Genomic DNA, 545,979 nt, shown 5'->3' with positions numbered 1-545,979 from the left:
TCCTTCCACTTATTCGTTGTTTCACTTATTCTCACTATGCTAAGTGTTATGGATACAAAGATAAATCCCAGACAGGTTCCTGTAAACTGGACTGGATCCTGAATTCTAGTTTCCTCAAATATCTGGCCATGACTCTCCAAACCAAAGTTTCAAGTTTTTTTCCCCACCCTTCTGATTTGGAGTGACTAAGCACAAAGACTGCTGATGGATCTCTTCGGAAGGGAACCTTTTATATAGCAAGTTCTCCTCACTACCCAGATGACAGCCGAATGTCAGGAACTTAAACCTTGGGTCCTCATTTCTCAACTTCAAAGGACTCCTCTAGACTCTGGGAACTGCACACCAGCCGGAGACTTCAAAATTGAATGGACTAGGAAAAGTAGCTGATGTTGAAGTAGACTACTTCCTACCAAGACATTGGACTCGGAAAGTTTCTTTCATTTCTCCTTCCCTAATTAACCATCTTTTTCTAATTCCTACACCATGAACGGTTTTTTAACATTTTTTTTAATTTAATTTTTTTTTAACTTGTAAGAGATTTATTTATGTATTTGTGACTGTGCTGGGTCTTTGCTGTTACACACAGGCTTTCTCTTGTTGAGATAAGTGGGGGCTATTCTCGTTGTGGTGCACAGTTGCTCCTCAGCACGTGGGATCTTTCCAGACCAGGGATCGAACCTGTGTCCCTTGCGTTGGCAGGTGGATTCTTAATGGCTGTACCACCAGGGAAGCCCTCTGATCTTTTGTCCACCTTTTGTCTTGTTCTGGCCTGGAAAGAGAACGCTATTGTTCAGATATCTGACATTGCAAATAACGGTAATCCAACTGGCTCAGTCGGTTAAGAGTCAGCCTGCAATGCAGGACACCTGGGTTCAATTCCCAGGACGGGAAGATCCCCTGGAGAAGGAAATGGTAATCCACTCCAGTATTCTTGCTTGGGAAATCTCATGGACAGAAAAGCCTGGTGGGCTACAGTCCTTGATGTCATAAGTGTCAAACAGCTGAGCCACTAAACCTACCTAACCTCCAGATGACTGTTGGATTTGTTACAATGGTGGTGATTCTGTATTTTTTCCTGTCACAAACTTATCCTGATTTCCAATGCCTCAGTTTCCCTGGAATGAACTCAGCCCCCTCTGTATTGTATCAGACATGACCTGGGTTGGGGGGGGTGTCCATTTCCCTGTCTGATTTCCTGCCTCTGATCCCAAACTCTGTACAAAAAGACAGACTGAATAAATATGCCTGTGTGGCCTCCAAACCCTCACATTTTCTTAATCTCCATGGCTGCTGCCTTTCCAGCCCTGAGACACAGACTTGAGTGAGATTTATCAGGAAGCATTCATGATTCAATATTAGCTTCCTGAGGCAGATTACTACTCTTCCAGGTAGTAAGTGCAAATGAGGCTATGATCAGGAACCTCTCCTCAACTGTTAAAAGTGTTGCAGGATCTGAGGATTTCCCTGGTGGTCTAGTGACTAAAACTGTGCTCCCAATGCACAGGGCCTGGGTTCAATCCCTGGTTAGGGAACTAGATCCCATATGCCACAATGAAGAATAAATATATTTTTTTTAAAGGGGGGGATTGCAAGATCTTCTGTTAACACTATGGCTGAAAGTCTGAAAGTGTTAGTCACTCCGTCATGTCCGACTCTTTTTGACCCCATAGACTGTAGCCCACCAGACTCCTCTGCCCATGGGATTCTCCAGGCAAGAATGCTGGAGTGCGTTGCCATGCCCTCCTCCAGGGTATCTTCCTGACCCAGGGATCAAACTTGCATCTTTTATGTCCCCACCATTGGCAGGCAGGTTCTTTTCCACTGGCACCACCTGGGAAGCCGCTACCCAACAAAAATCCTTAGGTTCTCTGGATGGGTTGTTCTTGATAATAAAAGGGCCACTGATTATCTTTTAGTTGAACAAATGGATGTCTGTGCTGTGGTCCAGAACACTTGAGACACCTGGATTAACTCTTCTGGGGAAGTTACCAGAGCACGAGATCTTTGAGCAAGCCACGTGGCTTAAGAAAGCGACTCTGTCAGTGGAGTCTTTCCTTGACTTATTTGATTTTGACTGATTTAGGTCTTGGAGACCACAGCTTTAGGGTACGCTCTAGGGATTGGGAATTATCTGGTTTATGATAATCATAGTAATCTCTCTGGAGTGTTGTAGCCTCTCAGAATCTTTAACCGCATATTCACAGCTACTGACCCTCAAGCAAATGATCTCCCTAAGACTGGAATGTCAGAAAAGGAGCAAAGAGGGTGGGAAGAATTGGGAGACTGGTACTGAAATCCATACACTACTATGTATAAAACAGATAACTAATGAGGACTTACTGGGGACTCCACTTAATACCCTCTGGTGACATGAAGGGGAAGGAAGTCCAAAGGGAAGGGTTGTATGTACACATGTGGCTGATTCATTTTGTTGTATGGTAGAAACTCACACAACATCGTAAAGCAACTAAATGCCAACAAAACTTAATTAAAAAAAAAAAGGAACAAAGAGAATAACCCCCCAAAAAAAGCATGAATCAAAACCCCTGACCCCTGAATACCACAGAGATTCCGTAAAGAACATCACGATTTGTGATTACCATGGCACTTCATGATCTGTGAATATCACACCGAAGATCAGCAAAAACTCCAGAGTGGCAGCTACAAGCGGCCTGAAATGTGTATCACATCTCTTGGTTAAGCCAAGTCTCTGACCCAAAGCGGAAAATTGTTCAAAGAGACAACGATCCCAAAATGGAGTCACTTGCATTAAGTCCATGTCACCAGACAGATTTAATATCTTAACTTGCTTATAGCTTCAACTTCTCCCAGGCATAGAATATTAAACCAGTCAATCCAGGATTACCTGGTCCTCTGCCCTCCCTTAATGGAAGGGGACCACGCCAAGAGAAATCCACTCTTTTTTTTTTTTCTGACAAAAGACTTTTATTCTGTGGTTCCAGCCCTCTGGATGAGCTCATTACATGATTGTATTAAATGTAATTCAGTGACATCTCATCAGTGAGGTCCATACTGTTTGCGACCCCATGGACTGTAGCCCACCAGGCTCCTCTGTCCATGGGATTTCCCAGGCAAGAATACTGGAGTGGGTTGCCATTTCCTTCTCCAGAGAAATCCACTCTAATTTAGTCACTTTCTTGGCCCATCTCCTTCTGCCTGTGAGAGTCTTTCATTTTGTATAGCTCTCTGAGGATCTTTCTTCCTGCTTGATGGGATGCTGCCCAATTCGTGAACCACTGAAGAGAGTCAATAAGATCTTTCAGTTTTACTCAGTTGAATTTTTATTTTTTTTAACACTTTTAATTCATGGCAACTTATAATCTTCCATATATCGCAATGGGTAACATTTTCTTCTTGAACAATTGCATTAAAACAAAAAGAATGAATTCATTTAAGAAAAATGCCTGGGCTTCCATGGTGGCTCAGTAGTAAAGAATCTGCCTGCCAATGCAGAGGATGCGGGTTGGATCCAGGAAGATCCCACAAGCTGTGGGACAACTAAGCCCGTGCACCACAGCTACTGAGCCTGTGCTGTAGATCCCAGGAGCTGCAACTACTGAGTCCATATGCCACAACTACTGAAGCCTGCGTGCCCTAGAACCCATGCTCAGCAACAAGAGAAGCCACCACGATGAGAAGCTCAGGCACCGCAACTAGAGAGTATCCTCAGCTCTCTGCAACTAGAGAAAAGCCCAAACAGCAACAAAGACCTAGCACAGCCAAAAGTAAATAAATAAAATTATTTATAAAAACCACAACAACTGCTCATAATAGTATATGGATGGTGTGCTGCTATGGCTGAAAGTGTGATGTTAGCATGAGAATAACAGGTTCCAGAAACATAGTGTATGTCCAGGCTGCATCGAAAATTTTCATAGGATTCTAGTTCATAGAGTGTTGATCCAAGGTGGATGAAGACCTCACCTCACCCATAGCCACCCCCCACCCCTTTTTCATAAAGGACTTCCAAAGTCACCCTGTGGGTTTCCCGGACCTCTGGTCCCCTAGTGCAGTGCTGTTCACCTTGAAGGTCATGCCCGATTAATCCCATGATTAATTAATACAGCCCAGTGAATGGTCCAAGAGAACATGAGCTCAGACTTGTCCAGTGCTTGTTCTAGTAACTGCTCTCCATGGATCTGTTGGGTGAATTGATGGAGGTGGCAAGAGGTGGGGGTGGCTGATTTGGAGTTTAGAGGGGTCTTCTCTCCTAAGACCTGCTGAACTACTTAAGCATTAAGTCCAGTCTAGGATTTTATTCTTCAGGCTATCTAGTTCTATATGGAGAACTTAAGTTTCCAAAGTTAAAAAACATAGTTCTTTCAATTGCAACTGAATCAGTTTACAGCTGGTATGATCCCGGGAGAGGGCACGGGTTGAGCAAATAGAGATTTGGCTTGAAACCTCATCTATTTCTGCAGGGTCATCCTGAGCCGGGAGTGGGCCAGCTTTAGGCTGCAGCCAGATACATCAAGGTCTTGACACTACTGTCCATGTTTGCAGAACTGTGGGTGTCACAATAAGGCATGTGTTAGAACAGGGGGACTAGGAGAATATTTCATCCTTACCTTTTATATTTGGCTAATGCAGAATCCATCTGGCTAATGCAGCTGGATGAAGCACAAGCTGGATTCAAGATTGCTGGGAGAAATATCAATAACCTCAGATATGCAGATGACACCACACTTATGGAAGAAAGTGAAGAAAAACTAGAGAGCCTCTTGATGAAAGTGAAAGAGGAGAGTGAAAAAGTCGGCTTAAAACTCAACATTCAGAAAACTAAGATCATGGCATCCGGTCCCATCACTTCATGGAAAATAGATGGGTAAACAATGGAAACAGTGGCAGACTTTATTTTGGGGGCTTCAAAATCACTGCAGATGATTACTGCAGTGATGAAATTAAAAGACGCTTTCTCCTTGAAAGAAAAGTTATGACCAACCTAGACAGCATATTAAAAAGTAGAGACATTACTTTGCCGATGAAGGTCCATCCAGTCAAAGGTATGGTTTTTCCAGTAGTCATGTATGGATGTGAGAGTTGAACTCTAAAGAAAACTGAGCACTGAAGAATTGATGCTTTTGAACTGTGGTGTTGGAGAAGACTCTTGAGAGTCCAAGGGACTGCAAGGAGATCCAACCAATCCATCCTTAAAGGAAATCAGTCCTGAATATTCACTGGAAGGACTGAAGCTGAAACTCCAATACTTTGGTCACCTGATACCAAGAACTGACTTATTGGAAAAGACCATGATGCTGGGAAAGACTGAAGGCAGGAGGAGAAGGGGACGACAGAGAATGAGATGGTTGGATGGCATCATCAGCTCCATGGACATGAGTTTGAGTTAACTCCAGGAGTTGGTGATGGACAGGGAAGCCTGGCATGAATGCAGCCCATGGTGTTTCAGAGTTGGACACGACTAAATGACTGAACTGAACTGAAATGAATGCAGCATCCTGGGGTCTTCATAGTCTAAGAGCCAGGATTGAATTACAAGTTTCAAAGGCCAGCTGAACAGGGAAAAGGACAGAATGGCTATGACTTAACCACTGTGTGTGTGTTGGGGAGGGGCAGGCGCACATGTATGTATAAGTAGTAAAGGCACACACATGTGTATGAGAGCTAAGTGATTAGAAACAGGCTTGTTGTCTACTTTGGAAGACAGCCTGGATCGTTCAGTGTGGACAGAGATAGCAGTGTTCTTTATTAGGGTACTCTTTAGGACCTGTGTTTCTTTCCTGGTGAAAGGGAGGAGCCCCAGCCCAGGTTGGTCTTTGTAGAAGCGGTCACGTCTTGGGGCTGACTTCGCTGCGGTCCCAAACTCTCACCCCTCACTGGTCTGCCATTGCCAGAATGAGTGCAGGCGAGCATCACATTTAGAACTTGGGTCTCCAGAAGGTTCATTTCAGCCACAATCCATTATCTTGGCCAAGAACCTGTCAACTTTTCTAAGATTGTCATGTGGTTTATAGTTGCCCAATCCTTCCCTGTGTGAGCATTGCTCTGGCCTGGACCAGGTCAGTTTTGACAAGTGATCGTTGGAAAACAGTGCACGCGTGTAGAAGGCAGAGCTGCCTCTTCAGTCTGCAGCCCTGGAGACAATCCCTTTATTTCTGCTCCATCTCATTCGCAAGGAGGAGCCTCATACCTCAGGACTCCGGTTCCCACGACATTTAGAGTTGGGGCTGTAACATTGTGTTGTTGTAGTTCAGTTCTCAGCTCTTCCTCTTACTTACTGCGTGCCTGTGGGCTATTTCCTTGTCCTCGCTGAGCACTGGGAAATCATGATACCAATTCAAGGATTAATTTTGAGAACTGAGTGAGATCATGCATACACACCCTCCAGGCGCTTCCCACACAGTGAGCTCAGTCAATAGTTGTCATGTGAATGTCTGAATGAATACAAATGGAACATGCAAATAAGTAAAAACACGTTTAGCCAGGACATGGCTGTTGCATACAGAAATTCAGTATCTAACCTTCCAAATTTTTTCCTACAAAAGAAAGATACGTACTTTTTATTATGTGAATGAAAGTCACTCAGTTGTGTCCTATCTTTCGACCCCCACAGGCTGTAGCCCACTAGGCTCCTCTGTCCAGGCAATTTCCCAGGCAAGAATATTGGAGTGGGTAGCCATTTTCTTCTCCAGGGGATCTTCCCAACCCAGGGATTGAACCCAGATCTTCTGCGTTGCAAGCAGATTCTTTACCATCTGAGCCACCAAGGAAGCCCAGTTTTCCTTATTATAATGGGATATGATTCATGACTAAATTTTGAAAATATTTCTTTATTGAAAGATAATCCACACACCATGAAATTCATCTTTTAAAAATATATTTATTTATTTATTTATTTATTTTGGCTACACCATGTGACATGTGAGATCTAAGTTCACCCACCAGGAATTGAACCTGCTGCCACTGCACTGGAAATGTGGAGTCTAAACCACTGGACCACCAGGGAAGTTCAAAATTCACCTCTTAAGGCTTATAGCTCAGTGGTTTTTGACTATATTCACAGAGTTCTGCAACTATCACCACTACGTGATCCCAGAACATTTTCATCATCTCAAAGAGAAGCATCTACCCAGTAGCACTCACACATCACTCCCCGCCCCCCAAGCCCCAGGCCTGCAGCAACCTCTGAACTACTTTCTGCCTCTATGGATTTGCTTAATCCGGACATTTCATATAAACAGAATCATACAATCTCTGTCCTTTCATGTCTGGCTCCTTTCATTAGTGATTCAATATTTTCAAGGTTCATCCCTGTTTAGCATGTACCAGTACTTCATTTTTTTTTATGGCTCAATAATACTGCATTGTACAGACAGGTATTGTTTAATTTGTCCGTTCATCAGTTCCTGGACATTTGGATTCTTTCTACTTTGGGCCATTATGAATAATGGTCCTATTCAATTATTGTAGGTATATACCTAGAAGTGGAATTGCTGGGTAATATGGTGACCTTGTGTTTGATTTTTTTGGTTAGTTTCTTGGCCACACCACATGGCATACAGGATCTTAGTTCCCCAACCAGGGAGCAAATCCGTTCTCCCTGCAGTGGAAGCGTGGAGTCTTAACCAGTGGACAGCAGGGAAGTCCCTGTGTGTGATTTTTGAGGAACTGCCAAACATATCCTAATGCAGTCATAGTTATTTATAATTGTTTTCCCTTCACAATATATCATGCCTGCCTTTCCCTGTTAAGAAACAGAGGTGCACATCACTAGTTTGAGTGAAAGCATAGCCTTAGCCAGCTGTACCAGAGTGTACTTAGAGAATGTCCCATGTGTTGGACATATAATGATTCTACTAGACGGGCTTCGAGCACCTTCCTCTGTCCCTAGAGGGTGAGGGCACTGGCACAGGTGTACTCAGGGCACTCTGCATCCCTCTACCTTGGTGCTGCCACATTGCATTGCAACCCACCTATCACCCCTCCCTGCCTCTGTCTTATCTATTACATGTTGACTCCTGCAGGAGATGGACCATGTTTTATCTTTGTATCCATAGCACTTAGCATAGTGCCAGGCATTTGGCAAATGTTTGGAGAATGAATGAATGAAATAATGAATAAATGGAAGGAAGGATGGATGGAAGGATGAATAATTAGAACCAAAGAAATGGAGAGATGGAGTCCCTTTATCGTAAAGACATTCTCTCCTGAGATCCCTGCCTGGATTGATAATTAGTTCCCTGACCATGGAACTCCGAAATTGAAGCCAAAGGAAATGAAAAGCTTTGCCCTTAATTCTCTAGCTAGGCAGCTGTGGGGCTATGTCAGGGAATGTTTGACGGGAGGATTCCTACGTGCTGTCTCTCGTGAGTCCTTTGTCCCTCTTCAAGCGCAACAGCACGCTGCTCCCAGGGACTGAGGTCATTGTGTGAGGCAAGCATGAGTCTCCTTTAGTAAACATTCTCCTTAGGACAAAACAGCTTAATCTCCTTCCCCTTTCTAGAGATATGGATTGTCTCCTGACCTTGTGGTAACGGTTGCTGTACATTTGGTTTTCTGATCTCTATCATTCCCGAAAGAAGTTTCTTGTACTGCAGCCTATATATACTCATAGAAAAATCATTAAAGCACCTTTGCTCCACCAGAGCTTAGGTCCCCGGGTCTTTTTTGTCTCTCTCTCTCTCTCTTTCTCTCTCTCTCTTTCTCTCTTTCACTTTCTTATCGTCGACTCTGTACCACAAGGTTCCGGTCCATTAAAGGACCCCAACAGGGCTAGGAGTTGCTCTGAAAGCTTTCCAGTTTTTCTGAGGACCCCAGATCAAAAACTCCCCTTGTCTGAAGGCCTCTTGTCTGCTTGCACCTGCCCTGGGAAGATCACAGAGCAGTAAGGTTAGAGTCCAGGAAGCGAGAAGCACTTATGAAACAAGTTGTTTATAGAAGCTGCAGCTACCTGCAATTGGAGAGTTAAGTCTGGGTTCTTGATTTCAGAGAGGGTAAACTGGGTGGGCGTGGCTCACACACTCCAACCACTTACAAGGAAGGGAGGAGAGATTTGCTTGTTATTGAGCAGCTGGGGCGGGAGCTTGTGGAGGGAGTTGCGGGTGGGAGCTGGGGGCGGGACTGAAACAGCCCCTGTGAGCAGCGCAGACACCTGCAGGGACGACGGGAGAGGCTCTCTTTCCAGGATGTGGCTCTTAGCTCTGGTCCTGACTTCCCTCAGCTCCTTCACAGCTTGGGGTGAGTCCTCCTGAAATGCAGATAGCAGGAGCATCTTTGGAAATCCTTGTAGGGGACAAGAATGGGCACAGGGCAAGGCATGACAGGCCGGGTTCTGCAACAGCACGTGCTCTGTGAACTTGGACGGTGTAGCCCAGCCGGTGCCCCATGGCCAGAGACACAGGGGACCATGCCCACCCTAGACTCAGCTCGGCACAGCCACACCAGAGGAGGACAATCAGCTCCCCTCCCACATCCCGCTGACGACTTTGTCGAGCTCCTCCATGTCTTTCCCTCTTGATTATTAATATGGATATGGAGTGGGTCTTTACCAGAATCCTGCAACGGATCTCTGTGATTGTTGTTTAGTAGCTAACTCATGTCCAACTCTTTTGCAACCCCATGGACTGTAGCCTACCAGGCTCTCTGTCCATGAAATTTTCCAGGCAAGAATCCTGGAGTGGGTTGCCATTTCCTACTCCAGGGGATCTTCCCGACCCAGGGATAGAACCTGTGTCTATTGGCAGGTGTATTCTTTACCACTGAGCCACTTGGGAAGCCCTGAAGGGATCTTACCAGGATCTTAATACCGGCTCCGGAGACAGAGGTGTGGGTTCCCGTCCCGGCTCAGCACTCAGGGGCTGTGTGTTCTTACACAGGGGATGTCCCTTTTCTGGGCCTTGGTTTTGCATTTCAAAAATGGGGTTGACAACTCTACCTCCATGGACTGTTGTGAGGTGGAAATGTGCTGTTTATTCTAAAGAGTGCCTGAAGTAGAGAAAGTGAAAAAGGAGATAAAGGAGTTGTTTTCAAAGACATTGTATTACTGCTACATTAAAATGGTTAGCTAACAAGGACCGCCTGTATACCACATGGAACTCTGCTCAATGTTATGTGCCAGGCTGGATGGGAAGGGAGTTTGGGGGAGAATGGATATATGTATATGTATGGCTGAGTGCCTTCGCTGTTCACTGAGACTATCACAACATCGTTAATCAGCTATATCCAAACACAAAATTAAAAGTTTAAAGCTTAAAAAAAAGATATGTATTAATAGACTATTAGGGTATTCTAAGGCCCACAGATCAGGAGCCAACTGCCTTTTGAAAAGATGGTTTATGACTCACATTTTCATTGGAGGAGAGAGTACGGTCCTACCATGGTGTGCCAGGTGGTGAAGACCAGGGTGGGTCACGAGGGAAGAACAGAAATTGGGAGTAAGGGTATTTATCTTGGTCGCTGATAGGGAAAGGAGAGGTGAGGCAGGATAAATAGGTTTGGGAGTGGCAAAGTAGACAATTTCAGCAGGTTGGGGGATGCACACAGTTTTCAGTTACTTTGTCCTAGAGTGGTTGGGGCAGGATGATAGTGGCCAACGTGGAGGACCTGATAAATAAGGAGTTTGGGGTACAGGCTCTGGCATGCTGGAAGGGGAAGTTCGTTCCTGTCTCCAGGGATTGGCTAACTCTGAGAGGGGCAGTCCCCCCAGAATCAGCAAGGCTCCAGCAGTCAAAGCGTCAGAATACGGGACATAGAGGACATGGTTAATACAAGGGTGCAGCAAGGGACCTCAGAATGCACCTGTACCATTTTATAGATGGCAAAACTGAGCCTCAGAGAGGGAATTCTACATGCCCAAAATCAGCTGGAACATCACGCTCTGAATTCTGTCTCCGGAGTCCAGAGCCAGTGCTCTGGCCATCAGTGCTCTGACAGCCCAGGCTGCAGTGGGTTTATCTTCCTCCCGGTGCTGTGACACGGTGACAGGCCTGGACCTGAGGGGAAGAGCAGTTATGTGTTGGTCGCTCAGTCATGTCTGACTCGTTGTGACCCTGTGGACTGTAGCCCACCAGGTTCCTCGGTCTAGGCAAGAATACAGGAATGGGTGGCCATTTCCTTCTCAGGGGATCTTCCCAACCTAGGGGTTAAACTCAGGTTTCCTGCATTGCAGGCAGATTCTTTACCATCTGAGCCACCAGGGAAGCCCTAATTAGAAGCTGATTATCCCCTTACTGCTAGTTACCCCCTGGAAGGGTCGTACCTTTTCCACCTTTAGAGAATCCATACTAGCTGCCTCCATTTCCTCGGTTACCTCATCTATAAGAGGACATATTGATGTCTCCCTAGCCAGGCTTTTCTGATTAGAGTGCCCACGTGGTATATAGTAAGTGCTCAATACACAAACATTACCTATAACACAAACAGTAACCGCTGCAGTCACCATCGTTGCCTATACCTCACAGCCCATCACCCACTTTTTCACTCTTGCCAACTGGGCATCTGTCCATGTCATGTCTCTCGAAGGCTGTCATTGGATGTGTCTATAAGACCAGATCTGGGTTATTCTTTGTTCTGGCCACATACTTTGAGGGAGAGGTTGACCTTTTGTCTGTATCTAAAGGGGAACAACTGGGAGGGTGAGAGGCTGAAAATCATTTCCTGTAAGGATGCTTAAAGAAACTGCAGCTGTTGAGGATGGACAAGAGAGGACTTGGGGGACGAGCATGAACAGGGATTGCTAAGGCCACCTGCCTCATGAAGGATGTCCCTGAGCAGCGAGGACCGGGCCTGATGTGGCAACTGCAGGAGACGCATTTAAGCTCAGTGAGAAAAAAACCGCCTGCCCCATGAGAATGGGACAGACAGAATGTGACCCCGAGTCACCCTCCCTCTGATGACCCTGTGAGTTAGGAAAGACAGCTTCACCCTCTCTTACATAAGAAGCTGAGGCTTAGAGAGTTGAGAGGACATTCAAGATCACCTGGCAAAGTAACAAAAGTGGCAAAAGTAACAAAATCCACCCAGAATCCAGTTCACTGTCACCACTGACGTGTCCTCACTTCCTCCCAATGTCCAGCAGGGCTGGCGCCCTCATCGCCTGTCGTGGACACCGCTCAGGGCAGAGTCCTGGGGAAACATGTCAGCTTGAAAGGATTTGCACAGCCTGTGGCCGTCTTCCTGGGAGTCCCTTTTGCCAAGCCTCCTCTTGGATCCTTGAGGTTTGCTCCACCGCAGCCTGCAGAGCCATGGATCTTCGTGAAGAATACCACCTCTTACCCTCCCATGTAAGTCGGGGGTGTGGTTTTGGCATCTTTCAGTGGGGCTGTTAGTCTCAAAGGGATGCAGGAAGGAGCCAAGGCAATCCTCTGAGTGGCTCATACTTTGCTCTGAAATCCTCAAACTCTTGTAGATCCTCATCAACATTCCAGAACTCTCACAGCATTCTAGAGCCCTTTATTCAACTAGGTGTTTCCATGCTGTGACTAAAAAGACCACACGAGCCAAGAAACATGCAGCCAAATAAATAATTAATTTTTTGAAAAGTGACGATGGTAAGTAAAATTAAGACAATGAAAATCATACACAATTCCAACACCTAGCAAGAGCTCCTGTTCATACTTTAGATTCTATTTTTCTAGTCTTTTATCTGTTCCATAATTTCTCCCTTAAAGTGGAATCACATAATTTTCTGTACCCAATTTTAATGTGTGTGTGTGTTTCCCACACCAAAAAGCAATTCTTGCAGACCATATGTGTGTCCAACAATTCAACTAACTTCTGACACTGTTTTGCCAGAGATAGCATCAGATTCCATCCGTGAAGGGCTCAGTCCCACAAAACCTCCCTCTACTTCAGATGCCAATTCTAAGCTGTCAACTGTGCTTCTGACCAACTGGCTATAATTCAGAGGTTCCCGTGACCCGCTTCCTGGGTTCTATTAATTTACCAGAGCGGCTCACAGAACTCAAGAAACTAATTTCCTCACTAGATTACCAGTTCATTATGAAGGATATTGAAGGATACAAACCACTAGCCAGATGAAGAGATCCATAAGGTGAGGTCCCTGATGGAGGATCCAGCACGGTGGCCTCCCTGGTTGTCCAGTCATTAAGAATCCGCCCTTCCACAGCAAAGGGTTCAATCCCTGGTCCAGGAAGTAAGATCCCACATGCCATGCAGTGTGAAAAATAAAAACAAGTTCTGGTTCACCAACCGGGATGCTTTCTGAACCTGTCCTTTTGAGTTTTTTCGGAGGTTTCGTTACATGGGCATGAGTGTCCATTGCTCAGTTGTGTCTGACTCTTTGCAACCCCTTGGACTGTAGCCCACCAGGTCCTCTCTCCATGGAATTTTCCAGGCAAGAATACTGGAGTGGGTTGCCATTTCCTCTTCCAGGTAATCTTCCAGGTAGTCTCCTGTGTCTCCTGCATTGGCAGAAAGGTTGTTTACCTCTGAGCCACCTGGAAAGCCATTACATGGGCAGGGGATTGAAATCATTAGCCCCTGGTGATTGATTCCCCTCCAGCCCATCTTCTCTTTCCAGAGCTCAGGGGGCGGTGACAGAACGTTCCCTCACTTTTAATCATGAGATTATTCCTCTGGCAACCAGTTCCCCCCCTTAGGTGTGGTCCAAAAGTCACTTCATTAGCCCAACAGTATACACTGCTCAGGAAATTATGAACAGAAGGGTTTCAAGAGCTCTTCAGCAGAGACTGGCCAAAGATCAAATACATACTTCTTACAAATACTTATTTTTCTTATATCACAGTATCATATTACACAGTACAGGTAATTTAGATGAAAGCAGTAGACGAAGTTCATGAAAGTATATCATGAACAGCATTCTGTGTCATTAAATATCACAACCTGACATTTAATCACCATATTATATTGAGTATTGAATCATAATTTCTTTACTCCATCTCTTATTTGGAGTTCTTCGTTGTTGATATTTTTTATACTATAAATAGCACTCTGATGAACATCCTATAGCTAAATTTTCATGCATATTCATTTTTGGATAAATTCTAAGATATAACATTTTGGAGTAAGAGTATTTTAAAAATTTCCCTTCAGAAATATTCCAACTGCATTGTTTTAATTAATATATGAAAACCTCCATTAATTGAATTTTTGTCAATGCTTAGAGTTATTAAAATGGTTTTTATCTACTGAATAGGCAGAATAATGTTAATGATAATTGTTATCATCACCATTATATACAAAATTATTCTTTTTATTCTGTGTTTGTTTGAATACTAGTGACATTGAGTGTTTTTCCTTTTTAACTATTAATCTTCTTCTATGAATATTACGCCCCTTGCCTAGGTGATCCAGGGAAAGTCCCCATGGGTTGGAAATCAAGAGGTTATCTTTGAGGCTGATATTCTGTGACTGGACATCTATGTCATCCAAGCACATCAACGCCTCAGTTGCCTCATTGACATACTGAAGGCAGTCATGCCTTTTTTTGTGGGGGCATTGAGATCCGGAAATGTGGCTTATAATATCCTTGAAAACATAAGCACTACATCGTGTGATTCTTTCTGGCTGTGTGACCTTGGGCAGGTTCTCTAACTTCTCTGTGCTTCGGTTTCTCATCTGTAAAATGAGGATAATAATAGAGCCTACATCATGGGGCCAATGTGAAGATTAAATGAGTTAATATATAAGAAGTATTTAAAACAACAGTTGGCAAGTTGAGAGGATTCGATAAACATTAAAATTATAATATCTGCAGCATCTTTAAAGTCCCCTATTGGGACAACCAATAGCTCTTGCCTGTGATGAGTTGCTGACAAATATTAGCATGTCTGTGTTGCTAGATCCTTATAGAAATCACTCCCCTCACTTACATCAGACAGATTGGGACCCAGAACAGGCAAGGCATTCACCCAAGGAAACCCAGCAAATCAGGCTGAGGCAGGACTAGAATATAGTTCTAATGTTGCCCCACAAATATTTGACCCCTGATCTGTTGTAGGCCCTAAATATCTGCCATTTCATTGGTTTCCCCTCGTTTCTGGATGTCTCCTGTGAACTAGACCATGTTTCCCTGTGGGCAGAATATAGGCACTCTACACCGGGCATCACACAGCACTGGTGTGGACCCAGGGAAGCAGGAATGGTCCTTTCTCATGCCCATCAGCACACTAGGCAGCCTCCTCCCTTGCCCCAGGGCATTCCAGAGGACCCAGATGGGAAGAGGGTCAGGTCTGACCGTACATGGTCCTGGGAGACCTTGGTGAGCCTGAGGATCCCCATCGCATGCCCCAGGTATGGTAAGAACAATGCTATTTACTGGCCTGAAGCTGGCAGTCCAAGGCCTTCGATGACCACAGGAGACATCTCCTTGGTCAGCTCTGATTGAACCTCAAGAATTCTTCTCTCTCCTTGCCCCTCGCAGGTGCTCCCAGGACCCAGTGGGGGCGCAGTTGCTCTCGGATCTCTTTACCAACAGAAAGGAGAACATTAGCCTCACGTTTTCCGAAGACTGCCTTTACCTAAATATTTACACCCCTGCTGACTTGACGAAGAGAAGCAGGCTGCCGGTAAGCGGTGGGAACCCCTGGTCAAGGCTGGTGTAGACTGGAAGGGATGAAGGCGGTGTTAAGTGGGGGCATCTTGGGCCAAGGTTCTTCTGGGGCCCCAGGGCTTTCTTTTCCACCACAGCCAAACCTGACATCAGGGAGCGCAGGTTGCCCACACCTGTTTCCCCTCGGCCAGAGTTGGGCCCCTGGGGGAGATGGCTGCACATCTGTAATTCACAATTGAATTTTTCTAGAGTCCCTCTTGCTAATAGATGGACAAGAAGGATGACTTTTAATTGCTAGATTAGGAATCTGATACCCAGACAAGGTAAAACGTCATTTCCATAAAGTTAGAGCTGGAAGGAATCTTGGAGATAAGCCAACAAGCCAACTCTTTCTTTACAGACAAACTGAGGCCCAGTGAGGGGAAGGTGAGGTCACAGAGGAGGGTTGGCAGGACTGGAGCACGGGGCCCCTGGAACAGCCGGGAGCTCTCTGACACAGGCTAGCAGAGGAGCCTGTGTGTGGCCTTCCCTCAGCACACAGAGACCCTCTCTGACAACTTACTGTGACTTGGTGTCACAGGTTGGGGGGCAGAGCCTGGAGCAACAAAGATGTATTTTCCTTTGCCTTTCAGTTCAGTTGAGTCGCTCAGTCGTGTCCGACTCTTTGCAACCCCATGAATCGCAGCACGCCAGGCCTCCCTGTCCATCACAAACTCCCGGAGTTACTCCTTTGCCTTTGCCAGCTATCAAGATTTTCTTGTAGTTAATTTCACTTCCTAATTGTTTTGGCTAAAGGTGATGATCCAGTGAGTCAGCATTTCCAGAATACATGGAACCCAGAGACAGAGCTGACTTGCAGACTCAGGCTGGAGGTCAGGGCAGGTCTGCTGGAAAAGGAGGGGTCAGTGGGTGTAGAGAGCTGTGTGACCTCAGGGTGGTTAAGTGCCTCAGTTTTCTTGTCTATGAAATGGGACAATAGTAATTCCTTTCTCATGGATGGTTTATTTTAAATGCTTAGAATGATACTTGTCACATAATTTATATATGAGTTCTTTGATTTTTTTTACTAACCAAATGTTTCTATTAATTTAGTCATTCTCATTTTCTAGCTATGTGAACTCCTTAGATTGAGGGCTGTGTATTATGAATTATCAGGTTCTCTCTCATCCTCAGTTCTCACTCAGGTGCCCCTGGCACTTAGTAGGTTTTCAGATCATATTCATCAAATGGTTGAAGACTTCTTGGAGGAGGTGGTTTTAGGCTGGGCTTTGGAGGATAGATGAGGTTTGGGGAGTGGAGGAGGAAGCAGAGCTGGAGTAGCGGAAGTCATATTAAGAAGAGGTACTACCCATGGCATGTGCTTCTTAACACGATCATTCACTCACTTGAGAAGCTGAATTCACCACATGAAAGTTAACTAAGATGAAGCTGAAGCAAGCTTCTAACCAAGGGCTTCTGCATGCTGAGTGTGCTGAGCTGGGTGAGGGGTCCAGGAGTGAGGGAGGTGGGAGTGTTGGGGAGGAGATGGTGCGCGAGCCTCGGCTGTTCCCATGATGATGTTCTCAGCATGAGGATTGCTGAGAGCAGGTGGCCCTGGGGCAGGGGAGACAGACAGGGGCAGCCAGGGTGCCCTGAGTTGGGTGGTGACCTGGGCCGGAGCTGGAGAATGGGTAGGTGACCAAACCTGCCTCTGAGGTCTTCCCCAGCTCTGCTTCCTGTAACCCTGAGGTTGCATCCTCCCCATCCAGGTGATGGTGTGGATCCATGGAGGAGGTCTGATGGTGGGCGGGGCATCAACCTATGATGGGCTGGCCCTCTCTGCCCATGAAAACGTGGTGGTGGTGACCATTCAGTACCGCCTGGGCATCTGGGGATTCTTCAGGTAAGACCCCGGACTCTCCTCGTGGCAAATTGTCCCCAGTGTAGGGGCGCTAAGACCCCACTCTGGTCATGCAAGCCCTCAAGGGGATCCTTGCTAGGCTCCCTACTAAGACATCTGGGTCCCCTCATAATTGGGCTCCTCCTACCTTCTCATTCCCCACCCACCCTGGTCCACTTACTTCTGAGCTCTTACACATAAAACACCTAATCTACCTGACAAACTCCTATTATTCCTACAGAGCCCAACCCATTGTTATCTCATCTGAACTACTTATCTCTTTTTCACTGTGCTGCCTGGCATGTGGCACTTAAAGATGACAGTTACCATGCAGCATAGCCCTTAGAGGCTCACACATCTTTCCTCCTGGGAAGTAAAGAAGGGGCAGACTCATGTGGCAGCTCCACGATCTTGTAGGTGAAGGAACGGGTGCCTGGAACTGGGAGGTTGTAAGGAGCATCTGACTCCAGGGGTACATCTACTGGGAGGAGCGTTGGGCCCACTCACCCCATTTCCTCCCTGGACTTTGGCACATGCGTGAGTGAAGGCTGAGTCTCCCACGTGGATTCTCCGGGGACAGGAACCAGGTCTCCAGAAGGCAGTTACTGAGCTTTTCCTGAATGCACTGGCGCCAGGACCTCTTACCCTGAGATGCTGGGGGTGGGCCGGGAGAGGGGTGGTCACCTCCCTGCAAAGACCTGTGGGCCGGGGGAGTGTTGTCCCAGGGGAGTCGTGTCCCAGGACGTGTCCCCTTCACAGAGACCCCTCAGCTCTTCCCCCCACGGCCCGTGTCTGCTCCCAGTGACAGTGTAACTGCACATACTCGCCCCACTTCCTCTCCCCCGGCCTCTCCTCCACCACCTGAGCCAGGGTGTCACCCCGACCATAGCAAATGCTCATCAATAGATGAAGGATGGCTGTGTAGAGCCCTGCAGCAGAGCAGGACAGCAGGAAAGTGAAGACCCCGTGTCAGGGCTGTGGAAGCCCAGTCCTTTCCAGGAGGCTCACCGGGACCCCCAGCCCCATCTCTGGTCCTCAGGGCCCTGCCGGGACGTCTCTGCTCCCAACCCCTCCCTGTTCTCTCACTCACAGCACAGGGGACGAGCACGGCCGCGGGAACTGGGGCCACTTGGACCAGGTGGCCGCGCTGCGCTGGGTCCAGGAGAACATTGCCAACTTTGGAGGGGATCCAGGCTCTGTGACCATCTTTGGAGAGTCAGCAGGAGGGGAAAGTGTCTCCGTTCTTGTAAGTCTTCCTGGCCCTGCTGTGGCTGTTGATGGGACCCCTTGCAGACCAGCCCATCTAGTCCTGGGATCGTTACTTCCAAGACTTGGAGTCAAGGCTGACCCGACTCTGTGAGGCATCAGATGGTGGAGAGTTAACGGCCAGACTCCCCTCAGCCCCCGGGAAGCTCAGGGCTCAGCTCAGACTCCGGGGCCGTAGCTGCAGCCACAGCTGCGACAGACACACTCTTCCTGACCTGTGTTGCTTGAGCTGATCCTCTCCTTCTTCATCATTTTAACGTTAGGGCTCACCTCACTTCTCTTGAGATTTGGGGTGCCTGTAAACGATTAATCAGAGGAGCCGACCATGAGGTTGGGCTGAGTGTCCTGGTCTGACTACAGTTCAGGGAGACGTGAGCACTGAGAACAGGTGGGGGCCCTCTGAGGGCACCTGGTGGCTTGTCCATGCCCAGCAGGGAGGGCAGCAGGCTCTGGGGCTGAGGGATGGAGCTGGGCTGCGGGGAAGGAGAAGAGGAGGAGGGATGGGGATGGCACAGGGGACAAGGGACACAGACGGGACCTGGGAGTGTGGTGTGGGGAGTGGGAATGAGGGAGACGCCAAGGGAGGCAAAGATGGAAATCAGATTAGAAGGTGCTGGGAGCTGTGAGAAACACTCCAACTACCTCACGTTTGAGCAGAGGCTTCCATTTGAGCAGAGGGTTAACGCTATTACTGTTTTTTCTTTTTTTGGCCGCTAGGCTTGTGGGATTTCAGTTTCCCAACCAGGGATCAGTTGGTTCCCCAACTCGGTTCCCCAGCCGAGCCCCCTGCATTAGGAGCTTGGAGCCTTAACCACTGAACCACCAAGGAAGTCCCTATTACTGCTTTTTAAAAATCTATGTTGGTTTCACAACTGAATACACAGAGGAAAATGTTTTTATTCCTCATAAAGTGGAGAAATAAAAAGTACAGATAACCTCAAAGAAGAAAAAAATTCATTCACAGTCCCATTGTCTGTGGAGACTCACCATGAACATTTTGATCTGTATTTTTCTAATTTTTCCCATGATTCTATCTATGTATTAGTCTAGGTGGAATTTCTTAAATACAAATTTTCCTTAGCATTATAAAACAGCATAAATCTTTATCTAACAATTAAACACCCTTTCATATTTTTGTGTGTATTGTCAAGTAGTTCCACTGTAAGAATGAAAAATAGCTTATTTACCCAATCTCACAATATTGAAACCTTGGGTTATTCCCAGTGTTTACTATTATAAACAGCATGAGCGTTATTAAAAGTTGTTGTGTACCTCCATGCTCATTTTCCTTAGGATAAATTCTGAGTAATGGAAACAGGAAATCAGAACTGTGCCTCCATTTTATTTATTTATTTTATATTTCCCCACAGGTTTAAATTTTTATTTACTTTTATTTTTTTAATTAATTCCTACTGGAGTATAGTTGCTGTAAGAACTGTGCCTCTAAAGTGTTGCTAGGAATTGCTAAGCTGCCTTCAGATACTGTTGATTGTTATAGTCAGTGGGCGCCACACACTGCCTGTTCTGGCCCTCACTCTGCTCCTGCATCCCTCCAGCTGAGGTTTTCTCACAGATGCTGGGCCCATGGTCTCCATGGGAGCAGTCCAGGACAGGGTTGGGTTGGGTATAGCTCTTGAAGACCACCCTCCCCGTGAGCATAAGCTCCCTTTCTCAACACGGTCCTCCCAGGTGTTATCTCCCCTGGCCAAGAATCTCTTCCACCGGGCCATCTCTGAGAGTGGTGTGGCCCTCACTTCTGCCCTGGTCAAGAAGGACATGAAGGCTGCAGCTGAGGTAGGTCTCACACTGGTCTGTCCCCACGCCATTTGTTCTGCTTTCCTGAAGTTGTCAAGGGCTGTTCTTAGAATCGGGTCTGGCTGACATCCTCGAAGAATCACAGAAGTGAGGGTGGCTGAACGTGTAGGGGAAGGACACACCTCGCCCCGCTCCCAGTGATGCCACCTAGCAAACTGGGACGAGAGCTGCAGCATTTGCTAAGGTCAGAGAGTGACGAGGGCAGAGCTGGACTCAGGCTCATGACTCTGGCCTGCCAGCCCCGTGCACTTTGCACTGAACATGTTTCCCAAAGTGTGCCAGGTGGGGTGAGGGGCTGCACAGTGGGCAACGGCCTGTCATCTGTCATCTCAGGGTCTGAGATCTGCTGAACTCCCTGGCTCCATGAGACTCTGGAGGATTCTTCCTGGGGGTTTGCGACTGGGATAATTTCCTAGAGGATTCATTCACTCAATAAGTAGTCATGATATAATCTGACATCTAGCAACCTCATGAAGCTTCTTTGATAATTTAGGAGGCAGATTAAATTCTATAATTGCACAACTTAGAAAATGTCAGCTGTGACTGCAGCAATAGAGGTATGTGATGTCAACAGAATCCAAAAGCAACACGTAGTCCAGTTTGTAGGGGGAGGTTATCATGAAAGGCTTCTTGAAAAATAAAATGATCACGAGTTGAGATGAGAAGGATTATCAGTACTTTATTTGATAAGAAAAGAATATCCAGGAAGAAGGAACAGTCTGTGCAAATGTCCTGTGGCAGGAGCAGGTATCTCAAGAGAGTGAGTGAGGAACGTTGATGTGGCAAGGTTAGAAAGTGCAGACAGGACCCGGAGAGAGTTGAAGATGGGGCCATTGGCAGGGTCATGCTACAGAGGTCCAGGTGAGGGCTTTGTCTTTATTTGGAGACTGTTAGAAAGACAAGAAAGGATGAGCAACAGAGTCCCTGCTGAGGAGTGTGCCTTAGTGTGAGTGACGTGGAATGTTTGGTCCGGCTATGAGAGCTGGTTTGGTGGAGGGGTGGGGGCAGCAGCCAGACTTAAAGGGATGACTGGTAAGTAGGAGAGGAGGAGATAAGAGTCCAAGAATGTTTAGAATTTTTGAGAACTTTTTTCAGAATTGTTTGGCTATTAACAGCAGAAGCCCATTAATCAGGCTAAAGTTAAGAAGGGGGAGTATATTCAAAGGAAATGGATGTGGCAGAGATGAACCTGGATTTTGTTATCAAATAGGACCAGAAATTGCAGAATGAAGAATCTTAAGTCCCTTATTTTGTGCTCTCACTCTTCCTCTCTCCTTTACTTCTTCCTGTGCCTTTTTATTTTTCCACCACATACATACTGAGCACTGATGTCTGTCAGACACTGGACCAGGTTCCAGGCAGCCCGTGCACACTCTCCAGGGTCCCGTCATTGTGACGCCTGACTTCTCTTCTTCTGCATCTTCCCCTCTGGCTGCACTTTGCAACGGACTGGCCTGAGGCCAAATGTCTATTAATCAGATGAGCCAAGGTTTGAAGTTAGAAAGTGGGATTCTGGATTCCAGGCTCTTAAGCACCTTCTGCATGCTGCCTCTCTTTAGATGTTCAGCTTTGAGATTATTCTGTCCACTTTAACAGAGATTAGGCAGCAGAGGCTGAAGAATATAAGTGGCATGCCTGGGACCCAGGATCTACTGGTCTGGATTATTTTCTGCTATCACAGGCTGCCTATAGAAATTGAGGTTGGGAGAGAACACTCAGTATGGATGGAGGGAAGAGACATGGCTCTTGAATTCTGCTGTCACCTGTGATCTCTACAGCAAATTGCTGCCTTTGCTGGCTGTAAAACCACCACCTCGGCTGTCCTTGTTCACTGCCTGCGCCAGAAGACAGAGGACGAGCTCATGGAGATAACACTGAAAATGGTAGGTGCATCTACTCTCTTGGAACCACAAACCCCCCTACCCTGGAAACATGGCCCCAGGCTTCATTATTTCAGCTTCAGTCCTCTTGCCCTGGAAGAACCACCTGGGACAGTTTCTCACCTCCTCTAGATCTGAATGGGAAATTTCTTTCCTTCCTTCCTTATTACAGACTATCTCAGATGTTAGCAAAGACAAAAAATAACGTAATAGACAACTGTGTAATGACTCCTCATATCTATCAACACTTACTTTTTCCAAACTTGTTTTCTAATATTTTAAAATTTTTATTTATTTATGGCTGTGCTGGGTCTCCTATGCTATCTGCGGGCTTTCTCTAGTTTTGGTGAGTGGGGGCTGCTCTCTGGCTGGTGGCTCCTCATTGCCGTGCCTTGTCTTGTTGTAGAGCATGCGCTCGAGGTACGGGGGCTTCAGTTTCTGATACGTTTTTAAGAAATTAAACGTTACGTATTCTCAGGGATAATTACCACCCTGAATTTGGGGGATGGGATTATTTCAAACAAAGATTTTCAGAAATATTGTCACAATTTGTTTTGGTTCATTTAGAAACCACCTCAATTATAACCCAGTGGTGGTCCAGTTTTCTAGATTTTCTGTGTGTCTGCCTCAGTTGTGATTCTAACATAACTGTGTATCTACCCATTCACCCATCCAACCTTCCAGCCATTCATGTATCCATTCAGTCATCATTTTTTTATCGTCCATCCACCAATGAATCCAATTTATCAGTATCTTTTCATCAACCTAAAATAATGTCAATTCATCTATAGCATTCATTCATCTGTTACCAATTATCCATATATATGTATTTCATCACCCGTCTCTCTAACATCAATGATGAATCCATCACCAAGTCTGCTGGCTATCATTCATCTATCCACTTATCCCCCCAATTCACCCATACTCCTTGGATTGACTAATTTCATCCATCCATCCATCCATCTCTGCTAAGTGTATGCAGGGAGATAACAGAGTAGGTGATGCAGACATAATTGGATGTAGTCCCTATCAAAAGGAACTATTCAAGGAGAAATAGACACATTGACTTAAGTGGACTAGGTATGGTGGGAGTACAGAGGTGAAGCATGCATTATAATAGGCAGGGCAGCTTCCCAGAGAAGGTGACATTTCAGGACTGACGGATGGCTATGGTGGGGGGTCGTCACAGGAAGTTGCAGCATGACGGATACCCAGAGAACACCACAGTTAGAGCCAGTGGGAACTGTTGGAGTAGCCTGAGCGCCTGGACTGTCTGTCTGGACCCTGAAATCCTGAGGCTACTCCTAGACTCCCAGGGGCTAGACTCCAGCACTGGATTCTGCTCTATTTCCATGGGTTAAGTCCAATGTAGCCTTGGATCCTGGTTTCTCAGGCTCAAATAAGGTGACCACTGTGCTCAAAGATAAAAGCACAACTGTTTTCTGGTTGTGTAAATTTCAGTCAGAGGTAACTTTCTTCCATCAATTGTTCATGTGGCACAAGAGAGTCAGCTTATAAGGGGAGACTGAGTGACTTTGGGAAAACCCAGAGAACCCTCCATGTTATTCTTCTGAGATCTTCTGAGATCATTTGGAAGTGTTTCTAGGATTATCCTCTCTCCCCAGTACACACACACACACACACACACATGCATGTGCATGCACACACACGCACACCTGGATTGTGGGCCTACAGCACAATGGAGGGATCCTTACTAGGATTTCCTGCATAATGGTCAGGCCTGTTAGCTACAGTGTCACGATAAAACTAGGACAGTCTTGGTAAGCTCATAACAAAGAGAAGTGTGAGGTGGGCCGAATTTCAGTGAGTTTGTCAGGATTTTCTAAAGCAAGATAAGAAAATTCGTCTCAAAGTGCCTTGAGAAGAGAAAGGAATATGTTGTGACAGAATCTTCAGGTAACTCACTGACAAATCCAAGAGTGGATGGCTTCAGGCATGGCTGGATCCAGATGCACATATGCTATTATTAAGAATCTATCTCTATCCCTCAGCTTTTACCTTTCTGTGTTGGTTTCACTCTCAGACTGATTTGTCCCCTGGGGAGGTTAAAGACAGCAACAGTACTCTAGTCTTACATACAACTTGCTTAGAAACCCTATTTCCCAACAATTGCAGCAAAAATTTGGGTAAACTCTATTGAACTGACATGGGCAATTGTCTACCCCTGAAGTAGTCCCTGTATCCAGGGATTTGGTGCACACAGAGGTCACATACTGCTGCTGCTGCTGCTGCTAAGTCCCTTCAGTCGTGTCCGACTCTGTGCGACCCCACAGACAGCAGCCCACCAGGCTCTGCCGCCCCTGGGATTCTCCAGGCAAGAATACTGGGGTGGGCTGCCATTTCCTTCTCCAATGCATGAAAGTGAAAAGTGAAAGTGAAGTCGCTCAGTCATGTCCGACTCCTAGCGACCCCATGGACTGCAGCCCACCGAGACTGCAGGCTCGTCCGTCCATGGGACTTTGCAGGCAAGAGTACTGGAGTGGGGTGCCATTGCCTTCTTCAGGAGGTCACATACAGATGCCTGCAATCATGGAGTGAGAGTGGGGAAGAGGGGGTCCCCGAAAGGAAAATCGGGGTGTTGTTGCCTGGAGGAACAAGAAGGGGAAACAGGTGGAGGGCAGGGCAGGCACCAATAACAGTCCTCTGGGAGCTCCCCTCCCCCATCCCACCCCTGCATCCTGAGCTGGTGCCCAGGGGAGGGAGTCCTGCCCGCTTCCTTTCAGCCCAGCCAGGGAGGCGCCAGGAGGGGGCACTTGGTACCTTTGGGCACAGCTCACAGAGGTCAGCTTTCCTCCCAGGAAGCCTCCTCACCACAACCTCTGTCTTTGTCTTCACAGAAATTTTTTACTCTTGATTTACATGGAGACCCCAGAGAGGTAAGGGCCTTTGGTTTCTTGATCACACATTTTAAGTCTTGACACCTTTGCTCAGTCGCTAAGTCGAGTCCCATCCTTTGTGACCCCATGGACTGTAGCCCGTCAGGCTCCTCGGTTCATGGGATTTCCCAGGTAAGAATAATGGAGTGGGTTGCCATTTCCTTCTCCACTTGACACCTTTAAGCTCCAGTTAATGAAAAGGAAAGAATGAAATAATTCTTCTTTGTGGAATCATGGTATCTCCTTGTGTTTATATTACTGAGGCCCAGAGAGAGGCAGTGACCCTGCCTGGGTCACACAGCCAGGAAGACCAGATCCAGGAGTGGAACCAGTTGCCAGGACTCCTAGTCCAATGCCCCCAGTTTTGAACTCTGTGTCCCTGTCCCCAGCCAGCCTCTGGTCTTGTTTACGTTCCTAAAAATGCCCTGTTGGGAGAAGGTGGAGGAGAAACCTCCAGTGTGGGGAGTGGAGATGACTGGGTAAGGGGATCTTCAGGAGCCTTCACGAGGAGCCCGGATCATCTCCTGGGGGGGCTGCAGGGTTGACTGGCTGTGCAAGTCACACTGTTTGCAGGGATGTGGGGAGAGGAGCCATGAATCTCAGTCCTCAGGACACCACCCCCTCCCAGTCATGCAGGAAACTCAACAGCAGCCTCCCCAGACTGAGAAAACATTGAGGCCTTGTTGGTTGATGTTTTATTATCAATAAATATCACACATAACTAACTGTCTGTAAGAAATGTATATTACATAAGGTCTCTTTAAACAGGAACATACACAACACAAGGTTGAAAACATGTGACCAGAGGCTTAGGAACCTGGCCCCATATTTCCCCTGTTGAAGTGACAGAGCATTCCCTAAATCAGAGTCATGGTGACTTTACAGAACTTAAGTGCTACGAATAATGAGAATTTTACCGAACCGATCAGGGGTCCTGCTGCTTACTGGTTATGACATCAAATACATATTCACAAATCATAAAAAAGAAAGGTGACTTTAATCAGAATACAGCAATCTGGGGAGATGGTGAAGTCAGCATCCCCTCAAAACCACCTCCCAAGTTTCTGTTTGGCCATGAATCTTTCTGTTGTTGTTGTGGCATGCAGGCTTCTCTCTAGCTGTAGTACGTGGGCTCAGTAATTGCAATGCGTGGGCTTAGCTATCTGAAGGCATGTGATATCTTAGTTCCCCAACCAGGGATCAAACCCAAGACCCCTGCATTGCAAGGCTGATTCCTAACCATTGCACCACCAGGCAAGTCCCCGGTCATGAAACTTTTTAAAGAACAACAAAGAAGTAATCTCAGTTTGCACTGAGATAGGAGATCAGAGTGGTTGCCATTCCCCTCTGGCTGCAGGCTCATATGCAGGTTGTTGATTCCTCATGATCTTCTTCTAGATATCTTCTTGTTCACATAGTTTATTTCAGAGATTACTAAAGGGGAAGCTAGGGAGGAGACCTGGTCATCTGTTAATTACTTATTCTTCATTTCTACTTCTTTGATCTATGGGAAGAACCAAAAAGCTAGGCAAGGTATTGTGTGATTAAAAGATCTGAGAAGTGTACTTGGGCTGGAGATGAATAGAGCGTGGAGGAGGGGCCTGGTTTAAAAGTTGGTTATCATATAGCTTTGCTAAAGTGACCAAAAAAAAGGGACTTCCTGCTGAGGCTGGTTTCCTGTAAAGAGATGCTTGCAAGGACTGTAGATGGAGAAGTGCACATAGATATATTACTGTGTACACTTCAAATTAAATGCACATTATATTATATATTTTCATACCAATTTGAGTGAAGATCTGTCCCCATCACCTGACCACTGCTGTCCCCTGGTCAGAGTTCTGTCCTCTCGGACCTGCAGACTTAGCCCGCTCTGTTAGGACCCAGGTGTGTGGCCACCACCCACGGGCACCCAGGTGTGTGATACTGTCCTCGGGTTCCAGCAGGTGGAGAGGGGGATGCAGGTGTGACTTGGGAGGGGAAGCATAGACACTCCCTTGCTCTCTTCCCTAGAGCCATCCTTTCCTGCCCACCATGGTTGACGGAATGCTGCTGCCAAAGACGCCTGAAGAGATGCTGGCTGAAAAGAATTTCAACAATGTTCCCTACATGGTGGGAATCAACAAGCAAGAGTTTGGCTGGATTATTCCACTGGTGAGAAAGAGCAGGCCTTGTAGACGTGTCTCCCATCACATCACCCTCCCATCTCTGGTCACAGACCTCTCTCTAGGACCAGGGCAGCTGTCCCCTTCATACAAGTTGTCATTTCCATGGAAACCATCTCTGATGGTCCACACTGTCATCTGGGTGGTCAGTTCTGGGGACCCACGTCCGCACACACTCTCTAGTTGTCCTCCCATCCATGAACCCTGAAATGTTGGTGCCAGGAGGGCTGGTGGAGATCATCACTGGGAAGATGAAAAACCCAAGGCCTGGAAAGGGGAAGGGGCTCGGGAGTCAAGGAGAGTGGGGCTTGGAACCTGCAGCCTCTCTGCTCAGGCTTGCTGCTTTCATGCTTTCTCCATAAATTACCCCCACCCCACCCATGCTCTCAGTCATCTCACTGGAAAGATTCAGAGGAGCCTGCTTCCTCCTGAGTTAAAATTGACTTCTAAAAGTTAGGAAGGGCTTTCCCTTCTGACAGAGATAAACAAAGCCAGACACTAGTTGAAGGAATAACAGATTTGATTCAGTTACATCCCTGCTACAGGGAAATGATCCATCATGAACTGAACCCAATCCCTGAAATGAAAGCCTGGAGCCTCTTTAAGGCATGGGTGAGGCGGGATGGATTGTCCATGTAACTGGGCTCCCTGGATTTGTTAGCTGGCATTTATGTGGAGAAGAAACAACTCCTGCCTTCATGAAAGGAGGCAGTGGTGTAAGTAGAAGCAAGACCCCCACTGAAGTTAGGCCTTTCTCCTCTCACAGGGACTGGAGGAGAGAGCAAGAATTATCCCTGAATGTATGTTTTTCATAGAGATGGCTCTCAGGTCCTTGAGGAAACAGTTATGGGTGGAAGATTTACATCTAAAGGGGCAAAGAAAAGATTTAGAAGGGGTTCGTGGACCTACCTGCCTATCACCAGGTTTGGGCTGGAACAAACAGTAAAATCTCCTGGCAGCCCAGAGCTCTTTAAGGGGGCCTGCAGTCATCCTAGGGACATGGCCTTAAGCTTCCTGAAGCTGTTCTGGAGTTTGGTCAAACCTCTTAGGACAGAATTTTGATGGAGTTGTTATGTGCAGAGTTCTGTGGTTCTTCAGCACGATTTCAGAGGTTTTACCAAAGGACCAAAGTCATAATGGCAGGATTTGGGGCTTTCTCAGTTATCTGACACAGGCAGGGTATTTGTGGAGGTCTGTGTCCTCTGCCCCAGAGCCTTCCATTTCAACACTAGGCTGGCTGGAACCTTCCCTTTCTGTCTTGATGATTATTGTGGGGACTCTAGCCTAATTATTTGTACACACACACACACACACAAAGACTGGGGCACCTTCCCTTAACAATTACTTTATCCTCCTTGCACTCCTTGATCTCTAGATATAAAAGTCCATTTGATTCATTGGTTTTGCCCAACTCATCAAAGACCTATGCCCATCAAGACATGACAAGGTGACCTTGAGTCTGCATTGGTTTGGTCCCTTGGGTTTTTCCTGCCATTGCTTAATGATTCACAGTTGTTTAACCTTTGTTTTAACAGCTCATGGGCTACCCTCTGTCTGAAGACAAGCTGGACCAGAAGACGGCCACGTCACTCCTGTGGCAGTCCTACCCTTTCCTTGTAAGACTCTAGGAATCACAGGAACTGGTTGAGCCCCAAAGAGGGCCGGAAGCTTGTCCCCAGTTGCAGAGCAATTAATGGCAGAATGAAGACTGGGGCTGGGAGATTCTGACCCACTTTTTCTACTTTGCTTATTGTTACTCAGGTTGAGGGGTGGGGGAAAGTTTCAAGTCGACTTGAAAGGTTCACCATTAACCAAAGAAGACATGCTGTGTCCATTCACCAGGGGTGGTGAGGTCAAAAATTGAGAAGTAGCAAAATTAAAACCACCAAGTGAATGAGTAATATTTAGGAAGAATTTATTGTACATAAACACCACTTTGCTCTCTGGGAGCTTCCAGTTTCAAAGACTGATAGGTTTGAGGACATGAAGTTACAACATGACTTCTAAAGTGAAAATGAGGAAGTTGTTCACCTTTTCAGTGATTGTTTATTACAATAGAGTTTTTTCAGGTGTCAAGGGAATGGTGAAAAGTGCTTATCTCATACCATTTTAGGGAGATGACTTAAGTTTATTTTGTGATTGTCAGAGGGCTTTACAGAAAAATAACCTAAATTAGGTTTTGCTTAGGTGCATGAAATAAGTGAGAGTTAGTTTTGCTCCCATGGCTTAAATGGTTTTGTCTGCACAGATAATTCATAAGTCTGGTCTCTATCTTGTATTTAATTTTAACAGTGGTCACTTTCACTTGATCTGTTTCAGAGCATTCCTGAGGAACTGACTCCAGTGGCCACTGACAAGTATTTAGGAGGGACACACGACCCTGTCAAAAAGAAAGACCTGTTCCTGGACTTGATAGCAGATGTGGTATTTGGCATCCCGTCTGTAAATGTGGCCCGTCACTACAGAGGTGAGTCCCGGACATTGGGCAGGAGAGGGTCACCACCATTCCACCTTCACTGATTCCTGCCCGGCCCTCAGCATAAACACATGCATGGAAACTGTTGAGAGTTGTACATCCGATACTAACTGCATTTGGCCTGAAATGCTCAAAAACAGGCAGAATTGAAAGCATGTGTTGTGCTGCAGGTATTCTCCACAGGAATGAAAAGCAGCCTGCTATCAATGAAATGTAGTGGTATTTCTGTGGACATAAACTGTATGTATCTAGATGTTCTGGTGTGAGAATGCATCAGGGCAAAGAGGTTTATATGAATTGACCCGATGCCTCTATAATGATAGTTATTTTTAATCAGTTTCCCCAGAGTTTCAACATTTGTTTATTCATTCATTTACTCAGTCATTGAATAAATACTGGTTCAAATATAGTTCCACCTCTACCAATGCACCCTTAAGCAAGTCATAGAATGTTTTCCAAGCTCTTTATTCTCTACTGTGCTAATAACCAGGGACTTGCTGCAGGAACACATAAGTTGGCACACAGTTGGTTCTCACAGTGGGCAGCTGTTATTAATGCTCCTGTTGTTCACTCAGGACCGTGTGCCCCCAATTTCCTGATTGCTTATGGCCCCCTGGAGCCCTCAATACTATCCAGGTGTGTGTCTGCTGAAATGAACCATGTGTGAATCCATGTTTTTCAGATGCTGGAGCCCCCATCTACATGTATGAGTTTCAATATCGCCCAAGCTTCTCATCAGAGCTGAAACCCAAGACGGTGATAGGAGACCACGGGGATGAAATCTTCTCTGTCTTCGGGGCTCCATTTCTAAAAGGTGATGGCCTTTTGGTGACTATAAACTTGGAGTTAGGAGATCCTGGTCCGAGTTTTGACCTGGTGACCTTGGGCAAGTTCCTCCTTCTCTGCAGTTCTTAGTTTCCTGAATTCACCATCACAGGGTGGAAGGACAAAGGGCCCTGACCATTTTTTGTTGTTGTTGTTCTAACGTACATGATGTAGAATGCATATCCTGGTGCCCTCACCCATGGCCACTCTAGAATCCAGACCTGGGCATCAGCAAGACGGGAGTGTCTCACTGCAGGGCCCTGCGCAGGGCTAGAAGGCCAGTATTCATGCCACACTCACAAGAGCATACCAGAATGTGAGTGAGAGCATAAGGTTAGAACTGCTGTTAACCTCGAACCAGGACTAATGTGTGTGTGTCTGTATATCCAACCATCCACCTAAAGCTCATATCTCTTTTAATGAAATATCTTTAAGATTATAATATTTTAAAAAATAACTCTCACAAATGTCTTTAAGGTCTTCACCATCAACAGTTAACAGACAGCTTGCGTGTGACACACCCCAGGGCTGTGCCTCTGGACACTTCCTGATGGGTGACTGATGGATGACTATTTGGGGATCTTGCAGCTTGGTTATTTTTCAGATTCTGTGAAAACATATGTGGGTGAAGAAAACTGAAAAAATACCCAAAGGAGAGCATCCTGGGAGGTGGGGTTACTCTAGCAGAAACCCTGGGGTGTGTCCCTGAAACACTGACAGAGGAAGGGCAGTCAGGTGGCCAGGAAGACAAGGCAATCAGCGTATGGGTTGACTGCAGGCCTTCACTGAGCCCAGCCTCAGCTGGTAACTGTCAAGCTTAAAGTGCATTTGAATTACCCAAGATCTCCTTAAAATGCAGGTTTAGACTCAGTAGGTCCAGAGTAAGGGCTCCATTTCTGAATTTATTAACAATTTCTCAAGTGCTTCTGTTGCCCATGAACCATACTTCGAGCAGCAATAGCTTTGTCTCCTTCCCACAGATGGTGCCTCAGAAGAGGAAATCAATCTCAGCAAAATGGTGATGAAATTCTGGGCCAACTTTGCTCGGAATGGGTGAGCTGCTGGCAGAGATGGAGCAGGGTTGGGAAAGGGACAGGGCGTGTCTCTTGGGTGGAGGGAGTTTCCAACATGTGATGGTCAAACAACCCGCCCTGTGACCTCTAACATGAGAGCTCCCTGTAATGGACTGGCTGCCCAGGACACGGTCAGCCTCCTGTTTCTGGCAGCATATGAACCTTTGGCAGAAATGAAGCCGCGGGGTCCCTGACCATCTCAGAATGTTGTTGGGACCAAACCGTTGCTTTGGTGAATTTCTATTTGATTCTGTTTCAGGAACCCTAATGGGGAGGGGCTTCCCCATTGGCCAGCATATGACCACAAAGAAGGGTACCTTCAGATTGGTGTCAACACTCGGGCAGCTGAGAAGCTGAAAGACAAGGAAGTGGCTTTCTGGAACGAGCTTTGGTCCAGGGAGGCGGCAAAGAAGGCACCACAGTCAAAACATGTCGAGCTGTGAATGGGACACTCGACTGGGCCCCAAGACAGGGGTTTCTCTAAAAGTTTTTATGTGCCAAAGAGGCATCTTATTGTGGAGTCTGAGGAATTGTCCGATGGGAGTGGCAGAGGTCAAGGAGGGGGAGTTTCTGTTTCTGTGGCCTCAATTTGGAAATAAATGTTCTTTTGGAGACCAAGTCGATGTCTTTGTCTTGCACTGGAATAAAGCCATCCTCCTTAGTGAGAGAAGGATGAAGACAGTGGGTACCCTTGGCAGGAAGGTGCTGTGGCCGTTCTGGCTCAACCTCTGGGCGGGCAGAGTGGAGCTGGCTGGGCCCTGGGAGGTGCTGAGGGGGATGCTGCATCTGCTCCACGCCTCTGGGCCAACCACAACTCCAATGAGAGGATGTGGGGGACCAGAGTGCCATGTCCCCCTTGTCCATGTGGAGCTGCCTGTAGAGATGGAGGCGACACAGACTGAGGATGTCCCTGGAGTGGGAAAGAGGGGACTGCGCATGGTGAGACTGTGGCATGGCTGCCTGGCCCTTCCTGGCCCTCCTGCAGGTCTGCACTTCTTCCTTCAACTTACAGATTGTCCATCCAGGCCCCTCCCTGCAGCCATCTCTTCCAACAGCTCATCTGAACCCTTTCTGAGGCATGGACCACATCAGGGCCAAGCAGTGACCACCATGGAGTGAGTCCCTGAAGTGTCATGTGAAAACTGTCTCTTTCAGAATGGCTGGGGTGATTTCTGGCTTCTCCTGGGATGTAGAAATCTCTAAGAATGTTACAGCCACCATTTCTGCAAGAAAAATCCAGATTATTCCCAGTTTCACGACTATTTCTGATTCATTCAAAGAGATTGCAGGGCAATTACCCTGAAGTCTGAAGGAAGACGGGCACTGTGGAGGAGAGATGGGACATGAACACTGGCTGACTGCTGACAGGTGGAAGATGGAGTCACCGTGTGTGTGAATACAGTGACTAAAATGTGAATCGAGGCTAGAGGCCAACTGTGGTGAGTATCAGAGTATATAGTCCTCAGGAGCTACTAACCCACAGCGGAGTTTACACTTACGGCAGGCCCTTCTCTGGGCCTCTATCAGGGACGCGTGGGAAATACTGGTGACAGATAGTTCTTTCTGTTCAGTCTGCAAGTCATGTCCGACTCTGTGTGAGTCTGTGGACTGTAGCCCCCCAGGCTCTTCTGTCCGTGAGGCTTTTCAGGCAAGAATACTGGAGTGGGTTGCCATTTCCTTCCCCAGAGGATCTTCCTGACCCAGGGATTAAAGCCTTGTCTTCTGCATTGGCAGGTGGGTTCTTTGCCACTGAGCCACCAGGGACGCCCAGTAGGTAGTAAGGTCAGTGAAAACCTGCCTCAGGAATGCAGGATTGAAGCCCTGCTCAGACATTTCTCCCTTAAAAAATAACATCCCCAAACCACTGAAAGACCAGCATACCCACTTCCCTTGGGTAAGTAAGACCTATTATATCTGAGCGAAAGGAAAATTTAAAAATTTTGTATAGAGATAGAAAATGTTTGGTAAAATCCTAGTACAAGCGATAGCAGGAATGGTAGGTATCCTCCTGCATCTCTTAGGAGAACAGGGACAGCCTTAATCGTGGCTTTACATCACTAGTACCACTTCCTCATTTGTGGAAAGGATGATAACCCTCTCTGGACAATGGCACAATCACACTCGGTTTTCGAGGATGACACAGGACACACAGCCATGAACAGCAGCCCTGGCTTATTGGTTTAGAAGTCGAAAAATATCTCTGTAATATGAATGATAAGTAATATCTGATAGTTTGGTTGCTCAGTGTGTGCTAGACTTCATTCTAAGACTGTCCATCTCTTACATAATTAAATCCTATTGAACTCTTAAATCTTAAGCTTGTTGCCTAAAGTTAAATCCTAAAATAACCAGAAGATGTGGTTGCAACTGTCACAGAGGAGGAAACTGAGCAGAGAGGTGAGGTCGCCCGGCAGTGACACAGGAGGGATGGGTACTCTTGACGGCTGAGTGCAACATCCTCGCTCTCACCCCTACCGGGCACCATGTCATCTCATGACTGGTAATTTGTTCCTGCTGAGGCAGGTGCCAGGAAGTCTGGTCAGTGTCCTGCTCCCGCCTGCTGAGTTCCAGGTCCCTCCTCAGACTCAGCCCAGACCCTGGGTTCCCAGAGGAGGGCCCGCACTCACTCTTCTTGCAGGAGGGGCATCTGCAGGCCTTGCAGGTGCAGGAACCGCCTGCCCCGATGGGAAAGGCCAGCAGTGAGCAGGGGGGTAAGGAGGAGCCACCGCAGATGTCAGCAGGGCCCCCTCCCCCTCCTCCTGGGTCAGCATCAGCACTGGAGCTCCCAGTCCACTCAGGCAGATAGAGAAGCCCCAGCTCCTCGCGTCGGGTCCCAGGAAAGTAAATCCCCTTACCAGGGAAGGCCCCAGGCTCCAGACCCAACCCAGGTTGACTGGGGCTCAGGGCCAAGTCTATGTCCTGAACCCCAAGAGGCACCATGTCCCCTCTTGCCCCAAGGCCCGGCAGCTCCAAGGTCTCCGCCCAGCACTGGGTCCTGGTCTTGCTGTCCCCTGACCCCCTGGGTGAGGACAAGAGGGATAGTCTGGAGCCTCCGTGCCCTCAGATTTAGAATAGAGGCCAAGGGGGCCTGAAATGCTCTCAAGAGCCTGGCTAGGAAGACACTCCTGGAGCACCAAGTGACTCGGGTCTCCTTGTGATCAAACTCCACACACTCCCTTCTGCAACCCTAGGGACCCTCCGTCCTGTGCCTGGGAAGCAGGCATCAGTAGGGCTCAAATCCAGGGGCCCCTCACCAGTGGGGCAGGAGCACCTGGGGTCCATCAGGAGGAAAGGCGAGGTCCAAGGTCCAAAGCAGTGGTGAAGCAGACCCACTGGTCCGGTGCGAGGCCTTGGAGCCCAGAGCCTAGCCCGCGTTCCGAGGGGAGTGGCCCGCGCGCAGAGGCCCCGCCCCCTGCGCCCGCCCCGCCCGCAGCGCCGGGCCGAGCGTCGCTCCACTTGGGTCGGGCTGGAGCCGAGGGGCCTGGCGCCCAGCGGTAAGTGGTGTCCCAGCCTCCCCGGCCGCCCGTCCCCATGTTCGCCACGTGAGCAGCCACCTGTTCCCGAGCGTCTGGGAACACGGCTCCTGTGTCCTCGCGGCTTCCCCGCCACAGACCCCGCGCCGCCGGCCTCTGGGTCGCGCTTGCCTGGAGCCAGTGAACCACCCCCGCCTCCCGCTGGCTCCTGTCCCACCTGGCTGAGGCCGGGGAGGAGGTGACCCTCGCCACCGTTTCCCCTTCCCCGGGGTCCCCAGGCATGGCCTGCCTCGGTCCCCACCATGGTCCTTTCGCAGCGGTTTTCCTGTAACAGCCCCGCGACCCACATTTCCTTAGGCCTCTGGTCCTCACTTCCGTTTTCCTTTCTTGAAGAGACAATGGCGCGTTTCACCAGGGGCCCCTTTGCCTCAGTTTTCCAGCGGCTTCCCTCAACTTTAATGGGGCTTCTGCTCTCCAGGATGGAGGTTCCCTATAGGATGGCCCCCCAGGGAGATAGACAGACCTGTCATTCAGTAAGAAAGACCAGTGGGTATTACCCTGTCAGACTCCAGTACACACCCTGGAGTCTGTACCAAGACTTGTTCATTGCTTTTGCTCTTTGAATTCTCACAGCAACCCTGAGGGAAATACTAGTTCGGATGGCCTTTTCAAAGGCAAAACTGCACACAGTACTAGGAGGCTTCTCAGGCAGGCTCATGGTGCTGGGAGGTGGTGCTCTGCTTATGTTTTTTTTTTTCCACTTCCTCACGGAAAGTGAGAAAGATTCCCTTTAGCCCAGAACTATGTCTTCAGCACTTCTCACTGTATAAGGCTCAATCCTGGGAGTCACATGTGAGAAAAGAAATGTATATATGATGTTCTGGTTACCGACTGATTCTCTTTTTCACTAGTGGTCAAGGGATTTTTTTTCCATATATGTAAGAAAATGTATATTAATTTCATATAATGAATGTAAGAATCATTGAAAAGAAAATGGTAAGGAAACCCTGGAGCAGGTGACAGCAGAAAGGGCAGGATCCTTCTGTATCTGTTAGGAGGACCCAGACTGTCTTGTTCATGGCCCTCTATCTCTAGGGTCAATGCCTCTTTTCCTGAATGGAGGGAAGCCCTCTCAGGGGAACTGGTCACATGCTCACAGAGTTGATGTGGACGACACAGAACCCAGAGCTAAGCCTCCTGCCCCTACTTGATTGTCTGGGAGGAGACAAATGGCTCTTATGCTAATAATAATAGTAAATAAATAGCTGACATTATGCTCACTAAACATATTATGACAGTCTGCGCATATATTACATTCTTTCATCTTGAGAGCCAGACACTATTATTTTGCACTTTAGAGCAGAGAAGACTGAGGCACAGAGAGGTTATGTGTTGGACTGACACACTTGCAGGCTGCCTGCAGCCTCCTACCCTCACCCCCCACAAGATAACCCCCACTATGTCATCCCAGGACAAGTGAGGACACTGAACACCTGGGGGGAAGGACTGAGGTGGCTGTCAGGACCCTCTGCATACTCGGTGATGTCTCTGGCCCTCATCCTCCCACCTCTTCAGCCAGGAGTACAACTGGATGTCTCTGAGCACCCTTACAACTCTGAATAAGGAGAGGCAGGGTCAGCATCCAGGGGCATCGTCATCAACACAGCATGGCCACGTGATGAGACAGTGTAGTGTAGATTCAGCCCTCTGACTATGGGCTGTGTGACCTTAGTGAAGTTGTTTTACCTGTCTGTAACTAGCAGTCCCTCCAGACCATGCAAGTTCACTGAGTTTGCTCAAATGGTGGTATAGTGACTTATTCTGTGGGGCTTATTGGAGGACATGCACAGGCCCTGTGGGCACCAGATAAGCAAGGTTCCTATCTGTCTGTGGCCTCACGCTGAGCATGGTTGCAAACCAATAAGCCTTTCTCCAGGTGCTTATTGGGAGCTCCATTAATGTCAGTGTGGATATGGAGATCATAATGGACACTGTTCAGGAAGCCCATGCTAGGAAATCAAGCCACTATCTCATTTATTCCCCCACATAGCAATATCGTCTTTTTAATTATTTGTTTATTTATATTTGGCCATGCTGGGCCGTCGTTGCTATGTGTGGCAACGTGTGGCTTTCTCTAGTTACAATGCACAGGCTTCTCGTTGCAGTGGTTTCTCTTGTGGGGGAGAACAGGCTCAACAGTTGTGGCACACAGGCTTAGATGCTCTGTGGCATGTGGGATCTTCCCAGATCAAGGATCCCACCCATGTCTCCTGTATTGGCAGGAGGATTCTTTACCACTGAACTGCCAAGTGAAGTCTTATTATCTTCTTTATAGGAAAGAGGAAATGGAATTCCAGAGTGTATCCGTAACTTGCCTCTGCCAGGAAGTGACAAGGTGTCTGTGAACAAGGATGCCTGACACCCAAACCCATGCACTCTGCACAGGCTGGCTCTTCACACAGGGCACGTGAAGGCAATCTGAGAGCTGACTTCAGAGCCACAGTTCAGTTCAGTCACTCAGTCATGTCCACCTCTGTGCAGCCCCAAGGACTGCAGCTTTCCAGGCTGCCAGGTCCATCACCAACTCCTGGAGTTTACTCAAATTCACGTCCATTGAGTCGCTGATGCCATCCAACCATCTCATCGTTGGTCATCCCCTCCTCCCACCTTCAGTCTTTCCCTGCATCAGGGTCTTTTCAAATGAGTCAGTTCTTCACATTAGGTAGCCATAGTATTGGAGTTTCAGCTTCAGCATCAGTCCTTCCAATGAATATTCAGGACTGATTTCCTTTAGAATGGACTGATCAGAACTCCTTGCAGTCCAAGGGACTCTCAAGAGTCCTCTCCAACACCACAGTTCAAAAGCAACAATTCTTCAGTGCTCAGCTTTCTTTAGAGTCCAACTCTCACATCCATACATGACTACTGGAAAAACCATACCTTTGACTAGATGGACCTTTGTTGGCAAAGTAATGTCTCTGCTTTTTAATATGCTGTCCAGGTTGGTCATAACTTTTCTTTCAAGTAGCAAGCATGTTTTAATTTCATATCTGCAGTGATTTTGGAGCCCAAAAAAGTAAAGTCTGTCACTGTTTCCATTGTTTCCCTATCTATTTGACATGAAGTGATGGGACCAGATGCCATGATCTGAGTTTTCTGTGTGTTGAATTGAAGCCAAATTTTTCATTCTCCTCTTTCACTTTCCTCAAGAGGCTCTTTAATTCTTCGCTTTCTTCCATAAGGGTAGTGTCATCTGCATATCTGAGGTTATTGATATTTCTTCTGGCAAACTTGATTCCAGCTTGTGCTTCATCCAGCCCAGCATTTCTCATGATGTACTCTGTATATAAGTTAAATAAGCACGGTGACAATATACAGCCTTGACGTACTCCTTTCCTGATTTGGTATCAGTCTGTTCTTCCATGTCCAGTTCTAACTGCTGCTTCTTGACCTGCATAGAGATTTCTCAGGAGGCAGGTCAGGTGATCTGGTATTCCCATCTCTTTCAGAATTTTCCACAGTTTCTTGTGACCCACAAAGTCAAAGGCTTTGGAATAGTCAATGAAGCAGAGGTAGATGTTTTTCTGGAAGTTGCTTGCTTTTTCGATGATCCAACGGATGTTAGCATTTGATCTCTGATTCCTCTGCCTTTTCTAAAGCCAGCTTGAACATCTGGAAGTTCACGGTTCACATGTTGCTGAAGCCTGGCTTGGAGAATTTTGAGCATTACTTTACTAGCATGTGAGATGAGTGCAATTGTGCGGGAGTTTGAGCATTCTTTGGGATTGCCTTGTTTTAGGGATTGGAATGAAAACGGACCTTTTCCAGTCCTGTGGCCATTGCTGAGTTCTCCAAGTTTGCTGTCATATTGAATGCAGCGCTTTCACAGCATCATCTTTTAGGATTTAAAATTTCAACTGAAATTCCATCACCTTCACTAGCTTTGTTCATAGTGATGCTTCCTAAGGCCCACTTGACTTCCCATTCCAAGAGTGTGGCTGTAGGTGGGTGATCACACCATCATGGTTACCTGGGTCATGAAGATCTTTTTCGTATAGTTCTTCTGTGTATTCTTGCCAGCTCTTCTCGTTATCTTCTGCCTCTCTTAGGTCCATACCATTTCTGTCCTTTATTGTGCCTGTCTTTGCATGATATGTTCTCTTGGTATCTCTAATTTTCTTGAAGAGATCTCTAGTCTTTTCCATTCTATTGTTTTCCTCTCTTTCTTTGCACTGATCATGAGGAAGGCTTTCTTGTCTCTCCTTGCTATTCTTTGGAACTCTGCATTCAGATGGTTATATCTTTCCTTTTCTCCTTTGCCTTTCGCTTCTCTTCTTTTCTCAGCTATTTGTAAGGCCTCCTCAGACAACCATTTTGCCTTTTTGCATTTCTTTTTCTTCTGAGCCACATAACTCCCCGTTCTCTTGAACATCAAATAGCGATTCCCTCCAGCGACTGCCAGGCGGGGGAACACCTTGAATCTATTGCCATTCACTTAGCACACAGGAGCCTGACAGGCTATGGTCCATAGGGTTGCAAAGAGTCTGACAGGACTGAAGCCACTTAGCACACACGCACCACGCCCTTCAAACTGCAGAGAAGCCATCACCCTGCAGAGGAAGGTATGAAGTTCTCTGTCTGGAACCAAGTCTCAGGTACGCTTGCTAGAAAAGAGACTGGAAATTCCCTCCAAATCTAAATCAGTTTGTGACTTTCAAGTAGCAAAGGGCTGAATTTTCAAGGAAGGGTGGACTTCAGCCTGACTTAGGGAGGAACTTTCAAAGATTCAGAGCCAAGTCAGCACAGGGAGCTCTCAGGAAAATCGGGTGACTTGTCACTGGAACTGGCCAAGCCAAGACTGATGTTCCCTCTGGGGATGCCAAGCACAGCATCTGAGGCATGTTTGGTCTCACAGTGGGGCATTTGTAAAGTGTTTCCCGCCAGGCTTCTCTGTCCACAGATTTCTCAGGCAAGAATACTGGAGTGGGTTGCCATTTCCTCCTCCAGGGAAATCTTCCCAACCCAGGGATCAAATCCGTATCTCCTGTGTCTCTTGTATTGCAGGAGGATTCCTTACCCACTGAGCCTTCAGGAAGACTAGATTATTAAAATATCTCATTAATGAAAGATAATCCACACACCATAAATTCATGTTTTTAAAAGTTTATTTATTTTTGGCCACACCATGTGACATGTGAGATCTTAATTCCCCCACCAGCAATTGAACCCCTACCCGCTGCATGGCAAGCGTGGAACCTTAACTATTGGACCACCAGGGAAGTTCAAAATTCACCTTTTAAGGCTTACAGTTCAGTGGTTTTTCAGTATACTCACAGAGTTCCGCGACCATCACCGCTATGTAATCCCAGAACATTCATCATCTCAAAGAGAAGCCTCTACCCAGAAGCACTCACACCTCATTCCTCCCTACAGCCCGGGCCTGCAGCAACCTCTGAGCTACTTTCTATGGTTTGCTTAATCTGGACATTTCATATAAATAGAATCATACAATCGCTGTCCTTTCACATCTGGCTTCTTTCATTAGCGTGATATTCAATATTTTCAAGGTTCATCCATGTAAGCTTGAACCGGTATTTCATTTCTATAATATGGCATGGTACAGATAGATATTTGTCCATTCATCTGTTCCTGGACATTTTTTTAATTAATTTCCTTACTTTCATGTTTTATTTATTTATTTTAGTTTTATTGATTTCTCCTTTTTTCTGCTTTGGGCCATCATGAATCACTGTTACTTGTGTACAAGTGTTTGTAGGTATGTATTTTCAACTATTGTTGGTATATACCTAAGAGTGGAATTGCTGGGTAATATGATGACTCTGTGTTCAATATTTTAGAAAACATTTTTGAACAATCCACATGGCATACAGGATCTTAGTTCTCTGACCAACGATCAAACCCATTCCACCTGCAGTGGAAGTGTGGAGTCTTCACCATTGGACAGCAGGGAAGTCCCTGTGTGTGATTTTTGAGTGACTGCCAAACAGGATCCTAATGCGGTCATAACTATATTATAGTTGTTTTTCCCACTGGCAATAGATCATGACTGTCTTTCCTTGTTAAGCAACAGAGGTGTGCATCACTAGATTCACTGAAAGCATTGTGTTGCCTTAGCCGGCTGTACCAGACTGAACTTAGAGAATGTCCCATGTATTGGACATATAATGATTCTACTAGACGGGCTTTGAGCACCTTCCTCTGTCCCTAGAGGGTGAGGGCACTGGCACAGGTGTACTCAGGGCACTCTGCATCCCTCTACTTTGGCGCTGCCACATTGCATTGCAACCCACCTATCACCTCTCCCTGCCTCTGTCTTGTCTATTACATGGTGACTCCTCCAGGAGATGGGCCATGTCTTAGATTTATCTTTGTCTCCATAACACTTGGCTTGCATGGGAAGTCGCTTCAGTCGTGTCCGACTCTTTGTGACCTTATGGACTGTAGCCTCTGCCCAGGCTCCTCTGTCCATAGCGTTCTCATGCCAGAATATGGGAGTCGGTGGCTGTGCCCTCCTCCAGGGGATTTCCCAACCCAGTGATCAAATCTGCATCTCCCTCACTAGCAGGCGGGTTCTGTGCCAGTTCTGTGCCACTAGCGCCATCTGGAAAGACGAATAACACTTAACATAGAGCCAGACATTTGGCAAATATTTGGAGAATGAATGCATAAATGAAATAATGACTAAATAGAAGGAAGGGTGGAGGGAGGGATGGATGAATGAATAATCAGAGCCAAAGACGAGGGAGAGGTGGAGTCCCTTTATGTAATCCCATTCTCTCCAAAGATCCTTACATAGAGAGGTAATGAGTTCCCTGATGCTGAGGTGTGCAGCAGGAGGCTGACTCACTTGGCAGGAACACTGTAAACTTAATCTAGGCATCAGAAGGGCATCAAGATGCTTCCAAAATAAGAACTTGGAACTCTGAAACAAGCCCCACATCTCATTCTCTAACTGGGCAGCTATGGGGCTAAGGGTCACTCTGCAAGTTTTCCAGTTGTTCTGAGGGCCCCAGACCAAAGGCTGCCCTTGTCTGAAGGCCTGTGTCTGCTTGCGCCTGCCCTGGGAATCTCACAGAACACTGAGCATAGAGTCAAGGAAGGGAGAAGCCCTTAGGAAACAAATTGTTTGAAGAGTCTGTGACTACCTGTAATTGGAGAGTTAGGTCCGGGTTCTTGATTTCAAAGAGGGTGAGGTCTCGGCGGGCGTGGCTCACAGGCCCCAAGCACCCACAAGGAAGGGAGGCCAGTTTTTCTGTTCTGGAGCAGCTGGGGCAGGAGCTTGCGGAAGGAGCTGAGGGCCCAGAGTGAAGCAGCGCTCTGGGCAGGGCAGAGACTTGTGGCCACAGGAGCAGCTGCCGTTCCACAATGTGGCTCTGCGCTCTGGTTCTGACCTCGATCTCTACTTGCACAGCTTGGGGTGAGTCCCCCTGAATGCAAATAGCCGGGGCTCCTTTGGAAATCCTCATGGGGAGCATGGGAGAGGAGATGCGCATGGGGCAAAGCAGTGACAGGCCAGGCGCTGCAGCAGTGCGGGCTCTGTGAACGTGGCTGGTGTAGCCCAGCAGGAGGAGACGCAGCAGGAGACACAGGGGGCCATACAGACCCCAGACTCGGCTGCGAGCCACCACTCCAGAGGAGGACAACAAGCTCACCTCCACATCCCTCCGAGGACTTGGGCGAGCTCCTCCATGTCTTTCCCTCTTGATTATTAACACGGCTATGGAGCAGGTCCTTACCAGAATCTTGGAAGGGGTTTTTGGTTTTTTTGGCTAAGTCCTCTCTGACTCTTTCGTAACCCCATGGACCGTAGCCTGCCAGGCTCGTCTGTCTGTGGGATTTCCGAGGGAAGAATATTGGAGTGGGTTGCAGTTTCCTTCTTCAGGGCATCGTCTGCACCCAGGGATCAAACCCACGTTTCCTGCACGGCAGGCGGAATCTTTACCACTGAGCCACCCGGGCAGCCTTACCAGAGTATTAATACCAGCTCTGGAAACAGCGGTGTGGGTGGCCGTCGCGGCTCACCACTTAGTAGCTGTGTGTTCTTAGACACGTTAGGTCCCTTTTCTGGACCTTGGCTTTGTATTTCGAAAATGGGGGTGACAGCTGTATCCACCTCAGTGGGCTCTTGTGAGGTGGAAATGGGCTGTTGCTTCTAAAGTGTGCCTGAAACAGAGAAAGTGAAAAAAGAGATAAAGGAGTTGTTTTCCAAGACAGCGTATTAACAGAAAGTCTGGGGTCTTCTGAGGCCCACAGATCAGGAGTGTGTGTCTAAGTCCCTTCAGTCGTGTCAGACTCTGTACAACCCTTCAGACTCTAGCCCTCCCAGCTCCTCTGTTCATGGGATTCTCCAGGCAAGAATTTGGAGTGGGTTGCCATTTCCTCCTCCGGGGGATCTTCCCAACCCAGGGATCAAACCCACGTCTCTTACATCTACCTATATTGGCAAGCAGGTCCAGGAGCCAACTGCCATTGAAAAGATGATTAAGACACATTTCCCTGAAGAAGAGGGCATGGCCTTTCCATGGTGGGGCAGGTGATGAAGACGGCGAGGGGGTCTCTAGGCAGAGGGAATACAAAGAAATTGGGATGAAGGGCCTTTATCTTGGTTGCTGATGCCAAAGGAAGAGGAGAGACAGGATAAACAGGTTTGGGAGTCCCGAGGTAACCAATGTCAGCAGGTTAGGGGCGCCCACAGTGTTCAGGTATTTTGCAGTGGGGTGATTGGGGCAGGGTGATGGTGATGGAGCAGAGGGCCTGAGAAAGAAGGAGACTGGGGTACCGGCTACGGCAGGAGGAAGGGGAAGCTCATTCCTGTCTCCAGGGATTGGCTAGCTCTGGGAGGGGCCATGCCCGCACAATCAGCAAGGCTCCAGATGTCAAAGCCTCAGAATACAGAACAGAGAGGACATGGTGAACCCAACAATGTAGCAAGCGCCCTCAGAATGCATCTGTACCATTTTAGAGATGGAAAAACTGAGGCTCAGGAGGGAAATGTACGTGCCCAAGGTCAGCTGGAAAATCAGTCTCTGAATTCTCTCTCTGTCTCCTGAGTCCAGAGCCAGTGCTCTGGCCATCAGTGCTCTGACGGCGCAGGCTGCCCTGGGTCTATCTTCCTCCCGGTGCTGTGACACGGTGACAGGCCTGGAACTGAGGGGAAGCACTGAATAAGAACACACTAGAAGCTGATTATCCCCTTACTGCTGGTTTACCTGGCAGGTCCATACCTTACTACCTTTAGAAAGTCCATACTGTCTTCCTCCATTTCCTCGGTTACCTCATCTGTAAAATGGACATATTGATGTCTCCCTAGCCAGGCTTTTCTGATTAGAGTGCCCACGTGGCACATGGTGAGTGCTCAATCCACAAACATGCAACAAAAGTGTCAACATCTGCCGTCAGCATCACTGCCTTTGCCTCTCAACCCATTACCCACATTTTCCCCCTTGCCAGTCGGGCATCTGTCCACTTCATGTCTCTTGAAGGCTGTCATTGCATGTGCCCATAAGAACAGATCTGGGTTATTCTTTTCTGTTCTGGCCACACACTTTTGAGAGAGAGGTTTGCCTTTCATCTGAATCTAAAGGGGAACAATTGGGAGGGTGAGAGCCTAGAAATCATTTCCTGTTAGGATGCTTAAACAAACTGCAGCTGTTGAGAATGGACAAGAGAGGACTTGAGGGACAAGCGTGAACAGGGGTCACACTAAGGCCCCGTGCCTCATGAAGGCGCAGAATCTCCCTGAGCAGCGAGGAACGGGTCTGACATGGCAACTGTAGGAGACGCATTTGAGCTCAGTGAGAAAAAACCGCCTGCTCCACGAGACTGGGCCAGACAAAATGTGACCCCCAGTCTCGCTCCCTCTGGTGACCGTGCTCAGAGTCATCGGATGGAGCTTCTTCAAGCTGATTGTGTCTCTCTCTTACGCCAGGATGGTTCACGGTTGCTCATTTACCCCCTAACTAAAGCCCGAATGGTTGGCCTGGCATCTGGGACTCTCCCAGCCATGAACCTTCCAGGATTATGCTCCACCCCCATGACTCTTCCTGACCCAAAGGGGCCCATCGCGCTTCCTCAGGCAGGCATTATGCTTTGCTGTCTCAGAGCCTCCCCTCTGCACAATCTCGTCTCTCTTTATGCCTTTATACCCTCTCTTTCACTTCCCGGTGTCACTCTTTCCAGCACTGCTAGTCCCAGATGCCAGGTCACTGCTTCCATGAAGCCAGCAGTCAGTGGGCCTCGCTCCCTCTTCTGTCTCCTATGGGGCCTTACTCAGTACCTCTCCCAGGACAGGGGCCACTTCTCCCCACAGGAGGGTCAGGTATGTGTGTGCTCATTCTGCACGTAAGGTCAGATGTCTGAGGAGAGCAGCCGCCTCTTGCTCCTCCTCTTATCCAGCGTGCAGCTCACCACTGGGATCCAGTGGGTGGTTGTTTCCAGAGGATCCTAAGTATGGAACCTGAGTGCCATCTTCATTCCCAGCAGCTCTTCTTCATGCATTTATGTCCTATGTTGTTACATAGGATGTTCTTACACCCCCAATTGCAATTTGTTCCTTCAGATAGCCCTGTGAGTTAGCAAGGAAAGTTAGCTTCTCCCTCTCTTATATGAGAAGAAACTGAGGCTTAAAGAGTTGAGAGGACATTAAAGATCACTTGGCAAAGGTAACAAAATCCACGCAGGCTCCAGTTCACCATCACCACTGACGAGTCCTCACTTCCTCCCAATGTCCAGCAGGGCTGGCGCCCTCACCGCCTATTGTGGACACTGCTCAGGGCAGAGTCCTGGGGACACATGTCAGCTTGAAAGGATTTGCACAGCCTGTGGCCGTCTTCCTGGGAGTCCCTTTTGCCAAGCCTCCTCTTGGATCCTTGAGGTTTGCTCCACCGCAGCCTGCAGAGCCGTGGACCTTGGTGAAGAATACCACCTCTTACCCTCCCATGTAAGTCGGGGGTGTGGCTTTGGCATCTTTCAGTGGGGCTGTTAGTCTCAAAGGGATGCAGGAAGGAGCCAAGACAGTCCTGTGAGTGGCTCATACTTCATCCTGGAATCCTCAAGATATTGTAGATCCCTATCAACCTTCCAGAACTCTTATAGTTTTCTAGAGCCCTTTATTCAACTAATATTTCTTGAGCAACTTTCCCAAGTATCTTCTAGTTTCCTGGAATCCATTAGTGACCAGAACAAAGATCCCACGTTCATGGAGCTTGCATCATAGCTGGGGTAGACAGAGAGGAAGAAGTATGCAAATTAACACATAGATGATGTAATGTCTCAGAATATGATAAGTGCTGTGGGAAAAAGTAGAAAGTGGAGCAGGTGAGGGGTTTCAAAAGTAATGATTCTGTTAACCTAAAACGAGAAAGCCACCAGATATTTTCCAGCAGAACCAGGGTTGATCTGGGAGCCGCAAAGAACTGCCATCGTGGATATGCAACTATGGCAAACCACATGCAAATCAGGCCAAACAAAGGAAATTCTTTGATAGAGGCCACGGGGAAGTTAGGAGGCACTGTTACAAACAAAAAGTCCACTGAAGGAAACTGGGGGTTTGTTATGTAGTGGCTTTTCATTGGCTGAGGAATGACAGTCTCTCATTGGCTGAGCTGTTGCCAAGGGAAGAGTTCATCTTTCTCATAGTAAAGTCCTGTCACTTCCAGCCAGAGGTGCAAAGTCTGTCTCTACCTAATGGAATCTGTATTGAGGTGAAGTGGTATGTTCCTGAGAATTCCCCCTCCTGACCTCTGCATTTTATTTTAGTGAGGTTTCCCTTTATTAATTTTCACAGTTCTGTTTATTTTCCTTCTTGAACTTTACCATAGCGGGGAGTAAGGTGGGCCAGGAGATGTGTGGGTGGTAGTGCTTTGGGGTGTTGATTGCCCGAGTTCTCAACTCCCAACGTGTCTTGCTACCTTGGCACAAGCAGAACCATGGTTGATGTTTTGTAGTTAGCTGGCCAAGTTGGGCAAAGAAGATGCTCAGCTGCTTCCCAAGGCACCTCGGATGTCTGCAACCTTTAAGTCACATATTATTTATCTCAGTAAGAGACTTCTAATTATTTCCAGGGTCCTGCATCTGCTACATTCTTTTCCTTCTTCTCTTCTCAGCCGTCCTCACTCCCATCCGTCTTCGCTTTCTTTTAAAAAAACATTCATTCTTTTCCATTCCTGATTACAAGTAATAAGTAGTACACACTTATTACCTAAAAGTGAGGGAACTTGCCTGGTAGTCCAGTGACTAAGACTCCATGCTCCCAATGTAGGGGGCATGGCCTCAATCCACATCAGGGAACTCGATCCCAAGTGCCACAACTACGAGTTCCTGTGCTGCAACTGAAAAATCCCACATGCCATGACAAAGATCTGGTGCAGCCAAATATTAATAAATAAAATTAAGTAATTAATTTTTTAAAGTGTGGAAGTACAGGTGAGTGAAGTTAAAATGAAAATCACACAGTTCCACCACCAAGCCAGAACTACTATTCATATTTTGCATTCTCTTTTCCCAGTCTTTTATCTGTTGCGTACTTTCTCCCTTAAAATGGAATCACAGAGTTTTCTCTACCCATTTCTAATGTGTGTGTGTGTGTTTGCCACGTCAAAAATCAATTCTTAAAAAAATAAATCAATTCCTGCACACCATATGGGTGCCCAACAGTTTAACTAATTCTGACACTGTTTTGCCAAGGATAGCATCAGATTCCATCTGTGATGGAATTTTAAGGCTCAGTCCTAAAAAACCTCCCTCTGCTTCAGATGCCAATTCCAAGTTGTAACCTGTGTGTCTCACCAACTGGTTATAAATCAGAGGTTCCCGTAACCCCCTTGCTGGGTTCTATTAATTTACCAGAGCAGCCCACAGAACTCAAGAAACTAGTTTCCTCACTAGATTGCCAGTTCATTATGAAGGATATTGAAGGATACAAACCGCTAGCCAAATGAAGAGATCCATACAGTGAGGTCCCCGACAGACGACCCAGCACGGTGGCCACCTCCCTGGTTGTCCAGTGGTTAAGAATCTGCCCTTCCACTGCAACAGATTCAACTTCCTGGTCAGGGAAGTAAGATCCACATGCCACGCAGTACAGAAAAAAAGCGTTCTGTTCTGCTGGACAATCTCTGAACCTGTCCTTCTGCGTGTTCAGAGTCTTCATCATACAGGCAGGATGATTGAAATGATTGGTGATTCATTCAGGCTAAGGCAGGGCTAGGATGCAGTTCTAATGCTGCCCCACAAACATTTGACCCTGATCTATTGTAGGCCCTAAATATATGCCATTTGATTGACTTCTCCTGGTTTCTGGAAGTCTCCTGTGAACTAGACCATGTTTCCCTGTGGGCAGAATATAGGCACTCTACACCGGGCGTCACACAGCACTGGTGTGGACCCAGGGAAGCAGGAATGGTCCTTTCTCATGCCCATCAGCACACTAGGCAGCCTCCTCCCTTGCCCCAGGGCATTCCAGAGGACCCAGATGGGAAGAGGGTCAGGTCTGACCGTACATGGTCCTGGGAGACCTTGGTGAGCCTGAGGATCCCCATCGCATGCCCCAGGTATGGTAAGAACAACACTATTTACTGGCCTGAAGCTGGCAGTCCAAGGCCTTCGATGACCACAGGAGACATCTCCATGGTCAGCTCTGATTGAACCTCAAGAATTCTTCTCTCTCCTTGCCCCTCGCAGGTGCTCCCAGGACCCAGTGGGGGCGCAGTTGCTCTCGGATCTCTTTACCAACAGAAAGGAGAACATTAGCCTCACGTTTTCCGAAGACTGCCTTTACCTAAATATTTACACCCCTGCTGACTTGACGAAGAGAAGCAGGCTGCCGGTAAGCGGTGGGAACCCCTGGTCAAGGCTGGTGTAGACTGGAAGGGATGAAGGCGGTGTTAAGTGGGGGCATCTTGGGCCAAGGTTCTTCTGGGGCCCCAGGGCTTTCTTTTCCACCACAGCCAAACCTGACATCAGGGAGCGCAGGTTGCCCACACCTGTTTCCCCTCGGCCAGAGTTGGGCCCCTGGGGGAGATGGCTGCACATCTGTAATTCACAATTGAATTTTTCTAGGGTCTCTCATGCTAGTAGATGGACAAGAAGGATGACTTTTAATTGCTAGATTAGGAATCTGATACCCAGACAGGGTAAAACGTCATTTCCATAAAGTTAGAGCTGGAAGGAATCTTGGAGATAAGCCAACAAGCCAACCCTTCCTTTATAGACAGAGAAACTGAGGCCCAGTGAGGGGAAGGTGAGGTCACAGAGGAGGGTTGGCAGGACTGGAGCACGGGGCCCCTGGAACAGCCGGGAGCTCTCTGACACAGGCTAGCAGAGGAGCCTGTGTGTGGCCTTCCCTCAGCACACAGAGACCCTCTCTGACAGCTTTCTGTGTCACAGGTTGGGGGGCAGAGCCTGGAGCAACAAACTTCTCCTGTCCTTTCCTTTGCCAACTATCAAGATCTTCTTGTGGCTAAATTCACTTCCTGATTGTCTTTGGCCCACGCTGATGACCCAGTGGGTCAGCATTTCCAAAAACATGGAGCCCAGAGAGATGACCGGCTTTTTGACTCAGGCTGGAGGTTGGGGCAGGTCTGCTGGAAAAGGAGCGGTCAATGAGGGTAGAGACAGGGCTGGGCGCACCCAGCCATCACCCAGGAACACCCCTGGCATGGTGCCCAGATGTGGAGAAAGGTGTCTGTGAACGTGTGACTAGAAGCTCAAAGAGGTGGGCACAGTTGTTCTTTCATTCATTTTCCCTATTACATACTCAGTGTACACATACACATAGCTAGAAGTGGGGGTGAGGAGATAGAGGGAAGGGAAAACCATGACCACATGGCCCCTGGCTTGGAGGATCTGCACAGAGCTAGACTGGCCTCTTCAGCAAATCACTGCTGACCAGCCCTTGGCTCAGCCTGGACTCAGAGATGACTGCAAACTCAGTCCCTCCACCCGGAGGCAGTCAAGGATCGGAGGTGTCGGAGGAGCAGGGGCCCCGGGAACCTGGGGCTGGAGAACCTCTAGTGTGGACACAGGCTCTGGACCAGTAGGGTCTAGGTGTAAGTCTTTGTTCTGCCTTTTACCAGCTGTTGCCTCAAATCGGGGATCATCACACATGAGTTTTCAGTAACGAATATCAAGATTTATGGCAGTGTCTGGGTCAGAACATGAGGCAAGTCCTCCTGATGCATTAGTTGGAGTTGTAGGGAAGGCATTCCTTCTGCCCCAACAGCAAACCTGCTGTGGCATGGCCATCGGCTTCTGTGTGCTGGGTGGCTCAACATGCGGACTCCGGAAGCGGACTGCTTGGGTTCCAGTCCTGTGTCTACCACCCATTAGCTTCGTGACCTTAGGGCAGGGAAAAGCCTCAGCTTTCCTGTCTGTGTAATGGAACAATAAGAGTCCCTTTCAAATGGATGATTTATTTTTATTGCTTAGAACAATTCTTGGCACATAGCTTGTAAATGATTTCTTTTTTTTTATTAACCAAATTTTTGTAATATAATTTTAGTCATTCTCACTTTCTTGCTTTGTAAACTCCTTAAATTCAGGGCAGTGTTTTACGAATTTTCATGTTCTCTGTCAGGCTCAGTTCTTCCCAAAGTCCCTGGCACCTAGTAGGTTTTCAGATCATAGTCACCTCATAATTGAACACTTCTTAGAGGAGTTGGTTTTATACTGGACTTGGAGGATGGGTGAGATTTGGGGAGCTAAGGAGCCAACAGGATGTCATATTAAGAACAAATACCATCCAGGGCATATGCTTCTTGACACAATCATTCATTCACTTGAGAAGCTGAATTCACCAACGAAAAGGTAACTAAGATGAAGCAGATCCAAGCTTCTAACCAAGGGCTTCATGCAGAGTGGACTGAGCTGGGTGAGGGGTCCAGGAGTGAGGGTGGTGGGAGTGTTGGGGAGGAGGCGATGCCCGAGTCTTGGCTGTTCCCATGATGATGTTCTCAGCATGAAGAGTGCTGTGAGCAGGTGGCCCTGGGGCAGGGGAGACAAGCAGGTGCAGCCAGGGTGCCCTGAGTGGGGTGGTGACCTGGGCCACTGCTGGGAGAATGGATAGGTGATGAAACCTGCCTCTGAGGTCTTCCCCAGCTCTGCTTCCTGTAACCCTGAGGTTGCATCCTCCCCATCCAGGTGATGGTGTGGATCCATGGAGGAGGTCTGATGGTGGGCGGGGCATCAACCTATGATGGGCTGGCCCTCTCTGCCCATGAAAACGTGGTGGTGGTGACCATTCAGTACCGCCTGGGCATCTGGGGATTCTTCAGGTAAGACCCTGGACTCTCCTCGTGGCACATTGCCCCCAGTGTGCGGGTGCTAGGACCCCACTCTGGTCAGGCAAGCCCTCAAGGGGATCCTTGCTAGGTTCCCTACTGAGACATCTGGGTCCCCTCATAATTGGGCTCCACCTACCTTCTCATTCCCAGCCACCCTGGTCCACTTATTCCTGAGTTCTTACACGTAAAACACCTAATCTACCTGACAAACTCCTATGATTCCTACAAACCCCAACCAAGTTGATATCTTATCTGAACTCAGTTCAGATCAGTGGCTCAGTCATGTCCAACTCTTTGCTACCTCATGAACCGCAGCACACCAGGCCTCCCTGTCCTTCACCAACTCCCAGAGGCTATCCAAACCCCTGTCCACTGAGTCAGTGATGCCATCCAACCACCTCATCCTCTGTCATGCCCTTCTCCTCCTGCCCTCAATCTTTCCCAGCATCAGGGTCTTTTCAAATGAGTCTGCTCTTCCCATCAGGTAGCCCAAGTATTGGAGTTTCAGCTTCAACATCAGTCCTTCCAATGAACACCCAGGACTAATCTCCTTTAGGATGGACTGGTTGGATCTCCTTGCAGTCCAAGGGACTCTCAAGAGTCTTCTCCAACACCACAGTTCAAAAGCATCAATTCTTCAGTGCTTAGCTTTCTTTAGAGTCCAACTCTCACATCCATACATGAACACTGGAAAAACCATAGCCTTGATTAGATGGACCTCTGTTGACAAAGTAATGTCTCTGCTGTTTAATGTGCCGTCTAGGTTGGTCGTAACTTTCCTTCCAAGGAGCAAGCGTCTTTCATGGCTTTCATGGCTTTCATGGCTGCAGCCACCATCTGCAGTGATTTTTGGATCCCCCGAAGTTAATGTCAGCCACAGTTTCCACTGTTTCCCCATCTATTTGCCATGAAGTGATGGGGCCAGATGCCATGATCTTAGTTTTCTGAATGTTGAGCTTTATGCCAGCTTTTTCACTCTCCTCTTTCACTTTCATCAAGAGGCTCTTTAGTTCTTCTTCACTTTCTGCCATAAAGAAGGTGTCATCTGCATGTGAGAGGTTATTGATATTTCTCCCAGCAATCTTGATTCAGGCATTTGCTTCCTCCAGCCCAGCATTTCTCATGATGTACTCTGCATACAAGTTAAATAAGCAGGGTGACAATACACAGCCTGTCAATACAAAGCCTTGATGTACTCCTTTTCCTGTTTGGAACAAGTCTGTTGTTCCCTGTCCAGTTCTAACTGTTGCTTCCTGACCTGCATACAGGTTTCTCAAGAGGCAGGTCAGGTGGTCTGGTATTCCTATCTCCTTCAGAAGTTTCCACAATTTATGTGATCCACACAGTCAAAGGCTTTGGCATAGTCAATAAAGTAGAAATAGATGTTTTCCTGGAACTCTCTTGCTTTTTCGATAATCCGACGGATGTTGGCAAGTTGATCTCTGGTTCTTCTGCCTTTTCTAAAACCAGATTGAACATCTGGAAGTTTACGGTTCACGTATTGCTGAAGCCTGGCTTGGAGAATTTTGAGCATTACTTTACTATCTGAGCAACTTATCTCTTTTTCACTGTGCTGCTTTGCATGTGGCACTTTCTTTAAGACGACCATTACCAGGCAGCACAGCTCTTAGAGGCTCACACATCTTTCCTCCTGGGAAGTAAAGAAGGGGCAGACTCATGTGGGAGCTCCATGAAGTCTTGTAGATGAAGGAATGTGTGCTTGGAACTGGGAGGTTGTAAGGAGCATCTGACTCCAGGGGTACATCTACTGGGAGGAGCGTTGGGCCCACTCACCCCATTTCCTCCCTGGACTTTGGCACATGCGTGAGTGAAGGCTGAGTCTCCCACGTGGATTCTCCGGGGACAGGAACCAGGTCTCCAGAAGGCAGTTACTGAGCTTTTCCTGAATGCACTGGCGCCAGGACCTCTTACCCTGAGATGCTGGGGGTGGGCCGGGAGAGGGGTGGTCACCTCCCTGCAAAGACCTGTGGGCCGGGGGAGTGTTGTCCCAGGGGAGTCGTGTCCCAGGACGTGTCCCCTTCACAGAGACCCCTCAGCTCTTCCCCCCACGGCCCGTGTCTGCTCCCAGTGACAGTGTAACTGCACATACTCGCCCCACTTCCTCTCCCCCGGCCTCTCCTCCACCACCTGAGCCAGGGTGTCACCCCGACCATAGCAAATGCTCATCAATAGATGAAGGATGGCTGTGTAGAGCCCTGCAGCAGAGCAGGACAGCAGGAAAGTGAAGACCCCGTGTCAGGGCTGTGGGAGCCCAGCGCTTTCCAGAAGGCTCACCTGGACCCCCAGCCCCATCTCTGGTCCTCAGGGCCCTGCCGGGACGTCTCTGCTCCCAACCCCTCCCTGTTCTCTCACTCACAGCACAGGGGACGAGCACAGCCGTGGGAACTGGGGCCACTTGGACCAGGTGGCCGCGCTGCGCTGGGTCCAGGAGAACATTGCCAACTTTGGAGGGGATCCAGGCTCTGTGACCATCTTTGGAGAGTCATCAGGAGCGGAAAGTGTCTCCGTTCTTGTAAGTCTTCCTGGCCCTGATGTGGCTGCTGATGGGACCCCTTGCAGACTAGCCCATCTCGTCCTGGGACCATTACTTTCAAGACCTGGATTCAAAGCTGGCCCGACTCTGTAGCCACAGCTGCGACAGACACACTCTTCCTGACCTGTGTTGCTTGAGCTGATCCTCTCCTTCTTCATCATTTTAACGTTAGGGCTCACCTCACTTCTCTTGAGATTTGGGGTGCCTGTAAATGATTAATCAGAGGAGCCGACCATGAGGTTGGTCTGAGTGTCCTGGTCTGACTACAGTTCAGGGAGACGTGAGCACTGAGAACAGGTGGGGGCCCTCTGAGGGCACCTGGTGGCTTGTCCATGCCCAGCAGGGAGGGCAGCAGGCTCTGGGGCTGAGGGATGGAGCTGGGCTGGGGGGAAGGAGAAGAGGAGGAGGGATGAGGGTGGGACAGGGGACAAGGGACACAGACGGGACCTGGGAGTGTGGTGTGGGGAGTGGGAATGAGGGAGACGCCAAGGGAGGCAAAGATGGAAATCAGATTAGAAGGTGCTGGGAGCTGTGAGAAACACTCCAGCTACCTCACATTTGAGCAGAGGCTCACATTTGAGCAGAGGGTTAACGTTATTACTGCCTTTTTTTTTTTTTTTTGTCCGCTTTGCATGTGGGATCTTCATTCCCCAACCAGGGATCCAACTTGAGCCCCCTGCATTGGGAGCTTGGAGTCTTACCCACTGGATCACCAGGGAAGTCCCCGTCACTACATTTTATGAACCTATGTTGGTTTCACAGTTCAACATTCAGAGGGAAATGTTTTTATATTTCATGAAGTGGAATACAGGAAAGGTACAGAATATCTCATAGAAGAAAAAATCATTCAGAGTTCCATTATGCATGGATACTCATGTTGAGCTGTATTTTGCTAATTCTTTTCCATAATTCACCCTGTTTATCTGACTATCCATCTATCAATCTGGCTAGAACTGTTATAATCCCTTTTTAAAATCCTTGGCTGTGCTGGGCCTTCATCGCTGCACACTTTCTGAGTGTGGGGGCATCTCAGGGCCCTGCCTTGCTGCGGAGCTCAGTTCTAGTTGCAAGGGCTTCAGAAGCTGTGGCCTACGGGCTTAGATGCTTCATGGCATGTGGAATCCTCCCAGCTTAGCGAATGAACCTGTGTCCCCTGCATTGGAAGGTGGATTCTTAACCACTGGACCACAAGGGAAGCCCTAGCTAGAAATTTTTAAACACAAACTTTCCCTAGCATTATAAAACAACATAAATATTTCTCTGAGCATTAAACACTCTTTCACATTTTTTTTTGTATAGTCAAGTAATTTCATCGTAAGAATGAAAAATAAGTTATTTATCCAATCTCATAATATTGAAACCTTGGGTTATTTCCAATTTTTACTATTATAAACAACCTGAACATTATTAAAAATTGTTATATACCTCCATGCTCATTTTCCTTAGGATAAATTCTGAGTAATGGAAACAGAAAGTCAGACTGCGCCTTTATTTTATTTATTTATTTTATATTTCCCCAGCCATTTAAAACTTTTGATTCACCTTTATTTTATTAACTAATTCTTACTTGACTGTACTTGCCGTAAGAACTGTGCCTCTGCAGTGTTGCTAGGAATTGCTAAGCTGCCTACAGATACTGTTGATTGTTATAGTCAGTGGGCGCCACACACTGCCTGTTCTGGCCCTCACTCTGCTCCTGCCCCCGTCCAGCTGAGGTTTTCTACAGAAGCCCGGCCCATGGCCTCCACGGGAGCAATCCAGGACACGGTTGTGGATGGGTGTGGCTCTTCAAGAACAGCCTCCCTGCCTCCTGTGAGCATAAACTCCCTTTCTCAACACGGTCCTCCCAGGTGTTATCTCCCCTGGCCAAGAATCTCTTCCACCGAGCCATCTCTGAGAGTGGCGTGGCCCTCACTTCCGCCCTGCTCAAGAAGGACATGAAGGCTGCAGCTGAGGTAGGTCTCACACTGGTCTGCCCCCACACCTTTTGCTCTGCTCTCCTGGAGTTGTCAAGGGCCCTTTCTTAGGGTTGAGTCTGGCTGACATCCTCAGAAAATCATAGAAGTGAGAACTGGCTGAACAGGAAGGGCGAGGACACAGCTCACCCCACCTCCCAGTTCTACCACTGAGCAAACTGGGGCAGGGAGCTGAAGTACAAGAGCCTCGCCAAGGTCAGTGAGTGATGAGGGCAGAGCTGGACTCAGGCTCATGACTCTGGTTCCAGCCCCGTGCACTTTCCACTGAACATGTTTCCCAAAGTGTGCCAGGTGGGGCGCTGGGCTTAATGTCTGTCATTGTGAGTTGTCTCGCTCGAGGTCTGAGATCAACTAGACTCATTTGCACTTTGTGGGCCTGGAGTGGCTTTTCCCTGGAGACCTTTGACCAGGCTGGGTACCTGAGAATTCTTCATGGCTTCATTGATTCATGCAACAGATCATTTGGGGATAACCTGATACCTAAATTCTATTCTCAAGGAATAGAGAGATTAATGATTACATAATTTTGCCACTTATAAAATATCAATTGTACCTAGAGCAATAAAGGAATGTATCCGAGGTCATAACAGAATCCAAAAGGAGCACTTCGTCCAGGGCATAGGGAGAGGTTATTAAGAGAGGCTTCCTGAGAAAGAAGAAAGAAATGATCAACGAGTTGAGATGAGAAGGCTAAGCAGTAAATTTCTTGGCAAGCAAGGAATATCCAGGAAACAGGAACAGGCTGTGCAAATGTCCTGTGGCTGGGGCCAATGTCTCGAGAGAGTGAGGAAGGCTGATTGGGCAGAGCAGAAATTTCAGAGGAAATCTGGAGAGAGCTGAGGATGGGACCATGGCAGGGCCATACTACACAGGATGTGGTGAGGATTGTGTCTTTATTTGGTGAGTGTTAGGAAGACGAGGAAGGGTAAGCACCACAGGGGCTCTGCTGAGGAGTGTGGCTTGGAGTCAGTGATACAGAGCGTTTGGATCAGGCTGCGAGAGCTGATTTGCAGAGCGTGGGGGCAGCACAGACTGAAGGGATTGGTAAGTAGAAAGAGAATAATAGGGGCTCCGTGAATTTTTAGAATTTTTGAGAATGTTTTCAGAATTTTCGGATATTAACAGCAGATGCCCATTAATCAGGCTTATGTCCACAAGGGGGAGCTTACTTAAAGGAAAGAAAGGTCTCAGAGATGGGACTGAATTTCACTATCAAACCGGACAAGAAATCAAAGAACGGAGAATCTGAGACTCTCATTTTACATTCTCGCTCTTCCTCTCTCCTTTACTTCTTCCTGTGCCTTTTTATTTTTCCACCACATACATACTGAGCACTGATGTCTGTCAGACACTGGAGCAGGCTCCAGGCAGCCCGTGCACACTCTCCAGGGTCCCGTCATTGTGGTGCCTGACTTCTCTTCTTCTGCATCTTCCCCTCTGGCTGCACTTTGCAACAGACTGGCCTGAGGCCAAATGGCTATTAATTGGATGAGTCCAGATTTGAAATTAGAAAGTGGGATTCTGGATTCCAGGCTCTTAAGCACCTCCTGCATGCTGCCTCTCTTTAGATGTTCAGCTTTGAGAGCATTCTGTCCACTTGAACAGAGATAAAGCAGCAGAGGCTGAGGAGTCTAACTGGCATGCCTGGGACCCAGGACCTACTGGTCTGGGGTGTTTACTGCTACCACGGACTGCCTATAGAAATGGAGGTTGGAATAGAACACTTCGGTATTGATGGAGGGAAGAGGCATGGCTCTTGAATTCTGCTGTCACCTGTGATCTCTACAGCAAATTGCTGCCTTTGCTGGGTGCAAAACCATCACCTCGGCTGTCCTTGTTCACTGCCTGAGCCAGAAGACAGAGGATGAGCTCTTGGAGATAACGCAAAAGATGGTAAGTGCACCCACTCTCTTGGAAAAACAAGCCCCCCTCCCTGGAAACATGGCCCCGGGCTTCCTCATTTTAGCTCTCCCTTTGCCCTGGACAAACTGCCTGAAACCGTTTCTCACCTCCCAGGACCAGTGTCAGCCTCTGGATCTGAATGGGGAATTTCCTTCTGTCTTTTTTTATTATGAGTATCTCAGATGTTAGCAATGACAATAAATAACAAGATGAACAACTGAACAATGACCCCTCATATTTATCAAAACTTACCTTTTCCAATCTTGTTTTCTGATATATTTTTAAGAAATTACACATTACATATGCTCAGAGATAGTTATCACCTTGAATTTTAGGAATGGGGTTATGTAGAACAAATGCTTTCAGAAACCTTACCACACCTTGTCTACAAACCACCTCAGTTATGACCCAGTGGTAGCCCAGTTTTCTAGATTTTCTGCATGTCTGCCTCAATCATGATTCTGTCATAACTGTTTATCTACCCATTCATCCATCCACCTGTTCATCCATCCATCATCGATCGTCATCTTATTATACATCCGTCCATCTATCGATGAATTCAATTCATCAGTATCTTTTCATCAGTCTAATATCAATTCATCTATAACATTCATTCATCTGTTACCAATCACCTCTTTATCTAGATTTTATCACCCATCTCTGTAAAATCAGTGAACCATCCATCAGCTAATCTGCTGGGTATAATCCATCTACCCAGCTATCACCCCAGTTCATCCATACTCCACATAGTGATCAGTTTCACCAATCCATGCATTCATTTATCCATCCAACCAGCCACCAATCCATCCGTCCACCTCTGCTAGGTGTATTGGGGGAGGTAACAGAGTAGTTGACGCGGACATCATTGGATATAGTCCCTGTTTGCAAGGAACTCTTCACGGGGAGAGACACACATAGATTTATGTGGATGAAAGGTGCTGGGAGTAGAGAGAGGAAGCATGCGTTATAATAAACTGGGCTGCTCCACAGCGAAGTTGACACTTCAGGATTGGCGGCCGTGATGGTGAGCCTTCACAGGAAGTTACAGCAGGACAGATACCCAGAAAACATCACAGTTAGAGCCAGTGGGAACTGTTGGAGTAGGCTGAGCACCTGGACTCTCTGTCCGGACCCTGGAATCCTGAGGCTAATGCTGGACTCCCCGGGGCCAACCTCCAGCACTGGACTCTGCTCTATTTCCATGGGTTCAGTCCAAAGTAGCCTTGAGTCTTGGTTTCTCAGGCTCAAATAAGGTGACCACTGTGCTCAAAGATAAACACACAACTGTTTTCTGGTTGTGTACATTTCTTTCTGAAACTCTATGAGGCACAAGAGATCCACCTTATAAGGGGGAGATTGGGTGACTTTGGGAAAACCCAGAGAACCTAAGAGTCCATATTATTCTTCTGAGATCGTCTGAGATCATGTGGAAGTGTTTCCAGGATCATCTTCTCTCCCCATTGCACACAAACACACACACACACACTCCTGAATTGTGGGCCTACAACACATAATGGAGGGATCCTTACTGGAATTTCCCCTTACAGGGTCAGGCTTTTTAGCGTCAGCATCACAAGAGAACTAGTACAGTCTTGGTAAGCTCACAACAAAGAGAATTGTGGGGTGGGCTGAATTTCAGTCAGTTTGTATGAGTCAGGATTTTCTAATGCAAGATAAGAAAACTCATCTCAAAGTGCCTTGAGAAGAGAAAGGAAGATGTTGTAACAGAATCTGCAGGTAATTCACTGACAGTCTAGGAGTCGACAGCTTCAGGCCTGGCTGGATCCAGATGCACATATGATATTACTGAGAATCTGTCTCTATATCTCAGCTTTTACCTTTCTCTGTTGGTTTCCCTCTCAGACTGATTTGTCCCCTGGGGAGGTTAAAGACAGCAACAGTACTCTAGTCTTACATACTATCTGCTTAGAAACCCTATTTCCCAACGACTGCAGCAAAAATTTGGGTAAACTCTAGTGAACTGACATGGGCACATGTCCACTGCTGAAGTAGTCCCTGTATCCAGGGATTTGGTGCACCTGAGGTCACATACAGATGCCAGAAATGGAGTGAGAGTGGGGAAGCGGGGGTCCCCCAAAGGAAAATCGGGGTGTTGTTTCCTGGAGGAACAAGAAGGGGAAACGGGTCGAGGGCAGGGCAGGCACCAACAGCAGTCCTCTGGGAGCTCCCCTCCCCCATCCCACCCCTGCATCCTGAGCTGGTGCCCAGGGGAGGGAGTCCTGCCCGCTTCCTTTCAGCCCAGCCAGGGAGGCGCCAGGAGGGAGCACTTGGTACCTTTGGGCACAGCTCACAGAGGTCAGCTTTCCTCCCAGGAAGCCTCCTCACCACAACCTCTGTCTTTGTCTTCACAGAACTTTTTCACTCTTCATTTATATGGAGACCCCAGAGAGGTAAGGACTTTTGGCTTCTTAATTACACATTTTAAGTCTTGACGCCTTAAGCTTCAGTTAATGATTAGGAAAGAATGAACTAATTCTTTCTGGGGAATCCTAGTAAATCCTACTGTTTATAGTGCTGACACCCAGAGAGGGGCTGTGACCTCCTGGGTCTCACAGCTAGGACGACCATATAATGGGACCAGAACCTGTTCCCCGACCCCCAGGCCAGCGTTCTCCATCATCAACTCTGTGTCCTTGTCCCCAGCCAGCCCCTAGTCTTGTATACATCCCTAAAAACGCCCTGTTGGGAGAAGGTGGAGGAGAAACCTCCACTGCAGGGAGTGGAGATGACTGGGTAAGGCGCTCTTCAGGAGACTTCATGAGGAGCCCGGATCGTCTCCTGGGGGGCTGCAGGGCTGACTGGCTGTGCAAGTCGCACTCTTTACAGAACTGTGGGGAGAAGAGCCATGAATCTCAGTCCTCAGGCACCACTCCCCTCCCAGCCTTGCAGGAAACTCCAGCAGAAGCCTCCCCGGGCTGAAAAACATTGAGCCCTTGTTGACTGGTGTTTTATTATCAATAAATATTACATATAACTAACTATCTGTAAGAAATGGTTATTATGTAAGGTATCTTTAAACAGAAACATTTACAGAACAAGGTTGAAATAATGTGACCAGAGGCTCTCAGGAACCTGATCCCTTATTTCGCCAAGGCAGCAACTCAGCATTCATTAAATCAGAGTCATGGTGACTTTATAGAACCTAAGTATCACGAATAATGAGAACATTACCAAGTCAAGTGGGGGTCCCGCTGCTGGCCAACGACGACCTTTATTCAGAATGCTCACAATCTGGGGTGATGGTGGACTCAGTTTCCTCCCCAAAACCACCAAGTTTCTGTTTGGCCATGAAAGTTTTTAAGAAGCAGCAGAGAAGTCATCTCAGTTCACCTCTGAGATGAGGGGTTCAGAGTGGTCACCATCCCTCTTTGCCTGCAGGCTCGTGTGCAGGTTGTAGACTCCTCCTGATCTTCCTCTATGTGTTATCTTCTTCTTACATTTGGGAGAGTCCAGATGGGTCAGCTAGGGAAGAGATCCGATCATCTGTGAATTTCTTATTCTTCATTTCTGCTTCTTTGGTCTATGGGGAAAACCAACAAGCTGGGCAGGGCATTGGGTGATTAAAAATCTGAAAGGTGTGCTTGGGCTGAAGATGAGTAGCGCATTGGGGGGCCTGGCTCAAAGGTTAATCTTACAGCTTTGCTAAAGTGACAAAAAAAGGGTAGGCTCTTTGTGAGGCTGGTTTCCTGTAAGGGGTGCTTACAAGAACTGACTGTAGATGGAGAGATGCTTAGAGATACCTTAATGTATGCTTTTCAAATTAAATACACTTTGTATTATATATTTTTATACAAATTTGAGTGAAGATTTGCCCCAGCACCTGACTACTGCCTTCTCCTGGTCAGAGTTCTGCCCTCTGGGGTCCACAGACTTAGGCCTGAGTGTGTGACCACCAGCCATGAGCACATGCTGGCTGTCAGCCCCGGCAAGTGGAGACGGGGATGCGGGTGTGACCTGGCAGGGGAAGCACAGACAATGCCCTGCCCTGTTCCCCAGAACTATCCTTTCCTGCCCACCGTGGTTGACGGAGTGCTGCTGCCAAAGATGCCAGAAGAGATGCTGGCTGAAAAGAACTTCAACACCGTTCCCTACATCATTGGAATCAACAAGCAAGAGTTTGGCTGGATTCTGCCATTGGTGAGAAAGTGCAGGCCTCATAGACTTGCCTCCGCTGCCCATCATATCACCCCTCCCATCTGTGGTCACATCACCCCTCATATCTCTGGTCATAGGACCCTTCCTTCTGCAGACCCTTCTCTGGGACCGGGCAGCTGCCCCCTTCATACAAAAGTTGACATTTCCATGGAAACCATCTCTGATGGTCCACACTGTCATCTGGGAGATGTAGCCCTGGGGACCCACATCCCCACACAGTCTCTGATTGTCCTCCCTTCCATGAATCCTGAAATGTTGGTTCCAGGAGGGCTGGTAGAGATCATCATTGGGCAGATGAAAAACCCCAGGCTTGGAACGGGCAAGGGGCTTCGGGGTTCTGGAGAGTGAGGTCTGGGACCTGAAGCCTCTCCCCTCGGGCTTGGTGCTTTCATGCCTTCTCCACAAGTCTGCCCCACTCCTGCACCCATGCTCTCAGGCATCTCACCGGGAAGAGTCAAAGGAGCCCGCGTCGTCCTGGGTTAGAATTGACTTCAAGAGTTAGGAAGTACTTTCCCTTCTGCCAAAGATAAACAAAGCCAGACACTAGGTGACATGCTAACAGATTTGATTCAGTTACACCCCTGCTCTCGGCAAAAGATCCATCATGAACTGAGCCCAGACCCTGAAATGAATGCCTGGGTTTGTTAGCTGGCATTTATCTGGAGAAGAAACAAACTTCTGTCTTTATGACAGGAGGCAGTGGTGTCAGTAAAATCAAAGCCCCCACTGAAGTTAGGCTTTTTCATCTCACAGAGACTAGAGGAGAGACCAAGAATTATCCCCTGAATGTTTGTTGTTCATAGAGATGACTCTCAGATCCTTGAGGAAACAGTTTGGGGTAGAAGAGTTACATCTAAAGCGGTAAAGAAAAGATAATTGCAAGGTTTCTAAAGTAACTGCTCTAAGAAGGGTTTCATGGACCTACCTGCCCATTACCAGGTTTGGCTGAAACAAGCAGTAAAGTTTCCTGGCAGCCCAGAGCTCTTTAAGGGGGCCTGCGATCATCCTGGGGACATGGCCTTGAGCATTCTGCAGCTGTCCTGGAGTCTGGTCAAGTCTCTTAGGACAGAGTTTTGATGAAGTTGTTATGTGCAGAGTTCTGTGGTTCTCCAGCCTGTTTTCAGAGGTTTTACCGAAGGACCAAAGTCATAATGGCAGGATTTGGGGCTTTCTTCGTTATCTGACACGGCAGGGTATTTATGGGGCTGTGTCCTCTGCCCCAGAGCCTTCGACTTCAACACTAGGCTGGCTGAAACCTTCCCTTTCTGTCTTGATGACGACTGTGGGAACTCTAAGCCTAAATGTGTGTGTGTGTCTGTGTGTGTGTATTTGTATATATGTACGTATATATATGTATGTATATATATATGCTTCCCTGGTGTCTCAGTGGTAAAGAATCTGTCTGCTAAGCATGAGATGTGCGTTCGATCCCTGGGTCAGAAAGATGCCCCTGGAGTAGGAAATGGCTACCCACTTCAGTATTCTGGAAAATCACATGGACAGAGGAGCCTGGAAGGTCCATGGGGTCACGAAGAGTCAGACACGATTTAGAGACTGAGCATGCACACGTGTGTGTGTGTGTCCACACACACAAAGACTGGGACAGCTTCTGTTAACAATTCCGTTATTCTCGTTGCACTCCTTGATCTCTGGATGTGAAAGTCCATTTGATTCATTGATTTTACCCAATTCATGAAAGACCCAAGCCCATCAAGACATGACAAAGTGACCTCAGCCCGCATTAGTTTGCTCTCTTGGTCACTTTGGAGTTTCCTGCCATTACCTGATGCTTTCACGATTGCTTAACCTTTGTTTTAACAGTTCATGAGATATCCACTCTCTGAAGACAAGCTGGACCAGAAGACGGCCACATCACTCGTGTGGCAGTCCTACCCCATCCTGGTAAGAGGCCAGGAATCACAGGAACTCAGGGGTGTGAAGATGCAGCATGGCTTCTAGAGTGAAAGTGAGGAAGCTGCTCACCTTTTCAGTGATTGTTTATTGCAATAGAGTTTTTCAGGTGGCAAAGGACTGATTAAAAGTGGTTATCTCATGCCATTTTAGTGAGATGACTTAAGTTTATTTTGTGATTGTCAGAGGGCTTTACAAAAAATAACCTACATTAGATTTTGCTTATGTGCATGAAAAGCTACCGTTTTGTTTCCATGACTTAAATGGTTTTGTCTGCACAGATAATTCGTAAGTCTGGTCTCCATTTTGTATTTAATTTTAACAGTGGTCACTTTCACTTGATCTATTTCAGAGCATTCCTGAGGAACTGGCTCCAGTGGCCACTGACAAGTATTTAGGAGGGACAGATGACCCTGTCAAAAAGAAAGGCCTGTTCCTGGACTTGATAGCAGATGGAATGTTTGGTGTCCCATCTGTGAACGTGGCCCGTCGCCACAGAGGTGAGTCCGCACATTGAACAGGCGGGGGTCACCGCCACGCCACCATCACTGACTCCTGCCCAGACCTTGGCACAAACAGATAGGTGGGAACTGCGGACGGTCATCCATCCAAAACTGATCGCATCTGGGGCCCTGTCCTGCTTTGGTTTCCACCAGAAGCAGGCTCTGAGAAAAGGATCCAAATGCAGGTAGTGTATTTGGGGGTGATCCCAGATAACACTGGTAGAGGAGTGGGGAAGGGACATGAATGGAGAAGGAAGTCAGTCTGCACGGTGCTGTCAGGGGAGTGTCCGCCACGGACACCTGGCGCTGGGGAGCTCGGGGAAACCAGCAGAAGACGGAGCTCTGGCTACCAAAGACCTCCGGCAAAGAGCTGCAGCTATGGGAGGTAGAACTCAGGCCAGTGTTCTGGGAAGCAGAGAACGTGGGGAAGCACCGACAGCCTCTGCCCAGGGGCCCCTCACCTGAATTACAGTAGTCTGTGCGGCCACAGGGTGCATATTGGAGGATTTGTCTTAGAAGTCTCCAGGGTCAGAGCTAGCTGCAATCTAGTTTGTTAGCCAGGGGAGCTGGGAATACCATGAGGCCAAGCGTAGGATCAGTAGTGTTGTCCGGGGGACTTCACTGATGGCCTGTGCTTCAGACTCTGTGCCTCCAAGGCAGAGGGCAGAGGTTCGAGCCTTGATCAGGGAACTAACAGCCTGCATGCTGTGCCATGCAGCCAAAAAAAAAAGGAGTGTTTTCTGGGACCAAGAAAGTGCAAAGGACTGAGCACTGGAAGAGTAGGAGCAGGTGGTCTGGTAAATGTCAATGTCTGTGGCCAACTTACGTTTATCCCAGTGGTGCTGTGTCTACCACAGGACCGTCCAACGTTGATCCGAGGCCGTGTGTGGGGTGTGAGGTCAGGGATGGATGAGCCCACCTGGAGAAGAGGTGTTCCTTTTGGGTACCTTCTGAGTTCCTCTCAGGGCCCTTCCTTTCCTGGAGCCCTCCCTCATTCACCTAGTCTGCAAGCCAGGAGATGGTGCTTTGATCCAGACCTCTCTGCCTAACCGTGCTAGGAGGGTTTTAAATTGGAGACTTTATAAGCAACTAAAGTGTAGCTACAGCTGACATATTCTGTCCCCAAGCATTCAGTAATTTGGAGGTGCTAGCTACCACTTCCTCCTTTCGGGCTGCCTGGAGTCAAATTGTCCATGTACTTGGTCTTGCCTCTTGCTGTGTGTCTGATTTGTAGGATCGCCCTCTGCATCCGTGCCACCCCCAGCCATGCTAGGCTTGCGTTTTCTTTTATCTGACTTCTCACAACTTTGTGTTTTTTCCTGTTTTTTACACTTTTTATTTTATATTGGAGTGTACCCCGTTACCCATCCTGTGATCATTTCAGATGGACAGCAGAGAGACTCAGTCATATATGTACATGACACATCACAACTTTGAATTCAGGGTCTTATTGCCAGCACTTCTTGGAGTTTATCAATGTTATGTTTTCATTGTTGTAGTTCTCTCAATCTCTTTTTGATTAAAAAACATGTTACTCTAAAAAAAAAACATTTTCTGAATCTGAAGTTAATCTTACCATTGAAACAGTTTTGAAAATAGGGGAACATATACAGGAGCAACTATATATCACTCATAATTCCTTCACCTAAAGTATGAGCTATAAAGTTTTGACATATTTTCTTTTATTAATCTTTCCGTGTCTTAGGTATAATGTTAAAATTAATTATTATATTGTCCACAGAACACTGTATTGCAGTCATTTCCTCATTGTCAGTGCTGTTTCATGAAAAATCTCAATTATTTCATGGCACGATGGATTAAATTTCCTTTAGTGTCCCTGTCCCAGTGGATATTTAGCCAGGTTGCTCATTTTAATGCTAGACACAGCATCATACTCAGCCTCATGTGCATATATCTTTAGCCAAGTCTCAAATCATTTTCCTGGGGTTGAATTAAGAAGTGAAACTATTAAGCTGGGCTGTTGGAGCGTTTTAATGTTCTTGATACATTTTGTGAAATTGCTTTCCAGTGTGTGAGAGTGCAAATTTCTTAATGATCTCACTTGGGATAGTCAGGTGAAAAGAATGAAAATAATGCTGCCAATTTTATTTTTTATTTTTTTGCTTGCTCTAATTTGTTTTTTTTTTTCATTTATTTTTATTCATTGGAGGCTAATTATTTTACAATATTGTAGTGGTTTTTGCCATACATTGACATGAACCAGGCATGGATTTACATGTGTTCCCCATCCCGATCCCCCCTCCTGCCTCCCTCTCCATCCCATCCCTCTGGGTCTTCCCAGTGCACCAGCTCTGAGCACCCGTCTCATGCATCCAACCTTGGCTGGTGATCTGTTTCACCCTTGATAGCACACTTCTTTCAATGCTGTTCTCTCTGAACATCCCACCCTCACCTTCTCCCACAGAGTCTAAAAGTCTGTTCTGTACATCTGTGTCTCTTTTTCTGTTTTGCATATAGGGTTATCGTTACCATCTTTTAAAATTCCATATATATGCATTAGTATACTGTTTTGGTCTTTATCTTTCTGGCTTACTTCACTCTGTATAATGGGCTCCAGTTTCATCCATCTCATTAGAACTGATTCAAATGAATTCTTTTCAATGGCTGAGTAATATTCCATAATGTATATGTACCACAACTTTCTTATCCATTCGTCTGCTGATGGGCATCTAGGTTGCTTCCATGTCCTGGCTATTATAAACAGTGCTGCGATGAACATTGGGGTACACTTGTCTCTTCCAGATCTGGTTTCCTTGGTGTGTATGCCCAGGAGTGGGATTGCTGGGTCATATGGCAGTTCTATTTCCAGTTTATTAAGGAATCTCCACACTGTTCTCCATAGCAGCTGTACTAGTTTGCATTCCCACCAACAGTGTAAGAGGGTTCCCTTTTCTCCACACCCTCTCCAGCATGTATTGCTTGTAGACTTTTGGATAGCAGCCATTCTGTCTGGCATGTAATGGTACCTCATTGAGGTTTTGATTTGCATTTCTCTGATAATGATTGATGTTGAGCATCTTTTCATGTGTTTGTTAGCCATCTGTATGTTTTCTTTGGAGAAATGTCTGTTTAGATCTTTGGCCCATTTTTTGATTGGGTCATTTATTTTTCTGTAATTGAGCTGCAGGAGTTGCTTGTGTATTTTTGAGATTAATCCTTTGTCTGTTTCTTCATTTGCTATTATTTTCTCCCATTCTGAAGGCTGTCTTTTCACCTTGCTTATAGTTTCCTTTGTTGTGCAAAAGCTTTTAAGTTTCATTAGGTTCCATTTGTTTATTTTTGCTTTGATTTCCAACATTCTGGGAGGTGGGTCATAGAGGATCCTGCTGTGATTTATGTCGGAGAGTGTTTTGCCTGTGTTCTCCTCTAGGAGTTTTATAGTTTCTGGTCTTAGATTTAGATCTTTAATCCATTTTGAGTTTATTTTTGTGTATGGTGTTAGAAAGTGTTCTAGTTTCATTCTTTTACAAGTGGTTGACCAGTTTTCCCAGCACCACTTGTTAAAGAGGTTGTCTTTTTTCCATTGTATATCCTTGCCTCCTTTGTCAAAGATAAGGTGTCCATAAGTTCGTGGATTTATCTCTGGGCTTTCTATTCTGTTCCATTGATCTATATTTCTGTCTTTGTGCCAGTACCATACTGTCTTGGTGACTGTGGCTTTGTAGTAGAGCCTGAAGTCAGGCAGGTTGATTCCTCCAGTTCCATTCTTCTTTCTCAAGATTGCTTTGGCTATTTGAGGTTTTTTGTATTTCCATACAAATTGTGAGATTATTTGTTCTAGTTCTGTGAAGAATACCGTTGGTAGCTTGATAGGGATTGCATGGAATCTATAGATTGCTTTGGGTAGTATAGTCATTTTCACAATATTGATTCTTCCAATCCATGAACACGGTATATTTCTCCATCTATTTGTGTCCTCTTTGATTTCTTTCATCAGTGTTTTATAGTTTTCTATATAGGTCTTTTGTTTCTTTAGGTAGATATACTCCTAAGTATTTTATTCTTTTTGGTGCAATGGTGGATGTATTCTTTCCTTAATTTCTCTTTCTGTTTTCTCATTGTTAGTGTATAGGAATGCAAGGGATTTCTGTGTGTTCATTTTATATCCTGCAGCTTTACTATATTCATTGATTAGCTCTAGTAATTTTCTGATAGAGTCTTTAGGGTTTTCTATGTAGAGGATCATGTCATCTGCAAACAGTGAGAGTCTCACTTCTTCTTTTCCTATCTGGATTCCTTTTATTTCTTTTTCTGCTCTGATTGCTGTGGCCAAAACTTCCAAAACTATGTTGAATAGTAGGGGTGAGAGTGGGCACCCTTGTCTTGTTCCTGATTTTAGGGGAAATGCTTTCAATTTTTCACCATTGAGTTTAAAGTTTGCTGTGGGTTTGTCATATATAGCTTTTATTATGTTGAGGTATGCTCCTTCTATTCCTGCTTTCTGGAGAGTTTTTATCATAAATGGATGTTGAATTTTGTCAAAGGCTTTTTCTGCATCTATTGAGATAATCATATGGTTTTTATCTTTCAGTTTGTTAATGTGGTATATTACAATGATTGATTTGCAGGTATTAAAGCATCCTTGCATTCCTGGGATAAAGCCCACTTGGTCATGATGTGTGATCTTTTTAATATGTTGTTGGATTCTGTTTGCCAGAATTTTGTTAAGGATTTTTGCATGTATGTTCATCAGTGTTATTGGCCTGTAGTTTTCTTTTTTTGTGTCATCTTTGTCTGGTTTTGGAATTAGGGTGATGGTGGCCTCATAGAATGAGTTTGGAAGTTTACCTTCTTCTGCAATTTTCTGGAAGAGTTTGAGTAAGATAGGTGTTAGCTCGTCTCTAAGTTTTTGGTAGAATTCAGCTGTGAAGCCATCTGGTCCTGGGCTTTTGTTTGCTAGAAGATTTCTGATTACAGTTTCGATTTCCGTGCTTGTGATGGGTCTGTTAAGATCTTCTATTTCTTTCTGGTTCAGTTTTGGAAAGTTATACTTTTCTAGGAATTTGTCCATTTCTTCCAAGTTGTCCATTTTATTGGCATAGAGCTGCTGGTAGTAATCTCTTATGATCTTTGTATTTCAGTGTTGTCTGTTGTGATTTCTCCATTTTCATTTCTAATTTTGTTGATTTGGTTCTTCTCCCTTTGTTTCTTGATGAGTCTGGCTAATGGTTTGTCAATTTTGTTTATCTTTTCAAAAAACAGCTTTTAGCTTTGTTGATTTTTGCTATGGTCTCTTTAGTTTCTTTTGCATTTATTTCTGCCCTAATTTTTAAGATTTCTTTCCTTCTACTAACCCTGGGGTTCTTCATTTCTTCCTTCACTAGTTGCTTTAGGTGTAGAGCTAGGTTATTTATTTGACTTTTTTCTTGTTTCTTGAGGTAAACCTGTAATGCTATGAACCTTCCCCTTAGCACTGCTTTTACAGTGTCCCATAGGTTTTGGGTTGTTGTGTTTTCATTTTCATTTGTTTCTATGCATATTTTGATTTCTTTTTTTATTTCTTCTATGATTTATTGGTTATTTGCTGTCAACTTTATATAAGTCCTTCCTCACCAAAAAAAGGAGAACCTCACTTTGTTTTAGTTTACGTATATTTTATTACTAGCTTTCTCCCACCTTCTACTTCTCTTGTAGCTCCTAAGTGTTATTATTGAAATCTCTGTCCTACGTTTCTGTGAAGATTATGTTGTGATTGTGGGAATTTTTTGTAAAATAAATCTCAATAGTTTAAGGTGAAACAGTTAAAAAAAACAAAACAATAAGAGGAAGGGAAAGAAGATGATCATAACTGAGTTCTGTCACGCACACTAGGTCTTTCTTGTATGGTTGGGTCCTGAGTTTCTTTCTCTTTTTTGCCCACAATATGCGGCATACTGGATCCTGATTCCCTGAGCAGGGATTGAACCTGCACCCCCTGCAGTTGAAGTGCAGAGTCTTAACCACTTGGCCTCCAGGGAAGCCCCCTGAGTTCTAACACTTGTGAGTGGCAGAGGCAAGAGTAGACACCCTCGTCACAAAAATCTCTGCTCGACCCTGCAGCACCTGGTTAGCACGTGGACTATGGAGCCGTGGAAGGATTGTTTCTTCCAAACAGCACCTCTTGCTAAACCAAGAATGACATGATGGGGTAGAAAAGGGAGGCAACTAAATTATTCTCCATCCTCCTGTCAGGGTGGTGAATATTCTTACACCATGGAGTGGACAAATGTTTAATAATATAAAGAAATTATTATAGTCATTACAAAACTACATATCCAATAATACCCTTATTTTTTATACATAAGTACTAAAGTATTAGCAGAGGTTTCTCTGAGTGGTGTGATTATAAGTGAGCATTGTGTTCATTTTCCTTTATCTGTATTTTCAAAACGTGATAGTGTCACAAACTGGGGAGAAGTTGTGATATCTCCCCACCAGTCTGCCTTGGGGCCTGACCCTTCCCCTTCAGAGTCACTGGCTGCGGCATAACGATCAATGCAAAGCACAGAGGTCCCCAGGTGGGTGGCCCACGAGAAAGCCCTGAAGGAGAAAGATGGGCATCTCTGCTGAGCATCAGCAGGAAAAGTAACATCTTCTTGGGGCTTCAAGGGAGGGTGGAGAGAGGGGAGTGAGGAGGGGAAGAGAGAGGCCAGGAGAGAGGGCCTGTCCATTTCCTCAGCCCCTTCTCCCTTCTGCCACTGCTGAACACTCCCCAGGCGATGCAGGAAGCAAGACACGTGAGAGGACAGACAAAAAGGAAATGCTGGATTGCGGTTTCCTGAGACACGGGGAGTAAATTGTCCTCTTTCTGCATGGGTTTGTGTTTCAATATCTGCACTTTCAGGCCAGCAACTTGAATTTCCTTGAATCTGCTTCACTTTTAGTAGGTGAGAAAAACACTGGGAATGCTCAAAAATAGGCAGACTCGAAGGCACCTGTTGTGCTGCAGGGATTCTCCACAGGAATGAAAAGCATCCTGCTCTCAATGAAATGTGGGTTTCCCAGCTGGCACTAATGCTAAAGAATCAAGAGACATGAGAGATGCTGGTTCGATCCCTGGGTTGGGAACATCCCCTGGAGAAGGGCATGGCAACCCACTCCAGTATTATTGCCTAGAGAATCCCATGGACAGAGAAGCCTGCCGGGCTATAGTCCGTCCAGTGGCAAAGAGTCAGACAAGACTGAAAAGTCTTAGCACACACATATCAATGAAATGCATTAGTATGTCTGTGTACATAAGCAGTATGTATCTAGACGTTCTGGTATGTGAATGTATTGGTAGGCAAAGACATTTCTATGTATTGACCCAGTGCCTCTATAATGATAGTTATATTGAATTAATTTCCTCAGAGTTTCAACATTTATTCATTCATTCAATAAACACCTGGCTCAATCCAGTTCTACCTCCACCACTAACACACCCTTAAGTCATAGAATTTTCCCAAATTCTTTCTCTACTGTGCTAATAACCAGGGGCTTCCTGCAGGGACACACAGCGTCTGGCATACAGTTGGTTCTCACGGTGGGCAGCTGCTAATAATATTGTTGTTGTCACTCAGGACCAGGTGTGCCACCAATTTCCTGATTCCTAACGCCCTCTCGAGACCCTGATACCATGCAGGTGTGTGTCTGCTGAAACGAACTGTGTATGAATCCATGTCTTACAGATGCCGGAGCCCCAACCTACATGTATGAGTTTCGTTATCGCCCAAGCTTCTCATCAGAGCTGAAACCAGAGACGGTGATAGGAGACCACGGGGATGAGCTCTTCTCTGTCTTTGGGGCTCCATTTCTGAGAGGTGATGGCCCTTTGATGACTATAAGCTTGGAGTTAGAAGATCGGGGTTCAAGTTTTGATTTGGTGACCTTGGGCAAGTTCCTCCTTCTCTCCAGGTCTTACTTTCACCAAAACAACGTTGAAGGATAAAGGGTCCCAACCTTTTTTTTTGCCCTAATGTACATGGTGAAGAATGCATATCCTTGTGCCCTCACCCATGGTCACTCTAAGAATCGAGACCTGGGCATCAGCAAGAAGGGAGGTGGGTCACCGGCAGGGCCCTGCTCAGGGCTAGAAGGCCACCGCTCACTCCGCACTCGTAAGAGCATAGGAGACTGGGAGTGAGAGTAAGGTTAGAACCACTGTTAACCTTGAACCAGGACTAATGTGGCTGTATATCTAACCATGCATCTAAAGCTCATATCTTTTAAAATTAAGTATATTTAAATTATAGTATTTTAAAGAATACCTCTCACGAATGTCCTGAAGGTCTTTAATGTCTTCACCATCAGCAGTTATAAACAACGTGGGTGTTACACACCCCAGGGCCGTGCCTCTGGACACTTCCTGATGGATGACTATTTGGGAATCTTGCAGCTTGGTTCTTTTTCAGATTCTGTGAAAATGTGTGTGGGTGAAGGAAACTGAGAAAAGACCTAAAGGAGAGCATCCTGGGAGGTGGGGTTAGTCTAGCAACAGCCCTGTGTCGCTGAAACGCTGCAGGGGAAGGGCAGTCGGGTGGGCACAGAAGACAAGGCGACAGCTTATGGATGGATTCCGACCCTCACTGAGCCCTGGCGGCTCAGATGGTAGAGAATCCACCTGCAATGTGGAAGACCGGGCTTCGATCCCAGGGTTGAGAAGATCTCCTGGAGAAGGGAACGGCAACCCCCACCAGTATTCTTGCCTGGAAAATGCCATGGACAGAGGAGCCTGGCGGGGTACAGTCCATGGGGGTCACAAAGAATCCGAACGACTGAGTGACTTGCGATGAGTCCACTGTCAGTGGTGACAGTCAAGCTTAAAGTGTGCTTGAATAACCCAAGATCTTTTTACAATGCAGGATTTGACTTGGTAGGCCCGGAGTAAGGGCCCCATTTCTGAATTTCTAACAAGTTCTCAAGGGCTGCTGTTGCTCACAAACCACACTTGGAGTAGCAATGGCTTTGTCTCCTCCTCACAGATGGTGCATCAGAAGAGGAGATCAATCTCAGCAAGATGGTGATGAAATTCTGGGCCAACTTTGCTCGGAATGGGTGAGCGGCTCGCAGAGACAGAGTGGGGTTTGGAAGGGACAGGGGACAGGGTTGGGGGAGCTTCCGACATGTGATGGTCAAACACCCCACCATGTGACCTCTGACATGAGAGCTCCCTGTGATGGACTGGCTGCCCAAGACATGGTCAGTCTCCTGGCTCTGGAGGCATATGAGCCTTTGGCAGAAATGAAGCCACGGGATCGCTGACCATCTCAGAGGGTGGTTGGGACCACCCTGTCACTTAGGCGAATTTCTATTTGATTCTGTTTCAGGAACCCCAATGGGGAGGGGCTTCCCCATTGGCCAGTATATGATCATAATGAAGGGTACCTTCAGATTGGCGTCAACACTCAGGTATCCAAGAAGCTGAAAGACGAGGAGGTGGCTTTCTGGAACGAGCTTCTGTCTGAAAGGCCATAAAGAAGGCACCACAGTTAAAACATGCTGAGCTGCGAACAGGACGCTCAACTGGACCCCAAACAAGGCTTTCTCTAGAAATGTCTATGTGTCAAAGAGGCATCTTATTATGTAGTCTGAAGGGGGGAGGGGGAGTTTCTGTTTCTGTGGCCTCAGTTTGGAAATAAATGTTCCTTTGCAGACCAAGTCAATATCTTTGTCTTGCGCTGGAATAAAGCCATCCTCCTTAGTGAGAGCAGGATGAAGACAGTGGGTACCCTTGGCAGGAAGGTGCTCTGGCCGTTCTGGCTCGATCTCTGGGCGGGCAGAGTGGAGCAGGCTGGGCCCTGGGAGGTGCTGAGGGGGATGCTGCATCAGATCCATGCCTCTGGGCCATGCACAGCTCCAATGAGAGGATGTGGGGGACCAGAGTGCCATGTCCCCCTTGTCCATGTGGAGCTGCCTGTAGAGATGGAGGCGACACAGACTGAGGATGTCCCTGGAGTGGGAAAGGGGACTGCACATGGTGAGACTGAGGCATGGCTGCCTGGCCCTTCCTGGCCCTCCCGCAATCTGCACTTCTCCCTTCAACTTACGGATTGTCCCTCCAGGCCCCTCCCTGGGGCCATCTCTTCCATCTCATCTGAACCCTTTCTGTGGCCTGGACCACATCAGGGCCAAGCAGTAACCACCTTGGAGTGAGTCCCTGAAGTGTTACCTGAAAACTGTCTCTTTCAGAATGGCTGGGTGATTTTATGGCTTCTCCTGGGTTGTAGAAATCTCAAAGTAATGCCATTTCCACCTTAACACAAAAAAATTATATTATCCTTAAAGTCATGACATTTTCTGACTGTTTCAGAGTGGCTGCTAGGCAAACAATTACCCTGAAGTCTCAAGGAACACAGGCACTGTGGAGGAGAGATGGAATGCAAACGCTGGCTGACGGCCAGCAGGTGGAAGATGGAGTCACTGCATGTGTGAGTAGAATGAGTCTAAAATGTGAATCAACTGCAAAAGGCCGACGGTGGGCGAGTACGGAAGTATACAGTCCTCAGGAGCATGGACCCCTAGGGGAGTCTACACTCATCGCAGGCCCTTCTCCCTGGATCCCTATCAGGGACCCATGAGAAATGCTAGTAACAGGTAGTAGTTGTTATTCTTATGTCTGTAAGTCATGCCTGACTCTTTTCGACTCCACGGACTGTAACCAGCCAGGCTTCTCTGTCCATGGGATTCTCCAGGCAAGAATACTGGAGTGGGTTACCATTTCATTCTCCAGGGGAGCTTCCCAACCCAGGGATGGAATACATGTCTCCTGCATTGGCAGGCAAGTTCTTGACCACTCAATCGCTACAGAATCCCTTTCTCTTGGATTGAACATCAAGTAGCAATTCCCTCCAGCAAACACCAGGGGGCGGAACACCTGGAATCAATTGCGTTCACTTAGCACACACTTCAGTTCAGTTCAGTTCAGTTCAGTTGCTCAGTCGTGTGCGACTCTTTGCCACCCCATGAATCGCAGCACGCCAGGCCTCCCTGTCCATCACCAACTCCCGAAGTTGACTCAAACTCATGCCCATCGAATCGGTGATGCCATCCAGCCATCTCACACTGCTCCCTAGTAAACACCAGGCTCTCCACCGCTGAATAAACATCAGCACGCAGAGGAAAACGTGAAATCCTTCCATTGGAACCAAGTCTCAGGCACACTCACCCTTCCTTGACAATGACTAGGAAATTCCCTACAAATCCAAGTGAGTATGGGGATTTCCACTAGCTAAGGGCTAGCTTTGAGGGAAGGGCAGCTTTCAGCCTGACCTAGGGAGGAACTTGCAAATATTCAGAGTCAGACCACTGCAAGGACCTGTCAGAGGTCCTGTCAGCAGCACTGGGAAAGCCAAAACTGATGTTCCCTGAGACGTGGAGGGGAGCAGGGCCACACCAGGCATGTGAGGTCCACACAATGGGGCATTGGTGAAGTGTATCCAGAACAGGTGCACACCTTCAGTGAATATATGTGCAGCTTATAAAAGTCTCTAATGCTAGTAATTTGTTCTTCACATATTTAGGTGAATGTATGTGTTGAAGGGAAAAATGGGTTTGATATATGTTGTTGTTTCAAAAATTTTTTTAGAAATCCGTTTACTGACCAAAGTTTTAAACCATGGTGTTAAAAAAAAAAAAAAAAGATTTTTCCATGGTGTTTTAGAAGCCAGCCCTGTGTAGATGTCAAGCAAGAGGTGTGTTGGATTTCATCCCCTCCGAGTACTCTTCCAGGCTCTCACCAAGACTGAGTTTGGCAGGGTTTCCCAGAGAAGGAAAATGAGAAATGGAGAACTTTCTCCGCAAACCATACTCTTAACATGAATACAGTGAAACCCTACGTTTCTCAGATGCCGTAATCATCTGGACGATGCTTTCCTTTGAGCTGAGAAACTGAAGATATGAGAGGTGACCTGCTAAGACAGAGTCGGGGGTGGTGGGGAGGCTCCTCTCTGGTCCAGAACCCAGGTCTCTGGGCTTCTGGTCCAGTTCATCACCCCAGTCCTCATGGACGTGAACTTTTTGTGTCCAAGACAAAAAGGAAAACAGGGCCAGAATAAAGTCAACAGCGTTTATTACCACTCAGGTGTTTCATAGAAACAGGAACGTGGCGCCGAGTCAGGTTGTATGAAAAGGAAGAAACTGAAGGTTGGCTGGTTGCTCTATGGACACCGGGCAGGCTCTCCCCTGCATCATGTGCAGCGGCTGCACTTGTCCGAGGCCCCTTTGCAGACATAGCCCTGGGCACACGAGGCACACCCCGCAGGGCTGCAGGAGCAGCAGGCTGGGGAAGCAACGGCAAGGCAAAGTCAGAGCACACGTTATCCACAACCCCCTTCCCCTAGCAGGCCTCACACAAGCTGCCCTGACGCCCAGACCCGGACTTTCACAGAGTCCGCTGTCCTGATGTCATTGCTGTCGGTTACCAGGTGAAGCTTTCCTGCCGCATGTTTGCCCGGGACAGGGCACAGGGCCTCTGGGGACAAGAGAAAGCCAGCTCCCAGTCCATCACTTAAGAGAGAACGTCCCCCAGGGCAAGGTGGAGGCCGTCACCCTCACAGAGCACCTCCCAGTGGGAATAGGGATGCTCTGGGCTGCTTCCACAGGAAAGAGCAGAACCAGGTCAGAGAAGCCACACATGGTCACTAGCTCATGTCCCTAATGTGCTTCAGTCCATGAGAGGATTCAGAAACCAAAATCAGGAGGCAGGAGAACTAGATCTAGTGATGGGTCTGAGTCTGTTCGGTTGGGATCATCCGGGCCTCCGTTTCCCCATTCCCTAGTGAGAAATAACTTGATGCTCAGTTATCTCTGAGGTGATTGCAGGTGATTCAGAATCAGTTCCCAGTGAGGGGGTGCCAGGAAGTTTGGTCAGTGTCCCGCTCCCGCCTGCTGAGCTCTGGGTGCCTCCTAGGCCTCAGCTCAGCCCCGTTCCCAGAGGAGGCCCTGCACTCTTCTCTTCTTGCAGGAGGGGCATCTGCAGGCCTTGCAGGAGCAGGAGCCAGTGCAGGTGCAGAAGCCTCCAACCAGGAAGGGAAAGGCCAGCAGTGAGCAGGGGGGAGGAGGAGCCACCCCAGACATCAGCAGGGCCCTCCCCCTCCTCCTGGGTCAGGACCAACCCTGGGAGTGCGCCCCTCCACTCAGCCAGATGGAGAAGACCCAGCTCCTCTCTCCCGGTCCCAGGAAAGAAGATCCCCTTCCAAGGGAAGGCCCCAGGCTCCAGATCCAGCCCAGGTTGACCGGGGCAGGGGGCCAGGTCTATGTCCTGAGCCCCCAGAGGCACCATGTCCCCTCCTGCCATCAAAGCCTGGCAGCTCCAAGCCTTTCTCATAGAACTGGGTTCTGTTCTTGCTGTCCCCTGACCCGCTGGGGGAGAAGGACAGTGTAGGGCCTCCGTGCCCTCAGATTTAGAATGGCCTGGAGATAGGCAGACCTGGCATTCAGTAAGAAAGACGAGTGGGTAATTACCGTGTCAGTATTGCTGACAATTTCCTGACAATTACACGCCTTGGAGACCGTGCCAAGCCTTGTTAATTACTTTTACTTTTTGAATTCTCACAGTAACCCCAAAGGGAAATACGCGTTAGGACTGCCTTTCTCAAAGGCAAAACTGCACACAGCACAAAGAGGCTCCTCAGGTAGGCTCACAGTGCTGGGAAGTTATTCCCTTCTGGTTTTTTGTCACTTCCCAATTGAAAGAGAGAGTCAGTGAGAAAGCCTCCCTTTGAGCCAGAACTCTGTGTTCAGCACTTCTCACTGTGTGAGGCTCAATCCTGGGAGTGACACGTGAGAAAGAAAAGGAACGTTTGTATGATCTTCTGGCTACGGTCTTACGCTCCTTTTCAGTGGTGCTCATTTTTCATATAATGAAATTTCACGTAGCATTATTTTTCATATGATATACCCAAGAAAATATGAATTATGGAAAAGAAAATGGTAAGGAAATCCTGAGGCAGGTGACAGCAGAAACGGCAGGATCCTTCTGTATCTGTTAGGAGGACCCAGGCTGTCTTGCTTATGGCTTTCTATGTCTAGAGTCAATGCCTCTTTTCCTGAATGGAGGGTAACCCTCTGAGGGGAACTGGTCACATGCTCACAGGGTTGATGAGGATGACACAGAACCCAGAACTAAGCCTCCCGTCCTTGCTTGATTCTCTGGTAGGAGGAAAATGGCTCTTACACTACTACTACTAATAATAAATAAATAGCTGATATTATAGATACTCACTAAGTGCCAAACATATTTTGACAGTCTGCCAATGTATTACATTCTTTCATCCTGAGAGCCAGGCACTATTATTTTGCCCTTTAGAGCAGAGGAGACTGAGGCACAGAGAGGTTATGTGGTTAATGACACAGGTTGGGCTGACACTTGCAGGCTGCCTGCAGCCTCCTACCCTGACCCCACACCAGGCACCATGTCATCCCAGGACAGGTGAGGACATGATCACCTGGCACAGAGCAGCAGTGGGCAAGCACTGGCGTGGCTGTCAGGACCCTCTGCATACTCGGCAAGCTCTCTGGCTTCATCCTCCCGTCTCTCCAGCCAGGAGCACACCTGGATTGTCTCTGAGCACCCTTACAGCTCTGAATAAGGAGAGGCAGGGTCAGCATCCCGCGGCATCATCATCAACACAGCGTGGCATGGCCAGGAGGTGAGACAGTAGTTTAGGTTCAGCCCTCTGACTGTGGTGTGACCTTAGGCAAGTTGTTTTACCTCTTTGTAACTAGCAGTCACTCCAGACCATGAAGGTTCACTGAGTTTGCTCAAATGGTGGTACAGTGACTTATTCTGTGGGGCTTACTGGAGGACATGCACAGGCCCTGTGGGCACTGGATAAGCAAGGCTTCTATCCGTCTGTGGCCTCACCCTGAGCATGGTTGCAAACCAATGAGCCTTTCTCCAGGTGCTTATTGGGAGCTGCATTAATGTCGGTGTGGATATTAGAGATCACAATGGACACCATTCGGGAAGCCTGTGCTTGGAACCAAGTCACTGTCACATTTATTCCCCCACATTGAAATATCATCTTTTAAATTAATGATTTATTTATATTTGGCTGTGCTGGGTCTTCCTTGCTGTGCTCGGGCTTTCTCTAGTTGTAGTTCGTGGACTTCTCATGGCGGTGGCTCCTTGTTGGGGAGCACAGGCTCTAGCGCACAGGCTCATCAGTTGTGGCACACAGCTGATCAGGAGGCTTAGATGCTCCGTGGCATGTGGGATCTTCCTGGATCAAAGATCCAACCTGTTTCTTCTGGATTGGCAGGTGGATTCTTTACCCCTGAACCACCAGGGAAGTCCTTTTATCTTTTTTATAGGAAGGAGGAAATGGAATCCCAGAGTATCAATAACTTGCCTCCGTCAGGAACTGGCAAGGTGACTGTTAGCAAGGATGCCTGACTCCCTCATATCCATGCACTCAGCACAGGCTGGCTCTTCACACTGGGCACATGTAGGCAGTCTGCATCCTGAGTTCTGAATCACATCTTGAACATCAAATAGTAATTCCCTGCAGCGACCGCCAGGGGGTGGGACACCTGGAATGGATTACCATTCACTCAGCACATGGGAGCCTGGCAGGCTAGTCCGTCGGATGGCAGAGTCAGACAGGACTAAAGCGACTTAGCACGCACACATGGCAGCACACACTGCTCCCTATTAACACCACCAGGCCCTTCAAACTGCAGAATGGCCATCATGTGCCGAGGAAGACATGAAATCCTCTATCTGGTAACAAGTCTCAGGTACACTCACTTTTGCTGGGAAAAAGATGGGAAATTCCCTCTAAATTTACATTAGTTTGTGGGTTTCAAGTAGCAAAGGGCTAAATTTCAAGGCAGGGTGGATTTCAGCCTGACTTAGGGAGGAATTTTCAAAGATTCAGAGCCAGGTCAGCATGGGGAGCTCTCAGGAAAAACAGGTGTCTTGTCACTGGAACTGGCCAAGCCAAGACTGATGTTCCCTCTGGGGATGCCAAGCCCAGCATCTCAGGCATGTTTGCTCACACAGTGGGGTATTTGTAAAGTGTTTCTAGAGCTCATGAATGCCTTCAATGAACATATAAAAATCACAAGCTTTTCAAAGTTATCATCTTCATATATTAATGTTGCTTTTTATGTGTTGAATCCTAAAGTAGGTTTTACATACTGTAGATTTTAACAATTTTTTAATAATTCATTTTTTATTTTTCAAAATAAAAGTGTGGTAGAAAATAAAAACAGGTCATTTTAGTGTTTTAGAAGCAAGCTAAAACATGGAAATTAAACAAGAGGAGCATTAAATAGCAGCCCCTGTGAGTACTTTTGAAGTTCACATCACCAAGGACTGAGGTTGTCACAACTCCCCATGAATTTAAAGAAACTAAAGTTTCTGAGCCATCAATACTCACAATGAGAACAGAGGGGAACCAGTACCTGCCCAATTGCATTGTGTCATGTGGACAACATTTTCCTTTTGAACTGAGAAACCGAAGATCTGAGAGGTAGCCTGACCTGCTAAGACCCTCAGTGTGTTAGGGGCTAATATTTGGTCCAGAGCCCAGATCTCTGCACTTCTGGTCCGTTCCCCACCCCAGTCCTCATAGGCATGAAGTCTCTTTGTCCAAGACAAACAAAGGAAAACAGAGCCAGAATAAAGTCAACAACTTTACTAGAAATCACATGTCTCACAGAAAAAGGGAATGTAGCACCAGGTCAGGTTGTATGAAAAATATGTATCTATATAAATTTGTCATGGTTGCTCTGTTGACCACTAGGGCAGGCTCCCCCGGGTATCAGGCGCAGCAGCTGCACTTGTCCGAGGCCCCTTTGCAGACACAGCCCTGGGCACACTTGGCACAGTCCACAGGGCAGCAGGAGCAGCAGCCTGGGGAAGAAAGGAGAGAGTGAAAGTTGGAGATAATATTACACCAAAACGCCTTTCCCAAGAGCAGACCTGCCCCAGGCTCCTCCTCCAGGCCTAGAGGACTCTGACTTCAGGATAGAGAACCGTCTTAAGAAATTTGCTCTGTGACTAAAGGAAAAGGCTGCCCTGCCCCATGTGAGTACAGAATAGTCAGAGGGCCTTGGAGAGACAGTGACAGGGCCTCGGGACCGAGGGAAGGCCACCCCCAGAAGCATCCCAGGAAGTGAAAGAGTCTTCAGGGTCAGAGAGGAGGCAGACTAGTTACAGAGCTGGTCCCAGGAAGACCAGGTATGCTCTGGGCTGCACTGCAGCAAAGGACATGGTTCAGAGAAGCTACACATGGTCACCAAGTTCAATATGAAGAACTCAGGACACTGGAGGGTTCACAAAGTGGCATCAGAGAAAGGAGACCTGGGTTCTAGTCCCCGATCCATCCTCGACACTATTAGGTGACTTCTATGGGCTCAGTTTACCAGTTTTACCTTTCGAGAATGAGAGGTTGGTACTGAACAATCTTTATGGCTTGTATGGGTCTCAACCTGTTTCAGTGCTGGGGGGCGGGCACAGGACATGTAGGGAAGTGTGGTCAGTGTCCTGCTCCTGCCTGCTGAGCTCTGGGTCCCTCCTCAGCCCAGACCCCAGGTTCCCAGAGAAGGGGCCACACTCACTCTTCTTGCAGGAGAGACATCTGCAGGCCTTGCAGGTGCAGGAGCCAGCACAGCTGCAGGAGCCGCCTGCCAGGAAGGGAAAGGCCAGCGGTGAGCAGGGGGAGGAGGGCTCCATCAGCAGGCCCCCTCCCCATCCTCATGCGTCAGGACCAGCGCTGGAGCTCCCAGTCCACTCAGGCAGATAGAGCAGCCCTAGCTCCTCTCTTCCGGTCCCAGGAAAGTAGGTCCCCTCCTGATTTACTCCCCAGGGACGGCCCCAGGCTCTAGACCCAGCCCAGGGTGACTGTGGGTTGGGGCCAGGTCTCTGTCCTGGAGCTCAAGAGGCACCATGTCCCCACCTCCCATCAAGGCCCGGCAGCTCCAAGGCCTCCTCGCAACTCTGGGTCCCCGTTGAGCTGTCCCCTGACCAGGTGGGTGAGGACAAGGATGGGCTGGAACCTCAGTACATTAAATTCAATAAGAAGCAGGGATTTCCCTGGTGGTTAAGACTCCCCGCTGCCACTTCAGGGAGACACGGGTTCCTTCCCTGGTCGGGGAACTAAGATCCAGCACACCATGCAAGACGACAAACTAAGAACAACAAAAAAAGGGGGTGGGTGGCAAAGGGAGATAAATGCTCTCATAATCCTGACTAGGAAAAACCATTGGTCCAATGACAGGAGTCCCCTTGAGCACAAACTCCACATCCTCCCTTCTCTAGCTGCCGGGACTTTCTGTCCTACGCCTGGAAGCGCGCATCCTAGGGCTCAACGCCAAGGGACACTTACCAGTGGGGCAGGAGCAGTTCGGGTCCATTTTTGAGGAAAGGCGAGGGCCGAGGTCCAGAGCAAGTGGCAAAGCAGATCCACTGATCCAGTGGGAGGCGTGTTGGAGCCCAGGAGCCGAGCGCTATTATACCCACAGGAGACGGGCCGGGCGCAGAGGGTCTGCCCCCGCCTGCACCCACGCCGCCCTCTGCGCCCGGGCCGGGCGGTGAGCACTACGCGCGGCCGAGCGCAAGATTCCCGGAACGCGGCTGGGCTACGTGCGCACCGAAACGCCCCCTTCCCCTACTCGCCCCCAACGCGGAGGGACTTTGCCCCGAGCAACAAGTAGCGCTCCAGGCTTCCTGTCCGCCCCTTCCCAGCTTTCCACGATGTGGGCAGCCATCGGTGTTCCCGGCGTTTACAGGAACCCAGCCCCTGAGTCCTCGCAGCCTTCCCCGCCCCCGCACCTCTTGTCTTTGCTTTCACCCTTTCCCGGAGCCCATGCGCAACCTGAGCCTCGCGCTCACATCTCAGGCTTGGCTGGAGCCCGTGTGTCGTGTGCAGAGACCCGTGATGGACGTGGGCTTCACCATCAATCCCCTGAACCCCGCTTCCCTAATATGTCTTCCCACAGCCCCCACCGTGGACTTTGAACAGAGTTTCTCTAGTTTCTCCTGTAACAGCCCAGCAGCGAACTCAGCCTTTTGTCTCCCAGCCTTCCTTACGTTCTCCACGACTGAATAGATGAATGGGCACGTTTACCCAGCGAATCCACTGCCTAGCCAGTCCTCCCGGCTCCAGGATGGAGGTTCTCTAGTCGTATGATGCCCCCTAGGGAAAGCATCCTTGTGAGTGATAGGCAGACCTGGCATTCAATAACGAAGTAAGACAGTGGGTATTTCCCTTTGAGTAGTCCTGACAATTACATACCAGGGAGTCTATGCCAAGCCTTCTTTCATCACTTTTCCTCTTTGAATTCTAACAGGTAAAGGGAAATACTACTTGGGAGCTTGTTTCCCAAAGGCAAAAAGTACATCCAGTACAAGGATGCTACTAACCCAAGGTCACAGTGCTGGGATATGGTGCCCCAAATGCTATTCCTATCTCTTCTTAAGGAAAAGAGTCAGTGAAGAAGCTTCCCTGTGGCCCAGAGGTATGTGTTCAGCACTTCTCTACTGCATCAGCTCAATCATGGGTGCCGAAGTGGTACGAAAGGAATGCATATATGTCTTAGTGGCTACCATCAATTGATCTTCATAGCATTAAAGAGTTTGCTTTTCATGTAAATAAATTTATATGTATATAAAATGTTAAGTAAAATCTTGGTGCAGGTGACAGCAGAAATAGAAGAATCCTTCAGTATTTTGTTAGGAGAACTCGGACTGTCTTGCTGATGGCTTGATATCCCTAGTGCCAGCCCCTTTTTGTTGGAAGAGTGGCGTAACCCTCTTAGGGAAACTAGTCCTCCACTCCCATATTTGATGAGAACAAGAGAAAACACTCAGCTAGCACACCAGCTCCAGCTTATTGGTCTGGATGTAGAGATATATATCCTATGCTTTGACTGATAATAATAGCTGATATTACTATATTACTGACTGTGTGCCAGGTTTCATTCCAATTTCTTTGCAAATATTCAATTCTTTAATCCTAAGAGCCAGATACTATTATTTTGCCTTTTAAAGCAGATGAGACTGAAGCACAGAGGTTATGTCATGTGGATGTGACACAGGTGGGACCGGCACTCATGCAGGCTGATGGCAGCCCCCTTGCCCCCACCCCCTACTGGGCACCATGACATCTCACAACAGGGGAGGACACGGAACACCTGGCATGAAAGGAGCCGTGTGAAAGCACTGAGCTGGCAGTCAGAACCCTCTGCATAGCTCTGTGACCTCTCTGGCCCTCAGTCTCCCATCTCTCCAGCCAGGAACATAACTGGACCATCTCTGGGCACCCTTGCAGCTCTGAATAGGGAGAAGCAGGATTCAGCCTCCAGGGACATTGTAACCAGCAGTGTGTGGCCAGGAGGTGAGACAGCTGTAGTATAGGTTCAGTCTTCTGACTTCTGACTGTGTGTCCTTGGGCAGGTTGCTTAGCCTCTCTGGAAGATGGTACAATGACCCCAGCCCCTGCGCATTTATTCTGGCTCTGGTTCCTGTGCAGCTCAAATGACATGAAGGGTGGGAAAGTCTTCCGAGTCTGTCCTGACACTGTGTAGGGTCTTATCCTGTGGGTGTCATTGGAGGGCATCCCCACTCCCCCGGCACTCAGTCAGCAAGGTTCCAACCCATTCCCAGCCTCAGTCCTGGGGAATCCTCCCAAATCCATGAGCCATTTTCTAGGAGTTTGTTGGGGCCTCAATGGATTCACCACATATCCACAAAATTTCATGGATAAAGTGATTATAATGGCCACTTCTTAAAGCCATATCTAGGAATCACCACTATCCCATTTATGCCCCTGCCATTGAGATGTAATCTCCCTTATACACACGTGAAAATGGAGGCTCAGGCAGTATCACATACATGCGCAAGTCAGATAGTGGCTAGGTAGCTGTGAACCAGGATGCCTGACACCAAAACCCATCCCCTCTTCACACAGGAAATCTGTGGGCAAGTGTGGTTCTGACTTCTAGGCCAAGTGACTTATTTTATGGTTGTTTTTTTGGTGGGGGAGCGGGTTGTACAACAAATAGCAATACCTTGGAGTAAGAAGGGGAAACCTACTCCAGTATTCTTGCCTGGAAAATTTCATGAACCAAGGAGCCTGGGGGGAAAACAGTTCCTGGGCTCACAAAGAGTCAGACACAACTGAGCCACCTGAGCACACACGCACGCACACAAGTTACTTTAAGTGTCCTTTTACTATTAAAAGATTCCTTAAAAAAAAAAAAAAAAAGATTCCTGCATTAAAAAAAAAAAAACAAACGGCAATACCCTCCACAAAGGGCCAGGGGCAGTGAGCTTTGATATAAATAACAAGTCACTGGGCTCCTCACTCCAGCCTAATGAACACCACCTCGCCCTCCAAACTGGGGAATAGCTATCACCCTGTGGACATGAAGTCCTTCACCTGGACCCAGTTCTCAGGTACACGCCCTCTTCATGGGAAATAGCTGGGTGGTGACTCCTTCCACTTTCACAGTCACTCTGCTGCTTTCATGTAGCCAAGGGCTGGATTTTGAGAGAGGAACAGATTTCAGCCTGCCCTAGGGAAGAACTCCCAAAGATTCTAAGCCAACTCACCACAGGAAGCTGGCTGGGGGTGGTGGCTGTCCTGTCAGTGACCCTTGGCAAGCCAAGGCTGATGTTCCCTGCTGGCATGTGGGGGCAAGAGCTACTTCAGGTGTGTGTGGTCCACACAGTGGGGCATTGGTGAAGTACTTCCAGGAAGGCTTATCCACGGCTTAGATGAACGTATGTGTAGCATTTAAAACTCTTAAATTTTCTTATTGGTTCTTCATAGATTGATGAAATTCTGTGTACTGAATCTAAAAATGGGTTGGTTTTTTTTACACTGTGACCTCTAAAATTTTTTTAGTACATATACCAAAGTTTAAATCTGTGAGCATTAGAAAATAAAAACTGGCCCTTCAGCAGTGTTTCAAGCAAGCCCTATGTAGAAGTAAAACAATTAGGGTTCGGATTTCACCCAGTCTGAGTACTTTTGTGTTTTGTTTTGGTTTTTTTTTTTGCATGGCAGAATTTTATTTTTTTTTATTTATTTTTCTTTCTTTCTTTTATTTTTTTTTTTCATTTATTTTTATTAGTTGGAGGCCGATTACTTCACAACATTGCAGTGGGTTTTGTCATACATTGACATGAATCAGCCATGGAGTTACATGTATTCCCCATCCGATCCCCCCTCCCACCTCCCTCTCTACCCGATTCCTCTGGGTCTTCCCAGTGCAAGCCCGAGCACTTGTCTCATGCATCCATCTGGCTTGGTGCATCTTTTCACTATAGATATATACATGCTGTTCTCTCGAAACATCCCACCCTCGCCTTCTCCACATAATCCAAAAGTTTTCTGTACATCTGTGTCTCTTTTTCTGTTTTGCATATAGGGTTATCTATTACCCATTTTCGTAAAGATTCCAAGTATATATGTATTAGATATGCTTGTAATCGTCTTTATCTTTCTGGCTTTACTTCACTCTGTTATAATGGGCTCCAGTTTCATCCATTCTCATTAGAACTGATTCAAATGAATTCTTTTTACAGGCTGAGTAATATTCCATGGTGTATATGTACCACGGCTTCCTTATCCATTCATCTGCTGATGGGCATCTAGGTTGCTTCCATGTCCTGGCTATTATAAACAGTGCTGCGATGAACATTGGGGTACACGTCTCTCTTTCAGATCTGGTTTCCTCGGTGTGTATGCCCAGAAGTGGGATTGCTGGGTCATATGGCAGTTCTATTTCCAGCTTTTTAAGAAATCTCCACACTGTTCTCCATAGCGGCTGTACTAGTTTGCATTCCCACCAACAGTGTAAGAGGGTTCCCTTTTCTCCACACCCTCTCCAGCATGTATTGCTTGTAGACTTTTGGATAGCATTAGAAAATAAAAACTGGCCCTTTAGCAGTGTTTCAAGCAAGCCCTATGTAGAAGTAAAACAATTAGGGTTCGGATTTCACCCAGTCTGAGTACTTTTGAAACCTACAAACCTAATAATGCTGAGGCCTGAACTTTGGTAGGGGAAGCCCAGAGAGTGAAAATGAGAAATTGAGGAGTTTCCCCGTCATCGACACTTAAAATAATGAGAACAGTGAGGAGCTGTATGTGCCCAATGCCATTATATCACTTGGAGGATGTGTCCCCTTTTACCTGAGAAGCCGAAGCTCAGAGAGGTAACCTGACCTGTTTAAGGTACTCAGTGTCTTAGGGGCAACTGGTTAGGTGCAGAACCCAAGTCTGCATTTCCACGCAAGACACACAAACAAAAACAGAAGCCAGAATAGAGTCAACAAGATTTATTACAATTCATATATATCATAGAAAAAGGAATGTCGTATCGCATCAAGGTAGTGAGAAAAAATTGTGAAATGCAAGTTTGTCATGGTTGCTGTGTGGATACCCGGGAGCAGGCTCTCCCCTGCGTCAGGCGCAGCGGCTGCACTTGTCCGAGGCCCCTTTGCAGACGCAGCCCTGGGCACGCTTGGCACAGCCCACGGGGCAGCAAGGGCAGCAGCCTGGGGGGAGTGAGAGAGAACATTATGTGAAACCACCCTTCCCAACAGCAGGCCTGGCACAAGCTGACCCCAGGCCCTGAGGACCCCGACCTTAGGAAAGTATGCTCTATCCTAAGAAATTCGTCTCTGACACTCTGAAAATTGCTCTGAGTTCAGGACAGGGCAGAGAGCCTAGAGACTGTGGTGGGACCTTTAGGGGCAGTGAAAGGACAGCTGCCAGTCCTCAGAGGGCTTCCTAGGTGGCACTAGTGGTAAAGAACCCTTTGCCAATGCAGGAGACATAAGAGACGTGGGTTTCATCCCTGGGTTTGGAAGATCCCCTGGAGGAGGGCATGGCAACCCACTCCAGTATCCTTGACTGGAGAATCCCATGGACAAAGGAGCCTGGATGGCTACAGTCCATTAGGGTCACAAAGAGACATGACTGAAGCGAACAGACAGTGAAGTAAGCACGCACACACCCCTCAGAAACATACAGTGAAGTAAGGAAAGTGGTCAGGTCCAGAGAGGGGCAAACTCTGCCACAGCTGTTCACCAGGGGTCAGGGAAGGACTGGGCTGCCCATCAGCAAAGGGCCGCACCCCCAGGGCAGAGACACCGCACCTGGTCACCAAGTTCAAGAACCTAAAGTGTCCAGGACACTGGAAGTTTCACAAGGTGACATCAGAGACAAGAGACCTGGGATCTAGGTCTAGTTTCCATCCTTGACCCCATTCGCTGACCTCTCTCAGACTTATTTAGCCATTCTAGAATGAGAAGCTGGAACAGAATCATCTCTCTGGCTCTTTCAGCTCAGATTCTGTTTCAGTGCTGGTGCAGAGGGAAGGGGGTGATGTAGGGAAGTCTGGTCAGTCCTGCTCCCTGCTGAGCTCTGGGTCCCTCCTCGGACTCAGCCCAGACCCCGGGTTCCCAGAGGAGGCCCCACACTTACTCTTCTTGCAGGAGGGGCATCTGCAGGCCCTGCAGGAGCAGGAGCCAGCGCAGCTACAGGAGCCGCCTGCCGGGGAGGGAAAGGCCAGTGGTGAGCAGGGGGGAGGAGGAGCCACCCCAGACATCAGCAGGGCCCTCCCCCTCCTCCTGGGTCAGGACCAGCCCTGGGAGAGCTCCCCTCCACTCAGCCAGATGGAGAAGCCCCAGCTCCTCTCTTCTGGTCCCAGGAAAGTAGATCCGCTTCCCAGGGAAGGCCCCAGGCTCCAGACCCAGCCCAGGTTGACTGGGGCTGGGGGCCAGGTCTATGTCCTGAACCCCAAGAGGCACCATGTCCCCTCCTGCTATCAAAGCCTGGCAGCTCCAAGGTCTCCACCCAGCACTGGGTCTCAGTCTAGCTGTCCCCTGACCCCCTGGGTGAGGACAAGAGGGACAGTCTGGAGCCTCAGTACACTCCATTCAAAAATAGAGTCTGGGAATTCCCTGTGAGTCCAGTCCTTAGGATTCCCCTGCTCTCACTGCCCAGGGCCCGTGTTCAATCCCTGGTGGAGGAACTAAGATCCCACAAACCGCATGACTGGGGGGCGGGGGGGGGGGGGAGGAAGGGGGGAAAAATGTTCTCTCAATCCTGGCTAGGAAGAAAGCACTTGGTGAACCCTGGGCGTCCACTTTAGCTCAAATTCAAAATCCTCCATCGTCTAACCCCACGGAACATCTGTCTAGTGCCTGGGAAGGGGGCACCCTAGGCCCAGAGCCAGGGGTCTATCACTAGTGGGGCAGGAGCAGTTGGGGTCCATTTGGAGCAAAAGCACGCGGCAAAGAAGAGGCACACGATCCAATGAGAGGCGTGTCGAGTCGAGGAGCCCGCTCGCTGTTTGTAACCGGAGGAGACGGCCCGGGCGCAGAGGGCCCGCCCCGCCTGCACCCGCCCGGAGGCTCCGCGCCCGCGCCGCCCACAGCGCACGGGGCGGGGCGGTGAGCCCCGCGCGGGCTGAGCGACGAATCTTCCGGTGCCCTTGGGGCCGCTGCACACGGAGGGCCGCCTTTGGCCCCGGCCCGCGGGGAGGGACAGTTTGCCGGGAGGTACGCGGTGTCCTAGCCTCCCTGCCCGCCCCCTCCCAGTTTTCCCGAGGGTGGTAGCCACCCTGCTCCCGGCTTTTTCCGGGAACCCAGCCTCTGTGTGTTCGCCGTCTTCCCCACCCCCGCCCCCCGCGCTGTTATCTTCGGGTTCGCCACTTCCCAGAGCCAGTGTGCAACCCTAGCCTCGCGCTCACATCCCACTCACGGCTGCAGCTGTGTGTCGTGTGCAGAGCCCCGTGGTGGATGTGACCTTCACCACCAAGCCCTCGACTCTCTCTTGCCCCACCATTCCCTGTCCTGGTCCCCGCAAAGGGCCCTAGGCAGCGTCTCTCTTAACATTTATCTCTAACAGCCCCAGGACCAACTCACTCAGGCCTTTGCCTCCCATCCTTCCTTCTGTTCTCCACGACTGAAATGGATGGATGGGCACGTTTTTCCAGGTGCTCTTGCCCTAAACTTTTCAGGGGTTTTCCTGAACCTAGCCAGTCCACCCCATTCCAGGATGGAGGTTCTGGAAGCATGATGACCCCAAGGAAGGGAAGATCATAGCCATGACCTCTTGGACTTCAGTCTCCCATCTTTTCTGCGGTTAGCACAACTAGCCTGTCTCTAGCAAGCCTGCCAGCTCTGAATAGTGAGAGGCAGGGCTCAGCATAATATGACCTCATAATTATTCACCTTTGGCAAGGAGGCGAGGCCGCTGTAGTATGGATTCAGACCTCTTGACTACCGTCTGTGTGCCCTTGGGCAGGTTGCTTAAACTCTGGGTAATTGGCAGAATCCCTCCATCCCCTGCAAGTTCACTCTGTTATGGGTTCAATGTAGGTCATGTGATATGAAGGGTGGGCATTGAATTTGTGGTTGTCCAAATGGTGTGGCAGCATGATACCCAAGGGGGGCTGTTGCAGGGCATCCACACTCCCCCTGGCAATGGATTAGTACATTTCCAATCAAACTTTAACCTCTCACCTTTCCCCAAGAGCTTTTTGGGATTCAACAAGATTCTGTCCCAATAAAGTCACAGTGAACTGAAGGATCATAGTAGACACTGTTTATTAAGCCCTAGTGAGGAGCTAGGCCACTGTCACTTAATACCAGGCAGAGACACAACCTCCTTTTTATAGGAAATGGAGACTTAGAGGATTTGAGAGACTCATTCAGGATATGTGGCAGAAAGTGCCACTGCCTAAGTGAACCAGGACTGCCTGACACCAGCACCCATGCCCCCAGCATAGGCTGGCTCTAGAAATCCCCTCTTCACACAGGATACCTGGGGGTGAGTGTGGTCCTGACACTTGGGCCATGTGACTTTCTCTTTATCAAATAGCAAATCACTCCAAATGTTGTGGGGGTGGAGGGGGCAGGGACCAGCTATGGCCATTGTTTACAAGTCACTCAGCACCCCTCTCTTTCCAAATACACACAGCCACAACTTTGTAACTGCAGAAAGTGACACTGCCCTGCACAGGCAGACATGAAGTTCTTCATCAGGACCCAGTTTCCAGGTATACTCCCTCTTGTTGGGAAATGACTGAGCATTACCTCTTAATTCCTAGCCACTTTGCTGGTTTCAAGTAGCCGAGGGCTGGATTTTGAAAGCAGAGTTCAGCCTGACCTAAAGAAACTTCCAGAAACTTAGAGCCAACTCACTGCAGGGAGCTCTCAAGGGTAGCCGGTTTCCGGTCCCTGGCACTAGATCAGATGAGATGGATGCTCCCTGTGGGGATGTGGGGAGGAGCTACTCCAGGTGTAGATGGTCCACATAGTGGGACACCTCCAAAGTGTTCTCAGTGTTCAGCATACACCTTTGGTGAACAAATGTGCAGTTTGTTTCTTTTTTAAACTGAACTATAGTTGATTTACAATACTGTGTTAGTATCAGGTGAACAAATGTGGTTTTTACTTGTTAAATTTTTCTTGTATTACTATTCCCCATGTATTTATTCAAATCTGTCAAATCAATAATTGGACTTTGTATTTTGTGTCCTTGTAAATTTTTATTAGTAATTCACTTAATTTTATTTTGCCAACGTTTAGGTTTGTGAAGATAGAAAATAGAAACCACAGCCAGAAGATTCACACTAGCCTTTCAGTGCAGGGAGTTTGAGAGTCCCAGGTAGGGATTTAGGTAACTAGGGGTGTGAGTCCAACTTCTTTAGAGTCTATAAGCCTAAAATCTATGAGGAATTGAAGGAATTGAAGTTACTTAGGGCAATCAGAGGATGGAAAATGAAGCCACCAACCCTTGACATGAGAATGGAGGGGACCCTGAATCTGCTCAGCACACTTAGTTTATTAGGGATTAACGTTTTGTTCTAGTAGCCACGTCTCTATAGTTCTCATCCAGTCTCCTACACCAGCCCTGGATGGCACAAAAGCCCTTATTCCGAATGCATAGAAAAGAAAGCTGAATCAGAAGTGTCAACAACCTTTATTACCATTCACATATTTCCTAGGAAAGGGAATGTAGCAATCAAGTCAGAGATGCATAAAATGCAGGTTGGCCCACGCTCCTCCATTGATACCCGGGAGCAGGCTCTCCCCGCCTTCAGGCGCAGCAGCTGCACTTGTCCGAGGCCCCTTTGCAGACGCAGCCCTGGGCACACTTGGCACAGCCCACGGGGCAGCAGGAGCAGCAGCCTGGGGAGAGATGGGGCAAAGCGGGTGTCAGCGATGTTTCCCAGGCACCTCCCTGCCCAACAGCAATCCTGCGGCAAAGCCCTCAGACCCAGAGGACCCTGAGTGCAGAAAAACATGCCCTACAACAGCTTGGAGGACCTTTGGCATTTGAGTTCTACTAGGAAATGGCTGCCTGGCTCCATCTAAGCCCAGGACAGGGCAGAAAGTTAGAAGCAGCAGTGACAGGTGGGTGCCCAGCGGCAAAAGAGGGCCAGGCCCCCAGAACCATGCACTCAGAACCCATTCTGGGTTCCCTCCCTCCCCCAAGCTGCAGCACTCCCCACCCACCACCTCCCTGGGTTTCCAGAGGAGTCCCCACACTCACTCTTCTTGCAGGAGACACATCTGCAGGCCTTGCAGGTGCAGGAGCCAGCGCAGCTGCAGGAGCCGCCTGCCCGGAAGGGAAAGGCCAGCGGTGAGCAGGGGGCAGGAGGAGCCACTGCAGACATGGCAGGGCCCTCCCCATCCTACTGGGTCGGGACCAGCCCTGGGAGCTCCCGTCCAGCACAGAACAGACGGAAGGCTCATTCCCCCACCCCCCACCCCAGCCCCCTGCTCTGCCCTTCGGTGCAAAGGGCTATGTACTGTCTTGTATTTACCCCCAAGGATGAGCCCAGGCTCCGGTGCCCATTCAGGAAGCCTGGGTCTGATGGCCGGGACCTTCTGTCTGAGCCCGGAAGGGGCAATATACCCTTCCCCACCCAGCCTAGGCAATACGGAGGCCTGGACAGAGCACTGGAGCCGACCCAGAGGCTTCGTGACACCTGGATGATGTGGGACCGGGCAGCCTTGAGCCTCAGATCTCTTGCCTCTGAAACGGAAGACTCTAGGAGGAAGGGAACGCTCTAATGGGAGATGAAGGCGCTAGTTTTGGTAGAAAGCACATGCTGGGTTAACTACAGAAGCTCACCCAAAATACTCCCTCTTCTTAACCCAGGGACACTTCTTGGTATTGGGGAGGGGACATCCGAAGTCCCAGAGCCAGGGATCCCTTACCAGTGGAGCAGGAGCAGTTGGGGTCCATTCGGAGACGAGGTGAGGCCGTTCAAAGCGAGTGGCAAAGAAGAGGTACTCAGGCCGGTTGGAATCCAGGAACGCGCGGTTTAGTTTATACCCAGAGGAGGCGGCCCGGGCGCAGAGGCCCCGCCCCGGCCTTGCACTCCGCCCGCCCGGCTGGGTAGATCCACGCGGTCCGCTCCGCCGCGCTGGGCTGAGCGCACCTGGCGGCGCCCGCCCAGCGCAGGTTCAGTGAGCAAGACTTCGGTCCGTGCGCAGTGCCCGGACCGCCCTCTTTGGCACGAGAACTCGCGGAGGGAAGGTGTGCCGGGTTGCTCTCGGTGTCCCAGCTTCTCTGCCCGCCCCTTCCCAATTTTCCCAAGGTAGGATGCCACCTTTGTTCCAAGAACCCAATCATCCGTCTTCGCCACCCCAACCCCCCACCCCCACCCCCCTCGCCGCCCGTTCCTTTGTACTCAAGTTCTCAAGTTCGTCCTTTCCGGAGCCCGTGTGCAACCCCAGCCTGTGCTCACGTCCCTGCTGAACGGGGGCGGTGGAAAAACCCGGGCGTTTCCTCCCGCAGTGCTCAGAAGGCCTTTGGCCCTGTTTTTCTGTCTCAATTCAAGGCGGACACTGCGCCCGGGGGCGTCTACTTTGAGTATAAACTTTGAGTGAAACGGCCTCTACTTCCATCCTTCCTCCACTCTAGTTTGAAGGGATATATGGGCACATTTGTCTGGGTCCTTTGCGTATCTCTACAGCCTAGCCACCCCACCTCACTCCAGAAAAGATGTTCAGAATGTGGGATGCGTCCAGAGGAGGGATTTTTTTTAGGTGATATTTAGACCTAGCCTTACATAACATATCATTTTGTAATTGTTTCTCTTTCAGTGTTACTATTTGACAGCATTTTGTGTGTGTTACATCTGGTTAATCTTTTTCTTTTTTTTTTTTTTAATCTTTCATCCCTCACAATGAATCTAAAAGAGGGACACTATTATTTATGAGCCCATTTCGCTGATGGGAAGGGAAGTCACACGGATGTTAAGTAACTTGTCCACAGAGCTAGGAATTAGTGCCACTGGATCTGAGTCCAGTCAGCTTCCCAAGGGAAGGAGAAGGTCAAGGATCAAGTTTTCCTTTGATGTGTCTTCAACATCAGTGTACTGCTTGAGATCTTTTAAAGAGAGATAGGCCTCAAGCTTATCAACTCTCCAGGCTTGTGTTGTGATTTTTGTCTTCAGGGACCTAGACTGCCTTTTCCTCCTCCAAGACACCACACTGGTCCAGTACATTGATGGTATGCCGATTGGAGCTAGTTGCAAAACATAGCAAGTACTCTAGGCTTATGGGTAAGACTGCAATGGCGCTAAGAAAGCCTATGTAATAGAGGAGATCCGTTAGGGCATTTCTTAGTACTACCCTGCCCTGAGATTAAAGTCAGTGGGAAACTACTATAACAACCCAATCAAGACCAGACTGATAAAGGCCCAGACCCTTCAAAAATGAAGGTTTAGGGTCAGCCCACCAGATCAAGAACCATGACCAGATGAGGTACAAGCAGGGGACAAAGTGGACACAGAGTAGGCAGAAGAAGGTATTTATCAATGTCAGCTGTGACCATATGACTGATTCCAGAAACAGAAATGACACCTGTAACTATTATGAGTACTTCTTCATTATTTTCTTACAAATATGTAATATATATAAATATGTAAATAATATAATATATTTGTTGTTGTTTAGTCACTAAGTTGTGTCCATGACCCCATGGACTGTAGCCCACCAGGCTCCTCTGGCCATGGGAATTTCCCAGGCAAGAATACTGGAGTGGGTTGGCATTTCCTTCTCCAGGGGATCTTTCCTATCCAGGGATCAAACCTGCATCTTCTGCATTGGCAGGCAGATTCTCTACCCCTGAGCCACCACGGAAATGCATGTAATATATATATAAATAGGTAAATATATATATATATGGTAAATATATTTATTTGCTTTATTTGCTTCCCTCTTTTATTCCCTTCTCATGTAACATAGAATGTATTGATTGTATATTGTAGTATTTATGTATTGTTAATATCACAGTATTTAAGTTACATGATAGCAAGTACAAAAGTGACCATCACCCAAGGACTTTGCATCCTCCTTTGAGGACAGTGTTATACATTTTCAGTTGTAGGTAAGGTAGTTGTGTTATGTTAGACAGAAGTATAATTTTGTTATTGTCTTTGCTGGGAGATTAAGTATGGTTTAAGAAGTTGTATGGGTGACAAGTGATGGTCTGTAATGGTTAGTTTTACATGCCAACATGTCTAGGTTATCATACCCAGTCCTTGATCACACATGCTAGCCTGATGTTGCTGTGAAGGTGTTTTTTTTTTTTTTTTACATGATTAACGTTTAAATCAGTATGCTTTGAGAAAAGCAAAGTATATTACCCTTCATAATGTGGAAGGCCTCATCCAGTCAGTGGAGGCCTTAGAGAAAAAATGAGGTCTCTTGAGAAGGAGAGAATTGGGCCTCCAGATGGCCTTTAAACTCAGGATTGCAACCAACATCAACTCCTACTGGAATTTCCAGGCTGCTGGCTGGTCCTGCAAATTTCAGTCATGCCAGTTTCCACAGTTACATAAGCCAATTTCTTAAATCTGGCTCTCTCTCTCTCTCTATCTACATTCTACTGGTTCTGTTTCTTTGGAGATGCTGATACAAATATATTTTAAAACATATAAATCATTTAAATGTTAAGTAAAATACTGGTGCAAGTGTGGTAGCAGAAATCGCAGCAATTGTCTATATGCACCATAAGGGCACAAACTGTTGTGCTCGGGGTTATAAACCCCCAATGCTGATCACAATTTTGTGAGAATCAATGACTCTTTTTGGACCACAGGTCACATGCTCAAGTGGCTGATGAAGACCACACAGGACATACACCTAGACACACCAGCACTGCTTCTGTGTCTAGAGGGTACTTGAATAGCCGCTATGTTATGAATAATAATGATAATAATAAATAGCTGACATTATAGACCACTCACTATATGCCGAATACCATACTAAGTTTTTTACATGTATTAGTTCTTTAATCTCCTGAGCGATATGCTTTTGTTTAAAAAATATTTATTTATTTGGCTGCGCCAGGCCGTAGTTGTCGCATGTGGGATTCAGTTCCCTCACTAGGGATCGAACCTGGGCCCCCTGCATTGAGAGCGCAGTCTTAGCCACTGGACCACCAGGGAAGTCCGTGAGCTGTGGGCTTTTATTTTGCCCCTCAAACAGTGGTCGAGACTGAGCCAGAGAGGTTACGTCCTATGACTGTAAGGGACGCGGGTAGGATTGGTAGGTACTCTTGCAGGCAGACTGCAGCATTCTGCCCCCACCCAGGCTCCTACACCCCAACTTCACATGACCAACAGGGATGCTGAAAGCTGGCACAGGGGCAGCAGAGGGAAGCGCGCTGAGCAGGCAGCTCTGTGACCTCTCTGGAATTCAGTTTCCCACGTGTCAAGTCAGGAGCACATTCAGACCTTTTCGAAAGGTCCTTCTACCTCTGAACAGTGAGAGGCAGGGTTTAGCATCCAGTGACATCGTGATCTACCAGCTGCGGCCAGGGGGTGAGATCAGCTGTAGTATAGGTTCGGGCCTCTGACCTCTGAGCTGTGTGTCCTTGGGCAGGTTGCTTAACCTCTCTGAAACTGGCACAGTCACTCCAGCCCCTGCACATTCACTCTCTCACTGGTTCCTGTGCAGATCAGACGACGTGGTTGGGAAGGTGTCCAAATGCTGTGGCAGCATCTGGTCCTGTGGGTGCTCACTGGAGGTCATCCATACTCACTTTAGCACCAGATCAGCAAAGTTCCAATCCCACCCTTAACCTCCAGCCCAGAGTATTGCTTCTGAACCAATGAACCTTTCCCTAAGAGCTTGTTGGGAGCTGAAAGGATTCTCTCTCTGCGAGTGTCAGTGTGGATATTCGTGTGATCAGAGTGGCCATTGTTTATTAAGCCAGGACACTATCATTTAATCCCCACGTAGAGATATAATCTTTTCACAAATGGGAAAATGGGGGCTTCCCTGGTGGCTCAGTGGTAAAGAATCCGCCTGCCAGTGCAGGAGCCACAGGTTTGATCCCGGATCCAAGAAGATTCCACAGGCCATGGAGCAGCTAAGCCCATGTGCCACAACTTTCAAGCCTGTGCTCCACAACAAGAGAAGCCACTGCAATGAGAAACCCGTGCACAACTAGAGAGTGGCCCCCGCTCACCACAACTAGAGAAAAACCCATGCAGCATCAAAGACCCAGCACAGCCATATGTATATATATATATATATATTTTTTTTTTTTTTTAATGGGAGAATGGAGACTCAGAGATGTTGAGTAACTTGTTCAGGGCTTACCACTGTGGCAAAATAGGCTGTGAACTGCAACACCCATACCCTCAGCACAGGCTGACTCCTGGGATCCCCTCTTTACCTAGGGCACCTGTGGGCAAGTGTGGTCTTGACTTCAGGGCCACATGACTTGCCTTTCCCTTTTATTTGACATCAAATAGCAATTCTCTCCACAAGCAGCCAGGGGGGACTAACCGTTGGCATTAATTACAAGTCACGGGGCACCTCAGTCCTGCCTAACAAACACCACCACACCCTCCGAACTGCCATCACCTAGCTTTGGCAGACATGAAATACTCTCATCTGGATCCAGTTCTCAGGCATCCGCCCTCTTCATGGGAAATGGCTGGGTAATTCCCTCCAATTCCCTGGTTACTTTGCTGTTTGCAGGTAACCAAGGGCTGGATTTTGGAGGGACCGATTTCAGCCTGAGCAACAGAACAGCTTCCAAAGGCTGAGCACCAAGTCCCAGCAGGGAGCTCTCAGGGCAGTGGGTCTATTGTGAGGGGCACTGGGCAAGTCAATTGCCTGTTCCCTGTGTGGATGCCAGGGGTGGGAGGGCAGTGCTATGTGAGGTGTGTGGGGTCCACACCCTGGGGCTATTTTATGAGCTGTTTCAGGTTGTCCTTGGACACTTGATGAATGTCTGCGCAGCATTCCTTTTTGTTTTGTTTTGTTTTTTTTGACTGCACTTGGTCTGAGTTGCAGCATGCAAGACCTTTAGTTATGGCATGTGGCATCTAGGTACACCACCAGGGATCGAACCCAAGCCCCCTGCATTGGGATTGCAAAGTCTTAGCCACTGGACCAGGGAAGTCCCCCTGAGCAGTATTTTAAAATCTGATTTTGTTTGTTCTTCATATAGTGATTGAAATGATGTGTGTTGAATCTAAAAATATGGGCTTTGTGTTGTTCCTTTATGGCATCTTTATAGTAATTATTATTATTTTTTACCAATGTGTGATGGATGGGAAGTAAAATATGTTCCTTCACCACAGGGATTTATTTTAGAAGCCCCATTCATATTCAAGCAGGAGGGGTTTTAGTCACTTTCAAGCCTAAAACCCAAGAGGAACAGAAATTGAACAGGGAAACCATACAGAATGAAAATTCTAGATTGAGAAGCTTCCATGCCGCCAACCCTTGACTTGAAAACAGAGGGGACCCCACGTGTGCCCGTTGTCCTTGTACACCTGCCCTAAGGCACTTCCATTTTACAGAAGGTGAAGCTCAGTGCCGAGATGTGGCGCGAACAAGGCACCAGGTTTGTCAGGGGTTAACATTTCCATCCAGAAACCAAGTCTCTGTACTTCTAGCCCAATCCCTCCCTGAAGCCCTGGTCAAGTCAAAGAAAACAGTCCGAATAAAGCCAACCACTTTTATTATCATTCTTGTATTTTAGAGGACAAAAAAGAAAAAAAAAGAGGGATGTAACAAACGGGTCAGGTTGTATTTTTTTTTTAAAAAATGCAGGTTTGTACACGTTGTTCTATTTACACCAGGGAGCAGGCTCTCCCCGCCTTCAGGCGCAGCAGCTGCACTTGTCGGAGGCGCCTTTGCAGACGCAGCCCTGGGCACACTTGGCACAGCCCACGGGGCAGCAGGAGCAGCAGCCTGGGGAGGGAGGGGGCGGCAGTGATGAGCGCTCCGGACAAGCGGTTAGGAAGGCTGCCCGCCCTCTCCGGCGGAGGCGCCACCTTCCCTGGGGAAGGGGCACCCACTGCGCTATTTAAATTCCCCTCCAGTGGTGTAGGGGCTTCCCTGGTGGCTCAGACGGTAAAGAATCCTCCTGCGAGGGCGGGGGGTGTGGTGCTGGGCGCGGGGAGTGGGGCCCGTGAGGGGTAGACAGACAGAAAACCCCACTTACTCTTCTTGCAGGAGGCGCACTTGCAATCTTTGCATTTGCAGGAGCCGGCACACGTGCAGGATTCGCCTGCCAGGAGAAAGAGGCAAGAACGGCCCCTGGAGAACCGAACGCGGGCATTCGGGCTCGCAGCCCGAGTTTGACTCCCAATTCCACAACCAGTTCGTGGGAACGTGGGCGAGCCACGAACTCGAATCGCCTTATCGGTCAAACGGGGTCTCCTAGTTGAACTCAGAGGAGAAGAGGGTACACCGAAACCCTTTCGAAAGGGGCAAACAGTGCCCTGAAAGTGAGTGATGAGGAGCCAGGAGATTCTCCTCTAGCTCTGCGATGGACACCCAGCCCCAAACCAGAGGTTCTTACCTGCGGTGCAGGAGCAGTTGGGGTCCATGGCGAGCTGAAGCGGAGGCTGGGGTCCGGAGACGGCTGAGCAAAGGATGGCGAGGATGTCGAAGGGGCGTGCTGGAGCGGAGCGGGCGGTGGGCTGCCTTTATAGCGGAAAGGAGCTGGGGCGAGTGCAAAAACCCTCGGGGCCGGGCGCTGCCTGCACCCGCCCCGCGCTGAGTCACTGGCGGGCCGCGCGGCTCCCCGGGCTGTGCACACGGGCCACCAGGCATCAGTTCCCAGAAGCCGCCCTACGTGCGCCAGGGCGATGGAGAAGCGGGCCGGGCGCAGAGCGGCGAACACCGCGTGCCGGGCGGCCCGGGCCGTGGGCCGAGCCCCCGGCCCCTGCCCTCGGCGTGTGCAGAGTTTCCGCCACCGCCTTCCCCTCCCACAGCTCTCCCGCCCCTCCCCTCCCCCTGCCCCCTGCTCTGTACCCTGTGCTTGCCGGGCCTGAATAGTTTAGAGAGTTGATCCTGAGGATCCTGTTCACTTTAGTTCAGTTCAGTTGCGCAGTCGTGTCCGACCTTTGCGACCCCGTGGACTGCAGCATTCCAGGCCTCCCTGTCCATCACCAACTCCCGGAGTTTACTCAAACTCGTGTCCATTGAGTCGATGATGCCATCCAGCTCGGATGGAAAAAACGGTTGGAACCCAGGACAGATTACAGAAAACTTTTTGTACCTGTCAAGGCTTTAAAATAGTGTAGCTCGTGGCTGGTGCACTGGGAAGACCCAGAGGGATGGGATGGGGAGGGAGGCGGGAGGGGGGGATCAGGATGGGAAACACATGTAAATCCATGGCTGATTCATGTCAATGTATGGCAAAAACCACTACAATATTGTTAAGTAATTAGCCTCCAACTAATAAAAATAAATGGAAAAATAAATAAATAAAAGACAACTCAAAAATAAAATAAAATAGTGTGCCCTCGTACTGAATCCGTGGGGTGATTATTAATGTTGTATTGTAGACGCCACGGGGGAGTCAGTAAGCCTGTTATGCAGGAGCTCTCTTTTAATCCTCCAGTCAACCCTGTGAGGTAAGGACTATTCCTCATTCGCATTTTAGAGTATGGAGGCCCAGAGAGGTTAAGTAACTTTCCCGAGGTCACAGAGCTAGTGAGTGGCAGAGCCTGGTGATTCAAATCAGTGGGCCCAACAGATGCTGAAGTCCCTCTAAGGGTAGACATCACCACCAGGGCAGACCACGGGTCAATAAATCACAAGCTTTGTGCTCAGGGAACTCAGAGTCACGGGGACAGCCTCACCGGGGCACGGGGAAAAGGAATACCAGGATCGCGGCTAGGATGGAGGCAGGGGGAGCTGAGTTGGGAGACCCAGCCCAACCTGGGAGGAGATGGGCAAGCACCTTGGGCTTGAGGGTGAGAAAGTCTTCTCCAGGCAGGGGAGGAGAAAGGAGTTGTGTGCCAGTGCCTGGAAGAAGCAACTGGGTGGAAAGTTGGCGCCGCCTTGGGACATTGGGAAGGGAAAACCCCACAAGAAAGTCCTTCCCCAGTGGATGCGGAGGGGAAGTGGGGAGGTGGCGTCCAAATTCCTCTCTGCGGAGACACATCCTGCTCCCTTGCTGGCACATGTCTGAATACTAAGCAACGGATCTTAGATCATCCTGCCCCAAGCGAGTCATCGGAGGACTGGGTTACTGGAAAGTTCCTAGGGGCTTAGAGGATGCTATTTGCTGCAGTGGGGAGTTCAGTGAGGCAGTGGGCAGAGGACAGGCTGTCCTTGGAGCGTTTACTGTAAAGTCCTGTGGAAATATCTTCACAGCTCAGCTCAAACATCACTTCCTGCTGGGAGCCCATCCTGACCCTAAGCACCTAGGTCAGCTAGGTGCCCGTGGAACATGCTGGTAAACAGCCTGTTCTTTTCCTTCCTGGCGCTTCCCGTGTCTGTAATGTGTTGGAACATGTGTGATTTTGAGATCCGTGTCTGGGTCCCTCCACCCTTGCCTCCGCTGAAAACATCAAGAGAACTCACTGTCCCTGATATGTGTCTATGGCAGTCAGCCCAGGGCCAAGTTTACGGTAGGCCCTTAATAAATATTTGTCAAATCAATTAATGAGGGTAAATCCATCCATGTGTCCTCCCTTCCCAGCCTCTCTTCCCCCCAGCATTAGGGCTGATTACAAAATGATAGTAAAAAACTGTTTTTCACCACTCTGGGACCTGTGTGGTCACTCAGAAACGCCAAGCAGGGCAGGAAAGTTGAACTGTCAGAAGGACTTACTTCTAATGCTCACTGAACCACTCACAGGCTAAGTGACCTTGGGGCTGTTATGGGTCAGGGCTCACCACACCCCACCCCGAGCATCAGTTTACTCATCTGTCAAAGGATTACATTGTACTAGAATTGGAGGCTCACATGCAAACACCCTCTGATTTGAGAGCCAAGGTCTCAGAAATCTCGCTGTGTCTGGCAGCCCCACGGACCGAGAGCATGGAAGGGCCGCTGTTTGGATGGTGGGCAGATTTTGTTGTTATTTACATGTACACGTACATCACATGCAAAATTCCAGATCTCTAATAAGCCAGACGGTCACTTGTCCACTCAGGGGAAACAGTCCGACTCTATGAGGAAGACAATAAAGCTTGTTTTGGCCCTGAAAAGTGTTGAATCAAGCCCTGGGTTTGGGCCATCTGTGTTGGCAGTAAAATTTGTTTTCAGGTCGAAACTGTCTCGCTTGAGCCATTTTGACTCTGTGAGGGAAGGGATGACCAATCAACAAAGGTGAAGGGCAGCCCAGGCCCAGTTTTGCTCATCTCTGTACTCCTGAAAGCCTCATTGTGTTGGGGGGACAGGGGTGGAGAGGAAGAGTGCCTGCCCTCCTCACATGGTAGGAAGTGAGGAAAATGAAGCCAAGCTGTGTAAAATGAGAAGTGTTAAATGCAGATTTGGTGTGAGTCATCAGTGTGAGGCAATGGTGTGGCCTTAGCCTGCATTAATAGAACTATGACATGTAGAATGAAGCGTACTTCTACTGCTGAGTCATCCATTCATCCTTCCCCTATGATAGTATCCTTAGCCTTCCTTTGTAGAATCGCTCTTTCCTACTCTTAGTCCATATGATTTGGATGGAGTAGGCCCCTGTGGGCTCGCAGGACATTTCCTCTTCCTGGCCACAGTGATTGACTCTGTTTGGGTCACATAGTCATGAACCAGAGAGAATCAATGAAACTCCTGCTGGAAATGCTGGGAGAACGATAGATACTCTTTCCTTCTAGACTTGAACCTAGAAGGATGTGAAGCTGAGTTTTTAAAGCCTTTGCTCCATGAGAAGGAGTCAAGAATAAGTTCATCGTAAAGGAGATGGAGCCTGATGATATCATTGGAGCACCTGACTCCAGCCAAGCCTGAAGCCACTGTGAGTCCAAAATTTCCTTTTTTTGTTTAAATCATTCTGGAAATAAGATTCCTAACTGGCATAGTTGGACAGACCACCCTGAGGGCTGTGTTCATGGCTGGACTTCAACAGTCCAGAAGACAGTTAATAACGAAAGTCCTAAGACTCAAAACCCCAGCATGTGAGTAACAGTTGAGAGGGGTGGGTAATTTCAGTCTGCAAGAAAAGTTACCTTCAGATATGTGGACAGTGGTTGCTCCAATTATCTGTAGCTATGCAACAAACTGGGCTTCCTTGGTGGCCTAGATGGTAAAGAATCTGCCTACAATGCAGGAGACCCAGGTTCTATCCCTGGGTCGGGAAGATCCCCTGGAGAAGGTAATGGCAACCCACTCCAGTATTCTTGCCTGAAGAATTCCATGGACTGAGGCACCTGGTGGGCTACAGTCCATGGAGTCCCAAAGAGTTGGACACGACTGAGTAACTTTGATTTGTGCAACTAATCACCCAAAACTTTGCAAGTTAAGACAAGAACCGGTTTATTCTCTTTCTTGGTTTTGTGGGTCAGGAATTTGAGAAGGGCTCATTTGGGTGATTCTTTTGTTTCATGTGAGGTCACTTGGTGGCATTCAGTCGGTGGACGGCTGGTCTGGCGCCCACTCACGTGTCTGGCACCCTCACAGACAGGGCTAGAGGGCTGAACTCAGCAGGAATTAAAGACCAGCACTCCCTCTTGTGGTCTCTTCAGCATGTGGCCACAGGGCAATTAGGTTTCTTACATTTGGCTCTGGGCGCCAAGGGTGAAAGTCCCAAGAGACTGGAGCAGTATCTGTGAGTCTCTCAAGCCCTGAGCCCTGAAACTAGCACAGGTCACTTTCACCACATTTGATTGGTCAAGAAGCCACAGATTTGAGGGGAAAAGATGAAGACCCCAGGACTTGATGGGAGGAATGAACGTTTGCAGTTACCTCTAATCTGCCCCAGTCGTCGTGGGGCATAATACTGAGCACCTACTATGCATCAGAACACTGAGTTGACTTCGCTTGGACCTCAGCACAGTCCTTCAGCACTGATGCTGTTCGTCTCTCCATTGTACAAACGAGGCACTGAAGAGTTGTACTGTGGCCCGCTCTGGGTCACCCAGCTGGAAGTGGCAGCGTGGGGATTTGAACCCAGGACTCTCTGACTCCACAACTACGTGTTTATGCCATTCCGAAAAGAAGAAATTAGACTTGTGCTCTGTGGTCCCAAGGGCAGAACCAGGAATAAAGATTCTGTTCTGGGCAGGAAAAGGCCTCTCTGGCCATTAGAGCTGGTGACGACGAAGGGACGGCCTGGGGAGATGGTTTCCTGTCACCATGGCAGTAGGAACAGAGGCTGGTGGATTCTGACAGATTAGCTGGTGGGATAGAAACAATATATGTCTCATGAGACGATCATCAACATTATGGAGGTGATGAACTGGCCTACCTCTATAAGGTCTGTCTCCAGATCACTGATGCCCTGGGCACCTCTGTCACCACCATCACACACCTGCTCACCAAAGACACCCATATATATATACACACACATATATATTTTATATGCACACACACATACAGTTTATGATTAGCGTTATACTACATGTACATCTTGGGTTTTTCCCCACTAACTGATAAGTTATGGTGTTCTTTCCATAGCAGCACCCAGAGCCTTAGAGCATTCTTTTTATTAGACATTCATATGACCAATTTTATACTTCTCTCTTGAAGGATATTTAGCTTGTTTTCAGGCTTCTGTGGATACCAGTGATGGGCAGTGAACTTCCCGGGTTGAAGGTATGTGCGTTTTAAATTTGAGTAACTACTGTTAAAATACCCTCCGAGATTCTGCTTTTGATTCTTTTGGGTATATATCCAGAAGTAGAATTGCTGGCCATAAGATCATTCTATTTTTATTTTTTTGAGGAACCTTCATCTTACATTTTCTCCAGTGCTGCACAAGGGTTCCAATTTCTCCACATCCTTGTCAGCAGTTGCTATTTTCTGGGTGGTGGTTGTAGTTTCATTTTTGATTTTTGATAGTGGTCATCTGCTGTAGTCTCAATGTTTGTGTCCTCTGGAGCCTTTGAGAGGTGCTTAGGTCATGAGGGTGGAGCTCTCATGAACAGGATTAGTGCTTCTATAAAAGACACCCCACAGAGCCCCTAGTCCTTTCCACCATGTGAGGATGCGAAGAGAAGCCTTTGACCCAGAAAAGGGGCTTCACCCAACCATGCGGGCACCCTAATCTCAGACTTCTAGCCTCTCAAACTGTGAGAAACAGATTTCTGCTGTTTGTCAGCTGCCCAGTCTGTAGTATTTTGTTATACCAGCCCAAAGGGACAGACACTATCATAGTGGGTATGAGGTGATTTAGCTTTGTTTTGATGCTTTTTGTAAGACAAAGCAAGCGAGAAACAGAGGAAACAAGCATGTTAGGTCTTAGTCAGACAGCCTGGATTCAACTCCTGCCTCTGCCACCTTCGAGCTTCATTGCTAAGTTGTGCCTAACTCTTTCGAGACCCCATGGGCTATAGCCCGCCAGGCTCCTCTGTCTATGGGATTTCTTTTTTTTTTTATTTCTTTTTTTTTTTTCAACAATGTACTGGGATAGAATGAGCCACCTCGGTAGCATCCGAGGCTAATACATTTCTATCACCACAATTACTTTAGCAAACCTGGTTCCCCTCACCTCTGCAACATCATGCAGAGCTAGTGATCGAGTTTGCACTGTCTATGGGATTTCTGAGGCAAGAATTCCCTTCAGGGTATCTTCTCGACCCAGGAATCGGACCCATCACCTGCTTTGGCAAGCAGATTCTTTACTACTGAGCCACCAGGAAAGCCCACTATCTTTTAGTTTTCTGGCCTGTTAAACACAGGACAGCAGGCTCAAAATGGAGTTGCTTATGCTAAGCTCCATGTCACCAGAGACTTTGGCTCTCCAGAAATGGAATCTTTAACCATTCAGGAATCACCTGATCAGCACTAGTTAGGTAATCTACCTGAGAAAGCCCTGCCACCCCCTGAAGGAAAGTAACTGCAATAACCAACCAGCTTTTCTACCTGTTATAACGTCCTTGTTTCTTGCTGGCCATAAAAGTCTTCAGTTTTGTGCAGTTCTTCAAGCTCCTTTCTATCTGCTACATTCGATGCTGCCCAGTTTGAATAGGTATTTGCTCAAATCAACTCTTAAAAAATGTTAATATGCCTCAGTTTATCTTTCAACAGATCACATACAAATTTTACCCCAAGCCCTATTGGCCCATCTGTAAAATGGGTAAAATAGTCACACCATTCTTCTAGAGTTGTATGGATCAAGTAAGATAGTGTCCTTAATAGAATTTTGCACAAGATAATCTAACATTTATTAATCTTTTTAGTGTCTTATTTAAGAGAGTCACCCCCAGAATTCCCTGGTGGTCCAGTGGTTAGGACTCTGTGCTTCCACAGATGGACATGGGTTCCATCCTTGCTGGGGACGAGGATCACATGAGCCATGGGGTGAGGCCAGGGGAGAAAAAAGTCATCTCCACCCCATAGTACTCATCATACTCCTGTTTTCCTCTTCCAAATTCTTTTATAGCTTTGATTTTGCTCCTGGGAATTTAAGTCAATTGAAATTTATCTGATAAGCACAAGGGTAGGCAGTTGTTTCAACACTTTTCACTAACTAGTGTATCTGTTCACCACTGATTTAATCACCTCCTACTTGCAGCTGCACTGGGTCTATTGTTGAATCATCCTTTCTGTCCAATTGATCTATTCCTGAGCCAACACCACTTCTGAGAACTTTATAACAAGTCCTACCATGGGGTTAGAGCAGGCCTGTTTTGTTGTTCCAAAACTGGCTTGGCTTTTCTTGTACTGTTTTTCTTTTCAAAACTCAGCCGGTTAGGTTAAAAAAAAAAATCCTGGTGGACTTTTGAATGAACCATCCTGATGAAGTAACTTGGAGGAGAACTGACATGTTGACAGCATTCCATTCTCTTAGCTTGGAAACTTTTCTCTCCCAGGACTTTTTCTTTTCCATTCAACCCAGGTAGATCAGAGTGTTCCCTCTCATCAAGGATTGCGCCACAACCACCGTGGATTAAAGCTCCCAGTACCCTACCTCCCCTTGAGAAAGGAAGGAGTTATACACAAATTGCCAAATGAGAAGGTTTGAAAAGGAGTGGAACAATCTGTTTGAGGGGAGACAGGCTATTCAGGGCGGTGACCTTGGAAACGCAGATGACAGTTGGCCAAGACAGGCCCCGGGGCCTCCTGGCCTTGCCTCTGATGATTCTGAAAACAGGCAGCTCTGCAGGAGTGGCTAGAAAATTGCAGAAACCGCAGGCCTTTGGGGCTGGGGTCTGGTTTTAACTTCCCCCAACCCCATTGGCTTCCCAGGTGGGTCAGTGGTAAAGAATCCGCCTGCCAAGCAGGAGATGCAGGTTCGATCCCTGAGTCAGCAAGTTACCGTGGAAGGGGAAATGGCAACCCAGCGCAGTATTCTTGCCTGGAAAATCCCATGGACAGAGGAGGCTGGCAGGCTACAGTGCACGGGGTTGCAAAGAGTTGGAGACGACTTAACGAAAACAGCAGCAGCAACAAGTCCCATTGTACAGATGCAGACTCTGAGGCTGAGAGGCAGGAAAAGAGACAGACCCACGTGAGTCTGGTCTCCCCTCTTTCCCCAGAGTTCAGCTTGACTTGGCAGGAGGGTCATGTGCCATCTGAAGATGGGGAGGATGTCCTCCCAGTCCCAAACAGACCAGTGGCCAATCTCCAGATTTTATCTTCCAACTGGGAAGTTCTTCTGATGAGGCTCCTTCCACCCTGACCCCTACCCCCACCCTGGCGTCCTTCCCCTTTAAGAAGAGACCAGTCCCTGGCTTATGCCATTCATAGGATTTATTGTCACTTGCCAATGGCTTGCAGGGAAGGGGACACACTGCCGGGCCTCGCCACAGGGCAGGTGGCACTGGGCCACCCCGCACTATTTACACACGTTTCACGCAGGATGGGGGGCGCGTCCTCACTGGCAGCAGCTACACTTCTCCTCCTCAGCTTTGGCCCCCTCTCCACTTTTGCACACACAATCCTTGGCACATTTCTCACACTCTGCGGGGCAGCAGGAGCAGCAGCCTGCAGATAAAATGGGGGATGCCCAGTCTGATGGCCTGTCCTCCCCCATCTGTCCCCATCAAAAAGAAGGGGTGCCAGAGGTCACTGCCCCCCGCTTCCTAGTCTTACACCTGGGTTGACTCAGGATTTCTGGTGTGTCAGCTACACACTGGGCTCCCATGGGAGAAGGGTACCCAGTAACTAGCCCACAGCCCCATCTATGAGCCCAGGAGTCCTGGGGACGGTGGAGTGAGGCCCACGCTAGGGGGAACCAGGCCTTAAGGAGAAAACATCTAGGGGAAATGACCCTGAAGGACAAACCTGCAGGCAGATATGGTACAAGCGTAGGGGGTCCAGGAGACTCACGGAGAGGGGTATGCCTAGTCTAATACACTGCGTATTACACTGCTTTGGGGGAGATTCAGGGGAGGTAAAATTGAGGGGATCCACAAAGGCCTGAGAGGGCCCAAGGGACCCCGACTCCAGAGCTAACCCCCAGCTTCACTAATGTTTCCCCGGGCGCTGGAGGCCTGGAGGGGAGCGGTGGGCCCAGGAGAGCAGTTCTGCATCCTAACTGCCCATTAGAACCTTCCGGGAATGCACAATTGCCTGGGCCCAAGGTAACAATCACTGAAGGAGGGCCCCTGCAATTGAGTCTTCAGGCCTCTGGGTGGTTCTGTTCCCGTTAGAGTCAACGCACTGTCACAGCCGGCCGAGGGGCCGCTCCGTGCCTACGTGGACAGGCGTGGTGCTCACGGGAGGACGGGGGGGGGGGGCGCGCGCAGAGGGGTCCCCCGCACTCACTCTTCTTGCAGGAGGCGCATGTGCAGCCCTCGCACTTGCAGGAGTCAGAGCAGGTGCAGGAGCCGCCTGGGGGGGGGGGCACAGGAAGGGTTAATGGGGTAGAACTCGGGGTGGGGCCAGACCTAAAAGGAGATGGGGTACCCAGCCTCAATGCCCTTTGAATATAGCCATGCCCATCCTTCAGGAGATTCAAAGTGGGAAATAAGTGTCCCTTCCCCCAAATGTCCTTGAGCAAAGGCATAGGGTTCCTTGCAAGTAAAGGGGCGCGCGGTGCCGCGGGGGGGCGGGGGCTCACCAGTAGGGCAGGGGCAGGTCTCAGGGTCCATGCCGGAGAGGAGCGACCGCCGAAGGAGGCGAATCGGCTTCTAGGGCAATTGGATGCACTGGCGGCAGCAGGTGGCGAGGCTTTTATAGCCCCAGGCGGGGGCGCGTTGGCACAGTCCTCTAGGCGCACGCGCCTCCTCTCTCCATCCGCGGGCACAAGCCGGCGCGGAGGCGCGCATTGCGGCAGCGCTCCCCGCACCCCTGCCGTGTGTCCCCCGCCGGGTGCACGGCCGGGGAGCTCCCCCCACCCCACCCGGCTGCCGTCCGCACAGCCGGGCGCGCGCAGTCACGTACTTCCCGCCGTGTGCACAGGGAACATTCTCCTCCCGCCTTTCCGCCCTTGTCCACCGCTGCAGCCGGCTCCCGGCAGAAAGTGCACGCGCCCCGCCTCTGAAAGCGGAGGGCGAGCAAAAGGCTTTGTTTTCGAGTCCTATCCTGCGTCTCATCCTCTCCACCGCCGATATCCCTCATTCTGGGTTTACCAGGGTGCGCTGAGCCATTCCGCTGCTCCAAGACTCCCTGTCTGATGCGGAGAGAACACATCCCGCCCCCACCCAAGGCCTTCACAAACTGTCTTGGGAAGGACCTGCTCTGGGAGCCCTGCAGCACTGGACTGGGGTGACCAGCGGGAGTTTTGGGGGGAGGGGTGGTGATGCTAGGTGGCTGCATCACAGCTTCAGAGGGAAGCCTCTTTCCTTTTATCTGTTCCTCCTGCTGAGTTTCTGAGAGTCCCGTGTACCTGCGGTTGGCTGAAAACTGGCCCCGCAAGAGATATCTATGTCAAATCCTGGAATCTGTGATTATTACTTTATTTGAAAAGGGAGGCTTGGCAGATGTAATTAAATTAAGGATCTTGAGATGAGATCATCCTGGATTATCCACATAGGCCCTAAATCCGGTGATGAGCATCCTTAGAAGGTCCACAGAGACAAGAAGAGGAGGGGGCGATGTGACCGCGGGAGCAGGGACTGGAGTCATGGGGCCAGTAGCCACAGAAGCTGGACACAGAGCAGTTCCTGGCCTTTGTGATAAGACTGTGTCCTCACTCAGCGAGTCAGGACACTCAATCCCTAGGAGATGGAGGAGCAAAGGACAGCATTAGACAACTGGCCGAGGGTTAAGGGAGGAGGAGAAAGGGTTGCTGATGGGGTTTCAGAAAGGGCAGCCACATCGTGACCCCGCCCCCGCCCCCGCACACTGGGAGGCCTCACTTCTTCTGCTTGTAAGCACCTTTCACATGGTTCTATTGCACCTCACAGATGCAAGGCTCATCTAGAGACAGTAAACAAACAAAAATGTTCCCCAGGAACTCTGCATTAAGAGACTTCCACAGTGCCTCAGCAGTTAAAGAATCTGCCTCCAATGCAGGAGTCGTGGGTTCAATCCCTAGGTTGGGAAGATCCCCTGGAGGAGGAAATGGCAACCCACTCCAGTATTCTTGCCTGGGAAATTCCATGGACAGAGGAGTCTGTCCGGCTGCAGTCAGTTCAGTTCGGTTCAGTTGCTCAGTTGTGTCAGACTCTTTGCGACCCCGTGGACTGCAGAACGCCAGGCTTCCCTGTCCATCACCAACTCCCGGAGCTTGCTCAAACTGATGTCCATAGAGTTGGTGATGCCATCCAACCATCTCATCCTCTGTCATCCTCTTTTCCTCCTGCCTTCAATCTTTCCTTGCATCAGGGTCTTTTCCAGTGAGTCTGTTCTTTGCATCAGGTGGCAAAGTATTGGAGTTCCAGCTTCCACATCACTCCTTCCAATGAATATTCAGGACTAATTTCTTTTAGGATTGACTGGTTTGATCTCCTTGCAGTCCAAGGGACTCTCAAGAGTCTTCAACACCACAGTTCAAAAGCATCAATTTTTCTGCCATCAGCTTTCTTTATAGTCCAACTCTCACATCCATACATGACCACTGGAAAAACCATAATTTTGACCAGATGGACCTTTGTTGGCAAAATAATATCTCTGCTTTTTAATACGCTGTCTAGGTTGGTCATAGCTTTTCTTCCAAGGATCAAGCATCTTTTAATTTCATGGCTGCAGTCACCATCTGCAGTAATTTTGGAGCCCAAGAAAATAAAGTCTGTCACTGTTTCCATCGTTTTCCATCTATTTGTCATGAAGTGATGGAACTGGATGCTATAATCTTAGTTTTCTGAATGTTGAGTTTTAAGCCAACTTTTTCCACTCTCCCTTTCACTTTCATGCATCCCAGGCATGCTACAGTCATGGGGTTGCAAAGAGTTGGACTCGACTTAGCGACTACACAACAACAACCTGTTGCCTCCTCAAGAATGAAAGTGCCTCCACAAGTTCTCCCAGAGACCTGATCACCTCTCACACCCAACTTCCACTTTTTAAAAAAGAGATACTAGGATAGGCTAGCACCTGGGACTGTCTACCAGAGTGCTTGCCTTTGAACCTGGACAAATGTCTCTTCATTTACAAAGAAACTGTGTGAGACTAAAAATAACCATGCATGCACAGTTGGGGCAATTAGGAACAATGAAATACAGGAGGGCCACAAACCGACTACCATTTTGGAGGGGCCCAGAGTAGATGCCCTGGAGGAGGGCTTAACCAACTCTAGTATTCTTGCCTGGAGAATCTCTTGGACAGAGCAGCCTGGCGGGCTGAAGTCCATGGGGTCTAAAAGTCAGACACAACTGAAACAACTCCACACACAGCAAAATCAGGGTACTGCACATGATCCCTGCGCACAGCATACCTAAGCCACCCCTCTGGCCCAACCAGAGCCGCCCCTAACCTCATCCCATTTAAGGAACCAGCCCACCCTCCTGGGATAGCGAGCAAGGACACCTGTTTCTTGTCTCACTCCATCATGCTGCAGCCTGAACCCAATAAAGCCTTGCCTAGCCTCTTATCAATTTCTTTTTATTAAAGGGTCAATATCTGTGTAGGATTTGCAGCCTTCCCCCTTTGGAGGTGGTCCTGAGGCTGCTTCCCAGGAAGAAGGAGCCACTGAGACTCGCCAGGACAGACCTGGCCCTACTTCGTTCCCCCTGGGCAAACCTGAACCTCTTCTAAATTGGAGCTGGATAAGCACTTGAAAATGTTGGTTGAAAACTCTGCACCCCCAAAAATATTAGCTTCCAGGGGGCCTCCAAATGGCCTCAGACAAGGAGCAAGCTAAGCTTTCTCCAGGCTTTTCTACGTGTTGGCTCACGAGTCTTCAGTTTCGATGAAGTTGAAGTGAAGTTGCTTAGTTGTGTCCGACTCTTTATGACCCCATGTACTGTAGCCTACCAGGCTCCTCCATCCATGGAATTTTCCAGGCAAGAGTACTGGAGTGGGTTGCCATTTCCTTCTCCAGAGGATCTTCCCAACCCAGGGATCAAACCTGGGTCTCCTACATTGCAGACGGACGTTTTACCATCTGAGCTACCAGGGAAGCCCCTGATAAAGTTGAAGGAAGAGGAAAAAGGAGGACGAAAGAAAAGTCCAAAGAGGAGACACTATCATCTCCTATCAGACATGACTTAGTGACTAAGCAACAACAACCCCAAGGTATTTAACGTGAAGCCCAGGTGACTTTTCAACAGTGGCTTCAGGCAATTTCAATTCAAGAGCTCACCACCTCAAACAACGCTGTTTGTTTCTTTTTGGTTTTGTTTTGCCTAAGGGCATTCAGGCCTTAGACTTGTCTGGCCTGGGCTCTAACTTTGACAGGACTCAAGGTCTTGCTATCTGGAAGTTTTAGTGCCAGGTTAGGTGTGCAACCTAACACACTCAAGCCAAGCTGCCTGCCTGCCATTTCCCCTCGGACTACTCAGATTTCCTCAGAAAGAGGTTTCAGAGCTGGGAGAACCAGCTCTCACCCTGAGGGCTGATCTTGTCAACCTGACTGGGCTCAGGGATGTCTAGAAAGCTGGTTGAATGTTATTCCTGAGCTGTCTGTGAGGATGTTTCCAGCAGAGATTAGCATTTGAAACAGAAGACTGAGTGAAGACTGAGTTACCATTGTGGGTGGACGTCATCCAATCTGTTGAGGGTCTAGGTAGAACAAAGAGGCAGAGGAAGGATGAACTGCTCTCTGCCCAAGCTCAGACATCCATTTTCTCCTGCCCTTGGACTCCTGCTTCTCAGGCCTTTGGACTTGGACTGCGACCATAGGCTTCCCATTCCCAGCCTTCCAGACTCGGATTGAATTTCACCATTGGCTTTACTGGATCTCCAGCCTGCAGATGGCAGATGTTGGGACATTTCAGCCTCCCTAATCCAGTAAGTCAATTCCTAAAATTAGTCACTATCTGTATGTGTAGATTGCATACGGTTCTGTTTCTCTGTAGAGTCTTAATATATCACCCAAGGGTGATATCTTAATATCACACCCAAGGGTGGCCAGGATTTTGAGAGATCTGAAAGCCACAACGTTTTCTGAAACACCCTCCTGTCCACCCACCCACCCCCAATTCTTCACAGAACCAGGCTTCTCATCCTTCTTTCTCAACTTCTGTGACCTCCAAAGAGCATTTCACGTAAGTGCATCACTCCAGAAGGGTCCCCATTACCTCACCTTCATTTCCCTCTGACCCCTTGTTAATTCTCACAGTGTAAATTTATTTTGTTTGTGTTTCCTATGCCTATGATGCTCCTTCCCCAGATACCACATGGCTTGCTCCCTTCTTTCTTTTCTTCTAAGCTCAAATCTTGATCACCTCCGTGTCACCCTGTTTAAAATTGCAACATGTACCTCGGTCCCCCATACTTTGCTCTGTCTTTTCTTTTTTCATAGCATTTAACACCTTTTAGTGAACTAAATAATATATTTGTGAAGTTTATGTGCTATCTCCCCCCTGCTAGAATTTAAGCACTGTAATCTGATGAGGAATCATTTCTTTTGTTCATGAACATATAAATGTTATGCCCGATGTCCAAATCCCCGAGCGGGAATAGAGAAGGCCTCCAAGACAATGCAACTCGCAAGAAGGGAAGTTTATTACTGACTCGAGCCAGGGCTTTCTGCCGCAACCAACGCAGTGGTGCGGGTCAGAGAGCCCCGAGCCCAAGCTGTTACACAAATTTATAGGGTGAGAAGCGGATTGGTTACATGTTTGCAAAGCAATTTCATTGGTCAAAACTTTCGTTCGCGGGGGACTTTCCTGGGGGTTTCCGCCCTGTTCCTAATTTCCTAATTGGCAAACAGCGGTCAGTATTAAGTGAAAGCTAATTGGTCCTAATTGGCAAACAGCGGTCAGTGTTCGTTACTTCTGCTCGCCTCACAATAAAGTGCCTGCAACAGTGTCCTGTACATCAGAGACATTCAGGAGATATTTATTGGATGCATGAATGAGTGGCTCTGAAGTCAAGCTGTTGCCTTTGTTACCAAAACTTTCTTCACCTCCTTAGTCAATAGAAATTGATGAACCCAGACAAAAAACTTAGGCAAGGCTTTTTGGGTTTCCTTCTGCAGCAGTGGGGAGCAAAGACAAATGACAGATTCCCATGCTTACTCGCTGAGAGGGGGCAAGCTGGTTCTTTCTATGAGGTGAGGGTAAGAGGGGGTCCATATGTCAGGCCAAAGGGGTGGCTTAGGTGGTCTGCCTTCGATGGTGCTGGGTGGGTTTTTGGTCTTTTTTTCCTTGTTTTGTTTTCATTTTTATTTAATAATTTTCGGCTGTGCTGGGTCTTCATTGCTGTGCCCCGGTTTTCTCTAATTGTGGTGAGCGGGGGCTACCTTCTAGTTTCGGTGTGTGGGCTTCTCATTGTGTTGGCTTCTCTTGTTGGAGAACACAGGCTGTAGGATGTGTGGTCTTCAGTAGTTATGGCACATGGGCTTAGTCGCCCTTTGGCATGTGGGATCTTCCTAGACCAAGGATAGAACCCATGTCCCTCTCATTGGCTGAGGCACTGAACCGACTCTTAACCACTGGACCACCAGGGAAGTCCCTGGTTTTTTGTCTTTTTGTATCTCGTTCATAATTTGCCCCAATTGCATACACAGGCAATTATTTTTAGTCTCTTATAGTTGATTTGTATTTTGTTGCTTAAAGACGTTTGTCCGTGTACAAGCACTGCAACAAAGGGTCCCAGGTGCCAGCCTGTTTCAGGTCACAATCTGATTCTGACACTAGTAATGTGACAAGTGACTAGCAAGTTGCTAACATTTCTACCTCTTGGGTTGCTTGAGGATAAAATGGGAACAGTTTTTTCAGCAGCTTAAATTGGGTGGCACTTGGAAAGCTTTCAGAGTGGGGCCCTAACCATGTTGGCTCTTTCTGTTTGCAAATAAGTCTGAGACTCATAAGGTCAGGTGAGGACTCTGCAGGAGCCTGGGGTCCCTAGAGCTCCTACCTGACACCCAGCTCCATTGTTAGCCTCAGTTCTGGGCTTCCCGAATGGCAGCTCCCTCTGATTGACATGGGTTTACAGGCGTTGGCTTGGACCAGCTGAGTCACAGACATCAATCCTCACCCTGAGCCCTGCACCTAATCCCAGTGCTTCCTGGGAGAAGGGAGTGCATGGAGATACTTACATTCTAAGTGAGATTGGAGCCAGGAGGCAGGATCAGGTGGGTTGAGGGGTGGAGATCACTTAGGATCTCACTAATGGATGGAAAATCCCCAGGTGATCTCAGAAACAAGCCCAACAAGTCCCACCCCTGGCTGAAATTGGTTCAGTGCAGTATTAAGACTGTTGCATTGCTCTCTTAAAGAGTTTCTGAATTTATTATCCTGGGACTGAAAGTTGGCCAAGAGTTTAGGAGCCTGGGTAAACAGCAGTGTACCCAAAGAGGTTGCAAACATGCTTATTTGCAAAGAAAGTCATTTCTTGGAGAGATCTGGACATTTATTAGTAATTGTTTAAAGAGCAATATTGTTCACAGGGGCAGCTGAAGCAGAGGAATGGGCTCTGGTCTAAGAGCCCCATGGTTCCTAGTTCCAGCTCTTTCAAAACCTAGCTTTCTGAACTCAAGGAAATCTCTCCCCAGTTTTCACATAGTTTGACCAGATAACTGCTAGTGACCAATATGGATAATGTTCACCATTTGCTGGGTCTTTATATGTATTTCGAGTACCACGTGTTTTATAGATATGTTCTTTTGTGTCGTATTTTAGATTCCACATCTAAGTGATATGTTATTTGCATTTCTCTGACTGACTTCACTTACTAAAATAATCTCTAGGTCCATCCATGTTGCTGCAAATAGCATTATTTCATTCTTTTTAATGGATGAGTAGTATTCCATTGTGTGTGTGTTATATATATATCACATATTTTTTACCCATTCATCTGTTAATGGACATTTATGTCTTGGTTATTATAAACAGAGCTTCTATGAACATGGGGGTGAATGTATCTTTTCGAATTATGGTTTTGTCTGGGTATATGTCCAGGTGTGGAATTGCTAGATCATATGGTGACTCTAGTTTTTTGAGGAACCTCCATATTGCTTTCCATGGTGGCTGCCCTAATTTACATCCCCACTGATAGTATAAGAGGGTTCCCTTTTCTCCACATCCTCTCCAGCACAATAAGTGAGATTCTTCATGCAGATCACCTAATACATGATTGCTGCTCACTAAACAGTGCTCAATGAACTCTTCTCTGTTCAGGAATCTTCCAGGATCTGGAACTAGCAAATGATGGATGCAAGTTTCCCTTCACCTACTTCTGCTATCTCTTCATGGTCTGCCCCTTGTCTACCCTGGCAACCAAAGGTAGTCCGTGCTAACTCAAAAATGTGCCCCAAGCTCTCCTGCTTCCATGCTTCTGCTCATACTTTTGCCACTTCCTGGAATTTCCTGCCCATGATTTCTACCTGTTTAAAATCCCATGTAACCTTTGAGGCCACCTCCTTCTGGAAGTCTTCACTCTTGTCTACCACCAAATGTAACTGCCCTCTTTAGAACTTCTCCAGGGGTTTCTGCCCCATAGGAGAAGGGTACAAGGTAGTCTGACCGTCTCCCCAGTGGACTCTGAGGTCCCAGAAGGCTGAAGCTGGAAGAAGCAATTCCTTCCTCTCTCCTTGATTCTGTGCCTAGCAAAGCTCCCTGTATACCTGAAATGTCCTTTGATTGTTGAGTGAATAAATCAACGTGAGAACTGAGAGCACCCAACTTTGGACTCACTGTTTTTGTGGAACACCTTTGAAGGCTGGGTCAGGAAAAGAGATTGATTTAACTATGTATTATTGAAGTTATTCCATGGTTCCCAGCATCTTCCTTTGCCTAATGAGTCATTTACTGGTGAACCCTTTCATATTGCAAATATTTATTGAGCAGACACGAAGGTGAGTGGAACAGTGTCTTTCTTCTCCAAGAACCCACAGTCTGGCATTTAATTAAAAAAAATCAACACACAGTAAGATAAGCACAATTTTATTAACCAGTCCCCAAGTTTGAAACATTTTTGTTGTTTTCAAATCTTCACTGTTATACTTCATACTGTGATAAACATCTTGGCATCTTTTGAGTGTGTCCATTCATAATTTTTTTCTTAGGACACTACATTCCTTGAAGTAGAATTTCTGGCTCAAAGTACACATTTTTTCCTTTTCAAACAGTATTTATTTAAAAAATGCTACTTCAGTAAATTTTGGAAATTTCAGAGTAATAGAAAAGTGGAAAAGTGGGGAATTTTGTCTATGATCTGAACACAACCACTATTATTTTAGTATTTTAGTATTTTTAATATTTTATAATATTATAAATATTAAATATTTTAGTATATTTTATTTCCATATTTGGTATGGTTTTTTTTTAAATCCTGCCTAATGAATTGTAGCCTAATATTTATTTAAGATTGTGACTGTAATCATTTCCTGTGTTTTTGCATTTCCAATGGTTATATCATATCCTCTTGTGTGCACAGACCATGGCTTACTTGAGCAACTTCATGAAATTGAAGTTATTTCCAGCTTTTCATAATTGTAAATAGTGAAAATGAAACTTTTTCTGAGTGAGTGAAGTTGTGTTTTTTTTTCCCCTGAATTTGCGGTGAACTCAGAATAGATTTACAGAGGTGAAACTACTGGGACAAATGAGTAAAATGGTTTTGTGGTTCTTTGACATATCAATATATTGCCAAATTATTTTTTAATTTTTAAAAACCTTTTATTTTAGAAGTACAGTCAATTAACAATGTTGTGATAGCTTCAGGTGGAAAGCAAATACATATGCATGTATCCATTCTCCCCCAAACTCCCCTCCCTTCCAGGCTGCCACATATTGAGCAGAGTCCCCTGTGTACACAGTTGTTGTTGTTTTAAGTCGCTAAGTCATGTCTGACTCTTTGCAACCCCATGGACCGTAACCCACAAAGCTCCTTTGTCCATGGGATTTCCCAGGCAAGAATATTGGAGTGGGTTGCCAATTCTGTCCTTGTTATTGCCAAATGATTTTTAAAAGCCTTACGCCTGTGAATCTAGGTGTTTTGCACCTTGTTAAGCCCTTTGGAGAACTGACTTATCCTCCCCCAGAGGTGACTAAGGATTCTAGCCCCTTTCTGGGATTTCTTGGGCTCCAAACCCAGCCAGACTGAGGTTGAAACAAGTCTGTGCAATTGATTCCCTGAGGCGCAGAGAGGACTCAGTATGCTCCCGCCTCTGGGTCTGGAGCGCCCCCTGCAGTTCACATGAGGAACTTCCCTCCCCACCCGGTGACCTGGGCTCCATTCCTTCCCCACCAAACCCTGCTCTTGTCTCCATCCAAGTCGGAGCTTGACCTGAGCAGGTCCAGCGTCTGTCATAGCCTCTGAGGTCTCTGTTGTACTTTGGGCAACATAGGAGCACAATCCTTGTGTCAGCCTGCTAACTTGGCGTTTTCCTGCTCCTGGCAACTCTGCCATGAGAAAGCTTTCTTCCCCCTGACTTCAAATCACATTCCTTGGTATTTCTTGAACTGCTCAGGTGTTACTCATTCAGGGTCATATGTAACCAGTTTGCTCCTTTTTCACTATGGCCTTTGCCCCAGCTCATCTTCCCTCCTGGTCTTCAAGCTTTCCTCTCAGCTGGTCCTGCCTGAGTAGGGAAAAGGTCTTTAACTTCTCTGAGTCTAGTTTCTTTACCTATAGAGTTAACATAATCGTTGCTATCCTGCAAGGTTTTTGCAGGCATTCAAATAATACCAATAAAAAGCTGAGCACAGGGGCTTCCCTGGTGGTCCAGTGGTTAAGAATCCAGCTTGCAATGCAGGGGATATGGGTTCAATCCTTGTCGGGGAACTAATATCCCACATGCTGCAGAGCAACTAAGCCAGCGTGCCACAACTAGAGTCCTGGTGCTACAACTAAGACCTAATGCAGCCCAAAGAAAAATGTTGAGCCCAGGTATATGGTTCAAGATAGAAGGCTGAGTACATGCATTTACCTTTCCTTCCTCCTAAAGATCCATGGAAAGAAAAACTCAGAAGACAGCAGGGACTTGGTGTTGGGGAGGATGACTTGGATTAATGAATCAAATTTTAACATTTTTCTGGAATATCAAAAGGGGTCAAATCACATTTATTGGTGGATGGAAGGAGAGAGAGCCACAGCTCAGGTCAAGAAGTAGAGATGTCCACGGGGTGGGATGGCTATTTTATACTGTTTTAGTTGGGAAGTCAAACTGGGAGAGGGGAAGAACAGGGAAGCACAGCAACCAGGATGGTGACTGAAGCTGGAGAGCCACGACATGGCCTCCTTCACTTCTACTTGTTTGGACCTGCCATGTTGCCCCAGGCTGAGACTGAGAGAGATTCTCCAAAGGAATGGAGTAACCAGTCTGCTGCTGCTGCGAAGTCGCTTCAGTCGTGCCCAACTCTGTGCGATCCCATAGACGGCAGCCCACCAGGCTCCCCCGTCCCTGGGATTCTCCAGGCAAGAGTACTGGAGTGGGTTGCCATTTCCTTCTCCAGTCTAGGAGGGGCCAAACTCGCCAGCAGCAAATGAGAGTTCCTGTTGCCCCACATCCTCGCCAGCGTTTGGTGTTGTCCATCTTCTGGACTTTGTCCATCCCCATAGGTGTGTAGCGGCATCTCATTGTTGTTTTACATTTCCCTGAAGACATGTGATGTGGAGCATCTTTTCATATGCTTCTGTGGTATCTGTATAGATCTTCTTTGGCGAGGTGTCTGTTAAGGTCTTCGATTCACTTTTTGTCATTTTGAGGACATAGGACAAGAGGTGGAAGAGTATTTTCTTAGGGACCTGTGTTAGACACAAGAGCTGGTGTTTAGGGTTAGTTGATTGGACTGTGCCAAACAAGTACTCGATCAGGAGTGACAGCAGCCCCCATGTATTCTTCAATAAAATTGTGTTTTGAGTGTTTGGATATGTAGGCTCTTTAAAGCACATGGCCCAGGGTGGGGACCTTTTATTCCTGGGTGTGGGGCTGGAGGACCTGCAGCCTTCTCTGCCCCATCCATCTACCATAGGCACAAGCATGAACTCTAAGCCCAGCAGCCCCGAATTCAGGTCCCAGTTCTGCTGCATATGAGCCTTGTGACTCTGAGCAAGCCACTCAGTCTCCTGAACCTTGGCTCCTCATCTGGGCAGAAGGAAAGATGGAGGGTTAGCCTGAAAGTTCATCCCTTTTCTTCTACCCCTGGCTCCATTCCCTTCTGCAGACATCAAAACCCTAGTGCCAGTCTCTATCCACACATCCCCCTTCCTTGAATTCCCCCATTCCTCGGGCCAAGGAACACACAGACTTCTGGCATGGTCCACCCTCAGGCGGGACCGACCTGGGGAAGAGGCCCACACAGGCCCTGAAGTTGGTCCCCAGTACGCAAAGCCTTGTCTCATTGGGGGAAGTGGGAGAGGGACGGATAGGAGAGATCTGGGTGAATGTGTCTTCATCGACTCTAAGTCTCCTTACCTGTAGGGAGGAGAGCCCGAGACAGACCCTCTAAGCAGGGCCCTGAATGTCCAGCTCTGAAGTGGTCCTGATGGTGCAGGCTCCATGAGATGATGTTTATAAACTGCTTAGCCCCGTGTGTGGTACTTGTTAAGTGTTCAGCAGTCTGTGCTCAATAAATATTAATTGTTGGTATTATTATTATTATTAAAATGAGACTCTGAGGGCTGATTCTCCCCTCAAGAATGTGGTAGGAATAAATGAGATTGTTCAAATGAAGCATTTGAATGAGATGAGATGGCATCCCTTGGGAGCACTGAGGCTGAGAGACCTGTCAGCATGCTTGTTGGAGACACAGGGGACCTCTCTGCCCCCTGGAAGCTTTGGTTACCAGGATCGTGTCCTTCCCGAGGGGCCCCAGAGCTCTGCCATCACTGAGAGTGACTTGCCAGGGATCTTCTCAGACTCATAAACAGAAGCCTAAGAAAGGCTGTAGCCCTGTGAATCCCCTTTAGGGAGCACCTACTGTGTGCATTGATCCTATGCTGTGGGTGTGCCCTGTGAGGGAGGGACACTTTGCAGATGTGGAACCTGAGGCTTAGGAGGTAAGTGACTCATTCAAGCTCACCTGGCCGGCGGGGAGTGGGGGGCAGGGGTGGAGTGTCCGTCTCCCAAGTCCTTTCCATTGCACTGCGATGCTGCATCTAAGGCTCAATTCATGGGCAGAGGGGGAGCCTTCCCAGGCAGGCCCCAGATAATTTGCAAACAGAGAGGATGACAGTGTGGCCCATGGAAACAGCCAGCACCAGGAAGCACACAGTAAATCCTGCTCCTTGTTTTGCTGGCTGAGCTCAGCCCCACAGGACACCCTTGGAGAAAGTTTCATTCTTTCCTGCTTCTGGGTCACCTTGACCTAGGCCAGTGGTGGAGATAGATGCTCTGGCCTCTTGGGTCCTGGTCTTAGGCCCTTGGTAGCGTGGACAAACACCCTCCCCAAACGTGAGTTTATCTTCTGCTCTGTTGAGGACGGTGGGATGGGTGAGTATGAACCCATCCCACTTCCTCTCCCAGGGCTGACATCGGGGACTTCAGCCTTCACAGTCTTCTATCCTGGAAGCTGTTTTTGTACCTCCACTTGCTCTCAGGACATGGCTTTGGGGTCTGTCAGACCTGGATTCAAATCTCAATTCTACAAAACTAGCCAGGGAGTCTCAGGCAAGTCATTTAACCTCTGTATTCCTTGGTTTCCTCACCTGTAAAGTGGGGTTGATAACAGTACTGACCTCATGGAGTCATGTTGTGACGATTAAATGAAGTAATGCATAGGTGGTGCTAGACTCAGTATTTAATCTATTATTAGTATTATTAATAGCAAATTAGTAATGTGTTTTAAGTAACAGATCACATGGACCATAGATTCTTTTTTTTAAATTTTTTTAAATTGTAAAGTTGCTTTACAATGAAGCGTTAGTCTCTGCCGTACAACAAAGTGAAGCAGCTATATGCATACATATATCCCCTCCCTCCTGGACCTCCTTCCACCCCACTCCACCCCACCCCTCTAGGTCATCTCAGAGCACTGAGCTGAGCTCCCTGTGCTATAGGCAGCTTCCCACTAGCTAGCTATTTTACACACGGTAATGTATATGTGTCTGTCCCAATCTCCCAATTCATCCCATCCCACTCCTGTCATGGACCATAGATTCTTAATCAGGATCTCCTGGGGGTCCAGAGATGGCTTTGAAGGACTGTGAATTCCCTAATATCATAAGTAAGATTGTCTGAGGTCATAACCAGATATGAGTGTTTTTAGGGAGAATAAGGTTCATTGCTGTCGGTGAATTTTTATGGGTGTTTTTGACCCCTGCTCTAAGGGGTCCCAGGCACGGTGCTAGGCTCAGTGGGTCAGAAAAAGAAGTAGTCACGAGTCTTGGCTGTCTTGGGCAGGGCCACCATGGCGGAGGTGTGTGTGGCATTTTTGCTTTGTCTCCCATATTTTCTATAACCTTTTTGTTTCATCCAGTTTTTTTTGGTCACCTTATTTTTTGGTTGTTTAAACTTTTAAGTTTTTCATCTACCTGTTTTTCTTTCTTGAATGGAAAGAAGCACTTGGGAGAGAGTTTATAAGAGAAAACACTTGTCAAGTTTCCCGGGGTGGGTGTGTGTGTGTTAAAAAAAAAAAAAATCAAAGATTCCTCCACACACCCACCCTGTGGAAGGCCATTGTAGGGATTAAATGAGGAGCACGTGTGTGCACTGCTCAGCACGGGGGCTGGTGCATTTAAGTGTACAAAGTGGCAGGACTCGTTATCATTAAACTTAATTGGATTGTGCTGGTGGAGTGAAAGCTCTGATACATGTGTCAGCAATCTGGGAAGGGGGTGGGGGAGATATAGCCTCAGTGTTTCTTCACATCGACCTCTATGAAATGCAAGAACATTATGCAATGTTAATGTCCATATCTACCCAGTCACCCTGTGCTAAAGGTGGACCCAGACAACTAAACTGCTAATACCCTCAGTGCTTTGGCCATGGGGATCCATCTTCTTTAGCTCTGCACAGATTTCTTACCTGTTCACTGCTGGTTCAATACTGAAGTCCCTTAAATAGCTCCATTCACACAAAGCATTTGGGGCCAACACTATTCCACTATTCCAGAAGGGGCTGGCTAAGATTGGGTTTCCCCCAAAGTGGACCCCGTACAAGTAGTTTCTTTGGGTGGGGATCCCAGGAGGGCCTGGCAGGAGAATGGAGAAATGAGGCAGAGAAGGAAGAAAGCCAATGAGGGGGATGTTAATAAGCAGGTTACCTCTGTGGGCTATTGGAGTTCAGTGCTGCTGAGGACTTCTGTTGGGGGCCAGTATAGAACAGTATAGATTTGTCCCACTGTCACTGTAAAGATGCTGGAGGTATTAATCCACTATCTCCTGTTTGTGATTGGTTGAGGGCTGTTACCAGGGGTGACCTGACCTGTGTATGCATCATGCAAGCTCATGCTGCAGGAGGAAACCCTCAGGTAGCGTGGCAGGATCTCATGGTTAACAGCCATCTGTTGAATGAGTCCAGGCTGGTGACTGCCTTATCTGCATGGGGGCAGCCCTTCGTGGTCCTCCTGGGTTGGGGTAAAACATTGCTCTGAGCCACCAGACAACCACAAGTGAAAACTTTATTGATCCAAACACTTTCTGTGAATGTCACCAACACCCGACGTGGACAAATATATAAAAAGCACAGCCTATTGTACAATCATTCCAACTCCTCCGCTAAGGCACTATACACATGCTTCCCGGGCCTCGTCACCGGATGCATTTCAGGGGCAGCAGCTGCATTTGTCTGACGCCCCTTTGCAGATGCAGCCCCGAGCACACTTGGCGCAGCCCGGGGGGCAGCAAGGACAGCAGCCTGAAAGGGACAGGAGAGGGGCAAGATGAATTTGGGGTCATCACCCTTATCTGACCGCTTCCCCCTGTACCACTTAGCAGGAAGTAGAAAAAGAAAGCATGTCACACACAGGCTCTGATCCACATGAGCAAAAAAAACCGGAACAGGAAGTGGTGGGGTGTTTAGAGCTGGAAGGGACCTCAGGGGTCACCCAGAGTCCATCAGAGGCCGGGGGTGGGGGGGTGGGGAGGGTTGGCCTGAGACCATTGGACAGTGGCCGATCCATAACACCAGGCTGGTACTCTGTCCCCTCCACTACTGGGCTGGCTGGAACCTTCTCTCAGTCCTCTTCCTCTCCAAACCCCTGGAATGGATGCCCCAGGTGGGCTGCAGTCCAGGGTACTCAGCTTTCATTTCAGATCTCTCCCAAATGAGAAAAAGGCACCCAGGAACCCCTCCATCCCACCACGGCTGGAGGGTGGCAGAAACAGACTCTCCTAGCTCCCGGCCAGCAGTGCCCGTGGGCCCCAGACTCACTTTTTCGACACGTTTTACAGCTGCAAGTTGTGCATTTGCAGTTGTCTCCACAGGCACAGGTTCCTCCTGAGAAGAAAGGGCAGAGCCACAAACATGAGTGCCGAGGTGGAGGGGGCCCACAGCCTTGCTGCAGGCCATCCTGGTGCTGGGGGATCTGGGGTGCCCTTGAGCAGAGGCTGGACGAGAGTGTGAAGATGCTGCTGAGAATCACCCCAGGGGTGAAGACCATCCAGTCGTTCCCAGTCACAGTGCATGGTCGGAAACTGGGAGGCTGCATCAATCAGCATCCCCAGGGGTACTCGTTAAGATGCATTCTGATTCATAGGTCTGGGTGGGGAAAGGGAGTCAGTATTTTTCAAAAGCAACCCAGATAATTCTGATGTACCATCAGGTTTGAGAACAACTAGGTTAGGCCAAGGGGCTTCCCTGGTGGCTCAGACGGTAATGAATCTGCCTGCAATGCAGGAGACCTGGGTTTGATTCCTAGGTTTGGAAGATCCCCTGGAGAAGGGAATGGCGACCCACTCCAGTATTCCTGCCTGGAGAATCCCATGGACAGAGGAGCCTGACAGGCTACAGTCCATGGGGTTGCAAAGAGTTGGACACGACTGAGTGACTAACACTGTCCAGGGTCCTCTGGGGACTGTCGAAGCCCTTAGTACCATCCTCACATTTCCAAGATATCAGGCAAGATGAAATCCTAAATGGGTACGAGGAAGAGCAAAGACTATAAACAAGCCCAAAGCAAGAGCCACAGCTACTACTTGTTTCCATATCATAAAACCATCTATATTTTTTAAAAAAATCATCTTACTGCTTTGAGTATCAAGATACTGGTAGCTTCTGTAAACTTTTGGGCAGATTTTGGGGACAGACTAGGGAAGCTTGTGAGATTTCTTGATACCATTTCCCAAAGTCACAAAACCCCAGGTGGCTCTGAACCCCAACCTCACTTCTCCTGGCCAACATGCTTCCGTGGAATTAAGCAGTTTTCAGACTCAGGGGTTCACATATGCTTCTAATAACTCCCCTGACATCTGCAAAAACTTCATGATTTTAGCACTTTCACAGCCACCCTGGAAGGTGTGCAGCTGGGAATGAGTGACCCTAGTTTTCAGATGAAGAAACTGAGGCTTGGAAATAAGTATCAGGAGTGGATGGAAGCAATGAACCAAAAGCAGATTTCTCTGGGCCGGAGCTCTTTCCCTTCTTCCCCGGTGGCTGCCCTCAGAGGCTTGCCCCTAGGTCCCCTCATGGTCATTCCTAAGCCAAGTTATTAATTCTAGTAAATCAAGCTGGTATCCAGCAGAGAGCGGGTGCTTCCCCAGAGGTGGCCAGTCTGAGACAAGCCCCATTGGTGCCTCTAATGGAAGAAGAGAAGCATTGGTCCCAGTCCTGCAGCCTCTCTGTAGGGAACTGGTGAAAGGTCGCAGAATCCCAGGGTAGGCATCCTTACTCACCAGACATGCAGGTGCATTCCCCGGAGTCCATGGTCCAAGCAGCTGAGAGGTTCCGGCGCGGTCACAGCTGGGGAAGGGAGGCTGATGAGCAATCGCCAGAGGCTCCTTATTTATAGCCATGTGGGTGTAGACCTGGGCTCACCCCACCTCTCCCTGGGGCCAGACGCCCTGCACACGGCCCAGCCATGAGCTGGGGGTTGGCAGAGGAGAAGGTGAGCCGTATAGTCATTTAGGCAACTTTTCACAAGGAGTGCGGGTGGCTGTACCTGCCCACCTGCCAAGGTGTCAGGGAACCAGACTCAGGCTCAAATGGCAGTCACATACGGAGCCACCTATGTCTCTTCTCCAAGTCCTCCACGTGCTATTACTTGCTATTTTAAATTTTTATTTATTTTTAGTTTTGGCTGCGCTGGGTCTTCATTGCTGTGTGAACTTTCTCTAACTGCAGAAAGCAGGGGCTCCTCATTGCGGTGGGTTCTCTTGTTGGCAGAACACGGGCTCAATGGCTGTAGAACCCAGGCTTATTAGCCCCACGGCATGTGGAATCTTCCTGGATCTGCGATCAAACCCATGTCCTCTGCATTGGCAGGCAGATTCTATACCATGGGACCACCGGAGAAGTCCATTACCTGCTGTTTCTGCTCCCTCTTTCACAGGGGCTGTTCCTCCCTTGCCCAGGTCTCATTCTCTGCCCCGCTGCTTGACTGTAGAAGCCCGTACCGTGGGAAGGTGGGGGCCTCTATCTGGACCCTGGCTTTAGAAGGTCCCATTCAAGACCTCTTCCCCCTTACTCACCGCCCCCGCCCAAAGTCATGAGCAAGTGCCCACCCAGAGCCTATAACCTCTCTTTCTAGACCGCACCTGGACCACCCTGGATTCTAGAATTTTCTGTCATCCCAAACCTGCTTCCTTCTAAGAATTTGCTCAGTTCTCCTCCCCAGACTTCCACAGGCAGATTTGCAGGCAGTGTGTGTCCCTGGAGCCTGAGGGATGGCCAAGGGTGGCTGTTTGCTGGGGCTACAGGCAGAGTTTGAATGTGTGGGCTGGGTGCCCGCAGGGGTGTGGAGGGAAGGAGCTGGGGTGGAGAGAGAAGGGAGGTGGGCCACAGATTGGGGGTGGGGGCCACAGGGCAGATCTCCTGGCACCCCTGCCTTCTAGGTTGCGATGAAGCTCTTTGTTAAGGTTGGGGAATAGAATGTATTTTATGTATTTGATGTATACCTTTCAAATGTTTTCACCTGGTAGTGTGTGGACCCCCACTTATATTCTTGTGCTGCCCCACTAAACATTAGAAGGGGCGCAGGACTAGCCTCCTCTGGTCTTGCCCCCTCCTCCTCATCCTGAAAGGCCAAAAAGCCGTTCTGGCCACAACCAGGGAAGGTAGCTCCTCCTACTTGTAGGTTAGTGGGGTCTCCATTCCTCATCCACAAGGATTGCTGGGGCCACAGTCTGACCCATGGAGCCGTGATTGAGCTGAGAGCTAGTGAGCAGCCCCATGGTCATCGGGGCACTGGGGAGGGATAGGTAGGGGCCACATTGCCGTGATCCCCAGATGGCCCCTGCCCAAAAGGAGTTCACAGCCTCTAGCAGGGAATCCAGGCCCATTCACTCATTCAACACCTTCCAAGGGCCAGCACTGTTTGGACACTGTGGAGCCAGGGGGTGAGTAAAAACAGAGCTAATGGCGTGGAAGGTCAGGAGGGTATCTCATCCCAGGAAACCCCTGACCGGGCAGGGCTGCTCTTAGAGTCCAGAGGCTGGATCTGTCTTCTCATGCCTGCATTTCCTGCTCAGTCCCCACCCATCTCTTCGCAGGTCCAGCTTCTCCCCCTGCCTCCCACTCTTGGGTGTCCCCTGTAGCAGATACGAATGCCTTAGAGGGTCTGGTCCAAGAAAGAAGGGATTTCCCTTCCCCCTATCTAAGCCACCTCTCCTCTCTGCTCACTCTTTGAGCCAGGAGTTGCTTCTTCCTTGGATGACTGACACTGCAGTGTTGCTTAAGGCCCCAGCTAAATGATAGTATCAAAATCCAGTCACCAAGCATGATGCTGTTTCCCAGTTTCTGGGCTGTGTGGACTGAAACAACTGTGTATCATTGGGCCAGGGAGTCCCTGTTGACTGAGCCTAGGCTGTCGTATTCCTGTATTCCCCTGGGCCCTGGGGACGCACATCCAGGGGCCCCTCTGTCCTTTGGGCCATCTTCTGGGTCTCAGCTCCTGATCTCTGCAGGGCAGCAGGAAAGCAAGAACACACACCACCCCTGGAACATGGCATGACTGGCGTGCATAACTTAAATCTGCGCTTAGAAAATAGATACAACTCGCTCTCCATTCCCACAGTGGTGGAACCTGAGGCTGCTGAAGGTGGAATGTAACTCACCAACTCCCACAGATCCCCAGGACTTCACCATCCATGGATTTGGTACCCACTGCAATACTGAGGGATGCCTGTATTTCTTCAGAGATGTGATCTTTAGCCTTCTCAGGGGATTCCAGAGGCCCTTTGAAAGTCTGATGGAAGTTCTAGTCAGAACATGCACGCGTGCCCGGTCACTTCAGACGTGCCCCAGTCTTTGCGACCCTATGGACCGTAGCCCACCAGGTTCCTCTGTCCATGGGACTCTCCAGGCAAGAATACTGGAGTTGGTAGCCATGCCCTCCTCCAGGGAATCTTACCAACTCAGGGATCGAACCCATATCTCACATCTCCTGCATTGGCAGTTGGGTTCTTTACCACTAGTGCCACCTGGGAAGCCCCCTCATCACAAATTTCACAAATCAGCACAAATTTCGGCCCCCTAAAAATGCACAAATACATTTTCCCTCACAAGTTCAAAGGATTTGTGGATCTTCTGAATCCCATTGCAGGGCTTCCTCCCCCACCCCCCAGGGATCCTGAGGTAAGAACTTCTCTGTAAAGAAGCAGGCCTGCCCGAGTAGCCCTTCTGTGGCCACCACTGAGCCCTAAATACCTCCTCCTCCACTGTTGGCCTCTCCATACGAATGGGCAAGTTGTTTTCTCAGAACAAGGTAATGGATTTTTCCACAGGAGAAGCTAACGCGCCACCTGTTAGCCTAAAATGACTGGGTCATCATCATCTCCCCCTTCCATGAAAGTCAAAGCTGTATGTACTCAGACACGCAGTCGTGTCTGACTCTTTGGGACCCCATGGAATGTAACCCGCCAGACTCTTCTGTCCATGGGATTCTCCAGGCAAGAATAATGGAGTGGGTTGCCACTTCCTCCTCCAGGGGATCTTCCCCACCCAGGGATTGAACTTGCATTTCTTATATCTCCTGCATTGGCAGGTGGGTTCTTTACCAGTAACACCACTTGAGAAGTCCTAGCTAGGCACCTGCTATCCTGCACCCAGCAGTTTCTGCCAGAAGTTCTGGGACTCATGGACTGGGACTGGAGGGTGAGCCTTGGTACTGATGGTCGACGAAGGTGCTATGCACACCCCTCTCGGATCACCATGCTTTCCTATACGGGGCCCCTTTGGACATGTGCATCTCTCTGGGGGCAGTCTGGAGCTGCCTACAGATTTTATTACATTGGTTTATAAACTGACCTCTCTCTAGACCACAGGCTCCTCACGAACAGAGGCTGTGCCTGCATCTCGGCATCCGTGTGGCCAGGCACACAGAGTGCTGCCCATGCAGTGGGTGTTTGATAAATATTTATGAGCTGCTGATGAGTAAATGACTCAATTCATAGAGTTACATGTGGGCTGTCTTCTCTGGCTCTTGTTGGATAGACTTAAAGGGCCTTGTCGCTCACTGAGAGTGGGCAGGAGCTTGAGATCTGGAGTCATGCTCCCTGGGCCCTGATCCTGGTTCTCTTTCTTTGCTGTATGATTTTTTAAAAAACAATTTGTATTTATTTATTTTCTTTTTTGGCTGTGCTGGGTCTTCGTTGCTTTGCACGGGCTTTCGCTAGTTGCAGTGAGTGAGGGCTACCCTTCGTTGGTGTGCCAGCCTCTCATTGTGGTAGCTTCTCTTTTTGTGGAGCACAGGCTCAGAAGTTGTGGTGAACAGGTTTTGTTGCTCCTCGGTATGTGGGATCTTCCCAGACCAGGGATCGAACCGGTGTCCCCTTGCATCGGCCGGCAAATCTTAGCCACTGTGCCACCAGGGAAGTCCTGCTGCATGATCTGGGGCAAGTTGCTTAAGCTCTCTGAGCTCCAGTTCCCTCATCGGCAAAAGTGTAACTCATGAAAATGATAACCCCATGGCACTCTCATTGCGAAACTGAAATGAGGAAATGTACTCAGCCCTTAATTCAGAATCTGACTCAAGTATTATCATTGTTTCACTATTACTATTATTTTTATCTGTGTCTATTACAACTGGTTCAGCCGCTCACCCATTCATTTCAGGCTCTGTGGGGTGCGTTCATCAGCAGACAATATTGTGGAGAGTTTTAGTCTCTGCGTTTCCAACTCTTAAGCTCAGCCTAATTCCTTTTGGATCTCAGGGCATGGGGACCACGGGGCATTAAGTTCTTTTTTTTTTTCTTTTTCTGACTTCCCTGGCAGCAGTTTGTATCTGTTTGGAGTCCGAGTTGACCTTCCACCTACAAGGCTGTCTATAGGACTAGACATAAGACATGGGTGGACAAAAAGCAGGGAGGAACCCCAGAGACCCCCAGCTTGAATCGAGATGGTCAGCACTGGGAGAACCCTGAGAAGTCACGGGCCAGCTTCTTACCCCATTGGGAAAACAGGCCCAGAGTGACAGGGTCAACCTTGGTCACCAGCTTAGGCTGGTGGCGGGGGGGATTTGAACATGGCTCCCTAACTCACTACCAACACCCACTCTCGAGGTCTGAGGAACGCATGACAGAAGTGTTCAGCGGTTTGGAACCTTGTGGTTTTCTATACTTTTTATTAATTAATTTTATTATAAAAGTTCAAGCACACTAAAAACTACAAAGAATAGTACTACAAACATCCATGTGTCTACCACCCAGAATTAACAGATGTCAACATTGTCATATTTGCTTCAGCTCTTTTATTTGTAAGACATTAAAAATTAACAGGATTGTGGCTTTAAATACCACCTCTTGCTGGTGACACCCCACTCATACCCCCAGCCCAGGCCTCTTTTGAACTGCAGGCTCGTATTTCCGGCTGCTCCTCGACATCTGCACATAGCCGTCAAATAGCATCTCTAACTCCCCAGGGAGCTCTTGCTGCCTGCCTCACCTCCAACCAGAGCAGTGTCTTGTCTGCCTCCATCACTTCCTAAGAAGATTCAGCACTCATTTCTTGACTGGCTTTCTTGCATCTGACTTGGGCTCTTTCTACCACATTTTCTTTATTATGAGAATGCTGCTGGGGAATGCCCTGGTTGTCCAGTGGTTAGGGCTCTGTGCTTTCCCTGTTCAAGGCCTGGGCTTAATACCTGGTCAGGAACTAAGATCCCACAAGTCATGTGGTAGAGTCAAAATAAATAAAAATAAAATATTTCTTTTAAAAAAAAGTGCTGTTATGGGACTTCCCTGGTGGTCCAGTTTTTAAAAATCTGCACTCGCAATGCAGGGGGCATAGATTCAATTTCTGGTTAGGGAACTAAGATTCTGCATGCTGCACAGTGTGGGCTAAAAATTTTTTAAAAATTAAAATGCTGCAAGGAACATCTCCACACATATCATGTACATGAGTGTACAAGCCTCACTCATTCCTAGAAGGAGGATGGCCAAGTTATAAGGGGCAACTGCTCTCCAAAGATCTTAATTTGCACTCTTTCTAATAATTTCTGAGACTCACAGTCTGTATACCTCCTCCTTCAGTACTTCCTATATTCAGACTTTGAAATGTTTGCCTATCTGATAAGTGTGATGTGTAATGATACTTCCCTGAGGTATAATTTGCATGTCTCTGCCTCCCGACTTCACCGTTCATTAGCATCCAGAAAGTAAGCCCTGGTCTGGTGGTCCTCACACTGACTGCACGGCTCACTAGTCTGTCATACTCTAGCAAGAGAGAGCATGGTGGGCTCCTGACCTTCACCCATGGCTTCAATTCTGGCTCCTCCACCTGCTTGCCATGCAACCTCAGGCAAGCTCCCTTGTCTCCGGGGACCTCCACTATAAAACAGAGATAACTGGGTCTACTCATGGACCTGTGGTGAGGATTAAGAGAAAATGAAGATTAGGCATTTAATGCACCATGTGCTTGAAGAGGGGTAGGTATTGTTAAGATTTCAGGCTTATGGGACTTCCTTGGTGGCCCAGTGGCTGAGGTTCCACGCTCCCAATACAGAGGGCCTGGGTCTGATTGCTGGTCAGGGAACTAGATCCCACATGCTACAACTGAGACCCAGGGCAGTCAAATAAAAAAAATTTTTTTAAGAAATAATTGTTTAAAAAAGATTTCATGTTTACAGTGGAGTGATATATTGATAGGCAGCTTGAATCAGAGTCAGATATGCCTGGAGTTCAGCCTCAGTGCTTTGGTAAGGCCTGCCACCTTTCTGAACATGAGGCTGGCATCTTTAGGAGGGAGATAGAGCAGGACAGGAGATTCTAGGGTAGACAGATCAAAGGAGAAGTAGGAAGCCATGGAAAATATAAGGGGCCAGCATCTTTGTTACAGAAGATGGAGAAGCATGGAGCAGAGGGGTGAGCCCCTGTTCAGAGCCCCACACCCTGGCAGGTTGGGCTTTGGGGTGGGAGGCTGGTTGAGTACCCCCTACCCCCCGGTACTGATCACCCCTCCCCTGCTGGGGTCACGAGATGCCTTCCTCTGTGTGATCCAAGCTCTGACGACTGTGCTGAGGGCATTTTGAAAGATCTCAGCGGCAGAAGAGGTTCTGTAGATTTTGACAAACTTGAAGGTGCTTCCCATTTCCTTTATGTTTTTTCCAAAGATTTGTTCCATCACCTAAGGTAGCAGTGTGTGTTATGTGTGAGAGAAAGGGAGAGAGACAGAGACCCTGAGCAAGCTGTATATACAAGAAGATAGCTGGGGCTATCTTCTCTCAGGATAGTTCTGAGAAATGCTCTTCCCACAAGCAACACTCACTCACACACACACACACACACACACACATCAGGATAGTTCTGAAAAATGCTCTCCCCACAACCAACACACACACACTCTCACACACTCTTCTGCTTTTCTGGCCCCATTTGCACTCATGGAACCCCAGTACATAACCCCACAGCCCAATGGGGGAGCCAGCCTGGGAGGAGGTGGGTCCCAGCGCTGTGGACTGTGAAAAACCAGGCCACCGCTAATTAGGAGCTAGCTTGCTGGGTGCCCAACCACCTGCGCCCTGGGCAGGCGTCACAGACTCTCCAGGGCCGGCGGCTGCTGGTTAATTACATAGGACTCCAGCCCCACGGCTGTAATTCAGTACCCACTGGGCAAGTGAAACCGTCTGCTTTTGCACACGGCCCCAAGGGAGGATGAGTAAAGCCAAAGCCGACAATTACTCACACTCACGGCCCCCAGCAGCACAGAGGCTGGTCCAGGTTGGCTGACCTTTGGAGAGGGCACAGGAGGCTCTCCTCTGTCCATCCTTCCTTATTTCATCCTCTCCATCCCCCTTGCCTCCCTTCCTTCCCTCAGTCAGTTATTTAGCAAACATATTCAGGGCCTACGATGTGCTCAGCTTGGGGTTCGCCCTCTGGATGGAGTCACTGAGCCAGACACAGGGCCTGATCTTCACGAACTTGCTTTCCAAGAGGGGCAGGGAGCGTGTTGGTAGCTGTCAGCAAGGGAGGAAGCAAGCAGGGTTTCTGTGAGGACGCACCAGTGCAGGGTGGCACTGGGATGACCCCAGGAGTGAGTACTTCCTTAAACGTTGCCCCCGTGGTGCCTCCCTTGCCTCATCCTGGTCTCAGCCCTTCATTTCTCCCCATCTAGCTGACCGCTGGGTCCCTCATGGAATGCTGGGGCTGGATTCGAGGTGTTCGCATGGGAGGCTGAGAACCCTAGGGCTTCATGGATGTGTCTGGCAGTGGCTGCTACAGATGGGATTCTAGGTCCCTTCCCTGTCTCCCCCTCTCCTGTTTAAACAGGGCAGCTCTTCTTTTTAAAATTCATTTTATCTTGTACATCCCACCCCCCATTCCCCCCACCCCCGCCATCCCTCTTATAATGATTTTACCCGGGGGCTGGGGGAGGCAGTTGCTATAGCTAGAACCAGTTGGATCACTGGTGACAACCAGCCGTGCCTTCCAGGTTAATGGTCTTGCCCCAGGGAACAGTGGGACCTTCCAAATATGCCCCTGGAATCCCAATTAGATCTCAGGCCCAATGCGCTTTCTTGTTTTCTTCTTTTTCAAAACATTTATTTATTCTTTAAAATAACAATAATAAATCCACTACATGTGAATCTAAATAGCACTTCAAAATTTTTATATTATAGTTGATTAACAATGTTGTGTTAGTTGCAAGTGTACGGCAAACTGACTCAGTTATTCATATATCCATTCTGTATCAAATTTTTTTCTCATATAGTTTATTACAGAATATTGAGTAGAGTTCCCTGTGCTTACTAGCACGTCCTTATTGATTATTTATTTTATATATAGTAGTGCTTCAGTCATGTCCAACTCTGTGTGATCCTATGGACTATAGCCAGCCAAGGTTCCTCTGTCTGTGGGGATTCTCCAAGGCAAGAATACTGGAGTGGGTTGCCATGCCCTCCTCCAGGGGTCCAGGGGATCTTTTTGACCCAAGGATCGAACTTGCATCTCTTACATCTCCTGCACTGGCAGACGGGTTCTCTACTGCTGAGCCACCAGAGAAGCCCATATATATAGCAGTCTGTATGTGTTAATACCAAGCTCCTAATTTATCCCTCCCCCCACCCAACATTTCCCCTTTGGTAAGCATAAGTTTGTTTTCAAAGCCTGGGAGTCTGTTTCTGTTTTAAAAATAAGTTGATTCGTATCATCTTTTTTTTAGATTCCACATATAGATCATATATTTATTTTTCTCTGACTTATTTCACTCAGTATGATAATCTCTAGGTACATCCATATTACTGCAAATGGCATTATTTCATTCTTTATAACTGAGTAATATCCCATTATGATGTATACCACATCTTTATTCCTCTATTGATGGACATTTAGACTGCTACCATGTCTTGGCTATTATGAAAAGCGCGGTTGTGAACACTGGGCTGTGTATATCTTTTTGAATTATGCTTTTCTCTGGATACATGCCCAGGAGTGGAATTGCTGGATCATATGGTATTTCTATTTTTAGTTTTCTAAGGAATCTCCATACTGTTCTCCATAGTGTTGTTTCCTCTTTTTAAAATTATTCTTAAAATTTGAAATGATTTCAAAAACAGATAACATAAATACAGAACCTTCCAATGTTATCAGATATTAACATTAAGTTCTGTTCACTTTAATTTTCAAAGGAACAAAATAATCAGAGTAGAAACTGCCTGTGTAAACTTTTCATATCTCATTCTTCCTCCACCACCAAACCCGGGAACCAATCTCATGAAGTGTTTATCATGTCCATGCATGTTTTTCTTCTTTTACGACATATGTACATATCTATAAAAATTACATACCCTTGTTTTACAGGTTTATAAACCTTCTATAAAATGGCATCATTCTCTATGTAGCCTTTTACAATTTATTTTTTTTTTTTTACTTTTTTGGCTCAGCGTTTTGAGATTTATGGTTTAACTGCTTTATATTATTCTATTATATGACTACTTCACAATTTGTCCAGTTGATGGGCTTTTATATGTTTCTGTCTACTTTGTCATCGTTATAAACACTGCTGCAGTAAATATCCACACATATGTGTTTCTGCATGTGAAATGTGCCAGGGTTTCTCTAGGGGGTGTACCTCGGAGGGGACTTACAGGATTGAAGGGGACAGCCTTGTTCTGCTTTACTGGATCTTTCCAAATCGCTCACCACAGGGGCCTACAATCCCGTGACCGGTGTACTCAGGCGCCCAGTTCTCCATGGCTTTGTTAACACTCGGCGCTGCCAGACTTCGTTTTTGCCAGTCTGACAGACGTGAAGTGGCATTTCCTTGGCTGCTGCTTTGCAGTTCCCTAATTACTACCGAGGCTGAGCATGCTATCATAAGACTCCCGGGCCTCCTCTACGTGGTCCTCTCTTCTTCCTCAAATGCCGCATTCCACAATCACTCGGTAGGACAGAGTGCTGAGCCATCCTGCTTTGGGATCGGTCTACATATTATTTCCTCAGACATGTGGCAAGTCTGTGTCTTTCCACATTTCTGGTTTTTTTAATAATTTCCCCGTTCAGAAGGCTCATAGTGACTTCAGTTGATGAGGAAGATGAACATCCTGGTGTATCCCCAGGAAGGATAGTCTCAAGGTTGGCGGCGGTGGGGGGAGCTGACACAGCTGTATCTGTAGCCTCCGAGTCCTCTGCAGGCCCACTGGGGACCCCTCGACAAAGCGCATATCAGGCTCCTGCACTTTATCCTCTTACTTTAGAAACCCTTCCTTCTGGCTGAAATTGATTTCTAGCAAGGCATTCTGGATTTGCTCTGTAATGGTTCTCAAGAAAAGGAGGAAGTAGAATTCCTGGAATGAAGGTCATTCTAGAATGCTGGAGCTGTAAGGGCAATCGTGTAAGCCTTGTCTCAATCCCAGCCCCATTTACAGATTGGGAGTCTGAGGTCCCAGAGGGGAAGTGCCCTGGCCACCATTTCATCCACAGTGCAGATCAGCTGGGCCAGATGATGAATTGAGGAGGGAAACTTCCCAGGGCCTTTGACATCTCTTAGGTGTCTGTGGAGTGAGGCCATTTGCAGAATCTCCTGCTCGGGGTAAGCAACTTCTGAGGGCCCCCACAGTGCCACCTGCCTCACCCAAGGGTGCAAAGATTTATTGTGTGATTGGCAAGGTGAGGCACCAGGGAAGAAGCCGCTGGTGAGCGTCACAGGCCAGCGTGGTCAGATGGTGAAATTATCAAGGCTGCCTCTTCTCCCACTCTCCGTCTCTCCTGCTTTCCTTTCTCTCCATCTCTTCTTCTGGTTTCCTTTCTTCTTCCTCTTCCTCGCTTCTCCTCCTCTTCTCTCACTCCCCCTTTGTCCTCTCACATCTCACCCTTCCTCTTGTTTCTTCTGTTTTTCTCTCTTAGTGCAAGAAGCCAGGAAGTCAGGGCAACTGAGTGTCTCTAAACTCACTCACTGGGATTGCTCACTCACAAGGTCACTTCCCAGCCCTGGGCCACAGGTCATCTGAAGCAACGAGGAGGTGGTCATTGCTAGATGACTATAGGGCCTCTCTTAGCTCTGCTCTAGGTGTGTGTAAAGAGATAGCTTTTTTTGTTGGCCGTGCCACGTGGCATCTGGGATCTTAGTTCCTTGACCAGGGATCGAACCTGCATCCCTTGCATTGGAAGCTCAGAGTGGTAACCACAGGACTGCCAGGGAAGTCCTGAGACAGCTTCCTGTCTCAGAAGATCCCTGTTTCTTAGATTTCTAGAGAGGAAGCCCCCTCTGCCAACACCCACCCCCCAACCCCACCCAAAGCAGTTTGTATCTACAGCTTTGGGATCAAAGTCATTTTTTGGAGAAATTTCAGCAATTGTTAATTGTCTACAGGCACTTGTAGCTGTGCTTTTCCTCCAAAGATGTGGGAGGGAATTCAGCAGCCCAGGCCCTGCAGCCCCAGTAGCATGTTCTTCCTACAGAAGCCTCGCCAGATCAACATTTTCTCCAGTTTCAAAAATCCTTCGGGGCTAGGGACTTCTGTTTGAACAGGCCCCTCGGGGAGAGGAACCAAGGCTCAACCCACAGAGCCCTGCCCCACCTAGCAGGGATTTCACTAACTCAGAGCCATGGTATACTAGGCATTAACTTTGTTGATTTCTCCAGGATAAGTACATAGTTCTCTGAAAATAATCAGATCCTCTCCAATTAAAGTTAGGGAGAAAAAACAAAGACCACAGTCTGAAGGTTGTATAGAGGAGAGCAATTATCCACTGCAGTCATTTCCTGCATGGTAAAGGGGTTGATGATAGAGCCTGTCATCTCCCTCCAGACCTGCGGGGCTACTAGTGTCTTTGTGAAATCTGGGTCTGGGAAACCCAGCGTGAGAACCAGGAGCGCTGGCCACGACAACCCAGCTGGGCAGGAACACCTGGGTGTGCTAGAATGCTGGGCCAGATACAGGTGTGAGTGAGCCTCAGATGGACATAGATTTAGGCTGCCGCTGCTTTGACTCCATCTTTTTCTGTCTGGTCTTGGGCAAGCTGTTTGACCTCAGTTTCCCTGCCAATAAAATGGGGATAATCACCCACTCTTCTAAGGGTGCCTCTTAAGAATAATTGGCCAGTTTCTGCAGGGCACTTTGAAGAAAATTGCTGTGAAGATGTTCTGCTCACCTGGAATTTTCCATGCTGCCCATATCCAACAGTCGAGGATGGCCATTGTTCTGATTTTGGCAGTTGCAGCTGTTACCATTTTCCCCAGTTCAGTTGGTTGAGGGGGAGGGGCCGTGATCACAGCCTGGGCCTGCCTGGACTATTAAAGCCACAACTCTGCCTTTGATGCCTGCCTGCAATGCTTGTTAATTTTAATAGGAAGCCAACAGAGACGAGAAGGTTCTGCCTGGCAGAAGAAAAGAGGTTGAGACTGAAGAGGATTAGTGCCAGTTCAGTTTGGATCTTGTTTGGCTTTGAAGTCCTTGGCCCCGGTGCTGGAGTGACAGGACAACTCCTAGATGTCAGCAGGGTGGGAGGCAGGGGGCTGGGGAAGTTTGGACCCGAGGCCCTTCAGGTCCCAGCCTAGCCAAGAGCAGATGGCCCCTGTCCCAACTGGGGAGTCACTGGAGGATCTCCCAAGCTGGTGAATTTCTGGGGAAACCTCAAACAGGGGTCTCCAACTACCTTGACTTCAGGGGCAAGTCAAGGTAAGACTTTGATCTTAATGCATAAGAGCAAAGTAAACTGATTATAGTAATAGACCGCGGTGGTGGTGGTTATTGTTCAATTGCTAAGTCATGTCTGACTCTCTGCAGCCCCATGAACTGCAGCACACCAGGCTTCCCTGTTCTTCACTATCTCCGGGAGTTTGATCAAACTCATAAACACTCAGTCAGCCAACCAACCATCTCATCCTCTGTTGTCCCCTTCTCCTCCTGCCCTCAATCTTTCCCAGCATCAGGGTCTTTACTAATGAGTCAGTCAGTTCTTTGCATCAGGTGTCCACAGTATTGGAGCTTCAGCATCAGTCCTTCCAATGAATATTCAGGGTTGATTTCCTTTAGGATTGACTGGTTTGATCTCCTTGCAGTCCAAGGGACTCTCAAGAGTCTTCCCTGACTGTGGCTTGTTGTCTAAGCTCCAGTCTGGGATTTGGGAATGAGGGTCAGATTTTGCTATCTCTTCTGATTCTGCAGGAGAAATGGGAAACTGGATGTTGTGTATGTGTGTGAATATTCTAATTTTTAAACAGTGATCAAAGTTGTTTCTTTATTATATTAGAATACTCTCCTCATGAACAAACATATCCAGCAGCCTATTGGGTCCTATTTTGTGACCTCTGTCATAGAATTCTAAACCTTTAGGAGTGCATAGTCCCTTAAAATTCACTAAGACCTTTGCTTACCATTTTCTAGAGATTTCAGACTAGTCGCCGCTTGAGGGTATCAGAATTACAGAGAGACAATTGGAACGCTTCACGAATTTGCGTGTCATCCTTGCGCAGGGGCCATGCTAATCTTCTCTGTATCGTTCCAATTTTAGTATATGTGCTGCCGAAGCGAGCACAGAGAGACAATTTTTATTAATAAAAAAACACAAGTATTTAGGGATTCTGATGCAATGGGCTTGAAATGGGATCTGGGGAGGGTCTCCTATAATTTTTTTTTTTTTTTAACTCTTCAGATGTTCAGCTGGGCAGCCAGGTTTGGGAAATGGTGACCTCATCAGTTCTCAGTGATTAAAATTTTTCAGTCATAAACACTTTTGAGAAGTTGAAGAAAGTTATGAACATTTTCCTGGGTGGGGGAAGATGCTTATCCAGAAAAAAACTTGCATACAGTGTCAGGCAGTCTGACTACCTCTCTCTGAAGGCCATTGGAGACCACCCAGTGAAGAACGATGGCAGTACTTACTGCTGGAATCCCATCTACAAGTGCCACGAAAATAGCCTCTGGGGCCTTACTTGTACTCCTCCAGTGATGGGGAGCTCATTACCTTTCGAGAAAGCCTCCCCCCTTTTTGCAAGCATTAGTTTTCAGCAAAGTCCTTCTTGTGGTGAGCAGAACACAGTCACCCTTTCTCACAAGCAGCTTTCTCCAGCACCCCTAGCTTTCACCTGCAAATCCCACGTTTGTGTTCTAGCTCATCTTTCTGGTTTTACTGGGGTCTAAAGGGAAGAACTGTAGCAGGAGACCAGGAGAAGCTGAGGGGGCGGGGGGGTTGGCCAAGCATGAGGATCGCTTCCTCTTGGGATTTGAGAATTCAGGAGCAGACAATTGACCAGATCCTGGTGAATCCTGTTCCTGCCACCTCATCCCTTTGTCCTCTTTTGAGACCTCACTCCATGAATCCAGCATGAGATGCCAAAGCCTTCATGGTCACCGTCTTCTCCCTGTGGCTATCTCTCTAGGAGAGGCTGACCCCCAAGCCTGGAAGATGAACTTTTTCAGTGTGAGTCAGGTATAGCTTGGAGATACTAGAAGCATCAAATAAAGGGTTATTTGAATTCATTTAGCCCAGCTCTCTTGCTTTTTTTATGTGGCCACACCATGTGGCTTGAGGGATCTTAGTTCCCCGACCAGAAACTAAACCTGGGCCCTTGGCAATGAAAGTCCAGAGTCCAAACCACTGGACCACCAGGGAATTCCCCACAGCGTTTTGCTTTGATCAGCATCTGGTGGGCACTTTGCAGGAGAGGAATGCTGCTGTGACATTCATGTCATCACTTTCATCCAGAACTGGCTGAACATTGACCACACATTTGTAAAAGGTCCCTCTGCCCAGCCTCAGCTCTGCCACCATCATAACATCCTTCTGAGCAAAGTAGCTTGGGGAGTGCGTGTGGCTTTTTTTTTGCCTTAAACTCTTTTAAACTTAAAGGGGGAGCCTCTCCTTCTAATAGTTGAGGTTGGGTGGCCATCATCCCTTCCTCTGCATCTACTCTGGGATTTTATAGATTTAATTCAAGTCTCCTTTTCTCCATCTAGAAGAAGCCTCACTTTGAAGCTCTGTCATCTCATCATCCCTTTGATCACTTTAGTCATCATTTACTTGCCTGACAAATGTATCCAGGTTTTGAATGCAAATGCCCCTAAGTGCTCTCACTCACCTCTCATCCCAGAGCTTCTGGAACAAGGGAACATATGGGCCTGCTCAACTTGGGCTTGAGTGAATCCCATGGAGAGGCTGGGAAAATGATATGCTCTTACTAACCCTGCAGGTAAACAGGGAAGATTGGCCCCTGAATGGACACTGAATGGATGCCCCCAAGCCTGGTAGAATCTCACTCATGCATTCCAGCATTCATTCATACCACAAAAATTTACCAGTTTCCTAAGATGGGCCAGGTTCTGGGCTGCATACTGCAAATGCTGCAATCTGTAACACCAAGCAATCTTTTCCCCTCCCTGGACCTCTATTTTAATAGGAGACAGAGACAAATAAATAAGCACACACATGAATAATTGTAAGTTATGATCTGTGATATGAGAGATAAGTACAGGTACATTAAGGGGAACCCAACTCAGACCCTTGTGGAGGGAAATGTGTTCCAGGCAGAGAGAATAGCATGTGCAAAGGCCCTGTGGCTGGAAGAGCTTGACTTTTTTGAAAACCCAGAGGAGTCCAGGGCAACTAGCAGCTAGTGACTAAAGAGAAGGAGATACTTCAAGAATTGTGATTCAGATATATACAGGGTTCAGCAGGTTTCATGGTTGAGAGAAGTGAGCTAAATGGGAGTAGTGGAGACTGTGGCAAATTGGTGAAAAGGAGGCAGTCATGAGACTTCCCTGACAATCCAGTGGTTAAGACTCCAGGCTTCACTGCAGGGGGTTTTGGCTCAGTGCCTGGTTGGTGAACTAAGATCCCATATGCTGAATGGTGTGGCAAAAAAAAATAATATGTTTTTAATTAAAAACAAAAAGGCAGTCACTGCTTAGCTCCAGCCAGCCTTGCACATGTGAAAAAGAAATCTTGGCCAGTATTGCCAGACCTTTGTTTTTTGAAGAGAACTCTCAATTCTAGATTTCTATTTAAAAATCTTTTTTTAAAAACAAAACATGTTTGAAGACTGAATTTGTCCTCCCTGGTGCTGCCTCTCGGAGGCCCCAAAGCTGAGCAAATCCACAGTAGAGATTTAAGGAATTGTAGAGTTTACCTACAACTGTAGAGTTTACCTCACCCTGGGAGGTAAACTGAGGCTCCAAGTCCTATCCGCTTCCAATTCTTGCTCCACCCCGTGGTTTCCTGAAGAATGAGCAGACTTTTAGGCTGATTTCTTTTTTGCCTTCAGGCAGGCTTTTAACTGGAAGACTCAGTTTCTCTAATTTGCAAATGGGAGGGTTGAGGCCAAGCTTGATGGCTCCCTGGGGCTCTAATATGTGGGGTTAGTTAAGGTTTGTAAATGACTTTGAAGCTTCCAAGAGTAAAGTACCCACCAAAGTTCAGAAGGAGACACCAGTTTGATCGCCGGGTTGGAAAGATCCCCTGGAGGAGGGCATGGCAACCCACTCCAGTATTCTTGCCTGGAGAATCCCATGACTAGAGGAGCCTAGCGGGCTACAGTCCATGGGGTCACAAAAGTGCCGTACACGACTTAGCAGCTAAACAACAAAATTCACTAGGAGGTTGCTCCTTAAAGTGCCACCAAGTTATATACCCACCCTCCCCAATCTCCAGGGGGTCTTCCCCAGGTAGAAGTGCTGTGGGATTCCAGGGAGCCCCTGGTACCACCCTGTCTTCCCCACCAGCCTGTCCCTTCCCTCCCTCCCTTCTGTTCCCTTTCTGTCTTTGCTCAGAAACCCAGTGGGTCCCTTCTAGGTGCCAGTCACATGGAATTGCAGTGTTGGCTCTAGAAAGTCACCGTTGTGGAACTTGCAGCTTCGCAAGGAAAACAGGGAGTCAAGCATAAGCAATGCTTGTTACAATATGGAACTTGCAGGGGGTCATAGGAGCCAGTAATCCACCCCTAGTTTCAGGAACCCACACCTAACTTCAAAATAGTGATGTTTCAGTTGAAAGCTGAATATTGGAGTAAGGGTTAGCCAGAGTAGGGGAATATTCCAGGTTGAGGGAGCTTCTAGGATCAGAGGCTGGAGGCGGAGAGGGGTGGGTGTGCTCTAAGTGTTCCTAGACTGAATTCGGGCCCACACTTCTGGGACCTCAGAGCCCAAGTCCTCGTGGTGGTTTGGCGGTTAGGAGTGTATGGCTTCTGTGATCCTAGGAGCCAGGGCAATTTTTTTTTTTTTTTTTACATTGAGAATAATAAGGTAATAGGAAGTTGATGAGTTTCAACCCAAAAAGAAATGTTAGGATTTGCTTGCATTATTCTGGACTCAGAATAGTGGAAAGTCTGGCCAACAAATACATCTTCTGTGATCTCCAAATGCCCTTTCTGCATCCTTTCTTTATCTCAAGATACCAGCATTTCACCTGCAAAGTAGGTGCTATGGTGGATCCATAATGCGATGAAACATTGGCTCAGAGAGGTCATCCACCCAGGAAGGGACAGAGCAAGGATTTTTTTTTTTTTTTTTCAGAGCAAGGATTTGAGCCCTGGTGTATCTGTTTGGAAGCTTGGGCTTTGTCCACCTTGCATGCATGGTCACGATAACGATGGGCACTTGGAAATACCATCCTCAGCCACATTTTCAGGTAGAAAAAGCCCTGGTCTGTGGAGCTCTCCTTCCAAGTGCTGGAGAGAAAAAAAAAAAACCTGCCTCTAAAATTAACACCAGCACAGAGCTGGGTCACCGGGAGCTGAGGGGCAGCAGCTCTGTTCACAGACTGAGGAGGCAGATGCCAGGGGCTAATTAACGAGGACCTGGCCTCCAGGGATCTTCAGATGGCTGCTTTTGCCCAAGTCTTTTCTCTTCCAGAGAATACTGAGCTGGTTCCTGGAATTGATGCAGCACAGAAGGGCCATTCAAGGCTTCCTTTGAATGAAGTGTTCTGTTCTCAGCACACAAGTTTTTACAGACATGAGGAGAAAATAGAAACCCAGAGGACTAAGAAGTTCTGTTCCTCAGGGTGGGCAGGCAGGAGCGCTGCAAAGTTCAAGGACAGGCCTGTGGCAGGACAGGCCCCTGCAGCCTGCTGCTGGGGGAACTGGGGGCTGCCCTGGGCCTGGGTCGTCACCTTCCTGCTTGCTGTTGTTCAGTCGCTGGGTTGTGAGCGACTCTTTGAGACCCCATGAATTGCGGCACACTAGGCTTTCCTGTCCTTCGCTATCTCCCTAAGTTTCTCAAACTCATGTCGGTGATGCCATCCAACCATCTCATCCTCTGTCGCCCCTTCTCCTCCTGCCCTCAACCTTTCCCAGCATCAGGGTCTTTTCCAGTAAGTCGGCTCTTCACATCAGGGGGCCAAAGTATTGGAACTTCAGTTTCAGCATCAGTCCTTCCAGTGATTATTCAGAGTTGAATTCCTTTAGGATTGACTGATTTGATCTCCTTGCAGTCCAAGGGACTCTCAGGAGTCTTCTCCAGCACCACAATTTGAAAGCATCAATTCTTTGGCACTCAGCCTTCTTTATGGTCCAACTATCATAAATTATCGCCCTTAATTTACAGCTAGAAAACCCAAAATGAGACTTGAGTCATTGGGCATGGTTGTGATCTGGAGGCACCAGGAGATATGGACCCTGTTCTTTTCAGTCCTCAGAGGGCTCCAAAGAGGGTTCAACCTGAGATGGACACCATGGGTTTCCCTGTGGAAAGGCTGTGTTTCCCTGTGGTAGAAAATTTAGACCATTCACGTATGTGCAGGGAGAGATAATAGAAATTAATAATAGAAATGGCTCTTAGAGCCGAGTGATAAGATACTCATCTACACTTTACTAATAGAAATGTAAATTCAAGCTACAAATACATATCATTTATAAAATGTATCTGATTGGCAGAGATCTCAAAATGTGAAGTATGCTGTGTGGACGGGCTGTGGGGGAACAGACGAGCTCAGTCATAGATGGCAAGGTCCAAACTGCAGGATAACCACTATAGCTCCCCCAGTTTAAAAGGTGCGTGTGTGTCTAGGTGCTTGGGAATACATCAGTGAACAAAACTGGTGAATATTCCAGCTCTCATGGAATTTATGTTCTTAGAGAAAAGCAGGAGGGAAAAAATAAACATACTCAAGCAATTAGTCATATAGTTTGTTAGGAGGTAATAACTGCCATGGAGTAAAGGACAAGTAGAGAAGAGTAAGAGGGGTCAGAAGTTGCCAGGGGCAGGGGACACGTGGAATGTACAATCGGGCAGTCAAGGTAGGCTCCTTAGAGAAGGGCCTGCAACAGTTCTGTGAATTTGTCCCCATTTCACAGATGGTACAGCTGAGGCAGAGGTGAGTTTCGTGACTGGCCTGCAGTCACACTGCCAAGAAAGGGAATGCAGGAATTCTGACCCAGGCTGAATGACTTGAATCTGTACGTTTCATCACCTCATTATGTAAGAGCTGTAAGGAACCTGGAGATGGGGAAACTGAGGCCCAGAGAAATAAAAGGGACTTGCTCAAAGTCCTGAGCAAGAGGAAGAGTGGTGTTAGTGAATCCTCTGCTCACCAGGGAGACAGGTGCTCCAGCCTGGGGTTCCCAAAGGGAGAGGCTTTAAGATGATATATGGAAAAGCATTGTTATTTTAGTTATTTTAATGTACTTTAATGCATATTAGAAAGAAATGCAACTAACACATGGCATTTATAATTGCACAAGCTTTGTGCTTAGGATGAATCATTTTTAACTGAATCAATGTAATGAGAAGACTGCGTAAATTACAACACAGGCAGAATGCAGTTATGGCAAAATTTAGGGCAACTATTCACAGAAGACTGACTTTTGGGCAACTCTGCTGTCGATTGTGGGCCACGGAAGGAAATTTTTGGAATGGCCTGGAAGCTCAGCCTCCTGGCTCAAGGCTCCTCTGCTCAGGAATCTCGACCTTGTTCTGCATTGTCATCACTGAAGCCTCCCCCTAAACTGTCCCTGCCTTAAAAGCCTGCACCTGTGGGAACCAGCCCTTTTTTATGGGCAATGTCATCTTCAAAGTGCTTTTGGCTTATTAGTTGGTTACTATTCACACCAAGCTGACTCAAGATCCCACAGCCTGACAGAGGAGAGCTGATGTCATTGGCATGGGGAGCACTCTGCCAGGCCGGTGGCCGGGCCCCACCCTGGAGACCGGCCTGGGAGCAGATCCTGGCTTCACCCCTTTAAAGCATCTCTGGGAACATCAGTCTTTTTCATCTATGAAGTACGGGTGATAATATGGTTGTTGGGAGCAGTTCACATGTCAAGTGGCTGGTTTGGGATGGCTGCTCCATAAGCATTGCTTCCCTTCATCTTCAGATGCTACTTTCTGCTCAGGGCATTTTGAGGTTCCTTGTCTTTCCTCCCTAACTTTCAGAATATTCCATGTATTCCTCTCTCTCCTTTTTTTTTTTCCTTCTTTTTGGCTACACTGGGTCTTCATGGCTGCACACGGGCTTTCTCCAGTTGTGGTGAGTGGGGGCTCCTCTCTAGTTACGGTGTGCGGGCTTCTCATTGCAGTGGGATCTCGTGGCCTCCAAGAACTCAGGCTGCAGTAGTTGTGACACATGGGCTTAGTTGCTCCGCGGCATGTGGAATTGTCCCAGACCAGGGATCGAACCCGTGTCCCCTGCATTGGCAGGTGGATCCTCAACCACCAGACCACGAAGGAAGTCCTGTTCTTCTAACATGATCAGTTCTCTGTTTTGCAGGAGGGCGAATTGTGTGCCTGTTGCGGTCGTTAACTCATGAGCTTGGGGCTTTTGTCAAAGGCATCCTTTTCTCTCTCTGGGGAGGAGGCCCAGGTCCTGGTGTGCAATTCCATAAATGTTTGTGTGCTCGACAGGCAGCAGGGCCGTGGTGTAGTGAACATGAACGGGGGTCCTAGAGCCCCGCTCTGGGGGCGCAGTCCCTTTTCTGTCATTTGTTAGCTCTGTAATCTTAGGCAAGTCAGTTCCCACTTCATGCCTGGGAGTCCTGACCTGTAAAATGGAGATAATTGATAATAGCACCTACACCGTAAGGTTGTTGTGAGGATTAAATATGTTAATGTGTGTAAGACAGAAACTGCCGCATGGTAGGAGTTTTATAGGTCTTGGCTATTACTATACCAACATTTTTCAAAGGACCTTTTTCCTGATGTGGCCTCTCTAAATCTTTGTTTTCTGTTTTGGCTGTGCTATGTGGTGTGTGGGATCTTAGATCCCAACCAGGGATTGAACACGGGCCCTTGGCAGTGAAAGCGTGGAGTCCTAACCACTGGACCACCAGGGAATTCCCCATAAATATTTGTTAAACTGAACCAAAAAAACTGCATCCTCACTTCTTATTATACACTTGGCAGATTTCTGAAATTCTCTCATCTCTAATTCACTCTCTAGAGTGAAGACATTGTACCTTTTTAAAATGCGAATGTTATCATCTTCAAATGTTACTTAATGTTTACTGTGTAAAAAGCTTTGTGCAAGAATACCCTCTGTGGCCTTAAAAGGAAAATAAAGGTGCTTTCCAAAGCATATTGTTAAGTGCAAAAGGCAAAATATAAAACCCTGTGTCTAATATGCTACCATTTATGGAGGAAACAAAAGCTAGGGAGAAGGGTATACGTAGGAGGAGAGGGCTTACCTGTGTAGTCACAGACTGTTTCCAAGAGACCTAGGAAATTGGTCTAGGGGGTCTTCAGGGAAGGGATCTTGGTGGCAAGGGTTGCAGTGATAGGGAGACTTCCTTTTCATTGTATTTAGTTAGCCAGAAAGTTTGTTAGGGTTTTCCATAACATCTTATGGAAAAACTGGGAAAAACTTTCTGCTAACCCAAATAACTCTTTTATGTGTGTGTGTGTATGTGTGTGTGCGTGTATACAAACATATATATGGGCTTTATAACTCTTTTTTATGTGTGTGTTTGTGTGTACACATATATATGGGCTTCCCTGGTAGGTCAGGTGGTAAAGAACCTGCTTACAATGCAGGAGACCCTGGTTCAATTCCTGGATCAGGACAATCCCCTGGAGAAGGGATCGGCTACCCACTCCGGTATTCTTGGGCTTCCCTGGTGGCTCAGATGGCAAAGAATCCACCTGCAATGTGGGAGATCTGGGTTCGATCCCTGGGTTGGGAAGATCCCCTGGAAAAGGGCATGGAAGCCCACTCTAGTATTCTTGCCTGGAGAATCCCCATGGACAGAGGAGCCTGGCGGGCTACAGTCCATGGGGTCATAAAGAGTCGGACACAACTGAGTGACTATGCACAGCATATATATATATATATATATATATTTGTTATGGTAAGAATATACATAATATAAATGTTATAATTTTTAGCATATAATTCAGTATCATTAAGCACATTTACAATGTTATGTAATTGTCACCACTATTTAAGAACTTTTTCATCATCCCAAATGCTAACTCCCTATTAACACTAACTTCCTATTCTTTCCTCCTCTCCAGCCCCTGATAACCTTTATTCCATTTTCTCTCTTTATGAATTTGTCTATTCTAGTACCTTATGTAAGTGGAATCATATATACTTGTCCTTTTGTGTCTGGCTTATTTCACTTGGCGTAATGTCTTCAAGGTTCATCCATGCTGTATAATAGCATGTTTTGGTACTTTACTCTTTTATATGGCTGAATAATGTTCAATCATATAAATTTTTAAAAAACAAGTTTTATTTATTTTTAAAAATTTTGGCCATACCCTAGAGCACATGGAATCTTAGTTCCCCAGGCAGAGATTTACCCACAACCCTCTCATTGGAAGGCAGAGTCTTAATCACTGGACTGCCAGAGAATTCCCTGTTCAGTCATGTATTATCAACGATAGCCATATATGTCACATCTTAGTTATTCATCTATGGGCAGATGGTTTGTTGCCACTTTTGGCTATTGTGAATAATGCTGCTTGAACATTTGTATATAAGTATCTGTCTAAGTAGTACCTGTTTTCAAACCTTTAGGATCTATACCTAGAGGTGGGGTGGCTGGGTCATATGATAATCCTATGCTTAACTTTTTGAAGAATCATCTCACTGTTTTCCCCAGTGACTACATCATTCTACATTCCCATCAGCAGTGCACAAGGATTCCAATCTCCCCACCTCCTTCTGCATATGCTGTGATATGCTGTTGGAGAAGACCTGAGAGTCCCTTTGACTGCAAGGAGATCAAACCAGTCAATCCTAAAGGAAATTAGTCCTAAATATTTATTGGAAGGACTGATGCTGAAGCTGAAACTCCAATACTTTGGCCACCTGATGCGAAGAGCTGACTCATTTGAAAAGACCCTGATGCTGGGAAAGATTGAAGGCAGGAGGAGAAGGGGACGACAGAGGATGAGATGGTTGGATGGCATCACCGATGTGATGGACATGAGTTTGAGCAAACTCTGGGAGTTTGTGATGGATAGGGAATCCTGGCATGCTGCAGTCCATGGGGTCATAGAGTCGGACACGACTGAGCAGCTGAACCAAACTGAATGTGATATGCTGTCAAAGTGTTACCTTTTCAAATCTCAAATTAACATTTTAAAGAGACGTTGTGCTAAAGAGGTTAGGATGCATGAGTCAAAGGGCATGACAACAACAGCAAAACAAAAAACAGCCCTGATGTTCAGGAGTGCATGTCATGACTCAGAATCCAGAATCTCTTGCATTTAATTGGCCACATTGCCACACCCCTCTTTGGGATTCGGTTTCCTCAGGGGTCAGATAAGAGAGTTGGATTCGGCGCTCCTGAGTCCCCTTCCTGCTCTTTCAGCTGAGAATCCCACATTGGTTCCCAAGAAAAGTACAGACAATGCTCCCCTCTAGGTATTGGGTTGGCCCAAAAATTTGTTTGGGTTTTTCCATAAGTGTAGTCACTCAGTCATGTCCGACTCTTTGCAACCACATAGACCACAGCCTGCCAGGTTCCTCTGTCCATTGGGATTTCCCAGGCAAGAATACTGGAGTGGGTTGCCATTTCCTCCTCCAGGGGATCTTCCCAACCCAGGGGTCGAACCTGGGTCTCCTGCACTGCAGGCAGATTCTTTATTGTCTGAGCCACCGGGGAGTGACTTTCCATCAGATGCTATGTTAAAACCCAAACGGCTTCTTGGGCCAATCCAGTAGATTTCTCTGTGTGTGTCTCCCATCGCCCTTGCCTGCTAGCTCCTATTGGCTGAGATGTTGCAGGAGGCTGGAGGGTGGGAGGAGAAAGCAAGGGGGTCTTTATCGCTTGGCTCCCTCCTTACATTGCCACCTCAGTGAATACAGCCCCTGTCAGACTCACCCTCACTGGGCATCTGAGACATGGCTTCCTTTCCTTGTGTCTTTAGGCCTAGAGGTGGTTTGTTTGTTCCATAGGGCCGCCATAATGAAGTACCACAACCCGAAGGACTTAAACAACAGAAACGTATTGTCTCATAGTTCTGGAGGCTAAAAGTCTGGGTTTGAGGTGTCAGCAGGATTGATTCCTTCTGAAGTCTGAGAGAGGGAATCTGTTCCATGTCACTCTCCTAGTTTCTGATGGTTTGCTGGCCATTTTTGGTGTACCTTGACTTGTGGAAGCATCACCCTGATCTCTGCCTTCATCTTCGCATGGTGTTCTCTCTCTGCATGTCTGTGTCCAAATATTCCCCGGTTGTAAGGACCCTAGTCATACTGGATTGTGATGTCCTAATGACCTCTTCTCTGCTTCCCTCGTGGCTCAGTAGCAAAGAATCCACCTGCCAATGCAGGAGACGGGTTCAATCCCTGGGTTGGGAAGATCCCCTGGAGAAGGACATGGCGACCCACTCCAATATCTTTTATATATATATACATATATATAATTTTATTTATTTATTTCTTTATGGCTACACTGGGTATTCACTGCTATGTGAGCTTTCTCTAGTTGTGGTGACTGGGGGCTTCTCTCTAGTTGTGGTGTGTGGGCTTCTCATTGCAGTGGTTCCTCTTGTTACGGCGCACAGGCTCAGGAGTTGTGGCACACAGGCTTGGTTGCTCTGAGGCAAGTGGGATCTTCCTAGACCAGGGATCGAACCCATGTCCCCTGCATTGGCAGGCAGAGTCTTAACCACTGGACCACCAGGGAAGTCCCCACTCCAGTATTCTTGCCTAGGAAATCTCATGGACAGAGGGGCCTTGTGGGCTACAGTCATTGGAGTCTCAAAAGCGTCGGACACGACTTAGAGACTAAACAGCAACAACAACCTCTTTTAACTTGATTGTTTATGTAAAGACCCCGATTCCAAATAAGGTCACATTCTGAGACATTGGGGGTTAGAAGTCCATCACACCTTCTTTTTTTTTTTTTGGAAGTGGGGGAGGGGATACAGTTCAGGCCGTAACAGGTGCCTCCTTTGCCCATGTTGGTTTCCCATGTCCTGTCCACACCTTCATTCAGCCCATTGAGCATGTCTTCTCTGTCTTGCAGAAACCCACGAAGCTTTAGCACTCTGGCCATTTGCTTTTGTCTTTCAAAAAATAGCTCTGATCTTTGTCTCCTGGTGTCGCTGTTGGAGAATTTCATGGCGGCCTGACACCTCTGTTCTCTGTGTGGTACTATTATCTTGGCCTCTGCTTTATCCTTGGGAGCTTGAGGCAGGTGGAGGGGAAGGACGTCTCTGTGTGTAGGAGGGGAGGGCTCATAATACATTATATCTGCTTTAAAGCTCTGTTCCTCAAGGGACTTCCCTGGTGGTCCAGCAGTTAAGACTTTACCTTCTGATGCAGAGGGTGTGAGTTTGATCCTGGGCTGGGGAGCTAGGATCCCACATGCCTCCTGGCTAAAAAAACAAAACACGAAATAGAAACAATATTGTAACAAATTCAGTAAAGACTTTAACATGGCCCACATTAAAAAAAAAAAAAACTTAAAAGTGAGACAAAAGTATTTTAAAATAATTTTATTTATTTATGTATTTTTAGCCGTGCTGGGTCTCTGTTGCTGTGTGAGCTACTCTCTTGTTGTGGTATGAGGGCGTCTCATGCAGTGGCTTCTCTTGTTGCAAAGCATGGACTCTGTACCTCAGTTTTCTCAACTGTAAAATGGGGATTATGATAGAACCCATGTTATGGGTCTGACCTGAAGGTTTGTTAGTAATTTATTTCTTGTTGGGTCTTCATTGCTATGCGACTTTCTCTAGTTGCAGACAGTTGGGGCTGCTCTCCAGTTGCAGTGAGTGGGCTTCTCACTGCAGTGGCTTTTCTTGTTTCGGAGCACATGCTCCGGGGCTGAGGGCTTCAGTACTTGCGGCTCTCTGGCTCTAGAGCACAGGCTTAGTAGCTGTGCTGCACGGGCTTAGTTGCTCCAAGGCATATGGGATCTTTCTGGACTAGGGCTCAAACCTGTGTCTCCTGCATTGGCGGGCAGATTCTTCACCAGTGAAGCCTGGAGACAATTTTTTTTTTTTTAAGTTCTATTCATTTCAAAGCAGGCTCTTTAAGGAAGAAGTAACAGTTAAATGTGTCCAAGTGGGTAAGGGAACTAGAGATTTCATCTTCCCAAACCCTTGAAGGACCCACCTGGGCGTATTTAGCATAAAAAAGTCGTGGAGGGAAGATGATACATCTTTAAATCTCCGAGGAGCCCATATGGGGATAGCAATGAAGTTCCTCTGTCTGTTTTTACAGAAAGACTGATACATGGACCAATTTAAGAAGAGATTTCTCAGAATCATGTTCAGATGTAATGGCCTCCATGAGACTCATAAGCCCTTAAATCGAGGGACATATTCAAGCAGGGTCTGGATGGTGATTCTTGCCTTGGTTAGAAGCATGGGTTGGCCATCTCTCTGGCCCCTTCCTACTGGGAAATGACATGACTATGCAAATGGAACTTGGAGTTGCCTTTAGTATGCTATGTCCCCTGAAGATAAGAGTGCTCAGATCTACAAAGCTACACACTGCTTTCAGGAGTTCCTACAAAGATAGAAAACTAAAACTTCCCAGAGCAGGTGCCCAGAGGTTGACTTCCCATCCAAATAGGAGGTTACAAAAGCCGAGGCAAGCCTCAGCCAGCGTCCCATGCTGCCCACACCCATGTATGGCTCCAGGGAGCAATAAAGAGCACACTCCTTGGAAACTGGAACAGACTCCAGCCATCAGCTTTGATCTGAACCCAGGGGGTTGGGCTGGGCCAGGAACCAGTTCCTCTGCTCCTTGGATGTTGGACTACTGCCGTCCTGTGTTGTTCTGTTGCTTAGTTGTGTCCAACTCTTTTTGACTCCATGAACTGTAGCTCACCAGGCTCCTCTGTCCATGGGATTATCCAGGTAAAAATACTGGAGTGGGTTGTCATTTCCTTCTCCAGGGGATCTTCCCAACCCAGGGATCAAACCTGTGTCTCCTGCATTGACAGGCAGATTCTTTACCACTGAACCACCTGGGAAGCCCTCTATCCTATGTGGGCTCCTCTAATTTCAAAATCACTCGAAGACTCTTGGGTCTTCATTGCCCTGGCAGAGCCGACTTATTATTGTCAGCACATCTCTGGTCACGCCTTCCCATCAATCAATACCATTTACCACTGTGGGTTTGGCAGGTGGAGATGACTGTGGAAGGAGTCTTCTTATAGATGACAACAACAAAAAGATTAAAGAGAGTAGATTTTTAGATAAAAAAAAAAAACACAACTCATGTATGTTACATAAGGACTTAGAATCAAAAGCTTATGCTTAAAGCCAGAAAGTATTAGAACATCAACAAAACTTGATCAAAATGTGTATCTTTGAGTGAATTGTTTGGCAAGGCTTTTATAATATTTGAATCCTGCTAGACAAAAATCTTTACTTTCCTAAAGAGTCTTTAAATGTAACTTACTAAGTCATTGAATAACTGAGAATGTGATGCATCAAAGTGGTTGCTTTATTGTTATTTCTATAAAAAGAAAATTAATTCTTGGTCCTCATATGTGGGCTTCCTTGGTAGCTCAGTGGTGAAGAATTCACCTACCAGTGCAGGGGACACAGGTTCCATACTTGGGTGGGGAAGATCCCCTGGAGAAGGAAATGGCAACCCACTTCAGCATCCTTGCCTAGGAAATCCCATGGACAGAGAAGCCTGGAGGGCTACAGTCCATGCAGTTGCAAAAGGGTCAGATACAGCTTAACAGCTAAAACAACAAAACCTCATGTGTACAAAGACGGTAATCACTCCCCCACATTCCCTTCTGTGCTTCAGGAGGCTCTGGCTCACCCCGAATCATGAATCATGCAGATCATGTCCATAATGTCAAGCATGGTCTTGTGGGTGTCATGGTACAAAAACAAGAAAAAGAAAGAGGCATCACTTCTCAATGCTCAGTAATACAAAACCGTAAGATCTATTTTGAATTTTTCAGTGGGGAGAAATTATGAAGGCCTGTCCTACAGGGTGGGATTGAGAGAAGCAGGGTCATGAGAGAGAAAGATGAGGGCTCTGGGCAGGCCTATTTGAGAAGGAAAGTGTTGAGCTGAAATCTGATGGACACATGGGAGTCAGGCTTGAAATGATCTGCGGAGCTGAGCATTCTGGGTGGAGGGAACTGTAAGGTGGTACAGTCAGTCCTGCCAGTGAGTTATTTAAGATGTGAATGTTGACTTGTTTGAATAGACCATCATTCAATCACCAGATATTTAAACTGCAGCCATGGACTTGCCTGCTGGTCCATTAGTTTGGATGCTGTACTTCCACGGCATGGGGCACAGGGTCTGGGGAACTAGAATCCTACATGGAGTATGGTGTGGCCAGAGAAAAGAAATAATAAAATAATAAAGTGCATTTACTTTTTGTCAGAAAGTGTTGAAGATGCTTGGATGACATTCAGTTCATTTCAGTTCAGTCACTCAGTCGTATCCGACTCTTTGCGACCCCGTGAATTGCAGCATGCCAGGCCTCCCTGTCCATCACCAACTCCCAGAGTCTACTCAAACTCATGTCCATCGAGTCAGTGATGCCATCCAGCCATCTCATCCTCTGTCGTCCCCTTCTCCTCCTGCCCCCAATCCCTCCCAGCATCAGGGTCTTTTCCAATGAGTCGACTCTTCGCATGAGGTGGCCAAAGTATTGGAGTTTCAGCTTTAGCATCAGTCCTTCCAATGAACACCCAGGACTGGTCTCCTTTCGGATGGACTGGGATGGACTGGTTGGATCTCCTTGCAGTCCAAGGGACTCTCAAGAGTCTTCTCCAACACCACAGTTCAAAAGCATCAGTTTTTCGGAGCTCAGCTTTCTTCACAGACATTAGGCTGGAGTATTCTTTGCAGAGGGAGTAAGAGCAGTGCACAACAGTCCTGGTGTCCCTAGCCCCCGCCGTTCTGCTCTTGCTCCTGGGGCGCGCAGCTCAGCCGCCTCTGGAGAGCTGGCCTGCCTACCCCGGGATGTGTGGTGAGAGAGGCCTGCCCTTAGGACGTGGTCTGTGGTTTTCCAGGGATGAACACATCTCCCGATGCTGTCATTCAGGATTAGCCAGCTCATTTTCTGGCATATAGAAGTTACATTCTCCATTATCATTTCTTATCAGGGATAAAGTAATACACCGACCTGCATCTGCCTGATTTCTCTTAAGACAGCAGCATAGGGGTGGCTAGGGCCTGGGCTGCCCTACCAAAAGTGGGCAAGAGACTTGAATTCTAGCTCATAGAGACAAAAATAATAATAATAATAAAGAAATAATGGGGGAATTCCCTGGTGGTTTAATGGTTAGGACTCCAAGCTTACATTTTAGGGGCACAGATTTGACCCCTGGTCAGGGAACTAAGATCCTGCAAGCCGAGTGGCAAAGCCAAAGAAAGAAAGAAGGAAATAAAATAGAAATAAATAAATCTTTTTTTTAAAAAGGGGAGGGTCTTCCCTGGTGGTCTAGTGATTAAGAATCCACTCTGCAATGCAAGGGACCCCGGTTTGATCCCTGGTCGGGAAGATTCTACATGTCTCAGAGCAACTAAGCCCGTGTATTACAACCGTGGAGCCTGCACTCTGGAGTCTTCGAGTTGCAACTCCCGAGCGCCCATGCCTGGAGCCTGTGCTCCGCAATAAGAGAAGCCACCTCAGTGAGAAGCCTGAGCTGCCCAGCTGGGGAGCGGCCCCTGCTCGCCGCAACTAGGAAAGCCCAGGTGGAGCAACGAAGACCCACCGCGGCCAAAAAATAAAATAAAAATAAATAGGTGTTTTTTAAAAAAAAGAATTGAGGATCATCTCAGAAAGAGATAAACACTATGAAAAAATAAAGCAGAAATGCTGTGTGTGAGAGCAAGAGAGCGCGCTGGAGCACGGGGCACTTGTAAAAATACAAGTAAATAATTGAGAGTCTGGCACACAGTAAGTGTTCAACAGATATTAGCTCCTATTATGATGATGATGATGTAGCTTTTCCTAGTCTGCTGACCAAAAAGCAGCTGTTTCTGTTTCGCATAAGTGACATGCTGTGACGAGGCTCTGAATACGAGTCTTGTACTTCTCATTTCTTGTGAGTGATGCGGACTGACAGAAGAGCCATGTGGACAGTCTCACCCTCATGGCCCCAGCATCCCACAGTCAGCAGAGAGTCACGTGATGAGAGACGGATGGCTCGGGCATCCCAGAAGGCTGCTTGTGGACCGTCCTCACACAGCCAGGCTCTGGGCCCTGCGCTCTGCCCGTGTCCCCGGCCCTGCCCTCCAGGTGCTGTGGAGGGATGCTAATGGTGACTCTCTCAATGTCAGGGAAACTTGAGCCTGGGGTCCTTTACCGGCAGGTTCTGGGGCAACTGGTGGGGAGAGGCTGTGGATCTCCAAAGGGAACAGAGAGCCCCCACCCTCACACGCCTTTATTTTCAAGTCGTGTACATATGTTTTATCACAAAAGTAAAGCAAGCTTGCTATAACCACAGCAAACATCACAGTGCGTAAAGAAAAAGGCAGAAATCCATCTCCAGCTGACCCATGCCCGAGTCTACATCCTTGATGTCGACTGGACCAGTGGAGGCCTTGGGTCCTGGGGGCCGTCCACCCCGCTTCCCTCGAGGCCTTTAATCCTGAGTCCTAATGTGTGAGAGCCTCCTTTCTTTACACCTGCACACCCTCTAGTGGGGGTGCTTTGCATAGGCGAGGTGAGGACAGTAGCAGGCGTGACCTAAGGCCCCTGTGACTCAGGTTCTAAATTCTCTGTCTCACCTAGTCCAACCAGCCTTTGACTAGTGAGTTTGGTTTTCTGATCCCAAAGCTGAAAGGATATTGGGAATGAAGCCACCTACTCTTAAAAAAAAAAAAAAGAAAGAGGGAGAAAAGACACCAACTATATCACAATATAGTTGGATGGCATCACCAACTCAGGCATGAGTTTGAACAAGCTCTGTGAGTTGGTGATGGACAGGGAAGCCTGGTGTGCTGCAGTCCATGGGGTCACAAAAAGTCTGCCACGACTGAGCGACTGAACTGAATATTACAATAGCAATCTTAATGATGCTGGGAAAGATTGAGGGCAGGAGGAGAAGAGGGCGACAGAGGATGAGATGGTTGGATGGCTTCACCAACTCAATGGACATGAGTTTAAGCAAGCTCCAGGAGATGGTGAAGGACAGAGAAGCCTGGTGTGCTACAGTCCATGGGGTCACAAGGAGTCAGAAACAACCGAGCAACTGAGCAACAGGTCAAAAGCAGCCTTTTCACCTAGAGGTAATAATAATAACCTTATAATAACAATGATAATAACCATTTATGGGATCTCTTATTAAGTGCCAGGCATTGCTTTAAATGCTTTATTTATATTAGTTGGTCTAATTCCCACAACAACATTCTCCAGAAGTAGTACTATTATTCATCTTTCTCTTTTCTAGAAAAGACACAAGTCCTTGGGGTGTTGACTGCAGGAGACTCATGGTTCAGACTCTGGAGCTTGGACCCCCTGGACTAGCCATCCTGGTTCTGCCACACACCAGCTATGTGGCCTTGGGCTTAGGTCCCATCAGTCAGTTTCCTCTCTTATAGAATGGGATGATGGCAGAATCTCTCTCAGAGGGTGGCTGTGAGGATCCAGTGAGTTAGTATGTCCAGTGCCTGGCACAGAGAGAAGGCCCTCAGTAAATGTGAGCGGGAAGATTAAATGATGGGCCTCAGTCTCAGCTAGGGGTTGACCAAGGAGGAATTTGAACCCAAGTCTGCAGGCTGTCAAGGCTTGTGGACTTCCCTGCTATGGATTGCTGCCAACCTAGAGCCAGCCCCTCCCCTCCAAGTCCTGGGTCCCCAGGAGGGAGCCTCAGATCTCAGGAATGTGAGGATATGCCCTCTCTGAAAAGCCAGTGATTCCTAGTGGGTTGTGAGAGGTAGAGAAAGACTGTGGCCCAGTCTTTCCTGGCCCTTGTTGGAAGGCTTCCAAGTCCCCTGCCCTGATCAGGGTTTAGATGAGGATTCTCTGCCCTTCTGTGGATCCATGCTGTTTCTAATTAGGGTCCTGATGTTGTTGCTATTTAGTTGCTAAGTCGTGTCCAACTCTGCAACCCCATGGATACCAGGCTCACCAGGCTCCTCTGTTCATGGGATCTCCCTGACAAGAATACTGGAGTGGGTTCGGATATGATGCAAAGACTCAAATAGCCCCAGTCTGGCGGATGATTTGATCGTTGGGGGACTGATGGAAGCACAGATGAACAGCGGCTACCTCCCAAATGTGATAGCCGCTGTGAGACAGAGGGCCAGACGCGACCCCCTAGAGTGGTGCCGTCCAACCTATGAGGAGAGGGTGAGAATGTTCCAGCAGAGGGCTGGTGTGAGCAAAGGCAGAGAGGTCAAGAAAGCACACCAGGAGGGAGTAAGCTTGTGGCAAGAGGCAGTAGAAGAGGAGGCTGCAGAGGCCAACAGGGGTCAGAATTTGGAGGTCTTTGTGTGATCTGTCAAAGAGTTTGAACTTACTTTGGCTGAAAATGAGGAGCCAGTGAAGAGTTATGAAGGGAGGAAGTGACTCTGGTACATCTGTCAAATGGGATAGCAGTGGTACTTGCCTCACAGGGTTATTGGAGGATTAAGAGAAGATCCATATAAAGTATTTTTTTAATCATTTATTTTTCTTAATTTTTAAAATTAGCTTTATCTGTTTGTTTATTTTTGGCTCCACTTGGTCTTTGTTGCTGCAAGAGGGTTTTCTCCAGTTGTGGGGAGCAGGGGCTACTTTCTAGTTGTGGTGCGGCGGCTTCTCATTGCAGTGGCTTCTCTAGTTGCAGGGCAAGGGCTCAGTAGCTGTGGCCCATGGGCTTAGTTGCCCCGCAGCATGTGGAATGTTCCCAGACCAGGGATCGAACCTGTGTCTTCTGCATTGGCAGGCAGATTCTTAACCATTGGACCACCAGGGAAGGCCCATATAAAGTACTTGGAGTGGCCCCTAGAAAATGCTTATTAAACATTCAGTGATGCTCCTGCTGGTGTTGGTACTGTCCTGCAGTGAAGAGCGAGAACAACTCTTGCAGACCACCCAGGCAGTACAGAGTGAGTGAGGTTCAGCAGGGTGGACAGAGACTAAGACCACCCTTATATAGATATCCAGCAGGCCATGGATATCTGTTCTCTTCCTGCTAAAGACTAAAAGGCAAGCTTCCTGGTGTGGCCCCTCCCGGCCTCTTTCTCACTCACTAGGCTCCAGCCACCTTATGTTTCTGATCTTCAAACATGCCCATCCCTGGGCCTTCGACACAGGTGTTCCCTCTGTCTGGAAGGACCTTCCCCCACATCTTCTCTTGGATGCCACTTTCTTGTCACGGAGCTCTTGGATCAAATGTCATTTCCTCTGAAAAGCCTTTTCTGAGCCTTGGCATATCAGCTTTATCTCCAGAAAAAGAAATCTTACTTGCTTTCAGGTTTAATGTCTGTTGCTCCCTATCCCCTTGTTACAGATTGAATTGTGTCCCCCCCCCCACCCCGCCCTGCAATTCATTTGTTGAAGTCCTGACCCCTGTACCCCAGAATGTGACTGTATCTGGAGATGGAACCTTTAAAGAGGTGATTACGTTAAAATGAGGCCCTTAGGGCAGGGCCGGATCCAATCTGACTGCTGTCCTCAGAAGAAGAGGAAATTTGGACACAGAGAAGGGTGAATGCACAGAGGTACTGTGGGAAGAGGCAGCAAGAGGGTGGCCATTTGCAAGCCAAGGACAGAGGCTCCAGGAGAAATCAACTGTTCCAGCATCTTGGACTTCCAACCTTTAGAACTGCGATCACACAAATTTTTGTTGTTTAAGCTACCCAGTTTGCGGTATTTTGTTAGGGTAGTGTATTAGCAAACAAATATACTTCTAGGTGTAACTTCCATAAGGGCACAGAGTATGTCTTTCTGGTTTGCCACGGTGTCCCTAACGTCCCTCATTTATTGAACACAGACTAGCACATGGAGACCCTCAGTAGGTGAGATGACCTCTATTAGATATTTATTCTTTTCAAGCTGTTCTGGGAGAGATGGCATGTCAGCCTGTATTCAGCTATTAGCAAAGTGGATTCAGTGAGATGATGCCTTCCTGGAGACAGAGTTTAGGGGTTGAGGGGAGGAAAAGAAAGAAAAGAAAGTGAAGTCACTCAGGCGTGTCTGACTCTTTGTGACCCCATGGACTATACCCTACCAGGCTCCTCCGTCCATGGGATTTCCCAGGCAAGAATACTGAAGTGGGTTGCCATTTCCTTCTCCAGGAGATCTTCCTGACCCAGAGATTGAACCCAGGTCTCCTGCATTGTAGGCAGACGCTTTACCGTCTGAGCCACCAGGGAAGTCTGAGGGGAGGGGTACCCCACAAAGTTCTGATTACAAAAGGCAGGAGGACAAACCCAGGACATTTTCCATTATGGGGCTGGCTGAGTAAGTGCTACAGGTCTAGACAGTGACAGCAGAGACAGTGGGGCAGAAAGGATTGGGAGAAGTCAGAGGCAAAGCCTATCAGAGTAGCCTTATTAGGCCATTGGCCCAGGGCTTGAAAGTGAAAGTCACTCAGTCATGTCTGTCTCTTTGTGACCCCTTGGAATTCCCCAGGCCAGAATACTGGAGTGACTAGCTGTTCCCTTCTCCAGCGGATCCTCCCAACCCAGTGATTGAACCCAGGTCTCCCGCATTGCAGGCGGATTCTTTACCAGCTGAGCCACCAGGGAAGCCCAAGGATATTGGAGTGGGTAGCCTATCACTTCTCCAGGGGATTTACCCGACCCAGGAATTGAACTGGGGTCTCCTGCATTGCAAGTGGATTCTTTACCAACTGAGCTATGAGGGAAGCCCTACGTTCCATCAAGGCCCTCAAATTTAGTCTTTGGACATTATCTCCCAAAGAGATTACAACTAGTCATGGACACCTCCCATCGGCTTGAAAAAAGATGCTCATTTGAAGAGCTGTAATTGCAAAATGCAAATATCAAGAATATTCTAGAACCCATCTTTCAAGACCTACCTTCAACATCTGACACAGTGATTTTCCTCCTGCTGGCAACATTCTCTTCACTTAGCTTCCTTCTCAGTCTCCTCTGTTGGTTCCCACTCACCTCATCCCTCAGGCTTAAACGTTTATTTTCAGAAGTCAGCCAGAGCGATCCTTTAGTGTCTTTGCACCTGAATTTCCTCTGCTGAAACACACTTTCTCAAAACTGATTCCCTTTCAGATTCTCACCTGAATGTCACTTTCTCAGTGAGGTCTCTTCCCTACCACCATATTTTTAAAAATTATTTATTTATTTTGGCTGGCTGAGTCTTTGTTGTGGTGCATGGGCTCTCTCTAGTTGCAGTGACTGTGGGTTACTCTCTGCTACTCTCTAGTTCCTTTCCTGGTGGTTCAGATGGTAAAGAACCCACCTGCAATGAGGGAGACCTGGGTTGGGAAGAACCCCTGGAGAAGGGACGGTTACCCACTCCAGTATTCTGGCCTGGAGAATTCCATGGACATGGGAGGCTGGCAGGCTACAGCCCATGTGGTTGCAGAGTGGGATATGACTGAGCAACTTTCAGTTTCTCTAGTTGCAGTTCGCAGGCTTCTCATTCCAATGCCTTCTGTTGTTGCAGAGCATGGCCTCTAGGTGTGCAGGCTCAGTAGCTGTGGCACACAGGCTTAGTGGCCCCATGGCATGTGGAATCTTCCTGGACCAGGAATAGAACCCATGTTCCCTGCATTGGCAGGTGAATTCTTAACCACTAAACCACCAGGGACGTCTCCCTACTACCTTACTTAAAATTGCACTTTCTCCATACTTCCATCCCTCTTTCCTCTTTACCACTTACCACCAAAAGATTTCCCACATGTATTTCTCATTTAGTGTTTGTCTCCTCTGACTTGTATGTCAGCTTCTGGAGACCAGAGGTTTGTCTTATGTTTACTGCCATATCACTACTACTAGAATAGGTCCTGACACATAGTTGAGTTCAGTTCAGCCCCTCAGTCTTGTCCAACTTTTTACAATCCTAAGGACTGTAGCACACCGGCCTCCCTGTACATCACCAACTCCCAGAGTTTACTCAAACTCATGTCCATTGAGTCGGTGATGCCATCCAACCTTCTCATCCTCTGTAAACATAGTAGTCTCAAAAAATAAATGTCTGAATGAATGCTAAGAAATTGATTTAAAGATGAGAGTTTAAAGTATGATTTTTTTCCCCCAGAGGATTGATATATTAAGTAATTACTGTGGGCATCAACATAACAGCTAAACTAAGAAGAGTAGATATTCAAGGCGTTTTTGTCGTTCAGTCAGTTCAGTCACTGTCATGTCCGACTCTTTGTGACCCCGAGGACTGCAGTGAGCCCGGCTTGCCTGTCCTTCACTGTCTCCCGGAGTTTGCTCACAGTCATGTTCATTGAGTCGGTGATGCTAGTCGCCCCCTTGGACTTCCCTAGTGGCTCAGAAGGTAATCTGCCTGCAATGCAAGAGACGCGAGTTCAACCCCTGGCTGGGGAAGATCCCCTGGCGAAGCGAATGGCTACCCACCCCGGTATTTCTTGCCTAGAGAATCCCATGGACAGAGGAGCTTGGCGGGCTCGCAAGGAGTCGGACACGCCTGAGCGACTAACACACACATTCAAGGCATATTTATTGAATAAGCCCTTGGAGTGGGGTAGACAGAAGTATGTGTAAGCTGCAACAGTTGGGCAGCTTGGTTGTGGTGCTAGAATGAGAAGCCCCATTGGCGATGGCTCAAACACCGCCACTGTAGACCCGGAGTTGAGTTGAATCCAACGCCGGTAAGTTACAGCAGGAAAATAGCAAAACCCACCCGCGAGACCCAAGTTCAGCCTTAGCAGCGCTTGAGGCCCGACCGCGCAGCTGCAGAACTCGGTGGGCGGGCCTGCGCAGCCGCAGAAAGAGCTCGCGGCCTCGGGTCCGACTCGAGTCTTCATCAGTTTCCCGCCAGGCCTGATGAAGCCAGACCCGGTCCGTTCTGGTCTCCGCGCCTCTCAACGCCTCGGTGAGGCCGGGTCCGCAGCGCCGGTGTCGGGTCACTAGCCCTCTTCTCCAGAACCGCCGCCAACATGCTGCAGCCCGTGTTCACCCTGAAACTGCGCCACAAAATCAACCCCCGTATGGTGGCCGTAGGGCGCTACGACGGGACTCACCCGTGCCTGGCGGCCGCTACCCAAGCGGGCAAGGTAACCGCTCCCACCCGTTCCCACCCGCACGGGGCCCGGGCCCCTGGGGTCCCCACGACCTCCGCGGGCCGCGTCCCCGCAATCCCGCCGCTCCTTCTCAGACCCCGCCCCCAGCCAGGGTTGCCCGGCAACGGGTCAGTAGCCCTGCCAGCTCTCGGTTCTGCGCAGAAATCCTGAATAACAAAGCGGAACGGCCCTACCGAGCAGTTAACGTGTCTTCAGGCTCTTAGACTCGGACGGTGTTGGAGTCTCTTTACAGATAGGGAGCATAGGGAAGAGAAGTCCCCTGCAGGGAAGGTCTTGGTCAGGGTTAGCAGTAATGGAGGACCCCAGATTCAAGCCCAGAGCCTCTGCCCTTCGCTGGGAACCTCCTAGCATCTCAGATTGCCTCTCAGAGCCAAGCAACTCTACGGCAGGGGAAAAAAAAATTATAGATACCTCTAACTTAAATGGTTCAAGTTGCTCTTTTGATCTTTATCCGTGTACATTCATGTCTCTTCCTGTAATTTATTCACTAAGTACCTATTAGGGGCTTACTGTGTACCCTGCGCTCTGCAAAGTGTGGGCGTCGCGGAGACGAAAAAGATACGGTCATTCAACATCTCACCAGACTTACTGAACACCTTCTTTGTGCCAGATCTTGGGGATTCAGAGATGAAGCTGGAGTCCGTGTTTTCAGAAAGCTCCTGGCCCAGAAGGACAACAGACAGGGCAAATCAGGGCACTGTGTGCTGATGGAGGAATGCCCAAAAAACGTGGAATACAGTGACGGCGAGCTTAATGCCTGCTAACAGTTACAAAGCCTTATTACATTAATTATCTCAGCGTCCTTGCTAAATTGCCAACTGCTGTAGCAGAGCACAGGTGTGGTAGATCCTGGCTTTGGTACCTACTGACTTCATGACCTTGGGCAAGGTGCTTAATAGTATCTGCCACATAGAGTTGTTAAGAGGATTAAGTAAGTTGCTATGTGTCATGCTCTTGGCGTATAGGCAGTGGTCACTAATTGTTAGCTGTTATTTTCTTTTTATTACTCCCACTTTACTGATTAGAAATAATGGTTTAGAGAGGTTCAAAGCAATGTTTGAGGTTGTTCAACTGGAAAGCAGTAGAAATGAGATTAGAGTGCCTGTTCTCTGACCCAGTGTGGATTTAACAAGTTGACATTTATATAATGATTTATAGTTTTCAAGACACTTCCACCTCCAATATGTTTTCTCATTTGCTCCGCCTTGGGATACATCAATTAAAAAGTAGTGATTCATTTCAATAAAGTTGTTTGATGGAGGAAAGCACTCAGCACAGAGCCAGGCACGTAATAATGTTAGGTGTAATAAGGTGAGGAGGCACTGACAAATACCAGAAGGAAATTCTTATTGGTTTTCCTGTAGGTACACAACAGCTACATAACTGGGCTGAAAAGGTCCCATTGATGTTAGCTCAGCCCTGGGTTTATTGAGGGCTTGATGTGTGCTGGGCACTGTTCTTAACTCTGTAGTTACAAGGGTGAATGTGACAGACAAGTCTTACTGGTTTTATTCCCAGGTGGCGCTAGTGGTAAAGAACCCGCCGGCCAGTGCAGGAGACACAGGAGACATGGGTTTGATTCCTGGGTCAGGAAGCTCCACTGGAGAAGGAAGTGGGAAACCACTCCAGTATTCTTGCCTGGGAAATCCCATGGACAGAGGAGCCTGGCTCCTCGGTTATGGTCCATGGGGCTGCGAAGAGTTGGACACGACTGAGCGATTAACACTTCTGTCCACTCCCTTGGAGGTTACATTTGAGAGAAGGAGCTAGACAGTTAACAGATACACACAGTCTGCAGAGGGGTAATGGCTGTTTTAGACAGAGTGATCAGATAGGTTTCTGATAGGATAACTGTGGATCAGAGGTTTGAAGAAAATGAAACAAGCCCTGCAGATAGGTGGAATTAAGTGTATCAGCAAGTACACACGGGCTTTGAGGTAGAGGGTATACTTGATGTGTTCCGGAAACACAGGAAGGCTTCTGGGACTGGAATGGAATGAGGGAAGCAGTGAGGTGGCCACTAGCTGGATCATATAGGGCCTCATAGGCCACAGCAGAGACCTTGGTTTTTGATAAAATGGGTGATTGGGATTTGGTTTATGTTTCAGATGAAGGATTACTGGCTGGTACTGCAATAGAGATGCAGGGAGGGGGAAGCAGGAGTGGAAGCAGGTTTCTCTGGAAACCCTATCATTAGAATGTGACCTAGAGGGGGAGGCAGGGACACCTTATTCTCGGTCTGTTTCTGAAGACAGGGGAAAAAGGGAGAGATGGAAGTTCCTATGTTCTCTCTAATCAGACACTTTATATTCAGAATTTCAAAAACAGACCTGGGAAGTTCTGACCTGATCTTTAGACTTAAAAAAAAAAAAAAAGGCACCATTTTATGATCCAAACGACACACAAAAATATAATTTCCTTTAAAAACAAACATTTCCAGTAAGGCTGAAGCCCTCCTTGACTGTGGGGGCCCATGTCTTAGAAACAGGATTTTGTCATTTTCTGTGGGACTCTGTTGTGAAGGTGGGGCTGACTTATTGGGAACTGGTCTCTGCACCTGAGCAAGGATATTTTGAAAAGGAATTTCTTGCAGGATGAACGTTAGTTCATTTGGGGACATGTTTCCTCTCACCATGGAATATATATTGCAGCAGCAACCTCAGCTAGAACAAATGTGTAAACTACAGCCAACTCTTTGGCTTTAAGGCACCGTGTGTGTGTGTGTGTGTGTGTGTGTGTGTGTGTGTGTGTGTGTGTGTGTGTGTGTGTGTGTGTGTGTGTGTGTGTGTGTGTGTGTGTGTGTGCGCGCGCGCCTGTGTGCTCAGTCGTGTCTGACTCTTTGTGACCCCGTGGACTGTAGCCCATCAGGCTTCTCTGTCCATGGAATTTTCTAGGAAGGAATACTGGAGTGGGTTGGCAGTTCCTCCTCCAGGGAATCTTCCCCACCCAGGGATCGAACTCTAGTCTCCTGGGTCTCCTGTATTGGCAGGCAGATTCTTTACCCCTGAGCCACCAGGGAAGCCCTGGATAAAGGCCCTGGGAGTGACTGAGCCTGTGGGCCAGAGGAGTCTCCTGGGCACTGATTTCTGTATGTAGAAAACAGTGGGAGGAACCAGACTCCTAGGACTCAAACCCCATTCATCCCAATAACAATGAACATGAAGTCCACAGGTTATTTTTCTTCCAGTTCTTTTTCAGCCTATCTAATTACTAGAAGACTTTGTAAGAATTCTTTTGTTCAAGACTGTTATAAAAGGAAGTAAGATAGGGCTGGAGATGAGTGGAGCCTGACACCAGGCTTGTGTCTTGCTCCTGTCACTTACCGGTGGTGAGACCTTGGGGGAGGAAAGGCCTTAACCCCTCTCACCTCTTCTGTATATCCGGAGGACCACATGCAGTACTGTTTATAAAAGCATGCTGTAAAGTATGACACAAATGAGAGCGTGAACACAATATTCAGTAGCTACACACCTTTTCTATCGATTTCTCACCAATCTTTTTTTTTAAATTTATTTTTAACTGGAGGATAATTGCTTTTCAAGGTGGTTTGTTTCTGCTGTACAAAGACGTGGATCAGCCATATGTATACATATATCCCCTCCTTCTCACACCTCCCTTCCATTCCCCTCCTTACCGCCACCCAACCCCTCTAGGTTGTCACAGAGCACTGGGTTCAGCTTGCCGTGTTACGCAGCGTCTTCCCACTAGCTGTCTGTTTTACATATGGCAATGTATATGTTTCCATGCTACTCTCTCAATTCATCCCACCTTCTCCTTCCCCCACTGAGTTCTCTGTGTCTGCGTCTCTCTTCCTGCCCTGCAAATAGGTTCATCAGTTCCATTTTTCTAGTTTCCATATGTACCCGTTAATATATGATATCTGTTTTTCTCTTTCTGACTGACTTCACCCTGTATGACAGACTCTAGGTTCATCCACTCAGTTCAAGTGACTTAAAACTCGTTCCTCTTTTATGGCTGAGTAGTGTTCCATTGTGTATATGCACCACCACTTCTTTATCCAGTCATCTGTCAATGGACATCTAAGTCTGATAAGTCTTATAAAAATTATCTTTTGTTGAATAGGTTACCTTGTTTAGATAATAATTTAAAATTAATCCTGCTTGGGTTTAAAACCGAGTGCCCTAATACTGAGTTCCTCTACCGAGTTAATGATTTAACTTCTCTATCCAAAGCTCTCTATTTCCTTTCTTGTTCCACACCCTCAGGCTTGAGGAGTATCAGAGAAAAAGGGAGACTGTAACCAAGCTGGACCCTCGGGGGCCTCCCTGGGACAGCCCCCCCCCCAACCAGCTGTGTTCTCTACTACTTATTTGTTGAAAAGCTTTAGTCTCCCAGGCCTCCCTTGAGTCTCAGAAGGCTGGCTCAAGTGTTAATGTCTAGGAATGTGAAGGGGTAGAAACAAGCTTTTAAGCTGGGAAACTGGGAACAATTTGGACTATAGAGTTAACCAAACTCCCAACTCCCAGTTCCCTGAAAACTATGAAGGTCTGACACACATTCCTAAGTTGTTTTTATAGGAAGCAGACCCCTACCAGTTGAAAACTGCTGATCATGAGCATATAGACCCCAGACTGGGTTGAAACCAGAAGACAGGTGATGCTTAAAACCTCCTTTGGAAAAAAAAAAAAAACCTCCCTTGATGCCAACCAGTCCAAGAATTGTGCGCGAGCAGCTCACATGCCCTGCGGCCCCCTGCTGCCCACACTGCCTTTAAAATTTTTGTCTCCTATCTGGCAACTTGGAGACGGTCTCAGGGTGTTAGTCGGCCTTCTTCCCAGTATTCTGGCCTCTTGAATAAAGCAAAATTTCCTTTCCCACCAACACTCGTCTCTCGGGTATTGGCCTTTTGAGTGGCGAGCAACCAAACCCGCCTTGCCGGGTTACAGATTTACACCAAAGGGTTGAAATGCTCATTTAAAATTAGAAAATTTTCTCAGAGCAGCTAAGCCCATGAACCACAACTGTTGAGCCTGTGCTCTCGAGCCTGGGAGCTGCAACTGCTGAAGCCCTCAAACCCTAGTGCCTGTGCTCCGCGCTGAGAGAAGCCACCACAAGGAGAAGCCTGTGCACTGCAACTAGAGAGTAGCCCCTGTTCACTGCAACTAGAGAAAAATCCTGCTCGTAGCAACAAAGACTCAGCACAGCCAAAAATAAATAAGTAAAATAAAATTAGCAAATTTTAGAACTAGATGGGGGCTTATGGGATCTCTAGTTTCTCATCCTTTTTTTTTTCCATATTGCCTTTTATATTGCTTTTTTTTTCCAGAAAATGAAAATTTCCTTAATGAAATTTCTGTCCTCTATCTCTATGACCTAATGTCTAAGCTCCTCCCCACCGCAAACCCAATTACCCATCTTGGGAGCAACATCATCCCTCTTGAGAATGCTTTTTACATATGAATCTCCTTTTACATATGAAGTGTAAACCTCCTTTTACATATGAAGCCCAGGGAAATTTAAAGATTTGTAAGGACACTCAGATGATTATATTTGTGATAGTTGAAACTGCTAGATTAATTAACTTGGAGTTAATTAATTCTGTCTACTTGTATAGACTATGAAAGCCTTCAAGAAGCTTGCTTTGTGTGACTCAGTTTAGGATTATAAGACAGATTTACTACCAATCAGTTTTAAGGGTCAGGAAGTGAATTTGTTAGGCATTGGGATGAAAGATAATGAAGTGTTTATTACTGTTTTCTCTGATCTTTGTGTGCTCAATCTCATTGTAACTGATAGCAATTTCCTATAGGTTGACCAGGAAAAGGCTGGTTTGTAAGAGTGCTTGAGTCCTGCCGGTTGGTTGTATGTAAGCTGCCCTGGGAAGTGACAACTAGGTCTTGGCCATTATATCTCGGTCTTTACAAGGCTGAGAGCCACTGGATTCCCACAGTTTGAAGTGATTGAAAGCCAGCCACGCACAGAACTGTGTATGGGTGTTTTTAAGTTTTGTGGATGATTAAATCCCTTCTTGTTAACGTTGGTAATCTGTTAATAACCTGAGCCTTTTAATAAAACTTTGCTAATTTTACATTTTTTTGATGTTAAGGGGATGTAATTAACTTTTTGTTTTAGGTTTTTATTCACAACCCTCATGCACGGAGCCAACATCTCGATGCACCTAGGGTCCTCCAGAGCCCCCTGGAGTCTGATGTTTCACTTCTCAACATTAACCAGACAGTCAGCTGCCTGACCGCAGGAGTACTGAACCCTGAACTTGGCTATGATGCTCTTTTAGTGGGGACACAGACCAATCTGTTAGCTTATGATGTCTACAATAATTCAGATTTGTTCTACAGAGAGGCAAGTATACCCATTTATAACCATAAAACTCCCACTTCCCATTAATGTCCACTGGTTTTTTATTTTTTTTAAATGCTTGAAAGAGATCAGACGTTTATTTGGGTTTATTATGTGGCTGTTGTAGTGTAGTTAAAAAAAATGCATGTTTTGCCATTTACATCTCATTGACACTTACTTATTCGGTCATGGTTGGTAATCATTTGATGACACTCCAGGTTATCTTTCAGGAGGTATTATCTGTTGATAGCTTCCCTGGTGGCTCAGAGGTAAGGAACCCACCTGCCAATGCAGGAGGTGTGGGTTTGATCCCTGGGTCGGGAAGATCCCCTGGAGAAGGACATGGCAACCCACCCCAGTATTCTTGCCTGGAAATCCCATGGACAGAGGAGCCTGGCAGGCTACAGTCCACGGGGTTGGAAACGACTTAGCAACTGAAAAACAACAGTGTATCTGTTGATACTTTGATCTGTCAAGATTTGTCATTAAAAATTCAGCCAGCAGCCAGAAAGCCAGCAAACAGGTCTCCTGGTGGCTTTGCACTGAAGTTTAGTATAGTAGTTTCCAGGAGAAGCACTTACCATAGCCTGCCATCTACAGGCTGCTGCAACTTTAATACTCAGATAATCCATACTTATTATATAAAAATAGAAGCAAATTAAAAATAATCACCCATAATTTCTTCATTTGGAAATAACACTTAACTCTTGATTGATTTATCCTGACTTTTTACTTAGTATTTGTGAGTGAATTCTTTTTTTTGTTTACAAAATGGGGTCATAATATATACATGTAATCTTTTACTTTTTTTCTATAATGGATTTATTAAGATATAATTCACATACCATACAGTTTGCCTATTTAAAGCATACAGTCCAGTGGTTTTTAGTTTATTCAGAGAGTTGTGTAACCATCACCACAATCAGTTTTAGAACATTTTCATCAAACTGTGCTTATGAACTTTATTCAAGAAGTCTGAGACATTTACTAGTTCAGAATGGTGGATCTATAGGTGCTTGAAGTTTTTAGTACTTACAATTAAAAACGAGCAGTAGTAAGAGAACTAATTAGTAGTAGTAATAGATTTCCATCTACAGTGGTTAAAATAGATGACAGAAGTTTGGGTGTCTTAAAGGCATTACGTCTGATGCTCTGAGAATTTGGCCTCTAGAACTGGGTGGTCCAGGAGAGCCTGGGGTTTTAGAGTAGGTTATCATAGCAGGTTAGTGCAGGAGACCAAGGGCCTGAGTTTATCCTGAGTCAGTGCTCATCCTTGCATAAGCCACGTTAGCCACAGACACTGTCCCTGATGGACAGCTCTGGCCTGCCTCTCAGGAGACCAGGTGGCTTCTCAGGAATGATGACAAAGGCCTTTGAGTTTCCAGATAAAAAGAAGGATGTATGTTACCTCCAGTGTGCCTTGCAGCATTGTCCTTGAGGGTTTGTCTTTTTTGTTTTCCTTCTTAGGTAGCAGATGGGGCCAATGCAATCGTGCTGGGGACGTTGGGAGACATTACCTCTCCTCTTGCAATTATTGGTGGAAATTGTGCTCTGCAGGGTTTCAATCATGAAGGAAATGATCTCTTTTGGACGGTATGAAGAACGAAATACTCTCTCTAGTACTCTTAAACATTTTTACTTTTTAATGTTCTTTAGGTCTTGTTTGCTTGTTTGTTTTTTTTAACCACTGACAGTAATGAATAATGGAAACAAAATAAAACAGGATTTGTAATTTTATACATTAAAAAAAGGCAATGAGTAATGTGGATTTTAAATTCGTGGTTTATTTCATCCTGTCTTTCATGTAGCTCCTGTGTTTGGATTAAGTGAATAGAAATGGCATAGTAATGACTTGGGTTTTATTTTCAGGTTACTGGTGATAACGTTCATTCCTTGGCCTTGTGTGACTTCGATGGTGATGGGAAGAAAGAGGTATGTGGGGGAGGAGACCCTTCTCTTGTGTGTACTTCTCAGCTGAGTACATACATTTCCCCAGGACAGTGACCATAGTGTTGAGAGAAGTGTTAGCTTCTCAGGGTTGATTTTGCTGTTCTGTTGCCTGAATGATGAACTAATTGGCGTCATTTGTCTTTCTCCTCTCTTTTGAACAGTAATTCACTTGGGTTTGTCAAATACAGAGATCAAGACCCTATTTCAAAGACACCTGATGGGGGAGAGGGCAAAATAGTTGTTGGGATCACAGTCACATTCACAGTCTTATAACTTGATTCCAATGTTTTAAAATCATATTAGTACCTAGTTCTTAGTTTTGGCCAACTTTTTCAGGAATCTGGAAGTTTTAGAGATTGGCTTTTAGCTTTTTAAATTACTCTAACACTTTTTCTAGAAATTAACCTCTTGAGCAGCCAGTGAGGTACTGTGTTGGACATTGACTTACCCTCCGATTGTCTGCAGATACTGGGCTCTGGCTTTTGAAGCAGGGCTTCCACCTGTGGGCAGACAGATGCTGAGTCAGGGAGCATTTTCAGGTGCCTGGTGAAAGAACTTGTTTTGGTAGGAGGTGCCCACGTGGCAGGATCTGTAGTAACCACTGTTTCTTCACTGACCAACTCATGACCTTCTCACTGGAAGGAACCTTTCTGAGCATCCATCACCGAGAAGTTGGAATTCCTGGGTGGCTCTAGCAGCATACAAAGTATCATGCAGTTTTTTTGTTTTATTTATGGAAATTTTGCTGTCTTCACTTACTGAACTAAATATGCCTGATTTTTTTTTTTTTTTCCTTTCAGCTTCTTGTTGGATCTGAGGATTTTGATATCCGGGTTTTCAAAGAAGATGAGATTGTGGCAGAAATAACAGAAACAGAGGTAAGCACCACCTCAGAATTACGATAACCTTGACAGATCAGCATAGTTAAATATAGCATAAAGAGAGAGTGCTGGGACATCTCCCTACCCAATTTTACGGTAAAGACTGTGGGGATTAAACAGCAGTACGTTACAGAAAAAGAAGCCTTTAAATATCCTTTATGGATATTTAAATACCCTTTAAATATATGGAGATATATTTTGACTCAGTGCTCTCTGATGACCCAGAGGAAGGGGAGATGGGAGGGAGGCCCTAGAATTGTACTCCACTGAAAAAAAGAAAAAAGTTATATTTTGAAAACACTGATTGGACAAAAATTATGGAGCACAAAAAGGTATTTCTTTTAGTGAGCTATTATATAATAATAATAATAATGGCAACCATTTATTGTGCACCTGATACATGCCAGACACTGTTCTAAGTTATTTACATGAGCTACTCATTTAATCCAACAACAGCCCAATTATGAAGGAATTAGTAGTTCTCGTTTTACAGATGAGGGAACATGTTATGTTTCTTTGTTAAGTTACTCTCAAAAGGTCATGGCTATTAAGTGGCATGGTCAGGTCCTCCTCCTGCTTCTCATCATGTGTATTAAATGGGATTGAATATTGAATGAACTGTATCTGTGAGGGTTTTAGACTTTTTCTCTTCATTCAAATTAAGTACTTCTTAGGCACATTTCTGTTGGTAAACTTAAAAACTAGATGTCAGAGAACTTGACTAGTTTCTTTGTGATTAGAATTACTCAAGTAATTCAAACTGAAATGTTTCTGAAAGAGTTGTCTTTTTTTTTAAACAGTGTCTAAAGATTGCCCTTATCCCTTATGGTTTGGTATTCTTAGGATATTTATTTGCTGCTGGTTTTCCAGGATTGGGCAAGATGGAAACCAAAAAGATAATTAGGATATTCTAAATTAAGGAAGAAGATGGAAATAAAGGAGCATTGGCTTGTGAGCCCTGTAAATGGACAGAAAAGAAAAACAACAGAAAGAACTCTTAGAGATCCAAATGGTGGTATTGTGCAGAATTATATCAACTGGTGTTTGGGAGGCTGTATCAGAAAAGATTGAGGGCAGCAGCCTGAGAACTCACCTTGGGATGAGAACTCATCCTTGCTTCTCTTCGCTTACGAAAGCTGTTTAGGAACATCAGGTTTCTGTTCCCCTGCCTGCAAAAGGGAGACCAAAAAGCAAAATGTGCATATTGATATATAAAGTGTTACCAGTGATTTTGAAGGGTTTATATGGACTTCCCTCGTGGCTCAGATGGTAAAGCGTCTGCCTACAATGCGGGAGACCCAGATTCAATCCCTGGGTCGGGAAGATCCTCTGGAGAAGGAAATGGCAACCCACTCCAGTACTCTTGCCTGGAAAATCCCATGGACGGAGGAGTGTTGTAGGCTACAGTCCATGAAGTCACAAAGAGTTGGACATGACTGAGCAACTTCACTTCACTTCTTCACTTTTACTATAGATTTTTACTTAATCTGACTCTACTTTTTTTTTTTTCTGACTCTACTTCTTACGTACTCACACTTTTTATGGTTGTAAGCTGATAGTTGTGGGTAGAGGAAAATGAAGGGGAGAAGTGAGTGCCAAAAGCAGTGCATATCTGAAGATGTGTGTCCATATGGGGATTTTGTGTACCTGTATGTGTTTCACGTCTGCTTTTCTAGAGAGAGCGTCCTTCAGTTCAGTCACTCAGTCGTGTCCCACTCTTTGTGACCCCATGAATCGCAGCATGCCAGGCCTCCCTGTCCATCACCAACTCCCAGAGTTCACTCAAACTCATGTCCATCAAGTCGGTGATGCCATCCAGTCATCTCATCCTCTGTCGTCCCCTTCTCCTCCTGCCCGCAATCCCTCCCAGCATCAGGGTCTTTTCCAATGAGTCAACGCTTCGCATGAGGCGCATGAGGTGGCCAAAGTATTGGAGTTTCAGCTTCAGCATCAGTCCTTCCAATGAACACCCAGGACTGGTCTCCTTTAGGATGGACTGGTTGGATCTCCTTGCAGTCCAAGGGACTCTCAAGAGTCTTCTCCAACACCGCAGTTCAAGAGCATCAATTCTTCGGAGCTCAGCTTTCTTCACAGTCCAACTCTCACATCCATACATGACCACTGGAAAAACCATAGCCTTGACTAGACAGACCTTTTTTGGCATGTCTGCTTTTTAATATGCTATCTAGGTTGATCATAACTTTCCTTCCAAGGAGTAAGCGTCTTTTAATTTCATTAGATTGTTGAAGGGGATTGCCAGCTTAAGAATTACTGACCTGTAAGTGCTGGGTTCTGCGTTACCATTTCCCTTTCATTTAAATTCATAGTAAATCTTTTCCCATTTGGGGAATCATTGAGGTTTTGTTGGATTTCTGTTAATTGTCAATACTAGATGTGAGGGGAGTACATTCTGTGAAACACCTTTTTCCTAAATCCTAGAAAAGGACAGGAGAACATGAAATAACAGCGAGGAATTTGACGTGCCTGTTGATCCTCTAGTCCACAAAAGAAGAAACTAGTGACCTTATAAAGGACTAAGGGATCTAAGGCAAATTTAGGAAAATGTGGACTTTATAAGATTGTTCATTTCAGGGCTGTTTTCTTGTCCTCTGGCTTGATTCTGCTCTTAGTTCAAATGTGTTTTTGCACATCGGCAAAATTATGAACAGTTCTGCCAAAGAATGCCTTGAGCTAAATAATTCTGGAGTCCCACATGGCGCTTTGTATTCAGAGTTAAGTGAAGTGGGTGGTTTTATAGAAAAGCTGTAGGTGTAGAAGAAATTACATAACTATTCTCTACTTTATACAGTTTATTTCTTATTATCTCTTACATTAGTCAGAATTAGAAAGTAGATCTGCAGGGTCATAGATATCTTTAAACTTCAGTTTTAACTTTTAAGGATAATTTTGTTTCAGTATCTAAAATTGTAGATTTTGTAAATTGTAATTGTAAATTCTCTTAAGTGTGTTAAATCCTCTTAACAGTCCTGTTAATACTCCAGTATAACATATGCAGTCTGTATATTGTTGCTGCTGCTGCTAAGTCGCTTCAGTCGTGTCCGACTCTGTGCGACCCCATAGATGGCAGCCCACCAGGCTCCCCCGTCCCTGGGATTCTCCAGGCAAGAACACTGGAGTGGGTTGCTATTTCCTTCTCCAATGCATGAAGGTGAAAAGTGAAAGTGAAGTCGCTCAGTCGTGTCCGACTCTTAGCGACCCCATGGACTGCAGCGTACCAGGCTCCTCCGTCCATGGGATTTTCCAGGCAAGAGCACTGGAGTGGGTTGCCATTGCCTTCTCCCTGTATGTTGTTAGATATGTACAAATCCATGGTATTCTGGGGTTTTGCTCTTTAAAGGATTATGTTTTCTTCTAGCAAACAGTAAATTATACCTTGGAAAGATATTTAATTGTGGATTTTATAAGTCCTTTTAAAATTTAGACTGTAGGATATTATAAGTTAAGGAAATTGAAGTAATCATTAAGATATTTTGAGCTAGTATGTATAACATCAATTTTACGTAGTCCAGATCTTGTGTGCATAGTTTATTTCCTTCTTAATTCCTCGATTTTATTATTTAAAACAATAATTTGTTGAAATTTGCTACATATGCTTGATCTAAAACAGTAAACTTTGTGAGTTTAATTCTTATGATCCAAATCTGAAATAGAGGACATGGATCATAGAGAAGAACACATTCCCCGCTAGTGGACTGGAAGTGCATTTAAACCTAATTTTAACACACTTGTAGCAAGGTATGCAGTTTTATAAAGTCATTTTGCACTAAATTGAGCCTTAATGAACTTTATCTTTTTCATTATTTTTTGCAGATCATCACCTCTCTTTGCCCCATGTATGGCAATCGATTTGGTTATGCCCTTTCCAATGGCACCGTTGGAGTTTATGACAAAACAGCCCGATACTGGAGAATTAAAGTTTGTATGATACAGCCTCTGATATTCAGGGATTTTATACTTATTGAGAGATTTCTATACTAATTATTGAAATTCCTTTTCAGTCCAAAAATCACGCCATGAGTATTCATGCTTTTGACCTTAATTCTGATGGAGTGTGTGAACTGATAACTGGTTGGGCCAATGGGAAGGTAAGTTTAAAGAGTAGTGTTCAAGTATAATTTAAAGTCATAACTATCTGAGATATATGGGCTGCCTGACTCCAAACAGTGACAGGAGAATATGCACTTGTGCTTTCAAATGTAACTCCTTAACCTCCCTGGATTTTTTCTCCCTGCTAGGATTACCAACACTGCAGAGTGAGCAAGTGTCCTTTCAGTTTAATAAGCCCTGTTTGGGGGGAAGAGCTCCAGGAAGGTCTGAGTCCCTTCCTTGAAGGGATGGGGATCAATTTAATCAAGTTGATCACAGGCATAGGCAAGTAAAAAAAAAAAAAAGGATTTTTAGTAAGCTAGTAGTGAACTGTGTATGTAGCTCTTTTCTAGTAAATCTTCAAGTTTAACTAAAATCTTAGGATTAGTGGGAAGAGTTATCATTGTTTTCCAAGCTATAACTTCAAACTAGGATTTTTTTTTTTTTTTTTGCTTCTTTCCTTTTTTAACTTCAAACCAGAAGTTTGTACAGTCTCTTGGCAAGTCAGGATTGTCTTGTTAGAAACTGCCAAAGGAGCTGCCAGATCTCCATGGATACCATTTGCCCTAGCTCTTTCATATGTCAGCACTGATTGCCTGAAGGAGATCAGCTAGTTCTAGCTTTTCTTCTTTGATTTTTTCCCTTCACTTTTGGCCAATGTCTTGTAACCTTCCTTTGGTGTTGTGTGAAAAACAGATTAAAAAAACTGTTATGTTGGTTCCTACTTCTCCACTTGGTTTTGTTTTTGCTATGGGTGTTGAAAATTACAAAGGATGACTGTGTAGTTGCTTATTAAAAAACTTGAAAATCCATAAAAGGGGACCCTATTCTGGGGGAATATGAATTATTATGATTGATCCAAGAATTAGAAAACTACTTGACTTAAGAAGTTATCAAAAGTAACCTTCAGATCTGACTCTGAACCTTGAAGTCTGTCTAGTTAAATGCTTTCAAAATTTTACAAAATTGCTATTACATAATCATAATTTGTGTGTTTTAATTTATATGAAAGGTAAGCAAACTATACAGTTCATTATATAAGTGGAACAATTGGTATCTGCACTCAACAGAAACAACATTAAAAGGAATATAGATCCACCGGATGAACATAGGTGCAAAATTACTTAATTTAAAAGCAACTAGCCAACTAACTTTTTCTTTAGTAGGTCATTTGTTGAGTTGGAGGGTCATCTTTTGCATGGCAAAACTTTCATGTTGGATAAAGCAAAAGAATAGAAAAGCCACAGAAATACAGATTTGTACCCCTGTTTCTTAGTTAGCAAGTTAACCCTCTTATTTGCTAAATATTGCAGAAACGCAGTGCTGAAGGTCATGGAGAAGTTAGAATGAAGCAAGTTCAGTTCAGTCTGAGTTCGAGGCTTCTGTTAATGTGTGAGGAACTCTGGTCAGTACAGGCCATTCATTGCTTTACTAGCTTTAGCATCCATAATTTTCAGGCTGACCTGATGTTGTTATTAAGAGTATGGTATTCTCCAGCCAAGGGGTAGGAGCTGGTAGTAAGCTGTGACCTAAATTAGTGTGTTTTTCACTGCAAAATTTTGCCCAGAAGGCTGTTTATGAAAAGACATAAATAGTGGTCACTGAGATGCTTGCTCTGTTACATTTTCTGTAGCTAGCCTTTTATCAATAGTGCATGTGTTCTTGCTTAGAACAAAAGCTCATTTTAGGTGGTTATCCTTCCCTGTTGTTTTGTGAGGCATTCGTTTCTGAAGGGTCATTGATTTATTTATCTGCCTCCTTTGGGAAGAGGAGATGTGGATGATTGTAGGGCTCTCTGCAGCATCTCAGTAGTTCTTGTGGCAAAGGGACCTTAAACAGGGCTGTTCCAGAAGGGTGGATGGTGGAAGACTGGGCTTGCTTGGCGTTTTTCAAACTTGAGATATAACTGGGGACTTCCCTGGTGGAACAGTGATTAAGACTCCACACTCCCAATGCCGGGGGCCCATGTTTGATCCCTGGTCAGGGAACTAGATCCCATGCTGCAGCTAAGAGTTTGATGTCACAACTAAGACAGTGCAGCCAGATAAATAAAAACTTTAGGTGTAATATATTTTATATATTTACATATAATACAGGTGAAATTTGTTTGTAGAGCTAATATGTCTTGTATACTTCTATGTGCCAGTCCCTGTTCTACCTGCCTAACACATTAACCCTTTTAGACCTTGTTACAACCCTGACGTGTAGATACAGTTATTTTCCTCCTGTTCTTACTGTTGATCTCCAGATGAGGAAGCCAAGTCGAGAATGTTTAAGAGGTTTGCCCAAGATCCCACTGGTAGTGAGTGGCAAAGCTGGAATTCGAACCTGGGCAGTTTGGACTTTCACACTGTGTTATATATTTTCTAAAAGTACTGTCTCTCAGCCAGCCCACTTTTCCAAATGAAATACTAGGCCAGTATGTAAAACAGCTTTTAAGAAAAAGCAGAGCTGAGTGAGGTCCCTTGGCCCCCTGATTATAGGTAAGTATTGAGAAGCCACAGGTGGGGCCCCTTGGAGTACTCATTAAAAAAAATTTTTTTTTTTTTTACATTTGGCTGCATTGGGCCTTAGTTGCAGCTTGAGGAATCCTTCGCTGCTGTGTGCAGGCTCTCTAGTTGTGGCAAGAGGGCTTAGTTGCCCAGTGGCACATAGGATCTTAGTTACCCCACCAGGGATCAAACTCTTATCCCCTGCATTGGAACGTGGATTCCTAACCACTGGACCACCAGGGAAGTCCCCTCCTTGGAGCCCTCTTAAAAACTTCTAGACTAGAGCTGATTGAACTTTAAAAATTCTGTGTCATTTTTAAGAACCTGTAGCAGAAGCTATTTTCAAGTTCTTGTTCTATTTTTAGGTCGATGCTCGAAATGACCGGACCGGGGAGGTCATCTTTAAGGACAGCTTTTCTTCTGCGATTGCTGGTGTGGTGGAGGGAGATTACCGGATGGATGGCTGCCAACAGTTAATCTGCTGCTCGGTGGATGGAGAAAGTAAATCGGGATAGGAGAGATCCTTGATAAGTCAGATTTCTCAGTCTGATTGGGTCAGAATCCCGGGAGATCCACCATTAAGTGTTTGTGCTGATACCCTTTCGTCCTAATAAATTCACCTGAGTTGGGGAAATGAGAACTTAGGTTTTAAGACTAGGTCATTGATGACTTAAAAGTAAGACCTGGCTGTGCCTGGGCCCTCCCTCAGTCCTGTGGGTTTTTTTTTTCCCCTCCTGTCAGTCCGGGGCTACCTGCCGGGCACGGCTGAGATGAGAGGCAACCTCATGGACACCAGCCTAGAGCAGGACCTGATCCGAGAGCTGAGTCAGAAAAAACAGAACCTGTTGCTGGAGCTCCGCAACTATGAGGACAACGCCAAGGTCGGACCGGATGGGATGGGCACGCGGGAGGCTGAGAGGCTGAGAGTGACCAGGAGGATAGGTGGTTGGGAAAGGAGGAGGGTCTCCACATCTGGCGAGGCGGGGGCTCCCCCTCCCCGCTTATGGGCGGGCAGATGGCCTGGCCTTTTTGCCAGTGTCAGAATGAAGAGGGCACGTGTCCTTTAACCCAGAAATCCCACTGCCTGGGAGCTCAGCCAGAGAGATTTGCACGAGTGTTAAAACACAGCAGCACTGTTTGTAGCAGGGAACAGGTGGAAGCAGCAGTAACTTTTGATCAGTCCTGGGAGGGTGGGCTGGGGAATATTAAGCAGCTCAAAAGAATGAAGTATATACACGTGGACTAATGTGGAAGGATGTCAGGTATTATTGAGTGAAGGGAAGCAAGAATAGTGTGTTTAGAGTATCTTGTCTTTTTCAACCACAAATAACATAAACATGGACAACTGCAGAGACTCTGGGTGTGGTATTGTGTGTGTGTGTGTATATTTGTGTACATGTACTTATCCAAGTAGCTGGAGGGTAAGCTGGGGAGTAGGATTTTAATTTGTCCCATCATGTATAATTGTTTGAATTTGCTAAACTAATTGAATTTCTTTAGTCATTTAAAACAAAACAATACAGAAAAGTGTAAAAGGTGGGTGGCTTCCCTGGTGGCTCAGTGGTAAGGACTCCACCTGCCTATGCAGGAGACATGGGTTTGAGCCCTCGTCCGGGAAGATCCCAGGGCCTCGGGGCACTTAAGCCTGTGCGCCACAACTACTGAGTCTGCCGTAGAGCCCGGGAGCTGCAAGGACTGAACCCGGCGCCATAGAGCCTGTGCTCTGCGACAAGAGAAGCCACTGCAGTGAGAAACCTGTGCACTGCAACTAGAGAGTAGCTCCCTCTCGCCGCAACTAGAGAAAAAAGCCCACACAGCAACGAAGACCCAGCATAGCCAGTAAATAAATAATTTTTTTAGAATGTAAAAGGCGTGCTGGGGGACAGTGGTCCCTAACCACAGGAAGAGATGAGAGTATTTTCCTTTGGGAAAAGGCCGGGTTAGAGCGAAAGCACTGAGGTGAGTTCTCTGACGTTTAAAGACTCAGATGAATGTAAGATGACAGGGGACCTGTCTTCTGAAGCCAGATAGCTGTATTATTTAAAACTGACACGAGTTCACTGTTCCGGGACTGAGTTGGAAGTGAGGGGGCTTGTGTTTTGCAGGCAGAGCTGAGCAGTCCACTGAACGAGGCTGATGGGCATCGGGGCGTGATCCCGGCCAACACCAAGCTCCACACCGCCCTCTCCGTCAACCTGGGGGGCGAGACACAGGCCGCCCATGCCGAGTTGTGCATCTCCACCTCTAATGGTAAGGCATTACTGACACACGGCTGCTGGTCGTTGGCACCTGTGTCGTCTGGGGGCGGCTCTTGGGACTGCTGTCTCCTCTCTTCCCTGCAGACACCATCATCCGAGCGGTGTTGATTTTTGCGGAGGGCATTTTTGCAGGTGAAAGCCACGTGGTGCACCCCAGCATTCACCACCTTTCCAGCTCCGTCCGCATCCCCATCACACCTCCCAAAGACGTCCCCATGGACCTGCACTTGAAAACCTTCGTGGGTTACAGGAGCAGGTGACCCTTCGCCATCGCGGTTCATGTCCAGGCAGCACTGAGAGGAGAGGAGAATGTGTAGATTTCCCCTTTTGCCATGGATTTTCTGGGGCCAGAGAAGCCACTTAATGGCTCTTTCCACCCAGGCAAGGTTTCCCATGACTTCTTATTTCTCTAATTTGAAATCTTTCCAAAAAATAAATAAAAAGTATGTAAGTTTGAAATGGTTATTTCTGGTTTTAGTCAGATGATTTCATATTCACAGCAATCCCAAAAGTACACTTAATGGATAATTTAGTTTTGGCCACCAAGACTACAGGGGTTTAGGTTCCATTATATGACAGTCATATGCAACCTCAGCCAGTGAAGAAAAGCACTAGATTTGTGGAAGATAGAAACATTTTCACATTCCTTTTTTGGGTGTTGTAAACCCTGGGTGCGTGCATATGTATACACAGACTCATGTCTCTAAATCCTAAACCCCATTACTGTGGGACTTGAACCCTCAATTTTTTTTTCTTTTTTTTTGAGGTGAGGGTGGGGGGAGGAGAGTAGACAGAGTTTCTTTAGTGAAACCCTTAAGTAACAGCTTGATGACTCAGTAGTGACCTTATGTTTATGGGGGGGGGGCGCTTTCCCTTTGAAATAACATTCAACACAGACAGTTCTCTTCTATTCCGTTGGTTGGCCATAGTACCCAGTTTCACGTGTTTGAGCTGACAAGACGGCTACCCCGATTCTCCATGTACGCGCTCACCAGCCCGGACCCTGCCAGTGAGCCTGTCAGTCACGTCAACTTGATCATCGCAGAACGGGCCCAGAGGGTGAGTGTCTGGCTTTTCTCTTTGCAACCCTTTTGCACTTTAGAATCTTTGACATTATTTCACAGAAAAGGGGAAATTACATAAGTGTGTTATTTGGTAGCAGTAAATATGACATGAAGGAGTTAGCTTGGAGTTGGATAGTTTATAACAAGTACCAAAAATTTTGCTAAAATAACTTCTTCCATTTTTTTTTTAACTTCTTCCGTTTTGAAAAAATTATTCAAAAATTTTTATCTTGGCTAATCAATTCAGAAATATTTATTTTGAATCATTAATTCAAAGTTACTTACCTAAGCAATCCTTAGTCACAGGTGAATTCCTCTCAGTTTGTAATTCCTCTTTTTCTTAGTCTTAGTGGGATTGTCCAGATCTAGTGTTTTAAGAGGAGCCTGCATCAGAATGGAAAGAGAGTGGCCCTTGGAAATGGGAATATTGTGGGGGTTCAAGTGCTACCTTAACTAAGTAAATTCTTAGGGGTCTTGCGGCATTCCCCTTATTGAGGATAGTATTACCTCACAGGGGGCCCCTGAGGATCACATCATTGGCATAATAGCACTTTGTAAAGTTTAAAGGACTAGTAATACCTGTGGGTTTTAACCTTGGCTGGACTTTAGAATTCTCAGTGAGGCTTTTTAATCATGGAAATTCTCAGGCCCCTTTCTGGCCTTTGAAACTTGAAACTCTACAGGTGGCCCCTTCCAAAAGGCCTCACAAGTGGATCTTATGTGGAACTTGTATCATAAACCACTATAAAGTATTACTATTATTTATATTAAGATATATTCTTTACTTACAGTGTGGATGTTATCTCTGTGTCTGTGCATGCAACCTTTATTTAAATGTATTAAAGGATGGAGTAGAATGATTTTAAGCAGGCTAGAGCCACAGAAGAGCTATCTTGTAAACAGAATTAGCATAGTACTTGAATCGTATCTACATTGCATATAAAGTTACGTCTAAGTAGGGGACTCCCCTGGTGATCCAGTGGTTAAGACTATGCTTCACTACAGGGGCTCAGGTTCAATCCATGGTTGAGGAACTAAGATCCCGAATGCCACACAGTGCAGCCAAAAAGCAAAAACAAATAAATAAAAATGTTAAAAAACATATGTCCATATGTCTGAGTAGAAAATGCATGCTATGGAACTAGATATAATTGTGCATGTTACTTAGAACATGTATCAGGTGGGAAAAAGGAGTGTGAATAGTGTTTTCTTGGTGGGGGAAGAGTTGTAATTTTTTTTTTTTTTTAACCAAGTAGAAAAACTAGAAAGAAGGGTAGCTCTTAATGACTGTACTTTAAAAATGGAGATTCATTTCACACTCTTCATCTTTAAGGTTGTTATGTGGCTCAGCCAGAACTTTCTGTTACCAGAGGGCACTAACATTCAGAATGCGCCATTTCAAGTGTGTTTCACATCCCTACGGAACGGCGGCCAGCTGTATATAAAGATAAAACTTAGTGGAGAGGTAATTTTTACTGTCATGGTCACAGATTTCTCACGTAAACATTTAACACTCAGTGTAAAGTGAGGCGGGTGACACCAATCTCAAGGTCGTAAAACCACATCTCAACCTAGACTGTGTTATCACCTCTGACACAGGCGTGTAACGTAGATCAGCAGTTTTTCTACCTCCCTCTCCCACTTCCCTTCACCTGTTTGTCAGCTAGTTAGGGATGGTTTAGGAATACAGAGAACACAATGTTTTCATTGTTTGAATGATTTTGTTGTTCCATTTATAAGGCAAAAGGATTCTTTTTTTTTTTTTTTGGCCTGTTGCTAGAAATAATGTTATTTCCTTGAGGGCTGGACCTTATTTTTATTTATCATTGCATATAAATTTATGTTCAATAAATGTGTTGAATATGGGGAAGTTCAGGTACTGTTCCAGCTATCCGAGGATGCTAACTTGTCTTTTTTCCTGTGGATAGATCACTATAAATACTGATGATATCGATTTGGCTGGTGACATCATCCAGTCGATGGCATCGTTTTTTGCTATTGAAGACCTTCAGGTCGAAGCCGATTTCCCTGTCTACTTTGAAGAATTACGAAAAGTGCTAGTTAAGGTGAGGGCACCTGGTGGATGAATTTGTGAGAACACGGTGTTGTAATAATGTTTGCAATATTTCTGTTAAATTAATGAAACTACAAATGTATGTATATTACATGACAGTCATGTCTTAACTTTGGAAAATTCTTAAACTAAAAATTGAGCTAGTATTAGAGAATTCATGAGTTAAAGGATTGCTTTTGTAAAAGTGAGTGGTTAGCTTGAGCACCTGCTTTCTGTGCTTGGTTTGGAAGGATACTTGAAAAATATATATATTAACATTTTCCTTTGCTAGCCTTTCATCTTACCTGTTATATCTACCTTGCATTCTGGCTTAGTGCTTTCCCAGGCGGCTCAGTGGTAAAGAATCTGCCTGTCAATACAGGAGATACGAATTTGATCCCTGGGTCAGGGAGATCCCCTGGAGAAGGAAATGGCAACCCACTCCAGTATTCTTGCCTGAAAAACCTCATGGACAGAAGAGCCTGGCAGGCTGCAGTCCATTGGGTCACAAAGAGTCAGATGTGACTTATTGACTAAACAACAACAAAGAACCCAAAATCAAAAGTAAGGCTTGTGATGGGTCCCCACTTATAACATCCCCACCCTAAACTTCTAAAATGTTAGTATTTGTGTCTCTTGGGCTCACAATGCTAAGATGTGGAAGAGCTTGACACAGAATGTCATTTTGAGTATTTCACTGAGGAGGAGATGAAATGAGAGAATAGTTAAGATAGAACAAGTGAATGGCAGAAAAAACAGGGCCTCGGTATAGAGAAGATAGCTCCTTCTCAACTTATTTAGTTTCCAGGAAGCTGGTGAGGCCTTTTTAACTCCTGGTGTTCATGGTTTCCAGGTGGACGAATACCACTCTGTGCATCAGAAGCTCAGTGCTGACATGGCAGATAACTCTAATCTGATCCGCAGTTTGCTGGTCCAAGCTGAAGATGCCCGTCTGATGAGGGACATGTGAGTATGTACCATGGCCACGACAGGTGCTTTATCTCTAGGGCTCCCCCTTTTTTTCTCTCTCTGGCTTTTTCTTTTAAAGCAGAGATGTTGCTGGCTTTAGGCATTTGACTGTGCTTCCCTGATGGCTTCCAGTTAGGCTTCCCTGGTGGCTCAGACGGTAAAGAATCTGCCTGCAAGGCAGGAGACCCAGATTCAGTTCCTGGGTCGGGAAGATCCCCTGGAGAAGGGAAAGGCTACCCCCTCCAATATTCTTGCCTGGATAACTCCTGGATATCTTCCTGCCAGAGGAAACTGGCAGGCTGCAGTCCATGGGGTCGCAAAGAGTCAGACATGACTGAGCGACAAAAAAAAAAAAAACTGGACGGAAGTAACCAACAACCTCTAAATTCCTTTTTTCTTGATTTATATTTCATTTAGAAACTGTCAGATGTACACGGTTTTTATTTTTTAAAGCCAAGTTAGTTGATATGTAACTTATACATGTAGAAAATTTACCCTTTTAGGTTTACACTTCAATAAATTTGGGGAAATTTATACAATTGTGTTGCTACTACCTCAATCAAGTACTTCTCCTAACCTCTAGTCCATGGCAGCCAATGATCGAGTTTCTCTTCCAATTGTTTTACCTTTCCCAAACTGTCACATAAATGGAATCAGACAATATAAATGGACTCAATATAAGTGGAATCAGCCTTTTGAGTCTGACTTCTTTCAGGTACCATAATGCCGTTGAGATTCATTCACATCGTTGTAAGTTACCAGTAGTCCATTCCATTTTATTGCTGAATATTCTATTGTATTGATATCCATACTTGGTCAATATCCCACCAATTAATTGAGATTTGGGTTGTTTCCAGACTTTGGTGATTGAGAATAAAGCTGCTATAAATATTTGCATAGAGGTTTTTTGCAGACATGTTTCCAGTCTTCTGGGTGCAATGTGTCATAATGTGATTGCTGGGTTGTACAGTAAGTGTATATTTAGCTTGATAAGAAACTGTCAGTATTAATCTGAAGCTTGGAATATAGCCTGTCACCTTGCTCACTTGTCCCCACCCCTTATATCATGGGCATGATAATTCTTGGTTCCTAAATTCAAACAAACCATGGACTAATAACCAAGGAAGGCCACTTGTCTTCCATTTATTGGGAAGAAACAGAATAGTTCATAGAATATTCTCAGTGTTTTCAAAGCAGACTTTAGAAGTTACCCTGTTTTAATGACAGTACAGCTAAAAATCTCGTTTGATCATTTATTAAATGTGTCTAGGAAGTTTGCAAGTCTTCATGTAAGCCTGCCATACTGAGGTCCAGTGATGTTAACCTTCTGTTGATGTACACAGGAAAACAATGAAGAATCGCTATATGGAACTCTATGACCTTAATAAAGACTTGCTCAATGGATATAAAATTCGCTGTAACAATCACACAGAACTGTTGGGAAGCCTCAAAGCGGTAAATCAAGCCATTCAAAGAGCAGGTCGTCTGCGTGGTAAGTCCCTTTTTGTAGCACTGCATTTTGTCTTTAATTTTGGGGCGAGAAGCATTAAAGATGGTGGTAGCTTCAAGAATTCCTATCAGGGCTTGTATCTATAAAGATACCTTTCACATTCAAGTTGGTACCATTCACTTGAGTTTAGCCAGCCTACTGTTTGGCTTTTAGTTAGTCTGCCAACTTCAGAGGGGAAAGACTTTCAGTTCCTTTTTTTTTGTTTATTTTAAAGACTTGTTTATTTTTGGCTATGTGTAGGGTCTTCGTTGCTGTGCTTGGGCCTTCTTCAGTTGTGGCGAGCAGGAGCCGGCAGTGGTCCTAGGGGCAAGGACTCCAGTAGTCGCAGCTCACGGGCTCTAGAGCACAGGCTCAGGAGTTGTGGTGCGCGGGCTTAGTTGTCCAAGGCATGTGAGATCTTCCCGAGCCTGCTGCATCCTCTAGATAAACTGAGTGACATATTCCCAAGAGGAAAGCCTTAAATACTCAAATACTCATATTGGAATCTGCTGTTTTGGGTCAGTGCTTTGACCTCCTTTTAGAAATAATCTTTGCTAAGTGGATATAAGCTTGGATCCTTTTCTGTAAAACTGACTCTGAAGTTTCTAGGTGTACAATGGTCTCTAAGCTTGGTTTGTGATTAAAGTTGCTCATGAGAATATCTTTTTTAGGGAGTGGTGAGATAAGATAAATTTGTACTATCTAGGACTTCCCTGGTGGTCCAGTGGTTGAGCATCCGCCTGCCGGTGTGGGGTACGTGGGTTCCATCCCTGGTCAGGGAAGACTGAACAGGCCGTGGAGCAACCAAGCCCGTGCACCGCCACTCCTGAGCCCGAGCGCCCCAGAGCCAGGGCCCTGCAGCAGCAGGAGCCACTGCGACGAGAAACCCACGCCCTGCAGCTGGAGAGCCGCCCCACTCCTCACAGCTCGGAAAGCCCGAGTGCAGCAACAAGGCCCAGTGTAGCCAAAAATAAACAATTAAAAAAGATTTTTTTTAAAATTTGTATTATCTCTTAACTCTCCCCTACCCTAGTTTTATGTTGTTTCTAAAGATGGCTTCTGATTTATAATTTCACTTTAGTCATTTTTTGGCTCATGTGGATCTGATGTTTCTTCCCTGACAGTTGGCAAACCAAAGAACCAGGTGATCACTGCTTGTCGGGACGCGATTCGAAGCAACAACATCAACATGCTGTTCCGAATCATGCGGGTGGGGACAGCTTCTTCATAGGAGGGGAGAGACAGGGAACCAGGTTCCTAGAAAAGGTTTCCTTAAACTTCGAGGCTGGTTTGCTTTGGATCACATCCTGGTGAACCCAGGGTGCTGAGAGCTAAAACAACCTTGGTGAGTTGTACCAATGAAAAGACAAAGCACTGCATCTTAGAAGCGTATTCTATTTTTTTTAAATCAGTTGTAGTGTTGCTGAGTAATACTGGTTTGTATGGAGGGAAATGAACACTTTTGAAACATTAGGGCTTCAAAGTTCAGTTTTTCTGTATGTATGTAAAGTCAGTGTATAGATATATCTTTTCTTGAAATTGTAATTGAATTTGTAATTAAAAATTATCATCTCTTTTTCCATTAAAACGTAAAGTGTTGCACTTTGTGTTGACTGTAAAAATCACCACATCAGGACTGCATAGAACCATTATTGTGTGGAGATAAACAAAAATTGGATATTCATTTTGTGCACCTTTTTGTAAAACCTCCCATCAATTTATTGAATATATTTATTTTTCAATTATTTATGTGGCTGCATAGGGTCTTATTTGTGGCACATGGGGTCTTTGCCGCGGCACGTGGGCTCTCTAGCTGTGCCTGGGCTCAGTTGTGGCGCACAGGCTTATGAGTTGCCTCATGGCAAGTGGGATCCTTAATCCCCCAACCAGGGATCAGACCCATGTCCCCTGAACTGGAAGGCGGATTCTTAACCACTGGACCACCAGGGAAGTCCCAAATATGGATTTATTAAGAACTTATTTACAATAGGAATGTTGGGTCCAAAGATGGATCAAATTCTCTGTATAACAAAACAAAAAAGTTTGGAATTTTCAGAGCTGAATGTGGAGAAGTGAGTGAATTCTAAGGCAGTCATGGAGGTTTGGCTCAGAATTATCTATTCCAGTTTTCTTCGAGTATGACTTCCTTTTCCTGTGAAGAGCAGGAAGCTAAAACAGATTTCTCCAGTTCGTTTTCAGCTGATGATCGAGGTTTGATTCAGCTTCCATTTCAGATGCAGTCACATGACACTTGAAATTTGAACTGAGATAAATGGGATGCTGGGCATGCATTTGACCAGTGTGGGTTACAGCAGAGGTTCTCTATCTCTGAGGCTTGCCCATTGAGCAGAAATAGATTCTGGATAGTAGAAGAGCTGGCATGATGTGGGCCTCTGAAGCTAGAGTGGCAGCTTCCTGGTTTTGCACAAGGTTTCTTGAATGGAGCACAGTTAAGCTGTTCAGAACCGGTAGCAGTAGCTGATTTAGCAGCTCAGAGTTAGGTACGTAATACAGGGTGCCTCCTGGTTTCATAAGCACCTACCTTCCTGATTTTAGGAGCAGCTCCTCTGGCAGCCTGGTTCTGCAGTATAGACTTGAGAAGAGATTCTGGAATTGCATCCTACAGGTTTTTTGTTTAACCACCTTAGTAATTCCATAAATCACCTGGCATGCTGTAATCCTTTTATTCAAATTGTCTAGCACATTGTCTAACCCGTTCACTGCATCAGAATATTGACCAATATGCAGCCCCATAGAGGACATACAGAGAGAGGCCAGGCCTTTCCTGTGGTAAGTTAACTTTACTAGTGTCCTCCATTTGGCCATGGAGGATTACCTCTCCCATTTCTGAAATTAGAGGAGTTCTAATTTTTATGAGACTAAGCCCCTATAACACCTTTGTTTTGCATTTTGAAATCTGTAAGCTCAAAAGACATCCTCATATATTATCTTCCACAATCTCCAAAGTAGTAAAGTATCTTTTATTTGCTTCAAAGAAGAGGAGACTGAAGTGCAGGGATTAAGTACTTACTAGAGTACTTGGCAAAACTGAAGTCCCACTGTGGGGTCTTTTTCTGGTTAGTCATGGTCTGACTTACACCTTTTGAGATGATAATCTCTAGTTGGTGCTGGTTTTTCTAAAAGCATTTGCTTTTTTATTTTTAAAATCTCTTTATATATTTAGGCTGTGCTGGGTCCTCGTTGCTACACACGGGCTTTGTCTTCTTTCAGCAAGCGGGGGCTCCTCTCTACAGTTTGGTGCTCAGGCTTCTCTTGTTGTGGAGCCTGGACTCCAGGAACACAGGCTTCAGTAGCTGTGGCACCTCGGCTTTGTGGAATGTGAAATCTTCCCAGACCAGGGATTGAACCCGTGTCCTCTGCATTGGCAGCCAGATTCTTATCCACTGGACCACCAGGGAAGCCTGGTGCTGATTTTAAATTGTATGGCATTATTTATTTTTAGGGACCCTTAAGGAATCATCTCATTAAAGGTTATTCTGTTGTTCTTCAGCCCCCAAACTCCTTACAACCTAAAAATATTGATGGACAAGGCTTGAAGGAGTCAGTCTGCAGCAGGATGTCTTTCATAGTCCTGATCTATAGATTATAAATAGGTTATTTTCACATTAATCTGATCCTCTTATTATTGTCTCTGAGTTCAGAGAGGCAGAATGTTTTCCACAGGGTCCTAGTGCTCGGTAAGTTGCAGTGTGGATTCTGAAACCAAGTAGTCATGGCCCTTTCTGCTATTTCAAACTGTTCCCCAGTGAGTAAATGCTGCTGCTGCTGCTGCTAAGTCGCTTCAGTCGTGTCCAACTCTGTGCGACCCCACAGACGGCAGCCCACCAGGCTCCGCCATCCCTGGGATTCTCCAGGCAAGAACACTGGAGTGGGTTGCCATTTCCTTCTCCAATGCATGAAAGTGAAAAGTGAAAGTGAAGTCACTCAGTCATGTCTGACTCTTTGCGACCCCATGGACTGCAGCGTACCAGGCTCCTCCGTCCATGGGATTTTCCAGGCAAGAGTACTGGAGTGGGTTGCCATTGCCTTCTCCAGAGTAAACACTAGATGAGATGAAAATTGTTCACAAAATATTAATCCAGGATAATGATAAAAAGGATAAAACTTTTTATCCTCTTAGATGTCATTCATGTTCAGCTTAAGGAAAAGAAAAGTGTTTGGTTATCAGCTAGTTCTCTATTTCGTTGCCATATTTTTTTGTGGTAAGAGGATCTGAGTGCCTTCTAGAAGCCACAGCTTAAGTTCTATTTTTTCGTTGCTGAGTTTTGTTGTAGCTTTAAGTTAACGCTCTGCTTTCATTTAGAAGCTTGAGGATTCTGGTATCTGGGAGGATGCTTCTTGCCGTGTCCTTCTCCAGGGGATCTTCCTGACCCAGGGAGCAAACCTGGGTCTCCCACATTGCAGGCAGATTCTTTACTGTCTGAGCCACCAGAGAAACCCTCTGGTACATCAAGGCTCAGTTCAAATGCTCTCTCAGGAGAGCTTTCCTCTCCCATGTCTGTTCTTTAGCTCTGATTATATTCTATGTTTATATAAATGTTAATCCGCTATTAAGTGAGAGCAAGGGCTGCAACTTAAGCAGCTCTGTCCTCCTATGGTGCTGAGCCAATCCCTTGAACAAAGAAAAGCATCTGCTATTCTCCGTGAAGTGTCTGTCCTCAGTAAGCCTGTCAGTAGCTCCAGGAGTGAAAGAACTAGAAACTCGACAACTATTATGCAAACCTAGAAGTACTGTACCAGAATGATTTTCAGCATTATTAACACTTCACATCTTATAATTAGCAGTTACAAGTCTGCAAGTGCAGAGTCCTGAGGTCACAAAACTAAGTCAACTGCAGTCTCACTTTGACACTAGTGTACAGTAAGACACCACGGCGGCCTGGTGTTTTGCATTTTTGCCTCTTCCCCATCTGGCCCCTGCCCACACTATATGCTCTAGCTCATGAGTCATCTTTTCATCTGTGTGGTACAGAAATCTGCTATTCCTGAAATGAAGCCACATTTGCAAGTTCCGAGTAGTTTTCAAAACTATTCTGTGTGGACTGATTTTATACCAGAGAAGGAATCATCTGTTTTTGTAGGAATGTCCAGTTCACACAGGCTGAAGGGCCTGCCTCTGGTGTCACTCACTCTACCGAGAACCTTTGAACAGGGTTTGTATTTCTCATTCAGTTGTAACAGTGGTAAGTACACAAGGATAGTGGAGAGAGATTGCAGCCAAAACTTATTTGTTGAGGAAATGCTGGTCTGGCAGAGGCAGCCCAAGCACTGTTATTTTTCAGTACTCTTTGGGAAAGAAATACCACATTCAGAGGAGTTTGGGAGGCAAGCTATAAGCTGTAGAAAAGCCACATTCAAAATGTTAACAGCCTCTTTCTTGTCTGCATTTCATTTTTCTACATCTTTAAATGAGGGACTGAAATTAGATTATTTATAGGGTTCTTCCTTAAATACTTAATTTTCCTTCTCAACAGAAATACTAATAGGCTCTCAAAATAACTTTATGAAAATGTTCTTAATTTACATAATGGTTGACATGATAAAGGAAATCTGTCAAGGGGACTTGACCTTACACAGCTGTAGGGAGTGGCAAAGTCTGAGGCTGCGAGTTGAAGTGCACAGGACAGGCAGTCGCAAAGGATGCAGAGCTGGGAAGAACAAGCTGGAGCCCACCAGGACACATTAAAATCTGTGTCAGTTCTTGCCTGACCTCGACCCTGCATCAGAGAAGTTGAAAGAAGAGCCAGTGGAAGGTGGAGCAGTTGCAGGCTCGGGTTCACACTGAGAAGGTGAGCCGCTAGGGAAGCTACTCAGTACAATGTGTGTGGGGTGCAGAGTGACTACTGCTTCCTTCTGGCGCTCGTATCTTGCCCAGGAACTTGTGGCTCAGTCTAACTGGAAACCCCCTTCAGTATTCTCTCCTGGAAAAACCCGTGGACAGAGGAGCCTGGTGGGCTATTTATATTTAGTCCATGGCGTTGCAAAGGGTCAGACATGGATTTAGTGACAGAGTTTCTAACTGGAAAGAGGTTTGGGAATCCTGGGAAATGTAGTTCAGTCTAGCCAAACTGATACATCACACAGCACACAGTGGCTGTCACAGGCTGGTGGGGTTCTGGGTGACCTTTATGTTTTTATATGTTGTATTCTTCACAATGAACATGTATTACAGAGATAATCTGATAAAAAGAGCTATTCTCTTTGGGGAAAAAATATCTTCCTTTATTAAAAGGAATTATAAGAATTAAGAGATGACATTTTTACAGGTGAACATCACAGCTTGTACCTGCAAGAAGTATAAAAAAGGTGCCCATGTTGTAATTCCTCTTTTGCTGCTTAACAGTTGCCACAGTGGCTCTAGGCCCTAAAAAAACTAAGAAGAATGAAATACTAAGGAAAAACAACTTCATCACTGGGTACCTTCAGTGCAGAGAAGTGACCTGCAAGTTACACGATCCTTCACAGCCTAAGAGAGGTACCGCTGTAGGTGATGTAACTGACAGCAACATCACAGTCTGGCTCTCAGGGATTCTCTCCCCTTGGACACCAGAATACTCTAGTGTACGGAAAACGTGTTGATAGGCCATAAACACACTGAGATTAAGGAGAATGTAATAAGTACATTTTAATGCTTGTGTAGGATGCTAAGACTTAAGACTCAGTGCTCCAGGGCTCTTAGATGTTACCTAGAACAATGAGTCTCAAACTGTTTTCCATAATTGGCACACACCTGCTCAGCCCTATTCCTGGGTTTATGCCACTAACATAAACATATTTTTATGTTAACAAAAGTAACATTACAGGATGACCTTCAGTCTGCAGAACTTAAAAAGCAAGCTTGGAAATTTAAACCAACAAAAACAAAGCAGTAGTTGTAATCCCACCTGAGTGTCACTATGCTATGGTTAAAATATTGTGGTCCCCAAACCACATGAAAAACAGTTCCCACCATGTCAATGGGAAAGACAATATATAAGAACCAGTTCTAGGTATTATTTTAGTTCATCTTTTAAAAACTACTGTTTTATAACAACCAATACTGAATATTAGTATAGGAAATGTGTAAAACTTATAAATACCCCATATAATAAACATACATGCTAAAACTTTTTTTTTTTACCGATTGAGGTGCAAGATCAAAATTTTGAAACCATCAGCCTAAAGAAAGTGAAACTGTCTTCACTTAAATGCAAATTTTAGTACTCAAAGTTTTAGGAGATAAAAAGGACAAAGCCCAATGCTTTTCCTACTAATTTGTAAAATCCAAAATAAAAGCTACTGCAGTAGCTCATAATAAACGTAAAAAAGAGAAAGTTAGCAAGGAGACCGCACTGGAATGGAATGAGAAGCGCATCTTTCACCTCGTGATGCAGTGACAGTGAGCGCCCACCCACGCACACCCACGCACACAGGCGGCAGGCATCATACCAGCCCCCTGAACAGTGCAGGGGAAGAAGAGTGTAACAGAGGACAGCTGCTTGGCATTCTGATATGGCCTTTAACATCTGGTCTCTTAAAGAAAGGCTAGTTTGACAGCTGACCCTACAGTATTTGGGAAATGAAAGTCACATATGAGATTAGAATCATTTGGTTACACTGGAGGCTCGACTCCAGTGTGGAGCAGTCGTGGGCACCTGGAAACCACTGCACAGGGCACAGGCAGCCACCCTTGTCACTGACCAGAAGTCTCTCAGGGCCACGTGGTTTCAGACCAGGCTTTTTTTCCAAGGGAATATACTAAACATTGTCTTAAGTCTATATAGTCCAGAGTCACAGTGAAACAAAGCCATAGGCAGTGGGAGGAAGCCAGAGGGGCCCAGAATCAAAGGGGGTGTGAGGTTCTATAATCTTCTAAACCAATGAGATTGGGAAGGACAGAAACTAGTCATAAATTTATGACTATATATATATATACTTTTAAAAAATCAACCACTGGAAACATGGATGAAGCTTGAAGATTTTACACTAAGTGAAATTAAGCCAGTCACAAAAAGACAAATATTATTTGTCTTATGAGGAACATGAGTTAGTAGATACCTAGAGACAAAGTAGAATGGTGGCTTCCACAGGCTAGGGAGGGGAAAGCAGGGAGTTACTATTTAATGGGGACAGAGGTGCAGCTGGGGAAGGTGGGAAAGCTCTGCAGATGGATGGTGGTGAAGGCTGCAGGACCACGTGAATGTACTAATGCCAATGAACTGTACATTTCAAAATGGTTAAAATGGTACACTTTATATCGTGTATATTTTACCACACAAAGTTTTTAATCATTGAAGAAGCCAATATGGAAAAGGAAGAACTGAATGTTAAAGACAAAACCCTTAAAAAAAAAAATCAAGAGGTAAGTACCTAGCTCCCAGCTCAAGGTCTAAACTGACGACAATCATCATGAGCCCTACTAAAGGACAGCCACACAGTTTTTAAGACCGCTGTCACACAGGTCACCTTGTGACTCTCCTTCATGCGATGTCTTAACTCTTCCGGCTGTGCCAGTACTCAGGAAAGGTCTTTTTCCAGCTTTGCCCTGCTTTGTCATTCATAATAGACAAATGAAAAGTCCCAGAAACCTGTTCTGTTTGGGAAGCTTTTCTTTTGTTCTAGGCTTCGGTGGTTAATGTGCTTGACAAATTTCAGAGTTTCTCTATCTCTGTAGACCAGTGCCAAAGAGTTGTTTTCTGGATTCACTGTTAGCAGCTGAAACAGGTAAATACAATGATATATCAGAACACAGATGATTCTCATCTCTTTTCTTAAACAGATTTTTCCATATCAAGTACTCAAACTCTGGCGATAGGGATCTTTTAAAAGATCCTTTATTAGGAAGAGCTATTGCTCTGGCTGTCAAGACATATTACAGCAAGCCCCATTCTAGTACATACCCAGAAAGGTTTTACCTCATGCATCTAGGTTTTCCTACCTTGAAAGATTCACGAAAATGTACCACCTGACTCTTCATTTATTTGGAATTTCTCAGCTGGGTAGAATGCCTAGGGATTATCCTTTAGCATCTTTCCTGCATGCTGAGTACTTTCTACTAGAAATCAGAACCACTGCCAGATAGACCAACATGGATTTGTCAGCTAAAGACACTGGCATAAAGTCATCAAAGTTGGGTCTCTGAAGAATGAAAACATTTTTAAGAACTAAAAAGGATGGTTTGCTATCAGAAGCAACTTACCTCTTCGTCTTCTCCTTTGGCAATGTAGGAGGTAAAGCCACCATACTCTGGCTCCCAGCCTTACAAAGGGCAAACAAACAGCATTCAGAAAGCTCTCACCGCAAGAGTTACATCATCTGTTTGAATCATTGATTCCATGCTGCTTAACACTGGGGGATCTGGGAGTTGAGTCATACCCAACTCTGACTTAGGAGCCTGAATTTATCATTCAACCAACACTGAGTAAGAGCTGAAAACTAAAATATAAAATATACCTGCAACGACACTTACATAAAAGCTCTGGGGGGTTTCTTAGGAATTATTATTTGGTCCATCTCCTATACCTCGATCACAGATACAAATAGTACTCTGAGCTGGAAGACTGAAATTCATGACCCCTAAGACCCTTCCAACATAGTCTCCTGTGATCTAAGATCATAGCCAAGGCAGATAACTTCTGAACTGGTTCAGTTAGAGAGGGTCTCTCGGGAGTGACTGTCTCTTACCTTCACAGCCACAGTAGAGCAGTAAGTCCAGGGCAAATTCAGTCTTGCTGTTGTCATGGATTAAAGTGTAGTGACCGGTCTTCCAATGCCTCAGTTCCCCCTGGCATGTGGGAACACCTGATTCTAAGAAAAACATAACAGAAGGTCAGAAAAAAACTACCTTGATACCACTGCTTGATTGCATAAGAATGATAATTAGGAGTAGTACAGCACTAAAGAGAAACCATTTCCATAAACCTTAAGCTGACTTGTGGCTCTATTATAATACTATATATAATACATAAGCCTTATAATGAAAAAAAGTTGACTCTTGACCATGAATTTCAGATGGAGTATATACTCTAGCTGCCCACCCCCCATTTTAATAAATAACGTAATTATTTTTTAAGAAGAATTTTTTTAGAGCAGTTTACAGAAAACTTAAATTTCCCAGAAAGTACAGTTCCCCTATGCCTGTCACGCATAGCCCCTGCCCTTCCCTATCAGTTTCCTCTATTGCTAACATCCTGTCTTAGTGGGGTGGTTCTAACTGACCAGTGTCAGGAGACTAGTGTTAACTGATGTCCACGGTTTACATTAGGGTCACTCTTGGTATTGTACATTTTACTGGTTTAATGACGTGTGTCCATTCCATCTGTCTGCACATGATTAAACCTCCTCTACTTTTAATAATTTCCTTCAACCTATTTGTCCAAGTAAGTTTTTCTTAGGGTGATACTGGTTTCTTAGAAAGAAACCACTCATCCTCCTCTCCTTTATGTTCTTGTGTTTTAGAGTAAGTTTAGGCAAAGCCAGTGACCCCATGAAATCGCAGCACACCAGGCCTCCCTGTCTACCCAAACCCATGTCCATCGAGTTGGTGATGCCATCCAGCCATCTCATCCTCTGTCATCCCCTTCTCCTCCTGCCCCCAATCCTTCCCAGCATTAGGGTCTTTTCCAATGAGTCAACTCTTTGCATGAGGTGGCCAAAGTATTGGAGTTTCAGCTTCAACATCAGTCCTTCCAATGAACACCCAGGACTGATCTCCTTTAGGATGGACTGGTTGGATCTCCTTGCAGTCCAAGGGACTCTCAAGAGTCTTCTCCAACACCACAGTTCAAAAGCATCAATTCTTCGGAGCTCAGCTTTCTTCACAGTCCAACTCTCACATCCATACATGACCACTGGAAAAACCATAGCCTTGACTAGACAGACCTTTTTTGGCAGTGTAATGTCTCTGCTTTTTAATATGCTATCTAGGTTGATCATAACTTTCCTTCCAAGGAGTAAGCATCTTTTAATTTCATGGCTGCAATCACCATCTGCAGTGATTTCGGAGCCCAAAAAAATAAAGTCTGACACTGTTTCCACTGTCTCCCCATCTATTTCCCATTGAAGTGATGGGACCAGATGCCATGATCTTAGTTTTCTGAATGTTGAGTTTTAAGCCAACTTTTTCACTCTCCTCTTTCACTTTCATCAAGAGGCTTTTTAGTTCCTCTTCACTTTCTGCCATAAGGGTGGTGTCATCTGCATATCTGAGGTTATTGATATTTCTCCCAGGCAATCTTGATTCCAGCTTGTGCTTCTTCCAGCCCAGCGTTTCTCATGATGTACTCTGCATATAAGTTAAATAAGCAGGGTGACAATATACAGCCTTGATGTACTCCTTTTCATATTTGGAACCAGTCTGTTGTTCCATGTCCAGTTCTAACTGTTGCTTCCTGACCTGCATACAATTTCTCATGAGGCAGGTTAGGTGGTCTGGTATTCCCATCTCTTTCAGAATTTTCCAATTTATTGTGATCTACACAATCAAAGGCTTTGGCATAGTCAATAAAGAAGTAGATGTTTTTCTGAATTCGCTTTTTATAATCCGCAATATTTGGCACTTTGATCTCTGTTCCTCTGCCTTTTCTAAAACCAGCTTGAACATCTGGAAGTTCACGGTTCACGTATTGCTGAAGCCTGGCTTGGAGAATTTTGAGCATTACTCTACTAGCATGTGAGATGAGTGCAATTGTGTGGTAGTTTGGGATTGCCTTTCTTTGGGATTGGAATGAAAACTGACCTTTTCCAGTCCTGTGGCCATTGCTGAGTTTTCCAAATTTGCTGGCATATTGAGTGCAGCACTTTCACAGCATCATCTTTCAGGATTTGAAATAGCTCAACTGGGATTCCATCACCTCCACTAGCTTTGTTCGTAGTGATGCTTTCTAAGGCCCACTTGACTTCACATTCCAAGATGTCTGGCTCTAGGTGAGTGATCACACCATTGTTATTATCTGGGTCGTGAAGATCTTTTTTGTACAGTTCTTCTGTGTATTCTTGCCACCTCTTCTTAATATCTTCTGCTTCTGTTAGGTCCATACCATTTCTGTCCTTTATTGAGCCTGTCTTTGCATGAAATGTTCCCTTGGTAGCTCTGATTTTCTTGAAGAGATCTCTAGTCTTCCCTTGTACTACTGTTAGCCTAATAAAACGTGCTGGATGTTCTTCCTGCCCAGAATGCTCTTCCTATAGATACGTCTTGTCATTCAGACCTGAGCTTAATGACAGCTCAGCCAGACTGCCCCTGCATCCAAGAGGCCACCCTGGTCATTCCTCCGCACGTAACCCTACTCAGATTTCCTGCACCGCAACTATTATTTGACATCTTGTTGTTTGTGTATCATTTAATCTCTGGCCTCTCTCCTACTAGAATATACGGGCTCAGGGAGAGCTGAGACTGCGTCTGTCTGCTTCTCCAGCTCCAGAAGCAGGGCCTAGCACATAAGTAAGTACTTAAGCACTTAAGTAAGTGCTTAAGAAATACCTGTTAACTGAATAAACCACTGAACTGTGACTACCTAATGGTAAACTAAGGACACAACCTAACAGCAGCTCACCTTTCTTTCCTTCGTCCTCCTCTGGCTCTGGGTCTGTTGGTCCATCGCTCTGTAGACTGCTGTCGCTGGTGGCCGCCCGACTGTTCTCTGGCTCAGAAGAGCTGTGACCAGTCCCTTCTTCGGTGTTCTCAGAAGCAGAGACTGCGTCTTGCTCCTTTTTGTCCTCGGGCTCATCTTCTTCTGAAGGCGCCAGGAAGTGAAGCTTCAGGCCTGTGAAGTTGGAGAGCAGCAGGAACATGGCCTCGGAGCGGAACAGCGCCATGCAGTCCCTCAGGATGTCAGGAAGCTGGCTCTCCTCCGCCTTCTCGTAAAACCTGCTGGGCAGCAAGGCAAGGTGCTCATCACGTGACATGGATGGACCACCACTCACGGGATAAGAGCTGGTCATTAGCTTGGCACCCCTCTCCCTGAACCCTGGCAGAGCTTCCGGAACCCCAATTTGTTACACACTGAGACTCCAGACTTCCCTGGTGGCCCCGTCTGAGAACCCACCTTGTGGTGCAGCGGACACTGGTTCCGTCCCTGGTCTGGGGAGACCCCACATGCTGTGGAGCAGCTACTGCAGCCTGTGCGCTCTAGGGCGCGTGCGCCACAACCAGAGAAACCACCGCAACGAGACCCCATCACGCCACCACTAGAGAAAACCCGAGTGCGGCAACAAAGACCCCGCAAAGCCAATAAACCAATGTTTAAAGAACTGAGGTATAAATGACATATAACATTTAAAAAAACAACAGGTCCTGTTAGGGTCTCCTACTGGATGTGCCTGAGAACAAAACATTAGGGCAAATGTCCTATAATTGGAGGTAAGCCTCACAGACCAGGTAGATGCTAAATGCAGAAGCAAATGTCCTGAACGATGAGTCCTACCTTTTGTTAGGGGGACCTCGGCTGCTCCATTCCACACCTCCTCTCTCCAAAGCCTCACACACCTCTGCAAATTTCTCAGGCTGGAGAATGAGAAAATGAAGCAGCATTTAGCAGAACCCTCTACATCGCACGCTGGTTGCTGCAGCTACCGCAGCTCTGCGGAATCATTCTGGCCCATTCCCGACAGGGCCAGGTGACCTTCTTCACCCTTACACCAGATACCCCAGTCCTGACAGGGTGACGCGAGAGCAAAGGCTGGGTAAATTGTCAGCATGCTTTAGCCAAGAGACCTGAGTTTCAATTTAGGCCACTACCTTATGTACCTGTATGTCTTATGTCAAACTGCTAGACCTCTAGGATTCCTGCATTTATAAAACAAGGATCCTAATGCAGATTCTTTAATTCATGTGAGGAGAAAAACTGCATTAATATAGTTATAACTAATTAAATACACTATACATTACAACTGATACACTGTTATAATGAAAATGTCCATGTAATAATACATTCTTTAGGCCTCTGCTCATTCCCTTCATTTAATCAGCATTCTAAATTTAAAAAGTTCAGTATAGTACAAGAAACTAATTAATCTAAATATTCTCCATAAGAGGCTTTCTTAAGTACTTGTTTAAATGCAGTTTCCCCTCTACAAACAGTAATCCTCTCAGTTGTGAAACAGGAAAGAGGATTCCAAAGCATGGTTTATGTAAGTTGAATTAAATAGGATTAAAAAAGTTTATTTACTATAATGCTTCTCAAATTCCTTAAAATGCTATTATCTTCTATATAATTCCAAGAGGCAGGATGTAGTGTATCTCAACCTTTTTTTAATGTAGGGACAACTCTTGGGACTGTGATTCCATGGGACCCAGGGTCACCTGGGAAGCAGCACACCTGTCTATGTGATCTCATTCAGTCGTGATGACAGCTCTTCAGGATAGGCAAGGCCAGTATTATCCCAGTTTAACTGATGACGAAATAAAAGCTGAGACCTCTAGTGATTTGCTGAGGTCAGTAAAACCAGAGCCAAGACCTGAATATAGTCTTCTGACTTCTAACCTAGGTCTCTTTCCACTGTAAGGTGCCACCTGGTCATTCTCAAACATGTGTTACTAATTTGTTAATTAGTAATCTTTCTATTATTTAAAAGTAATCCAGTCATCAAAATGAATAGGGTGGGAACTACATACCACTGCCCCACAGTATACAAGCGTGTGAGTGAGACAGTGTGTGTGTGATTAAGAGTGTAGAGAACTGGGGAATAATCACCCAAGAGACTCAGCCTACTGACATGCAACTGATACCAATGTTAGCTAGTATCATTTCATCATTTGAAGAGGATGATACAAAATTGTAACCAGGAACAAAACAAAAACTAAAAGCTCTCTAAGTGATGCCTTTCTCCTGTTCACCCACCCAAGAAGGCTATGTGCCAAATATGGTATTATCAGACAGGATTTGCTGGCCTACCTGAAGGAATTCTTTTAGGAGAATTTCAGAGCTTTCCTCAAATTCTTCTTGAATTTGAGCTTGGTATTCCATGTCAAGATAAGTAGGGTTGATCCAATCATACAAAATTTCATGCTGGAAAGGAGCAGCAGATGTGAAGGGTGAGTTAATTATTCCCTCTGCTTTTGTTCTGCCATCATGTCATACCAGTAAAATTATACTTCACACTCCCAATTCAGGGGGCCTGGGTTCAATTCCTAGTCAGGGAACTAGATCCCTACAATCCCTGCAATTAGATCCGTGCTGCAATGAAGACCCAGTGCAGCCAAATAAATAAAAAAGAGAAAAGCAAATGATATGCCACAGCTTCTAAGATGAGAATCCCAGAAACAAGAATTTATCCTTACATCTTGCGGGATGTGAGGGCTCCGAGTTATGAGAGGTTCAAAGTAGGTGGGAGGCCTGGTCAGTGAAGGACCATGAAACCAGCCGCTGATGGACAAACGTGACTTTTCTTCGGACAAGACCTCAGACACCTGAGAGGACAAGACCAGCAGCACATCAACATAAAGATGAGGGGGGAAGATTACTAGCCACGGCTCACTAATTTCAGGACCCTTTACACTAGGTATGAAAACCACCTGGCTGGGTAGTCCAACCGGAAGCTGCCACATTTAGAAAGGGGGAGACTGAAAAGCATGCTCTTTGGCACTCTATGTATTTGTGGCTCACAGTCTTTACCTGGTGAAAGGATACTGGAGACACTTCAAAGAAAACCAGTGTGTTCCACGAAGGGATAAGGGACTTGACAATCTGCTTCGGCTGAAAGTGTTCTGCGCCGGGAGAGAACACATCCATAAACGAGCTTCATCATCATTAACCACTTTCAGGCTGCCTTGTTTCCACCTTGACAATTTGCAAATTTCTAAGGGTAGCTAGATGTCCCCTTCAGATCCCCAAATGCCACCCCCTTCCATCTGTTTCTCTTAACACAGTTCTGCTAGGCAACATCTGTTCTTACTCCACCATGCATTACTGATGAAAGCTGGAAAAAGTTCTGAACAACTTCTGGAGTCAAGTTCTGGTGTCAGTCATTAAAAACAAACAAAAAAGGACCCTGACCTCCTGGCAGATTCATAACCAAGGGCGGCTGTACATGTGCTCTACACTCCCATGGTCAGCATTCAGAACCAGGATCTGACTGTTCCTCATCTTAAATCAACTCCAGTTTATCTCTGGAGGAATCATTATTTCAAGCACAACCCAGAGAGGTGGCTGTCAGGGCTGGCATTCAATGCCCCTGTGGCTGTCAGGGTAATAGATGGCTTCCATCTCCTCTGATGAGCACAGACATTGCATGTAAGAACTTGGAAGTATCTGCTGGTGTTGAAGTGCACGCCTCTGTCTTACCGTCAACGCTGAACAGGTCCAGGGTGCCCCCCAAGCTGGCATCCCAGGGAGGAACCAGGTAAAGAATGAAGGCGATCCGGCGCCCTTCCAGCTCGTCATCGTGACAGAGCAGGGCATCTGTAACAGATGAGCGCACACCATGACGTCCCCGCGTGGGCAATGAACAGCTGCCTGCCTCTGTGCTTACTATCAGTCCATCTGCCAGTCCTCTGTAATGGCAGCTCCTCCAGCTTTATTACAACACTATTTCTCCTCTTATAATTACAGAAATAAAACTGTCAATGCAGAAAACTCTAAAAACACAGAAGAACACACAGAGGTGGTCACTTCCAGTATTTTTCCAACATATATGTATTTGCCTTTTAAAAATAGTATCCTACAGTGGTTCTTTTGTCAACTTTTTTTTTTTTTAAATTACATGGCAAATGTCTTTTCCATATCACTATAAACACTTGTCATCTCTTCCAAGGCAAACCATGCAACATGACATTAATCCAAGTCTACACCCCAACCACTAATGCGTAAGAAGCTGAACGATTCTATAAAGACCTACAAGACCTTCTAGAACACATACATACACACATAAAAGATGTCCTTTTCATCATAGGGGACTGGAATGCAAAAGTGCAAAGTAAAGAGATATCTAGAGCAACAGGAAAGTCTGGCCTTGGAGTACAAAGTGAGGCAGGACAAAAGCTAACAGTTTTGCCAAGAGAACACATGGTCATAGCAAAAACCCTCTTCCAACAACACAAGAGACAACTCTACACATGGACATCACCAGATGGTCAATACCGAAATCAGACTGATTATATTCTTTGCAGAGAAGATGGAGAAGTTCTATACAGTCAGCAAAAACAAGACCGGGAGCTGACTATGGCTCAGATCATCAGCTCCTTACTCCGAAATTCAGGCTCAACTGAACAAAGTAGGGAAAATCACTAGGCCATTCAGATATGACCAAAATCAAATCCCTCATGATTATACAACTCTCACATCCATACATGACTACTGGAAAAACCATAGCCTTGACTAGACGGACCTTTGTTGGCAAAGTAATGTCTCTGCTTTTTAACATGCTGTCTAGGTTAGTCATAACTTTTCTTTCAAGAAGTAAGTGTCTTTTTATTTCATGGCTGCAATCACCATCTGCAGTGATTTTGGAGCCCAAAAAAATAAAGTCTGTCACTGTTTCCCCGTCTATTTGCTATAAAGTGATGGGACCAGATGCCATGATCTTAGTTTTCTGAATGTTGAGTTTTAAGCCAACTTTTTCACTCTCCTCTTTCAGTTTCATCAAGAGGCTTTTTAGTTCCTCTTCACTTTCTGCCATAAGGGTGGTGTCATCTGCGTATCTGAGGTTACTGATACTTCTCCCAGCAATCTTGATTCCAGCTTGTGCTTCATCCAGCCCAACGTTTCTCATGATGTACTCTGTATATAAGTTAAATAAGCAGGGTGACAATATACAACCTTGATGTACTCCTTTTCTTATTTGGAACCAGTCTGTTGTACCATGACCAGTTCTAACTGTTGCTTCTTGACCTGCATACAGATTTCTCATGAGGCAGGTTAGGTGGTCTGGTATTCCCATCTCTTTCAGAATTTTCCATAACTTATTGTGATCCACACAGTCAAAGGCATTGGCTTGTCAATAAAGCAGAGAGATGTTTTTCTGGAACTCTCTTGCTTTTTGATGATCCAGTGATATTGGCAATTCGATCTCTGGTTCCTCTGGACTGCAAGGAGATCCAACCAATCCATCCTAAAGAAAATCAGTCCTGAATGTTCACTGGAAGGACTGATGTTGAAGCTGAAACTCCCAATACTTTGGCCACCTGATGAGGAAAGCTGACTCATTTGAAAAGACCCTGATGCTGGGAAAGATTGAAGGCAGGAGGAGAAGGGAACAACAGAGGAAGAGATGGTTGGATGGCATCACCGACTCAATGGACAAGAGTTCGAGTAAATTCTGGGAGCTGGTGATGGACAAGGAGGCCTGGTGTGCTGCAGTCCACGGGGTCACAGAGAATCAGACATGACTGAGCGACTGAACTGAACTGATGACTATACAGTGCAAGTGACAAATTAGATTCAAGGGATTAGATCTGGTAGACAGAGTGCTTGAAGAATTAAGGACAGAGGTTCTTAATACTGTATAAGAGGTGGTGACCAAAACCATCCCCTCAAAAAGGAAATGCAAGATGGCAAAGTGGCTGCCGAGGAGGCCTTACTGAGAAAAGAAAAGAAGTAAAAGGCAAAGGAGAAAGGGAAAGATATACCAAACTGAATGCAGAGATCTAGAGAATAGCAAGGAGAGACAAGAAAGCCTTCTTAAGTGAACAATACAAAGAAGTAGAGGAAAGCAATAGAATAGGAAAGACTATAGAGATTTCTTCAATAAAATTGAAGATACCAAGGGAACATTTCATGTGAAGGTGGGCACGATAAAGGACAGAATGGTATGGACCTAACAGAAGCAGAAGATATTAAGAAGAGGCAGCAAGAATACACAGAAGAACTGTATAAAAATGGTCTAACTGACCCGGATACCTGTGACGGTGTGGTCACCCACCTAGAGCCAGTCACCCTAGAGTATGAAGTAACGCGGGCCTCAGGAAGCACTACTACGAACAGAGCTGGTGGAGGTGACGGGATTCCAGCTGAGCTGTTTCACATCCTGAAAGGTGATGCTGTCAAAGCGCTGTGCTCAATCTGCCAGTAAATTTGGAAAACTCGGCAGTGGCCACAGGACTAGAAAAGGTCAGTTTTCATTCCAATCCCAAAGAAAGGCAATGCCAAAGTATGTTCAGATAACCATATAACTGCACTCATTAAACATGCCAGCAAGATTATGCTCAAAATCCCAGATGGCTAACAGACACATGAAAAGATGCTCAACATTGCTCATTAGAGAAATTCAAATCAAAACTACAATGACGTTATCACCTCACACCTGTCAGAATGGCCATCATCAAAAAGTCTACAAACAATAAATGCTGGAGAGGGTGTGGAGAAAAGGGAACCCTCTTGCACTGCTAGTGGGAATATAAACTGATACAGCCACAGTGGAAGACAGTATAGAGATTCCTTAAAAAACTAGGAATAAAACCACCATATGACCCAGCAATCCCACTCCTAGGCATATACCCTGAGGAAACCAAAACTGAAAGAGACACATGTACGCCAAGGTTCACTGCAGTACTATTAACAATAGCTAGAACATGGAAGCAACCTAGATGTCCATGAACAGATGAATGGATAAAGAAGTTGTGGTACATATACACAATGGAATATTACTCAGCCATAAAAAGGAACACATCTAAGTCAGTTCTAATGAGGTGGATGAACCTAGAGCCTACTATACAGAGTGAAGTAAGTCAGAACGAGAAAGATAAATATCACATACTAACAGATATATATGGAATCTAGAAAGATGACACTGATGAATTTATTTGCAAGGGAGCAATGAATAAACAGACATAGAGAACAGACTTATGGACATGGCGAGAGGGAAGGAGAGAGGGTGAGACATATGGCGAGAGTAACATGGAAACTTGTACCACATGTAAAACAGAGAGCCAATGGGAATTTGCTGTATGCCTCAGGGAACTTAAACTGAGGCTCTGGATCAACCTAGAGGGGTGGGATGGGGAGGGCAGTGGTAAGGAGGTTCAAGGGGGAGGGGACATATGTACACCTATGGCTGATTCATGTTGATGTTTGACAGAAAACAACATTTTGTAAAGCAATTATCCTTCAATTAAAAAACAAATAAATTTTAAAAATATATGCTCAAAATTCTTCAAGCTAGGCTTCAGCAGTACATGAACCAATCAGATATACAAGCTGGATTTAGAAAAGGCAGAGGAACCAGAGATCAAACTGCCACCATCTACTGGATCATAGAAAAAGCAAGGGAATTCCAAAAAAACATCTACTTCTGCTTCATTGACTATGCTAAAGCCTTTTACCGTGTGGATCACAACAAACTGTAGAAAATTCTGAAAGAGATGGGAATATCAGACCACCTGCCCTGTCTCCTGGAAAACCTGTATGCATGACAACAAGCAACAGTTAGAACCAGACATGGAACAACAGACTGCTTCCAAATAGGGAAAGGAGTATGTCAAGGCTATATATTGTCTCCCTGCTTATTTAACTCATACGCAGAGTATATCATGCGAAATGCCAGGCTGGATGAAGCACAAGCTAGAATCAAGATTGCTAGAAGAAATATCAATAACTTCAGATACGCAGATGACACAACCCTTATGGAAGAAAGCAAAGAGGCACTAAAGAGCCTCTTGATGAAGGTGAAAGAGGAAAGTGAAAAAGCTGGCTTAAAACTCAACATTCAAAAAACTAAGATCACGGCATCTGGTCCCTTCATGGCAAATAGATGGGGAAACAATGGAAACAAGTGACAGGTTTTATTTTCTGGGGGTCCAAAATCACTGCGGTTGGTGACTGCAGCCACAAAATTAAAAGACGCTTGTTCCTTGGAAGAAAAGCTATGATAAACTAAGCATATGAAAAAGCAGGGAGATCACTTTACCACAAAGGTCCGTCTAGTCAGAGCTGTGGTTTTTCCTGTAGTCATGTATGCATGTGAGACTTGGACCATAAAGAAGCTTGAGCACCGAAGAATTGATGCTTTTGAAACGTGGTGCTGGAGAAGACTCGAGAGTCCCTTGGACTGCAAGGAGATCAAACCAGTCCATCCTAAAGGAGATCAACCCTGAACATTCACTGGGAAGACTGATGCTGAAGCTCCCGTACTTTCGCTACCTGATGCAGAGAGCCGACTCACTGGAAAAGACCCTGATGCTGGGAAAGATTGAAGGCAAAAGGAGAGGAGCGCGGCAGAGGATGAGATGGTTGGATGGCATCACCGACTCAACGGACATGAGTTTGACCAAACTCCGAGAGACAGTGAAGGACAGGGAAGCCTGGCATGCTGCAGTCCTTGGGGTCGCAAAGAGCTGGACACTCTGTTCTGACTTAGCGACTGAACAATGACAACAACAATACAGATGTTTTACAATGTTGTGTTCATTTCTGCTGTACAGAAAGGGAATCAGCTATATATATACATGTACCTCCTCTTTTTTAAATTTCCTTTCCATTTAAGACACCACAGAGCACTGTGTAGGGTTCCCTGAGTTATACAGTACCATTTCTTGAGCTAAACTTCTAAAAGCCATTAGGTATGACTGAACAAGGCAGGCATCCGTGCAAGGGGGGTGATGGGAGTGGGTGCTATGGTGAAGTGAGATCCTTCCACACGGAGGGACTATTTTAATAAAGCAGCATACTGAAATTGATGGAAAACAGATTTCTCAAAGTTGAAGAACAGATTTACAAATTCGGAAAAAGAAATACAGAATGAACCTTATGGTGTGGAAATGAAACTGGAGAAATCATTGTGAATTCAATATCATTCATTCACGTATATATATGTATATATACATACACATTATATATATATTTTTATATATATATATATATAAATTATATATATGAAAGAACCCGGTTCTTTGGAAAAACAGCCAGCTCCGGATCTAGAGCACAGGAAAAGTAAGAAAAGCTTGGAAAATCTTGTTTTGCTAGAAAGTAAGATATGATAAGGATGATGTGTGAAACTGAGCAAGCCCACATAGTGGCCTTCCTGGCAACCCACCTCTTGGTATCCCGTGCTTATTGCTGATTGGGGAAAGGGGCTCTGGAAATAAACTGTGACCTCCTACGCTCCCCACGTGGAGTGAACAGGGGGCCCCAGCAGCTAATGACTGAGAAATAAAGAACACAGAAGCAAAGAGGGCAGGCAGACAGGAGAGTAGCCGTAACTTAAATCAGTCACAGGGACTCCCAGCTCTGTTTCAAAGGTAAAAACACATTCCTAAGCTGTTTTATACAGACAACCCCCCAACCCTCAACCAGATGAGAAAAGCTGACCATGAGCATGTAGCCCCCAGACTGGCTGGAACCTGAAGACAGATAATGCCAACCTGTGACCCCATCTTGTTTCTTCACCTCACACCAATCAGAGGACTGTGCACAAGCTGATGAGACACCTGCGACCCTCTCACTCACCTCGCCTTTAAACGCCCTCCACAAAACTCCATCGGGGAGCCTGGATGTTTTGTGGACAAGCCACCTGTGCCCTGGTCTGGTGCCCGGGAATAAATGCCGTACTTTTCCTCACCACGACCCAGAGCCAGCAGACTGGCTTTGCTGTGCACTGCGAGCAACCTGAGTTTGGTTGAGTGACATGAGGACACCTTAAAAGGACACAAAGGTCAGCTTAAAGGGGCTCCCCTTCATCAAATCAAGGACAATATGGGCATCAACATAATGATAGGAATCATTACATAAAGAGTAACTCTTAAATTCACACTGACATAAATAAATGGGTAGGACTTCCCTAGTGGCCCAGTGGTTAAGAATCCATCTTGCAATGCAGGGGATGTTGGTTCAACTCTTGGTCAGGGAATGAGGATCCTGCAAGCTGTGGGCTCCACGCACTGAAACTCCTGCGCCCAAGCGCTGCAACAAAAGATTCCACGTGCTGCAACTAAGACCAGATGCAGTCAAATAAATATTTTTTTAAAAATGAGTAAATAGTTGGGGAGATGGCAATGCTTTCTTTACGAAAGAATAACAACTAATAATAGAGAAGAAATTATTTTATTAGAAAAACCACCATCTGGCAACCTGCATAGTAATAATGTAATAAGAAGAAATACTGGGTTTCCCGTTCAAGATGGCGGAGTAGTCCTCTACTACTCCGGGGATGTGCTCATCCCCTCCCGCGAGAGCACCAAAATTGCAACTAGCTGTTGAACCACCACTGACAGGAGGAAGCTGGACCCATCAAAAAACGATACCCTATGTCAAAAGAAGAAACCACAACAATATGGTAGGAGGGGCGCAGTCACAATAAAATCAAATCCCATACCCAGAGGATGGGTGACCCACAAACTGGAGAACAATAATACTAAAGAAGTTCTCTCACTGTGGTGAAGCTTCGGAAACCCACGTCAGGCTTTCCAGCCTGGAGATCTCACAAAGGGACTGGGAATCCCCAGGGAATCTGACCTTGAAGGTCAGTGGGATTTAATTATAGTACTTCCACAGGACTGGGGGAAACAGACTCCAGGCTTAAACAAAACTGTGCACACACCAAGACCCAGAGGAAAGGAGCAGGGACCCCACAGGACACTAAACCAAAACTACCTGCTAGTGTTGAAGGGTCTCCTGTGGAGATGTGGGTTGCCAGGGGCTCACCACAGGGATGAAGGCACTGGCAATAGCAGTCTGGGAAGGTCCCCCCTGGCATAAGCCCTCTTGGAGGTCACCATTAGCCCTACCACAGAGCCTGTAGACCCCAGGGCAGTGTTGCCTCAGGCCAAACAACAGAGAGGGAGCACAACTCCACCCATCAGCAGAAACTGGATTACAGCTTTACTGGGCAAGGCCCTGCCCATCAGAGCAAGACCCAGTTTTTCCCATGGCCAGTCCCTCCCATCAAGAGGCTTACACAAGCCTCTTAGCCTCCTCCATCAGAGGGCAGACAGAATGAAGCAAGAAGAACCATAATCCCACTGCTAGAACAAAAACCACACTCAGTTCAGTTCAGTTCAGTTGCTCAGTCATGTCCGACTCTTTGCCACCCCATGAATCACAGCAGGCCAGGCCTCCCTGTCCATCACCAACTCCCGGAGTTTACTCAAACTCATGTCCATCGAGTCGGTGATGCCATCCAGCCATCTCATCCTCTGTCGTCCCCTTCTCCTCCTGCCCCCAATCCTTTCCAGCATCAGGGTCTTTTCCAATGAGTCAACTCTTTGCATGAGGTGGCCAAAGTACTGGAGTTTCAGCTTCAACATCAGTCCTTCCAATGAACACCCAGGACTGATCTCCTTTAGGATGGACTGGCTGGATCTCCTTGCAGTCCAAGGGACTCTCAAGGGTCTTCTCCAACACCACAGTTAAAAAGCATCAGTTCTTCGGCACTCACCTTTCTTCACAGTCCAACTCTCACATCCATACATGACCACTAGAAAAACCATAGCCTTGACTAGACGGACCTTTGTTGGCAAAGTAATGTCTCTGCTTTTTAATATGATGAAAAAGCAAAAAGTTATGTCCCAGATGAAGGGAGAAGATAAAACCCAATAAAAACTACTAAGTGGAGATATGCAACCTTCCAGAAAAAGAATTCAGAATGATAGTGAAGATGGTCTAGGATCTCAGGAAAACAATGGAGAAGATGCAAGAAATGTCTGCCAAAGACCTAGAAGAAATAAAGAACAAACAAACAGAGATGAGTAATACACTAGAAGGAATCAATAGCCTAATAACTGAGGCAAAAGAATGGATAAATGACCTGGAGGACAGAATGGTGGAAATCACTGCCACAGAGAATATAGAAAAAAGAATGAAAAGAAATGAAGACAACCTAAGAGACCTCTGGGACAACATTAAATGCACCAACATTCGAATTACGGAGGTCCCAGAAGGAAAAGAGAGAGAGAAAGGACCTGAGGAAATATTTGAAGAGGTAATAGCTGAAAACTTCCCTAACGCCAGAAAGGAAACAGTCAACCAAGTCCAGGAAGCACGGAGTCCCAGGCAGGATAAACTCAAGGAGGAACACACCGAGACACAGTGATCAAACTGACAAAACTTAAAGACAGAGATAAAATATTAAAAGCAACAAGGGAAAAACAACAAATAACATACAAGGGAACTTCCATCAGGCTATCAGCTGATTTCTCAACAGAAACGCTACAAACCAGAAGGGAATCGCATGATATATTTAGTGATGGAAGGGAAGAACCTACAACCAAGAATACTCGGCCCAGCAAGACTCTCCTTCAGATTTGATGGAGAAATCAACAGCCTTCCAGACAGGCAAAAGTTAAGAGAATTCAGCACCACCAAACCAGCTTTACGACAAATGCTAAATGAACTTCTCTAGGCAGGGAACACAAAAGAAGGAAAAGACCTACAGAAAATAAACCCAAAACAATTAAGAAAATGGTAACAGGATCAAAGGCACCAATCAAAAAACAAAGACTGACTGGGAGGATGAAAACACATGCATGTATGCACTTCCACTTACCACATCACTCTGCTTGACCCCCCAAACTGTATGTAATTATTTTATACTGTTAGGTTAATCATGTTCCCATTACGGCTTGCAATTGTAATTATCTTTCATTTTTTTATCTGGCTACTGATTGTGAAAACTGAAAAGCATCTTTCACTATTGTGATTATGTAACTATTACTCACTTAATACCACTGTATCATGATCGATCAACAGAAAAATAATAGAACTCTGTACCACCAAAACTATGATTTAATAGAAAAACCTATAATCACTTATTAAAATCCAGATGTATGTCAGAATTATCTTGGAATTTTTTGAAAAATACAAATGACCAGGTATTGCTTTTTTCTCCAGAGCTCCAGGTATATTTCTAACAAGCAGCCATGTTTAAAAACAACTGGACTATATGACGATCTTTCCCTTTTATCTAGTTTTGTTTCACCTTTTCTACTTCATATTCAGTACTGCTATTTCATTTAGTTTATGTTTCCAGTTTCTCCACCTCTCTTTTTTTCTGATGTTCTTTCTCAAGCTTTTATCAAGCATAGCAGAAAAGCTTTTGTATACATATATATAAATATGTATAATATATATATTTTTAAAAACTTATGAATTTTTGCCTAACTCAATACTCTGTAACGGCCTATATGAGAAAAGAACCTAAAAAACAGAGTGGACATATGTATATGTATAAATAATACACTCTGCTGTATAGCTGAAAATAACACAATATTGTAAATGACCTATACTCCAAGAGAAATTAAAAAAAAAATGAAGAAGAATATATTCACTTAATACCTTCAGAAGAAAAAAAAAGGCATTGAGGGGGACACTTGTTTCCTAAGAAGTGTAAGAGTGAGTTTACAATATCACCTTTGAATTTCCTGATGCCATATGCAAAGCTTATGTGTATATGCATTATTAGCATTTTTCTGAAAATACTGGAACTGAGCAGGACCCTGCAGGGCCTTCCTGGACACAAAAGCCCTTCTGTGTCCTCCATTTCTTGCTTATGGGAAAAAAAAAAGGCTTGTCTCCTAGGCCTCCCCAGGTTCCAAAGAGCAGACTCAAGCAGTTAATGATTAGGACACAGCAGTCACAGGACTCCTAATTCCTCCTGAAGGGACGGAGGTAAGAATCTGATGCACATTTCTGAGCTATTCTTCAGAAAAGACAGCCCCTTCACCACCCAGGTGGAGGATGGCAACGTCAGGCTGACCACAAGCAACACGGAGATCCCAAACTAGTTGGAACCAGAAGGTCAATGACTGAGATTCCTGACCTATCACTGCTACCTCACCACCAACCAATCAGAAGGTCCATGAGCTATCATGCATCTGAAAACCCTCTGCCTTGTCTTTAAAAACCCTTCCCTGAAAGCTACTGGGAAATTCATTTTTTTTTTTTTTTGAGTGTGAGCTGCCCATTCTCCTTGCTTGGCATCCTTATTTTGCTGCAAAGACCACTGTCAAAAGAGTTTGGCTTTATGGGACTTCCCTGGTGATCCAGTGGTTAAGAATCCACCTGCCAATGCAGGGGACATGGGTTCAATCCCTGGTCCGGGAAGATCCCACATGCCACGGAGCAACTAAGCCCTCTTGCTCTAGGGCCCGGGTGCTGCAACAAGAGAAGGCACCAAAATGAGAAGCCCACACATCAAAACTAGACAGTGGCCCACACTTGCAGCAATGACAGAAAGCCCAGGCACAGCAATAAAGACCCAGCACCGCCAAAAAGAAAGAAAGAAAGAAAAAGTCTGGCTTAGTGTGAAGTGGGAACGCTAACCTTGCTTGGTTACAACATGGTCATAGCTTTCATCACACTCCCAAAGAGAACCCTGCCTTATACCTTCCAATAAGATCAACATTTCTCTATCTGAGCTGGGTCAGATCATCCTCACTAAGAAGATCCTAACACTATGCAGGAATACATAGTCTAGGATTTTGCAACACTCACACTGTCTTCCCATATCGTTTAGTTAAAGCCTTTAAATCTCAGTGACAACAAAGTTTTCTCTCTCTTACCTGAGAATTCGTATTTAGCACAGGACATGTCAATGGTTGACTCCAGGTCAATCTTGGAAATGTCTGAAATCCAAGACCGGAAATGTTCAAACAGAATTTTCCTACGAATGTAAACAAAAGATAACTTGTTATACCATGATGGGGGCTCCATTTGGATCTATGCCACAACTATTTTTTCCTGCAGGTTTTAGTTAATTGAAGATCCATTCTTGAGAATGTTCCTTAATTTAAACTTGCCAAGTTTAAGACTAGTAATGCCAGAGAAATAAATGCAAACCTTTCTACTGTAATATATTTTGTTCTACTGTTTCAGCTTTTTTTCTTCATCTTAAATTTATAGTATTGCCCTATCACGATAGCAGTCTGGCCTTTCACAGCAGAATACCAATGTTCTAGTCCAAAGTTACTGACTTCGAGACATGCTTTTCAGCACTAACACTAGCTCTATTATTTAATGAACACTTGGGTAGGTAGCACTGTTCAGGATTAAAAACTTTAAGCTGCAGTAATGGTGACTACTATGCTAATTGTGTAATAATCAATAAACTTTTTTCATAGAAGTTCTGATACTAAGATAATACCAAAGAAAAGATGGTTGAACATTTCCATTTACAGCTAAAGTGGCTCTGAATAGAACTCTAATACAATTTAAGACTCACTCAACTTTGAAATTAGGTTAACTTGGATGGATCACCATTTTGTGTCAATTTTATCTCCATAAAATTGGGGAAAATATTTTTTAAAATATTTTTAAAGGGTTTGTGCTAGTTCAAATTTTGCACATGAAGAGACAATACTGTTTCAATCATCTTAATCCAAAAGTACATAACTGAAATCCCCATAAAATGCAACTGTGCTATTAATAACTAAAGATCAAGTCTCCAGGCTGATCCCCTAAAATTTTATTACCAAATATCTTTTTATACTGTGTACTACCCAATCCAGAACGTTCCAGAATATATTGTATTTGTTAGTTTAACCATAAAAGCCATGTAACTTTTACAGGCAGAGTTGCAAATTAGAAGAGACCAGCAAAGCAAACTGTAAACCAGGCTTCAGGTAAAGTGGGTGGTCAAAGTCTTGAGTCTTAAACGTTTCTGCAACTGATATTATCAAAGCTTTCCATCCCTCTTTTACTGGTAACATCAATTGCCACAAATTTATTCCATAGAAAGCTCTTCCTCTGGTCATCCCACGAAGGTGTCACAAATATAGGGTTATTTTCTGCCATCATTCTCATTTGTTAATAGTATTCATGAGAGAAATAACAGAACCTAATGGGGAAATAAAAAGGTCACCTTTCTGTAAAGACAAGGAATTCCATCTCTCACACCTGTAACAATCTGGCTGTTACCGTTTAGGTATAGAATGTAACTCAATCCCAGAGGAAAGAAATGCTTACCAGAGGGGTGGTGTGAACTAATGAGACAATGCCCTGGAAGCATGGTCATGGGAGAAAAAAGGTCTAAATAACTGTGAACTGTTACCAGTACAGTTAACAAATACTTCAGGTTTTAGAAGAAATAATCTGTGCAGACTGCCACTTACGGAAATATCACGGGGGTGGGGGGAGGGAAATAGAATGAGAAAAAAATAACTTGTATAGATGAAAAATAAACAGCTTTTACGAAGTAACACGTGTCTACTGTAGCAAAACTAGGGGAAAAAATCCTATAATAAGTAAAAAGAAACTTAAAAAAACCTATAGTCCTATTAGCCACATGTAAACATACCATTCCTACAAGTCTTTTTCTTTGTATACACATAGGTATACAAATAAACATTTCTTTTTTTTTAAATGAGATCACACCATGTGTGCTATTTTTAACTTCTTTACTCTTTATATTTTTCTAGCCTATGCCTTTGCCAGCAGTAAGTATCATATTTTATAAATCACTTAGAAAAAACACTGCAAATTAAACTGAGACAAAACATTAATTGTGTGAGATACTGAGTCTCAGAAAGATTAAAATGTTAAAAAAAAAAAAAAGTGTCTTGGAATTGATGAAACAACTACCATACTCACGTGTTGAGTATTTAATGGTATTAGTTCAGTTCAGTCACTTAGTTGTGTCTGACTCTTTGAGACCCCATGGACTGCAGCACACCAGGCTTCCCTGTCCATGAGCAACTCCTGGAGCTTGCTCATTTAATGGTATAGTTTTCCACTTTGCTCTGTACCATCATCTGTATAACTCTTGATGGGTGGCCATTTAATTTGTATGTAATTATTCACTATTATAATAAACAATCTCATATGGAATCTTTGAGCACATCCTTATTTTCACAGGACAAATTCTTGTATATGGAATTATACTACAAAAAGAAAGCATAATTTTAAGGGTTTTGATACATTTTTCAAAACCATCTTCTAAGAAAAATTGCAGCATTGTGTATCTACACTTCTGCCAACACTGGAGCTTTTGTTTTAAATATATGTCAACCTGACAATGTGAAAGATGGTACCGACAGTGTTAATTTGTTTTCCTGGTTACTAACACAGTCATTTTATCACTGAAAACTTTGGCCATGGAATCAGACAGACAAGGATCTGTATCTCAGCTCCATTTTCCCCTAGATAACTTTGAAGAAATTACTACTTTCTGTTTCCTCCTCTACAAAAGGGGACAACAATGCCAACAAAGATGGCATGATGTGACATTTAAAGCACTTACTCCTTTGCCTGGCACATATTAGGCACCCAACAAGTATGAGTACTCCTTTACCTTAAAGCACAGATGTGGGGCTCTCTTCTCTTCTTCAGATCATCAGACTTGACCGTGAAAAAACAAAAACAGGATTTCCTTCATAAATCAGACACACACAGCAGGGCAGTTTGGGGAGGGAGCACGCTGGCAGCCCGGCACTGCCACTGAGAGCCGGACTCTGAAGCCAAGCTGCCTGTGGTTGACGCATGGCCCCCTCCATTTGGCAGCTCTGGGACTTGGGCATGTTGCTTAGCCTCTCTGTGCCTTATTCACTCAATAAATACTTACAAAGGTATTACAGTGGAGCTTATATATTCTTGTGGGGGAAAGACAATAAACATTAAAAGTTGATTATTAGAATAAAAAAGGTGAGAAATGTCAAGGGAAAATAAAGCAGAGTATGAGGGACCAGGAGCGCTGAGAGCAGGGAAGGGCTTGCAGTTATAAATTTGGTGGCCAGGTTAGACTTCATGCACGTGCAGCACAGGCTTGAAGGAAGCTGGGAGGTGTACCCAGGGAAGATTTCAGCAAAGCAGATTCAATGTCCTGAGTGGGAAGAATGCCTGGCTTGTTGAAGAAATCATAGGATGTGGCTTAGCGAGTTGGAGGGAAGCAGCAGGAGGTGGGGCCAAAGATGTAATGGGAGACGTATAACCACTCTGGTTTTTGCTCAGAGAAATGAGAAGCTTAAGGAGAGTTTGAGCAAAACTTTTTAGACCTGAGATGAAATTCACTTAACATAAAATTTACTATTTTAACATCTCCAAGAGTGTAATTCAGGGGACTTTTAGTATTTTCACATGTGCAACTATCACTGAGGCATGCTCAGTTGTATCCGACTCTTTGCGACCCCATGGACTGTAGCCTGCCAGGCTCCTCTGTCCATGGAATTCTCTAGCCAAGAAAACTGGAGTGGGTTGCCATTTCCTACTCCCACTATCTAATTCTAGAATATCTTCATCACACCAAAAAGAAACCCTTTACATATTAGGCAGTCATTCCCCAACGCCACCACCTAGCTCCTGGCAACCACTAATGTTCTCTCTACGTTTTGCTGGTTATTACCTATAAATGGAATCACACTATATGTGGCCTTCTGGGTCTAGCTTCTTTCACTGAGCTTGTTTTCAAAGTTTACCAATGATGCAGCAGTATTTAGTACTTCATTCCTTTTTCTGGCTGAATAATATTCCATTGTATAGACATACCACTTTGATCTATTCATTCATCATCAGTTGATGGACACTGGGTGTTTCTACTTCTTGGCTATTATAAATAATGCTGCTTTGAAATCTGAGCACGAATTTTTATGTGAGCAAATGATTTCAATTTTCTTGGGTCCATTAACATTTTATTTTATTTTTTCAATTAATATTTTAAACAAACACAATGGCTGTAGGTGGGCCAAGGGTAGAAGCTAAGAGTGTAGTTAATCCACCAACAGGATAATCCTGGTGAGAGAAAAGGCTTGGGTCAGGTGACAGCTGTTAGCAGTGGAAGTGAAAAGTGTGTTTTTCTGAATATATTCTGACAGTAGATCCAACAGAATTTTCCAATGGACTGGAGAAGAGGTGTGAGCGAGGAATGAAGGGTGACCTCAAGGTTTCTGGCTTGGGTCACTGGAAAGATTGACTCTCATGAACTGAGATGGGGGGGAAATTGTAGGTGGTGCAGATTAAGGGAGAGAAGACAAGGTGTTTAGTTTTTGAAAGTGTGAAACACTTAACAGATATCCAAAAGTGGAGGCAAAGCCATGAGACTTCCTGAAGTCTCCAAGGCAAAAGTCCTAGAGTATTCTGTCATTAAGAAGCCAAGTACCAAAGGAAGACCTGCTGAAGGGAACTAAGAAGGACTTGCCAGTTAGGTAGAAGGAAAATGAGAGTGAACGTAAAGTATCCTGAATGTAAAGTGAAAAACAACAACAAAAAAAAATCAGGCTACTCCTAATGACTAACTTGGTTAGGAGAACTAGAAGTTGTTATAGACCCAATTATCGAGTCAATTCATAGCACAAGCAAACAAAAAGGGCTATAAGTGAAGTTTGATGGTACAGGAGATGGAAAGCAGGTTTATATTTACTGTCTTCAGATGAAGAAGTCCCACAGTGAGCATAGTGAAAAATTATTCACAGAAGTTCCATTAAGCACTGTGGGGATCTAAAGTAATGGCTTCTTCTTTTTCCCTCATTACCTTAGGGCCATTTTTACTATTTTGCCTCTCACGGACTTCACAGAAGTATTTCCCATCTACTGAATTGCATTAAGTAAAAACCAGTTTGGCTTCTCAGTTTCAGTAACTGGATATGCATATAGCCCCAAATCAACAAAAGAGGCCTAGTGTTATCAAAGCTGATACAATTACAAAGATAGATGACTATGATTTTTATCAACTTATACAACTTCACTATGGATAAAAGCTATTTTTCATTAGATTTCCAGAATTAAGAAGAGAACATCATTTGTATATTTAACCAGATTAAATCGTACATATAAAAGGCCCAAAGATAGACAGCGTGGGGGACACAACCAGCTGGAGTGCAAAAGACTAAACTTAAGACAGAGGAATTTGTTACTTTTACCCTAGATAAGAAGAAATAAAAGGGAAAATGGAAAGAAAACAAGATAGTTCTTCATCCTCACTTTTTTGTGATTTTAAGGGCTGTCTTTAAGGTTTTATAAAGATCTCCAAGAGTGATGTACACCACGCAATGAAAAATACCTCCCCAAACTGGGCAAACCAATGACCTATATATTTTCAAACCTAGCATGGGCCTGGCTTGTAACAGCAGGAAAACAAGCCTTGATTTTGAGAGTCTTCTGTCAAATTCAATTGTCCACCAATTTAAAAAGATTAGATCTAACTCTCTACAAGACATATGGCAATACATAAATCCACCTAAACAAAAGACCCGAAGTCAAAACTTTAATTGGTTAGTGGCTCAGAGAGTAAAGAATCTGCCTGCAATGCAGGAGACCCAGGTTCAATCCCTGAGTCAGGAAGATCTCCTGGAGAAGGGAATGGCAACCCACTCCAGTATTCTTGCCTGGGAAATCCCATGGACAGAGGAGCCTGGCAGGCTACAGTCCATGGGGTCACGAAAGAGTCAGATATGACTGAGCAACTAATGCACTATCTTCCAATGTACTACTCTCTTTATTATATCACTCCCCAAAATGTACTTATCAGCTTACTGTACTTCTTGACTATCTTTCACCATCACTACCACCTCTATAATTTAAAATTTTAAAGGCTTTCAGGGCAGGAACTGGCGAAGACTCCCCCATAATAATTAATACCTAACACATAGTGCTCAGGTTATGTTAAATAAATGAATGTTTTTAACAATGTCAAGACCAGGACCCCCAGTGGCAAACCCAAACTAAAACCTCAAGTCGATAAGGTATTGAATGATTTTTATAGAAAACGACTTTCTGAAGTGGAAAAGCTAATGTGAAAGGGGCAAAAATACCTGCTGGAACTTATATAAATCGTTATACTTTTCATGGAAGTCCAAGTTCAAAAGTTCCTTCTGAAGTCCTTCCAAGAAGTTTTGGCTTTGGATGAAGTTTGGGATCACACAGTGAAGAAAGGGGTCCATCTCCATGACAATCGCTTCTGTTGGGAAGAAAGTGTTATCTGTGACTTTTCCTTCTTGTATTTTTGACTCATGAATAGCACAGCAGAGAGAATACAAAAGGGATGGTGATGAATTTTCAGAAACTTAGTACCTAAAGTCAAAGATTTGGAGGAAGAACTATGAGTTCTTTTTCTTTTCTCTTCCCACTCAATACTACTTTTCAAAGGTATTGTGCTTAACAATGTTAGGCCTTAAGATGAATATAGGTGATGTCACTGAATTAAGACTCCTGCTCTTTTGGAGAGTTTTTTAGTTCACTGATTACTCACTCAGCTGAATGCATTTTAGTCTTAATTCATTTCCCCCTAAACTCCAAGTCAAAGTAGCAAATTAAGAAAAGAATAGCAATACTGGCTGACAATTTTTTTCAATCCTTTTTCTTTCCCTAAGGTACTGCTAGAGGAAGTCACTATATATATATATATATATATATATATTTTTTTTTTTTTTTTCTTTTTAAATAGGGTCAGGTATAACCTCCTCTGGGACTTCCCTGGTGGCTCAGACGGTAAAGCATCTCCCTACAATGTGGGAGACCCAGGTTCAATCCCTGGGTCAGGAAGATTTCCTGGAGAAGGAAATGGCAACCCACTCCAGTATTCTTGCCTGGAAAAATCCCATGGACGGAGGAACTTAGTAGGCTACAGTCCATGGGGTCGCAGAGTCGGACACGACTGAGAGACTTCACTTTCACTTTTCATTTTATAACCTCCTCTAACTCCTTTAGTTTTATCTCAACGTTTTACCCACTAAGGCTGGTGGGAGAGATTATGTACCCCTCTAATAAAACTCACCGCTGCCACCACGCACCAGGCGCCAGGCACAGTAGGGCTTCATAGTGTAAAGCTTACAGGTGTTATCTTGTTTAGTCTTTTCAGCAGTTTTAAGGTAGACCCCATCACTATCTCTATCCCACACAGAAGGAAACTACAAAGTGCCTGGTGCACAGAGCTTAAACATGAAGCCATCACTTTATATGTGCATCCTGAACACCCAAGACTCAGCTCCTTAAAGCACTTAACAATGAAGTGTTAATGAAACAAAAAACCTGACAAACTTTAGAAGCGAAAGTATGATGCATTAAGCAGAGTCCTTATCTTACAAGGTGATATTTGAAGCTGAGGATGAAATAATTTGAGGCAGGTTCCTTCCTTTGTTCAAACCATGTTACTTCCGTGGGTCATGCTGTTGAACTACAGGCTGGCAAAACTGAGCAAGCCCAGGTGCCTACTATCAGGCAGCTCTCAACAAATGCTCTGGCTACGCTATCACAGGACAAACAAGCATCACCTTCAGAGAAAAAACCTGCAAAAGCCACTTGCCTAGGTGTCCAAATGCTTACTAGTCCTTACTCAGAAAAATATGTATTGATATACGCAGGCATTAGCTCATTAATCACTCTCATTTTCCCAAAGAAATATTATTGATTAAAAGGCAAAATGGTTGTCCAAGGAGGCCTTACAAATAGCTGAGAAAAGAAAAGATGGGAAAGACAAAGGAGAAAAGGAAAGACAGACCCATTTGAATGCAGTTCCAAAGAATAGCAAGGAGACATAAGAAAGCCTTATCAGTGATCAATGCAAACAAATAGAGGAAAACATCAGAATGGGAAAGACTAGAGATCTCTTCAAGAAAATTAGAGACACCAAGGGAACATTTCATGCAAAGATGGGCACCATAGGAACAGAAATGGTATGGACCTAACAGAAGCAGAAGATATTAAGAAGAGGAGGCAAGAATACACAGAAGAACTAAACAAAAAAGATCTTCATGACCCAGATAACCACGATGGTGTGATCACTCGCCTAGAGCCAGACATCCTGGAATGTGAAGTCAAGTGAGCCTCAGGAAGCATCATTATGAACAAAGCTAGTGGAGGTGATGGAATTCCAGCTGAGCTATTTCAAGTCCTAAAAGATGATGCTGTGAAAGTGCTGCACTCAATATGCCAGCAAATTTGGAAAACTCAGCAGTGGCCACAGGACTGGAAAAGGTCAGTTTTCATTCCAATCCCAAAGAAAGGCAATCCCAAAGAATGCTCAAACTACTGCACAATTGCACTTATCTCACACAATAGCAAAGTAATGCTCAAAATTTTCCAAGCCAGGCTTCAACAGTATGTAAACTGTGAACTTCCAGATGTTCAAGCTGGTTTTAGAAAAGGCAGAGGAACCAGAGATTAAATTGCCAACATCCATTGGATCATTGAAAAAGCAAGAGTGTTCCAGAAAAACATCTACTTCTGCTTTATTGACTATGCCAAAGCCTTTGACTGTGTGAATCACAACAAACTGTGGAAAATTCTTAAAGAGATGGGAATATCAGGCCACCTTCTCTGTCTCCTGAGAAATCTGTATGCAGGTCAAGAAGCAACAATTAGAACTGGACACGGAACAACAGACCGGTTCCAAATCGGGAAAGGAGTACGTCAAGGCTGTATATTGTCACCCAACTTATTTAACTTATATGTAGACTACATCATGCCAAATGTGGGCTGGAAGAAGCACAAGCTGGAATCAACATTGCCAGGAGAAATATCAATAATCTCAGATACGCAGATGACACCACCCTTATGGGAGAAAGTGAAGAACTAAAGAACCTCTTGATGAAAGTGAAAGAGGAGAGCGAAAAAGTTGGCTTAAAACTCAACATTCAGAAAACAAAGATCATGGCATCTGGTCCCATCACTTCATGGCAAATATATGGAGAAACAATGGAAATAGTGAGAGACTTTATTTTCTGAGGCTCCAAAAGCACTGCAGATGGTGACTGCAGCCATGAAATTAAAAGACGCTAGCTCCTTGGAAGCAAAGTTATGACCAACCTAGATAGCATATTAAAAAGCAGAGACATTACTTTGCCAACAAAGCTCTGGTCTAGCCAAAGCTATGGTTTTTCCAGTAGTCATGTATGGATGTTAGAGTTGGACTATAAAGAAAGCTGAGCGCCAAAGAATTGATGCTTTTGAATTGTGGCGTTGGAGAAGACTCCTGAGAGTCCCTTCGACTGCAAGAAGATCCAACCAGTCCATCCTAAGGGAAATCAGTCCTGAATATTCATTGGACGGACTGATGCTGAAGCTTAAACTCCAATACTTTGCCACCTGATGCAAAGAACTGACTCACTGGAAAAGACCCTGATGCTGGGAAAGATTGAAGGTGGGAGGAGAAGGGCGACCGAGAATGAGATGGTTGGAGGGCATCACCAACTCGAGTGATGGACAGGAGTCTGAGTAAGCTTCGGGAGTTGGTGATGGACAGGGAAGCCTGGCGCGCTGTAATCCATGGGGTCGCAAAGGGTCGGACACGACTGAGAGACTGAACTGATCTTAGTTTACACGGTAAGGAGCTGAACCCATTGCCCAACGACGCACAAACAGCGAAGAAGATGCTAACTCGCTAGTCTCTAATACCAGAATTTCCACCAACTTGCATGCCCTCTACTTTCTGAAACTTCCTGGCCTACATTTCTTCCTCTATTGGTTTCTAAAGCCAAATGAACTTGGATTAAAAAGGGACAGCAGGCCAGGCAGGAGAGTCGGAGGCGGCCAAAGTCACGTTCTCTCCAAGAGCCTCTTGTATTGTAGCCTTGTTGCTCGACTGCCAGGACTTTTTCAGAGGCCCCCAACCCGGCGCTGCGCCTCCCTCATCACAGCGCCCGCTTACCGTGGCGGAATGGCGTCCTGCGACTCCAGGCCTCAGCCACTTGCTTTTTCAAAGCTTCCTCTGTGACAGCATCCGAAAACTTCGCCATCACCTCCTTCTTTCCTTTTTTCCCCGCCCGGTCAGAACCGGGCTCAGCAGGCCGCTTTCCGTTCATCTCTTCTACAAGACCCACGCCAGGCTGAAGTAGCAGCTCTTTTCTTAAAGAGACTATAATCCCCAGAATGCCTCCTTGCCCGTGTTTCCCTACCGCTATCCAATAGAAAGCACCGAGGTAGAGGAAGGCGGAACCAATACCTGATTTACCAATGGAAGCTCCAGATATTGCCGTCATCCCAGCAGTGATTGGGTCGTTGGGGATAGGAAACCGCCTTTCTACTTCCTGCCGCCAGAGGCTCCGGGTGCACTTCCGGCGTCCGTACGCCTTCTTCGGCGTTCTCTTGTTAATGGTCGGCGGCGGCCGCTGAGTGGGACGCAGATAACCGCTGCTGGGGAAGTCTCACTGCCTCCAGTTTTCCGCTCGCTGCTAGTGCCCGAGCTCGCCAGCATGTCCGTGGTGCCGCCCAATCGCTCGCAGACCGGCTGGCCCCGGGGAGTCACCCAGTTCGGCAACAAGTACATCCAGCAGACCAAGCCCCTCACCCTGGAGCGCACCATCAACCTGTAAGTGCGGCCTGGTCCTCGCGCGCGGTTCTGTCTGCATCCCCTTGGCCGTGAGCGCCCCTAAAGACTCCAGTCTTCTGGCGCGCCCTCGGCGGCCTCCTCTTCCTTACCCTCCAGCGCCACAGGTTAGAGCCCTACTTGAGAGGGTTTTCCCTTTCCTGGAATGATGGCTTGTTTCCATGCCCCTGCATTCATTGTAGGAAAACGCTTTGAACTCATTCTTTGCCCACGTCTGTGGAGATAACCAGCCGCAAACCGTGGTGTTTATCCTTTAACGGCGCGTATATGGCATTTTGTGTGTTTTTATTTGCTGTGAGTGGTATAACGTAGTATCGTTTTTTGCCGTTTAGGCTTTGCTTTAACAGTAAGCTTTCGAGATCTAGCTATAACGCGCAGGCTTAGTCTTTTCCTCTGTTGCTTTATTGAGTTTCGGCTCCTGAATACATTTTATTCATCTGCTTAGAGCTGTCTGACTTACCCCATGTTCCGTTCCATGTCCTCGCCGCCTCAGCGACAGCATCCGAGCAGCCAGGAGGCCCCGGCTTTGGGAAGGGGCTGGGGCTTTCAGACCTTGGAGGTAGTAGTTCAGGCTCTAGGCCGTGTCTGACTCTTCGGCGTCCTAGGGACTGCAGACGTCGAGGCTCCTCTGCCCATGGGATTTCCCACGCCATCATACTAGAGTGGATTGACATTCCCTTCTCCAGAGGATCTTCCCGACCCAGGGATCGAACCCGCGTCTCTTGCCTGGCAGGCGGATTCTTGACCACTGAGCCACCTGGGAAGCTCTTTCAGTCCTTGGAGAGGACCAAAATGTAGCTCCAGAGAACCCATTGTGGGCTGTATTTTACTTTTAACATATTATTTTTTAAGCGCTTTAAGCCATTGCATTTCGAAGCCACTCTCAAAAGTAATCTGTGGCAGGAAATTGAAATTTAGTCTATGTCTTGCTCAAGAAATTATCAATATGCTTTTTCTTAAAAAAAAAAAAAAATCATTCTTGAGAGTTTGAGAGGCACCATGGTGCCGAGCTAATGGAGGAAAATGAGCAGTTTATGTTGGTCAGTATTTAAAGGATGCAAGGATTTACTGATTCTGGTGTTTTGGTAGGGCACATTAGGTGTTTCTCTACTTTATTTTCAAATAAATGAAATTTACTCAAAAGGGATTTGAATTGAAAAGATGGTTTTGCTTTATTTGACAGAACAGGTGATGGAAATTTAGGTAATAAAAATGTTGGGTTTATGAAATCTGGAGCTAGTAGATGGTATACCAGTAATAAAATTCCCTAGTGGCTCAGATGGTAAAGTCCGCCCGCAGTGCGGGAGAACAGTTTCAGTCCCTGGGTTGGGAAGATCCCCTGGAGAAGGATATGGCAAACCACTCCATTTTTCTTGTCCAAAGAATCCCATGGACAGAGGACCCTGGCAGGCTATACAGTCCATGGGGTCGCAAAGAGTCAGACACAACAAAGCGAATTCACTTCACTTCATACAAGTAGTAGATACTGTATATGTTAATGGACTTCCCAGGTGGCACTAGCGGTAGAGAATCCACCAGCCAGTGCAGAACAGGAGACACAGGTTTGATCCCTGGGTCATGAAGATCGCCTGGAGGAGGAAATGGCAACTCCAGTGTTCTTGCCTTGAAATTCCCATGGACTGAGGAGCCTGTTGGGCTGTGGTCCATGGGGTGGCAAAGAGTTGGATATGACTGAAGGACTAAGCATACACATACAAGTTAATATTTCTAGCTATTACACTAACAATAGCATTTTAATTTCATATCACACCTTAGAAAAATCCTCATAGTATTCCCATGAAATGGAAAAGGTTAAGTGTTTTTTAAAAAAATGTGAAAGCACAGCTTCTGTATTACTTTCATTGGTTGTTATTGTTAGTGCTCACAGTTCTACCTTGCTTTTAACTTGATTATTCGATTGTTTTGCATCAGGCCATTATGTTGAACTAACTTGGTGAAAATGTTTCCTTTTTTGCTCCATTAAAGTTATGAGTTAATGGATTTGCAGTACTTTCTCTCTCCTGTATGATCACAGTATTCAGAAAGAATTGTGTTGTGAATTCAGTTCACCTGGTTGAGTAATGGCCTAAATTGAAAATAAGTTATCTTTCCTCCAGTGTATTTTATGAAGAAATACTGCATGAATGCTTAGTTTGTAGCAGGCACTGGGATTAATGCTGGGTAGACAGTGGTGAGGAAGTCAGGTGTAGTCCCTGCTTTATAAAGCTCACAGTAGGATGGGAATACTACAGATGTGTCTGGGCTGCCACTGACTTCATAGCTGAACAGTCTTATATTTCATCTTAATGGCATCTCTTGATGTGAGAGCTGGGTTTGCAATAGAGATGTATTAGAGCTGTCTTTAATTCTAATTCAGGTGATGAGAATTGAATGTTAATGTATATAAAGCCTTTTTTTTTTTTTTTTAACCGGAGGGCACAAAGTGCTGTGTGGGGTTGCTGCTACTCATGGTGAAGATGTTAGATTTAGCATTGAGTCTACTGGGGAAGGTCCTAAAATCTTTAGAGCACCTTGGAAATAGTTTGTTTTAGTTGCTTTAGCGCTGCTTCACTTATGCCTGGAATTTGGCTCCTGGGATTAAAGTAATTTTTTTTTTTTTTTTATTTTGGCAACCTTGATTTGTTTCCCCTTCTAAGAATAGCTTAGTGGATTAGTTGTGTAGTTGTTGACTTCTTACTCAAGGTGTTTTGGTAGACAAGATATGTTGGGGACAGGCAAGTGTGGCCAAAGCATTCTTACCCAAAGGCTTATAATCAAAGGCTGCTTTCTGTAAGTCTTATAATCAAAGGGTTACAAGGTGGTACCTGTGATGAAATAAGTTTTTAAACTATTTTTAAGGAAAAAATATTTACTAGGCAAGAAGAAAACTTTTCAATATGTTATATTTTGAATTCTTGATAAGTAGAGAATGTTTATATTACATCTAGTCAGCAAAAGATTGAAATGACGAGAAAGGAAGAATAAAGATACTGAATAGAAGAAATGCTGAAGGCTCAACATCTTAGAAGGGAAAGAAAAGTTCATCTGAAGAAGAAAGGTACCAGAAAACTCTGACGATAGTTGACTGGGACAAATAGAAAATAACTGGGGAGATAATGGAAAGTGGTGGCTCAGTTTGTAGAAAAAGACATCAGCCATTAGCACCCATGATTAATAGAATTTATGATTAGATTGGTAGAGGAGCCCAAGGGCACATTAGCCAGGTTGACAGTGTTAGCATCTAAAACCAGAGAATTGCCAGTTACCCAGATAGCCACTCCTCTATGCATATAAGAGCTTTAAGGATACTGTCACCTATACTTGAGAGTTCAAGTAGGAAGTAGCAGCTTGAGCTAATGAAAGCTCTGGTTTTGGAGTCCAGAGAGCTAGATTCTAATCTCTGCTGTCTTATTAACTAGTTGTTTAATTTTGTTCAAATTCTTTGTCTCTAAGTGCAATATATACACACTTTTTACCAAGGTTTCATGTGATTGGTGTCTGTCCTAGTAATTTATGGTCTACAGTTTTCAGATATCTGTCTTTGGATCACAGGTACCCTCTTACCAATTACACTTTTGGTACAAAAGAGCCCCTCTATGAGAAGGACAGCTCTGTTGCAGCCAGATTTCAGCGCATGAGGGAAGAATTTGATAAAATTGGCATGAGGAGGACTGTAGAAGGGGTTTTGATTGTCCATGAGCACCGGCTACCCCATGTGTTACTGCTACAGCTGGGAACAACGTTCTTCAAATTGTAAGTGTCATTGGAAATGAACAACTTTTAATAAGATGGCTGTTTAATGCAGCTTTAAAATACAGCTTTTGCTTTTAGTCATTTGTCTCAACAAACATGACTGTTACTGGAGTCTTTTGGAAGAGAAGAGAAACTCAAAAGCATTTTTTTCCTCCATTGCAGTGTTCATTTATTGTCTAACTAGAAATCTTCATTTTTCTGTGTATCATTGATGCTAATGATTGAGCTTGAGAGAAGCCCTATGAGACAAAACGAGTCCAAGTTCAATTTCTAGATGTCTTTGTAGCATTACTGAGAACAACTGATACTATTTCTTGCTTAGGATCAATAGTGTTTCCTATTCTTAAAATGCTGTACATTTTTATAGATGATTGTTTAGTTTTCTCAAGTTTATAAATCTCTCAGTATGTTTAGTCCACAACTCTTTGACTAGATTGTACCAAAAAGAGTGTTCTCAAATAGTTGGGAATTTTTTTAAAAAATGCCGCATTCTTCAGATCTAGAGAATGTGGGTCCACTGCTCTCTGGGCATTTCTAGACTCCATTACCACTAGATAACTTCCAGAGAGAAAAAATTGGGATGTACTGGTTTCCAGCAACTATCTGATGTTTATGTTGTGGTACATATTTTGTTTAAGACTAGGGTTTATGTACTGTGAATGTCGTGAATGAACATGAATTCAGTTTTCTGGCACATTCTTCCCCCTGCATTTGACATTTGTTTGCTTTAATTGCCTTATGTGACACCGAAATGTGTTACAAAGCTGCTTGATAGAAATAGTAATTATTGTGTTGTTCCTGTTAACCAAAATTGTTAATACAAGTTGAAAGCTGAAATTTTAACCTTTATACAGACCTGGTGGTGAGCTTAATCCAGGAGAAGATGAAGTTGAAGGACTAAAACGCTTAATGACAGAGGTATTTTTCTGTTTAACCACTTTGATGATTTCATTAATGCTCATCTAAATACCGTCAACTTAATGCATAGTCAGATTTTTTTATGCCTTGAAAAGGATGAGTTTATCTTAAATATTTAGTTTTCTATAAATAACACATAAATCTTAAAGTCTTAGTACAATGTTTATTTTCTCTAAGTTGAACTTATACTTTGTCATAGCATTATTTTCCATTGAAATAGTTGATGTAGCAATATTGGTTAATAAAACAACATTTACTGAGTATTGATTGCTAAGCAGTGTTCTAAGTGCTTTACATGCATAATTCGTTTAAACATCATAACAGCATTAGGAAGTGGGTGCCATTAATCCTGTTTTACTGATAAATTAGGGCACAGAGAGTGCAAGTAGCTTCCTTACTGTTTTACAGCTAGTGTGTGGTGAAGCTGGAGATTTGAATGCAGGTGATTTTATTCCAGAGTAGGTGTCGGAATTTTGACAGGACAGTGATTCCTGTTACATACCTATTTTCATTTTTGCACATATCTGTTAGGCTTTGCCCAGGTTGTACTACTTTTAGAAGCTGTTCTAATGTCTGTCTGTAAAGACGTGGGGCCAGATGCATATAGATGCTGGAGGTTTTTGAGATTGTAGGCTGTTTCATTAATAAATAGTTTTCTTTCTTAGCATCAACCCCCCTTAGCTACAAAACTAATACATATTCTCTGCAAAATCCTTGGCAAATACAGAAAAGAGACAAAACTAATACAAAAAAATAATACAAAACTAATACAAAAAAAATACAAAACCTGTATTTCTTCCACTTTGACTTGTCTTTTTAGTATTTCTAAAATGCATTGTTACTCTTAAATGTTGTGCTGTGTTTGAACTTTCATTTATATACTGTAGATTGGACCTACCTGCTTACCTCAGTTTTTTCTTATAACTCCACCAAAAAACATTAAAGGGGTTTTAGAAAGATAAAAGTCCACTAGGTTGATGGAGTGTAAAATGAGACAGTAACAAGGAAAAACTGTTTGAAGGTAGAAGGCAGATGAGCGAATCATAATTGACTTAGTCAAAACCTCAGCCTCCCAGAAGGGTAGTCAAGGACTCAGCACTCTAGAACATCAGAAAAGCTTAGGAATTGGGGGTGCCTGTGGAAGAGGGGGTGTGCATGGACTGAAAGCTGAATTGACAGGCAGTCTTCATGAGATTATTGATGTACCTAGATCATCTTCCCTACTTTACATTTAGGCAAAGACTGGCTGCTGGTTAATTCTTGGTAGAGGTTGAATTGGAAAACACTTAAGCAATGGACAAGTTAAGGAGGTGGGAGAGTTAAGTGAGGTTACGTCCTACATAGTGAGACTTTTGCTCGGCTGATAGTGTTAACAGCTAGTTTTACACACAGCAGGCTGAAGATGAGAGGGTGGCTTTTTTTTTCCCCCTGGAGAAAATGGAGAGTTCCAAAAAATACTTTTATGATAGATAATATTTGGAAACCTCCCCAAAGAACTAGGGTAGCCTTGTCACTTATGTACACAGAGTTGTCAGTTACGCAGCTTATTTTACCCTTAATTGCGAGCAGGTAACCAGTATCACCGGGCTTTTGGGGAAAACTTCTAAACAGAAAAGAGCAAAAGAAGCAAAGGGAACTTAGCAGAAACAGAAAATTCAGTTATCAGCAGAATTACAGTTAATATTATTGATGTGATAAAAGGAGATATTGTATCTGTAGAACAGTGTGCGTGTTCTACACACTAACAGCAACAGTAGAAAAGGCTACGTAGCCAACAAAAAAGGACGCATGAGTAATTTTTTTACAAGGCAGAATTAAAAATTCAGTAGCGAGTTAAAAAATTGAGTTGAAATCTACCAGAAAGTAGAACAAAAAGAACATAGGTAAGAGAAAAGGATCAGTATAAACTGTGCAAACAACAGGGACCTACTGCATAGCACAGAAAGCTGTATTCAGTATCTTGTAATAGCCTGTAATGGAAAAGAACTGAGAAAGGATATGTATGTATTTATATGTGTAACTGAATCAGGTTGCTGCACACCTGAAACGTTGTTAAGCAACTATAATTCAATTAAAAATTAAAATCTAACCTGGATAAATAAAACAGAGGAAAAGGAATTAGCAAAGCAGTAATTCAAGAAAGTTTCCCAAACCTAGTCATCAGTTTTTGGATTGAAAAGACCTACTGGCCTTCTCTTTAGAAAAAGGGTAAAGAGAAAAATCCTGAAAGTTTCCAAAGTTGGGGAGAAGGAATGGGTAGACCTGGGTTAAATACAAAAACATCAAAGTCAGAAATGGCATCAGCCTCCCAGAAACAATAGCAGAAGCTAAGTCATCATGGAGCATACCTTCATAAATCTGAAAGTACATAGTTTCCATCTGAGACTTTTTATCTAGTCAAACTATAAGTCAAGTGTGCTGATAAAGTTATTTCCAGCCCGGCAGAGTTTCTAAAAAGGTGATGTCTTTTGTACCTTTTTTTAGGAAGCTAGTGGAGGATATTAACCACCAAAATGAAAGAATGAACAAAGAAAGAAGGGGCAGGGTTAAGAATATAGAGAGGATCTAATAACACAGGAGAGAGAACAAGGGAAGCCCTAGAACTCCAGCTGTGAATCAGGGCTGAGAGCAACTACAGATTGAAGCAGGATGATAGAAAAATGTCTCTTAGAAAAATAGAATAATATTTGATAGACTAATGTTTGAATTGAGAAGAAATTTAAGTTCTTGTGGAGAATGTGGGGAATGAATTAGTGATAGTAAATGAAATGAGTTATTATCTCTGAAGGAAAGGATAGTTGTTCAAGTAGGGATGTGTAATTATAGTTTAGTAAATGCTCTGCTGATTCACCAAGTCATATTAAATACTGAATATTGATTTAAATACTGACAATGGGAGCATAGTAGAAGAGAAAGTATGAGTGGGGAATATGGTTTTAAGATCTAAAGTCTTGTTCCACAGTAGAGGGTGTTAAATTTTTTAAAAGATTTTTAAAAATGAAAAGCAATCAAGAAATGATCATAAAAGATAAAAATGTAACTATTAAAAAGTACAGTAGAGAACTTGACAAATACTACCTCAGCCAGGTGATCAAGGTTAATATCAGTGATAAATCATGTTAATGGAATGTACCCTTGCAATGATGTGATGAGAATGAAACTTTACCTCTGTGATTTTCCTTCCCCAATTACCTGAAATCTCAGTCTAATAGAGGGACATTCTATAATACAAAATACCTAACTCCTACTCCTCGAAACTGTGAAGGTTATCAAAAATAAGGAAAGTTTGAGAACCTGTCAGTCTTAGAGAAGCCTAAGGAGAAATGCAAATATAATGTAATATCCTGGGTGGGATTCTGGAACTGAAAAAAAGACATTAGGTAAAAATGAAGGTTATCTGATGAAAATATGGAATTCAGTTAATAATAAGGTTATTGGTGTTGGTTCCTTGGTTGTGACAAATACGCTATCTTAATGTACATGTTAATAGTAGGGAAAACTGGCTGTGGGATATTTGGGAAGTCTCTTCAATCTGTACATGCTCTCAGCTCTGATTCACAGCTGGAATTCTAGGGCTTCCCTAGTTCTAGGCTTCAACTTTTCTGTAAACCTAAAACTGAGATAAACAGTTTATTTAAAAACAAGAAGAATGTTTTTAAAAATGGAGGCAAATATCAGGAGGGCAAACGGCTAAGAGTTGAAAGTTGTAGCCAGTGGGAATGGTAAAGTGGGACAGTTAACTGCTCTTTCTCATCATGAACTTTGTAAAACCATTTTTGGCTAATTAAAATATGTAGAGCATAGCTCTGATTAAGTTAAATTTAATCTATGATATACAGATTTATAGAAATGAAAACTGAGTTTTGCATACTTATTTCTGTAGCTTGGTTAGGTGGGTGATTTACAAAAGCCGTAGTTGATGCTAGAAAACTGATGGATGTCGTTGGCTGATACAGGCAATTAATTCTTTGGTTTTCAGTGCCAAGACCTAGAACAGATGGGTTGGTCCTCCATCATTATGTTGTTGCTAGCTTGCCAGTTTTGAACGAATAGTTTATGTCTTGGGCAGAATGACACAGGTAAATTACAGAAAGGAAATTTATATGGGGGGCATATTAGCTATTTGTCTCTATTAGGAGTGTTGTAAAAAATACCTTCTTCACTGAAGAAGGATATTCATTGGTATGTATATTTAGTTGTTTACCGGCTCTGTCATTTCTTTTTGGCAGATACTGGGTCGTCAAGATGGAGTCCTGCAGGACTGGGTCATTGATGACTGCATTGGCAACTGGTGGAGACCAAATTTTGAACCTCCTCAGGTCAGTGTTCAGTTATATTTGCTGGGCATTTGGGGAAGTAGGAAACTGATTTAATTCTAGCCATTTAGAAAGTTCGTAATAGAATTTGACTTGGAATTTCCTTTTTTCTCTCGTTAATTTAAATTAAAAAATAAAAGCCAAGCATTTTTTCTTTGAAAGGAAAATTTCAAATATATACAGAAATAGCATAGTAAAAGTGAACAAATCCCATTAGCTGTCACTCACCCCCACCAATTAGCTCATGGTCATACTTCAGCAATCCTATTCCTTTTGACTGCTCCGTCCCTGCTGTCCACACTTTGGCTGTTTTGAAGCACGCTCTCCTCACTGGATCTCTGATGGCCAGTGTGCGTGGTTTTCATGGTCATGTAAGGTACCTCCAAAGCCTGGGGTAGCTAGCTGTCTTGATTCATTAATCCCTAGGAATGGCTCTGGTATGGAATTAGTGCAGTCGGAGGACTGTTTAGGTTCCGTTGGGATGGCACAGTGAGAAATAGGCTTTTCCAATTAGGTAAGAGTTAGATAGACTCCTTGGATCCTGGCATCATTGCTTAGCTATATCATTATGGGAAGGATACTTAGTCCCTTTGCACAAGTTTCTTACAGAAATGGGGGTGCTGATACCTCCTTTTGGCAGCCTCTGTTTTTATCTTCCTTTCCCGTTACGCCTGTTTTTAGCACTTTTTTTTTAATTCCCCTGCCCTCAAATACTTCAGAAAGGAAAGTAGGCTTCTCTGAATGTATTATGGGGAGATGTAGGAGAGGTTTCATTATGTGTGCACAGGAGAAGAAAAAGAAATCTTTATCTTAGACTTTTGGAATTCTCTGTGTAAAATTCTTCTTTCTCAGGTAGCAACCTTCCCTCTGTAATTCTCTTCTTCCTTTACATTCTTCAAAATGTTTTCTCCATTTTCACAAACAATTTGACTTTGTTCAGCTGACAGAGACCGCTCATCCAGTGTTCCTGCAGCACTGTCTCATGTTGGGGGTGTGGTGATTGTGGGGAGAAATTTCCTGTCGAGCACCTCATTGTATTTAAACTTTTTATTTAGTAAACATGGTCTGCATCAGGATTCTAGCAAATTTAACTTTGTAATGATATGTTTTTAAAAGAACTTTTATTATAAATATGTCAAATTTCATTGTGTTTAAACTTCTCAACCTGTAGTTTCTGCGACTGAATCATTTACTGCTTGATATTTTATATTTATTAAAGCATGTATTTATTAGTTCATCCATTAGGTACCAGATCTATTAGGTAAAGGGAAAACTAGAAAGGATTCTTCTTCAGGCAGTTTACACTGTATTGGGGGATAAACACGTAAGAAATAGATGAAGTCATGGTGTACATGTTAAAATTCTGTTGGGGTTATAAAGAAGTTGGTCTTCAGGCCTGATACTTGAGCTTAGAGTCTGAAATGGGAAAAGTTGGTCAGTGGAGGCATGGGAGGTGTCAGGGATGTCTTGGCAACTACAAATTATTCTCTTTGTTATTTTAGTACCCATATATTCCTGCACATATTACAAAACCTAAGGAACATAAGAAGTTGTTTCTGGTTCAGCTTCAAGAGAAAGGTAAGTTACTTTGTTTTGAAGGCAGACATCTAAAAACTTCTGTAGTGTAATTTCAAGGGTACCTCTATTTGTGTTTTTCCTCAAGTTACTTGAATTTGGGGATTTATCATAAAACTAAAAACACATACCATTTTTATCCAGAATTACCTAGTTTTTCTTGCATATACCAGTTATGTTACAGGGGAAGAGTAAGTAACTAGAGCCAAAAATATCAGACTATAGTATTTTTAGTAACTGTTCAATTGCTGGTATTGATTTTCACATTGTGGTAAACTGAAAATTTTAGGAGACAGATAAATTGAATTTTTTTTTAATAGAATCTTTAGCTCTGTTGTGCACATTAACAACTAATTACTCTGGTTTTTGATACTTTTAAAATGGAATTCAAAATAAATTAGAAGATCAGGGGTCTCCTCCCCTTTCTCCCAGAGCCAGCACTCGTAAGGTGCTCTTGGTTGTTAACAGCATGGATTTCTTTAGAGTCCATTTCAAAGCTGTGACTAACCTTTGCTTAAAAGACCACCAGAATGTGTTAATGAGAATTTTTTTTTCCTCAGAAATTTCTCAAATGTAAAATTGATGATTATTAGTGAAGTAGAAGCAGTGATTATCTAAGGAAGTATAGAAAACAAATACTGTTTTTATTTTAGCCAATGAACACTGTTTTTGTTTTAGCCTTGTTTGCAGTCCCTAAAAATTACAAGCTGGTAGCTGCACCACTCTTTGAACTGTATGACAATGCCCCTGGATATGGACCCATCATTTCTAGTCTCCCCCAGCTTTTGAGCAGGTATGGAAAGTTGGGCTTTTTGTGTTTGCTTCATCTAAACTGCCGGATTTAAAAAAATTCAAGCCACTTGAGGAGGGATAGTTCATAAATTTTGGTCTTCAAGGAAACTAAGACAGTAGATGGATCCCTAGGTCTTGTGTAGATTAAGCCAAAGATGACTGTGTCCTTAGACCTTAAGTTGCAGCATGACATTCTGGTATTTGTGCATCTGTTCTTCTCCATATCTGCTATTTTCCATAGGTAAGTTTGAAATCTTCATTCAAAGAAGAGATGGTAAAATCGTAGTTGACAATGTATAATAAATATGATGGGAGTTATGTATATAAAACTGTGGAGAATTGAATCTCTTGTTGTAATGAGTATTCTCATTACTCACTGGGAAATCTATTCAGGTCCAAGTTGGGGCATGTAGGATTAAGTCCTGAATTTTTACATGGAGTTTAATTTTTTTTTTTTAAGGCAGATGGAGTGATGAGAAATATGTGTTGTTTTGTTTTTTCAATTGACTTGTACTGGTTGAGGTCCTTGTCAATAACAGATAGGACTCATAGAATAACATAATGGTTAATAATATGGATTCTACAGTCAGTGTGTGGATTTGAATTCCACCTTCTTTGCTTCCTGGCAGTGTGGTCTCTGACAAATTATTATACCTATTTCTTCACCTGTAAAGGGGGATGGTAGACCCAGCTTCATAGATTTATAAGGACTAAGTGAAATAACACATAATAAAGTACTTAGAATAATGCCAGGTAAGTGCTTAACAAATGTTACTTTATTTATTTATTTATTTTTGATCTCTTTATTCCTACCTTTATTTATTTATTTATTTTTATTAGTTGGAGGCTAATCACTTCACAGCATTTCAGTGGGTTTTGTCATACATTGATATGAATCAGCCATAGATTTACACGTATTCCCCATCCCGATCCCCCTTCCCACCTCCCTCTCCACCCGATTCCTCTGGGTCTTCCTAGTGCACCAGGCCCGAGCACCTGTCTCATGCATCCCACCTGGGCTGGTGATCTGTTTCACCATAGATAATATACATGCTGTTCTTTCGAAACATCCCACCCTCACCTTCTCCCACAGAGTTCAAAAGTCTGTTCTGTATTTCTGTGTCTCTTTTTCTGTTTTGCATATAGGGTTATCATTACCATCTTTCTAAATTCCATATATATGTGTTAATATGCTGTAATGTTCTTTATCTTTCTGGCTTACTTCACTCTGTATAAGGGGCTTGTGTCATCCATCTCATTAGAACTGATTCAAATGAATTCTTTTTAACGGCTGAGTAATATTCCACAAATGTTACTTTAAAACCAATTTCAGTTGTGATCTTGGCCTTCTGTGAAAGTGTGTTTACTGTGAAATTGGTCTTTCTGTTCTGGCTCAGAAGTCAGACTTCCTCTGTTCCTCTGCTTTGGTCTGTTGATGGGTTACACACTGAAGTATGGGATGTGAAAAAAGTCACGTTATTCATTTATTTAAACGCAGTCAGGTAACAGTAATTGGGCTGGGTGGTCAGAATACAAGGAGGTATAAATGTCTGCTTCCCTCAAGGAAAGTGGATGATCAAACTTACACTATTAGAATTTTTTAAAATTATAAGTATTGAGCAGCATTGAACGTAAGATGTGACAAGTGGAAGAAAAGGGTGTCTATGTAGAAAATGCCCAAAATATCAAGGGAGAGTTTAAATGTCCAGATAAATTTATCTAAGGTAGGAAAAATGTAAATAATACTGTTTTTAATAAAGATATTATTCTTTTTAAAATTCAGATTCAATTTTATATACAACTGAGTTGCTGCACAGCAGAGAAGTAAGAGAAGCCGTCTCTGTGAGCACAGCTATGCACAGTGGAGAGTAAATGTCCCTGAAGTTTTTTTTGGTGTTCTCTCTTTCCCAGTCCTGAAATTACCACCTACTTTCTATTGTCTGAATAGTAAAGTTAATATGAAAAGCTAGATTGTGCTGTAAACAAATGTGATATTGTTCAGTTTACTTTTGGTTCTACACAAATATTTTTTGTACAACATTAAAGAAAGTGGACTTCTTTCTATTTGTTTTTTTGTTGTTTTGTTTTTTAATTTCACATTAAACTTGTAAAATTCTTACAGCCAAGGATTCCTTTTCCCCAACTAGGCAGGTGAATGTTAAGATATAATGCCAGATTAAGGTCAATCAAGCCTGTGGGACTCTTCACTCTGATACCATTCTTGGGGGTATACTTCCAAGACCATGTTGTAGATTTTTGTGATGAGGATCGTCTGTTACTTTGGGGAACTACATTTGCTTGATTGAATCCAAGGTGCAACTGCTATATCAATTTTACACTCTTTATGAGTTATATCACAGCAGAACTCCAAGTATATTACTGATGAGTACATTTTATACCAGCATAGCTAGACCTTATTTCACAAGCAACAGACATTAGCCATACAGGAAACTGTTAAAATTGACTAGGTCGGGGAAAGTCGTGGGAATTGATATAAAAAGAGATCCAGGGCTCAATTAACCTCCCCCCCCCATAATGGAAGTATTTATTATCTGTGTTCTTGTGAAATTATGTGTCTTAGTTATTTTTATGGCTGTGGTGAAATGGTGATCTGTGAAGGAAGTTTCTAAAAGTGGGTCTGTTAGGTTTTGAACTCTTGGATTATAAAGTTTGTTATTTCAATTAATGTGGAGTTATAGCCAACAAGATGAAAGTTTGGTTTTAAAAAGTGACATAAAGCCTTTTCAAATATATTTTGGAATAATCAGAATTAGATTTTGTCAGCCTAAGAGAAAAATACCAAATTTAAGAATCCTAAAAGCGCAGTTAAATTAGGATCAAATTTGAGGGAATAAAAAAAATTCTTAAGGCAAAAGAATTGGCCTTGTTACTGTTTAATAGTATATTGTGTATGCCTTATTATAAACGGTTGATTGTAGGTTTAGTGTAAAGGAAGTCTTATAAGATGCAGCTATTAAAATAGATTGCTAGTTATGTTTTTCATAGAAATAAACTTTTGGTTAGTTGTACATCTTTATGGTACTGATGACAGAGCTATTCTCCTAAATGTTGGGTGATGTGAAAGATACATCATATATTCTTCCTATTTAGGCTTGAGAAAATCAGACCAAGAGCAACTGAGCAATTTTAAACATTAAACTTTATTTAGGTGAGGTCCTAAGAAACCTTCACACAGTTGTGAATCGAATAGTGCGAATCTAACTCTGCCTACTGATAGGTGAGCACCTGTCTCCAGGACCAAAAATAACCAGGGATCTCCTTTAAAAGAGCCCCTGTCTCTATGGATAGTCCCCCTCCTTCAAGTATAACAGTTCTGCCGTTCTGCTTCACATTCACATGTTCTAACTAACTAATTTTACTATTGAGCTCACTGATGCATCCTACAAGATTGGAGAAGGCAGAGATGGACTTGGCCCGATCTCCAGCCTAACCTTCCATAATTGTTTCTGGCCTCCAATTGAAAAGCTACAGTGACCACTTTTCAGGTGTGTTAGCTCATGCCCTTTGGGGAAGGTGAAGAGAGGCACACTTTTTCGTGGTGTGATGTGAAGTGTTGTCAGTAAGGAGTGTTAGAGTTGAAACGTCATCCAGTTCGAGGCCACTCATGTTCTTTTGTAACTCAAGCTTTGGCCTAGGAATCCTTTCTTGATCATTACTTCCAGTAGTATAAGTGCTTGATTGATCCATACCTTGGAGCTTACGTGACAAAAATAGTAAGCTGGAGTTCCTAACCTTGAAATATAGTAGACCTGATTTTGAGTTAAAATTCATAATACAAACACATTTTAAAACTTGTTTTTGAACTTGTTATAATTGTATCCCAATGCTCTCGCGTTAGGTTTCCTGATGAAAATAGAACTAGGGAAGTTCAAATTTGAGGTAGTCCATTAGAAAGAGGGTACGAGGTACTGTTTAACACTTTGATATGTAAGTTCTTATCATTTCTTCAAGAACTAACAGTCTTAAAATGTTCATTCCAATTATTTACATAATCAATATTGACTAGTTTTAAATGACTTATATGTTTGAATGCCTTGTTTTCCAGGTTTGTAAATGAAAGCCTTTTGCATTGTATAATTAGAATATATGCTGTGTTCTTTTCCCTGAGTAAGTAGTGCATATTCTACATAAAACTACTAAATGGCATTGGAAAGTGTTCAGTAGATTGAGGGGAAAAAAATAAAGTTTTACTCAAATGTTTTAAATCATATTTATGATTGACATCCCTTTGAAGAAAAGTGAAATTTGTGGTTTTTTCTATGTGATGAATACTTGTGATTTTTTTAAGTGGGTGATACGTAAAATAGCATAATGACAGTTCTGTGTCTGAATCCATCTTTTGACAGCAGTTAAAAGGTTTTTTTACTTTTTATCGTTGTCTTCCCATGTAATTATTACAGCATTGTGTGGTGCAGTAATTCCTTTTTTATGTTTAAGGATTTTGTTGAGTTAGTATTTTATTTGGATCAAACATAACCAAACTAGCCAGTCTGTTTTCTTATATGTTTAGTCAGAAGTGAGAGGTGGAGTTCCTCAGATTGTGCAAACCAGCCAGCCATTCACTTAAAATTTCCTTAAATAGTGTGACTCTTATGCTTTCAGTTTTTTAATGCCTGTTTTTTAAAGTACCTGCTCAGTCACTTGAGACGAAATGCTTGGAGTACATTTTCCTCCTTGGAGTTCCTCAAACTTGATGTTTTCACCCATTCATAGTGTTTGGAACAGTTTATGCCCCTCACTAAGACCACTTCCAAGAGCACGAAATTTTGCATATTGCATTTGCCAGAAGAGGCTTAGTGGGCTCTGACTGTGATACAAGTCAGTGTTTGTAAGTGTAAGGTTTGGCTTCCCATAATTATTCCACATGGTTTACATCACTCATTATTTGGGTTAAAATGGACTCATTTGAAGCTATTTGCTTTTGTTAAATACATAATGAGAAGCATAATACTGTAATTTTACTTGAGCCATAAAACACACTTTAATATTAGCTTTTATTACATTTATCTAGCTTGTTTTGGGGAAAAAGAAAACTGACTAAAACCTAAGTAAGTCTAGATTAAACCAGGTAAGATGTAATTTGTATTTTAGTGTTGGATTGTATTGAGATGAGTTAAGTTGGGAAGATGTATCATGTTCTTTTAAGGGAAAGATCAGTGCTTTAAAAACTTTAACTTTGGTTGCTGTGTTCACATCATAGTGTACAGGAATCATTTATAGTTTGACTTTGAGAATTACTCTGGCGTTAAGTTTATAGAAAAATGTATAAAAGAAACAAGTTTTGGTTATATTTTTATAATTGTAAAGTTAAAGTTTGATTAAAATGTTCACTGTTCTTTTTTTATTTTATTTTATTGTCATTTCAATAAAAAAATTAAAACAATGACTGAATTTTGTGTGTGGCTACTAACCACAGTCTGCCATTAGAAATCCTGCGTGATTCTTTTTCAGTGTCGTTGGCCAGGGGCCATTACATTAGGTAAGAGACAACTTGCATAACAGCAAGGACCTGAAGACCTGGGACATCTATGTTGCCCTCCTCTCACATTCCTCCATTGTGTGTTGGCAGTGGTCTTAGGCAGATTCAGTTTCCTGCGAGGTGAAAGGGTCATTTTCTGCAATGTGAAAGGACTTGGAACTTGAAAACTGGGATTTACAAGTAGACATAAATTTTGTTAACTATGTTATATCATTGAGGCCTCAGTTTCCATAGAGTATTGACTTCAGTTTTTTTTTCTTTTAATCAGATTTGCTTGAAGGTCATGATGGTCTGTGATACCATGCTTGCTACTTCTGTAACACTTTGCAATTCCATCATTGTAATAGTAACTCAGAACTTGAGAACATATGTAATAAAACCATAGCATTGAACAAAGGTTGAACAAACCTGATAAAAGTTATTGTGAAGTTTTTCTGAAAGTTTTACTACTTGTATATTTTGCAGCAGGCACCACAGAGCTATGAAAAATTATGAAACAAAAGCTAAATATTGTAATATTCCCATTAGCTTACTTTTTTTCCCTACGAACTTGGTTATTTTTTCCCCTCTGCTAGATTCAGTAGTGGAACACATTAGTCCAGCTAATGAAAACACCAACAAAATTCTATGGGCAAACAGTGAAGGCTGCTGGATTAGATGAGGTTCATTTCCTAGGCTGTTCAGAACCTTAACACAAACACTACTCAGCCCTTCTCATGACCGGGTGAAAATCAAATGGTCATGGATATAGAAGGATTTTGGATATTTTAAAAAAATGAACAATAATGTATCTAAATAATGAATCCTCACAACTCTGGTTTATCTGAAATGCTATGTTTCCTTTATTTTTTTATTTTTATTTTTTTTTTGCTATGTTTCCTTTAAATCAAACCAAATCAGAGCCCCCATCCCATAAAGATGACAGGGAATTCAGTCTCAGTCATTATTGGGAGGAGGGGCCTACCCAAAGTCAAGAATCCAGGAAGGATAAATGGTACTCTGAAATGAAGGTGGAGGTGGGGAGACCTCTAGCTTCTGTCATGGACTCCATGAATATTCGTCCAATTGCCTCCCTGTCACACTTAGGCCTTAGAACCAGATGATGCAAGTGGCCCCTATGCTTATGGTCCAACCTTCCTAGGCACACTAGTATTCATCCCTCTGAGTTTTGTTTCCTTTGCCGCTCCTGTGATGATGCAGGAGGCAGTACAAAGAACCAAGAGCATTGGTTGACTTTAGAAAGTGGGTTCTATCTTTGGGAAAAAAACCTTGAGGGAAGGATGTGCAAAAGCCTGGCTGCCTACTTGGAGTGGGTGAGGACAAAATGTTGGTAGAACAAATACTAATTATTACCCTAGTAAAATGTCCAGACACCAACCTCTAAAATCTTAAAATGCAAATAAAAAATAACCTTATTTAGTTGGGTTAATGTCACATATTCTCATATTGAATCTTCAGAAATTTCAAGCTTCTGAAAGTTTAGATTTTTGTTTAGTCACTAAATCACATCCAATTCTTATGACCCAATAGACTGTAGCCCGCCAGGCTCCTCTGTGCATGGGATTTCCCTGGCAAGAATACTGGAGTGGGTTGCCATTTCCTTCTCCAGGAGATCTTTCTGAGCCAGGGATTGAACCTGCATTGCAGGCAGATTCTTTTACACTGAGCCACCAAGGAAGCCATGCTTATTATATAGTCAGAATCAAATGTTAAAGGCTGCTATTAAATACTAAGTCATTCCAGAAAATAGGTTGCCTAAAGCTTTAACACGTAGAAAGTAATGGTTCTTTCAAAATACAATTCAGAGTATAGCACTTAGAATTCAAGATGGTAGAATGTTGTACCTTAATAGCCCCTTAAGATGATTTGACAAGTTTGGTAATATGATATTTTGTAACTGTATTGTGACTTGGATTGAATGTGGATTGTAGAATAGTGTGGTTTAAAATTTATGGGGGCTCAGATAAAGTAGAACATTTACTTCTGTGGAAAATTACAATCCCTTTTTCAAAATGAAATTTTATTTACCAATACAGTTGAAAGTTTAGCATTTTAATCAAATGGCTGCAGGTAGAGAAAGGAAACTGAAAGTGTAATCATACAGATCTCATAAAGTGTGTGTGTGTGTGTGTGTGTGTGTGTGTGTGTGTGTGTGTGTAGACGCTCATCCTCCCCAGTAAAAGCCAAACTGTTGCATTCATCATAAGGCCTAATAGCATTCATCATAAGGCCTTTAATAGGATGTTTCTAAATATTGCAAATTTTTAGGGTAGTAATAACCTTGAGCTGAACCATCTTTTGTTTTCTAACTAATAAACTTTTAGCATTAGAATATTAGGCATGAAAGAGACCTTGAACGTAATTTAGTCTTTTGCCTTTGAAAGTTTGTAAGAATCGACAAATATTTACTGAACACCTCCTCTACTTCAGGCAATTGTAAAGGCCTTGGAGATACAACAAGGAATAAGACCCCCAAAGGTAGCAGTTTTGTTCCATAGCTCTTTTTTTTCCTGTCTTTTTTGTTGTTATAGCCTTATTGGGCTATAATTTACATAATTCACCATATAACTACACAAATAAAGATTTTTAGTATATTCAGAGTTCTTCTACAGTCACCAGAATTTTAGAACATTTTCATCACCTCAGAAAGAAATCCATGTTTAGCTTTTATACCTGTTTCCTCATCTTCCTATTGCTCATCAATCATTAACCTACTTTATGTTTTTGCCTATGCTGGACATTTCATATAAATGGAATCACACTATGTAACCATTTGTGTGTATGCTTATTATGTATGCTTATACTTAGCACATTTTCATGCTCTGTCCTTGCAGCATATTTCCCTACTTCATTTTCATGGCTGAATACTGTTCCATTTTAGGGGGTTATCCCTTATTTATCTATTCATCCCTTGAGTGACATTAGGGTTGTTTCTAACTTTGACTATTAAGAATAACATTGTTACTGACATTTGTGTGCACATTTTGTGCGGTGGTGTGTTTTTATTTCTCTTGGGTATACATCTAGGAGTGGAAGTGCTAGGTCAAATGGTCACTCTTAGGTTTAAACTTTTTGAGGAGCTGACATGACTTTCCAAAGTACCGGCACTATGTTACATTCCTACCTGGCATATGAGGGAACACATTTTTACTTCCTTGACAAATCAAGTTCACTTTAGGCTTTGCCGGGGGTTATTAGTAAACAGCAGATACTTTATTTGTGAGGAATTGAGACTGTTGATTCATTGTCTTTCCATGGGGCCAGGGCCTCTATTATTCCCTAAGCATTGTCTCCTCTTTCAGCCACTTGGGAAGCTCCCAGGCCCACAGGGAGGCTCTGGGGTAACTTGCTAACGGGGAGGTTAAGGAAACTAAGGACAAGTGGCCCGACGCCCGGATGGGCCCACGCGGCCAGCGCTCGGCCGCCCGTCAGTGCCGTCGGGCCTGAGTGACGCTTGGGCCCGGCCCAGGGCGGGTGCCCTGAGCGTCCGCGGGCCAGGCCGAGCTAGGGTGTCGGCGGAAGATAATGCTGGGTGCTGGGTCGCAGGGCCTGCGGCCGGGGCCTCCGCCAACTAGGCGGCCTCGCGACCGCTGGGGGCGGGGGACCGAGGCCGCGCCCCCGCGCCCGTCCCGCCCGCACCCTGCTGGGGGCGGCGGCCAGCCCCGAGCCAGCCGAGGCTCTTCCGCGCCGGCAGGGGCAGCAGCGGGAGCGTCGCGGGGCGGAGCGGCCAGGAGCGGCCCGGCCCGGCCCGGCGCGGTGGCGGCGGCGGCGGCGGCGGCAGCGACGCCAGAGCTCGTGGGCGCCGTTCGCGAGGCCGCCGGCACCCGGCCGCAGCGCGGGGAGGCCTGGGGGCTGGAAGCCGCCGCTGCCGCCATGCCGCTGCTCTTCCTCGAGCGCTTCCCCTGGCCCAGCCTCCGCACCTACACGGGCCTCAGCGGCCTGGCCTTGCTCGGCACCATCGTCAGCGCCTACCGCGCTCTCAGCCAGCCCGAGGCCGGGCCCGGGCCCGGGCCCACCGAGGCGGAGCCGGTAACGGCCCCAGTGCAGCCAGACCCGGCCGCGCTCGTCCGGCCGAGCGCCGGGGGACCCCGGGCCCGCGACGTGGCCCAGTACCTGCTCTCGGACAGCCTGTTCGTGTGGGTGAGCGAGGCTGCCGGGCCCGCCGAGGAGGAGCGGGGCGAGGGGTGGGGGCCGCCGTGTCACCCATTATCTGTGGGGGGCGTAACGGGCTGGGGTCCCCTCCCCCCGGGACCCCGGAGTGTGAGGCCGGGGGGGGGGGGGCGGGGCCCCGCCCGCGTGCGCGCCTCCGTGAGGCCCGGTGAGGGTTGGGGTGTGGCGGTGGGGTCGTGAGGGGGAGCGGGTCCCCAGGGGCGGGTCGTCTTTGAGGGCCCGAGGAAGGGACTTTGGGACGGGGTTGGAGAGGCGCAGGGGGCGGGGCGCGAGGGAACGCGGCGGCCGGCCAGGGGCGGGCGGGGGAGGGCTGTGGAAGGGAGGTGGGGGAGGGCTGGGAATCGGGGGGTCGGGGGGAGAAGTAAAATATGGGGGGCCGAGTTGGGGTTGCCGAGGGACCACCAGGAAGTGAACTGGAAGACCTCAAAGAGCAGAGTCAGTTACCCCGGAGTTGGGAAGGCTTTTCGGACGCGGTCAGGCAGGGAGATGTTGTTAACGCGTTTCACGTGTAAAGAGAGAAGAGACAATTTCAGATGTTGAGCATAGGAGAATTTGGGGTATCTGGGTGTGTTTGGACGTTGTTTGGAGAGGGACCATCTTCCACAGCTTCCCCCCCGCCCCCCTTCTTCTTTATTATGTGATTGTCCGCTTTGAGTGGACCTAAAACAAATACAGACTGTGCTTCCTTTCCTGCTGCTTTTACCTGGTGATTCATGAAAGTTTCCTTTGATGTCTGAAGGCAGCCAAAACATTTGGAGTCGAGAGATGTCTCTTCATTTTAACTCACGGTTTCTCCTTCTAGTGATCCATGTTAAAATAAGGTTTCCAGTTTGTCTGCCAGTGTAAGATAAGCAGCGTTTAGGAGGCATGAATGCTGGTTTCACTTATTAGAACAGATAATTTCAGGCGGGCAGATCAACAGTATTTTGGCTAAAGAACTTGGTTTCCACCTTGGCCTTTGAATGCCTCATAGAAATACCACAGTGATCAGAAAAAGTTGTTCTGGGATTGAAGTCGGTCCCTAGGGTTTGCTGTCGTGTCTTGAGTCTTGTCTCCTGTAAATTCCCATTTCGGTTGAGAGTCGGCTGTAAATGACTGGGATTAATATTCCAAGTATACGGAATGATATACAGCTCATTTGTTGTAATTAATCCCACTGTGCTTCATCAGGAAGCAGTGGGATTTATGAACTCTGTGGGTGTAGATTAAGTCTCTTCGTCCTTCTGATGAAGAGATTAGTAGAAGGCCGGGAAGGGTGAGGTTCCCTTCTTCCACTGCTGTGTAAAGCTGAACCTTAGAGTAGGGGAGAAGGGAGAAGAGAAAGAACTCAACCCATGTCCCTTGTTTAATGTCTGTTAAACCTAGATTTTTAAAAATCTGTTTTTTGCATTTTAGTTGACAGATAAACAACTTAAAAGTAATGTGAAGAATGCTTTTGCCAAATGTTGAGATTATAATGTAGTCTTTGATATGTATATATATATGTATACATTTAAGTATAAGATACAAGTAAGCCTTTGGGATGGAACTGCTGGAGTGTTTAACAACTACTAGTATTGTTTAATGATTACCCGCCCAGTCTCTTTGTACAAAACTCATTCCAGTTCCAAGGTTAGCACCTCTTCATAAAATATTACATAAACATAAAACATTAAAGCCTGTTGATTTTCTGTGAAAATTATTATTTTTAAGAAAATTTCCTTTTCTTCCCAGCTTTTTCAACAGAGATCTTGCCTCCAGTGAGTTTATGATTTCTCCCTATCTGTGGATGATTTTCTTTTTTTCCTTTCTCAATTGGTCTTGCTGCCTTCTTCCATCTTTCCTCTGTGGTTTTCACATTTTTATCTTGGTCTTTCTTGGTTCCTCAGACCTTCCATGTGTTCATTATCAGTTTTCCTCATCACCCATTAAGTTTCTGCTCTAGTAGGGAAATAGGAGTTGCAATCTCAAAAGCCCGGTCTGAGACCTGTCAGATAGCATAATTAAGTGAATACATGGTGGAGTCTTTGTTAAAATGGATCCTTTTTTTTTTTTTGGCCCTGCCCAGGGACACTCATTCAGTTTTTAAAAACCAATCAAGACAAAAACAATCAGTTGATCTTTCTGCCAGTTTGCAAAATCCTGCTAGCTGTTATTTTGCATATTGATCTCTAAAACTTATTTTCATAGGGCACAGTTTAGATGAATATAGCCAGGAATATGTCTTCATTCTAATTAATGTCCTAGTGATTTTCTGCTCATTAATGGTTGAGAAACTGATCAGGGAGAGGATGGGGTGATCAGGGAGAGGATGGGGTAGGGGGTGAAGGTCAGGTTATGTAAACCTTGCCTGCTCTGTTAAGGAGTGTTCACATTATTTCATGGGCAGAAGGGTTTCAGTGGGAGTGGAGGGGAGAAGGGGCTGTCATGATGAGACGATTTTTTTGGTGGGGGCGGGGACCTATAGCAGCAGTGGGGAAGATGGATTTATGTAGAATGGGAAGAGGCTAGGAGATGTAGTGACCAAAGACTCCAGCTCCGAGGAGAGCTCTCCCGTGGCCCTCTGGCGTGGATATTGAGAACAGGTTTGAGGGGAGGTTCCCAGTGTTGTTACTCTAACAGATACCCAGATTTGTCTTGATTCATTGTTTCTTCATGTCTTTCTAGAACTTCCATTCCAAACTTTCATTCCAGTTTAGGTTTTATTTTGTTATTTATTTCTAGGCTAATTTTACATTGTTCAGATGTCCCTTCCATTCAAGTATCTCATGATCCTTTTCCATCATTGTTTTGAATTGTTCAGGTGTTGCTGGCTTTTCAACTTTGCTGATCTTACTCATTAGTTTCATTACTTTCTCCTGGTTTTTTTTGTATTTTCCTGTTCCGTTCTGTTTTTTTTTTTTCCCCCTCTTTTATATTTGCTTTTAAAATGGTAAGAGCAGGAAGTGGTAAAATAGAGAAATAGAAATATGGAACAAATTTTAAGCTTCTGATGACTTAATTAGATGCAAATAGAATAGTTAAAATAGAAATGTCAAAGGAAAAAGTCACCAAAAATGAAAATGGATAAAAGAGAACTGATCATTGAGAGCAGAGATTAGCGAACTGTCTAATAGCCCATTAGAGAAAAAGTTTCTGACTCTTGCCTTAAAAAGCCTATCTTCACTTAATTATACAACTTGAGAACTGAAAGTAATTTGCTAGGTTTGAGTGTTGATAAGATGAGTATTCCAAAGAAGAGAGAAAAATGTTAGCTCCGGAAATGTTTGGGGCAACTTAAGAAAAAAACTAACCTTGTAAATAATAGGACATAAGCCTAGATAAACAACTCAAAAATACGGGAAAAATCTCTAGAGTGAGGGGGAAGGAGGTAGCTATTTAATTGCTTGCTAGATGTGTGCTATGTGCTTTATATATGTAATCTCATTTATTTCCCTAATGTTGTGAAAAGAGGAACACAGTTATCAGTGTAATAAGGAGGGGAATGCGTTATTGGCATTTTATACTTGTCACTGGGAGCCTGCAGAAAAGTAACAGTCCAGTGTCCTTCAAAGAGGAGACTGATAAAAGATGTGTTTGTGGGGGGTGGGGGGTGGGGGGTGGGGGGTGGCGGGTGGGAGGTAGGTAGTTCTGGTGTTAAGTAGGAGACTAAGTAACATTCATACCCATTGTATCCTTGAAATGGTTCCTGGGAGTTGAATCACATTTTGTCACAAGGTCATAAATAATGCCCCATTGGTGGCCAGCGTTTTATAGAATCAGAAACACCCACGGGGTTACACAGTGATAAACGTGGCCAAGCTGTCTCTTAGCACCCTCTTCTCTTCCTCGCAGACCAGGCTGTCTCATAACTTCGTTTCTGTTTCTTCTAGGTGAACAGTGGAGCCATTCTGGGAGAAAAGTTTCCTTACGGGGCCTTTAGAGCCAAGGGAATGACTCTAAGCTTGATTCAGTAGGGGTTCCTTGGGTCATTACTACCTGGTCTGTTTGGTTAAGACTACTCAAGGACTAGCAAATCTTGGTTTTTATTTTGTGTAGACAAGAAAAAATAAAGGCATTTGGTGAGATTTTAAAAAATATTAAAGTTTTTTTTTTTTTTTTTAAAAACACTGCTATAGATAGGAGAAATTTTTCTGAAGTATTTTAATATAGTAGAAATGCAGTGTGTTTTACCAGGTTAACTTGGGACTTAGGCTACCCAGTTTGGGTTGTTACTCGTCTGTCTCCCATGGTACAATGAGAAAAGTAATGTGAAACTTCACAGCTGGTCAGGTTAGATTCTAAACTTTAATAGCTTCTTTTTTTTTCTTCAATAGATTCTTAAAAAAATTAATAAATGATGTATGCTCATGGTACAGAAGGTAAAAGGTGCACAAGTGATGTATACAATGAAAAGGAACTCTCCCTTACCCTCTTACCTGCCTCCCTCCCCTGAAAGTGGCCCTTACCAGTTTCTTCTAAATTAGTGCTGGTGTTAAGTACAAAATTAAGAAATACCCAGATTGATCAAGTCCCTGACGCAGTTCACATTAACATATTATACAAATAAGTATAGTATATATACAATATGGTATATATGTTTTTGTTCAGTCACTAAGTCATGTCTGAGTGTTTTGTGACCCCATGGACTCTATAGCCCGCCAGGCTCCTCTGTCTATGAAATTCTCCAGGCAAGAATAGTGGAGTGGTTTACCATTTCCTTCTCCAGGGGATCTTCCCGACCCAGGGATTGAACGCACATTTCCTGCATTGGCAGGTGGCTTCTTTATCATTGAGCCACCAGGGAAACCCATAGTATATATACATATTCTTTCTTTTTTACACAGAAAGTAGCATAGTAATCACATTTCTACACTTTGCCTTTTTTCAGTGAGCAGGTTATCTTGAAGGTTCTGTATAATGCTAGCAAATGTGGAACTGCTGAGTTAGTTTTCCTGGCTTCATTGTATTCCATTGAATGGCTGTTTTTACACTTTGTTGAACTATTCTCCCTAATGGCCATGTAATTGTTTTCCTTTTATCTGGTGTTATAAACAGTGTTCCAGTGAGCTCCTTATACTTAGATTTATTTACATGTAAGTTTGAATTCTGCCCACAAGGGAAGATTATAGAAGGAGGTTAGTACTTTTACTGTAGTCTGTAAGGATCAACTTCAGACTAGGCCTGTTGAAAGCGAGTCTCATTTTGCTTATTGGAGGTGAGAAGGTTTGTCCTGGTTTTATTGGTTTAAATATGGACTGAAGTGTTGTTTCTGTAAGAATATCACTGATGGCCTAGTGGGATCTGATTTGCAATTTGCTTTTAATTTTATGTGGGACTATAGTTGACGTGCAGCGTTGCGTTCCCTGTGTACAGCTAAGTGATTGTTGTACATGTACACATATCCCTTCTTCTTCACATTCTGTTCTCATATCAGTTACTACAGAATATTGAGTTCCCTGTGCTATGCAGTAGGTCCTTGTTGCTAATCTATTTCATATATAGTGAAAGTGAAAGTCACTCAGTCATGCCCAACTCTTTGCGACCCCATGGACTATACAGTCCGTGGAGTTCTCCAGGCCAGAATACTGGAGTGGGTAGCTTGTCCCTTCTCCAGTGGATCTTTCTGACCCAGGAATTGAACTGGGGTCTCCTGCATTGCAGGCAGATTCTTTACCAACTGAGCTATCAGGGAAGCACTTTATACATTGTCATGTTTATATGTTAATCCAGGGATTTACTTTCAAATGAAGACAGCTTGAATTATGTTTCTTCCTGTATTTTCAATGTTTCAAGGCTCTGTCAGTTTTAAAATTGAAATTTATATCTGTATTGGAATGACAGTATGTGTGAAATTGACATTTTTTTCTGTAAGCAGAAGAGAATTCTTCAAGAGCTGGGAATACCAGACCACCTGACTTGCCTTCTGAGAAATCTGTATGCAGGTCAAGAAGGAACAGTTAGAAGCGGACATGGAAAAACAGACTGGTTCCAAATTGGGAAAGGAGTATGTCAAGGCTGTATATTGTCACCCTGCTTATTTAACTTATATGCAGAGTACATCATGCCACATGCTGAGCTGGATGAAGCACAAGCTGGAATCAAGATTGCCAGGAGAAACATCAATAACCTCAGATATGCAGAGGACACCACCCTTATGGCAGAAAGCAAAAAACTAAAGAGCCTCTTGATGAAAGTGAAAGAGGAGAGTGCAAAAATTGGCTGAAAACTCAACATTCAGAAAACTGAGATCATGGCATCTAGTCCCATCACTTCATGGCAAATAGATGGGGAAACAGTGGAAACAGGGGCAAACTTTATTTTTTTGGGCTCCAAAATCACTGCAGATAGTGATTGCAGCCATGAAATTAAAAGACGCTTACTCCTTGGAAGGAAAGTTATGACCAACCTAGACAGCATATTAAAAAGCAGAGACATTACTTTGCCAATAAAGGTCTGTCTAGTTAAGGCTATGGTTTTTCGAGTAGTCATGTGTGGATGTGAGAGTTGGACTATAAAGAAAGCTGAATGCTGAAGAATTGATGCCTTTGAACTGTGGTGTTGGAGAAGACTCTTGAGAGTCCCTTGGACAGCAAGGAGATCCAACCAGTCCATCCTAAAGGAGATCAGTCCTGAGTGTTCATTGGAAGGACTGATGTTGAAGCTGAAACTCCAGTACTTTGACCACCTGATGCAAAGAACTGACTCATTGGAAAAGACCCTGATGCTGGGAAAGATTGAAGGCGGGAGGAGAAGGGGATGACAGAGGATGAGATGATTGGATGGCATCACCAACTCAATGGACATGAGTTTGGGTAAACTCTGGGAGTAGGTGCTGGACAGGGAGGCCTGGCTTCTGCAGTCCATGGGGTCGCAGAGTCGGACACCACTGAGCAACTGAACTGAACTGAGGTGTTTTAAAAGCACTTTTTCATGATCTTAAAATCTTTAGTTACTTCCAATCTTGTATAGCTTTCACTTTTGTATAAAGTTCACAAAATATTATCTTTTTTTAATGTAAAATCTCTTTCTAATATCAGTTTATTTATATCAATCTCTTTTCCCCTTCTTAGCCTTGCTAATTTTCAAATCTTCCATTTATATTTAAAATAGAAATGATTGTCTACTGGTGATGGAATTATCAGAGACTTTCACCTTTTTTTTTTTTTTTTGGTAAATCAGAGTTACAAAGTTTTTATATCTTATCTTTGAACTTAGAAAAACTGAGAAAAAGGTTTTAACTGAGAAGTAATACTTTATTGCTTATTTTATACCCCAGGGTGTGTGAGAAAGCTGTTTAGGTTAGAGAAATGATTGAGTGACCCTAAATTTGATTTCTCCTGTTGTTCTCAGGAGAGCAGCTGGCTTGGCCTGTTAGATGTTGACCAAGTTCTATGTCCTGTAGATCCTAACAGCTCTTTGAGTGCAGGGTCCAAATCAACCTCATTTCTCTTAACCTCCCGCATACCTTTAACATGTAGGTGCTAAATATTTGTTTCTGTGTTTCATATGCCTACCTGCAAAAACAGGAAGACTTTAAAAAAAAATGTGTTGTAGTTAGGCTGGGAATGGATGTTTGGCTGACTTTAAAAATCAGGTTCAGCTGGGGCATATGGCATGAGGGACTGTGGTTGTAGTTTTGTCTTATGACATTTTTTCCTTAATTGGCATGATTGGGGTTCCCACTAACTAATTTAGAACACAAGGAAGATGAGCCTTTTAAACACCTATTTCATCTCCTTAAAATTTAGTATTCTGTCCAGTTTGTTGGAATGTTTTGAATAGGGCTGTTCCACAATACTTAAGGAGGTTAGGATGTTTTGGATAACTAATTTCGTTTTTTTTTTTTTTTTTTTTTTTCTGGTTATCTGAGGAAATTACCAGAAGAGTTTTGTTTTTCAGCACTATTTTTGTTTTAGTTCTTTGAAAATACATCCCATACTTGTCCCATTAGGCAGTATGTAACTAAACATAATGTATTCTTTTGTAATGAATCAGGGCTGCTATTCATGATACATAATGCATCAGGGTTACCAAAGGGCTGGGTAATGTCAAGTACAAAGAGGAACCTGAAGAGATCCTAGGGAGTTTCCTTCCTTATGTTACCCTCTCTGTCACCTTCCTTTATTTACTCATTTTTAAAACAACCATTTGCTTCTTTCAGAAGTAGAGGGACGGATGACCTGGAAAGAGGAACCTGGCCACCTCCACCTTCCTATACACTTAGTGAAACAAAGACTGAAGTAGTCCTCTGTCGTTGGTGTTCATTTTCATTTGCTCTAACTAAAAGTCCTCTTTACAGTTCTGCATCAAGGTCCTTTTGGCTTTTTCAGATTCTTTGGTTTTAAAAATCACTGGAGCATCAGTAAGGTGGTGTGCCATACTAACTTCTGAGCTGGGGCAGCCCACAATTTCATTTTGTAAGCATTAGATTTGTTGTTTAGGTGTAAGGTCTTTCTTAATTACTAAGGAAATTTTCTACTTGCTGGTGAAGAAGGCCTTGCACTCTCACTGGTGTCTCATGGTGGCAGTTCTAAGCTCCTCCTGCCAGTTTTCTTCTTTCTTCCCACTTCCTTGATTCTGCTCCTCTCGAATGCCCCAGAACCTTTCCTTTAAGGCCAACACCAACCACAGGTATCTTTTGTCCCATTGCAATACATTTGAAAATGTGTATGTTTTTGATTCTCAATTCTCCATGATCTTGTAGACTCTTTTTGTGACCATTCACCCTCTTCTCCATATTTCCTGTTTTTCAACAGAGCAGTGTAGGAAGTTTGGGTGCTAGACTTTTACTGTTCATGATAACTACATTTTCTGGAAAAGTTTTCTTCTAGACTGTTCAAAATCTTAATGTGAGATTGATATGCCTCAGAGATAGGGTTTTCTAATAGGGTTTTATACATACAGTACAGAGTTTATGCTCAATTCAGTTAAGACTGAAGGGGATGATGGCCTTCTGATGGGTTCACATTGGGACAGGGCTCTGTGAGTTAACCACCAAGCTGGTACCTTCCCTCCCCACTCCTCATCCATACCCCCACCACCCATAAAAATGTGCCCCTTCAGATGTTACTGATCTTGTAGAAAACTGGAAAGGTTCAGTCATTAGAAATGTTGGCTGAATTCCCAATAGAAAATTTTTAGAGCTGCATTTATTTTTCAACAAGAGGAAATAAACTTCCTTTCTTTGGTTTGTGTACAGGTTCTAGTAAATACTGCTTGCTGCATTTTGATGTTGGTGGCTAAGCTAATCCAGTGTATCGTGTTTGGCCCGCTTCGAGTGAGCGAAAGACAGGTAAGTCCGCACAGCAAGGATGCCTTCTTGTGACTAAATTAAAAAAGCAAAAACTTTCTTGGGTATAATTTCAAACTTGCAGAAAAGTTGCACAAACAGTATGAAGAACTCCCATATAGATTTTATCCAGATTCAGAGTTATTAATATTTTGCCCCATTTGCTCTAACATTCACCTTTTATCTATACATAAATATCTATATCTGTATATATTCACCTTTTATCTATATATGTTTTTTTTTCTGATCTGTTTGAGAGTAAACTGGGGACTTCACATATAACCTCAAATAGTGCAGCATGTTTCCTAAGAGCAAGGACATTTTCTTATATAACCATAGGACAATGGTCAACGTCAGGAAATTCAGCATTGGTAAAATACTTCGTGTCGTCCATAGTCTGTATTCAGTGTAACCAGGCTGTCCCAGGATTGTTCTTGGTTGCTATTTCCCCACGACATTGATGAGGTAATTCTGAAAGAAGCTCCGACTTTTTTTGTTTGAATAATCATATATATATCATTCTTTAGAATATGAGTACTTTTCCAGAGGAATTTACTGAGAGATTTTAGCTTTTCCATTTGGAAAGGAATATTAAGATTCCTCGTTTTGCAAGCCAGTGTTCAGGTGAGATAGGCTGACACGTGAACAGTATTCTCAGAATGTATATATGAGCAGGGTGTGCTTTCATTAAAGAATTAATGCCATGAACATACTGTGCAGATTGGCAGTTCCCCAAAGGATTTTAGTGGATAGAGTGTAGAATGGTGTGTTTTAAAGTAAGACTTTAGAACTGGCCTTTACAACAGTAATATATGAGCAGAACTATGTTGTACTTTGTCTTATTCCAGTGGTAAGACACAAAGACCTGCTGTCAATACGTTAACAATACACAGTGGCCTCACCCCTTACCTATGCTTTTCAACCCAAATCTCTTGTTATCAAGTCAGCTGAGGTCCTGGGCAGAGTTAAAATGCAGTTACTGTGTGATTGAGCCCTTGGATGCTGTGAAGAGCAGGGCTGTTTGTTTTCCCCCAAATTTTTCAATAGTGAGTATTGAGCACTTTCTGCAAAATATCAACTCCAGAGGTCTCCCAGATGGGATTAATAGAACATAGTTTTTTTTGGTAGCATAAAAAAATTTTCAAAATTTAATTTGTGTATTTAGCTGCACCAAGTCTTAGTTGTGGCATGTGGGATCTAGTTCCCTGACCAGGGATCAAACTCGGGGCCCCCAGCCATTGGACCACTAAGGAAGTCCCCAAAAGCTTTCTTTGATGCTTCTTCTGTTTTCAAGTTTGACTTGTGGGCCAGAAATCAGTTAGGACAAACAAGCTGTCTAGTTGTTGGTGGGTTGTTCTGGCACTAGTGGGCCTTATGTACCACTTTCTGTTTCCTAAAATGCTAAATACCAGTCCAAAATTTACAAAAAATATAACCTTGAAGTATTACAGAGATTTTTAAAATACCTGGAGGTAATCATAATTGGCACATTGGTCACTCATCTCCACTTTTTTCAGTATAGATCACCTCTTTGATGTTGTTCTGTGATGACCATTTTTGACCAGTGCCATCCTGTAGTATTTACCAAGCAGTGTTTTGAGTTAGAACACTACAGCGTTGACATGGGTTTACTCTCTGGGTGCTTAAAGTTGAAGAAGTAGAGTAAATACTAGGGGCAAAGACATTGAATGCCTAAAATGGGACAAATATTAAACTGTTAAGTGGCGGTGTAGAACAAGAATTTTTTTTTTAAATGCACTTAATGCCTACTGTGGCACTTGTCTAAGCGCAATATATGTATTAACTTACTTAGTTCCCCAGCTATTCTGTGGGTTATATGCTGTTGTTATAAGACCTGTCTTACAGATGGGAAACCAAAGCATGGGGATGGTATCCAAAGCCACACAGGAAATAGATGGTGGAACGAAGGCTCAGAACCGGGGCACAGAATGTTCTAGCTTCACCTCATGCTTTCCTGCCCCAGATCTGGAAACAGACATTCACTAAGGATTCCTAGTTCATTTTGTTCTCTGAACAAAGGGCGTCTAGGCACAGTACAGTGTTTTAAACTTCTCAAAATAACTCTTATCTTTAAATAGTCTTGTTATCAATGTGTTCCACATGTGGGTTCAATTATTTCTGTTTTTTTTTTTTTTTTCAATTTTGCTTTTCTTTCTGTTTAAAATTTTGAATTTGTGAAACATTTACCCAGTTTAAAAACTTTATATAAAAGTAAACCTAGGAGCTGTGTTGTCATCCTTCTCCTCTGCACTCAGTTTCCACCACTGTGCTTGATAGTACTTTTTCATATCTGTTGGATTGATGCTCCTCATTGCCCTTCTTTTTTTTCAGGATGGTAAATGTTGTTAAAACTGGACATCCTCAGTAAGAAAGAGTACAGTGAAGCAGATATACTTATGTGGACGTGTACATTTATATAACTTCATTGGAAATCAGTGGATGTTACTTATTAGAAACCATAACAACATCCATAACCTTTGATTGCTGAAAAAAATAGAATTTTGTACAAAGATATTCATTGCAATACTTTTTGAATGGTGAAAAAACATTTCAGTGACCATCTGTAACCACTAAAGTGGTCCATTCAGACAGTATTCATTGGCATCAATCAGTGTTTTACATTTAGGAAGAAAATTGTATGAAAACCTTAAGGCTTTTTTTTACCTTTTCTTTGTACTTTTTCATACATTATTGATTATGGCTGGAAAATTAGCATATGTTACTTTTGAATCTGAAGGATGTTTAAAAAAAAGAATGTCTAATCTTTTGTTTGTTTTAAGAATTCAGAGAGCAGAAGTAGTAAAAATGATACTTGTAGCTGTCACCATTCTTTTTTATTTTATGTTTTATTCTGTTACATAACATATATTATTAATATTATACTAAACTAATATTATTCCACTCTTAATGTCTAAAATTTCATAACTGAGGAATTCAATCCAGAATCTATAGATTACTTCCTAGATGTCTTACATTTGTTCTTCAGAGGGCTCATTTCTTTCTTTGCCTTTGGTTTTGTCATGGACACGTGTTAGAAAGCAGAGGATAGAATATTCTCTCCTCCTTAAAAGCCAGCTTTTGTTGTGTTTCCTTCTCGAGAACGGGTTAGGTGTAACGGTACTCACCTTTACAAATATTTTTCTTTTTAGCACCTCAAAGACAAGTTTTGGAATTTTATTTTCTACAAGTTCATTTTCATTTTCGGTGTGCTGAATGTCCAAACGGTGGAAGAAGTGGTCATGTGGTGCCTCTGGTTTGCTGGACTAGTATTTCTGCACCTGATGGTTCAGCTCTGCAAGGACCGGTTTGAATATGTAAGTTTTTACCCAAGCTCTTCTTTTCCTGCTTAGGCATACACATGCCAGGTCTGAATGGTGTCATATGAATGATCCGTGACACGCATGTGCAGGACAGCTCTCCCGGGGAAGGCTCCTGGCTCAGGCACCTCCTGCCTGTTTCTTGAGGAACTTTCTGCAGCAGCCAGGGAATGCAGGGGCAGTGTCCCCTCAGGAGGCTTTCTTCCCTCCCCAGCAGTGTTACATGACAGCCCTCGTGGGGTCAGTTCACGTAACACAAACTGTGTTGATCGCAGTGAGTGAAAGGAAAGCTTAAACTGAAAAAATAGCTGATCTCTTCCAGGTATTTTCTGTTCTCATCTCCTTCCGTTTTCTCCCTTCTTACTCTGACCCTTGGGGCTCCTCTTTCTGACTAGTTTATGTTGTTTCCACCCGCAGGCCAGGACTGAAGTAGCTCTCTTCGCTCCTTGGTCCCTGGAGAAGTGAATCCTTTTCTGTCTGGGTATAAGTTCTGCCTTTTGGCTACAGAGTTGTGTGGAAGAATCTTCATTTCTGAGTGCTCCCTAACTAATCTCATAGATCCAGAGCAAATGGGCACCTGTGATCCTACCGCTCTGTGAAACCCACCCTACGGTGCTCTTTGCCCCTTTCTTTACCCAGTCTTCATGGACCGTGGTGGTCCTTGCACCTCGGTGTGAGCTGATCTCAGTTCCACAGCCTTGAGCTGTTTCAGAATTCAGCCCCCACCCCGGGCCATGAACAGGTGCTGTTTATCTCCCCAGCTGGTTTGGTATCTACAGTTTGCTGCTCAGGAGTCACAGTCCAGACCTCCCTTCTCCCAGCTGTTGCCTCTGCTTGTGTACCGTTAACGCAGAATGACGATAGTGGCCCGTCTTCACCTGGAGTACACTTGAGTTGTCCCAGCTGTGAATAGGCTAGGAATGTCGCCCCAGTGACTTTGAGGGGTTAGGATTAGAGCAAGGTTGAGAAAGAGCACGGCAGAACGTGGTGTTGCCCAGAGTCCTGTTGGAGCCAGAGGGAGAATGACAGAACTCTGGCAGGTGGCTTCTAGAGGCTTGTAACCCCACTGGCAGGACGATTCTTGAGAATCTGAGATGAAAATATCATGTATATTGTTATGGTCCCTAAATTAAATGGTGAAGATCTCAAGGTATCAGCGCATGCTCATATTGAGGTTGGCTGGAGAATTCTGACCATCTGGTAATGGGATACTTTGCTGTGCAGACCTCCCAACAAAGACACCAAGATTAACCTTGAGGTTCTCAATCAGGGTGAACCCTGCCATGCAGAAGAATGAGCTTCTGTCTCCTGTTTTGTCCTTCCAGCTTTCTTTTTCTCCCACCACCCCCATGAGTAGCCACGGCCGAGTTCTGTCCCTCCTGATCACCATGCTGCTTTCCTGCTGTGGGTTAGCAGTTGTCTGTTGCGTCACAGGCTACACCCATGGGATGCACACGTTGGCTTTCATGGCTGCAGAGGTAAGATACAGATACAGGCTTTTGTTCTGGTTGTGTTCCCATGTATTTTCAAAGAAGCTAGAGGGTGGTTGACAGATTATTTTTCACCCATGATGGATAGCTGGTCTTTCATTTTAACAAACATTTTTGGAGTTCCTTTGTTTTAGATTGGGTACTGATACTGAATGCTTCTATGTATGTTATTTCATGTAATCCTTACTACAACCTAATAAAAAGTACAGTTGACCCTTGAACAACGTGTGAACTATGTGGGTCCACTTATATGTGGATATTTTTCAGTAGGAAATACTACACGGTCCCTGGGTGGTTGAATCCACAGATGTAGAGGAACTGGATATGGAGGGCCGACTATAAATTATGCACTCCTCTGTTGCCCAAGGGTCAGCTGTAGTTATTTTTGCCAGCAGTTATACACAGTGCTTAATGTACACTGGGGATTGTTGTAAATACCTTACATGCCTGTTTATGAATGGGAAAATGGCATGGAAGCTGAACTGCTAAAAGTTCCAAAGTGGTAAAATTAGCGTAATCCAAGGTCTATGACTTCAAAGTGGGAAAGGTTTCCTCCTTAAGAAGCAGTACTTGGTAACAATAGGGAAATACCCTGTAATTGGTTTGGAGGAGGAAATGTCAATTCACTCCAGTAATCCTGCCTGGGAAATCCCGTGGACAGAGGAGCCTGACCTGCTACAGTCTAGGGGATTGCAAAGAGTTGGACTTGACTTAGTGACTTAATTACCACCTGTAATTGGTTAGTTTAGATAGGCCATAAATTAAGATTTTACAGAATAATACAATAAATATGGAAACTATATTCGTTATTTTCAGAGAATAATCTGAGATATTCATGTATATTTAAAATGTACTTTTAAAAACCTTTCTGAAAATACCAATTTCTATTCAACAGAAATCAGATTTTTTGAATGTTCTTTCTTTTCAGTGGCTATATTTGCTTTTTTCTTCAGGCCAAAGGAAAAACACTTTTATGTTGTCCATAATTGCTATTAATGAAAAATGAAATAATAGATTTCTAGTATCACTGTCAATAGATGGCTAATATCAAAATTGTAAGTTTAAACTGCTAATTGGGAATTTGTTAGAATAGGATTAAAATTTATTTTGCTTAATAGTGTTCATTTTGGAGTATAATGTAGTGTAAATACATTGTTTTCCTTTTTTGTTTCTCGAGCTTTTAATTACTACTAGGCCAAACTTTGAAAAAGGTATACCTAAAAATAAAGGTACTTAAACTAGGTCTATTGGGTCATAGTACATATTTTTATTTTAGCTCATTAAGTTTTTAAGATAAATTATCTTAAAATAGATTTAGTTATAGATTTGATATTTTGAACTAAATCATGTTTTTATAGTGTTTCTCTTCTGTGCAAAATATTTTCTATTTGTAAATGAAAGTTTTCTAATCTCTAAAAATTTTATGTTTAATTCTCCTAGATTAAGAGGAAACTTTTCTTAGCATCAGTTTCTATAATACAAAATACCATGAAGGTCTTATCTTGTTATTGATTTCCTTCATTCGGTTTTCTTGTGTGTCAGTGAACAGGGTGCAGAAAGCATTATGCGGCAAGCAGGGACTCGTAGATTATCCAGGATGGTGGGGTCGAAACCCCACCTTGGGTATGTGGTCACCAGGGACTCAGACAGCCTCTTCGGGCTATCAGTTACGGTGACTCAGTGCTGTACAAAATAGCAGTGATTGTCAAACTCAGTGACCTCAAGATTGTGGAAGGCATCCCCAGGAGCTGGACAGGTATAATTGGTTGTCACCTTTAACAGGAAAAGGCTCAATAAAAGTTGAGTTTCTAGATCATGAGAGTATTCCATGGAAATTTGAAGCACATGAACTAAAATGGTTGGTAACTTGCTTTTTTTTTTTCTTTCAGTTTTAATGAGATATACAGTCTGTATAAGTTTAAGGTGTACAGCATAATGATAATAATAATTTATGTGAAATGATTATTACCACAATAAGCATCCTCTTAATACCCCCAAAATGTTTTTTTCCCTGTGATGAAACTTTTTAGGATGTCCTCTCTTCAGAACTTTGAAGTATATGATACAGGACTACTGCCTATAGTCATGTTATACATTACATCCCCGTACTTATTTACCTTATAACTGGTAGCTTGTGATTACCATCCTCCAAGTCCCCCTCACCCCCCCAGCCACTGAACAACCTGCTTTTTAATTGAACTGAGAAATGTTTGTCTTTTATCATTTTGCAAAAGTTAATTTGGTCTGAGCAATCCTAAACTTTACTAAAAGGAAAAAACAATCTCTTCTTTTTAAAATAGTCTCTTCTTGTGACAGTGAGGACTGCTCATGTGATTTTACGGTGAGTAGAAATTTGGGAGGGAGGTGATGGAGGTCTACTCATACAGTTGATTTTAAAATATAACATGTGAAAAATTTGTAAAAATATGACTCTACTGTATCCTATTTAAAACAAATTCAATTGTGACAGTAAATCATTAACATGATTCTTCTCTGTTCATGGCAGATATGTAATTCACCTCTGGGACCTCAACCATGAAGGGACATGGGAAGGAAAGGGGACGTATGTCTATTACACAGATTTTGTCATGGAGCTCACTCTCTTGTCCTTGGACCTCATGCACCATATTCACATGTTGGTAAGTTTCCCAGAGGGAACTTCAACAGAGAGAGCTAAGTTTTTAGAATCAGGAACTCTGTTTAGTACAGAGTTTAATAAGTGAAACATTTGTGGATGACCCACTTAAAAGACTATAAAAATGATACAACTGTGCCCCTCCCCCTTTTTTTCTTTCTGGCTAATGGATGTAAAACAGTGTGGAACAGCTTTGGTGCCCATCTCAAAAGGGGTTTGCTGTCCTCTCAGGAGGCTTAACTCACTCTGCTGACCAAGTCAGTAGATAATTCTTTCAGCATGGTATTAAGAGAATTCCTCTCCTCATAGATTCTGTGGCTTCTGATATTTAACGGTTACTTTAGGTGGTAAAGGGAACTCCCACAGTGTTAGCTGCTTCATGGATGCACAAATGTTCCATCTTTGTAATTAAAAGCAAAGTCTTTATTCTTAATTTCTCCTACTTTGTTGTTTGCATTTTACTTTGGTGTGCAAGAAATCACCATGCTGAAAACCTGCTTCCCTGGCTAGCACTTCAGTGATCTCAGAATAGTGAGAACCAACATACTTGGTGGGCAGTTTGTTTATATCGTAAGCCGGTCAAAGTAGCATTTAAAAATTTGGGAGTTAAACATAGCACATTTCAAAGTGTACTTTTTAAAATGACTTTGAAAACGTACTTTAAAGCCCCCACCCCCCCCCCCAGACAAATGTCCAAAGTTAAGTGTTGACATTTGTTTGTGGTTACTGCTTCTTTCTTTATTCAAAGCCATGTATTCATCGTGTATTGGGCATATAGCTTAGGTTTTTGTAGCTATTGTATTCTGTGCATCTTCCTATGCTAGCAACATTTCTTCTAAATCATTTTAATACCTTTAAGATAAAAATTCCATGACAGAGGTATGATGATTTAATTGAAATACACAATACAGCACTGTTATAACTATAGTCATCATGTCGTATGTTATATCCCCACTAAGTTTTTATCTTACAACTGGAAATTTGTACCTTTTGACCATTTTCCTTCTTTCAATTCCCCACCCCTAACCCTTGAACACCGTGCTCCCATAATATTTAGATTTTATTCAGTTGTTTGCCTATTCACATCTTTACATAATTTTTGGTCACATATTAGTTTTTTTTTAAATACGTTTTTCCTTTTTTCACTTAAAATGTTATTTACGTATATTGTTAATCTTCAGAATGTTATATATAAAATAGAATATAATTATATATAATGAGTATATAATATTACATTATGTGAGTTCACAGTATAACTGTTCCCCTACTGGGCATTTGGTCTGTTTCCTGATTTTCTGTTTTATAATGTACATCATTTGGCATAAAGCTTTAAAATTTCTGATGAGTTCCTCAGAAAAGATGGCTGTTGATGGCATGACTAGGCTCAGGCGCATGGACAGTGGTCAGGGTTGTGCGAGAAGTATGTGCATTTGCTTCCCAAGTGACTGCTCCTGTTCACCTTTACCCACGATTCAGACCTGTTGCTTGCCTCACCCTTAGTGCCAGCAAGTTCATGTTGACCTTTCTTGTATATTTTATTCTCTCGCCCTCTCATCAAGTTATTTGGCAACATCTGGTTGTCCATGGCCAGCTTGGTCATCTTCATGCAGCTGCGTTACCTGTTTCATGAAGTACAGCGTCGCATCCGCCGGCACAAGAACTATTTGCGAGTGGTCGGAAACATGGAAGCCAGGTGAGTCAGCAGATTGATGCCACCCATGTTGACACAATTGAGATCTTTAATAATAACAGATTCTGGGTTATATCCCTGCTTTTTGCAGCTGTTAATGGAATGATGAAGAGTTCAGGCTCAGGAGTCAGACTGCCTGGATGTGAAGCCCACTTAGTTACCATGTGATTCTGGACAATTTACTTACCTCCCTGTGCCTGGGCAGCTTAAGCCTAGGGATAATAATAATACCTTCTTCCTGGAATGTTGGGTGGATTCAGTGGGATAATGAACATAATATACTTAGAACAGTACTGGGTAAATATTAGGTTCTTTTATTACATCGTTATGTTTATCGTCATTATTATTAAATGGAAGTCTCCTTGGACTTCTGCCCTTTTTATTCCTTACACATGCATGCTTACATACACACACAGACACACACACACACACATTCTGTCTCTCACACTCTTAACCTCACTAAGGTGTTCACTTGGCATCCTGAGGCTAAACCAAGCCTGAAAGGTGTGAGATTAACAGCCATCCTTTTTGTGTCCAGGGGAGCAGTTTGGCTCTCTGAGGTGTCTTAACTCCTCTAATCTGCCCAAAAATGTTCGCTCAAGTCATCATTAACAAGGGCCGCTGTGTTACAACGCAGTCGGTTTCTGTGTATAGGTTTCTTGCTCTTTGATGATCTCTGAAGAGCACATGGTTGCATGGTTTTGGTGGGTGGAGCTTCTGTGTTGAACGTGACTCCGCTGTAACTGTGCTGTTAGAGGTGATGTCTGTGTGTAAGTGATGCTCAGTGTCTGCGCTTGGGGCTGACGCAGCTCCCTGCCAGTTGCGCTCTGTGATGGTTCTGGATTTCTTTTCTCCTAGGTTTGCAGTGGCAACTCCAGAGGAGCTGGCTGTCAATAACGATGACTGTGCCATCTGCTGGGACTCCATGCAGGCTGCGAGGAAACTGCCCTGTGGACATCTTTTCCACAAGTAGGAGCTTTGCAGGGGGCCATGTGGGACTGGTGTTCTGTCCAGGCCACAAGGATGCTTCTTGTGCCAGAGCTTAAGACCAACCTTAGCTGAAGAGTGGGCGCGTTCCCTCAGACTGGCCATGGTGCTGGTACTGAGTGGGGTGGGGGGCCTGGGAGCGTCTGCCTTATTTCTCAGCCTCTTCCCTACATGGCAGGATTGTTCCCCACTCACAGTTTGCCATCTCAATTTCTGGATGTGTTAGCTGTCTTCACATTCCTTCTCTGTAAACTCTGAGGTATAACACATAGGCCACTAAGACTTAAAACAAAGGGGTGGAGGAATCCTTGTTTTCCAACAGCTTATTCCCTTTTTTCACCTTTATTGGGGTGAGAATGTTTATTTGTGCATTTCATGCATGCCCAGAAGCAGCATAGAAACACACACCAGGGCAGTGTGATGGGGTGGGGATCAGACCAGAGACAGTACACAGCCCAGAACTGTGACTGTGTCATCAGGGATTACAGAACCTCCACGGCTGGACTAGATCTGTGTGCAGTGCAGGCTCTTCTGTCCCCTGCGAGTCCTTGTCTCTCGCTGTTGCAGTCCTCACCTCCTAATGTTATTCAGTTTTAGAGCTCTCATACGGACTGTGTCTGTTCAACCTAAATCCTAAACCATTCTGTTTGTAGATTGGATGTTTTTCATGTTGATAGACCTTGAGGTATCTCTTGACCTTTTGTATCTATGGTCAGTCTTCCATATTGAGAAAGTTATAATCTTTACATCTTTAATCTTCCTTTCTTTATTTTGTATTCCCAAATAGTTTTTCTTCTCCTTTTTAATATTAGAAAGACTTTGGAGATGGAGTATCAGTAACTCAACAAATTTATTGTTTTTTTTTTTTTTTTAATGTGCTGGCTGCTGAATTGGCTTCTGGGAAATAATGTTAAAATGACAGAGGTGGTCTTTGTTTCACAAAGTGTTCAGCCTAATGGAGGAGACAGACATGAATTAAGCAGGAGTGTTTATGAGCATGTAAGGATAAATTGAGACAAGTGCTCTAAAGAAAAGGAATATGGTCCTTGAGAGCTTGTAACAAAGGAATCTGACACCTGGAGAAGGTGACTCCTGACAGTGAGTAGGCGTGAAGGCATCACAAGAAGGGATCAGGTGGAAGAGCCTTTGAGACAGAGGGAACGTTACTGAAGCAGAAGGGAGTGTGGTGTATCCAAGGAATGAAAGAGAGCCTGTGTGGCAGGAGTTCAGGATGTCAGAGGGTGGAGTGGTGTTTGCTGAGGCAGAAGACACAGGCCTGAGTCACCTTGCAGGGAACGGAGGGCCGTGGAAGGTTTTAAAGCAGGGGTTCGGGATCAGAAGTGCAGCCGGGAGAGATCAGGGAGGCTGGTTAGTAAGGGCTGCAGGGGTTAGGATGGGCGCCGAGAGGCGTGTGGGCAGAGCAGTGGGAGAGGAGAGGAGAGGGGCAAGGTGTAAGGACAGGCGTAAGAAGAGTAGGAGGCGCATGCTGCTGACCGGCTGTGAGAGAGTGAGGAACGTGAGGTGTCGAGGATTCTCCTAGTTTTGCTGCTGAGCGACTGGATGGATGGTGGTGCTGAGTGATGAGGTTGGAAGACCAGAGACACGCATTTCTCAAAAACTTTCAGATAGTTCCTACGGAGCTTGGAGAAAGTTTGGAAGAATAACTCAAAAGAGTATATTTCACTCCAGCAGAAATGTTTTCAAGCATTTGGTTAGATTCATTTTAGGATTTAATTTTTTTAAATGAGGCAAAATTCATACAGTATACAATCAGCCATCCTAAAGTGTGCAGTTCAGTGGCCTTTGGTGCATTCCCAGTGTGGTACAGCACCACTCCTGTCGTTTCAAAACTTGTTCATCACCCAGAATAGCCCCACATGTCCGTCACAGTAAGTCACTCCCCATTCCTTCTCTCCACGTTACCTGGCAGCCGGCAATCCGCTCCCTGTCTCTGTGGGTCTGCCATATGAAAGGGATCATACAATATGTGACTTCTTGTGACTGCCTTCTTTTACTACGCATAAAATTTTCAAAGTCATCCAAGTTGTAGCATATTTCAGGATGTCATTCCTTGCTATGACTGAGTTAAACATTTTTTATAATAATTGAACAATCTGTTTATCCATTCTTCCGTTGATGGACCCTCCATTCTTCCACTTTTTAGCTATTCCAAATGATGCTGCTATTAATATAAACGTTTGTGAACAGATATCTATATCTGTTGGAGTACATGTTTTTAATTCTTTTCAGTGTATACTTAGGAGTGAAGTTGCTGAGTCATAGGGTAATTCTATGTTTAACTTCTTGAAGAGCCACCAGATTTTCCCACAGCAGCTGCACCATTTTACATCCTATCAGCAACATATGAGGGTTCCAGTTTCTTCAGATCCTCAACAATATTTACTGTTTTCTGTTTTTTATTATTATAGCCACTTTAGTTGGTAGGAAGTGTTATCTCATTATGGTGGATTTTTTTTTTTAATGATAGTTCTCAAACGTGATGTTTTTGTTGTGGTAAAAAAATGTATGAAGTGAAAAGTGTTAGTCACTCAGTTGTGTCCAACTCTTTGTGACCTCATAGACTGTAGCCCACTAGGCTCCTCTGTCCATGGAATTCTCCAGGTGAGAATCCTGGAGTGGGTGGCCATTCCCTTCTCCAGGGGATCTTCCTGACCTAGAGATTGAACCCAGGTCTCTTGCATTGCAGGCAGATACTTTACTGTCTGAGCCACCAGGGGAACCCTCGAAAATGTTTACATAACATAAATTTTACCATTTAACCATTTTTAAGTGTACCAGTTCAGTGACATTGAGTACATTCACATTGTCGGGCAATCTTTACCACCATCCATCTCCAAAACATTTTCATCTTCCCAGACTGACATGCTATACTCATCAAACAATAACTCCATAGTCTCCCCTTCTTCCTCAGTCCTTGGCAACTACCTTTCTATTTCCTCAGCTCTCACACAATAGCACATCGCACAATATTTGTCCTTTTATGTCTGGCTTTTTTCACTTAGCGTAATGTCTTCAAGGTTCATCCATGTTGTAACGTGTCGGAATTTCATTCCTTTCTAAAGCTGAAAAATATTCCATTGTGTGTATGTATCACATTGTGTTTATCCATTCGTCTGTCAACAGACATTTAGGTGGTTTCTGCCTTCTCAGGTTATCATGATTAATGCTGCTGCAAACATGGGGGTACAGATTTCTTTTCAAGACCCTGCTTTCAGTTCTTTAGGGTATATACCCAGAGGTGGAATCGCTGGATCATGTGATAATTCTGTTTTTGAGGAACTATCATACTGTTTTCTGTAGCTAGTATACCTGTTTACATTTCACATTAGATAATAGCCATCTTAAAGGTTGTAAAGTGGTTCCTCACTGTGGTTTGACTTGCATCTCATCTCTTTATTAACCAGTGATGCTGATCATCGCTTCACATGCTTGTTGGTGCACTTGTGCGTTCTTTGGAGAATGTCTATTGAAGTCAGATTATCCTATTTTATTTGGGTTGTTTTTCTTTCTGTTGATGAGTTGTAAGAGTTCTTCATGTATTCTGAATACTAAACCCTTATCAGATATATGATTTGCAAATACCTTCTCCCATTTGATAGCTTGTCTTCTCACTTTCTTGGTAATATTCTCTGATGTATACCTTTCAAGTTTCTAATTAAATCCAATTTACCCATTCTTTCTTTTTGTAGCTCATATTTTGAGTGTCAGATCTAAGAATCCATTGCCAAATCTGAGTTCATGATAGTTTTTTCCTAATAGTTTTATGGTTTTATCCCTTACATTTAGGTCACTGATCCATTTGAGCTGGAAGTATGAAGTAAAATTAGATTTGCTTATGAAAAGTGTGTCACCTGTAGCATTATTGGAAGGCAAGGATTTTACGTACTTTTGGAGCCCCACACAAGGCTGGTGTAACTAGAAGTGTGATTTAAGGGTGTTGGTTAAAGGGATGTGAACTTTTAAAACTATCATTTATTTGGCTAATAGTTGCATGATCACAAACAGGAATTATAGGTACTTTATTATTTCTAAATTTGATAGCATTGAATTTCCACATTCATTATTTTGGAACATTACTGTCATACACTGTTCTGGCAGAGAGATAGTAAGCTGGAGAATAAGAGCTTTGAAGTCATGATTTTGATGAGAAGGCCAAGGTTATGACCATATTAGTGGGTAGCTAAAGTAGAGTGAGAGAACAGATCGTTGGAATAGAGGATTCAAAGACTTGTGAGGCAAGGGTGTTGGATTGGAAGTTAGTCAGATTGAGCTGGAGAGGAAAATGGTGAGCTGTATGAGGAAGTCTTACTGAAAAAGGGTCATGCCTGGGAACTTGTAGATGACCGTGTATATTAACAAATTGATGTTCAGGGCAGGATGCACCAGAAGTACAGGGTGAAGCAGGGCGAGAGGTAGTGTCAGCAAGTGTTTCTCAGCGTTTAAATCTTGCTAATGGTGAATAGAAAGTAAAATTACAACTCACTGATACATTCAGAGTACTTCTGGTGAATTCTCACAAAATATGCTAAGAATATCTTATTTTGGACTTTTGGTAGCTCCTGTCTTCGTTCCTGGCTAGAGCAAGACACCTCCTGCCCCACATGCAGGATGTCTCTTAACATTGCTGACAATAATCGTGTCCGGGAAGACCATCCAGGAGAGAACCTGGATGAGAATTTGGTTCCTGTGGCGGCAGCCGAAGGCAGACCTCGCTTAAACCAACACAATCACTTCTTCCACTTCGACGGTTAGTTGGTTTCAACCTCTAAAACCACCCGCAGGGTGTTCTCCTCTTAGGGGAACTGTTTTCATTATAACTTGTCCTGGATGGGCTAGTTTAATAATTTCAGCTTGAACTGACAATGTTCAGTAAGTGTGGATAACACTGAGGAGTTAGTCTATACCAGGCACTTTGCTAGGTTCTATGTGAATTGGGGGAGGAAGGGGGTACAGGGAGGTGAAAGTAGTTACAGTTGAATCAGCCATGCCTGCAGGAGCGAGCTTAATCACTTTAATAGTTAACTGTTGCTAACAATTTATTACATTGGTATAACACTTAAGCATATAATGAAGGGTCACTGAATAGTCGTTCCAGTGAGTACTAGAAGGAGAATCAGAGCTGGAACCCTCTTGCTTAGTCCATGAGATATGAATGTTCAGCCTTCCAGAATGTTGGAAAGAGTTGTATTCATGATAAAACCACACTTAAAATTCTAAAATCATGGGTACCATGTCAGGAACTGATTTATCATCCCTTAATTCATATTACATTGGGCCATTGCTGATTTTCATCAGTTTCAATACCACTAAATGCTGAGTTCATATTTCCTACTCTAAAGTAGGTATCCCTAGACTATTTGTTTAGGAGGAATGCTCTTCTTGTCTCTGATTTGAGTTTCCAACGGTGGGACACAGCAGGAGTGGCAACACGTTGAAATCCCTGATAGGAAGGACCAGAGGAGCACAGTCCGTCTCTGAGAAGAGGGGATGGTGACCGCCTGGCTGGCTGAGCAGGTGTAGAGGGGCTGCTCTGTGACTGCTAATTAAGGCCTCTTCCTCATCAGACTTCTGAAATAGACAAGCAGATCTTGGACATAGGTTCTTGCTATGTAAGCTATTTCTTATGAATTATTACTGAAAACATAGTCCAAATTGATAAAGGCAACTTTATTTCTCTTTAGTAAGTACATGAAATAGGTATCCAGTTTTTTCTTGGGCACAAACTGTCCAGGCAAGACTTTTGAGTGGCCCTTGAGCTTGTTTTACATTGCTGGCCTCAGTGCTCCTTTGTGAAGGAGAGGAAAATCCTCCTTAAATGTGTGGCTTGACGTGGGGCTGTTTTAGTGCCGATGCCCATGATCACGTAGCCTAGGACCCCCTTCCTTAGGGCCATGGCAGCAGCGGTAGGCTTCTTGGTACCCTTAGTCCGACAGCCTATGTTGTAGTGCTGTTGGAGAAGCATTTTGAATGAGAAAAATAAAGTCTTTAAACCAGATTATTAAGTAGAAACTACTTCATGAAAATGTCTCCGGGTGAGTAGTGTTTATGAGTAGTGTGAAGAGAAGAGTGAAAGGTCAGCTCCTGTAGCAGCTTTGCAGCCCGAACACCTTCCTGACTGTGCGGGCTGTGGAGGGATGGCGTGTGTGTGGGTCCAAGGCCACTGGAGCGCGGGCCAGCCCAGCAGAGAAGTGTCCTGGAACCTGACTGTGTGGCTTCAGGTCCTGGCCACTGTAACTAAACGCTGGATCTTGGACAAGTTACCTAACTTCTGAGTGCCTTGGGGACCAACAGGAGCACTGGAGTCAAATCCCTGAGAAGAGTAAAACAGGAATAATAATAATAAACGCAGGTGGGGTTTTAGTGAGAATTGACACTTGGTCAGAGGCCTGGTGTAAAGGAATCCCTGGCTAGTAGTGACACTCACGTGGTAGCTAACATGAGGAGGGAGGCCTCTCAAACCTGCGCTCGATTCTCGTTTGTTTCAGGGTCCCGGATCGCGAGTTGGCTGCCGAGCTTCTCAGTTGAAGTGATGCACACCACCAACATTCTAGGCATTACGCAGGCAAGCAACTCCCAGCTCAATGCAATGGTAAGGAGTGCTCGCTGCTTTCAGAAGGAGCTTATTAATCAGGAGGGAAGGAGAAGCTGGAGAGCGTGTGCCGTGTGCGTGACCCAGCGGGACTCACTCTGCTCTGGCAAAACGACAGGGTTTTCAGGGACATCTTATTCATCGGGATCACTTCAATTCCTGTGCAGGGAGGGAATGGAAGCACAGATGTAGGGGGGAGAGTGGGACGAACGGGGAAAGTAGCACCAACATGTGTACACTAGGAGGTGTAAGGTGGAGAGCGGGTGAGAAGTTTCTGTGCAGCATGGGGAGCCCCGTGTGGCGCTCTGTGATGACCGGAGAGGTGGGATGGGAGGAGCGGAAGGCAGCTAGGGAAGGAGGGTGTGTGTATAACTATGGCTGATTTGCATGGTTGTATGGCAGAAACCAACATAACATTGTAAAAACTTTAAAACAAAATTTAAATAATTACCAAGAAAAAAAAATGAAACTGGCTTGGACAGGAGCTTTCATTTTACTGATGTGGCAGATAATGTAACCTTTTCTGAGCACTACTAGGGTCACTCTCGTGATCTTCACTAGTCTTGGGGCTTCTCTTGATTTTTACCAAAAGTATTTGGGGAGTTACTGACTTGAATGAATGATGTGATTTTTGTTAAAAATTGTAGTAGGCCTACCAAGTGTGTTATTTTGACTCCCATCTCCTCCCTCCCCAAAATAAATAACTGAGTATACATTCACACGCACCCTTATACATACATATATGGCTGCGGACGTAAGTGTGTGTGTTTATACACATAAACACATACACCGTGAGATGTTGAGGCATACTCTTGGCTCATTCAAGGATATTGTCCAAATACTTCAAGATTCTGTGTATTTTCTAAAGCTTTGTCATCTGATCTTCACTGACTCGCCACTGTTGAAATGTAGTGTTCATTATGATGATAAATGCAAGAGTCTTAAAAATGTAAACTGTGTTATTCCTGCCTGAATAGGGCCTCTGGTTGACATGGGCAGGCCTGGCCAGTACTTTAGAAAGTCATTGGTTCATTTGTTTGTCCATTAATTTATCTTAGTGTATTTATTCAACAAATGTGTAGTGAAAGTCTGTTCTCAAGACGGGCTCTGTGCTGTGTCAACAAATTGCATAGCACCTGGAGTGTCAACAGGGTGGACAGGTGTCCTCTCGAGAAGTGTGAATTCTTTGTGGGGGGAGAGAGGGAGACCGACTGTGAACACAAGCAGACGAGGTCATTCCAGTGGGGACGAGGGCTCTGGAGGCTGTAGGGCAGGTGATGTGGAGTGGTGAGTAGACTGTTCTAGAGGAGACACTCAGAGAAGACTCAAGAGGTGATATTCAAGCTGAGACAGGAAGGGTGAAGAGGAGGTAGTGGAAACAGTAGGTGCAATGGCCATGAGGTGAGAATGTTCTGAAAACTAAGGGAAGTGATTGTGGTTGGAGCGTGTGAGTCAAAACCAAGACTGGGATATAATCAAGGTTGCAGAGCAGGTCACATGGGGATGTGTAGGCCACGGTCCAGTTTGGATTCTGTAATGAAAGTGTTAGTGGGCCATGTGGGGCTTTTTTTTTTTTCCTCCCCAAGGTGACTGTGACTGACAGGACCGTTAGCAGAGAATAATTTACTTGTGAGAGAATGACATTTACAGGGGAGGAAATGGAACCAGCAAGACCAGTTAGGAAGCTGTTGCAATAGTTCAGGCAAAAAAGGATGGCGGCTTGGACCAGGGTGTTGGTAATAAAGGTGAAAGGAAATGGCAGACTGAAGGCTTTTTGAAGATGAACTGATAGGACTTGACGGTGCTTTTGGTTTGGATGTAGGGTAGTGGGGTGAGCGGAGTGTTGGTTTTCAGTTAAGCAGCTGAGCAGACACTGGTACCAGGTATTGAGATGGGCAGGACTGAGGGAGGAACAGATGGAGGACAGGACCTCGGCCCTCTGTTTGGCCGGGGATGTTAGGGTGTCCATGAGGCAGCCAAGTAGAGGTGTCATGCAGACAGTTGCAGACTTCAAGAAAGAGATCCAGCTGGAGAGAGACATTTGGGAGCTTTAAGTCGTAGGGGACTGGATCTCTTCAGGGGAAAGAAGGTGGCTCACGAAGAGAAGAGGGCTCAGGACTGAGGTCTGGCAGAGAGAGAGGAGCCATGATTGAGAGGGAAGGAAACCCCAGGAGAAGAGGCAGGTCAGATGTGTGGTAATTCTTAGCAGATGAAGTCAGAGAAGTGCATCTTGAGTGTGGCAGAGTGGAGGTGGTTATCAGCTGAAGAGGAACAAGCCGTTTCCGTGGCTTGAGAGGTTGAATGCTAGATTGTTGGATTGGAAATTGAGTGGGAGCTGAAGACAGTCAGTAGCTGGCAGTATGTTACAAGATGGCGCAAAGAAGTAAGGTGGTAGCTTAATAGGGGTGTGCCATCAGAGGAGTTTTTGTTGATTTTCTTTTTTTTTTTTAAGATTTTTGAGCAGGCCATTGATCCACAAATTTCAGAACCTGTAGGGAATTTCTCTGGTGGTTCAGCAGTTAAGACTCCATGCTTCCATTTCCTCTGCAAGGGGCATAGGTTCCATCCCTGGTCAGTGAAACAAGATCCCACATGCTTTGAGCCATGACCAAAAACAATCCCAAAATCAAAAAAACAAAACCTATAGAGAGTATCTGGTGAAGTCACACTCCTGTCCTTGCCTCCATCTGCCCAGACTCCCTCCTCTCACGGAATAATAATTTTGATTAGTTTTTTCTGTGTTGTGAACTTCCACAGTGTTGACATACACATAGAAGCGAGTGCTAAGTATATATTCTTTTTCTTTTCTCCATGGGTCATCTTTTTTTTCCCCTATTTTTTGTTGTTTGTTGTGCAGCTGCTCATTCGTGTCCGACTCTTTGCAACCCCATGAACTGCAGCACACTGGGCTTCCCTGTTCTTCACTATCTCTTGGAGTTTGCTCAAACTCATATCCATTGAGTCAGTGATGCCATCCCACCGTCTCATCCTCTGTTGCCCCCTTCTCATGCCCTGAATCTTTCCCAACATCAGAGTCTTTTCCAGTGAGTCACATACTGTACACTTAACCATTTTTAAGTGTACAGTTCAATGATATTAAGTATATTCATGTTTTTATGCAACTCTTACCACCATCCATTTCCAGAACTCATCATCTTGCAAAACTGAAGCCCCAAACCCAATAAGCAGTAACTCCCCGTTCCCTCCTTCCTAGCCTCTGGCAACCACCATTCTCCTTTCTTTCTCTATGAATTTGACTACTTTAGGGACCTCATGTAAGCAGAATCATAAATTTTTTTGTGTGTGTGACTGGCTTATTTTACTAAGCTTAATGTCCTCAAGGTTCAGCTGTGATGTGTCAGAGTTTCCTTCCTTCTTAAGGTTAAGTAAATATCCCCTTGTATGGATAGACCACATTTGGCTCATCCGTTCATCTGTCAGTGGACACTTGAGTTGCTTCCATGTTTTAGCTATCGTGAGTAATGGGACTATGAATATGGGTGTACAAATATCTCTTTGAGACCCTGCTTTTCGTTCTTTTCTGTACCCAAGAGTCTTTTTAAAGAGATTCTGACGCATGCTTGGTATGCAGATAGGAGTGATCACTAGAAGGGGAGAGATTAATGGTACAGAACAAAGTTAACTGAAGGCGCAGTTCTGGAGGTGGAGGGTGGGCTGGGCGCCAGAGCCGGGAGAGACGCAGTCACCTTGGTTGGGGGAGGGATGGACATGGCTGCAGGCGTGTCATTTTGATATACAGTTTTTTAAAAAGGCATGGCTAATAGTAACCATTTAGGTAGAAGCAGCCTACGTGTCCATAAGCAATGAATGGATTATGAACATGGTCTGTTCACACAATGGGAGTATGATTCAGCCAACCAAAAAACTTTGAGGATATTGTGCTAAGTGAAATCAGCTAGTTACTGTGTGATTCCACTCACATGAGGTATCTAAATTAGTCAGACTCTTAGAAACAGGAAGTAGAATGGCTGCCTGGGGAAGAGGGAGTGGGGAGCTGCTGTTCCGTGGGTGTTGTGGTTTTGCCAAGATGAAGGTATTCTGGGGATGTCTTGCACAGCAGTGTGTGTGTAGTTAACACTGCTGTATACTTAAAATGGATAAGATGGGTGATCGTATATGATTTTGACCATTAAAAAAAAAAAGACCAGGCTTCCTGCTGGCTTCTGCTGTCTCAGTGAAGCACTCAGCCAGGTCATCAGCAGAGAGAGAGAGAGAGAGAGATGTCATGAGGGCAGATGGCCTGGGAATGTGGCCGCCCCGATGCTCTGCGTGGGTACTTTAGGCTCAGTCAGCTGTTGAAGCTCTTCAGGCCGATCACCTCACCTGCCCCCTTAAAAAAGTCAGAATCCGTGGGTGCATAAACCTCCCAGGAATGAGAATTACCTTGGAATTGATGCATTTAGAATTCTAAACAGACAGGTCCTGGTGTTCTTCCTCCCCATCCACAGTGGATTGGAATAGCCTATTTTTAGCACAACTAATTTACTGGCACAATATATTTTTTATAAAGATCTACTATATAATTTGCTGGATTTTCTGGGAGAAATGATTTGGACTTGCTTTATTTGGGAAACGAAGGGGGAACTGTTTATGAATAGAGAAGAATGTTATTTGATTATCCAGGTTGTTGTGGACCGTTGCCCAGTTAGCTTTGACTTGACCTGGGTTTTGAAAGATGATCAGCTCATGTTCATAGAAACAACACAGGGATCCCAGGACAGCAGAGCACCAGGTCCTTCTGTGCTACACACTTGTCTTTCCCTCTCTGCCCTAACAACGACCCCAAGCAAAGCTTTAAGCAGGTTTCACCCTGGTCTTTCCTCTCTCGGTCTGATGTTGAGACACATTGCCCCTCTTTCAACAGTTATCACAACATAGTCCTCTTCCAGCAGTAGACTTTCTTGTGCCCCTAAAGCAGTTATATTTTTCCTCCTCATTTTTTCTTTTGATTATTGGGACTTTTTCCACATATAAAACCCTGAATATAAGTATTTGTAAAATAAATATACATGCATGAGAAAAAAATCTGGAGCTGCTCGTATGAAAGTACAGATGGTGGCGTGCGAGCTCTCTGCCTGCTCCCCTCTGTACATTTGACCACCTAGAGCCCTGATGGCCTCCGTGACGTTTCTAGAGTACAGTTTGAGAACTTCAGCTCTGGAGCAGTATTAGCAATTACATTCTTTAGAATCTCCCCCCACCCCGCCCCCCCGGCCAAAGTGTAACTTACCTACAGTAAGTTCAGTGTTTTTAGTAACCATCTCTATGAGTTTTGTCAGACCCATTCAGTAGTGTAACCGGCACCATAATGAAAACACAGGGCAGCTCCGTTCCCCCTCCCCTCAGATTCCGTTGTGCCCTTTGCAATCACTTCTGCTTCCACCCCCTGCCTCTCGGAACCACCTATCAATTTTCTACCCTTATAATTTTGCTTATTCTGGAATGTCACATAAATGGAATCCTTAGACTATAAAGAATCTGCCTGCAATGTGGGAGACCCAGGTTCGATCCCTGGGTTGGGAAGATCCCCTGGAGAAGGGAATGGCAACCCATTCCAGTATTCTTGCCTGGAGAATCCCAGGAAAAGAGGAGCCTGACAGGCTAGACTCTGTGGGGTCGCAAAGAGTCAGACATGACTGAGCAGCTAACATTGTCACCGTTTTATAGTACATAGTCTTTTGAGTGTAATATTCACGTAACACATTTGAATTTCATCTGTTGTTCCTTCTAGGAATATATAACTTTAAGGAGAATATGTTTGTATACCTGCTACTGAGCTTATTTATTTATTTATTTTTTTGGTGCCAAAACCCAGGATTGATGAATAAAATGAATACTTTTTAAAGCTAGAATATTCTAATTCAGTCTGCCTCAGGATCGTATTTCTATGCTTTTTTTATTTGGAGTTGATGCCGTCACCAAGGTTTCCCTTTGGCCTTGTGGAGAACTACTGAGTGTGACGGTGACCTGCAGCATGGCGGTGGCCCCCATCCTTGTGTTTTCACGGCAGGTCACCGAGTTCAGTGCCCAGAGCCACCCCGTGACCTCAGGGAGTAACTGTTGAGAGTGACGACTTCCGTGGCCTCTTTGTCTCCGTGCAGGCTCATCAGATCCAAGAGATGTTTCCCCAGGTGCCATACCACCTGGTACTACAAGACCTGCAGCTGACGCGCTCGGTTGAAATAACAACAGACAACATTCTGGAAGGACGGATGCAAGTGCCTTTTCCCACACAGGTAAACTGAGGGTCCAGGCACGGCAGGGGAGTTCTGTCCTCACCAAGGTTTCGTCTGCTAAGTTAACTTTCTAGTTACTTAACCGCTGAGTGTCATTTATGATTTGACGAAGGGTTTCTGTGAATTCCCTAACCTACCAAATTATGATTGAGAACAGGCTCATCCAGGAGGCTTGGCTGAAGGCAAGGACACAGATATTTGGCTGATTTTTTATGCAGATGTATCCCCCAAACCAGTCTGCCCTCACCAGTCCAGGAGGTCATAGTATCAGTTCACTTTTTGACAAGGATTGGCAGTCTTTTTCTATAAAAGGCAGATTGAAGTATTTTAGGCCTTGCAAGCCATGCATTATCTGTTGTAGCTTCTTAATTCCATGCTGCAGTGCTGAAGTAGCCGTGGACAACATGAAAATGAATGTACATGACTGTGTTCCAGTAAAACTTTATTTACAGAAACCGTTGGAGGAACTTATCCTATAGGCTGCAGTTTGCCAACCCTGGCCATGGGAGACAGCACCTTTTGTCCTCAGCTGTCTTTGCACATTAGTGTGACTTTCCACTGGGTATAGTTTCTCTCTGTGTGAGGCTTGTATTTTTGACTTTTTTAAAACAGGTCCTGTCTCCGGGCCCATCATAAAACCTCCTTGATGGGTACAAGAAGTATTGACATTTTAAAGACAAGCTTTCTGGCAGAACCAAGGAATGAATATGTGATTAGAGTATCATAAGAGCTTCCCAAGTGGCTCAGTGGTAAAGAATCCACCTGCCAATGCAGGAGATGTGGGTTGGATCCCTGGGTAAGGAAGATCCCCTGGAGAAGGAAACAGCAACCCACTCCAGTATTCTTGCCTAGAGAATCCCATGGCCAGAGGAGCCTGGCGGACTACAGTCCATAGGGTCACAAAGAGTCAGACACAACTAAGTGACTGAGCCACATGCAGGCTATCATATACCAAGAAATTACTCGGTTTTGATATGCCAAAACATGGAAAGCTGTTAGTAAAAATCTTGAAATGTGAGAATCTTTGAAGAGGGAATGAGCCTGGAATTGGTACTCAAAGGAGTTGAGGTATCAGAGGTGGCTCTGTGGTCCTTACCTGTAGGAACTGGCTGTGGCTCTGGGAGCAGACTCTGAGAAGGATTTGGATGCCAGTAGTTAATTTGAGAAGTGTTCTGGGAACCATGCGGTACTTCCCCGGTGGCTCAAATGGTAAAGAATCTGCCTGCAGTGCAGGAGACCCGGGTTCCATCCCTGGCTTGGGAAGATCCCCTGGAGAAGGCAATGGCTACCCGCCCCAGTATTCTTGCCTGGAGAATTCCATAGACGTAGGAGCCTGGCGGACTGTAGTCCGTGGGATTGCAAAGTTGGACATGACTGAGTGACTAACATTTTCCGGGAACTATGGGAAGGAGTCTAGGAAACACGGGCAGCAGGTGGGACGGTGAGGTGGGTTAAGGACTTGTCCAACAGGTCACCATCATGGGTGTCTAGAGCTCGAGGCCACTGGAGGCTTCTAGGATCCAGTGTAGAATTCACGTGCCTCCTGAGGGAAGAGGAGCCAGGGTGTTTATACGCCATTTCCCATCAGTTGTTGGCAGAGGGCTTCCTCTGAGGAGCGCAGAGTTCCCTCATACAGCCAGAGTGAGTCCTCGGGCAATGAAATACAGAAACCAGCCAGCCAGCACCTAGGGGAGAGACTTGCAGGGACGAGGACAGGGTCCCGGGGTGTCTGCCGTGTCGGCCAGGGTCTCAGCCTGGCTGAGCGTGAGAACAGCGGCACCTAGTTCATAGGACGCTGAGGAGGTGGATGAGATGGCCGCGTCAGGGCTTTTCCACAGTGTGCTGTCTGTCCTGCTTGCCGTGGTACAGTTATTACTACTGAAAGGGAAATTAACACTGATGACGCTCGGACTTAGGCCTCAGACTCCTTTGTCGGTCATTAAGCTAGCATCCTCGTGTCTTGGATGCCGGGGGTTGGCTGAACTCAGCCTGTCGGGGCGGTAGCTCCTCCCCCCACCCCCGGGCCCCCTGTACCGGTTCCTTGAGTTCGGAGCGGCTCTGCATTGTGCTGTGGTGTCTCTTCCAGCGGTCAGAGAGCATCAGGCCCGCATTGAACAGCCCCGTGGAAAGGCCAAACGGCGAGCAGGAGGACGGAGAAGCTTCTGTTCAGGTAAGGCCTGTGCCCTAGAGCGTGGAGGAGTGGGGTGGGGCGCCTGGCGGCGGTCGTCGTCCACCTCTGATGCTGGCGTGACTGAGCGCTCGAGTCGTGAGCAGCCCGTATGCCAGTCCTGTCTCAGCGTGTGGGGCTAACAAGCCTCACTGTGCCCGGGTGTGGCCGGCAGCCCACTCCCTGGGGACTGTCCTCAGCACCTGGAGGAGAAAGGGGCCATGCTCTCCTGGCCCGGCCTGCCACCGTGAATTTGAGTGTAGCACCAGGAAGGGTGCGGTGGGGCTGGGCCCGGGACTCCGGGTGACCACATGGGCCCCACTCTCCAGGGCCGAGCTCATCAGGTTATTCTCCCCCACACCTCTCTTGTTGAGCTCAGCATTTGCAGGAACTTCCACACATTTCACAAAGAGGAGACCCCCAGGGTGGGGGGAAGCGTGGTTATCTTGGGAACCAAATCTGTCTAGATAACCACTCTGGGTGACCTTGGGTGACTGCCCCCAACCGAAAACAGCTCCCCTGTCCGGGGTCCAGGGCAGAGGTACCTCCACCCCGAGCTCTTCACCCCACAGCCTGGGGTGCCAGTTCACATCCGTTTTCTGTAATTCCCAGTTGCTTTTCGATGATCGTGCTTGCTGGAAACTTTCTTAAGGGACTGAAAACCCCCAAGCAACCCTGTCTTTGCGTTTCCTTGTGTGTGAGAGATGTGTGGGGTTCCCCACACAGGGATGGGGTCCAAGGACGGCAGCGGCTTCCCTTCAGTGGGGGTCAGGGCTGTTTGGAAGCGGCTGCTTTCACCTCACGGGTCTTTCCCTGCAAACAGGAAACACTAAAAACTCCTAAGACTTCTTCAGATCTGTTGCCGAGTTAACATGTTCATATCCGAATCTGCAACTGGGTTGTGCAGTATTGGTAAAATAGTATCTGGATTCTGAAGAAGGGGATCATTGCTTTTCCAGTTTTTGTAGCTGGCTTAGCTCTGATTTAGATGCTGGGCTTACTGGGTGTCCTTGTGGGTACAGCATATTCAATTTCTGTCTTGATTTCCCAGCTTGCTTTTTAGAGTGAGCCTGAAGGTTTCTGGCTTTTTTTTTTTTTTTTTTTTTTAATGTATTGAAAGGAAAGTACTTGTTTCACAAGGAAGCTTGCTATATAACACTTTTGGCTGTTTTCAGGAAATAATAAGTTCTTGGAAAACAGTCACTTAATAAACACCTCAATTTAGCCCAGTCAGTAGATCAGCTCTGCCCATTAATTCGAGGCCTTTCCTCTGCCCAGGCTCAGGCCTGCATGGATGAGGCTTGGAGGCCTGTGAGGGCCTGAGGGTGGGCTTCCATGCCCTTCCCTCCATCTCTGCCTCCACCTCCACTCACTGGCTCTTCTTCCCAACTCCTCTAGGATCAGACTCAGGAGGAGAGAGGGTTAGGATGGGCCATGTGACCCCAGGGGGTGTGTGTGTGTGCACACGCACACATCTGTGTACACATACACACATACACATGTGTGTTACAGCTGTTATTTTAGAGTTCTTTCTGTCCTGTCTAGCACCAGAAACCTTGAGTATTCTTCCTTTGAACTTGGGCTGTCTTTCAACAACCAGCCCTTACTTGATGGGGCTCCCCTCACCCCTCGCAGTGGTCCTCTTGGGCCGTCTTTCAGCAGCCTCGGGCTGGACCCTCCTGTAGGACCCATGTCTCCTCCCCAAAGCACACACAGCAGTGCCTTACAGTTGGTGGAGGTTGAAGTTGCTCCCGTCAAAGCCTTTTTAAATCTGCTACAAGCCAGTTTCTTCCTGTCAGGTTTCTCAGCTGTGTTAGTCATCACTGGCCCCCATGTCCCCCAACGTCTAGGGCATGTAAGTCAGGCCCCAGGATTCTCTTGAAGTTACTCCTTGCTCAGCTGAGAAGCTGAAGAAGTGCTCCCACCAGAAACTTAAAAATAGGCCTCTCAGCCGCTTGCTCCTCAACTCTGCCTTTGCCTTGGGCTGGTGCTGGCCAGCCTGGGTCTGGGAGTGCGAGCAACACCGATGACCCCTAACCGAGCCTGTGGAGGACCTTGGGCATTGTCTTGGCCTTCACGGCTGCTGTAATGGAGAGAGTCCCATTATTACATCCTGTGACTCACGGATAGGATCTCATGTCAGTTTTAAAAAAGATACTAAGAATTTACCCTTCTTAAGGGTAGCTGTTCTCAGAGTCAAGTGAGGGTATAAAATTTGTGCAGTACATGTGATAAGACTTGTTGAAATTTTAGAGCTGTAAGTAGTGGTGAACAGAAAATTCCCAGAATGCAAATTAGTAGTTAACTTGTGTGTCTTCCGAGAGTACAGTTTCGAGGTGCTTCTGTTTTCCATATGGTAATCCTTCACTGACTCCCCAATGTTGAACATGCCGTGGTGAGTCAGGCCCTGCCCATCAGGAACCCTTGTCTGCTGACATGTGTTTGTCGGTCCCTGCCTGGCAGCCTCTCTCCTTTGGGGTCTAGAAGAGCATCACAAGGGGCTCCAGTCAAGTGGGGAACCGGACTGCTCACAGCAACCCCTTGCTTCCTGTGTCCAGACCGAGCGGGTGCCGCTGGACCTCAGTCCTCGGCTGGAGGAGGCACTGGACTTCAGCGAGCTGGAGGCGGAGCCCAGTGAGGGGGAAGACTTCGAGGCCCGGGGCAGCCGCTTCTCCAAGTCTGCGGACGAGAGGCAGCGCATGCTTGTGCAACGCAAGGATGACCTCCTGCAGCAGGCGCGGAGGTGAGCGGGCCTGCAGTGCCATTGGGCGGCACCTCCCAGCCAGTCCCGGGGTCTGAAAGCCCTTGCCATAGATGCCCGCACTGGAGAACTAGCACCTGTCACTTACAATTTCCAATTTCAAATCTCTGCTGAAAAACCAGAGGATCTGGTAATACTGGGCCACCGGATAACCTCTGGCCAGTGCTGCCAGCGTCCCCAGTGGGCACTTTCACCTACACTCCTGTGGTTAGCACTTCCATGCCAGGGTGTTCTAGACCCTTTATGTTAGCTCTTCTCTCATTCTCTTCACTCTAAGAGGGAGCACGGTGATTATACCCATTAAACAGACTTAAAGCTGAAGAAACCAAAGCCTCGAGGGCCTCACGCCAGCCTGCTGCCCAGCTCCCGAGTCCTCCGTCTTGGCCACTCTGTGCACGGCCAGCCTTGGAGCGCGGGCCATGTCCCCGCAAGCCCCAGCCCCGGTGGGGGCAGCCAGAGGGAGAATGTTTCCCTGACTTGGCAGGCACTCACTCGGTGGTTAAACATTTGGCGACAGGGCTGGTGTTCTGTTCCCGTGGGTGGGTTCAGTGCCCAGCACCAGCCTGGTGAGTCGGGACTTCACGCTGTGTGTGTTAGTGGGGGGCGGGGGGGCGGAGGAGAGTGAGGGGCTGAGCAGCCTCCGCTGCAGAGACCTCCTGCCCCCCATTCAGGGAGGGGTGTCTTGTTTATGGGGTGGTGCTGAGTGACAGCTTGATGGCCGTGCCGGGGAAGGGGGGATTGCGGGAGCATGTGGTGTGTTTCTGTGTGCCTGTCTTCCAGGGCTCCCCAGGTCCCTCACTCGCACCTTTGGTTTTTGGTAGGCGTTTCTTGAACAGAAGTTCTGAAGATGACTCGGCCTCGGAGAGCTGCCTCCCCTCAGAAGGGACGACCTCTGACCCTGTGACCCTGCGTCGAAGGATGCTGGCCGCTGCGGCCGAGCGAAGACTTCAGAAGCAGCAGACCTCCTAGCGCTTCCTCGCCTTCCTCGGCTGCCTCCGCCGAGCCGCGTGCCCGGCCCGCTGAAGAGGCCTGTCCCCAGCTGTGCCCGCTGTGTGAAGAAGTGGGCTTGACTGCATCGCCGCTGTATAAAGCATGTGGTCTTAATAGTGTTTGGACAGCTGACAGATTTAATCCTTTTTTGTAATACTTTCTATGTGACATTTCTCTTCCCTTTAGAAACACTGCACATTTTAACTCTAGGCATGATCTCTTCTGCATTGACTGGACTTTGGAGGGGTGGGGAGGATCAAGAGGAAGTGGGCAACCAAAGACCCTGAAGCAGGCAGTGTCCCTGACTGCCTTATGCAGAAGTCATAACAGATGCCGGTGTCTTTAGCTCCAAACGTGGCAGGAAGTGTGTGTGCAGCAGATGGGAGTTGGAGGCAGGGGGATCCATACACAGCAGCGTGGAGTTGGACAGCCAGAGCCTGACTCCACACCACTGGGTAATTTCTGCTGTCCAGCTGCTGTTCTTAGTGAGGAGGCATTCGAAATGTTACAGAGTGAGGCCAGAGCTGCGGGCTTCTGGACCCTGGGCTGGCTGGGCATCATGGAAAAACCATGTTTGGTTCGATACCTGGAGCAGAGCAGGGGAAAGCCCAGGGATGTGGTGTGAGGAGCTGACAGTTGTGTCCCAGGACATCCAGGACTTTCCGAGCCCCCTGTCCAGAGCTGGCTTTACTTCCGTTAATGCTGGTGCTCCTCCATCTACGAGTACACCCTGCGTGTCCATCCTCTCCTCTCTGTATTTCATTGTTCCCTGCCCACCTGCCCCCAGACATGGGGAAGGTCAGCACTGACAGGGTTAAGCAGCAAGCTTTGGTTTGTGGTTTTAATTCCTTGGTAAAGTCAATTAGGCAATGCCAAAGGCTGTGGGTTTGGTCTTTGGGGGATGGGAGAGTATTTCTTGGAGGGCTTCACTGAAGAAATAAATGATACCTTTTGTATCTTTCTTCCCTGGAACCCTTCATTTTCATAGCTGTGTTGGTTAAAAGGTAAGGTGTTGTGTCCACCTGCCTTGGAGCAGACCCAGGTCTGAACTTTTTCAAATCCTTGACAAATTTCACTTGAAGGGTTTGAAACACGCAATCATAGCTTACGTAGTTCAGTTTTATGTCCTACTGGATTAAGGTGTTTTTTTTTTAATGTTTGAAAACATAGTTTTATGGTAGTCCTTTTGGGAAGAATCCAGTATTACCTAAAATTGGCAAAGTTAAATGTATTTTACATAACAAAGTTTTTAGGATATTGAGAAGTAACTGAAAATAGAGCGATAAGTACGTGTTTAGTCTGAGATAATTTATTTCAATAAATCTTTCAAAAGCCTTATCTTGAAATGCTGTTAGTAAATTTCTGTGATTTTTTTTTTTCTTTTTAAAATTGTTTTGCTGAGAGCATAGCTATTTGTTTTTATTGTAAAACAACAACAACAATAATAAAAAGCAAACTGTCCTAGTGTGTTGTGTGTGGCTTGGAGCTAAGGCAGTTTTCTTCAGAAGTGCAGAAATTAGATTGTGTTTTGATTTTGTGTGTCTTGTTTTGGTTGGTGGGTTTTGCCTTACAATTTTGTATGTGTGTATGATGTGCACCTATAAAGATGATACCAATTCCATGTGTTTCAGATGTGTGAAAAGAGAGAATGTTTTGGAGTCAATTTTAGAGGGTCCTGAGATATATGACAGTGATCACAGAGGGGAGACATGCCTTTAAAATCACCCCAAAAGAGAAGTCCTAAATTCACCCTTAGATTTTACACTTGCACAGGAAAGGATTCTGTACACTTACTGTCTCTTGGCTTCTGTCACTTCTTGGCGATATCTGAGACGGACTAAAGGCAAGGACAGGATGCTAGGCCAGCCCCCCAATTCCATGGGGTGGCCCCCAGCCCCCAGCCCCTTGGCTGTGCCAGCTTCTCCAGCATGCGCCGCTGTGGAGGCCAGGCAGCTGGCTCAGGTTTGTAAACCGAGGGTGTTTGGGTGCTCTGTGAGCGGTGGTGGAGGTGCCCTTGCCCTCTCTGGGCTCTTCTGGAAAAATGAATCTCCATTTTCTTTTGACATCTTGGGTTCCCAGTTTGGTTCCTCCCTGTCCCCCACCCCCCAACTTTGAGGCTTTTATGTGCCATAGAGATCCATGATCCTTGTGGATGTTGTAGTTCTTTGATGTGAATTCTGGGTGCACAGGTGGCCTCATGGACCTGGCTTCCCACTTGAGCTGGGTAGAGCGTGTGCCCTTCGATCTTTGACCAGCAGGTGTGGTCCTCTGGTGAGAGCTCCGTGGAGCGGGGCCTCGCACACACAGGTGCGTGCCCTGCTGCCCAGCTAGTCAACGGACAACACAGCCTGCCTGCCTCGGGACGCCTTCATCTCCCGTCTCCTCACCCCTTCTTTTCCTTAGGAGTGGTTCTGAACCTGACTGCACATTAGAGTCGCTTGTGGAGCGTCTGGAAACCATGCCGCATAGGCTCCACGCCCACGTTTCTTGTTCTAATAATTGAATTGGTCTTTCCCTGCACCCTTCCCAAGCAAAATGCTTCTGGATTCCTTTTTAAGTAAGACAGGGCAAAGAAATGTCTGTTGTTCTTAGCTATAGAACTAACAAATTAGGCAAGAACCCTGTTACCCTGTGGCTCCTTTTTTGAGAAATTCAGGTGATGCCACGTGTAGAAACCATGGCATCCTTCAGCTTTTCATCTGTAACACGCCCCCAGACCCGTGTCCTGAAGTCAAGCTTCTCAGTCAAGTCCTGAGAGCGCAGGCTTCCCATCAACTGAGATGGTGCGCCTCCTTCTGCAGATAAGTTGGGGTGAGGGAAGCTGGTGGGAAAAGCCCTGGGGAAGGGCCGGGCCTGGCTGGCTCACCAGCGGGCTTGTCCTGGCTAAGGAGCTCCTGGATCCATTCTTAGTAATATAAAGGGACTAGTGTCTTGTTACTCCATGATCTCTGCAGCAGTGTCAGCCCCTCCCCTCCATCCTCACCAGATTTAAAAGGCCACTGGCAGTGCCAGGGAGAGGCCTTCCCGGGCTGCTGGTGTGTGGAGGAGTCCGCTTAACTGACCTCACCCAGCCCCTGCCATCTCCTGGGTGGAGCACTTGACTGCTTGGCTACTAAGTGATCCAAGGACATGACGCAAGGATTTTGCCGAGCTGTGTTTCCTCCAGGTCCCCAGTCTCAACTGACTTGCAGTTTAATTGCAGCAGAAACGTGGCAACCCAGGGGAATCGAGAGCCAATTCCGTGTACCAGGCTGTGCTGGTGTCAGTTGTCCCGTGTGTGTTCAGCCTGCTGGGGACTGCCAGCATCCAGGTACAACCGGGGAGGCTTTTTAAGACGTCTGAGTGAGTGCACAGGAGCCTTTGGGTGCAGGGGGCTGGGGCAGTTCGGCCTCATCCTTGGGATCACCTGTTATGCTGTGGTGGAGCCCCTGGGCACAGGATCATGTATTAGCAGGAGACGGGATTACCTGCCCTTCCAATGAGGAGGTGCTGGACCAGGAGGAAGGGGGCACTGCCGCCCAGAGTGGCCCATTCGTCTACCCACCCTGCTCCCAGGTGGCTGCGCTCAGCCGGTTCCTCCTGGATGGCAGCACTGACACAGGCGTGGGGAAGGTCCGGGATGAAGGCTCCTTAATCCGGCACTCACAACCCTACGCACCAGCCTCCCAGGGTCTGTGGCCCAGTCAAGCCCCTCCTTCCCTTTCCTGTCAGAATGAAGCCCGAGGGGAAGACTCAGGAATACAGACAAACATTCTCTTTATTGAGCTACACATGAATTTTCCATTAGTCAGAGAAGTAGACTGGCAGTGTGTAAGATATCACAGAAACCTCACCGATTGGGAATAGAAAGGCTTAGAAAGACCCGTGGGCTTTTTTTTTCCTTTTTTTTTTTTCCAAGTTTTTTTTTTTTTTTTTCTGCATTTTAAATTTTTTGTGTTTTGTCTTTTTGTCTCTTTATCTGAAATGGCTGTGACTGGTCTTCTTCAGCAAATATTGTCTTAAAAGTGAACTGTGAAGAGGTTTGGGGTTTGGATACTAGTCAAAGTAGAAATGACATTGGACTGATCATGAGAACTGTGGCTTTCATGTAAACATTACATTCCATCTTTTTTTTTTTTAATTTTTTTTGTTTTTTTTTTCCATCTTGTGGTATTTAAAAATTTTTGTTTTTTATCTGCAGCACAAACATCCCCACATGAGAAAGAGCGAACACAGGTCACTGAAACAAAGGAAAGGGAGGGGTGCGCGCACACACACACACACACACACACGGAGCATCCATCTGAGACGGAGAAGCGGAAATGTCAGCAGGAAAAACCACAACCCGGTTCCCAGAGACTACGAAAGCTGATCTGGTGTGTAATACATAGTGCTTATCAGGACAAAAAGAAAACCAAAACCTAAAACAACTTAAAAAAAAAATGATAAAGGGACTCTAGGAAGGGAATGAGGGGAAAACTGTTTTCTATTGGGCTCTATTTATGTATATGTTCTGTATCCTTTGGGGGCAGCTACTGGCCAGAGAGAGCTGTGCTTTATCTATACAAACCCGGAGTGAGCGTATGGCTCAGGGCGGGGCGGAGGAGGGGTGCTGTGGGTGCTGAGGCTGCATTGGGAAAGCGGGGCCTGAGCACAGGCCCGGGAACCAGCGCCCAGGGTGTGGACAGGTGGCACCTCTGCAGGTGGGGTGGGGTGGGCGAGGCTGCAGGTGTGTATGTTTATTTCACAAAGGAAAAAAAAAAAAGATGGATGAGATGGTGAGTTTTCCTTTATCCTCTTTTTTTTTTTTTAAACGCTACAAAGCACATGAGAAATGTTCTTCCTTTCCTTTCAAATTCTAAATGTAAAGACTCAAACTAAAACCGAATTCTACAGCATTCTAGAGAAATACACAGCCGTCAGTCACTCTGGGTCGTAGGTTAGACAGGGGGCTTGATACAGAAAGGCTGTGTGTCTTACAAAGGCCAAAAGGTCATGCTACCAGGAGATCAACGTCAACAGCAAAGAGTCCGTGAAGCAGTCTGTAGAGAGAGAGACAAGGGGTCCAGTCGGACCATTTTCCTTGATTTAGAACACCAACCAACCAACCGACCGAAAAACCCTTCAGCGTGTTTAATGACATGGGGGTGGGGGCAGGGTGGGGCAGCATTGCAGAGGGATCCGGAACCCAAGGGAAGCCTTGCCCTGGCCCCCCTGGGAGGCCTTACCCCCAAGGACCCTGCCCCGGCCAGGTCTGCAGACCAGTTCCCCCCTTGGCTGCTCCTGCCCCTTCTCTACATTCTCTTTCCCCCACCCTTTTGGAGGGGGAGCCTGAGGAGCGGCTTCAGCTCTGCAGGTGACTCTGTGACGGCCCCTCCCCTCAGCTGCAGGTGGGAAGCAGACCAAGTCTCCCTTTTCTCTGACTCTTGCCTTGTTAACATGAATAAAGAAAACTCAGGAGACAGTGGATTGATCGGAGCAATGATTCTTCTAAATTCTTGAAGTTAACAACCTCCGCCACCCAAAAGAGAAGCATCCTTAAGTTTTCTCTTGTTGGAAAGTATGGGGCAGGGAGACATTTGGGGTGCTGGCCATTTTTTAGAAAACAGTTTTGGAATTCACACAAATGCAGGACAGAACCGAGAGCACGCAGCCTGAGTGGGTGGAAGCCGAGAAAAGGCTGGACTGAGGCCAGGGCTTTCCTCGCCCTCCCCCTGCTCACAGAAATGGGTCTCAAGAGTGTGAAAGCATGTGACTGTTCTTAAAAGGATGGACTCCCAAATCAGGACTTGTATCGCAGTGCGTGTGTGTGTGTGTGTGTGTGTGTGTGTGTGTGTGTGTGTGTACGCGCATAAGTGCACGCTCAGGTGCTGTCCCAGGAAATTGATGAGCAATGGAATGGTGGTTAGTTCTGTCTGAAGCTCTTTCTAGTACAGACTAAAAAAACTTTAATATATATTTGTCTATATATATAAGGTTTGTTATGCCTTTTTGGAGTTTGTTTACCAACTTGCATTTGTTAGTGGGGGCGGGGGCGGGGGTGTGTGTGTATGTGTGCAAGCTTTTCTGTGAGTGCTGGAATCATTACCAAATAGGTTGCTATACAGGACAAGAGGTCAGTACAAGCCGCAGCCCCGGAGGTTGTTGGCAATGATGATGTCGGTGACGGCGTCGAATACCACCTGGATATTATTCGTGTCTGTGGCACAAGTCATGTGACAATAAATTTCTTTGTTGGGTGAGCGGTTTTTGCTTTCAAATTGTGCTTGGATGTAGGCGGCGGCATCTTCATAGGTGTTGGAGCCTGTAAAGAGACAGAGCAGGGGGTGGAGGGAGGCCCTGGTGAGAGCGGGCTTGGGGCTGGGTGGGCTGGAGACTTGGCCGTGACCTTCTCCAGGAGGCTGCCTGGGGCCCTCCTCCAAGGCAGAGTCGCAGCTCACGTTAAAAACCACACACAGCTGAGCGATCGCCTAGCTTTCCCAGGTCTTTCCCTCTGTATTCACAAGCAGTCCCCCCAGGGGCCCTGGGCGGACAGTGGCCACAGGCTAGCCTTTCCGCCTTCTAGAAGAGCACCCTGAGGCCGGCGGGTCCGCCCTTCACAACGCTCAGCCCTGGTCCAAACCAGTCCTGTTGCTCCTGCTGCAGGTATTTCGGGTGGTGTGCTGGCTCTGGGCGTGCGGGGCGCCATGCCCACACTTTCCTGAATGCTTCCTCCACCAGTAGGGCAGGGACTGTCTTTAAACAGTCCCCATGCTTAAAGTGAGTGGCCAGGACAGGGGGCATGGGTACCCTCCATCCCCAGGTGGGAAGTTTGAGGGGCTGGTGGTATTGTAATACCAACTGGGGCCCCACTGCCCCCCCCAATTCCTTGGAGCTCCTTTGATCCTGACTGGGGTCTGGTGGGGATATCTGTGGATGGCATAAGGACAGTTTGCCCACCAGCTGCAACCCAAGCCCCGTATCTCTATTCTGTAGTTTTCAATCAATGTAAAAAAAAAAAACATGGACCAACCCAGAATTGCCTAAAAGCCCATCCAAGTATAGCCGCCCCATTTTCTTCAGTGCCCCTAGGACCTGGCCAGCAGGGAAATGATACAGTCTGACATTAAGGGTGGGCAGCTACACCTCCCCTGCCCCCCTCGGCTGCCCTAGTCTCCAGTGGCTGCATGTGAGTCACAGGGGGGTCTGTGGCTTGGGCACTGGAAAGTGTCTGCAGCCAGATAATTAAATGTGAGGGATCAAGGCTAAGGGGTGGGGACACCTCTGGGTGGGGGTCAGGACAGAGACCAGCTCTGGACAGCCCACAGAGCAGAAAGCCTCCTCAGCTCCACCGCTGGCTGGCCACCAGTGAAGCCATTAAGTTGGGGGCAGCTCAGGGACTAGACACAGCCCCAGGGAGGACCCCACCAAGGGTCCTCCCGTGCAGGGGGGGCCAAGACGGCACCGTCGAGGTGAAAAGTGCCAGAAGGGACTCTGAGGGTGCCCCGTTCCTACCTTCTCAGCGTCCACTGAGTCAGTGCCCTTACACAGCCCGACGGTCCCTCAGAGCTCCCCTGAGACATCCCGACCCCCACCTGCCCACCCAGCCCCTCTAGCTGTCATCCCCACAGGCCTAGGCACCCCCAGGGGCCACCTCATTGACCATTTGTCATCCATCATGTTCTCCAAACTCAAACTGGATCCCTCGGGAGATCCTGAAGAACTCAAGTGTTTCCCAGAGTCAGACCGACTTCACCTGGGCGCATCCAGCACCCTACACAACCTGGCAATGAGCCTGACCACGCCTTGGGCTGTGTCCTGAACTGGGCTCCAGGGGCACCAGGTCCCTGGGGACCAAGGAAGAGCCCTCGGAGGTGGCACTGGCCTGAGAGGGCCTGCCGAGCCCCATCCAGTCACCACAACTCTCTGAAGACCCGAGCAGGTCCTGAAGGTCCTCGCTGGGGCCGGGAGAGGTGGCTGCCAAGAGGGGATAAGGCCTGGCTCCATCCACCCCGGCCCCGTCCTGTGCCCGCCTGGACTCGCCCCGCTCTGCAGAGGGCACCCCAAACACGGCCAGTGCCCCGTCCGTGGTGTCCATCCTCTGGATGGTACTGAGGTGCTGATGGCAGGCGTGGCGCAGGCCTGGCCCCGGGTGCCATCCTCTCCATTCCTCCCCGCGCTCCCCCAAGCAGTGGGGGTTCCTGTCCACAGTGGGGCCCGGATGGCACACACATAGGCGACTAACCTGCCCCAGGGTGTGGTCTGGCTCCAGAGGCTGCCTCAGCCTCCCTACAGCCTAGGGAGGGCGGGGAGCCGGCAGGTTCACATGGGGGAGACAGGCAGTGCTCAGAACAGGCCAGTGCACCCTCCTCCACACCCAAGGGTGAGGGCGGACTCTCCCCAGTAATGGAGGAGGTTGGCGGGGGTTGGGGGGCAGCATCCATTGCTCCTGGAATCGGGCTGGATTTGAGGACCCATGTCGCCCTGGGAGCTGAGCCTACGCCCTGGGGCTGTCAGGGAGAGAGGGTTCCCGACTGAGCCCACCTGGGACACATCCTCTGCTGCCACCCGAGGAGCCTCTAGAAGCTTCCCAGTCCCCAGGGCGACAAAGGCTGGGCTCTGACCTCCCATCAGTGCTGCGCTAGCCTTTAAGCAGCAGCTCAGAGCCGGGCCATCCTACAAGCCAGCCTCCATCAGCCGCCAGAGACAGCCTCATCACAGGGATGTGTGACACACTCCCATGGAGCCAGCTGGGAAGGAAAAGCCCCTGAGAAGGCGTGGAAGAGAGGCAGGCAGGCAGGGTGGGAGGAGGCCTGCAGAGTCAGGGTGGTTTGATTGGGGAAAAGCCCAGGATGGAGGGAAAGCAGGAGAGGACAGGTGGGATGCTGGTGGAGGCAGGGAGCTGGGCTGATGCCTGGAGCAGAGAAACGCAGGGCTGAGGCGGCCCAGGCCCCACTCACCGGGCACATTTGCACCCTCTCTAGTGCAGGCAAAAGGGCCATGTGGCCCAGCAGAGGCCCAGGGCAGGAGTTAAGGAGGGGTACTGGGGAGATGGGAGGCCAGGACGAAAGCAGAGGGGGAAACTGGGGGGCAGTCCGGCCTCCCGATCCTGCCATATCCCTCCAAGTCACCTGGTCACAACATGCGAGCATCCTAAGGGTTCATTTCCCACCACGCCCAGGGCGGCACCCTTGCCTCTTCTATCCCCGCCCCACCTGCCAGATGCCCGGGAGACGCGGGTCCCTGGCAGGTCCACGCGGCACCCACCTGTGTACTCGGGAAAGCAGATGGTCAGAGGTGACTTCTTGATCTTCTCCCCAAAGAGATCTTTCTTGTTGAGGAAGAGAATGATGGAGGTATCGATGAAGAACTTGTTGTTACAGATGGAGTCGAAGAGCATGAGAGACTCGTGCATGCGGTTCTGCAGCCCCAGGCGGGGTAGGGGGCGGAGAGGGCCAGACAGACAGCGAGAGGGACAGACAGGGAGACAGGGAAAGAGAAGACGACAGTTAGGCAGGAAAGGGAGGCTCGGGGCCACCTGGCAGCTCAGGAGGGGCTTCTGGGCCCCCACAGCTCCTTGGAAGGCCGACAGGCAGATCATCCCGCACGGCACGGCGCTGCTTGTGTCCAGTGTTCAGAGCAACCCACACCCCCTGTCTCGGGGCCGGTGGCAGAGACGGGACGGGGAACCAACCAGGGCTCCCTCGGGAGACGCTGAGGACAAGGAGCCCAACCCTCCCGTCTGCAGAGCCTGCAGCCACGAGAGGGTCTCCCTGCGTCTGTGTGTGCGTGTGTGTGGCCCCCAGGTGTCTGTGTATGAGCATGTGTGTATTTGTATGTGCATGTGTGTGTGTGCGCACACGTGCCTGTGTTGGGGGGATTGCTGGACAGGAGCCTGAGAGCTGTGCTCTGGCCTTCCGGGCCACACCTTTCCTGCTGGGCCTATCCTGTGGGCGGGGGTGTCCTCTGGGAGTGGAGAGGGGCTCCAGGCCCCTCCTGTGGCCTGAGGGGAGAAGTCACGCCAGGCTCCTGCCAGCATCCCCCGGGGACTGGGGAGACGCTACAGCCCAGGCTGCTTGCGGGCATGCCTGGAGGATGGCCGCACCCCCTCGCGCTGGCTCAAGCTCAACCAGAGTTCAGGTCATGAGAGCTGAAAGCCGTGCAGCACTGCTTTGCACACAGGAGTTCATTTAGCAAACGAACGAAAAGGATGTGCACTCCCAATCAAGCAGGACCCTGGGGACAGCCTTCTGCCCTGGGCAAGGACGGCCTTATTCTAACCTGTTTCTCGGCAGCCCCTTCTCGGTGAACTAACCCGTTTATGCATGGGAAGGTGGCTCCCTCGTGAACTACCTCTTCGGGGGAAGGGGGACCCCCTGTCTGATCCCCAAGCCCAGACTGTGGGGTCTGCAGCTCAAGCCCAGGAGTAATTCCTGGCTGCATGCTCCTTCTGAAGTAAGAAGACTGAAGCAAATGACAGGAGAGAGCAAAGCAGTGGTGTGGGTGTCCCTGGGCGTTATCCCCGGAGACAGACGAGCAGTCAGTGGAGCTGAGTGGGCTGCTTGAATGTGAAGTGACCACCACCTGTCACCGAGTCCCACTCCGCCAGCTCTTCCCTGCCTCGTGTCATTTAACCCATTAATCCTTAGGGGACACTGAGGTGACAGGGCTGGGACCGGGAAGGACAGAGACATGCCCCCGACTCTGGGCCAGACCACAGCTTCTGCCACACAGTGGGTCTCTCCGGCCAGTGTGAGTAGCCTGTGGGCGCCAGAATAAATGGTCAGAGGGCCGCGTGTCTTTGGTCATCTCTTGCATGGCTGGGTTGTCAGACTGGTGACCTGGAAGGGGTATTGGCACTAAACCCTTGCTCTTACAGCCAAAGCCAGTTGGTGGAGGGGGTGGTCTCGGGTCTCAGCTGCCCCTAGACAACGGTTTTACTGCAGCCTCTGGGACCTGTAGTAAATAGCATGGTCCTTCCACTTTGCCGCACAAATCCAGCAGACTCCTATGGTCTTACTACCCTCCTGGCCTCAACCAGTCCGTTTCATTCTCAATCCCCACCCCAGTTTCTGCTGGTCGGTCACTGCATAGTCACACTCCAGTGGAAAAAACACGTGATGCTTCCACCCGGTGCCATTTCAGTGGAGCCTGTTCAGAAGGCGGCAGGCGGAGGTTTCCTGGGAGGTCAAGCAGATGCTGCTCAGGGCCAGGGCTGGGAACACCCAGGGTCCCCGGACCGCCAGGGAAGCAGAGCAGAGCTGCTCCGAGCCAAGGATTCAACAGGAAACACCTCCCCACCACACAGCAGCACCTCGGCCTACAGCTGCTCAACCACAAGATGGAAGCCCACGGCCAGCGGCAAGGTCCCACCTCGCTGCCCAACTAGCTCAACTTGATCTACAGACGTGGGGGCGGGGGGCGCGTGTTGGGGACACAGGCCCAGGGCACTCCCGGGACCAGAAGAGGCCACCAGGGAGACCTGAGCTGAGAGTGGGGACTCTGACCATATGGCACATGGGCTGGGCTGAAAGGTCTGGAGGCCGCCAAGCGTTGGTCTGAAGGAGCGATTCAGGCCAGCTGCCCCGTTTCAAGTCCCACTCGGCTAAGGCTCGGCCCCTCCCCGCCCCGGGGCTGCTGAGCGGGCTCTGTATGCAGCCCTCTGTGGGGCTGCAGGAATGACCAACACAGGCTTCTGCTCGTGGAGAGCTCACAGTCTAGTCACGGAGAGAAAATGCACACACGTGGAGAGGTCCTGGTTCCGAGCGAGCGAGCGGCACAGACCAGGAGAGGGGCCCGGAGGCAGTGAGGGTCCCTGGTCGGACCTGGGGAGTGAGCCTGGATGGAGGAAGATGCAGGGACGGTGGTGGGGAGGGGAGGCGCCGGCGCTGAGACCCCCTCCTCACCCCGCAGGCCTCACTGCTCATCACTCTGAACCCACTGGAACCCACTGCCAAGGAGCCGAGAGCCCAGCCTGTCCGTACATGCTTGCCCAGAGAACACAGACGCCAGAGCACGTTCAGAAGAGATGTCAACATCTGAGAGAAGAGAAGGAAGCCAGGGGTCACAGTCAGGCGATGGCACCCACCCCTGCTCAGCGTCACCTTCCTGTCTCTCCCACTCGCCAGCAGAGTGTGGCCAGTGGCCGGCGCCAAGCCCTCTGGACGGACAGGGCAGCCTCTGCCCTCACCACACCCCTGGCGCCTGGAATCCTCCTGCCCTGGGGCACTGTGCCCTCTGCTGGGCGACCCGCAGTCCAGCCCCAGGACACGGGGCAGGCGGGGGGTTACCCGGTGGAAGCAACCTAGGCACTGATACAACACACCACACTCACGCTAGAAAAAGCTGGCACTTTTTATTAATGGTGGTGACTAATAAATACATTACGGCAGCCAATAAATTATTACAGTGACTAGAGATTTATTAAACCAACGGGTCACTCTTCTTACAAAATTACAGTTAATATGGGGTGGGGGGGTGGGGGGTGGGACCACTGTACCTAAGAGAGGAGGTTTGCTAGGAAGGAAGGGGCGTGCCCAGGTCCACCTCTGCGGGGCATGGGGAGAGGAGGACGCAGGGGGACCGAGGCAGAGGAGACAGGGAGGTGAAGGGCCTGGCTGCTCGGGGAGGCGGCAGGAACGGGGGTGCAGGGGTGTGGGGGGCAAAGAGGAGAGGACAGACCACAGGACAGCAGTGCCTGTGAGCCGCTGGCTCTGCAGGGAACGGGCTGTGCGTTCAGGCTGGGGGTCTGGGTGCATGCGGCCTGGGTGGGCCTTCTCTGCTTCTTCCCCGGGCCAGGCCCTCCCCCAGCAGGGGCCTTCACTTGTTGGGTTAGGGTCTGCCTGGAGCCCCAAGGGAAGGCCTTACTTTGCTCCTGGGCCAGAGGGCTGAGACTCGCCTTTCTGGGGGTGGGGGTGGAGTCGGGGGCAGCAGCTCACAGACCCTGTTCCTGACCTGGCTGTCCTGTCAGGCCTCGTTGCTGTGGGCGGCTGGACCCTTCTCTCTGTAGGCCTGTGGGCTGACATCGGGGAGACTGTCTGGGGGTGCTGGCCTCTGGCACCCCAGGTTGAATCTCCGGTGGCCCTGGAGCCAGAGCCTCGGGCCTCAGTTTCTGAGAACTGCCAGGCTGCGCCTGAAGGCATCCAGAAGGCTCAGGGAAGGGCAGAGGCCACCAGAGGCGGCTCCATGTGCCCCACCTCTCAGAGAGGGGGCAGGACACTGTCTGGTCTGGAGGAAAGGCCGGGGCCCGACTGCGGTGGGTTTCCTCACCAAAGGCATGTGCTTGGCCTGCCCTGGGTCAGGCCAGAGGAAGAGGGAGGGGCCAGGAGAGAGGCGGGCCAGAGTGGAGAACCGGCAGGATCACCCACCAGGCAGAAACTGTCACAGGGCAGGGCGGGGTGAAGCCAGGGGATGACCTCTCACCTTGTAGGACTCACCCCGGCAGAAGGGAAGGGCCTGGGCGAGCTGAGGCCTGGGTCCTCCCCACTGAGGGTTTACGGACAGCCTGGTTGTGGGTGCTCTGGGTAGGGAGGGCACTTGCGGAGTCACAGAGGACTGTTGTGGGGGCAGCGGTGTCTCCAGTTTGTCACTGGGGCGTGGAGCTGGATATGGGGTGGGGGCAGCTGGGAGGTCCAGATACCGGGGTATCCTGGCGCCAGATACCGGGGTGGTTGTCTGCCTGAGCAGTGCCTCCTGCCCCCACAGTCGGAGCATGTGGCCACGAGCACCCAAGCTCTGCTACTGCCAGAGCGGACGGGGCCAGGGCCGTAGGCCCCTAGTGCTCCGTGGAAGGAGGCCCCAGAACCATAATGTCCGAGCTGTTGGCGAGAGGCCCCGAGCCGTGCTGTCTGCTCAGGGCTGGGGCAGACCCTGCCCCCTCCTCAGGGCAGAGCCCACAGGCTCCACCGAGCCCATCTGCGGGCCTCGGGCACTGCCCCCTCCAGTCAGGCCAGAGCGCCTTGGGGCCTCTCCCTGTTCTTGGCAGGAAGGCCAAGCGCTGGCTCTTTCCAGGGCAATCGGCGCAGGACACAGACGCAGCCCACGGGCATCCAGACGGCAGGCGCAGCCTTCACGGGCTCGGCGCGGGCACCCCTCCCAGATTCAGGTTCCCTTTGGCCTGATGACAAGAGGCGCTCAGAGGGCTGAAGCATGGCCTCTGGGGCGTGCACACGGGGCCACCCTGTCTGGTCACTCAAAACACCGCCCCCAGCACCCCCACCCCCACGACGGAGCCGAAACTCATCTGTCACTTCAGGTGCTCCTCCTCAGTCAGGGTGGAGCCGCCTGGGATGATGCGGATGGGAGACGCAGTGGACAGGAAGGAATTTCAGCCCAGACACCTGCTTCATGGGGGCCGTGACTAGACAGCCAGGGACCCCTGGGCAGGCCGGGGTCGGAGGGCAGGAACAGCACAAGAAGCTGAGCAGGGCAGAGACAGGGCAGGCCACCCAGGGGACGGAGGGGCAGGAAGGCCCCAGGCACCCCGCTCCCAGCCTCCCAATGCTGCAGGAGGGTGGGCTGGGGTCTGGGGCCCTCCCACCTGCCTGCTGCCCAGGAGAGCTGGTGACCCCCACCTCCAGGACGATGGCCTTAGAGATGGGGCTGGTCAGCTGCTTTTGAGCCTGAGGTCACAGGGCGGACGGAGGGGCACAGTTGGTCATACCCAGGGTGGTGGTGCCCGGAAATAATGGTGACGTTTTCAGCACTGGGCCAGATGGCCTGACAGGCCCAGGCTGCCTACACAGGACATGGAGGCAGTTGGCTCCAGGGCCCTGACCTCTGCCACGACCCAGCACCTGGTACAAGGTACAGCACACAGCAAGGCAGACAAGACCGAAACGGACCTGGGCTGGCAGGGTGGTTCCTGTGGCCTGGATGCCTGGCGAGTTCCCACGAGACCAGGGGCAGCAGCGGAGAGCCAGCTGGGGGACCGGGCTCAGCCACCCCTGCGGGCACTGGGCACTAGGGCAGGTGCCCTGGCTCTCCCGTGCACCACCCAGAATTCTGCCTGTGGGAAACAAGAAGCCCAGGGCTCCTGGCTGCAGGGCAGTCGGGGCTGCGCTGGGAGTTCGGGGGTCCTGCCTGACCCAGGACCGAGCAGAGCCCAGTGTCGGGACTGGAGGAGCGGGGGGCCTGAGGAGGGAGGAGCTGAGTCGCCTCGAGGGGCAGCCCCTCTCTTCCCATGGGCACGTATGTCTCCCCAGGCAGAGCCGTCATTCAAGGGGCAGAGCCGCCACCCAGGCACATGGGGTGTCTGCCAGGCTGTGGGTTGGCTGCATTAGCCAGCTAGGGGCACCCAGGAGAGAGAGGGAGGTGTGTTCACCATCCCAGGCCAGCCAGGGCCTGACTCACCAGGAGTCACCCCACCCTTTTCTGCGCAGGTATCTCAGGAGCAAAGCTCCTCCAAGCGGTCTGAGGACTCTCGGTGCAGAGGAGGGGACTGACTGGGTGTGTGTGGGCCAGGCTGCGACCCTCACAGGGCACGCTAGTGTGGTGGGCCCGTCCACGTGCCCTCCTTTGCCCCCTGAGCTGGCAGGACCCCAAAAGGTGTGAACAGATTCTCCTATTTCTTCACCAAGACAGGAGGAGGCTGGAACACGGGCTACAGGGCCTGTGTCCACACCTCCCCTGGGCCTCCTCCACACCAGGATCTCCAGTCCCCAGGCCCCCTGTGGCCTCGGCAGGTTTGCACTGGATTCACCCTGAATTCAAGACAAAAAAGCACATCCGCTCACACTCCAGAGTGGCTGCCTGAGACCTGGCTGAGGGGAGAGGCAGAGGAACCACCCCGGCGCCTGCAAAGGCGGGGTGTGAGGCCCCCACGGCAGTCAACACAAGTGCCACTTCCCCTGGGCCTCCCCCCACCATGGCCTTCCCCCCAGACTTCTGTCCAGGCACCGCGGGACTTGACCCTTCCCACTACCCCCCATACACCTCTGCAAGAAGTCAGTCTCAGAAGCATTTGCAGACCTATGAGAGTCGGGGGTGAGGGTTCCCCAGGAGGGTATTGGGGAGCCCAGAGAAAGAAGGGCTGGTGTCTGGGAGCGGAGATCCAAGGGGAGGAGGAGCACTGGCCGAGGCCTGAGCACCCCCAGACCCCACACGGCTGGTGGGTGGCCTGGTCCCACCCTGGCTTTTTGGTGACGGCGCTGCCCTCGACCAGAGAGACCCCAAGAAAAGCTAAGCAGTGGCTCCCACCGCCCCCACCCCGGCACAGCCTCAGACGACAGGAGGAGACCCCAAGACTTCGAGCGTGAATCACCACATGTAGAACACACACCCACTCGGGGCTGGACGGCGGCCTTGACCCCACAGCCCCCTCCCCCAGGGAAAACACCCAGCAACGACGAAGCAGAGGCTGGCGAGCTGCCCATCGCGGCAGGTGTGGGCGCTCGGCATCCCGACCAGCCCCGTTACCACGTGTTCTGGTGTCTGGGGCCAGGGTGGCCATGGAGGGCGCTTCCTGTCCACCCCCCTGGTGCCAGCCACGGGTACTTCCTTGTCGAGGGCAGAGAATGGGCTGGGAGGTGGCGGAGTGAGGGCTCCAGGGTGGGCTGGGGCAGCAGGGCGGTGGGCGGCTGGGCAGCAAGGCCAGGGCTCAGTAGAGGCCACAGCCCCGGAGGTTTTTGGCGATGATGACGTCCGTCACAGCATCAAAGACAAACTGGATGTTGTTGGTGTCGGTGGCACAGGTGACATGGGTGTAGATCTCCTTGTGGGCGGACTTGTTCTTGCTCTCATACTGGGCCTGGATATAAGCCACGGCTTCTGTGAAGGAGTTGGGGCCTGCGGGAGAGACCAGGTCGGGAGCTGGTGAGGCGAGGCCCCCACCTGGGTGCCAGTCAGGCCACAGGCCAGGGAGAGGACACCGGGAGCCCCTTAGTGACTCCCCTGCAGGAGGAACCTAACGACAGCTCAGCGCAATCAACAGTAGGTTATCAAATCAAGTCTGTGGCTCATGTCCAGTTTAAAAACAATGAAGGAAGTGAGAGCGCAGACCTCACTGAGCCTCACTGGCACTAAGGGTGGGGTGCTGTTTCACAGAACTCCTGTTTCAACTTTTACAGATGCACCTACAGGTTCCTGATGCAAACATGCTTCCTTCCTGGGGGTCCTGCCCAAAGAAGCCTGAACCAGCGCTCATAGGGGATCAGAAGTCTGCCAGCCCCTGCAGGCTGTCCTCTGCCAGCGGTCACTCCTTGGAGCAGACAGGTATGCCCCCGCCTTGGCCGCTGCTGGGCAAGCTGGGTGGACACTCAGCAGCACCTGTGAGCTTCCCTGGCCTCCTTCCTCTCATCCCCTCCTACCTCCTTCTCACGTCCACCTTCCGGGATGAAGAACTGTCTGGCTCCCTGACTGGCGGCCACACTGCTCTGTGGGGTTTCAGGAGAACAGCTGCTGTTCAGGGAGGGACAGAAGGGACTCCTGGCTTTGCCTGAAGCCTCCACAGGCCCAGGCAGGGTGGCCAGACATGCCGAGGGAGGGAGGGCGGGAGGGAGGGAAGGGGCTGGGTTTGGAGCTGCAGTGCAGACCAGAAACCCAGGAGGGGCACGCCTGCGGGGATGCGGGTACCTAGCCCCTCGGCACAGGGGCACAGTCCACCAGGCCTGGCCTGAAAGGCCTACTAGACCACAGCTCTTTCCTAAATCTGGGCTGGAGGTGAGGGAGAGGGTCCCTGGGACCTTGTCAGCACCAAACCAGCCTTGGTGACTTACCCCTTTGCTTCCACTGCCCCGTGGGCCAGTCTTGGCCACCTAGGGCAGGATGCATGGACCCTCCACAATTCATGTGTGACTAAACAGAGGCCGACTGGTGTGTGTGCAGGGTGCTGAGCCCAGCCCACCTCTGGCTGTGTGCTGCTGGGGTCTGGCCTGGGGGGCCGTCAGCCTGATCTCAAGGAAGGGAATAAACAGTGGGCAGTACCACTTGCCCAGCTCCGGGCCATGGCCCCCATGTCTCCATGGGGAATTGGGGTTCAGCCTGGAGGCTCCCCTACCAAGCTGGGACTCTGACTCCCCTTGTGCTCTCCAGGTTGGGGGGCTGGGCAGGCTGGAGATGCCCACTTCTGCTTCCACTTGTCTCTCTGACCAGGCCCTGGGCATCCTGAAGAGCCAGTGGGCTATTCCAGCCACGCTGCTGCTCCACGGGGGCCTGGCCAGGCTGCCCACCCACCCACAGCCAGGTGACCCCGCTGCACAGTGACAAGGTGGCCTCCGTCAGCCACAGCATCCTGTGCAGGGAGGTGTGAGCAGGACCGCTCATGAGGCTCTCGCATCCAACAGACTTTCTGACTCATAACTACCCATCTGGGGGTGCCCTCAGGGTACTTCTCAGTTGTAATCACAGTCACAAAAGGGTGTTCAGTGAGCACTTACTATGCGTCCACTGCCATGCTAATAAGCTCCTTCCTGCTCACTTTGTCCTCCTGGCAACTCTGGGAGGAAGGAATCGATAATCACGGTGATTACCCATCTCAAAGATGTGGAAATCGAGGTTCTGAGAGGTTGTGTAACCTGCTGTGAGTGGCAGAGTGGGGGCAGGAACCCTGGGCTGTCTGATTCAAAGCCCCATCTTCACCCCAGCATCATCTTGGTGTTGCCGCTGTACTGACAGCCTCTACTTACAGACAACCAAGCTGAGGTGCAGAGGCTGCCAGGGTCAAGGGCTTGTAAATGGCTGAGCCAAGATTCCAGCCCTGCTTCCCCGGACTAGGAAGCCCAGCTGGCTGCCCCGGGCCTCTCGCTGCAGCATGTTGCAGGGAGGCAGGGGACCTGCCTTTGGTTCTGTGCTGGATCCTCTGGGGCAGAGCCTGGTGCGTCTGCGGCACACGATGAAGGGGGACTGAGAGTCCCTGAGGTCCCCGTGGGGAGCGGCCGTCTCTACCTGTGTACTCCGGAAAGCAGATGGTGAGCGGAGACTTCTTGATCTTCTCTTCGAATATGTCCTTCTTGTTAAGAAACAGGATGATGGACGTGTCCGTGAACCATTTGTTGTTGCAGATGCTGTCGAAGAGCTTCAGTGACTCGTGCATGCGGTTCTGCAACAGAGCGGAGGAGAGGCGAGTGAGGCCCGTGCGGCGCCCGGGGCCCGGACCCACCGCGGCCAGTGACACAGCGGGACAAGCAAAGGGACGGTCCGCCAACACGGCTGAACACACCACCAGGGACAGAGACGCGAGGACCCATAAGGACGAGGACCTGGTCCCTGCTGCATTCCACACACGGGTGGGGTGGGGGTGGAGCAGGGGGCTGGGCAGGGTGGGGGAGCACTGCCCCTTCCCTGAAGAGGGCTGACCCGGGCGGGGGCAGCGAGGTCACCGGAGGGACTCCAGCCCACCACAGAGAGGACATGCACCATGCACGCGGGGGCAGGCCCCGCCACCCTCCACATGTCCACGCAGGACCGCGGGGCATGCAGATGGCTCTATAGGGGGTCTCGTTCGGCTTCACCAGCGGGGGTGGGAGGATGCACGCATTCAGTTGGGAAACATTAACCGAGGACAGAGGGATCCTCGCATTAATCCAGAGTTGGAAGCAGACACCAGGGGGACAGCGTCGGGGGAGTGCTCTTGCTGTGGCCTTGGTCTAGTTGGGGACCAGGTGGGTTGCCTGGGCCATGGCTGGGCTGGGAGTGGCTCTGTGTGAGCTGCTTATCGAGACTGTTTTCCCAGTAGAGGGGCCGGAAGAACCCCAAGATGAAAGCCAGCAAAACAGATTAAAACAGAGAGGAGGATAAAAAACCCAGAAAACATGAGAGAAGGAAAGAGAGGGAAAAAAAAAACAAATCCCCAATTAGTTCAACCAGTCTCAGGCCAGGAAGTCAAAGCCGGTCCATCTGGAGGGCCCCCCGGGGGCTGTGGACCGTGTGGCTGGAGATGGAAGGCGAGGTGGGGCGCACCAGCCTAGGCCGGCCGGTGAGGAGAGTGGGACGCGGGAATGGGGGCAGGCTTCACAGCAAAGTCACCCGGCGGTGCCCTGGGAACCCGCTGCTTTCAACTCTTAGCTGACGGTCTCAGCTGGAAGGAGGCGCTTCATACCTGCCCGAATTGCAGCGTGTCTCAGAATCTGCTCATGGGTTTGGCCTTGGTTTGGCAAGTTAAGGCCCTGCAGGCGGCGGTGACGGTGCTGCTGCTGAGAAGTTGTGGCAGGTGAGGCCCAGGGCCGCGGGGGTCCGGGCTGTGGCGGGCAGGGTGGCCGGCCGGTGGGCAGGCAGCCACCAGCCCCACAGCTCCTGGCCAAGCTCCAGGAGCCCCCAGGCACCTTTTTCTCAGGCAGCCCCAATTCTCGCCCCCCACCTCCAGCCTGGGAGGGCGGGGCAGGGCCGATCAGAGAGGAAGGTGGACGACCAAGGATGGGTCAGCGGCTGGAGCTCTTGCTCCCGGGGGCAGCACAGGCGAGTCCCACCACCTGGCCTCGAGTGGTGATCCTGGGCAGAGTCGTGTCGCAGCTGCCGTCTGCTGCGTGAAGGGTCCCGAGCGAGTGCAGGCACTCTGAAAGCCCCCAGCCCCGGGGTCCTCAGAGCCGCCCAGAGGCCGCTCGCCGTGGGCTCCGCTTTATAGAGGAGCAGGTGGAACGGCCGCCACGCCCCACGGTGCCAGTGGTGGCGCTAGACGCCGGGCTGCGTCCACCTGGCCCTGGACACACTGGCGTTTGCTCAGCTCCAGGGCTCTGTTCTCACGGGCACCATGGCAAGGAGCCGCCTCCGCGGGATCTTGTTGAGTGGTGAAGCCGACGCCGGAGCCTTGGAGAGGGTGCTGGTCTCTCCCAGGTGGAAAGGAACCCGGAAAGAGCCCATCTGCGACCCCACATGCTGCAGCTTCCCCAAGGTCCTCGGACCCAGCCTTTGTGAAGAAGGGCAAGGAAATGGGGGAGAAGGAGCTGAGGGAGAGCAGGGGAGAGAGACAGTGAAAGTAGGAAGGCGAGGAGGAAGGCGCTGCAGAACGGGCCCTGCTCCAGAGCGAGAGCTGGTGAGGAGCTGACAGAGGCTGGGGGGCTGGCAGACCAGGAAGGCCGTCTGAGCGTGAGGCCCGGCACCTGCTGGCTTCACTTGAGACCCGCGGGCCACAGAGCTTGGGGCCCTGTGGCTGCCAGACCCGCTCCGACGTCCTCTGCTCTGCCCATGCTCGGGAGGCCAGTGCGCACCCCTTCCTGAGAGGGACTTGGGACTTGGGACTGAGCAGGGCGGGTCTCCAGGAAGAGGCCTGGGGCCCTCAACACTCTAGTGCTTGGTTTTCTTTCAAACTCACAGCAGGATCGGCTTCCTGCACCAACCCTGTTTCCCACTCCCAGGCATAGCAAGGAGAAAAGATGAACCAAGTGGAGCTCAGATCACAGGGTGGGCAGGCGGACTGTGAACAGTGGGTCCAGAAACAGGGTCAACAGTGATCAGTGAGAGATGTGCCGGGCTGGCACCTGAACGCGGTGCCTTGTTGGGGGCGGCAGGAGCCGACCTGGGCTTCGGGATGGTCAGTGGGTCCAGGCCTCGGGGCCTTAGACACCACAGCTCCTGAGGCCGCTGAGAACAGTGCCGGCGTTAGAAAGAGCTGCACAGCTGGGGTCCCAGAGCCTCGCCCCGGAACAAGGCAGGGTTTGTGGGGCTCCGCTAACGCCCTGCTCAGAAGTGTTCTGGGGACCAAAGGAGAAAGGGCGAGGGGGACAGGCCAGCACGCAGCACGAGTCCTGATGGCCCACCCGGCCAGTGGCTCTGGCCCCATCTGCCCACAGCACCGTCACTGCATAACCCCGACCCCTCAGAACGGCGGCGCCTCCTCCCATAGCACCACACCCCAAAGCCCAGCAGACCTCGGTAGCAGCCCCGTGGGACCAGCGGACAGGACCGACGATGAGACAGACCCGGAGAGAAGACAGCCTTGCTCAAGGCCCACCGTGACGAGCCCAGTCCCAAAACCTCAGTGCCAGGGGTCTGTCCCTGCCTGCATCACACACAGGAGCTAACGATCGCCAAGGATGTGACCCCACGGCCCAGAAGCCCCACCTCGGCGGATGCTTGTCTCCTGAGACCGCACCAGGCCCACCTCTCTGTGGGCAGCTCAGTGGGCCCCCGGCTCAGGACAACCCCCAGGGACGACACGACCACCAGCCCAGTGCTAAGCCAGAGACGGTGCCAAGTCCTTGAAGATTCTCACCCCACTGCCCACGCCCCACCAGGCAGGTATGATGGTTACACCCCTAAGACAGAGAGGGTGCTCCCTGAATCTAGCAGCAAACCAGGGCCAGGCCCAGAGAAAGGCAGCCCCCGCTGCAGGTGAGGGCCCCGCTCTGAAGCCAGCCTGGCAGTTCTCCGAGGCCCCAGACTGAAGACGCAGTGACGGAAGGTGGGAACCCAGGCTGTGCCCCGCACCCCGTCACTTACCATGAGCCCCAGCCCACTGCTCAACCCTCTGCCAGCCCTGTCCACTGCTCAGGGAGGGCTGCTGGGGCTAAGAACCGCTATTTCTGTCTTACATACATTCTTGCTTGACTGCACCCTGATTTCATTTAGGATTTGCTTAATTTGGTTCTGGCCTGATGGCCTCTGCATCTCTGCTGTGTTTACTGAAGAGACCCTTGCTGCCCGAGCCCTGGCGTCTGCACACAGGCTCTGAGCAGGGCACCCACGGCTGCCTTCACTGCACTGGCATCATGAGGCATCTGGCCGAAGTCAGGATAGAGGTGAGAACAATCTAGCCGACAACGGAACCCCCCACCATCGCGGCCGGCTCCACCCGAGAGCCGCTGTGGGCCGCTGAGGCCGGGCGGTCCGGGGCCACTCACCGTGGTCTCGTCTTCGTGGAGCACCTGGTCATAGCCGCTGAGCGCGACGCAGAAGATGATGGCCGTGACGTCCTCGAAGCAGTGAATCCACTTCTTGCGTTCAGACCGCTGGCCCCCGACGTCAAACAGCCTGTCGGGCAGACAGAGAAGCTGGGGATGGGGGGTAGGGACAGCCCAGCAGGTGTGGGGACACTGGTCGAGCTGAGGGGTGGGGGAAGAAGGCTGCTGTGCACACAAGCCTCCCGAGGAGCCTCACTCCAGGCTGAGGGCTGAGCACGGCATCCTCGGGGCGGGGTGGCCATCACTGCTCTGTCCCAGGACCGGGCAGTGTCCCCCACAGCAACGCCAAGACCCGCCCCTGCCTCTCAGGGCTGTCATTGAGGGGTGACCTCAGCTGGACACGCCTTTGTGAGGTCCCCCTCTCGGGGGGACATGCACATCCTGCCCCTGGCTTTCTGAACATGTCTGTTTGCATCTGTGGTCTGTGGAAACCGCAGAGCAGCCTGGGAGGGACAGAGAGAGGCGGGCAGGGACCTGCAGCTCCCACATGGAGGGACAGTAAGGCAGCAAGGGGTTAAATGACAGGGTGCCAGCAGGAGCCGGGGTGAGACCAGGGTCTGTCTGCAGACAAAGCCTCTGCTCTGTCAGACACCATCCCCCGGGGGCATGAGAGCTGTCAGGGGAGATGGTGGCAGAGGGGCTTTGGTCCTGGAAGTGCGAGGTCAACCTCACATCTAACGCCCTGAGTGAAGATCCCAGGCCTGATGCACAGCTGCTGAGGTGGACTGGGCCCCGACCTGCCAACAGAGGAGAGCATCTGCAGGCCGGAGCCCATAGCGGGCCTGGAGCAAGGACACAGGTCCGGTCCTCGTCCTGTCACTGCCTCCCTTGGACCCCGCTTCTCCATCTGAAATGCTGGGCCCAGGTGACGGCCTCTGAGGCCCCCACAGCACGTACTCTCAGCTGCTGTGGGCCGGGCGCCCCCAGCCCAGCTCCTCACCCTCTGCCCCGAGGAGTGGGTGGGAGGGACCGAGGGACTAGGGTTCAGGGGCATCTTGTGGGGCTGCCTGGCCCATCCCTGCCTTCCTCGGGTCCAGGGAGGCCTCAGGTAGCCTCACAGGGATGGAGACAGAACCCCAGCCCTCTGTCTGTGTGGGAGCAGGCCGGGGCTGGGCCTCAGGCTGGGCAGGGCCAGGCAGCGGCCTCACACGGGTCTACTGGTCTACTGTCCCGGCCATCCTGGCCTCTCCTCTTGCTCCACCCGACACCCAGAAACCACACCCGGGAGGCAGGTGGAGGCAGGTGGAGGCAGCTAGGGGCACCCAGACCTCAGGGCATGCAAGATGCCCCAGGTGGTGCTATGACCCCCTGGCAGGGCCTATGGTGCTCAGACCCTGGGCCTGAGCTGTGTTCTCTGCTCAGGAACAGACTTGCTCCTCCAGGCCTCAGTTTCCCCTATGCATCCGGAGAGAGCAGGCCAGCTGATCTCTAAGCCCTTTCCAGCTCTGAGACGACATGGGTCCTTGGGTTACTTGGGTTCACCCACTCTTATTCCCCACGCCTCCACATCTTCAAAGACCACCTGGGTGATCCACCGTCCTCCCCCTCAGAAGTCACGCAGCGATAGGACTCCCTCCTTTGTTCACTTGAATCCTCCCTATTCCTCAGAGCCCCACTCCAGGAAGCCTCTCTGCTCACCGCAGCCCCCGACCTTGGCGGCAAAGAGGTGCACACACAGGTCCCTCCTCGCATCCAACTGCCTGTCCCAACTGGAGAGCTCCCTGAGACAGGAATGCTCCAGACGAGCTGAGGTTGAGAGGCAGGTGTCACCCGTGTCTTAGCACCTTCTCCGGGGTTGGGGAGTCTCCCTGGGCCTCACCTGAAGTGGAGGTTCTTGAACGTGAAGTGGGTTTCTACGATGCCGGTGGTTTTGACCCTGGTTCGGAGGATGTCCTGCTCAGTGGGCTGGTAGTCGGCGGCCCCGATCCGGTCCAGGCTGTCCAGGTAGCTGGGGATGGCAGCACACGGGGACCATCGACCAGGTGTGGGCACTGCCCTCCCTGAGCGCCAGCCTCGACGCGGGCCAGGGAGGGATGGCACCACCCGTCCAGGGCCAGGCGTGGGGCGGAGCTGAGGAAGAGAAGCTCACGTCCCGGCCTCAGGTGCTCAGAGCCTCTAACTCAGACCAAGGGCTTCGCGCACGGTTCCAGGCTCGCTCACACAAGGTCAGACTTTTCAATGAGACTAACATGTTTATGAGCTTCCCAGGTGGTGTTAGTGCTAAAGAACCTGCCTGCCAATGCAGGAGACATAAAAGATTCGGGTTCGATTCCTGGGTTGGAAAGATCCCTTAGAGGAGGCATGGCAACCCATCCTAGTATTCTTGCCTGGAGAATCCCATGGAAACCTGGTGGCCTACAGTCCATAGGCTCCCAAAGAGTCAGACATGAATGAAGCAACCTAGTATGCACACGCATGTTTATAACACTGTTTGTCCTTTCTTCATCTTAAAATAATAATGGGCAATAGTTAGATTCTAGTCTTTTTGTGCATTATCATGTTTCTCCCTTAATTTCTTGAGGTAAATGTATTATTTCCTAGATTAGAAAACATTAGGTTTTCTAATGAAGGTGAGTGCCTGGCCCAGCCGTGAGTCAGGGGTTGGGATCCCACCTCCTAACAGTACCCTGAAGTGCTTCCCAGAGGCCCTCTGCACCTCCGCCCGCCTCTTGCACACCTCAGGTTTACCAGAGGGCTGTTGCATCTTCCCATCTGGTGCTCCTGGGAGGGAGGCCCAGAAGCCACACAGCCAGGCAGGGTCAGGGCCTTGCTGGGACCTAGGCCTTCGGCATCAGGGCCCCTGCCATGCCATCACCTGCCCTGGAGATAGACCAGGCCTCTGCATTTGGCCCTCCAAGGCCACACACTGGGAAGGCTTTAGGAGTTGGTACGGGTTAAGGTTTCAACCCTAAGCCAGGCTGGGATCCAGGAAACCAGGAAGGAAGGAGATTGGTCAGACTGGCAGGAAGATTCAGTGACCCACAGGGCCAATGAATGGACTACCCACCCCTGTTCGGGGAGAGTCACACACAGCCCATGGGGAGCAACCTCAAGAGTCTGAGTCATGGCGTGATGTGGGAGTCTCAGGCTGTGCACAGAGGGGCCAAGCTTCATCATCACCCACCCTAGATCCCCTGGCGGGGCTGACTCCCCAGCTTGTGGATGTTCGCGGGGCTGGGAAGGGCAGATGCCTCCACCAAGGAGGGTGTCCACTGGTAAACCAACAATCCAGGCTGCCTCAAATCCTTGTGAGAATGCTCCCTAAGTAAACATAGCCAATGGTGGGTCCTGGGTTCAGGGAAGGTGAGCTTGAAGCCACACTCTTAGAAAGAGGATGACACTTGCTGGGGGGTTAAGGCTGGGTCTGCCCGACTCCAGAGCCTATGCTCTTAGGCAGGCCTCCAGGCCTCCTCTCCGCCGTGGAAGGAGGGAGGCTGATATGGCAGAGCAGACCTGAAAGCTCTGGCTGCCATGGAGCCTCCTCGCCAGGCCCATGGGCATCTGGGCGGTCTCTGACCTCAGCCTGAAGCAGATCCTCCCAACCTCTCTGTACGTGCCCCTCCCCTGCCCCCACTGTCTCTGCCCAGAAGCGGTGCTGGTTTCAGGAGCCTCCTCTTGTCATCCCCAGCTGGAGACCTGGGCTGGGAGCCTCTGGTCTTGGCCCCAGCCCAGCTGGGGAACTCTCTTGTAGGCAGACAGCCTGGCCCTGTCTCTCTGCTGGCTGAGCCTCACACAGGGAGGCGGCCACGGGAGGGCAGCGGGGGGCTCAGGGGACTGTGCACCTACTGTCTCCTGCCTGCCGACTGTCCCGGGTGCTGTGGGGGCACAGGCCCCACCTCCCGAGCCTCTGTTCCTGGGTGTGTGTGCAGGAGGTAATTAACAGAGAAGTAAGCTACAACATGCCAGGAGGTGCTAAGAGTCAGGAGGGAAGACTCAGGCTATCAGGAGAGGGAGGCCAGCTGGGGCCGCTGTTTGATATCAGGTGGCTGGTGAAGGTGCGTGGAGCAGGGCAACATTCGAAGGAGGTGGAGGGCAGCGAGGGGATGAGCCTCTGTGGTCCAGCCAAAGGACCGGTGGGCGCAGAGGCCACGCCCACCGTGGAGGAGGAGCCGGGCCTGCAGGCGCTGGACAGGCTCCGGGGAGAGGCTGTGTACGGGGCAGGGCGGGGCAGGCAGCAAGCAGTGAGGTTGCAGCGGGTGACGGAGGTGCGGGCACAGCGCGCAGGCCCGAGGTCAGTGTGAGCGCCTGTGCTTTCACCCTGGAAGGCTCTGACCAGAAGGGCGCTTTGCCAGTCACACCTTTAGTGGGGACCCGGGTCTGGGGAAAAATGATCCTCCCAAACCATGGAACTAATTACCTCTTACAGCCCTGGCTGGCATGTGCTTGGGTTTCTGGGCTTCCGGAACCTGTCTCAGAGCCATCGTTCAGAGGGGAGAGGGAGTGCCGGCTATGTTCAAAGACCCACAACAGAGGGAGACCTTGGCTGGATGGTGTCCCCTCACCCTGAGCCCTGGAGCCTCCCAGTAACGTGAGAGGCAGGCTGGCCTGCCCCCCATGGCTGGGCGGGGACATGTGGTGACTGGGCTCTGGGCCTTGGGGAGCCGCTCACACTGTCTAGGGTGTGAGAGTGTGTGTGTGTGTGTGTGTGTGTGTGTGTGTGTGTAAGAAGGGTGTGTGAGGTGTGTGTGTGTGTGTGTGTAAGAAGGGTGTGTGAGGTGTGTGTGGTGTGTGTGTATGTGTGGTGTGTATGTCTAGGGTGTGAGAGTATGTGTGAGTGAGGTGTGTATGTGGTGTGTATGTCTAGGGTGTGAGAGTGTGTGTGTGTGTGTGAGTGAGGTGTGTGTGTGGTGTGTATGACTAGGGTGTGAGTGTGTATGTGTGAGGTCTATGTGTGTGTGAGGTGTGTGTGTGTGTGTGGGGTGTGTGTGTGAGGTGTGTGTGTGTGGGAGTGTGTCTGTGTGTGAGGTGTGTGTGTGGTGTGTATGTCTAGGGTGTGAGTGTGTGTGTGTGAGGTGTATGTGCATGTGTGTGTGTGGGGTGTGTGTGTGCGGGGTATGTGTGTGAGGTGTATGTGACTGTGTGTGTGCGGTGTATATGTCGGGTGTGAGAGTGTGTGTGTGTGAGGTGAGTGTGAGGGTGTGTGGTGTGTATGTCTAGGGTGTGAGAATGTGTGTGTGAGGTGTATGTGAGAATGTGTGTGTGTGAGGTGTATGTGAGAATGTGTGTGTGTGAGAGGTGTGTGTGTGTGTGAGGTGTATGTGAGAATGTGTGTGTGTGAGAGGTGTGTGTGTGACATGTGTGTGAGAATGTGTGTGTGTGTGAGGTGTGTGTGAGAATGTGTGTGTGTGAGAGGTGTGTGTGTGTGAGGTGTGTGTGAGAGGTGTGTGTGTGTGTGTGAGAGAGGTGTGTATGTCACCAAGAGTTGTGCCAGGCGACAGCTCTGTTAGGCCTCTCTCTCCCTTCGTCACAACAAATCTACTTTGAGCTGTTTTACCTTTCAGGCCCTTCTCCTCAGCTCACCTGGGGGAGTTGACAAGTACTCACTCAAGTCTCTCATTTCAATTTATCAAGGTAACCACCAGAGGAACTAAAAATAACCCTGTAACTAGCCAAACACTGGGGGTGGAAGTGGAGAAGGGTTAAGGAAGGAAGGAAGGTTGGAAGGGGGGAGGGGAGCTAAATTCCTCAGCTTTCACAGCTGCAGCCATTAAACACCATTGAGAGCTGGCGGGTCAGGTTTTCTGGACATCGCTGGGACAAATAAACAGAGATAGTTAACAGTGAGAGGGGGCAGGCCTGGGAGGAGGAGACCACTATGAATTTTATACCTTTCCATACTGTTAAAAAAAATTTTTTTTTTTGCAATGGACTGATATTATGACTAGTTAAGTGGCAATCATTTAAGTGGGGGGCATGATTTGATGTCCTGAGGTGCCCCTGAGGGTAGTGGGGGGATGGGAAGGGTCTGGACTGAGGCTGAGCAGGGGGCAGGGAGTGGGAGAGGAAGGGGGCCCCTCTCCAGGCCTGACTGGCTGGGGGTTGGGGGGACACCTGGGTCGAGATCTATGATTTGAGTGCACAGAGAGAGGCGTGGACTTGAGCCTCTGGGCTCACATCCCTGCCACCAAGGTGTCCTGGGGGCTCATCAGGGACTGGGGCCTGGGTCACTACCACCTGGGACTCACAGGACACACGCGCCTGCCCCCGGGACAATCGAGGTGTGTACAGCAGGGAAGACAAGTCCCTGGTTTACCAGTTGTCCTCATGGTCAGTGGCCACGTCCCAGTGTCTGTTAGTGAAGGTTGCCTTCTCGGCACCAGCCTCCTCATCAGCACCATGGAGACCAGCATTTCTTACTCTCGGTGCTACTGACACTGTGGGTGTGGTATTTCTTTGCTGTGGAGGCTGCACGATGTATCTCTAGGAAGTCAGCAGCATCCTTGGCCTCTACCCATCAGATGCCGGTACCACTACCCTCGTCAAGACAACTGAAAACCTCTCCAGACATTGCCGGTGTGTCCTGGGGGGCGAAGGGGCCCTGGCTAAGAGGAGGCTGAGCAGATCAGTGTCGGAGCACGTGTGTCCTAATGCAGTGGGGTTTAAGCCCAGAGGTGCCCACTGAAAACCTGGGCACGAGTCTGTAAATGTGGGTGTGTTTCCTGAAAGCTGGAACGCAATCCCAGTGTCTTCGAACAGAGCACGCATCTCTGACCACTGAGGATCATTCCCTGGAGCCCCTGATCCAGGGGCCACGGACATGTAAACCTCCAGACGCCTGGAGTGACTAGGCTGCAGCGGGCAGTCATGTGACTGACCCCGCGGTCACAGGAAGGGTCACCCCTCTGCCCTCCCCTGTCTTACCCACCCACTGTCTCTGGCTTTCAGTGCTTCACCCCCCCTTCTTCCCTGCCCTGGGGGTCGCTCCCTCCCCTCTGTCCTCTACTTCTCCTTATTAGTTGTAATGCAGTATTAAAGCGTATGCCTGACTATTTATTTCACTTTTCTGATGGGTTACATTTTCCTTATTTTTAAAGATAGAGGAATGGAAAGCTTATTATTTTCTCAAAATGAAAACCATGTAAGTTATTTTCTGCCTATGTTACCTTTGATTTGTACTTAAATGGGGTCAAGGATTCTCCAGGAGGAAAAAAAAGGTTGCTTCACTAAAACCTTCCTTCTGGTGGGGCCCGGCCCACTCCAGGGCAGGCAGGTGATGGCCCTGGCCCTCTGGGAGCCCTGCTGGTGGCTATCTCTCATGCCCCCCACTCCCCTGGCCTCCTTCTCATCCTGGGGGGGCAGGGGATGGGCAGGAGGCGATGCCCCTTCCTTCCTGACACACAACGCAAAGTATCTCACAGCGGTTTCAACCTCAGCCCAGGACGCCTCCTTGCCCCACAGCCCCCGCCCCCAGACCCTTCCACACCACATCGCTGCCCCACTGGTGGCCTCCCGCCTGCCCAGGACACTCACTATTTGGCAGAGTCGTTGAGCTGATACTCCCGGGACCTGTTGAAGCACTCCTGGATCCCCGAGTCGCCCCAGAGTCGCATCATGGCAGAGAGCAGCTCTGGAGAGAAGGGCTCTGTGTCTTCCATCCGACTCACCACGTCACACACCATCTTGGCATCGGCCTATGAGGAGACGAGGACACGGACAGAGTCTTTTATTTGTGGGCACAACAATGATCACTGGTCGGTGACCCCACTCTTGAGTCCTTTGAACCCCGCCACCCTCCAAGAGAGCAAAGAGAGACAGACATCCCCCTCCCCCGCAGGCCACGGCTCATGGCGCAGGAAGTGAGCAGGAGGCGGAAATCTGCAGGTGGCCTTTGGGGTGGGAAAGACATGAAGGAAGGGGGCAAGGTCAACACCTGGGAGGCGCACAGCTGACAAATACTCTCTGCCAAGGTTCCTGTGAGCATGCTAAGTTGCTTCAGTCGTGTCTGACTCTGTGTGACCACATGGACTGCAGCCTGCCAGGCTTCTGTGTCCATGGGTCTCTACCAAGGTATGTGGGGGCAAAGCCTTCCGTGGAAACTTTCAGAATCGAGCTGTCCAGCTCAGTATCTATCCACGCGTCAGGGCCTGTCCAATGCAGCAGGTCAACGTGAAGGTGCAGGCACTGTGTCCCCTCCTGCCTGCCTGCCCTGGGAAGGAAGCTGTAACTGGCCTGGAGGCCAGCAGGCCATGCCCCTGACGCCAGCCCAGACCCAGCTCCCTAGGGTCAGCGTCCCACAGACCCCAGCCCTCGGATTCCCAGGTCTCCCACCAGGAGAGCCTGAGTCCTGGCCCCTCTCCAGCACCCGAGCCTCTCCTGCGGGCAGCCACCGGAAAGCTGGCCCTGGGACCCCGGTGCTGAGTGCCTTAGGCAGGCCGTGACTCAGGGAGGCAGGGGTGGGTGAGCAGGGGTGGAGCCTCCACCTGGGGCTAAAAACAGGCCTGTGAGTCAGGGCCCACACGCGATGCTGCTCCCTGTGCCGGCGTGACCTCGGGAAGGCTCACCCGTGTGAGGAATGACAGGGAGAAACCTGGCCAGGTTCCCAAACTTCTTCCTTTGGACCCCACTGTCAAGGTTTCTGCCTGGCCTGATCGCAGAGAAGGGAGTCGGGACCAGAGGGTGGTGGGCAGGGCCAGACTTCCTGCTGGGGGAGACACCCTCCCACCTAGAGCCGTGTTATGCCTCAGCCAGGCCATTAGAGGGCGTGGTTTAGAACCCTGGGCCTTAGAGCCACTTGGTTGGTGCTCCTCTGTCTGATGTGGAATCCTGGGAACCGCACTCCAGTGGGATGCGGTGCACGGTTTGGGGAAGGCCGGCCTGGAGCTGTCCTCCTGGCTCCTTCCCATCACCGAGGTGTGGCGGTGGTGGGGGTCTTGTGCTGGCGACACCTCTCAATCGGCCCTTGCTCTGTCTCTCTCCGGTCTCCCCAGCTCAGCGCATGGCACCACCATCGGCCCAACCACTAAGATTCAAGTCACCCACTTCCATCGCTATATCCACTTCTCCCCATCTCCTCCGGGACACCCCTGAGTCCAAGCCACTCCCTGTCTTTTCCTGGCTGTCCCTGGCCGCCCTCCCAAGGGTTCCTTGCCTGTCTCTTGCTTCTCTTCAGTCTGTCTTCCACACCACAGTCAGCAGGGAGGCTGTAGAAAAAGAACTCCCCATTTTTCAACTGGGGACACTGATAACCAACTTAAAGATTGCATCTCCTCGTTTTGCTTGTGGCAAAGATGTGACCATGTGACCAATTCTACCTATGGAGAAGTCAACCCAAGTATAGTGAGGTCTTTGGAAAAGGCTTTGTAAAGGGAAGGTGCACCCCCTCCTCTCACTTCCTCCTTCCTGAAACCTGTGATGGCTGGAGCTCTAGCAGCCATCATGGATCACGAAGATATGGTCTATACTATACCTGAGGGACAGTGGGCTGGCGATCTAAAATCAGTCAGGTCCTTGACAACTTTGTGGACACCATAACTTCTGGATTTTTTTTTTTAAACATTTAAATTAAATTTCTATCTCATTTAAATCACTGTTTTCTAGGTCTCAGATATTCACAGTCAAACCTAATTCTAATGGATACAGTAACTCTCTCTGTTTAAACTCTCATTAGCTTCCCATTATCCCTAAATTCCAAACTCCTTACCGTGGCCTCCAAGGCCCCGGCCTGGCTGCTCTCTGTTCTGCCCTCCTCCCACCTTTCCCCTCTCCTGGTCCTCTAAGCACCCAGCCCTTCCTCTGTTCCCAGGTAGTCAGGGTCATCTTACCTCAGGGGGCTCCACCCAGCCAGACCATCCTTCCCCTGGCTCTGCCCTTCTCCATCTTAAGTCACTTCCTCAGGGAAGCCCTCCTCTATGCCCCCAGGTAGAGTCTGCCCCCACGGTGCATCAACCACACCACACGTCACAGCTGGTGTTGCGTGTGCCTGTCCCTCGGCTTTCTGATTATTCGGGGCACCCCCATCTCACAATGCTCTGTACACAGTCGGTGCTCTGCGGTATTTGTGAGATGAACGGATCCTCGGCATTTTACTATCAGGCATGACCCCAGTTTCTCACTCCACCCTCTCTCTCCCAAGTCTTCTCATCTCGTCCGTCTCAACAACAGTGTTGCCTAGTTCAACCACAGCAGCAGCTCTGCCAGGGAGCCATCCTGTTTAACAGATGAGGAGACTGAGGCTCAAGGTCACATGCTACTAAGTGGGAGAGCCTGGACCCAGGGTTAACCCCTACTGTGCTCCAGGAGACAGCCCTGGACTTGCATCTCAGACACTGGTGTCCAGCCCAGCCCCTCACCCCCACCACCGTGAGGAAAGGTGTGGGCAATGGGTAAGAAAGAAGGAAGCGTGAGGGTGGCAGGAAGGAGGGGTCATGCCAATGCACCTGGAGGATTGCGGTGGCTGCCAGGCCTGGCCAGCCCTGTGGGGGTCAAGCTAACAAGCAATTAATAGAGCCAGAGGGGGCCCCTTGTCCCTCTGTCTTCCTGCCTTTAGGGCCCTGGGGGGTGGGGCTCACACTGGGCCTGACCTGCCTGTCCCCGGGTCCCCTCCTGGGCCGGGGGGGGGGGGCGCATTTTCCCACACCTTGCTCTCAGCTACAGCCCCCACGCATTGCCCCTCTCACTGGTCAGAGCATGCCCAGCTGTCCTGGCAGCAGGGGGTGTGACACAGCAGACGCATGGACCAGGGCAGCCCCACCTGTGCAGATTTGCTCACTGGAGGATGCTGGGGCGAGCTTCTGTAGAAAACACACCCCGTGGTCCCGCTGGTGGCGGCCACCAGCTTCCAGGTGGCTGCGGAGGGCCCAGTCCCTCTGATCTGCATCCTTTTCTGCCGGACGGCTGCCTCCTCCACCGGTGGGGCTTCCAGTCCCTCCTTTTCTGGCAACAGAGCCTCTGCTCCCCTGAAGGGGAGCACTCCTCCCCAGCCTGAGCAGTCTGGGTCGGGTGGCCCCTGTCCCATGGTCTTGGTGTGGACACACAGTCTGGGCCTGGCCAATCCATCCCTCTGCCCTTAGTGAACAGTTCCGGGTGGACAAAGAATCCAAATTTGTCAAGTGAGACTAACTTGACCAGCTCCAGGACACCTGCATAACTTACCAGGAGAGACCCTCCAAGGAAGGGCCCACCTGAATGTGGAGCCATCCCTGAGGAAAGCAGGGCTGGAAGAAGGAGGTACCCCAAGTCCCAGTGACACATCAACACCTGGATCCAGCTGTACCTGCAGCCACACACATCTCTGACTTTCCAGTCACCTCCATCAATCAATCCTCTGACTCTTTCTTAACCTGGTTGAGGATGTGTTTTTGTTTGGTTGGTTTACTTCTGCACAACAGCCTCAAAGAGTGCTACACTTCCTGGTGTGTTGAGGCCAGTACCAGGCTCACGTACTCCAGGCAGACCCCTCCCATTACTGCAGTCCACACAGTTCCTCTGGCATCTGACTCGCTTCCCCTCTTCCTGTATGGACCACGCCCTGGGCACATGCACAGGCCCACGTGCTGTGCTGTTTCCTATGGGGGGAGCACCAAGACGTGTTGGGGGCACTGGCCACGTCCCAGGGGCTATCTGCTGGGCTCCTGGAGACACTGCTACACGGGAGCTGAGGGAGGCTGTCCACTGACGCCGTGCCCAGCGGTCCCTGCGTGGTGGGCTGAGTGCAGGACATTCGTCACGGTGGGCGCTATCACACGCCGCAGGCCCAGGCCAATTATTGCCACTGCCACAGGCAGCTCTCAAGTGTCTAACATGCCCCTGTGGGGCACCACTTCCACTGAGGGTCACAGTCGGGGAGCTGTCTGCCGGCCCAGGGCCAGGGACGCAGCGGTGAGGGAGCGGACCCTTCTCTCCTCCTTCTCTCCTCCACGGCCCCCAGGGGCGGAGGGGCGGAGGGCGCTCCCAGTGCGTGTGCGAGACGCCACGTTTCCTCAGACGCACAAGCCCGTGGCGTGGGTCCAGCAGGTACAAAATGCCCAGTGTGCCCGGCCCTCCACGGCCGCCGCTGTCCGCCTGCTGGGGCTGCCCATGCTGTGACGTCCAATTCCCATGCCCCCCCGACCCCCAACAAGTCTTCCTCCTTTTCCCACAGCACCCAGGTCACTCCTGCCCTGGGCTTCTAGTTTATTCCGTGTGGACTTTGGGGGGCTCAGGCCACAGGCTCAAGGCTCCATCCACAACTGGGCTCCTGGCTTGAGTAGGGTCTTAACCTCTCTGAGGCTCAGCGTCCTCCCCTGAAAACCAGGCTGGCAGTCTCATCACTTTCTTCACAGGGCTCCCTCTTGTCGTGGGAGCAGACAGAGGATGCCAGCACAGGACGGCCTGAGGGGCGGGCCGGGCTGTGCCCCACCTCCCCAGCCACCCAGGAGACTAGGAGGCCAACCTGCCCGCCCTCGGGATGCCTGGAGGGTGGGGTCATGGGAAGGGGTGAGACATTGAGAAAGGCGTGTCTGGGACCCTGTGTTTCTGACTGTGAACTGCAGGCAAGATGCCGTTCGGATGGGTTTTGGATCGGGAGGCTCGGGGCACAGGAGTGGCTGTAACTAACTCTCAGGGCCACCTGCAGGATTCTCACCAGGTCAGCGATTTAAAATCAGCATCAACACTTCTTTTTATCAGAGCCGGTATAAGCTTTCTGGCTAAATGATATCTTAATGTTCACACATGAATGTTGACATATACATGCCCTGAAGCTGCCCTAGGTGGAGGTGAGATATTTTTGGAAAGCCCCACAACGGTAGAGATGTCCCTGTGGACACCCCATCCATAAGCAGGTAGAGCAAGGGGTGGGGAGGGAGAGGAAGCAGAGCAAGGGGTGGGGAGGGAGAGGAAGCAGCGCCTGGAGACAGGGGGCACCTCCAGCATTTGAGGGGGCTGGGGAGCTCTGCCAGGGTGCCTCCCAGAAGTAGGCTTGCCCTGGGTCAGTGCTGGGGAGCAGGTTTTCTGGGGAGGTGATGAGGGCAGCTGCCCCCCTGAACTGGCAGCACACAGGGGACCCCCCCTGCAGCAGACAGGCCAGGCCCCCTGCACCAAGAGGACATGGGCTCCTGGGGACTGGCCGTAAGTGTACTTGGGAAGCAGCGCCCACAATGCGGGGGCCAGGCGGTGGGGCTGCCCATTGGTGTCCATGGCTGAGGGGCTCTCTTTCCTGAAAGCCATCTCCATACTACAAGGAAGGCTGGGGGCTCCCATGGCCCTGCCCGTCTCCCACTTCCTGGACCACAAGAGAGCCCCCTGCACCCACTTCTCTTGCCTAGTGTCTCCTGTCCACCCTTCTCAGAGATGTGGCTGGTCACATCAGGGGTGAATATAGGGTGAGTGGTGACCAAGGGAAGCGGGAATCAGCCTGGCTGAGCCACTAGCAACCAATACCACACACACCTGCTCACACGGCAGGCACTGCAGGGCCTTGCAAGTCCTCGCCACTGCCGCCCACCCTCCGCCCACCGTGGACGCATCCTCTGAAACTGGGTCGGCCGAGTGCATGATTAACACTTGGGTCTGCAAAACTCCTCCCCTCTCTTCTGAGCAAAGGGGCTTAGAGCTAAAGTATGTAAAAGAGCCTTTCCCTCTCAAGAGACAAAGGGGAAAGCGAATAGGGATTTTCAGTCAGGTGACCCAGGTTCAGTCCTGGCTCTGCCGCTTTTTAGACGTGTGACCTTGGACAGACCACCTAACCTCCCTGAGCCTCTGCTCTTTTTAGTTCCCACCTCATCGGGATGTTTGCGCAGATGAAAGGCTAAATCGATGCCACACAGCTCTGCAACATAAAGAGCCCTGCAAATGTTAGTTATTATAAGCAAAGATGAGGTCTCTGAGACACAAACAACAAGCTGACATAAAATTAGCCCGCTTTGTACAAGACTTCTCAGGCAAGCAGGATAATCTTGATAACAATAATCATAGTAATTATAATAATAACCCCTTCCGTTTGAGGAGCTTCTTTGGATCTTTCAGAGTTTTCCTCCTCTAATCTTTCAGGCCAAGTGAAGTGTGAGAGCGTGCATGGCACGCACACATACACACACACAGTCCTCGGGTTGCAAAGGAAGTCGCCATCCTGCCGTCCTGCCACGTGCATTGCAGTAGCTTCAGCTCCCGCCAGGGGGCAGGAGTGCACAGGCCAACAGGAGACGCAGGGCTGCTGCACAAGCCCAGCCCAAGAGACCAGGCAGGGCAGGGCCAGGCGGGCGGCGTGGTTGCCGACTCTGTTCCTCAAGTGAAAGGGGCTGAGACTCCTGCTGCTGGAGGCCCAGCCTGTGCGCTGCAAGGTCAGCAGGTGGAGAATGGCAGGGGGCACCTTGCCAGGCACTTTGCACACGTCATCCAGATCTGAGCATCTCAGGAGACGCTGTGGTCCTGGTCTCTCCCTTCCTCGCTGCTGCCGCTGGGGTAAGGGAGAGAGGGGCACACTCCCTCACCCCTGCTTCCCTGGCCCTGGGCTGGCAGACGGCTCCCGAGCTGTGACTCTCAGGGGACATGGTCCCCCCACAGGTACTTTAGACATTCGTGAAGGGTGTTTTTTGTTGGTGGCAAAACCTGGGGCACTATAGGCAATTAGCAGTTGGGGGCTGGGCATGCATGGGGCTCTTTCTTTGGTTGGATTTAGCAAAGGCCTGTACCTGGAGCACACTGTCAGGCACAGACAGGGTCTTTAGGGGAGTTGGAGGACCCCACAGGTCTACCATTTGTCTCAGTGAAGGGAACCTTCCTGTCTCCCTGGAAAGATCCAAGAGCAGAACCAGGGATTTGCTGCTGTTTCTAATCTCGCCTCCTTTCGGCTGTCCCCATCCCTTCTCCAGCCATCCATCCACACATCCCACGGCCCCATCCAGGGTACCTACCTCCCCAACGTCATGCATCCACCCACCCATGACATCATCGCCCATCAGCCACCCTGTTCATCTATCAACTCACTTCCATACCCACCCAGTCACCCCCTCGCCTCCTGTCTATCCTTCCACAGCGTCTGTCCATCCCTTCATTCTTCACGTGTGCAACCTCTTCATTCCTTTCACTCCTCTTTGATCTGTGTAGCCACCCACCCACGTTCATCCACCCAGTCACCCCCTTATCCACTGTATACCCACTAACCCAGTGGGGTCCCCGCCTTAGGAAGTTTCATGTTCACCAGAAAGAGAAATCTTTAGGCATAGGGAGAGACGGCCTGCCTCTCCCCAGCCCCGAACACATCGGGGGAGAACTTCCCCCGTGACAGCCCCTCGCTCTGTCCCAAGGCCTGGTCTTTGTCAGGGGCCCAGGGCCTTGTAAAGGAAGACTCTCCCAAGTCCTCCAGCTGGGTCCACCGGGATGTATTTGTCCTAAGCCCCTCTTAGAGCTTTCTCTGTTTGGGGCCCAGGCTGCCTCTGAAGAGGTGGAGAGAAGACTGGGTTTTCTAAAGAACCTCACTTGTTATTTTTTTTTTAATCAATCTTTTAAAAATTTTTACTTATTTATTTTTGGCTGTGCTGGGTCTTCACTGCTGTGTGTGGGCTTCTCATTGTTGCTGAGCGTGGGTTCTACAGCATGCGGGCTCATTAGTTGTGGGGTGCATAAGCTTAGCTGCCCTGAAGCATGTGGACTAGGGATCAAACCCACGTCCCCTGCATTGGCAGGTGGATTCTTAACCACTGGGCCACTAGGTAAGTCCCAAGAATCTCACTTTCTGAAGGATCACACCCTTTTCAGTCTCAAAACCCTTAGATCTTCCAATTGTTTATAGAAGCAGCTTTTCCCGCTGGTTTACTATGTATCTTCAAGAACCAGGGGGTGTGGGGGTGGAGAGGGGGTGGGGGTGACTTTGACCTGAATTCCAGCTCTCACACACCTAAAAGTTTCCACTCAGAAGCCCTGTGGCAGCCCTTGTAACTGGTGTGGTTTCCCACCCCTGGCCCTGGCCCAAGCTCAGCAGGACCAGTGCCGCAGCAGTGCATGTCTGCTCAGCAGGCTGGCTGAGCCCAGGACTGGGTGCTGGCGACACGGCGGACAGCAGGGGCTGGAAACTGCCTCCCCGCTCCCCGCCCCGAGCCTGCTGTCGGTGGGGGCACAGACACATCAACCAAGCTCTGGAGTCAGGGAGGCTCCTCCAAGGAGGCAGCCGCTTAGGGAGGGCCACACAAGGGCACACTGCTGCTGGCAGGGGAGCCGAGAGGGGTCCGTCTGGAAGACAGGCCGTCTGGGTCAGCTGTGCCCACAAGGCAGGCACGGCTCAGAGACTGGCCTTCTCTGAGGGGGGAATTAAAGGGGGACCTGAGGGCCTTGCCGGGGGCATCAGACACCCCTTGGACCATCAACAGGGCCTGTGGACAACGGTGGGCTCAGAGTCCACGCAGCCCTTAGACATGAAATGAAGAACGGCACCCAAGCCCACACACAGACGGAGCCCAGCGTGAACTGTGGACCTCCCACCCCCAGGGGAGAGGCTAGGGGCAGCCGATGCTAACACTCCCCGAGGGTGGGGCCAGGGACATTTTCGGGCCCCCAGTCCTCTTGCCAGCTTTGCGGTTCTTAGGTGAAGCTGCTGTGTGTGTCTCCTAAAGCCACCCTGGCAGAGGTTTGGGGTGAGACTGGCAGGTATGGGGCAGGGTGACTCTGAGGCCAGTGTAGATGGGGGAGGGGGCAGCAGGGACTGCAGAGGTGATGGCCAGCCAGAGCACAGGGGGGTGTCCTGGGTGGGTGGCTGGCACAGCCAGGGGGTGTAGGATGGCGGCTGTCCTAGGTGCTCAGGGGTGGTGGTGTGGTTATGTCACCAAGGCTTCTGATCACCTCAGATCCCGAGGATGGAGTGTGGATGCACGCTTGTCCAAGACCCTAATTACCACATCACCTGGTGCCACTTTCTCCTGGTGCCCTTCTCCCCTGGGTGGGTCCAGACCTTCAGTCTATGTTCCTGTGTGGCTCTTCTAAACGGGGGCCGGGGGTTGGGGGCGCGTGGAGGACAGCTGAAGCACCAAGCAGGCTCTATTCAGGCCAAAGTAAATCCTAAGGTGAGTGGGGCAGACATTTCCACATCCTCGCCCTCTGCCTCCTTTCTCCTAAGCTCAATGTTCTAAGACAGGAGAAAAGAACTAAAATTGGATAGGCTAAGTTTCTAAGAAATGAACAAGGGCAGAATGAAATTACCCACACAGAGAGCTCAGTCAAAGGGAAAGACAAGTGATAATGGCCGAGCTTAGCTCTTCAGAACACACAGTGACGATGCTGAGCAGTTTAATTAGAGCCGCCTCGGCTGTGAGATATTAACACACAATTATGGAAGAGAAAAGACGGAAGCTGGAGCAGTGTGCACATGGCAGGGTGATGGGAGGCCGGGGGGTCGTGGGGACAGTGAGTGTGGTGGATGGTTCCTCTCCTCAGGCTTATTTGCTGACATCCCCTTCTCTTTCCTTGTCTCCTCAGTGGCGACCTCAGTTCCGGCACCATCCATTAAAGTGATGAGATGATGTTTTTGCTTGACAAGGAGCACGTCACCTGCCTTCAGGACCTGAGGGACACAGCCCAGGGCAGTGGACCAGGGGTCCATGCTCTGACCCTGGGCAGGTCTCATCTGTTTTCAGAGCCTCTGTCTTCAAAGGAACAAGGACAGGGTTGGCTGGATCAGTGCTTCTCACACCCCTGGGGGTCTCTGAGAGGTCCCTAAGATCAAAACTGTTTTCCTAACTCTTTGACGATGTTACTTGCCTCTCCAATGGTATTAATGCCGGAACTGATGAGAGACAAAACGGCACCCTTCAGCAGGAAGCAGGGGCACCAAACTATACGAACTGCCGTTCTCCTCTTTGCCACCGTGCAGTCACAGTAAAACCAATGCTTGTTTTCCAAGACATTTAAGAATGTCCACGGGAGCTCCCTGGTGGGCCAGCGGGTTAAGACTCTGTGCTTCCAATGCAGGGTACGTGGGTTTGACCCCTCGTCAGAGAACAAAGATCCCACATGCCCCCAGGGCAACTGAGCTTGTGTTCTGCAATTAGTTCCTGTGCTCTGGGGCCTTCTCATCACAACTGGAGAGGTGCCCACATGCCGCAACTAAGACCTGATACCGCCCAAAATAGACAAGTATTAAGGAACAAAGACTGTCCCTGAGGAAGCGGTCAAAATTGTGAATCACAAGCTCTACTGTGGCACACACGTCTTTTTCATATTCTCTGATGAAATGGGGAGGGTCTTGCAAATTGCAGGTGACGCTTGTCTGGAGGGAAGGCACGTGCAAGGCTGCCCTGCCAGCCAAAATGGTTCCTTTCTTTCACAAGACACCACTTTAACTTGAAAGAATGGCCGGCAGACAAATATAGGTAATTCAGACTTGGTCTCTGGAAGACAGTTTCTAAAATATCAAGCTAGCCTATCGCTTCAAGGAAAACACCTAACAAATTTGCTACCAAATTGAAAAAAATTCCAGCTTCCAAGGGAAGAACCAGAATTTTGGAAAGCTTACATTTAACACCATAAGTTTGACAGCTTTCCAACACCTGAAGACTTTTCTGGTAAGACAGACACTGATGTTAACAAATGCGAGTTTTTTATGTTCTCTGTTGAAAAGCTTCACCATTTGGAAGATGTGCATAATTCTGAACCACTGTTTTCCAAATGATCAAAATGATGTCAAAAATCTGGCATGGTGACCCATTCAAAGAGCAAAGTAAACCAATGGATTTTTTAAAAAGACTTAATTGAGAGGAGGGTACAGCGATTTCCCATATAACCCTAGAGCCTCCCCCATTACCGACATCACTCACCAGAATGGTATACTTAAAAAAAAAAAAAGATGAACCTATACCAACATATTATAATCACCCAGAGCCTGTTGTTAACCTTTGGTTTCACTCTTGTTGCTACTGAGTCACTAAGTCGTGCCTGACTTTTTGCAACCCCATGGACTGCAGCATGCCAGGCTTCCCTGTCCTTCACTATCTCCCAAAGTTTGCTCCAACTCACATTCCATGGGTGTAGACAAATGCATAATGACGTGTATCTGTAAGTACCATGATCTGTGGTATCATACAGTGTATTTTCACTGCCCTAAAAATCCTCTGTGCTCTACTTATTCATCTGTCCCTCCCCAGCCCCTGCCAGCCACTGATCTTTTTACTGTCTGATGGATCCATTTCAGATTAAGTTCTTCCCCTTAGTGACATGCTTTTCAGGTTCTTCCACGTCTTTTCAAGACTCGGTCGTTCATTTCTTTTTAGTGCTGAATAATATTTCATTGTCTGTACCCCAGTTTACTTATCCATTCACCTACTGAAGGACCTTTTGGTTGCTTCCAAGTTTTGGCAATTTATCAATAAAGCTGCTGTAAACATCTGTGTGCAGACTTTCTGCACAGACATAAGCTTTCAAATCTTTTGGGTAAATATAAAGAGACATGATGGCTGGATTGTATGGTAGGAGTACATTTAGTTTTGTCAGAAACCACCAAGCTCTTCCAGCATGGCTGGACCACCAGCAAGGCCTGAGAGTTGCTGCTGCGTTGCGTCCTCACCAGCATCGGGTATGGTCAGTGTTCCAGGTTTCAGTCATTCATGTGTGTGGTGGTGTCTCCCTCTTGCTTTAGTTTGCATTTCTCTGATAGCAGATGATGTGGAGTACCTTTCCATATGCTTATTGCCTATCCATAGACCTTCTTTGGTGAGGTGTCTGTTAAGGTTTTGGGCTTATCTTAAAATCAGATTGTTTGCTTTCTTGTTGAATTTTTAGAGTTCTTTGTATACTTTGGATAAAAGCTCTTTATTGAACATACATATATATTTTTTTGAGGGGGGGGCAAATATTTTGTCCCAGTCCAAGGCTTGTCTTCTTATACTCTTGACTTTCGCGGAATAGTTTTTAATTTTTATGAAGTCATGGACTGTGCCTTTGGTGCTGTATGTAGTCATCATCACACCCGAGGCCATCGAGGTTGCCTCCTATATTATCTTCTAGGACTTTCATACTTCCACACCTGCTGCCATCACCTGCTCTGCCCTGCCCTGCTGCTAAGGGGCTGGAGCTCCCTGGGGGCCCGGCTGGTGCCCACCCTGGGGACTGGCATCAGCCTGCTGATGCTGCAGTGTTTACATGAGGCAGGAGGGATGGCGACAGGTGTAAAAAACATGGGTGACAAATAGGCGGGTCAACCAAAACACAGCGAGGCAGGGCGGTGCCCGCGGCTGTGCCCCAGCAGAGGTTCCAGGGGCCACCCTGGGCGGGCAGGAGGGGGAGGGCACGGCGAGGCCAGGCTGGCTGCCAGCTCCCTCATGCCCAGCACTAACCACGAGAGGAGTGCAGGGTCGGGGGAGGCTGGGGGCTGAGTGAAGCACCCACCAAGGGGAGGGGGTATCTGTCTCTCATGTGAAGTTGGCCCCCAGCGAGTTGCTCAGCCCAGGGTCTCCACCTCGGCAGCCTCCTCTGAGGCGGGGATCAGGGTGGGAGGCCTCCCCTCTCCACGTAGCCCCGGCCAGTCTCACCACCTGATGTGGACAGCGGGGCGTCATGGGCACCACAATGCAGGGTGGGACAAGGCTGCACAGACCTGGGCGCGGCGGGGTAGTCAGGTGCCCACCGGGCACTGTCCGGGCCCCAGCTCGACCCGATGCTGAGGAGCAGCAGCACGGGGCTCCCTGAGTGAGAGGGGCAGCCACGGAGCCCATACCCCCAGGGCCTGGCCTCACGCTCTGAACCGTCAGGGTGCCAAAGCGGGCGCCAAAAGCGCCACCCAGGCTCAGGTTTCTCTCTCTCTCCCCTCTCACCCGTTTCCATGCCCTGCTCCCCCAGCCCTGGCCAGGGTAGAGGCCCATCCACACGGCACCTTCCTTGGGATCAGAAAAAGGAAGTTTTCCTCAGGCCTCACGGCTCAGTGATGGAGAAGGAAATGGCAATCCACTCCAGTACTCTTGCCTGGAGAATCCCATGGACAGAGGAGACTGGCAGGCTACAGTCCCTGGGGTCACGGAAAGTTGGACACGACCAAGTGACTAACACACATGGCTCAGTGAGAAGGTTGGCTGCGTTCTGGCCCTCCTGTGGCCCCTGGGTTTGGGATTCTCCTGTGGCCACAGCCTGCCTCCTATCTGAGCAGGAGTCCATGGAGGGTGAAGGTGCAGTGTGCCGCTCCTGGACCTGGCCCTTCAGGTGCATGTGCGCCTCCTGCCCTGAATGCAGAGGATGACAAAGTCTTGGGGGGAACAGAGCCCTAAGACGGAAGATTCAGTGTCATGAATACCATGCGGAGAGCCATGCACCCACTGAGAGCAGCTGCCTAGACTATTAGATGAGCAAGACATAGCCTGTTGCATTTGAAGCACGAAGCCCTTGGGGCATACTTGTTGCAGCAGCTAGTGGTACCCTGACCAATACGCCCTCCAGTGTTCTTCCTCTCCTGGTTGTTGCTCCCTCTGTGACTTCTGACCTCTGTTCAGCCCTCGGTTATGAATTACCTGGTACTGTCCCTGTTTTATTGCTTCAGTGAGCAAGACACTGCCCTCTCCACGAGACTGAAGTGACAAAAAGTCAAGGTGTGAGTTGCTCAGTGTTAGTCGTGTCCAACTGAGATAAAAATCAATGTTTGTCCATCATGTGAGCTCAAATGTGTCCACTCACTGGGAAGGGCCGTCCCACAGTGCCCAGCATAAAATGGGCACGCAGCCAGTGTGACCTCAGGACACAGGGCAAAAGAAGCAGGCCTGGGTGGGGAGGCCGGCTCCAGGCCCTGGGCGGGGAGGCTGGGTGCAGCTCACTTCACTTGCAGTTCTGCCGGCCGGGACCCTCCTCCCACCGTCAGGGCCTCGCCAGCAGGTCCCATAAAGCCTGGAGAGCCACCCTAAGATTTGCCAGGTGTGTACGCTGCTTGCTGGCGGGCAGCACAGGACTCGGGGTGGGCCACAGGCTCCAGCTTCCACCAGCTGCAGGCCTCCTGTTTCCTTCTCTGTCCCTGCCTCTCTCCTTGGTTCCCTGGTTTTGGCTTCCAACGGGAATGAGCTCCCTGGCGGTCCCAGCTTCTAAGAAGCATGTGGCATATTCTCGGGGGACAGGAGGGGCATCTTTGCCTTCCTGGCCTTGGGTGGGGAGGTGGCAGTAGCGAGTCTGCCCCCTCTGCCCTGTCTTACCACCGTTAGCAGCCCACTTGAGGCTTCACCTTTGTTAAGAGATGATCACCTCAAACAGCCTGGATACAGAGGCAGAAGAACCAGGGGCTCTGGCCCAGTAAGGAGCTCTGTTGTCATGGTGACTTCTGGTCTCCTAGCTGCCAACGTTCTCTTGGAAGGGAGCAGGGAGCGGAAGGTACATGCCCAACCCCCAGGCTGGCAGAGAGGACAGAAGGAAGGAGGGAGGGCATCCACCTTGCTCACCTGTCTCCAGTAGCCCCGTGGCTGAGTGGGCACTTGCCCTCTAGTGAGGTGGGCTGTCCTCTCTGCCTGCCTGTGGGGAGGCTAGAAGGACCCAGTCCCCGGGACCACTGAATCCACACCCAGGACCGCCCCCTCTCAGGTCTCTGGGACCCCACCCAGCCTCCACATGAACTTCAGACAAACCCAGAAAGGGAAGTCACAGTGCCGTCCATCCCACATCAGACCTGACCTGCAGAAAAGGTGGGGACGGACATCTGGTCTTCTCAGGCCATTTCTGTGGACTCTTCATCCTCATCCCGCCCGCACCCCCATCCACGCCCTCTCTGGGGCCTTCTCCCTTCACCTTCCCTCCCGCACTCACACGCTGGCCTTGCTCTGACTCTGCTCCCCCTCAGGCCACTGTCCTCGCCTTCCTGCTTCCTCCGTCTGCCCCACCGCCTCTGTCTCCTCTCCCGCCAGTGCGCTCAGAGTCTCCCCATCGCCTGCCCTCTGCTCACTTCCCTTCTCCCGGGGCTCTGGGCCCTGTGGATGCTGCTTCCTGGGCAGTGAGCTCCCCTGCCTCCCTTGTGGGCTCCTGTCCCTCCGCCGGACACTTAAGTTCTTCAGTCCTCAAAACCCGTCTTGCTCTCACAAGTCACCTTCTCGGTGGGCCAGATAGCACCAGACCCTCCTCTGTGCAGGCTCTCTGGGTGTGACCCGGGGTTCACCAGCTCCTCGACTTCATTCAGCACGTTCCTGGCCAGTCCAGCCCTCCCCCCGACTCCTGGTTTCCCATCTCACTGTCTCCATCATGGCCTTCCTTCCCATCTTGGGCTCAAGATGCCTGCTGTACCGGCAAATGATCACTGTCGTTTACTTAATTTTTAAAAGTGACATTAAATAAACTCATTTAAAAAAACCAGCTTATCCTATGAAAGAGATGTCGTACATATATATGATATAATATTATTCAGCCATTAAAAAGAATGAAATAATGCCATTTGTAGCAACCTGGATGAACCTAGAGAGATGATCGTACTTAGTGAAGTAAATCAGAGAAAGATAAATATCACATGATATCACTTATATGTAGAATCTAAAGTATGAAACAAATGAAATTATTTACAAAACAGAAATAGAGTGATAGACATAGAAAACAAATATATGGTTATCAAAGGGGGTGTGGGGGTGGGATAAGTTGGGATTAAAACATACACAATTCTATATATAAAATAGTATCCAACAAGGACCTACTGTACAGAACAGAGAACTACACTCAACATCTTGTAATAATCTATAATGGAAAAGAATATTAAAAAAAATATATATATATATAGGACTTCTCTGGTGGTCCAGTGGTTAAGAATCCACCTGCCAAAGCAGGGGACAGGGTTTGATCCCTGGTCCAGGAAGATTCCGCATGCCTTCAGGCAGCTAAGCCTGGGTGCCACAGCTACGGAGGCCTGTGCTCTAGAGCCCATCTTGTGCAACAAGAGAAACCACTGCAATTCAAAGCTCACACACCACAACTAGAGTAGACCTTGCTTACTGCAACTCGAGAAAACATGTGCATAGCAACGAAGACCCAGCAAAGCCATAAATAACAAAATATATATATATGTACATATGTATCACTGAGTCATATTGCTGTACCCATGAAACTAACACAACATTGTAAATCAACTAATATCGATAAATTTTTTAAAAAAATTTTATCCTCAACAATAATCCACGAAATCAGAGGTTGGTGTGCGAATTTTTCTAATATATGTTAAAACACACAAAACTACTCAAACATTACAGATGTAGAAAACAAACGTGTGGTTACCAGGGGATGGGGTGGGGAGGGATACACTGGGAGACTGGGACTGACACACACACTATCGCATACAAACCGCTAACTAGTAAGAATCTACTGTGTAGCACAGGGAACGCTATTCAATACCCTGTAATGGTCTACACTGGAAAAAATCTAACAGCGTGTAACCGAATCACTTTGCTATACACCTGAAACTAACACAAATTGTAAATCAGCTATGCTCCAACAAAAATTAAAAACAAAAAGGAAAATAATTGCGAAGGCAAAAAACAAACCTATTCAAACAGAAGATACTGGCCTGCAGGAACCCCTAGGTGAACGTGTGTGATCCCCCCACCCCACCGCCCCGCAGGAGCGCTTGTTCCACTCTGGGGACACACTGCCTTTCAAAGGCAGCCCTGTGTGTCCATCACACAAGCTGGAGGCCCCAAGGCCAGCTCCATCCTCTTCACTTCTGTTCCTGCCGCCAACTGATCCCCAAGAACTGTCATGTTTCCACAGAAAGGTCTGACTCCCCTCCTAGGCCACACCTCCTCTCCAGTATGGAGGACCGCAGGGGTCCCACGAGTCTCTGGGTCTCTGGGTTCCCTCCCTTTAATTAGTCTACTACCGAGAGCATTTAATCACCATCACGAAACCCTCCACAGCTCCAGACTATGGTGTGACCAAGGCCACGTCACCCACCCACCTACTAGAACTCCTTCTATCTGTTACCCAACTCTGGCTCATCAGCCACCTCGCCACCCTGTCTCCCTGCAGAGGAACTGGATAAAGACCTTGGCTGAGAGAGCGAGATGGAGATCAGAGGGAGGGTGTGGAACAGAGAGCTAGCAAGCAGCTAGCTCTCAGAAGCCGTGGGCGGTGGGGGCAGGGGGCGGGGGAGTCCAGTGGAGCAAATGACACGAGTCCACGTGAGATCTGTAGCAAATGCAAGGATCTGGCCTCCAGAGATGGGGGCACGTCGCTTCGACAGTCTGCGACTCCTTGGCTCTGAGTGGTGGTGGTCTCTATGTCATGTTCTCCCCCTAGGGATTCTGTGAGAACCCAGGGTCTGGGGGCGTGTGCTCTCTGAACTGTGAAATGCTTCAACCAGGGTGTGCACTCATGTGAGCGTGTGTGCAGACCAATGCTAGTAGTCTGAGTTACCGGAACAGGAAGTCTGCTGAGCAACGCTATCTTTTGAGGTAACTCGGGGAGGACAGAAGCGGGAGGACATGCAGGAGCCCCCGAGGGCAGCCACCTCCGCACGTACCTGAGAGCCAGGGAGCAGTTATCTTGTGTCCTGGGGGACGGGCCAGTCAGACAACTTCCTCCAACTCAGAGATCCACCCACCTGCCTCCTAAGTTGAAAGGGATTGGGCCTGCCGCTCCCAGGATTCTGGGAGGAGGGAGCAGGCCTTCTCCACCTGCTAAGCCTTAAAGGCTAGCAAAAAGAAGTCCCCTGGAGGGAGTAGACCCCTTCCCCACGAGGGCGATAGGGACTGTTCCTTGAGAACCAAGCCTGTTTGCTTGCTTCTATGGCACCAGGGAGAGACTGTGGGGAGACCCACGGCCAGCCCAGGCCAGAGCTCTGCCTGGTGGGCGCCCCCAGGCTGGCCCAGGCTGGACAAAAGCTCACTCTCCAAGGACAAGGCCACTGCCTCAATTAGCTGTCCTCCCAGGAGCGGCTCCACTGATCCCCTAAAAGGCACAGCAGGTCCTCCCAGGCTGCAGGAGGGGCCGGCCCAGCCTGAGAGCCTCTGCCAGAGCCTCAGTCACAGTGTGCCCCAGGCCCCCCGCTGTGCTTTTCACCCTCTTCCCCCACCAGCGGTAGGCGGTGCCTTTGAAGTTGGGTCCTCTGTTCCAACTGGAAATGGCTCAGAACCAAAATTAGAGGCTGCACAATCAGCTTGCAATTTAAAATGCCACCGAGGCGTCCCCTGACCCCCCACCCCCTTTTAAAATGTCATCTTAATTAGATGAAGCCTGGCTTCATGTTTTCTGAATTTCAAGGTAATTTCTCTAGGATGTTTCCCTCCTTTTGGCTATTTTTATCTTTGGCATAAGGTGAGTCTGTGAGTCTCACCAAGGCTAATCTGTGAGTCTGCAGACCCCTGCACACGCCCAATTCTCAGGCAGCTAGGGTTCGGCTGCCCCCCTGGCTCTGGAAGCTCAGAGCTCACTGACCTGAGGGGTCTGAGGAAGGCAGGTCCTGAGGTCTGTTAATTCAGTTCCCTCCAGTTAACTCAGCACCAGGCTGTCTGGGCCTCTCACCTGGGCAATGGGGCTATGCTAGGGGTTGGGAGAAAACATGAAGGAGCCTGGGTGGGCTTAGCTGGCCCCAGCCACCCTCCTTAATTCAGCTTGTCACCTACTTCCCTGCTGAGACTCTGCCCTGCCCGGCAATGGCAAAGTGCCCCCAGGTGTAGGCCACTGGGGACCTGTAGTAATAACCACTGAATCATTCCCATTCCAACTCTCAAAGATTCTGATTAACCGAGGATGAGAAAGTCTGTTTGGTGCCATTAAGTCTTTGATGCTCCTGCTGCTGCTGCTGCTAAGTCGCTTCAGTCGTGTCCGACTCTGTGCGACCCCATAGACGGCAGCCTACCAGGCTCCGCCATCCCTGGGATTCTCCAGGCAAGAACACTGGAGTGGGCTGCCATTTCTTTCTCCAGTGCATGAAAGTGAAAAGTGAAAGTGAAGTCGCTCAGAACATTTGCTAATTAGCTCTTTCAACAAACAGACTGCGGGAGGCCTAGGACTATCCTCCTCTGCCTTGGAGGCATTTGACTATGCTGATCCCCAACCAAAACCCAGTCCTCAAAGAGGGAGTCAGGTTGTGAGGTTCATGGTGTCTTCCCAAATTCACATGTTAAAGCCCTAAACACCCAGCACCTCAGGTCTATAAAGAGATTAAAATCTGGCTTAAAACTCAGCATTCAAAAAACTAAGACCATGGCATCCAGTCCCATCACTTCACAGCAAATAGAGGGGCAAAAGTAGAAACAATGACAGATTTTATTTTGGGGGGCTCCAAAATCACTGCGGATAGTAACTGCAGCCATGAAATTAAACGACACTTGCTTCTTTGAAGAAAAGCTATGATAAATCTAGACAGTGTATTAAAAAGAAGAGACATCACTTTGTCGACAAAGGTCTGTCTAGTCAAAGCTATGATTTTTCCAGTAGTCATGTGTGGATGTGACAGTTGCACCATAAAGAAGGCTAAGAGCCAAAGAATTGATGTTTTCAAATCAGGGTGCTGTGACTGCTTGAACTGCAAGGAGATCAAATCAGTCAATCATAAAGGAAATCAACCCTGAAGATTCATTGGAAGGACTGATGCTGAAGCTCCAATACTTTGGCCACCTGATGCAAAGAGCTGAGGTCATTGGAAAAGACCCTGATGCTGGGAAAGACTGAGGGCAGGAGGAGAAGGGGGCGACAGAGGATGAGATGGTTGGATGGCATCACCGACTCAATGGACATGAGTTTGAGCAAGCTCTGGGAGATGGTGATGGACAGGGAAGCCTGGCGTGCTGCAGTCCATGGGGTCACAGAGAGTTGGACATGACTTAGTGACTGAACAACAAGTTAAAATGAGGTAATTCAAGTGGACCCTATCCATTATGACTGGTGTCCTCATAAGGAGACAGGGACACATAGAGGGAAGACCATGTGAGGACACCAGGAGAAGACAGACATCTATAAGCCCATCAGAGAGGCCACAGGAGAAGCCAGCTCTGCTGGTATCTTGATCTCAGACTTCCAGCTTACAGAACCATGAGAAAAGGCCCTGTTGTTTAAGTCATCCCCCTTGTTGTGACAGCCCAAGCAAACAAATACAGCACTCAAGATGGGGTCTCCTGGGGATGGGAGTGGGGGTTCTCTGTCTATCATTCCAAACCCTACCTACAAGGCCACGCAGGGTCTGGGACCTGCCTCCCCTTGAACCTTATCCCAAGGCTCCCCTGCCCTCATTTACCTAAATCTCCTGGCCACCCTTCTTCTCTAGGCTTTGTAACACAGCTGCCAAGCTCATTTCCACCTCAGGGTCTTTGCACGGTTCCTCCTGCTACCTCAAGACTTTGAGAGACCAGCTCTTATTTTCCAGTCTCAGTTTAAAAATAATATTCCCCCCAACTTCCCCCACCCAGAAATCATTCCCTGATGACCCCCAACCCCAACCAAAGCAGGTGCTCCCTATGTTCTCATGCCAACATTATTCTCTTTAACAGAACTTATCACAGCGTGTAAGCAGATACATTTATTTACGTACTAGATTCATTCATTTACTGGCTATTTATCTTCCCAGACCGACTGTGAGCTCCCTACCAGCAGGGCTTGCATCTGCTTTGCTGACTAGTTTGTTCACTGACAAGGTGCTGCTTACGGGATGAAGAAATTAATGAATTCTAGGACATAAACGGTGGAGAGGGCAATGGCAACCCACTCCAGTACTCTTGCCTGGAAAATCCCATGGACGGAGGAGCCTGGTAGGCTGCAGTCCATGGGGTCGAGAAGAGTCAAACATGACTGAGCAACTTCACTTTCACTTTTAACTTTCATGCGCTGGAGAAGGAAATGGCAACCCACTCCAGTGTTCTTGCCTGGAGAATCCCAGGGATGGCGGAGCCTGGTAGGCTGCCATCTATGGGGTCGCACAGAGTCGGACACGACTGAAGCGACTTAGCAGCAGCAGCAGCAGGACATAAGTGGAGCTGGGAACCAGGTGCCGTTGCCTCCTAGTCCTTGGAAGGCTTGGCAGCACCAGGGTGAACCAAAGAGGGGCTTGGAAAGCAGAGGAGGGACTGCCTGATCTCAAGGTCTCTGCTTACCTCAACAGGGGACCAGGGAGAGCAGTTATGGGGCAGACTAGTCATCAGAGGAACTGAAATGCCACAGGTGTGGACAGATGCCACCAGAGCTGGCTCAGCTCCAGCAGTGCTGGACGGTGTCCTTCCTGGGTGCCCACCTCTGCCAGCTGAATAGGGATACAACCACACACGTGTGGGGCACACATGTGGACATCGGCTCCCCACCAGGCCAGGTCGGGTGGTCCGTGGAATTCTGAAACTCAGCTGCGCGTGGTGTAGGGCTGTTTTCAGGGAAGAGGGGGTTTGTTTTATTGTTTAACATTTCAAATCCTCTCATATTCCTCCCAAGAAGTTGTCTAGCTGGGAGTCCTGTGAATGAAAACTGAACTGCAGAAAAGTGAAGAATGTTGGTCAACATTGAAAAAGAGAAAAACAAAATGGAACTTGTAAACTGACTTTTGAGCCTAACTGTGTAATGACATCCAGATGGGACCCTTCTCCCCTCAGGGACTACGAGGAACCAGGGTTCTCTTGTTACAGATGATGGACATGAAAGCCAGCTCCTCAAAGTGAAAACACGAGGCTGTGTTTGTTACAGCTAATATATCCCTGATTCAGAACAATATAGGAAAAAATGCCCATTAATAGAAAACCAGAGTTTCCATGAACTCCCTAAATAAATGATAAATGATACCCCCAAAATACTGGCTTGATGAGAAATTGGGGATCTGCCTGCCTCAATACCATGGGTCTTGGTCGGCCCTGGAGACGAGAGTGGAACTTGGGGCAAGGATTCCAGCAAGGAGTGACAGAACACAGGCGTCCAGAATGGCTGGCAAAGCCCCTGGGAATGAACTGGGGCAGAGACGAGGGCCCCACTGAAGCCTGGGGCTGTAGAGTCTTGCTTCCCCCGATGAGTGTCGCACTGGGGTGGCTACCACCACCCTCCAGGGCAGGTGTTTCCTCTCTCTGGGTCCCGAGAGCCTAAGTCTGGCTCCCTCGTGCATTCAGGAGCTACCAGGGAGCAGGGCGCTCAGCAGGTGCTCAGTTAACACTGGTGGGACTAATGGACTTGCTGGGGAAGGAGCCAATGAGCGCTACAGCTGAGGTGACAAACTCGCAGGGAAGGATGGGTGCTTTCCCCCGTGGCCTTCCAGTTCACTCTCCCTTGCCAGACTCTGAAATAAGCGGCAGGCACTGGGCAGACCAGGCTTCCCTGGTGGCTCCATGGTAAAGAATCCACCTACAATGCAGGAGATGCAGGTTCAACCCCTGGGTCGGGAAGATCCCCTGGAGAAGGAAACGGCAAACCACTCCAGTATCCATGCCTGGGAAATCTCATGGACAGAGGAGCCTGGCGGGCTACAGTCCACGGGGTCACGAAGAGTCAGACATGATCTAGTGACTAAACAACAACCGGGCAGACCAGAGCTGGGAAAGCAGCTTCAACTTGAGGGCCGCCTGGGGCACAGTCGTCTAGAGAGGATGCCGAGGCCAGGCTCAGTGCTGGGACTGACTGGCAGGGATGCTAGGTATGAAGAGGGCTGGGGGTCAGCGCAGCACACAGCCGCCTCTGTGCCTCTCCTTGGACGTGATCCTGAGGCGGCCGAAACCATCACACTGTGTGACGCTGCACAAGTGTGTGAGTACTTAACATGTCCAGCAGTCATGAGGGGCTCTCCTGCCCCTAACGTTGAAATCTCTCCCCAAGACCTGCCCACTCAGGCTTTGCCTCCTGTGGGCTGGTCCCCCAACATGTCAGGGTCCAACGGAAAACAATGATCTGTATAGCACCTCCTGCACACGCAGGAGGGGATTCCCTGGGCACACCTGTAACCCACCTGCTCCAGGACATGCTGGCGGGGCGGGGGGAGTCTCTGCTCTGGGAAGGTGCTGCACCAGCTCCCACACCTGCCTCTCCCCTGAGACCCAACACTCGGCGGCTGTGAATCGCACCAGTGAGTTGCCAAATGGGCTTCTGTGTGTCAGTCTTGAAAACAAGACTTTGATCCCTCTGGGGGTGGTTTCACTGTCGAGAAGTGGCAGTAATTGCACTTGAAGGCAGCTTGTGACTCCCATGGGCCTTCTCCACCTCGGCACCTCAAGGGACCCTGAAGGACCCCGTGCAGGCCAGGGGGAGTTCCAGTGATGCCGGGACATTCACAAGCTGAGGCTGCAAGCATGCTGGTGCGCATTGGGTACACGCTGGGGGTTCGTCACAGCATTGTATCCTCCCAGAAAAATCTGAGGTGGAATTATTTATAGACAGAGAAAAAAATGATTTTCCCATGATTCATTCAATTAACTGTAAAACAGCTGTTTTTAATAATTTGGGACATGTAAGAAAAGGGAAATGTCAGGGCAAGCACTGGGCATTGAGCTGAGGACACGGGCTGGGTGAGGGACACCATGGGTGACCTGGGTTCTAGGGTTTAACGGCAGGTGGGCCGGCAGGCCGCCTGTGCTCCGGGCGCCTTCTGAGCAGTGGTCAGCGTGCCAGCCCCCATCAGGCGCTGCCGACCACAACAAGGGATTTGACTTTCATCCCAAGTTTGGTGGGAAACCATGGGATGGCTTAATGGAGGGGTGAGAAAGGCTATTCAGGTTTTGAAAGCTCACTCTGGCTGCTCTGTGCAGCCAGGTGGGGTGGGGGAGAGCTCGGCCGGTGGTCACAGAGAGAACCCCAAGGAGGCCACCACCGTCAGCAGACGAGGGACGGTGCGGGTGTGCAATGTGGAGCTGGAGGGACCCTCAGAAGCGATGCCGTCTCTGCGCCGTCGTTGTACAAGTTGGAAAACGTACACAGAGGACACAGAGGGGAAGGGCTGCAGGGTCCTCTCTGGTCCAGTTGGTGGCTCCCAGCAAGGAGGTAGGACTCAGCTCAGGTTGGCTGGGACGTGGGGCCCATTCAGGTAGAGAAGGCGTGGATGTGTGGGTGAAGCCCATTAGGGAGATGCCACAGTCTGAACTGCCAAGTAGCTGGGGCCCAGGGAACTTCAGTCTGCCTGGGCTGGCACTGGACTCTCTGAGAACTGAACCCTGAGGCTGGGATGGGGCTGTCAGTGGGGCTTGAAGGGGCAGATTCTGAGCTGCACGTGCATAAGATAGCTCACATCAAAGTGAGATGGGATGAAGGTGCCACGGTCTGGATGGGGTAGCGGGACCCTCGGGCGGGGGCACTCAGGGCCCCAGGACTTTCAGCTACAGTCATGTTTCCAGACAGCAACATGGTAAGAGACACTGGATTCTGGGACCAGGCCAACAGCCTCTCTGAGTCTCAGTATTGGCTTCTGTGACATGGGATGACAACAGCATAGGACTCTGGGTGTTTTCAACGTTAGTGCAGTCAGGCACTTGGTCTGACACAGACTAAGAATGCAACATAATGGCCACTGCGGTCTATGAGTCACGAATACCTAGGGCTGCTGTGACTGAACCCCTCAATCAAGCACAGTGGTAGGGCTGTGTCCCACTTGGAAGGAATGCACAGTAAAATAAGTATAAGTCAGGGTGCTGGTTAAAAATAACTCACCAAAACAAAATAAGAAACCACAAACAAATACATAAAAACAAAACAAAAACCCAGTCTTCCTGTGCACAGATGCACACACATGGTAATAATGAACAAAATTATCTACTTTCTGATTAGTAAGTGCTTGGAGGGTTAAGCGAAGAATGGCCCTACCTCCTACAGCCCCTGGATAAACGAGAACAGGGTAGAGGAAGAGGAAGAGGCAAATAAGTGGCATGGTCCCAAACCTGGAAGCTAGAGTTGGGGTGTGTCTAGATCTTTCTCACTCCCAAAACCTGTGCTCTTGGCTCTACCACACACCGTCTGTAAGGGCTCTGATCCTTAGAAGCACATCGGAGTCACCCCAAGGTACTTAATGAAGTGGGTTACCCTTTCCATTAATACTCTTAGGGGGCTGACATCAAAAACCCTCCATCAGTGGCAGGGCTAAGGGCGGCCCAGACTCAGCGTTCTAGGTCACCGTAACTATCCGATGCCACCAGCCTGTGTCCAAGCATCAGCTGCTGTCAGCACCAGTAAGCCTGTGTTTACACTGGCCACGTGGGTCAGCCTGTGCTCACGCTGGCCACGCGGGTGAACGCTGGAGCTCCCAGAAGTCCCGGGGATGAGACCTGGCACTGGGCTGAGAGACGTGAGCCTGTGGCCACTTGGCAGCAAGTGGGCAGTGAGAACCACAACCTCAGGGACCAGTGGCTGCGGGTGTCAGGTTTCTGGAACTAAAAGTGTTGTTCCCTGGAACTCTGACAGGAGAGTGGGAGACCAGGCAACCTCTCTAAGTGAAGTGAGGTTTCAGGGAAACTCCTCACACTGGCGGTTCCACTGGAAGCCCTGACAGGGTCTCAGAAAACTCAGGAACCTCTGCAGGACCACAGACATGCCATCGGCTCCATCTGGGGCACCTTCGGTCTACTTGTACAGAAGTTTATATTTTAAAAACTGCTCTCTTTGCTTCTCAGGGATAAGCCAAGGACAGAATCATCCCATTTTTATAGATGAGAAAAATGAGGTCTGGAGAGGGACGCATTTTACCCACTGAAGCATTTGGACATGGGCAGCCTTAGATTTCCCAAAAGAATAAGAAAGACTAGATATCTCTTTGAAAAAATTAGAGACACCAAGGGAACATTTCATGCCAAGATGGGCACAATAAAGGACAGAAATGGCATGGACCTAACAGAAGCAGAAGATATTAAGAAGAGGTGGCAAGAATACACAGAAGAACTATACAGAAAAGATCTTCATAACCCAGATAACCATGATAGTGTGATCACTTACCTAGAGTCAGACATCCTGGAATGCAAAGTCAAGTGGGCCTTAGGAAGCATCACTATGAACAAAGCTAGTGGAGGTGATGGAATTCCAGTTGAGCTATTTCAAACCCTGAAAGATGATGATGTGAAAGTGCTGCACTCAATATGCCAGCAAATTTGGAAAACTCAGCAGTGGCCACAGGACTGGAAAGGTCAGTTTCCATTCCAATCCCAAAGAAAGGCAATGCCAAAGAATGCTCAAACTAATGCACAATTGCACTCATCTCATACGCTAGCAAAGCAACGCTCAAAATTCAGTAGGTGAACTGTGAACTTTCAGATGTTCAAGCTGGATTTAGAAAATGCAGGGGAACCAGAGATCAAATTGCCAATATCTGTTGGATCATCAAAAAAAGCAAGAGAGTTCCAGAAAAACATCTACTGCTTTATTGACTATGCCAAAGCCTTTGACTGTGTGGATCACAACAAACTGGAAAATTCTTAAAGAGATGGGAATAACAGATCACCTCACCTGCCTCCTGAGAAATCGACATGCAGGTCAAGAAGCAACAGTTAGAACCGGACATGGGACAGCAGACTGGTTCCAAATTGGGAAAGGAGTACATCAAGGCTATATATTGTCACCCTGCTTTTTTAACTTATATGCAGAGTACATCATGAGAAATGCTGGGCTGGAAATCAATACTGCTGGGAGAAATATTAATAACCTCAGATATGCAGATGACACCACCCTTATGGCAGAAAACGAAGAAGAACTAAAGAGCCTCTTAATGAATGTGAAAGAGGAGAGTGAAAAAGTTAGCTTAAGGCTCAACATTCAGAAAAGTAAGATCATGGCATCCAGTCCCATCACTTCATGGCAAATAGATGGGGAAATTATGGAAACAGTGAGAGACTTTTTTTGGGGGGGGGCGGGGATCCAAAATCACTGCAGATGGTGACTGCAGCCATGAAATTAAAAGACGCTTGCTCCTTGGAAGACAAGTTATGACCAACCTAGACAGCATATTAAACAGCAGAGACGTTATTTGCCAACAAAAGTCGTCTAGTTAAAGCTATGGTTTTTCCAGTAGTCATGTATGGATGTGAGAGTTGGACTATAAAGAAAGCTGAGCACAAAAGAACTGATGCTTTGAACTGTGGTGTTGGAGAAGACTCTTGAGAGTCCTGTGGACTGCAAGGAGATCCACTGAGTCCATCCTAAAGGAAATTAGTCCTGAATATTCATTGGCAGGACTGATGCTAAAGCTGAAACTCCAATACTCTGGCCATCTGATTCGAAGAACTGACTCACTGTAAAAGACCCTGTGCTGGGAAAGATTGAAGGCAGGAGGAGAAGGGGACGACAGGACGACAGGATGAGTCCATCTCATGACTCAATGGACATGTGTTTGAGTAAGCTCCGGGACTTGGTGATAGACAGGGAAGACTGGCGTGCTGCAGTCCATGACGTCTCAAAGAGTAAGACACGACTGAGTGACTGAACTGAACTGAGCCTTAGATGTTGGTCTGGCTCTCTCACTAGATGTCTGTGTAACCTCACCAAGCCTTACCACCTGAATCTGTGTAACAGTCCCAACTTCTCAGGGAGTTGGGAGGGTTAAAGGAAATAATGTAAGTCCTTTGGGACAGAGCCTGGCACATGATGAGCTGGCGGTGGATGGCAGCTGTCACTGTGTCACCCAGCACAAGCTGCGGCAAGGAGCTGGTGGGTTACCACCTTGACTTCCGGTAGCCACCCATTCATGGAACCTTCTTACTTAAATCTTCTGCACTGCTTGAGCACTATCTGGCTTTTCCTGTTTACTTGTTTGTGTCTCGTCTCTCAGCTCTTCTTGTTTACTTGATCGTTTCCTATCTCTAAACTCTTGGTTGTCACTGAGCCCCCGTGTCATACAGTAAATTCCCACTGGCTATCTATTTTACATATGTCAGTGTATACGTTTCCATGCAGCTCTTTAAGTTCAGTGAGAATTACTCTCTCCACAGGCCTCAGCTAGCAGCTTATGTGCCTGGCATATAGTGGGTCTTTAGTGTAACCTTTTTAGGATTGTAGGAGGCCCCTTTGAGAGGTAACAAAATCAACGAGCTCTTTCTTTAGAGAAATAACCTGGCTAAACACACACAAGCACACACACACAAACCAACTGCCTTTTATTTCTAGGGTTGCAGCCCCAGAATCCCCAGTTAGGAGCCTGGTTGACCTACAACATGGGAACCCCAATGGTTTCTAAGCCGCAAGATCTGTTCTGATTGTCTGACTGCAGCTGCCCCAGGCCTGGGTGAACTGGGCTGGTTTCTCCCAGGGGAGTTAACAGGCCTGGCAAAGTTGCTCGTGTGACAGTTCTCATCCTGCTGAAGCTGCTGTTTCGTCACCGTCTAGATTGCGTGGGGGAGTCTATTCTGCCGGCTCCCCCTGCGAATTTCATACTGCTCTGAAATCTCGGCCCCACATCAATACAAATGCACTTATGTTTATAAAGACTCCTTCAGTCCCCAGGAGTCTTTCAGAGATCAGTCAGGGAGTTACTTGATATACTGAGTATACAGCTTATTGGAAAAAGTGATTCAGAGACAAGAAAGAACGAAGGAAAGGAAGGACTGGGAGAGGCCAGGGAAGAAAGGACAGGGAGCCCAGGAGGGCCTTGGGGTTGGGTGGAGCTGGGCTGGAGCCGCCGCAGGCACAGACAGTCCTGGGCATCGCAGCTCTGCCAGTCACACGCAGCAGCGTGCCAGGTGTCTTCTGAAAAGGCTTTGAGAGGATTAAATGCAACTGATTGGAGGAAGCAAGCCCAGAGCCCCCTCCCAAGTGGGATTCACCTCCATCAGCCCTTGAATGAGGAGCTAGAAGAGCTTTCTTTCTCCAGCCACAGACCAGGAAAGCTGGCTGGGGCCCTACATTGGGGGCTTCACCTAGAGCACGGAGACAAGACTACTCACGTGGGCTGTGGGCTCTGAGCCTTCCTGGGGCTGGCTGCTGACCTATCTCTGGAGTCAGGCAGGCCTGGAGCTTGGTCCTGGCTCTGCCACCAATCAGCTGTGTGACTGTGGGCAAGTCACTCAACTTTCCTGAGCCTCAGTTTCCTAGCTATAAAACGAGCATAATCACATCACCTACTTAGCGCCCATAGATTCAGGCACGCTTTCCCCAACTTCACTCCTTTCTGTTCTGCTTTCGTCATTTCTGCCCAATCTGCGTAGTACTCCTGGCCTCAGCTGTGTAGTATGTATTTCATTTGACTCACTTTTTGAAAAAGTTAGGTCCCTACACTGGGCCTTACTCTAATATCTGGGTAATCATGAGCTAAACGGGCTACATACTTTTTGGATTCATATTATAATAAACATGTCACTATTAAAGTGAAGAATGGAAATGAAGGACATCATAAACAACAGTGTCTGGCACGGGGCCTGCTTGCATGTGCTCCTTACATGGCACAGTGGTTGCTGTCCTGCTGTCATCACTGTCACTCAGAAGGACAAGTGGAGCAGGGGCAAAGGCGGGGCCCCGCCAGGAACCTGTTCAGGAACCCTTACCCCACCTGGGGTGCCAGTCTCCTCCTATCAAAGCCTAGACCCCAGCCTGGGTTCCTCCCTCACCTGCTCCCCTGCCCTTCCCACCCTACTCATGTCTGCACCTTTAAAACAATCACGCTATGTAACGATAACTGACTTTCTTTTTCTTGTCTGCTGCTGCTGCTGCTAAGTCACTTCAGTCATGTCTGACTCTGTGCGACCCCATAGACGGCAGCCCACCAGGCTCCCCCATCCCTGGGATTCTCCAGGCAAGAACACTGGAGTGGGTTGCCATTTCCTTCTCCAATGCAGGAAAGTGAAAAGTGAAAGTGAAGTCGCTCAGTCGTGTCCGACTCTTTGCGACCACATGGACTGCAGCCCACCAGGCTCCTCCGTCCATGGGATTTTCCAGGCAAGAGTACTGGAGTGGGCTGCCATTAAAGGAGGGAGTCCACCCTCCCTGGTCCAGCCCAGCTGCACACAATTTTCCCATCTTCACAACTTCTCCCCCATCCCCCCCTCAATCTGGCAAAACCTGAATTTCAAAGGAGGGGAAAGAGTCCTCCATCTAGCACTGCCTGGTTATTTGTCAATTCTGCCTAGCTGACTAACCCAGAATTTCCTAATTACCACTCCACCGGGAAGCTGTTAACAGTTTCATTAAAAAAGAAAGAGAGGAAAAAAAAACACCCAAATTCAAGCCTTACAAAAAATTCTCACCTTGTAAAAACAAACACACGCGCAAACAAAGCAGCCAAACAACGCGGGTGCGCTGTGTCGGGGCCTCAATGCGGCTGGAGGCTGCGCGTGCGGGGGAGCAGGCAGGACGCGGAAGCCCCAGGGCCAAGTGCAGAGTCCGCATTCACCAGCAGCGTGGGGCTGGGCAGTGCTCGACCCCTCGGAGCCCCAGTGCGACGGCGCGGTCAGGGTGGCTGGTTTGTGAGGCTGCTGTGTAGTGTGGTGGGGTGTGAGTGCTTTGTGAGGTGTGGGGTACTGTGTGGACAGCATAGGTGCAAGCATTTTCCGTCTGAGTGGTCACTTGTGGGCCTGGACTTGAGGGAGGCAGGTAGAGGTCACGTGACTCCACCCTGGGCACGGGAATCCCACATCCTACTCCCAGAGGGCCATTTTCTCAGTTTGCTGATGGCTAGTCCCCACTGGGAGATGCTTTTCTCTCCAGGGGTATCAGTACTTCAACCAGGCTTCCTAGAGGCTTAACAGTCTTTAAAACCCAGAGGGCTGCATCTCTAATTAGGGCACTTCAGGTCCGGGGCAGACAGTTCTGAATGGGGCCTCATTCCCACTCCGGGATAATGAGTCTCTTGTAGGAAGAGCCCTGGGATGGCTCCAGCTTCCAAACACTGAATCCTCTCGTTTTGTTCCTAGGGAAGGAACCTGGACCCCAGAACCAACACAGACTCCGACCTGGACTCCCGGTCAGCCCCCATTGCAGGCTCCGTTCAGGTGCCCAGAAATACTGAAAAAACCAGGTGCTTTGGCTAGAGATGAAGGTCTGCTTTCCAGTCCCCACCTGCCCTTGACCCTGGCTGTTAGGGCCCTGCAAGTTCTGGGGAGAGGTTATCAGCTGGGCAGAAGCAGCTCAGGGGCTCCAGGGCTTTGACCCCCAATCCTTGGCCACAGCATCTGTGTGTTCCCTGGGCAGGGGCTGGAAGCAGACAGAGCCCAGCCACACTACTGAAGCTACTCCACAGTGACCAGTGAGACAACCCCTTCTCTGTCCCTGTTGGGCAGAGAGAACGCAGCCTCGCTGTGGGCCCCTAGAATCCGACTCTGCATGAGAAACAAGTGCTTCAACCTTCAATGCTAAAGGACTTTGTTTAGCTGAGCTCAATTCCGGAGCCTGTCACCGTGGCAACGGGTCTTTGGGGGATTTACATCTCATGCATCACAACAGGGGAAAAGCCATTTAGCAAGTTGGAGCGGTGGTTAAAAAAAAAAAAAAAACCCACCACACAAAACCAGTGGGCCCCTCTCTCCCCAAGAGGGCAGCCACAAAACAAAACAGAATCAACAAGAAAATTTCCCACAAGCCCATGTGGCCTCTGCTGGCAATCAGCCTAACAGGAATTCAAACTTAATCAAACTTTCATGTCTCCCTTGTAAAGCTCAGGAAATTGGTAATTGGTTTTATAATTGAATTTTCTGATCACGTATCAAAGGAATGGGTCCTGCCAAAGGCCAAGGAATGGCTTGTCTCCAGGAAGGACAGCCAAGGTCCCCGATGGAGGCTCTGCTGGGAGGTAGGGGAGGAGAAGTAACTGGTGGTAGCCTAAGAATAGAGCCTGTTATTTATAACCAGAGAAGAAGCTGGTGACCGCTGAGCCCCGCCCTCACAAAGTGGTCTCCCCCAAACATGCACCCTGGGGCCGCAGGGTTCCGATTCAGAAATGGAGCCTTTGGCGACGCAGGGTGAGAGATGGGGGAGGCAGAAGGCAGGGAGACCGTCTTGGTAAGGAGTTTTCCCCAGAGCTATGCAGACTGCTAAGGAGGCCTGCCCAGGGCAGAGGCTGGGCAGAGAGGGGAAGGGGCTGGTGCAAGAACCCTTCTGGAACGGGAAGTGGGACACAGGAGGGAACAGAGAAGTCTGAGGTGTCCAGCCCTGGGTAACGGTGAGGAGGGTGGTGCTTTCAACATAAAGAAGGAAGACAGAAGCAGCTGGCTCTGCCACCTGGACTGGTCTGGGCCCGAGTGCTGAGGGCACATCGCCCCTTGGCGATAGGCATGCTAACAGGTACAGCTCAGCCTTTCTGTGCCCTCATTCGGCGCTCTACCATCATCATCATCATGCTTAAGTTTCACAACAGCCCAAGGGAATGATCGTTTATCGTCCCCCTTTTTCCAAACCAGGAAAGCAAGGCTCAGAGAGCAGAGGGGAAGATCTGCCCGCTCGTGAGCCCTGGAGCCAGAACTTGGACCCAGGATGGCCTGACCCCAAAGTCCACAGGTCTACCCCTAACGCCACGCTGCCTCTTCACCTGCAGATAAAGGGACCTCGTAGCCAAAGGAATTAGAAAAGGGTCCCTCAAGCTCAAAAGAGAGGTAGAAGTTAGAGATGGAAGCCTGAGAGTCAACGAATCAATGTTCATTAATTAATCCACTTAAAAATGTCCATGGTAGAGACAGGCCACAGACTGGAGAAAATAGTCACAACACATATATCTGACGGAGAACTTGCATCCAGGAGAGATTTTTTCAAAAAACTCTTTACAATTGCTAACTAGCGGAAAACATTTTAAGCATAAAAATGTATCCCCCACTCCCACCAAAAAATAAAAACCTCTTACAACTCATTAATAAGAAGACTAACAACCCATGAAAAGGGAAGAATAAAAAGGTATGAACAGATAGTTTATAAAGAAAATATACAAATGCCCAAAATGGCACCAAATATCATTAGTCATCAGGGAAATGCAAATTAAAGGCACAATGAAATACTACTACATACAAACTAGTATAGCTAAAATATAAAAGGACTGACAATTCTAAGTGTTGGTGAGAGTACAGGGCAACAGGAACTCTCTCCTACAATGCTGGTGGAATTTTAAAGAGAACAACCACTTCAGAAACCAGTTAGGAAGCTTCTTAGAAAGTTAACATATCCTTACCAGATGACCGAGCAATTTCACTCATAAGTAAGTAGCAAGAGAAGTGAAAATATATGTCCACACAAAAACCTGTACATCAGTGTTCTGGCAGTATTAATTCACATTAGCCCTAGAAGAGAAATAATTCAAATACCCATCAACAGATAATTAGGTGGACAAATGACAGCCTGTAGTTGGGTTGGAGAAGGAAATGGCAACCCACTCTAGTATGCTTGCCTGGAGAATCCCATGGACAGAGGAGCCTGGCGGGCTATGGTCCATAGGATTGCAAAGAGTTGGACACGACTGAGCATTCATACTTGGGTTACATCTGAAGTTTGGTCACAATAAAGTACCCAGGTGTTGTGGAGAGAGACAACAGCAAGAATCCACAGTCAGGCATGGGGTCAGTGACAGGCAAAGTCTGTACGCATTGAGATCGCATCTGGTCCAGCTCTGTTTTATTTTTGTTTGTTTTAAGCAAAGGCTTCTGCTGTGGTTGAAGTGAGGACAGTGCCCCTACATTCTGCGAGCTGGGTGCTGCACAAACCACTAATTGGACCTCCTGCCCCATGCATACAGGGGCTCAGAGAGGGATGAGGCCTGCCAGACATGGACTCCTAAGTTAGTGCCAGAGCCGGGACTGTGACTGGACTCCCCCCGCAAAGACCAGCCTGGGAGTCAGCCACACTGGGGGCCAGCAGCTCTGCTGCTAGTTGGGCAGATGACTCAACCTTTCTTTGCTATCTGTAAAATGGCAGTAATAACAGCTACTACAGGATTTGGGGCACAGTTCAACGACACGATGCAATGTGTCCTAATGCCTAACATGTACTTAACTCGTAACACATGCCAGATACTGCTGTCCGTTGGCTGACACCTTAACCACCCTAGGCTCTGTCTACATTGCATGAACACACTTGGAGTGGGGTGGTCACACAGCTGGCCAGCCCTGGAACCACAGTTCCTCAAGGCAGTCTAGCCTCTGAGCCTTTTCACCCTATGCCATGTTCCCAGACTCAGTCCTTCACATGTCACTTCTTTTTCCATGCCAGTAGAGCCCTGATATCAGCCTCATCTTCAATGGTTATTTGTGTGAAATTATGAGTTTGATGTGTTGTGACTTTTTTCTAATACACATTACAATAGACATAGAATGACAGTAAAAATCAAAGGTTTATATGTAGCTCACATCCACCAAAGTGTGTGTATGAGACTCAAGAAACAATGACATTAACAGAAGCTCCTAGATCACAGCATATGGAATCAGAGGTCCAGGGCTATCATGCATATAGGTGCTGGAAGGCAGCCCGTTTCTACGGAGTTGGGACAGAGGCGATGGGGAGGCTTTATCACAGCCACCACCAACAGCCACGTCCAGGTTTGCTCCATCGGGTCACAGAGAAGCGCTGCTCTTTCAGTGTGTGGCCCCCACAACTCTGCTGGGTCCCTGTTCAGGAGGAGATGAACAGGGCCAGGAGAGCCAGGAACATGCACCTCTCACCACAGGAGAGGCGGGGCTTCAAGGAGCTGGAGGCAATTGAGCTAAAATCCCTGTCCACGGGCTGTGCCAGACACGGGCTTCCTGTGACAAGAGCATTCTGGCTTTCCTTCCTGAGGTCACAGTGAGACACTGTCCAGATCCCGCGGCAGCAGGGTGTGACTAGATGACCAAGTTCTGGCCAATGGAATGTGATCTGTCCCTACCCCAACCCCAGCTTTCCTTACAACCGTCCATGTGTTTCCTTTCCCTGTCTGCTTGGCCTGATATCAGGAGACCCCAAGGTTGGGGGGCTGGCAGAGCCACAGAGCAGAGGGGAGCCAGAGCCCCCTCACCTTTCACATTAGGCAGTGATGTGAACAAGAAACATTCCTTTACTGCGTTGAACCGTTGAGATATAGGGGTTGGTTGTTACAGCAGGTGAAGTCAGGCATTTTTCAGAATGTCAAGGAAACTCTGCTGCTTCTATCCTGGGACTTAGTACTAGGAAGGGACCAATACATCCTCTAGGATTTTTGAACAACACTGGCCTCCTCTAGGAGTTGACATTTACAAATAGGACAGCAGAGGCAAACTTGTTGCCTGTGAGCCATACACATGCTCTGCAGTCATACAACCCAAGGAGCAAATCCTGGCTCCATTTTGTGCAGGGAAGACAAAATACTAGCATCTTTCGAGATTGTCTGCAGATGCGGTGGGATGATGTGAGCAAAGCATCGAGTGCCGAGTGGATGCTTAACGTACGGTGGTCTCTCTACTCTGCCACTCTCACCCTGCGGGGCTGTGGGCAGCACTCGTCTGACCAACACAGAGCCCTCAAACCCAGGGCAACCACAGTCTGGGTGCAGCTGGGACTGCTGCCTGGGTGAGAACCTGCCGGGACACTGTCCACAAAGCAAGGAAGAGGCAGTTCCTGTAGCCCCAGGTGAGCTGGCGAAAAAGATGAGTAAGACCAGAAAAGGAGGAGGCCCAGGACTTCCCTGGTGGTCCAGTGGCCACGAATGCGCACTCCCAATTTAGGTGGCCTGGGTTCAGTCCGGACCCGGGAACTAGATCCCCTATGCCACAACCAAAGAGCCCGCATGCTGCAATGAAGACTGAAGATTCCATGTGAAGACCTGGTGCAACTAAACAAATAAATAAATGTTAGGGGAAAAAAAAAAGAAAGAATGAGGCCCAAGTAAGGTGTAGGGGAAGAAGTGGGTAGACTTGAAGGGGCATCATCCAGCAAGGGGAAAGATAACCCACAGATGGGGAGAAAACATTTGAAAATCATCTGATACAGGACTGGTATCCAGAATGTATAAAGAACTCTTATAACACAACAGTAAGACAAATAGCCCAATTAAAAAGTGGGCAAAGGTTCTGAATAGACATTTCTCCAAAGAAGATATACAGATAGCTAATAACATGAAAAGATGCTCAATATTCTTAGTCATTAGGGAAACACAAATTAAAACCACTCTGTGACACCACTTTACGCCCAATAGGATGGCTACAATACAAAAGATGGACAAATAACAAATGTAAGTGAGAATGTGGAGAAACTGGAACACTCACATATTGCTTATGGTGATAAAAAAACTGGTGTGGCCACTTTGGAAAACAGTTGTATACTTCCTTGGAAAGTTAAAACAGAAAAGCAGACTTCACACATGACCCATGAGTTCCATTCCTAAGTACATACCCAAAAGAAATAAAAGCGTGAGCACACAGACACTTTTGCGTGAATGTTCACAGCCGCGTTATTACTAGGATAGCTCAAAAGCGGAAACAAGCCAAAGGTCCATCACATAATAAGTGCATGAACAGTCTGATATATCCAAATTCCAAAACAATGGAATATTATTCGATATATAATATTGGATGAGCCTTGCAAACATAATGCTGGATGAAAAGAAGTCGGACACAAAAGAGGACACACCATATGATTTCACTGCAATTAAATGTCCAGAACAGGCAAATCCATAGGGACAGAAAGTAGACTGGGGTGGCCAGGGGCTGAGGGTGGGGGGAAGGGGAGTGACTGCTCATGGGTATGAGGCTTCTTTCTTGGGTGCCTGTGCTCTGTCCTGTCTGAAGAGGGTCCATGTTCCGGGGGAAGATGCACAGAGCCAGCTTCCAGAAGGAATCACCTCTCGCACGTGTCATCTGTGTGACCTGCTCTCTTTGCCGCACAGACTCCGGTGGGGGATGTGTGCTTTTCACTCAGTAGCTGAGAAAAGTCAGGCCTGAGAGATGGTCTATGAGTAAGGTGGCTCTATAAGTCAGGGTCCAAATCCATTCTGGTCTTCCACAATCCGATTTTCACCTCTGAACTCACGGGGGTCATACCCACAGCAGAAAGGGCAGTGGGCCAAGTTCTGAGATATCTGGGCCCAAGAACAGCTCTGCCACTGACTAGCTGCTTGACTCTGTGCCAGTCATCTGAATTCTCTGAGCCTCAGTTTCCTCATGTGTGAACACCTGTTATGCCTGCCCCACAGGTGGGAGGCCCAGAGCACAAAGATGGCAGTAGTAAAGGGCATTTACCTTTGTGCCAAACACAGGACTTGGAGCTGGGGAAACAAAGGATTCCTCCCCTTAAGGGGTTCATCACAGAGCTGTGTAATTGCTAAAGTCTTCATATATGCCAGGCAACTTCATTACCAAGGGCCAAATCAGGGTAGAAGATCATAAAGGCTAAATCTTCCAGGTAAGAGTGTTCTAGACTGAATGTACATGTCCTCCAAAAATTCCTGTGCTGAAGCCCTAACCCTCAGTGTGGCTGTACTTACTGAGTAAGGAATGAAGGTTAAATGGGATCATAAGGGTGGGGCCCTGACCTGATAGGACTAGTACCTTTAGCAGAGATTGAGAGCTCTCAATCCCCACGCTCTGCAGGTGTGTTTACCTAGAGAAGGCCACGTGGGGAAACAGTAAGAAAGTGACTGTCTGCAAGCCAGAAGGAGAGCTCTCACCAGAAACAATTTGGACCAGAACCTCAATATTGGGCTTCTGGCCTTCAGAGCTGTGAGAAATACATTTCTGTTGCTTAATTTACCCAGTCTATGTTTAGTTATGGCAGCCTGAGCCAACTAACACAAAGAGCTTTTGCATACCAGTGTTTCAGGCACTATTCAAGCCCTTCACATTGCTGACCCAAGCACGAGGTTAAGAAATGGCATTATCCCAATTCTACAGATTAAAAAGAAGCACCACAGAGCTGACAGGTACCTTCCCCCCAGGTCACATCGGGTACAGAAAGCAGCACTGGGCTCCCGAGCGGACAGGCTGGCTACAGAGCGTGAGCCTAAGCGCTATTCAAGTTTGTGAGCTCCTTGTGTGCACAGACCGTGAGGTCTGGGTTGAGGGTGTGGGTCAGTCAATGAATTGTGTGCACGACGTTTGTGATGAAGCCCAGAAGCATCGCTGGCCTCATGCCCCAACCCTGAACCAGCTCTGTATGCTCTGCCATCTCATTCTCGTCAGGTGAATGGCTCCTGAAATCCACCGTCCACTCCCTGCCCCCGAGGGAGCCTGCCCTAGTGATCAGAGGGAAGCTGACAGCTTCCCGGGGCCTTTCATGTTCATCTCCCACTGCAGCCCTGCAGCACGGTTTACCCTTGACACAGATGCGGTGACAGTGATACCTGACAGTTTTTCTGCTTGATTTAGTGGCTTTATGCCTGTGGCTCGGTGGCCCACATGTCACCCCACACCGGGATCCTCCTAGGCTGGGATAGCACCCATATCTACAGCCCCAGGCCCCGGCCCCAAGCTGTGCATCCTGGGTGCCCACAGTGGGGCCGCCTCCAGCGCTGACTACTGTCAGCCAGCGGTCCAGCACCACTCCCTCCCCTAGACAAGTTGGTCTTCAATTTGCGCCACCTTTGCAACACTGGGGGTTCTTTCTCTTTTGGATACAAGGGAAGAGGGGACTTGGCAATCACCTAAGCTGAGCATTTGAGTTTTGCCAGAAGGATTTACAGAACTTTCTAGAAGTTATAGAACTGAAATGGGAGGGCTGGGTGAAGGGGAGATCTAGAGGCCCTCTGGCTCCTCAGTAGGAACTGTAGGATGATGGGCTTACCTGAGGTCACAGAGCAGGCTGGGGGCAGGACCCGAAGCCCAGCTTTCCTGTGAAGCATCAGTGTTCTTCCCACATAAGCTGAGGCCCGCGTGTGTGCATGCTAAGTCGCTTCAGTCATGTCCAACTCTGTGCAACCCCATGGACTAGAGCCCGCCAGGCTCCTCTATTCATGGGATTCTCCAGGCAAGAATACTGGAGTGGGTTGCCATGAGCTGAGGCCTGCTACACCTCCAGCTCAAGTCTGACCCTAATCTGACAAAGACCCTGGCCTCTCTCTGAGTTCCTGTGGAACTCAGTCCCAGGACTGGGCTCCTGCCCCTCCATATGCCAGAGAGTCACAGCGAGGGAAGATGAGTCCCCATGCTGGGTGTTCTCCCCATCCAGCTGGGTGGCGGGTAAGAGAAGGGCTGGGATGGAGTGGGGAGGCTGTGATCTCCCACCTCCCCAGCTTTTCCAGGAGAAACAGCCTCCATGCAGAGGCTAGATCTGATTCTCTTCTCCCCATCCAGCTTCAAAACATCTAGGACTTACAGCCCAAGGATGAGCTTTGGGCCTTGCTTCCTGGCACACTGGAAGATGACGCTTGGAGTGGTCTTTCCACCTGCTCACCCCTATGGCTGGCAAGCTCCCAGGAGCTGGCCAAGGAAGCATTACTACTAACAAAGCTAGTGGAGGTGATTCAATTCCAGCTGAGCTATTTCAAATCCTAAAAGATGAAGCTGTGAAAGTGCTGCACTCAATATGCCAGCAAATTTAGAAAACTCAGTAGAGGCCACAGGACTGGAAAATGTCAGTTTTCATTCAAATCCCAAAGAAGGGCAATGCCAAGGAATGTCCAAACTAATGCACAACTGTGCTCATTTCACATGCTAGCAAGGTAATGCTCAAAATCCTTCAAGCTAGACTTCAACAGAATGTGGACCAAAAACTTCGTAGGATTACTCCAAAAAAACCCCAAAAGTTTGGGAAACTCTGGATGAGATCCACGTCAACAAGCCTCTTTTCTGCTGGGCTCTGAGTGCCTTCGTGGCTCCCCAAGAGAAGACACAGTCTGTGCCCCCAAACTTACTCAATGAGAAAGACTGTTGCTCCATCACATCAAGGGATGACTGTCTGAGGAATCCCAGCCAGAAGAGTGTCAACAATTCCTTCAGCACAGAACTGTATGTTCACAGCAAAGTGTGCACTGAGAAAGCTAGGATCAAACTCCAGTAGGGCTGCTGCAGACAGTGAGAGATGTGGATACACAGACAAGGGATGCATCGCTGGAAGAGAAGGAGCCTCCGGGGACTGGACGCCCTTTGCAGGTCCAGCAGGAGGCGCTGGGCACCATGGGACTCTCATACTGCAGAGAGGCTTGCCCCTGAGTAGCTGGTGGAAGAGGATCTGAGATTCTGATGTGCCGGGCCAGGACCTTCAGTACCACTGGGTCTTGGAGAAATAAACCGGAAGCATACTGACACGACGCAACAAGGTCCAGGGAGGGGCCTGCACCTCTCCTGCCCACCAGTCAGTCTCCATGGAGCCTTTGCTGGCCGTAGGCTCTTCCCCCAACGCAAACACCCCCCAGTCCAGGCCATGAGCATCCATACTCCTCACCCTGACACTTAGGATCTTCTCTCAGTCAAACCCACCCTTTTTCCCATGCTCTGCCATGAGGAAGACCTGGGTTCGATCACTGGGTTGGGAAGATCCCCTGGAGGAGGGCATGGCAACCCACTCCAGTATTCTTGCTTGGAGAATCCCCATGGACAGAGGAGCCTGGTGGGCTGCAGTCCGTGGGGTCGCAAAGAGTCAGACACGACTGAGCGACTAAGCCCAGCACAGCACAGCACAGCACGGGCTAGTTAGCAGGGGCGGCGCCTCAGGCCTGGAACGAGGCAGAGACCCTGCGTGTGCCAGCGCAACAGGGCAGAAGGGCCTGGCCAGTGCCACCTCCGGGGTGCTCAGGCGGGAGAGAAATGTGTGTTCATCTTCTTTCTGCCACTGTTACTTAGCGGTCTTTGTAACAGCAGGGAAACCTGCACCCTGGCTGATATACACTCGTATTATTTCCATTCTACAGAGAAGGAAACTGAGGTTCAAGTTCAGGGTACTTAAGCAACCTGCCTGAGGCCACAAAGCTAAAAGAGGAGGATCCAGTGTTGACCTTGTACTGGCCTGACTCCTGAGAGTGTGCTCTTTGCCCCATGACACACAGAACCTCCCTCGGAGGATGCACGCTGTGGTTCCACAGAAGACAAGAGGCCGAGACCTTATCATGAGGCTCCCTGCTGCAGGGGGACACTTGGATGTGGCCCTGGGGAGGGCCGTATCTGGGAATCAAGGTACTGCTCACTCAGGTGCACAACCCGGACTCTGAGAACAGCTGGGGTTGGGGTGGGGGGCACCTGGGCCCCCAGCAGGCACCCTGGTCTGCAGAGCTGGGCGCAGAGAGCCGCCTTCCTCTCCTCGGCTGGTTGTCATCAAGGGCACCAGCTGGTCCAGGCACCCGGCAGGGAAGTGCGGCAGGAAGGAGAAGGGAAGGAAGACAGAGGCCTGGGCAAGAAGGGGGATGGTGCCCACAGAGCTGCAAAAGCGGGACCTAATTTGGCAGTGAGCTATTTCAGGACTGTGCCCTGGGGACCTCAGACCGGAGACACTGGGGGAGGAGAGTCTGCTTGTGCAAACGCTCCTAATCCACAGCTCCTCTAGGACTGTCAGCTGCTCCCGGGCTCACTCGGGAGTGAGTCCGTAGAGGGGCCGACGGCCAGCACTCGTGCTGGGTGATGGGCGTTCGCTGCCTGAGCCCGTCAGAGCTGGTAACATGTTCACGCTGTGTCTGGACCAGCATGTGGCACACCCTGCCTGTGGCACTTGTTGTGGTAAGTACAGAAACACCCCTATTTTACAGATGCGGAAACTGAGGCCAGGCTGCTCGTCTCTGCTCATTCCTGTTCACCCAGTGCCTGACGCACTGCTCGTGCACAGGAGACCACAGCACACGTGTCTCTGATGAACAAGTGAGGGGACTTCCCTGGCGGTCCAGTGGCTAAGACCTCGCCTTCCAACGCAGGGTGTGCAGGTACGATCTCTGGTTTGGGAGCCAAGACCCCACATGCCTCACGGCCAAAAAACCAAAACATAAGACAGAAGCAGTACTGTAATAAATTCAATAAGGACTTAAAAAAAATAAAAAAGAACAAGTGAGACAACCAATGAAAGAGGGAGGGAGAGAGAAGCTGAAGGGGCCCAGGAGATGGAAAAGATACTTACAGCCACGGGGACTAGGCAGGGTTAATGGTGGGAATGATGTTCTCAGATCAGGGACAGCCTTAATACAAAGGAACAAAGCAGCAACCATTCAGGGAGCATGTGCTCTGTGCCAGGCGCTCCACTGATGCTGGGACACCTGACGGGGGTCGACCTTCCTACTCAAGAAGAACCATCTCAAGCGTTCCTGGGGGACTATCACCCAGTGCCGACTGCCTCTCTCCTCCCTGGGGTCCTGCCTCCTCTCTCCCTGGGTCTACCTCTTTTGGCTTCTGTCTCGGGCCTCGCAGGACCCCGGTTCAGGAGTAGCCTTCCTCAGCTCCACTCCTGCAAAGCCAGGAAGGGGGACAGGGGCCGGGGCACACACCTTGCTCCCCAGCCTGGAACCAGAGCCGACAGGGAATTTTTCGGGGGAAGGGACTGAGGCTGCCTCTTTGACTTGTTCAGTGGCCTCGGCACTAGCTCTTCACCCAGTTCTGAAACAATGGTCACAGCCAGGCTTCTAGTCCTGGCTCTCCCTTCATCAGACACGGGGTGATGTGCCTGGTGACACATCCTTATTGAGAGGAAGACAAAAACAAGAGCTGTTTACTGAGCACTTACTGCATGCCAAGCCCCATGCTTAGCCCTCAGCATATATGAATTCTTCAACCAAAACAGCCCTGTGAGCAGGTCATTGTTATTATTACCTTCAGTTTCCAGATGAGGAACCTAAGGTTGAGTAAACCAAGTGACCACCCTGAAGTCCAAAGCTGATGACAGGCAAGGCCAAGACTCAAGGTTGTATCTCTGACTCCGAGTCCTGGCTCTGACCCCTGCTGAGCTGCCTCCCGCTGGGCATGGCCCTCTGCAGCTGCACTGGTCTGGCTCTAAATAAAGCCTTGACTGGCGCATGGCTAAGGTCCCTGCTAGCTCAGGTGGGCTGGGAAAACAGGAGTCTTCCCAGGAGATATTCCTGCACATGGGCCTGTGTCTTCCACCTGCCTTCACCCATTCTGCCATCACCCACTGCCGCAGCCCCAGCAGAAAGGCGAGAAGGGAAGGGTGAGTGGTGGGCTGGGGGCTGCACCCGGGATCCTGGCTGGCCCACTGCAGGAGAGGCCACCAGGGGAGGAGCAGCTTTGGCTCCAGCCAAACTGGGCTATGTCATAATCCTGCTATACTAGCTTCAGCGTGGCTGGCCATCCACCAATACGATATGAATCAGGCACAGTGGGCAGCTCTGAAGTCAAGGAGAGTATTCAGGATGGCTACGGTGGCCTCCCCAGCATCTCTTTCTTCTGCTTCCATTTCCAGTTTCATGAGCTCCTGGGGAATTCACTCTGGTCCCAGGAACCCTTCAGGCAATCAGAGTACTGCATCCCCTTGGTCACAGACTGGCTCAGCGATGTTCAGGGATGGGCATGTGATTTCAGTGGGGCCAAGGAGAGAGGGCAACTCCCAGGATCTAAGTGGCTTCATGGGGAAGGGTGTGCAGGGGCACACCCTCTGCTCTGCACATTCAGGGATGCTTGCAGGTTGGGGTAGGGGGGAGCGGGAGGAGGTGGTGATGTAACTGTGACAGCCGTTTTCTTGCAAGATGAGAAGTGATTTTGTGGGTCCAATGGGAAGGCCGCGTGGGGGACAGAGTGTGGGGAACTGAAGAGGAGTCAGGGCAGCTCATCAGGGTGGAGCCTCATCTGCAGCAGACCCTCTGGACTTCTTCCTTCCTGAACCAGGGGAGTGTTTTTTTGCTTTCACAAGCCAGTTTGATTGTATTTCTTATCTTTGGTGACCAAGAGTGTCCTATCTTATCCAGAGGGGGTCCTCAGCAGTGGTGCAAGATCCCAGTAGGTTGTGGAGGCATAAATAAATAAGAGGGGAAGGAGCTGAGTAAAGAGGAAGATGGGTGTGTGTGGTTATGACAAGGGCAGACAGCGCTGGTTTTCCTGGGGAAGCCACCGCCACCCTGCCTGTGTGGGACTACACCCCTCCGCCCCAGGCACGCAGAGCACAGGGCCTCCGAGATACGGAGGGACCCAGACACCACTCCACGGCTACCCTCTCCGTCTCACCCACACGGCTGCCTCGGCACAGCCCCTAGCCCCTTTCCCACTCCGACATCCCACAATGAGCCAAAGTCCATCTCTGGGTCCCTTGGCTCCTCTGTAAAACACTGGGTCCCTCAGAAAGGGTCCATCATTCACAAGGGGCTCCAATGTGGGGTTTGGACTAAATTAGGTATAGACACAGTCAGGGAGAGACCTCCGGGGTGAACGGTGACAATGCTCACTCACCACAAGGCTTGAACCTGTGTCCCCTACAGGACCATACAGCCGGCCCTGCACTGCATACTAACATTTTTACAGATCCTATAGACTATGTTCTGGGTAGCAAAATTATACTGCATTGCAATAAAGGTGAGTCCAAAGTATTAATTTGTTAAGCATACATTTAAAAGTGTTAGTAGCTCAGTCGTGTCTGACTCTTTGTGATCCCGCCGGCCTCCTCTGTCCGTGGAATTCCCCACGCAAGAATACTGGAATGGGTTGCCACTTCCTTCTCCAGGGGATCTTCTCGACCCAAGGATCGAACCGGGTCTCCTGCACTGCAGACAAATTCTTTACCGTCTGAGTCACTAGGGAAACCCATTTGAAATACACAATTTGGTGACCTTATTTTAAGAATTCTTCATGTTTCAACATGCCAAGAGCCTCAACACATGAGCACTGGCCAGGCAGGCCTCTCTGAGATGTCCTCTATGTCTTCTGAGGCTGGGCGAGATCCTTGGCAGTTCGTTTGCCACCTTGAGCCCAAAAGATGTGCCCACAATGCTCCCTCTCCAAAGAGAAGGCTCTTGGCTTTCCTATGGGGTAACCAGCAGAAATGTAGGGGGTGGGGGTAGACTGAGGGCTGTCATGTGGGGCCCCCATATACTCAAGGGAAAGGCCACTAGTGGGGACCCCCTAACCTGATGCTCGGAAGTATTCACTTGCACAGTCATAACATTTTTTTCACCATTAGAACTGGGTAATTCAGGGCTTACAGGGAGAGACCGACGAGGGGAGTGTACGGTACTGTGAGAGAGAGAGAGAGAAAGAGAAAGGGAGGGAGGAGACACAAGCGCAAGACATTACTGCCTGCGGTTTTCATTTACTGTTAGTTGGAGTCGTTAGGTTTCCTTTCTTCTTGTTAAAATTCCACACCTCTTTTTACAGATGATGAACGTGCAGAGACTGGCCGAGGCCCAGGCCTGAACACCCACTCCACTAGCCCTGCCGTGGAGGCCAGGCGCAGCAGTCACCCAGCCTGCCCAGGGAAGCCGGGGCGCCAGGCTGGGTGGGTGATGGTCTTGGGGTGGACTGCCTTGCTCTCTTTGGCGAGCCCCACCCCAGGCTCCTCTGCACAGATGTTCCGCACAGACACTCTGCCGTAGCTTTGCGCTGCCAGATTTACTTGCCACCAACCATCTTCTTGTCTCCAGTGCCCCTCCGGACAACATTCCAGCTTCTGATGTGGGTGCTACAGACCGACTGTGTCCTCTCAAAATTCTTATGTAGAAACCTAATCCCCAGTGTCCTCATATTAGGAGGCGAGGCGTCTGGGAGGGGGTTAGGGGACAAGTGCCTTTATAAGAGACTCCAGAGATCAATCCCAGTCCTTCCATCTCGAGAGGACACGGTGAGAAGACATGGTGAGAAGACAGTTGTCTGTGAACTAGTAAGGGGTCCTCCCCAGACATCTCATCTGCTGCCACCCTGACCTTGGACTTCGCAGCCTCCAGAACTGTGAGAAATACATTTCTGTTATTTAAGCCACCCATCTATGGTATTGTTGCTATATTGGCCGGAAAAGACTAAAAATGGGCAAACAAAGGCAGAAACCAGAGAAGAAGCTAAGACCACCTCTGTCCCAGCTTGGAGGAGCACACATTCCCCACAGTAGCCGCCCCCTGTACCCCCATTTCTAGCCTCCAGACTGGACTTCCCACTGACTCAGCACATCTGCTTCCACGTTCTTAACAGATCCCCATGACAGTTCACAGGCAGAGTGGCCAGCGGTGACCAGTGCCATCCCTTGGCCTTCTCTCTTGCCTCTGTGTCCTACTAGAGCCAAAAAAAGCCACATTTTTGTTTTCCTCAGCTCTCTCCCTGCTAGGCCGATGTGCGGTTTGAAGTTGGGCAACCCAGCATTCCCCTCCTACCCTGGAGTCCCTGTGGGAGGTGTTACCTGGAGCCATGAGCATCCAGAGGGCCCTGCGGGGTGGACCCAGGCCTGATGCTGCGAGGAGCCCCGGGGCCGCCATCTCTCACGAGTCCTGTCCAGGAATTGACAGTGTCGCTACCGTCAAGGACACCGATGGTTGGGCGGCCTTCACTAGCAGCCAAATACAGCCTAACTTACACAATGCAACTCAAGGGGAGCTCTGTGACTTGCTCAAGAGAAGGTGTTTACCATTTATATCTAAGGGTGTGACTATGCCATACCCAAAATGGGGACCACCTCCATAATCCTTCCATAACTGTAACTGCGTCCCGAGGAACAAGGCTGGGAGCGTGTCCATGCCTGGCCTGGTGCCTACGGATCAAAGGCCTCAAGGCAGGAAGGACATGGGCTTTCTCCCAGCTGAACAGTTTTTCCAACAACTTAGTCCCCAAAGCAACTTCTTCAGAATGTCCCGGGGTGGCATATTAGGCCCAGCCTTCTGCTGGAATGTCCTTTGTCTCTGGGCCTGGACCACAGTCTCTGACATCCACCGAGAGAACCTTGAGGGCCACTATGACCCTCCATCGACAAGGAAATATCCTCGTGTGCTCTCAACACTTGACTTATGAAGGCAGTGAAGGGCTCAGCATTCTATCAAGATTCAGAAACATGGTTTTCTGTTTAGCTCTCAAAGCTCCCTGGAGGAGAACCCCCATCTTCTCATGAGCACCCCTTCATTAAATGCCAATCACACAAAGAAGCCCAAGCCTGATCCGGCTTTCCTGATTCTTGAGTATGGGCAGGTAACAGTAGGACAAATCCCAGGCAAAGGCAGGTCTCCTCCCATGAGTGCTCAGACCCCTGCCCTCAGCCAGGGGGCCTGCCTCACTTCTGGCATTCATCTGTAATGTCTAATCAACCTCTGAAAACTAGAGTCGTTGTCACTCTGCTTCAAGGCACATGATGCTAATAACGGCTAAGCTTTCCTGAGTACCTATTGGTTGCCGGCCTCGACTCTAAGATCTTGCACCTAGTAGTCATTTAACCCTCAAGACAACCCACTGAGGAGCATCGTTATCACCACATTTTGATGAAAAGATAAAACACTGTCTACTGGACTTCCCTGGTGGTCCAGGGGTTGAGAATCCGCCTGCCAATGCAAGGGATGCAGGTTCGATCCCTGGTCCAGGAAGATTCCACGTGCTGTGGAGCAACTAAGCCCATGCACCACAACTACTAAAACCCAAGCGCCCTGGAGCCCGTGCTCTGCAACAGGAGAAGCCACAGCAATGAGAAGACCCCACACCACAAGCTTGCTACAACTAGCGAAAGCCCGTGCACAGCAATGAAGACCCAGCACAGCCAATACATAGATAAAAATTAAAAACAAATCAAAAGAAAACACCCCTGTCTACTGAAGCATCTGTCCTCCTTGCCCACGCCCTGGTGCCAGGGATTGGGTCTCGCCCACCCCTGCAGGAACACCTACGTGAATGACTGAATGGGTGAATGTGCAGGTAGACAAGACCGTCCTGGCCCTCCAGGCTCCCCTCCTTGCCTGTCCGGCTGCAGAATGCCGGGGGATGGCTGGGGCCGGAGCTCCAGAATGACCGCGTTCAGAGGAGGGAGCGACCATCTTCAGCTGTGGAAACCCAAGAAGAGGCTAAGGAGGAGAGGCATTAGAGGGCCATCTCAAAACCTGGCGTTTTAATCCCCCGCCTCTACCTTCCCCATCTTAAAACCTGCCTTTCCTCTGAGTTGGTCTTTTTGGAGGAGGGCCAGGAAGAGCCACTTATGCTGCCAACCTGGGCCAAGGTACTAGCAGCCAGGTGTGGCACTCCTTATGGCAGGTCTTAAAAAACAGACAACTGCCCCAAACCCAGGGCCTGGGGCCTGATCCAGTCTTAGATGACAGGAAGCAAGCCGACCTGGCTGCACTGAACCCTGCAGAGCCGGGGAGGCCTTGCAAATCAAAGGGTGGGCTCCCTCTTTCATTTTTGCATCTAACCCTGCCTCCCTGTGCACTGTCTGCCAGGGGTGTTGTGACTGCTCACTGAATATCTGTGGGATGACTTGCTGACCCACCAAATGAAAGACAACGAGGCCCCAGGTTGGCTGAGTGATCTGGGGCAGGCTGCTGAGATGGAAAGAGAACTGAGCAGAGATTCAGAAAACCTCAAGTTCTAGTCCTGGGCCTGCCACGTCATCCCTGGAGTAAGTCTCTTTCCTGTTGGGGCCAGGTGGGGCCCTCATCTGCAAAATGGAGCAGCAGACTTAGATGATCTTAAAAGGAGGAGTTTCAAGCTCTGTAACCTGGGTGGGCAAAGGGTCAGAGCTGGGCCAGGGCTGGTCTGCTACAGATGAAGAGTGGCGGTGTCCAGCGCATGGTGGTATACATGCCGCTGCTGGGAGGAAGCCTCTTTCCGGCCTCAGGTTTGGGCCTTCATCTGTCACCTCCCCAGCCCCCCATCAGACCTGACAACGACCGCTGAGGTTTCTCCAGACCCCAGGAACTCAGGCAGATACAGACTAGAGAGCATCCTTGTTTTCGTCTGTTTCAGAATTCTTGTAAACCACAGGGTAAACAGCACTGCACGGTGGAGACTGCATCACAGCATTTCCCTTATTAAAAAGGAGACAGTGTTCAGTGCTCCACTGTGTGACTTAAATGGCAAGATTTCTCTTACTAGAGGAGATCTGATGACATTCTAGAATCTAAGTGTGAAATATGATTCTGCCTCCCCAAAGAGTACAATTATCTCAGGGCAGGGAGGGGGCATTCCAATGAAGCCCCTTGGTGAACCGTCAGAGGCTGGGTAGCAATTCCAGCACCAGCACTGACCTTTAGTCCCGCTTCGGGCACTGACCCCGGACTGCTGGACGTGTCAGGCACTGTCCCAGCGTTCCATGTGCATTACCTCATCTAACCTTAACACCAGATGAATGGGGATGGTATTAGAATTATGCCCATCTTACAGACAGAAATACTGAGGAAGCTAAATAGTGTACCCAGGACCATACAGTTGGTGGTTGAACTGGGATTGGAACGCAGTTTACCCAATACTTCTTGTGTCAGGCATTGTACTAGATGGATAAGACCTATATTCTCTGCAGAGGGAGTTTAAAATTTAGTGGGAGAAATAGGCATGTGCACAATGTAAAAATGAAAATGAGAGGGTTTTTCAACTGAATAAAGCCTCACACAAGTTCAAACCATTATTTCTTTGCTATTGTTCCATTATAATGTGCTTTACATATGCAAGTATACATTGCATATGCACATAAATTTTGTGTGTATTTCTATATACACGTGGGTGTGGCCAAATTTATCACAAGCGAGTGTTCATAGACTTTCCCCATCCTTTGCTTGCCCAAATGAACCTCCTAATCCTCTAATTGTCCAGTTTCCCCCAGACTTTGTTTCAGTGTCAGGGTTGAGACCAGTTCTGCCAGGCGAGGTTCTCTGCTTTTGTGATGCAGATGTGGGCCCTGGGCGTGAGGATGGAGGGAGAAGTGGGAGGGGGAAGATCCTCTCAAAAGTTTAGGACAATTTACATGACAATGAGCTGTGTTGAGTAGGGAGAGGGGAGGAAGGAGGGAGTTGGAGATGCAGAGAGAGGTGGGGGAGGAGGCGGAGGAAGGAGGTGGAGCACGGGGAGAGAGAACGCTGGAGACGGGAGAGAGGGAGAGGAGGAGAGAGGGAGGAAGACGGAAGGAGGCAGAGAAGGACAAATGAGAAGCAAGAGGGGCAGGCTTGTGGGGGTGGGTAGAGAGAAGGTGTCTGGGGCACTTGGGAAGGAAGCAGTTCAAGAAAGCAGGACTGGGACAGACAGGAGGAAGACAGGGAAGGACCTTCGAGAAGAGCAGTGGGAGCTGTCCTCTGAGTGCCTTTCCGTATTTTTGGAGAGACTCAGAAGAACTGGGTTCTGAAGATGTGTTGCCTGGCTGTACTGTGTCTCTTTAAATGGGACTCTGCCCTGGACCCGAGCCACATGGACCATAGCTTCCTTAGGGTTACAAATCTATAAATATGTATTCTGTGCTGAATGACCTTGGATAAATCGCTTTGCCTCTCTGTGCCTCCTTTTTTTTTTTTCCACTTTCACTCACTTCTCACAACTCACCAGGCTCACTTCTCTCTCAGGGCCTGGTGGTGTCTGCTTGGTGGTGTCTCTCTTCCTCCCACGGCTCCTTCTCAATTACAAATATCCCTTTCAGGTTCAGGGGAACCTTCCCTGGCCACCTACTGCGAAGTAGCTGCCCTATTCCACCTCACCCCCCACATCCCCCACAGTTGATAGGTGGGGCGGGGTGGGGGAGGTGGTCCCTGCACTCAGCTCCTAGACAGCAAATCCACGCCAGACCACTCCCAGGAAACACCTTCTGAAGCTGCCTGGCTCACTGTGGCCTAAGGTGAAATAAAACAGGAGGAGCCGCCCCGGGGCCTGGAGGACTTCCTGGCGAGCCTGAGTGTCATGGTGCCACCTGCCGGCAGAGGACCGGGCTCCGGCTCCTCCGTGTCCAGGGGACTCTCCAGGAAGTACCCGTTCTGTTCTCCGTCTCCATTCTCAGTGGAGCCTTTCCCAACCCTCTACTTGAGGGCTGTCTCCACCACACAAGAAACAGCCACAGAGGCCAAGGGGCCCCGCAGTATAGACCTTAACACGTCATGTTCCTAGCAATACCCAAGCAACCACCTCTCTACTCAGGATAATAAACTGGTTTTTCCAAAATCGAAGGAGAAAAGCATTTCAAAGTCACGCTGACTGTTTAGGGTTATAATCAGGGCAGGAGGTTTTGAGGAAGGAAGAGCTGCTTGAGAGGTGGGCGTGGCAGTGAACACACACACTTTTGGAAGGTCTGGCAGGCTGTGGGGTGTGTGTGTTTGTGTAAAGTGTGTGCTATGGACACATGAGCCTTCTGCACTGTGTCCGTCGTCTGGTTAACTGAGATTCAGGCACCAAGCTTTCTTCGGCCAAAAGGCAGAGAGAGAGACCAAAGGCCAGTCCCGTGTCTGAAGACCGGACTGGGCATGTCCTGCTTTAACGCCCGCCCGAGCTGACAACAGTGAGTCAATACTTGTAAAGTGCTTATGGCACAGTTCCTGGCCACCAGCAGGTGCTCAGTACAAGGGAGCTACTGGTGTTACTGTTGTGACCGTCATCATGGAAATGAATGAAGCCCTGTAACCTGTCTGGCTACTGGCAACCTGTATTGGCTACATCTGATGTTCTGAGCTGCTCTTTGCTGACGGGTCTCTCTAGCTCTACTGTCCTGGAGAAGGAAATGGCAACCCACTCCAGCATTCACGCCTGGAAAATCCCATGGACAGAGGCTCCTGGCAGGCTACAGTCCATTAGGTCCTAAGAGTCGGACATGAATGAGTGGCTCATACACACACCTCTCCAGCAAGGCCTGGCACACTGTACCCTCAGTGAATTCTTAGTGCAAATAAAACTGAAGAATTCGCAGTGTCCCCTGTTCCATGGCCCTGGCTTTGTGACCAAAACCAAAGCCCGTCCCCAGGGAGAAGGGTTTCCTCGCCGAGGGGCGGCGCCTGGCTTCCCCTGGACACTCTCAGTCACTCAATTTCCCCTCCTCCGGGGGGAGGCAATGCCTGAGCTGGGGTGACTGTCGCAGAGAATTAGGATTTTGTGCATAAAATACTGAATTTTACATTTAAAGCTATCTGTCACAGATGATTTATTACACACAGTGAAGGTGAGGATGGTTTTCCTGTGTGAGGGAGGTAATTTTTTGGCAAAGAAAGGATATATACATAGTGCACAACCAAACCACACGGTAATCGGAGCTTAATGCTCTCTATCCAGAGGCTTCAACGAGGGGCCTAGGCACTTGGCGGCCTCCACCTGCTCCCCACCTCACACTCCAGGTCATGGGGAAAGGATGGTTGGGATTCAGAGTCCCAGCAGGAGACAAAGAGCCACTCCTGGAGAGAATTTTCCAAGGCTGTTTCCCCTCGCCCCTTTTATTTGGCTTTTCCAGTACAGCTGTGTAAGGTTCAGTGAACGCAGACATTTGCAAATCAGAGTTTTTATGACTTATTCCATTCACCACCTATCAGAAGCCTGGAAACTCAACTGAAAACTGTCCCTGTTCTAGGATGTCAACCTCCTGCAGGAAGGAGAGTGCCCTTGGTCCTCAGACTCACCTCAGATGGGCAGAAAGAACAGCCTCCTGGCGCAAAGGAGGAAGAATGTGGATTCAAACGGCTGCCCCCACCGCCGGCAAGGAAAGGAAAGCTCCCCTAAGGAGAGGAGACGGTGGCCAGGTGGGGCTTATAGTGCCTAAAAAATATTTTTTTCTGTTCAAGTGAGTTGCCCAAGGGTATGTACTTGGCCAATGTTGTGAGGGTCACGATTGAGGGCAGTGTCACCAACCCTTTGTCATCTACACAATAAACCCTGGAATTCTGCATCTGTCGCCTCCGTCGGCAATCGCGCTGTGGCGGTCTGCCCGCCGCCGGAGCCCCCTGTTGGCCTGTCCTGGCCAGGTGGACGGTGCTGGCTGGTGACACAGCACAGTCTCGTCCTGTCCCCACGCAGCAGCCTGGCCTTATAGAGGACACGGCGGGGACCGGCGACAGGCCGTCTCCTCCCCGCGCCCACGGGCGCACAGCGGCCTACCTTTCTCTCCTTGTCACCGTATTCGATGCCCAGAGTGTCCATGGCCCGGACGATGGCCGCCAGCGACTGGATGGTGTTGCTGTAGACCACGGGCTTGTACTGTTTCACGTCTTCGCCAGAGAAGCCATCTTCGTGGATGATCCTAGAGGGAAACCACACACAGCATGTCTGATGAGTGCGCTGGCCTCACCTGGCAACGGGCGCGTCAGATGTGTGGAGCCGTCCCCTCTCCCTTCTTCCCCCCAGTCCCCGGCCAACCTCCTGGCTTAGCTGGCTGAGGGCCTGGTCCAACCTGGATGCTGAGTTACTGAGCTGCTGTGGTCATACCACAGTATCTGAAGGAAAAAATCTACCTGAATTACCAAAAATTAATGTGAAAAACACAACAGTGGAAAAAAGAAATGCAGTTTCTTTATACTCCCTACATACCGTGGAAGCAAGATCAGTCAAGGGGTTGATAACACTTGAACGCACTCAGAACACACACTGAGCACTCAATATATGCTCGTCGTGAGTATTTTTAAATATTTATTTTTGGCTGCTCTAGGTCTTTGGTGCTGGGTGTGGGCTTTCTCTGGTCGCGCTGAGTGGCGGCTACTCTCCGGTTGCGGTGCGCGGTCTTCTCGCTGTGGAGGCTTCTCTTGCTGTGGGGTATGGCCTCAAGGGCGCAGGCTTAGTAGCTGTGGCACGCGGGCTTGGTTGCCCTGAGGCATGTGGAATCTTCCCAGGCCAGGGACTGAACCCCTGTCCCCTGTATCAGCAGGCAGATTTCTCAACCACTAAGCCACTGGGGAAGTCCTGCCAATAGTATTTTTAAGCAAAGCTCAGGATTTTAGCTTAAATATCCACTCAGGAGCATACTGTTGAAGACCCCTGAAAGAAGCCTGCAGATGAAGAACACATTTTTCTTTCACAGGAAACTTCCACTGCTTTTAACGAAGGTAAGGTCACTCACTTCAAATGAACCACCTTCATCTTTGACAACAGAAGAGCCAGCAGGAGGAGGGGGCCTATTCTCCATCCTCGGTTGGGATGTGACCGCTGTGTCACCCTTGTTCTGAGGCTCTGAACCTGACACAGAGGACACGGAGGTGACGCTGCAGTCCCCAGAGGCCACGCAACGCTCCATGCCCTTCTGTCCTCAGGCTCAGCTGGGGTCAAGGCCGAGGCCGGACATGCCCTGAGGCCCCTGCTTCCTGCAGATGGTGGCCGCTCAGGGAATGCTCATTGCTGACAAGGGTCCAGGGAGCAGGGAACACTAGAAAGAGGGTAAAACTGAGACTCTGCAAGAATCCGCTCATGGCTGAGGCACAGTTGAGGGAATTAAGAAAGGACAAATGGATTTTAAGACTAACACCCAACATCAGGGGCTTCCCAGGTGACACAGTGGCAAAAAATCCACCTGCCAATGCAGGAAATGCAAGAGATGTGGGTTTGATCCCTGGGTTGGGAGGATCCCCTGGAGAAGGGAATGGCAACCCACTCCATTATTTTTGCCTGGAGAATTTCATGGACAGAGGAGCCTGATGGACTACAGTCCATGGGGCCATGAAGAGTCAGACACAATTGAGCATGCACACACACATAACACACACACACATCCAACATTACTTATCTGCCAGTAAACTGCAAACTCTCCTGTGGTCACGTTTTTCAGTCCAAGACTGAATACCACCCGTGACGTGTACATCCACCTGTGTGATAGCTCAGACTTCCTTACTACCTCTGCAGCCCTTCTCCAACCTTTCATGTCCTTCGGTGCTGGAGAACACTGCTAATGAGTCTTTCTATAAACAGTTTTACTGAGATATAGTTCACAGACCGTATAATCCACCCGTGCAAAGTGTGAGATTCAACATTCCTTAGTATATTCACAAGGTTGGGCAGTGATCGCTAAGTCTAATTTCAGAATGTTTTTATCCTCCCCAAAAGAAATCCTGTCTCCTGTACCCATTAGCAGTCACTCCATCCCCCACCCCCAGCAGGAAGCAACCACTCATCTGATCTGCCTTATGTTTTTACAAATTTGTCTACTCTGGACATTTCACATATACGCAATCCACGAAGTGTCGTCTTTTGTGACTAGCTTCTTTCACTGGGCGTGTTCATCTGTGTTCTTCCATGCTGTAGCATTCATCAGTGCTCCCTTTCTTTTTATTGTCAAACTAGATTCCATACACAGATAGGCCATGTTTTACTTATCCCCATGTCAGTTGATGGATATTAATGATTTCTATTATAAAATGTGACTTAGTGCAGGGTTGTGAGTCTTTATCCAGAGTTTCTCTAAGAAGCAGATCAAAATGACCCTACTGCCTTTTCACTGTCTTTTATTAGCCCTAAATCCAGCTTTGTACAAGTTTCTTGAGCATACATCCAGTCTGCATCATGGATATGTACTACCCTGGAGGGAATCTCAAAGGGAATTGTTAGTTCCCACTGTAAACAACCAGAGATCTGGACAAAATACATGAAACAAGGGCTTTCAGACACTGGAGAATAAGCAGCGCAGGACTGTGATCTGGGACGGAAAGGAAGCGAGCGTGGCGAGTCCTGTGAGGGATGAGTCCTATGATCGCCTTGGCTTTCTGCCCGGAGGCATTCACCAGACCCCAGCGCCGGGAGGGAGGGCCCGCGCAAAGCACGGCCGCCTTCCTGAGCGCATGGGGTAAAGAGAAAAGTTCTGGAAGGCGGAGGTGCAGAGTACCTAAGAGGAAAGAGGAGAGGAGAGAGAAACAGCGAGACAGAGAGCTCCACATATCTGAATGGAGGTCTTCTTGAGCCTTTGGCTGAATCGAGTGAGACTCTACAAACTTGAGAAGAAACATGCGTCAGGCAGCTTCTAAGGTAGACCCGTCCCAAAGCTCACCCAAGGCTGGGCGTGGTGCAAGTTCCCACTGGTCAGAATGGAGAGTCAAACACCGAGGGCATTTGGCAGAGACCCCAGAAGGCTCACTCCATGGTAATAAAGGCTACTTTTAGACCTGCCCTGACAAAACTTAAAAATGAGCCTCAAAAAAAAAAAAACCCAAATTGACCCACAAGTAAATAACCGCATGACAAAATAAAATCTAACACTCTTTAAATGAGGACGGTGAAATCCAGACACTTAACAATCTAATATTCATAGTATCCAGCATCCAATAAAAACATTTCTGGATATGCAAAGGAGGAGGAAAGTGTGATCCATAACCAGGAGACAAATCAGTCAACAGAAGCAAACTCAGAAGTGTCAGAGATGATGGCGTTAACAAATAAAACCTCAAAAACAGCTATCTAAAATATTCTCAAGAAACTAAAGGAAAACATGAACATAATGAGCAGAGAAATGGGAGATATTAAAAAAGAACAAAATAGAGTATCTAGCGATGAAAATACAGTATCTGAAATAAAAATTTCACTGAAGGGGACTAATAGCAGATGAGATACCCCAAAGAATAGTGAACTTGAAGACACAGCAATAGAAACCATCTAAACTGAAGCAGAGAGAGGAAAAAGGCTGAAAAATGTATTGTGACATACATATGATAACATGTAGAAGAAAAATTTATGCAATGACAGCACAAAGGATTGGAGGGGTAAAATGGAAATATATTGCTGAACAATTCTTATATTATACAAGAAGTAGCATAATATTGCTTCTCTTGTGGCTTAGCAGTAAAGAATCTGTATGCCAATGTCTGTCAGTGCAAGAGGCACAGGTTCAGTCCCTGGGTCAAAAAGATCTCTTGGAGAAGGAAATGGCAACCCATTCCAGTGTTCTTGCCTGGGAAATCCCATGGACAGAGAGGCCTGGCAGGCTACACACAGTCCATGGGGTCACAAAGAGTCAGACATGACTTAGTGACTAAACAACAACAACAAAGCATAATATTACTTGAAAGTAAAGCCTGGTAAGATACATACTATAAACTCTAGAACCATCACTAAAAAGCCTCCATGGCCTGACTCTCCTCAGAGGGTGGGAACTCCGGGTGCCCTGAGAGATGCAGTCTGGATTTGCTGGTTCCCATGACACATTCTCGCGAGAAGCCAGCGCCATGAGTTTCTCATGCTTGGTTTTGGACCAGCCAGCCTTGCTACTCTCCTGGGAATGCTCTCTAGACCCTTCCACTAGGGTTATTTTTTTCACACCTGTTAGTATTAACCTTTACACCACCTGACAAGGTAGGGAGGGTAGACTTTTATTCTATCCATCTGTATTGAGACTGAGTAAGACTGAGTAACTGGCCTAACGGCTGTCAGCAAAAACACTAAGAGCCAAACGCCGGAACAGAACCCGGGTCTCTAAGTACATGGTCTTTTTTGCCACACCTCAAGCCTGGGGTGCACTAGACCAAATACTGCTTGGAAGGCCTCACAGGTGTCTGGGGTGGCCCCAAATAAGAAAGCTTCATTTGGGGCTTACAAAAATGATGCAGTTTGGGCAAAAACTGCTCAAATCATGATTATTGGTTGCATAACTTGTTCACGCTGGCTTATATTAGCTTAAAATTGGGCTTCTTGCTTCAGGGTAGAATTTTATACCTTCCGTTCCCTCTGACTCAACCCTAGAAAAGCTGCACCATGCATAACAACACCGAAAGTAAGTAATATTCATAATGCTACTATTCAGAGAAAAACGCAGCACTTTTTTAGTGTAAGTCCTTCAGCATTTCTTTCATGCCACATTCTTCTCCCCCAAACTCTGCCTCAGCATTGATTTGAATCATTTATCCTTAAAAGTATCACTTAAGACCCCTTTATTTTCTATTTCCCATCTCATTCCAGGGAGAAGAGTACAGCAGTGGTCAGATCTGAGGAGTTAGAAAAATGTGGGTGATGCCAACTCCATCACTCAAGAGCTGTGTGTTCCTAGGAAACTCCTCAGACTTTGGTTTCCTCAACTGCAAGAAGTCACTGTGAGAAATAAATGTAAAGTGCCTATTGTATAGTAGAGCTTCCCTCATAGCTCAGTTGGTAAAGAATCTGCCTGCAATGCAGGAGACCCCAGTTTGGTTCCTGGTTCAGGAAAATCCCCTGGAGAAGGGATAGGCTACCCATTCCAGTATTCTTGGGCTTCCCTTGTGGCTTAGCAGGTAAAGAATCTGCCTGCAAGACGGGAGACCTGGGTTTGATCCCTGGGTTGGGAAGATCCTCTGGAGAAGGGAAAGGCTACCCACTCCAGTATTCTGGTCTGGAGAATTCCATGGACTATACAGTTGATGGGGTCGCAGAAAGTTGGACATGACTGAGCAAGTTTCACTTCACTTCACTGCATAGTAAGTATATAATATATGGTGGGCTTCTCTCGTGGCTCAGCAGTAAAGAATCCACCTGCCAGTGCAGGGGATGCAGGTTTGATCCCCAGTTTGAGAAGATCCCTTGGAGAAGGAAATGGCAACGCACTCTAGTATCCTTGCCTGGGAAATCCCATGGACAGAGGGGCCTGGCAGGCTATAATGGGGTCACAAAGAGTCAGGCATAGCTTAGCAACAACAAACAACAACAACAATATATAGTAGCTATTAGTAATAATACCTTCATTCTAAAGTCAAAATCCCTTAAAGAGAGTTTCCTTCACTGGTGGCATAAGAGAAGCAGAACCATAACAGCCACTAATGTTTAAGGGTTTACTCTCTATGCTGAGTGCTTTGCATGTACGATCACACCTAATCTTCAAAACAATCCTAGGAGATAATTTTTATCTCCCCTCAACAGACAAAGGAAACAAAGGCTCAGAGAGGTTAACCCAGTTACCCGAGGTCACACAGCTGGTAAGGGTGACAGGGGCATTTGAGGCTGTGCTTGTGCCTACCAAGTGGATGCTGAGACGCAGGACTGCTGCTTCTGCTAGGATTCCTATATCCAGGTTCCCTGAGAACCCAGAGATTTCACACACAAAGTTAGCATCAAAACACCTTCTATGTCAGTCCAAGGAGTGTTGGGCAAGGGAGGGAGGAAAGGAGGCATAGGGGTTGGAGAGGTAGCCTGGGAGAGGCGGGTTTCTTGTGGCAGCCCAAGTCTAGCCCTGGAAGAGATGAGAATGGGATTTGGAAAGCACGAATGAGGCTGCATGGGGCACCTTAGTAACGGTCAGTAACGGCAGCTCCGGCATCTCACACTGCAGCAGCCTCAGGCAAACTGACCTCCATGTACACAGCTGAGTGACAGAGGCACAGAATCAAGCCCCAGAGACGGCACCTGAGTCACTGGATCCAGCTGTTCCTGAAGCTCACCCTGTCCTGACACTTTTGAGTGACATGAGTCCTTTGACTCCCTCTTATTTTTGCATAAGCTGATTTGGGTTTCTGTCACTTACAACCAACACAGTCATGACCAAAATATGTTTCACACTTTGGGAGACCATCTCCTAGGACACTTGTTTATTAACTTTCTGTCCATGCCAGCAGCCTGTCTGTCGGTCCTGGGAGGTCAGGTACCACATCTCCTCCACCTCAGTTCCCGCTCTCCTTATCAACTGACCCACAGTAGGCTCTGAATAGTAGCTCAGAGAACACAGGGTGATTCTCTGAACTCAGAGAACATGGGATGTAACTCCACGAGCAAGATTACACTGGGGCACAAGACCTGCCCCTCTCCAAGGAGCTCGCTAAAGAAGGCAGATGTATGTGTGTGTGGTAGGGGGGAGCCCATTGGATACCTTACATCTGCAGGGCCAGCATCACGAAGGTGGACCGGGCTAGATGCCACACTGGTGCCCACTCCACACTAGGCCATCTTCTAGTACACTTGTACTAGGACTCGGGGACTCTGAGGGGTTTTCCAAGCTGCCAGAGCAGAAGAAACCTAGGAGCAAGCAAGGCTGCCTCTGCAGCCCTTAGTGTTCCCCTCTGGGTGGGAGCCGTGGGCAGGACTCTGGCCACCTGGCAATGCAGCCGAGGGAGGAGAACCCACGTGGAGATGGGAGCACAGGAGGGTAGCAGCTGAGCTCACATGAGGTTTCTGGGAAGAGGCGACCAAGGAGGGTCCTCTGGCCTCCCCTACCCTGCTCCTCTCTCTGCTGTCTTGGCGACCCTCAGGGGGGCCTGGGCTGGGGCTCCCTTTGCTCTCTGCTTCCCCTTCTCCACGCAGGACTGCACTCGGCAGCACTGAGACTCCTCAGGCACCGCGGCCTTATATGGTCACAGAATCACAGGCTGGGGAGCTGGAAGGGACCCTGGAGGATCATCTGGCCCTGCAGCCGTCCCCCCTCTCTGAATCACGGATGCCTCTGACACTGTGACAAATGCACCAGGACACACAGTTTTACCCCCCACCCCCGCCCCGCCCAACTTCTGGAGGTTCACAGACTCACAGACGCTCAGCTGCTGGAACACGATTTTTCACTCCATCTCCACGGTGGATTAAATGCCCCTTCTCTGCCTCCTTTTCTCAGCACCCTTTCCTCTGCATTGGGACTGTCACTCCATCCCCCATGATAATCCCCTTAAGAGTTCAGACAAATAGGGTGCTTTTGGAGCCAGACTTGAGCTGTGTGATTGGGCAATTTCCTTAACTGCCTGGTGCTTCAGTTTCCTTAACTTTCCACGGAGAGGGGCTTGGTAATTAATAGGAACTGTCCTCACTGGGTCATGGTATGTAGAGAAGAGGGCCCGGCACAGGAAGCGGTCAGTGCAGCTGTTACTAGGACTGTTCTCATTGCATTTGGTGAGTGGGACTGAGGGAGAAAGGACAGGGTGTCCTGTGTCTGTCCTCCTGAGGACAGACAGTGACTGGGGCCGTGGGGAAGCGGGGAGCTCGGACACTATGGGAGAACCCCTGGCCTCTGGGAGAAGGAAGCAGTGCTCACAGCCACAGCAAGGAAGCCAGGGCAGGGGGGAGGGGGCCCTGTCCAGACTGGAGCGGAGAATCTGCTCACTCACCTAATGAGCATTAGGTGAGCAGCGGTGAACAGCAGCAGCAGTGAATGGAAAGGCTGAATTTCCTGAACGGGGACTGCTTCACGAGGGGACAGAAGGTGCTTCTGATCACAAGCGGGCTGCCTGGGTTAGGGTCGGTGCTCAGAGCTTCACTGGTGTGACGCTGATGAGGGTTTTCGTTTGTGAGGGAGACCAGATGAGTAATGGGGCTCTGGCCCTGGAGCCACCACCCTCCTCAGTGGAGAGGGGAAGTGACCACCCCGGCTCCAGAGAACACAGCTTTAAGCAAACAGTCAACAGTGAGATACCAGTGAGTTAATGAACCACATACCAGCAATTAGGGGCTCCACAGAATCCACCGGAGCACTGGATCTGAACAGGACTATAAGATGAAAACCCCAGGTATAGCACAAAGTGTGCCTCGCACAGCCATTTGTGTAAAGCTAGATTCGTGTGTGATGACGTTGGTAAGAGGAGGGAGAAGGCAGGGGAGAGAAAAGATGACACGGGAGGATGCTTAACACAGTTATCACCAAGATCACTTTTGATTTTTTTTTTAACTTTTTTTTTATTATGTTTGTTTTGTTTCATTAAAAATGTGTGTTTGTTATTTGAAAGAACAACAAATTGTGTTCAACAGCAGACAGACACCGTTTAACAGAAGAGAAGAATCACTTAACAAGGGGTAGTCATCAATCATTAGGAAATTTCCTGACTTGTTTCACTTGGGTCCAGCCTGGTCCCTGCCTGCCTAGGACTTCTGTTCCAGACCAAGTAAGAAAGCTGCTGCTGAGAACATGAGAGTTAACAGTAACAAGTGGCATTTGCCAAGGGCCAACTGAAGGGCTGAAATTCTACAAGATGGCAGAGTAAAAGGACTCTTCTCCTCCTGCAAGAACTCCAAAATTACAACTCGGTACTGAACAAGCACCAACAGAAGAATGTTGGATCCCACCAAGGAAAGATACCCCATGTCCAAGGGCAAAGGAGAAGCCCCAGCAAGACAGTAAGAGGGGAAAAATCACATTTAGAATCAAACCCCACATCCACCAGAGACGCTTGGAGGGCTCAAACAAACCTTGTACACACCAGGACCCAGAGAACCCAAAGACTGAGCCAGAACTGTGTTTGAGTGTCCCCTGCAAAGGTACAGGCCAGCAGTGGACTGCTGCAGGGGGAGGGGCTCTGGGTGCAGCAGACCTGGGTATGGCCTGAGCCCTCTTGGAGGAGGTCGCCATTAACCCCACCAGAGAGCTGCCAGAACTTACACAGGACTGGGGAAACAGACTCTTGGAGGGCACAAACGAAAGCATGTGGGCACCAGGACCCAAGAGAAGGGCAGTGACCCCACAAGAGACTGACCCCGACTTGCCCATGAGTGTACAGGAGTCTCCGGTGGAGGTGTGGGTCGGTGGTGGCCTGTTACATGCTGGGGCACTGAGTGCAGCAGTGGGTGCATGGGACCTTTTGAAGGAGGTCCCCATTATCTTCATCACCTCCACCATAGTTTGGCCTCAGGTCAAACAACAGGGAGGGAGCACAGCCCTGCCCATCAACAGAAAATTGGATTAAAGATTTACCATGCATGGCCCCGCCCATCAGAACAAGACCCAGTTTCCCCCTCAGTCAGTCTCTCCCATCAGGAAGCTTTCATAAGCCTCTTATCCTTATCCATCAGAGAACAGACAGAATGAAAACCACAATCACAGAAAACTAACCAATCTGGTCACATGGACCACAGCCTTGTCTAACTCAATGAAACTATAAGCCATACCGTGTAGTGCCACCTAAGACAGAAGGGTCATGGTGGAGAGTTCTGACAAAACATGGTCCACTGGAGAAAGGAATGGCAAACCACTTCAGTATTCCTGCCTTGAGAACCCCATGGACAGTATGAAAAGGCAAAAAGATAGGACACTGAAAGATGAACTCTCCAGGTCATCAGATGCCCAACACGCTACTGGATATCTGTGGAGAAATAACTCCAGAAAGAATGAAGAGACAGAGCCAAAGCAAAAACACCACCCAGTTGTGGATGTGACTGGTGATGGGAGTCAAGTCCGATGCTGTAAAGAGCAATATTGCATAGAAACCTGGAATGTTAGGTCCATGAATCAAGGTAAATTGGAAGTGGTCAAACAGGAGATGGCAAGAGTGAACATCGACATTTTAGGAATCAGTGAACTAAAATGGACTGGAATGGGTGAATTTAACTCGGATGACCACTGTATCTACTACTGTGGGCAAGAATCCCTTAGAAGAAATGGAGTAGCCATCACAGTCAAAAACAAGAGTCTGAAATGCAGTACTTGGATGCAATCTCAAAAATGACAGAATGATCTTTGTTCATTTCCAAGGCAAACCATTCAATACCACAGTAATCCAAGTCTATGCCCCGACCAGTAATGCTGAAGAAGCTGAAGTCGAATGGTTCTGTGAAGACCTACAAGACCTTCTAGAACTAACACCCAAAAAAGATGTCCTTTTCATCATAGGGGACTGGAATGCAAAAGTAGGAAGTCAAGGGATACCTGGAGTAACAGGCAAATTTGGCCTTGGAGTACAAAACAAAGCAGGAAAAAGGCTAATAGAGTTTTGACAAGAGAACATACTGGTCACAGCAAACAACCTCTTTCAACAACACAAGAGAAGACTCTACACATGGACATCACCAGATGGTCAATATTGAAATCAGATTATATTCTTTGAAGCTAAAGATGGAGAAGCTCGATACAGTCAGCAAAAAAAAAAAAGACCAGGAGCTGACTGTGGCTCACATCATGAATTCCTTATTGCCGAATTCAGACTTAAGTTGAAGAAAGTAGGGAACACCACCAGACCATTTAGGTATGACCTAATCAAATCCCTTACAACTATACAGTGGAAGTGACAAATAGATTCAAGGGGTTAGATCTGATAGAGTGCCTGAAGAACTATGGATGGAGGTTCATGACATTGTACAGGAGGCAGTGATCAAGACCATCCCCAAGAAAAAGAAATGCAAAAAGGCAAAATGGTTGTCTGAGGAGGCCTTACAAATAGCTGAGAAAAGAAGAGAAGCGAAAGGCAAAGGAGAAAAGGAAAGATATAGCCATTTGAATGCAGAGTTCCAAAGAACAGCAAAGAGAGATAAGAAAGCCTTCCTCAGTGATCAATGCAAACAAACAGAGGAAAACAATAGAATGGGAAAGACTAGAGATCTCTTCAAGAAAATTAGAGACACCAAGGGAACATTTCATGCAAAGATGGGCACAATAAAGGACAGAAATGGTATGGGCCAAATAGAGGCAGAAGATATTAAAAAGAGATGGCAAGAATACACAGAAGAACTAAACAAAAAAGATCTTCATGACCCAGATAACCACAATGATGTGATCACTCACCTAGAGCCAGACATCCTGGAACGCGAAGTCAAGTGGGCCTTAGGAAGCATCACTATGAACAAAGCTAGTGGAGGTGATGAAATTCCAGTTGAGCTGTTTCAAATCCTGAAAGATGATGCTGTGAAAGTGCTGCACTCAATATGCCAGCAAATTTGGAAAACTCAGCAGTGGCCACAGGACTGGAAAAGGTCAGTTTTCATTCCAATCCCAAAGAAAGGCAATGCCAAAGAATGCTCAAACTACCACACAATTGCACTTATCTCACACGCTAGCAAAGCAATACTCAAAATTCTCCAAGCCAGGCTTCAACAGTACGTGAACTGTGAACTTTCAGATGTTCAAGCTGGATTTAGAAAAAGCAGGGGAACCAGAGATCAAATTGCCATCTGTTGGATCATTGAAAAAGCAAAAGAGTTGCAGAAAAACATCTACTTCTGCTTTATTGACTACACCAAAGCCTTTGACTGTGTGGATCACAATAAACTGTGGAAAATTCTTAAAGAGATGGGAATACCAGACCACCTGATCTGCCTGAGAAATCTGTATGCAGGTCAAGACGCAACAGTTATAACTGGACATGGAAGAAGAGACTGGTTCCAGATCCAGAAAGGAGAGCAGCGTTGGTGGTATAGTGGTGAGCATAGCTGCCTTCCAGATCCAGAAACGAGTACGTCAAGGCTGTATATTGTCACCCTGCTTTTTTACCTTATATGCATAGTACATCATGAGAAACGCTGGGCTGGATGAAGCACAAGCTGGAATCAAGATTGCCGGGAGAAATATTAATAACCTCATATATACAGATGATACCACACTTATGGAAGAAAGCAAAGAAGAACTAAAGAGCTTCTTGACGACAGTGAAAGAGGAGAGTGAAAAAGTTGGCTTAAAACTCAACATTCAGAAAACGAACATCAAGGCATTCGGTTCCATCACTTCATGGCAAATAGATGGGAAATGACGGGAAAAGTGACAAACTTTATTTTTGGGGGCTTCAAAATCACTGCAGATGGTGACTGCAGCCATGAAATCAACAGACGCTTGTTTCTTGGGAGAAAAGTTATTACCAACCTAGACAGCATGTTAAAAAGCAGAGACATTCGTCTGCCAACAAAGATCCATCCAGTCAAAGCTATGGTTTTTCCAGTAGTCATGTATGGATGTGAGAGTTGGACTATAAAGAAAGCTGAGCACTGAAGAAATAATGCTTTGAATTGTGGTGTTAGAGAAGACTCTTGAGAGTCCCTTGGCCTGCAAGGAGATCCATCGAGTCCATCCTAAAGGAGATTAGTCCTGAATATTCATTGGAAGGACTGATGCTGAAGCTGAAACTCCAATACTTTGGCCATCTGATTCAAAGAACTGACTCATTGGAAAAGACCCCCTCCTGCAAAAGACTGAAGGCAGGAGGAGAAGGGAAAGACAGAGGATGAGATGGTTGGATGGCATCACTGACTCAATGGACAAGAGTTTGAGCAAGCTCCAGGAGTTGGTGATGGATAGGGAAGCCTGGCGTGCTGCAGTCCATGGGGTCGCAAAGAGTTGGACACGACTGAGCGACTGAACTGAACTAACTGAAGGGTGTGTGTGTCAGACATGCTGACTGCCACCCAAGAGTCATAAGGAAAACTTCTCATCATGGTGCATCCCCTTCCTAAAAGTGACCATGTGAACCAGCTCAAGTGAGTAAGATTGAAGGGGAGTTAGCTAGAAATGCCCCTGAGAAAGAGTTTCTCTTCTTGTTCCAGTGAGAGGCCTTTGAGAAAGGCTTTCCGGTCCACTCACTTTTCCACTGTCCCCCTCTCCCGGCTGTTCGTCAACTAGCCATTCTGTGGCTTCCTGCCTTTATATGTGGTTTGTGAAGAAGTAAATACTGGAGCCATGGCAGCCACGTTGTGACCATGAGGTTAAATGCCACCACCCTAAGGATGGCAGGTCAGAGGAGTGTAGACCATTCCTAGTGACACTGCAGAACTGTCAAATCAACCCTGAGACAGTCTGATGACAAAGGTCATGCTCCCACCACGATGCTCCCTGCCTGGGTAGGTGACTGTGACTTAGAGAAGACAGACTTGCCTACAGTCACATGGTGAGCTTATGGCAGAGGGGGACAAAATTTCCAGAGACCCTTACACTGTGTCATAGGCCTGTTGCCTACCTCAGTGCACCCCTGAGACAGGCGGGGTGATGGGTGATACCAGGTGAGAAAAACATCAATCAAGTGCAAAACAGAAATATTTTTTTTCCCCTTCTGTCTTTAAAGCTCTAGTTCCCACCTTTGAGGCTTCTCAGAGAGTATTTTGTAAGCTTCTTCATCCTGTCCCTAATTCACTTTTCACTTATTTTTCAGGGACAGACTATGTACCCGTTAAGTACTGGGGATGTAAGAGTGACCTGATAGATGTGAAGCCCTGCCCTTGTGGAGCTCAAATGTGGAAGGTAAGACATCCGAGAGGTACTTTTAAAAATGGTTATCTAAATTATAAGTGGAGTAAGTGCTACCCAAGAAGAAAAATAAAACCATGAAGAGCTACAAAAGGAGGACCTAGAGCAGAGGTGCGGGCCCACCTCTGGGGGAAGCAGCATTCCACGTGGGGCAGAAGCTGGCGGGAGAGACAGGGAGGGAGAAGGGATTGTGGAGTGGGGGTGGACAGGCAGAGGCGGCACCGTGGAGGGTCAGTGTGGGCTCTGCATGTCTCCCAGAGCCCCCGGCTGGCACATAGGGTGCCAGGAAATTGTGCTAAATAGACAGGAGGCACTTCATGGACAGGCAGGTGGGACTAGAAGCCAGAGAGACCAGTCAGGAGGGCCGGTCTGGGTCTGGTGCTGGCACAGGGCTGCTGTTCCCTTGGAGGGAGGATTTCATTGTGTCTCATGGTGAAGTACAAACAGCAAGTTAACTCAATGGGGAAGCACCAAAAACACCAGCCAGGCTACGGGCACTGGCAGGACCAGCAGAGCAGGTTGAGGTTGGCATGGCAGAGGGGAGGCACCCGAGCTGATGTGTGTGTATATATGGGGGATGGGGCTGGCATGGCTGAAAGCCGCCCCCTCCTCTCTCTGTTAGAGCCCTGCTGACTCTGTTCTGGTACATACTCTCACTGATGAAGTCTGGGGCCCAGTGCGGTGTGACTTGCAGGAGAGACTCTGGCCCCCAGTTTGGCGGATGCCACCGAGACTGAAGACGAAGCAGGGCAGTCAACAGTGGTCTAGAGGGACTGGGGAAGGCAGGGGTAGGGGCATGGAGGTGCGGGTGGTGTTTCCAGGACCCAGAGCAGCCAAATCCCCTACAGCACACTAGTCATTCATTTCAGGCATTCTACAATGGACACTGAGCACCCATTAGGAGCCGGGTACACCCTGACTCTCCTCCTCACTAGCCCTGTGGCCCACAGGCAAGTTACCCATCCTGGGCGTAGGTCTCGCCTCTAGAAAATAGGGACAATGCCTGTCTATGCAGGGCTGTCTGCAGCACAAAAGCTCATGTGGGGAAGGTCTGGCGCAGAGTTGGGCCTAGTAACTGCCGGTCACTAGTATTAAAGTCACAGACTGATCAGTGCCAGGTAGACCATGCGCCTTGTCTCCCAGGCCATGGGTCCCCCACCCATCCAGGGCAGCAGTGCCCTGGCCTAAATGAGTGAGGGGCTAGAGCCAGAGGGTATCCATGATGTGAATGACTGGCTTAGAGATCACCAGCTGGGCAGAGGCATGACACATGTGTCTTACTAAGTAATGATGCTGGGTCCTTGACTCTGATTTCCCAGAGTCCCAAGAGTGTAGATGCGCTGAGACCTGGAGGCCCCTCATGGGAGGCTGGAAGCTTTGCTCTGCTCTAGGCATAAAGGCTGCTTCCTTGACTGGCCGAGCTGGAGCCACCCTCGGGATTACTGTGCCCAATCTCCCGCCCGTGGCTTCCTCCTCCTCTCACCTGCAGAGGTGAACACTACATGCCAAGTGCTGCTCATGCTGCACCCACAAGGCAGAGGGCCACAGGTCACACAGAGCCCTAATTTCAGTGGAGGCACAGTCTGGTAAACAAACAAACAAACACTGCAGTGATAAACATAAAATGGGAGTGAAGAGTTAGGAGCCAGGACATGAGGTGACATGTGGAACTGAGACCTGAAGGATGAGACGGAGTGGATCTTGCATATATGTGAGGAAGAGCATTTCAGGCTCTTGTGCAAATGTCTCGGGGCAACCTTGTGTGTTAGAAGGATGGTGAGGAGCCAGTTGGGCTGGAATGAAGCAAGGAGCCAGGAAAGTAGCAGGGATGAGGTCAGAGAGAACAAGCGGGATCCTGATATGTAGGGCTAATGTACTACTTAAATTTTTAAAAAATACGTTATGCAGTCACCTATTAAAATTCTCTTAAAAAGTTCATCTATGTAATGCCCTGAGCCATCCTGACTTCCACCAGCTCTGCTCTAAGCATAGATCACTTTATTTTATTATTTTTTGGCTGCACTGCGTGGCATACAGGGATCTTAGTTCCTCGACCAGGGATTGAGCCTGAGCCATCCGTAACCGAACAGAAGAGTTGTAACAGCTGGACCACCAGAGAAGTCACTTTAAAGTAGCAGTTTTCCCTCCTCTTTCTCTGACTTCTCCAGTCCTACCTGAAAGGCATATTCTTGGGACACTCATAGAGGCCAACTCACATAGCTAGGAAAACAAGAAGAAAAAACTCAGCCATCACCCCATCACCTGGAGGGAAGCCCCATCCACAGGTGAGTATGAATTTCAGTCCTCTCACCCAGGAGTCCATCTGCTTACTGTTTCCCCAGAGAAAACCAGGAGCTGTCTGGCTGCTTGGGGTCCCATCATCTGAATGGGCCCTGTGTCATTCAGCCAAACCCTTATCAGGGCCATTTGGGCTGCTTGTGAGCCTACCCCTCCCAGGGAAGGCAGAAAGCTACGAAACCTGCACAGAACAAGCCAAGAGCTGAGCGACTCCTGGCCGTCCAGGCTGGCTCGAGTGAAGCACATGAGCAGACATGGGGTCTTTCGGCGGTTTGAAAACAAGACATGCAAGACCTGATTGGAAACCCATCCATGTAACTGTGGGGTGACATTGTATGGTATGAGAAAAACTATCTAAAAAAAAATAAATAAGATTCCTTAGTAATTAAGGTTAGATTTAAAACTTGATATTCTAATATTAGAATAACATAGAAGAGGAGGGAATGCAAAAAGAATAGTATCAGGCAGACCAATCCCCCAGGGGAATGACTGGCACAAAACAAGGGGTACGTCCTATTGACAGTGACTTGCAGAAATCTGTTATAAAGATGCCATTTTTAATGAGGGGAAACTCGGGCCAGGAGCAAAGATGTCAGCTGCCAACTGTCACCAGACGGAGCCAGGGGCAAGGCCGGGACTTGTTGTGATTCCAGCACACAGCCTCTGTGGCCATTATCTGGAAAACAATCGTGGACCTTGCCCTTTCCCAAGACTCCCAGTGCCAGGGGGCAGGGTGGGGGTGGGCACAGGAGGCTCTCATTGGAGTGGGGGGGCATGATGCTCTGAGCACTGCCTTTAGGGGGCTGTTCCTTTTCCTCCTTTGGGTAGCGTGGGTGGTCTGATTCCTGGGACCCCAGCCTTGGGTTGGAGACATCATCATATCTTGAACTTGGAGGCAGAAGATCTGGGTTCTTATGCAGTTTGGTCACTAACAAGTACTGCAACCCCAGGTGAAGTAGGTGGGAAAAGGTCCCAGAGAGCTGGGGCCTCTGGCCGGCCCCACCCACCCTGGCCTGGGACGCCACTGTGGGGTCCGAGGAAGTCCTTCGAGGAAGTTCTGCCAGCCTCCTGTGAGGACACCCGTGGCTCCCTAACCCGCCCTCGGGTTTCAGTCCCTGGCTCTTCCCATGCTCGTGTTGTTAGAAAACACTGGCATTTCTTGCGGCAGCTTCGACTGCAGTTTGGTAACTCAGGACGCCTGGGTCTGGTTGTGGCTCTGCTACCAACCAGCTGGAGTGAGTCCCTGGGGCTCCAGGTTCACTTTATAAAAAAATTTTTCTTTATTTAGCTGAGTCAGTCCTTAGTTGCTCCATGGCATGTGGGATCTTAGCTCCCCGACCAGGAATCAAACCTGCATCCCCTGCACGGCAAAGTGCATCCCTAACCACTGGATTCATTTCCTACGTGTGCTGCCCCAGCCTCCAGGACTGGGCAGGTGCCAGCTTCGGGCCTGGGTAGAGTCAGCTCCCTGTGGTCACCCCGCTTCACTCAGGCTAACCAAGCTCCGTGGTTATCTCTATGTCTTCTAGAGGGTAAAACAAATCACAAAACAGGGGAGGCAAACAATCTAAGCCGCTCTTGGTGGATATAAGAACAAGGAGCTGTGAAATAGGGGCCTGCATCTCTCGCTGAGTTTAAGGTCTGCTCAGAGGTCACCTCCTCCGTCCACTAAGAGGCCCTCCATAGTTCCCTGTCTTCATCTTATTTCCCTTCAAAACAGTCACGATCGCCCCATCACCTCATATAATATAGATTTACATGTATGTTACCTGTTTCCTCACATACCAATGAGCTCCCTCAGGGCAGGGACCCCATCGGTCTCATTGACCACAGCACCGTCAGCAGTGCTTGGCACACAGTGAAAGACCAATAAACGCGAGTTGAAGAGCTGAATGAAACAAGTGACCACTTAGGACCTCGGCAGCTCTAAGACAGCAGGTCCTACACACGACTCCTCTCTGCAAAGGGACACAGCCTTTAAATTGTGAGCCAGGAAACAGGCGTCCCTCCCCGGCCCACCACCACCTCGTAGCGCTCCACCCAGCCTTGACACTTTGGGTGCTGAACAGTTTTTTTCCTGAGGACCCAGAAACTGTGGCCCTTTTCCTAGTGATTAACCAGAACCCCTCCCTTCCTCACCAGCAGGGGCCCGCCCACCTTGTGCATTAATATCCCGGTTTTTGTAGGTTTTCTGAGGGTGAGGAAGGACAGACACCTTAGACTGCCCACTCTACATCGCTTCTGGGAAAATCCAAAGTTGTGTTTTGAAGCCCAGCTGTGACACTCAGTGGTTGTGCTGCAAAGATGACAGAGAGCTTCGTGGCTCCCGAGCCCGCTTTATGATGCCTTGTGTAAAGACGTGAGCTCTCGTTAAACACAGTAAAAGCCTGCGAGTGAGGCAAATTGGTTCAATGTCGATTTTACTGCCTGAATCTAAGCAACGCTTCTGGTTTTCCATCTGCTTGATGAGGGCAGCTGCTGGATCGCCCTTTCCTACTCCTCTGACATAACGAAATGAAGTATTCTTATTAGTGCATTATGTCTAATCTATAGATAATGTTATACGCCAGGGGGCAGTTTGCCCAACTTTCTGCTTGTATTTTGTGAAGAAAGCGTGAGTGAGGCTGCTGCGCTTTGCTCCTCTTATTCAATCCTTGGGGAAGAAACCCTTCCTGCCTCCAGCATGTTCATTCATTATTTATGACCTCGCTCATTAGCCCTGGGATGCGTTCTCATGAACCCCAGGGAAGATACCAAAGACCACCAGAGCACGCAGTCGCTGGCCCATAGCTCACAGATGAGATGGCCACCGAGAACACCTCCCTTTCTGACACATCCGGAAGGCTCTGGGGTCTACGCAGACCAGGTTGGACTCTGACAGTCTGTGGGAGGGCTCCTCTCTGGGCTCCCCCTGGCTCCCTCACCACTCACTGTGGGGTGCAGGGGTGACTCACTGTGGAAAACGCCTGTGAGCAACAGCTAGCTCTGTAAACAGCTAATGAGGGCTGGTGCGGTGGCTGCTGGTGTTGCTTGCCAGGCTTCTATTCTCCTTCTCTTCGGAGAACCACCCTTTCTCCCACTTTACGGAATGTCCCTGTCCCGAGCCTAAGTTCCAGAGGTGGGCCCCTGATCCACACCTGGCCAGTCAGTGCCGCGTGCACCTGGATCCAGCCGTGCCTGATGCTAGTATATCCCTAGGCTACTCAGTTACACGAGCCAACATGTTTCCTTCAGCGCTTCAGTCACTGAGAGGTAGGTTTTGGTTCTTAGCAACCAGAAATTGGGTTGATGGAAGATATGCTGTCTAGCCCTTGGGAGTTTGTTTGGAAGGATGGCAGTAGGACACCGGACAAGCCACAGAGACTCGCTGATGTGAAAGAGGGCTCAGTGCCTGCACACCGCTGGTTGCTGCTAACTTCTGGGGGCTCTGGGGGCTACAGCCCTGCAGCAAAGTCTCTGCCCCCATCCCACCTTACAGTGGCTAAGCCAACTTGGGGATCACTTTCTTTCCTACATGTTCCAGGGACCAGTGGCTCCCAAAGCGTACTCTGCTGTCCCCCAAAGTGAAGTCGCTCAGTCGTGTCCGACTCTTTGCGACCCCATGAACTGTAGCCTACCAGGCTCCTCTGTCCATGGGATTCTCCAGGCAAGAATACTGGAGTGGGTTACCATTTCCTTCTCCAGAGGATCTTCCCAACCCAGGGATCGAACCCGGGTCTCCTGCATTGGAGGCAGACGCTTTAACCTCTGAGCCACCAGGCAAGCCCACCCCTAAAATCAGGAACTTCACTCTCCTTGCTTCTCTTCTAGATCACGGACCCAGGCAGCCTGGAAGACTTTTCAAAGGCGCTTGGTTTTTCCCTTCCTTTTCTTTTTAAGTGAGGACTTGTTCTGCTTGCCCTGTTTCCCACCAATCAGGCAGGAAGGACACCAAAACACCGCCACCGACCGGCAGAGACATAGAGGGCACGGAAAGCACCTCCTGTTCTCTGGTTCGGGCTGCCTGGCCCGCACACAGGGGACAGCTTTTGAGATCCTCCACGGAGCCTCCCAAGCACTGCCCCAGATGGTAGACCGTGCTAGGTGAGCGTTTGTTCTCATACAAAGAGACAAACAAAAAGGCCCTTCTCAGCTCCCTGCCAAAGAGAAGAGTTCAAGGCAAAAGGTACAGGTCACCGAGACAGGGCTCCCTGGGGAAACCGTTTCTCCTGCCCTCCAGGGAAACGGTTGTGGTGAAGCCAGCTTCACCGGCCAAATGGCAGTCTGAATCCACATTCCTCTCCAGAGTAACTCACATCTCCCCTAGACCTAACCCAACGGCAGTGGTCAGCTGCCACGCCAGCTTCCCAAACAAAGGAACCCATCTGTCCTTGGGCCCCTGAACTTTTCTGATGGAACCACGTGAGTTGCATTCTTCTGGTTCCCTGTGTCAACCATTTGTTGAGTTTTTGAAAGAAAGTGAGGCAATTTCCAGGTGAGGGCCTCTCTTTCCAGAGAAATATAGTCCCAGAAACATGCAGCACAGCACAGCCCGGCCAGCCTTCCTTCCCTGGCAGTGGACGCAGCCCAGAGAAGATGCCGGTGTCTGGGTGGTGATTGAAATAGTCCAGGTTTCCCATCCCAGGCTTTCTCAGGCAGACCCAAGATTCTCATGCAAACCACTAGCATATGATCACGACCCAAAACAGAGAGTCTGCAAACATCACTTTGCAAGCTCCCACTTCAGCTCTCCTCTCCAGGGATCTGGGGTGGGGCTGAGTGTTCTCCTCCTGAGGCTGAAGTCACCCACTTGGGTTGCAGGTGGGGTGGAACTGTACCCTCTCAGCTTTGTCTTTGCCATGGCTGGAGCTGGCAGGTCATGGAGTTGGGGCTCAGCTGATGGTTCTACTGCTCGTGTGTGAGGCCTGCAGGAGGGTAAGTAGAGCCTGGTGCTTCATCGTGATCTCTGAGCCACTGCTGAGGAGCAGACCTGCTCCTGCCTGGTCCAGAGGCTGGCAGCGGAGGGATTTTAAATGTGAATTAAGCCCCACATGGGCTCACACTGAAATCAAGCAGTCCACTGGGATGCCTCACAAGCTGCCATCCTTAGAATATGTCCACTTGGTCAGGCTCTCCTCATTAGGATTTCAGGTAGAGACAAAAGAAAACCGCACACTGCCTATCTTCCAAGCCCGCTGGAAGTGCACTGCTCAGCCATACCAGGAGCAAGGAGGGCTGGGTCCTAGGGAAGACTATGGGTGGCCAGCACCTGCCAACCCCGCAGGTGCCAGCACTGTGCCAAGGAAGGGCTGGACACTCACGAATTCAATCCTCCCAGCGCCCCTGGGCCTCCCTCTCAGTAGTCCAGCTCAGCACAGCTGCGTGAGGCTTCGCGTCAGCTCCGTCTCACGGAGGAGGAAACTGGCTCACGGCCAGGTTCACGCACTTCCCAAGGTCCTGCACCAGGTAGAGGCGGGTGTTTCCAAAAGCCCAAGCATCTAACTACCACATGGGCAGCCTGTGGACCACAATTTTTGAATACTGATGTCATCAAGCACATTCAGAGGAAGGAGACCAGGCTAGTGAGGGGCAAGACTTCTGACCAACTGGAAACGAGGGGAAAGGCATTGGGAAGGGGTCCCCACAATCAGGAGGTTACTATGACCACACGAAAAGTGAAAGTGTTGGCTGCTCAGTCATGTCCGACTCTACACGACTACATAGACTATAGCCCTCCAGGCTCCTCTGTCCATGGGGTTTTCCAGGCAAGAATACTGGAGTGGGTTGCCATGCCCTTCTCTAGGACTATGACCACACTGGGCCCTTAATCTGTACATCTTTAACACCTTTGCAGTGTCACAGCTTAATCCCATCAAATGAATGCCCTGCGCTGGCCCTTCTGCTGGCCTCTCACAGCACTGCGTCTGCTCCACTCACCGCTCTCTACCTGATGTTCCTATTGCTTACGACGCATCTCAGCCCCTCCCAGTGGATGGAAAGCCTTTCAAACACAGAATCCAGCTCAGATTCTTCTTCCTGCCCCAGACCCCTGGGTGCGGAAGGAGTGAACAGTGAATGGATGAATGAGTCTGTCCTGGGAGGCCCTGATACTGTGTGTCCCCACCAAATTTATTTTTGCTTATTAGCACCAGAGCTGACTGCTGAGATAGCTGTTCTAAGACACTTCTTCATTCCATGTGCTTAAGCTCCCACACACATGTTGGTCAGCACGGTCTGGGAGCAGGGGTGATCAGAGACCCGGAAGGATGGTGGGAAGGGGCAGAGAAGACACACGGTTTTCCAGCGTCGAATGTGAACCCAAACAGGGCTCCCAAGAATGGACTTCAATTCAGTGAGCACTTCCCCAACATCTCCTAAGTGCAAGGCAGAGCCTTTGCCTCTTTAGTGCAGGTCATGCCCTCCGAAGAGGAGGCAGCATTCCCAGCATGTGTGAAGCTGACGGTGTACCAGGTCCTATTCCAGGGCATTGGCTGCAGCGCCGGGTGGTGGCGCTGCCCGTGCCCTCAGAAGCCAGGCCATTCCTCCCAAGCCGACTCCAGCATCCCCAACTCCGACATGGACTGGCCGGCTCACGGGGATCACCAAACGTCCCTGGGACTGTTTGGTTGATCATGCAAGAATGTGTAAGCAAACGTTCTGCTTCCCTGCATGGGGTGTGTTGTTTTAAGGCCATCACCATGCTCTGAGGCTAAGATCAAAGACCGTCTGAAGCCAGACATGTGCCCGGCAGCGCTCGTGTGGGCGCAGCCTGGACCGTGAGGTCCACGGGGAAAGGAGCGGCACCAGCAGGGCTCTGGAGCCCAGGGTTCCGTGGGATTCCCATGCGCAACGTCAGACTAAACCTTCACCACACCCGGCCCAATGCCTCACTCCTCCCCAAGGAGATGACAGACACTCTCCCCTTGTCTCCTCAGCACCCCTCGATCCTGGGACGGGAGGGGGCCGCTCAGAGACTGCAAGTCTCAGGGCTTCAGGAATCATCATGACCCTGAACAAAACAAAGGAGCAAGGACTGAACGAGGCTGTTCTCAGGCCGGCCCTGCAGTCGAGACACGGCAAGGGGCTTTCCGAGCGGGCTGGTGTGTCACGACACAGAACAGGGACAAGTGACCCAACACTCCCTTTTGGGTTTTCCAAGCATTTTTACAGATATTATTTGAACAATACTAATAGTTCCTATTGACTTAATGCTAACTTTGTACTAGGCATCTATATATATTATTTCATTTAATCCTTATAACAAAAACATCTCAGGGATAAGGAACACAGTTATGCCCATTTTACAGATAAGGAAACTGAGACTTTGGGAGGTTAACCGACTGCTTGGCCAGTCTTGGAGCTGGTTAGCAGCAGAGCCGCAGGTGGAAGCAGGGTCCCGTTTCACAGTAATGGGGGAGGTATGAGAACTGAAGTGTCTGTCTGGTCCACTATCCCAGAGCAGAGGCCTGCAACTAGGCATCTGCACCGTGGACTTGGGCCAAAGAGAGATGTTTTGTTTGACCCGCAGTGGTTTTGTTTTTTGTTTAGTGTTTTTTTTTTTTTTTTAAATTGGAGCGAATGTTTATAAATCAGGAGAATTCTCACTAAGAGATACTAATTTCCAGTTTCTCCGGAAAAAAACTGGACGTGCTGATCTGCCTTGTCAGGTGGGAGCTGAGTTTGGCTCCTGCGGTGGGCAGGACCAGTGCTCTTGAGTGACCCGCTGGCCCCACTGGTCCTCAGCCCTCAGTGGACTGCCTGCTGGCCCTGCTGGCATTATGACCCCAGTTGGTGGTGTTAGCCACGGTTCTGGTAGACTAAACATTTCCAGCATGTTGCTAGGGAGGAAAAGTGCTAAACTAATGGCCGATTTTTTTTGTTATACTAATAAATACGGGTGGGAATAATAATAACAAACATGGTCAGGAATCTGACAGACCCGAGGAACCTGGAGTTTATGCGGAACCATGTTCCAATTTGTGAAACAGGCCCAGCTTGCTCCCATCTTTCAACGCCGCCTCATTGGAGGGTATGGCACACGCCAAGGAATCGACAAGATGCATGGCCAACCAGGAGGGTCTGCAAAGCTGGAAGCTTGGCCACAGTCCACGTCTGCACTTAAGTGCTGCTTGGTCAGACACATGGAGCACTAATGACGATCACGTGGCCTTGGCTGCCGAGAAGTGCTTCAGAAGTGATGGGAAGCAAATCTCTTGAGCGAGCCAATGAGAAGGCACTTAGCCAACCAGTGGGAAAGTTACCTATGCATGGGGTGGCAAGGAGGAAGGAATCTAGTCTCTAAACACTGGGATGCCCCAGGGCTCATACCTTGGCCTGCCAACCAAACATCTCCACTGAGATATACAAAAGGCGTTATAGACTAAATGGATTCCTCATTGAACTACTGGTTTTCCCACCAAATCTCTCCTCCTCCCGCCCCAGCCAAAGGCAAATCCTGTTGCCTACCAAAGACTCTGAGCATGCTACCTGCTCTCCTTTTTGTTAAAAGGAAGATGTGTAAGTGTTAAAGAGGTGTCACAGACATAGTAACATCCAACTCAAGAAGAACTGAAGGAGAATTGAGAAAAAAAGAAAAACTTTTCCATCATGAATTCAGTGCTAGAGAAATTGGGTCCTTGTTCCTATCGTAAATCATCTTGGGGGCATTAGCACTGCCCAGTCTACAATGCAAGGGACCCTGGAGCATATGATTCTGGAATCCAGTCCAGCGTCTGACGTGATTCAGGTGGACGAAGGAGTGGAGTGGGCTTTAGAGTGTGGGAGGATGCTAGGGTCCCAGGGGCCACTCACAAGAGCCTGCCCAGAGGAAGGGGAGGGGATGGGGTGATCCAGTCTCAGCAGACCTACTGGAAACTGAGAGTGGATGGCAGGAACTCTGGGAACACAGCAACCTGAAAGAGACCAGCATCTCTAATCTATCTGCCCATCCTGAACCAGAGAACTACTGAGCACTTTGGGTAGATGGGGGTACATGTGGGAGATAAAAGTGAAACACTGGGGTGAGGATCTCTCTCTGTTACCTCAAGAGCTGTTTAAGAGAGCTTTGGAGCAAGAATCGAAAGCTGATATTTAAAATAGATAACCAACAAGGACCTATATAGCACAGGGAACTCTGCTCAATGTTATGTGGCAGCCTGGATGGGAGGGGGGTTTAGCAGAGAATGGATGGATATATGTATATGTAAGGCTGAGTCCCTTCACTGTTTTCCTGAAACTATCAGAACATTGTTAACTGGCTATGCATGCAAGCTAAGCTGCTTCAGCTGTGTCCGACACTGTGAGACCCCATGGACTATAGCCTGCCAGCTTCCTCTGTCTGTGGGATTCTCCAGGCAAGAATACTGGAGTGGGTTGCCATGCCCTCCTCCAAGGGATCTTCCCCACCCAGGGTCAAACCCCTGTCTCTTACGTCTCCTGCACTGGGCAGGTGGGTTCTTTACCACTAGCACCACCCCAATACAAAATAAAAAGTTTTTAAAAAAGAATCAAAAGCTGTAGATACTGGGAAGAGACTGACCAAGAGAGACCTGTGGAACTGGCATGTGTGGGGTAATCTGGGGGTAGGGATGGGGAGTTTGAAATTGGCTTTGCCTGGTTGGCCCAGGTCTCTTGGACCTCAGGAACAGAAGGAGCTGGAGAGGTTGGCTGCACTCCCCCTGCCCCTGGGGCTGAAGGAGAACAGGGAGCCCAGGGAGAAGAGATTCCTCCCAGGTGTCCCAGGAGCAGACCACTGGCTTGCCTTTCTGGATACCACTGGCCCAGAGGGCAAGGGCAGCTGCACTCTACAGTGGAGACCTGCGACTCTGGACTCCACAACCAGCAACAACGAAAAGTTCACAACACGCTCAAAGTCCCAGCAGAAAAAGACCAGTCAGAATAAACAGTGCACGTGCTCCAAGAGACAAATGACAGGTCAAAGAGAAAATCACACGTGTCCTAAAGCAAGTCAGGGAAGACATAAACGACTTTCCAACTTTAGTAGGTGAGTCCCTGTTAAGATGTGAATTAGTGGCCTGGAAGACCAGAAGGAAAAAGCATTTTCAAGTACAGAGCAAAAGTAGAGAGAGACAGGATTCATGAGGGAAAAGATAAAAGACCTGGAGGACTGGGACATGCCTGGCGGTCCAGTGGTTAAGAATCTGCTTTCCAACACAGGGGACGTGGGTTGGATCCCTGGTCAAGGAACTAAGATCCCACATGCCACAGGGCAACGAGCTCATGTGCTGCAACTACTGAGCCTGTGCTCTAGAGCCCACACACCACAGCTAGAGAGAAGCCTGCATGCCACAACCCAATGCATGGATGCTGGCTGCAGCCATGAAATTAAAAGACGCTTGCTCCTTGGAAGAAAAGCTATGAGAAACATAGACAGCGTATTAAAAAGCAGATACATCACTTGACTGACAAAGGTCCGTATAGTCAAAGCTATGGTTTTTTCAGTAGTCATGTATGGATGTGAGCAGGGAGGCTGAGCGCTGAAGAATGCTTTTGATGCTTTTGAACTGTGGTGTTGGAGAAGACTCTTGAGAGTCCCTTGGACTGCAAGGAGATCAAACCAGTCAATCCTAAAGGAAATCAATCCTGAATATTCATTGGAAGGACTGATGCTAAAGCTGAAGCTCCAATACTTTGGCCACCTGATGTGACGAACTGACTCAATGGAAAAAACCCTGATACTGGGAGAGATCAAGGGCATGAGGAGAAGGGGGCGACAGAGGATGAGATGGTTGGATGTCATCACTGACTCAATGGACATGAGTTTGAGCAAACTCAGGGAGATAGTGAAGGACAGGGAAGCCTGGCGTGCTGCAGTCCATGGGGTCTCAGAGAGTTGGGACGCAACTTGGCAAGTGAACAACAACAACAAGAGCAATGTATATAAAAGGCCTGGAGGACAGACCCAGGGAGATCTAACTTGAGAATATTAGGAGTTCTAGAAGAAAGAAATGGAATGGATGGAGGAGAGCCAGTAATTAAGAAACAATAGAAGATAATTCTATCAAAATAGAAGAGAATTTCCTGGAGCCAAGAAAAAAAACCCAAGTCTGCAGATTGAAAGGACTCATAGAGTTCCAGCAAGGGTCACCAGAAGAGATACATGCAACAGGTTATCCTGGCAAAATTCAACTTTGAGGATGAACACAAAACCCTAAAAGCTTCTAGACAGAAAGAACATATTACCTATAAAGGAAAAAACAACACATCTGACTTCTCCTCTGAAACACTACAAGCTAAAAGAGTAGAATACCATCTACCGAGCATTCAGAAAAGAGAAGCAAAGCCCCTCAGATACTTTTTATATTTTTCAAGGCAAAAGATAATTGCAGATATGCAAGAGTCCATGGAGTTTGTCACCCACACAGCCCACCTACGGAAAATATTTAAGGCAACAAATATGCACCAGAACAGACCTCAACATGGGGAAAGTGAACAGGTCAGGAAAGCATGACGGATATGGATGTTTGCTCACACGCTTGCTCCCTCCCCTTTCTCCTCAATCTGAATGGAGAAAGGTGGACTCTCTGGGAACAGAGCCGATAAATGAGGACTCTGAAAATAGAAGGGACATACTATCAGGGAAATTCCAACCACAGCCCATAGCTAAAAATATTAAATTATCCTAACAAAATCAAAAGGTTGAAAAGGAAGGGAGTAAAAGTCTTCCAAGGTCTCACTTTAAGCAGGGGTCAGGGACGTGAGTCTAAGGTCTCATCCCACTGAAGTGGAGAAAACGAGAGAAGAAATGGACCAACTCCCAGGGAGAAATGGTTATTTGTGTTATCCTGCTTTCAAATAATAGTAGGGCAATATGCGTTTGATTATGAATCAAGGGGGAAAGAATGTAACCTTTAATAAGATGGAAAAGTAGAGAACTTCCAAACTGACAAGGGAAATGCAAAGCAACTATTAATACATCAAACCAGCACAAACAAGAGAAAAGAAAACATGGAAACAGTGACAGAGGAAATTAAAAACATACCATAAGATGGAAGGAATAAAATGAAGTTCATCAGTTAATGAAAATGATGTCAGATTGGATTGAAAAATCAGAATAAAAAACAAAACCCAGGTACACAATGTTTTTAAGAATCTAAACAAAGGTATGTAAAAATGTTGAAAATAAATGAAAAGACAAATAGATACCAGGCAAATGCAAACAGAAGGAAAGCATGAGTGTCAAAATTAATTAGATAAAGGGGAATTTTAGCTGAAAACTAATGCAGAGTATGAAGGTATTTGGAATGATAAAAGGAATACTTAATGAAAAAGATAACAACCATCAGAAACTTGTATGCATTAGATAACAGAGAAGCTAAATACATAAAACATGTATTAGAAATGGAATAAACAAAAAGCTGATGGAAAATTTCAAAAATGTCTATTTCAGAAATGGACAAATCTTATAGGCAAATATTAACTAAGGTAACAGAGAAAACTAATTATATAATCTGAATTTCTAGAAATATGCAGGAACTTACATCCCTTAAACACAAAATAAACTATTTTAATGGACTGGATCATTTACAAAAATTGATTACATGTTGGGTTGAAGAGATAACACCTTAATAAATTTTACAAAGGAGAGCTTTTATACATCACAATATCTAATCACAATCAGTAAACCTAGAAATTGAAAAAAGTGAGAAGAAAAATACTGACTTAGAAATTAAGGAGCCCACTCCTAGATAAAATCTAGGATTGAAGAGGAAACCAGAAGGGAAATGACAAAGCAGCTAGAAAGCAGTTAAAGAAGGTGGTTCATGTCAGTTCCCGTGGAACGGAGCAAAAGTCATGCTCAGAGGGAAATTCACAGCCTCTATGGTTAAAGAGGGAATATGAAAAATAAGGAAATGTGGTCCTCTTCTTAAGAGATTACAAAAAGAACAAACCAAAATGGAAGAAACATGATTATAAACTAGTAAATTAAAAGCTGGAATGAATAATATTAAAAAATAGTAGAAGACTGGAGAGTATAAATAACTGCCAAAACTGAAAATAAGTAAAATAAAACTTTCATGAGACTAAGAGGAAAAGAGTACATTTACAAAGATCAGAAATGAGAAAGAAGACCCAACCAAAGTGACAGAAGAGAAAAGCAAAACCATAAAACAATACCACATGCAGGCTTGTGGCCACAAACCTGAAAATCTGGTAATTGCATAGACAAACGTACATTACTAAAATTGACATAAGAGGCAAAGTAACATTTGAAAAGACAAATTATCACAGAAAAGCTGGAAACTGATCAAAGATCTACTCCTGAAAATGGTGCTAGGTATTTAGCGCCAGATAGAGTCAATGAATTCTATCCAGTCTTTAAATGGCAGACAATTGCAATGTCATTCCAAGGATTCTAGGTCATACTAAAAGATGGAGAGTCCCCCAACTAGTGCTATGAAGCCACTAAACTGTATTAAAACATAAGAAGATAGCACAAGAAAGAAAACTATAAACCATTCTCATTTATTAAATTTGATGCAAAAATTACATAATTGAGTCTAGCTAAGCATCAAAAAGAAAAAAAACATGTTACAACTAAACCCAGAAATGTAAAATGGTTCAACATCATCATCCATGGAAACCACAAAGATGGGAAAGTCACATTAACAGATGCTGAAAAGGTATTTGGTAAAATTTAGATCATTTTTCATTACAAACCAGGAATAGAAGCTAATGATTTATACAAAATAGAAACTATTAGTCAACATCCAGTGGCAAACATGATTATAAACAGGGATATTTTTAAATCATTTTAACTAAAATGTAGAACTAGATAAGGATGAGTGTAATCAGCATTATTATTTATCATGATCTATCACTTCTACCTAAAGTAGTACAGCAAGAAAGTGGTATCAGTGTTGTCAAATAAGAACTAAAATGATTTCTTTGATGATATTTGGATATCCAGAAAATCTGAGAGACTACTGCAAAAAAGAAGAAAAAGGTCTCCTACAATTAATAAGAGAATTGGTAAGGTGGCTGGATCCAAGATAAATATTCAAAAATTAATATTTCTTTCTAGTCATAAATACCAAAAAGAGAACATTTAAAAAATAGCCTATCTACAACAGTGACAAAATTATATATACCTAAGAATAAATTATACAAGAAACTTACAGAACCTACATGAAGAAAACTATAAAAATCTTACTGCCCACCAGTTCTATTCCTAGGTACGTACCCAAGAGAAATGTGTGCCTAAGTTCACCCAGAGCTATGAACACAAATGATCCTAGCAGCATGGCTGGTGATAGCACAGAGCTAGAAGTCATCCCCATCACTTGGAGAAGCAATGAATAGAACTGAGGTTAGTCATACAATGTAATACTATACGCAGCGAGAAGAAACAGCAACTGTACCCAACAGTGTGGATAAATCTCAATGTCAAGTAAAAGACAAAAACAAGAGCACACACTGAATGGTTCCATTTGCAGAACATACAACAACAGGCAGAACTGATCTAAGCTGCTGGAAGCCAAGGACAGTGCAGGCAACGGTGAAAAGAGAGGAGCGCAGGCCATGCTGGGGGCAGGTGTGTTCACGCTGTGAAAATCCATCAAGCGGTACATTAGGGATTTGTGTCTTTTCCCAGGTGGCGCTAGTGGTAAAGAACTGGCAGTTGGATCCCTGGGTTGGGAAGATCCCCTGGAGGAAGGCATGGCAACCCACTCCAGGATTCTTGTCTGGAGAATCCCATGGACAGAGGAGCCTGGTGGGCTACAGTCCATCTGGTCGGAAAGAGTGGGACACAACCAAAGCGACTGAGCACGCCCACACCAGGTATGATATACGTCAAAAAAAGACACTTTGGGATTTTCCTGGTGCTCAGTGGGTCGGAATCCACCTGCCAATGCAGGAAACATAGGTTTGATCTCCCGGGTCTAGGAAGATCCCTTATGCCACAGGGCAATTAAACCCATGGCACACAGCTGCTAAAGCCTCCGCACCTTAGAGCCTGTGCCCTGCAGCCAGAGAAGCCCCTGCAGTGAGAAGCCCGTGCTCCACAACCACACAGCAGCCCCCACTCCACACAGCTGGGGAACACCTGAATGCAGCAAGGGAGACCCAAAGCGGCCAAAAGGAAATTTTTTTTAAATTACTAAAAAATGATAATAGTAAAAAAAGAAATTTTTACTGAAGGCTATAAAACAAGATTTGAAGAAAAGATATATGTTCTTGAATGGGAATATGTATTATTTTTAAAATCTCTTCCTTTATATATTGAAATTTAACACAAATTTCTGTTAAAATTTCAACAAGGTTGCTTTGTTTTACATTTTTCATTGGAAACTGAATCCCAGGAAGACCTGACACCTCCCTCCCACCCCTACCCAGGCTGGGGAGGATGTAGGGCCTCAGTGCTGGCTCCCCCATCCCACTTAGTCACCCACACATCCCTCAGCTCTGCTTTCACAGGAGAACAGAAGCATGTAGCCCACTAGGTCAGGGCCAGGCCTTCTGAGACATGTCCAGTCTGTGCAGACCACCCACTGCAGGGGGTCAAACCTGAGCGAGACCCAGCAGTTGTAGTTTCAGCCTTGAAACTAGCAGGGTGGTCCAGGGAGAGTGCCTGCTTTCACTCCAAATAGATGACAAGAGTGGTCAAGTATCCGCTTAACTGGGCTGGAAAGAATCTTTTCATTTCTCAAATTCACCTCTGACTTTCTTTAAAATCTTCTCAAACAACCAAGCGTTGCCTTATGGTTATTTTATGTGACATTCACACATACCCTATTACGGAGAAAGGATAGCTGTTCTCCTCTCCCTCTCTTCTTCCAGGCAAAAAAGCATGTTTGGAGAGGAAATGTGACTTGCTCAAGGTCACCAGCGGGCAGGTGGCCGCGGTGGGGCTCACCTTCGGCCTTCTGTCTCCACAAGCAGCTTCCTCCCCGCTAATCTCTGTGATAAGAGGAGTCACACGTTGCAGCGGGCGGGCGGGCCAGGGGAGGGCGGGGGTGATGGGTCCTGGCACCAGACCCAGGGTCCTTCAGGGAGCCTTTTCGGGAGAGCTGGCCAAAATCTGGGCCAGGCTAGAGGGCCCCCAAGAGGGGTGACGCCGTTCCCGGCCCCAACACTTGGCTCCAGATGCAGCGGCTGCTGCTGGCTCGTCGGCCACTCAGAGGTCAGGCAGGAGCGACTCCTCAGCTACACTCCTGGCATGAGGCCAGCGAGGCAAGCAGGTGGGCCCATCCCCGGAAGCCCCACTGCCACCTCAGACCTGGCTCCAGCACAGCTCCTCCTCTGATTCTACCTGCCACACGGGCCCTAGGGGCTGTGGGAGGGCCGTTCAGCAAAGCGGCTGGGCGTCCCTCCCCTGTGAACACAGGGCCCACCAAGCTGCCCCTGAGAAGGTACAGCGGGATGGGGCTGGGGCCAGGAGGAAGGTGGGGCGGGCGCCCGGGAGCCTGCCTGAGTATCCTTGACACGGGCACGTGGATGAGCTGCTCCTGGTCGGCCGGCTCAGTGAGGCCGCGCTCCTCAGAGCGGGCTGGTACCCGGGCATCGCTCCCGAGACCCTGGGCAGGACTCGGACACGGCATGGAAGAGGTCAGCGGCCTCACTGCCTGAACACACTGAGGCATTTACTCTGTGCCAAACGTCGTGCTTGTGGTTCACACACACCATCTCATTTCATCCTCACCACAACTCCTAAGGAGGGCACGATGATTAGCCCCCTGTCAGAGAGGAGGAAGTGGAGGCTGAGAGAGATGAGCTCACTTGCTCAAGGTCACACAGGTAGTAGGCGGCAGGTGCCGGCTTCTGTTTCACCCCAAAGCTTGCGCTCTTACCGAGGTGCTGCCAGCCCAGCTCGCCCTGCTCCCCCGGGGCCTAGTGGCCTGAGGCTGCCAGCCCAGCACAGGACTTGCGGCTTTCCCTAACCCGCATCTGAGGGGGTCCTGCCAGCAGCCTGGCATCGGGGGACCAACCTGGGGGTGAGGAGTCAGAGACCTGGTCCCCCTATTGCTCTGTCATCCGGAGGCTAATAACCAGTGGGGAGACAGTGGAGGACCTACAATTACCTTGGGCCTTCATTTATGTGCTCGGTGAATCATAAACACATTTCCGGCCTGGTCAGCTCGTCTGATGTGAGAATTCCCTCTATCCCCCGAGTGACCCTACTGTGCAAGTGGGAGGATGATTCCTTGCCCTCCCTGTAACTTATCTGCCCATTGCTCCTCCTGGAGGGAACAAGTCTAACTTGTTGTCTGTACAACGGGGCCTCAGAGAATTGGAGACTGTAGCTGATGCCTTCTAGCCTTGAGGCCTTCTGGTTCCGTCTAAGATCCCAGGAAAATACTTCCGAACACCCAGAAATCTAACGGGGTGCCTCAGCATCCGCCCTGGAGCCACTTGTTCACGAGAGAAAACGGCGGCTTGGCTGATGGACTGGAGCTGGAGTTCGGGGAGAGACGGCGGTGGGCAGATAATCCCACTTGGTATGGAATCGACTCCTTCAGGAAAAAGCTCTCTGTGCCAACCTCGGGAGCAGACTGAATTCTGGCCCACGGTCTGTAGCACCCTCAGCTGACAAGGGTTTGCATGTTGGCCAGGGGAGGGCGAGGCTGGGGAGGGAGAGGTGACTCAGCCACAGGCAAGTTTTTTAACTTTTAAGTAATTTTATGTACTTATTTATTTTTGGCTGCGCTGGGTCTTCGTCGCTGCACGGGCTTTTCTCTAGTTGCGGTGAGTGGGGGTTATTCTTCCTTATGGTGCACGGGCTTCTCATTGCAGAGGCTTCCCTAGTCAAGGAGTGTGGGCTCCAGGCACATGGGCTTCAGTAGCTGCAGCTCGCAGGCTCAGTAGTTGTGGCACATGGGCTTAGTTCCTCCATAGCATGTGGGATCTTCCTGGACCGGGGATCAAATCCATGTCCCTGCACTGACAGGTAGATTCTTAACCACGGGACCACCAGGGAAGCCCCCAAGCTCTTCTTTATGAAGGAGGCTGTGAGGAAAATCCTCCTGGTCCTTGGCCACCTGGAGATATTACAATCCTTCTTCCTAGGACCTATCTCAGCAGAAGGGGAAAAGATCTGCTATTTTAAAGTAGTTAATTAAGTGTTATTAAAACATGCCCTTGAGCTTAATGACATTCTTTCTTTTACCATTTACATATCTTGAGCCTTCAAGTCACGGGGACTCCTTGAGTTGACTCTTCAACTTGATCTCATTTGTGCAGTTTTAAGAACTTCTTGCATCAAATATGCACACAGATTCACAGTGAGTCTTCGATGCAATGGGCAATTTTGCTGGCAGAGTAGACTAGAACACTGAACTTGGGGTCAGAAGATCTGGGTTCAAAGGTCTTTATTACCTGGACAACTCAGAGTAAGTCATTAAGTTCTCTGACCCCCTTCTGTAATGTGGGAGAGTCCCCAAATCTCTCCCCGCCACCTTTACAGGGGGATTGTGAGGACTGACTGACAGGTCTTGAGATAGCCTGCTGTAGACTGTAAACACACAAGGGGATGTCAAAACAAAATATGTGAGACATTTCTTGAACTTGGAGGTAGAATCTCAGGTTAATGTTTGTGGCTTGGGACTACTGACTGTTCTGTCATCAAGAGTTTGGAGTGCCACCTTTCACTCACTCTTGTTCAGTGTCATTAGGGTGGGGTCTGGGCACACTGCACTCCCCATAGCCACAATGGCTGGTTCAAGGATAGGAACACACACACACACACAAAAAAGGATAGGAACACAAGCCAGTCAGAAGCATGAGCAGTAAGCCTTTTCAGGGGATGTCCAGTAAGGAAACACAGTTTCCACGGGATTCGAAGCTGAGGACACATCTCATGGCCCTGAGGGGTGAGCCCATCTGAGAGCAAAGTTAACAGAGAGGAAGGCAGAGAAGACAGACACTAGTGCTGACGGTATCTTTCAAGTCCTTGGGTCCACACTTCTCAGTGATGGGTAGGGATGTCTATCATTTGCAACTGAAAGGGTCTGATACACCACCTGAATGAAGGCAGGAACAACAAAAACACTTTCAGGCTGTGTTTTCCAAAGGACGACACTGTCCTGCGCGCTTCACCTCCTACCCAAGAGCCATCGACGACACCTGGCCCCAGCACAGGGTTTAAGCCAAGGACAGTCCACCTTCTGCATAAGTGCAACTGCTCAGGGCAATAGCGGCTGTGGCCCTTCCTATTCTAACTGCCCAGGCCTCTGAGTTCTTCAAGAATTCCTTCCTTGGGATGCCCTTGGATGTAGTCATGAGAGGCCAGGATGCCTGGAGTTGTGAGAGTGCCAGGTAAGTGCTAAGGCTGGCGAGACAGAAAGATGTGGGTCCCTGACGGCAGCACTGGCAACCTCGGGATTGCTTGCTCTCCAGACTTCTTGATATGTGAGCAAATCATTTCCTATATGCTCTAAGCCATTTTGAGTTGGGTTTTCTGTCACTTGCAACCACAGCTGCCTGATATGAAAGCTCACTTCAAGCTCCTCTCCTCCTTGGACTTTCCCAGATCCCACCTGTCCCCCAGCACTGCCCTAGCCAGCATACCCTCACCGGATTCTCTGTCAACATCAGCAAAGCGAAAGTCTTCCTCCTGGGTGTGGGTTGAAGCACAGTGTCAGGGAGATGCTGAGGCCACATTTGGGGGTTGTCTGCCACAAACTTAGGAGGAGGCTCGCCCAGCTTCTCATGACCACACAAAACTCCTGATTTAGCTGCCCAGACCAGTTTCTCCTGTGTTCTTATTTAGCAGCATCTCTACCTTACCAGTTACTCAGGCCAAAATCTTGAATTCACCCTCAACTCCTCTCTCTTGCACACTCACATTCAGTAGGAAAGGAAATCTTGTCGGCTTCACCTTCAAAACATCCTCAGAACCTGACCACTCTACTGCCTTAGCCCTAGATCACCATCGCCCTGGTCCAGGCCACCACGGCCTCTTTCTCAAACAGCTCCTTCAGGCCCCCGGTCATCTCCCCAGGCCCACTCCTTGTCCCTGGGCTGTTCTCCACAGTGAGGTCCGTGCTCGCCAAAGGCACCATCATACTCAGAAGAAAAGTCCCAGTCCTCACTGCAGCCTCCAACATGGCCAACTGCAGCCTCCTGCGCCCTCGCCTGACCCCCTATTTCCCCATCCCATGCCCACCACTCTCCAGCCACCCAAGCCTCTGATTCGCATCAGAAATGCTTCCACCTCAGGGCCTTTGCACTTTGTGGTGGCTGTTCCTTCTGCCAAAAACACTTCCCTCACTCCCAGACGTCTTTCAAATCTCTGCTTCAAAGCTACCTTGGAGGGGATGTCTCCGACCACCCACCTAGAATAGCAGCTCCTTCTACCTCTCTTACTTGGCTTTAGCTTTCTTCACAGCCCATCTGCTCCAACATGCTATTGTTTTTTTAATCTCTTTGGTGTCTACTTCCCCATCTCTGAGAGCTGGGGCTCCGCCTTATTCGTGGTGGCACCTTGGGAACCAGAGCAGCTCCAGCCACAGGGCAGACACTGAGAGGACATCTGTTCAGGGGACAAGCTCTTTTCTGCATCCTCCACCAGAGGCTCAGTGGTAAAAGAACCCACCTGCCAATGCAGGAAACGCAAAAGACACAAGTTCGATCCCTGGGTCGAGAAGATCCCCTGGAGGAGAAAAAGGCAACCCACTCCAGTATTCTTGCCTAGAAAATCCCATGGACAGGGGAACCTAGTGGGCTATAGTCTATGGGGTCACACAGAATCAGACATGACCACTCTCAGCACAGGATTTTGTAGGTATTCAGAAAGTTTGTCTACAATATGATCATGTCACCGCTTCAATTTCACTCCTGGCAGAAATGAGTTTCCTTGCTACATATGGACAAGGGTTGGAAAGCAGCAGAGAAAAACAAATAGCAGTTAAATGTGGTGGAAGCTTTTGTATGTTAAACTCTCTAACCACTGTTGTGACGGTCCAATTAAAAGGTATAGCCATTTTGACCAAAAGGTCAAAAACCATTTCAAAGAACTGTAGACGTTCTTCTTAGCAGTGTCATTTAAAACAAAGCAGCTGGTGTTCTGTTAAAGGTGCCAACAAGTGAGATGTGCAGACAAAATCTCCTTCAGAACCCCTTATCACCAAAGATATCTACAGAGAGACTTCAAACCTTTATAAACAGGAACCCTCCTACACTGTTGGTAAAAATGTAGGTTGATGCAGCCACTGTGGAAAACAGTATGGAGGTTCCTCAAAAAACTAAAAATAGAGTTACCATATGATCCAGCAATCCCATTCCTGGGCATATATCCAGACAAAACTATAATTCAAAGAGATACATGCACCCCTATGTTCATAGCAGTGCTATTCATAACAAATAAGACATGGAAACAGCCTAACTGTCCATCGACAGATGAATGGATAAAGAAGATGTGGTACATAATGGGTTGGTCAAAAAGCTCATTAGGGTTTTTCCACAGGATGCTATGGAAAAACCCAAATGAACTTTTTGGCCAACCAATATATCTCCATCTATACACATACACACACACACAGAGGAATACTACTCAGCCACAGAAAAGAAGGAAATAATGCCATCTGAAGCAACATGGATGGGCCTAGAGATTATCACACTAAGCAAAGTAAGTCTGAAAGAGAAAGACAACTACCATATGATATCACTTAGATGGGGAATCTAAACTATGACACAGAAGAACGCATCTATGAAACAGAAATGAAATCACGGACACAGGGAACAGGCTGGTGACAGCCAAGGGGAAGGGGGTTGGGGAGGGATGAAGTGGGAGACTGGGGTTAGCAGATGTAAGCTTTTATACACAGGGTGGAGAAACAACAAGGTCCTACTGTATAGCATAGAGAACTATATTCAGTATCCTATGATATACCATAATGGAAAAGAACATTGAAAAAACAATGTGTGTATATATATATATATAGACACATATGTATAACTGAACCACTTTGCTATACAGCAGTAATTAACACAACATGGTAAATCAAATATACTTCAATTAAAAAAAAGAAAAAAAACTTTAAGAAGCGCAGAGAACACAATCTTCAATGGTGCTTGTGAAGATGCACACTTGATATCAAAATCGCTTTAACTTTACATGCTATTTCATTTATAATTCTGAATATCATTACATGGGGCTTAATTGCCAAGAAGTGATATAGGTTAAATGACTTCTGGCCTTAGAAAGCACTGGGTGTAATTCTCAATCTTGGGCAGAATAATTGGAAATATTTATTCATCCAGCCAGCACTTTTCAAGAATCAACCACATTCCTACTTAAGGAGCCCCTAACTTCCTAGGGAGACACAGGGGTACCTATTTTTATACAATTTCAGGGAAGAGGGTGTGAGGTGGGCTTCGGAGGAGGACTGTTCAAGTCCCTGTGGTCCAGTTACGCACTGAGCATCCATTATGTGCAAGGTGCTCCACTGGGCCCTGCAAACTCAGACACAAGGCTGTCCACAAGAAGCTTATAATCCACTGTGTGAGATAAGATCTGGGAAAAACTCACCTTAATAGAAAGCAGCAATATGTCAGTTGCCTCAAGAGAAAAGGAAAAACCAGCCATGTTCTAAAGGGGCTCAGAGGAGGAGGGAGCAGAGCTGACTGGAGAAATCAGGTGAGGCTTCTGGAAAACCATGACACTCTGGGGCCTAGAACAAGAGGTGGGCGTGACAGGCAGAGACGTGGGCCGTGTGGGCAGAGGTTATTCCAGGTAAGGGAAACCATGCACCCGAGGCAGGCAGGCGACAGAGTTCAGGGCCTTCTGTTCTGCTCAGGACGGCCAGCCTGTCTGCTCTGGACAGTGCCGTGTGTGTGTGTGTGTGTGTGTGTGTGTGTGTGTGTGTGTGCATGCATATGAGATGATGAGGAGTCATTACCTAAGATTATCTCTGGTAAGAAATGCTTTCTAAGTGTTTCTAGAACCATATGACCAAGTGGGACCTCTTTGTAAAGACTGGGAAGAGGAAACATGGCCAGTTAGAGAGGCTCTTACCCTGGGGAAGGGCCGCACAGGAGATTTAACTCGGCAGAACGGGCATTTTATTAATACCTTATATTGATGTCATATAGTCTTTTTATGGACAAAACATTACATAATAAAAAGGCCTCACTGATTAATTCATTTAGTTAACAAACATAAATTACAGTTTTGCTCTTTAGAAAATCTTTTTGAAGATGCTGATGTCCAGGGCAGAGAGATGAGAAGGCTGTACTAGGGGGAAGGGCTGTAGGCAAGGAAAAGAGGGTGAGTAGGGAAGAAAGGACAGCGGACTGGCCACTGAGGGACTGTCACACGAGGGAGAACATGGAAGCACAGAGAACAAGGTCCACGGCAGGGGCTTGGGGGGCTGCAGTGCTGTGAGCTTCCCCCTGAGCACAATCCCAGCAGAGGAAAAGCACCTTTGGTTCTTGAACACATTGGCTCCCTGTCCTTCCTGGCCCCCAGCTGGGAAGTTTCCTAGAGCTGCTTTTAGCCAGAGACACTGAACTTGGACATCCAGCATCCTCTTGTCACGGGCAGCAGCAGGGCCCAGGGACGCCTGCAACAGGATCCTGGCCTGTGTGTACCGGGCTCCAATGTCTTGGATTGTAACCCTGGTACGTTTCCATGAACATAGACACTCCATGGAAGAGGTTTTCTCGCTGATGCCCTTTGTGATTGCTGCCAGCAGGTTTCAGCAGGAGTTTTCCATGACATGACCTTTGAGGAAAGCTTATCAACTGTGTTAGCAAGACCTGGGACTTGGGAGCTCCTAGTGGATGGAAACGAGAGTTGGGTATTAGGACCAAACTCCCCTCAAAGAGGGCATGCGGGAGTCAGCCATGTTTTCCCATCAGTTGTGCAGACAGGTGTGTATCCTGAGACAGTAACCTGAGTGGCAGGGAACCTGTGACCCAGGAGGGTGGGAGACCTGACTTCTGTCCCTGATCGAGCAGGGGCCCTGAAAAGACTACCTAGCTGGTGAGAAGCTGGGCAGTCTGTATGGAACAGGCTCTGAACGATCTGCATCTGAGTCCGACTGCCCCTCACCAGAACACACCAAGTCTGTTACAGACCTACCGGTTTTCCGAAGTCTATGAGAACATCCGTTCAGGTGTTTAGTGTCCCTCTCCTCCATAAAACTTGATAAGCCCCACAGGTGCACAGGGTGTGTTTGCGCTGCTCAATGTTTTCTGCCTTGGGCAGTATCCGGCACACAGACGTTCCATTATTTGCTAAGTGGATGGATGAACCTGGTGAGCCAGCGACTTGATCTCTAAGCCTCACTGGGTGTTTCTGGTGCAAACAAAGCACTCAGCACAGTGTGTGGCCGTGCTCAGCGCCTAATGCACGGAGCTGCACACAGAGTGCTCCTAAAAAACAAGCAGCCTGGACTGGATTTTCAGAAGTCAGAGCAGGAAGTGCCTGACCATCTGTCTCATCAGCCCCACCATTTGGAGGATGAAACCCAGCACTGAGAGTGGAAGAGGGGAGTGATTATCCTGGTAACCTTCAAGGACCCCCCTCCTGCCCCACTGTCCAGCTCCAGCTTCCAGTCTTGGCACTGGGAATGTTTTTTTGTTTTTTTGTTCTCAGTGGGCCGTGTTTTGACAGAGAAAGTACACCATATCAGTCCCCAAATCTTACTTATTCCTCAGGGGCAGCTCAAATGCTATCTCCTCCAGAAAACCTCCTGTGGGCCTCTAGCAATCCCAGAGCTGCTCCTTCTTTGTTCAGTGCCCCAGCCCTCCCACTGGTCCAAATATGTTCTGCCTTGGTGAGTACCCACGTTTACCTTCCTCAGTACACCCGTCGGCTCTTTCTGGGTCAGGAACACATTCACGAGAACTGCTCTGGTACTTCCCCAAGTTCCTGGGGCAAGGCCTGCTAGGTCCATGAGTTAACGAATGAGTCAGTGAGCGGCATTTTCTGGCCACTTTAGGGCAGGCCACCCTTTAACTGGCCACAGCCATGCATTCTTCTACAAAAGACCTGAGCATCGCCCCAGCCAAGCTGAATCAAGCGGAACACCAAGGCTGTGATCACAAGATAAATTCCACCCGAACTGAATTTAGCAGTTGCAGGGAGCAGAAGCAGTCCTTGCTGATTCCTCGCGCAAGGATAAAAATGATCCTGACTATCAGATCAGCAGCAGCAGCCGACGGCAGGCCACCACCTCTCTCCAGGCCAACAGTGGTGGTTGAGGCAGCTCTTTAAACAAACCTGAAGGGCTTCCTCATCTATGAAATAAATGTTGTTTGAGGGCTTCTTCCCGCCTCAGCTGTCCTAAGGCTCCAGCACAGGCCCGTCCTACAGGCACTACTTCAGTCAGTGGAGAACATTTTAGTGGACCGTGTTGGGAAACTTACTGCCAGAGAACACTAGTGCTGGAGCTGGCCCGAGGGGCCATGACTCCTAACTCGGCTCTCCAGGCACGGCCGAGGACGGTGCTGAGGACTGGGACCCAGGCCTCGGCCTCCGCCTACACTAAGAGGAAAACCGGTGGATCCGAGCACAGAGGGCCCTGCCCTTCTTCTTCACAGCAAAGCGCTCGCCCAGCCTGGCTACGGTGGTTGCTCCCCCACTCCCACCCCTGCCCACCAGGGCTCCCGCCTTCCGCAGGGAATTCCTGGGTGGTAAGAGAATGCTTCCTTCGTTAGGATCTGAGCGACTAGAACGCTGGGGGTCCAGCACAGGACAAGTCCCATGGGGATCCAGTGACCTTGGAGAATCACTGACTGACAGAAAGGTGGAAGCTCTCCTGAAACTGGCCGTCCCCACCCAGCGGCCCCAAAATGGGCTCTGAATCAGGCTTATCCCACCACACGGCACTTCTCAAGCAATGCAGGATTCAGTTTCTTGTTCTTGCTAAGCAGTCAGATATGTAACTGCTAATCAGAGCTTCTCATCAGCCTGAGGTAACCAGGGTTACAGCCCTGGTCGGATGTAATTCCAGCCAAGAGCAAAGATGCCCTGTGGTCTCGTTAGCTGGCAAGGCCTGATAACAGACAGGATCCTGCTAGAATTTTTTTTTTTAATGCTAAAGGCTGTCCACAGATCCTCATTAGTACCTTCAAGAACCCCTCTTGCATCGAGCCTAAGATACGGTGGAAGATATGAAGGCACGGAGGCCCAGTAATGCTCCGCCTTAACCAAAGCCCCAGAGTGAATTAGTGCGGATGGTCATCCAGACCGTGTTTCTGGGGCTTCCTTCTCTTTGTAACCCGCTGGGGCAGTGACCCCCTCCTTCATCTCTACTGCAGCATGGTGGCTGGCTGAGAGCAGGAGCCAGGTACCCGACTGCAACTCTCCACTCTGCACTCGCTGCACGGGCAGAGACGCGGCACCGAAACCCTGTGCTTCGCTTTCCTCATGTGCTAAGCTGAGAACAGTCCCCTGTGCAACTCTGCCTCAGTTTCCTCCGTGGTAAAATGGGGGAATATATCCATACAGCAGGGCCTACCTCACTGGATGATCGTGAGAATAAAATGAGTTACTGTGGGCAAAAATGCTTAGAACTCTGCCTGGCACCTAGTAAGGACTCAATAAATATTTTTCACAGCTGTATTGAGATATAACTAGCATACCATACAATTCACCTATTTAAAACGTACAGTTCAAGGATTCTTGGTATGTTCACAGATAGGTGCAAACCATCACCACCGTCAATTCTGGAACATTTTTATTACTTAAAAAAGAAACCCTGAAGCCCTTAGTTATCACCCCTCTTCCTCCCCCACATCCCCCACACCCCTTCCCACACCTGAGAAACCAGTAATCTACCTTCTGTCTCTATCAATTTCTCTATTCAGGACTTCCATATGAACAGAATCATATAATATGTGGTCTTGTATGACTGGCTTTTTTCACTGAGCTTAATAATGCTTTTAAGGTTCATCCATGTTGTATTATGTGTAAGTGCCTCATTTCTTTTTACAGTTGAATAACAGTCCATTGTATGGATATACCACATTTTGCTTATCCATTTGACAACTTGGGTTGTTTTCCAACCATGAAATCATGAAATCAAGCTGTATACCCATAAGGTAACTCTATGTTTAATCACTGGAGGAATCGCCAGGTTGTTTTCCAGCTGTATCATTTTACATTCCCACCAGTAGTGTATAAGGGTCCCAACTGCTCCACATCCTTGACCAACACTAGCTGTTATCTTTTTTATTCTAGTTATCCTAGTGGGTGTTAAGTGGTATCCCATGGTTTTGATTTGTATTTCCCTGATGGCTAATGATGTTAAGCATCTTTTCACGTGCTTATTAGCCACTCATATGTTCTTTGGAGAGCAATCTATTCAGATCCTTTGCCCATCTTTAAATTGGGGTATTTGCCTTTTTATGATTAAGTTTTAAGAGTTTTTTTATGTATTTTGGATACAAATCCCTTATCAGATACGTGAGTTACAAATATGCTCTCCCACCCTTTCGGTTGTCTTTCTTGATGATGTACTTTGAAGCACAAAAGTTAAATTTTTATAAAGTCCAGTTTATTTTTTCTTCTATTGCTTTTGTTTTGGCTGTCAAATCTAAGAACTCTTTACCAAATTCATGAAGATTTATCTTTGTTTTATAGTTTTGGCTTTTATGCTTTGGTCTTTGATTCATTTTGGGTTAATTTCATATATGATGTGAGGTAAGGGTCTAATTTCATTCTTTTGTATGTGGCTATTCAGTTTCGGCACCATCTGCTGAAAAGACTATTTCCTCACTGAATGAGGCACCCTTGTAAAACCCAGTTGACCACATATGCATGTGTTTATTTCTGGACTCTTGTTTCTATTCCGTTGATCTACATGTCCATCCTCTGCCAGGACCATGCTGTCTTGATTACTGTTGCTTTGTAGTAAAAGTTTTTAAACTGGGAGGTACAGGTCATACTTTGTTTTTCTTTTTCAGGGTTGTCTTGGCTATCCTGGGTCCTGTGAAATTCTACATGAATTTTAGAATAGGCTTGTCAGTTTTCACAAAGAAAGCATCTGAGATCCTGAAAGGCCCTGCCTTGATTCTGTAGATCATTTTGGGGAGAGTGTTCAATAAATATTAACCTTTTCCCCATCTTTTTCTTCCTTCTCCTCTTCTTATTACTACCACTATTACCTTTTACCATTATGAGAAGTAAATAAGACAACCCATGTGAAGTGCCAGCCCGTAATAAGGGTTCAATACACGTTTGCTTAAGTGTTTTTGGCTGGGCCCCAGAGGCTGTCCTAGGCTGGCAGGAGAGCAGGCTGAGTGACCTCCACAGCACCCCAACTCTGCGGGTGACCACGCTAGAATGCAGGTTGCCGTCAGGTTTGCTACAGGGACTCCTGAGTCCAGGACTTTGCTTTTTCCCAGGCGTGGCTTCCTACTGAGGCTCAAGGTTGAAGTCTCTGCTAGAGGACAGCACGACCTCTACTCCTTTCAGCTCCCATAGGCCTGTAATCGGGAGCTCCCGTGAGTGACATAAACCACACACACTCAAACTGAAATGCCTTCCCAGCTGCCTTGGCAAGAAAGGGACATTGGATGGCGTGGTAAGGAAAAGAGTAGCTCTTATGTAGCATTTCTCCAACCTGAGTCACTCAAGGGCCACCCTCATGATTTCTGGCCATAGCCACGTACCATCCTACTTGACTAGTCCAGTAGTTTAATTCTACACGCTGGAAACAGATCCATCTTACTATTTAAAAAAGAAATTTTATATGACTGCCTTGAATGAAAAAGCCAGTATCACAGGCTTTAAGTAGGAGATAATGATGAAAGCAAATACAATAGAAACAAAACCGTAAAATTTAAGACCACAGAATAAAATGCTCCTTGTTAAAAGAAAGAAGATTAGCAAGACTTAGAGGGACTTAAAGACATCCTAGTGACCAGCTGAAACTCTCTCCCCAACTTGATCAGAAGGCCTGAAAGAGAACGGAGAGAGGCTCATCTCCCCCGACCTGGAGACAGACCACTGTGCTGCGTACCGTCACCCCTGCACCCCCAGGGCTGCAGACCAGGCCGAGGAAGGGGCTCGGGCAAGGATGCTTCACCCTCCAGCTCCACTGCTCAACCATCCGGGCATCCTCTGAGGCTCAGAGTCACAACACAGGCACCGGGCACTGCCGCCCACCCGAAGTGCTTTGAACTCACCCTGAAAAACTGCGCAGGAGCAGCGTCAGCTCAGGAGGGTCACCGGAGAGTCCTGCATGGCTCCTGCTGGGATGCAGCCAAGGGACTGCTTGGTTCTCAAGGTCTGCCCCTGTTCCTCCAGACCGCCGCGCGCACAGAGCAGACAGAGCGCAGAGCCCTAGAGAGAACTGGACGACGCCAACGCCACCCCTGGGGAGGGGCACCTTCCCCTGGAGGCACCTTGGCCTTGGCTCTGCCTTCTCTCTCCACACGAAGGTTGGCCTCCCTGAGCTGAGCTGAATCAAAGCAGAGCCCATAGAGAACTTGTCCTATTAAACTTTCCAAATACCCCTCCCACACCTGGGTTCTGAAGGATGACCCCACTCCAGGAGAATACCCTAGCTGGCTTCACAGCTCACAATCTTGTCATCCTGAGCACCTGGCTATGAATAGCCCTGAGCCTTCAGAGAGAGGAAATCACAATCTAAGACCAATCAATTAAACCAAGATCGAGTCATGGAGCTCCACTTAGGACCTTGTATAGGGATTCCATGAAGAAACTGGCAAGTCTACAGAAATGGGGAAAATGAGATTCCAATATGAGATGCAGATCAAAGTTCAGGATGACAGAAGAAATGCCACCAAACTGACACGCTCAAATGGATATACATATGGGACCCCCCACCTACTAAGAGCATTACACAGGGCCATGATGGATTGACAGGACATTTTAGGGAGGTGGTTGAAAACTGATACCACCCCCAGCGGTGAAGTTACAGGTATTCACATCTGTAGACACTTGGAGGCGAGGCCACAGAAGAGGCGCCCAATGATGGTTTGGATGGAGGGCAGCACAATGCTTTCCATAACTCAGTGGACAAAGAGGGTCCAGGAAATGGCAACCACAAGAGAGAGGGTCTCCAAGTCTGCCTCTGCCTACCGTAAGCCCTGCACAGAGTGAGCTGAAACCAACAAGAGGACACTTCTCCAGGGGCTACTGAGGCGGCTTTCAGATTCACTTAGAGAAGAGTCCCCATGTCTTCCTCAGACATCAGGAGCTGGCCAGGCCCCTGCCCTGAATCCAGACTGTGTTGTATGAAGCCTCCTCCTGAACTTTCCAGACCACCCAAGTTTTCACCTTCTGTGGTGTAAGGGGACAATGGCAAGTTGTTCTTCTGATTTAAAAAGCTTGACCTGCAAGCACCTTTGTGGAGACAGGACTCCCTCTTTGAGTAGCTCAAGGACACCTACTGAAACCCTCTCCCCGCCCCCCACCAACCCCTTAAAGGCACTATCACAGCTTCTGCAGAGTCACCTTCCCCAGATGCTGTATGCTATCTGTTCTATCTTTCAATGAATAAATGGCAATCTTATTCATCCACTCTGGGAAAGAGAGCCAGGGCTGAAGGATCCACTGATAATGAACAACATTTACAAGGGTCTAGCACCTGGATAACGTGTGTAGTTCCCACATAAGCCAGTTTGTTCTAAATACGGAAATTCTTAACTTCTTTTTCTCCCAGAATAATACACACTCAGCAATTATCTCTAGAACTCACCACTGAAACAATTCTTCATTAAAACCTGAAGAATGTGATGCCTCAGCGCTGCTGGATTTAGGCTCCAAAAGGGGACAGATATTCTTATCTAGTGGTGTCTTACCAGACCTTGTGGGCTTGGCAGCTGGAGAAGCCTGTTCACTATGTCACTAGGAACCTCTCTGTCCATGGAAGGGTTTTTCCAGCTGCAGGAAGCCTATGCTGGGAAGAGGAATGCTGACCTGGCTCCTTTTTATAAGTATCTAATCACCAAAGAGAGTGCTATCAAAATGTAGTCCCCTTTTCTTTGTTAAAAAAAATCTGAGTAGGTTTTCTAAGCAGTACCCAAGGCAACTTCCTGCCGTCTCCATGGTGCCAAAGATGGCGGTGCATTTTACCTTGATAGTGGTGGATGGATTGAGCATGCTCATAATTGCAATTAGAGAGGGAAGGGTTTTAGGTAGAGTGTTTGTGATGGGTCAGTGCAAACTTTTAGAGGTGCTGAAGATGTGAGTCTGCAACCCAAGGGTGAAGTGTGTTTTTTCCTTGTCTCTGTCTGTGACAGCAAGAAGGGAGAAATAAAAGGAAGATTTGCCAAGAGTGCAGTACAAAGGGATATGCCATTATTTTTGTTGACATGGGTAAATGTTCAGTGTGTATACTGAGTGTAAAGAGGGGTAACAAAATTATGTGTTCAGTTTGATACTAATTTTTGTTTAAAGACACATATTCCTGCATTGAAAGAAGTCTGGAAATACATATCCCAAAATGCCAACTGTGGCTTCCTTGAGTAGTGGTAAAACAGGCTATATTAATTTTCTTCCATTTTAAAGTCTATATACTCTAATTTATCTGCAACAATAAAGTATTAGTTGTGTTATTAAGGATAAATGTGTGTGTGTTAGGACAGACTACGCCAGTGAGTCTGAGTCTACTGTGGTCTCTTTTGTACGCTCCAGGGTGGAGACGGACCAGGGGCTGGAAACAGAGCTGCAGCCCCTGAGCGTGTTTTCCAAAAGAAGCACCTTGTCAACAAATTCTCATAGTATTTAACATTACTAACATCAAAAAAGAATGTCAATACAATGGAAGGCAAGATTTTGAGACTGTGATACTGTTCTCATCCCACTCTCCATCTGGTCTCAACTCTGGGATATTAGAATCCAGCTGTGCCTCTGAATGCACGCATGGGCAAGGGTGTCAGGGTGACTACCACCAAGATGCACCTTTTTAAAAATTTTTTTAAAGAGAAGATGTACCTTTCTAGCTTAAGAGGGAAGAGAAGAAGCTGCTAGCCTGTACCTCAAATGGCACCTCACAGGCTGTCACAAATTGGGAAAACCTGACCCTCATTACCCCATCTTTAGAAAATTTTATCTTATGGCCTGGTATCAGGAGGAGTCAACAAACCTGCTGGAAAAGGTGGTCCCACCTAAGGGTGTATGTGCAATGGGGATCTGGGATGGGGATTCATGATGGAGAGTCCCTGTCACACGAGCCTCAGCCCATGTATCTCCTTTTACCCTCACTTCCTTAGAACATGGTAAAATGTATGAAATAACGCTTCTGGCTCAAAGCTTTGAGAAGGATGGAGAGAGGAAGTTATGGACAGCCAATCACGGATTACACACACGAGACTGTGCAAGTGGTACCCCAGGTACCCAGACACTGAACTGGCTTTTTTTATCCATTGCCAGCTGGCCTTGCAATATGCAGCTGTTAAACAAACAAACAAAAAAGAATTCACATTTAATTAGACGAATCTGTGCTCTATAACTTGTCCATTTTTTTTCTTCTAGAGCCAGAGTGTCTGTTATTTCTTTGCAATTTCAGGAGTTATGAAATGATTCATGGTTTTGTTGGAGCTGAAGTCAACCAAAACCATTCATAATTGTGAACAATCTCTGTTATTGTTAGAGGGAAATGCCAAGGCATCTGCGCTTCCCAAAAACACATGGGGGAGAATTCCAGTTTGGAAATGGAACGGCTGTGTTTTTCCCCCTAGAGTTAAATTTACCCAGATGGATTTCCAGGGAGACTGTTGCATTCTCCTGGCTGGCAGAGTGGCAGTGGCCACCAGGATGTGTGATTTCTCCCCTCTCCCTCCTCTGTCAGAAACAGGGCTTTCATGTTATAACACTCTGCACACTGTTAAGTACCCATTAAATGCCTGTCTCCCCGCCAAGAGGGTAGGATTCATGAAAGTAGGATCGCATCTGTCTTATTCATCCCAACATGCACTCTATGCCTTGCACACAAGTAAGTGCTTAATAAATGTCTGTTGGAAGACTGCACAAACCCCACTAGGCTAATGTCACTACTCTTTAGTTCTTTGATTTTTCATATTTATCTGCATTGGGTGATAATGTCTACAGCTATAAGAGAGACCAATCTAAACACAAAAGAGAGCAAAGAATAAAATGATGATGATGATAGCAAATATTCTGTGACTGCTCCCTATGTGCCAGCAACATGGTAATGAGCACTTTATGTACAGCATACAACTCAATGCTCACAACAACTCTATAAATTAGGTCCTATTAGTACTCCCATCTTCTGGATGAAGTAACAGAGGCCCAGATAAATTGTATAAACTTTTCCAAGATCACCCAGCAGTAAGTGGCAGTACTAGACACAGACACCCAAATGCATGAGCCCACATACTCCAACAATGCCGTCGGCCAACGCGCTTCTGGAGAAGACTCTTGAGAGTCTGTCGGACAACAAGGAGATCCAACCAGTCCATCCTAAAGGAAACAAACCCTGAACATTCACTGGAAGGACTGATGCTGAAGCTGAAGCTTCAATACTTTGGCCACCTGGTGCAAAGAGCCGACTCACTGGAAAAGACCCTGATGCTGGGAAAGACTGAAGGCAGGAGGAGGAGGAAGAGACAGAGGTTGAGGTGGTTAGATAGCATCACCGACTTAGCGGACATGTATTTGAGCAAACTCAGGGAGATAGTGAAGGACAGGGAAGCCTTGCATGCTGCAGTTCATGGGGTCGAAAAGAGTCAGGCATGACTGAGCGACTGAACAACAACAAAGCACTTTGACTGCCTTTTCCAGAATGTTTTCAGAATCTGAAAATACTTAATGGTGTTAAAACTTGAGTCTCCATGGATGAGGCTAACTCTCAGAAACGAAGATAAATCATTCAAAGCCATAAGGTGCGTGATGATCACAGAGGGCCACTGAGTTTGGGAACAGAGCTGCTTGTGTGACTGCAGTGCCAGGAGAGCCAGTTTGCTCTGGTGAGTCATGAACCAGCTTGGAAAGGTCACTCCAGGAGAGAAGTAACACATTATAGTGAAACACAGCACTGGACTGAGAATTAGGAGGTTTGTTTGCAGGAGAACCAAAGGCTGGTACTTCATTTCTCTGACCTTAGCCAATTAAAGTGACCAGGCTGGCCTGAATCAATGCTGCTCAGACATATTTGGCAGTCACTGCTGGGAATCTCTAAGGTCCCCAAGAAGGGCACCTCTACTTGCCCTTCTTTTCTTCCAAACTACTACTGACAGTGAGTTCCATGGGCTGAAACTGAATGATATATACTTGTGTGTGTGTAGTGGGGAAATAAACAAGGTACAATTTAACAGAGTCTCCCTTTTCTCCAACATGATCCATCTTGCAAGTCCTGCCTATGGTTAGATTCTTCAATTTATACTACAGTGAGTATTTCCATACTCTTAACTTCTTCTCCTTAGAGTAGATCAATGCGGATTTGCCAGTAAAGGTCCATCAGTTTGGCAATTTCAGAAAAGACCTAGGAAGCCGTGATGGGAGAACACTGTTTCCACTTTACTTGAGAAGTAAAGATTGGCTGCCTGAACTCAAGGGGAGACTTGGGCTGACAACGTCTATATCTTAAGACTGAGGTTTAGCTTCCCTGTGTCAAAATGTACCATGACTCAAAAGAGTCACCATCTCAGATAAAAAACAGGATAGTCTTTATTTTTTTTTGACCGTGCACTGTTTGGCATGTGGGACGTCAGTTCCCCAACCAGGGATGGAACCGGTGCCACTTGCACTGAAAGCACAGAGTCTGAGCCACTGGACCCCTGCTGCTGCTGCTAAGTCATGTTAGACGTGTCCGACTCTGTGAGACCCCACAGACGGCAGCCCACCAGGCTCCCATCCCTGGGATTCTCCAGGCAAGAACACTGGAGTGGGCTGCCATTTCCTTCTCCAATGCATGAAAGTGAAGTCGCTCAGTCGTGTCCGACTCTCTGCGACCCCATGGACTGTAGCTTACCAGGCTCCTCCGTCCATGGGGTTTTCCAGGCAAGAGTACTGGGGTGGGTTGCCATTGCCTTCTCCACTAGGAAGTCCTAAATAGGGCAGTCTTGATCTCCCTTTGTGATGATTTCAAATAAAAGAAAGAGACTCACTCAAGTCATGCACATAAAGTGCCACTCCATTTCCCCTCTTATTTTACATATGACCATAAGATCCCCACAGGTCAAGTGATGAAGATAAATATCTAACCTCCCGGCAGAATCAATGCACATTCACCTTAGTCCAACAGGGCAAGTGCCTAGCTGTAAGGTAAGGTTACCCCAGCAGAGAGCTGGGTGCTGGCGGAGAGGGTGAAGGACACAGAGGCTGCAGTCTGCACAGCAGAACAGCCAGGGAGGCCAGAGGAGGGTGGGGCACACTCTACACACACTTCCATCACAATCCCATGGAAATGGAGAGTTCTCTCCTGGTAAGTAACCCACTGTAAGCACTGCCTTTGGAGACGAGCTCTAGATTGGTGCATGCTGTAAAGGGCGCTTCAGGTGGCCCAGTGGTAACCAATCTGCCTACAATGCAGGGTTCGATTCCTGGAGAAGGAAATGGCAACCCACTCCAGTATTCTTGCCTGGGAAATTCCATGGACAGAGGAACCTGGCAGGCTATACTCCACAAAGAGTCAGATCACAAAGAGCTGGACACAACTTAGCAACTAAACAATGACAATATGCTCTAAGCAAGCCGAGGGGAAACGGGGTGTGGGCAGAGGCTGTCAGAGGGGAGGCTGCTCACTCAGGCCGCCCTCCAGGTGCCCCAGCGCTCTCTACATCCTTGTGATCTCTGCGGGCATTGGCTTCCTCATCTGTAAACGGGCCAGGCTGCACACTCTTCTAAGCTCCATCTTCTCTAAGAGTAAGTCTCAATCTATCTCAAGTTTCTGGATGATCTACACAGACTGAGCTTTTCAGTAACATCCTAAAGCCCCCTGTGATCAGAGGGGAGTACTGAATTTCTCTGAGGGAGCCAGATGATAGGATAAAGAATGTACCTCCAGCATCAGCAATCAGAAGGCTGAGCTTAATACCTTCTCCCCCATCTCCAAAGGCACCCTGAGAGCTGTGAGTTGTGGCGAGGCATCTCTGCCTGGTCAGAGAATGGTGTCATTTCTAGAACTCAAGCACGGGTGCCACATTTAAACTCTCTGATGGGTCGGGTGAGGGGTGTCAGGGGAGAGACACAAATCACATTTTCTGGGCAAGCAGGTGGCTGAACATTAGCTAGCCAGGTGCAGGCCAGCTGCAGATGGCTGTGTGCTCATCACCCCAAGGGAGACAGGTCTCTGACTCAGACAATGGTGGGGAGAGAGCAAGGTGGTTTCCTTGGCTTCTAAGGCTGGGGTGTGCTCTCCTGGAGCATCTGTGAGTTTGGAAAGGGCCCCCTGCATATCCCTGGTGATCACTAGAGCAGGAGTCTTGTGGGGAGGGTAGAGGCGACGGGGTAGAGGGGTCAAGTCTGGACCTCAGAATTCCTAGCCCCTCACAGAACACCCTCTGGGTTCGAGAAGCAAGCAAGCCCAGGACTGGGAAAATGAAAGCTGCAGAGCTGAGAGCTGAGTCAGTGCTGAAATGGCTCACAGGCACATCCAGGCGTCTGTCTTTGGTGAGAGTGCCCTGAACTGGCCATCAGAACCCCATGGGAGGGCCCGAGGAACTTCAGGCCTGGCTGAATCACAGTAACCTCTCTTTCCGGCTATACTTCCTGAGAGACAGCATTCAGCGGCAGGCCACCCCCTCCCCGGAGACCGGCACCCATAAGACTGGGCCATAAGTCTCCCCAGCCTGAGGACAATTCTGGGCCAGGGGCCAAGGCCATGGACCTGGCAGGTCACATAAGCTTGACTCAGGCCTTTGCCGCTCCCTGAATAGACTGGTTGCTACTGGGGCCTCCAGCCAGAGAGGGTGGGCCAGGGGTGTGACCACCCACCTCCGGCTGGAGCAGAGACCGGCTGGGTTGGGCCACTCACAGTCCTCAGAAGTCCCTAACTCTGGGAGAACCCTGGCTCCGTCAGGAGTAACAACAAAGTGGGTGTAGATGTCTGGATAGAATGGAGTGGAGTTAACATCCCAGCCCAGGAGACAGGCAGAGCTTAGGTAACTGAAGGCAGAGAGCAGCCAGGGGCAAATCAATAACACACTTCCCAGCAGAGCCCAGTTGACACAGCGTCTGCACTGCTTGTTTTGGTCCAGTGCCTTGGTTTTGTTTTCTCAAGAGAGGGTAAAGTCAACACCAGCAGGCCAAGGGTTCTCATGCCACTTTGTGGTGCCAACTCACAGAGGAGGGAACAAATGTGGTGCCTTTGGGGGGCTAGGATATCAAAGGGGCCAAGGGGCTCTGGGGCCCCCTTGGACAGTCGGGGGTGCTTTTGCCTCCCACCCCTCACTCCACACCTGGCAGCAAATTTCTGGTGATGGCCCTCCCTAGGTAAGCAGTTCTCCTGCTGAACACTCTCCGGCTGGGACAAACACAGACCTCGCGTAGTCACCAAGAATAGAAATCCATGAGGCTTGGAACCTCCAGGCCCGCAACGTTCAAATGACACCACTACCTTCCAGGAAATCACCTCCCGCTCCACTTCTGGGTTCTCCGCTGTGACCTTCATCCTCTCATTTGTGGGCTGGAAGGACAAGGCAGAAGAGACAACCGCCCTGCCCCATGGAAAGCCGCTCACTTGTACCTGGGGGCCTGCTCTGCTGGAATTTGACTCTCAGAAAGGTGCTCTGCTCTCCACACAGGGCAGGCCATCTGTTCATTTTCTCAGGCGTTCAACCGGCATCTTTACCAAATAATCACCAACTATGTGCCAGCCCCTGCTCTAGGCACCGGGGGGACAGGAGTGAACAGAACACCGCTGCGGCTGAAGCAGAGACCTCAGTGCAGGGGTGATTAACAGGGGCGCTCTCAGTAAGCCCTGGTTTCGCACTGGACACCACCTAAATGCTCGACGTGGATCCTGTGTAACCCTCAAGACAACCGTAGTCTCACAGACCCTACTAAGAGCATCCCACTTAACAGGGGAGGAAACAGAAAGACAGAAGTTAATGTCCCATGGGGATGGCAGGACTGAGAACCACTTAACGCTCTGACGCTCTAACTCCTGAGCTATGTGAGCATCACTGATGCCATTTCCCCGACGGGGAATCCTTTTTGGCCTGTCTTGAAAGCCATTTGTGTAAAGAACGTGTTTTACTCACGAAATGGAAAGTGCCTGTGGGCTTTCTTAGGACAATAAAAACAGAATCACAGGATATAAAAAAGAGGGGATATCTTTGTGAAGCTTTCTTCTGTCCTTCCAGTTAGAGGCAGCAAAAGGCTGGTCGGAGGGCACCCCACCCCTTTTGAAAAGGCCTTATGACCTATTTTTGAAAAGATATTTTTACTATTAAATCTGGAAAAAAAAAAAAAAAACAACAGGAGAGTATAAACAGCAAAAGCTGGACACCACCTTGCTAAGTGATCTAGTTAGTCTGTGGTTGGATGAAGACCAGCTCTGAGAGAGGCCAGCAGTTTTTCATGTAGAAAGAGTTCTGAGGTCAAACAAGTGTGGGAAACTCTGAATTATACACAAGGAGCTGCTGGGTTGTTTTTTTTGTTTGTTTGTTTGTTTAACTACAGAACCTCTCAGAGCATCTAATAAGTTAAAGGCCACTGTGTCTCTCCAAGACAGGGATGCAGGAGGTAGCATTTTCTCACTTGACTGTGCAACAGTATCAGGGGCAGGCGTAGAAAAAAGGCTCAGGAAACCAGAATTCCAGGAAATATGAACCTGGGAGACACCCGACTCAATGGAACCACTTTCTCTGCCAGAAGTCCCATTTTTCTTACTGGGCACAATTTTTGAAGATGCATGAATTTCCTCCAGCAACTATGCCAGAGTTACAAGTCTTCAGTGGGTCAAGCATGTTAGAGTAGACATCAGGAGGTCCTTGCCAGGCTTTGGGGGACTTTTTTAAACAGGGGAGGTTGTAGGAGAGAGGGAACATCAAATGATCAGCAGTACTAGAGAACTTTAAAAAAAAGTGAGAGAGAAGGGTCTAGTCTAGGTTCTGCAACTGTCTTGCTATAAGTGCCCTTTAGATAGGGTCTTTACCCACTCTGGCCATCGGGCCCCACTCACCCTTCTGCAATAGATGGGAAAGGACCAGATGGTCTGGGGGGCCCCTCCAACTCCCATGTTGTATTTCTCCCTCTGACCTGTCACCGGGAGAAGTGCCGGTGGACAGCGCTGGGGAGGACACTGTAGCTGAGACACACGTGTCTCCTGAGAAGGTGAGACCCGGCACCTTCTCACCAGGGGCCCTGCCCTACAGAGTGGGAAGGGCATCACGCCTAAAAGGAGCAGAGGCCCCTATGGAAATATAGGCTGGGCCAGTAGGGAACCTAAAACACTCAACCTCAGATGCCAGCACCGAGCACTGAGCCTGGTGATTCTGGAAAGAATCACAGACAACTGCCTTGAAGCAGCTCCGAGCTTTCTGTGTTTGGAGTTGTTTAGGTGGTTCAGAGCGCAGGGCACATCCTCTCTCTTCCAGGATCTGGTCCCAATCCCCACCCCTGTCGCTGCCTCTCCTCCCCAGCACCCCCTGCTCCCTCCCAGCCCATCAGCACCTTCACGTGCTCCAAAGCCCCTAGGACCCGCACACTGCCTTCCCATCCATTCCCATCTTCGCAGGACCCTCGCACTGCACCCCGTCCTTCCTATTCCCCCACTCCTTCTTTTATTCAGTCAACAAATACTTAATAAGCACACAGAGCATGCCAGGTACTCTTCCAGGCTGTGGGGATACAGCAGTGAACAAAACAGACCTGCACTGGATTCTCAGGGAATCTATGTTCTAGAGAAGGAAAACAGAAAATGACAAGCACGTGAGAGGTGGTCATAAGTGAAGAATTAAAGCAGGGTATGGGAACAGTGAGAGATGAAGAATGCTCTTTTAAAAGGGAGAGTATCATGGAAGGCCTCTTGGAGGAGGTGACATTTAGGCAGAGACCTCAATGAAGGGAATCATTCTGGAGCAGGGAGTGATTCTGCTCCGAGCCCACCTCCAGACTGTTCTCAAAGCCAGAGTGTCAGGAGACCTAGCCACGGAGAGGTCTCAACAGGGACCAACCAAGCCCTTCACAGAGAGAAAGTCACACTGCCCAGGTCACAGCAACATCCTCTTTATGGACCTGGACATCCCACTCTCCGCCCCTCTCACTGTGTCTCTGGGACCTGGCTTTGTGATGGATCCATGGGGAGGAGGTTAACCAGACAGGAAAAGAGAACAGAAAGTCAGCTCTTTCCCAGCAGAGAGAGATACTCAGGGCCCCCAGTCCACAGCCCTGGACTGTGAGATTGCAGACTGGCAGACGACAGTGGGGGGGCTTCCCTGTCTGTGTCCGGGTCTCAGTTTCCCATCTGTGAAATGCGAAGGCTAAAGGGTCTCTAAGAGCTCTTCCGGTCCTAAACCACGGTGTGGCTCTGGACTGGCACGGACTGAGTTTCCAGGAAGAGGCAAAGACACAGAGTGGAGAAACGTTGTCTAAGAGTCAGAGGAACGCCGGCACTCCCACACCGGAGAAGACGATCGGAAAAGCAGTCGCGGAAGCATTAACCCACAAAGAGGCCCTTCTGGGAGGCCCTCGGCTCTCCAACATCAAAGTCTTGTGGGCCAAGTCTCAATGGTCCATTTCATGTACCGTGCTCTGGACCTCTAGTTTATATAAAACAGACTCTAAAGGTTATTCCGACAGCTTCAGGGATATTTCATATTCTCTCCGCCCACTCTCTGATTGGGGATGAAGGGCAGAGCTATAAAATCTGCTTGAGAGGCAACCCCTTATCAGGGGGCCGGCAAGGCACTGTTTGCTGAAGGCCCTGTCCGCCCAGGTGCAGCCACCATGCAGGTCTGAAACAACAGATGGCCCGGGCTTGGAAGTGAACATGCTGTCTCCTCTGGACAGGCCGTGTTTACCCAGGGACAAGTGGCATGAGATCCCGCTGAGGGCTGTGCCAGAGACCGGGCCTCACAGCAGGTGCCACTGGGCCCCTGCACACGGCTGAACGTCCCCTGGGTGCACAAACCTCACACCAGGAGCTTACCACCCACGAGCTGAACACAGAGCAGCAGCAGTTTTAATTGGAGTTTTAAAAAAATTACAAAATGGAGGTTGCTAGATAATGAAAAGCATCATTTTTATAGTAAAAAGGGGCATTTGTTTTACAATATAAAGGCAAAACAAAAATTCACATTAATCTTTTTAAAATGAAAAGCGAGACATCAAAGAATCTCTGAGCTTGCTTCAGGTAGATGCCCTTTGACCTTCCTGTGTGCACACTCGCCAGCCTCTTCCACAAGGGCTGCTGCTAAGTCGCTTCAGTCGTGTCTGACTCTTTGTGACCCTATGGACTGTGGCCCGCCAGGCTCCTCTGTCCATGGCAGTCTCCAGGCAAAAATACTGGAGTGGATTGCCATGCCCTCCTCCAGGGGATCTTCCCGACCCTGGAATCGAACCTGTGCCTCTTAAACCTCCTGTATTGGTAGGCAGGTTCTTTATCTCTAGCGCCACCTGGGATGGCACCACTAGCACCGCCTGGCATGGTTCTTTATCACAAAGGCTACTTGGTAGAAAAACCTGACAAGCTTTAGGGGTATAAATGCCTGGGCTATCTTTCATTCCACTGATGCTCTCTGGGTGTCTGAACTGTGCCCCATGGGTTTGGGCATTCTGGAGTTAGTTGCACTTGAGATTCTGTTCAGACCTCTTTGTGGCCAGGTTCTGACACTCTGAAACCCAGGGTGACTGACTTTGAGAACAATTTGGAGGTGGGCTCAGAGCAGAAACACTCTTAGTCAGAAACAAACTTGAGGCTCAGAATCTCAAGTTTAAAATCTGTAAAATGCAGATAATGAATTTACCGCAATGGGTTATTGTTAAGATTAAATTCTTTCTTTTTACCTACCTAGCTAACCATCTTCTCCTAGAACAGAACCTGGTAGTCAGCAGAGATTCAATTACTGGCAGCTCCAGACCCTTAACCATGGTTAAAGGCGACAGTGATGTTTTCCATCAAAGCAGACACCCCTTAGAACAATTCCACTTCTACCCTCTACATCCTCCTTTCAAGTATTAAAGTTATTGGTTCTTTCTCCCCCATCACAAAAGTGCACCAAGCAACATTACATTACATAGAGGAGGTTAATTCATTCAACCAACGATTATTTATTGAGTTCCTACTGTGTGCCAGGCACACCACAGAGAACAACAGACAACCCCCGCTCCCCTGGAGCACAGGTGGGGGAAGACAGCAAACAAACAAGATGTATAAACACCGCAGGTAGCAGTGAGGACTTCTAGGAGCTACAAGCAGGGTGAAGGGGAGGGCTGGGATCTACCACAGGATAGGGTGGGGAGGTGGTTCTGAAAAGGACCGAGAAAGTGACATTTGCACAGACCTGAAGGAAGGGAGCCAGTGAGGCGAGGAGATGTGCGCACAGCATGCAGGTGATTAATAAGCAGACCCAGGATTCTGATGCCCTGGTGCTCTTCCGGTTGCATGAGCTCTAGGCTGGCAAGAGGGAGGGACGATACCAACGGGACCCATAGGGGCGTAGGAGAAAGTGTTATCATTTGTACTTAACATTTCTATTTGTCCTTAAGTATCTTAATATACATAATATAAAAATACACCCACTGCCGGGACCCATGGGGGCATAGGAGATAGTGTTATTATTTTTACTTAACTTTTCTATTTGTCCTTAAGTATCTTAATATACATAATATTAAAATATGCCTATTGGGGATGCAGACTTAAACACGTTTTACTAAAAAGATGTTTTTTTCTGCAGGCCGAATGTGAAATGCCTGCAGAGCCCTGCTGCTTGAGAGGTCAGCCTCCACCTAGCCTCGGTCCAGTCTGCCTGGGGCTCTGACCAAGTCCTGGGATCTCTCGCCTCCGGTTGCACTTGGAATGCAAGAACCTGCCCAGATGGAGGCAGGCTGGCCTCCCTCCCTGGCTCAGGCAAGTGCCGTCGGCTCCAGAGCAGTGTGCGGGGCCACCTGGTCATGCCAGCTCTGGGGGTGGCGCCTTCCCGTCAATCCTGCTGTGCCGCTCGGGTAACCCAGCCCAGCACGGCCCTCTTGATTCAGGGGAGCCAGGCAGATGCAGCCACGGCAGCCGGCTGTGCGTTCCTCTCAGCTCCTCCCTGGAGCTTCACTCAGCGCCTGCCGTGCCGGGCGATGCTCAAGTGCACCATGTCATTGATTATATCACCAGCAAGACAGGCCAGAAGGCTGTGAACAGAGACAAACAGTGCCCCCATGCCTCATTTTGTTAGCAAATTAATAACAGCAGTATTGCCGGGGTGGGACAGTTTCAGCTTTTACCGACTCAAATGATCACAATTTTCAGTGCTCAAGAACAGGGTGACTTTGTGGCTGGCTCTGGAAGGGAGCCACTGAACGTGCAAATCAAACACCCCTGACACCCTGGGGGCAGGCTCAGGCGCGGGGGTCGGGACAGGAGCCTGGCGGCTCACTCCCTGATGTGCGAGGACCAAACCAAGAGGCCCTGTGGAGGCCCCCACAGCTGCGTTCCTCCTGAGCAAGGGACACCACAATGCCTCCCGGGCCAAGCCAGTAACGTGTGCAGAGCAGCCAGGTGGTGACACAGGAGGGAATGGAGGAGCCTGTTGGTGGCAGCGGAGAGCACACTCTCATCTAAGGCAATTACGTCTATTTTTTTTTAGGCCAATAAAACAAAATGATTCAAATTGGAAAAGCTCCCCCTTGTCAAAAAACCCCACCCCATACAACACAGCCAAAGGCGGGGTGGTCAACCCTACTGTAATCTCTAGCCTGAAGACTGTTCCAAAACATTCTAAAGACCCACTTGCTACATCCTAAGAAGAGCAGTGTAGAGCTGAGGATGGGGTGGTTTCTGCAGCGGTTAGGCTCTTGGGGCAGCATCAAACCAGTTCAGTTCAAACTCAGCTCTGCCATTCACTGGCTGTGCAACCTCACTTCAATTTTTTTGGCCCCTTTTGTTGTTCTGTACATGAAGAAGAAACCAGCAAACTCACAGATACATTCTGGAAGGACTAGCTAGCATTTAAATGAGATAATGCATTCAACTGCCCAGAACTTACAAAACAGATGTCTAATATGATGTTGTTGTTGTTTAGTAACTAAGTTCTGTCTGACTCTTTGGGACCCCATGCACTGTTGCTCGTCAGGCTCCTCTGACGAGCAAGAATACTGGAGTGGGTAGCCACTCCCTTCTCCAGAGGATCTTCCCAACTCAGGGATCAAACCTGGATCTCTGGCATTGCAGGCAGACTCTTTACCACTGAGCCACCAGGGAAGCCGGTCTAATATAATGCATGTATCTAAAATTTAACATGGCCAGAAAAGAACCACTACCCCCACTGCTGTCCCAGTCTCTTTCTCTCGACCTCTGGTCTTTCCCAGCTCCATGGACGGCATCACTGCCACCCAGACGCTCAGACCAAAGACCATGGGATGCTTTTCAGCAGTTCCCACCTCCTCACCCTCCCATGGCCAAACCCAGGAGTGTGCTGGAGCTGGCGAGGACGGGCTCACAGAGGTAACTGTGAGACTGGGAGCCTGAAATCAGCCACGGTGGGGATATTACACCGCAGAGGATGGCCCACGACTAGTGAGGGCTTCCCTCCCACCACAGCTGGCTTACCGGCATCCCACTGTCCTCATTATACGTAAGCCCGATTCACTAGCTCCCAAATAGCCTGATTCCAGTAATGTCTCACGGTCCACTACCACACCCCAGGTCCCAGTCGCCACCCCCTCTTAGCCACCTGGAAGACCATAACGGCCCGCTTCCTGTCACCCTGCTCTCTTTTGTGCCTCTCCACCACCACCCTCCCCAGAGCAGCCAGAGTGAACCTTCCAACTACCAATCAGAGCATCTCTCTTCTAATTAACTCCCTCCGACCGCTTCTCAACATGCTCAGAGTAACTTTCTGAGGACCCTTCCCTCTGCCCTCTCCCTCACTCACTGGGCTTTAGTCCTGGCAGCCTTCCCATCTCCAGGTCATCACATGCTCACCCCTGTCCTGTTCCTTCTGTCTGGAAAGTTCTTTCCCCAGGTCTCTGCAGGGTTGCCCCTTTCTCACCACTGGAGTCTAAGCTCAGGTTTCACTCCTTCAGGAAGGCCTCCCTGACCACCTTAGCTAAAGCCACTCCCCAGCTATCCACCATCACACTTCCCTCTCTTATCCTCTGGTTGGCCTTCGGTACTTGCAGCTTACAGTCTGTGTGTTTGTCGGTCTTTCTGAAACGAGAATGGCAGCTCTCTGAGGCTGAGGACCCTGACTCTTTCTCTTACAGCCCCCTTACCAGTGCCGGAGCACTACACACAGCATCACTGATAAGTGGGGCTGTGGTGATGAACCCACGTTTCGCCCGGCCCCTCTCTGCTAGAATGGACTCCAGCCTCCCAGCAGAAGGTGGGGAAGATGCTCCAGGCCCATTAGATGTGGAGAGAAGGCACACACCTCGGTGCCAACCTGACAACCAAGGGAAGCTCAGATTCAACTAGTTAGAGCCCAAATAACTGCCGCTGCTACCCGCTGGGTGACCAGGGAGTCACCACCTCCCCACCTTCATTTCCCCACCTGCAAGGCTAGGAAAATCAAACCTGCCTCAAGGGATCACTGTCAGAGTGAGCGCTGAGCCCAGGCCTGGCACCCAGTAGGGACACACCAGTACCCCTTTCATGGTCCCACCCACAGCACCTTCTGTTCCTCCTGCTACTGCTGACACCATAACACTTGACATGGGCTCCCCAGAAAAGAACAGTCCCGACTTTGCTCAACTCTCCTCCAACAACCAGACACGATGACAAAGCCCTCATTCCAGTGAGACAGCATAAACACCACATTCTGCTCTATAGAGACGTTAGCGGCTTTTCCCGTGGCTGTCCCGTGTCAGGGGCGGCCTGGCACGGCAGAGAGCCCGGAGATACTGGGCACCACCCAGCCCGCCTAAGCTGGCTCTTGTGGAGACAGGGGACACCACCAGCTGCCTGGAAAGATCTCATCGGCTGCCGAGCTGCCCTCAGTCTGAGCAGAGCCAGGGAGCTCTGGGAACAACAGTGCATCTCAGTCCTGGAGTTTGATGTGTTTTCAAATCATCTCTCTGAAAGGGTCTTGAAACCCAGGGTCGTCACCTGGGACCCTGGAGGTGTCCACATGGGTTAGAGATGGAGCAGCCGAACCCCAAAGAGCCAAATGGTCCCTGGCCCCATAACACTCTAAGTGAGCAGTCTGAACTCGGGCCCCTTGACTATGCCGTGCAGCTTTATATCAAAGCAAGGGGCACTGATGCAGCGTGAGCAGGTCAGGCATCTGCGTGCTGTCCTACTGCGTCACTGCCTCCGGGAATCTACCGAAGCCTGAGGAACAAACTATAGAAAGGCCTTGCCACAGGCCACCTCCAGGAAGAAAGAATGGGGGCTGTCACTCATCTGTGTCAGATCCTCCCTCCAAGGCTGGACCAGGGGCCAGGGTCAGAGTCAACACCTCTATCCCACAGGACTGGCTGCCAGCTTAGCTGAGACCACAGGGTCTAATAAGCCCGAGAGAAGTAGACACAGCCCAGTGCCGAGGAGGATGCACTGGTCAGGGACGCACAGGCTCCGTTTTGGGCTCTGCCATTACCTGAGGCATCACGGGAGGGAGGGCCCTTCCCCATGAAGCCTCGGGTCCCCAGCTATGAACGAGGGGCTGGAACTGGTGACCTCTAAGAGTCCCTCCATCTGTGACACTCTCTGCGTCTGAGGGTACTCATACAATTCATTCTTTCTGGTCCTCGGTCATTCATCCAACCTACCTTCCTTGAGCATCTTTTCTGGGCCAGGCACTGTGTTAGGTACCATGGGGGATGTCAGAGACGAATAAAATGTAGTCCTTTCCCTCAAAGAATTTTGAATCTCATTCCTCGTTAAGAGACTTAACATCTCTTAACTCTGTTTCCTCAATACAAAACAGATGTGGTGACAATTCCCACAACAAAGACCAACGAAGCATTTACCGAGGTGCCTGGACTGAGTATCACAACCCAGAGGCAAGCACCATGCCCTTCCTGGCCTCACAAAACCAGGAGTGAGTGAGTGATAGTCGCTCGGTTGTGTCCAACTCTTTGCGACCCTATGGACTATAGCCCGCCAGGCTCCTCTGGCCACGGGATTCTCCAGGTCAGAATACGGGAGTGGGTAGCCATTTCCTTCTTCAGGGGAAATGGCAAACAAAAGCAGGAAGACAAGCCCTTTTCCCTAAGTCACTGTGACAAAGACAGTCACACCCTAATCCCTGGAACCTTTGCAGGGGCTTTGCAGATGTCATTAAGGTTATGGACACTGAGAAGAGGAGATTATCCAGGATTATCCAGATAGGCCCAATCTAATCACATGGGTCCTTAAAAGCAGAGGAGCTCTCCCAATTGGGTCAGAGAGAGACGCAGAGCTAGAAGAGGGATCAGAGAGACGTGATGAAGAAGGACTCAACTAGCCGCGTCTGGCTCTGAAAGTGGAGGAAAGGGGCCACGAGCCAACGAGCGCAGTGGCCTCCAGAAGTTAGGGACAGCCCTCAGTTAACATTCAAGAGGAGAAGGGGGACTCCTACAACTGCAAGGAATTGAATTCCACCAACAATATAAAAAGAGCGAGAAATGGATTCTCCCTGCAGACTCCAGAAAGGAACACAGACTGCCAATACCTTGATTTTAGACTGGTGAGACCTGTACCAGACTTCTGACCCAGAGCTTACTAACAGAATATCTGTGTCCTGCTTTAAGTCCATGACACTTTGTGGCGATATGGGGGCAGCAGTCATTGAAAACTACTACAGTTGCTACATACTCAGAAGGTACTGGGGCTGGGTGCTGGGGCTTCAAGGTTTGCATTCTATGGGGGACCTTGTGTGTAACATGGACACTCAGCCACACTGTGATGCTAGTCTCGTAGAGAACGCATGTCTATGCGTGCTCAGTAGCTCAGTTGTGTCTGACTCTTTTGTGACCCCATGGACTGTAGCCTGCCAGGCTCCTCTGTCCATGCGATTTTTACAGGTGAGAATACTGGAGTGGGTTGCCGCTTCCTCCTCCGGGGGACCTTCCCAACCCAGGGACTGAACCCACGGCTCTTGCACTCCTGCATTAGCAGGCAGATTCTTTACCACTGCGCCACCTGGGAAGCGCCTGGAGAGTGCGTGAGATGATACCAACTCACCACGCCTGGTACACAGCAAGCCCTCAAACTGTGATACTACCGTCACCCTCCTCATCAGCCGTTACAGTCTAGCAGACAAGTGATGCTGCACTGCTTCCCTGCGTTATCAAAAAGGGACTGGACTCCATGCTCTCCTGCTCTCCCTGGACCTGTCTCCTCTGGGTTTACCCTCTGCTCACTCCATGCCTGCATTTCCACCTGAGATGGAAGCGCAGGCTGCCAGGCTCCAGGGTGAGCCTTCGGCAGGGCTGACACATTGCCTGCACATGTGAACAGGGAGAAGACCTTACCCGGCCGTGGCTTTCCCGCTCTTCCTTGGAGGCCACAGATCCAGGGAATGCCAGGGCCCCCGGGCTTGGGGGAGGGGGTGGGCATTCTAATCGAGAGTGTCACATCACCCTGGCTGTAGAGGGGCAAAGCAAACCCCAGGCCCAAGGAAGGGCTTATTTTATGCTCTTATTATTATTTTTTTAAGGGTTTAAGGATACCTTTAGACGGGCAGCCCACCACGTCCTGCGTTAACAACCCTAGTGTTCCTCGGTCTCTAGGGAGCATGGGGGTCCTCTACCAGCCCCACAGTCTGCTAAGGGAATAATGGGAAAGGACTGCAAAGCTCACTGCAGATCGAGGAGGCTGCCTCACTTGCCCTCTAGAGCTGTGAACGCTGTGCCGCTCCCTCCCACTGACATGCTCTGTGCTTAATAAGGCTCCCATAAAGAGCGCTCCTTCGAGATAATCATAGACTCTCAGGGGCATGCCACTCTTAGCTGTCAGCATCATTTAGGAAGACCTTATAAAGGCTTTCTCAGCCTCCTGTTCATCTCAAAGTTGAGCTCTCTTTAAAACACTGTTAAATCCCATTGCAAAACTTCTGTGCTTTTTTCCTAAGTTTCTCCCACACCCCACCTGGCCTCCTCTCCCTACACCCCCATCCCCTCACACCCCCTGAAGGCTTGGGTCCAAAGGCTGCAGTCTCTCTGAACACCATCGTTGGCTCTGGTGCTGGTTATCCTTCTCTCTGCCTCGGTTTCCTCCTGCACCCTGGGGAGAGGAAAAATTACAGACCACGGGACACTGGCACGTGTACAACTTTGCCAAAATGGGAACGATGACTACAAAGTCACAGCCGTGTGCCCATCCTCTGTTCACTGTGACAAGCTGCCTTTGGAGAACTAATAGCTGTTCTCAAAGAACAAGGCTATAATCCCATTATCTGGTCCAGTTTCTTAATCGGCCATCAAGCCCAGGTGTGGCAGATCCACAGCCTGCCTTTGGGAGACTATTAACCCCGAGAGACAAATACTGTTTTTACAAACTCAAAACAATGCAGGAGACTGAAGAGATTCTGTTTTTTCTGAGGATACTCTTCGTAGCTTCCATCAGTTTCTCAAAGCAATCTGAGACCCAAAAGACATTAAGAATGCTGGTTTTAGGGCCTACACTCCTCCTGGAGCCTCTGAGAAACACTTGGAAGTTCAAGTACCACTCTGTTCTGAAAGCCTGAAACTTGTCATGGAATCTGGCCATAGTAGGTTCTTGGTAAACGATTTTTAAAAGAACGATTTTGAAAGCACCACCTGGGGCGATTTCTTCACGGGGGTGGGGTGGGGTGGGGAAGCACATGGGGTAGATGGGTGATGAATTTTTGCAGTCGGATGGGTATATTGGCAGACCCCCAGGCTAGGTGATCTTAGTCTTGGTCCCAGGTCTGCCTCCAACTTCAGTTTCTTCATCAGCAAAAAAAGGCCAGAACCATCTGTCCTGCAGGGCTGTCCAAAGAGCTATGGGGAGCTTTGTCGTTGTCTACCTCTTCTGTTGTGTTTCTGGAGCCAACAGCCCAGTCCCATTGTTTCTCAGCATCAGGCTGACAAATACTTTTCTCTGTTCTGTTGGATTTTTGGACTGACCAGGACTCCTCAAGTTCTGTCAATTCAAATTCTCAGATCTTGGAGAGCCCAAGGCACCAGGGCCTTCCCTACCGACAGAAGCCATGGGGCAAGTTTTTTTTTCCTCTTGCTCCAGGGCCGCCAGTACACATTTCCAAATGCTTCTCTCTCAGGGGCTATTTCACAGGTCGGGGTTTTTCAGGATTCTTCCAGAGCACACAGGAAGTCAGAGCCATGACACAGCCACACAGAAAAGCAGAAGGCGACAGTGGACACGGTCCTGCATCAAGTCAGGAGGTGCTGGCTCCAGTCTTCACTTCTGGGGCATTCCTTGACCTAGAACGAGTTAGATTTCCTCTGCTTCCTTTATCTGGAGACAGGGCAGAAGGTGGCAGAAGGAAAGATCTCATTATCAGACACAAGAGAAAAGCTGCTCTGTTCCACGTGCAATGGAAATGCCAGTGGCCCAGGGTTCAGAGAAGGCTTCTGTGAAGTTACGTCTCTGCTGAGGCCTGGATGGGGAGTAGGAATTGGCCAGGCAAACAGCAGGGTAAAAGGGGCTCCAGGAATAGGACCCAGCATGGACAAAGGCCTGGAGATGAAAATGAGCAAGCAGAATCTGTCTCAGAAACCGAGACAGCGTGGTTTCAGCAGACAAGGAGGAAAGGAAGGGAAGGGGCTGGAGGGGCGGGAGGGGCCAGATCATGCATAACGTGGAGCCTGACCGAGGGAATCAGGCCACGGGGAGCCGTGAGGCACTGCTGGGCTGTCATGGGTGCCCAGTAAAAGCTCTTCTTAAGCCAGCCCATGGAGTCAGTCAGTTATCACAGTGGATGGCATGGTTACGCCCCAAGTTCACCATCAGGACTCATCACCTCTCATTCTGTGGAGCATTTTAATGTATTTAATTTGGCTGTGCTGGGTTCTTCATCGCTGTGTGCAGGGACTATTCTTCGTTTTGGTGCACTGGCGTCCCATTGTGGTGCTTTCTCTTGCTGGGGGCACATGGGCTTAGTTACCGCACGGCTGTGGGATCGAACCGGTGTCCCCCGCATTGGTAGGGCAGATTCTTAACCACTGGACCACCAGGGAAGCCCTCATTTTGGGCAGAGTTTTATGCTGGGACCTTTCTTGCCAAACTTATCACCACAGGAGAACATTATCCCTTTTCTCCACTGATGTTGGTACCTCATTTTCTACCCTTCCCTACAACTCAACACCCCTGGGAGCACCCAAAGGGTGGGTGATGGTCCGTCCCCACCTACCAAGAAAGACATTTGAGGCCCACAAACAAATCACCTCCTTGCTCGAGAAAGTGTGAGCCAGCCAGGCATCCAGTTTTCAGGGGGTGGCAGCTCCCCTTAGCACAGTAGGGCATCGCCCATCTCCCACAGAGCACAGGGAGAAAATGAAGAGGTGGGACGTTTGAGAGACTTTCCCTGCCCACCTGGGGCCAGGCACAGCTTGATAACTGTTTTATGGCAATTCCAAGAATATCAGAAATACACACTTGGACATCTGGATCACAGCACAAAGCGCGACAGAACTGATTTCAGCTCACGAGTTGTTTGGCATCTCTTCTGCCTCCCCCTGAGTAAGCACCTCTGCCCTCCACGGCACACACGCAGCTCATTCTCTGTCCCTTACTGGACTTATATCATGTGTTGTGATTGAATTATTTATGTTTTATTTCGCCTACTTGATTTTTTTTTTAAAGACTAAGAAGTTATTGTTGGCTGCACTGGGTCTTCGTTACTATGTGCAGGCTTTTTCCCAGGTGTGGCGAGCAGGGGCTACGCTCCAGCTGCGGTGCGAGGGCTTCTCACTGCGGTGGCCTTTCCCATTACAGAGCACGGGCCGTAGGGCGCACAGGCTTCAGTCACTGCAACGCACGGTCTTAGCTGCCCCAGGACGTGTAGGATCTTCCCGGACCAGGGATCGAACCTGTGTCCCCTGCACTGGCAGGTGGACTCTCAACCACTGGACCACCAGGGAAGTCCCCTCCTATTTGATTTTTAAGTTTACTCAGGAATAAGATCCTGGGGATGTCATTCATACGTAACACGAGGGGTTGGGAGCCCTGGGACTGTACAACCGAGGGTGCTGGGAAAGCTCTTGAGATCACCCCTGGGCTACACCGCAAGACAGTGACCTTGGACAACTGACTTAACCTTGCATTAGTCTTCTCGTCTGTAAAAAGGGAGTCATAATACCTAAGTCTCGGTGTAATGCCTGATGACTAAATAATCTTAATGCATATAAAACACCTGCCACTTGGCAGACCTTCAGGGAATCCGGCCTTCTTACTCCTTCTCTGCATTTTCCTTCAGTCCCCAGCTGAGGCCTTCATAAACACTCACCAAAAAGCTGGGTAAAGAGGGAGTCAACGATGTGACTCTAGTGATAGGGGTCCCCTGCCCCCTTGGGCAGCACAGAGGCCACTGCGTCAGCTGTGTATGAGCTTTTAGAAGCCAGGCTCACACATCAGAAAGCTGCAGAGGCTCGGCCTGTGTAAGCAGTGTCCTGAGCTGATATGCATACTCCCTCACTGCAAGCGTTTAGCTAAATCTCGTGTCCTGTTAAAAATGACTAAGCAGCAATCACCTTGAATTGAACAAGAATCCCCAGTCCATCACTTTTTGCTGAATTGTAAATCAGAGTGCTCACAACTGATGCTGCAGCAGAAACTCTTGAAGCAAGGACATGTCACAGGGGACCTTTATTTATTAGACAAACTTGAAAGATTAAAGGTTTTTCAGGATGAAAAAGTTACCAAATATAGCAAATAATCTCAAGTTCCCTAATCATGCAAAATATAGCTAGTGCATGAAACAGTTATATTCAAAGAAGGCCTGTTCTGGTTTTTGGTGTTTTTTCTCTTTGGTTTCTGGCCACTAAAGATGTCCTCTCAAGGCTCACCGGGGAATCTTGCCCTACGGTAACATGAACTGCGTACCTGAGCCTGATCCAAGTGCTTTACCTGGATTTACTTGTCTAATCCTTTGCTCAACAATGTGGGGCAAGTGCTATCACTACTCCCATTTCACATCTGAGGAAACTGAGGTACCAGGAGGGGGCACAGGCTGCCAAGGTCACGCAGGTAGTTTAGTGGCTGGGCCAGGCAGGCCAGTCCACCTCCAGCACCTGCACACTGAACCACTGGGCTTTACTGCCCCTTAAAACCCAGGAATAAAGCTGGGCTCGGGAGTCCACTTTGCTTACAGAGTCTATCAGAAACCCTCACATTCAGGATCTCATTTGTTGCTCCCGACAACCATATGAGATAACATAGGTCTTATCACCATTTTACAGAGGATGACCCCCTCATCCCCTGAGGGGCTTACTGAGGGTCCAGACTTGCTGATTTCTAGCCTGGCAAGCAGTAGAGACAGGATTTGAGTGCCTGCACTTTCAAGTGGCAGGGGGTTTGTGCACAAGAGTGGGCTGTGCCCAGGAACGCACATGCTAGCGATTCTGGGACTCTACAGTGGGTGCTGGGGTATCTCCTTCCAGCTCTGCACCTCCAGCCGCAAACGTGGGGGATGAGAGAGGTTCACAGATGGCTGACGCCAGCAGTGATGGGGGAAATCTAGGCAGTATGGGGCATACCTTTCTCTTTTGAAGACTCAAACACATCCCCCATGGAGCACCGCTCCCTGCTCCCCTCAGCATTAGATTCTCCTGAGGCTGATAGACTCAGAGGAACATCACTTAGTTTCCTGGACCTTCCTTTGCTTAATAGAACACACTATTATTACCTTTCAAGAAACTGAGATAATTTTTTTTTAAGTGGACCATTTTTAAAGTCTTTATTGAATTTGTTACCATATGGTTTCTGTTTTCTGTTTGGGGTTTTTGGCTACAAGGGATGTGGGATCTTAGCTCTGTTTGGGTTTTTTGGCCACGAGGGATGTGGGATCTTAGCTCTCCGATCAGGGATCGTACCCACCCCTGCATTGGAAGGCAAAGTCTTAACCACTGGACTTCCAGGGTAGTCCTAAGAAACTGACATATAATGTACATGTAGTAAGACATAAAATCCTAGATATATAGCTTCATAGATTTCTATAGATTATAACCTGTGTAACCACTGCCTCGATCAAGATATTATTTCTTTTAGAATTTTTTCCCCCTAGTGTAGGAAGGAAGGGCTTAGCACTGGAGCCCTGCCACAAACTCTTCTACTGCTTGGACCTGGTCCTAGCACCTGCGAGAAGGAATTGAAAATTCCAAGATCTGTAGAGAAAGGGAGCAAAGAGCCGAGCCTAGGCTCTGGAGAGAGGAGATGGGGCAACCAGAGAGTAAGTCTCCACAGAAGCAGGGGCAGCAAAGCCCTTCCCTCCCACTGCATACAGTAAGTGCTCAATAAAAAGCTGTGGCTTCATATGCTCAGCCAGTCTTAATCCACTGGGGACCCACATATACAAATAATACGTAGCACACATGTATAGTGGAGTTTCATATAAGAGTTTCGAACACTTCTTCCAGACCCAACAGGCAATTTACAAGAAAACCCACAACAGTGTAAATGGGCTGCTCTACTGATGGTGTAAATCGGCCCCAAATATTCACTGCGCACCATGGACCTATTTGGCTTGTGGGGTAGAAAAAAGTAGGTATTGGGATTTCCTCCACAGGAAGGTTACAACCTAGATAAGGAAACAAGTCCTAAACGTACCAAATGTTTGCAACTGGTAAACAACAACAACCATAATTATTATTATGTGCCTTCCCTGGTAGCTCAGACAGTAAAGAATCTACCTGCAATGCAGGAGACTTGGCTTCGATCCCTGGGTCGGAAAGATCCCCTGGAGGAGGCATGGCAACCCACTCCAGTACTCTTGCCTGGAGAATCCCATGGACAGAGTAGCCTGGAAGGCTACAAAGGCTACCCCCCTTTGTGACCTGGGGATCACAAAGAGCCGGACACAACTGAGTGACTAACAGCTTTACTTTTTTTTCAGGGCTGGGTTACATACCGTCTACTCTGCTTCCTACATGCCTCCAACCTACTCTCTGCAAGGTGGCACAGCCAAGATGCCACCCAGGCAGGGCTGACAGCAAAGCGGGCGCCTGTCCCCTCCCGCCGAAGTGGCTTCTCTGGGCACAGCTCATGCACGGTGTGCCCCACAAGGCTCACGGGAGCAGGGCTGTTCTGGGAACAGTGCAGGTGCATGCGCTGTGCATGGATGATGCCCAGGTAAACGGGCGAAATCTCTACACTACCATGACAGTACATTAAGATGCCGCACAGTGTGGTGCGGATTCATGCACGAGACAGTCTGGAGAACAGAGATCCTGGTGTGGGTGAGCGTACAGAGCAACGGCCCGTGGAGCAGAGGAGGCCGAGCTGGTCCTCAGAGGCCACACCTGCACACACAGAAGACAGCAGGGGCCCGCCTGGGCCTCCAGCACCGACGGAGAGATGGAGGGATGCCAGAGGTGGACATCCCAGAGTGGGCTCGGGATCTGGGTGGCGGGCTGGACCACGATGCGCTCCAAGCCAGGCAGGGTTTCACCCACTTGACGTGGCTGCACAGGGCAGTGAGAGAAGGCTCCAGGCACCAGACTCAGAGAAAGGTTGAGCCGGAGATGGCCGTGAGGGGCCCTGGCTGGGCACCCGCAGTGGGACAGACACACCCGCAGGCAAATGCTGGGAAGAAGGTGATGGCTCATGGACCTGGGTGAGGACAGAGACACTGCTGCTGCTCCCAAGATGACACGGAGGAGCTCTGCCCAGGCACCCCCAGTCTCAAGAGGGCGGAACTGCTCTCAGAGTCAGCATCATTTTTTTTTTTGGCCACTGCATGATTTTTATTCTCTTTTAAAAAAAAAATAAAATTCTGTCTAAACATCATTCTACACAATAATTATCTATAAGACCATGGTTTTGATATATTAGGGACTTTTGGTCCTAAAACACACGAAAGTAAACACATTAACATATGAGTTCACCTGCACACCACTAAGTTTGGGCTACACATGGAGAAGCGTGCCCTGAGGTTCTGATCGCCAGGGATCTGCACCTCGACCCTGTGATTGTCTCCTAAAGGTCAGCCAGAAATGACCATCCTTCCAAGGCCATGCAGAGTCCACCCACTTCATCCCTGGGAGGGCTCCTTCCCTCTTTCATCCCTCCTCTGTCAGGACACACACACACACAAAGATCACCAATGCCCCCCACCCCCATGAAGCAGGACTTGCAGGAGAATAATAGTCCTCATACCCACAAAATAAGGGTCTGCAAGGGTCTGTGAAGAAGCTTTCTTTCCGACCTCGCCTTTAGATCAGACCACATTCCAAGTAACCACTTGGCACCCATTTTCCTGGTTCATCTGTGACTCTAGCTATGGAAACTTCTTTGTAGTTCCCTCCCACACACAGGCACACTCCTAGCCTAGCACCTTCGCACTTCCTATTCCCTCTGCCTACAACACTCTGAAGCTGAAGCTCCAATACTTTGGCCACTTGATGCGAAGAACTGACTCACTGGAAAAGACCCTGATGCTGGGAAAGATTGAGGTAGGAGGAGAAGGGGACGACAGAGTATGAGATGGTTGGGTGGCATCACCAACTTGACGAACATGAGTTTGAGCAAGCTCCAGAGTTGGTGATGGACAGGGAAGCCTGGCATGCTGAGGTCCATGGGGTCGCAAAGAGTTGGACATGACTGAGCAACTGGACTGAACAACACTCTTCCCCCATTGTACACAGCTGGCTCCCTCCCCTCCATCAAGTCTTTGCTCCAATTTCATCTTCTTGGTGTGGCCTTCCTGACCTCTTTGAAAAACCCCTCCACATTCTTTATCCCCCTTCCCTACAAGGCATGAGCTCAATAAAGACCTGCAGAGTGAAAACATGAATGAATGATAATGTTGGTGGAAAGCTTTTTAACCAAACAGTTTCACACACTTCAGGGCAAAGACCACAAACATCTGAAAATAGGCATTCACACTCCCTCTTCCCTGGAAGAATTGCTAGTGTGGATCTTGACCAGAAAAGTAGCAAACACATCTGGCCTGGCTGAGCTGAGAGACCTTAAGTTCTCTCGCAGGTGAGCAGATGGCCGTGGTAACCACCACTGGGGAGGGTTCCCCAGGAACCCTGTGTGGCACCCATGCCATTTTACAGAAAAAGGCCAAGCAGAGCACTTCTGCTACAGAGATTCTTCACATCAGCCTCCTTGCTGCTGAAGTCAGGCCAACATCTGCTACAACAAATGACAGTACATCACTCTTATCTGGGAGCCATTTGTCCAGCAATTTCTGTGAGTCAAAACCTCGCCAGGAGCCACAAAGGACAACGAGGAACTCTGAGCAGCAGACTGTACAACAGGAACCTTGTCACCATCGAATACATTTGTCAAGCATTTCATGGTTGTCAATTCATTTTTACATACTAATCCCATGTCTTAAGCAGAAAGTCCAGGTACCACAGCATGAGCACTCTACAAGAGTTCCTCGGGTCCTCACTTACATCCTATTTCTTCCTGCCCTACGTACTACTGTGACAAAGCTCGTCATTTCATTCCAGGCCACTGCAGATTCAGGGTAGAAGAAGAAAGGGAAATAACATCTGAGGTAGGAATGCTGAAAGAGCAAGAAGGGACAGATGACAGCAAGTGAAGAGATGGAAAAGTTACATAAAGCATATCAAAACAGAATTAATTATATTCCAGGACCATTTGCAGGGGGTGGGGAGGGGGTGGGAGGAAACAGTCTGCCCATCAATTGCCCTCAGGGGCACTGCTGGTTTTTAGCACCAAAGCAAGAGCAAAAAGTGATGACTTGGGGCGACCAGGGCAAAGGTTAAATATGGTGTTCAGCATTCAGTTACTTTTGGTAACACCATAGGACTACTTTCTTTTGCAAATGTCCCTCCTAGTTTCTAAACCTCTCCCTGAATTGATAAATAGAGCTTGAAAGGAACATTGACTTTTTTTTTACAAAGTAAAACCCGCTTTCACAAGTAGCACTGTGACAGGACTTCCTGGCTTTTCTCAATTGCCAAAGACCTTCCTCCCATCCATCGCCAAGCAGCCGAAGTCTGCACGCTCTCATCTCGGGTCCAGGCTACGATCCAGCTGGTCCTTTCCTTTTCCCCACGACTCCTCATTGTTTAGCTCTGGGGTTGCATAATTTACAGTCACCCTGTGAAGGGCCGTGTGTTCCCGAGTAGGAAGCTGTCACACTGAATACAGCGCCGCTGGGCTGCGTTCACAAACAGAGCATTGCACAATTCCTTTGCACAGCCAGCAACAGCAAACCTCCTCCTTGCCTGCAGGCAGCCCCTGCCAATGGGCAAGATTGGGGGCAGGGGTGCTGGGAAGGACTGCAACCATAAATTCTCTCTACTTCACTGTATAACAAAGCAGGCTCATAAAAACCACAATCGTATTTTCAAGCCAGGACTGAAACCAGGCCCAGGGCAACACCTAATTTGGTTCCTAGAACCCAACAAGTTGTGAACTCGTTTTCTCAGTTGAGAGGGAACTACGTAGCGGGGCAGAGGTGGAAACTGATTTCAGGACTTTGGGTAGGAATGTAACCCAAGAGCTGAAAAAAAGCAGGCCTGCCTGAGTCCAAAGATGCTAGGACAGCCTCATTAGCAGCAGCCCAGATCTCCAAGGGCTGCGCTCTGGAAGACGGCATGGCAGGGACAGGAGGCCCAGAGAGTTCTCACCCTGAATGCAGAAGGTGTGCCAACTGGTATCACAAGACAGAGCAACAGGACCCCTCCACCTCTGGAATGTCTGCTCAGTTATGAACCAAGGTGTGACCCTGTACAAGTCTTTCAGATAACCTCTGAGTCTCACTTTCTTCAGCTCTAAAATGGGGATAACCAGGGACTTCTCTGAGTGGTCCAATGTCAAAATAAGACTCTGTGCTCCTAATGCAAGGGGCCCGGATTCTACCCCTGGTCAGGGGATTAGATCCCACATGCGACAACTAAAGATCCTGCATGCCGCAATGAAGACTAGGCGCAGCCGAATTAAAAAAAAAAAAACAAACAAAAAACAATTAAAATAGGGATGACCAGTAACCTGCTACCAGTGAGAGTTAAGCTGATCGTATACTGGGTTAGTCCCTCAGTCGTGTCCAATTCTTTGCGACCCCATGGACTTATTAGCCCATCAGGCTCCTCTGTCCATGGGATTCTCCAGGCAAGAATACTGGAGTGGGTTGCCATTTCCTTCTCCAGGGAATCTTCCTGACCCAGGGATCCAATGCAGGCCTCCTGCACTGCAGGCAGATTCTTTACCATCTGAGCCACCACGGAAGCCCGAACATGTTTATTAAACATCTTAAATAATAAAATGTTCAAGAAATGCTATTTCCTTCTCACCAACTGGCTTCTCCCAGCCCTTCCTGTGAATATTCTCTGGAGAAGTTAAGGGAGATATGGGAGCACACTCATTCTTGCTCTGATATTAGCTAGCCATGGGAACCCGAACAGTCACTCCCTTCTCTAGGCCTTACAGTCTACAAGAAAACATTAGAATTTACATAAAAATTAAGTAAGGTTGATGAATACAAAATCAATTCACAAAATCAACTGTTATATCCGTACACCAGCAACAGATACAAAATGCAATTCAAATGCTTCTACCATCACCTTAGGAAGGAAGCCTTTCCAGTCAAAAGACCTGAATTGCCATGGTTGCTGCTAAAAACAAGTCAGCTGAGCTGTATTCCTATCTGGAGCGGGAAGAGTCTGGGACTGAGGAAAGGGGAGAAGATAAGAAAAATAGTTCTAATGTTAGAGGAAGCAAGGAGGGAGGGAGGGATGGAGGAAGAGAGGGGAAAAAGAAAAGGAAGGAGGGAGGGGAAGGAGAGAGGAAGAAAGGAGGAGGCATACAAACTAGATATTCTATACACTGTACAGATTCTAGGTGCTAACAATATTTAATGAAAACAACCTTCAGAACTTTCTATGTTTTTAGCAAAAATCAACTTAGATAATAACCCTAAAATTGAGTATGTGTCTAAATTTAAAAAGTAATCTATTGTCAAGACCTACAAATACCAACAATGTTGGAGCAGTTAAATTAGTATTAAGTGTTGTGACAAATACTACATGATCTCACTTACATGTGGACTCTTCAAAAAAAAAATCCCCAAACCAAGCTCATAGATAACAGAGAAGAGATTGGTGGTTGCCAGGGGCAGGGGGTGTCAGGTGGACAAAACAGGTGAAGGGGGACAAGAGATATAAACTTCTGACTATAAATAAGTCATTGGGACGTATACTACAGCATGGTAGCTAGAGTTGGTAACACTTCATTATTGCATATTTGAAAGTTACTGAGAGTAGAGTTTAAAAGATCTCATCACAAGAAAAAAGAATTTTTGTAACAATGTATGGTGACTAATGTTAACTAGACTTATTGTCATCATTTCACAATGTATACAAAAGTCAAATTATTATGTTGCACACCTGAGATTAATATAACGTGATAAGCTGACTGTGCCTCAATTAGAAAAATAAACTATTGGTGTCAGTAAAAAATAAAATTTTAAAAACACAATGAAAAAAAGAGCAATTATAAGACCATTGTGAATATCAAGTATCTAGTTATAAATTTAACAGAAAGTATGTAAGCCCTCTATGGGAAACATTATAAATATTTTAGGAGAAATTACGATAATCTAAATGAGTGGTGAAATGTAACACACTCATAGATCAGGAGGACGAAAGATGTAAAGATATCAATTCTACCCAGAATAGAAAGAAAACAAGAAATACGAATCAAAATTCCAAAAGCAGTGTGTGTGTGTGTTACATAAATTGATTTTAACATTTACATGCAAACACAAAGGACTGAGAACAGCTAAACCACTCACAAAGACCAAGGTGGGGGGGATTTACAAACCAAATATCCAGACTTGCTATAAAGCTACAGTAATCAAGATAATGTGGCAACGACCTAAGAATAAAGGGTCTGATGGAATGGAACAGAGAGTCAAGAAACAGGTCCCTGTGTATATAAACATTGGACGTATGACAGAGGTGGTTATACAGATCAGTGACTGAAAAAAAAACCTCTTTTTCAACAAGTGGTGCTGGGACAAATGGGTATCCATTCAGGGGGAAAAAAATGAAACTGGAACCCTATCTTATACCACATACAAGGATCAATTACAGATGAATTGAGCACCAAAATATGGAAGGAAAAAGCTTCCAAGCTTTTTGAAGAGGAAGAGAAAGAATAAGTTTTGTCATCTCTAAGTAAAACACAGATCTCTTAAATGGGACACAAAAAAATACTAACCAAAAAGGGGAAGACTGAAAAATCTAACATTAAAAATAAGAACTTTGAGGCTTCTTCTTTTACCACTGAGCCCTAGGAGCTCAGTGGTTAAGAATCCACCTGCCTGTGGAAGAGACACAGGTTTGATCCATGATCCAGGAAGATCCCAAATCCCCAGGAGCAACTAAGCCCATGCACCACAGCTATTGAGCCTGGGCTCTAGAGCCCAGGAGCCTCAACTACTGAGCTCACGCTCTGCAACAAGAGAAGCCACCACAATGAGAAGCCTGCTCGCTGCAACTAGAGAAAAGCCCATGTAACAGTGAAGACCTAGCACAGCCAAAAATAAATGTCATTTTTAAAAAGAAGCTTTTTAAAAAATCATAATACATCATTAACAAAGTGAAAGGACAAAGGGAGATGATATTTACATGAATAAAACTGGAAAAGGACTACTATCCAGAACATACAAAGAACTCCTAGAAATTAATGAGAAAAATACAACCTAATATTTTAAAAAAGAAACAGAATAGATGCCTCACAGAAAAGGAAATCCAATGTCCAATAAATATATGAAAAGCTGTTCAACCTCATTAGTAGAGCATGTAAAGTAAAACCACAATGAAATACTATCAATTAGGCAAAAAATGTAAAAGTTTGACAATACCAAATATTGGCAAGGATTTAGAACAGGAATTCTCTCTGCTAGTGCAAGTGTAAAATGGAATAGCCACTATGGAAACCACTGTGGCATTATCTAATACAGCTGAAGATTCCCAGCAATTCCAGTTCAAATAACCATTTACAAATGTAGGTGTCTCAGGATCTAAATCTACATGGGTATTCATAGCAGCATCCTTCACAATTGCCCCAAACTCAAAATAACCCAAAGGCACATCAACAGTAGAATGGATAAACAACCTGCAGGGTTCAGAGCTGGTATATAATGGTACATGTTGTACAGCAGTGAACTGAATAATATCTGGCAAATTCATGAGTATACCCAAGTATTTGTGAATGCTACATAGAAAAATTATAACTATTTGGGAGAAAAAGGCTACGCAGCAATAAAAATGAACGACAGCTATGTATAACAACTTGAGTAAACATTACAAACACAATGTTGAAGGAAAGCTACAACTTAATACATAACAGTAGGATTCCGACTACGTCAAAAGCAGATAAGAATAAACTTTACGATAAGATGCATGTACGGGTGACAAACTATACAGAAAAGCAAGGAAACATCATGAAAATCAAGGCAGTGGGAAGTGAGGGAGAGAGAGCTATGATTGAGTAGGTATATTTGGGGATCTTCTTTACATGAGTACATGCTTTGAAGATGCCTATTAAACATGAAAAATTAATGCATATTTTACATATGTATTGATCTATGACATGACAAAAGTGTTTTCGCTAAAAAAAAAAAGAAAGAAAGAAATTCAACATTACATCCTCTAGAAGTCTTTCCATACTCCAAACCTACTGAGGTGCTCCTTAGCATCCTTCACCTCTCAGCTGGCTGTGATGTCAATGAACTTAAGGGCATCTCTGCCCTCAAGGGCAACCATGGAGCCTGTCTTGTTTCACCACTGCAGCCGTGCATATGTGGAGCATGCGGTGCGTGCTCAATAAATATTTTCTAACTTAACCAATGACTGCACTAAAGGATCTGTGTTAGTAAAAAACTAATTAGCTCCCTCCTTCACTGTTGGTGGGAATGTAACCTGATACAGCCATTATGGAAACAATGTGGAGATTCCTGTAAAAACTAGGAATAAATCTACCATATGATCCTACAACCCCACTTCTGGGCATACACCATGAGAAAACCATAATTCTAAGAGACACATGCATGCCAGTGTTCACTGCAACAATATTTATAATAACCAGGATGTGGAAGCAACCTAGATGCCCATCAGCAGATGAATGGGTAAGGAAGTTGTGGTACATTTATACAGTGGAATATTACTCAGTCATTAAAAAGGTACAAATTTGAGTCAGTTGAAGTGAGGTGGATGAACCTAAAGCCTCTTATTCAGAGTGAAGTAAGTCAGAAAGAGAAAAACAAGTATTGTATATTAACACATATATATGGAATCTAGAAAAATGGTACTGATGAACCTAGTCAAGAACAAACTTGTGGACACAGTGGGGGAAGATGAGGGTAGGATGGACTGAGAAAGTAGCACTGACATGTATATGTTATCATGTGTAAAATAGTGGCAAGTTGCTAAATAACACAGGAAGTCCAGTCTGGCACTCTATATTGACCTAGAGGGGTAGGATAGGGGGAAGGGAGGGAAAGAAGGGATAAACATTTAATTATGACTGATTCGAGTGTTCTATGGCTGAAACCAACACAAAATTGTAAACTAATTTTCCACCAATTAAAAAAATAAATTTAATAAATAAAAAATAAATTTGTCCAGTTAGCTCTGGACAAACCAACTAAAAACCAGGAAGAACGTACTAATGTGACGGAAGGAGAGGCACACCTGAAGTGAGAAAAACCAGGCTCTAGTTCTATCGTGTACTGGCCACATCATCTTAAATAAATCACTTTTTTCACGAGGCACTGGTGGTAAAGAATCACCTGCCAATGAAGGAGACACCAGAGACTCAGGTTTGATCCCTGGGTCAAGAAGACACCGTAGAGTAGGAAATGACAACCAGCTCCAGTATTCTTGCCTGGAAAATCCCATGGACAGAGGAGCCTGGCGAGCTTCAGTCCATGGGGTTGCAGAGTCGGACACAACTGAGCACACACTCACTGATGGCCTATGTGGGATCTCTCGCCTCACCTCTCTCACTGATGGTAAAAATACTACGATCATCTAAGGAACTTCAACATTATGCTAAATGCTTTTAGCTGTGTTGCTGCATTTAATCCTCACAGTATATCTGCAATGAGCTTAATTTTTTTTTAATCTCTTTTTAATGATTTGGACACTAAGGTTCAGAGAGATTAAATAATTTCCCCCAAGGCACATGACTGCCAACAAACGGCAAAGCCAAGATCTCCAAAATTCATGCTTTCCTGATAGTGCTATACTTTCACCTCAGTTTTTTCATCTGTAAAATGGGGATACGGGAGTGTCTGTGCAGCCTGACAAGACTGTTGTTAAGTAAGGCTCAAATAGCGAGTGTAGAAGCAGCCTAGAGCACCACTCAAAGGTGAGGAATGTAATGGGTAGTAAGCATTTACCATGGGCCCACAGAAAAGCAGCAGATGCTTTCCACCCACACTGAGCTTTCAAGTCAGTTCTGAAGGAAAGCTATGTGAACAAGAAAACTAGGAACACACACCAATAAACTGACTTAAGGAAGCCTTCAGGAATAGCACACAATACAGGCTCAATTGTAAGGCCAGCAGTGGGTGTACTGCTTCCGCTGTGCGAGGCTGGCTTTGTTGTTCAACAGCCACATAGCAATGCAGCCAGATGGATTTTGTTACAGCTTACTGCAATTCTTTTTTTTCCCCCTTAATTAATAATTTTTTTTTTTAACTGTGCTGTGTGGCATGCCAGATCTTAGTTCCCTGACCAGGGATTAAACCCATGCCCCCTGCAGTGGAAGTACAGAATCCTAACCACTGCACAGCCGGTGGCTTCCTTAAAAAAAGGACATTTCTTTTTTTTTTTTCCATTTATTTTTATTAGTTGGAGGCTAATTACTTTACAATATTGTAGTAGTTTTTGTCATACATTGACATGAATCAGCCATGGATTTACATGTATTCCGCATCCCAATCCCCCCCTCCCACCTCCCTCAAAAAAAAAATGGACATTTCACAAGTCAGATTTACTGAAGCATAACTTACTTACAGTAAATTCACTGTTTTGGGGTAGATAGTTTAATGAGTTTTGGTAAACATATACAATTGTGTAACCAACAATTAAGAGGGAGAATATTTTCTCTCACCTCCAAAAGTTCCCTTGTTTCCCCTCATAGTCAATCTTTCTCTCTTTTCTCCTATTATCCCTAGAAACCACTGATGTGATTTCTGTCCCTATGGTTTTGCTTTTTCCAGAATGCAGAGGAACTTTTTAAAATATGTACATCATGTCAAGTTGTCCCATGTTTTAAGGCCCCCAGAGCATTCTGAAACCCAAATGCTTCTCCCTAGGTTGCGCGGTGGTTCCTCTCGGCTTCTTTAATCCCATTTTGCGCCACTTTTTCTTCCCTGTGGTCCAGCCTCCCTGGCTGCCTTTTTGCTCATTTCTGCCCCAGGACCTTTGTATCTGCTCTTCCCTCTTCCTCAGCTCTTTCCTGACCAACTGTCTTTCCCTCATCTCCTCTAACCACTCCCCACTGTTCAAACCCAGCTTCTTCTACTGGAACATATCACTACATGAAACAACCTTGCTTATTCACTTACTTGTCTATCCCCCTTCTTTAAAGTTGAAAGATCCTTAAAGACAGGGAGATTGGCGGTTTTATTGAGTTAAGAGCTCCGTTCTTAGAAACTTAGAAAACGCCAACCCATGATTGGTCTTCCATTGGTATTCATAGAATGAACACACGTGTGCTGAAGAAATAGGGACTGGTGAGGTCTGTGTGACTGAAACTATAAGAAGATTCAAAGAGGAATCAGGCTTTATGTCTGGTAGGAGGGCTGGCCACGACTCCAAACCAGGGTCTCCCTACGGCCATTCTACCATCCTTTCCCCAAAGTCGCCAGTGATGAAGTCACAAAGTGCCCGGACACAGAGCCAGGCCTCGCCCATTCTGACCCTCTGGTGCCCTCGGGCTTGTTCCTCTCCTGAGGCTGGGGTCCCTCCAACTCCTCTTTGCCCACCTGGCTGGAACTCCCCCTCAAAGCCAGCTCAGACTCATGGTCCTTTTTTCTCCCACCCATGTGCATTCAAAGAGACGGGGACCCCAGGAGTTATTCTTACTCTCTCCCCCTTGGAAAAGCCTCACAGGACCCTGGTCCTACAAACCCTGACCGTATTACGGGACGAATTCCTGCCTCACAGGGCCCCACACTCTCAGTGGAGTGCACACGTGGATGCAACATGCCCTGGTGTCCACAGTTCCCTGAGCTGATGTCCCAGTTTTCGTTCTCAATTAGCACTGCAGTTCTGAGAGCTTGATTTCGTTATAATTTATTATCTCAGTGGAGGGTGGCCAAGGGAGAAGGCGGGGAATTCCTCACCACAAGAACATCTGTTCTGCTGGACAGCAAAATTTAAATTATGACCTCAAGACTTGAGCAGAAGCTTATAGATCATTCCATCCAGTTTCCTAATTTTATTATTTTTTAAAGATTTACTTATGTTTTGGCTGCTCTGGGTCTTCATTGCTCTGCATGGGCTTTCTCTAGTTGCGGCAACCGGGGGCTACTCTGCAGCTGCGGTGCGCGGGCGTCTCACTGCGGTGGCTTCTCTTGTTGCAGAGCACAGGCTCTTATCTAGGGTGCTCAGGCTTCAGCACTTGTGGCTTGTGGGCTCAGGTGTTGTGGCTCCCAGGATCCAGAGCACAGGCTCCATGGCTGTTGTGCACAGGCTTAGCTGCTCCTCAGCATGTGGGATCTTCCCAGTCAAGGGATCAAACCCACGTCCCTCACATTGCAAGGTGGTTTCTTAACCACTGGACCAGCAGGGAAGCCCCAGTTTCCTAATTTTATATATGAAGGTACTAACTCCCAGAGACGTGAAGGAACTTGCCTGAGGCCACCAAGCCAAAGAGGGACAGACCTGGGGTCCATCTCGTCTTTAATCCCAGCTCAGCCTTATCTCTACCCAAAAATGTTATTTCAATGTCACGCTTATCCCTTCCCCTCCACTGAAAGTGCTCTTTCCAAGGCCAGTAATAGCCTCAATCACCAAATTCTGGGTTGGCCAAAAAGTTCAATCAGGTTTTTTTCCTTTACATCTTATGGAAAAACTCAAAGCGAATTTTTTGACTCACCCAATACAATGGTCTGTTCTCAGTCCTCATCTAATGGGGCAATGCCATGAACAGAACACACCACACAGAACTTCCCTCAGCACACATTGCATGGTCTCCTTGCGTTCCTCTGACCTCCAGCCCCTTTTCCCAGGTGAGCTACCTCTGCGTCTATCAAAGGCTTCACCTCCACAATAGGGGAGGCTCCTTCCCTGAGAGCCCTTCTCTCCATCTGCAGACTCTCTCCAGGGACACTACACCCACTGACTCTCATGGTCTTACCACGCAGGGCAGCCCAGCCCCATTCTCCTTCTAGCCCTGACCTCTCTTCTAAATGGCAGAATGACTTCCCCAAGAAAACTGTGAACAAAAAAGTCATCTGGGAAGGACCTAAATTTCGTACCGGTGGTCTGACTTGCCATCTTCCTCCTACCACTTCCCTCCCTGCTCCTATGCCTCCTAACTTGAAGGCATAACTAAGTTCCATCACCCAGGTTCCAAACTGGGGGGACTCCTCTGACCTACTCTTCTCTCCCCATGTTCAACTGGACACCAGGTCTCAACTATTCTGCCAAAATCTCTCCCACACCCAATTCCTCATTGCCTCTCCTAGCGAGAAGACTGGTGCAGACTCCTCTGGTGAAGACTACAGAATTTTTCTCTCTGCTCTTAAGCCTCTTCTCTGGTCTCCCTCTTCAAGCTCTCCCAACTTGGCACCCTACTGCCCTACCATGTAGGGAGGAGGTTAGTGTCCCTACCATAGATTCAGTGTACCCTGAAGCCAAATGCGCAGTGAAGCCTACAACCCAGTTCCACTCATCCTTTACACACTTCTCCTCACATCCCCCCAACCCCAATTGCAGTCACACAGGGCTGCCCCCTCCCCCCCAGGACGGCAGCCTGCATGTATGGGCTGTGCTTTTGTGCGCTAGCTCATACTGTTTCGTCTTCCTGGAAGGCCTTATCCATTTTCAAAATGATTTTGGTTGTAAAGGAGAGGATTCCAGCTCAAATTAGTTTCTGTAAAGAAGAAGGGATTTACTGGTTCACATAACTGTCTGGTGCATAGAGCCAGCTTCAGAGACTGCAATAATAATAGTCAAATGTCTTTCTGGCTTCCCCTCTCTCCTTTTCTCTTTCCTCTCCATTCCCCCATATCCTGAAGTCTCTCCCACAATAGGTAAGCTTCCTTTCTGCAGAGAGTAATGCAAATGTGGAAACATGGCCGCAGATAGCTCCGGGCTACCATCAGTTCAAGCCGGTGAGGACCTTGCTGGGGCCCCAGAGGAAGAGCCCCTATCTCACAAGGGCTGTAAAATCCCGGAGAAGGACTCTGGCTAACCTGGACTGGGTCACACCCCATCCTCTGGGCCAGGGGTATGGGATTTTGTGAAGGTCTGGTCACATGCCCTTTTCTATCAGCAGTGATAGCGGCTCTCATTTCTGTATCTGGTGCCTCCAGGCTTCATCCTGAGCCCTTGTCTGAATCAAACTCCACTTCTGCCTCTTCTGTGCACTGATTTGTCTCCTCCAACTCTCTGAGGGCAGGAATTGGATCCCTAGGTGAACAGTTTAAGGCCTCACTCAAAGGTGTGACTCCAGAAAAATTTCACAGTCTGCAATTACTATGTCCAATTATTTGTTTGTGAAGTGGTGGCCTGATTCCCCTGGGGCAGACTTGCTCACTACCAAATCTCCAAGCACCTAAAACAGTGCCTAACACACAACCAGTGCTGGATAAATATTGAGTAAATGAACAAATCAGTGGTTTGAACAGACATCACCAGTCTTTGGTGTTTGTTAAATAAGCACAGCTGCTTTTTAATTCTCCCTACCTTACAGAGAAAAATAAATGACAAGGCAGGAACTCCAACTTTTTGTACCCACCATCCCATCCCCAAATTTCTGTATACACTCCTCGTGCTTATGATCTGTCAGTCTGAGGAGATGGATGCGCGCTCATGTTCAGACCAAGTTGCTCATCCTGACTCTGCACTTCCTGCCTGACCATCCTCTCTGGGCTCTGCTCCTTCTACCACTTCCCCCTTCCTCTACCTTCCACATCCCCCTCAGTCTGGGCTCTTTCTTTATGGTTTCTCAGTGGATCCAAGTTCCTCCACGGGAGCCAAATGAAGTCAAATAAACCCTCCCCGAGCCCCACTACCTCTGTCCTCCCTTCTGTCTCTGCCTTTCCTTCTATAGCTCCAATTTCTTTTCCAGGAGACTGTTTCTGGCCTTAACTTCCTCAGTCCCACTTGCTTAACCCCACTGCATTTTGGCTTTTCTCCCACGATTCTATTGAAACTGTTCTTGCCACGGTCACTGCCAACTTTCCAGACCCAGAGGGCATCTACCAGTCTTCCTCGTATTTGACTGTTGCAGTATCTGACTCAACTACTTCCTTGCCTTTTTGAAATTTTTTTCTTCCTTGGCTCCCACGATACTGCTTTATCTTGGTTTTTCTTTTCCATCTCTTGGCTCTTTCCTTCCTGCTTTCCATCACAGGCTCCTCTCCCTAGATGATCCTCCGTTTCTGGAACTGTGTCGGGGGGAAGGCGTGTGCTCATCCTCTGCCTTCTCTCCCTCTCTCACTCAGCGGGCTGAGATTCCCAGCCCCCGTGGCTCTCACTGCCCGCAAGCGCCACAGAATTCCAAACTGACCCTTCTCCTCAGGTGCACCCTTTTTCCTCATCCACCATCCAACCGCCTGCCTGCCAGGGATCTCCACTTAGCCTATCCACAAGAATCATCGACATGACCAAATAAGTCAGCATTTTTCTCCCCGAACCTTCCCTCTTCCTCCTCCATTTCTCCATCTCAGGGATTGGCACTACCATCTCACCAGTGGCCCAAGCCAGGAATCCTGGGCTCATTTTTGTGTACAGCCTTTAAAACGTACAGCCCCCTCAATACCATTCCAATTGATCATCCAAAAAAATTCAATTATTCCACTGTGCAAATAGCTCTTAAATCTGTCTCCTTTTCTCACCTCCTGCTACCACTGCTTTAGTTTAGTCCTTAAACTTTTCCCTCCTGGATCACAGTCACAGAAATAACTTTCCATCTGGTCTCCCAACCTTAGAACCTGACTCCTTCCAGTCACACAGGTGATCTTTCTAATGCGCAAAGTCATCCTGCCACCCATTTCCTTAAAACCCTCTGGTTCTTGAAAGTTCTCATCACAAGGTAAAAAAAAAACAGAAACCTAACTCTGCATGGTGATGATGGATGTTAAGTAGACTTACTGTGGTGATCATTTTGCATTACATACAAATACTGAATCATTTCACTGTATAGTTGAAACTAGTATAATGTCATGTCAGTTAAACTTCAATTTAAAAAAAAAAAAAGGACCCTTTGGTGGCATCTCATTATATTCAGAATAAAATCCAAAGTCCTTGGTACAAGGAACTTCATGACAGTTCTGTCTCATCTTTCATCCTCCATCTCTTGACACCCCTTTTATATATGGTGCTCTAATCAAACCAAATTATTTCACATTCCCAACATGTTCCATGTGGTGACATAGCTCAATGCCTTTTTACATGCTGGTCCATCTGCCTAGCATTCCTATCCTCCACCTGCTAACTACCACTCATTGTTAAGACTGAGCCCACGTGTCATTTCTCTTGGCCAATGTCCCTGAACTTCCCGCCTAGAGAAGGTACCCTCTGTTCTCCCACAGCCTCATGACACTTCCTGCTCTGAAGTAGAAGGGTCTTTTACATGTATCTCCCTTTAGGCTGCGTTCCACAAGAGCAGGGACTAAGACCTTCCTCCAGACCTCCATATATATGTCTAACTCAAACCAGGTGCTCAGTAAATGCTCATGGGTGAGCAGATGGATGGATGGATATCCTATTATCCTCTTTCTCTCTTCTCTGACCACTTCCTTCCACCAGAGTCAGAGCCTTCAGTGGCAGTTCCTCTCTGCTGTCACCTACTAATGGCCCACACTTCTGAGGCTGGAATGGAAATTATTTCAGGAGCTGTCCAGACGGTGGTTAGGGAACACTAAGAATCCATGTGATACACGATGGTGACCACCACCTCCAGAAGGGACCCAGCACCAACCAAGCACTTGCTCTTCTCTCAACCACTGACCTCAACCAAGGCTTGTGCCATCCCGTTTGCTGATGGTACTGGGTCCCAGACTGCCAGCTCTCTATTGCCCACACAAGTGGTGATCTAGTAACAGCTGGGCAGGGTTAGAACGGAATGGATACAGGTTTTGGAGTTAGACAAATCATGATCTTAACATATTGCTGTCACCTACTAAGCTGTGTGACCTTGAGTAAGTCACCTAGCTTCTCTGTGCCTCGCTTTCTCATCTGTAAGATGGGATTGATGACTATTTCCTCATGGGTTGATGAGAAGAAACAAATGAAGATAACAGATGGGACTAAAACTGATGAACACAGTTTCAGACCAAAGGCTTTCAACACTATTATTCAGTCCTATGTAGAAATGAGTCTGCATTCTTTGCATGCCTCAGTTCTTTCTCTTTCTTCAATTAACATTTATTAAGCAACTCTTTTGTGCCAGACATTGGGCTCAGTGCTGTGTGGTGAGCAAAAATAAGTCACCATTCCTTCTTTTAGGGAGCTCTGGGAGGGAGGGGCCACCCAGACTAGGAAGGGAGACAGACACACAAACATCTAATTAATGTGCAATAAATATTAGCGCTCTACAATTCTGAAGGAAGGTGGCCCAGGCTGATCTTACAGCATGGGAAAGTTGTTCCTATAAGTAACAATTTTCCACAGAAAACCTATCTGCTGGTCAAGCCATCAGCAGAGAATCGAGGGTAAATTCTTGGCCATGGAGCTCTATCCTTATATATATTACCCCCCTTTTCTCCATTCTTGGTTGAGAAATCAAGTGAGCAGGGGGACAAAATCAGGGTACTGACTATTAGCCTTGCAGGATTTTATTTTACTTTAATTTTTTTGGTGCTATGAAAAGCACAATGTTTTTCCTCTTTTCCGTAAAGAAAATTAGAACTAAAGATGGCTCCGCAGATAAAAAGCTGTGGGTGGTAAATACTCCCACCGTTCTCCCCCTGCATTTCAGGCTTCTAGATTTCTCTTTGCAGTTACTGAGCTAGAAACCTGAAAGAGGCCTGAGGAATTCTAGCCCATGTTCTAAGGAAGAGATGAACAGGAAGACTCAGAGTGGCTCAATGACTTGCCCAAAGTCAAGTTAGAGAACGAACCAAAATTAAAACACAGCCCTCCGGATCCTCCTCTTTACCCCTTCTGCAAATCCCCCAAGTTCATAGAGCTTGGGCACCTGAACTTGGGCAGGTTCCTTCTTGTCTATGCAGCCATCCCATCTCGGGTAGAAGCCAGGGCTGTCTCTATTGCTAAGCATCCTGGAAGCCACAGACAAACCACTTCTTCCTCTAACATGTCACTGGGTCCCTCCTCCCAGAAACATCTTGTTTCTCAATCACAGGATACTTTCAGATCCTCCTCTTTGGTTTGAGAAGCATGTCTGCATGAAGAGTTTGGTTAGAGGTGGTTTTCTCTAAATGCCTTTCAGGACTCTGACTTTCCTGGCTGACAAAGCTTTGTGGTTGAGGTTGCTATTCTGCAATTAACTTAGCCTTAAGAGAGCTTTCATGGGTACCCCCAACCCCCTCTCAGGAGGGAGCCAGAATTGATTCTTCTATGTTTAGAACCTTGCATCAAAGACCTCAAGACCCTGAACTTGAAGGTAATTCCCAGTTTCCTTGACCACTTAGAACAGAAAAGGAGCTTGGGGCAGCCCTGGGCCAACTACTCCATGAAACGGGGCCCCCAGAGAAGCAGGAGCAGAGCGACTTGTCTCGACTCCTGGTCCAGTGCTCTCCCCCACTCTCTGTCACATCACTCCAGCCTCCTGGGCTGAAGCAGCTGCGCCATCAAAAATGTCACATCACTTATGACAACACAGTTAGTTATATAACTGATGCTGCAGAGCAGGCAAGGGGAAAAAGACCTGAGCGTGAACCACAGCGCCCCCCTTCTGGCTCTCCGGCAAGCTATGGCCCACATCCTTGAGAATTCCATATGGGAAGGGAACACCCACTAATCAATCAAAGGAATCAAAACTGTAGCTGACATCTGTAAAATGATTTCTAGAAAACTGTTATAAGGTCATTTCATATATTACATCCCTTAATGCTCACAACCCTGTTAGTTATTTTTACTGTCCACCCCATTTCATACGTAAGAAAAGTAAGGCACAAAAACTGAAGTACTTGTTTAAGAGCAGGCATCTAGTGAGTGGTAGAGTCAAGATATGAAGTCAAGCAGCCTGGTTACAGACTCCAAGCTGCTAACCACCTCTCAGTTTTAAAAACAAGCTAAACCACTTCTCTCAACAGGAACCTCACCTATCTCTTTGAGCCAGCAGAAGGCCACTGCCCCTTCCTCCTGCCATTTCTCAGGCGATTTCTTTTCTATCCACTATTGTGCATGAATGAGAGACACAAAATAAAATAAGAATGTGATACTGGTTGGAATAAATTCTTAGAATGGAGTTTGAGCACTTTCAAGCTTTTTATGGCAATGCAATCAATAAAGTGAGGTGAAGTGCTCTTCGTATAGCATCTGCTAGCCATTTTAAAATCCATTGTAGTACATGTTTAAATATATTCAAAAATTGAAAAAAAAATTTTTTCAAAATCAAAATTTGTTCTTTGCTAGTGTCAAATTTTGGAGTAATCCTTTCAAAAAAATTTTTTTTTTCAGTTTGAAATCATCTCGCAGTTTGTCTACTGTCTTTTGGATCAAAATGTGCTCTTGTGATCATGGTCTGTTTAAATTTCTAAGGAATGTGAGACTGAGAACACCTCGGAGAGAGGGAACCAAGTCCCTGAATTAGATGGATGGAACATACATCAGAAAAATAAGACCTTCCTCTGCTCATATTAAATCTCCAGTGTTAACAGAGACAGGGCACTGTGAGCCACTGAAAAATGTAAGTGATCCTGTCCTATCTTTAGCAGGTGTGGCTAAGATGCACAATATAATCTGGGACGCTCCAAGTGCTTAAAAAGAAAAACAGAAACAGTCCTCTAATTCTGGGCACTATAAACCTAATCTAGCCCTATAATAGAGACTAGAAATTCTGGATTTCTCTGGAGTCTTGTCAATCTTGTATGAAGTTTCATCCATTTAATCTCATCAGCAACACCCTTTCAATAAGCACACAGGTTCAATTTCAGAATCCGTGACAGGTGACAGAGGTTCAAGAATTCCACAGCTGATTCCTGAGGATATCAGGTGGACTGTGGGCTACTCTTCTGGCAGGAAGGTCTGTTGGCGTTTACAGCTCAGTGAACAGTAAGGAGGAAGAGAGCACCATCCATCAGCAAAAGAGAATGCTTCTGCTACTTGATCTGACATTCTGTTTGCGCTCACAATGTCTCCAGAGAGCAAGGTGCATCCATTTGGATAAACATGGAGACAGGAGGAAGGGGAGGGCAAGCAGAGCAGCCACAGAGATGATTGCAGAAACAAGTCCACAGATCTAGAAGAGCAGCTCTCAGGGGAACGCTGCCTCAACATGGGACCCGTTGGGGATGTGCAGGAAACGCCCTTCCAGACCACTGTACTTTTACCGAGTAATGGTTCCAAGTTGCTACTCATCTCCACTCACGCCTGCGACATAGGAGGTGCCAAACAGCAGTGTGTTGAATGAACACAGGCTTGCCCTGAACCCAAGCCAAACAATCAACACCCTAATCACAAAGTCAGAGTCAGCTGGTAGGAGGAAACTACCAGCTTTTGGCAATCTTAAAATCGCCTTCCCTGTCTGGTAGGGTCTGTCCTCAGAATTGTTCCCTACTGGAAGGGCTGGGCTATTTGTATGAGCAATGACGTCTTTACCAGGCAAATCCATAAGTTTTGATTTCCTAATGGCACTGAGCAAGCACCCTGGAAAAGAACACACATCCAAAGTGTCCCACTTTACCGCATTCATCTACATACAGCTTACCAGCTAGCAAGCCACGCCTCATCGCCACCTTTGGACTCTCTAGCTCCCTAAAAATACACTAAATGCTCCGGAGACAACAAAGAAAACTCAACACCTCAAATGAGGACAAACTGTGGTGCCCGCAGCAACTTCATGGTTCATTTTACATTTTCATCAGGTAGACAGTCCAAGTAGTTGTCACTATTTGTTCAGAATGGGAAGTCGCTTAAAGGGATTATGTTGATTCTACATATAACGCCCTGAGAGAGTTCTTTGGGAGGGTTTGGTGACTAACTAAAGTTAACACTTATTGTTAAAACTTTGATTAGTCTCAATAAAAGTCCCCTGACTGCAAAAATGCCGAGGCTGTATCACAGGTGAGGTCACGGCCTCCTTGTTTGCTTGTTAGCAAAATAATTTAAAATGCTGCACACACAAAAGTCACTGATTACTCATGGTTTGTGTAAATTATATTTTGCTGTCTCAATGATCACTGCTTATTTCTCAGGACGGAAATGTTCTGGATTATCTGACAGAGAACTACCAAATACTAGTTCACAATCACATGTGTTCTGCGGTGCTTAGTCGCTCAGTCCTGCTTGACTCTTTGTGACCCCATGGACAGCAGCCTGCCAGGCTCCTCTGTCCACGGGGATCCTCCAAGCAAGAATACTGGAGTGGATTGCTATGCCCTTCTCCAGGGGATCTTCCCAACCCAGGGATCAAACCCAGGTCTCCCACAATGCAGGCAGATTCTTTACCATCTGAGCCACCAGGGAAGCTCAAGAATACTGGAGTGGGGAGCCTATCCCTTCTCCAGGGGATCTTCCTGACCCTGGAATCAAACCCGAGTCTCTTGCATTGCAGGCGGATTCTTTACCAGCGAAGTTACCAGAGAAGCCCACACATGAAAGGGGCGGGGGGGGGGGTGACCTAGCAAGCTATGTTCAAATGAAAATTTTAAGAAAGTATTAGGAATCAGGGTTTTCAATGACAATCTAACCTGTGGCATCTCTTGGTAGATGCACATTTCCCACTGCAAGATGTGTCAGGCAAAAGAATTTCAAAGATCAGTCTCCCTGCACTGATATCCTAGGCTGATACGGGTGTTAACACTTTGTTCTAAGCAGCATCTGCCAGCCAGGCTTTTCCGTATAATTTCAGTTAGTAGGGGCATACATGGAAGTCTCGTCCTTCTTATAATCAGCATGCCATAACATGGATAAGAAGGTAGGCCGAATGGAGTGGCTCTCTGCTCTTTTGGAAATGCTGACTTCAAAGGATCTAGAGATGTTTCCCTATCAATAGTCTTCTTCTCAATGCAAAAGGCTGAGCCATTAAACCCTAGTCCCTGTTAGGAAGTCATCAAGTTTTCACAGGACATCACCCACAGAGAGCGTGCTAATTGCATTTGCCCAGGTGAAATAAAACAGCATCCTTATTAACTCCTAAGTATGGTCTGATAGGTTGGTCACCCACTGTGTTGTCCAGGCAAGTCCAAAATTGCGTTCTGTAAACGCCACCTAGATTTTCAGGGCCAGCCCCACCCAGAGAACAGTACAGTTCTCCTGACTCAACTGATGCTCAGCCAAGTGGTGATCTGGAAAATCACCTCTTCGAGGGAGGACTCACAGGAATTTGTCACTAGGATACAGTGACACCAATCCCACATTTTGTGGTTAATAAAACAAGTTCTGCATCCAGCTTGGCACAAGGCCCTGATCTGATTTATTTCAAGCCCAGCTGGAGGACTCATAGGAAGAGCAGCCATTCATGAATGCTTCAGCAGGACAGGACGCAGGGACCCTAGCTGCAAAATTTACATGGGCCAGAAATCTTTCTGACTGACCTTTTGTGAGCAAACTCAGCTCACTTTCTAGACAGAACTGATGTATTTTAGAAAATATACTCACAGTTTTACCTACAAAAATCTCAACTTTGTCTGATATCTTTCTCCAAAAAGGCGTCCTGTGGGGTGATGGGGCTGGGGCGGGGCAGGGGAAGGGGGGAGTGCAGGGAAAAGAGAAAAAGTGCCAGGTCGTCTGATTTAACCATCCGAAACACCTAACGCTTGATTTTTAAAAACTTTTTTTCCTCTCCCTCCTCAGTGTAACCAACTATAAATTCCTTAAGACTTTTCCGGGGAAGTCTAAATACAGCCTTCATTACACAATCAGGAATTTTCATTCTAAAATGGCACACCTATCTCCTTGGAAAGCGTGGCTCTCTTTGAATAAAAAAGGAAAGGTACCCTTCAGGGGTACTCGGTATATATTTCTACACTTCTTATTAAATCAGCCTAGTTTATGGGGCTTGTTCAGGAAAAGCAGGTAAGGAGTTGCTTTGGCAGATGCAAAGTTAATTTCCAGACTGGAGCCTACCCCGCATTTCATCCCCACTCCCTTCACCCGAGTGCTTCCGAAAGCCTTCGGTCCCCTCGTCGAAAAAGCTCGGCTCTCTTCGCCAAGGCCCCGGTTCGGTTCCGAACACTGCCGAGTCCCTCCGAGCCCCGCGCCCAGACTGCGCCGAGCCGAGCCGAGCGCCATCGAGCTGAGCCTCATCGACTTTTCCGGCCTCGGCTGGGCGCTGTCCACCACTAGCAGCGCCTGAAACCTCACCCCGCTCCGGTGGCTGGGGCTTCTACCCGGCTTCAAGCCGGCCACTGCAGATTACAGAGTTCTGAAGTTTTGAAACGTCCCCCGCTGGGAGAAAGGTGTGGTGCTGCTTGCATTTACCGACCTGCAAGAGCTCCTGGCAGATGCAATATGCACCTTGTTGCAAAGAGCAATTCCCCAGGCCCCGCCTCCCCATCCATTTGGGTTGCACAAGCTCCAAAGAAGCCCCAGGCCAAATTACCCGTGGCTCAGTGGGGTGCGGCAAGCCGAGGGACCTCTGCAAAGAAAGCCCCAGGGAGCTCTAGAACAAAAATAAGAACATGTCAAGCCGACGGGAGAAATTGTCTCCGAGTCGCTACTCCCTACCATCATGGCGCCGCCTAGAACCCGCTTGTCATGCCTGTTACACATGCAAGATTTTTTGCATATTGGTTTTGAAATCGCAAGCATGCTTCGTCTCCCACCCACCTTTCTGCGAAAGGGGTTTTTATTTTCCATTGTTTTCCTACGGGATGCAATTACTTCGGCTATTCTGTCAAGTTGAAAAATAATCATTTTTGTTTACTGCACAGCAACCCCTAATTAGGAGCTGTGTGTGCATGAAGGTGTCACAGCAAAGCGACGTGGATCCTCGCTAAACGGTCTTAACTCCTCCGTCCACAACTAACAAGACAACGGAGGCAGCAGGGCCAGGAGGCCCGAGGCGCGCACCCTTTTCCTAAAGCCACCCCCTCCCCAAGCAAAGCTGCCTGTGGGCTCACCAGGAACTGCTAACCAGGAGTGGATGGGGCAAGAAGCAAGCCTGGGAGTAGCAAGGAGGGGCGAGGCTCCTTACTGAGCAAGTGTGAAAGGGAAGGAATATCCCATTTTGTTTTAATTTTCAACCATCACTCAAATCCACCCCCAGTTAATTAGGAGGGGAAACTGATATCTAAGGCAGAAGGGGGTGGTGCGGCAAGTGGGGCCTGAAATCCGCATTGTGGGTAGATTACATGGAACACAGCCGATGCAGAGTGTAAATAACTACACTGATAAAGACCAGAGAGTGAACGAAAACTGCCAGTGTCAGGAGAGCAAAGGCTGGGAGGGTGGGGGAGAAGGAAGGGGCAGCGAGGGGCGGGCATTCAGCCTCACATCCAGCGTCCTACCTTCCCCCTCTACCTTGGATATATCTGTGCCAGTATCATTCGATTGGAAGTCCACCCCTGCCCCTACCACACGCCCCTTCCCCCAACCTTCGTCTTTTTGAGGGGAGGGGGCAGAAACCACAGCCTCTAATTCAGCACCAAATCCATGAACAGCAGACACCTGATACTCCACCCCAGCCTCGGGCTGGGTCCCCCCTCCATGTTTTTGCCAAGTTCAAAAATCACTGCCCCAGGAGAAGAGCAGGGGTAAATGGGATTATGGATGTGGAGTGGGGGGAGGGGGGGTGGAAGGAGAGAGAGAGAGAGATATGCAGAATGAAACAGAGGCACAGAGACAGAAATGGAGGCAGCGATACACAGGAAACATCCCACAAACAAGAGTAATGACCATAATCATGCCAATAATGTGATGTTCTGATCAATATGGCGGACACTGTCATTCATACAACTACAGGCGCTCCCCTTCCCTCCACCCCCTTGGGGAGAAAAAAAAACACCCACCCCGGGAGTTGGGGTGGAGGACCCAGAACCAACGCAGGGCCTGGGAGAGGGGAGTCAAATTCAGGGACGCGCGTGTGTGTGTGTACGAATTAAAAACCGGGCCTGGAGAGTGATGTGAAGTGAACAAGGTAATAAAATTCATTTAAAAAATTACGCTTAATAAAAGTACAAATCCCAATGCCACAGGGACTTACTTCATCTGCTTCACAATGGTGCTTTTTCCTGATTCTCCAGCCCCTGTTGGGACAGACAGGGGGGAAAATTGGTGAGTGTCAGCTTAGGGGAACGAGGAGGGGGGGGCGCTGCAGGGGGAAGGGGGTAAGGCATGCTAAAGAGTGGGCGATCGTGGGCACATCGTGGTGCCAACTCGCGGGCCTGGTCTCCCCAGGAGCGAGCGGGGTCAGGGGGCTGGTTGGGGGGTGCAGAGTGGCCGGGGTCGAGGGATTGGGGTGGTAGCCCCGGTCCTTACCCAGCAGGAGTAATTTCACGTCTTTGGCGGCGCTGATGCCATCCTCTTTGAGGTTTTTCTCAATCGCCTTGCTCCGCTCGAGGGCGGCTCGCTCCTCTGCGCTCAGAGTACATCCCATGGTGGCCCCTTCCCTGCCACAGCCCGCACGACTCGGCTGGCACGGCTCCCCGGCTCGGCGCGCCCCCCACCCCCCCAAAGAGCAGAACCTGGGCTCAAAGGGGAAAAAATCACGATAGCTTCCCCTTGGCTGAAAACAAAAATGTCGAGAAACCAGAACCCCCCAAAAAGACAGCCTCTAACAAGCTCCCAGCCGCGGAGACTCGCGGCAGCTGGCGGGGCTCTGGGGGTGTCGAGGCGAAGGTGGCCGGGGTCTGGGGCTCCGGAGCCGAGGGAGGAGGCGCCCGCGATCCGAGGAGGCGCGGGCTGCAGGCACTGAGGCTTGTGCACGACCCAAAATAAATAAAATAATAGTCGAGGCAGGAGCCGGAGTCGGTGGAGGGTGGGGTAGGGGGGCAGGGTGGGTCCTTCTACCGCTGCTGCCGGAGGAGGAGGCGGCGCGGGGTGTGGAGGGAGTGAGTTAGGGGGTGCCGCTAGTGCATTTGCATCGCGGATCCTCCGCCGTTGGTGCGTCCGCGGCGCCTTCGCCGACCCCCGCGCGCTGGGCAGGGCTGGGCAAGGGGCCGGGCCGGGGGGCAGGTCTCTAGCGGGAGGCGGCGTCGCTGTCTCCCAAAGCTCGCATCGCTCGACGGAGCCTACCGGAGAGAAAGGGAGAGCGAGAGGGAGCCGCGGGCAGCCGGGAGCTCGAGGGGGAGAGAGAGGAGAGAGGCTGGGAGGGAGGGGAGAAAAAAATGAAGGGAGAGAGCGAGCGAGCGAGCGCGCGCGCACAGCCCGGGCGGGGGGAACAGGCGAGCGCAGCGCGCGAGTGCGCCAGCGGCTCTGCGCACCCCGCACCGCCAGCCGCCGGCTGACGTCAGCAGGGCCGCGCGCCGGGCCCCCGGGACGGGGAGGGGCGGGGGGCGGGGGAGGCGCGCGCGTCGAGGCCCGCGTCAACTAGCGGCGGCGCGCGCGTGGCGCGGCCTCCCCTCCCCCCACTCCCCGCAAGGCCCGAGGCTCTCTGAGGTGGGCTCGTGCAGGCCTAGCGGGGGCGGGGCCGGGGGCCGGGCTCGTGCCGCGGCGCCCCTCCCCGCCCCCGCCTCCGCCCCCGCCCCACGCGCAGGCGGCTCCCGCCCTCTGGTCAGTGGGAGCGCCGGGCTGGGCGGCTCGCGCCGCCGTCAGGTGGGTCCACTAGCTGCGGGCCGGCGCCGCCTCCCTGCCTCACCCGTTTCTTCTCCATCTTGGCTCCAGCAGCTCACCTTCTTGGTTGCTCTCCTGCTGCTGGGGCCGTAACGGCGGAGGTCAGGTGGCCTCGGTTTAACTGAGGAGACGGTGATTCTGAGGAAACCTGCGTTCCCTGTCATTCGTCCTTGGGGATTGGGGGCAGATTCGGATTTTTCGCTTCCTGCGTCCCACATTTATTGAGCACCTAGTATGTGAGAGAAGTAGGCTGTGAGGAGAGGAACAAAGAAGGTTAAGACAAAGGGCCAGTTCTCAAGGAGCCTCTGCCTCCCTTTGCCTTCGCGGACCCTGCTCCGTGATTCCCGGCCAAGGCGGGCAGCACACGCGACAGTTCCCATGCTGAGAAGGTTTTCGATGGGAAGGACAGGTTTTCATGGAGTGATGCTTACTTCCTCAACATTTGCTTTTCTCGTTTTGGAGGGTTTAGTTTGATTGTAACCTATCTCCCAAAACACAGGTTGAATGAATTTTGAATAAATTTTCGGTGAGAGAAGAGAGTTTCTTCCTCTTCCTGTTTTAAAATACTCCATCTCTTATTTAAACCCAGAAACCTGGGTCAGTTTGTGTACAGCTCATCCAATACTGAGGAAACACGTACCTTTCTCCAAGGGTTGGGCATATTCTGTGTGGTCTGAGTGATTTTTGAAGAAACTATTAAATAGTTCTCACTGCACAAAATGGTTTTACAGTCAGTTCCATCAGGCAGCCTCAGGGGCAATCCTAGAGAAAGGGGCCAATGGGAAAGATTGCATGGGGATAGAAGAGGCAGGCGGCCAGTGGAAAACGTTTTTTGTTTTTTGTTTTTCCTAACAGTTGGGCATTTTTGTGGCTCTAAAAGCGAACTTGTTTGTTTCATTTCAACAATAGAAAAAACACCCCTGTTTTTGGAAATGTTACCCAACATAAAAATACATTTGCAATGAGGAAAAAAAGGCAAGTAAGTCCCACCCAGAAGAAAACATTTTTCCCTGTGTATTTTTCAGTTTGTTGTTTCCCACTTTGGGTTTGCCTAATTCCACAAATAACTATGTCAAAAGTTGTATGTAATGAAATTTGAATATTTACACTTAGATCACATTTTACATGTTCTAGAAAACTGACAAAGGTCTCGTATAGAGAATTGTTTTATGAAGCAAATAACTTCCCTTCTTCCTCACCCCCCATCCCTAACCCAATTTCCTTTTTTGTGTGTAAAGGAGGGGAGTTTAGGGGATAAATATGGTTTCTTTAAAATCTGGGTGTCACTAAAAATCAGCCTCCCAGATTCAAACAGCTTAGCTAACCAACATTCTATAGAATTTGTTATTTCTTTTAAAGGTTGTTAGGATGATTATGCAGATCTATCAGATACAGGAAAAAAATTAAGCCACCTCACCCAGATTCTGCAATCCCTGAAAGGCTGCGTCTGAAATACTGAAGAGGTAAGACCATGGCCATTTCTTTGTAAATGGTGGGTCATATTTTACATTTTAATGCTCTTTCATATCAAGTAACTTTTATTTTAAGATCTTAGACTCTTGGGGCATTGTGGTTTATATGGTTGAATCGAACTGTCTTTGATTTTTGGTATATTTATTCCTTATTGGTGTCATACCTAGTATGGTGGAGACACAAACTTGTGTTTTGTGCTTTTTCTTTACTCACTCAGTACTTATTAAGCACCTGCCTGCCATGAACAGCCTAATGTTCTAGGTACCGTAGATGTTGTATTTCAGGTTTGTGTACACTGTTTTCTTTTTCTGGGTCACTTTGCATCTTAATAGCTGGGCTTCATAAAAGGCTAATAATAATCCGCTTCACCTGTGTAGTGCTTTACAGCTCACAGAGCACTTTTATGAAAATTATCTCTTGTGATCCTTCCACATAAACCTCAATTAGGGACTGTGGTGTTGGAGCATCATGGCTGATTGGAAAGAGCCTGGGCCCATATCAACCTGGGTTCCCATTTTACAGCTGAGAAAACTGAGCCTCCAAGGGACTGAATAAATTGTTCAAGATCATACAGTCATTAAGTACTAATCCAAGACTCCTTTTACAGCTTTGTGGACCATTTGAAAGATAACATTTTGCATGTACTTATTATATATATATGTCTATATATATATATATATACACATATATTATGCTTCCTAGACTCACAGAAAGCTTACAACTCCAGAAACCAATCATATTGGTCTCCCTCGCCAAAAGAAGTGAGGATGACAACATCTCAGTTCTCAGTGAATTATTAGTAATTAGATAATGCCATACATGTTTAATTTGTCCACAGTTAATTCCTGTGGGCATGAGGAAATCACAGTCTTAACATCAGGAGTAATCAGGGACAGATTTCACTTACTTTTATTTTATATGAGCTTTGGAATTATTTCTCTGATTGTTATTGTTGACCAAAAGAATAATTCTCGTTCACCCCACTTTAGGTCAACTATAGCCGGTTCCACATGTTTTTAATTTTAAAAGTATATGGTCAGCATATTTTATAACTCTCTCTAAAAGGAACAACAAAAGCTTACAATGAGTTGCTTTTATACTACATGTGGCTCCTAATTCTGGAGGACAGTTAATTTATGATATAAGCAAGATCCAGCTCTGACTTAACAGAATATGGGCTCTGATCTGATGAGCTGAATTTCTCTATTTGTTACCTTTTGTGGTTACTTTAATTAAATGTGCATGTATTTACCATCCACTGTGTGTAATGTATTGATTTAGACTCAAAAGGAGGTTTAGACAGGAGCTTGGCTTCCTGCAATCTTGAAATCCCTGGAATGTTTCAAAACCTTTCACATCAGAACCAACTGAGATGCTTGTTAAAAATTCAGTCAATCTTAATTCTACCAAATCAGACTACTCTAAAATCTGCATTGGTAGCCACTCCCTAAATGATTTTTCTGTACACAAAGTGTTAGGTGTTGTAGAGAATCTGTGTTAATTAATACTGCTAGTAGTTTACATATATTTACATATATAAAGTCCAAATATCTTACCTGTTTCTGAATTTAAATTTTCTTTGGTAGTTTTTGTATTTCTGTCAAAGGAAAAACTTATGAAAATTACTATTCCTTATGAATACTATTCTCCTCATAGGAAGAAAATAGACTAAAATATGTGGTTCACGAGCAAGATGAAACCTAACTAAATGTCATATGTATTAGGCATTTGGGGGAGAATGGTAAATCACTAGAGACTTTTTAAGTTTCTGCATAAGGGTTGTTTTTTGTTTTTTTTTTATTGACAGCTTACACTCTAACTTAGTGGTGAATATAATTTAGAAGATTGTCTGGGTAAGGCACAACTTAGAGTTTCTGATAAATATCTGGCATTAGGGAAGATGCTGATCCAATTCTTTTTATGTCCCTAGAAGATACTAGTAGGATTCAGTTCAGTTCAGTCTCTCAGTTGTGTCCAACTCTTTGTGATCCCATGAATCGCAGCATGCCAGGCCTCCCTGTCCATCACCAACTCCTGGAGTTTACTCAAACCCATGTCCATCAAGTTGGTGATACCATCCAGCCATCTCATCCTCTGTCGTCCCTTTCTCCTCCTGCCCCCAATCCCTCCCAGCATCAGGGTCTTTTCCAATGAGTCAACTCTTCGCATCAGGTGGCCAAAGTACTGGAGTTTCAGCTTCAGCATCAGTCCTTCCAGTGAACGTCCAGGACTGATCTCCTTTAGGATGGACTGGTTGGATTTCCTTGCTGTCCAAGGGACTCTCAAGAGTCTTCTCCAACACCACAGTTCAAAAGCATCAATTCTTTGGCACTCAGCTTTCTTTACAGTCCAACTCTCACATCCATACAATTAACCTATTAATATTCAGTGCTTCTCTGGCTGATACTAATATTATTTTGTGCACATCTCTCAGACCTACCAGAGCAGTGATTATCAAATGTTATTGTGCATAAGAATTATTTTGGGATGCTTTCTTTTTCCTTGAATGTTTTCTTTTTTAATTTTATTTTTGTTTTTTTTTAACACCAAAACATTTTGTTTTGGGGTGCAGCCAATTAACAATGTTGTGATAGTTTTGGGTGAATAGCGAAGGAACTCAGCCATAGGTATACATGTATCCATTCTCCCTCAAACACCCCTCCCACCCAGGCTGGCACATAACATTGAGCAGAGTTCCATGTGGGACGCTTTCTAAAATGCAGATTGCTGGGTCAATGTCTAGAATTTCTGATTCAGTGAGTCTCAGGTGGAGCCTGGAAATGTTCATTTTTAAGATCATACCTTCTCCGTCAAGTGATGCACTTAGGAAATACATCACTGGACTTTAAACTCCTATGAGGGGAGGGAGTTATCACTTCCTATATATCCCAAAAGGTCAAGCATGGCCCATTGTCCACAGATCATCAGTTTTAATGATTATTAACCAAATTCACCTGTCTCTATGCAAGGACTAAAGCAGATCATATATCAAAGTTTTTCCCAGTTCTGAGACTTCTTGATTTTTCCAATAGAAATTTTATGACTTAATTCTAGAAAGCTTTTAAGATTGGGTGATTTCAAAGAGGTGATAACTTATTTTCAAGTAAGTTTCTGAAAAATGATAGTGATTTTAAACAAACAAATGGGAAATGTATTGGTACTTAGGAACTTGTGAGAAGAGCATATGCCAAATGTCTCTGAAGTTCTCATCAGAATATTTTTCGCTAAATTTCTTCTCTCATTTGTTGTTTTGTGGACTTTATGAAAAAAATAGTTTATCATTGTTAGAATAAAAGATGACATGGGAAGAAATAAAGGTTTTTTGTACATTTAAATGAAGGGACTTGCCTGAAGACTTGTAGGTAATTGAGTTGAACTCTTAAGTTATTGAAGTTCATTATGCGGTCACTGTTGAAAATGTTATTTGTTAAAGTGTATTTTGATGGTTCAAGTGTATTTTGATGCTTTGTGATTTTTCCCAATTTAGGATAGCAGGAGACTCCCACAGGGATGCATTTGGCTTAAATTAAGTAGAAAGTTGAAGGGGGTTAGCGCTGGTGCTTTCACATTGGTAAAAACTGACCAAGAGCTAAAATTGAAGTTGGAGGCTTGGCTTAAAGTAAAGGTATTACTTAATGGCCCTGATCCCTGTTGGCATTTTCTTGGAAAATCTTTCATCAGAAACCAAGATTCTTATTTGTTATAATAAGTGTAATAGGACTTTTCAATTTACCTGAGCTAGCATTGACTGATATGATTAGCAGGTACATGTTTGTAAGTTCAGTTTAGTCACTCAGTCGTGTCTGACTCTTTGTGACCCCGTGGACTGCAGCACGCCAGGCCTCCCTGTCCATCACCAACTCCTGGAGTTTACTCAAACTCATGTCCATTGAGTCGGTGATGCCATCCAACTATCTCATCCTCTGTTGTCCCTTTCTCCTCCCGTGTTCAATCTTTCCCAGCATCGGGGACTTTTCAAATGAGTCAGTTCTTCACATCAGGTGGCCAAAGTATTGGAGTTTCCGCTTCAGCATCAGTCCTTCCAATGAACATTCAGGACTGATTTCCTTTAGGATGGACTGGTTGAATCTCCTTGTTGTCCAAGGGTCTCTCAAGAGTCTTCTCCAACAACACAGTTCAAAAGCATCAATTCGTCAGTGCTCAGCTTTCTTTATGGTCCAACTCTCATATCCATACATGTCTACTGGAAAAACCATAGCTTTGACTAGGTAGACCTTTGTTGGCAAAGTAATGTCTCTGCTTTTTAATATGCTATCTAGGTTGGTCATAACTTTTCTTCCAAAGAGTATGTGTCTTTTAATTTCATGGCTGCAGTCATTATCTGCAGTGATTTTGGAGCCCTCAAAAATAAAGTCAGCCACTGTTTCCCCATCTATTTCCCATGAAGTGATGGGACTAGATGCCATGATCTTAGTTTTCTGAATGTTGAGCTTTAAGCCAACTTTTTCACTCTCCTCTTTCACTTTCATCAAGAGGCTTTTTAGTTTTTCTTCACTTTCTGCCCTAAGGGTGGTATCATCTGCATATCTGAGGTTATTTATATTTCTCCCAGCAATCTTGATTCCAGCTTGTGCTTCATCCAGCCCAGCGTTTCTCATGGTGTACTCTGCATGTAAGTTAAGTGAGCAGGGTGACAATATACAGCCTTGACGTACTCCTTTTCCTGTTTGGAACCAGTCTGTTGTTCCATGTCCAGTTCTAACTGTTGCTTCTTGACCTGCATACAGATTTCTCAGGAGGCAGGTCAGGTGGTCTGGTATTCCCATTTCTTTAAGAATTTTCTACAATTTGTTGTGATCCACACAGTCAAAGGATTCAGAGTAGTCAATAAAGCAGAGTAAGTAAGTAAGTGTTAGTCACTCAGTCGTCTCTGACTCTTTGCGACCCCATGAACTGCAGCCCACCAGGCTCCTCTGTCCATGAGATTTTCCAGTAAAGGATACTAGAGTGGGTTGCCATTTCCTTCTCCAGGGGATCTTCCCAACCCAGGGGTTGAAACCGGGTCTCCTGCACTGCAGGCAGATTCTTTACTGACTGAGCTACAAGGGAAGCCCTTGTAGAAGCAGATGCTTTTCTGGAACTCTTTTGCATTTTCGATGATCCAACTGATGTTGGCAATTTGATCTCTGGCTCCTCTGCTGTTTCTAAATCCAACTTGAACATCTGGAAGTTCGCCGTTCATGTACTGTTGAAGCCTGGCTTGGAGAATTTTGAGTGTTATTTTGCTAGCCTGTGAGAGGAGTGCAATTGTGCAGTAGTTTGAGCATTCTTTGGCATTGCCTTTCTTTGGAATTGGAATGAAAACTGACCTTTTCCAGTCCTGTGTTCCCTGCTGAGTTTTCCAAATTTGCTGGCATATTGAGTCAGCACTTGCACAGCATCATCTTTTAGGACTTGAAATAGCTTAACTGCAATTCCATCACCTCCACTAGCTTTGTGTGTAGAGATGATTCCTAAGGCCCACTTGACTTTGCATTCCAGGATGTCTGGCTCTAGGTGAGTGATCACACCATCGTGATTATGTGGGTCATGAGATCTTTTTTGTAGAGTTCTTCTGTGTATTCTTGCCACCTCTTCTTAATTTCTTCTGTTCCTGTTAGGTCCCTATCATTTCTGTCCTTTATTGTGCCCATCTTTGCATGAAAGACCTTTATTGTGCCCATCTTTGCATGATTAGCAGGTACATGTTTGTAAAGTGTTTATTTAATACTTATTGAGTCCTCCAGAATACAGGAGATTTCCTGACACAAAGATTCCTTGCATTATTTATCATATTTTCTATCTCCATAGAGCCTTTCACACATGCAGCTCAAACACATTTTAGACATTATCTCATTAGTCTTCTGTAAGCTCAAGGTCCAGTCTTATTACCACATTGCTTTTTAAAGATAAAAATGTTTTTGTTTGGTCCTGACAGTTGTATTTGTGAAAGCAAAAGAGAGGTGAATTTATCCAAATTCAGTTAAAACTAGTTTGGATTGTCTGTAACCAGTGTGATTGGAGGAGGGCAAGGCTATCAATTAATTCAGACTTATTAGAAGTAGGTTGAGGGTGTTTGGCCAGACTAGACTGATTTAATTTTGTGACCTGTCTGCATCCTCTGAAGTACATGTGGTTTGGGGTGTTCCCAAAGTCTGCCAAGTGCTGAGAACGTAGTGTTCGAGTGGGGAAACATGGTTCTTCAGTTGTGCGGACATTTAGGCATATTATCTATTCCCCAAGGGCCTGTAAAACCCTGACCTCTGTGGCAGGGATAAACATTTTTATGAAATTCCTGTGTGTATGATGGAGAACATCAATAAAATTGAAGAAGGGTAATTCAGAGAGAAATGTATTTCCAACCAGTCCTGTAGAACTTTTAACTGGGATCCTTCAGACCTTGAAGCAGTAAGAACTGGTTTTCCTCTCAAGGAAACTTGCAGTTGGGCTATCTTTCCCCTTGGCCATTGTAACCTTTGGAGAAGACCAACAGAAGAGGAAAGAAAAAGGAGGAGGGAGGACTTTGAATTAGTTACATCCAATAGTAAATTTATAACAGCACTTTTTCTAGTGACCAAAGAGAGGACATATACAGATTTCAATAGAAACACTGAAAGTAATGGTATAAAGTGACCAAAATTAAAGAGGTAGATGCCCAAAGGCAATCTTAAAAAATTGATTATTAGTGGAAGTAGTTTTTGTGGATTGAGAGATGGAATAGGTGGGGCAGGGACAGAAAAAGGGTAAATTTGGGGATTGTTCGTTTGATCATCCTTTCTTTGATTCTACCACCTCTGTTTCTATTTGAGCAGAGATGTGAATCAAAGGCTTGGTGAATCCTTCTTTCCTTCTTTTTTGCTTTTCCCACCTCTGCTCCACTCTAGTAGTTGGCTTAATCCCAGCATAAACATTTCTCCAGTTAGAAAAGAATGATAAGAATGAAAATTTCCCTGTCGTTGCCTTCACTTATCTAATACATATTTATTGTGTTTACTGTGTACCAGACTCTGCTCTGGGAATGCACTGGGAATACATTGTTGAATATAACACACTGGGTCCCCTGCCGTCACAGAGCATGTAGGCTCTGATCTTTGAATTATAGCACTCTCTCTCACACATTATTTGATTTGATTCTTTTAACAACGCTTTGAAATAGCCAAGATTTCTATTTATATTTTATGCATAATAAAAGTAAACTTAGGGGAGTTCAAGTGATTTATTCAAGATCATGTAGCTGGTAAGTTGTATAATCAGGATGGTCACCCTAATTTTCTGAATTCCAAAACAGTGTTCTTTCTGTCACATTATGCCTAAGATCCAAAGTTCAAAGATTATGTCTAAGTTGCTCTTTTTTTTTTAATTGAAGTATAGTTGATTTACAATGTTGGGTTAGTTTCTGGTATATGCAAAGTGATTGTTATACATATGTGTGTGTATATATATATGTATGTATATTCTTTTTCAGGTTCTTTTTAAGTTGCTCTTTTAAATAGCACCTAAACCAATTATATTATTTATAATTTAGTGAGCTATTGCTTTACTCAATACTCCTCTCCCCCTTTGTCAGATATTATTGATCATCATAAATGAACTTTAAGCAATTTATGATCCCATGATATTTATTCCAAGTTATTTGTAGTTCTTAATATAAAATAGGTTATCTTTGTAGTGCATAATTATCAAAATATTCTCCATGTTTTGCAACACTCTCTCCCTCATAAAGTAACAACCAGAAATGGGGAATAGATGATATATATAATAATTAAAGGAAGATATTGAAAAAATTTTAGTCCCAGTATGTTTGGGAAAGTAATTTTCAAAAGTGAAAAAAGAAAAAACTAACATCAAGAAAGTCAGCAGAGGGAAGAGAGCATTGGGCTAGGAATCAAGAAACAAAACTTTTAGTTTTGGTTCAGGAAATTCTATTTTCTTTCCAGGCCTCAATTTCCTCAGTTGAGTTGAATTTTAAGCATCTTCTCTGATCTACATCCGTAATTCTAAATCTGAGTTCAGTGGACAGAGACCCTGGAGAGGGACATTTAGGAAACTATTGAAGGGAGAGCAGCAGGTCCCTCCACAGGGCAAAGCAAGAAAACGTTACAAACCCATTCAGTTCTTTGATCTGAGTCTGTCGGTTCCACTAATGAAATGGTTCCCTTTTCTTTTTTTTCTCTCCAGATCAAGAGTGAATTTTTCATACCTCTTAATGGCATTTGCTTTAAAATTATAACATCTTTGTAAACAAAACAAGCCAATATTATGAAAGGACTGTAAGGACTGTAGCTTGATACTGATTTTTCAACTTAGAAATGATACCACTCCTAGATATACTATAATTTTTTTAAAGCCTATCTTGAAAGGTTTTCTCCAAATTGCCTTATGTCTCCTTTAGCACAGTAGGCACATAATGGCTTGTAATCACCACCCAATTGATTTTCAGAGTATTTCTTTGTGGGTGAATAGGATGAGTGGGAAACATCCCACGGGGCTGGGGAGGGAGTGTCAAGGGAGTAGCATAGATCCAGGAGTGAGACAGCCAGGGGTAAGTAACCAGAGGGGCAGATGAGCTTGAAAAGTGGTCAGCCTTCTCCCAACAGCCTCTCTGAGTTCTATTCAGCCCTGCCCTTATTGTGATTTTCTTTGGCGCTGGTTCTGACAGTTCTCCCAATTCTTCCCTCACTTCCCACGCTCCTAGAGCGTATCTGCTAGGTTAGTAATCATTTGGTTAATGAATACTAGTTGCTCCCTGCCTACTTGCTGAAAGGGTTTCATCGAGGAAGTGGAGGAATTCAGCCTATGCTTAGAGATATCAGTCTCTAAGCATAAAGGAACTTAAGCATGGAAGAGAGGATTTATGGGTTCCTTCAACAGTGAGCTAAAAATTAGTTTTTCTTTCACTGAAAAAGTGATCTGGTACTTTAAAGAAAAGTAGAATTGCACAGAGGGCACCTGGGTTCTCTATTCTAGGCTGTGATATTTCAGAATTCCTTGGGAATAAAGAGAACTTGCTATTGGCTCTGGAATCCAGATGCCCTTTGCTAACCTCAGGGACCTATACTATTTAGGAATCAGCCTCTTTCACAGCTGGCTGCCATTATTAGAACTATTGAGAAAAACCACTGTTACCTCTGTGGCAACATCCTGAGGCTTATGTCTGAAAAAGAGTTCAAGTAGGAGATGAGGAGTTGGGTCAGATAGATCTTTTCCAGTTCTTTCATTAGGACCACTTAGCTCCCTGAGGGAAACTAACCCTTGTAACAGGTCCCAGACTGATACAGGCCATAAGCAAAGAAATCCAAGAGCCTCTTGTTAAGTTACTCAGTGGCTGACCTTCAAATAAGTCTCTGCAGTGTTCCTTCTCTGAGCTTACCCTGGCTCTGAGTAGTAGGCTCTCAACTTGGTCCTTATGACTGATTCAGGTAATAGCATTTGTTAGGTTTTTGTATCTGACTCTGACTCTGCTTTGGGATTGGAGTTCTTCTTTGATCTTCTCAACCTCATGGAACTTCGAACCCAATCCTGAAACCCAAGTCTGCACAATTGGATCCTTACAAATAGCTATTTCTCTGATGCCCATCATCAGTTTACTTGAAACATCACCTATTGTCGGTGCCTGACTCCTAACAAATTGCTCCACTTTTGGATTTACACATGTTTACACTGTAGGACCTTCCTCCTACTCCTGTAGTAGTCTACATGAACCATCTACTTACTGCCAGATTCGCTTGATACCATGTCTTGCCTGCATATTTAGATTTTTTATTTTTGGTACCTATTGAGTAGACCTGATTTCCTGCGTGGTCCCAATGGGATTACTTATAGTCATTTTCAAACTTTAATGTGCATGAAAATCACCAGGAGTGCTTATTAGAAGTGCAGGTTCTGGGGTTCTACCCTTAGAAATTGTGATTCAGTAACTCTGTGAAATCGGGCTTAGACATCTGCATTTAAACACATACCCCTAGGTGGGAGGGGGGTTCAGGATGGGGAGCACATGTAAGTCCATGGCTGATTCATGTCAATGTATGGCAAAAACCACTACAATATTGTAAAGTAATTAGCCTCCAACTAATAAAAATAAATGAAAAATAAATAAATAAATAAACACATACCCTTAAATAATTTTGGAGTAGATAGTATAAAAAACCACAATTTGAGACGACAGTTCTATTCTCTGGGACTTGATCCTTCCTTAGGCCCTTCCCATTACTAACCAAACTTGATTTTGACAGATCATGAAAAAATTGCTTTACCATGAGGAATTTCTGAATATTATAATTAGTTACACTTTAGAATTATTTTTGATTCTGTTTTTCTACTCATTAAAAACTTTACAGAGGTTCTAATACCTCATTAACTGAACTCTGACTAGTCATTCAAGTATACCACAATTTAGAGTCCAGCTTTTGCTCATGCTTTGGGTTCTAATTTCTTGTGGTGAGGAAAACAGGGTGTTTCAGAAATGCATGAATTATTGTCTCCATCAGCACTTTGCATTTATTTCAGAGAAAGAAAAGAGTAAAGATCAGAACAAAGATCAGTGAAATAGAAAAGTAGAGGGAAAATAAATGAAATAAAAGTTGCTTATTTGGGAAGATCAATTAAAATTGATAAACCTCTAGCCAGACTGATAAGGAAAAAAAGATTTAGGATACAAATTACTAATTCCAAGAATGAGAGAAGTGGCATCATTACATATTATGCTAGGATAATAAGGATAATGAGAGAGTATTACGAAAAACTTAGATACTAATAAATTCAACAACTTAAAAGAAGTTAGCAAATTCATTTTGAAATACACACGCTATCAAAGCTTACTCATGAAAAAATAGATAACCTGAATGACCCTATATCTGTTAAAGAAATTAAATTTGTAGTTAAAAATATTCCCATGAAAAAAATGACAGGCCCAAATAGCTTCACTTGGGAATTCTGCTAAACTTTTAAGGAAGAGGGAAAAAAAAAAAATTCTCACAAACACTTCCATACAATTGAAGAGAAAGGAATACTTCCCAACTCATTCTGTAAGGCCAGCATCACCCTGATACCAGAACCAGACAACATTACAATAAAAGAAGGTTACAGACCAATATCCGTTGTGAACATAGATGCAAATGTTCTAAAGAAAAAGGAGCTCACAATTCTTTACTAAAAGCAAAACCCCAGTGCTTCTCTTAATTCAGTTGAGGTTTTTGGTAGAAAGCCACATGCATTTACATCTCTAATAAAATATATACTATAGATGTACACTTTGGTATTTGGTATTCCTAAAAAACTGATTGAAAGTGAGGAAGCACTAGAACATAAAAAAGCCACAAACAGAAATGGCTTTGCCCTCCAGGGGACTTTATAACTGCCTTCACTATATAAAGGTAGGAGACCTATGGTTATATTTATTATAATTTAATTTTTATAATTTAATATTTATTAAATTTATATAAATATATATCAAATAATTCATAATTTATTTGACACTCTGGATAGGATTTAACTTTAAGATAAGCTTATTCTTTGTTTCCTTTGGCAATCACTTTTACATTTTAAAAAATCAGGAGCAAGTATCACTTGTAATTTCAGAGTTTTAAAATTCCTTCAATGACTTGTTCTAGAATATTTAAAGTTTATGGTATCTAGACAATATTTCGCCCACTTTGTCTCATTTCTCCTGAAATTTGTCAAGGTTTACAATAATGAAGGTAAAAGAAATATATTGAATCTATATTTTAAAAGTTAAATTTTTCAATGCTTCATTTCATTCAGTACTTTATATTTTTGTGTGTTTTTTCATGATAATCTAGCAGATGATAATCTTTACTCATAAAATTATGAACCAAATATGTTTTATTCATATATCATTTAACTAGAAATATTTTGGTTAACTTTTGTGTTTATGTCTGTCTTATCATAAATCTTCAGTTAATTGGTTTACTTAAAAGATGTATGTAGTACTATCCTTGATCCACAGAGAGATAACCAACTTTCTTTTTTTTTTAGCCTTCATGTTTGGCTTAACTCTTCTTCCTAACCACAAAATGTACTTTTTAAAAAGTAAATTCTAGCAGTATTACCAAGTTCTTGCTGACATGTTTTATCATGATAATTACTAATTTTGAAACTAACCCATAAGATCATATGGACTCTATGAAAAATGCATTGCAATTTATTATAAATATAGCATTACTGTAAATACTAACACAATTGTTGCACACTTATTTAGATTAAATTATTTTATGATAAAACTGTCACTTAAGAACAAATCAAAAAGCTATTTGGTAAGACACTGAAAAATTTTGTGATAATTGAGTGCCTTAATTATGCATGGAGATAATAAACAAATTAAGGGTATAATTGAAGGAAGTGCCACCTTGGATTAATGACTCTCCAAAGGTTATAGTCAAATAATTATCTTTCATTTCTGGTTTGATAGAATAATTAAGTTAAAAATGTGACCCTGAAACTGCTTTAGAAAACCACTACTATCACAACAACAACAACAACCATCATGCTAACAAATAATAATAGCAATTATTACTACCACTAAGTGAGGAACAGTCCCTCACTTTTCCTTTTGTGGAACCACCTCTCCTCCATTGTTAGTTTATATAGTTTAGGTAGATTTGCTCCAGCCCCAGATTCCAGAGGGGGCAATAAAGTTTAGGTCCAGCCAACCTGAGAATCTCATCCCAGTGGCCAGAACATTGCCTTACAGGAGCAAGGGACGCAAGCTATGTCAGTGAATACTTCCCCCAAGACCACTTCTATTGTTTTCAGTAATAGTATGGATAAGATTGCTGCAATACATGTGGACATTGAGGATACAAAATTCAATTCACTTCTACTTCTTCCTCTGTCTCTAAAGTTATGATGGAAGATTGGAAAACATTCATGGGCCTGCCTAAGCCCTGCTCCTGTTATTCATGTGGGCTGTATAGACTGTATATAGTGCTACCTATTTTAGCCTCATACTAAAGCCTGAATATCAGTGAAATCATGGTTTGATATACTATGTTTTTTTCTGATATAAATTAGATACATGATTATTAAGAGAATTTAGTTACATACTGCCTAAAATAATTTCATGTTTTGCAGTAGTCTGCGTACCACATTTTGGAAAATTCTGGACTAGAGAAGATGTCACACTGTGCCGTGTTGTTTAGAATGCTACATTTGCTTACTCATTTGTGTTTAAAGTTATAACATCTCCCTCCCCCCCAAAAAAACCACTATGAGCAGTTCTGGGGGAAAAAGTCACACCCAGAGGAAGAAATGTTTTGGATTGTATTTTAACTTGTGTTTTGTGCCAGTATGGATATGAATCAATTATGAGGTGGTCCTTTTTGCATATTTGATAAAAGTTTTTCTCTTCTCATTCATGCCATTTCTCTGGAGCCTAATCTGTAGGTCTGGGCAAAAGGAAGCCAGCCTCTAATGGCTCCAAAATTAGTATGTCTTTCTCTCACTCTCCTGTTCAAATAAGACCTCTCACTTTAGTTTCCTTCTGTGAATTAGGCTCAAAAAGTTGGGACATGTCTGTTTGGTGTACTGTGTTAATCTGTAGCACCATGCCAGTGCTCAGCACAGAGTAGGGCTCGATGCATATTTGTTGAATGAATGAATAAATGAATGAGCATATTCATACACAGGCTTGTCAAGTGAACAAGTCAGGTACTGTTATTATCGATGATGAAACTGAAGCTAGGAGAAGTTATGAAGTCTTTCATGTCATATAATCAGTGACAGAATTGTCTTTTACCCTTTGTGTAGATCCCTGAACTACATTTAGTGAGTAAATAAGTTAATGAAACAATAATATGTATTGTTCTTTTAAACATAATCATACTTTATTGGTTCTAAAAGGCACATTTCAAAGAGAGACAAACTGGCTTCATGTTGTTAAGAACCAAGTGAAGGTGGGGTAGGAATGAGGGGATAAAATGGGCAAATTTACAATAACTTGAATATCTTAGAAATAGCTTGAATATATTGTCTATTAATAAGAGTAATTTAATGATGGAATAACAGCGAATGCCTTAAAGTAGCTCACACACCAGTTTTTGTCTGTGTCATAAAAATGTGATTAATAAGAAAATTGTTTCATGCTGGAAAATGCTTCTTGTGAGATCTGTATTTTGGTACACAAAGCATTTGTTTCTATTTACCTTGAAAAAAATCCTCCTCAGAGATAGCATGTGGAGAGCAGCCATCTGTCCAGGATTACACTTCTGAATTGCTATTTCTCTGAACTCTCCGGACACTGTATATGTTAATTTTAAAAATAAGGACTGTTTTCACCCTTTATTAAGTTTGTTTGTCAACACTATTATAAAGATGTAGTTGTAATCTAATGTGTGTTAATAACTGTTAATTGGCTATTGAATAACAAACTGGGAGCCCTCGAGTCTCTGAATTCAACTGCTGACTGTTTTTACTGTGCCCCTAGACTTTGGAACAAATCATTATATACGTCTTCACTTTCCTCCAGATAAATAGCTTTGAATGTTCGTGAAATGAGGGGCAACTCATATGCTTTTTAGTTGATTATGACTCTGCTAGAACTGAACTAAGGTGCAGGAGAAGGTAAAAGGGGAGCATGCATGGCAGTGATCTTAATTCTTATACCCACTACTCTAATCTGACCTCAGAAGTCTGATGCTGAGCAAGTGGAAAGAGACCCAACTATCACCAGGGAAGCATCTCTTCTGGATGAAGCTATATTGCCTTAAAACAGACACAGAGTTTTAAAAGGCTCTTTTCATGTGCATCATCTAATGTAAACCTCATTCAACCATGGGGGGTAATAGGGCTGGTTTTATTACCCTGGTTTTACTGGTGACAGAATAGAGGCTCAGATTGGCTAGGTGATTTGATCAAAGTAACACAGTTGTTGGGTGGTAGAGCTGGGATTTTAATTCGTATTTTCAAATCTCTTTACATAATGCAAAAATCTTTGATTTTTCTGGGGAAAAACATTGTAAGAAGTTAAAGGAAATATGTCATTTATAGTTGGTAGAGTGTTAACTACTTTGACCCCCTTGCAAGATTTTGTCTTTATGTAATATCTTTTACTTAAGCAAAAATCTGGTGGCTCAGACAGTAAAGAATCCGCCTGCAATGTGGGAGCCCTGGGTTTGATCCCTGGGTTGGGAAGATCCCCTGAAGGAGGGCATGCTATTCCTAAAACAGCTTGGAAGAGAATGAAATATTTTTATTGTTTCTTTTCAACTTTCTCCTCAGAAGATCAAGGGGCATTTTATTCTTGGGTCATTTACTTCACCAAACTTCTATTGAGTGCCATGTACCAGACCATTACCAGCATTCTCCTCTTTTGTCCTGGTGTTATGCTGTTGGATAATGCTACTGAGAACACAGTAGAAGGCTTTTATTTCCCTTATAAAATGTGAGTGCTTGGTGGCCACTTGTAAGGACTTCTGTCCTGCTAAATAAGCAAGGGTGGAATTTTCTGTTCCTCTGTGTATGATGAGTACTTTAACATATATTGCCTTATTGCTGTGAGATGTTTCACAAGCATTTGCTATTAGAAATTAAACTCCTTGAAGGAGGAAACCATGGGTTATTTCTACCCTACCTCTCTACTCAGGACAATTCCTCAATAGTGAGGAATTCTTTGCCAGGGAGTCCATGGATGGATGGGCTTGTGAGCTCCCTGAAATTTAAAAAAATTAATTTTGCATGTGCAATTTTTGAAACAGATTCATCGTTTTCATTAGATTCTCAAAGGGTTCAGAGACTCAGTGGCTAACCACTATAGATTAACACTCTGATGGACTTTTGATGCCTACTTGAGTGGGAGAAACAACAGCAAGACAGATGTGACCTTGATGTACAAGAGAGTGTTGTCATGATCAGAAGGCATGTTTGGGGATGGCTCTCAGTCCCCCAACACTGGAGATGTTAATAGTTGGATGGCCCATCAGTGATAATGTTGTTGGAATGTTGATTCTTTTTGCCTTATGATTTTATGATAATATGAGTCTTCACTAAAGAATACTTCACATTCTTCACACCTTACCCTGACACCATGTCCATTTTTGTGTGATTCACTGTTTGGACTGTTTATACACCTAAAGAATCTGTTTGACAGTTAACCAGAAAGCATGCAAATCAAGCTATGAAAACTGTGACCCTAGGAATGTGTGTGAAATACCACATAACAGGCAGGGAACTTAGCATGAACTCTAGAAAATAAAGAGAAGGTAGAATGATTTTTGAATTAAAGATAGAAGATCAGAAGATAGTAGTTGACAGGCAGGTCGACACAGTTACTAATAGATGAAATAGAATAGGATTTAATTTGGTACTAAATTGGACTAGTTACCTGTAAATTGAGGCCTCTGAGCAATTTTAGTTGGTGCTGCAACTTCGCTACTTTCATTCAAAGAAATTAGGACAATGCAGCTTGAGATGAGAAGTGAAAAGCGGTAAAAACATTCATTTTCAGGTATGTACCTATACAAATTAGTGCATGAATAAAACAACATGTTTGGATTTCCCTGGTTGTCCAGTGGTTAAGAATCTGCCTGCCAGTGCAGGAGACACAGGTTCCATCCCTGGTCTGGGGAGATTCTACATGCTACAGGGCAACTATGCCTGTGCACCCTAGAGCCCATGTTCCGCAACAAGAGAAGCCACCACCAGAAGACTGTGCATAGCAACTAGAGAGCGGCCCCTGCTCACTGCAACTAAAGAAAATCTGCCCACAACAGAGAACCAGTGCAGCCAAAAACTGAATACATATTTTAAAAGAGCATTAAAACTACATGTTCATGCCTTGATACCCATAGAGATAAGAATCAATCCACACGTATATATTCATTCACACATATGCCAGATGTAAGGAGTATTAAATATGGTATCTGATAGACAGTTTTCACATGCAGGGAAATAGTATTTCAAAGCAAGTATCTGATGGATGCGAGGCTGTTTTAGGTGATATCCTGATGCCTCTTTCAGGGTTAATGTCACAAAACTTCACAGGGTGTATAAGGAACTAAGTGTAGGCAGAACCCAAGCTGACAGTATCATACCAAGAGCTAGTCTAGGTGAGAGATGTCGTACAGATATCCATTATAGTCTACAGGAAACTGGCCACCATTACGTGCTCCAGTTTTCCGTGGAAGAGCATATTTGTTAAATCACAATTATCAACAGCTCTAGTCCCAGGTTGCTGGATGATGTAGGGCCCTTTAATCAAGTGTCTCCTAAACATGCTTTCTGATGATCTTCTGAGCTGGCTGTTTTATTTACTCTTTAGCATTCTGCAAAGTCTCAGCATCCTTTAGCTTGTACATTTTTGATGAGTATGGTATTGCTATTTTTACATGTTTTGTAAACTTCTTTGAGGAATGCAGGGGTACATGGAAAGAAAGAAACAGTGGTGAACGTCTTCCTTTATTTAATCCATCCATGCCCCAATCTTGCAGAGACCAATCTAAAGCTGTACCTGTTAGAGCTAGCTGATTTGCCAAGTGTTTTTCCTCCGAAGGGACATCACCTATTTTTAGCAACAAAGAAGTGTTAGGAAGGGGAGGAAGGCATACCTCAGAAGGACAGATCTGAAATGAAGCCCAGAATGCTGAAGAGAGCAGTGTGGAAAAGCAAAGGAGTGCCTAGTGAAAGGTCACTGAAGCAGTGAGCACAGAGCTAATGTTCTGGATGGTTGTAGGAAAAGCCTCAATTAAGAGTTCTGTTAATAGAGAATTTAGGAAATGTTATTAAAAAGTTCTCTAAGCCAATCTAATAAAGGAAATTAGGACATGGCAAACTAGGCTGGTTGTTTAATTTATTCAGTAATCTGTATTTTTTAAGATTGATGCAAATTATCAACACATTTATTGAGCAACTATACGTATACAAAGCATTCTGTTAGGAAATAGAGTGAAAGGTGAGATGATGGTATTTTAAAAACACAAGATGAGTACATGTTCTCCAAAAATGTAAGGAAAACTATGTTAAGAACTGTGTTTGGTACTTTCTGTATATTATCCCATTTAATCTTTAAAACAATTATTAGGGGACTTCCATGTTAGTCCAGTGGTTAACTTTGCCGTCTAATCCAGGAGGTGTGGTTTCCATTCCTGGTCAGAGACCTCTAAGATCCCACATACCTCACAGCCAAAACACCAAAACATAAAACAGAGGCAATATTGTAGCAAGTTCAATAGATGCTTGCAAAAAATGGTCCACATTAAAAAAATATATGTATTAAAAAAAAAACAGCTGTTGGGAATTAAAATTATCCCTATTTTAACAGGTGAACAGCCTGGGACTCAGAATTTAAGTTGCTTCCTCCTTCCCTCTCTCCCTTCCTCTTCTCTCTTTTTTTCCAAAAGCTTGAGCTCAAAAGCCTTATGGAACATGGTGCCTTTTTCCAAGTTTTCACTTTTTCTAAAGGTAGAAGAATTATATATTAAGAGCTGTAGTAGAGATATAAACCCAATAATATGGGAACTCAGAGATTGAAGCAGTCCATTCTGCTTGATGATATCAGAGAAGGCTTCCTGGAAGAGGTAATATTCAAAGTGAGTCTTAAAAGTGAAGAGTCCATCTAGTAGACAAGAAAGATAAGGCAACAATAATATTGTGGAAGCCACTACCAGATGCCCACTCAGCACACATTACCTTCTTTCTTTCTGGAAGTGCTGAGATTTTGCTCAAGTGTCTTCTCACCTGCTTGACCCAAGGGAGAGTAATCCTATTGCTGCCTTCAGGAGGAAGTGCTGATTGATTAACGTTTATGGTAAGTCCACTCCTCTTGTTTGATTAGTCTAGGGCTGGGCATATGAACCAATTCTGGCCAATGAGATATAAAAGGAAACCTGCTGGGGAGCCTTAGGAAATGCTTCTTGCCCTTAAGAAGGAAACACTGAAAGAGATAGCCCTTCTCTCTGCCGCCCCCCCCCCCCCCGATATTGCTGTTCTTGGGAGTGATGCTTAGAACTACCACAATTACCTTGTGACTGTGAAGGGAGCCAATCTGAGGGCAAATTAAAATTTCTGAGGATGGCAAAGCAAAGAGATAATAAAAAGAACCAGCATCTTCAATGATATTGTTGTGTTCTGAACAACCTTTTCAACTTCCTGTCACATGATGTTATAGTTGTTTTTGTTCTATCGACCACTTTGAATTAGAGTCTTCTGCAGCAGCATCCTCACTGACAACAGAGCAGACGCAGAGGCAAAAGACTCAGAACAGTCACAGGCTACTTAGAAATTGCCCCCAGTTCTTCCTGACTGAAGTGCAGGATGTGGTGTTGAGAGTAGGATGATGGCTAGAGACAAGGTGAAATGGTAGCCAAGGATCAGAGCATGAAGGGCCTCATATGTCAGAATCAAATAATTGGACACTATTTTGTAAATAGTCAACAGGCATTGAAAAGTTTTAAATAAGGTAATGGCATAATTAGATTTGCAGTTTAGAAGCATTCCTCTGACTATGGTGTGAAAGATTGAAAAGGATAAGAAGGTTGGTGAGATACCAAGGTCACTGAACTCAGGGACACTTGGAGTCACGTGTAGTTTGGTCTCCATTATCATTCCATTTTAGCCTGGAAAGACAGAGGTTAAGACAGTATGTGCAAAGTGAAGGATTAGAGGGGCAGACAGAAGGCACTTCAAGATTTTATGGAGGAGGAGTATGTTGGGGGTCATGGAGAGTTTCAAAGAGCAGATTGGATATCTGAACAGTGATCTGAACACTGAAGGACTTAGCATGGGGGTTGAGTAGAGCATAAAATAACATAAGGAAAGGACAAGTCAAGCTGAAATGGAGAGTTTTATGCAGGGATGATAAAGCTGGAATGGTCACTTGCAACCAAAATGACAGAGGGGAAAAAACCTGAAATTTTTTTACCCTAATTTCATCACTTACCAGTTGCAGAACACTTGATAAAATTTTGTTTCCTAACTGGTTGAGTTGGGATTTGCTTTATTAACATCACCAAGTGATATCACATGGATATCATATACCCTCTGCTATGTGATGAGAAAGACACTTCCCCTTTGTGGTATTCTTTAAAAAACCCCATAACCCAAGTCTCCTTGTGAGAAAAACATCAGACACACCTAATTTGAGGAACACTCTACAAAATACCTGACCAGCACTTCTTAAAACTATCAAGGTCATGAAAAACAAAAACAGGAAACTGTCACAAACCAGAGGGGATACAACAACTGAATGCAATGTAGTATCCTAGACTAGATCCTAGAAAAGAAAAAAAAGACAAGAGTTTAGTTAATACTAATTTACTCGTGTTGGTTTCTCAGTTTTTAAGAACTAACCACAGTAATGTAAATAATAGCAATAGGGGCCACTGAAACTGTGGGAGGTGGATACTATCACTGCTATTTTTGCAACTTAAATCTAAAATTATGTCAAAATAAAGTTTATTTAAAAACTATATATTCTTCACTGAGTTGTTACGAGGATTAAATGAAAGAAGAAAAGCAAAGCAGTGTAATGCCTGACATGTAATAGGGCCTCAAATGTTTCTCCATAAACTGATGATTCTTGAATTCACAAAATGTATAAAACTCACCTAGAGGTATTTTGTCAGAAAAACGAACAAGTCCCAGGGCCTCAATCTCAGAGTTTCTGTTTTAGTAGTTCTAGAGTAGGACCCAGGAGTGAGCATTTGTGATAGGTGCCCTCTGGAGGATTGCCACAGACTACCAGGACCCTAGGGTAAGAATTGTGCATTTCCCCAGGAGGAAAGCAACGGAGATAGAATGCCTGCTCCACTTGCCACAAATGTAGAGAAAGAGGGAAATAAATAAGCGAGGACTTCCAAACCTGTAAGTTAACAATTTAAATCATTACAGATGAATTTGGGATAAAGGAGGGGTCTGATTAGGTAGCCACTTAATAACAGCAGTGTAGTTGAAATCTAATTTTTATTCATTTGAGCTACCTAGAAATATTCAGCTGGTTTTTCTGCTGAAGTACACAGATGACCCATAGGACAAAGGCAAGTTCATCCCCTTCAATTACAAATAAGCTAACTGAAGCTGAGAGAAGAGACGTGACTGGTTTAAGGTCACAGAGTTAGTTACCGAGAAAATAGATTGGAAACCACTCTTTTTTCAGTTTTATTGAGGTATAATTGACAAATAGAAATGTATAAGGTGGAGTATATGATGTTTTGATACACAAATACATTGTGAAGTGATCACTATAATCAAGCTAATTAACATACCGCTCGACAGTTAACCATCTTTTTTGTGTGTGATGAGAACACAAGATTTACTCTTAGTAGATTTCAAGTATACAGTACAGTATTGTTAACTGTAGTCACCATGCTATACATTAGATCTTCAGAACTTACTATCTTGCATAATTGAAACTTTGTACCCTGCTGGTTCAGTGGCAGAGAATCTGCCTGCCAATGCAGGATTCGCGGGTTTCATCCCTGGGTCAGGAAGATCCCCTGGAGAAGGAAATGGCAACCCACTCCAGTATTCTTGCCTGGGAAATCCCATGGACAGAGGAGCCTGGCAGGCTACAGCCCATGGGGTCATGAAGAGTGTCGGACAAAACTTAGTGACTAAACAACAAAGGTGAGATCATGTGGTGGTTGCCATTCTGTGTCTCGCTTATTTCACTTAGCATACTGCTCTCTAGGTTCATCTGTGTTGTTGCAAAGAGCAGGATTTCTTTTTTTTAATGGTTGAATAGCATTCCATTATTATAATATATAGCTTTCACATTTTCTTTATCTACCTGTCAGTTGATAAATACTGAGGATGTTTCCACATCTTTTCTATTGTGAATAATACTGCAATGAACACTTGAGTTCAGATATTTCTTTGAGATAGTGATTTCTTTTCCTTTGAATATATACCCAGAAATGGAATTGCTGAATGACATGGTAGCTTTTTGCAGAGCTTCCATACTGTTTTCCATAGTGGCTGTACCAGTTTACATTCCCACCAATATGGTACACAAGAGCAGAAGCCTCTTTTGCAAGCTTCAGCCCAGGTGTTCTTTCTGTTACCAGATAATCAATCATTGAATGCCTCACTCAGAGTCTCTTAAGGGCTTTCATATGCGCTCTAGAAAAAGAGAAAGGATGTCTGACTTGCTGAGGAGAATGCCAAAAGTTTGTTTACTTAAGTCTCGCTGACAGATTTGTTCTTGGCCCACTGTATTTTAGAATGAATAACTCAGTTTTCACTTCAGCTAGATAAAAAGGGATCATCTGAACAGGAAAATAGGCCCTTTGTGAACAGTCTTCAGTCATGCTCAGCTTCCATATCCTCACCCATGTCAGCAATGTGTTTGTTATTAACCTGAAAAATCTCACCAGGATTTCAGATTTCTGACTGGCAAAGGCGGCACCCCTCTGTGCCCTGGCTCAAGCCTAACCAGAGCACCATAAGATATATTGCTTTTAACTATGCTGTTCCAAGATGGTATGAAACGCAAGGCTACTTCTAGGAGAACTAGAAGCCAAGGCACATTCTCTGTTTTTCCCATCACTCTAACTTTGTGAAAGTAAGATCTGATTTAAATCGAGGGCATCTTCTCAGCACATTTGGTCTTGCCCCTCATATTGCATTTCCCGGGCTATGCTCTGCCCAACCACATTTCCTAAGGCCTGAGAGTCTCCATTATCCCTTGGGGTTTTGATTCCAAGATGACTAAGCAAAAAGTAGATTTTTACTGAAACTCCATTTTCTTGCTATTTTACCCTTAGATACCCCTGCCCCCCCCCACCCCTGCCCCAGTCCAGGAATGCCTTTTCCTTCTACCTCATGTACTGAAAAATGCCCTTACATCATAAACTATATTGTTCCTATGCTCTGACTTACAGTAAAGACCCTTTACTCCAAATACTATAAGTTTGTGACCTATAAATCCCCTTTTCCCCTGCAAAAGATCCTAGCTCTTACAAATGAAATAAATCTTTAGCTTTAACAGTTGCTTTCTTTGAAATAATTTTCATTTAGTAAGAACCCATTCAGAAGTGAGATCCTAGACTGAAAACAGGGAGATTAGGTTAAAATGTGCACATGAATGGTGAAATCCCTCAGCTTCTTTCTTTATCTATTAATCTTTCCTCAGGAAGCTGCAGGTGGATGTACTCCATCACAATGAGGGATTAAGTCAAGACAGAAAAGGTGTGGGATTCTGGAAAACAAGGAATATATAGGGAATCCTTAGGGTGGTCCTGAAGGAAAATCCCAGGATACAGCTGTGCATTAGGCCTGGAGAGCAACCTGTCCAGACTGACAGGGAGTGTGGAGGGCTCCAGGGAAAATGATCATCTGCTTGCTTTCAATATATGGAAAGCTGAATTATTGCCGTTAAAGGGCACGGGAAGATCTAGCCACTATAACAATGCAACAACCAAAAAACTCCCAACAGATTCTAAGGAGGAACAAGTATTGGCTCCAGAAAAAAGAGAGGTAATCATGGTCAACCATTTAACTCAGCAGTGAACAGTATTTAAATGTCCAATTAATGTAAACTCTGTTGCTTTGATTTAAAAAGAAAGCATGGGATATATTTATGATGGGAAAACACATAGAGGAAGATGGATGAAAGTGAGCTGCATTCTCACCAAAATCACATAGTAAGTCAATGTCCAAAATTGATCAATCAAGATGTAATACATATTTAGAAATAGGAAGATAATCACAAAGAGAAACAGCTAAAATATTTAAAAATATTTGCCTCAGGGAAGTGGACTATAAGCCCCAGTAAACTCCACCTAACAAATCATTTTTTTAGAAACAAATTGTATTATATATTTAAAGGCTTAAATCAGCAAAAACCAAAAACAAACAAGCCAAGACACTTCAAACTCTACCTGAACCAGCTGGTATTTTCCTTGGTTCAAGGCCCCTCACATTTGGTTCCCATCTAATTTGGAAAGAACTTCAGGGAGATTTGCTTTTTTTCTTTGTTTCAACATGCTACAGTCAACACCCTCAGTTAAGAGGACATACCAGTCTTATTAGGGCTGCAAAGCAACTACTGATAGACATTGAATGTAAGCTTGTGATGATTATCATCTCCTTTACTTTAAAGTTTGGGGAGGTTTCCCTATTTCGACCTCAAGTTTTCCTGTTTCAAACCTGTGCTACTTTATGGAAGTTTGCATTATGATTCATATTATTTCAAAAGATTCATGACATAAACTGCTGAACATAAATAGTCCTAGCAGCTCTTAATTGTAATTGATAAACTAGCAACACATTTTATTTTTTCTTATTTACTTATATTGCATGATAAACACAATACTTAATTGGTCTAATTGTTAAACTTGAAGAAGCTATATGGTTGTGATTAAATGCAGACTGTGATTTCATCTCTGTACTCTCTTTTTTTACTTCTCATGTATGCAATGAAAACAGTTCTCACAACTAAGTACGTATTATAGGGAAATATGGCAGAAAGTGAAGAAGAACTAAAGAGCCTCTTGACGCAAGTGAAAGAAGAGAGTGAAAAAGTTGGCTTCAAGCTCAACATTCAGAAAACTAAGATTATGGCATCCAGTCCCATCAGTTCATGGCAAATAGAGGGGGAAACAGTGGCAACAGTGGCTGATTTTATTTTTCTGGGCTCCGAAATCACTGCAGATGGTGATTGCAGCCTTGAAATTAAAAGACACTCCTTAGAAGGAAAGTTATGACCAACCTAGAGAGCATATTAAAAAGCAGAGACATTACTTTGCCAACAAAGGTCTGTCTAGTCAAGGCTATGGTTTTTCCAGTAGTCATGTGTGGATGTGAGAGTTGGACTATAAGGAAAGCTGAGCACCAAAGAATTGATGCTTTTGAACTGTGGTGTTGGAGAAGACTCTTGAGAGTCCCTTGGACTGCAAGGAGATCCAGCCAGTCTATCCTAAAGGAGATCAGTCCTGGGTGTTCACTGGAAGGACTGATGTTGAAGCTGAAACTCCAATACTTTTGGCCACCTGATGCGAAGAGCTGACTCATTGGAAAAGACCCTGATGCTGGGAAAGATTGAGGGCAGGAGGAGAAGGGGACGACAGAGGATGAGATGGTTGGATGGCATCACTGACTCAATGGACATGGGTTTGGGTGAACTCCGGGAGTTGGTGATGGACAGGGAGGCCTGGCGTACTGAGGTTCATGGGGTCACCAGGAATCGGACACAACTGAGCGACTGAACTGAACTGAACAGGGAAATATCCCACCATGAACACATTTAATGAATTTACTCGATGCACTTAACTTTTGTCCCGGTATCATGAGCTGTAGTCTGCAGAGTAGTACTTCTCATCTTTTATATTACATATGTTCGTTTACACCTAGTTAAGGAGCTGAACCTAGAACTTCTCTTTAATGATTCCTACTATAGTGCTTCACTCTTGTCTGTTTTAAAATTGCCTTTCTTCCACTTTCTCTGCCTTCTTTTTTTTCTAACACTTCATTTCAACCTCCTAGTCTTTGTGAGTTCTTCTCTGATGTCTCATGAGTACCATTTCTCGGAGATCTTCACACTTTAGCAGTTTTTGTGTTTCTTCAGAGGTTATAAATGTTTGATTAGGTAGGTAAATATTAACAATACATAAATATTTCATACAATAAGATTAGTAAAAATAATTATGTGTACTCTATTAAGTTCATTTGAGTAATATATTTTATAAGACTAAGTAAATAGAATCCTAGAAACATATACATTTCTTATAAATACTCGTTACCCATCAATGTAGTATTTATAAATTAACAGTCATGGATTTTTCACTTGAATACTAAATGCTGGCACAGTCTGGAATCAGTGTGTGATAACCATATTAGATGAGTACCTGAGTACCTGATGGATGGATGGAGGAAAAACGTAGATGGATAAATAGATTAGTCTCACATTTTGGCTTTCTTCCCCCAAGGTGTTCCTGAATTACTCCTTCAGTGATATAAGATTTTAGCAATAGTAGAAAGCTGAGTTTTCTAGTTTATATGTTTTTATAGGTATGTAATATTTCAGGAACTTACCAGTGGATTCAAAAATAATTATTTATTTTACAAAATGCTTTACCCGGACTCCTTATTTAAGAAACATTAAATCTCATGTAATATACAAGGCAAGCCTGTCCCATATATGTGTTACTCCTGTAGTTTTGATATATTTTGTCCTCCCTAAATTGTTGGCTGTCAGCAATTCCAGGGATCAAGTTGAATACAATGAACTTAAAATACTTATTTACTGAGGTGCTTGATCTAACATTTTACTTTTGATTGTGGACTGAGCTTCTGTCTGACAATAGGTCCCTGGAAATGAAACACAGCAACATTGCTGGATGTTTTATAAAATCATTTTATCAAGTGAAAGTTAACTAAAAAAACAAACATGTATTTTAACTATGATTTTTCTAAATATGAAGAAAAATATGGGAAGTATAACCAAAATCATGAGCCCATCACCCAGTTTTAATAAATACTAAAATATTAGCATATTTTCCTATAAAATATCAAAGGATGCCCTTAAACCATTTCCTTCTCTTCCTTTTTAGAAGTAACCACTAGTCCAAAGTTGGTATGTGGGATTCACTTAATGCTTTTCTGTTTTTAAAAAATTATGTAAAAATCATAAATTAGTCTGTGGTCCTGTGTGTTTCAAAATTTTAAACAAATGGCATCATGCCATATGAGTCCTTTTACAACTTGATTTTTCCATTGAGCATTAGATTGTTGAGATTTATCCCTAGCTCATTCATAAACAAAGCCAGTTATTTATCCCTTGCCTTACTGAAGATGCCCAAGTTGTTTCCACTTCTTTTAATATTACAAATAGTGTTGTGGTCAACATCCTTAGGTATCTCTTCTTGCACATATGGACAAAAATTCTTGGAGAGAGATGGCCCTCAAATTTGGGCATGCATTAGAATCACCTCGAATGCATATTTAAACACTAGCTACTGGCTCTGGAGCTGTATACTCTCCACCCTAGTATAGAAGCTGCTAAACCCAGGCTTCCATAGCTAAGGGCTAAAGATCCATGTCATGATTGCTACTAGCCAAGTAAATCTCTACATGTTGCTTTTTGCCCATATAATTGAGATTTATGTACGGTTTATCATCCAAATCAGAACTCTTCTGAGTGTGAAAGAAGCATAATTAGTAATTATAACATGACACCCTGCTCAACACCCAGTTCTGTATACCTAATAGCAAAGGAGTCTGGGAAGTGTAGTTGGGAATTCTAGTTTAGAAAGGAAGATTTACTCTGTGCAGAAATATCTCAGATCAGCCCAAGGCCTTCATAAATTTTTGGACAGGCCTACATAGCAATAATTACTTTGTAATTCTTTGAAGTTTTATTTATTTCTTTTCCCATCTTATTCTACTGGCTAGAACTACCAGAACAGTGTTGAATAATTGTGATAATAATCATTTTTCTCTTCTTCCTTGGTCTCAAGAGAAATGCTTCTAAAGTTTCATTATTAATTGTGATGTTTTCTATAGAGTTTTAAAATATGCTTTTTTCAGGTTAGGAAATCTGCTTTCATTCCTGATCTTTTGAGAACTTTTCTTTTTATGATGATGATGTACTAAATTTAATAATGCTTTTTCTACATATAATAAGGTAATTAATGGTTTTTCTCCTCTAGTCTGTAAATGTGTTAAAATACATTAAAAGATTTTCTAATATTAAGCTAGACTTGAATTCTTAGGATAAATCTTACTTGATAAGACTATATATATGTATATATATATTTACATTTATGGTATAAATTATTGGGTTTTGTATGCTAATATCTTATTTATGATTTTGTAAATATGTTCAGAAATGAGCTGAGTTAGAAGTTTCCTTTCTAATTTACTTTTTCAGTCTTGACAGTTAATCATCCTCATTAAAATGGTTAGGGAATTTTCCATGTTTTTGTATTCTCTTGAAAAACTTTAAGATAATGATCATTAGAGGTTTGTCTGTGTTATTCTATAAAACCATCTGGCTTGGTATGATTTTTATTTTGTGTCCATAGACCACATTATCTCACAAACCGCTATCTTTATTTAAACATGTCTGCATCCTCTAAGACCTCAATGTCAAATCTCATGGACTTTGATGTGAATAAAAACTAAAAATTGAAGAGAGACCAAGATAGCAACATGGGACTTCCCTCCTGCATGGATACATCTAATGTACAGCTACACATAGAGTAATTCCCTCTGAGAGAAATCTAGAAACCAGCTGAGTAACTTCTACAATCAGGTAACTGAAAAAATACCCATAATGAAATGAGTAGGAAAGACTAAAACATACTTTCTCTTTATAACCAGGCCCCTTCCTTGGCACAGCACCATACAATTGGGGGTGAACATCTAACTCCCAGCTTCTTTCTGAGGTGCAGAGGGTTTGGGTTACATATATAGGGTCCCAACATTTAACATTCCCCAATCAAGAGATGGACCTCTGAAACACCTAACTCTGAAAGTCAGTAGGGCTTTCATCTACAAGACCCACAGGACTATGATAAACAAAGACGTAGATTTTAATGTGTGAGTGAGCACTCACTGAGGCTGTCCTTCCAGGGCTCAGTACATATGGAGCAGGAAAAGATGCCCATCTTCCATTCTTTCCTTGGAAGCAGACTGGCTACATACTTTACAACCTACTGCCTGAGGGTCTGGTTTCTAATTTGCACACATCCAGGGGCTAGCTACAATCCCCCACAGAGCCTGGGGGAGCTGGTGGGTGTCTTTCTCACCTTCTCCTTATGATTCATTCTGGTGGTAAAACTAGATGGCCAACGTCTGTCTGGAAGGAACTTGTGCCTTGCTTGGCACCCCAGCTTTTGCAACTGCAAGCTGAGGGGTGGGCCTCTGGATCACCCAGCACTGATAACCAATGGGTCACATAGAACTGTAGCAAGAAAACAGTTTTTAAATAGGTGCAGGAACACTCCTCCATGACTATACACTCAGATTCAGTGCAGAGGGAACAGGCAAAAATGCTTATCTCCAGGTTCTCCCTGGAGGGGTTTAACTACATACTTTCCTAGTTGCTATCTGATGGTCTAGCTTCTAATCAGCTTGCATCTATGTGCTGACTGCGATGTTCCCCTTTGGAACACGGATAAGTCTTGGTATATCCTCTATTATAGCCAGTAAGAACAAAGACAGTGGTTTGGACAATTACAGAAGTTTGAGAGACCACCAGAAGCTTGGGGCAGATTGATTGATGATGTTCATCTTATACTTGCAACCAGTCTGTTCAGATTCAGGAAGGTGGTTGTTTTATCTAATGTGCAGAAAACAACAAGTCAAGGAAAATGAAGAAACAGGAAAATGTATTAAACAAAAAACCAAGATAAATTTCCAGAAACCAATCTTAATGAAATGGACATGAATGATTTACCTGATAAGGAGTTAAAATAACAATCATAAAGATGCTCACCAACGTCAGGAGAGCAATACAGTTTAAAAGTTAGGATTTCAACAGATAGAAAATATTAAAAGCATCAAACAGAAATCATGTTTTTGAAGAGTACAATGACTAAACTGGAAAATTCAGTAGAGTTCAATAGCAGACTAACCAAGTGGAAGGAAGGATCAGCAAACTTAAAGTCGAATTCATCCCATAAGAGGGGAGAAAAGAGAAAAGAATGAAAAAGAGTGAAGACAACTTAAGGGACTTATGAAACACCAATAAGTGGACCAATAAGCTCATTATGAGAGTCTGAGAAGGAGAAGAGAAAAAAAGGAACAGAAAGCACATTCAAAGAAATAATGGCTGAAAACTTCCCTAACCTGGGGAAAGAAGCAGACATCCAGATCTAGGAAGTCAAATGAATACTAAATAAGATGAATCTAAAGAGACCCGCATGAAGACATACTACAGCTAAATTTAAAAAAGCAACTTGTTATGTACAAGGGGAACCCCCATAAAATTATTAGCAGGTTTTTCAGCAGAGACTTTGCAGGCCAGAATGGAGTGGGATGATACTTTCCATGTGTTGAAAGAAAAAAGAAACCCTGTTAAACAGGGTGTCAAGAATACCCTACCCAGCAAAATTGACCTTCAGAACTGAAGAAAAGATAGAGTCTTCCAGATAAAGAAAAGCTGAAAAGTTTTATTACTACTAGACAAGTCTTACAAGAAATATTAAAAGGAGTTCTTCAAGCTGAAATGAAAGGATGCTAATTAGTAACACAAAAACACATGGAAGTATAAAACTCTCTGATAAAGGTAAATATGCCATTAAATTCAGAATACTCTAGTATTGTAATGATGTACCCATTGTAATGATGGGTAAATTTATAACTAATATAAAAGTTAAAAGGCAAAAGTATTAAAAAACTTTAATACAATAGTTTGAAAATAGTATAAAAAGATGTAACTTGTGACATCAAAAACATAAAATGTAGGGGGAGTATAAAAATGTAGAGCTTCTGTATGCATTTTAAATTCTTTTTATCAGCTTATAATAGATCATTATAACTGTAAACTATTTTATATAACCTCATGGTAACTGCAAAACAAAAAGCTTACAGTAAATACAAAATATAAAGAAAAAAACAATCAACATATACCAGTACAGAAAGTCATTAAATAACAGTGGAAGAGGGCAAGAGAGGAAGAAAGGAACAAAGGAGCTACAAAGCAGCCAGTACGTAATGAACTAAATGGCCAAACCTATCAATAATCACTTTACATGTAAGTAGACTAACTTCTCCAGGCAAAAAGCATAGAGTTATTGAATGGATAAAAAAGAAAACCCAACTATATGCTGGGTTGGGTTTTCTATAAGAGACTCACTTCAGCTTTAAAGAAACTCACTTCAGCATAGATTGAAAGTGAGTGGATAAGAAAGACGTTTCATGCAAATGGAAACCACAAGAAAGCAAGGGTAGCTGTATATATTTAGAAGACAGACCTTAAGCTCAAAACTGTAGCAAAGACAAAAAAGTTCTCATTATATAATGTTAAAGGGATCATTTTAACAAGAGAATATGCAGTTGTAAACAGTTATGCACCCAAACATGAGACCACCTAAATGTGTAAATATTAACACTTCTGAAGAGAGTTGTTGTTCAGTTGCCCAGTCATGTCTGATTCTTTGTGACTGCATGGATTGCATTACGTCAGGCCTCCCTGTCCTTCTGAAGGGAGATCATGATGAAATGGAAAATCTGAATAGATCAGTTAGTAATCAGGAGACTTATAGTAATCAAAACTTTCCAACAAAGAAAAGTCCAAGATAAAATGACTTCACTGGTGAATTCTACCAAACATTTAAAGAATTAATACCCATCCTTTTCAATACTTCTCAAACTCTTCAAAAAATTGAAATGAAGGGAACATTTTCAAACTCATTTTATGAGCCCAGTACTACCCTAGTACCAAAGTTAGATAAGGACAATATAAGAAAAATTACAGGTCACTATGTCTGATGAACATAGATGTAAAAATCCTCAACAAAATATTAGCCATCCAAATTCAGCAGTACATTAAAAAGACAGTACACCAAGATCAGATGGCATTTACCCCAGGAATACGAAGATGTTTCAACATTTGTAACTCAATAGATTAGATACATCACATTAACAAGATGAAGGATAAAAATCACATGATTATTTCAATAGATGTAGAAAAAAATATTTGACAAAATTCTTTTATGATAAAAATCCTTTTATGATAAAAACCCTCTCAATAAACTTAGTATAGGTAAAACACACTTTAACCTAATCAAGGTGGTATATTACAAACCCACAACTAACATCATACTCAGTGGAGAAAAGATAAAAGCTTTCCCTCTAAGATCAGGAATAAGATTAAGCATACCCACTGTCATCACTTTTGTTCAATATAGTACTGGAAAGCCTAGCCAGAGCAGTTAGGCAAGAAAAAGAAATAAAGGCATCCAAATTGGAAAGGAAGAAGTAAACTTATCTCTGTTTGCTGATGGCATGATAATACATTAGAAAATCCTAAAGACTCCACTATTAGTACTAACAAATGAGTTCAGTAAAGTTGTAGGGTATAATATTAATACACAAAAGTCAGTTTTGTTTCTAAATACTTAACAGTGGATTACTGGAAAGGAAAATAAGTGAGACAGACAATGACAAATACTGCATGGTATCACTTATATGTGGAATATTTTTAAAAGTCAAAGTCAAAAACAGAGGATAGAGTCGTGGTTTCCAGGGCTGGGAGTTGGGTTGATTGGGGGAGACTGGTAAAAAGGTACAAACTTTCAGTTAAAGATGAATAGGGTCTTAGGATCTAATGTATAACATGCTGACTACAGTTGATAACTCTGTTAGTGTATAATTGAAATTTGCTAATAGAATAGTACTTAAATAGTACTTAATAGTACTTAAATGTTATCACAAAGAAAGGTAAATATGTGAGTTGTTGGATGTGTTAATTAACTCAATTGTGGGAAACTTTTCACAATATATGCATATATCAAATAATCACATTGTACACTTTAAATATATTACAGTTTTATTTGTCCATTATACTTCAGGAAAGCTGAAATCAAATCATGTCAGAAACTATTTCTTGGGAAAAAAAGATGTGGGAGAAATAACACCCTCAGGAAAAAGATGAACCAAAGGGGATGGAACCCTGTATTATTGCCCTTAGAAGAGGCAATTCTCAGAGGTCCCAGTGAAGGTGAACCCTTTTACCTAAAGCAATGACTTCAATAACACATCCTTTCCTGACTTTCTCCTTCTCCCTGCTCCTTCACTCCTACTCCCTAGGATGACCCCAATAAATGCCCTATACCCAATCATGGTCTGAGGCTTTCCTGGGGGAACCCAATATAAGTCACAAGTCTCCTGTAATTTTATACTGTTTATAGGCAAGTATGGTTTTATCACTGATTTGCATGCATGCATTCAGAGATAATGTATAGTATTCTTTTGCATGTTTTTAAACTTTATTTAAACAGTATAATACTATTAAGAAAAACTCAAAAGGGAAATAATCATCCTCATAAAAGGAAAATTTCTCTTTTCTTCTGATCTGTTTCTCCATTATTTCTCAAAACAAAACAAAATAAACTTCAAAAAAACCAAAACAATAAAACAGTCCTCCCATAATCAAAACAACCTATTTCTGCAACAATATCTTAAACATATAGCTCATGACATAGCATCACAAAATGGTGAAAATTGTAGTCCAGGTGTAGAACAATATCTGCGCCTGCTTTCATCATAGTGCTAATGCTTCCTTGAAGCATTAGCTTCCATTAGCATAGGCTCCGTTGAAGCCTAGTTCAAGGAAGATGAGGAAGGAAGTAGCATTTCAGTATGTGAAACACTAGGTAAAACTATATGGCTGTGTCACAGTATTTGTGTGTTTAAGTATAATGGGAAGTTAAGTAACTCTGATGCTGCCATCACTGTCATCACTAGGAGTTCATCCTGTGAAAGAATGAAGATGTTCAAAGGAAAGCCTTCAGGCTCATGCCAGAAGATCTTTCCAGCTGCATAAGTGCCTAACTCAGCTACTAGTCCTTACAAATTAAGTTGCTCATTGAAAATTCAGGCTCTAGCCAGAAGCTCCATCTGAACTCAGATGTTGAAATCAGTATCTCCTGATGATCAAACTGTGGCACAGTCAAAGTAATAGGCCTGGCTTCACTTAATCCTCAGTGAGTCCTTCCTTTCCCTATGCATTAGTGTGGCCTTTAAAATCTAAGACTTTCATGTACACTGCAAACCATTCCTTCTCAGGACAGGTGGGAGTAAGAAATCTATCTGTTGCAGTCTATAGCATTGTATTCAGAGCTTTAAGTAATGAGTGATCTAGTGACATCAACAGAGGATAACCAGATTATTTGGAATAATAATTGACAGGTAAGGGACTGGTAAGGAATGACAGACAGGTAGTAGATGATAAAGTGAAAGTCAAAGTGAAGTCGCTCAGTCGTGTCCGACTCTTTTGCGACCCCATGGACTGCAGTCCGCCAGGCTCTCCGTCCATGGGATTTGCCAGTCAAGAATTCTGGAGTGGGTTGCCATTTCCTTCTCCAGGGGATCTTCCAGACCCAGGGATCAAACCCAGGTCTCCCGCATTGTAGGCAGACGCTTTTACCGTCTGAGCCGTAAGAGTTGTACATTTTGGAGAGAAGGACTTTATTTTCTTTTTTACAAATTTATTTATTTGTCTCTACTGGGTCTTAGTTGCGACACTCAGGATTTAGTTGCAGCATTCGGGATCTTTAATTGCAGCCTCTGAACTCTCAGTTGTGGCATGTGGGATCTAGCTGTCCAACCAGGGATCGAACCTGGCCCCCTGCATTGGGAGGGCAGAGTCCTAGCCCTCCAACAGGGAAGTCCCAGGACTTTATTTTCATATACCTCCAGGAACACTGCTGATGATAGTAAAGTAGTAAGAAGTTGATATCAATAAATTGCTAAAAAATCATTTTAAATTAGCACATTTGTCATTTAGAAGCAATGTTTATATGGCAGTGGTTCAGTTCCATTGCCTAGAGAAGAAACTGCTGTTAATGGTTAATTGTGTATCTTTTCAGAAGCTTCTACTGACTATATAAGCACATATATACCTTGTATTTTTTTTATACAAAGAAATCAGGCAACTTGCGTCATAAACAACTTTCCATATCAGGTCATGTGGATCTTTTAATTTCTCTTTAACTATTGCAGAATATTGTGGGAAGTAATCCCAATGGACATTTAAGGTGTTTCCAATCTTTAATCTTTAACTAAAGCTGCTGGAACAAATAGTATTATTCATATGGCATTCTATTCAAGTATGAGTACATATATTTTTTGTAGGATAAATTCCTATAAAGTAAAATTACTGGGTGAAAACTTATGTATACTTTAAACTTTGATTGATATTACCAAATTTCTATCCAAAGAATAAATTTCTTGAAGTAGAATTACTAGGTCAAGGTGTATATACATTTCACCTTTCAGAAATGTTGTACCAATTTATATTCTTGGACAATATGGCAAACTAGGTAATCTGAAAACCTCAAAAAAGACACCAATATGGCAAACTAGATAATCTGAAAACCTTCTTGGAAAAGACACCTGTACTATTAAACAATATGTAACAAATATCTCATCTGCTAGGCTTGCAAAAGAAAGTAAGGCAAATTCCCAGGGACCAAAATGGAAGTCACTGAAAACCAAGAAAGGAAGCAGTCATTGAAGCCACAGATGCCCAGGGACATTTGCTGTTCCTGACAACCAGGATGCTCAATGTTTAGCAGCCACATGAAGACTTTGGTCACAGCAAAAGTGGAGAATCAAGGTGAAAGCAAGACCTTCCCGTGAAACTGGAATCTCCAAGCACTATATCTGCCATGAAAAGATGGGCTAGAAAAAAACAACCTGCAAGAAGAGATTGTAAAGCTAATTCTCTGGCTTAGCCTGATGATACAGTTGGGAAAAAAAGTTTCTCCTGAGGATTTATAGCCACAGACATGCCCTCAAGTGGATGAGGGGGTTCTAATGTATACTACCTTGGGCACTTTGGGTGCTTAATGGAAGTGAATACAAGCCCTCTCTAAAGACTTGTGTCTTCAGCCCAGCTCCTGTAGGTAAAAGGTTTGATTGAACACAAACACAATCCAAAGTTGCATCGTACAGGAAGGACAGATTTCCATGCATGAATGTAAGTAGAGAAAAACAGCAGCATTTTCAGATAGTGAATATTAAATGAATTTTATATTTTTAAAAGATTTAAGGAAATAATATATGTCAGAAATAACATGTAACTCAGAATACCCATAAGACCTGACAGATTTAAAAAAGAAACAAAGCGGAACTTAAATTTTGGAATGGAATAGCAGGGCTAATTAAGAAAATTAGACTCAGTTTTGAAAAGAATTAACAAACTGGAAAGATCTAAAGGAAGTTTCCAAAATGAAGTACAAAGTTACAAGGTGGAAGATATGAAAAATTTTGAACATGTGAATATGAAAAGGATGAGCATACATTGTATGGGCATTCTAGATGAAGAAGAGATTGGAAGGAAATAGGAAATGTTTGATAAGGTGAGAATTTTACAGAATAGATAAAAGACAACTCATCAGATTTAGGAAGCACAATGAATTCCAAATTTTTCCCATTTCACTTTAATATTAATAACATTTTATGAAATGTAGTTATATTTTTCAAAACAAAATTAGATTGTTTTGCATTTTGAAAATATCTTTAGTGTTTGGCTCAAGAAGACAACTGGATTCTCTTATCTGCTTCCACATTCAATCTGTTCCAATATCATGTAGCCTTTGGAAAATTCCAAGTTGTGAGAGTATGAGAAGGAAAAGGGCAAATCAGATCTTATTATTATTATAAATGTAATTTTTACCTTATGGAACTTTTGAAAATTTATCCAATATCCTCAACGGTCTCTAGAGCACTCTTTGAGAACACCAGATTTATAGTAAGTTTCCCATTATGGGTCATGGTTGGTTAACTGGGTATCACAAACAAATATTCTACACATATATGCATATATACTCCCTGTATTTCCTATAAGAATTATAATTTTTCAGGAAATTAGAATACAGTAATGTACACTTGGATTTGAAGGAAAACTGAAGGGATTAACTTCATCTCTCTTCCTTGATTCAGAGGGTACTTCTGGGTCCTGCAGTGCCGTTTTTGTAAACGAGTGCATTATGTTCACATGTACAGAAGTCTTGGATTATACCACATAATTTTTAGTTAATAAAGTGGTAAAGAATCCACCTGCCAGTGAAGGATGCTCAGGTTTGATCCCTGGGTCAAGAAGATCCCCTGGAGAAAGAAATGGCGACCTACTCCAGTATTCTTGCCTGAAAAATCCCGTGGGCAGAGAAGCCTGGCAGGCTAAGTCCATGTGGGTCGCAAAAGAATAGAACATGACTCAGTGGCTAAACAGCAAATAACAACAGTAAAGTGGTAGGTAAACCACTTGTTACTGTAGCGTGATTGAGTGATATATGTCAAAGATAAATATGATTCTCTGCTACATAATTGAAAAATTGCCTTAAAAGTGAAGGACAAAATCATCCACCAGGCCAACACATTGAATTTCAGAATCATAAGGAAACTAATACAAGTACTGATGCAAAACACTGACTCAGGAGACCAATGCAGGAGAATTAGATATTTTTTAATGGCCTGGGAAAAGACTCTTTTGCATAGCTTGAGTTAAATTTTGCTATCAAATTTTTTTAATTTGCATTTGATACTTCTCATTTCCTATTTTATATCATTAAAGAGATGGCCCTCATCTGAATCTATTAAGGGATCAGATTATTTTGCTCTGTTGATCTCATCCACATTGGACAAACACGATCCACATGTTTTTCCTGTCTTGTTTATTTCATTGTATAAAATCTAAGATGTAAAACGTTATTTCAATAGTTCCCAGGAGGACAGTTATAATAATCCATTAGATTTCAGACATCTTATTTTCAATTAAAAAGACTAACATTCTTCCTAAATATTAAGGTGAGTCCTTAAGGCCTAATCACAATTCATTTCTGTTGAAACTTAGATTAGCTGGCCATTTTTTAACATGGGACAAAATAATGTGACCTGATAGAATTAAGAACTGTTTATTCTCCACCTCATTACAAAAAGGATATGAACTAATAGAATGATTTGTTCCTGTAGAATATTGTTTATTCATGCAAGCATGTATTGGATAACTCCTGGTTACTGAGCCACTTCCCTGGTGGCTCAGTGGTAAAGAATCTGCCTGCCAATGCAGGAAACAAAAGTTTGATCCCTGGGTCAGGAAGATTCCCTGGAGAAGGAAATGGCAACCCACTCTAGTATTCTTGTCTGGGAAATCCCATGGACAGAGGAGACTGGTGGGCTACAGTCCATGAGGCCGCAAAGGAGTTGGGCACAACTTAGTGACTAAACAACAGCTGGGCACTTTGCTAGGCCCTGGGTTATAAAGGAAAAAAAAACAACAACAATTCTTGCCTTCATAGCCCAGCAGCACATATATGCCTATAAATAAAAATTGCTTTAGAGTATGATAGTTTTATAATAAAGATAAGTATGGGATATATTTATGGCACAAATGGAACAATACATTCTCCTTAGGGAATCAGAATGACCTGGTCTTGAGGAATAGGTTGGGGTTTTCTAGGATGTCAAGAAGGGTAAGAACATTCTAGGCAGAAAGAACTACAAGTGCAAAGCCCTTGCATGTCCAGGCATGGCTTGAAGATGAAAATGGAGAGCAGTTGGAAATGATGTTGAAGAGTGGGTAGAAATAATTTTGCTAAAGGTCTGTAGCCAAGTTAAGAAGCTCAGATTTCTGGTTTTCCAGGTATGCTCTAGCATGCCAGAGTATTCACAGACGCACCTGAGGTGTTGGTGGGAATGTAATCCAGCCTAACAGGTAGGAAGTTGCTCCCACTCCTGTTTCAGTAGAAACCACTCAGCTTTACATGTGTGAATGGTTTAAGTTGGACTTCATTTTACTCAACAAATGTTTATTTAGCACATACTGGGTGCCAGGCATTGTGCTGATATACACAATTCCTCTTTTCCCAGTGCAGAAAACATTCCTTTAAAAAAGTTAGAGGGGGTGCGCGCTTCGGCAGCACATATACTAAAATTGGAACGATACAGAGAAGATTAGCATGGCCCCTGCGCAAGGATGACACGCAAATTCGTGAAGCGTTCCATATTTTAAAAAAAAGAAAAGAAAAAAAAAAAAGTTAGAGGGGATATGTGTATAATTATGGTTGATTCGTGTTGTTGTATGGCAGAAACCAAGACAACATTTTAAAGTAATCTTCCTCCAATTAGAAAATATATTTTTTTAAAATGGTAGAAAATATTCCTTAAAATAAGTTAGAAATCCACAGCTATATTTGGTGGGGAAACTGACACTGTACGATGTCAAGCAAGAGAGTGATATGATCAGATTTGCTTCTTGGAAATCTCACTCTGGTTGCAGTTTGGACAAAAGATTAGAGAGTAGGGAGGCTGGGCAGAAAAAGAAGTTATGAAATAAATAGAACTTGAGGTACATTGAATGTGGAGATGAAGACAGTGGCGTAATAGAATAAGTCCCAGGCTTCTGGCTTAGATCTCCCATAAGGAATCTAGGAGAAAGAGAAGGGGACTGGAGTAGAACCCCTGGGGCTCTCAACTTTTAGGAATGCTGGAAGAGGCAGTGAAAGAGAATGAGAAGGAAGAGAGAGAATGAAGGAATGAATGAGAGAGAAAAAATAGGAAAAAGTGTTACCAACGAAGCTTTGGTCACAAAATTTCAGGAGGGGAGAGATCAGTATTGTCCAGTGCTATCAGAAAGACCTGTAAGATAGACAAGAAGTCTTCCCTTGATTTAGCAAATGGAGAGGCTTGGGTGACTTTAGCAGTATCATTTTCAGTGGAACCCAGATTGCAGTGGGCTGAGAAGTGAGGAGGTGGAGAGAGTAAGACTCGAATATAATTGGAATGTATTCAGCACATATGTGTACATGTAGCTGTGTATCCACATATCTGGGATATTTTAAGAGACAAATTTATTGAGAAGTGTTTGAAAATGAATTTGTTTTTTCAGGGTACTGGAGGATTTGGAGTATCAAGGAATTGTGAGATTCAAGTCATGCCTTTTTAGTTATTATATTTTTCTATTTAGGACATTCACATTCCTGAATGACAGGGCAACCTTTGTTTCAGTCTGACTGATACCTCAATCACCTGTTCCGGAGTGCTCAGGAAACACATAGGGTTTTGTTTTGTTTTGTTTACTCATTGGAGATTCTTTAAGAAACTCTTCCCTTTTTCATCTTTCTCCATCCTTTTATTTATTCTTGCTGGAACTGAGTTTTCCAAACTCAATGAGTCACTCAAAGCTGTTTCCCCACCTCTCTTTAAATGTATCTTCAGCATTCAACAGTAGTTTTTCATTTGCCACCTGTGGATCATCCATTTGTTAGGTGAAATATTGTTATTTTATTTTCTATTCCACAGCTGGATTCTATCAGAGATGTGCTGGTGACCTTTTGAGAGAAACCAGATGTGTGAAGTTATTAGCCTTTGGGGATGACTTTAAAATGAGAAATGGCACCATATTCTCTAAATAGTTGCTGTTTCGTGCTTTTAAAACATCATAACTTGCCATCCTCTGGCCTGTAAGTTTGATGGCGAGAGGAACAGGTGGAAAGATCTGGTTGACACATACCTCTTCAGGGAGAGCTAGAAACCTGTATTTGTTAATCCATGGAGTCACAAAGAGTCAGACACGCCTGAACGACTTGATTGTGTGTGATTGTGTTCTTGAGTTTGCTACTACTGTCCAGTGTGGGGTGGGAGAAATATATTAAATCCCAGTATGTGTCAGATTCTCACTCTGGAGAAAGAAGGGTCATACCACACCCATGAACCACACAGGTGGTTCATGGGGGAACACATCTATTTAGCAATTAAAGGGAAGTTCAAGCTAATATTATAAAATGTTTCTGACAATTGGGCCTGTTAAAGTGTGAAATGGCCCTTCAGGAGAGTGTTGCATGACACAGCTCCACCTGGCCACAGTATTTATTAGTGAGTATGAGGGTCAGGCTAGGTCTCCAGACAGGGACCAGCCTGGTTCCTTTGGTGCTTTATAGGTTTTGACATTGATCTTAGGGCAAAGACATATAAATCTCTACTTCTGATCTTTTCAGCTTAATTTACCAGAAGATTCATGTTCCTGACTATTCCACATACCAGCTCTCTCCGCCCCTGGGAACTCCTCCTGAACATGTGCTGTTACGATTTCTAGTCTGCATTCGCTGATTATATGGTGCCAAGAGCTGCTGACTTATCTTTCACTGCTAGGCCACCTTCACTGTCACCTGCCTTGGTTTTTACTTTCTCCCAAACATATAGAATACATTTTCTCTAAACAGTACCCAAACCTAGATTGTCAAAAGGAAGTTGACAAAAGGATGCTGTGCTACACGCTGTGAAGGAGCTAATCAAAGCAGCTTTTTAATTGCTATAGTAATGATTTAGATGTGCAAAAAATACTGAAGTTAAATTTGCATGACTAATTAATTAAGCAAAGCTCACAGTTGACAAACATAATTAGCACATCCAAAATTGAAACCACATCTTGGTCCTCTTAACTTGGAGCCAAAAAAGACAATGTGAAGCACTCAAAACCCCCTTCTTTCCACTATCTGCAGGTCTGGTTGCCAATTCGCATATTTAGGTTTGTTATGCATGGAGCGTGGTTAATTGCAAAACATTCCTGAGGTTCTCACTTTTTTTTTTTTAACAGAGAAGTCTCATGAGTTTTGGCATGTTTGTTCAATCTTTTGGCAGCTATATTTTAACTAAGAGTGGAAATCTTCTCAAATGAGGGGAAGATATCTCTGTATCTATCCATTATCTCTATCTGTCACCTATCTTTCATCTGTTTATCTATCTTTCTATAAATTGTTGTTAGATTCAGTTTTTATGCTACATAAATGTTTTATATGGGAAAGAGACACCTAAAAACTATGTAATGTCAGGTCAAGTTACCATGAAGCTCTACCAGTAGAGCTATATGCAGCTTTCTGTGGCAAATTCTTGAAGGACCAAAGTAAATACAAGTCTCCTGGAGTCCTTTCTGAATCAATGCCATGCTGTGTCTGAGGAATTAGGGAAAATATCCTTTCTGCCACTCGCTCATGCTCATCCAGTGGGTGATACACTTTGTCACTTGGCTACCAAAGAAGAATTGCTGTGTTCAGGGTGAAATGGGGAAAAGTCACTTCTATAAATTAGACATCTTTCCTCTTTCCAAAAAGCAATGACCTCAGTTGGACTAGAGACCAGTATCTCAGTCAGGCACCATATTCTGTTCCCCATGGTGAACCCTCAAATGCATCTGCAAAAGTAAATTCTCATTCTTAAGCAATCACAGCATATGAGTGGTAAATGTCCCTTCATGCAAATTGACTCTTGAAGTCCCACACACCAGCACAACACACTTTATGCATTCATTGAACCTGTGCTAATGGAATGTCTCTTATGTGCCAGACACAGTTCTGGACACAGGTCATGGCATGTCTGATAGCAGAAGACTGGACTTCTGCCACCTACATGTGTGTGTCCATGTGTGCGTGTACACACACATCATGTGTAGAGTTACATTTGTTTCCTTTTAAGAGCAAATGTTCTGATTCTGTAGAGTTAGTAAGAAATATTCATCCTTAATACACAGATTGCAAGAAGGACTTTATGATTACTGTTATGAAAACTTTCAAAAAAACTAAAGAGTACTGAGGACAATACTGTGAAATACCAATGGAGCCATCAAGCAGAATTTCCAAGTGATATTATAATATTTGCTTCAAATTTATTTTAATTAAAGAAGTAATGCTTTACTGATAAATCTTTGATGTCTTCTTTTCTCATACTTATTTCTTTACTTCTGTTTCTTCCCAGAGGCACCACTATTATGATTCTGCTGGGCAGTCATCCACTATATTGTTTATATTTTACTAGCTATAGAATCTGCTTATTGTGTATGTAGCATTTTGTATACATTTGGTAAATTCTCCATAAATGTTATCATGCTGTACACATTGTTCTATTATTGGTTTGGGACTTGATCTATTTTAGTTTGTTTTAGCTGCTATATATTATTCCATTGTGTAAGCATACCTCAATTTGTCTCTTTTTCTACCTGTGACTATTTAGAGCATTTCCAATTTTTCTTCCTACTATAATACAAACAATACTGAGGAGACCATCTTAAAAAATACTAATTTACATAGGGGAGAATTTTCCTAAAGTGTATGTCTAGAAGTAGACTCATCGGGGTGATGAGAAATGTGAAATGAGAAATGTGAAATGTTATTCACATTTTCAGATATTAATATTGTTCTCCAAATGGTAGAACATTTTACCAGCAATATATGAGTCCTCCTTATCTTTGCCAAAATTTGTCATTGTCAGACCTTTACATTTTTGTCAATCTGGTGAGTTTCCTTGACAGGTGAGGCCTAGCACCTTTTCCCTTGGGCCTATTGAGCTTTTGAAACGTGGCTAGTCTGAGCTGTGCTGAAAGAGTAAGATACACACCAGATTTTGGAGATTTAATGTGAAAAAAGAATGTGAAATGTCTCATTAATAATTCTTATATTGATTACATGTTGAAATGATATTAATTTGGGTATCTAGGTTAAATAAAATATATTATTAAAGTTAATGTCTCCTGTTTCTTTTTACTTTTTTAAATGTGCCTACTTGAAAATTTTAAAATGCATATATAGGTTTCAGTAAATTTCTATTGGACAGCAGAGGTCTAGAAACTCCAGTATAATACTAATACTCATAGTGAAAGCAGACTTCTTTGTTTTATTTGTAACTTCTGTGGAAACACTGCTTTCCGATGTTTGCTTTTGGTATTTTGTAGCTATCTATTTTTTTGTTGTTAAATTTATTTATTCGTATATTTTTAAATGAAACAAAGATGAATATTTTTAATGACAAAAGGTACAATTCATGAAGAAGATAGACATCATAAACCATTAAACACCTAACAGCAAAGAAGCAAAGACACATAAAGCAAAAAATCAGAAAAAACATAAGGGAAAAGAAAAAAATATATAATCATAGTGAGACATATTAACATTTCTCTGAGAATATTGTATCAAGTGCAGAAAAAATAAGAACAGAAGCATCTTGAATGATGTCATTAATTGAGGCTATCTATTAAGGAAATCCTCTACTCCTACATTGTTGAGAGTAATTATAATGAATGACGATTAAATTCTGTTGTTTTGACTGCATCTATTAGGATAATCATGTAGATTCTTCCTTTAATCTTTTGTTATGGTCAACTATACTGGTTAATTTCTTTTTTTAAGTGTAATGTCACCAGAGATAAACCTACTGGCTATTTTGTGCTCTTTTATACCCTTTTGGATTTAATTTGCTTAACTTTTATTTTTACTAGGGAATTTTCCATGTATATTCATCGGTGAGATTGCTCTATGATATTGATTTTTTGAGGGGGGTACTTGCTTTATTGGAACCAAGTTCACACTATAACTGCTGCTGGTAATAGTTAGCATTTTTTTTTTTTTTTTTGAGCACTTACTAGTGCCAGGAGCTTTCCATGCATTACTTACTGACTCCCGCAACAAATTTATAAGATAAATTGTTAACCCCATTTAATAGAAGAGGAAGCTAAGCACAGAGGGGCTGGTAACTTGATTAATGGTGGCACTCCATTTGGGGCAAAATAGAAGACTAGCTATTCCAGGAAGACCCCCTAATACTAAAATGCTGAATAAAACATTTTAAAAAAATCTTAAGATGCATCGTGGGAAGAAAGTAAGAAAAACCTTAGATTCCCTTGTTGTTTTTAATCCTTTGAGCTTCAGTTTCAATAGACCCGAATGGGGAGTAGAAGAGAAAGCTGAGGTTTTGAGCAAGATGAGGAGTTGGATTAAAGACCTCCAGAATGAGTCCAGGACCTGAAAAGTGACCATTTAGTGATTAAACTGGAGAGAATCTACTCCTCTCGTATTCTCAAGGTAGGCAGAAAGGAAATGTGCCTGTTGCAGCCTTGGCTCTAGGTGAACGGCCGGGGGAGCAGAGGTGAGAAGGTTCAGGGTTGGTATTGCCCACCCATCCTAGGAGTTTTGAAGGAGCGCTTTCAGAGAACAGCTATTTTCACTCTCATTCAGTCTAAATCTTTTATAATTCCCATTTAAGTTTATTCCTTAACCTTTGATTATTTAAAAGTGCAACATCATTTCTAAATATAGGGTGTTTTATTGTTACTGTCTTTTCTTCTTGATTCTAATTTAATTGCATTGTCAGAATATGCAAACTATGTGCTGTTGACTTTTTGAATTTTGTTGAAACTTCCTTTGTGACTTAATTTCGTAAATATGCCACATATACATCAAAAAATGTATAATCACTATTTTGGGGGGTGTAGTGTTCTCTTAATGTAGCTGTGAAATATATCATGTTTGTTAATTGCTTTATTTGGTTTATCTATCAGTGTCTAAGAGAGTTGTGTTAAAATCTCCCACTATAAATGTGAATTTATCCAATTTTCTTTGTGATTATATAATTTTTTAATTTGTGCATGCCTGTACTGTATTAGTAGATGCATACAAGTTCATGATAGTTATATTTGCTTGAAGACTTAAAAAAACTCATTTTAAAGTAAAGGCTTTTGTCTCCATTTATGCTTTTAGCCTTATTTTCCGTTTTATCTGCTATCAATATTGCTCTCTAGATTTGTTTTGATGTTGTTTAATCTTTAAGTCATGTCCAACTCTTTGCAACCCCATGGACTGTAGCCCACCAGACTCCTCTGTCCATGGGATTTCCCAGGCAAGAATACCGGAGTGAGTTGCCATTTCCTTCTCTAGGAGATATTCCCCACCCAGGGATCAAACCTGCGTTTGAAGGCAGATTCTTTACTGCTGAGCCACCAGGGAGCCCTTATTTTGTTAGTATTTGCCTTTTCTCATCTCTTTATTTTTAACCTTTCTGTATTTTCTTTAGGTCTGTCTCTTGGAAGTAGCCAATTACTGATATTTCTTTATCCACAGTTATGGCAACTTTCTTGAACAGCTGAATTTAATCTGTTTCCATTGACTGTGATTATGACATAGTTGGACCTATTTCTACCATCTTATGTTACTTGCAAATAGCAATTACCAAGCTTTTTACCTACTTCTTTTTTATCCTTTATTGCTCTGTTTGAGATTTATACATTTTTATTATTCTTTTCTCCATCTCCTCCCCAGCAGTTGAAAATTTTTTGAGCCTGGGTATTTAAAAATAATTTCTTCACATTTTAAACATACACATTAAGCTTTCCATCACTGCTTAGTTTCTCTGTTCTCCTTCTGAGAAGACGATGAATTTAGCAGATTTTAATTACCCACAGAATCCTTCCTTGAATCTGCCATTTTACTGTCATGTAGAATTTTAATTTTACCAGTATTTAAAGTTACAAAATTAGTTGCTGTTGTTGTTTTGATTATTATCATTAGCAACCAATACCTAAATAGATTTACCAATTCACTTTGTTAATTTTTTTTTTGCTCATTATGCTCGTTATAGCTTACTCCTTCCTTCTGGGTTCATTTTTCTTCTCGCTGAAGTATATCCTTTCATGACCTACTTCAGCTGAAGCAGCATTGGTTTTGCTCTATAGACAATTCTCATTATTTTCACTCATCATTTGGAAGCTATTTCCCCACTGTCTGCTGGCGTCAATTCACTGATGAGAAGCCTGCTTTCAGTTTAATGACTGCTTCTTTGTAGGTAATCTGTCTTCTCTCCTGGTAGCATTTAGGATTTTCTCTTTATCCCTGCTGTTCTGAATTTTCACTATGGTATGCTTAGATGTGGATTTATTTTTGTTTTTCTGTCTCAGCAGTTGATATAAACATTTCCTCTGGGGACTCATGTCTTTCTTTACTCTTCAGCCTGAAAAATTCTTAGCCATTCTCAGCTGTTAGTTCTTCCAGTGACGCCTTTCTGCACTTCCTTTACTCTCTGCTTCTGGAATTCCATGAGGTATTCACTGGAACGTCTCCCACTCTTTCATGTTTTCTAGTTTTCTATCTCTTTATAATAGTTACTATCTTTTTATTTTGAGATTACAAATTTATATATGTTCAAATTAAGTAAAGTAACTTCCTTTACCACAAAAAAGTTGAGAATGTTTTGCTGACCTGATGTTCTGTCATTCCTGTGAACTTTGGTGGACATTTCCTACACATTCAGACTTTTTCCTATATGAATATAATGCAACCATCAAAACCAGGGAATTAACACTGACATATTACCACCATAAAATATTCAGGCTTCATTCCACTTTCTCTGAATGTCCCAATAATGTTCTTTATAGGAAATGATCAGAAATTAGTGACATTTAGTTGTCATGTCCCTTTAGGTCTTCTTCATTCCCAAACTGTTCCTCAGTCTTTCCTTGACTTTAATGATCTTGATTCTTTGGGTATTTAGAGACCAGTTATTTTGTAGAATGCCCCTCCATTTTTGTTTGTCTGATGTTTCCTCGTGACTGGGTTTAGGGTATGCATTTTGGCAGGAGTGTCACGGAATCAGTGCTGTGTTCCCCATGTCAATATGTGTTACTAGTGACGGTGTTAACTTGGATCACATAGCCAAGATGGCGTCTGCCAAGCTTCTACACTTTAAAGTTACTGTTTTTCCCTTTGTAATTAATAAGTATCTTTGGGGAAGATACTCTGACTATGCAAACATTTTGTTTCTCATCATACTTTTGCCCAATAATTTTTAACATTTATACATAATTCTTGCTGCAGCAATTAGTATGCTAATGTTTGTCTGCTGGAGATTTTCTTATTTTCCCTTATTTCTTCTACATTTATTAATTAGATTTTGATTCTTAAGAAAGAGCTGGGCCTTCTCCTTTGTTTATTATTTATTTTCATTTTTGCTTTTTAAATGCATTTAAAATTTTTGTGGCAAAATATATATTATACATAATATACCACTTTAGCCATGTTTAAGGTACAATTCTGTGGCATAAAGTACATTCAACTTGTTGTACAAGCATCACAACCATCCATCTCCACAAATTTTTTTATCTTCTCCAACTGAAAGTCTGTACCCGTTAAACACTGATTTCCAACTCCTGCCTCTACCATCCTATCGATATTTTCTGTCCCCATGAATTTTATTACTTCAGAAATGTCATATAAAAGTAATATTACAATGTTTGTCTTTCTGTAACGGGTTTATCCCCTGCTTGTGCTGTGCTGTGCCTAGTTGCTTAGTCACGTCCGACTCTTTGTGACGCATGGACTGCAGCCCACCAAGCTCCTCTGTCCATGGGGATTCTCCAGGCAAAAATACTGGAGTGGGTTGCCATGTCCTCATCCAGGGGTTATCCCCTGCTTAGTTTTGCTTGACTATTTAGATTAATATTGAATCATGGATATTTATTTTATATCTTATGGATTATAAACCATTACTATTATTATTTTCTTTTTATTGTTCTCATTGCCTCATCTTTGGCCATTGGGAACTCCTTCAGGTTGGCTTCTGTGTCACTTTTTTGAGCATTTCTCTACTTACCTTAGAGAAGGAAATGGCAACCCACTCCAGTACTCTTGCCTGGAAAATCCCATGGACAGAGGAGCCTGGGGACTACAGTCCATGAGGTCACAAAGAGTCGGGTACAACTGAGCAGCTAAACAATAAACAAACGACACTACCTCTCTCCACAAGGTGTTCCAGGCTCATCTTGTATTTTTCCTGTCCCAGCTCTGAAACCAGTTACTTCTCCAGGTAGCCCTGGTCCCTGTCAAAGTGTTATTTAGAAACCTGAATTGTGGCACTAAGGTGTTCTTACTGCTACTGGGTATCATTTTTTCCAGGTTCTCTCAAGTGGACAGAACAAGGAAATGTATGTATGTAGACAAACACACATGTACACATATACTTACTTATATCTGTGTGGTCAGGAAGATCCCTTGGAGGAGGAAATGTTAACCCACTCCAGTATTCTTGCTGGTAAAATTCCATGGACAGAGGAGCCTGACAGGCTACAGTCCATGGGATCACAAAGAGTCAGACACAACTGAGTGACTGAACATGCATGCAGAACCACACACCCATCTGTATATGTATTATAATCCAAGAATGAATACTGATACCAACTCCAATTTAAAATTAAATTCCAATTTAATGCTATAGGGTTTGTTCTGGCCTTCCCTTTTCCTGAGTTGTAACTTCATTCTCTGATAGTAGGAAAGCTGGCTCTCATTATCCACAGAGTATATAGTACTGTGAAACTGTACCATAGTTCTAAGAGTCAGAGTTATGGAAAAAGATGTGTTCAGAGAAATGTTGCTCCTACCATCCTTACTTCCCTTTTCCTGCCCTCATTTTTCCTCCCTATTCCCACTAACAGCCAGAAAGTAACCATGCTCATTAGTTACTGGTTAATTCTTCCTGTATTCCTTTTGCACAAATGAGCAGATATATGTTTTCCTATGTTCCCTTTTTTTTCTTACTTGAAGTGTAGTATACTGTAGATACTCTTTGTAATTTTCTCTTTTATTTTTTTGCTTAACAATATATCCTGGAAATCTCTCCATATCAGTTTGTAGAGATTTTCCTTATTCTTGTTTCCAGCTACACATAATGTAATACTCCATTGTGTGGATGTATCATAGTATTTCCAGCTACTGTTCTAAGTATGGGCATTTATATTGTCTCTACTATCCTGCAACTACAGTGTTGCAATGAATAATCTTGTGAATCTGTATTTTTGAATTGTCAGAGATGTATCATCAGGCTAGATTCCCAGAAGTGGAAATGCTGGATCAAAAGGTACATGCATACGTAGTTTTGTTAGATATGGCCAAATTATTCTCTGGAAAGGTTATATCAGTTTGCCTTCCCGTCAGCAATATATGAGAGTGTCTGTTTCCCCACAGACTTGCCAAGAGGCTATGTTGTCATGCTTTCAAATTTCTACCCATCTAATAAGTGAGAATTGGTATTTCAGTGTTTTCATCTGCATTCCTCTAATTATGAGTGAGTTTGACCATTTTTGCATGTTTAAGGGGCTTCTCTGTTAGCTTATTGGTAAAGAATCCACCTGCAATGCAGGAGGCCCCAGTTCAATTCCTGGGCCGGGAAGATCCCCTGGAGATGGGATAGGCTATCCACTCCAGCATCTTGGGCTTCCTTTGTGGCTCAGCTGGTAAAGAATCTGCCTGCAATACTTGAGACTTGGGTTTGATCCCTGAGTTGGGAAGATCCCCTGGAGAAGGGAAAGGCTACCCACTCCAGTATTCTGGCCTGGAGAATTCCACGGACTGTAGTCTATGGTGTTGCAAAGAGTTGGACATGACTGAGCAACTTTCACTTTTAAGGGCCACTTTAAATCATGGTCTCTGTGTGTCTGTTCATTTTTAGCCTATTGTCTCTCAATTTTTAAGAATTCTTTATATATTAGAAATGTTGTTTTTGTTGTTCAGTTGATAAGTCATGTCCAGCTCTTTGTGACCACGTGGACTACAGCACACCAGGCCCCTCTGTCCTCCACTAACTCCTGGAGTTTGCCCAGCTTCTTGTCCATTGAGTCAGTGATGCTATCTGACCATCTTATCCTCTGTCACCCCCTTGTCCTCCTGCCCTCAATCTTTCCCAGCATCAGGGTCTTTTCTAATGAAAAGCATCTGACCATATCAGGTGGTCAAAGTATTGGAGCTTCAGCTTCAGCATTAGTCCTTCCAATGAATATTCAGGGTTGATTTCCTTTAGGATGGACTGGTTTGATTTCCTTGCAGTCTAAGGGACTCTCAAAAGTCTTCTCCAGCACCACATTTCAAAAGCATCAATTCTTTGGCTCTCAGCCTTCTTTATGATCCAACTTTCACGTCCGTACATGACTATCAGAAAAACTATAGCTTTAACTATACAGACCTATGTCAGCAAAGTGATGTCTCTACTTTTTAATACACTGTCTATGTTTGTCATAGCTTTCCTTCCAAGGAGCAAGCGTCTTTTAATTTCGTTGTTGCAGTCACCGTCTGCAGTGATTTTGGAGCCCAACAGAATGCAATCTGTCACTGCCTCCACTTTTTCTCCTTCTATTTGCCATGAAGTGATGCGACCATGCCATGAAGTGATTAGAAATATTAGTCCATTGTATGTGGTATGTGTTGCAAATATTTTCTCTTTTGTCAAAGTCTTTTAACTTTGTTTCTAGTGTTATTTCTTTTGCCATATAAAAAATTTTCTATGTAGTCGCATTTATTAATCTTTTCTTGTAATACCTCTGGGTTTTGGACCATGATTAAAAATCTTTATCTAACCTAAATAGACTAAATAGGAACTTGCACGCTTTCTAATATGTTTTAATGTCTGGTTGAGCTATATCCCCCTCTTACCATGACCTCATGGTTTTTGTTTTACAGTATTTTTCTGGCTATTCTTGCATGATTGATTTTCCATGTGAACTTTAGTTTCAGCTTATCTAACTCTATAGAAAATCTTGTTGATATTTTTATTGAGTTACATTTATAACTAAACTTAGGAAGAGCCAACATATATATGATGTTGCATCATCCTATCCAAGAAAAGAAGAAATCTTTGCATGTGTTCAGGTCTACCTGGGGTCTTCAGGAATGTGTATAATATTTTATTTTATTTATTTTGATTGCGGTATCAATTGCTGCTATATTTCATTACTCACTGGCATCTTGCTGTTGGTGTAAACTTCCTGGATGTTTTTTACTTTATTCTTGTTTCTTTGTCATCTATGCTTCCATATGCCATTTACATTTCTGTAGTCAATACCATTTTATAGTCTTGTCCCTTGCTTTTCATGACAGAGTTTGTAAAAAGGCCACCTGGAAAAGAGTCTTATCAATGGGAATGTAGGCCTGGGTTGGAGAATCTTGGAAAGAGCTATAATCTATATGCCAGAGCCTGGGTGAAGTTAGAGTGGTCTTAAGTGATCAGTTGCACAGAAATGAGGGTTTATTTATAGACCGACTCCAATAAGATTTGGCTGGTGACAGCTTGAGGTATGGGAAAAATGGGAGAGTAAGATTAGATAAGTGGGCAAGAAGCCCAGGGTTGGGCGGTGTAATAATAATGTAATAGAATGAGCATGGACTCTGGAGTCAGACAATTTGGATTTGAAGCCAGTTCTGTCATTTCCTTGTTAAGTGGAGCTTCAGTTTCTCATGTGTGATAGATATTAATAGTACCTATCTCTGGGTTGCTGTGATGATTAGAGATGATGCCCTTAAACCACTTAGTCTCTGTGAGATATAGATATGGACATATAGCTATGTGAGTCATCACATCATATCACATAGACCAGACTAGAATAGACTATGATAAGTATATGAGCCTGTTATCTATAACCTGAATTCTCCTGCTCTTCCCTCATTATCCTGGAACTATGATATACCTTTTAGAATTTAGAGATGTGGAGAAGAGCAGGTCATTACCCTTCAGGTTTTGGACTTTTGTTTAGCAGACTGTGGTTCCTCACGTTGGACAGAAAATTGCAGGCTTAACAGAGGTCTTGGTGCCCACGTAGAGCTAACGGAAGATGAATTTGATGAGTTTGGGGGATCTTGTTCATGGGCATATTATTGTCTGGGGATCCATCCTCCCTGTGGTCTAAGCTTTTGATTAAATTCTTGACAATTTGAGCCTCATGAAACTATTTTGCCTTTGGCTGGTGAACAACCAATGGTGGGGAGGCAGGATTGAAAGAATGAATACTTTGGTTTTTATTCAGTTGGCTGAAGATTTTGTCATTTGCACAAGTATATATTTAGTGGGAAGGGGGTTAAGGGAGAGTTGGATAATAGGTCATCTTAAATATCTACATGAACAGCTAAAGTGCCAAAACTTCAGATAGGGGATTGAAGACATGATAAAACTTGCAATTCAGGGAGGGGTTAAAGGGCTGACCCCCATTCTCTGCTAGGGCTAGCGTATAAGCATAGATATACCATAGTATTTCCAGCTAGTGTTCTAAGTATGGGCATTTAGGTTATATAGGGTCTAGCTTCATAAAGTTAGTGGAGTTAAAAGTGTGATGGAAAAGGCCTGGAACTCTTAGGGATTCCCTTCAATGTCAGAAGTAAAGGAGTGCCATTTAGTAAATAAATGTAGCTCTTGCTGACAGTGAGAAAGGAAAAGGAGAAGAAAGGACAAAGGGAGGAAGAACTGGCATCCGCAGTACAAAATTAATCAATAAAGTGAAAGAATAGGAAGTTCAAAGAGTCACAAAAAAAAAGAGTCAAAATCAAGTGTCATTTTGCTTAATTCAAGATATCTGGTCAGCTTATCACTGGAGAAAGAGAACACTGTGAATAAATGAGTATATGGAGAACCTTGATTGTCACGTTAACTATCTCTCCTCTCTCCTCCCATCATTTTTACTAGATCATGTGAAAAGTTTAAGTTTGCTGATTTGAGTTTCATCTTCTTTTGTTTTCTCTGCCCTGAGTGTGAAGAGGCTAGTGAACCTTAAAATAGCCAAATGGCAGAAAACCAAGGGAATAGGGACAAGCTTAAGTGCCTGGCCTAGATAATTAGTCTTTGAGTAATCTAGAATGGGGTGCATTATCATCTTAATATTGGCACAGTAATTAGACTTAGAAGCTTTCAACTATGATGCTATAATTTGTGTGTGTGAATGTGGAGTTGGATAGTTTGGGGATACTTTAGTTTTTAATTTAGTAACAAAATAATTGAAGATCAAACCAGTCAATCCTAAAGGAAATCCAACCCTGGCTGGAAGGACTGATGCTGAAGCTGAAGCTCCAGTACTTTGGCCACCTGATGTGAAGAGCTGACTCATTGGAAAAGACCCTGATGCTGGGAAAGATTGAAAGCAAAAGGAGTAGAGGGAGGCAGAGGATGAGATGGTTAGATAGCATCACGGACTCAATAAACATGAATTTGAGCAAACTCTGGGAGATGGTGAAGGACAGAGAAGCCTGGGGCGCTGCAGTCCATGGGGTCGAAAAGAGTTGGACATGACTTAGTGACTGAACAGCATTTTTTAAAAACATGAATATCTTGGTCCATATTGCTGAGAACTCTAGAAACATAAAGCTGAAACTTAACAAACACCAGTGCAGTGACCACAGGTCTATTGTTTTACTAAGGAAGTCCTACTCCCTTGTTATTTTAAATGCATACGATGTGTCATCCCCAGAGCGGTTTTCAGACTCACTGTGTTTTGAGACACAGCTGACTCCCAATTATAAAAGTAAAAGCAATTATCTGTATTCTCACTGTGCATTTAAGATTATAGTTTTATGTTTATTTATAAAAAATAACACAAACCAGGCAAATGACTTACTTAAAATGCACCATGTGCTCAAACTGATTTAAAGCAATAACAACAGTCATATCCACCACAATTCTCTAAAATGTTCCTTTTCCTCCTCTGCAATTTGAATCCAAATGTTCAGTCTTGATTTTGAGGTCTCTTCTAAGTTTTGTGACTTTCTGGGCTCTTTGCATATTAGAGATGAAAGAAAGAAGAGAGAGAACTAAGAATCCCAAACTATGACATTTTAAAACTCAAGTTTTAGAGTTGTTTTGGTTAACAACTAAGATTTCTATTTTGTTTAAACTGAAGCTACAAATTCAGTTGTTAATTAAATCACCCACAAAATGGAATCACTGTTTTTCCAAAACAGCTTGCTTATCCTACTTAGCATAGAATGGGTTTGTAATTCTGTAGCTCCCCTATTTTACAGAACCCAGAAAAGGTAATGCCTCCTTAAAATAAAAGAAACCAGATGAAATATGATTTGAACAATGTGCATATTCTCTAATTAATTGAAACTCTTTTAAAGTAATCATCTTTAGGGATGGGATGGCAAAGAATATTTACAGTATTAAAAAAAGTCATGTTACCTTTAGCATAAACCATAAAATTAAAAATACCCAAAACAGAACACAAAAACTGCAAAACTGTTGCCTAGTAGGGTCGACAAGTTTACCCTGTCTCACAGTGGGTCTAGCTGAAAAGTAAAAATTCCTAAAACCTTGGTGATTTTCTACCAACTCCAAGTTCTTTGGAAATGAAATTTAACATTTACACTCATTCTTTTCCATCCCTTAAACTTTTGAGACTTAGATATGTTGGTCCTGTTCTAATATTTTTAGTTCTTATACTTATTTTGTATATATATATATTTTTTACTTCATTTTTTGATTGAAGAATAATCGCTTTACAGTATTTTGTTGTTTTCTGTCAAACCTCAACATGAGTCAGACATAGGTATACATATATCCCCTCCCTTTTGAACCTCCCTCCCATCTCCCACCCCATCCCATACCTCTAGATTGGTAACAGAGTCCCTGTTTGAGTTTCCTGAGCCATTATTTTGTATATATTTTTAAACTTGTCTTGCCAACTAGATTATGTCTCTTGAAATAGAGATCATATATTCAACTTAAAAAAAAATCTTACATACCCCCTTGTAACATGGCTTGATAGGTTACATCAACTGCTTTCAATCTAAAATTTTTAACACTGCTGTGCTTCGTTGTCAGCTGTGTCCAACTCTTTGCAACCCTTTGAACTGCAAAGGGACCCAGAGGACCCGTGGCTCCTCTGCCCATGGGATTTCCCAGGCAAGAATACTACAGTGGGTTGCCATTTCCTCTTCCAGGGGATCTTCCTGACCCAGGGATTGAACCCACATCTCTTGTGTCTCTTGTATTGTAGGTAGATTCTTTATCTACTGGGCCATCAGGGAAACTCTTCATTTTCTTTAAATATATGATCTTAAGAGATTTACTCCTTTCTGAAATGTGATTTCATTACACATAGCAACTCAATTCTCAGTTAAATGCGTTCTATTAATTGAGACACAGACACAGACACACACACACACACATATATACACCCCTCCCCACCACTAATACACCCAGAGGCAAAAGCAAATGTAATGGTAGAAACGATGGAGAACAGAGTAAATCTATCTATTTGCATTAATTCAAGAGGTAATTAATTAAAGTCATTGATAATTGCAAAGGTAGCTTGTTTCCTATGTGTATCTAAGGACAAATGAAAAATTCTTTTTCTATACCTGGTTTCCTTGGAGTATTTTACTTTGAGAATATGGAAATTTCATATTCTCAAAGACGTGTCTCTCTCAAGCCCTATTACAGTATCACTACTTTCCCCCTTGAACTCCGATTATGAAGGCTGGAGGGAGCTGGCAGTTCTGCAAGCAGGATTAATCTGCTAAATCCAGTGTGTACCTTTGGTATGGGCTAGGGCAAGAGAGGACAGTTTTTGGTATTAATATAGTAAATGGCTTCTATAAGCTGACTTAGCTGGCAACAGGATGTTAGCTACTTGATCCTGACAATGAGCCTGATTTTTATTCCCCTCCATTAAAGAGTGCTTTTGAGCACTCTTTTACTTTCTAGCAGTTGCAGAAGAAACCAAGTGTCCTGAAGGCTAAGATAGCAGAAACAATGGGTGATCTCACTCAAAGGCTCCCTTGCCTTTCTACTTTCTGCCACCATAAAAAAAATTCACCTTCTTAATATTCACTATTGGTAATAGGTCCAGAGTTCAGCCTCATTCAGAAACTTCCCACCTTCCTGTTGCCACTGTGAACTGCTGATCAATATCAGCCACTGGCTTTGGGCATGAATGGAATTGTCAGTAAAATCACAATGACCATCACAGTCCAGGTTAAGCCTTAAAATGAATGCAGTTAAATAAAAATAAATTTTATATATATATATATATATATATGATTTTTTGACATAATGTCCTCTAAATATGTGTAGGATGTTACTATAACACGTAATTTGCTCCTTTTTGTTGTGGTTTTTATTCCTTTGTGCCTTGTGCTATAGTTAACATCCATAGTTCATCTACCAGGCAGTAAGGCACTTGAGGTCAGTGTATGTATCTCATCTTTGATATTGCTCCCAGTTGCTAACATGATGATTTGCATTGGGCTGGTTTGTAGCAAATTACTCACCAAATGCATGAGCAAAATGGCATTTGTTACTAATGTTTAACAAATATCATCCATGTGTGCAAAATAGTATATGTGATTTCACTGAGTCTGGTGGACAAGCAGGAGGTGTATAAATATGACAGCAGGTTCTGTTTTCTATTTCTTGGTGCATAGCCATCAAGCTACACAGCTTTTCAGGAGTAGGTATGCCTCCATTTTGGCTGAGAGGACTGAAGAATGGTGGTTTGCTTTCTCTCCTGCTTTCAGTCCTCTTCTTGATGATACCCCAAATTTTCTGGCTTCAGTAGCCTAATAGGGAAAGAAAGTGAAGTGAAAGTGTTAGTTGCCCGGTCATGTCCAACTGTTTGTGACCCCATGGACTGTAGCCCAGCAGGTTTCTCTGTCCGTGGGATTCACCAGGCAAGAATCCTTGAGTGGGTTGCCATTTCCTTCTCCAGAGGATCTTCCCTACCCAGGGACTGAATCCAGGTCTCCTACATTGCAGGCAGATTCTTTACCATCTGAGCCACCAGGGAAGCCAGCCTAATGGGGGGGACACTGTAATTCCAGGTGTCACTTTCTGGTTCTACTTGGTAGTTCATTCTTTTACTAGGAGGATTTGTATCATTCTATTCAAAATACACTTGCATCGCATCTGCCACCCTTCTCCTGCCCACTCCCCCTACATTTGGTCCATGGCACCTTGGCATTAAACTACCCAGAAGCATTTAAGTTTGTCTGAGTTAGAGGTTTATTGCTTATTTCTTCTTCCATATCATTTGTGAGTATTGAGTCATGTCAGTCCTTACATCCATCCCTTTTGGACTTTGGTTTAATATTTATTCATTCCAAGAAGCCATGGCTGGTTCTTATTAGTTTTCCTTAGAGGTCAGGTCTAAAGAGATGGGAAGTGCAGGACAAGAAGTGTGTATCTTGCATCCTGTGTTACACGAGGCTCTGCAGCTGTGGTCTACACTTGCTCTTCCTCGTAGGGAAAAAGAGATCTGCGTTCTACAAAACTCCAGCCAGAGCAGGGCTAGTTGTCTGGTATTTTCTGTAATCTAATAGAGCAAGTTTAATAACTCAAGAGAGGTCTGCTGTATATTACAGCTCATGGCTCATGAAAAGATATACTATGTTAATTTTCTAAACTGGGTCTCTCAGGCTGAATAACATTATTTCAGTGATGCCTCTCTAGAATTAACTGCATTTAGTTGAGCATCCAGCATCTCCAGCTTACCAACAGAAGGGAATCCTTGGATGTTAGTGAGCTATTGAATTCCAACCGGAGCTCATCCTGTGAGAGGAAAATGGCTAGTGGATACGGAATTCTCAGTTCTTCGGGGTAAAATAGTTTTTGTGTGGGCAAGCTCACTTCTCCTCTATTGATAAATGTGAGTTGTGAACTATCATGAACTTCTCTTTTTAGAGCACTTCAGTGCTCTCATTCCTCCAGGATGGACTCCAAACTCCTTAACACAGCCCTCAGGGCCTTTTGCCCACTGGTCCCTGCTTTCCACGCCAGCCTCGTCTCATTGCCTCCTCCCTGTCTTCTCTCCAGCTGGACTGGAGTAATCTCAGGACACCACATAGCTACATTCTTTGTCCTCTTTGGGCCAGTCTACGCACAGGCATCCTGCTGTCCTTTTCCCACATCTGTCTATTAGTAATGACAGTAGTAGTAGCAGTTGTTAGGCTCTTAGTAGGGCTCACATGGATTCTCTCACTTAATCCTTACAACAGCCCTTGAGTACTGTCATTCCCATTTTGCAGATGAGGAAAATGAGGCTTAGTGAGCATGTAAGAGACCTACCCAGGCTCACACAGCTATTAAGTGGTAGCACAGGGAGTTGACGCTAAGTAGTCTGACTCCTGAGCCCACTCTTGGCTATACTGCCTCTCAGCATGTGATTAAAGCGTGTTTACGTGGCTAACTCCTACTCATTATTTAGACATCACTTGCTCCAGAAAACCTCCCTGATACCTCCTGCCCTAGCCCCCAGCCGGTTATGCGCTCTTCCTGTGCCTGCTCAGTCACACCTCCCATTTCTCCCTTTATAAACTTACCATGTAAGGCCGCCTGCAATTGCTTGTTCACTTGTCTGTGTTCCCCACAAGCTCCTGAGACCCATGGGGCAGGATCCCCCCAGCCTGTCTTGCTATGTTATCCCCGGCAGCTACCAGGAAGCTTGGCATTCAGCAGGAGCTCAATAAATGTTTATGGAAGGAGTAGTCTTTTTTTTTTTTTTTTAATTCATCTGTATTTGTTACAACTTTTTAAAGCAGAATGTGACTTGAGCACTACATTTCCATTCACAAAACTTGCTCCAAGTTACTTTTCCAGCGGCTTTACAACATGCCTGAGCAGGCTTATAAGTTTGCTACTCTAAACAATATTTTTCTTTGGAAAACAAGCCCTATGTACGGACAGCGAATCCAATCAAGTTGGTTCAGCTTAACACACTAACTTCTAGAGGCCTGGCACATGCAGTCATAACTACAGGGGATGGAAGTTTTAAAAAGTATATCCCAGAAGATGAAAACTTGCTTTAACAAGTGTTTCTTTTAAACATCACGGTATATACTTCAGAACACTTCAGTGACAGAAAATTTTGGTCTACTAAAGAATCCGCTTGATAGCTAAACACTTCAGACCACAAAGTTAACACAGGTTACACACACACCTTACAACAAACGTAACTACTTCCATCTGTTAAAATAAGCCAACATGAAACTAGGAAAAAACTAGCTCTGCTTTAGTGCTAAAAGTATCACAGTATCACACTTAGTATAAAGAAATCTTATCCTCCCCTTATGTAGTTACCATGCCATACGATTTTTAAACGTTAACAAAAATAAAGAAATACTTGAAAACATATTAGAGGGAATGGAGACAGAGTGCTGAACACACAGCCAAGCGATCCTCAGGCAGTGCTTAGTCTACTTCTTCCATGCGGGACGTGTCGTCGTCTCCTTCCAGGGGAGGCATTTCCTCAGTGACCGCAGCACTGCTGTCGTCAGCAGTGGGGTCATCCTCATCAATACCGAGACCGAGTTTGATCATCCTGTAGATCCTGTTGGCGTGCGTCTGGGGGTCCTCCAGGCTGAAGCCCGAAGACAGGAGGGCGGTTTCGTACAGCAGGATGACCAGATCCTTCACAGACTTGTCATTCTTGTCAAGGAGAAGTACATCGATCAAGAAGAGCTGAACAAGACAAAGCCTATCTGGACCAGAAACCCTGATGACATCACTAACGAGGAGTACGGAGAGTTCTACAAGAGCCTGACCAACGATTGGGAGGATCACTTGGCGGTCAAGCATTTTTCAGTTGAAGGACAGTTGGAATTCAGAGCCCTTCTTTTTGTCCCAAGACGAGCTCCTTTTGATCTGTTTGAAGACAGAAAGAAGAAGAACAACATTAAGTTGTATGTTCGCAGAGTTTTCATCATGGATAACTGTGAGGAGCTAATCCCTGAATACCTGAATTTCATTAGAGGTGTGGTGGACTCTGAGGATCTTCCTCTGAACATTTCCCGTGAGATGTTGCAACAAAGCAAAATTTTGAAAGTTATCAGGAAGAACTTGGTCAAAAAGTGCTTGGAACTCTTCACTGAACTGGCAGAAGATAAAGAGAACTACAAGAAGTTTTATGAGCAGTTCTCTAAAAATATTAAGCTTGGAATACATGAAGATCCTCAAAATCAGAAGAAGCTTTCAGAGCTGTTGAGATACTATACTTCTGCTTCTGGTGATGAGATGGTTTCTCTCAAGGACTATTGCACAAGAATGAAGGAAAACCAGAAACACATCTATTACATCACAGGTGAGACGAAGGACCAGGTAGCCAACTCTGCCTTTGTGGAGCGTCTCCAGAAGCACGGCTTGGAAGTGATCTACATGATCGAGCCTATTGATGAGTACTGTGTGCAGCAGCTGAAGGAGTTTGAGGGGAAGACCTTAGTGTCAGTCACCAAAGAGGGCCTGGAACTTCCAGAAGATGAGGAAGAGAAAAAGAAACAAGAAGAAAAAAAGACAAAATTTGAAAACCTTTGCAAAATCATGAAGGACATTTTGGAGAAGAAAGTTGAAAAGGTGGTTGTGTCTAACCGGTTGGTGACATCCCCATGCTGCATTGTGACAAGCACATATGGCTGGACAGCAAACATGGAACGGATCATGAAGGCTCAAGCCCTGAGAGACAACTCAACGATGGGTTACATGGCAGCCAAGAAGCACCTGGAGATCAACCCTGACCATTCCATCATCGAGACCTTGAGGCAAAAGGCAGAGGCTGACAGGAGTAGTCTTTTAACTGAACTTTTGTTGTTGTTGTTGAGTCGCTAAGTTGTCTGACCCTTTGTGACCCTATGAACTGGAACTCGCCTGGCTCCTCTGTCCATGGGATTTCCCAGGCAAGAATACTGGAGTGGGTTGCCTCCATTTCTCCTCCAGGGGATCTTCCCAACCCGGGGATCAAACCTGCATCTCCTGCATTGGCAGGTAGATTCTTTACCATTGTGCCATCTGGTACAATGACTAAGCCCTTGACTAAACTTAGTGACACTGAAAACTGCACAGTTCTTCTGGCAGGAAGAGGTTAATCCTCATCTTAGTGAATTGTCAGACTCTAATGGAGGAAATACCCAGCAGCTTCTCCTTTCTTTGGGACTCCAGAATTATGTGACTAGACAGAGGCTTTCTTGTGGTTAACAGAGCCTATGTGTCAAGACTATCACTTTAGTCAAGCTTTTGTTCACTCCAGCTGTCTCCCCACCCCTCATGAAATGGTTGTCTGCAAAAGAGATAAACCAGGAAGTGGCTTGTTGCTTTACAGAAAGATTCACCAAAGGATTCTCACTTCTCGTTTGGCCCGTTACCGGGTATCATGTAACACTGAAGCTGAAAATGATGCTGGACTGTTGCTCATCTAATCCTTTTTAGATGAGAGAGAAAATAAGGCACAGAGAAGCTCAGATTCAACCGCTAGTTAGTGGCCAAGCCAGAGCTATTGATATAATCCACACCTTTTATTTAAATAATGAACTTATGTGATGCATTTAAAATATAATTACTTTATGAAAATGTTTTTCACATTCACATTTATTGCAATAAATGTGTTAGCTCTAAAGCAATATTCACCTATCTGTATACTTCAGCAGTGCAATCATGAGATTTTCAGAAAACTTTGCTGAAGTCTAACATACATTCAGAAAATTGTATATAGCTCAATGAATTTTCATAAAATTAATCTATCCATGTAACAGACACCCAGATCAAGAAACAGGACATTAACCATAGAAGATTTTTACTATAAATAATATATGATTATTTTTATATTATCACCTACATATGTTCTATAAAATGTATTACAGGTTTATCATAAAAGCAGGTTCTTATGGGCGGTGGGTAGAAAAGAGAAGGAACTTTAAGATGACAACTGATCCTTATGTGCATCTCTCACAATTCCATAATGCAGTATTTAAAGAATATATCCTTTTGCTTTTGTAATGAAGGTGAAGTTTATTTATTTGCCTATTTGTTTGCAGAATTACTATGTATTTCACTGATTATAAAATCATGAAGTTCTAAAATCGTAAAATTCATTCATACTGGTATGACTCATTCTATAGTACTCAAATATCTACTTTAGAGCACTTTGCAGGGATCATTTGTTGTGTGAGATTTGTAAACATTGGTATGTGTGTGTGCTTTATTCTTTTTAAAAGAAGGTGAAATCGTGAATCTACTATTAGCAGTGTACACACTTACTCTGGGCTCCAGTGGGTTTGCATGGAGCACATTGCGTGTTTTTATTTATACTTTTTGGCAAACTTGGATGTATTTCTGTGTGGACTGATGCATTAGCGTGTCTGGTTGAAGAGCTGACCTGCCTCTGTTCTAAGCCAGCTAACCCACGCATGTGGCCCAGCTCATTAGCACAAGGCTTTAAACATCATTTCAATACTACCTGATGAAGACTTTATTCCCCATGTAGGCATTTCCCAGAACTTTGGACAAGTTATTTAACCTGAAACAGTCTCCTCATTTCAACTCTTGGAGTAACCAATTCTGTCACATAAGTATGATAAACATTTGGGGGAATAAATCTTCTAACATTGGATCAGAGTGTTAAACTTATCTGCATGGCCAATACACAGTTCAATTAATAGAACAGACTGGGAAATTTCTGGAAAATCATGATCTAAAAGTTGCTTAGCCCAATGGATTTTTTAATATCATCTAACATCCTAAGAAACGTTTTCTCCCTACCGACCCATTCCCTATCTCCATCCAGTTGTTCAGAGCAATGGCTTAACTAACTTTAGTCCAGAAAAAAACAGTTCTTACCTGTTTTAAACTTACTTCCTGCTGTCTAGAATAGCCCCTTCAGCAAGCAACATATTAATCTACTTAATTAACATGTATTGTGCCTTCTTCAAGGCCAAGTAGGTTCCAATTATGTGCTATAGCTAATTTTACCTTCTTCCTTTTTGTGTCTCATTCTGCTTCCCCTCAGCTCCCCCTTTAGCCTTATCTGCTTACAACAAAAGCTCAATAGGAGACTAGCAATAGCATGATAAAATTAAATATAATGTCACAAAAAGGCCTGGGAATTGGAAAGGTGCCTTTTAACTTTAGCAGGAAGGCAGAATAACATGGTCCTTGCCCTTGGCTTGGAGAAGTTTATGCAGCAAGTACTTGATGGTTATTCTGTTTATTTGCCCTTGATGGACACTGTTTTTCTTTATGTGAGAACCATACCTCAGTGGAATTGCAATTGAAAGTACACATCCCCTAGTAAAAGCAAGTATTGTCATCCTGTTGACGCCACTAAAGCCTGTTAGGACTATTAATTTTGTTGTTCATTTAGGCATGCATGGTTTCCACAGTAACAGCAATCTCATAGTTCCTTCAAGCCCTCTGTGCAGTGAGCATCTGTTGAGAGTCCTATGAAGGTGCCATGGTTTCTATCCTTCCTGTCACAGATTGAACCCCTGCCTTGCTCTCTTTATGTGCTACATATTTATCAAGAATCCCTAGAGAGAGGAGACTCTTTGCTGGAGCCAGTCAAAGGAGAAATAGGAATGAGTATGAAGGCTTTTGTTTCCCATGGGCTGCTGTAGAAGACCTCAGAATAAGTGGTTTGGAAGTCATACAATTATTAAAAATCTTGGTCAGCTGAAATGTGAATAAGTCCTTGGCAAAATTCACAGCCAATCTTTTATAGAGGATGGCCAGGACACTGAGTGTCCTGCTTAAAGCCAAAATTGTAAATTCTAGCCTAAACTCCCAGTGGTATGCAGTAATAGGGTGCAATCTCTTGCCAACTATTTTTCATAGTTCGAGACCTTCTCCTAAAGAACTGTATAGTTTCCAGAAAACATGTGTCTTGAAGGATGCATTTTCCCTTTTAATTTCCTCCTAACCATGGGCTGGTATCTTACATGTTTTTAAAAGCCATCTTCTATGGCAGCTATCTTCTTAGTACTATTCAACATGAGTCCTTATCTTTAATCCTGTCCCAATTAATCTCATTTGCAATTTACCGTCAGAACTAGAGGAGAGTAACAGTTTATAGATAAATCACGTACTAGCACGTGAAAGGAGCTGAAAGGAGGCAATCTGTCTTTTCACAACAGTTGAGTTAGCTTACGTCCTTGCAGAATTGTTAGTTGAAACTTACATGTAAATATTAGGGCACCTGACTGAGTAAGTTTATCAAAACATCTTTGTAGGTTTCCTACTCCTTCTGTCATTACTCTGATCAAGATGATCAAGAACAGATTTCTGTCTTCGTTTCTGCAGAAAAGCTTACTCATTCCTCTTCAAAATTCTCTTACCTAATGATACCTATTGTTCAATCATAAGTAATATTTAGCAATGAAATCTTTTACTTGGAATAAATTATCTTTGGAATTCTCTTCTGATCAAGTAATTGTCGTTTCCACCTTTCAGTTTATATAAGAAGCTTCTAGGTTGAAATACCGTTCTTCAGAAAGAAGGTTGGGTCTGGGTTACTCCAGCTTCCACCAAGCAGTGAGCATGTTCTGAGGGCTTCTGTTTTGCAGATCTTGTGGGCACTCCTGGGGCCAATTTTTGTAGGATCTCCTACTCTAAGCACATTTTCTGGACCGTTTTTACTTTTTATCCCCATTTTATCAGCAAAGAAGTCTTCTCTTTATTTTTTATTCTGTAGGATCATAAATCATAGTACTTTTGACCTGGAGATTACCCACCCCACCCCTGCTGATCCTCTATATGCATTTCTGTCCTCAAAACTTACAGGCCTAACTATGCTCATGTCAATCACTTTTTAAAAACTTATGTACATAGATTCATGGACAGCGGAGCACAAACCAAACATTTTGTTATATACCATTTATTATACCAGTGTGGGTTTAAAGGAAAAATTCATAAATTACAAATGAGATTGTTTTTTCTATTTCCAGCTCTGATTTTAACTCATGGAATGACCCTGGACATGTCTCTCAATTCTGCTGGGTGTCAGTTTCTCTATCTGTAAAATGAGAATAGCATTCTATCATAACTTATTATAAAGATAAATGAGATAATATATGTAAAGCTTCTTGGAAAGTGTGAGGTACTATATATAAGTATGAGATGTGTGGCCATAATGCCTGTCTGTGGACTTTAATTTCCCTTAGCCAAGATCACAACACCCTTATAAATCCGCTTACAAAAAATGTGGTTTACCTTGACCAAACAGTTTCACCAATAGCAATCCATAGTGCAGAAATTTTCATTCATGTGTGATTATTAGCAATTGACTTAACTTTTCCATATTTCGTTTTCTCACCTCCAAAGTGGATTTGACCATTTACCTAGCTCAAATCAATTAAAATATATAGAATAAATCTAGAAGAAGGCATTTAATTATCCTAAGACACACGATAGTGTCAAATGTTTCAGTGAAGTTAGAATATATTGCAGTCTAGTTGTTTTCCCACTTCAACTGTAACTTCCAACTGTGGGCTTTCTCTTAATTGCTTCCCTGTGGCCCATACAATGGCCAGCATAGTGCTAGGAACATGGCAGACACAGAAGATATGTGTTTTCCAAGAATAACGACATCTTGTTGTGTATAAAAAAAAGGGTTTTAACTTGAAATTTTCTATTAAGTTATTCATTCATCAATTTATTGATAAATTTATTAATTTAACACTTCTTGGCCATACATTAATGGTCAAAAATAATAGGTGTTGGTATACAATCATGATGAAAGGCTTATATAAATATCTATTTAGACTGAGTAGTCTCTACCTGTAGGTCTGAACTGGTACAAGGTTTGGTATCTGGTCTTGAATACATTTTATGCTGTCACTTGCAATCCTTCTACTTTGAAGAGTACTCTTCAGTGAGTCAGATGAAAACTCAGAGGAAACTGGTAGGGCCTTGGAGAGCCTGATGGAGCATGAAGTGCTCCAGATAATTCTGAAAGCCTACAGACCTCGAGCATCCTCTCCTCTGGTTGAGAGATCTGTTAGGAATTCTCCAGTTTTGAGCAGGGCTGATTCTGACACAGCAAGCCTAGGGGTTAAGGACATTCCCTCTGGAGCCACTGCCTGAGTTTGAAGCTAAGCCCTACCACTTACCAAGTGGGTAGTCTTGGGCAAACTGTATGCTCTCTCTGCCTCAGTTTACTCATCTGTTGAATGGAAGTAACAATGTGACCTCCTTAGGTTGTTTTGTAGATAAATAGAGATGTCTAGGAAAGTACATTAATGAACAGGAACAGTGCCTTGCACTCTTAGACAGCTGGAAATGTGAAGTTCTTTTTAAAATGCCTAAGTATAGTTCTATACTTAGAGTATTGTATTGTATTGAAAATAGTACTGAACTCTGAATAATGGTAACCTGCTTCCCTAGGACAGCATCAGGAAGATCCTAGAAACTCAAAGAAATACAGATTTTGGCAAGCATAATCCAGAACTGGAAGGTTAGGGAGATTATCCAAGTGTATGGTCATCAAGAAAGCAACAGGGGGTTTTTCTGGCAGAACTATGGGAAAACCCACAGTCTGATGAGGCAGAATCATGAAGTATGATAGGGGGCTTCTGCTCCCACCCAGAAAGGTTCACCAGCCTCGTATCTGGCTTTCCTCTCAGCCATGTTCTACCCAGCTCATTACCTCATGTACTCTATCTGTTCTGCTAAAACTCTCCCAGAGAAGGAAGCAAAACCTTCCCTCCAGGGAGGTCAACTAGGATTGCAGTGCTTTGCTTCATGCAAACATCTCTCCAGGGAAGGAGCCTTCACTGTCCCTGCTGTGTGGATAGATTGAGGAGCCCCCAAGGCTTGGCAGCAGGTCAGTGCCAAGTCAAGCTTCCAGACCCAGACAGAGGCGCAGATTTTTATCTGAACTTAATTCCTTTTTCAGAAGAGCATTCACAGCCTCTCATCTCTTACTTGAATTGAATCCCCATGGATCACAATTTTTTTCTGTGGCTCTAATCTAGCTAAACACAATTCAAGGGCTCTTGGTCCTTGGCTGGTTCCCAGAACTACAGAACTCTGACAAGATCAGCCCTCTTACCCCAGGTGAGGAACCACGGCTGGGGAGAGTCACGTGACCGGCCAAGGTCAAGTGGCGAGTTGGTAGAAGCACTAGACTACAAGAAAGTTTACCAGTCCTCATCCAGAGTTCTTGCAATTTTTATTAGCAATAGGAAAATCTACTCAAAAACAACTCATAAACCTTTTAGAATAGAGATCTTTGATGTCGTAGGTAAAAAGTATAGAGATTGTATAGCATAGTCATCTGAACTAAATTTTAGAGTTTTGTAAGTAAAGTACCTTCTCCCTTTATTATATTTAAAATAATGTCTGACTCGCCACAGCCAGGAGTCTGAGATATGTTCTAGTCCATGTACACTTGTGTATCTAGGGGTGATGTTGGCATGGTTCCCCGAAGATTTCAAGAGGATGCCTCCTCTCAGGTTTTATTTTGTAGTAAAAATACTTAGTGGTGATTTTGATTTTCCTTGTCTTATGAGATGGGAGTGTCAGAAAGGAGGCCACTGACTCCTGATTTTCTATGTGGTCATTATCCATACTCCATTCAGACCACAGTGAAGACCACTGGCTCATAAATGATCCCCCAGGGACTGTTTGTGTGGTCATCTGTGGGGAGGGAAAGGGAGGTATGCAGGCAAGCAACACTGACCAAAAATATTTCTCCTAAAAGCTCTCATACTTGCAGTGTGAATTCACCACTGGAAGACTGCCATGCTTTCTATTTTAAGGTCCCATGTCTTTTATGTAGCTCTGTTGTTCCTTCTAATTCCACCCTGTGGTGTGAAGAGTAGAGATGAAGATAATAGGTCCTGGAATTGGATTGCTTGACTTCAAATTTTGGCTTTGCATGGGCTAATTTTGTGATTATAGGCAAAAGTCTTAATCTTTCTGGGTTTGTTTCCTATCAGTAAAGTGATTTGACAACTTCAACTCAAATGATTGATATGAGAACTAACTGGGGAGAGTACAGACACACCGGCCTGCAGTGGCCACTTAGTGTTAACTGTTACCATTAACATCTCCTGCTTGTGCAGCCCAGCATTGTGGAAAGAATACTGGATTAATAGGATAGGAGACCCAGGATTTGGTCTAGGCTCTGACTTTTATGCAGCTACATGAACTTGGGACAGTCAATTGAGCCCAGTTCACAGAATACAAAATATAGAAGTAAGTATTTGGTCCAACCTCCTCATTTGATGAATGACATTGGACCGTGAGAGAGGACGCTCGCCTAGAGTCCACAGGGAGTTAATGCCCAGGCAAGGATCAGCCAGTACCCGCTCTCTTGACTTCTAGCCCAGAGTTTTTTCCATCGTTACTTTGGGGACCAAAGATCCTGCCAAGTGTCCCCAACTTTGCTGAAGACCTGAGGACTTTGCGGTTGGCAGGCACATGGTTCCTAACAAGCTGTCTTTGGGTTGTGGCCATCCCAGAAGCAGCAGCCAGTGCATTCTAATATGTCATGGCTGGTACAAGTGTTGGAAGTAGAGGGATGCCTTTAAGAAGCTACTGGGTGGAAGCCGCTGCCGTTCTGGGGAGCCCAGAAAAGCTCATTCCAGACCAACAGGACAAACTTGGGCAGGTTCTCACAGCTCAATGGCTTAGTGACTGACCACATTTCTTCTTTCCCTTGTCTCCTGCCTGAGAAACTCACAGTGACCATGTCTCTACCTTAAGCTGTGGATGTCTCCTTGCTAGCTCTTACTGTAGGCTCTTGCCACCCATTTCCTCCTCTGCTCTGACTCTCACTCAGACCCTGGGAGTATAGGTTGACTGTATTCTCCACTCTTACATATGTGACTTGATCCACAAGGTACTCTATCTCTTCTGTACCCTGCCCACAGCAGACACTCAACAAAGCCAGTCCTCTGCTCATTATTCTAAATACATCCCAGGCTTCTGGCTCTGGTTCATTGCATATATTATGTCTCTCCATGAATTCTTGCTGAATCCTCTCAGATTAACTATTAGATTTCTGCAAAGCCCACAATGGTGGTCCTACTCAGAAGTGGTCTTCTTACCTTGGAACTTTCAAAGCACATACTGACTATAACTGATGGTTTCCACATGTCAAGAGACATCCTCTTCCTCTTAAGAAATTCCTCAAGAACCATATAATGACAACTTTCTATTCCCCGAAGCATTTAGCAGAGTTCCTTACCCATTGTAGCAGCTCAGTTAGACCTGCTTGAACAGATGTTGACTGGTTAGCTGGGTTGCCAACCAGGGACTCCAACCTTAATAAAAAGGTTATTCCTTCACAATGAAAAATGCTTTCTCCCTGGGTATCATTGTGAGACTGTGATAAGTCAGTTATAGCCATTCAGAGTCTCCTTGAAGCTTTGGCAATGCCCAACCATGTTGAGAATTCTACTTTTTAGAAATCTGGAGTGACACATATTTTTAATTAACATCAATTAAAATAAGTTTTGCTCTTCTTTTTCTATTGGTAGAAACTGACCACCCAACATGGGCAAGCAAAACAAGCTAACATACTCTAAAAATGCAAGTAGAAGTTTAAGGACATAAAAGGCATGATGAGTAATGGAGTCCTGAAACTTTCATTCACTCACCCACTCATTCACTCAGTAAGGAAACAGGTTGTTGTTCAGTTGCTCAGTCGTGTCCAACTCTTTGAGACCCCATGGACTGCAGCATGCCAGGCTTCCCTGTATTTCAGTATCTCCTGGAGTTTGCTCAAGCTCATGTCCATTGAGTTGATGATGCCAACAGGATAAAGCAAATAGGAAACAGTTGTATTATTCTATTCATGCAGAGTTCTATGCAGAGATCTATATAGCCCTCTGCTAGAGCCCTGTGCTTCTGAAATTGTTTGCTAAAATAATGGTCAGAAGTAGTTTGTGTTCACCAAGTTGAGCTCGGTTTTTCCCTAAAATCAAATACTCCGCGACTAATTTTATCACCAAATTCGGGAAAAAAATGAGAAGAATGCAAAGATTAATCCTTGGAAGCCCTTGAATAAGCCTTTCCTCCTCCATTTTGTCTGCTTTTTAAGTTTTGTATTCAGAGAATAATAGGTGAGGCCTTCTGTGGATAATTAAAACACATGTAAATTGAAATTCTCAGGTCAGTAATTAAATTGAGGAGCTCACTGGGTAATGTTTACTTTTTAGCTCCCAGATTGTGTGTTCAGTTTTTCTTTAAGCTGAACTTTTCTTTTCCTTTCTTTCTTTTTTCAATCTCAGAGATTAAAGCAGCCTGAATTTTACACTAATATCTTATGAAAGCCACGGTGGGGGAAGCCACAGTGGTTTCAGTAAACAATGTGCTTTGATGTCTCCAACTTGAAATTCATATTTTGAGAGCCCTGATACATCTAATAGTATTTGGAATAAGATTTTAAGTCCCTAAGCTGGGGCCATTTGCAGAGACACACGCCCGTGAAAACTAAATGTTAGCATTCATCTTGCATCTTACCACTGCCTTACAACAAAACGCTTCCATTCTTCTCTGGGATGTTTGTGTGGTGCACGTGTCACACACGGGTGATGTGTCCACTCTTCTTTTTGCCTGCTATTCACAAAATTAAGAACTGTTAACCTTGACTTGAAGCTTTGAGCAATTTATTTGGGCTTGGGAGTGGATATTTAAGAAAAAGTTAAAAAAAGACTTTCCATGAATATATCGTTTTTTGTAAAACTGTGGAACCATTTGAAGGGTCCTCTTTTGACTGTGAGAAGTACCATAGTTAGGGACTTGTGTCCTTAAGCTGAAAGCTGTTGGTCCCATTAGTCTGTTTTCGGGTGCAGGTGCTGTGGCACCATTTTAAAAATATCCTGACCCTTTGACCGTATTCACAGGCTTCTGGGCAGTGCGAAGCTCCAGTAAATATTAAAGTATAAGAATAGATCTCAAGAATGACGTTTCTGTTAGAACCTCAAGACAAAGTTCTCTTCGTTCTTGCCTTGGAATCCCCTAGATCACACAGGCCACATGCCTCCAGCAGGGTGCTGCTCCAGTAGCTCTTGTTTCTCTGGCGGTCACCTTGTGTCTGTGATGTCATGAGTGGTTACCATGGAGGTAATTGTCATGATGTGGGAGATGTGTGAATTCAGGTGTGGAGAAACTCAGCAGTGAGAGAGAAGTCTTTGAGAAAAAGAGACAAATCCCCTTTCATTCCAACTTCCTTTGTAACAAAAGAATTGAAGGAGGAAAAAAAGGTGGGGAGGAGATGTAAATATAATAACTGAAAATTATCATATTTTGAACAGCATGCTTTTTAGGCTTTGCATGGCATATTGAAAAGTTTTCTGTTTATTTATTTAATTATATTTTTCTCACAGAGTATGGTGTTAAAAATAACTTTCGTGTTCTTTCTTGGAGAAAAAAAAATATGGCTTGTGATAGCAGACAAGAATACTATATTATGCAGTCCAAGTTCAACAGAGAAATCTTTTGAATGATATACCAGGAAGCTCAAAGGTGATATATTTTGCCCAGTTGGGAGAAAAAAGAAACACTGCTGCAGTCTGCAAAACACTACAAAATAAGAGCCAATCTAACACAATGCAGCCAGACTGGCTTGCTGCTGGCATTTGACAAGCTAGGAAAATGAGACTGCAGAAACCCACCGGGAATGATTTTACTTTCCTGTTAATGAACAACCGTACGTGTCTTTCTGGGAATGAGGGGGGTGGGGGTGAGGGCAGGGGGGCTGCTGAGCAGGCACTTTCAGGCAATGATCCAAAAACCCCTGCCTCAGGTTCGGGATACAATGTCATCACTGCTTGTTCCGAAGCTCTGTCTTTTCTGGGAAAGGACCGGGCGGGGCTGGCAGACTTAGGTAGTCAGTATGGTGGCTGGTGAAAGAGGGGCCCTGTCGAGGCAAGTGCCGGGAGGCTGGGCACCCTCAAGCTTTGGATTCTGAGGAAGTGGCTTGAGTTCCAGTCCTAGATTTGCCTCTGTGAATTTTCTCTGACCTTCGTCAAAGCCCTTAACTGCTTTGTCTCCTCATCCTATTAATTACATGAGACTGTTGTGAAAATAAATGTATTGGTATAAAATAACTATTTTTAGGCATGATACAAATGTAAGGGATGAGACTTTGTTATTTGAGGTTCCATGTCAGCACAGGGCTTCCCAGGTGACTCAGTGGTAAAGAATTTGCCTGCCAATGGAGGTGACACAGGAGACATGGGTTCGATCCCTGGGTGTGGAAGATCCCCTGGAGAAGGAAATGGCTACCCAATCCAGTATCCCTTCCTAAGAAATTCCATGGATAGAGGAGCCTGGTGAGCTACAGTCCACGGGGTCCCAAGGAGCCGGACACAACTTAGCGACTGAGCACACACCATGTCAGCACAAAGATATTTAGTTTTTCGTGTCCAGTGTCGTCGTTCATAGACCTACAGATGCCGGTGGGTACTTTGGTGAGCACTAATCCTGAAGCCCCACTCTCCATGGCATTGCTTTGGGGAGAAAAAGATGTAATAGGATTCTCCAGAGAAATAGAACCAATAGTATCTCTCTCTCTCTCTCTCACTCTCTCTTTCTCTTCAATTTTCTGTGATCTATTTGTCCATCTATTTTTCTATCTAAAATGAGATTTATTATGAGAAATTGGCTCATATCATTATGGAGGCTGAGACGTCTCATGATCATCTGTCTGCCAGCTGGAGACCCAGAAAAGCCAGTGGTATAATTTGGTGTGAGTCTGAAGGCCTGAGAACCAGAGGAGCTGATGATGTAAATCTCAGTCTGAAAGCAGAAGAGATGTACTAGTTTAAGTAATGAGGCAGGAGAAAGGGAGCAGATTTCTCCTTCTTCTACCTCTTGTTCTATTCATACGCTCGATGAATGGGATGATGCCTACCTGCATTGGGGAGGGCAACCTACTTTACTGAGTTCACTGATCCTAGTGCTAATCACATCTGGAAGTATCATCACAGACACCCAGAAGTAACTTTTAATTTGGGCAGCCCTGAGGATCACGCAAGTTGACATGAAATTAACCATCACAGAGTGATGTCTCTAGGCAATGCTCAGTTACCACAGGGTCAAGTATAAACTCCTTAGCTTGGTGTTTGGTGTCTCTGTCCCCAAGGTGTTGCTGGGCCATTAGTAGGGAAGACATGTAAAGGAGTGGCCACAAAGTGATACAAGGAGCCCTATAGCAGCAGGAGTGAGTCCAGAGGCCTGAGGAGTCACGATGAACCAGCAGAGACCTGCTCTCCTTGTGTGGGGGCAGGCACAGCTGGAGCAACTGGAGGGAGAAGGTGACCGTGAGTGGTGACATAATGCAATCTCATTCATGTTCACATTTTCCATTACAGTCTGGGTGCAGATGGCTCTGGAAATGTACATCTCCAGCCCAGACCCATCTATCACTTATCTTTCCACGGGGAGGCCTCAAGGGCTCCCAAAACCCTTTATGTCCTCAACTGACCTCAGGATCTTTTTACCCAAATCTGGTCACCTTCCGATGTTCCACCGTTCCAGATGGCACCGCCCATCCATCTGGTTGGCTATACTCGGGTTAGGTAAATTTATTTTCTCAGCTCACTCACCACTCCCAGCTCGCAGTCCAAGTTTACATCTGTATCACTTGCCTGAGACGGATGCAGTTCCCTCCTCACTGGGTGCCCGCACCCACTCTGTGCCCCCATCCCCTTCTCCCCACAGCAGCTGGAGTGAGCATTTCAAAACGCAAATCTGATTATGTCCCATGCTCCCTAACTCCCCTCCTCCCCTGCATAAAACCTCTTAATGCTGTCTCATTTCTCTCAGGATAAAGACCCATATCCTCAGTAGAACCTCTAAGACCCCTCGTAAACTGACTCCTGGTGACTTCCCCACCCCATCTTGGACCAGCAACCCCACCTCTGTCCTCAGCAGTACCAGCCTTCTTTCTGCTCCTCAGCGGCCCCAGGCCCAGGCCACTCCCTTGGCAGGAATCCTCTCTTCTGTTGCTGCTGCCACTCCCACCCGCATTGCCTAAGTTATCCCTTCTCATTTTTCAGATATCGCTCAAATATCACTCCTTCAGGGGAACCTTCTCTGATCCCCCAGACTACTTCAGCCCTTCCACCATGTATATCTCTGAACACATTTCCTTATCAAATATCAGTCTGTAACCATACATGTACTTTTGTGGTCATTTGATGCGTGTCTGTTTTCCCTGGAAGGTGGTTAAGCTCTGGGATGCCTGGCTGGGTTTGCTGTCTGCCACAGTGCTGATTCCCAGCACACTGCCTTACAACCTCCATTAATCATGCATTGGATGAATGAATGCACGATGGTTGTTCATGAATGGAGGGCCACCCTGTGGGAGGAAGTACCCAAAGGTGAAGCTGGGTCAGGATATTGTCCCCTAGGCACAGGGGTGCTGTGCAGCCCGGGACACAAGGATATGATAGCCCACGAGCTGTCTTTTAGAGGAGTAGCTCTGAGGGGGCGTGTAGCGTGGAGGCAGAAGATCTTAGAACCAGGCCAACACTTTCGGAAGCATCTGCTGAAGATGCCCTGTCCTGGGACTGCGAGAGGAAAAATGGAGAGGAGGGGACAAATGCTTTTAGTATTTCCCATTTCTGTTTTCCCCCCTTAAGGATGGAGACAGTGGATCAAGGGGCTTTACATGGTTTAAGATTTTTAGTCTGCCCGACCCCAAGGTCACCGATGTGGAGAAGAATGAGGGGTTTTGAAACTGATGGGGTAGTGGCAGTGTGGTGGGGTCATGAATCTGTGGGTCTTTTTCCTTTCCCAGGCGACTGTGGCCTGTGGAAGGTTAAGAGGAGTGGATACTCTTAGACTTGCTGCCCTGAGCTGATGGTGAATTGGTGTGTGAGGGGTGCAAAATCTAGGGAACCTCCTTTGGGGCTAAACATATCTGATTCCCACCTTCCAGTCCTGATCTGAGAAGTCTACCAATGGAGGCCTGGCTTAACTGAGACTCTGGGTGTCTTACAATGAAGGGTATTTTGAAATGGGTGTAGTATGGAGCACAGAATGGTCTCGGGACCACCAGGTCAGACCTGGGCTTGGGGGGGCCACACCTGTTATTTTGCTTACACTTTTCTTTCTTTTTTTGTTTGGCTGCACTGTGAAGCTTGAAGGATCTTAGTTCCCTGACCAGGGATTAAACCCAGGCCCCCAGCACTGGAAGCACGGAGTCCTAAGCATTGGACCACCAGGGAAAGTAAAGTGAAAGTGTTAGTTGCTCAGTTATGTCTGACTCTTTGCCACCCCATGGACTGTAGCCTACTAGGCTCCCCTTTCCATGAAATTCTCCAGGCAAGAATACTGAAATGGGTAGCCATTCCCTTCTCTAGGCAGATTCTTTACTGTCTGATCACCATGGAAGCCCATGCTTATTATTTTCTGTGGTTCCTGTAGGCCTGAATCACAACAACAGCACTAGGATCGTACGGATTGCTCTACTGTTCCATCATTGTTAGATAGAATGCAAAACTAGATTATGCCACTAATTTTTTAATATTTATGCCACTAAATTAAAAAAAATTTTTTTTCAATTTATTTGACTGTGTCTGATCTTAGATCTTCATTGTGTCATGCAGATCTTTCATTGTGGCACATGGACTGTTTAACTGTGGCTTGTGGACATGTGGGATCTTAGTTCCCCTACCGGGGATTGAGCCCATGTCCTCTGCATTGCAAGATGGATTCTTAATCACTGGACCACCAGGGAAGTCCTGATGCCAAGAAATTTTAACTTTTTATGAATGTCTTTTGTGGATCTAGCATCCCCCATCCCCTTTATAGTGTGACCAATATATTAATAACACTGTTGTCTTTATAGTGTTCATGGCTAATGTGTCATTTGATGTTTTTAACTATAAGCAGGGTTGCAACATTTGGTTATGCCAGTACTGCATTGCCCAGTTCCGGCTGGTGCCACTCCTGTAGACTCCCATGGGATGGCACCCCTGGAGGTGCGCACGGTAGCAAGGCTCACTGTGAAGCATGCAAGGCAGGCACGTGCCTTATTTTGCACCTCAGAATGGTGACATGCCTTGTTCAGTGTCACGTGACAAGTAAATGTTGGTGCTGCAGCTAGGGCTCAGCTTCTGCATCTAAATCCAGTCTTAATTTGGCCGTGCCTTGTGGCCTCTTGACTGATCTGTGCTTGAGTAAATGAGTGAATGGGGAGAGATAAAGACTCCACCCAGGGGCCAAATGAACACACAAGGTCCATGACTTGTTCTGAAGGTCCAGAGACCTGCCATCAGCAGAACCAGCTGCCCTAACCTCAGTCCATCTGCCTGGACCTCAACCATTTCCATGTGGACTTTGCCCACACGGTGGGCCCCGGATGACGTGACCTTGAGTGTCTTTCTGATTCCTTTCCTGAACCCCTTGCCTTTTCCTAAAACACAAGGCCACCCCTCCCTTGCCTGTCCTCATCTCTCAGGGCCTCTCTTCCAGTTGCCACTAGGTTATCCTCTCCCTTAAGGCATTCATTAGTAAAATGGAAGATTATAATTTCAAGGGAGGTGTAAAAAGATAAAACAGCCTTTCAAACACAAAGGAATTACTCTATTAGGGTGGAATTCCCGGCCAGCTGGGAGAGTCATGAATCTCTCTTTTACAGGGCAAAGCAGGAAATGCTGAGGAGGAAACTGGGAAACCACATAATGCAGTTGAGGCAACTGAGGACTCAAGACTTGGTGGCTTGGCTGAGGCTAGAACCCAGAGGTTTTTCCATGCTACCCTGTTTGCTCGAGTCATTTTAAGTTGGGGTCTATTCCTCATGCCTTTTACACCTTACATGACTAGGGCAGCCCTGCTTTCAGACCATCTCTGCCCCTTCAGTGTTTGGGGGACCAGTGTCAAGGGGATAGGGAGCTTGGTCAGTGGTGTCCTGGACTCTGGCACGACCCGAGGATCTGGGCTTTTAAATGCCATTATGAAATGCAGTCCGTCTAGAGCTCAGTGCCTCTTCCCATCAGACTAATGCAGCCGTGGTGTAGGGTGGGGTGGCTACTGGCTGCCTGGCAATCTCCCCCGGAGCCCAGGAGAGGGATTACCCTCACTCAGGCAGCCTCATCACTGTAATAAAAATGGGAGTTATGTTTATCGACTCATCAGGACTGCCCATTTAGACGATTACCCTATCTCCAATCCTATTTCTAAAGAAAAGAGGATTGCCAGACACTTCCTCCCACCCCCACCGTTGGCCAGACCAGTGTTTGTGGGTGATTTTGTGGAGGGATGTGTTGAAGGTAGGTACGCAGCAGGCCGAGAGCTTTGCCCTCTTTGTCTTTTAGAGCTGGCAAGCCCCAGCGGGATGGCCAAACCCCAAGAGATAGGAGAGCAGGAGAAACAGCCTGGCAGAGGCCCGGAGATGCCGGCTGGCGTCAGTAATTTCCTGCAGGAGATTCTGCCGGCCGAGTGCACATCACCCTTCTCTCGCCCCTCCATCTTCTCCCATGTGCTGTTCAAATAGACTAAAGCAACCCTGGATCATGCTCATCCAAACAGTTGTTTAACCTCATCTGTGGCACCCACGTAGGAGGCAGGATCATCCGTTTGGAACAAGATGGGGAGGAGATGAGATAGATCCCTGAGCAGCTGGATTCTGCATTACAGTTTCTCTTTCCACACAGAGGAGCCTTTTGGGCCCTTGCTCAGAGACCATTGACTCTTACTTAACACACAGCTCTAATTAGCTTGGTAAAGTGCTTTCTGGCACCTAAGCCTATTGTTAGTGGAGGTGAAAGGTGGGGGAAAGACTGTTACAGGCTGGAGTCTACCTAGACAGAGGAGGTGGGGTCTGTGGGGACAGCAGTGGCTGGGTTTCCTGCTCAAAGGGGGACACTGGGCAATTGGCCCTGTAGGTCCCTTCCACCTTTTCAGTTCATGGCTCTGTATCTGGTTTGAACGTGATAGTGAGGGGCAGAGAGGAGGTGAAGGTGACTCCAGTGGGGAGCTGGTATCCAGCTGGAAAAGCGGGCTTGTGTTTTGGGGAACCCTGAGTTTTGGTGCACAAATGTACTCACCCACTTTTGCCAGAGTCCTCCAGACTCTCAGATGGTACTTGTCCCTCATGGTTATGATCTGATTACTTATCTGTCACCCTGATCCCCAAGCATCCCTAGCATCCCACACAGTGCCTCTTGGAACTTAATAAATAATTGTTGAATGAGTGAATGGTTATTCCAGACAATCCAGATAAAGCCTCTTAGCACAGTGCTCACCTTGTAAACACTAGATATCAGGCATACAAATGCCTGCCTGCCTATTTCAGCATAGAGAAAATAATCTTCCCTAGATCTCAGCAGCTACATTAAGTTTGTG

General features: G+C 46.4%; 11 protein-coding genes, 3 long non-coding RNA genes, 3 other non-coding genes and 1 pseudogene across 20 annotated transcripts; 8 read left to right on the top strand and 10 right to left on the bottom strand.

The window, feature by feature from the left end:
- The first annotated feature begins 9,049 nt into the window (after positions 1 to 9,049).
- On the top strand, positions 9,050 to 32,402 carry LOC122420094 (liver carboxylesterase-like). Of its 2 annotated transcripts, none has more exons than XM_043434838.1 (14): positions 9,050 to 9,216; positions 12,053 to 12,260; positions 15,383 to 15,527; positions 17,260 to 17,393; positions 18,483 to 18,636; positions 20,346 to 20,450; positions 22,250 to 22,354; positions 25,210 to 25,248; positions 27,259 to 27,399; positions 28,946 to 29,026; positions 29,730 to 29,877; positions 30,569 to 30,700; positions 31,692 to 31,764; positions 32,044 to 32,402. In XM_043434838.1, the coding sequence occupies exons 1-14, from the start codon at positions 9,165 to 9,167 to the stop codon at positions 32,225 to 32,227; spliced, it is 1,701 nt and encodes a 566-aa protein (XP_043290773.1). In that variant the 5' UTR covers positions 9,050 to 9,164; the 3' UTR covers positions 32,228 to 32,402. The 2 variants fall into 2 exon arrangements, with proteins under 2 accessions (XP_043290773.1, XP_043290774.1); XM_043434839.1 differs by having other exon boundaries at positions 9,051 to 9,216; positions 12,056 to 12,260.
- Positions 32,403 to 42,494: 10,092 nt separating this feature from the next.
- LOC122420091 lies at positions 42,495 to 74,216 on the top strand (annotated as a pseudogene).
- A 6,968-nt stretch (positions 74,217 to 81,184) lies between these two features.
- Positions 81,185 to 83,287, bottom strand: LOC122420102 (metallothionein-1E-like). Its single transcript, XM_043434848.1, has 3 exons — positions 82,892 to 83,287; positions 82,125 to 82,190; positions 81,185 to 81,417 (listed from the first exon to the last, which is right to left on the bottom strand). The coding sequence occupies exons 1-3, from the start codon at positions 82,917 to 82,919 to the stop codon at positions 81,326 to 81,328; spliced, it is 186 nt and encodes a 61-aa protein (XP_043290783.1). The 5' UTR covers positions 82,920 to 83,287; the 3' UTR covers positions 81,185 to 81,325.
- Positions 83,288 to 92,487: 9,200 nt separating this feature from the next.
- LOC122420100 (metallothionein-1E) lies at positions 92,488 to 94,024 on the bottom strand. Its single transcript, XM_043434846.1, has 3 exons — positions 93,751 to 94,024; positions 93,080 to 93,145; positions 92,488 to 92,715 (listed from the first exon to the last, which is right to left on the bottom strand). Exons 1-3 carry the CDS (start codon positions 93,776 to 93,778, stop codon positions 92,624 to 92,626), a joined length of 186 nt encoding a protein of 61 aa, XP_043290781.1. The 5' UTR covers positions 93,779 to 94,024; the 3' UTR covers positions 92,488 to 92,623.
- Positions 94,025 to 99,509: 5,485 nt separating this feature from the next.
- Positions 99,510 to 100,732, bottom strand: LOC122420101 (metallothionein-2). Its single transcript, XM_043434847.1, has 3 exons — positions 100,373 to 100,732; positions 100,013 to 100,078; positions 99,510 to 99,759 (listed from the first exon to the last, which is right to left on the bottom strand). The coding sequence occupies exons 1-3, from the start codon at positions 100,398 to 100,400 to the stop codon at positions 99,668 to 99,670; spliced, it is 186 nt and encodes a 61-aa protein (XP_043290782.1). The 5' UTR covers positions 100,401 to 100,732; the 3' UTR covers positions 99,510 to 99,667.
- Positions 100,733 to 106,369: 5,637 nt separating this feature from the next.
- Positions 106,370 to 106,502, bottom strand: LOC122421815. Its single transcript, XR_006263627.1, has one exon. It is a non-coding gene; the product is annotated as a small nucleolar RNA SNORA66 (small nucleolar RNA).
- A 2,150-nt stretch (positions 106,503 to 108,652) lies between these two features.
- On the bottom strand, positions 108,653 to 110,594 carry LOC122420103. Its single transcript, XR_006263175.1, has 2 exons — positions 109,980 to 110,594; positions 108,653 to 108,901 (listed from the first exon to the last, which is right to left on the bottom strand). It is a non-coding gene; the product is annotated as an uncharacterized LOC122420103 (long non-coding RNA).
- A 14,363-nt stretch (positions 110,595 to 124,957) lies between these two features.
- MT4 (metallothionein 4) lies at positions 124,958 to 127,269 on the bottom strand. Its single transcript, XM_043434845.1, has 3 exons — positions 127,184 to 127,269; positions 125,724 to 125,789; positions 124,958 to 125,207 (listed from the first exon to the last, which is right to left on the bottom strand). The coding sequence occupies exons 1-3, from the start codon at positions 127,212 to 127,214 to the stop codon at positions 125,116 to 125,118; spliced, it is 189 nt and encodes a 62-aa protein (XP_043290780.1). The 5' UTR covers positions 127,215 to 127,269; the 3' UTR covers positions 124,958 to 125,115.
- Positions 127,270 to 140,813: 13,544 nt separating this feature from the next.
- LOC122421764 lies at positions 140,814 to 140,920 on the bottom strand. The gene has a single exon (XR_006263582.1). It is a non-coding gene; the product is annotated as a U6 spliceosomal RNA (small nuclear RNA).
- A 23,676-nt stretch (positions 140,921 to 164,596) lies between these two features.
- Positions 164,597 to 190,267, top strand: BBS2 (Bardet-Biedl syndrome 2). Its single transcript, XM_043434833.1, has 17 exons — positions 164,597 to 164,912; positions 171,033 to 171,260; positions 172,725 to 172,850; positions 173,127 to 173,189; positions 174,008 to 174,085; positions 177,920 to 178,024; positions 178,108 to 178,194; positions 181,053 to 181,188; positions 181,429 to 181,568; positions 182,793 to 182,937; positions 183,030 to 183,201; positions 183,875 to 184,004; positions 185,343 to 185,474; positions 185,938 to 186,075; positions 186,916 to 187,028; positions 188,375 to 188,523; positions 189,645 to 190,267. Exons 1-17 carry the CDS (start codon positions 164,796 to 164,798, stop codon positions 189,749 to 189,751), a joined length of 2,166 nt encoding a protein of 721 aa, XP_043290768.1. The 5' UTR covers positions 164,597 to 164,795; the 3' UTR covers positions 189,752 to 190,267.
- Positions 173,666 to 184,383, bottom strand: LOC122420106. Its single transcript, XR_006263177.1, has 3 exons — positions 184,295 to 184,383; positions 175,182 to 175,257; positions 173,666 to 173,707 (listed from the first exon to the last, which is right to left on the bottom strand). It is a non-coding gene; the product is annotated as an uncharacterized LOC122420106 (long non-coding RNA).
- A 6,219-nt stretch (positions 190,268 to 196,486) lies between the features above and the next one.
- On the bottom strand, positions 196,487 to 226,184 carry OGFOD1 (2-oxoglutarate and iron dependent oxygenase domain containing 1). Of its 2 annotated transcripts, none has more exons than XM_043434834.1 (13): positions 225,958 to 226,184; positions 222,125 to 222,270; positions 218,674 to 218,720; positions 215,948 to 216,048; positions 204,804 to 204,920; positions 204,135 to 204,226; positions 203,801 to 203,929; positions 203,415 to 203,528; positions 201,945 to 202,024; positions 201,075 to 201,391; positions 198,205 to 198,327; positions 197,720 to 197,778; positions 196,487 to 197,235 (listed from the first exon to the last, which is right to left on the bottom strand). In XM_043434834.1, the coding sequence occupies exons 1-13, from the start codon at positions 226,109 to 226,111 to the stop codon at positions 197,074 to 197,076; spliced, it is 1,641 nt and encodes a 546-aa protein (XP_043290769.1). In that variant the 5' UTR covers positions 226,112 to 226,184; the 3' UTR covers positions 196,487 to 197,073. The 2 variants fall into 2 exon arrangements, with proteins under 2 accessions (XP_043290769.1, XP_043290770.1); XM_043434835.1 differs by having other exon boundaries at positions 201,075 to 201,388; positions 225,958 to 226,183.
- A 167-nt stretch (positions 226,185 to 226,351) lies between these two features.
- NUDT21 (nudix hydrolase 21) lies at positions 226,352 to 240,053 on the top strand. The gene is made up of 7 exons (XM_043434844.1): positions 226,352 to 226,617; positions 230,188 to 230,388; positions 231,243 to 231,306; positions 235,536 to 235,625; positions 237,125 to 237,200; positions 237,876 to 237,990; positions 239,773 to 240,053. The coding sequence occupies exons 1-7, from the start codon at positions 226,502 to 226,504 to the stop codon at positions 239,792 to 239,794; spliced, it is 684 nt and encodes a 227-aa protein (XP_043290779.1). The 5' UTR covers positions 226,352 to 226,501; the 3' UTR covers positions 239,795 to 240,053.
- A 7,105-nt stretch (positions 240,054 to 247,158) lies between these two features.
- On the top strand, positions 247,159 to 287,295 carry AMFR (autocrine motility factor receptor). The gene is made up of 14 exons (XM_043434832.1): positions 247,159 to 247,629; positions 256,820 to 256,912; positions 260,080 to 260,244; positions 261,573 to 261,725; positions 264,038 to 264,078; positions 264,244 to 264,376; positions 265,932 to 266,065; positions 266,921 to 267,031; positions 271,627 to 271,817; positions 273,556 to 273,659; positions 279,782 to 279,916; positions 282,003 to 282,086; positions 284,642 to 284,826; positions 285,666 to 287,295. Exons 1-14 carry the CDS (start codon positions 247,363 to 247,365, stop codon positions 285,811 to 285,813), a joined length of 1,944 nt encoding a protein of 647 aa, XP_043290767.1. The 5' UTR covers positions 247,159 to 247,362; the 3' UTR covers positions 285,814 to 287,295.
- A 2,278-nt stretch (positions 287,296 to 289,573) lies between these two features.
- GNAO1 (G protein subunit alpha o1) lies at positions 289,574 to 465,942 on the bottom strand. 2 transcript variants are annotated; one of them, XM_043434841.1, is made up of 9 exons: positions 464,971 to 465,942; positions 464,696 to 464,738; positions 369,116 to 369,257; positions 316,095 to 316,255; positions 310,444 to 310,572; positions 308,565 to 308,694; positions 295,060 to 295,213; positions 291,902 to 292,117; positions 289,574 to 290,855 (listed from the first exon to the last, which is right to left on the bottom strand). In XM_043434841.1, the coding sequence occupies exons 1-8, from the start codon at positions 465,086 to 465,088 to the stop codon at positions 291,930 to 291,932; spliced, it is 1,065 nt and encodes a 354-aa protein (XP_043290776.1). In that variant the 5' UTR covers positions 465,089 to 465,942; the 3' UTR covers positions 289,574 to 290,855; positions 291,902 to 291,929. The 2 variants fall into 2 exon arrangements, with proteins under 2 accessions (XP_043290776.1, XP_043290778.1); XM_043434843.1 differs by lacking the exons at positions 289,574 to 290,855; positions 291,902 to 292,117; positions 295,060 to 295,213 and adding exons at positions 298,134 to 302,577; positions 304,675 to 304,828.
- On the top strand, positions 357,691 to 362,457 carry LOC122420104. Its single transcript, XR_006263176.1, has 3 exons — positions 357,691 to 357,832; positions 357,925 to 358,095; positions 361,481 to 362,457. It is a non-coding gene; the product is annotated as an uncharacterized LOC122420104 (long non-coding RNA).
- Positions 465,943 to 506,257: 40,315 nt separating the features above from the next.
- On the top strand, positions 506,258 to 506,364 carry LOC122421763. Its single transcript, XR_006263581.1, has one exon. It is a non-coding gene; the product is annotated as a U6 spliceosomal RNA (small nuclear RNA).
- A 16,784-nt stretch (positions 506,365 to 523,148) lies between these two features.
- Positions 523,149 to 545,128, top strand: LOC122421313 (heat shock protein HSP 90-alpha-like). The gene is made up of 3 exons (XM_043437169.1): positions 523,149 to 523,160; positions 527,149 to 528,469; positions 544,950 to 545,128. Exons 1-3 carry the CDS (start codon positions 523,149 to 523,151, stop codon positions 545,126 to 545,128), a joined length of 1,512 nt encoding a protein of 503 aa, XP_043293104.1.
- The last annotated feature ends 851 nt before the right edge of the window (positions 545,129 to 545,979 follow it).

Source organism: Cervus canadensis, chromosome 18 (genome assembly GCF_019320065.1).
Source record: "Cervus canadensis isolate Bull #8, Minnesota chromosome 18, ASM1932006v1, whole genome shotgun sequence".
Lineage (NCBI taxonomy): Eukaryota > Metazoa > Chordata > Mammalia > Artiodactyla > Cervidae > Cervus > Cervus canadensis.
The sequence above is the reverse complement of the archived record's forward strand: the minus strand, read 5'-3'. Positions and strand labels throughout refer to the sequence as shown.

Coding starts and splice junctions, on each gene's coding strand:
- LOC122420094 (XM_043434838.1), top strand. CDS start 9,165: ATGTGGCTCTTAGCTCTGGTCCTGACTTCCCTCAGCTCCTTCACAGCT. Junction 25,249..27,258: donor TACATGGAGACCCCAGAGAG/GTAAGGGCCTTT, acceptor TCTCTTCCCTAG/AGCCATCCTTTCCTGCCCAC. Junction 31,765..32,043: donor GCCAACTTTGCTCGGAATGG/GTGAGCTGCTGG, acceptor ATTCTGTTTCAG/GAACCCTAATGGGGAGGGGC.
- LOC122420102 (XM_043434848.1), bottom strand. CDS start 82,919: ATGGACCCGAACTGCTCCTGCCCCACTG. Junction 82,191..82,891: donor GAACTGCTCCTGCCCCACTG/GTAAGTGTCCCT, acceptor CCTTCCTGGCAG/GCGGCTCCTGCAGCTGTGCT. Junction 81,418..82,124: donor ATGTCTCTCCTGCAAGAAGA/GTGAGTGTGGCC, acceptor TTTCTTCCCCAG/GCTGCTGCTCCTGCTGCCCT.
- LOC122420100 (XM_043434846.1), bottom strand. CDS start 93,778: ATGGACCCCAACTGCTCCTGCTCCACTG. Junction 93,146..93,750: donor CAACTGCTCCTGCTCCACTG/GTAAGGGATCCC, acceptor CCTTCCGGGCAG/GCGGCTCCTGCAGCTGCGCT. Junction 92,716..93,079: donor ATGTGTCTCCTGCAAGAAGA/GTGAGTGTGGGG, acceptor ATCTCTCCCCAG/GCTGCTGCTCCTGCTGCCCC.
- LOC122420101 (XM_043434847.1), bottom strand. CDS start 100,400: ATGGACCCCAACTGCTCCTGCACCGCAG. Junction 100,079..100,372: donor CAACTGCTCCTGCACCGCAG/GTAAGAACCTCT, acceptor TTCTCCTGGCAG/GCGAATCCTGCACGTGTGCC. Junction 99,760..100,012: donor GTGCGCCTCCTGCAAGAAGA/GTAAGTGGGGTT, acceptor CTCCCTCCCCAG/GCTGCTGCTCCTGCTGCCCC.
- MT4 (XM_043434845.1), bottom strand. CDS start 127,214: ATGGACTCCGGGGAATGCACCTGCATGTCTG. Junction 125,790..127,183: donor GGAATGCACCTGCATGTCTG/GTGAGTAAGGAT, acceptor CTTTCTTCTCAG/GAGGAACCTGTGCCTGTGGA. Junction 125,208..125,723: donor CTGTAAAACGTGTCGAAAAA/GTGAGTCTGGGG, acceptor TGTCCCTTTCAG/GCTGCTGTCCTTGCTGCCCC.
- BBS2 (XM_043434833.1), top strand. CDS start 164,796: ATGCTGCAGCCCGTGTTCACCCTGAAACTGCGCCACAAAATCAACCCC. Junction 181,189..181,428: donor CTGCTCGGTGGATGGAGAAA/GTAAATCGGGAT, acceptor CCCTCCTGTCAG/TCCGGGGCTACCTGCCGGGC. Junction 182,938..183,029: donor GTGCATCTCCACCTCTAATG/GTAAGGCATTAC, acceptor TCTTCCCTGCAG/ACACCATCATCCGAGCGGTG.
- OGFOD1 (XM_043434834.1), bottom strand. CDS start 226,111: ATGAACGGAAAGCGGCCTGCTGAGCCCGGTTCTGACCGGGCGGGGAAA. Junction 203,930..204,134: donor CTCCAGTATCCTTTCACCAG/GTAAAGACTGTG, acceptor TTGTCCTCTCAG/GTGTCTGAGGTCTTGTCCGA. Junction 203,529..203,800: donor GCCCTCACATCCCGCAAGAT/GTAAGGATAAAT, acceptor GCTCCTTTCCAG/CATGAAATTTTGTATGATTG.
- NUDT21 (XM_043434844.1), top strand. CDS start 226,502: ATGTCCGTGGTGCCGCCCAATCGCTCGCAGACCGGCTGGCCCCGGGGA. Junction 230,389..231,242: donor GGAACAACGTTCTTCAAATT/GTAAGTGTCATT, acceptor ACCTTTATACAG/ACCTGGTGGTGAGCTTAATC. Junction 235,626..237,124: donor CAAATTTTGAACCTCCTCAG/GTCAGTGTTCAG, acceptor TTGTTATTTTAG/TACCCATATATTCCTGCACA.
- AMFR (XM_043434832.1), top strand. CDS start 247,363: ATGCCGCTGCTCTTCCTCGAGCGCTTCCCCTGGCCCAGCCTCCGCACC. Junction 256,913..260,079: donor TTCGAGTGAGCGAAAGACAG/GTAAGTCCGCAC, acceptor TTTTCTTTTTAG/CACCTCAAAGACAAGTTTTG. Junction 271,818..273,555: donor TCACTTCTTCCACTTCGACG/GTTAGTTGGTTT, acceptor CGTTTGTTTCAG/GGTCCCGGATCGCGAGTTGG.
- GNAO1 (XM_043434841.1), bottom strand. CDS start 465,088: ATGGGATGTACTCTGAGCGCAGAGGAGCGAGCCGCCCTCGAGCGGAGC. Junction 369,258..464,695: donor ACCATTGTGAAGCAGATGAA/GTAAGTCCCTGT, acceptor GTTTCCCTCTAG/GATCATCCACGAAGATGGCT. Junction 295,214..308,564: donor TCCACGAAGACGAGACCACG/GTGAGTGGCCCC, acceptor CTGGGGCTGCAG/AACCGCATGCACGAGTCTCT.
- LOC122421313 (XM_043437169.1), top strand. Junction 528,470..544,949: donor AAAGGCAGAGGCTGACAGGA/GTAGTCTTTTAA, acceptor TTTGTCTTTTAG/AGCTGGCAAGCCCCAGCGGG.